This window comes from Hemiscyllium ocellatum, chromosome 10 (assembly GCF_020745735.1).
Source record: "Hemiscyllium ocellatum isolate sHemOce1 chromosome 10, sHemOce1.pat.X.cur, whole genome shotgun sequence".
In the NCBI taxonomy this organism is placed as follows: Eukaryota; Metazoa; Chordata; class Chondrichthyes; order Orectolobiformes; family Hemiscylliidae; genus Hemiscyllium; species Hemiscyllium ocellatum.
Genome location: NC_083410.1, coordinates 78,419,876 through 78,995,403, shown reverse-complemented (window position 1 = coordinate 78,995,403; position 575,528 = coordinate 78,419,876). Strand labels below are relative to the sequence as shown.

General features: G+C 40.8%; 2 protein-coding genes across 10 annotated transcripts; both read left to right on the top strand.

Annotated features, from left to right (window-relative positions):
• Positions 1-18,618: 18,618 nt before the first annotated feature.
• On the top strand, positions 18,619-191,145 carry senp6a (SUMO specific peptidase 6a). Of its 5 annotated transcripts, none has more exons than XM_060831645.1 (24): positions 18,619-18,728; positions 45,214-45,313; positions 63,746-63,800; positions 80,615-80,760; positions 84,406-84,564; positions 94,542-94,565; positions 97,612-97,682; positions 99,011-99,165; positions 117,741-118,137; positions 130,584-130,837; positions 134,743-134,913; positions 139,382-139,415; positions 140,565-140,744; positions 143,403-143,620; positions 155,842-155,933; positions 156,589-156,705; positions 164,156-164,278; positions 168,653-168,745; positions 172,157-172,536; positions 174,114-174,193; positions 175,978-176,057; positions 185,419-185,487; positions 185,577-185,727; positions 188,740-191,145. In XM_060831645.1, the coding sequence occupies exons 1-24, from the start codon at positions 18,698-18,700 to the stop codon at positions 188,905-188,907; spliced, it is 3,348 nt and encodes a 1,115-aa protein (XP_060687628.1). In that variant the 5' UTR covers positions 18,619-18,697; the 3' UTR covers positions 188,908-191,145. The 5 variants fall into 5 exon arrangements, with proteins under 5 accessions (XP_060687628.1, XP_060687627.1, XP_060687629.1 ...); XM_060831644.1 differs by having other exon boundaries at positions 172,157-172,548; XM_060831647.1 differs by having other exon boundaries at positions 18,692-18,728; positions 45,214-45,255; positions 172,157-172,548.
• A 43,592-nt stretch (positions 191,146-234,737) lies between these two features.
• LOC132819818 (unconventional myosin-VI-like) lies at positions 234,738-508,521 on the top strand. 5 transcript variants are annotated; one of them, XM_060831639.1, is made up of 35 exons: positions 234,738-234,868; positions 333,464-333,609; positions 355,976-356,045; positions 366,196-366,269; positions 387,763-387,892; positions 388,672-388,777; positions 389,085-389,140; positions 389,710-389,807; positions 389,907-390,071; positions 401,851-401,931; positions 408,093-408,273; positions 414,591-414,735; positions 422,036-422,193; positions 423,144-423,235; positions 424,891-424,963; positions 425,570-425,697; positions 429,718-429,813; positions 439,794-439,964; positions 450,748-450,786; positions 451,996-452,089; positions 455,155-455,285; positions 456,291-456,368; positions 457,969-458,098; positions 464,127-464,217; positions 464,802-464,952; positions 465,860-466,068; positions 473,985-474,063; positions 481,862-482,022; positions 482,128-482,169; positions 482,470-482,499; positions 486,771-486,809; positions 493,191-493,294; positions 496,409-496,540; positions 497,262-497,477; positions 506,693-508,521. In XM_060831639.1, the coding sequence occupies exons 2-35, from the start codon at positions 333,493-333,495 to the stop codon at positions 506,890-506,892; spliced, it is 3,867 nt and encodes a 1,288-aa protein (XP_060687622.1). In that variant the 5' UTR covers positions 234,738-234,868; positions 333,464-333,492; the 3' UTR covers positions 506,893-508,521. The 5 variants fall into 5 exon arrangements, with proteins under 5 accessions (XP_060687622.1, XP_060687625.1, XP_060687624.1 ...); XM_060831642.1 differs by lacking the exon at positions 234,738-234,868 and adding an exon at positions 278,848-278,914; XM_060831641.1 differs by lacking the exon at positions 234,738-234,868 and adding an exon at positions 304,218-304,318.
• The last annotated feature ends 67,007 nt before the right edge of the window (positions 508,522-575,528 follow it).

Sequence of the window (575,528 nt, the reverse complement as noted above, 5' to 3'; positions counted from 1 at the left end):
GTCTATATTGGGGAGAAGGGCCGCCTACTTGCGGAACGCTTCAGGGAACACCTCTGGGACGCCCGGACCAACCACCCAACCACCCCGTGGCTCAACACTTTAACTCTCCCTCCCACTCCACCAAGGACATGCAGGTCCTTGGACTCCTCCATCGCTAGAACATAACAACACGACGGTTGGAGGAAGAACGCCTCATCTTCCGCCTGGGAACCCTCCAACCACAAGGGATGAACTCAGATTTCTCCAGTTTCCTCATTTCCCCTCCCCCCACCTTGTCTCAGTCGATTCCCTCGAACTCAGCACCGCCCTCCTAACCTGCAATTTTCTTCCTGACCTCTCCGCCCCCACCCCACTCCGGCCTATCACCCTCACCTTGACCTCCTTCCACCTATCACATCTCCATCGCCCCTCCACCAAGTCCCTCCTCTCTACCTTTTATCTTAGCCTGCTGGACACAGTTTCCTCATTCCTGATGAAGGGCTTTTGTCCGAAACGTCAAATTTCCTGTTCCTTGGTTGCTGCCTGACCTGCTGCGCTTTAACCAGCAACACATTTTCAGCTCTGATCTCCAGCATCTGCAGACCTCATGTTTTACTCCAAGATAGTACTTCTTGAATGGCGTTGAGCTTCTTGAATGTTGTTGGGAGCTACACACTGTCAAAATTTTCCATTATTCTCCTGACCTCTGGTGGACAGACTGAGGAGAATCAGAACATGAGTTACTACCCGCAGAATTCCCAAGCTCTGTCTTGCTTTTCAAGGAACAACTATGGCTGATCCATGTTCAATATCTGCTCAGTGCTAACTCTCCAAGATTTTGCTGGTGGGATATCCAGCATGGCAATGCTGCTGATTTCCAAGAGGTGGAGATCAGAATCTCTTTTGATGGAATAGTATCGAACACACAAAGAGAAAGCAAGCCAATTCACAACAAGTTCAAGAAAGCTTGCACCTGTACAATTAGAATATGGGTCTTCGATGGCCCAAAAGGACTGAACAATAATAGGAGCAGTTGTCTCCTTAGGACACAGGGAAATAACACGAAGTTTAATTAGAGCTGTACTGAGCATGGGAGAGAACCATGCAGCTCTTCCATCAATCAAAGATTCTATCTGTTTCATGCTTGCTGCCCCAGTTCCCCCAATTATAGGCGTCTCCCATCCTGCTGTTACTATTTCTTCAGAGACAGACATATGACTATAGGAGCACATGATTGCAAGGGATAGAACCTGAGAGTGGAGGAACTAGAGCAGTTATTTATTTTAGATGATAGGGCTGACACATTTTGACAACAAGTTCCATACAACTGCAACAGTATCCCTATATTGACATCCCTTTGTGACATGCTTTTCTAATTTGTTGCTGCACGAATATGCTAGCTTTCAGAAGATTCTGAACAAGGAAATCAAGGTCTCTTTGAATATCAATAATTCCTGACATCTCACCATTTAAAAATACTTGGCTTTACTATTTTGTTTTGCTACTGAAGTGGATAATTTCACACTTATTTACATTCTATTCTATCTGCCATATTCTGGCCCATTCACTTTGTTTATTCAAATCCACCTGAAGCCTCCTTTCATCCTCCTCACAACGTAGGTTCCCACCTAGGTCTGCATCACCACTAAATTTTGAAATATTACATTTAGTTGCCACATTCGAGCCATTCTTAATAAATTGTGAACAGCTATGGAGCTTGCACACATTTTTGTGATAACTCACTGGTAACAGCCAGCCACCATGAGATTGGCCTAATTATGCCTCCTGCTTGTTATCTATCTGTTAACAGCTCTCAATATATAACAGTATATTACCTCCAATCCCCTGTGCTCCAATTTTGTTTACTAGCCTCCTATGTCCGGTACGTGGCCATCGCCATCCGACGCCTTAAAACGGCGGTGCTCGGACCCAACGTAGTGCACCAGTTGGAGGACGCTCAGGTGTGCGGTGGGATCCCGTCCGCGCTCACCCCAGCCCGGACGGAATTTCACATTGGCCCCAAGGTCCCGTACTTCCCGCGGGAGCCTGTGCCCCACAACCTGAGCCGCCTCCGAAATTTTAATTTTGTCCCATTTAAGGACGTTAAAAGACGTGCCCTGTATAGACTGCTGCTGCACACCGTCCACCTCTTCTCCCTCATCCACCGTCCGGACACGCCTTGGCATGCCCATTTGCCACCGGGCGGTGGGGACCCCCAGTGGAGGGCCCTCTACGCAGGAGTCCTCCCCCTTTCTCTTGGGGATCTGGGGTGGAGGGTGCTGCACGCAGCAGTCCCCTGCAACCGCAGATTGCAGTGGTTCACGGGCTCCCAGCCTAACTGCTTGTTCTGTGGTGCTGTGGAGTCTGTGGACCATGTGTATATTGGGTGTGGGCGTTTGCACTCCCTCTTTGATTTTCTGAAAAACCTTCTCTTCTGTTTTTGGTTGCACTTCAGTCCCACGCTCCTGATCTTCGGGCACCCGGTGCGGAGGAGGGAGGGCAGGTCTGAAGACCTCCTCGTGGGTCTGCTCCTGGGCCTGGCCAAACTGGCCATAAACCGGTCCAGGCAGCGGGCCATGGAGGGGGTCGTTAGGGCTGACTGCCTGCCCCTCTTTCGCGGTTACGTTAGGGCCCGGGTGTCCTTGGAGAAGGAACACGCGGTGTCCACCAACACCCTGGAGTTGTTCAGGGGGAGGTAGGCGCCGCAGGGAGTGGAGTGCATCATTTCCCCCTCCAACGCTATTTTAATTTAGTCCCTGCCCTCCCCTTCACTGTTTGATCACAGAGCATTGCCCTCTTTGATGTGAAGGGCACTGCTTGTCACTGGCCACTCGGGTGTTTTCCTATCTTCTTGGTGGTGGAAATTAAATAAAGATTTGTGCACTGTGTGTCTCTCACTGTGTCTCACAACCGCACACACACACACCATGGGTGCTGGGGGAAAAATAAGCACTACCGCAGTTAGGCGGTAGTGTGGGGGTTTAAAAAAAAAATAAACGCAGGAAGGTTTGAGGCAAAGGGCGCTGCTTGTCACTGGCCACTCGGGTGTTTTCCTATCTTCCTGGTGGTGGAAATTAAATAAAGATTCGTGCACTTTGTGTCTCTCACTGTGAAAAACAAAACTAGCCTCCTATATGTGACTTTATCAAAAGCCTTTTGACAATCCAAATACTCTTGTCCTTTATTTATGCTATGAGTGACATCCTCAAAAACTTGAATAGGTTTATCACAGATGATTTCCCTTTCATTAATCCATGTTGATTCTGTCCAGTTATATCCTTCAATCCAGTTGATTTTTTTGAGAACCAACTACTAATATCCGTCCCTTGGTTCCCTATCATTTCTAAGAGATTTTCTGTATCTTCCTCCACGAAGACAACACTAAGTAATTGTCTAGTTTTGTTATCATTTTTCTATAATCCATTAAACATACTTCCTGCCTTTCCCTGTAATAGATCCACATTGTCCTTCCCAACATTTTCCTTTCATATACCTAAAAAATCTTTCATAGTCCACTTTTATGTATTTCACAAGCTTGCATTCATATTCTTCTTTACCTTATCTTTGCTGGATTATAAACTTCTCCCAATCTTCACTTCTGACAGCTTCCTTTTAACTAAAACCATCTTTAATTTGTTAGCCACAGTTAAATCACCTTTCATTTTGGGTTTCTATGTTTTAACGGAATGTATATTTGTTGGAGGCCATGTAATACTTCCTTAAATACTAGTTATTGCCAGTCTAGCATCAAATCTATCAATGTGTTTTCCAATCCACCGTAGGCAGCCTGCGCCTTGAATCTTTGTACTTCTCTTTGTTAAAATTTAAGATGTTAGTTTCAGATTAGGTCTACCTACTTGGTATATAAATTTAAGTCACCCATTATTACATGGAGCTGTAATTTCCTGTTTTATACCATGCTCACTGTTACAACTACTGTTTGATGGCTGATAAGGAACAGAATTTTTGCTGCACTTTCTGTTTCCTAGTTCCATCCAAACTGATTCTACACCTTAATTCTTTGATCCCAGATTCTCTTTCACTCAAGTACTGATCTTACCTTGTATCCCACCTCCTTTTCTTTTTGTATATGCTTTTTAAATGATGAATATTTTTGAACATTGACCAGTCTTGATCACTCTATAACCACATCTTTGTCATGGCAATCGAATCCTATCCAATTACCTTTATTTATGCCTTCAAATCATTCACCATGTATTAGTGCCTAAGGCAGAGACTTTAACAAGTTCCACCATTGTGATCGGTCTCTTACCCTTTTTGCTTATGAAGACTACTACAACTTTCTATTAAAAACAAGAACCTTGATCAGTCCTCTGACCACAAGGAGACGCCACCAGAATTGCATTTCTGTTAGTACCTGGTTCAAGTCACCCTTAATGATGAAAATGTGTGATAGATGATTGACCTTTTAGACGACTGATATCATGCCATTAAGATTAATCAATAAAGACATGCCCTTATTACTGTTGTCTATATCTCATGGGAAACCAAAAAAAACATTGATCTGAAGTGATGCTGCATGCTTGGCTGCATGTTTTAAGCCAAGAAGTTGTTAAAAAACTGAGGACGGATGTGATTATTCCATTAAGGTTTAAAGCACAAAAGATGGCTATTTGACCCATTTTCCCTGTGCCAAATTGAAGGAGTATTCCAATTAGATCTAGTCTTGGTGGCTGAGTGGTTAGCACTGCTATCTCACAATGCCGGGGACCCAGGTTCGATTTCACACTTGGGTGCCTCTTTGTATGTAGTTTGCAAATTCTCTCCGTGCCTACGTGGGTTTCTTCTGGTGCTCCACCCACAGTCCAAAGATGTGTTGCTTAGGTGGACTGGCCATTCTAAATTGCCTCAGGGTGTGCAGGCTAGGTGGATTAGCAATAGGAAAGGTAGAGGCAAGGTCTGGGTAGGATACTCTTCCGAGGATCATTATGGACACGATGGGCTGAATGCCATGCTTCCAAGGGATTCTGTGTTTTCTTATCCTTACAATTTTGGATCAGGGATAAAATATATAATTATATAAATATATATGCATAGACATTTTAAGTATATATACAAATGCTACCTTATCTATCTGATGAAGGCGTTAGGTAGAATGAAAAAAGGCAGTCAATAAAAACCAAAGATCGCCCTCAAAAAGCAAAACGTAACCCACAAGATAACCTCAAAAAGATCTGAGTCCTGACAAAAGAAATATCTTGACTTCTGTAGAAATAGGTCATTGTCTGGCACTTCTGTAATGTGAATATTACTTGCAACTTAGCAGCCCAAACCTAATGTTGTCTAATCCTTGCTGCATGTATGTACGGACTGCTTCAATAACCAAAGAGGCACAAATGGTCCTGAAAAATGAGCAATCAGCAATCCCTGCATCTGAACTTATTTTGATGGAAGATCATTGATGAATGAACATAAATTGTTTAGACTAGGATACAACTCCAGGAGCTCCTGCAATAATGTCCTTTAAGATTATTCTTGAAGGTAAAGGGGTAGAATCTTTTAATTCTTTGATCTGTATTAAACTATTTCAAATAGTTCTTATGTAGTAGGCATAGTTTGAATTTTTGTTTTCGTTTGTGTAGAATAAACCTTGACAGTCTCTTGCTGAAAGTATATTGCTAGCCTCTTGTGAATTTGTTCCATGACTGACCACCACAAAAAGCAAATTGCAAACAATAAAACTTATGATCTATCAAGCCAGGTTTCACTTGTCCAATATTACCATCCACTGATCATAACATTGACTTCTCCTTTCACTTCACTGGTATTCAAGCGTAGACCAACGGGACAGTAATTGGTTAAATTGGATTTGTTCACTAGATTTGTGTTTAATTTTGATTTATATTTCTATTTTATGTGTTAAGAAAAGAGATACCATTTTATTTTCATTTTGAGTAGTGCAGGGTTGTGAGGAAAGTCATTCAAATGCATTAAAATAGGAATATTTTAAAATATCCCTTGAAGTAAATAATTCATAAAGGGTAAAAGGGGAAGAAAAAGGGAGGTGTCTACAACCCAGAGACAGAAATCAGTTTCCTTTTAGCAAGAACTATGTTGAAGATCCGTGTGGTGGAAGATTTTTTTCAAAGAGAGAACAGGTCTACAGCAGTGCTGTTAAAAGTCTTCAAAATAGTAAAGGCAGAATCTTAAAAGAAATTAGGAAAAGCTTCTGAAACAGAAGGATTTGAGGTGCCATTTGAAAGACATCCCATGAGGCTGTTGAATGTGTGAGGTTAAAGAGTAAATGAGCTGTATTGGCAATTTGTTTAAATGTCTCATAAGGAGATACTAAGTGATTGCAGACATTTGCCAAAAAATATCAAGTACACCTGTGCCAACTGAATAAAGAAATTGTAAAATGGAAATAGGGGAGATTCAAGATGGCGGCAACCCTGCAAGTCTGAGTCTGTCGTGCTCTGCCTAAGACTCGGGTAAATTGAGCACCCGCCTTCACCTCACCCTTTAAATCATTTAAGATAGCTTTTGCCCAGCATAGTTAGTCATTTTACATCAAACATGGATAGTTTGGTGTTGTTTTTAAAATGATTAAGGGCAAAAACTCCCGCAGCTCGCAACAGGCAGGGACCTTTCCCCACTCCCTCCTGCAGCAGCAGAGACGTTCGCAAGCCTGTGGAGGCAAGTCTGTTCTCCGGGATCACCAAACTTCAAGAGAAGATCGACGTTTCTATTGAGGAGTCCCGGTCCAGGTGGGAGTCAATCTCGGCCATGCTGTAGAAGCATGACCGAGAAATTGAAAAACTTGAGCAGTGCGTCGGTGGGGCAGAGCAACAGGCCGTGGCATCGGAGACAGCTGCCAAGTCATCCGTAGGTCAGATCCAGGCTCTTGAGCAGCGAATCCAGACCCTGGAGGAGCGCATCTACGACCTCGATAATCGGTTGCTGGGCCTTTCCGATTGGGAAGAGAAAGGCCAGCTTGTGGACTTTCTGGAGTGATGGCTCCCACAGTTATTAAAGTTGGAGTTGGGACTGGGCTGGGTGCGGGTGGAGTGGGCCCACTGGGTTGCTGTACGCAGGCCCAGGTCGGACCAGCATCTCCATTTAGTTCTAATTCGACTCCAATGCTACAAAGAAAAACAAATGCTCCTGGGAGCCTCCAGAGTCCTAGCGAAGGATCCTCAGGCCATGATGCACAAGGGTTCCAGAATAATGTTATTTCAGGACTTCTCTCCAGCAGTGGTCCGCAATAGGAGGGCATTCAACGGGGCGAAGAAGCGTGAGAGAGGCCTAAATATTCAATGCTACATGCGTTATCCAGCAACACTGCCCTTCAGCCATGAAGGATCCGTTTACAACTTTGGGTCACCAGAAAAAGCAAAAGAATTCTTGGATTCTCTAAAATAGACTGCAGGACTCGAACTGTATGGATAATGACTTTATTTTGCCCCCTCCCCCCTTTGTTAACACCCCTTTTGTTTTCTCTTTTTTTCTTTATCCTTCTTCCACTCATTATTTTCCCTGGGGGTGAGGGGTTCTTGTTCTTTACTTTTCCTTTGGTTTCCTTTTTATAGTTCATTTGGCTTACCCAATTTGTGGGCGGGGGGGTTTGTTTTGTGTCGTCCTTTTCTTAAGAACAGAATTTTCCTCTTTCCTCATTTTACTTAGTTGCCTAATACTTGCTGGGATTGTAATTTTGTAATTTTATATATTTCTATTTTGTACTGTGTTTGCTAAACACACCCAGGTATTGGTGTTGGGGGGGATGGTTACTCACTTTTAACTCTGGTTTTAGAAAATACTTGATTTTGTCTACTCCATTCTGTAATGCCTGGGCTGAGGGCATTATAGAATGGTGGGGTTATCGATAGGTAGTTATGCCCCTTGGGAGCAAGGGGGAAAGTCTCCTTTCAAATATGTTTTGCATTGTTTTTTTTCACTTAGGAATAGCTTTTAATTGTGTTGGTTTAAATGTTTTAAAGAATTTTTGTATTTGTGAATTTTTCTACAGTTTTTATTCAAGGTTCTTTGAGTGGGGTTCTTCCTCCTGGAGGGTCTCGCGCTTGCCTGGATGATCATGGCCAGCCATTCGCTTAAGTGGTGCACTCGGAATGTCAAGAGGAGTAATTCACCAATTAAAAGAAAAAAGGTACAAGAGACACATCTACTTTACAAAGAACATTTAAAACCACAGCTGGGTGGATTTGATCAAGCTTTTTTCTCATCTGTCAGCTCAAAATGTAGGGTAGTGGCCATTCTTATTCGGAAGAATCTTCCTTTCCAAATGATAAGCCAGATAAAAGATGAGTGTGGACGGTACATATTGATCAAAGCCCTAATACATGGAGAGGAATATGGAATTTTGAATCATTATTGACCCCCCCACCCCCGGCGCACCCCTTTAAATTTGTAATGGAAGCGTTCTCTAAGTTGATGGCTTTTGGATTCTGCCATAAAATTATAGGAGGAGATTTTAACTGTATTATGGACCCAGAGACAGATAGGATACCCAAGAATACTACGGGCATATCTCTGAGATCTAGACAACTCGCAGATCTGAAAAAGGAGCTAGGGCTTGTGGATGTATGGAGGTGCCTTCACCCCCAGGGTAGAGACTTTATGTTTTACTCTAACCCACACAAGTGCCATACCAGAATTGATATTTTTTTGCCCCCTCGACCCTTTTGAATTCCATACTTTCTTGTAAAATAGGTAATATAGCTATTTCTGATCATACCGCAGTATATATGGAAATCAAGATTAGGGATGATGGGATAGACCCCTGACATTAGCGTATGGACCCCTTCTTATTGAAGGATAGCAAATTTATAAAGTATTTTTTGCAGGAATTCATATTCTCATATTTTGCGACATGGAAAAGACAAAAGGGAGAGCAACAACACCTGCTCGAGGCTCACTTGAAGGAAGCTGAGACAGCGTATCTTAACACGCCTTCCATTACTAAGGTACAAAGGATCATAGCCGTTAGGGCAGCCTTGAATATCGCACTTACCCAAACAGCAAAGAGGGAAATATTATTCGCAAAGCAGAGATTATTTGAATATGGCGACAAGCCTGGCAGATACCTTGCATACCTTGCCAGAAAGAAAAAGGCTCCTCAAGCCATTACGTCCATTAGAGAAAGTGCTGGTAACCTGACTTGTAAAAAGATCAATACGGCCGTTAGAAAGTTCTATTTTGAACTGTATAAATCGTAGAACTGTGAGGATAGAATTGAGAAGATAGAATCCTTCTTTAAAAGTTTGGCCCTTCTGGGCTTAACCTCGGAGCAGGTATCGATCTTGAACGCCCCCCTGACAACCCAGGAAGTACTCGATGCGGTTAGGCAGCTTCAGAGTGGCAAAGCATCTGGACCAGATGGATTTCAGGTTGAGTTCTATAAAGAATTTAGAGGAGAACTGGCGGACCACTCACAAATATGTATAATTATTCACATAGTCAGGGCTGTCTCCCGCCTTCGTTGAGAGAAGCAAATATCTCTCCTATTATTAAAAACGGAAAGGCCCCAGAAGATTACTCATCATATGGACCCATATCCTTACTAAATGTGGATTTCAAAGCTTTTTCTAAAATGTTAGCATTAAGATTGGAGACGGTCTTACCATACATCATAAAAGAGAACCAGACGGGATTTATAAAGGGCCGCAGGTCAATTGAAAATATTAGAAGGGTCTTAAATATGATACAAGCCTGTCAACAGGGAACAATACTGGGTTTAGCTGTCTCCTTGGACGCAGAGAAGGCATTTGATTGGGTAGAATGGCCATATCCTTTTTATACACTGGAAAGGTTTGGTGTCGGAGAGGTATTTATTAAATGGGTTTTGGTATTATATAATGATTCCAAAGCAGCGGTGATCACCAAAGGTTTAAGTTCAGATAGCTTTAGAGCTGGCAGGGGTTGTCGTCAGGGATGACCTCTTTCATCATTATTATTCATGCGAGTCATTGAACCACTGGGCAAACATAAAATCACTCTATTTGCGAAAATTGTCCTCCTCTTCTTAAATGACCCTTTGATATCCATGCCCCACCTAATCCAAGTGATCAATTTATTTGGTATGTTCTCAGGCTATAAAATCAATTTTATGAAATCTGAGGCCATGCCAATGGGAAGTCTTGCCAGTGTATCCAACTTACCGGACAGAAGGTTTTCTGTACTTAAGTATTTTTATCACCCCAGTATTTGGACAGCTGTATAAAGCTAATTTCATGCACTTATTAGAGAAAATAAACAGGACTTTCAACGCTGGTGAGATCTTCCAATATCCTGGTTAGGCAGAGTAGCCTACTTAAGGTGAATATTCTCCCTCGTTTTCTATATCTTTGAGAATGCTCCCCCTGATGCTACTGAGACAGGCGTTGGGTAAGCTTTACGGGTGACTTGGTTCCTTTAGTTGGAATCATAGATGGTCCCTTTATCAAATTAGAAAAGCTGCAGCTTCCACAAGCAAGGGGAGGACTGGACTTTCCAGATTTTATGAGGTATCAATTGAGCTCCTTATTATCCTATGTAGCTGATTGATTGTGGGTCACAAGAGACCTAATCTGGTTAGATATTGAGACCTTCCAAGCAAAATGTCTCCTCAGCAATCTTTTATTTATGGACAAGATGAGAGCTATTATGGACTATTGTAAAAACCCGATTGTATTAAATACAATTAAAGCCTGGAGGATAATGCAACAAGATAAGGGTAACCTGCAAAAAACCTCCCCTTATACTCCTATAATGGGGGCATCGGGATTTCAGGCAGGGGTGACAGAAACTACATTTAAAACTTGGAAGTCCAGAGGTATCTCCTACTTGGGAGACCTGTTCGATGGGGAGCTTATGAGTCCTTTGAGCAGTTGCACCAGAAGTTTGAACTGCCTAACAGGGACCTTTGTCGGTATTTCCAAATACGAGACTATATAAAAAAGAAAACCACAACGATAATTAATCCCTACAAATCGGATAGGGAAAGGAGAGTGCTATGGCCGATGGGATCCCCCTCAGTTAGTACTCTTTATCACTCATTATATATAATAAAGTATCCAAGGACATGGAATGATTATTTAAAACCTGGAATCAAGAATTAGGTTGGAAGTCTCATTAGTAATGTGGGAGGACTTCTGGGGAAAATGCCAGATAGATCTCTATTTGTAATAGAACTCAGGCTATTCAATTAAAGATACTCCACAGGGCTCATATAGCACCTAAACGACTCACAAAATACAAGGCAGGAGCATCCCCAGTGTATCATAAATGTAAAACAGAAGTTGGCACTCTCATGCAAGTCTATGGACATGCCATAAGATCTGCAGGTATTGGGATAGAGTAGCGAATGCCTTGACAAAGATCTTGGGTATGGAGATTAGATTGGATCCAGTGTCCCTGCTTTTGAGCTCTTCAGATTTTCCCTCCCTGGATGTGTACAGGAGGAAATTATTTACCATTTTTTCCTTTTGTGCAAGGAAAAGTATTTTAGTGAACTGGGTAGCTGAAGGCTCTCCAGGACTTTCAAATGGGCATAGGTTAGTCATGGAATATATCCCCCTTGACTTCCTCACAAATATGGTACACCAAAAAATGAAATTATTCTGTAAAACATGGCAGCCCTTTTTGAACTATATTGACACAGGTATTTCAGCCATACTGACCAGGGTTTTTATCTCGTTGTGGTAATGGTTCTGGCTGGTTTGGGGACCCCCGGTAGGAGGAATCCCGTATAAATACGGGTTTTATTATGTCTTGATGTGAATCTATTTTGAGCGTGTACCTAGTTATTTAATTATTTTGTTGTTTATTCCTAGTAATGTATGATATTCTATTTTATGTGTGGGTTGTTCGTAGGATAGATTGGGTTAAGTTAGTTGGGTTTTCCTTTCTCCTATTTTTTGATTTTTTTTCTTATTTATTTAATTTTGATATTTATAGTTGTTTGTATTACTTTTGTAATTTTGTAAAAAAAATTAAAATTTTCTTGTTTCAATAAACATACCTATAAAAAATGGAAATAGGGTTACCTTTGAAGCATCAGTAATGGAGTGGACCTCAAGTTGCTGAAGTTGATCATCTACCTGGTGCTTCTCATTAAAAATGGGTCTACATGCTTCAGTCTCATCTTGTGTACTGAAATGATTGATCCACTGTTCATTGAGAATAGAGGTGTTCACAGCCTCTTCACCAAATGAATTATTTGTTATTCATGGCTCGATGTGGAAGGGCTACACAGCTTTTATCTGATTTATAAGTTTTGAGATTACACAGCTTTGTCTATCATACATTGCCTCCACAGTTAAGCATGCAGTATGTTCAGCTTCCATAAAATTGGCTCAATGTTTTGGTATGCCTGTGACTGCATATGGTTTGCCACTCTGTATTTCTCATTGTTCCAACAATTTGGCTCTGTTCAATTAATCTAAATGCTTCCCTTACAGAGTCAAGTTCAGTGCAGCATTTGGTCAAGTAGAGTTAAAGGATGGGCAAAAAGATAATGGAGGGTAGTGGATATTTAGGATATGAAGCTGGGATGGCAAGGAGGTCAGTGGGTACTCAAGAGAAGCTTGAAAAGTTGCAAATGGTGACATGGGGCAGGACAGTCGCTCAGTGGTTAGCACTGTTGCCTCGCAGTGCCAGGGACCCAGGTTCGATTACAGATTCGGTGACTGTCTGCATGGAGTTTGCACATTCTCTCTGTTTCTGCCTGGGTTTCCTCCGGGTGCTCCGGTTTCCTCCCACAGTCCAAAAATGTGCAATTCAGGTGAATAGGTGCAGTAGTAATAGGTGCATTAGTAGGGAGTAGGGGAATGGGTCTGGGTGGGTTACACTTTGGAGGGTCAGTATGGACATGTTGGGCTGAAGGCCCTGTTTCCATACTGTAGGTAATCTAATATAATTAAGGAAGGGGTGGAGTAGGGAATGGAGGGGTTAGAAATGATGGATAGAAGTGAGAGGAGGAGTGGAGGCAACAGTTCCAAAAAATTACAAAATAAAAGTTCTAATTGGGATTATAATGAATTATTTAAACTGAACTAAAGGACAATGGAAATGCAGAGGAATAGGAGCAATTGAATAGCTCGAATAACAGCAACAGATGCATCTTGGGCTGAATGATCACCTTCTGTTATAAAGTGTTAGTTGTAGAGGTCCACAGCACTGAAAAAGGCACTTTGGGCCATTGAATCACTGCTGGTCAAAAACAACCACTAGCTATTCTAATCTTATTTTCCAGCACTTGGCTCAGAGCCTTGTAATGCCTTAAGATCACAAATGTAAGTATAAGAGTTTCAGCCTCTTCCACTGAATTGGAAGTGAGTTCCAGATTCCCACCATACTCTAACTGAAAATATATTTCCTCATATTCCCTCTAAACCTCTTGCTCCTTAACTTAAATGTATGCCCTAGTCATTGATCCCTTCACCAAGGGGAAAGGTTTCTTCCTGTATACCCTACCTGTGCTCCTCATAATTTTATACATATCAATCATGCCCCCCCTCAATCTCCTGTGCTTCAAGGAAGTCAATCTCAGTCTGTTCATTCTCCCTTGATATCTAAAACTCTACAGCCTGGGCAATGTACTGGTAAATCTCCTCTGCACCTTTTTCAGTGCAATAACATTCTTCTGTGTGGATTCTAGAACTGCACACAATATTCTAGCTTATTTACCATCCCATCAATTTTTGTATCATTCACAAACTTACTGAACAACCTCCCTATATTCAAGATTAAATAATTTATATACACCACAAACAGGGAAGATCCCAAAACTAATTCCTGCAGACCCCCTCTGGACACAGACTTCCAGTCAAAGAAAAACACCCTTCAACCATCATTCTTTGCTTTTTGCTACTCAGCCAATTCTGTATCCAACTAGCCAAATTTCCTTGGATCCCGTAGCCTCTTGACTTTGCTATCAGTGGGATCTTACCAAAACTTTACTGAAGTCCAAATAGACTTCGCCAAATGCATTGCTCTCATCTACACACTTGGCTACCTCTTTGAAAAATTCAAACAAGTTATAGTCATCAAGTCATACAGCATGGAATCAGACCCTTTGGTCCAACTTGACCATGGTGATCAAGTTTCCCAAACTAAATTCCATTTGCCTGCACTTGGCCCATATCCTTCTAAGTCTTTCCATTCATGTACCTTTACAGATGTTTTTTAAATGTTGTAACTGTACCTGCATCTACCGCTTTCTGTGAAAGTTCATTCCACATATGAAGCATCCTCTACATGAAAACGTTTCACCCTCTATATGAAATCTTTCTCTTCTCCCCTTCAAATTAGGAGCTCTAGTTTTGAACTCACAAATCCTATGGAAAAGACCTTTGCTACTGACTTAATCTATGCCCCTCATGATTTTATAAACCTCTGTAAGGTCATCCCTCAAACTCTGTACACTCCAGTGAAATGAATCCCAGCCCATCCAGCCTCTCCTTATAACACAGACTCTCCAATCCCAGTAACGTCCCTGTAACTCTTTACTGCACCCTCTCTAATTTAGTAATATCCTTCCTATAGCAGGGTGACCAGAAATATACACAAAACCTCAAAGTGGCCTCATTAACACCTTGTACAACCTCAAAATGATGTCCCAACTCCTATATTCAAAGATCTATGCAATGAAGGCAAGCAAATGCCTTCTTTGTCATTCTCTACTTTTGATACAAATTTCAATGAACTACGTATCTGAACCCCTAGGTCTTTCTGTTTTACAATACGCCCCAGGGCCCTACTATTTACTGTGCAAGTCTTGCCCTTGTTCATCTTACAAAAAGGCAACACCTCCGAATTGGTCAAATATGACTTCCCCTTTACAAAACTAGTTGTATAATTCTACATCACTAAAGTCTCTGAGTTAGCCAGGATTGATCGTCCCAGATCTGTGGTGCCAGGGTTAAGGATATTTCATCTGTACTGCAGAGGAATGTGGACTGGGAGGGGAAAGATTCATTGTTGGGGTCCTTGTAGGTACCAACAATATAGGCAGAACAAGGAGAGAGGTTCTGCTGATGGAATATAAACAGCGAGGTGCAGAACCACAAAGGTAATAATCTCCAGATTACTATCTGAGGTAGAAGTTAATTGGCATAGGGTCAATGAGACGAAAGAGCTGATTGCATAGATCAAAGATTAGTGTGGGAGAAATGGGTTTGATTTCATAGGACATTGGCAACAGTACTGGGGAAAAAGGGAACTGTTCCATTTGGACAGGCTCCACTTGAATCATGCTGGGACCAGAGTCCTAGTGATTCACATAACAAGATCTGCAGATAGGGCTTTAAACCAAATAGTGGAGATGGGAGGTGTCAATTGTACGGAAAATTTAAACTGTAAGGAGAAGGCAGGAGTGCAGGTTAGTGATGAGGCTGATTGTTTACAGGAAATGAAAGGAAGAGACCGAGTGTGTAAACATCATATTTCACCAAAGTATCATGCAATATTGGGGAAGATTGATAATATAACAATCTTTGATGCGGTGTATCTGAATGTGCAAAAGTGCGCAGAATAAAATTAATGAATGTACAGAGCAATTAAAGGCAAACCGGTATGATTTAGTGGCAGTTACCGAGATAAGTTTACAGGAAGACCAGGTTTGGGAGTTGAATATCCAAAGGTATTCAGTGTTTCAAAAAAAAAAGGAGGTGGTGTAGCATTGTTAGTAAAGGATAGGATCAGTGCTCTACTGAGATTTATTTTGGCACAGGAGGTCAAAATGTGGAATCAGAAATAAAAAATAGCACAGAAAAGAAATCCCTGGTGGGAATATTATAGGTCTTCTAACAATACTGTAGTTCCACAGCAGGACACAGTATAAAGAAGACAATATTGAAGGCTCATAAGAAAGGTGTGACAATAATTATGGGTGATTTTAGTACGCATACAGACTAGATTAATTAAGTTGCAAGGGTAGCCTCAAGGGAGATTTCATAGAGTGTATTTGAGTTTGTTTTTTGGAACATTTTTCGTGGGAGAACCAACAGGGGAGCAGGCTATTTTGGATTTAGTATTGTGCAATAAGATGGGATTAATTAATGATCTCCTAGTAAAGGATCCCTTAGGGAAGAGAAACCACAGCATGCTGGAATTTTAAGTTCAGTTTGAGGACGAGAAACCTCAGACCCACAATAGTATTCAGGTGTTAAACAAAGGTATTAACATAGGTGTTTGGGCAGATTTAATGGACTTGACAGACAACCAAAAGGGAAGACAGTTGACGAACAGTGACAGATATTTAAGCAGATATTCAATTTCTGTCAACTAAAATATATTCCAGAGAGGAAGAAAGATTGCAAGAGAGGGAATACATTCATGGCTATAAGCAAGGACATTAAAGGTAATATGAAAATTAGAATTAGACATACCATATCAAAGGTCAGAGTCAGTTTGGAGTAGTGGGAAACCTTTAAAGACCAGAGGATGACTAAAATAAAGATAATAAAAGAAATAGAACGTAAATTAATGAAAGGAAGCTAGATCAAAATAAAATAGATTACAAAAAGCTTCTATAAATATATAAAAAAGGATGAGTAGCTGATGTTGGTTCTTCAGAGGATACGACTGTGTAGATAATAATGGGGAACATGGAATGGCAGAGAGCCTAAATTAATGTTTTGCCTTAAGTTTCACACATTGTAGGATACTAGTATGATCCCCATAGCAACAGGTAATGCAAAGGTTACAGAAAAGAAGGAACATAAAATAATTACAATAACTAGGGAAAGAACTACAGAGCAAACTATTGTAATTAAAGGCAGATAAGTCAGGGCCTGATAGTCTCCATCCCAGTGTTTTAAAGGAAGTGATAGCATTGATTTATAATATTTCAAAATTTCCTGAATACTGGAAAGATTCCACTGGATTGGAAAAATGCTAATGCAACACCCTTTGTGAAAATAAGGCAGAAAACTGGGAATTCTATAGACCAGTTAGATTAACATCTGTTTTTATGGAAGTATTAACAAGACATAAGACATAGGAGTGGAAGTAAGGCCATTCGGCCCATTGAGTCCACTCCGCCATTGAATCATGGCTGATGGGCATTTCAACTCCACTTACCGCATTCTCCCCGTAGCCCTTAATTCCTTGTGACATCAAGAATTTATTAATCTCTGCCTTGAAGACATTTAGCGTCCCGGCCTCCACTGCACTCTGCGGCAATGAATTCCACAGGCCCACCACTCTCTGGCTGAAGAAATGTCTCCGCATTTCTGTTCCGAATTTACCCCCTCTAATTCTAAGGCTCATTTGGAAAGTCAAAACACAATCCATCAGAGCCAGCAAATTTTATGAATGGTAAATCATGTTTCGACTAATTTGTTAGAGCTCTTTGAAGATGTAACACGTAAAGATGATAATAGGGATAATTGGACATCCAAAAGGCATTTGATAAAAATGCTGCAGAAAAGTACAAGGTAAAATCACGTGACTTTAGGGTGTAGGATTGCTCGCTGAGCTGTAGGTTTGATATCCAGATGTTTCATTACCAGGCTAGGTAACATCATCAGTGGCGACCTCCAAGTGAAGCAAAGCTGTTGTCTCCTGCTTTCTATTTATATGTTTGTCCTGGATGGGGTTTCTGGGGTTTGTGGTGTTGTCATTTCCTGTTCGTTTTCTGAGGGGTTGATAGATGGTATTGGAATTCTGAGTAGCACACAGATCCACCAACACTCTCAAACAAAAACTAACAAACTTAATAGACCCAGTACAACCCATGGACAAAACCAACGTGGTCTACAAAATTCCATGCAAGGACTGCCACAAACACTGCGTAGGACAAACAGGAAGAAAGTTAGCCACCAGGATACACGAACACCAGCTAGCTTAAAAAATACACGACCCTCTCTCCCTCATAGCCCTACACACAGAAGAAAAAAACAGTTTTGACTGGGACAACACATCTATCCTGGGACATGCTAAACAAAGACATGCCAGAGAACTCCTAGAGGCCTGGCACTCCAACCACAATGCCACAAACAAACACATAGATCTAGATACCATCTATCAACCCCTCAGAAAATAAACAGGAAATGACATCACCACAAACCCCAGGAAACCCATCCAGGACAAACATAAATAGAAAGCAGGAGACAACAGCTTTGCTTCACTTGGAGGTCATCACTGATGATGTTACCTAGCCAGGTAATGAAACGTCTGGATATCAAACCTACAGCTCAGAGAGCAATCCTACACCCTAAACCTCAACCTGAGCTACAAACCTTGCAAAAATCACATGACTGTTTGAAAAATCCTAAATATGCATACAGTCACTCATGCAAGAGATAAGTACAGCTTAGCGATTGAGTTGGAGAGTGAAACAAAAAACTGCTAGAGGAATACAAACCACTGAAAATCTACAGACCTTAGATATGCCACACAAAGTTTTTGTTCAATACCTAAGCAGATAAATGCATACCATTCCTGAAACATACGTTGGGAAAAATCGAGAGTACTAACTTTTTAATTGTTTTTACGTACAAAAAATTACAACACACATCAAAGAGTACACAGGACCACTGACAGCAGAGTATCATTAGATGTAGGCAGGGCCAGAGCTGCTAGGTTCCCGGGAGATCTGGTGCCGGCTGTTGAGTTCCGGATTGGTTGGTTCCGTCCTGGTGTCTCCTTCCTCCCCCTCCCCCCAGACTGCGCGCACTGACATGGTCGAGCTGATGTTGTGCAGTCCGTGCTCCGCCGGTACCGCTGGGCCGGAGGCCACAAAGGACTGAAAATAAAAATGGCGGGAAGGAGAAGCCTACTTTTGGAAGGTGAGCTAGCATCACTGGCTATCGGTTATTGGAGAGAGTAATATCGGTTTGTTTGTTATCGCTGAAGGAAAAGAAATGTCCTGGTTTTTGCACAGATTGTGTGCGCCTTAAAGGGCAGGGTAATTGGTTTCAGTGTATGTGTTGATTTAAAGGCTTGTTCTAGACGATGTAGGCCCACAGAAGTGACAGAAACTCGCATTTAAAACTGTTCTGTCTGTAGGTCAACTTTAAACAAAAAGTACGGAAGTGAAGTATTAGAAGTAGCAGCGACACACAACTGTTATCATTTCTATTCCTGTTGTTAAGTACGTGTTTTATATTCTAAAGCTTTGATTTTACTTCTGCTAAACGTCGTCGTAAACGTAATCGTAATCTCACGGTGTACAAATATGTGGAATAATAGTTCAAAATTTTACCATCTCCAACAAGGTAGAAGTCCTCCAGCTTTAGAAATATCTTTCTAGTTTACTTGTACTATGTTGACATTTCAATTTAAGCACCTGTCGTCCGAGTTAGTCCAGATATTGCAGTGAAAGGATGAGATAAGGTATTTAAAGCAGTTTCACTGGAAAACATTTGAATTTTATTTTGTTTAGCTTTCCTTGTTTAGTTGGCCTTTTATTGCTATGTACTTTTAGCGACAACTGTCATTGATCCATGTTGGATTAAAACATACTTTTTTGTACTGAGGAAGGTAAATAAGTGTCCCAGTTGTTTCTCCACCTTCCCATGCGACTGTTCACATATATAATCATTACTAACAATCTGAGTTTGACCTTGGGTCTCAAAGATCTTCAATTTTGGGACTGCGATGAATGTACAAATCATTTTGTTTGAGTTTTTGTCAAATTCATTTCAATAGGGTGTTGAATAAATGATGGTTTTACTCTTGCTTATCTTCTCTCTCTAATTTTCTGTGTATTTATGGTGTGTTACGTAAAATGTTTTGGCTTTACACTTGTTTTTGCTATTAGAAAAAGTGTGCTGAACAAAATCTAAATTATGTTAACTAGCAATAGGCCATCTCAGGAGATTGTGCCTGGGTGGATGCAGCTTGTGAAATTAAATTTGTTTGTTTTAGGCAGTAGAAACTGACACTCGTATAATCCCTTCCAGTGCTGATACAAATTGTTTATCAATTTTGAGTTCCTGCTTCCAGTACCTGGTCATTGCATTGGTCCTCTGCTTTTTCTATGGTCTTCCCAAACACAGGCAATCCAGTCAGGAATGACTTATCGTGCATTGTGTCCAGTTCCAATTAACTTGAGGTCTCACTTACAGATGTCCCTATATCTCAAATATTAATTACCTGTTAGTTTTGTTCACTGGTAACTTTGCTAATGGCATGTTTTTGGAAGCATTGCTATTGTCCATTAGGTGCACATAACCCACTCAATTGAGTTACTGTTAAGTGAGGAACTTTGGAACTTTGACTGGAAGTATAATTTGTTGTTAGTCCACACTTCTCAGTTATGGCCTAGGTAATCCCCCTGTTGGAGAAAGTGAGGACAGCAAATGCTGGAGATCAGAGCTGAAAAATGTGTTACTAGAAAAGCGCAGCAGGTCAGGCAGCATCCAAGGAGCAGGAGAATCGACGTTTTGGGCACAAGCCCTTCTTCACGAATGAGGAAGGTGTGCCAAGCAGGCTAAGATAAAAGGTATGGACGAGGGACTTGGGGGAGGGGCGTTGGGAATGCAATAGGTGGAAGGAGGTTAAGGTGAGGGTGATAGGCCGGAGAGGGGGTGGGGGCGGAGAGATCTGGAAGAAGATTGCAGGTCAAGAAGGCGGTGCTGAGTCTGAGGGTTGGGACTGAGATAAGGTGGGGGGAGGGGAAATGAGGAAGCTAGAGAAATCTGCATTCATCCCTTGTGGTTGGAGGGTTCCTAGGCGGAAGATGAGGCGCTCTTCCTCCAGGCATTGCGTTGCCAGGGTCTGGCGATGGAGGAGGCCAAGGACCTGCACATCCTTGGTGGAATGGGAGGGGAAGTTAAAGTGTTCAGCCACAGGGCAGTTGGGTTGGTTGGCGCGGATGTCCTAGAGGTGTTCTTTGAAACATTTCGCAAGTAGATGGCCTGTCTTCCCAATGTAGAGGAGGCCATATCGGGTGCAGCAGATGCAGCAAATGGTATGTGTGGAGGTGCAGGTGAATTTATGACGGATATGGAAGGATCCCTTGGGGCCTTGGACGGAAGTGAGGGGGGAGGTGTGGGCGCAAGTGTTGCATTTCTTGCGGTTGCAGGGGAAGGTGCCGGAAGTGGAGGTTGGGTTGGTGGGGGGTGTGGACCTGACAAGGGAGTCGCGGAGGAAGTGGTCTTTCCGGAACGCTGATAGGGGAGAGGAGGTCCTTGGCTGCCTCCATCTCCAGACCCTGGCAACACGACGCCTGGAGGAAGAGCGCCTCATCTTCCACCTAGGAACCCTCCAACCACAAGGGATGAATGCAGATTTCCCCAGCTTTCTCATTTCCCCTCGCCCCACCTTATCTTAGTCCCAACCCTCGGACTCAGCGCCACATTCTTGATCTGCAATTTTCTTCCCGACCTCTCCGCCTTCACCCCCCTCTCCGGGCTATCACCCTCACCTTAACCTCCTTCCACCTATTGCATTCCCAATGCCCCTCCCCAAGTCCCTCCTCCCTACCTTTTATCTTAGTCTGCTTGGTGCACCTCCTCATTCCTGAAGAAGGGCTTATACCCGAAACGTCGATTCTCATGCTCCTTGGATGCTGCCTGACCTGCTGCGCTTTTCCAGCAACGCATTTTTCAGCTCTAATCCCCCTGTTGATTTCAGCATCAAGAAATTAGTTACTGGTAATTGTTGATTCAAAATATGTGAAAATGCTAGTGAAGATGAAGTTTCTACATCCTGGCACATACCTTTGTCTCTGTAACGCTGATTGTCAGTCTCAGGTCCTTGCATTTCTGGACAAACTGTTAATGTCACAGCTAATCTTCAAACAGCAATGCATGGACTAGTACTTTATGCAGTGGGGTTTTGCCATGAAGTTGCCAAGTTAAACAGGGTACCATAATCTCTGGTATCTAGCTGTATGCCCTCACTTGAATTGCCAGAAGTGTACAATTGCAATATGGAGAATGCGCCAAAGAGGATTGGTATCATCTCACACCCTATTTTTATAACTCCACTGCTGATCTTGAAAGTTCTAATGTTGCTGTGTTGTACCTGACAAACTGCGCACAATCTTGTGGAAAGAGAAAATTACCCGTGAGTCACTTAAATTACCACATATTCAAAAGTTGGATAGATTACTTGCATAATTTTCTCTCTGTTGTGATAGAATTAAAACTACTACATTTAGTGGATGTTATCTACACATCAATTCAACAATAACCAACTAGGGGCAGCATTACTGTCTCAATGTTAGGGACCCACGTTCATTTCCACCCTCAGCTGACTGTCTACGTGGATTTTTGTCCATGTCTGCATGGGTTGTTTTTCCGAGTGTTCTGGATTCCTGTAGGGATTCTATGAAAATGTTCTACAAATCAGCTTTAAAGTAATAAGGTATCCTAAGGGATTTTCAAGGAACACAAAGGAACAAAATTGAACACCAAGCCGGCTAATGAGGTATTCAGCTTGATTGCCAAAAAGTTGGTCAAGAAAGTAGATTTGAATGTCTTAAGGAGGGTAAAAAAAAAGTGGATGGAATTCTAGAGCTCGGATTCAAACAACTGAAGGTTTCGCTGGCACTGGTGGCGTGATTAAAATAGGAAATACTGAAGTGGTTGGAAGCTGTGGAGCGATATAGATCAATGGGCATAGAGGAGATGAGTGACTAGAATTTATGATTTCGGGGACACTAGCAGAAGTTTGAAAGAACTCAAGTATATGAGAATGGGATGCAAGAGACCAGCAAGGATTATTGTGGTACAATCTAGTCTGTAGATTATAAAGGTGTGAATAAGGTTTTCTGTGACAGATGCTTTGAAGCAAATTGTAAAAAGTTTTGGAAAGTTGGAAATAAGTAGTCCTGTTAACGTGTGGTAGAAAGCTCACTTTGAATTTGTGTGGATATCATGATTGTGAACAGTCCGGTCAGTTGCCAGGGTTAGAGGTGGCAGTGGTGTAGAGGGAATAGTTACGGGAACCACAGAGCATAGTTTATTTGCCCAGTATTTAAATAGAGGAAATTCCAGTCATTCAATATTGGTTGTTGGAGAAGCAGCAAGATAGCTTGGAAAGATAGAGGAGAGATAGAACTGGGTACCAATAGCTTGGGGTAAAAGCAGACACCCCCCAAATTCCTTCATTGAAGGACAACAGGGTGCATGAGTGAGAAGTGAAGCCATTGTAGGTAATTCTCTGGCAATGACAAGATAAGTACAAATGAAAGCAGGCAAGAGCATCTCACCTAGCTGCACAATGGTGCAGGTGCTGGAGTGGAATTTCATGATCAAGAACATCAGAAGATGCAGAAAGAGTGAGAAAGGGCTGTTTGTCCTTTTTCACTGTCAACGAGGATTTCATTTATAACTTTGCTTAAAAAAAACTTGTGCTGTTGGGGGAAATTTGATTGCAGGTGTTCATTAAAGAAATTCCTGAGATAGGTAGATCTGGATTTTAGAGGCAACGACAAGATCGAGGATCTTGGCTAGGTTGAGGAGGTACAAGATGGAGAGTTTCCACGAGCGGACTTTTAGCTTGTATAAGGGAGAGAGCAGATTTGAAGAAAGAGGGATTGTATCTGAAGGCTAATGTAGCATGTATGGCAAATTATGCTTTATTATGGCAGGAAATGGGTCTTGGGACAATTACGCACATGGCGAGATGAGGAAGAGACTAGAGACAGCTTTGAATTCAAGGTTAAAATAAGAATGAGCTTGGGAGGAGGTTGACCTGCTGGATTGCGGAGGAAGGAGAATTCATGTTATCTTTTGTTCCTGTATGAATATTGTGCAGTTATTTTTATTAATGGGCAACCTTGACCAAAATGCTTTGTGCATTTTCTAATTAGCCTGCTCGGGGATGTTATTACACATTTTCAGGAGCAGGTGGGACTGGAACTTGGGTATCCTGGCTCAGAGACAAGGACACTACCACTACAGCACAAGAACCTGATGATTTGTATTTTAGCTAGATCCAGTGATGAAAATCAACTGGATTACCACCAAATATGCTTACGTTTGCAACATTTGAATTTGATGGAGCAAAGATAGTTGTATACTGGGAAGAACAATTAAGTTTATCAAGGGTCGGCTGGAGTGTGTATGGATAAGATATCAAAATGAATTAAAAGCAATATAACTATGAATTTGTGAATGGACAGCTAAGGCACTTGGGGCAGTTTTTTTTGCCAGTTTCTGATGTTGAGAGATTTGGGCTTAGAATGGGGGGGAAGAACATTAGTAAAATGTTACTAGAATGCTAATCAAGTGAAAATTTATATGAAACACTTATTTTAAAACAAACATGAAGCAAGGGAGTATAAAGAAACAAAAATAGAATAATTTTCAAGATTAATTTAAGATGGTTTAATTGGCATTGCAAAATGCTTTGTTCTTACCAATCAACTTGAGAGAACAGCAGAGTTCTGGTCTGTAGTAAAGATTGTAATTGAGCTCTGTTACTTATGTTATAATTTATCTGCAAAGATTATGCTGATCATTGTGCCACACTGCTCGACAAGCTGCCACAAAATGCATAATTTAAAAAAAGATCCTGAGGAGACCACCAAAGTAACCAATTTGCCTTCCTGTTTCTCGGGACAAAAGCAATCATATAAGGATAAGATAACTATTTATTGTTACATATTTCTCCTTAAGAAAAGAGAATATTTCTAATCTACTACTATGCAACTTAAATTATAACATTTTTATAAATATGAATACGGTCACTCATGATTAAGGGAAACAAAAGACTGAGTTTAACACAGATGCAATGGGTGAATAAAGAATATTGACTAGGAAAGCAAAATTCTTAAGATCAGTGACCATAAGGTTGAAAGTTATTTTTCTGTGTACTTTAGAGATTTTAGCAATAATGGTGGTCTGTACAGTTATTTTTGTTCCTCAACCGAGTGGTTGATTAGGTGGACCCAGGTCTTGTTTTAGAATTTTTTTATTACTGCATTCTTTTCTTTTCCTATTTGCTTCCCAAATGGAAGCATTCTGTAGGCTGTGGCAAGTTTTTTTCTCCTCTGTTGTAATGACACTTGCAGCTTTTTAACACCAGAGGGCTGTTGTCAGGCAGAATTTTTTTAACTGACGTGATTTTGTGTCATTTGGGCTCTTGTTCTCCTTGTCAATATAACCTTGTATCACATAGCCCCATGATGTGCAGCACTTGCTTTTGAAGTCGCAAAACTCTCCTTTTTTCAATTGTAGATGTCCAACTTCCATTTCAGTTTGCCTTATTCCCAAGAAAGAAAATATATTGTCTCTTAAACTTGGCATTTAATAGAAATTAAATATTGTTTTTGTACAAGAACAAAATCTCACCTTAACATTGGAATAATACATGGCAACATATACATAAATGTTCCAGCTAATGTAGAAGTGTACGCATTCAACTTAATATGCTATATTCTGTATATGTGCACTATGAGAGATCACCAGTTACTAATGCTGTAATTAAAATTTTTACATTGCATGAAACATGAGATCTTTACAGCCTAGAAAAAACTCTGCTGGAGTAGATGTTTGATTATGACAATGGCTACAGGCACCACAATGAGCTTCCCACAAAGCAAAGTTTGTGATCAATAACGTGTGTTTTTTTTGTCAATTAACCCCTGAGGCATTTCCCTGTTTAGCTGCAAAAGAATAAGACATTGTACTTTACATAGTAAAATTTTACATCTTGAATAAAATTACTTATCTGGAGTATGAACAGTATTGAAAACTACTTCCAGCTTTCATGTTTGCCAGAAGTTTCCACAACTTGGTCAGACTTCAAAGTCAAAGTCCTTTCACAACTTTTTGACTCACAGCACAGAAACAGACCCTTTACACAATCCCAAACTAACCTAATCCCACCTGTATGTGCTTGTGCCTTACTGACATGCACATCAGAATCTGTAGTTTTTGATTTACCTTGGTGGTCACATTGGATGAGAGTGAGGAGAGAAAGGAGAAATGAAGAGTGTTTTTTGACATGTTGTAAATTTTTAACTTGAAAATTTGTCTTTTAAAAGGAACTGTTAAACTCTGAAACAAAAACAGAAGGTGCTGCGAAACCCAGAAGGTCTGGCAGCATCTCTAACTGTTTTTCTCTCTCTAATGTTTTGAGTATATTGACTGTTCTTTAGAGGGGTTTACCATTAAAATCGTACTGCCTTAAATCCTGTTTATTTACTATCAGATAGACTTTGCCCTCCAAAAGACAACCCCTCCTTCATTGGTAGGATAACACATTGTGGGTAATATTCTTGTCTGTTATAAAACAGCAGAGAATCTTAATTATGAGTAAAAAAGAAGATTATCTACACTGGTCATGTTGTTTACAATTGACATATATTGCAATATCAGTATAAAACAGGGCTCACAGTCTAAAACCAAAGGTGTCTCTTTTAAGACTAAAATGAGAAAAAGTCATTAATCTCTGGCCTGGCCAGCATTTATTGTCTTTCCCTCGTTGAAAACGTTGTGGTGAGCTGCCTTCTTGAACCATTGCAGTTCATGTGCTGAGAGTAGACCCATCATGCTGTTAAGGAGGGAATTAAAGCTGGAACAATAGTTTTGTCATTTGAGACAGTGGAACGGAGTGGAATACTAAGACTGTTACGGGGGCTTGGGTGAGAGATAAAGAGAAAGGGAAGGAGAGTGAGCTGAGCTTTATGAAAAGGTGAATGAGATTATGCTCAAATCTAATAGCTAGAGACGGGTATGTGGAAGACAAATTGAGCAGTATTGATGGAGATGTAGGCAAAATTAAATTTCTTTGAGAGTTTCAATCTTTAGTTAGATTCTGAGATTATATCTGCCACCCTCTCAATTACTGAATTACTAGTACTAAAATTTTAATAACAGAAACTTTTTAATCTAACAGCTGTATCTCAGTGATATTTAAACTTCGCATTCTGAAATTATACTCTGCACATAAACTGTCAATAACCATTTAACAAGCTATCTTTTGTAGATAGAGATTCTCTCAATTCTCTTCCAGAGGATATTCATTTGTACTTCAGTATATACTATTTCGTTGGGAGAAAACATACTATTTTTACGAAGTATTAAGTTATATGTCATGGTGCCTAAGTTAGTTCCTAATATGAAAATATGTGGATGTAATTATTCAGACAAGGCATTTCCTTCATGTGAATTAGTTAAATCGTATTTCTCCCTGACCCCTTTTTTTTTCCCAACCCAGCTTTCTACCTTTAAATGCCATACCTCATTTGATCTCTTCTACTGTTGTGTTTGTCATGTTATTATAGATTCATAGAGATGTACAGAATGGAAACAGACCCCTTCAGTCCAACCGATCTATGCTGACCAGATAACCCAACCCAATCTAGTCTCACCCAACCCATATCCCTCCAAACCCTTCCTATTCATATACCCATCCAAATGCCTCTTAAATGTTGCAATTGTACCAGCCTCTTCGGGGAGACAAAGTAATTGTTTAAGATGTTTGCCGTTTCACTGTCATTGCTTGAATTTAACATTTGCATCCCTGAGTATTCCATCCCTGTTGTAATTTGTATGTGTAGAGTACCTTTTTTCTTCCTGCTGCTGGGTCCCTGACCCAGGCTTCTTCCTTGGATGTTGGTCCTAGGTTCTCACTGCCAATCACCTGTTCTCTGGGTATTAAATCCTTTTTCCAAGATTCATTCCTGGAGTTCACTCATCTTCAGTTGACATATTCCCACGAATCCCTGTTGTCATCACCACCAGATGTTTCCAAGATTATTCCTGCTTTATTGTTCTGCAGTTTCCTCATGCAACAGTTTACACAGTTCGAGTGCATTCCTTTCTAGAGCCCAGTTCTGCTATTTACCGGTGCAGCACATTTCACATGGGTTGACCACTTTACCCATAATTTCTTCGGTTTGTTTCTTTGGGTTCCTGCCTTACTTTTGTCCTCAATGTGTTATTTTAGGATTGTTATTCTCTAAATGTTCCTGATACACAAAATTTTCTTTTATTCTGATTAATCTATTATTGAGTCCAGCAGAAATTTGTGGTCGGGCTGTATGCTCCAATCTTTGCATCACTGCTTCTGCTATAAGCCCAGAGATGGGTGAACCCATTGATGTTCCATTGATCTGTTCATATATTTGATTGTTGAATGTGAGATGAATTAGAGAATATGAATCACAAATCCAACCCAAATTCTGGATCAGATATGTAACCACACTTCTGTTATCATTAAGAGAACAGAAATCGAAAATACACACCGGATTATTAACATCATACTCTCAGGGCTCAGGTTTAGAAGAGAGTAGGAAACCATTCCTGATGAAATGGTACAAAGAACACAGAATGCACCACAACCGTGTACAGACCAACCACACACACTGACCAAGTCCTGAATTACAACAGCAATCACCCAAACACGCACAAGAGAAGCTGAATTAGGACCCTGTTCAAAAGGGCTACAATTTACTGCAGCACTCCAGACCAAGGAAGTGAAGAAGAAGAGCACCTTGACAGCATATTCGCCAAGAACGTAAATCCCCGCAATGTCACCAGCAGATGCCTAACAGACAAGCAACGTGATGTGGACATGCCGTGACCTAACTCGCTAGCCACGTTACCTTACTTTAAAAAAAAGTCTCTGAACTGACAGCCAGACTTCTTCGACTGTTTGGATTCATGCTCAGACAACAACTCACTAGGACAAAAGACCCTGTACCCATCATGTGCAAGATTAATGTAATTTACAGGACTCCATGAAAAGATTGCACAAAACACTTTACAGGGCAAACAGGCAGACAACTAGCACTAGGTATCCATGAACACCAACTGGCTGCTAAACGCCACGACCAGCTGTCTTAGTAGCCATACATACAGATGACCAGGACCAGAAATTCGACTGGGACAACACAAAGACCATGGACATGCTAAACATAGTGCAGCCAGAGAATTCCTAGAAGCATGGCACTCCGCTGCGGATTCATTCAACAAGCACATTGGGTCTAGGTCAATGTACCAGCCACAACAATGAACAATTCAAAGTAGCAGAAATTCCAGAAGAGAGAGTGCAGCAGTGCTTCATACGAGGCTCCAGAGCACTGAAAATATCACCTAGACAGGGGACGAAACGTCTACAAATCAACTTTCCAGCTTGGAGAACATACCCACCAACACAATCCAGTTGTTGTGGTCCACGTTGGTACTAACAACATAGGCAAGACTAGGGTGGAGGACCTATTTGGGGATTACGAAGCACTAGGCAGGAAATTGAAGTACAGATCCTCAAGGGTCATAATCTTCAGATTACTGCCTGAGCCACATGCCAATTGGCATAGGGACAAGAAAATTAGGCAAGTAAACAAGTGGCTAAGGGATTGGTGTGGGAAAGAGGGATTCTACTTCATGGGGCATTGGCATCAGTTTTGGAACAGGGGAGGATCTGTATCGTTGGGATGGTCTCCACCTGAACTGATCAGGTACCAATGTTCTAGCGAAGAGGATAAATAGGGTGGTCAGTAGGACTTTAAACTTCTGAGTTGGGGGGAAGGGAAAGTGAAAGCGACAGGGAGTATGGATTTAAATGGAAAGATAAACAACAGGATAGCATATGTGCAGGCGGATCTAAACCGAGGCAGACTGGGAATGCAGCAAAAAGGAAGGATAACTTCGGACATCTTAAGACTTCCAATACTCTAATGATAAAGTTAGCATAAAGACACTTTACATGAATGCTCGTAGCATTCAAAACAAAGCAGATGAACTAATGGCACAGATCATAGTGAATGATTATGATGTGGTAGGCATCACAGAGACTTGGTTACAGGGGGGTCAGGACTGGCAGTTAAACCTCCAAGGATTTTCAACTTATCAAAAAGACAGGGAGGTCGGCAGAGGGGGTGGGGTTGCCTTGTTAGTTAAGAACAAAATTAAATCTATGGCACTGAATGACATAGTGTCAGATGATGTGGAGTCTGTGTGGGTGGAATTGAGGAACCACAAAGGCAAAAAAACCATAATTGGAGTTGTGTACAGACCTCCTAACAGTGTCAGGACCAGGGATGCAACATGTACCGGGAAATAGAGAAGGCATGTCAGAAAGGCAAGGTCACAGTGATCATGGGAGACTTCAACATGCAGGTGGACTGGGTAAATAATGTTGCCAGTGGATCCAAAGAAAGGGAATTCATGGAATGCTTACAGGATGGCTTTTTGGAACAGCTTGTCATGGAGCCCACAAGGGAGCAGGCTATTCTGGACCTAGTGCTTTGCAATGAACCAGACTTTATAAAAGATCTTAAAGTAAGGGAACCCTTAGGAAGCAGCGATCGTAATATGGTAGAGTTCAGTCTGGAGTTCGAAAGAGAGAAGGCAAAATCGGATGTAATGGTGTTACAGTTAAACTAAGGTAATTATGAGGGCATGAGAGAGGAACTGACAAAAATAGACTGGAAGCAGAGCCTAGCGGGGAAGACAGTAGAGCAAAAATGGCAGGAGTTTGTGGATATAATTGAGAACACTGTACAGAGGTTCATCCCCAAGAAAAGAAAGATTATCCGGGGAGGGATTAGACAGCCATGGCTGACAAAGGAAGTCAGAAAATGTATTAAAGAAAAAGAGAGATCCTATAAAGTGGCCAAGAGCAGTGGGAAATCAGAAGATTGGGAAGGCTACAAAAACAAACAGAGGATAACAAAGAGAGAAATAAGGAAGGAGAGGATCAAATATGAAGGTAGGCTAGCCAGTAATATTAGAAATTATAGTAAAAGTTTCTTTCAATACATAAGAAACAAACGACAGGCAAAAGTAGACATCGGGCCGCTTCAAACTGATGCTGGAAGCCTAGTGATGGGAGGTAGCAGGATAGTGATAGTAGGAGAACTTAACAAGTACTTTGCATCAGTTTTCACAGTGGAAGACATGAGTCATATCCCTATAATTCAAGGGGGTCAGGGGGCTGAGTTGAGTATGGTTGCCGTTACAAAAGAGAGAGTGCTAGAAAAGCTAAAAGGTCTTTAAAATGGATAAATCTCCTGGCCCCGATGGGATACATCCTAGAGTTCTGAGAGAGGTGGCTGAGGAAATAGCGGAGGCATTGGTTGAGATCTTTCAAGAGTCACTGGAGTCGGGGAAAGTCCCGGATAATTGGAAGATCGCTGTTGTAACCCCCTTGTTCAAGAAAGGATCAAGACAAAAGATGGAAAATTATAGGCCAATTATCCTAACCTCGGTTGTTGGTAAAATTCTAGAATCTATCATTAAGGATGAGGTTTCTAAATTCTTAGAAGAGCAGAGTCTGATTAGAACAAGTCAACATGGATTTAGTAAGGGGAGGTCATGTCTGACAAACCTGTTGGAATTCTTTGAAGAGGTGACAAGTAGGTTAGACCAGGGAAACCCAGTGGATGTGGTCTATCTAGACTTCCAAAAGGCCTTTGATAAGGTGCCACACGGGAAGCTGTTGAGCAAGGTGAGGGCCCATGGTGTTCGAGATGAGCTACTGGGATGGATTGAGGATTGACTGTCTGACAGTTGGGATAAAAGGTTCTTTTTCAGAATGGCAGCTGGTGACAAGCGGTGCCCCACAGGGTTCAGTGTTGGGGCCACAGCTGTTCGCATTATATATTAATGATTTGGATGAAGGGACTGGGGGCATTCTAGCGAAGTTTGCAGATGATACGAAGTTAGGTGGACAGGCAGGTAGTACTGAGGAAGTGGGGAGACTACAGAAGGATCGAGACAGTTTGGGAGAGTGGTCCAGCAAATGGCTGATGGAATTCAACGTGAGCAAATGCAAGGTTTTCACTTTAGCAAAAAGAATAAAAGCATAGACTACTTTCTAAACGGTGAGAAAATTCGTAAAGCCAAAGTACAAAGGGATCTGGGAGTGCTAGTCGAGGATTCTCTAAAGGTAAACATGCAGGTTGAGTCCGTGATTAAGAAAGCGAATGCAATGTTGTCACTTATGTCAAGAGGGTTGGAATATAAAAGCACCGTTGTGCTACTGAGACTTTATAAAGCTCTGGTTAGCCCCCATTTGGAGTACTGTGTCCAGTTTTGGTTCCCACACCTCAGGAAGGACATCCTGGCACTGGAATGTGTCCAGCGGAGATTCACACGGATGATCCCTGGAATGGTTGGTCAACATATGAGGAACGGCTGAGGATCCTGGGATTGTATTCATTGGAGTTTAGAAGATTAAGGGGAGTCTTAATAGAAACTTACAAGATAATACATGGCTTGGAAAGGATGGACACTAGGAAAGTTTTTTCTGTTAGGTGAGCAGACTAGGACCTGTGGACGCATCCTTACAATTAGAGGGGGTCAATTCAGAACAGAAATGCGGAGACATTTCTTCAGCCAGAGAGTGGTGGGCCTGTGGAATTCATTACCGCAGAGTGCAGTGGAGGCTAGGACGCTAAATGTCCTCAAGGCAGAGATTGATAGATTCTTGATGTCTCGAGGAATTAAGGGCTACGGGGAGAATGCGGGTAAGTGGCATTGAAATGCCCATCAGCCATGATTGAATGGCGGAGTGAACTCGATGGGCCGAATGACCTTACTTCCACTCCTGTGTCTTATGGTCTTAACTGGTCCCCAAGCTACAAATCTTTACATAAACCTTGAGCATTCTTTATGCCAACACATAGAATAACTAATTCTAATTTGGGAAGAATAATATGGTCACCATGACTGAGACATGGCATCAAGTTGAAACTCAAATTTACCAGGCTGTAAGGCTATAAGACACAAGAGCAGAAATGAGGCCATTCGGTTCATTTGAGTTTGCTCAGCCATTCAATCATGGTTGATAAGTTTCTCAACCACATTCTCCCGCTTTCACCCTGTAACCCTTGATCCCCTTGACAATCAAGAACCTACCTCTCTGTCTTAAATATACTCAATGATCTGGCCTCCACAGCTTTCAGCCTCAGCAGTGAATTCCATAGACCTACCACTTCCTGGCTGAAGAAGTTTCTCTGTATCTCCGTTCTAAAATGTCTTCCCTTTACTCCAAGGCTGTGCCCCTGGTTCCTAGTCTCTCCTACCAATGGAAACATCTTCCCAACATCCACTCTGTCCAGGCCGTTCAGTATTCTGCAAGTTTCAGTTAGATTCCTCCCTCAACGTCTAAACTCCATCGAGTATCAATGCAGAATCTGCAAACATTCATCCTATGTCATGCTTTACATTCCTGGGACCATCCTTGTGAACCTCCTCTGAACCTGCTCCACGGCCAGTTCATGCTTCCTGAGATGTGGGCCCAAACTATGCATATTACTCTAAATGTGGTCTGAACAGAGTTTTATAGAGCCACACAAGTACATCCCTGCTTTTAAATTCTAGTCCCCTTGAAATAAATGTCAACATTGCATTTGCCTTCCGGACTACTGATTCAACCCACAAGTTTACCTTGAGAATCCTAGTCTAGAGCTCCCAAGTTTCTTTGCACTGAGACTTCAGAATTTTCTTGCTGCAAAAAAGTATGGGGAAAGATGTGGCTTCCTAATTAGGGATATAATTGTGTCAGTGATGAGAGAGAGAGAGAATACAATGAAAGGCAGAGGGACTTTTATGGTGCAGTAATATTGAAACTATCTTTGAACCAGAAGGCTCAGGTTTGAGGACCACGTTCAAGAACCATCTGCTTCAGAAATTTCTAATAACATTTCTGAACAGGTTGATGACAAATATCTATAATGAGAAACGATACAGGCTGTGGAGTCTGTTGTTTTAAGACTTAGAAAATGATTTAAGTTTGTCTTGGTTCTAAGTGTGAAGTGATAAATTGTGTACATGCAGAATAGACAAGAATGCAGCAATAGTATTGAGTTTTAATACAACAATTAGCTTTTATGTGGAAATGCAATAATTAGATTGGTCTATGTCTGTAAGTGAATAGCATCATAGAATCTTTACAGCTAAGGAAGAATCTATTTTACCTTTTGTGTCCATAATAGATCTGTACGAGAGCAGCTCTGCAAAGCCCTTTGCACCACCCTTTCCCCATGGACCTGTAAATAATATTTTTTAGGGTGCTTACCAATTCCCTTGTGAAAGCTCTAATTGTATCTGCATTTACCCTGTGGTCCGGTAGTGAATTCCTGATCCAAACAACTTCCCGTGTAAAGCTAATCCATGTCTCAATTTGTAAAGCCCATGTTTCCATATATTTTATTCACAAACCCTGCTTCAAAATTTGTGCACAAATTCTACGTGAGTGTGTCTATTGTATGTTTGTAAGGCTTTTGTTTTTATTGCCTTTCCTATGTTTGGAGAATCCACTACATCTCAGAGAAGAGGGACTGAATGTTATTTCAGGTATTTACTGGGAAACCTGCACTTGCGTGGACAATGCTTAAACAGCAGAGTAATTGTTAGTCTGTGACATGTTCTGTGAAGACTTACCATCAACCTATGACCTACATGGCCTATTCAGTGCTCTTGAAAGTGATACTGGCTTTCATGGCTACAGTGTAGTCCTTTTTCTGGCTAGGAATGAGCGAACTCTAACGTCTGTCCAGTAGCCCTGATCTACGTTCAACAATTGACATGCCATCTTAGTGGTATACGAGTCCAAAGTTTATGACCAATGCTGCACACCAGTGACAAGAGTTAATCAGATATTTTTCTTGACTGTTGGTTTCTCCAGGATGCAGGGAACTATTGATGGGATTTATTTACTGTTCACTTTTATCATTAAGAAAGATTTCAACTTCATTGTCTTCAGTTAATAGTTGAGAAATCAGCATGCTTACTCAGTGAAGGTTTCACAGTGGGGATATGTAGAGATCTTGCAGAAAGGGACCGCAATTTTAACCTGGAGCATTTGAACATATAGGATGTTTCCTGCTACTGCAGGAAAAGCAGTTGCTAATGAGCTATCCAAAAGTATTTGCTGCATACACCAAGAAACAGAAGAAATATAACCAAATCTTTTCCAAGAACAGGCCAAGTGAGGCATAGTTTCTAGACCTTCCTGGAAAAGATACTCACCTGGTAATTGCAGCATTCTTTTGAATTACCTGAACCCTGGTATTCCTCTGAAAATTCCAACACTCCATGCGGTCTGTCCTGCTGAGTAACATTCTCATAGGTTTTCAAAAATTTCAGCTGCTAATACAAATTCAAATCCAATCAGTTTCAGCCAGTTTTCTGCAAAATACTTGAGGTATCATCCCTCCATGATTTAAGTTCAGTGAATGTTATGCTCAGTGCTCTCCCTCCTGCTGTAACTGGCTATAAGACCACAGCTTACTCTTTGCTTAATTCTGTCAGGTGTTTAAAATGAGCCTAGCCCCTGCAGTGGCCAGCTCAAGATTAGCGTGTAGGTTTGTTCAGGCAGAATTTTTAAAGGATTAAAACTCCAATTTTACTGCTACAAAACCACAGAAAATTTTGGATCATTTCAATTTTCCTTCTATCTATAAAGACATAACAGAGTCTAGTAGAAACACTACATGTGTCATAGTGCACAAGATGGAACTATTGAGGTGACCCTCGTTACAGTGTGGGAGCAACCTTGTGGTCTAAATATGTTCAACTAATTTGAAGCTAGATTATGACCTGTTTCAGTTAACATTACTACATAGCGCCCTTTTAATTTCTGGTAAAGGAGCATTAAATGTCCCCAGTCCCCATCTCGAACAACGTACTATGCATTTGGGTTTCATTTGTTTCACTCCCTTTAGACCTCTTAGGGGAGAAGAGCATGCAATCTTCCTCACATTCTGGAGCATTATGAATGTTCCACATTTTAAGATTCCTGTTTTCATAGAGTTTCCCTCTTCTGTAAATAAATTATTTCCTTTCTATCATCTTTTATTTTTTCATTGCTATGAAGATGAATATGAAGGCCTTCAATAGTACCTTGTAAAAGGTACTACTCGCCATTCAGCCATGGCTGCTTAAAGCCAAATCTCACTTTCTTTACTGACACTTCCCTGGCTGTCATTCACTGCTGGTATTGCTCTGTTGGCAAAGCCTGTTATGAATCTGCATCTCTACTTTGGAAACCATTTGAGCACACTGAAGTTCAATGCCATCAAGCAGCCAGACTCTTCTATACTTAATTTTTGGAGCTATGCCATTGGGTGCAGCATGACATCAAGATGATATTTATGGTTAACTGATTTGTTATTGCTCAGACACTGCACACTTATTGCTTCCAGATGTTTTTAATTCTGAAGTTGATCTACCAAGTCAGAAAATTGTGCTGCATATGTCAGTTGTGGATATTTATTAATTCAATTGTAGACTGTTGCTTCAATTCATGCTGATCTGCTTATATGTTTAAAAAAAGTGCACTTTAACGTATGCTCATTTATTTAGCATGTTTTTGTATGACCATTCCAACATGATTTTTATTTTTGTCTGTCATAGAATGTATTTGCAAGGCTACTATTTATTGTCTATCCCTAACTGCCCTTGACAATCTTATGGTGTGTTGTTGTATTGGCCCATATGGTGTATATATTCTGACAGAGCTCTTGGTCAGAAAATTACAGAATTTTGGCCAGTGTTGAATGATCATTGATATATTGCCAAGACAGGATGGAGTTTGGGGAGGAATTAACAGGCATATGAGGACACCAACACCTGATGCTTTTTGTTCTACTAGCAGATGGAGGTAATGGGTATGAGATGCTGTCAGAGAAACTTGGCAAGTTTCTGCAGCGCATCTGTATATGGTACAAGCTGTTCTCAAACTTTGGTGAAGGGAATGAAAGTTTAAGATAATGACAGATTAAGGTGCTATCAATTATATTTTCACTCCGTTTTGGTATGAAGGGGCATCAAAAATGCAGTGGTTTGTTGCTGAGCTTGTAATGCAGAGACCCAGGAAATGCTGCAGAGACTCTGGTCTGAATCCCACCAAAGCAGATGTTGATTTGAATTTACTAAATATCTGGAATTAAAAGTCTATTGGCTACAATAAAATCATTGTCAGTAGTGGTAAAACCGTCCGGTTCACAAAAGCCTTTTTAGGGAAGGAAGTTTGCCATCTTTACCTAGACTAGCTGACTTGTGACTCTAAACCCATAATAATTTAGTTGATTCTTACTTGCCCTCTGAAATAGTCTATCAAAAAAAGACTTAAATTACATGAGCCTCTGGACATCAATTTACAGGGGACAAAGGGTGTTTTTTGGGATAGGAATGGTGAGGACTGTTTCAAAGGAGAACAAAATAGTTTTCTTTCTCAGATATTAAGGTAAAACTAATTGCACACTATAGGTTGTTCTGCTATAACATGCAATTTGTTAACACGAGTTCACTGTAACGCAATTGATGAATTGGGGACATTATTTCTAAAGTGCAAACTTTTAAAACGTGTGTTGACTGCAATGTGATTAGATCACCAACACTTTAAGCACTGATTCTAAGCACAATCTTTCTATAATGCAGGGATGCATAAGAATGCAACCATTGCATTATAGAAGAACTACCTGTGTTTCACAATCTCGTGCTTTTTTTAAAAACATCACATTAAAGGACAATTAACCCATTAAATACCTATGGAATATGTACTGCTTTTCCTTGCCATTCCTTTCACTAGTGCTCAGGAACTGTTTTATTGGTAGTTGTTGATCAGTTATATTCTAACCAATCTATTCAGCGATATCATTACACACACATCTGGAGCAGGTGAGACTTGAAGCTAGGTGTCCTGGTCTGCCCTCTTTCTAGTTAGTTTTATGTCAGACTGTTCAGACATGTTATAGCACAGCTCTGAAATAGATGGGACTTGAACACAGGCCTTCAGGCCTAACACTTTTGCAACTATTACTGTACCTCAGAGGGTTAACCCTGCTCTTTGTAATTATTTTTGAATCACCCTATTCAGAAATGTTATGACGTATTCTGGAACAGGTGGGACTTGAACCCAGGCCTCTGGTCCAGGGATATAGACACTATCACCATGTCCCAAAAGGGCACCCTGTTTTGTTTCTCGTAGCTTACTTTCTATTGGCTGAGGTGGTGAGATATATTTGTGGTTTGGTAAGAAGTTGGCTTGACGAGCTTCCTCTTGTTCGTACTTGCTCTGCAGGATAATATGATTCTGGAGAATATGTAACGTGAGATTTGTCATCTATGGGAGTATAAAGCAGGTGGTCAGATCAGCTGCATATTATTGAATGTTTGACAGTCAACAAAATTGACCACATTGGAACCGTATGCTAGTAGGTTCATGGGTGACTGTAATCAGATTCTTGATTTTAATGTAAGAGCAAAGTACTACAGATGCTGGAAATATGATTTAAGGACTCTGAACTGAAACATTTGCTCTTCCACTACAGATTCAGCTAAACTACTGAATTTTGCAGTATTTTGTGGTTTTATTTTGGATCTTAGTATTCTGGTTTAAATGTTTTAGCATCACATACCATGATTTTACTGCATTCACGTCCAAATAAAGCTTAGGATTCTGGGCATTTTTAACCATTTGAGGGACTCTTGTAATGTGATTCCATCCTTGTGATTTAAGAAACATTAAAACTCATGATTAGGAAATCTTCAAGCATAAATTTTTTTTATGGATGAGACATTGAGCATTAGTTTAATCAGTCAGCCGAAGTGGATATAGAAGACTCTACTTCACTTCAAGTAGGGTTATTCTTGTCCTGACCAATCTTTGTTCTCAAATCAACATTGCAAAAGGAAGTTATTTAGTTAATATCAGATTGAGCATAGCAAGCTCCCATAAATGAGAAAATTGGCTCCTATAATTTCTTCATTAAAACAAGAACATTACAAGGACAATACATCAAATTGCCTACATAGTTTAAAGTAATCATGAAAATGTTATATAGACTCAAGTAAATAGTTTTGTAAAAGTCTTGCATATGACTGGGAAATTAATTTCCAGTTTAATTTTGAAGGGGGTTGAATTAATTACTGCAGCATTTTTTCCCAAACATTTACCATGTTGTGTACAATTTTGAAAATTTACATTTTTCTATTTTGTTCACGTTTAAAAATTGTGATTAAGTAACAAACATTACATTTACAAGGAGCTCGAAGTTGAAATCTGTCCATAATCGGACTTTGTAATCATACGTGTTTTTATGTCTGTTCTCGGGCTATACATTTGGTTGTTTTTCTTTTGCGTTTTCCTGGGTCTTTCAAGCTGCTTCCCATCTGCTGCTGTTGGTCTTATACCCTTTTTTTAGTCATTGCCTTGTTCATAGGAGCAAAGGAGTAATCCTTGAAAACATATGATTTTTTTTTTAATCATCCATATTTTTTGTATTTTCTCTTTTTTTTGCTTTCCTTTTTACTTTCTGAAGGGTTGAAATCTAAAGGCATTCAATAGAAGCAGAATGCAATTGGTTAGATTGAATCAAGTTTACTTGATTAGTTGTTTAAATTGTTTCTAAAGTACACTTTTTAAAAAAGTAACAGTTATATTACATGTTGTAAATCAACATTGAGATATTTTGATTGTTGTCTTCATATTGATTCAAGAAGTACTGTTGTTGACTGGATAACATTGCTGCTTTGTCTGGAGAATGTGCGCTCATTTGTGCATAGAGAAAGATGCATTAAAATAGATCCAGTGTAGCTTTCCTACATACCTTACACTCCCCACTTCTTGTCTACTTACCTGACTCCTGGCTTTCCTTCAACTTCTGCTTGGACCTTTCTCCAAACTTTACATCTTTTGTGTGTTCCTTCCCTTGCCAAATCAGTTTAAAACCTTTGCAGCCAGGATATTGTAAACATTCCGGCTCAGATGTAACCCATCTAGCTTATGCAGGTCCCACTTATCCAGAAGCTGTCCCAATGATCCAAAAATCTAAAGGCCTCCTTCATACACCATCCCTTTAGTTATGCATTCATCTGACCTATAGTGTGTGGGCTGAAGGGCCTATACTGCATAGTAATGTTTTATGTGGCATTGGAATTATCTAGAATTTAAAACCTTTAATAGTCTTTCTCTTTAATCTGCTACCTAACTCTCAGCTCCTGCTGCAGGACCTCATTTGCTTAACAATGTTGGTACTCATCATCTTCACTGGGTTATCTTTGCACAAGAGTCATGAAGTAAATATCTTTTTAAAATCTTTCATTGTTAACTGTCTTCTGTGCTAAATTTCTTCCCCAGTCCACTTTAGCCAGTTCTTTCCCCATTCCTTTGTAATTACCCAGATTTAGTTTTAACATAATGGTTTCTGAACTAAGTTTTCTGCTTTGAAATGTTATGCTGAATTCTACTGTGTTGTTGTCAGTCTTTCCTAGAATCTTTTACCCTGAGATCATTTATTATTCCTGCCTTATTACACATTGCCAGACTCAAAATGACTTAAATCCCTAGTTGAATCCACAATACGTTGTTTTAGGAAGCTGTCCTGAATGTACTGTATGAATCCTTCCTTGTGGCTACCAAAATGGTCCTGCAAATTTGAATTTCCCAATCTACATGATGGTTAAAGTCACCCATGATTGATGTACTACCTTTCTATCATGCTCTCATTATCTCCTGATTTATTTGCTGACCTATAGATGAGGTATTGTTAGGGTATCTATAGACAATACACCAACGTCATCTTCCCATTGTTATTTCTTATCTCCACCATAGATGCATTCTACATCTTCTGATCCTGATCATTTCTGACTATTGTACATATTACATCCCGTACTTACAAAGTAACCCTGCCACTTTTTCCATTCTGCCTGTCCTTTTGAAAAATCACATACCCCTGAATATTAAGGTCTTTGCTTTGATCTCCTTGTAACCATGTCTTCATGATGGCTGCAAAATCATATTCGGTAACTTCTACACCATTATCATATAAAGATAAATGAATATATGCATATAAGTAGAGTTGTTAATTTTGCCTTTTTTACCATATTTTCCCCATGACTCTTTTTGCTTGAATACAATGTTGCTCTGTCTGCACATATTTGCTACAGATGTGTTCACTCTGGACCACCTTGGTGTCTCGTAGCTCCGACATGCTGCAGCAACAATGTAGCACGTACCTGCCATATCCACCATTTTGCAATTAATTTATCAATTAATCACTCCAATATCCTGCTCTTTGTTTTTAATATGAGTGTCAATTTTCTACTTTGCAACCCAATTTTTTTAAAAAAAGGAAAAAATAAACTAGAGACCTAATCTTTAAAATCAAAGGAATGTTCGCCAGTCCTACTTAGCAATCAACTTCTTTGTTTAGGCAAATACAACCAAATATCTGTCTCCTTCCTCTACTTAACTCTTTGAGATGTTCAACTCTGGTACTGCGTTGAAAGCTACATTCAGTGCTAAGTTGGGTGCTTACTTAAGCTCTCAACAGAAACTGGCTTTGCTCATTCACTTAAGGATCCAGTTTCAGCTGGTTGTTAATTAATCAACTTTCACCGCAACTCTTTTTTTAAAAAGAAAACCTTATTTGATGCTGGTGTCCATTAAAATTTAAATTATACATTTTCAATTTAACTGGAATTTTTGATATTTCCCCCATCTCCTGTCCGTTTAGACCACTTATTTTAAAAAAAGCCGACTGGGAACCCGTTGAACTGCCACCAGTCAAAGCCACTGTCAGTAAACGTTTTTTGTTTTTTATAAGTCTTTCTGAAGTTTGGAAACACTGTCAAATGGTGAATTTCCAAAAGCCCATTTGGTATAGATTTTTCAACCCCATTTGCATTCTGAAACATATATTTTATAATTATGATGTGTATAAATACAGTTATTAGTGCACTGTCAGATTTACTCAGCTATGAACATGTGGGCATCAGAGCTGAAAATGTGTTGCTGGTTAAAGCACAGCAGGCCAGGCAGCATCCAAGGAACAGGAAATTCGACGTTTCGGGCCAGAGCCCTTCATCAGGAATGAGGAGAGGGTGCCAGGCAGGCTAAGATAAAAGGTAGGGAGGAGGGACTTGGGGGAGGGGCGATGGAGATGTGATAGGTGGAAGGAGGTCAAGGTGAGGATGATAGGCTGGAGTGGGGTGGGGGCGGAGAGGTCAGGAAGAGGATTGCAGGTTAGGAGGGCGGTGTTGAGTTCAAGGGAATCGACTGAGACAAGGTGGGGGGAGGGGAGATGAGGAAACTGGAGAAATCTGAACTCAGATTTCTCCAGTTTCCTCATTTCCCCTCCCCGAAACGTCAAATTTCCTGTTCCTTGGATGCTGCCTGACCTGCTGTGATTTAACCAGCAACACATTTTCAACTCTGATCTCCAGCATCTGCAGACCTCACTTTTTACTTACATGTGGGCATCACAAAAGCTTGAAACAGTTTATCCAAACCAGAAGAGTTTCTGTTCAGTTTGGTTTTCTCTTGTGGTAATCTGCTTGGTTCTAGTGTTACTCTGGTCTGCTATCCTTTGACAGCCCAGCTCCTACCCATCTCCCCTGAAAGACAAAGCAGGGGAGGTGTCTTGTGTCAAAATAATGTACTTCCATGTCACATACCAAAAGTTTAATGTTGTGCATTAATATGTAAAAAAACAGCAAATTGTGGTAAACATTTAAAATCTTTGACCAGATCTCAGCAGTATTATTTACAAAATTAGACTGCACCTTTCAGAATGGATTTGAAGGCTTTGAGGATGTGTTGTAGAATGACACTCCAGATGGGAGATCTTCAGTTTTGTGGAGAGATTATAGTACATGAGATTTCTTTTTAGAGAAGGCCAGGTGAATCACAGACCTGTCAAAGTACTGAAAATTAAGGAGTTTTGGTACTATTGGTTAAAATATGCAGTTTTGTCTGGCATGTAACTTAAGCTGGAAGTCATGGATATAAGACAATCTCAATTGAATTCAATTGGGCATGAGAGGAAATTCCTTCACACAAAGCATTGTTGAGATCTGGAATGTGCTACATCAATGACTACAGGAAGCAGATTCCATAGGAATTTTCAAACAGTTTGGGAATTTGCACTTAGGACTAATTTGCAGGATTTAGCAAAAATATTTGGAGGGAAGATTAAATTGCACAGCTTTTGCAAAGGACTTTTTAAAAAAAAAACATGACTCGCTGAATAACTGCCTCATACACTGTTGATTCTATGATTGACGACCAAAAATGGGGAAGGGATGCTTGAGGTAGTCAAATCAGATCACTGGTGTATGTCTATTTTTTCGTGCCAGAGAGAATTATGGAAGTCATATTCGGATGCCATGCTATAGCTTAAGGCTTTTGAATTTAAGGTTTCAAATGTTAGTGTGTTGGAGAAATAGCAAGCTTGAGAGCCAAAGTAGTAAGCATAGAAGCATGGTTACTGTTGAAATAAAAATCATGCGATGGAGAAACTCAGCAGCTCTTGCAGCATCTGTAGAGAGAAACTAAATTGGCAAGCCAGAAGATTGAAATGGAAATTCTATTCAGAGAAGAGCATGCCTGGAAGAGATTGAAAGTTTAATTGGTTAGTTTCCCCACCACTTCTGATTTATGTGTCAAATTTACAGCATCTGTGGTATTTTAGACTGTAAGAAGTAGGAGCAGAAATTAGTCTTTCAGTCCATTTGAGTTCACTCTGACTTTGTGAGATCTTGGCTGATCTGATAATTCTGGATTAGTGGTGCTGGAAAAGCACAGCAGTTCAGGCAGCATCCGAGGAGCTACCTGAACTGCTGTGCTTTTTCAGCACCACTAATCCAGAATCTGTTTTCCAGCATCTGCGGTCATTGTTTTTACCTAGTTGATCTGATACTTCTCAACTCCACTTTTCCTGTCTTATTCCGAGGAGTGCAGGTGATAGCTCCTTGAAAGTGGTGTTGCAGGTAGATAGGATAGTGAAGAAGGTGTTTGATATGCTTTCTTTTATTGGTCAGAGTACGGAGTACAGGAGTTGGGACGTCGTGTTGCAGCTGTACAGGACATTGGTTAGCCCACTGTTGAAATTTTGCGTGCAATTCTGGTCTACTTCCTATCAGAAAGATGTTGTGAAACTTGAAAAGGTTCAGAAAAGATTTACAAGGATGTTGCCAGGGTTGGAGGATTTGAGCTATAGGGAGGGGCTGAACAGGCTGGGGCTGTTTTCCCTGGAGCTTCGGAGGCTGAGGGGTGACCTTTATAGAGGTTTACAAAATTATGAGGGGCATGGATAGGGTAAATAGGCAAAGTCTTTTCCCTGGGGTGGGGGAGTTCCGAACTAAAGGGCATAAGTTTAGGGTGAGAGGGGAAAGATATAAAAGAGACCTACGGGGCAACTTTTTCACGCAGAGGGTAGTACGTGTATGGAATGAGCTGCCGGAGGAAGTGGTGGAAAAAGTGAAGACTGCAGATGCTGGAGTATCAGAGTTGAAAAATGTGGTGTTGAAAAAACACAGCAGGCCAGGCAGCATCTGAGGTGCAGGAGAATCGATGTTTCGGGCATAAGCCCTTCTTCAGGAATGTGGTGGAGGCTGGTACAATTGCAACATTTAAAAGGTATTTGGATGGGTATATGAATAGGAAGGGTTTGGAGGGATATGGCTGGGTGCTGGTAGGTGGGACTAGATTGGGTTGGGATATCTAGTCAGCATGGATGGGTTGGACCAAAGGGTCTGTTTCCATGCTGCACATCTCTGACTCTATGAATGGTTACTGTTGAGTTGTTGATGAAGCTTGGAAATGTGACAAGGAAAAAATTATTCGGTGAATGTGGGAAACTCAAAGATGGCCAGTTGATTGTGACTGTCATCTCTTTTGATGATGGCAAGGTTTTGAGGGGCAGGCTTTGGAATTTATAGGAGAGGAGTGTATTAAACTTAGGCATGGATAGATCAAACCAGAAGTGCAAATGGAGTATGGGAACCAGCCAGTAGAAATGTTGAACTTAAGCTGAATTTTCGTTACACTCAGGAAGTGGTTGAGTTGATGCAGGTTGGTTCACAGTGAAGTGTGAGCACATAGGGACTTAAGAATCGTAATTCAGTGGGGGTTTGATTGAAATTTAGGGAATACCGAGAGCCCTGATAGAGTAGACATGGAGGAGACGTTTCCACTAGTAGGAGAAACTAAGACCTGAGGGCACAGCCTCAGTAAAGGGATGACTCTTCAGAACTAAGGTGAGGAGGAGTTTTTTCAGCTGGAGGTTGGTGAATCCGTGGGATTCATTACCATAGAATGCTGTGGAAATCAAATCATTAAGTGTATTTAAGGTAGGTTCTCCATTATTTGGGGATCAAAGACTACAGGAAGAAGGCAGGAGCATGTGATTGGCAAATATATCAGCCGTGAATGAGTGGTGGAGCAAACGCAATGAGCCAAATAGCCTAATTCTGCTCCATTGTCTTATGGTCTTGTAGTGAACATTTCCATACCTATTCACAACTAAATTTAATGTCGCAAAATAGTGTTTTCTAGCTAAGCATCCTTTCATATTAAAGAGAAAGGAAGTAGTTGCTTGTTTATATTCTATCTGAACTCTTTCTGATTTTGTTTCAGCTTTGGATAGATCTACAGCTCAAAGTGATTGTGGCTTTAAAAGTAAGTGGAGCTGTGAAGAGGTAAAGAAAGAAGACTCTGCTGTGAATACAGAAAAGAAGTAAGGAGGATTGTCATAGAATATGGAAATAGACTCTTCGGTCCAAATGGTCCAAGCTGACCATGTTCCCAGACTAAATTAATCCCACCTGCCTGTGTTTGGCCCATATCCCCCCCCAAATCTTTCCTATTCATGTACTTATCCAAATGCATTTGAAATATTGGAACTGTATCTGTGTCCACCACTTAGTCTGGCAGTTCATTCCACAGCATTCTGTGTAAGCAGAAACGTTTCCCCTCATGTCCTTTTTAAAAAATGTTTCTTTTCACCTTAAAAAATGCTCCCTAATTTTGACCACTCACTCTAGGGAACAAAACCTTACCTTGTCTATGCCCCTCATGATTTTATGTCTCTGTAAAGTCACGACTCAACTTGCTATGCTCTAGTGAAAAAAGTCTCAGCCTAATTTTATAACTCAAACTTCCCATTCCCAGCAACGTCCTTGTAAATCATTGCTGAACCCTCTCCAATTTAACAATATCCTTTCTATAGCAGGTCTATAGAATTGTACACAGTACTCCAGAAGAGGCTTCACCTCCAATATAACCTCGATATGATATCCCAACTCATATATTCCAAGGTCTGAACAACAAAGGCAAGCATGCTAAATGCCACCTTAACTGCCCTGTCTAACTGAGATGCAAATCTCAAAGAATTATGTACCTGAACTCCTAGTTCTCTCTGTTCTGCAACACTACCCAGGCCTCACCATTAATCTGTCAAATTAAACTCCAACTGCCCTCTTCAGCCCATTTACCCAATTGATCAAGAGCTCTTTGTAATCTTAGGCAACTTTCTTTACTGTTCACTTTACCACCAATTTTGGTGTCATCCACAAACTTATTAACAATGCCTCCTATACTCCTATCCAAATTGTTTATATAAATGACAAACAAAAGTGGAATGCTGCTTCTCATAGGCCTCCAGTCTGAAAGCCTGTACACCCTCTATACACCCTCTGTATACAGAGTCTAAAAACCAATCCTCTGTATCCTACCTTCAAGTCAATTTTGTATCCAATTAGCAAGCTTAATTCCATTAGATATAACTTTATTTAATTAGTCTACTATAATTTTGGAGTGAGAAATAGGTGGATCTCTTACTGATTGAGACCCTTGATTGGTGGTGTTAACTTGGCCAATCAGTGCCTGGACTGACAGATATAAATGGGAGATTCAGAGAGTCTCTGAATTCATGGGACTGACTCTGAGCTAGCTGGTTTGAGCCCATATATTGCACGTATAAATAGTAGCCTGGTGATGGGATACTGGCGTTTATGCAGTTATTTCATAGAGTAAAGCCTTTGACAAGGTTCCACATGGTAAAGTCCATGTTAGCAATGTCTACCATTCTGTTCTCCTCAATCTTTTTGGTTACTTCCTCAAAAAAACTCAATCAAGTTTGTGAGACACAATTTCCATTGTTCAAAAACCAAGCTGTCTATCCCAAATCAGTTCTTGCCTCTCCAAATGGATGTAAATCCTATCTTTCAGACGTCAAGCTCACAGGTCTATAGTTCCCAGGCTTCTCCTTATAGCCCTTCTTAGATAAAGGCACAATATTAGCCACCCTTCCCTCCTCCAGCACCTCGTGGTTATAGATGATACAAATATTTCTGTTCAGGGCATTGAAATTTTTTCCCTAACTTCCCACAGTGTCCTGCGATACACCCAATTAGCTCCTGGCGATTTATTCAACTTTGTTTTTCTAAGACCTGCAGCATGAAGTCTGTAAAGTGAACTGTTTTAAAAATATCAATATTTATTTTCCTGAGTTCCCTAGCCTTCATTTCTTTTTCCACAGTAAAAACAGACATGAAAATTAATTTAGTATGTCTCCCATCATCTGAGGTTCAACACATAGTTGACCTTGTTTATCTTTAAGGGGCTCTATTCTCTCTATTATAGAGTCATAGAGATATACAGCATGGTAACAGACTCTTCGGTTGCTCTTAATGCATGTATAGAATCTCTTCTGGATTATCTTTAACCTTACCTGCCAAGACTATCTCATATGTCCTCTTTGCCTTCTTGATTTCCCTCTTAAGAATGCCCCTACACTCTTTATATTCTTCCAAGAGGTTCATTTAATCCCAATTGTCTATATTTAATATATGGCTCTTTCTTACTGTCAACTAGAACCTCAATATCTTTATTCATCCATGCTCCCCAATCATATTCGCCTTGCCCCTCACTCTAACAGGAGCATAATGCCTCTGAACTCTTGTTATAACACTTTTGAAAGTCTCCCAGTTGTCAGATATTCTTTTGCCTGTAGACAGTCTATTCCAGACAACTTTTGAAAGTTCTTGTCTCATACCAGTAAAATTTGCCTTACTCCAATGAGAACATTTATGGAAATGTTATCCTTTTTCATAACTATTTTAAAGCTATTAGAATTATGGTCTGTAGTCCCACAGTGTTCTCCTACTAACACTTCAGTTGCTTGCTTTGCCTTATTTCCCAAGAGAAGGTCAAGTTTTAGCTAATTGAATTTTTCATATCTTGATGGTTTTTATAATATCCCATTGACAGCTGAATTTTATGTTGGTGAGAAATGCCATTTGGATATAGCAACTATTACTGATTTACTGTTCTAGTGCGGTAAAATCCCATAAACACACCCTTTGGCAAAAAGGTAAATTCATACACTGATTCTTGCAGACAGGAGGGAACAACACCCATCGAGAGATTTTAGAGAATGTCAAGGAATCCTTTACTGAAGCTTGCAGTATTTCTGGACTCCAACATCTAGTGCTAATAACAAACTGGAAAAACTGGCCACTCCCCTTCTGTTGTTGAAGTAGACTCCTTGGCACGTCTTCTTTTACGTCCTCTCCTTGAAAAAAACCATGGACAAAATAATCTTTTTAAAGTGACAGCATTGTCACATACCTCAGTATAAGCTTTCGAAGAAGTGATTGTGCAGTGCACCTGCAAGCAATTTTGCCACCAATTTCCATTGATTTTCCTGATGCAGACTCAACTCTGTAACTATTGCTCCTTAATAACATTAACAGATGATTTCATCTCGGCGTCGATTGAGTTAATCAACTTGGAAAGAGTAGCTACAACAACCAAATCATAGTCCCCTGGAGATGTCATGGAGCCACCCAGACAACAGGCTATTTTGGATTAGGTATTGGGATTTGAGGCAGGTTTAATAAATGGGAAATAGGGAGCACAACATAATAAAATTTAATACTCATTTCATAAAAGAGAAATTGCATCAGAGCAGCTGTGTTTTCTTTAAATGAAGGGAATTACACTGAAATGAGTGTAGAGTTAGCTAAAGTGAACAGACTGACGTGCAGAGGGGGTGGGGTGGTAATGTTGATAAGGGATGATATTCAGTCCCTTACGCGGGGGGACCTAGAATCAGGGGATGTAGAGTCAGTGTGGATACAGCTGAGAAATTCTAGGGGTAAAAAGACCCTCTTGGGAGTTATCTACAGGCCCCCAAACAGTAGTCTGGATGTCGGATAGAAGTTAAATCAGGAGCTGAAATTGGCCTGTTGCAAAGATGTTACTACAGTTGTTATGGGGAATTTCAACATGCAGGTAGACTGGGAGAATCAGGATGGTATTGGACCTCAAGAAAGAGACTTTGAGGAGTAGCTTAGAGATAGATTCTTAGAACAGCTGGTGTTGGAGCCGACCAGGGAGAAGGCAATTCTGGATCTGGTATTGTGCAATGAACCAGAATTGGTCAGGGACCTCGAAGTGAAGAAGCCATTGGGAAGTAGTGACCATAATACATTAAGCTTCAATCTGCAGTTTGAGAGGGAGAGGGTACAATCGGAAGTGACAATATTTCTGTTAAATAAAGGGAACTATGGAGCTAGGAGGGAGGAGCTGGCCAAAGTTCAATGGTGCAATACTTTAGGAGGGATGACAGTTGGGGAACAATGGCGAATATTTCTGTGTATAATGCAGAAATTGCAGGATCAGTTCATTCCAAAAAAGGAAGAAAGATCCTAGGAGGAGGCATGGGTGGCTGTGGCTGACGAGGGAAGTTAAGAAACATATAAAGTTAAAAGAGAAAAAGTATAACATAGCAAAGATAAGTTGGAAAACGGAGGACTGGGAAGCTTTTAAAGAACAACAGAGGAATACTAAGAAGAAAATACGCAGAGAAAAAAATGAGGTACGAAGGTATACTGGCCAATAATATAAAGAAGGATTGTAAAAGTTTTTTTTTTAGGTATGTGAAAGGCAAAAAAATGGTTAAGACTAAAATTGGGCCCTTGAAGACAGGAACAGGGGAATATATTATGGGGAACAAAGAAATGACAGAATTGAATTGGTACTTCAGATCTGCATTCACTGGGGAAGACGCAAGCAATCTCCCGGAGGTAACAGTGGCTGAAGGACCTGAACTTAAGGGAATCTGTATTTGCCAGGAATTGGTGTTGGAGTGACTGTTAGGTCTGAAAGTTGATAAATCCCCGGGGCCTGATGTTCTACATCCGAGGGTACTGAAGGCGGTGGCTCGAGAAATCATGGATGCGTTGGTGATTATTTTCCAGAGGTCGATAGATTCGGGATCAGTTCCTGCGGATTGGAGGGTGGCTAATGTTGTACCATTTTTTAAGAAAGGTGGGAGAGAGAAAGCAGGAAATTATAGACCAGTTAGTCTGACCTCAGCGGTGGGAAAGATGCTGGAGTCTATTATTAAGGATGAAATTACAGCACATCTGGATAGTAGTAACAGGATAGGTCAGAGTCAGCATGGATTTATAAAGGGGAAATCATACTTGACTAGTCTTCTGGAATTTTTTGAGGATGTAACTCTGAAGATGGACGAGGGAGATCCAGTAGATATAGTGTACCTGGACTTTCAGAAAGCTTTTGATAAAGTCCCACATAGGAGGTTAGTGAGCAAAATTAGAGCGCATGGTATTGGGGGCAAAGTACTAACTTGGATTGAAAATTAGTTGGCTGACAGGAAACAAAGAGTAGTGATAAACAGCTCCATTTCGGAATGACGGGCAGTGACCAGTGGGGTACCGTAGGGATCAGTGCTGGGACCGCAGCTTTTTACAATATATGTTAATGATATAGAAGATGGTATTAGCAATAACATTAGCAAATTTGCTATTGATACTAAGCTGGGTGGCAGGGTAAAATGTGTTGAGGATGTTAGGAGATTACAGGGTGACCTGGACAAGTTAGGTGAGTGGGCAGATGCATGGCAGATGCAGTTTAATGTGGATAAATGTATGGTTATCCACTTTGGTGGCAAGAAAAGGAAGGAGAAACTTCTTCACCCAGAGAGTGGTGGCTTTGTGGAATGCTCTGCCCCAAAGGGCAGTGGAGGCCCAGTCTCTGGATTCATTTAAGACAGAATTGGATAGGAGCTCTCAAGGATAGTGGAATCAAGGGTTATGGAGAGAAGGCAGGAACAGGATACTGATTCAAGATGATCAGCCATGATCATTTTGAATGATGGTGCAGGCTCGAAGAGCAGAATGGCCTACTCCTGCACCTGTTGTCTACTACCAGGAATGACAGTAAGCAAACAATGGCAGGTGTTTAGGGAGGTAATTCATGACTCAGCACAAATACATACCAGCAAGGAGGAAAGATTCCAAAAGAGGGATAAACCAATTTGGTTAACCAAGGAAGTAGAGTATTTTGTTGAAAGAAAAGTATATAAGGAGGCCAAAGTTGAAGACCGGGATAAATTCTGAACCCGGCAAAGGAAGACTAAAAGGAGAACAATAAGAGAAAGAGAGAGATTAAACTTTGAGGGCAAACTAGCAAGGAATATGAAAACTCCTAATAATAAGAGCTTCTTTAAATATATGAAAAGGAAAAGAGAGGTCAAAATGAATATAGGCCCCTTAGAAAATGAATTTGGGTAGTCGGTTTTGGGGAACAAGGAAATGGCAGAGGCATTAAACAGATAATTTACATCAGCCTTTTATGGTAGATATTTCAAACATCCCTTTAATACAAAAAGATATAGGACAGTACTTGAGTGCCATAACTATCACTAAAGAAATTGTATTGGATGCAATAATGGGGCTAAAAGCAGTTGAGTCCCCTGGCCTTGAAGAAAGAGGTAGCTTGAGAGATAATGTGATGCATTGGTTATAATTTTCCAAAATTCTTTGTATTCTGGAGAAAGACCAGACGATGGAAAACTATAAAGTGACACCCCTATTCAAAAAGGAAGCGAAGCAAAAAGCAGATAGCTATAGGCTGAATAGCCTAGTAACTGATTCCAACACATTTTCAACAACAGTCCTTCGTAATTGCAGAACATTTGGAAAATCATAGCCTAATAAAGGGGAGTTAGCATGGCTTCATGAAAGGGAAATTGTGTCTATTTTAGAATTTTTCAAGGAAGTCTCAACCAGAGTAGATTGAGGAGAGCCAGTAGATATGTTGTATTTGGACTTGCAGAAGGCATCGACAGAGTACCTTGTAAAAGGTTAGGTGACAAGTTAAGAGCCCATAGTGTTGGAGGTACTTTGTTGCTGTGGGTAGAGAATTGGTCAGGAAAGAGTGAGTGGGATAAGGGGTTCTTTTTCAGGTTTGCAGCTTGTAACCACAGGGATCGCAACTGCATACAAAAAAATTCATGACTTGGAGAAAGAAAGTGAATGTGCTGTAGCCAGATTTACAAATGACACAAAAATTGGTGGAAAGGCAGAATTCAAGAGGGATACAAACAGTTTAGAGAGATATTGATGGTTAAGTAAACTGGCAAAAAATGGAATGTAATGTTGGGGAAAAAGTGACATTGATTTTGGAAGGGAGAACAAAAGAACTGTATGATTTTAAATGGAGAGAAACTGCAAAATGAAGCATCACAAAAAGACTTGGAGGTACTTGTGCAAGAAACAAAGAAAGATAGCACAGTTGTAGCAGGTAATCAGAAAGACTGATCAGCACAATGGCTCATGATCAGCACTGCTGACTCACCTCACCAGGGACTCTCGTTTGATTTCAGCCCCAGCGGACTGGTTGAGTGGAGTTTGCATGCTCTTCCTCTCTGCGTGGGTTTCTGCTGTTTTCCCCCCATGGTCCAATCATGTGCAGGTTAGATGAATTACAGTCACACAGATGTATAGCACAGAAACAGATCCTTCAGTCCAACTTGTCCATACCGACCAGATATCCAAACATAAACTAGTCCCATTTGCCAGCACTTGGCCAATATTCCTCTCAACCATTCCTATTCATGTACTTGCCAAGATGCCTTTTCGATGCTGTAATTGTACCAGCCTCTTCCACTTCCTCTGACAGCTCATTCCATACATGCACCACACTCTGTGAAAAAGTTACCCCTTAGGTCCCTTTACTATATTTCCCCTCTATGCCCTCTAGTTTTGGACTCCTCCATCCCAGGGAAAAGGCCTTGTCCATTTATCCTATCCGTGCCTCTCGTGATTTTATAACTCTGAGGTCACCCCTCAGCCTCCGACACTCCAGGGAAAACAGCCCTAGCCTACTCAACCTCTCCCTATAGCTCAAATCCTCCAACCCTGGCAACATCCTTGTAAATCTTTTCTGAACCTTTTCAAGTTTCACAACATCCTTCCGATAGGAAGGAGATCAGAATTGCATGCAATATTCCAACAATGTCTAACCAATGTCCTGTATAGCCGCAACATGATCACCCAACTCTTATACTCAATAGAAGAAAGCATACAAAAGCTCTGATCAATAGAAGAAAGCATACAAAATGCCGCCTTCACTATCCTATCTACCTGTGACTCTACTTTCAAAGAACTATGAACCTGCACTCTAAGGTCTCTATATTCCACAACACTTCCCAGGACCTTAACATTAAGTGTACAAGTCTTGCTCTCATATGCTTTTTCAAAATCCTAAATTAAACTCCATCTGTCACTCCTCAGCCTATTGGCCCTTCTGATCAAGATCCCATTGCACTCTGAGATAATCTTCTTCCCTGTCCAGGGTTAAAGAAAGTCCAAAGCCTTTTATTCATTTATAAGGAGCAAGAGGGTAACTAGAGAAAGGGTTGACTCTCAGAAGTACCAAGGAGGTAAGATATGCATGGAGTCAGAGAAAATGGGTGAGATTTGTAATGAAAACTTTGCGGTGGTCTTCACAGGCGGAGAGGGACATGGCGGATGTTGAAGTTCGGGGTAGTATTTGATTACTCTAGTTCAAGGAGGGAGGAAGTGTTGTGTATTCTAAAAGGCATTAAGATGGACAAGTCCCCAGGTCTGGATCAGATCTATTCCAGGTTACTGAAGGAAGTGAGAGAGGAAGTAGCTGAGGCTTTAACAGATATCTTTGAAGCATCCTTGAAAACTGGGGACTGGAGAATTGCTGAAGTTGTAAACTTGTTTAAGAAGGATAGCAGGGATAATCCAAGTAATTACAGACCTGTGAGCCTGATGCCAGGAGTAGAGAAGCTACTGGAGAATATACTAAGGAATAGGATATATACCCATTTGGAAGAAAAATGGGCTTATCCATGATAAGCAGCATGGTTTTGTGCAGGGAAGGTCATGTTTTACAAACCTAATGGAATTCTTTGAAGAGGTAACAAAGTTGATTGAGGGAAAGGATGTAGATGTCATATACATGGACTTTAGTAAGATGAATGATGAAGTTCCCCATGGTAGGATGATGAAAAAGGTGGAGTCACATGGGGTTAAAGGTGGATAAATCCCCAGGACATGATCAGGTGTACCCGAGAGCTCTGTGGGGAGCTAGAGAAGTGATTGCTGGGCCTCTTGCTGAGATATTTGTATCATCGATAGTCCCGGGTGAGGTGGCGGAAGACTGGAGGTTGGCAAATGTGGTACCGCTGTTTAAGAAAGGCGGCAAAGACAAGCCAGGGAACTATAGACCGGTGAGCCTGACCTCGGTGGTGGACAAATTGTTGGAGGGAATCCTGAGGGACAGGATGTACATGCGTTTTGAAAGGCAAGGACTGATTCGGGATAGTCAACATGGCTTTGTACGTGGGAAATCATGTCTCACAAACTTGATTGATTTTTTTGAAAAAGTAACAAAGAAGGTTGATGACAGAGCAGTAGATGTGATCTATATGGACTTCAGTAAGGCGTTTTCGACAAGGTTCCCCATGGGAGATTGATTAGCAAGGATAGATCTCATGGAATACAGGGAGAACTAGCCATTTGGATACAGAACCGGCTTAAAGATGGGGACAGAGGGTGGTAGTGGAGGGTTTTTCAGACTGGAGGCCTGTGACCAGTGGAGTGCCACACGGATCGGTGCTGGGCCCTCTACTTTCTGTCTTTACATAAATGATTTGGATGTGAGCATAAGATGTACAGTTAGTAAGCTTGCAGATGGAGGTGTAGTGGACAGCGAAGAGGGTTACCTCAGTTTACAACAGGATCTGGACCAGATGGGCCAATGGGCTGAGAAGTGGCAGATGGAGTTTAATTCAGATAAATGCGAGGTGCTGCATTTTGGGAAAGCAAATCTTAGCAGGACTTGTACACTTAATAGTAAGGTCCTGGGGAGTGTTGCTGAACAAAGAGACCTTGGAATGCAGGTTCATAGCTCCTTGAAAGTGGAGTCGCAGGTAGATAGGATAGTGAAGAAGGCGTTTGGTATGTTTTCCTTTATTGGTCAGAGTATTGCGTACAGGAGTTGCGAGGTCATGTTGCGGCTGTACAGGACATTGATTAGGCCACTTGGAATATTGCGTGCAGTTCTGTTCTCCTTCCTATCGGAAAGATGTTGTGAAACTTGAAAGGGTTCAGAAAAGATTTACAAGGATGTTGCCAGGGTTGGAGGATCTGATCTATAAGGAGAGGCTGAACAGGCTGGGGCTGTTTTCCCTGGAGTGTCGGAGGCTGAAGGGTGACCTTATAGAGGTTTACAAAGTTGAGGGGCATGGCTAAGATAGATTGGCAAAAATTTTTTCCCTGGGATCGGGGAGTCCAGAACTAGAGGGCATAAGTTTAGGGTGAGAGGGGAAAGATATAAAAAAGACCGAAGGGGCAACTTTATCACGCAGAGGGTGGTACGTGTATGGAATGAGCTGCCAGAGGAAGTGGTGGAGGCTGGTACAATTGCAACATTTAAGAGGCATTTGACTGAGTATATGAATAGGAAGCGTTTGGAGGGATATGGGCCGGGTGCTGGCAGGTGGGACTAGATTGTGTTGGGATATCTGATCGGGTTGGACCGAAGATGTACAGCCTGTTTCCATGCTGTACATCTCTATGACCCTGAGTCCAGAGTGTTTGAGCTAGATGATAGAGACCTGGTTGGGCAATAAGAGACAGTAATAGTGGAAGGGAGCTTCTCAAAATGGAGACCTGAGACTGATGTGTCCCACACAGATCAGTTTCGGGACCACTGTTGTTTGTGATATGCATAAATGATTTGGGGGAAGGTTTCGGTTGCCTCATTAGCAAGTTTGCAGATGACACAAAGATTGGTGGAGTATCAGATAGTGAAGGGGACTTTCAGAGAATACAGCAGAAGAGAGAGAGATTGGAGAATTGGGCACAGAAATGGCAGTTGGAGTTCAATCCAGGCAAATGTAAGGTGATGCAATTTGAAAGATGCAATTCCAGAGCGAACTATACAATACATAGAAAAGTCCTGAGAAAAATTGATATACAGAGTGATCTGGATATTCAGGTGCATTGTACGCTGGGGGTGCCAACGCTAATCAATAGAGTGGTCAAGAAGGCATACAACATGCTTTCCTTCATTGGACGAGGTATTGAGTACAAGACTTGGCAGCCCATGTTACAGTTGTACAAGACGATGGTTTGGCCATATTTGGATTACTGTGTAGAGTTCTGGTCGCCACATTACCAAAAGGATGTGGATGATTTGAAGAGGATGCAGAGGAGGTTCACCAGGATGTTGCATGGTATGGTGGATGCGAGTTATGAAGAGAGGTTTTTTTAATGCTGTGTGATCAAACACTCCTCTTTATTTTTTTTTTCCTACCCCCACACTACCGCCTAACTAGTGCTTATTTTTTCCCCAGCACCCATGGTGTGTGTGTGTGTGCAGGTGTGAGATATGAAGAGAGGTAGAGTAGATTATGATTATTTTCATTGGAAAGGAGGAGATTGAGTGGGGGGACCTGATTGAGGCCTATAAAATCATGAGAGGTGTAGGCAGGATGGATAACAAGAAACTTTTTTTTCCTTCGAGTGGAGGACTCATTCACTAGGGGTCACGAGTTCAAAGTGAGAGGGGAAAGGTTTTTGGGGGATATATGTGGAAAGTTCTTCACGCAGAGGTTGTTAGTAGGGGCGGAACAATAGCGTAGTTTAAGATGTATCTAGACAGATCCATGAATGGGCAGGGAGCAAAGGGATACAGACCCTAAGAAAATAGATTTAGATGGAGGATATGGATTGATGCAGGCTTGGAGGTCCGTATTATTCCTTGTTGTCTACACCTCCAATTTTAACTTTCCAAACATATACTGGGACTGCCATAGCATTCAAGGTTTAGATGAAGAAGAATTTAAATGTGTACAAGAAAATTTTCTGATTCAGTATGTGGATGCACCTACCAGAGAAGGTGCAAAACTTGACCTACTCTTGGGGAAATAAGACAGGGCAGGTTACTGAGGTGTCAGTCGGGGAGCAGTTTGGGGCCAGTCATCATAATTCTATTAGTTTTAAAATAGTGATGGAAAAGAAAAGACCAGATCTAAAAGTTGAAGCTCTAAAATGGAGGAAGGCTAATTTTGAAAGTATTAGGCAAGAACTTTCAAAAGCTGATTGGGGCAGATGTTCGCAGGTAAAAGGACAAGTGGAAAATGGGAACCCTTTAAAAATGAGATAACGAGAGTCCAGAGACAGTATATTCCTGTTTGGGTGAAAGGCAAGGCTGGAGGTGTAGGGAATGCTGGGTGAGTAGAGAAATTGAGGTTTTGGTTATGAAAAGAAGAAAGGATATGTCAGATATAGACCAAAAGACCATAAGCCATAGGAGTGGAAGTAAGGCCATTCGGCCCATCGAGTCTACTCCGCCATTCAATCATGGCTGATGGGCATTTCAACTCCACTTACCCGCATTCTCCCCGTAGCCCTTAATTCCTCGTGACATCAAGAATCTATCAATCTCTGCCTTGAAGACATTTAGCGTCCCGGCCTCCACTGCACTCTGCGGTAATGAATTCCACAGGCCCACCATTCTCTGGCTGAAGAAATGTCTCTGCATTTCTGTTCTGAATTGACCCCCCCACCGCTAATTTTAAGGCTGTGTCCATGGGTCCTAGTCTCCACGCCTAACAGAAAAAATTTCCTAGCGTCCACCCCTTCCAAGCCATGTATTATCTTGTAAGTTTCTATTAAATCTCCCCTTAATCTCCTAAACTCCAATGAATACAATCCCAGGATCCTCAGCCGTTCCTCATATGTTAGGCCAACCATTCCAGGGATCATCCGTGTGAATCTCCGCTGGACACATTCCAGTGCCAGGGTGTCCTTCCTGAAGTGTGGGAACCAAAACTGGACACAGTACTCCAAATGGGGCCTAACCAGAGCTTTATAAAGTCTCAGTAGCACAACGGTGCTTTTATATTCCAACCCTCTTGAGATAAGTGACAACATTGCATTCGCTTTCTTAATCACGGACTCAACCTGCATGTTTACCTTTAGAGAATCCTAGAGCACTCCCGGATCCTTTTGTACTTTGGCTTTATGAATTTTCTCACCGTTTAGAAAGTAGTCTATGCTTTTGTTCTTTTTGCCAAAGTGCAAGACCTCGCATTTGCTCACGTTGAATTCCATCAGCCATTTGCTGGACCACTCTCCCAAACTGTCTCGATCCTTCTGTAGTCTCCCCACTTCCTCAGTACTACCTGCCTGTCCACCTAACTTCATATCATCGGCAAACTTCGCTAGAATGCCCTCAGTCCCTTCATCCAGATCATTATTATATAATGCGAACAGCTGTGGCCCCAACACTGGACCCTGCGGGACACCGGCTTGTCACCGGCTGCCATTCCGAAAAAGAACCTTTTATCCCAACTCTCTGCCTTCTGTCAGACAGCCAATCCTCAATCCATCCCAGCAGCTCACCTCGAACACCATGGGCCCTCACCTTGCTCAGCAGCCTCCCGTGTGGCACCTTATTAAAGGCCTTTTGGAAGCCTAGATAGACCACATCCACTGGGTTTCCCTGGTCTAATCTACTTGTCACCTCTTCAAAGAATTCCAACCGATTTGTCAGGCATGACCTCCCCTTACTAAATCCATGTTGACTTGTTCTAATCAGACTCTGCTCTTCCAAGAATTTAGAAAGACAGGAGAGAACGAGTGAGTCCTTAGAATATAAAGGCAATAGGAGTATACTTGAGAGTGAAATCAGGAGGGCAAAAAGGGGGCAAATATGATTAAGGAGTATCCAAAGGCATTTTAAAATACATTAAGGGCAAAAGAGTTGGAAGAGAATAAGGCCTCTCAAAAGATCAGCAAGGCAGCCTATGTGTAGAGCTGCAGGAAATGGGGGAGATTCTAATTGAGTATTTTTCATCTGTGTTTACTGTGAAGACTAACATGAAAGATATAGAATGTGGGGAAATAGCTTGTGACAGCTTGAAAAATTGAGTGTACTGAATTGTCCGTACAGTCCGGGGATGTAGGGAAGTCTTACTGTAACTGTACAGATGAGACAACGTCTGGACAATCATGAGCAGCTTTGGTCCCATTGTTGAAGGAAAGATATAATTTCATTGGAGGCAGTTCAGAGAACGTTTACTAGGATGACCCCTAGTATGGAGGGATCGTCTTGTGAACAAAAGCTAAAACTACTCACTAGAAGTAAGAAGAACAATAAAGCATATAGGATTCTTCAGGGACTTTACAGAGAATGTTTCCCCACATTGTATAGCCTAGGATCAGAGGACATAGCCTTCAAACAAAGGGTGCCAATTTAACACTGAAATGAGGAGGAATTTCTTCTGAGGGTTGAGTGTCTTTGGAATTCTTCAGATTTGACAGGGCAGGAATGTGGAAGTGAGGAATGTTGTGATCCTATTGACTGGCAGAGCAGGTTCGAGTGGTCGAACAGCCTAGTCCGGTGTTCCTCTCTCTTATGGTCTTGTAAGTGTTTATACCAATGATTGCATAGATTCATGTTATTCTGTGTGGTCAACATTGATTCCCATTATTTGGTTGATTTAAATAATGCAGAACACTTTGGTCAGAATCTGTGCTTGTGTGTGCCACCATTTCTTTTGGCCAGGTAATTTATTTTACTCAGCTCAAGCAAGAATCAATTGAAATGGACATGGGGTCATAATCATACAACTCGGAAACAGACTCTGCAGTCCAACTCGCCTGTGCTGACCAAATGTCCCAATCTGATCTAGTCCCATTTGGCTCATTTCCCTCTGAACCTTTTTTATTTGTATATCTATCTAGGTGCCTTTTTAAATGTTGTAATTGTACTTGCCTCCACCACTTCCTCTGGCAACTTGTTCCATACATGCACCACCTTTTTAAATCTTTCCCCTCACATCTTAAACCTATGCCCTCTGGTTTTGGACTCCCCCATTCTTGGGAAAAATGTCAATTCACTCTATCCAGACTAGAATCCTCAAATGAGTTGCAAAACTAAAATGCTACAAATGTTCACCATCCAATGTATAAAATATGAAAATGTTGGAGGTACTGTCAACAGATCAGACAGCACTAATGGAGAGAGAAAGAATTAATATTTCAGACCAATTACATTTTATCAAAGTGAATGTTGCAATTTTAAAGTAGCCACGGAGGTTTGGAGAGGGGAAAAGAACAAATAAAGGTTGTCATCGAGTGTAAGAAAGGAGAATCTGAATGACGTTGGAGAAGAGATGTGGAATTTTGGAGTCTAGCAAATTGGATTAAGAACTGCTTAACATAGAGAAAAGTATCGGAGTTGAGGGCAGTTTCTAAGAGTAAATGAAACTGGATGGCTGTGTCCCATGGCATTCTTCTCTGGAAGCATGACTGTTTGCTAAATCCACCAAAGGTTTTGACATAAGGCAGCTAGAAGTGTTTTTCAAATTGCAATTAATTGTCCCAAATTTTACAATTTTGACGTTTAAAGGAACTTCAAATTGATATTAACAACTTGTGAAACACCTAAAAACGTAAGCTGCAATGCAGTGTTAATAAAGATGATGTAGCATATCTTTGGTCAAAGGTCATTAAGATTGTGATATTTGGAAGCTCAGGTAAAAAGGAGATGGCTACGAACAAGACTACCTGCTTGTGTGCTAGATAAAACTGGTTATGCTGAATTGCCTGTTCACACGCAGTTTCCATGTAATATAACAACACCTTGTTTCATCAACATCAGCTTGTAGTATCATAGAGCCAAATAATCAAATGTACTGTGACTAACTGCCCAGATATTTATTTTACTTTAAAATTTTAGTGGAGACACTGTTATTTCTAGATTAATTGATGCCAAGGTCTGAAATCAATTTTAAGATCACTATACTATAATTCCAGGAGGAAGGCTTTTTATTTAAATCCTCTTTCACGATTCAGGAATAATTAATAGGACCACTATGTTAGTTTGTCTGGATTATAAGTTGTTTCAAATAAAATAAAAATACTGCATGGTGGAAATCTGAAATAAAGCATAAAATACTGGAGAAATTCAGCAGGTCTGGCAGCATCCACAGAGAAAGAAAGTTAATGCCTCAAATCTAATATTTTTCTTCAGAACAATTTGCTGTTTCTCTCTTCACAGATGTTGCCAGATGTGTTGAATTTCTTTAGTGTTCTCTGTTTTTGTAAAATAAGTTGTATTTCTATTATTGTTCCCAGATGCTTATTGCATTCGTTGATTATTTCTTTCCTATGACAAACATGGAGATCTCAGTTCCAATCTTACCTTTTCCTCCTTGCTGCTTTGACATTGTTTACTTTGAACATTTACATTTCCTATAATAGTTACCTTGGAATTGTCAGTGTAGTTGGCACCTAAAACGGACACTTGAACAGTTTCTCAGAATTCAGTCATCTGATCTTAAGAGCAAACTTCATTGGAATGTCTCCCTTGTTTTGGTACATCCCAGTCAAGGTTTAGATGGATATTCATGTCCACTTCTGAGAGCTGCTATTTTTTAATGGAGCTTGGTATTTTGTTGACAGGTCTGCAGAATGGCTTTCAGGTATTAAAGCCAAACACCTTTTGAATTTTTCTGAATTTCACCATAGCTATTTCCACATCACAAATATTACCTAAAGCTTGGGTGACAATTGAAGATTAACACAATCAAATACAAGTTTGCTCCCTTTTAGCCCCCTTTTATGATCTATACATCACATTTGCCTAACCCCCAACATTCCAGAACTGCTGACCTACACTAGCTCCCAATAAAGAAATGTGGACACTAAATTTCTTAACCTTGATTTCATAATCCTCCATGTCATAGAGATGTACAGCACGGGAACAGACCCCTCAGTCCAACTTATCCATGTTGACCAGCCATCCCAATCCAATCCCACCCACCAGCACCCGGCATTTTCATCCTGCCTCATAATCCTCCGTATCTCAGTTTCTTGAATTCTAGCTTCTTGTACCAAGTTTAATTTCTCTCCTTTGTGGTGACCATGCCATCAGTTGCCTAGGTCTGAAACTCTTGAATGCACTCCCCAAATTTCTCTGCCTGCCTTCTTTTTTCCAATAAGACAACCTGTAAAGCCTTCAGTTTCTATGAAGTTTTTGGTCATCTGACCAGTTACCACCTTATTTAGGTTGATGTGAAATTTTATTGTGTAATGTCCTTGTGAAGAGCCTTGGGACATGCATTGTTTTGAAGGTGATATATCTTGTTGTAGGAGCAAATGTGGCCAGTGAGACTCAGATCAACAAGGGAAGATGCCCATACAGTGTTGCAATATGGGTGACAGGCTAACTAACACACTATATCCCTTTCAAGCCTTCCCCTTACCAACTTTCTTATTAATGGAATAGGAGTTTCCAAACTGGTTAAAGTCTGTTTTTCTCAATGTTTTCCAATCAAAATTAGCCCATAGAAGAACTAACGTCACTTTCTTCACTCCGTGTGTCACTCATGGTGACTGTGGAATTACTGCCTTGAAAGTAATCTAATGAGCGCCTCAAAGAAGTGTGTGTGTGTAAGATAATTACCCCAGCTGAAGTGATTGGTGTGACTTCATCAAGCTGTTTATGAATGGCATCAAAGCCTTTAAAGTGGATTGAAATTCTTAATGATCTGTACACATTTCTCAAATGTTAGAAGAAAACAACTCTGAAACTATTGGACTACAAACTGAGACAGTTGTGCCTGGGTCAGTGCAGTGAAATTAAAACTGAACTACTGTTTCACTTCTGTGGCATATTTAACAATTTGTGAGGAAGTAAGTATATATAAAAACAATATCAGGTTAAATTAAAATTATACATACCACTTTTTCATTTTTAAAAACTTTTGTTTTATACATTTCTGTCAATTGAAAAAGTTCCTTCAAATGTGAGCATGCATTGAGGTCCTTTACATAGCTATTAAGCAGCGTGATTAGGATCCTTTCCCAGCAGTAGTCATCATTAAACCTTTCAGATGGCTTTAAAATGTGTCAAACAAACAAAGCCTGTTTTAAATATGTTGTACATGTACTTATGCTGGTTGGTTTTCAGTGCTCCGTTTCCTGGTTCTAAATGTGGTAGGACCAATGTGAATGGCCTATTAGTTGTGTCCTTGTCGAACTTTCTCTCTCTTTTTCGGAATGCTCTTTTGTATTTGGCACCCCTTAATGACTCAGCCAAGACTGGGAACTTCCAGAGTAAAAAGTGATAAAATCTGCCCTACAATTATAAGTATGAAGGTGTCAACCAGTTGCACTAGAAGAACTGCATACCACTCATTTTCTCAACACGCTTCAGGATTCAAGGGTGTTAGTATTTTTAAGTGATAAGTTTGGGGAAGAAAAATGTATTAGAGGAAACCAAATTAAACAGGAAATGCAATAAAACATTAAGTAGCCTGAGAGGCACATTGTTTTGAAGATGTTGCATGCATTTTATTTGGAATCTAAAGTGCTGGATTTCTGCAAAGGATTCATTTTAGTTGTAGTATGCCATTTTTTCTTTCGGGAAGAAATGGTACTAGAGTTTTGGAGCTTTTGGAACATAACATGGACTTGGATCACTTAATCCATTGTGAATGAAAGTGGGTAAAATGTAGAGCTGGAAAAACTGTCCTGCTGTGTTTTTTTAGCTCCGCATTTTATCGATTGTGATTTCCAGCATGTGTGTCCTTACAGTCTCCAGGTTAAATATTGTGCCTAATCCATCCAGTCACTCTGAGGATGAGTTCAATACATGAACTGTTCTTCACTCTGCTCTTTCTTTGGAAGAAAATATCTTATTTTCCAAGAACCGATGCAAACACAGTTTTATAAATTGATATTGGCTTTTTAAAAACCCAATTCTCATTTCAAGCTTGTTGTAACCATGCAATTTCATTTCACAGTGAAACCAATCTGTTGAGTACTGATGTTGAAGAGATGGAAACTGAAGAACTAAAGGTAAGAAAATAAGCTCTTTCAAAATTGTTGAGGATATTTGCTATTTTCCACAATGTAAAAGATTCCCTTGGCAGTAATGAAATACGTTGGGAAAAACTTGAGTGAATGTTTATTTTTTGTATTAAAATTGAACTTCTTTAAATGTCTTTTTCAGATTTTATTTATTTATTGGGTTATATAAGAAGTAATAGTTTTGGAACTGTTAAGAGGACTAGAAAATATGGGCTATGGAGAAGAACTGGATAAGCTGGAGCACCAGAGGTTGAGAGGAGATTTGGTTGAGATATGTAAAAAGGTAGATCCAGTGGATCGGAGAAACCCATCTCCCTTTGGAGAATGGTCACTAACCAGGGATATAGATTAAAGGTAAATGGCATAAGTACTACAGGGAGTTGAGAATTTCTTTTCGAGTGAGTCGGGTCTGGAATTCATGGCTTTAAAGAATGGGAAAGGTAGAAACTTTCATTGTAACAGTACTTGAATATGCTCTTGTGTGGCTAAACTTGTAAGAATTTCCACTTCCCTATGTGCCACAGAATATTTATCACCTGGATAGATTTCACTTTTATGCTTTCAATCCAAAGGCAGCATTCCAAATTCCTGCACTGAAGTGTCAAGCTAAGTTCTGTGCACAAGTCTTTGGAACTAAGGTGTTTTAACGGATGTTATGCAGTGAATTACATTATTGTGCTTGCACTTGCACCACATCACAGAAAATTTGGAATTTCTAAACAATGCAGTTTTAGAGTTGAAAAGCCCACCTGCAATATGGATTATTAAAATGTATCCCACAGTAATTGAACTTTAGCCCAAATACCCATGCTGTTTTAAAAGATTGTCTAATTATTGGACAGCAAATTGAATTTTTATTTGCTGTTTCAAATTGTTTTGAAATCCATATTGTTCATGTATCCATTCACTGCAGGAACTTGTTTAATTTTGATTTAGTCTGTTTAATCAAATATAATTATGACAGTCATCTTCATCTTCCTTGTCTCCAAATATAAAAGTGTAGGATCTCTGTGTGATAATTTCTGTTTCCCATTTTTTTAAGATGATTGTGCACAATCCTGGGACAGAGTCCAAATCTGGAAATCATAGGTGCATATAACCACAGTAATCGCGTAATCATGGATATTTCTCTCATTAAAAAATAGAAAAACAAAATTTGAGGTTTTAGTGCAGATAGCAAGTTGATGAAATGCATTCAAGGTTGTTTTATGTAGACCAGTCTGTCCAGGAGCCAACTTGCAGGGAGATGACTTCATGTCTTGTGTAATGAGACAAGGTTAATTAATGATTTTGTAAGGGACATCTGGGGAAGCGTGATCACAGCATGAAGGAATTTTTATATTGAGTTTAAGTATGACTTAACTCAGCCCAAAACTCTAGTCTTAAACTTAAAATGTACATTATATAGGGATGAGGGACTGATTGAAAATGGTAGATTGAAAACTAGATTAAAAGATTTAATAGTAGCAAGCATTGGTGAATAGCAAAAATATATTGTATCTCTACTCCCTAAAGGGAAAATGTCTCTGGGAAAGTGGTCTGCACATAGTTAGAGAAATCAACATTAAAGGAAGGGGATTATATTGTTACTTAGAAAAAAATTAAATCTGAGAGAATGGGAGAATTTTGGAAATCCACAAGAAGTAATAATTAAGGAAGTGGGCCAAAGGAAACTGGCAAGAGTTTTTAGAAAAAGATTGTAATAGCTTGCACAGATATGTAAAAAGGAAGCTGGCAGCACAGAGATATAAAGGTAAAGACTGGAGAAATTATAGTGGGGCATAAAGAAAAACTTTGTCTGTTTATCTTGGGAGAAAGTCATAAGTTGCACAACGCCAGGTGATCGTCCAACAGGTTTATTGAAATCACAAGTTCTTGGAACACTGTTCCATCAAGTATTACTTCACCTGACAAAGGAGCAGCACTCCAAAAGCTTGTATTTTCAAATAAACGTATCGGACTATAACCTGGTGTCACGTGACTTCTGATTTTGTCCACTCCAGTCCAAAAATAGCATCTCCACATCATGTATTAGTAGAATGCATTGGATTTGATCTTCCAAAGTTTTCTTAATTTGAGTGGTCTCGGTGGATTCAAAGGTAAGAAATGGAATGGAAAAAAAAATGAAAAAAAGAAAAGAAATGAAAGGATGAAGAGAGAACCTGGAAACAATAGGCCAGGAAACCTGATGGCAGAGTATGATACTGATGGAATCTTTTTATTAGGGATATGTGGATGTCAAGTTTAATGTATCATTAGTAAGCTTAATAAAAATGGAAACATATGCTGAGTAGGAAGCAGGAAATGTGTATGTACATAGTTTTATGATCCCATTTGATGATAATACTGGACATATCAGATCGCAGATGGATTGATGGATCAAATATTAAATTTTTGCAGTTGGTACCATGGCAGTTTGTCAATGAAACATATTCTCACAAGACTGCAGATGCTCTTTAACAACAGAGTAAGTATTTATTATGCAAAAGGGGGAAAAGGGGATATTCCAGACAATTGAAAGATCTTGGACAGTAAAACCAAGTTTCAATGTAATCCCAACATGTCCTTTCACAGAGACTCAATTGCAGAGGAATTTCACTCTGACGTCAATCCGCTTTGCTGACTGACTCCTTTCTTTTCCTTGCTCTATGATTACAATTTTACATTTCCTTTCCAAGTCTGCAGGCCTGGGAATTTTGCAATTCTGATGCCATGAGCTTTCTCAGTTGTGATAAGTTGAAGATTTCTCTACAAGCTCACTAGAAGCTCAACATACTAACAACACTTTAACCATGATGACTGATTTCCTGAAACTAAAACTTTATTTTCTACCAGGAGAAGATTTTCTCCCTTCTAAGCAGAACTCCTGGTTCTTCGGAACTGAGGCCTTGCACCTTCTGTTCTGAAATCAAAATTTAGTTGTTGGCTTTCTTTTATTTTTCCAACTCAGCAGCATAAGTATTCCATTTGTTAATGCTACTAGATTCTCCCATTAATTCTTAGAATTAATGCATTGTTCTAAATGTTTTTCTGACTTGGTTTAACAAAAAACTTTGCAAAGTTGATCCACATCCAATTGCCTTCACTTTTGAAATCCAAATTTCAAATTGTTTTCTTTTCTTCATAATTGGTTTAAATTGGAAAGATTTAAAAGGGACCCAAGTGGCATCTTTTTCACATGGAGACTGGTGCGCGTATGGAATGACCTGTCAGAGAAGGTGGTAGAGGTAGTCTCATTTTAAGACATTTGGACTGGTACATAAATAGGATAGATTTAGAGAGATATGGGCCAGACCCAGACAAATGAGACTAGTTAGGTTTGGGATAACTGGTCAGCATGGCCAAGATGGGCCAAACGGTCTGTTGCTGTGCTGTTTGACTCTGACGCTGAGGGAAAAAGAATGTGGCATATAATGTTAAAAAAGTGTGAACGAGTCCATTTTGTAACAAAAATAGAAAAGCAAGATTTTTTTTATGGTTAAAGCTTAAGAAAGATTTATATTTGTAAGGATCTGGTTGTCATAAGCAAAGTTTCACATACAGGTACAGAAAGCAATGGGCAGTGCAGTGCACTAGCATGATTCCTCACAGAAAAGACATCCAGCTTGGTTTAGGGCATTCCCAGTAAAGATGCAGCTGAATGTTGGCTTGGATTCAAATCTTTAAGATATCTACAATATTTCGCCATTGTCTTTCAGGCTTTGAACAGACAAGAGCATGAGAATTATCACAACTAATGCATTTTTTATTCTTTCATTTGTGATTTGGCCTGCAATGCCAACACTTATCGCCAATTCTTAATTGCTGTTGAGAAGGTGATGTGATGCACATCCTTAAATTGGTGCATTTAAAATGGCGTGGATACATTTACAGTATTATTTGTGGAGTAATTCCAAAATTTTGGTCCTACAATATTGAAAGAAGGGCTATATTGTTTGAATAAAAAGTGAGGTCTGCAGATGCTGGAGATCAGAGCTGAAAATGTGTTGCTGGTTAAAGCACAGCAGGTTAGGCAGCATCCAAGGAACAGGAAATTCGACGTTTCGGGCCAGAGCCCTTCATCAGGAATGAGGAGAGTGTGCCAGGCAGGCTAAGATAAAAGGTAAGGAGGAGGGACTTGGGGGAGGGGCGATGGAGATGTGATAGGTGGAAGGAGGTCAAGGTGAGGGTGATAGGCTGGAGTGGGGTGGGGGCGGAGATGTCAGGAAGAAGATTGCAGGTTAGGAGGGCGGTGCTGAGTTGAGGGAACCGACTGAGACAAGGTGGGGGGAGGGGAAATGAGGAAACTGGAGAAATCTGAGTTCATTCCTTGTGGTTGGAGGGTTCCCAGGCGGAAGAAGATGCAATAGATGATGTGTGTGTAGATGATCCTTCCATATCTGCCACAAATTCACCTGCAGATCCTTCCATATCCGCCACAAATTCACCTGCAGATCCTTCCATATCCGCCACAAATTCACCTGCACCTCCACACACATCATCTATTGCATCCGCTGCACCCGATGTGGCCTCCTCTATATTGGGGAGACGGGCCGCCTACTTGTGGAATGCTTCAGGGAACACCTCTGGGACGCCCGGACCGACCAACCCAACCACCCCGTGGCTCAACACTTTAACTCTCCCTCCCACTCCACCGAGGACATGCACGTCCTTGGACTCCTCCATCGCCAGAACATAACAACACGACGGTTGGAGGAAGAGCGCCTTATCTTCCGCCTGGGAACCCTCCAACCACAAGGAATGAACTCATATTTCTCCAGTTTCCTCATTTCCCCTCCCCCCACCTTGTCTCAGTCGGTTCCCTCATCTCAGCACCGCCCTCCTAACCTGCAATCTTCTTTCTGATCTCTCCGCCCCCACCCCAATCCGGCCTATCACCCTCACCTTGACCTCCTTCCACCTATCACATCTCCATCGCCCCTCCCCCAAGTCCCTCCTCCCTACCTTTTATCTTAGCTTGCCTGGCACACACTCCTCATTCCTGATGAAGGGCTTTTGCCCGAAACGTCGAATTTCCTGTTCCTTGGATGCTGCCTAACCTGCTGTGCTTTAACTAGCAACACATTTTCAGCTCTATATTGTTTGAAGTCAGGAAGTTGGAGAGTGAGAGAGAGCGCAAAAAGTGGAATCGACATTTCAAATCTGCTACAACTCTGCTTTGGAACCAAACAGTTCCTCGTGTTTCCAGAGAAGGAAAGCTATTTGACATTAAACGTTTAAGTCCATTTCTCTGAGGTGAAAAGATTGTGGCAGATGGTTGTGGTATCGCATACCTCTGCTGATCACTTGCTGCTTATGCCTTTTGACAGGCAGGTATAGTTTAGTAAATAGTATAGCAATTTATCCTTACTTGTATTTATGAAAATACAGTAAAATGTGTTTAAGTTGCCATAATCTGTGCCATTTTAATTACACTAATAAAAAAGAAATAATTTACGCAAAGTTAAGACACATTTCTGTTTTTGTTCCATCCATGGCTTCTTGATTTATTAAGTGGCTATGAGATGCCGTCCCACTGTGCAGCCATCAGTGCAGCCATTGATTCTGAGGCTCCCAACAGCAAGGAGGAATCACGTTGATGCAGCCCTGTTGCTGCTGACTGGACCCAGAATGCTACCTCTGGCAAACTGGCCTCATCACTGCTGATATTCCAGCCGTCACCATGGCCAGGAGACTGTCCCAACTGTCAAGGACCAGGGCCCATCACCTGGCTAGGAATCCAACCGTTTTGCTTGGATGTTGGAAAAACGTCTAGGAACATGACAGACAAGTCTCATATAAAAGGACCCTTTACCTTGTGCATTTTCTTCACGGCTAGCCAGCAATGAAATGGATTTAGACATACCTGATCTGGTAGCAGACTGGAAGTAGCAATGCAGATGGGTTGATGCCAGGCTGACCGGCTTGAATGCAGACTTCCATTTACCATTACTCCTGTGTTAATAATCAATGTTAGACACTTAAGCCTTCATGTCTCACTCTCCAACCATCACATACCCTCAGTGTTCCTTCAAATTCCCTTTATTTTGTCACGCCTCCCACATGCCTCAAGTATCCTCCAGAGCCATTCACTCAGTATCCACCATGGAATAAATCATGGACCTTAAAATAAATCCAAAAATTTTGTCTTCCTTGAAAAAAAATGCTCTTCCTCCATGGTATTTCACCTTTATAATTGGAGAGTATGGAATTAATAGACTATCACTATTAAGTGCTCTTCCTTTAACTGTGGAAATAAAGAAAAACATCTCTTTCCAAAAAAACTCCCTTTAAGCAGTCAATTAGTTCTAAGAATAAACCCCACTTCCATTGTCACATCAAAGATCAATAAGTCTTCAATATTTTCTCATGTTGTTGTGGTTCTGCTCGCCAAGCTGGAAGTTTTTGCTGCAAACGTTTCGTTCCCTGGCTAGGGAACATCATCAGTGCTGTTGGAGCCTCGTGTGAAGCGCTGCTTTGATGTTTCTTCCGGTATTTATATTGGTTTGTTCTTGCCGCTTCCGGGTGTCAGTTTCAGCTGCAGTGATTTGTATGTGGGGTCCAGGTCGATGTGTCTGTTGATGGATGTTCTTGCCGTTTCTGGGTGTCAGTTTCAGCTGTAGTGGTTTGTATATGGTGTCCAGGTCAATGTGTCTGTTGATGGAGTTTGGGGATGAATGCCATGCTTCTAGGAATTCCCTGGCTGTTCTCCGTCTGGCTTGTCCTATGATAGTGGTGTTTTCCCAGTCAAATTCATGTTGCTGGTTGTCTGAGTGTATGGCCACTACAGATAGCTGGTCGTGTCGTTTTGTGGCTAGCTGATGTTCATGGATGCGGATTGTTAGCTGTCTTCCTGTTTGTCCTATATAGTGTTTTGTGCAGTCCTTGCATGGTATTTTGTAAACAAAATGGTTTACAAAATACCATGCAAGGACTGCACAAAACACTATATAGGACAAACAGGAAGACAGCTAACAATCCGCATCCATGAACATCAGCTAGCCACAAAACGACACAACCAGCTATCTGTAGTGGCCATACACTCAGACAACCAGCAACATGAATTTGACTGGGAAAACACCACTATCATAGGACAAGCCAGACGGAGAACAGCCAGAGAATTCCTAGAAGCATGGCATTCATCCCCAAACTCCATCAACAGACACATCGACCTGGACCCCACATACAAATCACTGCAGCTGAAACTGACACCTGGAAGCGGCAAGAACAAACCAATATAAATACCGGAAGAAACATCAAAGCAGCGCTTCACACGAGGCTCCAACAGCACTGATGATGTTCCCTAGCCAGGGAACGAAACGTTTGCAGCAAAAACTTCCAGCTCGGCGAGCAGAACCACAACAACGGATACCCGAGCTACAAATCTTCAATCAGATTTTAAATATTTTCTCATAATTGGTCAATGTGCAAATACAGCTCCCTGTTGAGATCGTGGTTCCCAATCTTTTGAAACAGCCAAGCATTCAGGTGGTATAAAAATCCCAGGTGGTATAAAAATCCCAATGAATAATAAGCAATTGGATCTTTTGCCACTCCACTGGGAGAAAAACAGATGACTACTTTCTTTCCAAATTACACCAGAGGGTGGTTCATATGTGGAATGAACTTCTTGAAGAAGTGGTGGATGCAGGTACAATTACAATGTTCAAAAGACACTTGGATAGATACATGAATAAGAAAGAATTGGAGGGATATGTGCCAAGAAAAGGTAGGTGAGACTAGTTGAGTTTCAGACTCTGTTCAGCATGGACCGGTTGAACCGAAGGGTCTGTTTCTGTGCTGTGTGACTTGTTGGTGTTGGCTACAAAGGTGGAGAATCAATCGTTCCACTGCCATTGCAGACGCTGCTGAAGCACCAGAGGAAAAGAACAACTCCCGATTCATAGCTGGTGATGTTGCTCAAACTGCAACCGTCATGACCATGAGGAACAGAACTGATCTGCTGTTCAACAACTCCCCAACCGGTCTCCGCCACTGCAGCCATAGAAGGAAGAAAAGATGAATTTGATTCAAAAAGTTAAATGAAGAAAATAAAATTTGATAAAGGATGCAGTCGGTCATATGAGGGGGGGAGGTGGAGGTGGCAAGCAGGCCCGGGAGTCCAAACATTTCCTACTCTGCCATCTTGTCCTCAAGTCCTGGTTGGTAGCTTAACCAGATATTTTTGGTGTGCCTGATGCTGCTTCTGACATGCCCTCCTACATTCACGATTGAACCAGAGTTGATCTCCTGGCTTGATAGTAATGATAGAAAAGGAGATTCAGAAGAGGTTTCAGGTTGTGTTGCTGCCAGTAGTCCACGGCAACTCATGGATCTCCAGTCTTGTTAGATCAGCTCGAAGTGATTCAGTGCAATGCCACACAACACCATGCAAGATGTTCTCAGTGTGAACTTGGGACTTTGACCACCGTACAATTCTTGTGGAGACACTCTTACTGAAATTCCGTGGACAGGTACATTCGCAGGAGCCAGATTCATGAGGATGAGGTCAAGATGTTCTTCCCTCTTGTTGGTTCCTTCATCAAATGACACAGACCTGGTCCAGCAACTTTGTCCTTTAGGACCATGCCAGCTCAATACATAGTGCTACTGCCAAACCACTCTTGGTGGTAGACATTTGAAGTCCTCCATCCGCAGTACACCTTGCATCTTTGCCACCATCAGTGCTTCCTCCAAGTGTTGCCCAACATCAGCTGAGGGAGGACGAATGTGGTAATCAGCAGAGGTTTCCTTGCCCATGTTTAGCCTAAGTGGCTTGTTAGACCAAGATATGGGTCACTTCTTGGTGCCTGTATTGAAAATTTGACAAGTATTGTGTTCTAAAACTTTTTTTTTCAGTGAAACATTTTCTGTGTTTCATTCAGAAGCCTTTATATATTCATATATTTTAACATTGGACTCAATTTTAGCATGTCTCAACAAATGGCATGGCATTTTGAACATCACAACTTGACTTCTGCATGCAAAAGAGTTTATGGTCAAGTGTAATGCAGTGTTTAGGATAGACCCTGTTTGTAAAATGTTCCAAACTGATCCAGATGTTTGGAAAGCATCACCTGTGCACACTTCATTGGTGTTTTGGGTTGTACACAATGTCAAGCGTTGTCATATCAACGGTGGAAGTAATTGGACGACTCAAGGCCAACAAGCTAAACTAAAAAGTGCTAACTGTCAGGGAGTGGTGGGGTGAAGGGATCTGTCTCATTTAAAGGCATCACAGGACAGCTGTTTGAAATTTTAAAATTCATTCCTTCTCCACTGGGAATTTTCATCAGAGATTGATAATTGAGAAAATTTGTTTCAGCACAACAATATTTGTTTTACAATTAATTACGCAATCTACATCTGACTTGCAAATGACTGATAATGACATTGGATGTTTACTAGGGAAAATTCCATTCCTAGAAAAAGTTTCAAGGAAGTATTCTTTAGATATTTTGTGATTTCTCAAATTCTGCTGAGTCCCTGACTGTTCATTCAGGTGTGCTGCGCTACTTTGACAATTTTTGCTACATTACAATGTTGTTTAACGATGTATACAACCTTAATGTCTTAATGTTTCATTGGCAACCATAGCATAATTTCTAAACTCCACACCTTAAGCTGATATTCTTCTGTGTTTGTTGTAACTTATCTTCTATAAATGGAGCCTGAATGCTTTATGATCAGAGTTTACATTTATTGTTGATATTATATTTTATGATGTGACCCAGGCTTGTGACAGTGAAATGCCTATATTATGTACAGCACACTAATTTTTAATCTTTGTTGTGTACTTTTCAACTTTGAAAAAGATAATTTACATAAGTGAAATGAAACTATAAATCAACAAGTGAACTCACTTTACACTTAATAAATTAATAAACAAAATACTATTTATAGATAAATAAGATTTACAAGGATGTTGCAAGGGTTGGAGGATTTGAGCTATAAGGAGAGGCTGGACAGGCTGGGGTTGTTTTCTCTGGAGCGTCGGAGGCTGAGGGGTGACCTTATAGAGGTTTATAAAATTATGAGGGGCATGGATAGGATAAATAGACAAATTCTGTTCCCTGGGGTTGGGGAGTCCAGAACTAGAGGGCATAGGTTTAGGGTGAGAGGGATATGATATAAAAGAGACCTAAGGGGCAACCTTTTCACACAGAGGATGGTCAGTATATGGAATGAACTGCCAGAAGAAGTGGTGGAGGCTAGTACAATTGCAACATTTAAAAAGCATTTGGATGGGTGTATGAATAGGAAGGGATGGGAGGGATATGAGCCAGGTGCTGGCAGGTGGGACGAGATTGGATTGGGATATCTGGTCAGCATGGACAGTTTGGACCAAAGGGTCTGTTTCCGTGCTGTACATCTCTATGACTCTATAAAAAGTATCCTGTTCCAACGTAACACAACTCCCAAGTTTGAGTGCCCATCGTTTGCAAGCTCTTCCTGTCCAGGGTCAGAAGATTAAAATTTTCAAGTAAGTTTGATATCTTCTGCTTCCTGGTTGTACCTTCTTACCCTGATGCTCTCTCTGCATCTTTCTCTCTGCCTATCTGTTTTTCTCTCTCTCTCTCTCTCTCTCTCTCTCTCTCTCTCTCTCTCTCTCTCTCTCCCTCCCTCCCCATCTCTGTCTCTCCACGCCTACCAAAATGTGCTGTGACCTTTAAGAATTACTATCCTGAAATAAAGAGCAAGGAAATCCATTGAAAACCCACATTGAATTTCCAATCTTTGAATGCCAGAGGCATCACTACACGTACTGACTGACTTATCCAGATTTAACTTCAGGTAAAAACATTAGGTCTGCAGATGCTGGAGATCAGAGCTGAAAATGTGTTGCTGGTTAAAGCACAGCAGGTTAGGCAGCATCCAAGGAACAGGAAATTCGACGTTTCGGGCATAAGCCCTTCATTATTTTACCACTTACCCACTTCACAATGTAACTCTCAAGAATTAAACATTTCTTGTTTTGGTTTTGATTTAATGAGTTACATCAAGGTCCATCTGTTGTGAAATGTAATTTCAAAAGTGTGACAATTAATTGGATGAGAAAATGTCAGCTGATAGAACTTGTTCTTTTAGCTGATTGGATTTAGTTTGCAATATCATGAACCTTATCCAACTTAATGAATTTGTTAAGCAAGTGAATGGCCCTTTGTAATAGTGTCGAACAAGTAAATTGTTGAAACTTGAGTATCATTTTCAAGGATGAATAGAAAGGTTTCAGGATCAATCTATTGTCATAAACTTCATTATTTAGCCCTGAATCAATTTATAGGACAACTCTATCTGGTCATAATTTCTTAATTGTTTTTACTGGTTGACTGTGACATTCATGAGGCAATGCAAACCCTTCATCTTAACTCATTGGATCATACTTTTTATTTCTACTTTAGTTTTATGCAAAAATAACACAGAATTACCAGAGCAGATTTGTCTGTGCAGTACAAAACTTTGTCGATAATTGCAGCCTACCTGTTTCAAGAAACAATGCCTTCAAAAGGCTTCTTTGCTCAATGTGGGCAAATATCCAAAAAAAAACGCATTTTAAAGATATTATGGCATGTAACCTAACATTGCTGATCAGAATATTTAAGTTGTTGAATTTGTAAATTATCACATTCTTTTACATAATGCTGAGACCCTCTAAAATTTTTAAGTAAATTTTGAAAAATTAGCAATCAACATTTGTATGGTTTGTTGTGTCTTGAATTACCTTTCCTAGTAAACCACAAACTGCAAAAAGCAACAGTTAAAAGTAGATGAGTATCTACGCCATCATTCATATGACAGTACTGTGAAGCATTCTAATAGGTTCCAGTCATATTCATACATCTCTTCCAAGTAACGCAAAAGGAAAGACAAGGGGCAGCGGCACAATCTGGAGAGAAAAAACATCTGTTTATTTATCAGCTATGATCCCTGTTAGTCATGGATCTGTTGAAACCACCTCAGTCAGAAGATTTTGCACTCAAGTCCCAGTTTAGCTTGGATTAGTTTAGCTCCAGTATCACACTGAAGGAATGCTGCATTATTAGAGGTACAGCCTTTCAGATGAGGCAATAGGGAAAGGTGTTCTTTGCCTCCTCTTTACATGTAGCTTCCTCATTGATGGAGGGCTGATTGTCAAGTTGTTCCAAACATCACTGTGGCATTATATCACAATGAGCCAAGAAGAGGCAGGTCCCAAGAACTATCTCTGATGTAGTAGAGCCTGACCTCATGCCATCTATGCTACTAACTACTGATGTCTGGCTATCTGAGCTAAGCTCCCCCTTCTCTTCCCCCAGATCTTGTGGCTATTTCGAAAAAAAAGCAGAGGGATTACGCTTGGCAGAAGTAAAATATTGGTGATGTTAGAAATCAGAAATTGAGAAACTTAGCAGATCTGGCAGTATCTATGGATGAAGTAGAGTTAATGTTTTAAGTCCAGTATGACCCCACAGAATTCCGAAGCAGTGTCATGCTGGACTCAAAACATTAACTCTGTTTCTCTGTCCACAGATGCTGCCAACCTCCTGAGTTTCCTGAGCTTTATCCATTTTTACATGGGTTATCCTGGTTTTCCAACCAACATTTATCTCTCAGTTGTTGTCCCAAAAACAGATTATCTTGTCAATATTTTCACATTGTTGGTGGGTTATTGCTGTGTTCAAATTATTTGGTGCATTTCTTGCATTTCAGCAATGGCTACTTGTCAAAAGCACTTGATTGCAATGTTTTCAGGCTGTGAAAGGTACCAGATAAATGCAATTGTTGCCAGAACAGGAATCCTTCAATCCATGTCTAATTGAAACAAACTGCTTCATGTACTTCTAACAGATATTTCTGGTTCTCTGAACTTTGCAGCTTGCTTTGCTGTTCTTTTCAAATTTTCAACATCATTGGTATTTTATTTTAATTCAGATCGTAGGTAGGGTTCCAGTCATGACCCTAAATACAATATGGTTTTTATTTCCATTTTTTTTTAGAAATTAACACTAAATGGATGATGCTGGACTTAACATTGACTGAAATCGGTGAGAGTACTGCCCTCTGCTACCATTGCAGTAGACAGTGATAATTTTTAGAGATTTGAATTCCAGTGACATTTTTAAGAATTCTGCTGTAAAAAAAAAAATGTGAAGGCACATGTCAAGTGTAGACAGCTGGGATCGAGTGAATCCCTAAAGGGAGAGCAATCACGAGGGCTAATAAAAGGACCTGAGATACATTTGGCAAATAGTTAAGGAGAATCCAGAAAGATCCTAAAGTACACTAAGGGCAAAAAAGTAACTAGGGAGAGAATAAAGATGAACGTGGCCATCTATGTGTGGAACCCCAGGAGATGAGGGAAATACTAACTGTGAATATTTTTCATTTGTATTTACTGTGGGGAAGGACATGGAAGTTAGATAACTTGGGGAAATAAATAATTATGTCTTGAAAAGAGTATACATTACAGAAGATGAGCTGCTGGAGGCCTTAAAATGCATAAAGTTAGATAAACCCCTGGGATCTGATCAAGTGTTTCCCAGAACTGCGTGGGAAGCTAAGGAAGAGATTGCTGGGCCCTGTGCAGAGATATCTGCATCGTTGACAGATAAGGTTGAGGTGTTGAAAGACTGGTGGTTGGCTAATACTGTAACATTATTTAAGAGAGACTGTGAGGAAAAGCCAGGAAACACTAGACCAGTGAGCCTCATGTCAGTGTTGGATAAGTTGTTGAAGGGAATTCTGAGGGACAGGATTAACATGTATTTGGAAAGGTAAGGACTGATTAGGGATGGTGAACATTGCTTTGTGCATGAGAAATCGTGTCTTACTAACTTAATTGAGTTTTTTTTGAAAGGGTGAGGAAGATTGAGGGAAAGCAGTAGACATTGTCTATATAAACTTCAGCAAAACATTCAACATGGTTCAGCATGGTAGACTGGTTAGTAAGATTAGATCACATGAGATCTAGGGAGAGCTAGCCAATTGCATTCAAAATTGTCTTGTAGGTAGAAGACAGCATGGTGGTAGAAGGTTGCAGACTGGAGGCCTGTGACTGGTGGTGTGCCACAAAGTTTGGCACCGGTCCACTACTTTGCATCATTTATATACATGATTCTGATGTGAATAAAGGAGGCAGATGACACCAAAATAAGTGGAAGATTGTGAAGAAGGTTACCTTTGAGTACAACAGGACCTTGATCAGATGAGCCAATGGTTCGAGGAGTGGCAGATGGGGTTTAGTTTAGATAAATGTGAGATGTTGCACTTTGGTAAGTCAAGCTACAGCAGGTCTTATACAGTTAATGATATGGCTCTGGGCAGTGTTACCAAACAGAGACCTAGGTGTAGGTGTAAAATTTCTTGAAAGTTGAGTTGCAGGTAGATAGGGTGATGAATAAGGCATTTGGTACATTTGCCTTCATTGGTCAGAACATTGAGTTGGGAGGTCATGTTGCTGCTATACAGGATTTTGATGAGGCCACTTTTAGAATACCGTGCACCATTCTGGTCATCCTTCTGTAGGAAGGATATTGTTAAACTTGAGAGGATGCAGAAATGATTTACAAGAATGTTGTCAAGATTGTAGGATTTGAGGTATAGACAGAGGCAGAATAGGCTGGGTTTCTTTTTCCTAGAGGCTGAGGGGTGACCTTATTAGATTTAAAGAAAACATGAGCATGGAGAGGATGAATAACCAAAGTCTTATTCCCATGGTAGGGCAGTCCAAAATTAGAGGACAAAGGTTTAATGCAAGGAGGGAAAGATTTAAAAGGAACCTAAGGGGCAGCTTTTTCATGCAAGGGGTGGTGTGTGTGTATGGAGTGAGCTGCCAGAGGAGGTAGTGGAGACTGGTACAGTTGCAACATTTAACAGGCATCGGGATTGGTATGTGAATAAAAAGGGTTTTGAGGGATATGAGCCAAATACTGGCACATCAGACTAGGTTAATTCAGGACATCTGATCTGCATGGATGAGTTGGACTGAAGGATCTGATTCTGTGCTGTACACCTCTAACTGTCAAGCGGACTAGGTCAGATTGGGATGTCTGTTCAGTTGGACTGAAGGTTTTGTTTCTGTGCTGTGTAGTTTTACAGCTATTTAGAAGGTTCCAAATACCTGAACAACAGAAGAGGTATCCGCTGTAGCTTTGTAACATGACCAAAAACTCCAAGTCATGTTTATATATTGTATTGCACTCTGCAGAATTGGAGTCCTGACAAGAACCAATTTAAATCCCATTTTGCTGAGAGGCAATGTCCACTGTCCAGCGAAAGTAATTTTCTTCAGTCTTCTGAGAAACCAGTACTAATTTCTTGCTGAGATACACTTCAGTGACGATGACAACTCCTCACCACAGCATGGTGCATCTTCGAGTCATCTTTAATTTTCGCAGTCTCTATCTCTGCAGCATTCAGCTTGGTGGCTAACAGAAAATGTCCACCTTAACTAGTTGTTTCCAACAGCTGCAGTTTTTCCTATCTTTGTTCTGTGTCTTTTGAATCATGATTCTGGCACGAGTAAAACTTTCTTTGTCTTTAGGTATAAAAAATTGGCATTTTGCTTTCGTTTGAGCTGGATCTGAACCTGGTTCCCTGTGGCAGAAAGGTCATATCAGCTACCACTAGGTAGAATGAGTCGGAGTTTTTTATTGTTATTCACTCATGGGACATGGACATCACTACCTGGCCAGTGATTATTGCATTTCTCTAGTTGTTCATCAGAAGGTGGTGGTGAGCTGCTGTTTTGAAACATTGCATTCCATGTGCTGTAGGTTGACCCACAATGCCCTGAAGGGAATTCCAGGATTTTGACCTAGACACAATGACGAACTACAGTATATTTCCAAGTTGGGTTGGTGAGTGGCCTGGAGGGGAATTTGCAGGTGGTGATGTCTCCATTTATCTGCTGCCATGGGATTATGGCTTGTGCTTAGCTGCATCATAAATTTACCTTCAATTGAACTAAACTTTTGAAATGCAGCAATTTTATAAAATTTTGCATTCAAAACACCTGAGAAACTTGGGAGTTTATTTTCATTCGAGGTTAATCTGTTATTCTGAACTTGCTGTTTCTTTTCTTTTATTTTTCTAATTTATTCCTATCTTCTGTCATGCTGATTTTTTATTTCTTCTATTTTTCTAATTTGTTTTTCCCCTAAGAATCTGTACCTAGGTCCCCTTCTTCCTAAGATGGCACCATAAGTGACAACTTGTAAACTTTTCACTGTATTCGTTTGCATCCATTTGAGAATAAAGTTAATTTTAATTTTAATCTGACCTTGGATCAATGAATTGAAAAGTAACCATGATGGACATGCCGAAATAACAAAACAACGAATGTGGAGAGAATTGCAACATCTACATCTTCAAAACAAATTGCAAGTTTTTAAAATTCTTTCATAGGATGTGGGCATCACTGGCAAGGACAGTTGCCAGTTTGTTCCCCATCCCTAATTAACTTTTGAACTGAATGGCCTGATTGACCAATCAATGGGCAACTAAAGATCAGCCACATTGCTGTGGATTTGGAATCACCTGGAGGCATGCCCAGACAAAAATGTTAGATTTTCTTCTCCTAAAGGACATAAGTGAGCCACATTGAGTTGGGGCATGTAATGATGCCATTACTGAGACAAGCTTTCAATTCTAGGTCTTTATTAATTGAATTCAAATTCTACCAGCTTCTGTAATAGGACTTGAACTCGTGTCCCCAGAATCTATGGATTACCCATCCTGTGATGTTGCCACTACACTGCACCTCCCACTAAAGTTGTAACTGACCACACCAATCCAGAAAGCATGTGCACTAAAGTGCCATTTGTGATTACTTTCTCTTTCAGACCAAAACTCCCTTTTCATCAGAATCAGTTAACAGTACTGGTTTCTTGAAAAACTATACAAGAAGAAATCAAGGCAGTGGTTTTTCTAAAACTTTGAAAGGAAATGCAACTGGACTCAACATGCTGGGGTCTGGCAAGAAACCAAGGTCTGTTAAATTTATAAACTCATTTAAATTCAAGCATTTCAGATGAGCAATATTTTCTGTAGGCTCTCTAACCAGTGTTTTTTGTTTGCATTCAAAACCTGTTTGTGCCGTTGCATTGATTCAGGCTGTTAAGGTATATGACAAGCTAAATTAATGATTTTTGTGGTCTTTCTAACAAAGATTGCATTCTGGCCTTTCTAACAAAGATTTTGTACAACTTAGAAGCCGATTTCATGCAGCACAATGTGCCTTTGCTAGGTTTTTGATCGAGCAAACTAATGAATTCAAGTCACTGACTATTTTCGTATACCTTTGTATTGTTTCCCTTTTAAGTATTTATCCAATTCATTTTTGAAAATTACTATTTTATCTTCTTTCAGGCAGTGCATTTCAGATCATGGTAACTCTCCATAAAGGAAAGTTTCCTAATGGTGTCTCTGACCTTTTGTTAATCAACCTAAATCTCTGTAACAATAGCAACATACTGCAAATTCTGAAATGAAAAAAATTCTGGAAATGCTCAGCAGGTTGGCAGTGTCTGAGAGAAAGTAACAGTCTGTTGAAACTCTTGTCCTCTCCACAAATGAGACTGCTTTTTCTATATTTATTTTTCATTGTCATTTGTTTAATGACTATTCTGCCATTGGGAGGCATTTTTAATTCACTTCTGCAGCAAGTGTGCATTTCTAAATGTAGGGGTTTACTTGTTTGCTACGAAGAGGGCTGTGGCTTTTATTTGTACTCCAGCATGTGCATGTTTAATGCAACTTGTTGAGCATGCATAATATAATGTCCCATGGGAATTTAGTACGTAGAATTTTCAAAATAATCCAATTGCGACTGCATCAAATTATAGAGAAGGAACTTGTAGGGAGCATAAACTTTTTCAGTTAGCTTTTACAGGTATACGAAGAGAAAAAGATTTATCTTCAACAATGTATATTCCTTAATCAGAAGCAAGAGAATTTATAATGGGGAACAAAAAATGGCTGACAAGCTAAATACATACTTTGGTTCTGTATTAACTTAGGAAGATGCAACACATCAGAAATATTGGGGAAACGCAGATTTTAGTAAGAGGGAAGTCACGCAAGGAAATCAATAGTCTGGAAGTAATGTTGGGGAAATTTATGGGATTGAAGGCCAATGAATCCCCAGGCCCTGATAATCTACATCCCAAAATACTTGAGGAAATGATCCTAGAAAAACTGGATGCACTGATGATCATCTTCGAAGATTCCTTAGACTCAAGAGCAGTTTTTACAGATTGAAAATTAGCTAATGTAACCCCCCCCACCCCATCAAGAAGAGAGGCAGAGGGAAAACTGGGAATTATAGACCAGTCATCCTGATGTCAGCAGTGGGGAAGGTGCTATTGACCATTATAAAATAATTAATAACTGAGTAATTGGAAAACACCTGCAGGATTGGATAGAATCAGCATTGATTTACCAAAGGGAAAGCATGCTTGATGAATCTGCAGGAGCTCTTTGAGGATGTAATAAGTAGAATTGATGAGAGAATGTGGTTCATTTGGGTGTTTGGACAAAGCCCCATGTAAGAGATTAGCATGGAAAATTAAAGTGCAGGGAATTTGGTGTACTGTACTGACATGAATAGAGAACTAGCTGGTAGACATGAAACCAAGAGTAAGAATAAATGGTCCTTTTCCTAAATGGCAGACAGTGACTAGTGGAGTACTACAGGGATCCGTGCTATGAGCTCAGCTATTCAGAATTTATATTAATGATTCATATGAGAGAACTAAATGTAATATTCCCAAATTTGCAGTTGATTCAAAGCAAAGTGGGAGAGTGAGCTATGAGGAGGTTGCAGTAATGCTTCAGTATGAATTGGACAAGTTGAGTGGGCAAATGCACATATGATGTTGACAAATCTAAGATGTGTACAAATCTGGTCATAAATTGAGAGAGGGGAAGGTGCAGTGAGTCCAGGGTGTCCTTGTTACACCATTTGCTAAAGGTAAGTAAGTAAAGAAGCAATTGGTATGTTAGCTTCATAACGAGAAGATTCAAGTACAGGAGCAGAGATGTCTTGCTGCAATTATACAGGGCCTTGGTGAGACCACACCTGGAATATTATGTGTAGTTTTGTTCTCCTTATCTGAGGAAAAATGCTCTTGCTGTAAAAAGGACGTAGCAAAGGTTTGTTTAGACTGATTGCTGGGATGGCGGGACTGACATGTATAAGAAAGATTGAATTGGTAAGAATTGTATTCACTGGAGTTCAGAAGAATTGAGGGGGTAGCGATATCTCCTAGAAACCTATAAAGTTCTGACAGGACGCGTTAGGGTAAATGCAGGAAGGGTGTTCCTGATGGTGTGGGAGTCCAGAGCCAGGGGTCACAGTATAAGGACTCAGGATATACCATTTAGGACCAAAATGGGAAATTTCTTCACACAGTGATGTCTATGGTGATTGGCTACCATAGAATGCATGCAAGGCCAAAATTATTGTATGATTTCAAGAAGAAGTTGGATATAGTACTTGGAGCTAAAGGGATGAAAGGATATGGAAGAAAAGCAGGAACAGGCTATTGAGCTGGCTGATCAGCCTTGGTCATAATGAATGGCAGAACAAGCTTAAAGGACTGAATGGCCAATCCTATTTTCTATTTTTGTATGATTAAATGGCCTTTCTCATAAAGCGTTATCTATGCTCTGTGGACACAACATGCATCTTTATGCTGATCGTCTATTTTAAGAATTTAGGTGTAGATACTGTGCTTAATGACTGAAAGTTTAACAAAGTTGTGGTGAGGTCCAGTTCACTGGATGCATGGAAACAAGTGAAGGAACATACACCAAATGTCAAATTCCTAACGTTAACAAAATGCAGAATTAAGATAAAACAAACATAGCTAGAAAATATGGGCCTCGACTGCTTTGTTTTTACTAGAAAGTTTTAAATGTATACCTGCATGGAATATATTGACTGACTTAAAACACTGAGATGTGTAAAACAGCATGCAGTTCTACTGCTTTGACCTAGAGGCTGCAAATAATGTTGGCTTTGATCAGTTTAATTGTAAAATAGAGTCAAGATTTGGAAAAGAACAGCAGGTCAGGCAGCATCCAAAGAGCAGGAGAATCAATGTTTTGGGCAAAATCCCTTCATCAGGAAAGACTAGGTTTCCTGTCTGCCAGCCAGTTCTTGATCCATGTCAGTACACTATACCAAATTAATTTTACATGCTAATCTCTTATGCAGGGCTTTTGCCCGAAATGTCAATTCTCCTGCTCCTCAGATGCTGCCTGACCTGCTGTGCTTTTCCATCTCACTCTAATCTCCAGCAGTCCTGGATTTCTCCCACTTAATTGTAAAAGAGGTCGTGCAAGTTTATCACCTTCTTATTTAGCACTGTCAGTCTTGTGATCATCTGCTTGAAAGTTTGCATGATATTTCAAACTCTGGGAGAAAGTGAGGACTGCAGATGCTGGGGATCAGAGCTGAAAATGTGTTTCTGGAAAAGCGTAGCAGGTCAGGCAGCATCCAAGGAGCCGGAGAATCAACTCAGTCCCTTCTCATCTCCAAATTGCTGATGTCTCTACATGTCAGTAGATAATTAGAATGACATTTTTCTAAAAAAAGTATATTTAAATGCCAACACTTTTCTATTTACAGTGAAACTGTGACCTCCCACCTTGTATCAAACAAGGAGATTGAAAAAAATCGGAACAAATACTTCGTAATTAGTGGTCCTTCACCTCCAGGAATTGTGGTCCGTGGAAGGCGATTTCATCATGCCAATGCACAATCAGTTGTAAAAACAGCAGCACAAAGGTAGTTCTGCTCTTTTTTTTCGTATTCAATTGCTAATTTATTGGACTGTTTTGGAGTTTTAACTATTTGATTCAAAATCCTGAAAAATATTAGCCCGAGTTTTCCAATAGCGGGGCAATTCTTTCTGCAGCGTACATGAGAGTTGTGCATCAGGACCCCGCAGAATCCCATACATAGAAGGCTCCTTGGGAATTGAAGATTCCAATGAGCAATTCGATTGTGCTCATTGAATTTCCAGTTAAATTGGAGAACTTGGAGTGTTCTGCAATTAATTGAACAGTTATTCAGGACAGATTAGATTATTAAAAATCTAGTCTAACACCTGGATAATTAATAAACTGACAAGTCAAATTAAGAACATGAAAACAAAGGAGCAGAAACAGGCTATTCAGCCCATTAGGCCTGTCCCAAGATTCAAAATTATCGTAGCTTCTTACACACCCCTTACAACCTCTGGATCCTGAACTATATTCCCCATTTCCCTCAGGGCTGAACAACTACAATGCTCCCTACTCCCTCCTACCAACCACTATTTTCCACCTGGGACAGAAGATCACCACACTGCATCCCATTCCCTAATAATCTGATATTCTCTGTGTACACCGACATGCCTGAAACACTCCATCATCTACTTGTCCTACTTCTGCTGTTTGGCACTGGCACCCTCATCTCTATCTTGCCTTACATGCTTACCATTTCACATAAGTAGCCTGTGATACTAGTCGTTTAACACTGAGAATATGGCAGCTACTTTCCCCACATATCCTGCACTGCAATGCACAAGTAAGAATTAAAATTGCTTTGGCTTTCTGAAGGAACTCTAATTGGAATCTTCTGTCAGAATTGTGGTGACCTTTCTTTACACACAAAAAAGGAATGGAGTGGCAATTCCCCCTTGTAAAATTATCCTTTGTTATATGACAAGAATAAATTTCTTCCTATTGTTGGTATTCCAAGACTAAAGAATGGTATTGTTTCAAAGACACTCACATTGAGGCACCCGCACCAATTAACCCCACTCCACCAAGGACATGCAGGTCCTCAGCCTCCTCCATCGCCAACCCTAACCACCCGACGCCTGGAGGAAGAACGGCTCATCCTCTGCCTTGGGATACTGCAACCATATGGGATCAATGTGAATTTCACCAGATTCCCCATTTCCCCTTTCTCTACCTTAACCCTGTCCCAACCTTCCAACTCAGCACCGTCCTCTTGACCTGTCCATCATCCTCCCCATCTATCTATGCCACCCTCCTCTCTGACATATCACTTTCTCCCCCACCTTTATCTACCTATCGCTCTCTCAGCTACCTTCCCCGCGCCCCCCAACCTAGCCCAAACTCCTCCCATTTATCTCTCAACACACCCCAATCTACTAGCCTCATTCCTGATGGAGGACTTATGCCCGAAACGTTGATTCTCCTGTTCCTCAGATGCTGCCTTACCTGCTGTGCCTTTCCAGCACGACACTCTTGACTCTGATTTCCAGCATCTGCAATCCTCACTTTCTTCGAAAGAATGGTATTTGTCTTGATTGCTGTATTTGAAATATTGAGTTCTGCATATTTAGCTATATGGCTTAGGCTCATCAGGAATGTTATGTCATACTAAGTGTAATTACTGCTGACCTTCAAGCAGTTGCTATAAATGTCGTTAACCTAAAATTAGATAAATGTGCTATTTTCATGCTGGTTTTTATCACTCACACTTTGTATTCCAAATTGTAAAACAAGTTTGACTGTTTATTAATTTCAAACTATTGGTAATGATCAGAACTTCAATGTCAATTGATTATTAACTGATTCCAAAGTGAAGCAGAGTGAGAGGTGTCTCTTAAAGTAGAGTTCTGAATCTGAAAGCTGAACAGTGATGAATGCACAACAAAAAATGTAGCACTGCGATTCAGAACCTACTTGCTCACTTTTTTAATGCACATTAAGATGAAAAATAGCAGTGCATTTTCCACCTTTTCATACCATTAAGTACAGTGGGCTCAGATATGTCATGGAGGGTATAGGTCTGAAGAAAGTGGGAGGATTCGAAGGAGAAGTTGTTGAGAGTGAGGACCACTTCCACCAATCAAATGAATGTGTTGGTGGAGACCCAGCTACCTTCACCCCATACCCCCACCCTCCTTTTTTTTGTCTTAGCATTCCCCCCCCCCCCCCAACACATTCCTAATGAAGGGCTTACGCCCTGAATGTTGACTCTCCTGTTTCTTCGATGTTGCCTGACCTGCTGTGTTTTTCCAGGGTCATGTTTTTTGACTCAAATGTACCATGTATGCGTGCATGGTAGAGCTCCTTCCATTCTCTTGACATCAGACATTAATGCCAACCTGCTTGTACAAACCTGCACTATTCCACTTAATAAAGTTGGACCAATCAAAATTATAAAGGTAGTCTGGAGGACAAGTTCATAAGCATGTATTCAGGACAGTTTCTTGGAATATGTAATGAGACTGGAGTATTTAACTACCTTTTAGTGAAGGGTCCTTAAGGCAAGATCATGAATTTTGATATACAGTTGGAGGGTGAAAAATATGTGTCTAACACTAGAGTTTTAAATTGAAGCAATTACAAAAATGTAATTTTGGCTAGCGTGGCTGGGAAAATAAGGTAAAAGGTAGAATGGTAAAGAAGCGTTGTCTGACACTTGGAGAGAATTCGTCATTATTAGCAAAATCTTTTCCTATGGAATTAATCTGAGAGAAAACTTTGCCATCCACAGCTAATTCAGTAAGTTTACAATGGTGTTAAATTTCAAAAAAAGGTTAACCGTACTGCAGAGGTGGAAGGATGCTTTTTGGAGTGGAGGGTTGTGACTGGTGGTGCTCCAGGGGGACAAGTGCTGGAACCTCTGCTGCTCGTGATCTACATAGATGACTTGGAGAAAAATGTCGTTGGTCTAATTAGTAAATTTGCTGACTATACAAAGATTGATCCTGCGGTTATTGAGGAGGAGAAGATTGGAAAATTTTCAGAGATCAGTAATGGATGAATAATGCAAATATAAGGGAGAAATTATAATAGAGGAAACTGGCAAAGAATATAAAAACAGACTGCAAAAGCTTGTGGTAGTCTATAAAAAGAAAGCTAAAGTAAGCATTGGTCTTTTTGGATGACATTAAGGGATTCATAATGGGGAAGTAAGGAAATGATATCAGTGTGTTAATTAGAACAAAGGACAATACAGCACAGGAACAGGCCCTTTGGCCCTCCAAGCCTGCGCTCACACATTTTGCCTTTCCGTACTAAAACTGTCTTCACTTACAGAATCTGTATTCCTCTATCCCCTTCCTATTCATGTATTCATCCATGTGTTTCTTGAATGCTGTTGTTGTGTCTACTTCCATCACCTCCTGTGGCAGCGTGTTCCAGGCACTTACCATCCTTTATGTGAAAAACATCCCTCACACATCTTTTAAATTCCTTCCTTCCATCCTGCACCTTGAACATGTGACCTCTAATAATTGACTCCTCCATCCTGGGAAAAAGCCTCCTACTTTCCATTCTATTCATGGCCTTCACAATCTTATGAGCTTCTCTCAGGTCACTCCTCAACCTCCTGCGTTCCAGTGAAACCAAACCAAGTCTATCCAACCTTTCTTCATAGCTAAAATCCTCCATACCAGGCAGCATCCTTGTAACCCTTTTGTGTACTCTCTCCAAAGATTCTACATTCTTCTGGTTGTGTGGTGACTAGAACTGTATGCAGTATTCTATGTGTGAAAATGTGTTGCTGGTTAGATCTCCAGCATCTGCAGACCTCATTTTTTTACCCGAGTATTCTATGTGTGGCCTAACTAAAGTTTTATAAAGCTGCAGGAAATCTTGTCTGACCTTATTCACAATGCTCCTTCCAACGAAGGCAAGCATGCCTTTTTTTTGCAGCCTTATCCACCTGCAGATCTGTAGATTTGCGCACCCAGATCCCTCTGTATATCAATAGCCCTGAGAATTCTGCCATTCACTGTATAATTTCCACCTGTACCTGACCTTCCTAAATGCATCACCTCATGTTTGTCTAGATCAAACTCCATCTGCCATTTTTCTGCCCAATCTTCCAACTGATTATATCATGCTATATCCTTTGACAATCTCCTCAATAACTAACACCATCAATCTTTGTATTGTCAGCAAACTTACTCATTAGACCAGCTACATTTTCCTCCAAATATCATGTATGTAGATCACGAGCAGCAGAGGCCCTAGCACTTATCCCTGTGGAGTACCACTAGTCACGACCCTCCCTTTCAAAAAGTATCCTTCCACTGTTACCCTTTGTCTCCTATGATTAAGCCAGTTCTGTGTCTGTCTTGCCAGCTTACCCCGAAACTAAGTGACTTCGTATTTTGTACCAGTCTGCCATGAGGGACCTTGTCAAAGGCTTTACTGAAGTCCATGTAGATAACATCGACCACTTTCCCTCATCAATCATCTTCATGCCCTCCTCAAAACACTTGATCAGGTTACTGAGGCATAATCTCCCCCACACACAATCAGGCTGTCTATCACTAATAAGTCCATTTACTTCTAAAAGCTTATTGATCTTGTCCCTGAGAATCTTTTCCAGTAATTTTCCTATCACTGACGTGAGGTTCACAGATCTGTCATTTTCCAGGACTATCCTTGTTACCCTTAAATAATGGGGCAGCATTTTCTATTCTGTAGTCCTCTGGAATCTCACCTGTGGCCAAAGAGGATTCAAAGATGCCTGTCAATGCTACAACAATTTGTTCTTTTCCCTTCCTCAATATCCTGGGATAGATCCCATCAGGACCTGGAGACTTATCTACCTTAATACTTTTTAAGACTAACAATACTGCTTCATTTTTCGAAGCAACTTGGCTTTGAAACTTGACACTACCTTCCCTGAGATCATCCTTCACCAATTCCTTCTGTTTGGTGAATACTGACAGAGTATTTGTTTAGGACTTCATCTCCCTCTTCTGGCTACGCTCATTGTTTCACTCCCTCATCCTTGATTGGGTTAACCCTTTCCCTGGCTACCCTCTTGCTTGTAATGTCCGTATAAATAGCCTTTGGATTCTCCTTAATCCTGTTTGCTAATGACGTTTCATGACCTCTTTTAGCCCTTCTAAATCTTTGCTTAAGTTTCCTACTTACCTTATATGCTTCAAGGGCTTCGTCAGTTCCCATCCTCCCAGACCTTGCGTATGCTCCCTTTTTTTTAAACCAAAGTCATAACATTCCTGACCATCCAAGGTTCATGTAATTGTTATGTATCATTTGGTGACACTGTCAAAGGCACTTTGTTATTTTGCTTAATGAATAACTGGTTTAGCACTAATTTGATTTGTCGTGCATTTGTGGATAGGACATGTTTAGGCAATTTTTCCAAATAGGTATTTTCAACTGTTGTAACAATATGCAACAGCTTAGTTAGGGATTCATTTCACTTTGGAGCATGTCTTCTGTCATGCTACCATACTGTTGTCAGCAGTTTGTTGATATCATGTGGTGAATAGCGTTGGTAGAAGACTGGCATCTGGGAGGCTGGGTCAAATCATCCAATTAGCACTTCTGGCTGTAAACATTTCAGCCCTGTCTTTTTTATTGTTGTGCTAGACTCCCCTATCATTGTAGATAGACATATTAGTGGTGTTTGCTCCTATTGATTGTTGTTTAATCACCCACTACCATATACAGCTGGAAGTAGCAGAACATCAGAGCTTTATCTGATCCACTGGTTGTGGGATCATTTAGCTGTGCTTATTGCATGTTGTTCTACTGTATGGTATCCAAATGGTCCTGAGTTGTAGCTTTACCAGATTGACACTTTCATTCCTGGTGCTGCTCTTGTTGTGCTGTCCTGAACACTTTATTGCACTGCATTGGTCCCTTAACTGAAAAAAAAACAGAACAAAACTGCAGATGCTGGAATCCAAGGGAGACAAGTAGGAGATTGGAAGAACAAGGCAAGTCAAGCAGCATCAGGAGGTGGAGAAATTAACATTTCGGGTGTAACCCTTCTTCAGAACTTGAATGCAATGGTATAGTGGGGGATATGCCAAGTTGTGAGCTCACAGATAATCATTGCGAGTTCTGTTCTGATACTATTCCATTTGATATAGTTTTAGTACCATGCTACCCAATGAAAGATACATTCAGTGTGAAGAAGGGGCTTTTCTTTCACAAAGTGTGCTGTGGCCACTACACCTATCTTGTCATGGACAGATACATCTGCAACATTTAGACCTGGATAGGACATGTTTAGGTTCGCATGACAGTATGGTAGCATGACAGAAGACATGCTCCAAAGTGAAATGAATCCCTAACTAAGCTGTTGCATATTGTTACAATAGTTGAAAATACCTATTTGGAAAAATTGCCTAAACGTGTCCTATCCAGGTTGTGCAGTCAAAATAGATTTGTTCCCTCAGCACCTGCTGTGTGCCCTGCTGCCTAAGTGAAATTTGACTCAATATCCTCAGGATGTTGCCTGGGCCTCTGGATTACTATCACTGCACAACCAGCTCCCCATTTTTTTGTATTTAAATCTTCACAGTAGGATTTCAACCAGCAATCTTTTGATATGGTACAGCTACCATTTGAGAACAATTCTTGGTTCTTATTGTTCTAATGGTGCTAATTCACATTTTGGAGATTTGTGGCAAATATTAGTTGTCACTCAGCTGCTGATTGCTTCATTAGTTCATTTTCCTTGCAGGTTTGCTGCTTTATTTATAGCCCTGATCACAGGAAGAAGTGTTATCTGAGGTCTTAGCTTTATTTTCTTGAAACAAAATGTTATCGGGTACTTAATGATTTTCTTCTTCCGGTTTTTGATCGTGTAAGAATGTTGGAAATATGTACTTGGATTTTTATCACTTACTGCATTTGCATCCTTTAATCATGGGCACATAATGGAGTTTTATTGAGTGAAATAAACAAAATTTCAGAGCCTTTGTACGATTTGTTCAGACTGTTGAGCTAAATTGCGATTCATTTTGTAGTTTATTTATATGGCATCAAATGGGCATCTAATTTCAAATAGCAGTTTTTGAAGCAGCCTTGTTTAAGCCAGGCACTGTATTGTGTCAGGTTCCAATCATAACAAAAGTCAAAGATAACAATGGACATTACCCAATGATACTCTTTTCGTTATAGAGTTTTCGTTCATTTAGTACTTGTGGTCCTACTTTCAACTATACCTTTTATCTATATGATTTAATGTTTTTTACACCTACGTGACTATCCTCTTCTCCTCCAGTTAACCACTTATCTCGAAAAATGGTTTTGCTGATTCCATTGTGGTTCTTTTGCCAGCCACTTTAAATCTACATTCCTGACTGCCAAAAACAGTTTCTGTTTATTTACTCCACTTAAATCCTTCATGAATTTCGATACTTGTATCAGGTTTCCTCTTAATCACTTCTGCTTTTGAAAAACCCCACTGTTTCAATCTATCTAGATAGGCAAGTTGCAGGTGTACAGCTGTAAATTGTTGTGGTTCTGTTCGCCGAGCTGGAAGTTTTTGCTGCAAACGTTTCGTTCCCTGGCTAGGGAACATCATCAGTGCTATTGGAGCCTCCTGTGAAGCGCTGCTTTGACGTTTCTTCCGGTATTTATAGTGGTTTGTTCTTGCCGCTTCCGGGTGTCAGTTTCAGCTGTAGTAGTTTGTATGTGGGGTCCAGGTCGATGTGTCTGACAGACACATCGACCTGGACCCCACATACAAACTACTACAGCTGAAACTGACACCCGGAAGCGGCAAGAACAAACCACTATAAATACCGGAAGAAACGTCAAAGCAGCGCTTCACAGGAGGCTCCAATAGCACTGATGATGTTCCCTAGCCAGGGAACGAAACGTTTGCAGCAAAAACTTCCAGCTCGGCGAACAGAACCACAACAACGGACACCCGAGCTACAAATCTTCAACCAGACTTTAAACAGCTGTAAATCTCACCTTTTCTTCAAAGTCTTCAAACTCTTCCGAAGTTATGCCTTCTGAAGTTGAACATGTTTTTCCAACTGTAGCCAAACTGAAGTTTTTGTACGACGTCAGCATAACTTCCTATACTTGTGCTTCTATTTTGGAAGCCTAAGATGTTAATGTTTTATTAACTGATTTGTAACCAATGTTTCTCTTTAAAGCTAGTACCTCTTGTGGTTAAAATAAACATTAATTTCCAATAACAAAACTGTCTCCATTGACCTCCGTTAAAGCAAGTCCTTTGGATGTGATATGTTGGAAAAACTCCCTCAAACAATAGCAATATCTTTTTAAAAAAAGTATAAACTCATCTAGATTTTTTTTTGCATTCACCTATTTAAAATCTAGTAGTTGGCAGTGATTGGGGTTGAATGTGGATGTAAGCATGAGAAAGGAGTCGCATAGGAAGCAGTCACAAGTTCTAAAAGTCTTTTGAATCATGAGTTATATATTTTTTTTAAATTTCCACTAGCATAAGCCTACCAGCATTTCATTGAGCATAATCCTAATTTTTAAGGGCTGTTATTAGCTTTTGAGAGCATTAATATAATATCTATAGCCTAATTAAAATTACCAGCAGAGGGACTGTTTATGTTTTGGGGAGCACGGGACTTGCTAGAAACACAGAAAAATTGTTTAACATAAATCAGTTACGTACAATAAGTTAAACTAATTTTTGACTATCTGATCCCTGGTAAGTTCGCCTAATGTATCAAGTTTCTTTCAGTGATCATTTGTAGCATTTTTTATGGGATATCGATCAAATTCAAATGCTGAAATTTGAAGAAATTAAATTATCTTCTATGTGGGGGGATTTGCTTTTATGTGATGTCCATGCATTCATCAAATGTTTGAGATTTAAGCAAATGACCAAATGTGTATGCTTGAAAGATTTCATCATAATTCATGTAATTATATAGTAAAAAGTAGTGGTAAGCAAAAGAAATCCTAATGTATCAATCAGTTAGGAACTGTGACTGATGTTTCTCTTTAATATTATTCATATTGGTTATTTTCAGCTGTTAACTAATCTGTTCACTTTGTATTAACAAAATCAAAATTATTTTGATCAGTATATGCTGAAAAGTTTGGTGTCCTATGAATGAAACTGTCTTTTTTTCGGAAAATGAATTGTTTTCAATTTTTTAATTACTCATGCTGTAACTACTACTGATTGCTTGCTCATGAATATTTTACAGTAAATTTGGGAGGTGGGGAAAAGATTTTTGTGGTGACTTGATGAGAGGGAAGTGCACATTTGAACAGCATTTCCAAATAAATCACACCAGTACTTCAGTCACCACATGCACAGTCAGTCAAGGTTTCGGTTAGCTATCTCAGGCAGAAAAGATGGTTTCAGTACAAGTTGGAAATTGTGTGGTTCTTTACATATTTGAACTTGCCTTATCAATGCATATCTGCACATGATTGGATTATAGTACCAGTTTTCAAACCACTGAAATTCATTCTGCCCTAATTAAATCGTAGCCTCCAGGTAAGTCATCACGATGTAGTATCTGAGTAGCAGCACTTTAAAGTTGCTCAGCTATCCAGTATTTTCCATTTGTGATTAACACTTTGTGGCATTTAAATGATGGAGCAACATTTGGTCTAAATCTTTATGATAAAGGTCTTGACTTTGGACTCCAAACGCCTCAACACCCAAAGTGGGATAGGTAGTGTAAATTGAAAGTGGCAGAAGCATTTTACTGAAAGCTTTTTTTGTTTTCAAAATTTGTACTGCAATTTAAAGTAAAATTCTAAATTTTAAAATAAATTGGAATTTACAAAGCATCTCCTGATTAAGCACTTAGTTAATTAGTGCTATTGTTGGACATTTTAAAGTTTTAAAAAAAAATAATCAGGCTTTTAGGGAGTCTGTATAACTGGAAATAGTGTTTTATCGTTGACTTCTAAAGAAACTAAAAAATAAAACATGTAATATACTATTATTTTGCTCTGTGTCAACCTGTAACATTAATGTGAGATTATTACTTTTTCTCATTTTCTTAAAAGCAATCTTGGCTTATCTGATGAGGGGTAAGTGTCATTAATGTTTTCACGTAACAGCTGGGTTTGGAGTTGCACACTCTTAAATCACTTAATTAGTGTAAATGCATTGTGCGCTTATCATTTGCATGGGACTTCATTTAAAGCGAGTACAGTCAAGGCATGCAAATGTGCTGGTTCAGCTCATCTCATCTTACCATTTCTTTTCCAAAATGGTATTTTTCCATTCCTCACCACAGGTGTTCTGTGTGATCTTGGCAATCGAGTCATGATTTTTTTTGACAACTAGTATTGCATAACAAACATTGCAAAAGTAATGCACGTGTACTTTAATTCTGATCATACTGTTCACTGATCCAATCCCTTTAAATTTTGATCTTGCATGCTGTGCTCAATGTGAACATACAATTGAAGTTCCTTCGGTTTAATTTAGCTGTTCTGCTGTTCACTAACAAATTTTGTGCAAACAAGATTATATCTGTTCCAAAGCTGTAGATAATTTTTTTGTAGCTTTGTTCTATTATAGAATCTAAGTGTCATAAATTGAAACAATTCTTCATAATCAGTGAAGAGATCTAAGCAGTTTCAGATTGGAGTTGTGCAGAATAAGATCCATTGTAATGTTTCAAGAAGTGATCATTAGTCCACCATTAAGCTGTCTGCTGCTGTAGAAAGCTGTCTATTAGTCAACATCTCCACACCATACTACTTATCCTAATATCTACTTCAGATTTATTTCATTGCAAATGTAATCTTAATTTCCAATCTAGAGAAAGTAACTTGTGGTTAATTACACTGTTGTGAAAGAATAGTTGTAAAATCCTGAAAAAGCATTTGATACCCAAAAGATTGATACAGAATGCCCAATGAGCTGCAAATTTGTTTGTGCACTAAGATTTGTGACAATTCTCAATAGCCTTTTCTAATGTCTTCTCACAGGGTCATACCTCACCGAGGCAGCCCTTCAACCCAAGTCTGTGCCAATTTAACTGCACTAAATCTCACTTTCGAGCATTTCACTCATAGCCTTGAATCTTGTGACATTTCGAGGGCTCATCAAAGTACTTTTTAAAGGCAGTCTCCTACCTTTTCTACCCTCACAACTAGTACATTCCAGATTCCCATTCCCGTTTGGGTGAAAGTAATTTTTCTCAAAGCCTCCTGCCTTTCATCTTAACATTATGCCTTCTTGTTTTTGACCCTTCAGCTAAAGGGTACAGCTGCTTTATATCCATCCTATCCATGCTCCTCAGTCACGTTTCACCTCAGCCTTTTCTGATTTTAAAGAAAATGACCCACACCTATCTTTTCATAGCTAAGAGGCTCCAATTCAGGCAATATCCTGATGAACCTTTTCTGCGCGCCCTCCAGTGCAATCTCATCCTATTATGCTGCACACTGTGTGTCCTAACCACAGTTTTATACAGCTCCAACATTGCCCTATAAACAGAAGAGAAGTTATGTTGTACTAGGTAGCAATAACTTCACCGTAATTATTTTAATCAATCTGTTTGGGCATGTTATGCTTACCTCCCCGGACAGGTATGACTTGAACCTGGATCTTCTCACCAAGGGATAAGGATGCTATACTGTGCCACGAAACCCCTTATTGTCGCATGTAAATATTTTTCAGAAATCTGTGCAGATATGTCTTCAGGCTTAATTCAAATGCAGACCTTTATGACCCAGAGACAGGGTCACTGCCCCTGTGCCAGAAGACCCTTTATCTACACTTGTATTATGAAAATATAGCATTGATTGACTCAATAAAAATTAAACTGGAATCCATTGTTGAAAATTACTTCAAGTATTTTATCTTCCTTGTTTTGCACAAGTACAAGCTTTTAAGTGGATAATTGTCAATGCGAATGTGCTTTGCTTAATATAGTTAATACACTCTGCCCAAAAATGATGCATCAGGACTGTTGGCGCTGAATAATAGTTCCCATTCTTTCATGCTTCTTTCAAAGCAACTCGTGTCATGTGAGGCTTCATGTCAAACCTTAATTGTGTTGTTTTCTTCAGAATTTAATTGCATGTGCTTACGCTTACATCTAGTAATGTTATTTAAAATTGTTTTATGCATAATTACTTGCATGTGCAGCAAACACTTAGGAATGTATATAATATGTTAGCCTTCATTGTAAGAGAGTTTGAGAAGAAGAGCAAGCAACTCTTATTGCAGCCAGGCATTACATAAAGGTTTGGCCTCATTGCTTGCCATAGAGGTAGTGCAGTGACAATTCGAGGAGAAAGTGAGGTCTGCAGATGCTGGAGATCAGAGCTGAAAATGTGTTGCTGGAAAAGCGCAGCAGGTCAGGCAGCATCCAAGGAACAGGAAATTCGACGTTTCGGGCATAAGCCCTTCATGATTTGTACTCTATGTTCCTTTCCCAGCAATACATTTTCAGCTCTGCAGTGACAATTCACCAGACTCATTCCTGAGGGGAAATTGGATCAACTGTGCCTTTTTTCACTGGATTTTAGATGAGTGTAAAGGGATCTTATTGAAACATATAATTTTCTGACATGGCTAGACAGAATGGATGCAGTCTTGGGATATGGGATAGGTCACTTTGTACTAATGAGAAAAACCTTCTTCTCTGAAGGTGGTGAACCTGTGGAAATCTGTGCCACAGAAAGCTGTGGAGACCAAGTTATGGAATATGTTTAAAGAAAGAAGTATAGATCTGTAAGAGGCTAAAGGTGTCAAAGTAAAGAAAAATGCAGGCATATGGTATTAAGATAGAGGATCAGCCATGATTGTGTTGAATGGTGAAATGCGCTCAATGGAATTGCAAGAAACTTTCAGGTTGACAAAAGTGATGGGTGGGTTTGACAATCTTAAAACAGTACCTGTTTTGTATTAGCAATAACTTTTCAAACTGAATATGAATAAACACTAAGTTGTAACTGGCTTTAATACTGTGGCTGCTGGATGCAGGAGTACATCTTTTTGGTTTATTGAAAAGAGTGCTTAATTAGATGTTGCGTGGCTGTTTAGGTTATGCAGTGGATTGCAAAATCTATTTGGCAGAAAGACCAATTTCTGTTAAAAACATTTATGTACTTTCAGAAAAGAATATCCAGCTGATGTTCAAAGGATTCCAGTGGACAGTATTATTTTAATGGAGTCTGATAGGAAAGGTGAGTCTGTAGTTTAAAGCTGATTCATAACATTTTTGTGTTAAAATCTTAAAAGTTTTGCTTTTAATCATCTGTGGAGGTTAGAGATAAGTTATAGAGTCATAGAGATGTACAGCACGGAAACAGACGCTTCGGTCCAACCCGTCCAGGCCGACCAGATAACCTAACCCATTCTAGTCCCACCTGCCAGCATCCGGCCCATATCCCTCCAAAGCCTTCCTATTCATATTCCCATCCAAATGCCTTATAAATGTTGCAGCACTTCCACCACTTCCTCTGGCAGCACATTCCATACATGTACCACCCTCTGTGCGAAAAAGTTGCTCTTCAGGTCTCTTTTAGATCTCTGAGGAGAAAGTGAGGTCTGCAGATGCTGGAGATCAGAGCTGAAAATGTGTTGCTGGTTAAAGCGCAGCAGGTCAGGCAGCATCCAAGGAACAGGAAATTCGACGTTTCGGGCATAAGCCCTTCATCATAAGCCCTTATGCCCGAAACGTCGAATTTCCTGTTCCTTGGATGCTGCCTGACCTGCTGCGCTTTAACCAGCAACACATTTTCAGCTCTTTTGGATCTCTCCCCTGTCACCATAAACCTATCCCCATTAGTTCTGGACTCCCCCACCCCAGGGAGAGGACTTTGTCTATTTACCCTATCCATTCCCCTCATAATTTTGTAAACCTCTATAAGGTCACCCCTCAGCCTCTGACGCTCCAAAGAAAACAGCCCCAGCCTGTTCAGCCTCTCCCTATAGTTCAAATCCTCCAACCCTGGCAACATTCTTGTAAATCTTTTCTGAACCCTTTCAAGTTTCACAACATCTTTCCGATAGGAAGGAGACCAGAATTGCAACAGTGCAATATTCCAACAGTGCCCTCACCAATATCCTGTACAGCCGCAAAATGACCTCCCAACTCCTGTCCTCAATACTCTGACCGATAAAGGAAAGCATACTAAATGCTGCCTTCATTTGCCTCCACTTTCAAGGAGCTATGAACCTGCACTCCACAGTCTCTTTGTTCAGCTACATTTCCTGTATGTTTGAGATACCTGATCAGTCAGATATTCTTAAATTGCTATCCATAGAGCTGAAATAAAAACAGAAAAAGCTAGAAATACACATCAGGCAGCACTTGTGGAAAGAAAAATATAGTTAATCATGGACTGACTGACACGCACCAGGTTTAAGCATAATGCTATGATATTTGCAATAGATGTTCACTAATTTACTTTTGTAAGCATACTTTAAGTTTAATGGTCTGTTTGTATTGATGAAGCGTTTTAAGTTCTCAAAACTCTACAGAGCTCAATCTTTGCATTTTATTTGATAGATGTAGGCTCTCCAGAATTAGAAGAACAGATGTATTCTGTACCAAATATTAAAAGACATGTTTCGACAAAGCGACTGAAAGAAGGCTTAACGGCAGCATTAACAGGATCAACAGCTGTTGAAGCTTCTGCTGCGCAAAATCCGACACATACAGAGGTGGGCATTGGCGAGACTGGTGCTAGAACTATAAATGCAAAAAACAAGTTATGAGACCACACAGTTATGTCTGAGGAGGGAAGGTCCTTTACACCTGACATTTTCAGTAAGGTTCATGACATTCTGGGAGAGAAAATAGTGGAAGTTCGTATTATTAATCATTTTATCTTGACACATGTTTATTTGTGCTGATTATTCAGATGTTGTGTCTCAGTGTCAAATAATTATGGTGGCAACATTAATTATATAGAATACTAAATGGAATGCGCTGTGTGAAATGATTTGCAGCCCTGAATTGTTTTATTATAAAAACAAACTTCTTGATTGGTATAGGAAGTGGTTCAAGAAGATAGAAATTGTGTTGCAAGTCTGGTTGAAATATTCGAATTAAGTGAGACCTAACTCCTACATACTTTTGAACATAGAGTACAAATCAGCAGCTTAGGCCCTCTAGCTTTCTCTGCCATTCAGTAAGACCAAGGTTGATTTGATTTGTGGCCTGAACTCCATGTTAATACCTGACTGACTTATTGGTTAGGGCTCTATCTACCTGTGATTTAAAAATATTCAGTGATCCCATCTCCATCATTCTCTGGGCTAGAGTTTCAAAGATTAAGTGGAACACTCATTATTTTTAAACTGTGTTTCATAGTTCTAGTTTCTTCAACATGGCTGAACTTTCTTTCAGAATGCTCCTTTACAAATTACCTCGTATCTTGTATGTCTCAATAAGATTGCCTCACATTCTTCTAAATTCTAATGGAAAGTGGCCCGTCTACTTAGAGTTTCTCATAAGATGATCCCCTCATCTTAGGTGTCAGTCGATTGAATCTTCTCTGACAAATTTACATCCCCTCTTAAATGAGATGAAAACTGTACACCATACACCAGATATGGCCTCACCAGTGTCCTACACAATTGCAGCAAAAGGCCCCTTTTATGGTCCATTCCTTTCACAATAAACAACAACTTTCCATTGTTTCCCCCATCACTTGTCCCCTCAGCATATTTTAACTTCTTGTGACTCATGTACCAGGACATTCAATCCAGGGTGGCATGGTGGCTCAGTGGTTAGCATTGCTGCCTCATAGCACCAGGGGCCTGGGTTCGGTTCCAGCCTTGGGCAATCGTGTCCATGTGGAATTTGCATATTTGCCCAGTGTCTGCGTGGGTTTCCTCCAGATGCTCCTTTTTTTTTTAAACAGTCCAAGGATGTGCAGGCTAGGTGGGTTAGCAATGAGGAATGCAGGATTATGGGGTAGAGTCCAAAGATATGCAAGTTTAGATGCATTGGCCATGCTAAATTGCCTGTAGTGTTCAGGTTAGTCAGGAAATTCTGGGTTGTAGGGATGGGTCTAAATAGGATGATCTTCCAAGGATCGGTGTGGATTTGGTGGGCCGAGAGGCCTGTTTCCACACTGTAGAGATTCTATTCTGGCACCTTTTCAAATATCTTCTGGAAATCTTAAGTACAGTAAATTCACTGTTTCCTCTTTATGATCTTTGCTTGTCATTCCTTAAACAACCCTAATGAATTAGTCACTCGTCTTCCTTTTTATAACCATGTTGTCTCTATCTGGTTATGTTAAGATTTTTGAAGTGACTTGCTGTTATAATCTTAATAGATTCTGCCAGCATAATTGGAACACAAGATAATGAGTCAAGAGTTTTTATGCAGCACGCTTCTCCGCCACTCAATATCATAGAACCCCTACAGGTTGGAAGCAAGCTATTTGGCCCATTGTGTCCACACTAACTCTCTGAAGAGCATCCCATCCAGACCCATTCTATTCCCCCACCCAGCCCTATCCCAGTATTTCCCCAAGGCAACTGAGCATTCCAACACCATATGGACAATTTAGCACGGCCAATCCCTATAACCTGCACTCTTTGGATTGTGGGAAGAAAAACTGGAGCATCCAGAGGAAACCTAGCAGACACTGAGAATGAGCAAACTCCATGCAGTCGCTGGAGGGTGGAATCAAACCCAGGTTCCTGGCACTGTTAGGCAGCAGTGCTAGTCACTGTGCTGTCCTTCTCGTCATGGTTTTTCTTGAATTTCAACTCCACTTTTTTGCCTGCTTCCAATTTCTGCAATGCAATTGTTTAATCAGACGATAGGTGAAGGTAGTACCTTTCACTGTGATTTAGAATGTTAAAATCTGTAAGCTAAAATAGAGCGTTAGTTTTGTTCCCAGGGGCTTCGCAACTCCAGTTATTTGAGCTCAGGTTCTCAAGTTCAGCCAATTTTTCTGGCTTGCATCATGTCCTTTATGGCCCTGGATGTGAATCATAACCTTTTATTTTATTTTTGAAGTCTACCCCACAGGCTTGATTTGTATGTTCAAAGTTTGTGAGATTTGTAGCTCGGGTGCTCGTTGTGGTTCTGTTTGCCGAGCTGGGAGTTTTTGTTGCAAACGTTTCGTCCCCTTTCTAGGTGACATCTTCAGTGCTTGGGAGCCTCCTGTGAAGCGCTTCTGTGCTGATTCCTCCGGCATTGCACGTTTGCAACAAAAACTCCCAGCTTGATTTGTATGTGCAATGTCTTATCCTCCCTTTCCCTCAGTGTATCCCATGCCATATGATTTGGTAATATAATACAAACGGACATTGCATATTGCTGAGAAAATGGGCAGGCTGTCAAAGCCTTTTGCCTTGTAATAATTAGGACAACATTGCAAGTGGAGTCTTGTCGGGTTTAATATTCAATAACTCAGCTGATTGTCACATGGAGCACTAATGTCAGATAGTGTTATGAGGTACCATGGTCAACCTAGACAAGCATACCTGTAAGTCTGATAACGAACTGGAATAGTTATCCTGACTAAGCACGTTATTCCTAATTACTAATCCAATTTTTTAATCCTCAGACCTGCTGGCAAATATGATTATGCAGCCTTCCTCATAAAAAAACAATTACAAAATGTTTGTTGGACTTGTGTAAAGTAATGATGTGTTGTGGGTATATGATAAGATGTATTCTCGTGGTTCATAGTATTCACTTGAATATGGGTTGCCCAAGACATGGCTGAGTAATATCATATTACTCCCATCTTATACTTGACTGATTTTACAGAACACGGATCAGCCAAATATAATCTAGTCGCTGCAACAAGGTTTAAGTGAATTTTCCTCATAACAATTAAGGATTCCTTTACCTTTATAGACCATAGAAGGCATGTAAATCAATGTTGTGTCCATTTGAAGATTCAACATTGCTAGCCTATCCACTAGAGACAAAAAAAGCTGCAGATGCTGGAATCCAGAATAGACCAGCAGGAGGCTGGAAGAGCACAGCAAGCCAGACAGCATCAGGAAGTGAAGTCGTCATTTTGGGTATAAACCTTCTTTGGGAATGGAGGTGAGGGTAGGCGGACCAGCAGATAAAGAGAAGGGAGGGTTATGGGTTGGGGAGGGGAAAAGTGGTGAGGTAGTGTTAAGTAAATGCATGTGCTAGGTACGATTTGGTAGGTCAGTAGGAGCAATGAATCCAGTTGGTAGCTGGAAGGAGGGGTTGGTCAGAGGGATGGGAGGGAAGAGGCAGGGCAGGAAAGGGAGTTGGGGGGATTGGTGGGAATGGTTATTTGAGTTCTCCAATTTCAATGTTGAATCTTCTGGGCTGTATGTTGCCCAGGCAGAAAGTGTTGTTCCTCAAATTTACAGTCTGATTCACTGTGACTATGGAGGAAACTGAGGATGGACATTTGAGAGAGAATGGGAAAGGGAATTGAAATGGGCGGTGACTGGGAGGTCAGGCTTGCCCTATCAGGCCTGGCTGAGATGCTCAGTGAAACATGCTTTATGTTTGTTCTTGCCGATGTAGAGAAGACCACACTGGGAGTAATAGATACAGTAAACTAGGTGGAGGAGAGGCAGGTAAACCTTTCTCTCACCTGGAAGAACTATTTGGGGCCCTGAATGGAGGTGAGGGAGGTGGTGTGCCACCAGGTTTTACATCTTTTATGGCTATAGGGGAATTTTCAGGGGGGTTGATGGGGAGGGTGGCGTGAACCAATAGTGGCAAAGTCCTTGTGGAAGGCAGAGAGGGGTGGGGAAAGGAAGACATTCTTGGTGATGGGGTCTCGTTGCAGTTAGCGGAAAGATTTGAGGATGTTGCTTTGGATGTGTGGCCTGATGGGTGGTAGGTGAGGACAAGGAGTACCCTGTCTTTATTGCATTTCGAGGGAGATAGGGTTTAGAGCAGTGGACCAGGGAATGGAGGTGGTGTGGAGGACTATCTGGACAGTTGTGGGGGGGGGGGGGTGAACCGTGTTGTTTAAAATAGATGGACATCTGGGATGCTTGGGAGTGGAACGTCTGCTTGTCAGAGCAGATAAGGCGGAGGAATTGGGCAAACAGGAAGGTGTAGTTGCAGGATATGGGGCGGGTGGAGGTGTAATCGTGGGAGTCTGTGGATTTGTAATAAATGTCAGTCCATAAACTATCACCTGAGAGGTCAATGAAGAAGAGGCAGGTGTCTGAGATAGACCAAGTGAATTTAAGGGTGGGGTGGAAATTGTTGGCAGAGTCAATGAACTGCTCCAGTTCAGCCTGGGCATAAAATGCAGCACTGATGCAGTCATCAACGTAATGGCAGAAGAGTTCAGGAACAGTACGTGTGTATGTGCTGAAGAGGTACTGTTTGACATAGCCCACAAAAAATGAAGGTCTTTTGCCCGAAACGTTGATTTTCCTGCTCCTTGGATGCTGCCTCTGGTGCTGACTGCTGTGCCTTTCCAGCACTGCTCTAATCTTGACTCTAATCTCCCAGCATCTGCAGTACCCACTTCCACATAGACCACAAAAAGCAGGTGTAATAGGGTTAGTGCAAGTGCCCATGGCCACTCTTTGGATTTGGAAGAAAGGGTAAGAGTTGAAGGAAGAATTATTGAGGTTGAGGATTAATTCTGCAGAATGTCCGAGGGTATTGGTGGAGGAGGACTGGATGGGTCTGTTGGTGAGGAAGAAACTGAAGCCCTACAGGCCGTCATTGTGGGAAATGGACATGTGTAAGGACTGGACATCCATAGTGAAGATGAAACGCTAGGGGCCAGGGAATTCAAGAGGTGGAGGATGTGGTTGGTGTCCCGAATGGAGTCAACGTAGGAAAATATGAGATCGGTTGGGCAGGAGCATGTGGATCTTGGGCAGCAGGTAGAACTAGGCAGTGCGGGCTGGGGGACTATGTGGTTGGAAGTGGTGGACGGAAAATCACTGGAGGCAATGAGATCATGGCCAATGTGGGCCTGATGGGCCATGGTCGGATTGTGGTCCAGGGGGCAGTAAGACATGGAGTCAAAGAGATGGCATTTTGCCTCTATGGCAGAGAGATCCATCCTCCAGACTACCACGCTGCTTTTGTCAGCAGGTTTGATGGTGAATTGGGGTTGGTGTGGGAGGAATGGAGTGCTGCACATTCGGAGGGAGTGAGGTTGGATTAGGTGAGGGGGAGGTGAAGAAATAAAGACAGCTGACGTTGCGTCAGCAGTAAAGAGTTACAAGGTGGGTAAGAGTCCAAGAGGGGTTATCCAAGTGGAAGAGGAAGGTTGGAGACGGGGTCCTCAGAGGGTAGTCGAGAGTCTTTGTCAAAGAAGGAGGCATGGAAACAGAGGTGGCGAAAGAAGAGCTCTGCGCCGTGGAGGGCATGGAGCTTGCTAAGTTGAGGGTGGAGGGGCAGACTGTTCTTGCCTCAGAGTTCGAGGTCGGGAAAGATAGTGAATATGTGGGCAAGGCTCGGGTGGTGTTTTGGGGAGTCTTGAGGATGCTAAAAAAACGGGAAGGTGGCAAGGGCGTTGTGGTGGGGGTTGGATGTGGTTTGATGGATGGTGTAGTTGTGTGAGGGAAAGAAGTGTGAGATTGGGGATGGGGGATTGGTTGTGGGGAGGGGTGTAAGGGCGAAGAAGTAGAGAGGAGGGAGGAGAGATGGAGGGGTAGGATGCATTGTGGGGGGTGGAGGTGAGCAGGGACAGCTGGTGTGCTGGATAGCTGCAGATAGGCAGCTATTCATTCAATAGAAGAAATTCGGGCATAAACCCTTCATCAGGAAACGTCGATTCTCCTGCTCCTTGGATGCTGCATTGGCTGCTGTGCTTTTCCAGCACCACACTCTACTTTGATCTCCAGCATCTGCAGTCCTCACTTTCTCCTCTCAGTCCAGGAATAGGCCATTTGAGCCTGCTTCATCATTCATTCTGATCACAATTGATCAAACACTTGAATGGCTGTTACCCACCCCATCTGCATTACCCTGTGCACAATTGGTAGTCGGAAATCTATCAATTTCTGCCTTAACTGTAATTAAAGACTCAGCTTCCGTAGCACTCTGTGGTGGGCAATTCTAAAGGTTTGCAACCTTCTGAATAAAAAATTCTCCTCATTTCAGACCTAAATGGCATCCCATTATTTTTAAATTGTGCCCCTTGGTTCAAGACTCCCCAGCAAGCAAAAACATGTTACCTGCATCTATCCTGCTTATCCTTTTTAAGTATTTTCTAAATTTCCATGCATTGCAGTAACAAATCTTCCCATGAGGTTATCAGTCCTAGTAGGGTGTAACCCATTCAGCTTGTACAGGTCCCACCTGCCGCAGAACTAGTTACAAGTCTTCAAATCTGATGCACTCCTTCCTATACCTGTTCTCCAGCCATGTATCAAATCCATGAATGCTTATGCTCACTAGCATGTGACACAGGACAAAATCATGAGATTACTGCCGTTGAGGTTTGGCTTTTTAATTTTCTTCCTGAAATCAGCCTTCAGGACCTCTTCCCTTTTCCTACCTGTGTTGTTGGTACCATTGAGGCTGATTCTTCATCTTTTCTCCCTTCATTTTCCGCCCCTTGCCACCCCACAAAACAAAAGATGTATCTGCTCTGTGACATCCTTGACCCTAGCACCAACAAGGCAACATGTCAATTTGGAATTATGTTTATTGCCACGGACACATGTGACTGATCATCTGACACTGGATCCTCTACATTTATTGCCCATTCTTCTTCCTTACACATGGTGCCATGGGCTTGACTCTGGCTGCACTAAGAAGCATCATCCTCACCAGTTTCCAAACTGGAATTTTCATTACACTGAGGGAATTCCGACATTACCTTCCTGGTTATCTTAGATTTCCAGGTAATGACTCAATCCCTCTGGCTGAATGCTTGTAATCACCTTCCTAAGAATACAAACCTCATAAGTGCACAACAGTGACTTGAACTACTGTTCACGTTCGAAAACCCAAGTTTCAGATTTATGCAGCCAGTGACACTTTCTACAAGTATTTGCCTGGGACACATGGTATGTCAATGATTTCATACATCCCACAGAACGTACACTTCAGTTGACCTATCTGACTTTCTACCCCGGAATTCTTAAAAATTATTTAATCCTGTTAGGATGCCAATCACTACGTGGCCTTCAGCAATCTGACCTAAAGCTTTTGACTGAATTAGTAAAGAAGTGCTATGGAAAACCTCTGTCAAAGGTTTGCTGTCCAGAAAAATTCATCAACATCCTCTTTCTCCACCATGAAAAGATTTTGTCACAGTTTTCACCAATAGTAGTAAGTAGCCGTCAGGCAGGATATATCATTCCCCTTACCCTTTCTCCACCTTCACTGCCGCCATTTGTCGTCTTGTCAAGACTAAGCTTCCCACTGGTATGGACCTTGAAATCAGCGACACTGACATCAGTTATGAAACTTCAATATATGGAAGACATGCCATCTCTGCTGTCTCAGAATCGTATTAAAGAACTGATCTCAGTCTTAGCCTCAAAAAGACTCCTGTCCTTCACTAATCTCTCCATTACGATTATTGGAGAAATACACCCAAATGTGGGACCCTTCCCCCTACATGGGGAGCCACCTCTCATCTGAAATTGGCAATGATGTGCAGATCTAAAGCCATATCCCATTCACGAGCACCACATTAGTACACTATAGGTGAAAGGTTTTAACAACCACAGCATTCATACTGATACCAAGATCCTTGTGTATAAGGTAGTTATGCTTATGACTCCTCTATATGGCTCCAAAACGTAGACTACTTGGAGTATGGATGCCACCTCAAGACCCTTGAAGTACCATCAGTGCTATTTTGAAATGCATTCTCCGCATCAACTGCGAGGATAGGCATACTAGCATCAGTGTCCTTGAAACAGCCAATAGCACCAGCATTAAGTTCATAATCATTGGAAACCAATTCGCTGGGCTGGTTAGAATGCCAGAGTTCTGACTGAGAAAGCTAATCATCTTCACCCCACTCAGGGAAAGCACTTGAATAAGAGGAGAACCAAGGAAGCACTTCAAAGAGTCCATGAAAGGTTCCCTCAAGAAGTACAGCATACATGTCAATGCCCAGAAGGCCCTCATTCAGATTAATCCAACCTGAAGGGGAGGAAAATAGTGGCTCAGTGGTTGGCACTGCTGTTTCACATTGCCAGCGACCCAGGTTCGATTTCACCCATGGGCAACCGTGGGGTGCTTGCAAATTCACCCCCTGTCTGCGTGGATTTACTCCAGGCGCTCCGGTTTCCTCTCATGGTCTAAAGATGTGCAGTTTAGGTGATTGCTAAATTTGCCTTCTAGATGGGTTAGCCATGGGAAATGCAGTGCTATAGGATATGTCTGGGTGGGATGCTCTTTGGAGGGTGGTGTGGACTTGATGGGCCAAATGGCTTGTTTCCACATACTGTAGGGGTTCCCGGAGGAAAAAGAACAGTACAAGGAAGTACAGAAAAGAAACTTGAGAAAGGAATGCCAATGATCTTGAGGCCAACGAACAATTCCAACTCTTGGAAACACCTGCCAAACGTGCGATGGGGATGCAACTTGAGGGTTGCACTCATCAACCATGCAAGGGCTCACAGAATTCTTGACCAGTAACACGGAATTTTGTTGGTGGACAATTCTATTCGCTAACAAGGCATCACTGACGACCACTAAATACCCAACTTTAAAGATGAGAAGTGCGGTCCAATCCTGTTCATCTGTCACCTGCTTTCTTTGCACTCGTGATGTCGTGCCATAATTTGTTTCAATGCAGGCATGATGGTTATTTCTGTCATTTTGTGCCCATCTTTCATTACAGAGCATCTCAATGCTGACCATGTTGTAGGTAGCGCAATCAATAAGACCATAGGAAATAGGGACAGAGATAGGCTGTTCAAGTCGCACAAGCCTAATGCGCCATTCAGTAGGATTATAGTTGATGGGATATTTCTCAGATTCTGGATTAGTAGTGCTGGAAGAGCACAGCAGTTCAGGCAGCATCCTGAATACAGATGAAGGGCTTTTGCCCGAAATGTCGATTTTACTGCTCCTCGGATGCTGCCTGAACTGCTGTGCTCTTCCAGCACCCCTAATCCAGAATCTGGTTTCCAGCATCTGCAGTCATTGTTTTTACCCTGGGATATTTCTCGGGTCCATTTTCCTGCCCTTTCCCTGAAGCCTTGATTTTCCCCTACTGATCAAGAATCTATCATTCTCAGTCTTTAAATATACCCAAGGAATATGCCCCCACAGCACTTTGTGGCAAGGAGTTCCAATAACTTTCAACTTTCTGAGAAAAAGAAATTCCTCCTTGTTTCAGTCTTAAATTGGTGTCCCTTTATTTTGAGATGATGCCCTTTGATCCTAGACACTCTTGTGAGGGACAACATCTTCTCGACATTTACCCTGTCAAACTCCTTAAGAATCCATATGTTTCAATGAGGTCATCTCTCATTCTTATAAACTTCAGTGAGTAGAGTCCCAACCAGTTTAACCTTTGCTTGTAATACAGTCCCTCCATTCCAGGGATCATCCTAGTGAATGATTAGGGAAAACCCAAAGGCTTTCTATAGGTATGTCAAGAATAAAAGGATGACTAGGGTAGGTATCGGTCCAGTCAAGGATAGTAGTGGGAAGTTGTGTGTGGAGGCGGAGGAGATTGGAGAGACATTAAATCAGTACTTTTCATCAGTATTCACTCAGGAACAGGACACTGTTGCTGATGTGAATATGGAATCACAAATAATTAGAATGGATGCCCTGGAAATATGCAGGGAAGAGGTTTTGGGAATATTGGAAAGGATGAATATAGATAAGTCTCCTGGGCCTGATGGCATTTACCCCAGGATCCTATGGGAAGCTAGGGAGGAGATAGCAGAGCCATTGGCCTGGATTTTTATGTCGTCATTGTCAACGGGAATAGTACCAGAGGACTGGAGGATAGCGAATGTGGTCCCATTGTTCAAGAAAGGGAGTAGGGATAGCCCTAGTAACTATAGGCCAGTGAGTCTGACTTCAGTGGTGGGCAAAGTCTTAGAGAGAATGGTAAGGGATAAGATTTATGAACATCTGGGTAGGAATAACGTGATCAGGGATAGCCAGCATGGTTTTGTGAAGGGCAGGTCGTGCCTCACAAACCTTATTGAGTTCTTTGAGAAGGTGACTATGGAAGTGGATGAGGGTAAAGCAGTAGATGTTGTGTATATGGATTTTAGTAAGGCGTTCGATAAGGTTCCCCATGGTAGGCTAATGCTAAAACTTCGGAGGTATGGCATTGAGGATACATTAGAGGTTTGGATTAGGAATTGGCTGGCTGGAAGGAGACAGAGGGTAGTAGTTGATGGATTATGTTCATCTTGGAGCGCAGTTACTAGCGGTGTACCACAAGGATCTGTTTTGGGACCATTGCTTTTTGTTATCTTTATAAATGATCTAGAGGAAGGACTTGAAAGCTGGGTAAGCAAGTTTGCGGATGACACGAAAGTCGGTGGAGTTGTGGATAGTGAGGAAGGAAGTGGTAGGTTACAGCGGGATATAGATAAGTTGCAGAGCTGGGCGGAAATGTGGCAAATGGAATTCAATGTAGCTAAGTGCGAAGTCGTTCACTTTGGTAGGAATAACAAGATGATGGATTACTGGGCTAATGGTAGGCTACTTGGTAGTGTGGATGAGCAGAGGGATCTTGGTGTCTATGTACACAGATCTCTGAAAGTTGCCACCCAGGTAAATAGTGCTGTGAGGAAGGCATATGGTGTACTGGGCTTTATTGGCAGAGGAATTGAGTTCCGGAGTCCTGAGGTCATGTTGCAGTTGTATAAGACTCTGGTGAGGCCTCATCTGGAGTATTGTGTGCAGTTTTGGTCGCCATACTATAGGAAGGATGTGGAAGCTTTAGAACGAGTGCAGAGGAGGTTTACCAGGATGTTGCCTGGAATGGTAGGAAAATCTTATGAGGAAAGGCTGAGGCACTTGGGGCTGTTCTCATTGGAGAAGAGAAGGTTTAGGGGAGATCTGATAGAAGTGTATAAGATGATTAGGGGTTTAGATAGGGTAGATACTAAGAACCTTTTACCGCTAATGGAGTCAGGTGTTACTAGGGGACATAGCTTTAAATTAAGGGGTGGTAGGTATAGGACAGATGTTAGGGGTAGATTCTTCACACAGCGGGTTGTGAGTTCATGGAATGCCCTTCCCGTATCAGTGGTGAACTCTCCTTCTTTATGTTCATTTAAGCGGGCATTGGATAGGCATTTGGAAGTTATTGGGCTAGTATAGGTTAGGTAGGACTCGGTCGGCGCAACATCGAGGGCCGAAGGGCCTGTACTGCGCTGTATCCTTCTATGTTCGATGTTCTATGTTCTATATATGAATCCTCTTCGACTTGCTTTCAATGAAGTGATATCTTTTCTTAAGGGACCAAAACTGCTCCAAGTATTCCAAATGTGGTCTTACCAGTACCTTATTTATGTACAGACAGACTTGCCTACTCTTATATTCCAACCGCCTTGAACTATGTGCCAACATTCCATTAGCTCTCCTGGGTGACCTGCTGCACCTGTGAGCTAGCTTTGTTTCATGCGCTTGCAGTTTTCCGCATTTTCTCTACTTAAATAATACTCTGCTGTTTTGTTCTCCCTTCCAAAATGAACAACTTCACTTTTTCCCCTATCATATTCCATTTGCCAGCTTTTTGCCTATTTACGTAAACCATCAATATCTCTCTGTAAAGTGTTTTGTATCCTGCTCACAGCTTGGGTGAGCGGGATCCATCTCCCTTTGGGTCTTCTGCACATTTCCATATGGTACATTTGCTTCCTTTCCTCAAGTCATGAATATACATTGTAAACGGTTGTAATCCCAGCACTGATCCCTGTGGAGCCCCACTGGCTACAGATCACCAACCTGAAAAATAACCCCTCACTCCCACTCGTTGTTTCCTGTCCATTAGCCAATTCTCTATCCGCACCAACATACTACCTCCAATACCATGGACCCTTTTTTGTTAAGACTTAACCTTTTGTGAGGTACCTTGTCAAATGCCTTCTGGGAATAGAAATACAATGCAACTAATGTTTCCCCTGTATCTGCTCTGTTTAAGACTTCGTAAATAAACTTCATTAGATTAGTCAGGCACAGTTTCCCTTTTGTGAAGCCATGCAGACTCTGCTTGATTAAATTATGATTTTCCAACTATATTGCTATTATTTCTTTCATGTATTCCAGTATTTGTACAGCGCTAGATGTTAGGCTATTTGGTCTGTTTTTGCCTGTGCTGCTTCTTGAATACTGGTGTCACACTAGCAGTTTTCCAATTTTCTTGTACTTCTCCAGAATCCAAGGATTTTTAGTAAATTACAATCTATGCACACACTACAACAATATAAATTGCTGGAAAAGCTTGAGGTCTGGCAGCATTTGTGGAGAGAAATCAGAGTTAACGTTTCAGGTTGAGTGACCCTTTGTCAAACCTCAAGTCGTCCAGAAGGGCCACTGAACCCAAAACATTAACTCTGATTTCTCTCCACAGATGCTGCCGGACTTGTTGAGCTTTTCCAGCAGTTCCTATTTTTGTCTCTGATTTACAGCATCTGTGTTCCTTTTGGTTCTTAAATACATTCGCTATATCTGTAAGTACTTATTTTAGAATCCTAGGCTGCAAGCCAGACGACTTGCTGTCGTTAGCCCCATTAGCTTATTTAATATTACTTTTCTAGTGATAGTAATGCTACTTAATTTCTCTTCCATATGCGTTTGTATAGGGTTGTTTGAGGTGTCTTGCATCTTAAAGACTGATGCAAAATATCTGTTTAACTCCTCTGCCATTTCTTTTCGCTGCGATCCCTCTCTTTTATATATTTAAATAAACCCATATGGTCAGATTCTAGAGTTTTCTACTTTGCCGTCATTTATTTGCGCTATTATCTTTTTAGTCCTCCTTTTGAATTCTCAATTTATCCCAGGCTGTTGCTGACTTTGCTTTCTTTTTATACTGCTTCTTTCAACTTAACTTCTTTCAACTCTTTTACTTGCTTGGTAAACCATGGTTGATTTTATCCTCCTCTTAGAATCTTTCCATTTCACTGGAATCCATTTTTTTCTCTGAGTCATGAATTGCCTCCTTAAATGTCTATCGTTACTTACTGTCTGTCTTGCTAATCTATTGGCACAGTCTGCTTTAGCTAACTCTTACTCCCATATATTTTCCATGGTAGAGGGCAGACTGAGGCAGAACATAATTGAGATGTATGAATTAATGAGGGGCATTGTTAGGATAGACAGGAAGAAACTTTTTCCCTTTGTGGGGACGGAATCAGTGTCTGGGAGCATAGATTAAAGGTAAGCAGCAGGAGGTATGAGGGGATGTAAGGAAAGTTTTCTTTTTCCACACACAGGGTGATAGGAATTTGTATGTCCTTGCACATAAAGGTGATAGAGCTAGGATTCCTTAACATATAAGCAATACTTAGATCTGCATTTGTGAAGCCAATGCATACAAGTCTATGTGCCATGTGCTAGAAAATGAAATTTGAGTAGTTAAGTGGTTGTTTTGGACTGGTGCAGACTTGTGCTGTGAAGGGCCTTTTTCTGTGCTGGAGACTCTCGTTCAGGCAAAGCATTTCAAGTGTTAGATAACTGCCACATTTGAGTAGTCAACTGTTTAACTAAATTACTTTAGTTTCTAGGTCTGAATCTTAACTTTACTCAACAATTGAACTTGTACAAAATTTATGAGTTGACTTTCCATGAAGCTAATTCCTGCCTCACTCTGATGAATTCTGTCTCACTGACTGCTTACGTTTGTACCACTTCATAATATCATAGCAGTCTAGGTGCACTGCCATTGTTTGAATTTCTTTTCATTGAACTTAACAATTCATGCAGTTCACGTGTTCAAATAGATGACATTGTCATAGGATTGCCTGTGAGCTACATAGCTATCAAGTTTCACAAGAAAAAGTACTTTTGATGGAATGACTCTTAACCCTTACCTATTTCCAAAAATTCCTATTTTTGAATCTTTTAATTCCATGTAAGATTTTCCTTACGCATTAATGGGCCCAATCCTGTGCTCAAATTCACCTTTGAAATGAACAGTCAAACAAGCTCCCTTTTTTAAATATGCTGATTTGAGAAATCTGCCAAATGATTCTCGACTATGGTGTAGCACAATCCCATGTTCTCAGTTATAGGTGTTGGAATTCCTTTCTGTTCTACGCACTGCATTAAAAGATTGATTTTATTGGCAAACTAGCAAATAATCCATTGCCATTTGATTGTCATGGAAGCTTGATTCTGAAATTAGATGCTTTGGAACTATCTGTCAGTTACTGGTTACCCTGTTCTCTATATATTGTGTAAGCTCATGAGTGGGCCTAAGGCTACCTCAGATCACCCTAAACAATTTGTGTCTGAAAGATTTGATCAGCAATTTGAGCATAAAATGAATATTGTAGTAAATGAATTTCATTAGAATTGTGAAACCAGGTATATAGGCCATTCAGTCCAATGATTGAATAATATAAACATTCCTTCAGCTGTTCGTTATTGTGGCTTTGTTTACTGAACATAAACTTACCAGCTCATACCAGGTAAACCCAAGCATAGCTTCTCTTTACTTAAGATATGTAACAGGATTTCCTAGCTGACAACTTCACTATAAAAGTTCAGCAAACATTGTTGCAAGAAATCACTCCTCCAGCCATCTCAAGCTGGACTTTACAGTCACTGCTGTTGACATATTTTGCATCCAAGTTATTTTCTAATTAGCATATTTCCTTTGAAATTGATGCTGTAACATTTACAACAGAATGTTGACCATACCCAACTAGCTTGGTGCTTGCCAAACTCCAAATCCAGAGTTCAACATTGGAGGTAATTCTGCAATTGGACTGTGCATGCCAAGCAATCCTGTTTTTGCTATGAATTATATTAACAACCAATTTAAGATCATCACAGCCACAGCAATGTAGCTTGCTTGTGTATGCTGGAAGCCAGATACATTCATGCTCTTGTCTGTGTCCTTTGAAAATGGAAAGAATATGTCCATTTAGTGCACCTTTCTGAACTGAATAAAAGCTTGAGGACAGCCTTTCTCTGGTGCACACTCATAGTAAATCCCTTCATCAATCATAGTTAACGTACTCATAGTTAACGTACCTGTTTTAAATTTAGCCTATGCTTACTGACATTAAGGAGAATGCCATTTGAAGCAATAATATCTCATAAATATGATTACACAAATTAACATACCAATTAATGCTATTTGAATGAAACCGTGTATGGGAGCACAGAAATAAAATATGAAACAAAATTAAATTTTTATTTTAAATTTCAAAGAATAGTTTCATTTTCGCATTTGGCAACAATCAATAGTGTGTTAGTTAGGAAAATCAATTCATGAGATTATTTTAATAACCATCTATATTGTGGTAAGCTGCACTTTCTGACACAAAGGACATTTGTGCATGTGTGTAGTGTGTTGGTTTCATCGAACAGATCCTTGAATTTAATCAAAAGCTTGGCAACTGTTCCCTGATATTTGGCAATTCCTGGAGCAAGCAAGATTTCCTTCCCACCAATCTCTTCTCGTGCAGTGTAAATTTTGTTCCCTTGGCGATTTGGTATTCTTGCAATTCTATCCTGATGAATTAAAGTGAAAAGCATCAGAAGCTTGCCTTTTATTCAACAATACTCTAGTTCTGTATTACCAAGTGACTATTTAAATGGACCTTCATCTTGATCTTGGTATTGATTCACTTGATCTTAAAAACATTTATTTGCCACTGGTTTGAATAGTTTAGTAAGCAGTTTATAAAAAGTATTTTAATAACAATGTGTTGGTTATTTCTACATTGCAAAAGTGAAGAAATTCTAATTCGTGCTGCTTTGTACAGTTTGATTTATATTTTCATATTTTATAATCTTTGTGTATAAATGTAATTATACAACCTGTTATTTTTCTGATTAACAAGTCGGCCTGAAATTGTTTTTCGCTGTTTTTTTGATGCAGGATAGAAAATTGTTTAGACTTGCAATGTGTTCGCATTACTATGGAAGTAATAGTTACGTGATATCTTTTATCTTGGTTATGTTGTGTATTGCTTTTTGAACTAGGTCCAGTTGGGTAACTGATATAGTTGATACATTGAAGTTTTATACTTTCATTTTTTGTTCACGCTATCAAAGTATGTAATTACAGCCATAAATTGAAGCAGGCAAAGCTGGAAACTTAGCTGGCCCACTGACATCTGAAAGTGAAAACACAAGTTCATGTTTTGGATGAAAGTTGTTTAACAGCAAACAGAAAATCTGTTAAACTGGCATTACATGTCAAACAAGTCCTCAAAGCAATCTTGCAGGGATATTGGGCATTGTTTTCTCTTTCAAATGCTGTTTAATCAGAACATTTCCAGAATTTTCTGTTTTAATTTGGTTTCTTGTGATTACTTGAAATTGTTTTCAACACAGTGATCTTTTGACATTTTTCAAATCTAACCAAAGCTAAGTGCTATAACTACTGAAAACTTAATGACATTTCAACAGAACTGGAAGAAATTGGTGATGTTGATTTTCTTGTAAGTTAATTAGCAAGTGCAGAACACTAAAAAGTGGAGAAATAGGAGGGGGTTTGCTGGTGATGCTTTTACTTTGCTAGTTATACCTTTTCTGACCACCTGTTTATTTCCATATTGTTCCATTATCATTGTGTTTCTTTTTGCTCCATACCAACACTTACTTAGTTTATTTAAAATCACTTTGAACTTCCCCATCACAGACAATCCTTTTTGTTCATTCCTCCTCCTCCCTCTACCTCCCCTGTTCTACACACTCAAATTATAAATGTTAACTGTACCTTTCTCAAAAAATATCGATTCTACCGCAAAGGCCACCTCAGTGTTCCCAGAGTTTTAAGGTTTTCTTAAAGATTCAAGCACCTTACATTGAAAAATGCTTTTCATGTCTTTTGCTTAATTTCAATCTGTTATCTTGGTAAATTTCAGATTGAAGGAGAGGTAAGATTTGAGGAAGTAACAAAGAGGATTGATGAGGGCAAAGCATAGACGTGATCTATATGGACTTTAGTAAGGGGTTCGGCAAGATTCCCCATGGGAGACTGATTAGCGAAGTTAGATCTCATGGACTACAGGGAGAACTAGCCATTTGGATACAGAACTGGCTCAAAGGTAGAAGACTGAGGATGGTGGTGGAGGGTTGTTTTTCACACTGGAGGCCCGTAACCAGTGGAGTGCCACAAGGATCGGTCCTGGGTCCTCTACATTTTGTCATTTACATAAATGATTTGGATGCGAGCATAAGAGGTACAGTTAGTGCATTTGCAGATGACACCAAAATTGGAGAGGTAGTGGACAGCGAAGAGGGTTACCTCAGATTACAACAGGATCTTGACCAAATGGGCCAATGGGCTGAGAAGTGGCAGATGGAGTTTAATTCAGATAAATGCAAGGTGCTGCATTTTGGGAAAGCAAATCTTAGCAGGATTTATACACTTAATGGTAAGATCCTGGGGAGTGTTGCTGAGCAAAGAGACCTTGGCATACAGGTTCATAGCTCCTTGAAAGTGGAGTCGCAGATAGGTAGGATAGTGAAGAAGGCATTTGGTATGCTTTCCTTTATTGGTCAGAGTATTGAGTACAGGAGTTGGGAGGTCATGTTGTGGCTGTTACAGGACATTGATTAGGCCACTGTTGGAATACTGCTTGCAATTCTGGTCTCCTTCCTATTGGAAAGATGTTGTGAAACTTGAAAGGGTTCAGAAAAGAGTTACAAGGATGTTGGCAGGGTTGGAGGATTTGAGCTATAGGGAGAGGCTGAACAGGCTGGGGCTGTTTCTCCCTGGTGCACCGGAGGCTGAGGGGTGACCTTATAGAGTTTACAAAATTGAGGGACATGTATAGGGTAAATAGGCAAAGTCTTTTCCCTGGGATGGAGGGGTCCAGAACTAGAAGGCATAGGTTTAGGGTGAGAGGGGAAAGATGTAAAAGAGACCTAAGGGGCAACGTTTTCACTGAGGGTGGTGCGTGTATGGAATGAGCTGCCAGAGGATATGGTGGAGGCTGGTCCAACTGCAACATTTAAGAGGCATTTAGATGGGTACATGAATAGGAAGCGTTTGGTATGATATGGGCTGGGTGCTGGCAGGTGGAATATCTGGTCAGCATGGACAGATTGGACTGAAGGGTCTGTTTCCATGCTGTACATCTGTATGACTTTGTATGTATGAGTACATGATTGTGTAATGCTAGATTTTTGTAAAACAAATGTTTCGCTCTTGTTTTTCAAATTTCAGGGGCAGACACTCGATGAATTCTTCAGTATATGTAAAAATTGTGGGAGAAAAAGTGAAGACCATACAAAATGTGAACATTGTAGAAAGCCAATACCTAAGGATGCAATAAGACGACCCAAGCAAGTTTCTGATTCCGCCTATGTTGGGACACCTCAGCCACGTCCATCGATTCATGCATGTACCCCAACACAAGCTGAGGGCAACATGGGTGTCAGTGCCAAGACATTTTACAACAAACCTTCTCTCGATATAATATTGACTACAGTACCCACTACTAAACTATATTCTACCAGGAGCAACTTCTTACAAACTAATGGCAGTATAGGGTTAATGGGGCGTACAGTTGTATATGGAGCTGGACGGATGGACTCCAAGAAGCCGGCACTGAATGATCCCAGTAAGTATGGACATTTTCCACACCACAAATGTAAGGATAATGTTCCAGAAGTCATGACTGTGTGACAATTTGCATGATAATGCCACATGGTAAGAATATTGATGTAGCCACTATTTGCACAGATGGTAACACCTAAAAGGTAAGGAAACAACACTTTTTTTTAAAAAAGCTGCAAATGGTAGCACAACAAAAACGAATGTTACTGAATATGTTTGCCGTCAGTCATGCATGAAATCTGCACTGATACAAAGTGAAGAGCATTGATTTTGGACACAACCGGTAATGTGTGATTATATTTAATTTAATTGGATTTTCAAGAAGCTGTTTGATTGTACTTTGAAGATTCCACTTGCTAAGTAAATAAACTATCTTTTGGTAGATAAAGTAAACTAAAGTCCGAGACTTGCACACTCTTAACTCATTAGGTTACATGATAAAGATTTCCTCTGCTTTTAAGGAAAAAAAAGGCAGTTTCCACTTTTCAGTAGTATCTCTTATTGCTGAGAGACATGCACTTAACCATTTCTTGGAGTTATAGAGTCCCACAGCATGGAGACAGGCCCTTCTGCCCAGACTGGTTCATGTCAACCAAAATGACCATCCGTGCGAACCCTATTTCCCTGCATTTGGCCCAAATTCTTCTAAACCTTTCCTATCCATGTGTTTGTCCAAATGCCTTTCAAATGTTGTTAATGTACCCGCCTCAACCACTTCCGCTGGCAACTCATTCCATATGCTTACTACCCGCTATGTAAAAATCATTGCCCTTAGATTCCCTTTTATTTTTTCCCCTCGAACCTTAAACTGATACCCTGTAGTCCTCGATTCCCCAATCCTGGGACAAAGACTGAATGCATTTACCTTATCCATGCCTCTCCTGATCTTATGCTCTTCTATAAGATTCCTCCCTCAATCACCTGTGCTCTAATGAAAGAAGTTCTAGCTTGTCTAACCTCTTCCTATTACTCAGACCCTTGAGTCCTGGCAACATGCTTGCAGATTTCTTCTGCACTCTTTCCAGTTTAATAACTTCTTTCCTATAACAAGGTGACCAAAACTGAATACATTACTTAAGTGTAGCCTTACCAAGGTCCTGTACAACTGCAACATAACTTCCCAACTTCTATACTCAGTGTGCTGACTGATGAAAGCCAGTGTGCAAAAGCCGCCTTCACTATCCTTTCTACCTGTAACTCCACTTTCAGAGAACCATGCACTTGAACTCCAAGATCCCTGTATTCCACTACACTCCTTAAGGCCCCTACCATTCACCATGAAACTCATACCTTGATTTGACTTTCTAAAATGCAAGACCTCACATTTTATGTATTAAACTCCATTTACCACTGCTTGCTCAGTTCCACAGCTGTTCAAGGTTCTGCTGCAATTTCTGATAAACCTCCCTCACAATGCACAATGCCATTGATTTCAAAGTAATCTGCAAACTTACTAATTATGCCTTGTACATTTTCATCCATGGATAACAAAACAGTAATGCACCCAGCACTGATCCCTGAGGCACACCACTAATTCACTGGCCTCCAATCTGACGAGCATTATTCCACTATTACCCTCTGCTTCCTACCATCAAGCCAATTGTGCATCCAATTTGCCAGCTTCCCCTGGGTTCTATGCGATCTAACCTTCCAGAGTAGCATACCATGTGGAATCTTACCAAAGGCCTAACTGAAACTCATATAGCCTATGTCTACCACCCTGCCCTCGTCAACCTTCCTGGTCACTTCTTCACAGAACTCTTAACGAATTTGTGAGGCATGATCTCCCACGCACAAAGCCATGCTGACCACTCTTAATCAAAGCCTGTCTTTTCAAATACACATGTATCTTATTCCTCAGAATCTTGTTCAGTCTTGGATGTTGCATGTCCTGATGAGTTCAAGACCGAAAGCTTCATCAGCTCCCCTTTTTTTTCATCAATACTAAGCATCTGTACTTCCAAGCTACTGTCTCTTAATTGTTTGCAGCTGTGTTCAGGGGCTCCTCAATGAAGGTGATCATGAGGTCCAAGCAGCAGTTTGAAACTGTTTGAAGACTTAACATCGACTAGATTGAGTAAAGTGCATCAAAGAAAAATCTTGTCAGTTAGATACCTCGGAAGTGCAAGTTTTATAGACTGCCATGTATTCAAGTCTTTTGAATGCTTAATTTTAATGCAGATTATAATTTGATGTGTATGGAGAGAAACTTTATAAATTTAGGGTGGTACCGTGGCACCCTGATTAGCACTGCTGCCTCATAGCGCCAGTGACCCAGGTTCGATTCTAGCCTTGGGTGGGTCACTGACAGGCAACTGTCTGTGTGGAGATTGCACGTTCTGTGTCTGTGTGGGTTTTCTCCAGGTGCTCTGTTTTCCTTCCACAATCCAACGATGTGCAGGTTGGGTGAATTGGCCATGCTAAATTACCCATACTGTTCAGGGGTGTGTAGATTATGTATACTAGTCAGGGGTAAATGTAGAGTAATAGGGTAGGAGAATGGGTCGGGGTGGATTACTGTTTAGAAGGTCAGTGTTGACCTGTTTCTACGCAATAGGAATTCTATGATTCTATTTTTCCTGAGGGGAGAAAGATTTAAGAGACACGAGAGGCAACGTTTTCTCTCTCAGGGTAGTTCATAAATGGAATGAACTGCCAGAGGAAGTGGTAGATGCTGGTACAGTTAGAGAGGTACATGAATAGGAAAGGTTTAGAGAGATAAGGGCCAAGTGCATACAAATGGGAAATTTGGTTGGCATGGACAAGTTGGATTGAAGGGTTTGTTTCTGTGCTGTACGACTCTAACTCAATAACTAGTGGTATGCTCCTATCTCAAAATTTTTACACAAGACCAGACTGTTTAGTATGGGTAAATAGCAGTGTAATTAAAGTAGTAGGTTAAAAAAAGAACCACAGGCTGACGAGCATAGCTGTGATAAACCTGCTCTAAATGTTTGTCTAATTTGAAAAGGTGACTTTGCAAATAATCGTTTTCATGACATAAATAGCGGCTGTTTAAGTCTGAATGTTCATTGACAAATTTTCCACTATATTAAGTGAACTTTTCTGTACCTGTCTACGTGGAAATGGTGAGGAATTAGATCATGAAGTGATTGGAAAATAAATGACAACTATTTTATTTGTGATGGATTAGTGGAGTAGGATCCCTTATAGCTATATAAATGCAACAGAAGCTACAGTTTAGCATCTGGTCGGAAATAAGTGACAATATCGCACTCCTTCAGTAGTGTGCTCACCTTTTAGTCTATATTGCTGAGGCAATGGGGTAGGTTTGAAACCAAACAGTCTAAGACTTTGTAAGTTAAAAATACTATCGGATGTCATTATATCTAGAAAGCAAAGCCAAACAGTGAGTAATACTGCCTTAGTGTTTAGGCAATAGGATCTCCCTCCCGTTCCTGCTCCCCCTCCGACTCCCTCTCTTTCTTGCCCCAAATTTCTTTTTATTTCAATGGTAAATGTCAGGTGCTATATTAAGCAAAATACCAGTCATTTGAACACTATAGTTAAAATACTTTCCTGGAAGAAGGAAGAAGCACTTATAATTCTAGTAAGTTTACTTCATTCTAAGCGCAGTAGCTGTTACTAATTAACTTCTAATATAATAACATCCCATAAGCACATCCTTGGCAAAAAGACAAATTGAAAAGCAGACTGTCTCATGCAGTTCTCCAATCCAGGAGGAAAGGACATCAAAAGCCAGTCTGGAGAGTGAGTAAATGTAACACAGGAAGAGATTCACTGCCTTCCAACCCTGCTTAGACCCCAGCAACAACTGGCGAAAGCTATCAAAAATCCTGGATCTGAGAGCTTGATCATACCTACATTTATTAAAAAAAAATCCAAGGCCTCACAAATTGTTTATGTTCTCATAGACTGCGTGGGACCTGTTCTTCATTCTCTTTTTTTATTCTTAAAAAAAACCAGGAGGAAATGCAGTTCTTAAAGCCACAATACTGTCACAACAGGTTCTTGTCTTGTAGAACTGAAGCCTGCCACTTTTGTATCGATTCTTCCTATGCATAAACTGGTCCCAGCTACCCCCCACCCCAGCATGCCATATGCATTCTTGCTGGTGTGCTGCAAAGGGAGTAATTAGAGATCTGCACCTTTTGACACCTTGTTGACTTTCTATCACTAGCACTTGAAAATTTGGTTCTAGAAAGTAAATACCTGCCCTCTTCAGTGTCATAGGAGACTGGTTGTTGGGGATGATTGAAGGAGTGGACCAGATAATTGAGATGTGAGTAGTCCCTTTGAATTGCTGAAAGACAAAGGATGGACAAAGATTTGTTCCGTAGGGCATCATGCAAGGGTTGTGGGAATAGCGGAGGGTGATTCACTAAATATGAGGACTAGTAGGGTGAAATTTGCAGGCAAGGATAACCTGATCACTGTTCTTTTATTGGGTAAAGCAATCAATCTTAAGTGGTTTGTGCTCAAAATTAATAAGAGCCAGTTAATATCTCTAAATGAAAGAGCGCAGATTGTGCAAAAAATTCTGTCATAAACTATGAAGGAAGTGAGAGATGACATAAAACCAAAAGAAAGAGAGCACACAATTTATTGACTGGATAAGTTAGAAAAGTCAAGAGTGACAACGATGTTAGGATAAAAGGAAATAATAGCATGAGTAACAAATTCCCATGACCAGATTATTTCAATGACAGATTCTAAAATAAATAGGTGTACTTTGCAATTGCCCTAACTATAATCCTCCACAGATTTTTTTTATTAGGGGCCGTTTTGTAGATTAGAATGTTTTATCTGTTGAAGAAACATGAGGGAGGGAAAGCAGGGAATAGAAAATAAGTTAGCCTGACATCTGTTGTTGAGAAATTGCTTAGCTCTATGCGTGAGAATAAGGAAACAAAGCCTCTTGAAAACATTTTTGCTGATCAGTTGGTAGGGTTTCGAATCCTAGAATGGATATAAATCAGAAGGTGACCATTTAGTTATTAATCTAGTCATCTGGACCAAGGAGACCCAATGGATATCATCTACCTGGACTTCAAGAAGGCCTTTGACAAGGTGCCGCACAGGAGGCTACTGAGTAAGATAAGGGCCTATAGTGTCAGAGGCAAGGTGCTAGCATGGATAGAAGCTTGGCTGTCTGGCAAAAAGCAGAGCTTGAGAATAAAAGGGTCCTCCAGGATGGTAGCTGGTGGCAAGTGGTGTTCTGCAAGGCTCAGTTATGGGACCACAACTTTTCATTTTATATGTTAATGAACTGGATGAAGGAACTGAAGGCATTCTGGCTAAGTTTGCAGATGATACAAAGGTAGATAGAAGGACAGGTGACATTGAGGAGGTGGGGAGACTGGAGAAGGATTTGGACAGGTTAGAAGAGTGGGCAAAGAAGTGGCAGATGGAGAACAATGTAGGAAAGTGTGAGGTCATGCACTTTAGTAGTATATTCTAAATGGGGAGAAAATTCAGAAACCTAAAGTGCAAAGAGACTTGGGAGTTCTAGTCCAGGATTCTCTCAAGATAAACTTGCAGGTTGAGTCAGTAATTAGGAAGGCTAATGCAATGATGCCATTTATTTTGAGAGCACTTGAATATAAAAGCAGGGGTGTCCTTCTGAAGCTCTAAAAGATTCTGATCAGATCACATTTGGAGTACTATGTGCAGTGTTGGGCCCCATGTCTCAAAACGGATGTACTAGCCCAGAGTGTGTTCAGAGGAGGTTCATGAGAATGGTCACAGGAATGAAACACTTAGTATATGAAGTTCATTTGAGGATGCTGGGTTTATACTTGGAGTTTAGAAGAATGAGGGAAATCTAATTGAAACTTAGAGTACTGAATGACCTGAACAGCGTGAATGTTGGGAAGGTGTCTCCATTGGTAGGAGAGACCAGGACCCGAGGGCATAGCCTTAGAGTAAAGGAAAGACCTTTTAGAATGGAGATAAAGAGAAACTCCTTCAGCCAGGTAGCGGTGAATCTATGGAATTCTTTGCCACAGAAGGCTGTATTCCTGATGAAGGGCTTTTGCCCGAAACGTCAATTTCGCTGCTCGTTGGATGCTGTCTGAACTGCTGTGCTCTTCCAGCACTGCTGATCCAGAATCTGGTTTCCAGCATCTGCAGTCATTGTTTTTATCTGTGGAGACCAGGCCAATGAGTATATTTAAGATGGAGATAGATCGGTTCATGATTATCCAGGGGATCAAGGGTTACACGCAGCAAGCGGAGAATGAGGTTGAGAAACTTATCAGCCATGATTGAATGGTAGAGCAGACTTGATGGGATGGATTACCTTATTTCTGCTTCTATGTCTTATGGTTTTATCTGTGTGCTGACCCTCTGAAGTAGCAATTCATGTCTTATCACTCCCTTACCATTTTCCTGTCATCCTGCAAATCTTTCTGTTTGCAAATGATGTTCAGTTCCCTTTTAAAAACCTTAAGTGATCCTGCTTCATCCATCCAGACAGTGCATACGAAATTGTTATGAAACTAAGTTACTGTGTTTCCAGGTGGAGGCAGAGAATTGTATCCGCAGGTGGCTGAGACTCCTGCCAGTTTGTGCAGTGAGGCAGGCCGCACACATTCACTCCAGCATTCCTCTTAAGCAGTTCATGGACCTGGCCATCTGGCCAATCAGATGTGTATTAACCAAGTAAGTGAAAATCAGGAGTCGCGGGACTGACTATGGGCTCTATAATAGGAGTGCACAAGATCCAGGAGTGATTCCAGGTTAGTGAAAAGATGGTTGCAAAAGTGGTCAAAAGAAATTGAAGATGAATCCAGAATTATGAAAAAAGCAACTGAAATACTTGAAGAAACCAAGACACTACCAAAAATAACACAATCTAGAAAGAAAGGGTAAATCTCCTGAAAGACAAGATGGAGACCATAGCATAGGACCACTGGCAGAAAACAGAAAGAGGAGGCTCCAAGCAATGAATTGATGCTGTGTGCTTGATTCCCTGTAAGTAGACTGGGAGAGGCCCTGAGGATGAGGTGGAACTACAGATTAGGCTAAGTCTGTGTTATAGCACATTTGAAAGATATTTTTGAACAGCCCAGGAGTGAGCATGTTTCGGGCACTGGAAAGAATTGAGAAATGGTGTCTTAAGAGCAAAGAGTGAAAGTGAAGTAAAGCAAGCTTTCTTGATCACGTCGCAACCGGCGCTGGAACCTTTAGTAACCTAGGCACATATAAACACAGGTCCTTTTGCTCTTGCATTCCCTTAGGAACTGTACACTTTCTATCCTGTCTCTGCAATTTCTTTCATACCAAAATTAAGTCATTTAATACATCATTATGTGTTGCATTTGTCACATCTTCCCACTTTGATTTGATATTATTGTCACATGTACCGCGATACACTGAGAAATATCATTTTGTGTGCTAACAAGACAAAGCATACCTTATGTAAGTACTTCTGAGTAATAGAGCAAAATGCAGAATATAGTGTCACAGCTACAGAGAAGGTCCAAAGAAAGATCAACTCTGAGAAATATGAGGTCCATTCATAAGTCTGATAACCAGCAGGGAAGAAGCTGTTAAATCTGCTGGTACGTGTTTTCAAACTTTTGTATTTTCTGCCCAATGGAAGAAGGTGGCAAAAAGTATAACAGGGGTGGGAGGGTCTTTGATTTTATTGGCAGTTTTCCCAGGCATCAGGAGGAATGGTTTAAGTCATTGGAAGGAAAGCTGGTTTTCATGATGAACTGAGCTGTGTTCACAACTGGCTGTAATTTCTTATGGTCTTGGGCAGAGCAGTTGCCATTTGCTCTTTCCCGATGAAGAGCTTTTGCCCGAAATGTCGATTTCCCTGCTCCTCGGATGCTGCCTGAACCATTGTGCTTTCCCAGCACTACTCTAATCCAGAATCTGGTTTCCAGCATCTGCAGTCATTGTTTTTACTAGAGCAGTTGCCATACCAAGCTGTGATGAATCCAGATAGAATGCTTTCTGTAGTGCCTCTGTAAAACAAGTGGTAAGAATCATTGTGAACATGCCAGGTTTTCTTAGCCTCCTGAGGAAGTAAAGGCATTGGTGTGCTTTCCTGACTGTGGAGTCAATGAGTGTGGACCAAAATATTTACTCCTAGGAACTTGAAGCCCTTGGCCACTTCCACCTCAGCACCATTATGTCCTCCACTCCACTTCCTGAATTCAATGACCAGCTGTTTCATTTTGCTGACATTTAGGGAGAGAGTGTTTTCTTTACACCATGCCCTTAAGTTGTCTACCTCTCTCCTGTACTCTGCCTTCTCATTGTTTGAAATCCAACCCATCATGGTTGTGTCATCAGCAAATTTGTAAATTGAGTTAGGGTTGAATTTGGTCATAGTCATGAGTGGAGGAGGAGTACAGTGCGGGGCACCAGTGTTGAGAATTATTGGGGAGGAGGTGTTGTTGCCTATCCTTACTGATTACGGTCTGCGTCAGGAAGCTGAGGATCCTACTGCAGGAGGGTAAGCAGAGTCTCAGGTGTCAACGTTTCAAGGTGAGTTTTGTTGGAATTATGGTGTTGAAGGTAGAGCTAAGTTCAATAAATAGGAGCTGAAAATGTGTTGCTGGAAAAGCGCAGCAGGTCAGGCAGCATCCATGGAACAGGAGAATCGACGTTTCGGGCATAAGCCCTTCTTCGGGAATGAGGAAAGTGTGTCCAGCAGGCTAAGATAAAAGGTAGGGAAGAGGGACTTGGGCGTTCGAGATGCGATAGGTTGAGTCTGACATAGGTGTCCTTGTTATCCAGATGTTCCAGGGATGAGTGTAGGGCTAGGGAACTTTTGTTTACCATGGATCTATTGTGGTGGTAAGCAAATTGCAGTGGATCAAGTCATTCTGGGCAGCTGGAGTTAATGTGTACCATTACTAATCTCTTGAAGCACTTCATAATAATGTGTGTCAGAGCTACTGAGTGTTGTCATTCAGGCACATTGCCTGATTTTCCTGGACTTGACCAACCTGTCTATCATTTTGAAGTGATGCCATTCTCCTCAAAGTTAACAATACTTCCAAGCTTTGTAGAAACTAAATATTTATTATTATATGTGTATACTAAGGTCTAGAGATTTGGGCGGGGCCCTAGCAGTGATTCCAAGGTTATCTCCATTTGTCAAAAGTAGATAGTGCTTGACAAAACTGATTTGGATTTTTGAAGAGATGACGAAAGCAGTGAACAGGATAGTATCTTTAAACATATTTTATGTTTGCTTTCACAAGATGTTTGCTGACGATCCTGATAAGAGACCATTATCTGAATTTGAAATTGAAGATTACTATGATTCATGTGCGCCACATTTTGGTTCTCAGTTACTCACAATATTTATTACTGAGTTAGGTGATCAGGTAGGAAGCTAATTAACAAAATTTGCTTGTCCCCCAAGGATGGGTAATATTGTAAACAATTAAATGGAATCAGGAGAATACAAAATAATTGAGTGTCACAGCCAGGTGAAAATGGAAGAATTGGCATTATTTTTCACCCTTCTCCTTTGGCCACACAATGTTTTAATTTTTTTTCGTATGTAGCTCTATCTGATTCCAATAGGAACTGTAGATATCTAATTTACCAGAAGCAACCAGGAACCATCTTCAGGGTTTTCTGGAGTGAAGGAAAACAAATTTTCTTTCTTAGACCAGGAAAAAAAATAGATACAACATCATAATTGTATAACAAAGACAGGTGCAATGTCAAAAGAAGATATTGTCTAATCCAAAAATATGAAGTAATGTGTAGTTTTGAGTCATTTGGGTATTCTTGATGTGTTAAGTTTAAATCTGAGACCACAAATGATTTTGGGGGAAGGTGGGCAGAAGTCTTGGAAAAATGGCAACCATGAATATTGCATACAACTTTGGTGTTCAGATGTGTATCCAATTTGCTTTGTCACTGGGCTTTGACCTTCCTGAGTAAGTAGATAGTGAAAACATCTAGATTTCCACTCACAAATCCATCTCATTGGCTCTACCAAAGCAATTGCTTAACATAGGGTTTATTGTCTCCAAGCTGGATAATTGCAGGCAATTTTTAAAAAAAAAATCCAATGTGTCAACTCCTAGAAGTTTAAATCAAATAGACAAAACTAGTTTCTTCATGTCTGACTGGTTTCAATCTCTGTTAATAAAAATGTTTAGTGGAGATCAGACTGCTCTTTGATAGCTTCCTGAAACTTGACTCGATCTATGGTTAGGTGACTATTACGGCCATTTTTAAGTCAGTATTTTTGACCCTGAAAACATTTCAGTCCATAAAAATCTCAAAACTCATGATGAAATTTGAAAATCGGTGGGCTGTACTTTATCACTAGTAACAATAGCAAATCATTGACAAGTTTACTTCAAATTAGACGAATACAAGATTGTCCACTTTGGATGTAGTTGAATCGTAACCGCCCTCTGAAGTGGCCAAGCAAGTAATTTAGCTGTATCAAATGCTAAAACGTCTCAAGAAATTAAACCCAACTGATTGCATGGGTACCAAAAATGACAACAGCAAACCCAGCTCTGTTGACCTTGCACAGTTCTCCTTACCAACCATGCTGAAATGGAGAGAACTCTCTTACAGTCCGGTCAAGCAATGCCCTGACAAAAATCATGTTCCTGGAATCATATTTATAATGTCAGACAACAGCATCTCCATAACTGGGTATTTCCGAACTCATGGTCAACAGGTGTGGTAGTACTGTGATTTACAGTCAAGTGAGAGTTGCTTTGGGAGCAAGCGTTGCTTGATAGCACTGTTAACTGTGTGTGGCATTAAGGAGCCCTAGCAAAATTGGAGTGGATATGAATCGGAGGAAGCATGCTGGCACAACAGAAGATAGTTGTGATGGAGATCAGTCGGCCTTGTTCCAGGGAATCTCAACAAGAGTTCCTCAGGGTAGTGTCCCAGGCTCAGCCATCTTCAGCTGCTTCTTCCAATGACTTCTCTCCATCATAAGGTCTGAAGGGGCATGTTCACTGAGTGCACAGTGTTCATCACCATTCGTGTCTGCTCAGAAACTGAAGCATTCCATGCCCAAATGCAGCAAAACCTAGATAATATATAGATTTGGGTTGGCAGTGGCAAATGGCATTTGAACCATACAAATGCTAAGTAATGACAATCTCTAACAAGAATAAATCCCACCTTTGCTCCTTTACATTAGTATTGTTGAATCCCTATATACACATCATGAGAGTTTCCTTTGACCAGAAACTGAACTAGCTGTATAAATACCATCAAGATTAGAGTGATGCTGGAAAAGCATAGCAGGTTGGGTAGCATCTAGGAGCAGGAAAATCGACGTTTCGGTCAGAAGCCCTTCATCAGCCCTTACTGCAGCGAGGATTACTGAGTAACTCACCTGCCTCTTCAAAGCCTATCCACTAACTACAAGGTAGAAGTCAGGAGTGTGATGGAGTACTCCCACTTGTCTAAATGCAACTCATATGCAACATTCGAAAACGTTGTCACCATCCAGGACAAAGCAACTCGCTTGGTTGGCACCACATTTAAGGCTATTCACTACCTCCATCTCTGGTGCACAGTAGAAGCAGTGTGTACTATCTACAAGATATGCTGCAGAAATTGAGCAAAGCTCCTTGTACAGCACTTCCAAACTCTCATCCATCTAGAAGGGCAAGTACAGCAGATGGGAACGTTACCACCTGCAAGTTCCCCTCCAAGTCACTTGCCATCCTAACTTGGAGCTATATCTTCATCCCTTCAGTTTTGCTGGGTCTAAATCCTGGAGTTTCTTTCCTAACAACGCTGCAAGTCTAGCTATATCAACTGGACTGCAGCAATTCCAGAAGGCAGCTCTCCACCATCTTCTCGAGGATAATTGCAGGTGGCTAATTACAGCTGGCATAGTCAGTGAAGCCCAGATCCCGTAAATGATAAATAAATCTATACAAAGATGAGTGAAGAATGAAGAACGTTAAGGAATGATTCGATAGAACCTTTCAAGGTATCGAAGAATTGGATCGGGAAGATAGTGAGAAAACATTTCTGCTGATTGCTATGCTTAGAGCTTGAAAGAATAGCAAAATTAAATTTAAGCCTTCCAAGGTAAAATTAGAAAACATTTTTACACAGCGAAACAGGTTTTGAATAATCTTCTACAAACTGTTGTTCAATTAATTGGTAAATTAAAACCGATTGATGGAGTTGTGTTAATTTGTGGCATTGAGGGATAAGGGCAAAGATGAGTCAAGCCACCAATCATCTTGGTGCTACATTCCCTTTGCCTCTGCTGCATTTATCTCTTTTGTTCTGTGACTAAAAATTTATTCTGCGCAAAAGTTTGCATCATCTTTAACAGCTCAAGATGCATGAAATCATATTTACAGAATTTCTTTTGCTTTTACAGATTGCAGCTGTTCTGTGATGTTATGATGTATGAGTGAAATGTTCCTTGTTAAAACAAGGGGAATGTTATTAGGTTTGCTTCTGTGCACTAATTTTGTAATTTTTGCCCAGTTGTGCTGTCCAGTGATGATGAAGAGGAAGAAGATGATAATGCCAGTACCGGAAGTAGTAGAATGGACAGTGTTCATTCTACTGGTAGAGTTACTGACACTGCAAGTCTTTCTCCTGTACCCTCTACTAGACCCTTAGAGCCTGTCTTAGAAGAGCCTCCTGATGGAAAAGCAGCAGAACAGATTTCTGAAAACGTACTCACAGAAGTGGAATCGACAGCTACGTTGCCAAGAAAGGCAAAAATGAAAGACAAGGTAATAAAAAGCAAAGCTTTAGATACCTTGACATTTGTTATCTATGAAACAACAGAAAAAAAATCCTAAAATTTAAATAGCACTTTTCAAAGATAAACTTTGTTAGACATACTATTATTAATGGAAATAAAGCAGCGAATTTGAACGAGACAAGTTCTGAAACAGCAGTAAGACAATAATCAGATAATCTGTTAATTATGGAATTGGTTTTATGATTGTTATTGGTCGGGACACCATAGAAAAGTCTCTGTTTTCTCAGAATAGTGCTGTAGCATACTTTGACTTGGCAAGAATTCTGTCATTGAGCAATAGGTGACACCATTATCAAAACTGTTTTTGTTCAGTAGGAGAAATGTTTATCTGTCTTAGTTTACTCTTTATTCCCCTAGATAGAAGTTGATATCTGTCGGTATAATAATTAATATTTTGAAGGGGTAGTGAATTTCATTGGTATGTGTAAATTTGTAAAGAATTTTGACTTTTTCAACTTGTAAAACTTTTCCAGGACATTTTGTAAAGGACATGGTGGAAGAGGTGCATTTTGTTCCTGGTGGCATGTGGGAAAGAGGGATTATATTTGATAGAACCAGCACTAATATTGAGGCATGAAAACGTGGGTTCACTTCCATTTGAACAGTGTTTGTGCCAGTGTCTGAGCGGAAACCATGAGCGAACAGTGGAGTAATTGGTTGGAGCATGTGACTTAGGTAATAGTTAGAAAAAAATATAGGAAGAGAATGCAGAAAAAATTGTGCATTTTAGGCTGCACAAGTAAGGAGAAACTAAAGTATATAAGGCAGTTAAACTAGGAGAAGGGAAATGATAAAACCCAACAAAACATTTTAGCATGGTGGCTCATTTGTTAGCACTGCTTTGTCGCAGCGCAAGGACCCAGGTTCAATTCCAGCCTTGGATGAATGTTTAAACTCCACATAGACATTCTCCCCTTATCAACATGAACTTCCTCCGGGTGCTTCAGTTTCCTCTCAGTCCAAAGATGTGCAGGTTGGGTGAATTGACCATGCTAAATTGCCCATAGTGTTCAGAGATGTTTATGTTAGGTGCATCAATGAGGGGAAGTGTGGAATAATAGAGTAGGGCAGTGGGTCTGGATGTGCTACTCTTCAGAGGGTCAATATGGGCTTTTTGGGCCAAATGGCCTGTTTCCACACTTTAGGGATTCTACGATCTATTTCTTTCTTGGCCTTTCTAAGATATTAGGAACAGGACGCGAGCGGTATACAGAGGGAGATTGTGTCTGAAAGAAATCCCTATAAAATCCTGGTTAAGCCACAATTAAGAGAAGTGGACCCTGGAAAAAAAACATGTGAAAGTGCTTGAGGGGATGCAGAGGACATAGTGCAATGATTCCAAGAATGAGAATTTTAGCTAAAAGCTTAAGGTGACAAAATTGGAAATGTTCATCTTGGATGAAAGGAAAATTATATAATATGTACAAGCTCATTTCTGATTAAGGACTCATGCCCAAAACGTCGATTCTCCTGATCCTTAGATGCTTCCTGACCTGCTGTGCTTTTCCAGAAACATACTCTCAACTCGATTTCCAGCATCTGCAGTCCTCACTTTCTCCAAGCTTATTGCCAGTTTAAATAAGTTAGACAAAGAAAACTGGTCACATTGATTGCGAGGAGGAGAGATAAGGGTTAGAGTTTGGTTAAGAGATGCAGGGAAATGTGAAGAAACATTACTTATGCAGTGAATGATAGTGGCTTGGAGCTAGGGAACGACACTGGGGAGGACATTTTGAAAATTTAGTCAGATCAACTGCTGTAGAGCTGACTGCCCATCTAACATTTTGCTCTCAAAGAAATAAGACACACACTATCAAAAAAGGTATCTTTTCACAAAAAATGTACTCGCAGTAAAAAGAAAGATAATAACCCAGGGAGATCAGATGAAAGATTGAAGACAGCAGAGAAGACAGTGTGTGTGGACTTGAGATTAAGTTAATGTAATCTTTAAGTGTGTTGTTGGAATAGCATTTTTATAGATTTGGCGTCAGGTAGTAAGTAGCTAAGAAGAGGGGTCTTGGATTTGTGAATAGTTTTTGTTTATTGTCCACTATTAGGGTTAGGAAAATAAATTGTTATTTTTCTTTAAATAGTGGAAATTAGGAGTTCTCTATTAATCACTCACATTTTAAAGATTACAAGGCAAGGCAAGCATTTCTGAGTGAAGGGCTCCTGCGATTTTCCTGGTCCTCGGATGCTGCGTGACCTGCTGTGCATTTCCAGCACCACTCTAATCTTGAGCTTTTCTGAGTGTTTGGTTTTAATTAAGAGGGGTTCAACCTCCGCATCGTAAATATAGCCCCAAAAAAAACTGTTAAGAGCAAACCCTTGCAAACAAGGTGAGAGGAGTGGGCTTCAATCAAAATGTAGTTTTGAGTTCACAGTTGGTGAACTCTGTATTGTTGAACTGAAGGCTGTAAAGTATCTAAGCAGAAAATGAGTGCTGTTTCACTACTTTGCTTCACTGGAATGCTGCAACATGCCCAAGAAAGAAATGTTAGCATCAGAACAATATAGTGTGTTGGAATGAATTGATGTACCTCATTTCAAAATGGTTAGCAATGTAATTTAATATGGCATTAATCAGTAAGTGGAGTAACTGTCAGCTCCAGGGTAGTTCTGTGAGGGCATATGAGAATGAGATGCAGCTCCTAATTCGTAGGCAGAATACTCTGCCTACAGGAATTGATCCTGAACATGGTGGGAGAAGTTTGGAAAGTTAGATTGCTCACACCATTGTTGCAACAGAGATGATGCACTTTTCTTCTATCCCCTTAAAAGTGAAATAAGCTTGCATCAGAATAATTTGCCTCTGGAATTGGGCATGATGCAGACTGATTTGAGGTTTAAACTTTGAATGCAGGTTGAATAAGTTTGGCTTGATTGTAGAAAGTTAAGGGGTAATCTGATTGCTATGTTTTAAAATATTGAAAGTAAACAGAGTGATTATGAGGCAATCCCTTTAATGGGGAATCAAGAATGAGGTGTCATAACCTTAAAGGTAGACCTAGGCCACGTTAACTATCTCTTCACATGAAGGCTAATGGAAGTTTGAATTCTGTTGTCCAGAAACTGCAAATGCTGGGATAGTTTGAGCTTGTAACATTGAGAAAGTAAAACATTTGTCGGCTAAGCATTTAGGAATTTAGGCAGGTAACAGTAGTTGAGACTGAATTGTGAAATGAGGTCAACATAGCTGTTTATATTTTCTCAGACTTTAGGCCAGTGTTTATTTCTAATCATCAGGGTGATATCTTTGTATACAAGAAGCATTGAAAATACAAGTAACACGTGTGCTCATTTATTTCATTCACAGATTTTCATCCTAAAGAAGGTGGGATAATCTTGCCAAATGTGTGAAATCCACTTCCATTTAGTTTCCGCACATGTTGCATTGCCCACCAGGTTCACAAAGTGGAAAAATATGAATTGCTATAAGAAACTTTTTGTGATTGAAGTTATTATTTGATCCATTAAAATACGAATTCTAAAATTATTTGCATCTCTTAAATCTAGTAGCGTGGATATTGCTAACATTCCAGTTTGCTCCAGAAAGCAGTTTATTTAAGAAACATTTATCTTCCATAGTAATAGTAACAAGAAGTTTAGTTCTTATACCATGTACTGGCTGAAGTAAGGTGAGGGATAGGGACGAGAAAGCATTAACAATACACATCAACTTAAGTGTTGGTTCTCTAAAGATTTATATTTAAAGTACATCATTTGTAACAAACAGAATGTTAAAGAAACTCATTTGGTATAAGCTTGTTTTCTTAACTTAATCAGATAGATGTAAAGTCCAAATTTTTCTGAACAGTATTCTGGTTTTCAATTTGCATTTAAAAGCTCTTTTTGTCTTCACTCTATTTACAGTTTGGAAATTCATACCATGACACAGTGGGCAAAAAACGAAAATTTGAATCTACTCAGACACACAAGGATGCTCTTAGTTTGCAAGTGGAAAATAGCTGTGAAAGTATTATTCTCAAGTGTCGAAGTATACGAATAGGAAGCTTTCGCACAACAGTATTGGAACCTGTCATTGTAAGTGTGGTCTTGAAAGTTTTAATTTTGTTGAAGCTGTGTCTTTTGCCGCCATACCATAGTGGTTTTAAAAAATTAACTTAACCGTATCTTGGGATGTGAATGTAAGGCAGGGAAATTAAGTTCAAGAAACAGAACAATAGAACAAACTCCATATTTCGATTCTTAGCGCATCCACTTTAGGGGAGGTAAAGGGATAAAAATTACTGGCACAAGCAGGGTTTCAATTCCAGTTGCTGGCATTTCCCAGGTTGCAGATGACCTTATTTAATTGGAAAGTTTAGAATCCTTTTCAAGAGTGGATGTTAACCAGTCAATTTCACACACAGGGTCAACGGCAAGTATCATTTATTTGTCCAGCAATTGGACTGGAGCATAAGTCAATTTGTGCTGTCAACTAGAAGGTGCAAGGTAAGAGGGAGAAGATGGAGGAACATTAAGCAGAAGTAACGAGCAGGGTTAGAAGGGAGGGAAGGTTTGGAAAGGGGAGAAAGAAAAGGAAAATAGATTTATGTCGTTCCTTTGACTTCAGATGTAAGCTGAGGACTGTAGGAGTAAATTACAAACTTCTGAAGTCCAGTCACTTCAACTGTCAGAAAATTCACCAGGTTCATTCTTACTCATATCACTGAAGTCTAAAAGAATGAGATGAAATTGTATTGAAACACACAAAACTCTGAATGAGTTGAGGGGTTAGATATTGGGATGATGCTTGCCCTTGGCAATATAAGAATTTGGGAGCATAGTTTAAAAATAGGGGCTGTCCCACTTAATATCAAATGGAGAGGAAATTCTTCCTTGAGGATCATTAGCGCTCAGAATTCATTCCAAGAAAACATTACATGCTGCAATCACTGAACATTTTCAATATTGAATTCAAGATTTTTTGAATCAGAAAGGAGTCTAAGGTCAAGCTGCAAAATACAGTCATGGTGAGATCAGAAATCATGTTTTTGAATGCCAGAGGAGGTGCAATGTCCTGCCCTCCCCTTTCTTTCTCTTAGCTCCTGTTTATAAGATCCTATCATGGCTTGCTTGACCTTGTTTTGGATTTAGAAGGCATCTGAATCAGATCTCCCACTCAAGAAAGCAGTTACATGATTACGAAGCAATTGCAGGATTATAATGAGGTAGCTCGGAGCAGAATCCACAGAGCCTAACAATTTATTGGTTGATGAATGGAATGAGAGTTCCTCGTGTGTTCTTGATATTTATCTAGGATTCGTTTGGCAACAGAGAGTGTGTTGTGGAGATTCCTCTGGAAAGCATAAAACCTCTGAGAGGTTTCCTCAGCCACTGGAAGTAGGAGAATATATATCAGGATTTTTCCTGCAGTGGCAAGAGAGAACTACCTCAATATTTCTTAGAGTATGATTTATCTCTCTCGAAGTTAATTACACTTGTCGCATTCCTGGAGTTCCTTTTCCTTATAAACCGATAGAATAATTGCATGAAGCTTTTACTTGAACAAAATCATCTTGGCTGGATACCTTTGAGTCTGCTTGTTTGTTTTTTGGTTTTCAACCATTTAACAGTTTGTTGCATCAAAAACATGGACTCCACAACAGGGGAATAGTCTTGGAGAGTGTCTTCTGCCACTATGGATAAATGGTTGACTTAAAAATTCCCCTACATTTACCCCTGCAATTTAACATGGCCAATTCACCTAACCTGCACAATTTTGGACTGTGGGAGGAAACCAGAGCACCCGGAGGAAACCCATGCAGACACAGGGAGAATGTGCAAACTCCACACAGTCGGTCGCCCGAGGCGGGAATTGAACCTGGGTCTCTGGCGCTGTGAGGCAGCAGTGCTAACTGCTGTGCCACCATGCCGTCCATTGTAATTCCTAAACATTCCTGTGACTGCAAGGAATTTTGTCCATTTGATTCTGATCTAAAGATGGCCCTGGTGGCTTAAAAAAGTTTGATTTATTGTAATCAACATAACATTGAGTAATGTAGATTTTCCATTCTCACCATTTGTCCTTTATTTCCCAGACCTGTCTTTTGGCTTTAGCCTTGCACTGTTGGAATGCTGCCTTGATGTGCCGCTCAGGCAGTGAAGGCTGCTCAGTTTTGTTCTTGTGGGTCGCATATTTTTTCTTTGTTTTTGAACCAATTCTGGTGACAGAAAATTGAATGCATTCCTCTGGGCACGGGAATCTATTATAGCTGACATGCTTTGATTCTGCTTTTCTGAATTGGAGATGTGAAGGTTTACTAGTTTGGTCATTAACTGAATTTGAAATTTTTTTCTTGGCTCAGTCTGCTTGAAGACTGAGACCTTTTTTTATATAGCACTTTAACATAGTAAAACATCTCTGGGTGCTTCACAAGATCATTATAAATTACAATTTATAAAACACTAGATTACATGGATACTGTCGGCAAAACGACATGACCTTTGGTCAAAAGCTAGGTTACTTCAGCACCTAAAAGGAATCAGAATAGGAACTGCTTTGGGTAGAAATTCCAGATGAAGTGAGGACTGCAGATGCTGGAGATCAGAGCTGAAAAAGTGTTGCTGGAAAAGCGCAGCAGGTCAGGCAGCATCCAAGAAGCAGGAGAATCAACGTTTCGGCATGAGCCCTTCTACATCGATTCTCCTGCTTCTTGGATGCTGCCTGATCTGCTGCTGCGCTTTTCCAGCAACACTTCTTCAGCTCTAGAAATTCCAGTGCTTGACTTTGGCATTTGAAGACACATGTTAGTGATTACAACAAGAGATATACAAGAGATCAGAATTTCAAAATCTTATTGGATTGTAGCGTTGGTGGAGGTTATGAGTTAGTAAAAAGAAAGATCATCAAGGATTTTAACGTGTAATGAGAACTCTAAAATCAGTAGTGCAGATCAGGAATCATGATTAAATGGGATTAGTGAGAGTTAATATTCAGGCAGCAAATTTTGAGTTGAGCTCCACTTTATGAAGGGTGTATGATTGAGAGGTAGCGAGGAATATTTGAATAGTCCAGAGCTAGTTAAAAACACATTTCTGGAGAAAATGGGATGAGAGGGATTGAGCCAGCCCAGAAAGTGAGTATGTGTGGAGAATAGAGGAGAACCATGAAACTAAGAGGTGGCACCATCTAAATGCAAAAGTCCAAGACAAAAACATTCAAATTACACATTTAATCTATGAAGTGAAGAGTAACTAAGGGGGAACTGTGCAGAGAGCCATCAAAAATCTTGGAATACTTGGCCTTCTACGACTCCATTTAGTGGCATGTCGGAGTGCCCTTGGTGATCGGTAGCTTCTCTTTAGTAATGGGAAATCCTGTTGCAATGCTTGTTGGAGATGGTCAAATTTAGAAATCAGAATTAGAGTGGGCTGAAAATGCACAGCAGGTTACCCAGCATCTGAAGAGCAGGAAAATCGAAGTTTCGGGCAGGAGCCCTTCATTAGGAATGAGGCTGGAACCCTCAAGGGTGGAGAGATAAATGGGAGGAGGTGGGGCTGGGAAGAAGGTAGCTGGGAGTGCAATAGGTGGATGGAGGAAGGGGTAAAGGTGATAGGTCGGAGAGGTGGGTGCAGCGGAGAGGTGGGAAGGAAGATTGACAGGTGGGACAGATCATGAAGATGATGCTGAGCTGGAAGTTTGTTGAATGCCTCACCTTCTGCCTCAGAACTCTTCATCCCCAAGGCATCAATGTGGACTTCGCCAGTTTCCTCATTTCCCCTTTCCCCCTCCCCCCCCCCCCCCCCCCACCTTATCCCAGTTCCCAACTTCCAGCTCAGCACCATCCTCATGACCTGTCCCACCTGTCAATCTTCCTTCCCAACTATCTGCTCTGCCCCCCCTCTCTGACCTATCACCTTTGCCCCTTCCTCCATCCATCTATTGCACTCCCAGTTTCCTTCTCCCCAGCCCCACGTCCTTCCATTTATCTCTCCACCCCCAAGGCTTCCAGCCTCATACCTGATGAAAGGCTCCTGCCCGAAACGTCGATTTTCTTGCTCCTCGGATGCTGCCTGACCTGTTGTGTATTTCCAGCATCATTCCAATCTTGACTCTAATCTCCAGTATCTGCAGTCCTCACTTTCGCAAAGTTAGAAATCACATGATACCAGGTTATAGAACAACAGGTTTATTTGGAAGTACTAGCTTTCAGAGTGCTGCTCCATCAAGTAACTCGTTAGTCCTTCCAAAGAAACCTGTTGGACTATGACCTGATGATATGTGATTTTTAACTTGGTCCACTCCAGTCCAACAGCAGCACCTCCACATATTGGAGATGGAAACATTTCTGTAAATTTCTAATTCTGAAGTGTCGCCTAAAGTATGCAGCAAACCAATTTAAATTTAATTTAGATTGAGGTTTTTTTTTGAAGAAAAGTGAAGATTTATTGAAGTGTTGTTAGTTTGAAATATGTTGTAATTTTGTTCAATCTTTACTATTGATGCTGTTTAACAGCTGAAGTTGTTGAATTTGCAAACACTAAAAACAAATTCTTCTACTTTCAGTTCAGCCTCGACTTCATCAAGGTCAGCATGGGAGGTAAGTCTATTCAATCAATTTCTAAACTGTGAATCAACGGTCTGTAAAACTCAAATCCGAAAGCACAGCTTCCATATCAATTTGAGAAGAAAATAGAGTTGGAACGGGGAAACAGTTGTTTAAAATTATTTCCTTAGTAAAAGCACCTTTTGGAGAGTTTTAAGGTTTTAACCTCCATCTTAACATTGATGTTTCTTCACGTCCACAAAGACTGCAGAGGAAAGAAACCTAACTGTTTCAGTCCAGCATCGAACTAGTAATCCGCTTCTCAAATAATTAAACATATGTTTGCTGGCAAAGGAAAAATTTATTTTATTCCTGAAGTAAAATGTGCAGAATCATGACCAAATGGATCAAAATATGCACGTGTTTTTAGTAATAATTACTGCATAATGAAAACTAATTTTCATTTCCCATTTGGTGATTTTGTATTCTTTCTACTCTGCTAATCTTGTTCTTATATAGCATTATGCTACTTTTTCTCTTGTTAATCGATTTGGTTACCATGAAGAAGAAGAATTGCCAACATTGTTTTATTTGGAACTATTTCATAAATTAATTTACAACTGAGTTAATTATGTTCGTAGCCTTTGTGGAAAATTTCTTACAGTTCTTTGTATACACTAGCTGATTTGACCGAGTTATTAACTCCTAGCTTTACAAAGTCTTTTTATTTAAGTCCCTCAATTGAGCTGTGTATCAGCTAAATTGTCATCTTTGTGGGAGTCTTCCCTGTAGACCCTTTTTATATCATAAATTGATATTAGCAGAAAGATTCAAGAATCCATATTCTCTTGGAGCTTATTTACGTTAACAAGAGCAGTGGTTAGAGAGTGTGGTGCTGGAAAAGTACAGCAGGTCAGGTAGCATCGGAAGGTGGGTACCCAACTGTTAACCAAACTGCTAATAAGTTACACTTCTGAAATGCTATGCTTGAGGCCAATCAAATGAGAAGTAGTGTTAAATCACTTAATGTAGCAGTGAGCTTCTTGACATTTGGAATGTAATTTAAATTTCTTTCTTGTTGAATTAATTCTATCCATTTGTTGGTAGTTTCTTTATTAAAACTAAATCAAATCAGTAATAAAATTTATTTCATGTACAAAAAAGTGAATAGAAGACAATAATATAATTATCCTTCCTTTGCAGTACCGAAAGAGTCGTCCCAGGAGGTAGTTTTCAAAGCGTCAGAATTCACTATGTGTGAATGGTGTGGTTCACGTGTACTACCAGTACTTTTTCTGCAAATGACACCTGCTGCTTGCCACAATATACGATCATCTCTCAAAATGAGCAAAGAGAAAAGCTGGTTTGATTCTCAAGGGACCAGTAAGTATAATCCATTGCATTAATAAAGTTAAATTTGTATCTTGATCTTAAACTTGATCTTTTGTATGAATATCACTGTACTTAAGTGTATGTGTCACTGTGTGTTAAATAATTTAACCACGACCACTGGTTGCTGACCTACTTTGACTTCTGATTCTTCAATATATCATTTTATGTTCACATACCCATTCTTCTCCATGACCTTTCCATACTGTCAGTCCAGTTTTGTGACCGACAATCCGAGGAAGTTTGATCTCTCATTCTGACCCCTCACTCATTCCCATTATTACCAAACCAGTGTTATCACCTGTCTGGATGTTAAACTCTTGGATTATATTCCTTCATCTCTTTCATTCCTCTGTCCTACTTTTCTCATTCAAAAGGAGCCTTAAAACCTGCCACTTTGAATGTTTTTCTCATCTGCCCTAATATCTCGTTGTGGGGCTTAATGTCATTTTTGTTTTAAGGCATTTCTATGAAATGCTTTGGAATGTTTCATTGCATTAATAGTACTCCATTAGTGCAGGTTTTTATTGAACTAAAACAGTTAGCAATATTTTAAGGGAAGAATAATAGCCACTTTGTAGAAATAGAATACCCTCCTCCTTATGTTGCTCTTCATGTCTCTACATCTATTAAATTTGAAAACTTGATCTCTTCATAGATCATCATGTTGAAACATGGAAGAATATGACCCATTATGTCTGTCTTGCTCTTTGAAAGTTTACCAATTAGTCATATTCCCTTTCCCTTTAATTCTACTGTTTCACATTTTACTATTTTATCAATTTCTCCATTATCTTTCAAAAATATGATGGGCTGTTTCCAATTCATTTTAGCCAAATGATATTCCCAATTAATAAAATTGTCCCTTTCTAATGAAGCACTTTGATTCTTGATTTATGTTTGCTTTTTTCAATAAATACAATAAATCTAACTGAATTATGTTCACGAGCGTGAAGTTATTATCCAAAAATCCCACTTTCGCTTGCTCATTTTCTTATTGGGTTTGCTGAAAACTGGCTAAAAGTGTTCACGTGAAACAATTTCAGGAATTCTGTGTCTTCTATACCAGTAACGATTATTTTAAAACTCCGTTATTTCTGCCCTATTGTTTCTGCACTTCTCAGAGGTTTGCCCATGTGGCTATCTTACTCTGTCTGGGATTCTGTAGCATACTCCATAATGTTTGATTATCTGTCTTCTGTTCCTTTTTTTCAACCATTCTTGATAGTGCTTTAATAAATCATCACTCCACTTAACTAATGTTGTGACTTCCCTGACAGATGAACATTCTCCACTGATTAAATGAACATTTGTAATCAGAACTATGCTGAAAAACGATTGATTGATCAAATTTAAGTTGTGACAAGCTTAAATTAAATACTTCCCTATGTCTTTCACCTCCATCCTTCGTGTAGTGTGATGTTCTCCTCCACTGCATTTACGGTGATGGCAGTCTCTAAGTATCCCTCCATTTTAATAAGTTCGCTCTCATTACTCTTCAGTTCTGCTTAATATCATGAAAACATCAATGAAATCTCCTTTTAATATTGTAAATTCTAGTGAGTGCAGCCCTAATTTTCTGAATTTGTCACAAGTGAACCCTTGGAGTCCAGGTATCAATCTGTGAATCTAAAGTTTACCCCCTCCAAGGCCAGTGCATTCTTTCTATGATGTGGTGGTCCAAACTGAACGCAGTACTCCAGTCGTGGCATGTTTTCGATTTCAATTGTATTCTCGTCCTCTATAGCTGAAGGTCATGTACTTTTTTGATTTTTTTATACTTGTTCATATGTTAATAATCTATGTAAAAGGACTCCTAAGTCATCTTGGAACTTTTCAATGGATAGAAAATATACTGATTTAACCTCTACAGCTCCAAAATGAATAACATCTTATTTACATGCATTGAAATCTACCATTTTCCCCATTGACTAAATCCATTAATGTCTCTTTATTTTATGCTTCCATCTAAAATCTCACTATATAACCTTTCTTTCTGTCATCAACAAAGCTTGGTTATGTTTTTCTCTCGTCATTTCAAGTTATTAATAAATACAGAGAATAATTGAGGCAGCAACACAGCTTTGTTGCATTTCTCTCCTCATCACATCGTACAATTAGAAGACAACCACTCCCCCACCCTCAATCGTTTGTTTCTCGAGCAGTTTCCCAATCCAGATTCTAATTTGCCTTTAAAACCAAGCTTTTGAGCGGCTTCATCAAATATCTTCTGGAGGTCCACGTAAAAGCCATCCATCTACATTTCCTTCTCCATTACTTGTACCTTCAAAAAAACTCAGTTTCATCAAGATTTATCTTGCCTTTAAAAATCCATAGTGTCTGTGTGAATTTCATCCATTTTCACTCACATTCTATTTTTCCTCATGCCTCTGTCAATTGTGTTGGTATAGATTCCTGTAATGATGCTATACAAATACCAGTTGTTTTATTAACTAATTTCCTCTCGATGTTTAAACCTTGCTTCAACAGACCTGCAGTGTAGCAATTTATCATGTTCTTTTTGAAAATTATCCATTGCGTTACTTTCATTATACAATATCAATAATGCAGAAAATAACAAGCCCTTAAAGATAACCAATGTAACCTTTTATATATGCACATTGACCAAGATTTGTATGTTGTATTTTGCAGCTACTGATGAACGGTACATAGTTCTAATTTTTGAAGCTCTTCCGGATCCTCAAGCAGCTGATATTTTGGAAAGGATTTTAATTGAAATTGGCAAAAGGAACAGTATACTCAACTTCTTTGCCAACATTTCTTTTTCTGAAGCAAATAGCAGGCTTCTTATTTTCACACAGAACCAAGAGGAACACCATGCAGGAAATCTACTGGTTAAAGACAGCGGGGTAAGCATGTTGCAGTTTTCCTGTAGTTCATTTCCACTAATGAAATTGTTTTATGGATGTTTAGGTGCAAACAAATGGAGATTTAATAGGAAATGATAAAGCTTGGTTCTTCCATCCTCTTATTGTTTCCAGGCTTCTTATTTTTTCTGGAAGGATAAACCATGAAAATGTCTGACAGAGATGGTTCGATTCTCGAGGGAGTGGGAAGGGTATTTTCACCCTCTGTCTTTGTGAAGTTTCTTTGGCACCTCCAAGCGTTACAATTATCAGTCCCACACACGTTTCACCAGTTAACTACTGAATTTACATCTGCAGTCACTTTGTATCATACCTCTTTCAAAAAATGAATTTTAGAATTAAGGGCTTAAAACACCTGTAGTACTTTGCGGTTCTGATTAATCGGTGCAATCTGGGGTGTGCACTTTGTGCAGACTCACTGACTTATTGTGCCACCTTGTGAAGTTTTCAAAGTAAATGAAGCATTGTGCAGTTTTCAGTCAGTTTTCTGAAAACCAGAGGTCTGTGTCATAAGAAATGTGAGAAATATCTTCGTGTATCTGTATGGGTTTCCTCCAGGCACTCTGGTAACCTCCCACAGTCCAAAAATGTGCAGGTCTTCAGAGGGTCACTGTTGTTACAACACAGGTAAACCCGTCTGCTAATTTAATCCTGACACACAAGCTCACTGTGTGCCATAATCTGTTAAATTTCTAGAGGCAAAAACCATCCCACATCTCACTATTTAAAGTAAAAATTAACAATTTTATTGTTTAAGTCCAAAAGAGAACATTAATACAATAACAATTTAGAACTCCTTGCTCTTAAACCCATCTTTTACCTCCCCCCTCCACGATGCAGGTTCAATTAAATAAAACCAATGAAGATTTCCGAAAAATAATCACATTTCAAAACGCATCTCCCCTGTCATTTTTTTTTGGTCTTCTGCTGCACAGCGTTTCCTATGGACAGGTACCTTTCAGAGAGCTATTCGGCTAGCAGTCTGTACTTGTTGGTGCCCTTTGCTGTTCTTCCCCTAACTGTTCAAAATGTTATACTCCAAAACATTGGATCATTACATTGGTTTGATGTCATCTCAAACAGTAAAATTCAAATTCAACTGGAGTTTGGTATCTGGTATCGGGGCATAATTTAAACTGATTGGCCAAATTTGAATTTGGTTTTGTTCCATGGGCATGACAACACAACTCCAGCTATTTGTTTCAGCCAAATGTTACATTTTTAAATTGTTCAGCACACTGTGTGCTTTCAGTTCTTGCCAGCTTCCTTTCTCTCTCAAAGGTACAGTACACACCTACACCTTCATAACAGTGTGGACTTGATGAATTGAATGGCCTACTTCCACACTGTAAGGGTTCTATGAAGTATGGAGATTCCAAAGTGTTGACAGCTAATTCAGTACTTTTAAAGTAAATTAGACCCTAAGACACAGGAACAGAAATTAGGCCATTTGGCCCATTGAGTCAGCTCTACCATTCAATCAAGGCTGATGGGTTTTTCAACCCCATTTTACCGCCTTCTCCCTATAACCCTTGATCCCCTTAGCAATCAAGAACTTAACTATCTTGGTGTTAAATATACTCAATTACCTGACCTCCACAGACTCACCATTCTCGGGCTAAAGGAGTTTCTTCTGATTTCCATTCTAAAGAGTCTTCCCTTTACTCTAAGGCTATGCCTTTGAGTCCTTATCTCTCCTGCCAATGGAAACATCTTTCCAACATCTCTCTCCAGGCCGTTCATTATTCTGTAAGTTTTGATCAGATGCCCCCTAATCCTTCTAAACTCTATCGATTATAGTCCTATAATCCTAGAGATCTCAAACATTCCTCATATGTTAAGCTTTTCATTCCTGGGATCATTCTCATGAATGGTTGAGGACACTTGCTTAATTTTCATTTTCATATTTTCTTCTTTTAATTTTGGTTTGGTGCTTTAAACTGTAAACTGAGCTATTGATACTTCTGAGCTGGGGCTAGCAATTCAAGGTAAAAGAAAAATCGATTGAACAAGTTTTGTTTATTCATGAAGCCAGACCTGGAAGTTAATTACAGATTGGTTCCTGGTCGAACAATTTTGTAGATGCGTTGTCACCAGGGAAGAGCATTATATTTAGACAGATAGCAGAAGTTGGCTATTAATGAGATTAGTACCAGGGAATTGGTTCCAGCAAGTCTGGAAAAGACCTTTTATGTTCAAGCACATTGCAGATGTTGAATGGTTACTGGGGACTTCCAGTCTGTGAAGGAGTATTCAGTGTTTGATTTAGGTTTTGAACTTTTTTTTCCCCCGAAGATAGTCTGACTGTTGATGCTGCAGCAGCATAAAGATGTGAAAACCCCTTGCCTAACCTTCCATTAGCAGCGCTTGGCACCTCAGAATGCAAAACTAAGTAATAAGTATTACTGCCTTTCCTGTAGTAATATTGTAAGTATTATTGAGTGAACCTGTAGTGGTGACTCTCATTGACATCTTCAGAAAATCAATCTTGAAACCATCATCTATCCCTATAGAACAAAACATTAAAGTAACTTGGCCGGAGTTGATGTGCAGTCACTGCAGTTATCCTAGTCATTATCACTCATCTAAATTCAGTTAAGTGGCAAAGACACAATCAGCACCAGACTTCAGAGAAGAATAAATGATTCGACGTCCAGACAGATTAATGAGGCAATGTGCCTCCATCATTGCATGCAGATCATGGCCAATACAGATGATGAACTTGTACATTTCACTGCCCTATTTTAAGTTGGTGACCAGTGAAAAGGTAACCTTGATGCTACTCAATTTTCTCTCGGCCTAATTAAAGAACTATATGTAGTTCTTTAATTAACAACATAATGTGCTGTTAAAAATTTATGTATGTGATGGCCTTTGCACATAAACAAAGACATTGCATGGTATTCAGCAGAATGCATGTTTCATTAACTTCTTACTTCTCCAAGTCAGTGTGCTAGACCAATACGCAACATCAGTAGCGTATCATCGGAATCTGTAAATCCATTCATAAATGCACTGGTAAGCTGAGAAATTCATATGTGATCCCTGGTTACTGTTTTGTACCTGAATTCCCTTAGTGCCAAACTAAGTATAGTACATTTTTATTTAACTGTATTGTAATGACACAAAGTTTCCATTCCTGATTCATTGACCTCACTGGAAAGTAATGTGTCATTTTGGATACCATGTGCAAACTAGTCATACTCAGCTATGATGCCATCTGTTAAAACTGCCTTCCGTACGGATATGAGCAATGCTAGAAGGATTAGCCCATGTGGCACATCATGTCTGGTTTTCGCTTAAATAAAATCAGGGCTGAAATTCTATATCAAATCTCCTTTTTCAGCCAATCCGTTAATTTTCTGAGCACCCAAAATCTAATGCTCTCAGCCTTAAATAGTTTCTTCAACTGGGCATCCACAGCTTTTTAGAGTAAAGAGTTCCAAAGATTCACAATCCTCTCAGTAAAGAAATTTCTCTTCATTTTGGCCCGAAACAGGCTATGCTGAGGCGTGCCAGCCTTGGAAAACTGCCTCTTAGCATCCAGTTTTCTAATCCTTATATATTCCAATATATCCTCATTCTTTTAAACTCCGGAGAATACAGGCCCATTCTACTTAACCCTCTTGTCCCCAAAATCAATCTGATAAACTTTGGTTCATGTTGTCTAAGGCAAGTAAATTCGAACTTAAGACAGAACAGAAATTAGGCCGTTCAGCCCATTAGGTGGGCTCTGCCATTGGGGAAATAAGTTAATGAAACATGCATTCTGCTGAATACTATTGCAATTTCTTTGTTTATGTGCAAGTCTCTCAACCTCATTCTCCTGCTTTCTCCCCACAACCCTTGATCCTCTTGATAATCAAGAATCTGTCTATCTCCACCTTAAATATACTCATTGACCTGGCCTCCACAGCCTTCTGTGGCAATGAATTCCAGAGATCCACCACTCTCTGGCTGAAGAAGTTTTTCTTTATCTCGGTTATAAAAGATCTTCCCTTTACTCTAAGGCTGTGCCCTGGGGTCCTAGTCTCTCCTACCAATGGAAACATCTTCCCAACATCTACTCTGTCCAGGCCATTCAGTGTTCTGCAAGTTTCAGTTAGATTTCCCTCCATATCCTTCAAAACTCCATCGAGTATAGATCCAGAGTCCTCTAACTTTCTTCATGTTAAGCATTTCATTCTTGGGTCCATCCTCCTGAACCTCCTCTGAACACACTCCCGGGCCAGTACATCTTTTTTGAGATATGGGGCCCAATACTGCACATAGTAGTTTGTGGGCGGCACGGTGGCACAGTGGTTAGCACTGCTGCCTCACAGCGCCTGAGACCCGGGTTCAATTCCCGCCTCAGGCGACTGTCTGTGTGGAGTTTGCACATTCTCCCCGTGTCTGCGTGGGTTTCCTCCAGGTGCTCCGGTTTCCTCCCACAGTCCAAAGATGTGCGGGTCAGGTGAATTGGCCATGCTAAATTGCCCGTAGTGTTAGGTAAGGGATAAATGTAGGGGATGGGTGGGTTGCGCTTCGGCGGGTCGGTGTGGACTTGTTGGGCCGAAGGGCCTGTTTCCACACTGTAAGTAATCTAATCTAATCTACTCTAAATGTGGTCTGACCAGAACCTTTTAGAGCCTCAGAAGTACACCACTGCTTTTATATTCAAGTGCTCTCAAAATAAATGCCATCATTGCATTTGCCTTCCTAATTACTGACTCAGCCTGCAAGTTTATCTTGAGAGAATCCTGGACTAGAACTGCCAAGTCTCTTTGCACTTTAGGTTTCTGAATTTTCTCCCCATTTAGAACATAATCCATGCCTCTATTCTTCCTACTAAAGTGCATGACCTCACACTTTCCTATGTTTTAATCCATCTGCTACTTCCTTGTCCACTCTCATAACCTGTCCAAATCCTTCTGCAACCTCCCTGCCTCCTCAATGTCCCCCTATCTATCTTTGCATCATCTGCAAACTTAGTCAGAATGCCCTCGGTTCCTTCATTGAGATCATTAATGTATAAAGTGAAAAGTTGTAGTCCCAACACTGAACCTTTCAGATCACCACTTGTCACCAGCTGCCATCCTGAGAAAGACCCTTTTATCCCCACTCTCTGCTTTCTGCCAGACAACCAGGTAGCACCTTGCCTCTAACACCATGGGCCCTTATCTTACGCAGTAGCCTCCTGTGTGGCACCTTGTCAAAGGCATTCTTGAACTCCAGGTAATACACCAAGGAGGGCCAATAGATGTTAACTTGCTCATTACTTCCTCAAGGCATTAAAGCAGATTGTCAGGCATGACCTACCTTGATGCAACCATGCTAACTTTGCCCTGTTTTACCATACACTTCCAAGTATTCAGAAATCTCATCCTTCACAATGGATTCCAGGATCTTGTCCATGTAAGTTAATTGATCTGTAATTTTTCGTCTTAAACCTTACTGCCTTTTTTAATAAATATTTTTATTGAAAACTTAACATTTTTACAAGTTTACAAAATAAAAAGCCCAAGTATAAACATTGATATACAATTAAATCTTAAATAAATAATAACCAAAATTTAACAAAAGAAAATACCGAAGAAAGAACAAAACTCAATTAACCAGAGTGTATAATTAAGTCTTTTTATTCAAATAAGAGAGAAAAAAAACAACGGATAACACAGAAATTGGGTAGTGAGATACATGCTCGGAATGTATTAACATCAAATGTAACAAAACCCGTATTCGTGTGGGATTCCTCTCCCAAGGGACCCCGGACCAGCCAGGTTCGCCATCTCAATTCAATAAAAGCCCTTGTTAGGATGGCTGAAATATCTGTATTTATATAATTCAAGAAGGGCTGCCATATTTTATGGAATAATGTGGTCTTTTGGTTCACCATATTTGTAAGGAAGTCAAGGGGAATACATTCCATGATTAATCTGTGCCAATTTGAAAGTCCAGGGGGGCCCTCAGCCACCCAGTTTACCAAAATATTTTTCCTTGCACAGAAAGAGAATAGAAAATAATCTCTTCCCGTGCATATCCAGGGAGGGTAAGTTCGAGAAGCCCAAAAGGAGAGATACAGGGTCCACTCTAATTTCCGTTCCTAAGATTTCTGTCAGAGCACTTGCTACTTCAGTCCAATATCTACGGAGATTATGACAGGTACATAAGCAATGTACAAGAGTGCCCACCTCTCTTTTACATTTGGGACACACTGGCAAAATTTAAGACAGAAGCATCTCCAATCGATCCGGTGCTATATGGGCCCTATGAAGTATCTTCAGCTGAATGGCCTGAGTTCTGTTGCAGATGGTGATTCTTCTGGCGTTTTCCCAAATGTCATTCCATGTTTCTATAGAGATTTCCAGTCCCAAATCCTGATCCCATGTTTTAAGCAGATTGTTCATATCTCCCGATTCTTCATCATGTAATAAATGATAAATAGTATTGACAGAAGATACCCACATTGGCCAAAGCACTCTACGTTCTCTATCTGATTTATAAAGATGTATAATAACGTAGTTGTCTTCTGTGCGTAATCTCGAATTTGGAAATATCGAAAGAGATCTCCATTAGGTAATATAAATTTCTGACACAGCTGTTCAAAAGACATCAGGACCCCTTTTTTAAACAGATCCCCTAAACAAGAGATACCCCTGGATCTCCAGAGTTTGAAAGTGGCATCTGTAAACTCCGGTTGAAATCCCCATGCTCCCACTATTGGAGCATAGGGGGATGTTTTATGTGAGTTGCCCTCATTTTGCCGCATTATATTCCAAGCTTTAATTGTGTTTCGTATTAGAGTTTTTACAGTGGTCCTTAATGACTTTACTCTTGTCTGAAAATGAGAGGTTAATAAGTGGGCATTTTACTTGAGAAGCCTCGATGTCCAGCCAGCTTGGGTCTTGTCTGACCCGCAATCAATCAGCTATGTAACTTAATAGGGAACTTAACTGATATTTCCTAAAATCTGGGAAATCCAATCCTCCCCTTGCCTGTGGAAGCTGTAGCTTCTTCAGCTTAATAAGGGGCCGTCTATGATTCCAGATAACCCAACCAGCCATATAATTTACGTAATGCCAGCCTCGCCAGCATCACCAGAAGCATTCTCATAGGGTATAGGATTCGGGGTAGGACATTCATTTTAATTAGTGCTATTCTACCTAGCCAGGAAATTGGAAGGTCTCCCCATCGCTGGAGGTCCTGACTTATCCTTTCCAGTAAATGCACAAAGTTAGCCTTGTATAACTGACCAAATACTGGGGTAATAAAAATGCCTAAATATAAAAAATCTTCCAGGGACCACCGAAAGGGAAAGTGGGATCCGTCCAATAAGTGGGATATACTAGCAAGGCTGTTGGCATAGCCTCCGATTTTGAGAAATTAATTTTGTAGCCTGAAAATACACTAAATGTATTAATAACTTGGATTAAGCGAGGCACGGATTACTGAGAAATAGAAGAACATCATTTGATTTAGGATTTTGATAGGGAAATTCTTCCGAATAAGTATAACAAGTCCCCTGCATTTTGAGCTAAAAGAAGGAAAAAAGGCCTGATCAAATTCACCCTGTCGTAATTTCAAGTGTTCTTTATCAATAAGTGCCTCTCCTGTAGGAGAGCTATATCAACCTTTGCTTTCTTGAGGTTTGATAATATTGTCTTCCTTTTGACTGGTGAATTACTCCCCTTGACATTCCAGGTGCACCACTTAACCGACTGACCAACCATAATCGTCCAGGCAAATCTGAGACCCCTTGGGAGGGGAAACCCTATCCAGAACATCCTGAGCATATAAAATTCACAAAAATAAAGGCTCTCTAATGCATTCACAACAGTATAATAAAAAACTATTTCTCAATAAAACATATTTAAATGGAGATTTTCTCCCTTGTTCCCAGAGGGTATCACTTCCTTTCCAAAAGTCCATCGTATCCTCTCCCAACCAGTGCCCCACCCTTGACCCAGGCGCTCCTCAATAGAATGAAGAAAATTCAGATATACTGCAGAGTTAACAGTGAGCACCCTACCCCCCCCTCCCCCCCACACACACCAACACCTGGATATATTTGGTAATGTTAATACCATGTATAAACATATATAACTATAAAATTACAACCTCAACAAGTAATAATTAAATATAATAATACAAAAAAACAAGGGAAAATAACCCCGCTCCTAGAGACGGAGATAAAATAGAATAAGGTAACCACCTCCCCCCACAATAGTAGCTAGACCCCCCCGGCCTGTATAGAATAAAAAAAGGGAGGGAGAAAATCGTTAAGTAGAGAACAAATAAATAAATACCTCTCCCCACCCCCCAAGATAATGTTAAACAGTAAGGTAAAAAATAAGGGATTAATACATTTTAAAAAAAAGGAGAGTATGTAAACTAGAGTGGGGGGAAAGCAAACCAACATCAATTATCTCTTACAATTTATCTAAGAGAGTCCAAAAATTCCTTGGCCTTTTCCGACGATCCGAAGTTATACACAGATCCTTCATGGTTAAAGCGTAGCGTTGCTGGGTAGCGCAAGGAGTACTGAATATTTAAGTCCCTTAAACACTTCTTTGCCTCATCAAACGCCTTGCTCTTTCAGATCAGAGCTGGGGAAAAGTCCTGGAATAACATGATCTTGGATCCTTTATAGATCATGGCTTGGGGATCTTTTCCAAGATTTCTGAAGGCTTCTAAGAGTATCTGCGTCTCCTTTAGCTCTGCAGCTGGAACAGGACTGGGCGGGGAGGCTGGTTCGAGCCGGGCCCGCATATTGCGACCCGGTAGGCCCATTCCACCCTTTCCTGGCCTGATCCAGCCTCCAGATTCAACAGCTATGGAAGCCACTGTTCAAGGAACTCTAAGCTGGCCTTCCTCTTCCCGTTCAGGAAGGCCCAGCAAAAGAATATTTTTTCTGCGATCTCGATTCTGTAAGGTCCGGACTCGCTGTTCGAGGGTCCGGGCCCGATCCACAGCCGATTGTGCTGCAGTTTCAGAGGTCGCAGTCTTTAGCTCTGCCCCTCCGACTTGGCGCTCAACTTCCTTGATGTCCCGGTCGTGCTTTTGCAGCGCGGCCGAGTGTGAGTCCCACCTGCTTCGGGATTCTTCAATAAAAGCGTCTATCTTCTCATCGAGTTTGGAGATTATTTCCACAAGACTCGCCACCGTAGGTAAGTCCCCCGGGGTGGCTGTGGCTGCTTCTGCTGCAGCTGGGGTGGGTGGGGAGGGGTTCCCGCTTGCTGAGAGCTGCAGGCTCCCTTCCCTTTAGTCATTTTTACTGGAGATTAAATTGTTTAAATTAAATACTAAACAACTAATTACATTAAGTCAAAACTATTTTAAATGATTTGGTGAGTGTGGTGGGGGCGGGTGACCCACTTTGCCCAAGTCTTTGGAGGAGCACTGTAGACTCAGACTTGCTGGGTTGCTGCCATCTTGGATTCCCCCCCCACCCCCACCCGCTTACTGCCTTTTTAAACAGGGTTGTCAAGTTAGCGATTTTCCAGTCCTCTGGAACCTTCCCTGACTCTTAACGATTCCTGAAAGATCACCACTAGTGCCTACACTATAATTTTAGTGATCGCCCTTAGAACCCTGGGGTGTAGTTTATCTGGTCTAGGTGATTTATCCACCTTCAGGCCATTCAGTTTTTCTAGCATCTTCTCCTTGATGATGGCCACCATACTTAGCTCTATCCCCCTCACTTACTCAAATTTTTGGGATATTACTCATTTCTTCACTGTGAAGACTGATGCGAAGTAAATATTCAATTCATCAGCCATTTCCTTCCCCACTACTATCTCTCCAGTGACATTTTCCAGCAGCCTCTTTTGTACTCTTTTGCCCTGTATTTATTTAAAGAAGCCCTTACAGTCATATTTAAGCTAGCTTACTCTCATATTTAATCTTCCTGTTTCTTTTCTTTGTTCCCTTCTATTGGTCTCTGTAAGCTTCCAATCCTCTGGTTTCCCACTGCCCTTTGCCACATTATTTGCTTTCTCTTTTGCTTCTACGCTATCCCTGACTTCTTGAGTTAGCTATGGTTGCCTCATTTCCCCCTCCTCCGCCTTCCCTTCTCTTCCCCCCCCGCCCCGTACCATGCTTCCTTTCCCTGTCCTTCCTGCTGGGCTCCTCTCCCAGTCAATTCTGCCCAGCTCCTCCCTCATGCCTCTATAGTTGCCATTATTCAGTTTTAATACCACTTCCCCTGATTATATCTTCTCCCTCTCCAAATGCAGAGTAAATTCAATCATATTTTGATCACTGCCTCCTAAGAGTTTCTTCACCTTAAGCTCCCTTATCAAGTCTGCTTCATTGCACAACGCTAAATCCAGTATTGCCTGTTCCCTAGTGAGCTCCATGACAAGCTGCTCCAAAAAGCCATCTTGTAAACGTTCAACAATTTTTTTTTCTTGCAGTTCACTACCAACCTGATTCTCTGAAAGTCATCTATGATGAATAACCTATAATATAAAATCCTATGGCAACATTTGAAGAAAATTAGGAGTGTTCACTTGACATCTCCCAGTACCCTGGCCAGTATTTATCCATCAACCAACTTCTAAAACAAATGTAACTGTCATTTATTTCATTTCCGTTTGTGGGAGTTGAACTGTTTAAATTAGATTAGATTAGATTACTTGCAGTGTGGAAACAGGCCCTTCGGCCCAACAAGTCCACACTGACCCGCCGAAGCGCAACCCACCCATCCCCTACATATACCCCTTACCTAACACTACAGGCAATTTAGCATGGCCAATTCACCTGAGCCACACATCTTTGGACTGTGGGAGGAAACCGGAGCACCCAGAGGAAACTCACGCAGACACGGGGAGAATGTGCAAACTCCACACAGTCAGTCGCCTGAGGCGGGAATTGAACCCAGGTCCCTGGCGCTGTGAGGCGGCAGCGCTAACCACTGTGCCACCGTGCCGCCCAAATTGACATTCCTTATGTTGCAACAGTTATTACAGTTCTCAAGTTGTCCTAGTTGTAATTTGGTTTTGGAGATGCTGTGAGGTCATGGTCATATTACATAAATGTAGTCTTATCAGCCTAAAAGCTCTTGCAATCAAAGCTCCGAAATTAAGAATGGTTTCTCCTGAAAGGCACAGCGAATGTTACCAGGATCTGCAAAACTATATAAACATGAATTGGCAATCTCAGCAGAAGAGCTGTTTATTAGGAGCAGAAGAGAGGGACCACCATTACTGAGGAAATGCTGTTTCTGTACTTCATATGAAGGACATTTTACATGGTCCTGGATCAGTGACCTTGCTGCTCTGACAATGGCAGTCAGGCACTAATTTTGGCATGTGAGGTTCTTTTATGCAGTTTTTCCTGCTCATTCAGTGCGATATCACTGGCTTGCTGTCGATGTAGTTTGACCCCTATTTTTCATTGACAATTATGTTTCAAGGTAGACTGTGGCATGTTTTAAAAATCTGAATAGGTTTCTAACGGTATACATGGTGTAATAATGCAGAAGTAAGGTCTCTTCAGGTATTATCAACCTTCAACTTGCCACGAAGGATGTTGCAAATGTCAACTTCACCTGCTTCCCAAACTAGTGAAAGTAGGTTTTCTACTGAATTGAGTCAGCAAGTTAATGAAGTTTCAGACCAAGCAGTATTCAACCAGATATAATTAAAGTTCTAATTAAATGTCAAATGCTAGTTATTTTCATTCCTTCTGTAGATGAAAGGAACTGAAGTTTTCAAGACCTAATTGACCTGCTGTGATTGGTTGCAAAGAACTAATGATAGGCACAGAATATCAGATAGTTGAGGGGGACAAGGCTCTCACAGCAAACTGACAATGCAAGTGGGAGGGCCTTAAAATAGTGTTACGAGACATTTGATATCAAGCAGTACTATCTGTTAGTCTAATAGAGGGAAAAATTACTGGGATAACAGCAGTAAGTTACTATGTTTTCCTTTCTCTCTGCCCGCCTCTGCAACTCCCCTTCCCCCAAGTTCATGTTGTTCTTTCTCAGTGTATCTGTCTCTCTCGCTTCCACTCCCCCCTTTTTCCTGCTCCACCCGTCTATCCAATTCCACCCCCGACATAGGCCCTCCCTCGCCCTCTTCCATTCTCTGTGTCTCTTTCTCTGTTTCCCACTCCCCATCTTACCATCCCCTTTCTCTCGTCCACTTCCCCCATTTCCCAACATTGCTTCTGTTTTCTTCTTTACCTACATGTCACATGTTTTTAATCTATTCTTCTAGGCTTTTTCCAAATATTGTTTGAGAAACGCCAGCCTTTCAACTGATGATGGTCCGGGAGCATCCCATACTTCCTTTACGGGTCCCATTGAAAAGTAAGTCTATTAAACTGAGAGGAAAACTCTCAATAGTTAAGTAAAAGTCCTTGAAACAAACTAGAATTTATTTCCGAATGATGATATAGACCAAATATGCTGTTGAAGTGATCCACAAGGCTAGTTTACGGCTTTCAATCATAAAATGTTAACTTTTTGAAGGTAACAAAAGCTATATTTTATGAAAGTAATTAACAGTTGACATATAGGTATGTATAAAATGAATGGGGACACAGGGGTTCAGATTCCCCATTCCATTTTGTACAGAATTTGGTGTTTCAATTGCTGATAGATTTTAAGCTGAGGCTAAATAATAGCCCATGGAAGAAAAAAATGCAGAAGAAATTTTCGCAAACATTAATTTTTCTGGAACCCTAAATCCACTAGATCACCAAATTTACTTTCTTGGCTTTTTGTTGTACTTTTTTCCTCCTTACCACCCTTCAGTTCAATTAAGATGATTTCTGACGTAAACCTGACTGGAAGAGCATTTCTGCAGCAGCTTGGAATTTCATCTGGTGCTTTATACACTTAAATTGATTGCCACATAGTTTTGAATGTTGCACTGTCTAGAATGAGAAAATACTTATAATTTGCATACATTTCCATCTCTCAAGGAATTTTATGGCTCCAAGTGTGGTTCTGTTTTTACCAGGCTGATAGTTTACCCACCTCCTCCATCCAAGGGCGGCATATCTGTGACTAATGAAGATCTCTATTGTCTGAAAGAGGGAGAATTCTTGAATGATGTTATCATAGATTTCTATTTAAAGTAAGTAATACTGTTCATTTTAAATTTCTGTAAGTATTAACGGGCAATATAAATGAAGTGACTGTTTAAAAGCAGATTCTTGACCATGGCCCCATGACTTTAATAGTCAGCAATGGGTAAAATGGTGAAGTCACTTTATGGATAAATAACTGAATAGTGACACTTTAGTTAATAGAGAACAATAATTATTAATATTATAAGAGAGTGCTCGTGATTGACAAGCCACCTTTTTTTTTGTAACTCTATAGCTGAAAACCACAGGTATTTCCTGCTAAATTTTTATTTGAACCATCAGAAGGATTTTTGCAATGTCTCAAGTGGTAGATTTGACTGACAATTGAAGGTAGAAAATAGACCTGGATAAGAATTTGTTGGCAGGCAATCTGTTACACATGGGTCACAGGGACTTGTTCAATGGAAAAGGTCACTTTGAAAGGAAAACAAATGTTAATGTTTGGATCCTTTTTTTTATCTACATAAAAGATCTGCATATAAAAACGAGTTATGTTTTTTTTAAATTGCAGACAGCATTAAACTAGGGGCACAGGCAGTTAACAGTTTTTAGCCTGATGAGATATGCAATGCAGTTGAACATCGGGTAGTGGTTTTCACTTTAAACAAGTGACCTAAGTATAAAGTCAATGGCATTGATTTAGCATAAAAGGTTGTGAAAGAAAAGCTGAACAGTAACAATGGACTCATTTTCAGTGTTGGCCATTCAGAGGAGGTAAATTACCGGCTTAAATAATACAGTGCACATTTATAGAAATTGTGTGGAAGTTCATAAGTTGCCCAGATTAACATTTTCTACTATATTATCACTAGGCTATTACTCCAGAAACCCAGGTTTTGGAGGGCCCAGGTTTGAATCCCAGCTGGAATTTGAATTGAATTTTTTTTTTTGAAAATCATTAAACCATTGTTGATTGTGGAGGTTCACTGATGTCCTTTAGGGAAGCTTCTGTGCTTACTTGGTCTGGTTTACATGTGAGTCTAGACCCACAGCAATGTAGTTAACTCTTAACTGTGTTCTGGGCAATTTGTGACAAGCTAATTCTGGATAATGCTGGACCAGTCAGTTATGCCCAAATTTCCATGAATGAATTTTTAAAAAATGTTTGAAGCCCATTATGTCGGTGCCAGTCTCGAGCACTTATCTACTGTAATCCTGTTTCCCAGCACTTAGCCTGTAATCTACTAGGCAGTGTCATTTCAAGTATTTATCTAAATATAGGTTGTTTGTGTGTGTGTGTGTGCATAAGTACATAAATGTGAGTATTTAAATGCATATAGTATCTTTGAGCATGCAGAAAAGAAAATGATTGTGTCTACATTATATGCAAGAGCACCTTATAGTTGAAATGCATAGAATTTCAGATAGAATACATTGTGAATTCAGAATAACAGATTTTGAAACTAACAATGACAAAAGTTAAGTTTTTTTAGATTATATTAGATTCCCTACAGTGCGGAAGCAGGCCCTTCGGCCTAACAAGTCCACACCAACCCTCTGAAGAGCAACCCACCCAGACCTATTCCCCTACATTTACCCCTTCTCCTAATACTACAGGCAATTTAGCATGGCTAATTCACCTAATCTGCACATTTTTGGACTGTGGGAGGAAACTGGAGTACCCGGAGGAAACCCACGGGGAGAATGTGCAAACTCCACACACACAATTGTCTAAGGCGGGAATTGAACCTGGGTCTCTGGCGCTATGAGGCAGCAGTGCTAACCACTATGCCACCGTGCTGCCCAAAAGTTGCTGTAAAGTAGATTTTAAATCAATATTGGAATATTATTTCATTAAGACCGATTTAGGTTTTTAATCGTAATAGATAAAGTGAATAGTTTAAGTTAATAATATTAAAAGTTTAATGGATTTTGATTCGATGAACTTGAGTAGCATAATGAGCTGTGTTGTGCAAAATGACCAGGCTTCACCCAAAATACCTTAAGCAAGAATCAGCGCATACAGAATTAGAGGTAATGATTCAAAGTTTGGGAGAAGATTTGTAGCTCGGGTGCTCGTTGTTGTGGTTCTGTTCGCCAAGCTGGGAATTTGTATTGCAAACGTTTCATCCCCTGTCTAGATGACATCCTCAGTGCTTGGGAGCCTCCTGTGAAGCGCTTCTGTGATCTTTCCTCCGGCATTTATAATAGTTTGTCTCTGCCGCTTCCAGTTGTCAGTTCCAGCTGTCCGCTGCAGTGGCCGGTATATTGGGTCCAGGTCGATGTGTTGTTGATCAAATCTGTGAATGAGTGCCATGCCTCTAGGAATTCCCTGGCTGTTCTCTGCTTGGCTTGCCCTATAATAGTAGTGTTGTCCCAGTCGAATTCATGTTGCTTGTCATCTGCGTGTGTGGCTACTAAGGATAGCTGGTCGTGTCATTTCGTGGCTAGTTGGTGTTCGTGGATGCGGATTGTTAGCTGTCTTCCTGTTTGTCCCATGTAGTGTTTTGTGCAGTCCTTGCATGGGATTTTGTACACTACGTTGGTTTTGCTCATGCTTGGTATCGGCTCCTTCGTTCTGGTGAGTTGTCGGAGAGTGGCTGTTGGTTTGTGCTGTTATGAGTCCTAGTGGTCGCAGCAGTCTGGCTGTCAGTTTGGAAATGCTCCTGATGTATGGTAGTGTGGCTAGTCCTTTGGGTTGCGGCATGTCATCATTACGTTGTCTTTCCCTTAGGCATCTGTTGATGAAATTGTGCGGGAATCCATTTTTGGCATTGTATAGATTGTATAGGTGTTCTTCTTCCTCTTTTTGCAGTTCTGGTGTGCTACAGTGTGTTGTGGCCCTTGAATAGTGTCTTGATGCAACTTCTTTTGTGTGTGTTGGGTGGTTGCTTTCATAGTTCAGGACTTGGTCTGTGTGTATGACTTTCCTGTATACCTTTGTGCTGAATTTTCCATTCGGTGTTCTCTGTACCATCACATCTAGGAATGGGAGATAGTTGTCCTTTTCTTCCTCTCTCGTGAATCGGATTCCTGTGAGTGTGGCGTTGATGATCCGGTGTGTGTTTTCTATTTCTGTGTTTTTAATGATTACAAAGGTGTCATCCACATATCTGACCCAGAGTTTGGGTTGAATTTGCGGTAAGACTGTTCTAATCTTTACATTACTGCTTCTGCTAGGAGTCCAGAGATGGGTGAGCCCATGGGTGTGCCGTTGATTGATTTGTTTGTATACCTGGTTGTTGAATGTGAAGTGTGTTGTGAGGCACAGGTCCGGTAGTTTAAGTATGCCGTCTTTGTTGATAGGTTCAACGTCCTGTTGTCTGTTCTGTAAGTCCAGCAGGTTGGCTATTGTTTCTCTGGCTAGGGTTTTGCCGATAGAGGTGAACAAGCCGTTACGTCGAATGAGACCATGGTCTATGTGTATATTTCTGATGATGTCCAAGAATTCCTGTGTTGATTGTATAGAGTGTCTGGATCCGCTGATCAGGTGTTTCAGTTTCTGCTGTGGTTCTTTAGCCAGTTTGTGTGATGGTGTCCCTGGTAGTGATACTATGGGTCTGAGTGGAATGTCTGGCTTGTGAACTTCAGGTAGCCCATAGAATCTGGGGGTGTTGTTGCTTTCAGTTTCATTCTTTGTAGGTCAGACCTGGTTATCTGTCCTCACAACACACTTCACATTCAACAACCTGATATACGAACAAATCAATCAACAGCACACCCATGGGCACACCCATCGCTGGACTCATAGCAGAAGCAGTAATGCAAAAGTTAGAACAAACAGTCTTACCGCAAATTCAACCCAAACTCTGGGTCAGATATGTGGATGACACCTTTTGTAATCAGTAAAAACACAGAAATAGAGAACACACACCAGATCATCAACGCCACACTCACGGGAATCCAATTCACGAGAGAGGAAGAAAAGGACAACCAACTCCCATTCCTGGACGTGATGGTACAGAGAACACCGAACGGAAAATTCAGCACAAAGGTATACAGGAAAGCCACATACACAGACCAAGTCCTGAACTACGAAAGCAATCACCCCAACACACACAAAAGAAGTTAAATCAAGACACTATTCAAAAGGGCCACAACACACTGCAGCACACCAGAACAGCAAAAAGAGGAAGAAGAACACCTATACAATGTATTCGCCAAAAACGGATACCCGCACAATTTCATCAACAGATGCCTAAGGGAAAGACAACGTAATGATGACATGCCGCAACCCAAAGGACTAGCCACACTACCATACATCAGGAGCATTTCCGAACTGACAGCCAGACTGCTGCGACCACTAGGACTCATAACAGCACACAAACCAACAGCCACTCTCAAACAACAATTCACCAGAACAAAGGAGCCAATACCCAGCATGAGCAAAACCAATGTAGGGTACAAAATCCCATGCAAGGACTGCACAAAACACTACATGGGACAAACAGGAAGACAGCTAATGTTCCACATCCATGAACACCAACTAGCCAGGAAACGACACGACCAGCTATCCTTAGTAGCCACACACGCAGATGACAAGCAACATGAATTCGACTGGGACAACACTACCATCATAGGACAAGCCAAACAGAACAGCCAGGGAATTCCTAGAGGCATGGCACTCATCCACAGATTCTATCAACAAACACATCGACTTGGACCCAATATACCGGCCACTGCAGCGGACAGCTGGAACTAACAACTGGAAGCAGCAGAGACAAACCACTATAAATGCTGGAGGAAAGATCACAGAAGCGCTTCACAGGAGGCTCCTAAGCACTGAGGATGTCACCTAGACAGGGGACGAAACGTTTGCAACACAAATTCCCAGCTCGACGAACAGAAGCACAACAACAGAGGTAATGATTGGATACGAGCAATTGGTAGGAATAAAGCGAGTATTTGGAGAGCATCAGGATATAATGAGTGGTGCTCTACAACTGCCTCTGCTTTTCATCATATATGTTAACTTTGAAAGAATCCAGTTGTATATCCAAATTTACAAAAGAGATAAATTTCAGAGTAACACTAAGTCTTGTAGATAGTACCAGAAATGTAGCAGATGTAGTTCAACATAATATTGCAATATCTATCATATTGGGTCTTGAGAAATACAAACCAGAATATTTTTATAATGGTGAAATACTAGGAATTGTTGAGGCGCAAAACTGTTCATGTGTACAGATTGCTGCAAGTTAATGCACAGATAGAAACTGTAATCAAAAAGACAAGTGGAATATTGGTTTGAAGATTGAACAAAACCAGCTTACTAGCCTAAAGATCTACTTTCTGTTTGTGTTCTGAATGGCCTATCCTTAGCTTCAGTTTTAAATTCTGCCCATTCCAATGATTGATCTCCCATCTTGAAGCTATGTTTAAGGATTTTTTTTGTTGGAATCCTTTTCACATGTCTGACTACAATGTAAGTTGATCCATCAGTTGTTGGTATATCACAAACTTCAGCACAATACCTGTGCTCCAAAACAAGTGCTGAAGCATCTACTCCTACAGTTCATTGCAGCCTCCACCCATGCACAAAGTCCCTGATGTTGCATTCTTTAATGATCATTGCTGGGGTATCCAGTCCTATATAGAGTGAGACACTGACCTGGTGTCAGAAGAATCAAGTTTAAAGTGGAAATACTGAAATACAAACAACTAATTTGGACACTGGATGAATTAAATATTGCCTCTTTGGGATCTAAGCTCAGATAATGAGTATTTTATCATTGATAAGCAGGTGTGATTAGGCATAGTATGCAGTTGGGCGTATGACTGGGTTAAGGTGTTTAGTGTGGAAGGAAGCCAACTCCAACCTAAGTTTAGCTGAGGTTGGACAATGTCTGGACAGAGCTGAAAATGTGTTGCTGGAAAAGCGCAGCAGGTCAGGCAGCATCCAAGGAGCAGGAGATTCGACGTTTTGGGCATAAGCCCTTCTTCAGGAATGTCTGGACAGTCAACCAGATACTCCAGAGGGATTGGCGGTTTACATAAGGCTGGAAACGTCAGATTGAACATATTTTCAGATTTAATTGCATTTCTGCAACCTCTGGAATAGGGACACATTGGAGCGGGCGCAGATACCTTTTCAATACATTTTCAGAAAGAGTAAGGGTACTTGATGCCACCTCCCTGTGATTGATACTGATTAAAACCCATAGCAGACAGAAATTCAAACTTCCACATTTTATTCAGTATGGGATCCCCCTCATCATATCCCTATCCAAGCTTCCAGCCTGACAATGAATTAAAGTTTCTTCCAAGCACCATTTAAATCCTTATTCAAGATATCTGATACTTGTCCATTCTGATGCATCATTTCTACTTTGCTTGAATAGTTTACCTATATGTAGTAGTACATAATTCATGCCACTGGGTGGCACTATCAAAAACTTAATCGGTTTCATACTTTTTATAACTGTTTCACGGCAGTGTTGCAGAAATTTTCTTGTTTTAACACAGCAAGTTATTGATATTGTGTAGTAACTATTAATTCGTTAGCAAATAAGACTTAAATAGAGAATTATATTTATAAAAAGAAAAGAATCTGCATTTTTAAAGTGACTTCCTCAGAACATGCTAAATGCTTTCCAGCTGATGAAGAAATATTACTGTTAACTTTTACAATTCCTGTTTACTTTTTAAATGTATTGTTTCCTACTGACAACACCAATTCACATGTAACTTTTAAGTTAATAACCTGATCTATCTTGGTTGTTAGGAAGTTGACTGGGGCACGAATTCAATGTCACAAACATTGTTATAAGATCTTTCATATCCATTTGAATAATCGCAAAAGGTTCTGCATTGTTTTGATATCTCATAACAAAAGCTCTACCTTTTAATAATCATTCTTAATACTAGAACGTCAGTTTAGATTTACTATGCAGTTGCTGCTGTGAAACTTGAAATTGTACATTTCAGACTCTTGAGTGAATGTGTCAGTTATTGAAATCAGGAGAATGTGACATGAAGGAAGCTAAAATTTTAAATAACGTAAAGCAGTGGTGCAAATGGCTTGAAGTTCCATCAAATTTCAGTGATGGATTACTTCCACTGTTTGATTTGTCAGGAATTGTAGAAAGGTTCCATGCAAGATCTAAAGGACCTTCAATACCATCTGTGACTGCAGCTTCCAATCAAACAGAGCACCCTGATCCTAAGGAAGAAAGCAAAGAACATACAAATTTTCTAACAGATATTTATTGATTAATTATTTCAATTATATCTGTGGAGGAGAACTGAAACTAGGGAAAAGGTGTAATCTGTCTTCTGAAGATATTTGTTAAGTGTAGTTGTCAATTAACTATATATTGGTGTAAGTTTTATGACTGTTGAGGTGATGATCTTTCACCATAGGGCATAGCAAGGCCTGAGTTAATTGTACTATTTAGGTATTTGGCGGGAGACCACTCTACGTTGATTTAGCGTTACTGTGACAAGTGAGGATTTTTTCTTTGACTTTTTCCTGATTCGTTCTTTTCAACTCTGCAGGTATTTAGTTCTTGAAAAGATCAAGCAGCAAGATGCAGATAGAGTACATGTTTTCAGCTCCTTTTTTTACAAACGACTGAATCAACGAGAACGACGGAACATTCCAGAATCTGCCAATTTATCGTAAGCTCTCATAACTGAGAAACAACAGTTGTGTGACTTTCCTGTATTGGAGTGGGATGCATGAAAAGGGTTTTGTGAAAAATCCTATGTTCTTCCAAAGTTTTGAGGATGTCCTACTAAACCTCACTAATGGGAAATCAGTAAGGCTGATTGTGTTAAGGGGGTTGAAAATGTGTTGCTGGTCAAAGCACAGCAGGCCAGGCAGCATCTCAGGAATAAGCCGGCTTATGCTCGAAACGTCGAATTCTCTATTCCTGAGATGCTGCCTGGCCTGCTGTGCTTTGACCAGCAACACATTTTTAGCTGTGATCTCCAGCATCTGCAGACCTAATTTTTTACTGTGTTAAGGGAGTGTCCATATTGGACCTTCACTTTTCATTGATAACAGAAAATGCTGGTGAAAATCAGCAGGATTGCCAACACCTATGCAGAAAGAAATAAACTTGTACTAGACTTGATATTAACTCTGTTTCTTTTCCAGATCAAATTAGTTTCTCCAGTGTTTTCTGATTTTATGTCAGATTTCCAGCATCCACAGTACTTTGCTTTAACTTATTATTGATGTGCCTATCAAAATACTTTCAGTTCCATTTGAAGAACTTGTTTTTCCCTTTCCATATTGGATGAATGGCAATTTCTAAAATATCCTTTCCTTATACACCATCTGTCCCAATATGTGTGTACTCAATACTTAATTGAGTACACACCCTGTTTATTCATTTAAGGTTTTCTGTTGGTCCACCTTCCAGTGGTTTTCTGTCCATTTGATTTATGCAATAGAACCTCTTTGGCTGCCATGTGCAGGATCCCAGTTCATGTATTTTTGGAAGAAAGTTGATTTTTAATGATTTTTAAACCAGTTTTCCTATTATCTTTCACATTGAATAAAAAGGATATCATAACCTAGCTAATAACCCTTTCCCTCAGTAGCTTAATTTTATTTTGTTGGATTATCAATTAACTTCTAAGAGACTTGAGAACCACAGTTTGCTTTTATTTGTTCTTGTGATGTGGGCAATAATGGCTAGACCAGCATTTGTTGCCCATCTCTAATTGAGCTAGAGAAGATGGTGAGCAGCTGCCTTGAGGTGTTGCAGCCATTAGGGTAGAGGAACACACTCAATGCTGTTAGGTGACGAGTTGCAAGACTGTGACCCAGTGAAGGAATGGCGATATAGTTTTAAGTTGAAATGGTGTGGTGCTCCTGTGCATCTGCTGCTGTTGTCCCTTGTCTGTCTAGGTGGTCAGGGTGAGTTTGTAAGGCCAAAGAACACTTAGTGACTTACTGCGATGCATTCTGTTAACTGCATGGTGGAAGCAATGTGTATGTCAGTGGTGAAGGAGTAAATGTAATGGCAATCAAGTATGCTGCTTTGTCCTGGATGGTGTCAAGCCTGTTGAGCGTTTTTGCAGCTGCCCACATCCATTCCTGCTCCTGACTAGTGCCTTGTAGATGGTGGGCAGGCTTTGGGAAGTTAGGAGGTGAATTAGTCACCAGAAAAATGTTTAGCCTCTGAACTGCTGTTTTAGCCATAATATTTATGCTTGGTTAATTTCATAACTGGTCAATGGAGACACCCAAAATGTTTATTGTGGGTGATTTGGTAATGTTGACTCCATTAAAACTCAAAGGTTGATGATCAGATTCTCACTTATTGGAGATGTTAATTACTTGTCACTTGTATGGTGTTAATATTCCTTGTCACTAAGCAGCACAAGCCTGTATGTTGTCCAGGTCTCGCTGCATTTGAATATGGACTGCTTCACTATCTGATGAATCGCATGTGGTGCTGAACATTGTGCAGTCATCAGTGAATATCTCCATTTCTGACTTCATAATGGAACGAAAGTAATTAATAAAGCAGATGAAGATAGTTGAGCTAATTCACCACCTTGGGGAACTTCTGTATGATGTTATGGAACTGAGATTGCTGATTTCCAAAAACTACAACTATCTTCCTTTGTGTTAGTCATAGCTCTTTTCCTTGGATTCCTATTGACTTCAGTTAAGCATGTTCCTTGATAATATACTCTGATTGCTGCCTTAATATCAAGGGCGCCCATTCTCTCCGTCTCTGGAATTTAGATCTTATGTCTATGTCTGGACCAAGGCTTTAGTGAGGTCAGAAGCATCTGGCCCTGGGAGAACCAAAGTTGAATGTTAGTGAACATCTTTGCAAGTTCTTCATAAAAACACTGTCGATGACCTCTTCCACTAATTTCTTGATAGAATGTAGTTTGGTAGGGTAGTAATTGATTGACTGGGTTACATTTGTTCTACTTTGAGTGACCAGGACATATCTGAGCAATTTTCCACATTGCCAGTTAAGATGCCGGTATTGTAGTGTACTGAAGCAGCTTGACAAGGAATGCGGCTAGTTCTAGAACACAGATCTTCAGTACTATTACCAAAATGTTGTCAGGGTCTTTTCGGTATGCATTGTTTTTCGACTTTTTTAATATCATAAGGAGGGAATTAAATTGATTGAAGGCTAGCATTTGTGATGCTGGAGAGACCAGGAGGAGGCCTCAGTAGATTGTCCATTCACCACTTTTGGCTGAAGATGAATGCAAATATTTACCCTTGTCTTTTGCACAGGTGCTGGGTTCCCCCATCGTTGTGAATAGGAATACTTGTTGAGCAATTGTTTAATTATCGAGCACCATAGATATAGCAGGACTGCAGCACTTTGATCAGATCCATTTGTTTGTTTTGCCTCACCTGATTGACCCTCTATTTTTAAGCATCAACTGGTGCTACTTCTGGTAGTTCCTCTGCAGCTTTCATTGAAATAGGCTTGATTTCAAAGCTCTGCAGTTCCTGCGATATCTATGGTTCTGCAAAATTAAACAACTAATTGTTCCATAAGTATTCCCATCCAAAATGATGGGGTATCCTTGCACCTGGCTTGATGGTAGTAATAAAATTGAGGATAATACAGGCCACAGGTTGACAAAATGGGGTAGAATGCAATTCTGCTGCAACTGACTGCCTACAGCACACCAACCCAGGGAAAAGACCTTGTCTATTTACCCTATCTATGCCCCTCATGATTTTATAAACCTCCATAAGTTCACGCCTCAGCCTCCAAAGCTCCTGGAAAACAGCCCCACTCTGTTTAGCCTTTCCCTACAGCTCGAATGTTCCAATCCTGGCACCATCCTTGTAAATCTTTTCTGAACCATTTCAATCTTTGCAACATCCTTCCTATTCCAAAAGTGGCCTAACCAATGTTGTATGCAACAGCAACATGACCTAACTACTACACTGCTCTGACCAATAAAGAAAAGCATACCAAATGCCACCTTCAATATCCTATCTACCTGCGACTCCACTTTCAAGGAACTATGAACCTGCACTCCAAGGACTTTTTGTTCGGCAACACTCCCTAGGACTTTACCATTTAGCATATACTCCCTGCCCTGATTTGCCTTTCCAAAATGTAACGTATCATATTTATCTAAATGAAACTCCATCTGCCACTCCTCAGCCCATTGGCCCATCTGATCAAGATCCCGGTGTACTCTGACGTAACCTTTTCTGTCCACAACACCTCCAATTTTGGTGTGTTATCATGGACAATGTTCTCTGATCCACCTATGTTTCTTATGTTCATGCATTCAATTTTTTTTCTATTTGACTTATGCTGGGAATGGTTTTGTTTCTACTTTGATTTTACTTTTGAAAAGTTCTGCCTTGCTTTTACTTTTGTGCTGTAGTAATCCATTGTCCACCTAAACATGTTACAACTTATCCAAACTGTGGCTGCCTGTTCTCTGCTTTGCAGCATATCCAGTTTACCTTTCAGCACACTCATTCCTCTTCCCGCTTTCTGTTTGCCGAACAACATTGGTTCCCTGAATTTTCCAATGTGTCTGATTTAAAGTTTTGTTTAATGCCAGAATCTTATCTACTGAAACAAAAACTTTCATCTTTGAATGTCCTCAAGCATTTTTCAGTTCTTTTTATCTTTCTACAATTGTACTGCCTCACGAGCAGAGATTTTGGTCACTTTGAATCGACACTTGGAAATACTTTAATGTTTTCTACATCTCTACTGCTGTGAATACTTTCTGAAAATCTTTGTAAGTCTTTATTTTCAAACAAATACATGTTCAGTTGTCCTAACCCCTTTCTGTGCTTATGTTCCTTGATATTTTGTATGCTGAACATACCACATAAATATTGTCACTCTGCTACAGGTTCTCAATTAGTTAACACTGTCCCAAGATTAAATTTGAATGATAATAGACTGTCATTTTAATTGGTGCCAATTAGTTCAATTTTCATATAGGCTGTACAGCAAAGAATGCTTTTTGTCGTGTGATTCTCTTCCATCTGTGACCTCAAGTCTTCTGATATCTACCACTTAGGTTACCACAACGACGTCATGCCAGAGTGAAAACATGGACAAGACACGTGGATATTTTTCAAAAGGATTTTATTTTTGTTCCTATTAATGAAACGTGAGTACTCTAGCAACCTGATTGTGTTAATTTATGCAGGATATCATAAATATTGGTCTTGCTAATTATTCAAGTGCTAAGGTTTGATATCCTTTTCCCATGAAGTATGGTCAGTTATATTTCATCAGTTTCCAGGTTTTATATTAACCACTCTCCTAAGAGGACAACAGATAAAACAGAATATTTGTCTGATGGTTGATGTTGCTGGGGGTGTATCCATGGATCAAAAGAATAATAAAATGTAGAAACCAGTACTGAATTGTCACCAGTAATCTCTCTCATAAGGTTAGAACCTTATGTGCAGTGCGAATACTGAATTATAACAATAACAACAACTTGAATTGATGCAGCACCTTTAATGTAGTTCCCACAACACTTTACAGAAGCTTAACCAGCCTGATTAACATTGATCCAAAGGCAAAATTAGGACAGATGACAAAAAAGCTTGATCATACAATTATAAGATGGGCCTTGTTGAGAAAGTCAGAGATTTTAGAAAAGGAAACTCAGTGCTTTGCTCCCCATCTGTGAATGAGAGAAGTCGGGGAGAAAAACTGATTTCTCTGTAAAGATGTTCCTCAACAAAAATGCGCATAATGTCCCTCCTGAACAATGATCTAATCAAAATTTGTCAGAGTGCAATGACTACAAGCTCCTGTAGTGTTCCTGGTAAGACATTTACATGTCGCAAATCCAGCATTATAAAGGAAAGAAGTTGGGCCATTACTTTGTTTATAGTTCAGAAGAATTTATGATGAACAAAGTTTTTTTTAATAAAATTCAGTTCAAAAGCAAGTTTTTCTGTTTAGTTCAAATGACCACAACGTTGAGTTTAGAAGCTAGTTTTCTTTTCCTCCTAGAAGTAGGAAATCTCTCAACATTAATTTATTGTCCAACAGGTTTATTCGGAAATGCAAGCTTTCCTCATCCCGATAACTATCTAGTAAATTTCCTATGCAGTAACTTAACAAATACAAAAGACTCTTTGGGCACTAGAGCAGAGAAGCTTTCAGGTAGCTAGTGGGGCAGGATCACAGGACACAGAATTTATAGTAAAAGTTCAAAATGTCATACAATTTTGTATGGCACTTTGAACTTTAAGTATAAATTCTGTGTCCTGTGATCCTGCTCCACTAGCTACCTGATGAAGGAGCAGCGCTGTGAAAGCTTGTACTTCCAGATAAATCTGTTGGTCTATAACCTGATGTTCTATGATTTTTTTAAGTTTGTCAAGCCCAATCCAACGCCAGTACCTCCACATCACTCTGAGAGGTAGTTCTGGAATAAACTACCTCAGCAGAAGAGTTTAATTTGAGAAATTTCTAGACCAAGTGGGTTTGGTTATGAATCTTCACATGAGGCTCTCGGATTTGTGAAAAAGCTTAAGTTGACGGATTTGGAAAAAAAAACCATTGCGTTCTCTTAAAGTCCGCAGCAAGAAAACTGTCAAGTCAGCTAAGTGATGGGGAGGTTATGGCCTTAATGGTATTATCACCAGACAATTAATCCAGCAACCCAGATAATGTCTGGAGACATTAGGTAAATAGCATTCAATAAATAACTGGAATTGAGAGTCTACTGATTGTGAAACCATTGTTGATTGTCAGAAAAACCCATCTGGTTTACTGATTTCCTTTAGGAAAGGGAATTGTTGTCCTTATCTGGCCAGGCCTGCATGTGACTTCAGATCCACAACAATGTAATTGACACTTAACTGCCTTCAGGGCAATAAAATGCTGGTTTAGCCAATGATGCCCATGTAGGAGAAAGTGAGGACTGCAGATGCTGGAGTACCAGAGTTGAAAAATGTGGTACTGGAAAAACACAGCAGGCCAGGCAGCATCCGAGGAGCAGGAGAATCGACGTTCCTGAAGAAGGGCTTATGCCCAAAACGTCGATTCTCCTGCTCCTCGGATGCTGCCTGGCCTGCTGTGTTTTTCCAGCACCACATTTTTCAACAATGATGCCCATGTCCCATGGATGAGTTTTAAGAAAGTAAAGAATTCAGATAAGGGGGTGATCTCTCTTTCTGGACTTGAGACTATGTAATGAATAATGTTGGAGACAAGTTGAACCTTATGTTTTGCTAAGTGTTTTGAGATAATTCTAGCAAAATTTTTAAATTTGTTTGTTTAATAAACTTTCATTCTGTTGTTAAAGACAATCTCCAATCTAAAGTGACTATGTTACCTTTCATAAAATTCCTACAGTGGTAGCAGGCCATTTGGCCCATCAAGTCCACAATGGCCCTCCAAAGAGCTTCCCACTCAGACCCACCCCATGATCCCCTAGCCTGCAAATTCCTAGAAACTTTGGGCAATTTAGCATGATCAATCCACCTAACCTGCACACCTTTGGACTGTGGGAGGAATCTGAAGCATCCGGCGGAAACCCACGCAGACATGAGGAGAATATGCAAACTCCACACACACGGTCACCCAAGGGTGGGATTGAACCTGCCTCCCTGGCACTGAGTAACTGTGTTGCTATTACGTCTTGGTGACTAACTGCTACATTAACCAACTAAACACATAAAATAAACATATGTCCTGTCAAGCCATATTTTATCCTAGGTTCTGACTTGCCTAGTAGTATCATCAATTTAGATCATAAGAAACTGGGATATCCATGAACACTTCTAAGTGGCAGTTATTAATGCCTGATCCATAACAAAGTTTTAACTGATGATTCAAGTATTGCAGATATTATAACTTGGTCTAATCCTGCCCTCAGCCAAAATCTGCATGTGATGTTTCAACTGAATAGCAACTGGGAGTTGGGATCCTTATTTGTTCTCTCAGCACCCTTCATGATTTTGAACATTTGAATCAAATCTTGCCTCGCTCCCTCTGTTTTACTTCAAGGCAAATGTTCCCTATTTTCCTGCTTCCTCCACATAACTGAAGTTCCTCATCCTTGATAACTATCTAGTAAATTTCCTATGCAGTAACTTGACAAATACAGAAGATTCTATGGGCACTAAAACAGAGGAGACTGTGAAGCAACCCAATTAAGTTGCGAGGACGTTTTGAAAGAGTGACTGTTTTTTCTGGATAGTGATTCAAGGATGAAAGGCGGAATGAGGGAAGACTTGTTGAAGCATGGAATGGTTCAGGCAAGGAGTCCCCAAGCTAAAGACAGTTGCATCCATGTGTTGAGACCAGTGATTTCTACTATAGCCACATGTGCTCAAATTTATAGAAATCTAGAATAGGACCTGAACTTTATTGTCAGTTAATTAAATATTTACTGAGTCATCTGAAAACAGACCAGTTTATGAAAATATAACTCAGAAGTTTTCTTAGCTTTCATTGTGGCATAATTAACCTAACCTAGAAAACTGAGTTAAGTGCCTTTGTTCTTTAAGAATGAATCAAGATATTAATGTAAAATCCTTTTTCTTTGCTTTAGGGCTCATTGGTTTTTGGCTGTGATTTGTTTTCCTGGCCTTTGCACTGAACCAAATTCTAAGTCACAGGAAAATGAAGGAATGCAAATCAACAACTCCATACTAGAGGAAAGCAACAGTAACTGGCCATCATTGCCAGGGGAGACTGATGGTTTAGTAGACAACTTGACTGCAGCAAATGTGCTGAGAAAATCCCCTGACACCACAGACAAAATCCCTGAACTTAGTGCTGGCAATATCTGTGAATGTGTGGAATTTGATAAACTACATACAAGAAGATGTTTGTTAGCAACTAATAAATTCCTGAGTAATGTAAATCAACTGGATACTGAATCAGAAGATGACCAAAACTCAAACCAGAAGACACAAAATGTTGCGGAAGGTAAACAGCTAGGTAGTTGTTAACGTTTATTCTTGATCTACTTGAGAATTTGGATTTTTTGTACAAAAGAACCTGAAATAGTCAAGATTTAAGTAAACTTTACAAGTTGCCATTTGAGATTGGTACCCCTGCCAAGTTGGCATTTCAGAATTTGTTTCACTGATTTCATAATTAATTTACACTCCTTGGTTCTCACTTCTTTGGATTTTCATTAGCCTTAGTTGGTTCTGATATTGTTGCACATTATTTTCAATAATATATGCAGAAATATGAGTTTTCATCCATTCTTGACACTTAATTTTGTCATTTTGATTCACCACTTTCAGTAAATATTTTAAGTTTTTTCTGGGGGGAGGCAGAAATGTGCTTTCTCGTGTGGATTTCCCCACTGTGGGTTTTCCACTTTCCCATCATTTTACACCCTTGGAAATCATTTGGGTAATATTCAATTGTTATCAAGTGTGAAGGTGTTTTGGTTATGTTGCAAGTTTATTTCAGAGATTTCATTGAAAATTATGGTTCCTTTAATCTGAAACATAGTTTAGAAATGAAGGGACTGAGAAATGTCATACGCTTTCGAGCTGGGTTATAGTTTTGTACTATGTGAACACTCTGGGTACTTTACAAATAAAAGGTACATCCGTTCATGTTTTCTGCACGCAGCATTTGTCTAACTGTGATACCAGCACTGTTGGTCTGCTAAAAACTACTAATTGTAAAATCAATTACATAGTCATTGCAGATTTTGCTTATTCAGGTCTACTATCTCTAGATTTACCTCCTTACCTTCTTTCAACTTCTTCCAATCTCACTGTTCTGTCTGAAAGTGCTGTACCTTCTGTGGAAAGCTTCACACTCCAAAACAACAATTTCATTTTGTTTCTCCACCAATATTGTCACAGAATGTACCATGTTGCTTTTGTTTCAAAATTTGTTATGAAACAATAAAATTGTGAATTCAAGCAATAGATTCAAAGTTGCAATTTTAAACTTAAGAAATGCTTAGAGCTGATGGGTTCACTGTGACCCAAAGTTATCAGTTAAGCCTATTTATGTGCCATGACATTCAGCTATCTGCTTGGTGTATGTCATGAGTATCTGATGGAGTATGAGGCATTTAAGTCAACCACATAGAACACCCCTGCTTTAGAGAACTGAGCAAATGTTTATTTTAAATTCCAGCATCTGATTCCAAGAAATAACTCTTGAAGTTTTTCCTGATGTTTATAAGGAGGGTGTGAATGAAACTGAAAACTGTCGTGACTTAAACAACCAGCTGACTGACCCATGACAGGACATTGCGGTTGGGATAATTGAAGTTGCTCATTTGAAGTCAGATGTTCCTTGATTTTGGAGGATAATTGCAAGGGTGACTGGGGTGTGGTTGGTGATCAGGTTGTCCCAAGATTGGCAATCCAAGTTGAAGGACATTCTGCTATTAATTTTGATTTTCAGCACATTCTGAACCATGTTAATATCAGTTTCATAATTTTCGGAGCTACAGGTTTAATGGAGCAGTTGATGTTTAGAATTTTCAGTTTAATACTGATTACAATGTATGTTGATTTTCTAAACAGATGCTTTAAGGCAAATCCAAGTCAGTTATGCTGATGATGATGATTCCTTTGACTTTTTGCCAGATCAGGAGTATAGTCAGGTGAGACCAGAACCCTGTATAGCAATTTTATTGTGTAATTATTTTAAGGATAACAGGATGATCTTATAGCCTCATACATTTACGACTTATTAATAATTGCACTTGTTTCAGAATAACAGCATCATTTGTTGACACTTCAAAGAGAAAAACTATTTGCATTTTTGAAATTGTCATGCTGACAGCATAGCAGTCAATGTGTGCAATGCATTACAATCCCACACCCAGTTTCAATGGCTGTTGAATTTAACCCACGATATCTTCAATTATACAAGGAGCTCTCGTTTTGAATGCCCGTTCTATGTGAGGACAATAGTATGTCTCTGGTTACTCTGTAATTTTTGCATACTTTTAAAGTTAGCCTTCACATTATTTGGTAGCTTATAGTATTCATTAAGTAGAATAAAAGTTTCTATATTACTTAATTTTAATCAAATAGATTACCTCATTATTCCCTTAATAACATTAGTCCTTTTGACCAATATTGCAAATTCTCATTTTTTTCTTCCTTATCAATCCTATGTAACTTGTAACCAGATGTTCTCATTCTACACTTTCTTTGAGACAGGGCCTCTATTATTATCGATATGTCATGTTCCATATTGATGATCTGCATCTCCAGCTCACTGCTCTTATTTATCTTATGCACTTGCATTTCAAACCCATCTTAGACTGCTTCGTATTTGCCCCAATCTTATGCAGTTTTTAGCACATTAGTCTTAACTGCACACTTGCAATATTACAGTATTTAGTTCCCTGTTCATTGTGTCTCTATATATGTAATGCTCATGCTTTAATCTCACTAAAAGTGAAACCTCAAATCTTGTAGAATGTCTGTGTATAGAATGATATTTCTAAATTTGGAACTGTCCTTCCTATGTCTTCCAGCCTGTTACTGTTATTTCATAAGTTACTGTTAAGTTACCAGCTCTTTTAATCCTCCAGTAGTTTGTATTTGGTTTTAACAGCAGGAGGGATCGATTGTTTGTATTGATATTCAATTTAATATTTAAATATAAAATTATATTAAATCAAAAATATAAAACAAAGAACTATGGATGCTGAAGATCTGAAACAAAAATATAAATTTCTGGGAAAAGCTCAGGCCTGGCAGCATTTGTGGAGAGAAAGTAGAATTAACATTTTAAGTCCAGTGACCCTGCTTCAGAACTGTTCTGAATGGAAATAAGCCAAGGGTGTCCTCTGTAGGAGCTCCATGTCCCTGCCCTTTCACTGTGGACTTGCAAATTTTTCTCTTTAGGTATTTATCAAATTTCCATTTGAAAGTAACAATTAAATCTGCCTCCACCATCCTTGTAGGTAGTGGTTTTGAGGTTTTAACCACTCACTATGTAAAAGCGTATATTCTCAATCTTGCAGTAAAGCCTAATGTGTGAAAAGCAGCATAAAATCTCACATCACCTTACTGACTAGATGGCATAGAAAGTTGAAACTGCATTTTACATGCACTCAGTGATATTGACATTGAAAACAAAGTATTATATCTCTCAACAGTTAATAGCTCCTGTGCAAAAAATACATGGATTAGTTGTGCAATGATTATGCATTTGTCTGTTTTATTTTGTCCTCCATGAGATTATTATGAGATATAAAAATGTCATTCTAAATATCATACTTGAATTGTCCTCACAACTTGAATCAAGGGGAGGTGGGATAGAATTGGTGATTATGAACTCATTAATATGATTTGCTTCATATATTTCACAAACCTTGCTGGTCAGGATCAGTCCTTTGTATTGACTATAAAAATTTCTCCTATTATTAAGGAGGATAGCAATGAAGCTGGGAGCATGACAGAGGAGAGCTCAGCAGAAAGCGTACCATGGGGCCAGCAACCTTCAAAACAGTGAGTACATGAGTGTTATAAAGAAGGCAGGTCCATATTTGAGTTTCGTTGCAAACTTGTCTTTCGCAGTTGTATAATTTCTTAAAATTGCTTTTAATACAGTGGAGTTTTCTCCTCATCTGGTTTTGGAATCTTGGACTTTTCAATACCCAAACTTGCTAAGTGTGATATTCGTTTTTTGATTATCCTTCATATGGGTACATCTGCTTGAGCTATTCAAACAAGGTTTCATTACACTAAATTTTCCTTGTTACTATTCCTATCATCTTGTGAAACTGTTACATTTTCCATTTCGTTCTGCTATTTTCTCCAGTAGTCAATGTGGAGTTGTTAATTTAAAATATATATCTCTAGTTGTTGTTGCTGTGCAAAGCTCAGACCATGCTGATACCTGCTGTGGTTACACTTGTGCGCAAGTACTCACCACAGCCATATTAATTAATGAAAGCTTCCCAAAAAAAATAAGGTGATTCATCACTCTCTACTGTCACCAGACTGTGACATTGTGTTCTGTTGGCCTAAATATCAAATATGATGCTTTATAAATGATAGCCACTTCTATATGGTGCCAGTGGGATATACCTGATCAGATCAATTCAAACACTAGTTCCTGGAAGGAATTTTTTTGGTTTGGGAGGTGACAGTACATTCAAGGATTTTGAAGAAGAAAAGGAAGTTTGCAAATGGGTCGGTAATTTGTAAGATAAAAGTGATCTAGAGTTGGCTGACAGATCTGGTGGTGAATAGCTAAAACCGTTGTCTCCCATGTCGACTTGAGTCTGTATCCCTTGGTCTTAATTGTTTTATGTTTGTTTATTGGCTGAGGGCATTGCCATCTAGGTCAGCATTTATTACCTATCCCTAATTGCCCAGAGATCAGTTAAGAGTCAATTGCTTGCTATTGGTCTGAAGTCAGATGTAGGGTCAGATCAGGTAAGGATTCCTTCCCTAAAGGACATTAGAAAACCAGATGGGTTTTTCCGATGATCAATATTGGATTCATGCTCATCATTAGATTGAATTCTAAATTTCTTTTATTGAATTCGAATGGAAGTGAGGATGAGATCTGTACTAGTTGTACAACCAGTGTTTGAAAGAACAGTGGAAGTAGACATCAAACGTAAAGGTGTGGATAAATACATAAGTAACCGCAGAAATGTCATGAGTAAAAGCCACAACCTAGACAGTTTGAATTTTGAAAATGAAGTTGTAAATGAATCTAGAAGAAAATGAAGAGTGAAGAGCTGGATGGAGAGCAATTCAAGAAAGTGATCAGAGATAAATTTATCTGTGATTGAGCAGATATTAAAGAAGGGGAAATTATGCAAGGAATTTCAGGAAAAGTACTAGAAAACTGGTGTTGAAAACATAAAATTACAACATGCGGTGGACATCCAACCCCACAAAACAATAGATGAACAACATGTCAATCTTCTGTTTCGATTTCAAAGGATAGGCTGGCCACCAATATCCACAATAAACCAACTGACTGCTACAGTTACCGTGACTATATATTCTCATACCCTACATCTTGGAAAGATTCTATTCCATACTCTCAGTTTCTCCATTTCCGTCACACCTGTACTGATGAAATAAAATCAACAAGGGAGCCTCCAACATGTCCACCATCTTCCTCAACCAAGGATTCCACAGCATCATAAATGACAGGGCTCCTAGCCCATTCCAAACCATTTGCTGCACTTCAGCCTTCACCCCCTCTCTTTCCTCCCATAACAGGGATAGATTCCCCCTTGTCCTCATCTACCATACCATCAACATCCACATCGAGAGGATTATTAGCCGCCATTTCCGCCACCTCCAGCGGGATGCCATCACCAGCCACACATTCCTTTCCTCTCCCTTGTCAGCCTCCCACAAGGATCGTTCTCTCTGGGACACTGTGATCCATTCCTCCTTCACTCCCAACACGTAGATATACACAAATCCCTCCACACACACCCCACATCCACGGCATCCTCCCATGCAACTGCAGAAGGTGTGGCAACTGTCCATTTACTTTCTTCCTCCTGCATATGCAAGCGCCCAAACATACCTTCCAGGTGAAGCAGTGCTTTACATGCCACTCACTCAATCTGGTCTACTGCATTCAGTGCTCACAATGTGGTCTCCAGTACACTGAGGAAACAAAGCATAGGCTGGGTGACCATTTTGCAGAACAGCTATGTTCTGTCCATAGAAAATACCCTGAGTTTCCAGTTGCCTGCGACTTCAACATAGCACCTTGTTGTCTGGCCAATATATTTGTGTCAGGCTTGCTGCAGTGCTCCAGCGAAGCTGGAAGAACAGCACCTCATTTTCTGTTTGGGAACTCTGCAGCCTTCTGGACTCAATACCAAGTTCAACAATTGTAGGGTCTGAGGCACCTTCTCGCATGTCTTTACCTCTATTCCCACACACCAGGCCTTGTTATCACATGGTCTGCTATTACAAACTACCTGGTGTCAGCCACTAGTAATCCCTATGAACAACCATTCATTCTCCTAGGCCGACTGTTATCCACTCCTTGTCATATCATTTACTCCTTTCCCCCTCCCATACCCTATCTTCTGCAAAAAAAGACAACTTTATCCTAGCTACCATCACCTGAAACTGGATCCGAAACATTATTTCTGATTTCTCTCCTCAGATGCTGTCAGACCTATTGAGATTTTCCAGCAATTTCTGTTTTTTATTTCAATCTTGTACTCCCTTCAACCAGTTGACGTCTGACAGCTTGAATGCCAGCAGGTTCTAAGTCTGGCTAGCAATGTGTTTGCAGTCTTCTGAAATTGAGAAAATCCATAATTATTTCAGCACAATTTCAAAGAGCTCAGGGGAAAGAATAGCTACTAACCTTGCAGTTTGCATTAATCTTGATTGTGACCAGCACAGGGGTTTATGAACAGACCTGAGTAAGCTAGGGTGGTTTGTTTGCTGCCAGAGCAGAGGTGTTTAACAAAGTGTTCACTCAACTGCATGTGTCCTCAGGAATAGCAAGCCAAATCAGTCTGCCTCTTTATCATTAATTTCACTGTGCTGTGAAACCAAAACCTTCAATGACCCTCCAAACTGTTCAATTATTCCTAACCACACTTTATGAATAACTGATTTTGGGCATCAAGTTACAACTAAAACGAGTATTATTCACAGTGAATTGCTAATTTAACTTTAGCAGAACACAGAAAAACAACAAAGTTATCTAATGTCTTTAAGACCAAAAGCCTAATCTTCTTTGATCATAACTTACACTTTCTCACAAGATGGGGTTAAGGGATATTTTTAAAAAAAGAAAATAAACCAATTATAGTTTCAGTTCAACAAACAGTTTCTCATGATTAATATCAAGCCTTCTTGAAATCAGTGGACAATGGTTGTTGATACGCAAGTAGAACTGTACATCGATCTTGAATTCCAAAGTCACTGTGAATGCAAACGGTTTCAGATTTCTAGAAATATATATTTATTTATGACAGACTGGAATTCTTTTCTCAAACCTTCAACAATTTGAAAACTGAGAGAATCTAGAGAGAGAACAAAACCAAACAGCACTGTCTGCAGACGTTTCCAAAAATCTCACTGCCTCCTCTCAAAACCCAGTGAGAGCTTGTTCTCTTTTGACTGACAAATTCAATATCCACCAGCTGTGCTGTTTTATCCATACTGTCCTTGGATCAGAAATTGAGCTGCATGATCTTTCCAGAGCAATTTCCAACAGGCAATATTTATCTTTGTTCTTGTCTCCTTTAAAACAATTGTTCAAAGTTCAATTCTTATCTTCAGTCTCCAATATAAAGGAGGATGTACATTTGAATACTGAATGCAATATGTATAATTGGAAAAACTCTTGTTTCATGTGGAAAATTCATTTGGGAGTGTTACATTTATAGTGAGTGCAGAGGAACCCTCAATTATTTGAAGGACACTGGCAGGAAGTATTTCATTTGGTTAATCGAGTTCTGGATAATCAAATGCCGGATAACACAGTTTAGCCGAGCATCGGGACCTTGTGATCTTGCCGGATAATTGATATTTGGATAATTGCATTTCCTCTGTATTGTACCAGGAAGGGTAATTTAGATGTCTGGTTGATGAAAGATAAACAATTGTATCTGATGTGAAGCAACCAGACAGCAGGGTATACTAGACCTGGTTTTGAACAATGTGATAGTATTAGTTACTGACCTCCTAGTGAAAGCACCCATGGGTAGCACCAGTTGAAGGGAGAGAAGTGTGGGTTTGTAACTATTATTTTGAACTTAAACAAGGGCAGTCATGAGTACATGAAAGCAGAGCCAGTCAAAGTGCACTGATAATTTCAGTTAAGGGATAGGACATTAGAGGTGTAATGGCAAACATTTAATGGGAAAAATAAAGGTGAGAGAAAGTTAGCCAAAAATACAAAAACAAATAGGAAAAGTTTTTTTTGGACTTTTTTAAAAACGTGTTAATAAATCCTTTTGGAAATGAATCTAGGGAATTAATAATAGAGGATAAATTAATGGCATGTAAATTCAACAGAAATATTGTGGCTGTCTTCAGTAAAGGATACAAGTAACATCTCAGAAACAGCTGTAAATCAGGAATTGAAACTGGGGTTTGAGGGGAAGGCAGGGGTTCTTAAGAAAATTACAATTGCCAGGGAAGTAGTACTGAATAAATTGTTGGAACTATGAGTTGACAACTCCCCACATTCTGATGGATTTCATCCTAGGGCCTTAAAAGAATAAGTGGTGAGTGAGTTAATGCATTGGTAATTTTCCAAAACTTCTTATGATATGATACAGCACAGAAATAGACCCTTCAGTCCAACCGGTCCTTTTTGACCATAATCACAAAGTAAACCACTCCCACTTGCCTGCACTTGGTCCATTCCCTCCAAACATTTCATATCCAATTACTTATCCAAATGTCTTTTAAATGTTGTAACTGTGCCCACATTCCCCACCACTTCTGGAAGTTCATTCCACACGCAAACCATGTTTAAAACAAAAATGCCCTCATATCTTTTTTTAAATTTAGATTTGCGGAAGATTCTTTTTCTTTGTATTTTACTTAGATTTCCTGAAAGCATTTGATCAGGTGCCATTTCAAAGATTAATGCAGGAAATAAAAGGTATTGGTGTAGATGGTAATGTATGAGCATGAGTAGAAGATTGGCTAGCCAACAGGAAGCAGAGAGTAAGAATAACTGGATCTTTTTCGTGTTGGCACGATGTAATAGGTGATGTGCCACAGTGGTGGATGATGGTGTCTTAATTCATAACTTGCGATAATTGGATGAAGGGACTGGTGGTATAGTAGCTAGATTTGCTAATTGAAGAAAAGATAGGTAGGAAACTGAGTTATGGAGTGGATGTAAGAAGTATACAAGTGGATATAGATAAGCTGGGAGTGGGAAAAAAATGGCAACTGGAGTGCAATGTGGGAAAGTTTAAAATTGTTCATTTGATGTATTATCTAAATTGGTGAGATGTCACAGAGCTCAGAGTTGCAGTGTGATCTGGGTGACCTAGCACATGAATTGTAAAATGCTAATTTGCAGGTACAGCAAGTAATCAGGAAAGCTAATAGAATGTTATGTTCTATTGCAAGGGTAATTGAATGCTAGAGTTGGGAGATTATACTTCAACTAATCAAAGTTAAAAATCACACAACACCAGGTTATAGTCCAACAGGTTTAATTGGAAGCGCACTGGCTTTCGGAGCAACACTCCATCAGGTGGTTGTGGAGGGCTCAATCCTAACACAGAATTTATAGTAAAAATTTACAGTGTGATGTAACTGTAAATTTTTGCTATAAATTGTGTGTGTTAGGATTGAGCCCTCCACTACCACCTGATGAAGGAGTGTCGCTCTGAAAGCTAGTGTGCTTCCAATTAAACCTGTTGGACTATAACCTGGTGTTGTGTGATTTTTAACTTTGTACACCCCAGTCCAACACTGGCACCTCCAAATCATGTCAACTAATCAAGGCATTGATGAGCCAGCATCTGGAATATTGTATAGTATGCTGGTCATCATACTTGGGGAAGGATGTTAATGCATTGGAAGCAGTTCAGAGAAGGTTGGAATGATTGGATTACCTTATGAGAAAAGGCTAGATCGGTTAGGCCTGTATTCTCTGGAGTTCTGAAGAGTCAGAGGTGACTTAATTGAAACACAAATCCTGAGGGGACTTGACCAGATGGATGTCGAAACAATTGTTCCTCTTCTGGGACAATATAAAATTAGGGATTATAGTTTAAAAATGAGTGTCCATTTAAGGCAGAGATAAGGAAACATTTTTATCAAATGAGGATTGAGTGTCTTTGGAGTTTTCTTCCTCAAAGGTAGTGGGTGCGGAATTTTTTAGTTTTCTTTTAACGCAGAGGTAGATCTACTTCAGATTATCTAGGAACTGAAATCTTATTGAGAATATGCAGTAATGTAGAGTTGAGGTTTAAATTGAGTCAGCCATGATCTTATTGAAAGGCAGAGCAGGCTCAAAGGGCCAAGTAGCCTACTCTTGTTCCTTGATCGTACAATTGTAAGTTGTGTAACCAGTCTTCAAACAATCCAGAATGTGACATTGCAAATATAAGACCATAAAACATAGGAGTGGAAGCAAGGCCATTCAGCCCATTGAGTCCACTCTGCCATTTAATTATGGCTGTTGGACATTTCAATTCCACTTACCCGCACTCTTTTCCCCATAGCCCTTATCTCCTAGCGAGATCAAGAATTTATCAATCTCTGCCTTGAAGATACTCACCGTCCCGGCCTCCACTGCGCTATGTGGCAATGAATTCCACAGGCCCACCACACTCTGGCTGGAGAAATGTCTCCTCGTTTCCGTTCTAATTTGACCCTCTCTAATTTTAAGTCATGCCCACGTGTCCTGGTCTCCCTGCCTAATGGAAACAACTTTCCAGCATCCAACTTTTCTCAGCCATGCATTATCCTGTAAGTTTTTATTAGATCTCCCTTCAACCTTCTAAACTCTCTAAAGAATACAAGCCCAGGATCCTCAGCTGATCATCATTTGTTAGGCCTACTATTTCAAGGATCATCCATGTGAATCTCTGCTGGACACGCTCCAGTGCCAATACATCCTTCCTGAAGTGTGGGGTGCAAAATTGGACGCTGCATTCTAAATGGGGCCTAACTAGAGCGTTATAAAATTACATCCCTGCTTTTACATTCTAACCCTCTTGAGATAAATGACAACATTAAATTTGCTTTCTTAATCACTGACTCAACCTGCCAATCAAACCTTTAGAGAATCTTGGACTAGCACTCCCTTTTGCACTTTGGCTTTATGAATTTTCTCACTGTTTGAAAAATAGTCCCTACCTGTATTCTTTTTTCTAAAGTGCAAGACCTCACATTTGCTCACATTGAATTACATCAGCCATTTCCTGGACCACTCTCCTAAACTGTCTAAATCTTTTTGCAGCCTCCCCACCACCTCATTACTACCTGCCTACCTTTGTATCATCGGTGAACTTTGCCAGAATGCCCCAGTCCCTTCATCCAGGTTATTAATAAAGTGAGTAGCTGCGGCCCCAACACTGAACCCTGCAGGACCCCACTGGTCACCAGCTACCATTCCGAAAAAGAACCTTTTATCCCAAATCTCTGCCTTCTGTCAGACAGCCAATCCCCAATCCATACCAGTAGCTCACCTCGAGCACTACGGGCCCTCACCTTACTCAGCAGCCTCCCGGTCTAAGCTACTTGTTGCCTCTTCAAAGAATTCTAACAGGTTTGTCAGAAGGAACCTCACCTTATTAAACCCATGCTGACTTGTTCTAATCTGACCTTGCACTTCCAAGAATTTAGAAATTTCATCCTTGACGGTGGATTCTAGAATTTTACCTGCAAGCGAGGTTAGGCTAATCAGCCTATAATTTTCCATCTTTTGTCTTGATCCTTTCTTGAACAAGGGAGTTACAACAGCGATTTTCCAATCATCTGGGACTTTCCCTGACTCCAGTGATTTTTGAAAGATCACAGTCACTGCCTCTGCTATTTCTTCAGTGACCTCTCTTAGAATTCTAGGATGTAGCCCATCAGAGCCAGGCGATTTATCAATTTATCTTTTAGTTTTTCTAGCACTTGTCTTTTGTAATGGATGCTATACTCATCTCTGCCCCCTGACCCTCCTGAATTGTTGGGATATTACTCATGTTTTCCACTGTGAAGACAGACACAAAGTACTTATTAAGTTCTTCTGCTATTTCCTTATCTCCCAGCACTAACCTTCTAGCATCAACTTGGAGCGGCCCAATTTCTACTTTTGCTTCTCGTTTGTTTCTTGAAAGAAACCTTTACTATAATTTCTAATATTACTGGCTAGGTTACCTTCAGATTTGATCCTCTCCTTCCTTATTTCTTTATCCTCTGTTTGTTTTTGTAGTCTTCCCAATCTTCTGATTTTCCAGTGCTCCTGGCCACTTTATAGGCTCTCTCTTTTCCTTTGATACATTTCCTAATTTTCTTTGTCATCCATGGCAGTCTAATCTAACTCTGGGTAATCTTTCTTTTCTTTGGGATTCTGCCATTCCTGACTAGGCTCTGCTTCCAGTTGATTTTCGTCAGTTCCTCTTGCATGCACCTGTAATTACCTTTTATTTAACTGTAACACCATTACATCCAATTTTGCCTTCTCTCTTTCAAACTGCAGGCTGAACTCTACCATATTATGATCGCTGCCTCCTAAAGTAAGGGAACACTTAAGATCGTTTACAAAGTCTGGCTCATTACATAGAACCAAGTCCAGAATAGCCTCCTCCCTTGTGGGCTTCATCACAAGCTGTTCCAAAAAGCCATCCTGTAAGCATCCCCTTTCTTTGAATCTACTGGCAAGATTATTCACGCAGTCCACCTGCACTTTGAAGTCCCCCCATGTCACCATGACCTTGCCTTTCTGAATGCTCTATCTATTTCCTGGTACATCTTGCATATCTGGTCCTGACCATGGCTGGGAGGTCTGTACATAACACCTTTTATTGGTTTTTTTTTTGCCTTTGTGTTTCCTCAACTCCATCCACACAGACTCCATATCATCTGACCCCATGTCATTCAGTGCCACAGATTTAATTTCATTCTTAACTACCGAGGCAACACCGTCCCCTCTGTCCGTCTCCCTGTCTTTTCGATAAGTTGTAAATCCTTGACTGTTTAACTGCCAGTCCTGAACCCCCTGCAACCGTTTCTCTGTGATGTCTACCACATCATAATCAGGAAATATATATATTCAAATATGTTCTAGAAGTTCTTGCATATTTATCAGAGGATATTAAGTTTTTGCCAGACTCTTTCAACTCCCTTTACACCATAACAATATATGGATTTTCACATTTTATTTTTTTTTTAACAGGCCTTGCATTCTCATCATGGATTCTTTACGTGGACCAAGTCGTACAAATGTGGTTAAGATCCTGCGAGAGTAAGGGCATTTCTGTAAAGTGATGTTTTTTCAAAAATTTTAATAAGGATTATTCCCACTTAACTTTCTTTTGTTGGTATTTGAAACAGATACCTTGAAGTAGAGTGGGAAATGAGAAAAGAAAGCAAAAAGGCGTTCACCAAAGATGTGATAAAGGGCTCCAACCCTCGTGTTCCTCAGCAAGACAACTTCAGTGATTGCGGTATATACATCTTGCAGTACGTCGAAAGTTTCTTTGAGGTAAGTATCAACTTTTATTGTGGGTTAGAACAGGAGGGGAATCTTTTGTAAAAGAAGAAAGGCTTTTGCATGTACATGTATCGGTCATTGTGAACAAACCGTTTCGTCTGTAGGGATTCAATTCTATTCTATTCTATTGTTTTGATAGGAATGTGAGGTGCCAGCAACCAGCTTGGGTGATGAATATTCAATTGTGTGCGATCTTCTTCTTATTCATGTGAGAATACTGACTTAGCATGTGGTCTAACTGACATGGCATATGAATTTGGAGCAGAAATATGCCATTCAGGCCTTCAAGCCATTAGGTCATGGCTGATGTGTTCTGAGCACCTTTTGTGCTCCAAAGTCTACGTTCCCATGTATCTTCAATAACCTTTGATTCCCTTGCCTAACAAGAATTTATCGACCTCCACCTTAAAAATATTCAAATTTCACAGTTCTCTCTGATGGAAAACCATCTGTCATAGCCTCCTTCAAAATTCTACAATTCTATTTGACCCACGATGTCTATTCCAGTTCCTGAAAGAGCTATCCAGCTCATCCCATTCTCCAGTTCTATCTCCATAGCCCTCAAAATTCATTACACTTCAAATATATTTCCATGTCTTTTTTGAAACTGTGTGGAATCCATCTCCTCCACTCTGTCAAGCAGTACAATCCAAATCCTAACAATGTTGTGAGTAAACAAGTTTCTCCTTGTCTCACTTCTAGCTCTCTTTCTGCCAATCTTGAAATTGTTACTTCCCTAAAAGAGGACCTTTTGATTTTTAGAAGTCCCCTTGAGTTATGGATTGTCCTTTACACAATTACTTTAAGACTATTCAGGATCATATGACTAAAATCAAATCAAGCCTCACTCTTCAAAATTCCAGTGAAAACAACCCTGTTCATTCATTCGTCAAAATGCAACCCCTTGTTCCTGACATCAATCTAGTAAGCCACCGTGTGAACCAAGTCTAATACATTTATTTCCTTCCTTAAAGAAGGAAATGCAGACTAAACATAGTATTGTCTGTTGTCTATTCAACATGTGATCTCACCAGTGTTCTATATAAATGAAACATACTTTCCTGCGTATCTTTGTGTTATTTGCAAATTTGGCTACCATGTCTTCAATCCCCTTATGTAAGTTATTAATAAAATTGTCCAAAGTTGAGGGCCCAGCATAGACTCTTGCAGGGCCCCACTCATGACATCCTGCCAATCTGAAAAAGATTAATTTCCACACAGTTCGATTTCTGCCAAATAGCCAAACATCTAGCCATGGTAATATGTTAGATCCTATGCCATGAGCTGCTACTTTGCACAATAACTTTTTATGTGGAACCTTGACAAAAAACCTTCTGGAAATTCAAGTACAGTATGTCTATAGCACATGTTACTCCTTCAAGTAAGTTAATTAAATATGATTTCCCTTTCATCAAGCCATGATGACTCTTGCCGATTATCTTGAGTATTCCCAAGTAACTAGTCATAACGTCCTTAATCATCTATTCTAACACCTATGGCAGATGCTAGTTGGTGAATAGTTTCTTCTTTTCTCCTTCTCTCCTTTCTTGAACAGAGAGGTTATATTTTGAGATTTCTAGTCTAACAGAACCTTTCCAGAATCTAATGAATTGTGGAAAATTAATACCAACATATCTGCTACCTCACTAACCATTAAAGCCCCAGAATGAGGTCGGTTGGGACCTAAAGACACATCAACCCACAACTCCATTAATTTGTTCAGTACTACTTGCCTTGTGATCATAATTTCACCAAGTTTCTCTCTTTCTTCAACTTCCTGATTTACAAATAATACTGGAGTTTTTTTTTGTGTCCCTCAGAGTGAAGAGAGAAGCAAGATATTTATTTACCCCAGTCACCATTTCTTTATATACTATTAATTCACCACTCACCCTCTAGAGGACCAGCAGTTACTTTACTTACTCTCTACATCTTAGATATATGTAGAAACTCTTGCTGTCTGGTTTTAGATTTCTAGGTAGCCTTTTCTCAAGCTTTATTTGGCTTGGCTAATCTTTTGTCATCCTTTGCCTTTTTCGGCTTGACCAGTCATCTGACCCACCAGTCACCTCTATGCAATTATATCCAAGTTGAGTGAGTGCCCAAATGAATGGTAGATAAGGTCTAATTTGGATAAATGTGAGGTAATCCACTTTGGTCGCAAAAACAAGAAGGCGAACGATTATCTGAATTGCAGTAGATTGGGTAAGTGGAAGTTGTAACAAGACCTGGGTGTCCTTGTACACCAGTTGCTGAAAGTAAGCATGCAAATGGTGAAGAAGGCAAATAGGCTGTTGGCCTTCGTAGTGAGAGGATTTGAGTACAGGAGCAGAGCTGTCTTGCTGCAATTGTATAGGGCCTTTATGAGAGCACACCTAGAGTTTTATATGCATTATTGGCCTCCTTACATGAAGAAGGTTGTTCTGACTATGGAGGGAGTACAACAAAGGTTTACCAGACTGATTCCTGGGACGACAGAACTGATGTATGAAAAGTGACTGGATCAATTATGACGATATTCACCTGGATTTTTGAAGAAGGTAGGGAATCTCGTAGAAATCCAAAAAAATTCTAACTTGACTGATGGGGTAACTGAGGATAGCATGTACCAGATGTCCGGGGAATCCAGGAGCAGGGGTTACACTCTCAAGATATTTAGGCCTGAGATGAGGAGAAATTTCTTCACAGTGGTACGATTGTGGAATTCTCTACCATGGAAAGTGATTGAGGCCAAATCATTGAATGTTTTCAAAAGGCATTAGGGCTACAATGCTTAAAGGGTACTGGGAGAAAGCAGGAACAGGTACTGAGTTGGGCGATTAATCATGATTATGCTGAATGTTGGGATGGCCTGCTCCAGCTTCTTTTTTCTACATTTTTGAGAGGCAGAGCCAAAGTTGCCTAGACAGTAGCTATAAAAGCACTGTGCAGCAGAAATATTTACTGTTCCCCCTCCAGGATGTTACACTGTCGAGTTAATATCAACTCAATGTCATTCCACAGAATCCAATTCCGAGTTTTGAACTGCCTATGAATTTGATGGAATGGTTTCCTCAGCAACAAGTTAAAAAGAAACGAGAAGAAATCCGCAATGTAATTCTCAAACTCTGTGAGACACAAAGCAAAGGAAAGAAAGGTCAGGAACTCAGAGCAACAGAGGCACCTTCATGAGCAATGCCTGGTCAACATAGACTCTGACGAAAGATGCCATTTTCAAATACTGGATGTTGTTGCACTAACACAGAAATGACTTGGATTTGTTCAAGTGTTGGCTTCCATAGAAGAATGATTTTTTTTGTGTGCGTTTGATCTTGTGGAACATTTTGATGCACACGTCTTCATTTTACAGACACCCAAATGAATGTTAATGTGCTGTTATAAATATAACAAACTGTACATATGTTCATAAACTGAATTTACTGCATTTGTGATCAGTTTCACTGTTTGGGTTAGTAAGCATTTTGGTATGTACTTTTGTTAAAGGTAGTTTGATAGCTACTTACAAGTATAATTAAAAGTTATTGTAGCATTAAATGGACCGGGCAAATTTATTATTTTTTTGCCGAGTTTCTCTATACATTTTCCCTGACCGCCCTGCTCGCATGAATGAATTCACTCCTTGCTTGAACATGGTTCCAAGGTGTCCTTCAGTACATAGTCAAAGTTGCCTTTAAGCCCTTGATATTATATTGGCAGCTTTGCTCACCTGTGGAGAATCCAATCCTGCTCTTGGCAGATGTCTGTCTGTGCATACTTCTAACATGGATTATTAAAGAACAAGGATCTGAGCTTATTTCTCAACTTTAACCCGAGGATACCAAGGCTAATTTGTTTCCTAGCTTGCGATCAACTAATTTGAAAACTGGATAACTAATTTTGCTGAACTGCAGGCACAATGAATAAATTTGAGTCAGTTTTTTAAATGGGAATGCATGTTGTATGTCAGCAGCCATCTGTGAGAACACTGAACATGGTTGTACATAGTGTTCTTCTAATTGCTGGACAATATCAACCAGGATGTTTTTGGGTTTTAGAATTGAGACTCCTGTGTAAGTGAAGCCTATTTAAATAGGTACTTGATTGTATTTCACCTGGAACCAGGTGTTTTCCAGAAGGGAATTGGAGAAGAGAAATTTGTTATATGAGGAATACGATACATAAATAAAGCAAGCAAGTGCCTTCAAAAAATTCTTTTGGGTAATTAGTATACATTTATACATCTCGGCATGTAATGGTTATTTATTTGCAATCAAGTCAGATGATACTTTCTGTTTACCCTATTAAGTGTTGGGTGATGAAAGACTGACAAACCCCAAAGTAAAAGGCTCCATGAAATTGATTGTAATCGAACTAAGACTATCACTGAAATTAAGTCTAGTTGTCTTTAAAACCATAACTCATTTCCCCTTGCCTCAGAAACTGTCTATTGTCAGTTTTTACTGTTCCATTGTATTAAAACTGTTTTCAGAGGTTTATTTAATCTAATCATATTTGGAACTTGACTGAATATGTTGCAGATTTATTTTTTCTTCACAACAATACCTCAGCGTATTTATGTACATCTGTATATCTGTAATTGCCATAAAAACAATTTTGTGCTGATTTTCTGTAACTCTGGTTTTAAACTGAAATCTGTGTATTAATTTATGGGACATGTCTAAGCTTTGATTATATTTCATTTTTTTTTCTGCTGCTACAGCCAGAGATGCCTCTCAAATACACTATTGGTTGCAAGTGAGATACAGAAGTGAGGGAATAGTTTAAGCATTGAACTATTTGCACCATGATGGTAATCCTGTCAGATGCTACTTCACATATTTTGATGTTAGCAATCCTTTGGTTTAATCTTGTAAATTACCTTTTGAACTTCCTCCTTTCTTAAAAAAAAGTTGGAACAAAATTTAAAAGTCATTTCTACAATGGTAACCAAATGAATGCTATATGCAAGATGTGACCTCATGGTTGGTTTCCATTTGGAAATGTTAATCTGCTAATTTTTGATGTCTGCAGTCATAAATTGTAGGTAGGGAGTTGTCCACCTTATTTCTACCCATCAACATTTGTTTGAAGTGTGCCTTGAGTCAGGTCATGTGCCATGCCCCATCATTTAATAGTCTGGTGACAGTCATGGTCCAAACTCTAATTTAAAGGGTGATCACTCTGGGTAGCTAATTAGAGAGTTTGAGTCAACTGTTCCTGTTTACTGTAGCATGATTTGCCACCTATGGGAGAGGAGGGAGGAAATTGGAGGACTCTATATCTTATTACATTAATCACTTAAGGCAAGCTGCAACATAATTACTTCATCCTGTGTAGTATTTATATGTTTTCCCTTCAGTAAAATTAGGTGACCAACTACAAGGGAGCAAATAATATTTTTCCTATTGTGGATTAAAATGTTTGTTAATAGTCCAGTGAGTGGCTTCTTTTTGTTCCAATAAGCTAACATTTCTGTCCATGCTTTTAGTTTAGTACTGCTTGCTAACTTTCCTTTTCCATTGCACATCTTTGAGACATGCCAGTTTCTTTTTCTGATGTAGAATGATTACTCCCAATTATTCTGCCAGTTAAGTTTGGCACTGATTTACCCAATCAGGGATAGAATTTGAAATTGTGCCATAGGTACAGCAGGTATATAATTACTGAAACGTCTTTGAAAATCTCACCATTATCTGGTTTTAAGAATGGAACACAAATGATTGCATTTGAGCCAAATATTCTGTTGCTTCTAGATTCCTTGCTGGTTTTTCTTTAATTCTGGTAGTATTTGCCCTTTTAACTAAACAACAAACTTGTGTAGGCACACGACTCTCAGCCTGAGGAGCAATGGAGCCAGAGCTGAAAAGTTGACTCTGCTGGTGGACACTTGAATTGTTTGTGTTGAGCAGTACTTATCAAGTGGACTATCAATGCGCAGTATTCCAGTTAGTAACCATGTGTAGATTGTTTTCTAAACCTGGATAATTAAACAATGACATTTTGTATCAGAAATGCTCAATTGCCTTCAAGTTTAGAATCCTGTGTTGGCATGCAGCTTTCATTTTGTGAATTCAGAGGAGTGTGGACTTATAAAAAGTGTTTTGTTTTTATTTGATTAGATTAGATTAGATTCCCTATAGTTATATGACTGAATTCATTCTGTCTTGCCATACAGAGAGTCAGTCCTCCACGATTAGTCTAAAATCTCCAGGCGTTGAAGATCAGTCTTCTGAACACTGATTTTGCATCAGGGTTGCATAAGGCATATGGAAATGAAAATAAAATAGGTTTTTGTTACTTGAATATTTTTCTTTATCTGATATTAAAAAAAGGGGTGAAATACTGTTTGGCTAACAGTCTTACCATCCACCAATTGATGAATGGATCTTTTTGCTTTCCAATTGGTTTAGGAAGGCACTGTCAAAAGAATGGATATGTTAGTTGGCTGACTGGAGTGAGAAAGTGAGGACTCCAGATGCTGGAGATCAGAGTTGAAAAATGTATTGCTGGAAAAGCGCAGCAGGTCAGGCAGCATCCAAGGAGGAGGCTTATGCCCGAAATGTCGATTCTCCTGCTCCTTGGATGCTGCCTGACCTGCTGCGCTTTTCCAGCAACACATTTTTCAGCTCTGACTGGAGTGACAGACAAGACTTATGATGAAACCTCTAAGAGAAGCTTTAATCAGTGTTGGCAACTCCAAATGAGGAGGAGCAAAATCTTTCAAGTAGAACTGAAGGTCATTCAAGTATTTACATTCACTAGGCTCGATGGCCCCAAGGAGGTTACTGGATAGCACCTATAACAGGTGCTAGTAAGGACAATTAACATTGTTAAATTCCAAATAATTCCTGATCTCCTTTTTTGCAGGTTGTTCCTGGATGTATAAGACTCCTTTTTCAAGCCTGCTCTTCCTGGTTGCAATGAAAAAATTTATTTCTGTTTTGTGGAAGGTCTTTGAATGATGAAAACAAGATTTATTGTTTAGCTGGAAGCATTCTCCATTTCTCTCAACTGTTGCTATCAACCTGTGTAATCATCCAAAAACTTTTCACACACTATTGTTTCCTTTTGTAACTTCTCCCAGAAAGTTACATGGCACTTTCCAGAAGTGAAAAGAGCAGATTAGTATCTTTGCGAGGGAAAGAATCTTAGGAAATTCTCTTGTGACCCTCTTTTGGTAATCAAACTAGTTTAAGATATCACTTGGGTTATTCTAATGCAACCCAATGCACTCAATACCATAATCTTTGTCTCCTATATATGCTAGTTCATAATTTATCCAAACCACTTTGGGTGTGTTTCCATCAGTATTCTCTATTTAAACTAAAGTAGGTGTTTAATAGATCATAATTTGCAAGTTTCTTTACTGAAAGATACCAATATCCCACAAATAAAACATCATCAGTTGTCTTGTTAACCCTGCATAGTCTTCTTTACTAACAGCTTGTTCATGTGCCTAATTGAGGAGAGGTGTCCCACAGACTAGTCAAGCAACAACCTGTTAATAAAATGCTATTATATCTTAGACAATTTTCCAGACATGACTATCAGCATAATTAAGTATGTTCATGACCCTAATGGTTGGAGTGGCCATCTGATAATCCTTGCAGAAATGAAGTCCCATCTTCACACTTAGCTTAACTCTCCTTATTTTGTTTGGTACAGCTACAGTGTTAAAAGTGATCAATTGCAAACAGCTCTAGCATCCCAAAAACTGGGCATCTGTGAGTTGCTGTTGGCATCAGCTGCAACAGAAGTTTATATTCAACCACCATGTGTAATCTCATGGCCTGGCATTTCCTCCAAACTACCATTACCATCACCACCAAATGAGGAAATTAACCTTGATTCAGTGCAGACTACAGGAGCAGCATTAGGCATTTCTTAAAACTGAGATGTTAATCTGGTGAAGCTACAACAAAGAAAAGTGCCAAACGGTGAAAGCAGCATGAGATGCAGTCAAACGATTCCTCAACCAAAAGATCAGAGCAAAGTTGTGCAGTCCTGCCATATTAAGTCATGAATGGTGGTGAACAACAAAACATCTGACAAGGATATGGATCCACAAATATTACCAAGCTCAACAATGGGGAACCCAGCACGTGTGTAGATGGACTAGAGCAGTTGCATACATGTTTAGCCTGGATGCTGAGTAAATTGATCTATTTTGGTCTCTTCCTAAAGATCCAGCATTGCAAATGTCAGTTTTCCAATTGTGTTTATTCCGATGATAGCAAGAAATGGCTGAAGGTACTTAGTGGCAAAGATGGGCCCTAATACTACTGAATATTTATGTCCCAGAACTAGCCATGTCCCTAGCTAAGCAGTTCCAATATAGCTACCACACTGCCACCTGTCTGGAAAAAAGCAGGACAAAACCAATCTGGAAGGAGTCATCAACATTACTTTCATGCAACATTTACTCAGCAATAATCTGCTCTCTGATTTTCAGTTTGGGTTCTGCCAGGGCCACTGAACTCCTGACCTCATTACAGCTTCAGTCCAAGTGAACACAAGAGTGGTGTCCAAAGGGAAGTTAAGACTTACCAGTTGACATCAAGACAGCATTTGACAAAAAAATGTCATCAAGGACCTATAGCAAAACTGGAGTCATACCCAGCAAAGGAAGATTGTAATTATTTGGAGATCAATTACCTCAGCTGAAGAACATCTCTACAAGAGCTGCTGAGGCAGTGGGTGTGGAAGGGAGGGCTTCAGGTAACTGGATCATTGGGATCTCTTCCAGGGCAGGAGGGACTTGTACAAATAGGATGAGTTCACCGAAACTTTAAGATGATTTAAACTAATGGCGATGGGAAAGGTTTGGTTACCAGAGTAGTTAGTCAGCATATGGAGTCACTGAGGAGAATGTAGAGGTTGAGTCAAGCAAGTTTAATAGGAAGAACAGCAGGATTAGCAATCTGAAGTGCTATTTTAATGCAAAGAGTGTAACAGGCAAGACAGATGCGCTTAAAGCCTGGATTAGTGCATGGAACTTTGATGTTTTAGCCATTATAGAAACTTGGTTCAGAGAAGAACAAAACTGGCAACTCAATGTTCCAGGGTCTAGATGTTTCAGGTATTTTCAAGAGTTGCATTACTGATTAAGGAGAATATCGCAGCTATGACAATGAGAGGATATCATGGAGGGCTCATCCCATGAGGCAGTTTGGGTTGAATTCAGGAATAAGAAATGTGCATGGAGCTTTACTGTGTGTACACTACACTATGTTGGGCTTTCACTATCAGCCTTCCACTAGCCAGTGGAGATAGAAGAACAGATATGTTGGCAGTTATGTTTTACTTAACAATAGGGTTGTAGTGGGTAATACTCACTGGGGAAGTTAGTGCCAGCGGCTTAGATGGGTCAGAATTTGTAGGTGCATCCATGAGGGTTTCTTGTATTCTTCTAGACCTTGTATTGGAGAATGAGCCCGGCCAGATGATCAAAGTTTCATTGTGGGAGCATTTTGGGAACAGTGATCATAATTCTGTAGTTTTTAAGATACTTATGGATAAGGATAAAACTGGTCCTAGGGTGCAAGTGCTAAATTGCCTGGTATGGTAGGAAAATCGTATGAGGAAAGGCTGAGGCACTTGGGGCTGTTCTCATTGGAGAAAAGAAGGTTTAGGGGAGATTTGAAAGAGGTGTACAAGATGATTAGGGGTTTAGATAGGGTAGACACTGAGAACCTTTTACCGCTAATGGAGTCAGCTGTTACAAGGGGACACAGCTTTAAATTAAGGGGTGGAAGGTATAGGACAGATGTTAGGGGTAGATTCTTTACACAGCGGGTTGTGAGTTCATGGAATGCCCTGCCAGTAGCAGTGGTGAACTCTCCCTCTTTATGGTCATTTAAGCGGGCATTGGATAGGCATTTGGAAGTTATTGGGCTAGTGTAGGTTAGGTAGGATTCGGTCGGCGCAACATTGAGGGCCGAAGGGCCTGTACTGCGCTGTATTTTTCTATGTTCTATGTAAATTGGGATAGAAGGCTAATTAGAACAGTATTTGGTAATATTAGGCCATCTTCCTTTTTTAAACCATCCTTGGTCCCATTATGAGAGGTTGTTTTTAGCACAGTCACCCATTCATGTCCACTCCTAGACCAATTATCATGTTATGTGGGTTCCTTTCAGTATAACTCACCTATTCTGTCTTACTCTTAGCTCTTATTATCTTCTGTCTGGGCCTGCTACACTTAATTTCCTTGTTTACCTATCCGTTTCACATCTCTCTTTTTCTGGGCTTCATCTCCACCCATCCACTTATCTCTCCCCTTCAGGCTCCCTAACCCCACTCCTCAAACTTCAGATTCAGCGTAAATAGCACATTTTCCAAGATGCCTACAGCTCTGATGAAGAGTCACCAGCCTCGAAACATTAACTCTGTTTTCTGTCCACAGATGTTGTTGGTTTTACCAGAAACTGCTTACATTTCAGAGCTCCAGCACCCACATTCTCATTCTAATTTAAAAGAAAGAAATGGCTGCTTGGGGGTAAATAATAGCCGGATAATCTGAGGTCAGGACCAGTATGTTCCTGTGAGGGTGCAAGGTAAGGATGGCGAAACTCAGGAACCCTGGATGGTAAAAGTTACTGAAAGTTTGGAAGGTATTAGAAAGGTAACTTTTTTTTAAATTTCATTCATGAGATGTGGGTTTTGTGGCCGGGCCAACATTTTTTTATTGCCTGTCGTTAGCTGCCCTTGACCTCAGTGACTTGCGAGGCCATTTCATAGGGCAGTTGAGAGTCAAACCAACTTGTTGCTCTAGAGTTGCATTTAGGTCAGACCAGGTGAAGATGGCAGATTTCCTTCCTTGGGGGACTTTAGTGATCTAGATGGGTTTCGCTTGACAAAATTTGCAATGTTTTCATGGTCATTGATGGATTCTTATTTTCAGATTTCTTTCTCAATCGAATTCAAATTCCACCATTTGCCATGGTTGGATTCAAACCTGGCTCCCCAGAACTAGATTAATAGCCTTCCGATAATATCATTAAAGACATCATTACATTTGTAATGGTTAGGAAAATGAAATTAGACATGGCCCTTGAGGAATATCAAGAAAGCAGAAAAGAACTTAAACAAGGAATTAGGAGGGCTAAAAGGGGCCACGAAATTAGATTAGATTAGATTCCCTACAGTATGGAAACAGGCCCTTCGGCCCAACAAGTCCACACCAACCCTCTGAAGAATAACCCACCCGGACCCATTCCCCTATCCTGCATTTACCCCAGACTAATGCGCCTAACACTATGGCAATTTAGCATGGCCAATTCATCTGACCTGCACATCTTTGAACTGTGGGAGGAAACCCATGCAGACATGGGGAGAATGTACAAACTCCACACAAATAGTTGCCTGAGGCAGGAATCTAACCCGGGTCACTGGTGCTGTGAGGTGGCAGTGCTAACTATTGAGAAATGTCCTTTGGCAAGTAGGATTCAAGAAAATCCCAAGGCATTTTATAGATCATTGATGTTGGCAATCTTTTTGGGGAAGATCCACCCCAACTTCCTTTAGAATCTGGAATTTAAACCATCAGATTAGGTGACTTACCTACCCTATGATAAGTGAGCCTTACCAGTCCTTCCTCCCTCCTTTTCAATTGTAAGACATTTTCCTCATCAACCTATTCAGAGATGATATACTGCTGCTCTGGAGCAGGTGGAAGTTGAACTTAACACTTAACCAAATACCTCCCAGAGATACTTGATCACTTGGACCCACGTCATTTCCAGCTCCAGATCCAGGAATGCCTTCTCTCTCATTGAACCCAGAACATACTAATCAGGAGAGTTCTTCGGAAAATGCGAGATGGATATCCACCTCAACATTCCACACAAGACAATAACCTAATTGAATCTCCTCCCTGTAACAGGAATCCTTTTGCTCCTTAATGTGAGACAGAAATTGAACAATAAGATGAACAATGAAGTAAATGTATTTAAAATTTTCGTTAAAGGGTGTGTATTAAATAAATTAATCGAAAAGGATAAATCCCTTGGTCTAGATGGATTGTACTTTAAAAGATTCTAGGGAAAAGAGAGCAGAGGCATACTACACATAATGGTAGAAGCTGTGAAATAGACTTCCATAAGTGTTAGAACTACTGCTGTTCTCAATTTAAATTGATGATTTGAAATATCAAACCAAAAGCACAATTCCTAAATTTGCAGAAGTTACCAAATTGGCAAATGAATGGGGCATGGACTTAGTACTGAGGATGCTTACAATAATTTTCAGGTAAACATTAATAAACTTGCAAAATTGGAAAATAATTGGCAAAAGAAGCACAAAAAGATAAATTAGAGATAGTACATCTTGGCAGAAAAAATAGCGAGTCATTTATTTCTTAGAAGTAGCAGGTCTAGATGGAGCAGGAGAAGAATGGTATCTCAGAATACAAATATCACTAATCAAGGAAATTCAAACCGTGATGAGCAAGATCATAAAATAGTAAATGAACACAAATGTGTTTCAAATAATGCCTTTAATGGCAGTTAGATAGACCCTGACAAGAGTGGTAGATGGTACATGACCACAGCATGTCAAGCCAATATACCATGTAAAATTGCATTTCTCAAGCATTCCCCTTCCTCCACTTCAACAAAATTGAATGCACTTTAATTGGTAATTACCCAAGTTATCCAATATAGATGATCTCAAACAAAATGATAATTCATTAACAGAACTGTGTTTTATGATCCCAGCTGATAGTAATACTAGTCAAGTCACATCCAGACTGAAACCTGGTTTGATAGGTCTTATGTTTTATTCTTCCTTAGTTTACTATGCTGCTCAGTTACTGGACATATTTACAGGAGGCTATCGATGTATTTTTTAAAATAAATATTTTTATTGACAAAGGATTTTAGGTTTTTACAAAATTACAAAACTAGTACAAAATAGTATGACCATTGTACAATATAATAGCAACAACAAAACAAAAAGAAAAAAAACAAACTACTAATCTACTGCACAAACTACCAAAACACAAAGAATTTAAAAACTTTTTAAAAGCTACAGTTTAATAAATAACCAATAAGAAAGAAGAAAAACAAATAAACAGACAAAATAAAATTGTACCTAATTGTAACAAGGTATCTTAAGTTACATTCAATTAAATTCCTACACTCAGCGCACTCTCATCACAGCTCCCCAACACTGGGAGCAATAGTGAATAGACCCATATTTATACGGGATTTTTCATCCCAGGGGTCCCCAAACTGACAGGCACAGTCCTCACGGCTAGACAAAGGCCCTGGATAATATAGCCAATGCATCTATATCAATATAACTCAAAAAGGGCGGCCATGTTCTATAGAACAATTCCATTTTCTGGTGCACCATACTCGTAAGAAAGTCCAGGGGAATGTGTTCTATAACTATCCTATGCCAGCTCGAGAGTTCAGGGGGATTTTCTGATACCCAGCTCATTAAAATGTTCTTCCTCGTGCAGAAAGAAAGAATAGTAAACATTTTCTTCCCATGTACATTCAGGGAGAGAAGATTTGGAAAACACAAAAGGAGGGGCACAGGATGCAACCCAATCTCAGTTCCCAAAACCATTGCTAAAGCACTCGCTATGTCATTCCAATACCTGCGGATCTTGTGGCGTGTCCATAAACAATGAGTAAGAGTATCAACCTCTGCTTTACACTTGGGGCACACTGGGGACGCTCCTGTCTTAAACTTCGCAAGCCGTTCTGGTACCAGATGGGCCCTATGGAGTACATTCAATAGAATAGTCTGAGTCCTTTTGCGAATAAAGATCTTCCTAACATTTTCCCAAATGTCCTCCCACATCTCTGAGGAGATTCCCACCCCTAATTCTTGAGTCCAGATTTTATATAATCATTCCACGTCCTTCGACACATTACAATCTAGTAAGTGATAGAAAATGCTAACCAAGGGGGTGCCTGCTAACCAGAGTACTGTCCTCTTCATGTCCAATTTGTAAGGGTTAACCATCAATGTAGTCTTTTTTTGTACAAAGTCTCTAACTTGGAAATGTCAAAAGAAATCCTTCCTAGGTAGCCTAAACTTCTGACCTAGCTGTTTGAAGGACATCATGAACTCCCCATCGAATAGGTCTCCCAAACAGGAGATTCCTCTGGACTTCCAAAGCTTAAAACCAGAGTCCATCAAACCTGGCTGAAATCCTAACATTCCCACTCTAGAAGTGAAAGGGGAGGTTTATTTGTAAATTACCCTCACCCCGCTGCATCATCCTCCAAGCTTTGACTGTGTTTAGGAAAATTGGACTTTTACAGTGATTTGTAACAGTTCTCATCTTGTCCATAAACAACAGGTTAGTAAGGGAGCATTTTGCCTGAGAGGCCTCGATATCCAACCAGATTGATCATGGATCATGAGAGGATCCAATCATAAAGGATAACAAGGAACTCAGTTGGTACTTCCTAAAGTCTGGAAAATCTACACCCCTCCTTTCTTGTGAAAGTTGCAATTTATCCAGCTTAATAAGAGGTCACCTATGATGCCAAATAAAAGATCCGAGCCACTGCACAGTAAAGCCTGTGCAGTGCTTGTCTTAGCAACATCAAAGGGAGCATTCTCATGGGATTATAATAGGCGAGGAAGAACATTCATCTTAACCAGCTCTATTCTGCCCAACCAAGATATTGTAAGATCCTCCCAGCGCCAAAGGTCCTGCATAAATTTCTCTAATAACTGCACGTAATTGGCTTTACATAATTGATCAAAAACCTGGTAATAAACATGCCTAAGTACAAAAAAACCTCCCTGTCACCACCGAAAGGGGAAACAGATTCCATCCCCAAAGTTGGATATACTAGCAAGACAGGCATGGCCTCTGATTTCATAAAATTAATTTTGTACCCTGAAATCAAATAAATTACCCATTTGTATTAAGTGGGGCACAGATGTCATTGGACCAGTTAAAAAGGGAAGGACATCATCCGCATAAAGTGTAATTTTATGCTTGCCTGATCCTCTCTCCAGGGCCGTTTTATTGGGATCCGTCCGAATAGCTTCCGCCAGCAACTCGATCACCAGTGTAAATAATAATGGCGAAAGAATGCACCCTTGTCAGCAGCCTTTACCAACACCAAAACTATCTGATCTTATACCATTAATGAGCACCGCTGCTTTCAGGTCACTATACAACACTGCCACCCATTTGGTAAAGACCTCTCCAAGACCAAAACGTTCCATGACATAAAAAAAGGTATGGCCATTCCACTCGATCAAATGCTTTCTCTGCGACTGGGGAAATGACCAAGCCCGGTATTGTTTTTTTGGCATACTTGAACCATATTTAATACTCTTCTAATATTATTGGTAGACCCTCAAAAAACCCCGTCTGGTCCTCCTTTACAATAAATGGCAATACCGTCTCCAGCCTTAAGGGCAGCATTTTTGACAAGATTTTGAAATACACATTCAAAAACGATATAGGCCTGTATGAAGTACAATCTTCTGGAGCTTTCCCTTTCTTAAGAATGAGACAAATATTTACTTCTCTCAAAGAGAATGGGAGGCTACCCTGACTAAATGAATAATTGTACATATCCAAGGTTTATCTATAAACTGCTTCCACAACTCACTTTGAAATCTATCTGGCCTGGGCTTTTTACCACTCTGGAGCAGCCTCACCGCCTCCTGCACTTCTTGAATTGTCAAGGGGGTACTCAAAAAGGACACCTGCTCCGAGGTTACACATGAAAGGTCCAAATTCTTAAAAAAGGACTCCATCTTCCTCGTTCTATCCTCATAGCCCTCTGAGTGATACAGCTCAAAATAGAACTTTCTAGATGCTGCATTGGTCTTTTTGACATCGCAAGTCAAAGTACCAACACTCTCTGTAATAGATATAATAGATTCTTCTTTCTGGCCAAGTACGTTAAATACGTGCCTGACTTATTTACTCAAATAGTCTCTGTCTCCCTCTTTGCTGTTTGGATAAGTGTAGTATTCAAAGTAGCCCTAAGGGTTGTAATCCGCTGTAATTTAGTTATGGACGGCCTATTAAAACATGCTAATTCAGCTGCCTTCAGGCAAGCCTCGAGCAGACGTTGCTGTTCTCTCCTCTGTCGTTTCCAGGTCGCAGAGTAAGAGATAATCAAACCGCGCGCATAGGCCTTGGCAGTCTCCCGCATCACCAGTGGGTTGCTGGCCGTACCCAAATTGATATCCCCAAAACTTTTGAGAATCTGCAAAAAGTATTCCATAAACTTACTACCTTTCAGGAGGAAGGGTCCATACACCAGTGCCTGGAATCCACCTCACCACTTCTGACCTTAACCTCCAGATACACTGCTGTGTGGTCAGAAACAGCTATATTCCCTACTTTGAAGGACAATACCGAGTTCAAAAAGGTTGATAGGCCAAAAAAGGCAAGTCAATTCTGGGACGGCACTTAAGTGGGTTAGAATGAAAGTTAAAATCTCTACCTTCAGGGTGAGGACATCTCCATACATCCACCAATCCCAACTCCCTGCTCAGGTCCACCAGTTGCCTCGATTGCGGACCCCTAGGCATCCTGTCCACGTTGGGGTCAATAATGCAGTTGAAATCTCCCCCTATAATTATATGACAAGCCCCAAGGGCTATCAATCTGGAGAGCGCATCCGTTATGAATTTAAAGGGATGTGCCGGAGGACAGTAAACGTTCAGAATCCTACTCCTCTCCATGTATTAAAGCTTTAAGTATTATGAACTGTCCAGATTCATCCTTTATTTGAGGAGAAAGTGAGGTCTGCAGATGCTGGAAATCAGAGCTGAAAATGTATTGCTGGAAAAGCGCAGCAGGTCAGGCAGCATCCAAGGAACAGGAAATTCGACGTTTTGGGCATAAGCCCAAAACGTCGAATTTCCTGTTCCTTGGATGTTGCCTGACCTGCTGCGCTTTTCCAGCAACACATTTTCAGCTCATCCTTTATTTGGTCGAGCATTTGAAACGGGACATTCTTCCAGATGAGAATGGCCACTCCTCTACTTTTTGAATTAAAAGATGAGAAAAACACTTTGCCAAATCCTCCCTGTTGCAACTTCAAATGCTCCTTATCAGTTAAGTGTGTTTACTGTAATGAAGCTACATTGGCCTTCTTTTTTCTAAGACTTGACAATATCTTTATCTTTTAATTGGTGCGTGACTCCCTTTAACATTCCAGGTGCACCATTTAAACGAGTGGCTAGCCACGATCGTCCGAAACACTCCAAGACCATCACCACCGATTTAAAAACACAACTTTTAAAACTACTAAATCAAAACTACAAACAACTACTTCCAAAAAATAACATCATAAAGCATAACTAAAAAGAGACTTTCCCCCTTGTCCACAGGGGGCACCCCTACCACCCAATAATCCCACCATGAGTCCTTATAGCTGGAGTTATGCCCCGCCCCAGACACCACAAGGTAAGAAAAACAAATACCAATATCATATGACAAGCAAGTTAAAAGTGGGCACCCAACGCGTCCCTTCCATACTGCAACCCTTGGCACTCCTGGCAGAACAACAACATTAAAAAATTATATGAAATTATAATCCCAACATATATTGAAAGGAAAACCAAAATCACCCCTCAACAACCAGGTAAACCAAGCAAATTACACACAAAAACAAAAAGAAGAAAGAAAGGGGGGGAAAACGGGGCAGAATAAAATAATTGTCCATATAATTCAGGCCAATCAGTCTATTTTAAAGCATCCAAGAAGTCCTTTACCTTTCCGGCGAACCAAAGTTAAGCATCCGTGGCTGAAATGCAGTATCGCCAGGTATCTCATGGAGTACTGAATATTCAGGTCCCTCAGATGCTCCTTTACCTCATCAAAGGCCTTTCTCTTGCAAATCATGACTAGGAAAAAGTCCTGAAAAAGCATAATTCTTGATTTCTTGTACACCATAGCGTGGGGATCTTTCCCCAGTGCTCTAGCATCATTTGTTTGTCTCTGTAATGCTGGAGTCGCACTAAGACTGGGCAGGGGCACTGAACCGATCAGGGCTTACACACTGCGGCCTGGTGGGTCTGCTCGACCCGCACCCGGCCTAACTCAGACTCCAGCCTCAGAAACTATGGGAGCCATTACTCCAAAAAGCTGAAGAGCTGGCCTTCTTCCTCCTGCTCGGGAAGTCCCAGTAACTGGATATTCTTCCAACAACCTCGATTTTCGAGGTCATTGACCTGCTCCTCCAAGGCCCGCACTCGTCATTCCAGGACTTGAACCTGGCTCACAGAAGATTTGGTCACGGTTTCGGAAGCCATGGCCCATTGCTCCGCCCATCCAACACGCTGCCCGAGACTCTGGGTCTCCAGGTCATGCCTCAGCAGCATTACCAACATCGATTCCCACGTCTCCTCCATCGATGTGTCGATCCTCTCCCGGAGTTATATGAACTCCGAGACCAAGCTCTTCTCTGCAGGTAAGTTCCCCCGGGGCGGCTGCAGAGGCTGATGCTGTAGCCACGGGTGCATTTGTTACTGCCAGAGGGGGTCCCTACCCGTTGTGAGCTCTGTGCTCCTTTTCCTTTATTCATGTTGTTGTTTTGACTTTTTTTTCCAAAGTTCCAAAACAATGCAACAGCATATGAAACAGTAATTGCTGCTCCTGGAATTCGAGGAAATCACCTCCAGCACTGAAAATACCTCAAAAAAGGAGCAGCTGTTACAGCCAGAAATTTTTCCCGTCCTCCATCTTGGATTACACAGAATCCAGCTACAACTAGACGGCATAAGTTTAAGGTGAGAAGGGAAAGATATAAAAGAGACCTAAGGGGCAACTTTCTCACACAGAGGATGGTACGGGTATGGAATGAGCTGCCAGAGGAAGTGGTGGAGGCTAGTACAATTGCAACATTTAAGAGGCATTTGGATGGGTATATGAATAGGAAGGGTTTGCAGGATATATGGGCCAGGTACTGGCAGGTGGGACAAGATTGGGTTGGGATATCTGGTCGGCTCGGACGGGTTGGACCGAAGGGTCTGGTTCCGTGCTGTACATCTCTATGACTCTATGTTAAAATGCATCAAACTGCTCATGTCTGGTGCAAAGTAATTCTAGTAGCCAGGAATAAAATATTTTTAACACTTTAAGAGGCGAAGAGACGGTAGTTGATCCACTTTGTCTGGGTTCTGGACACAGCTCAGAAAACGCAGACTTACTGAGTTGTTGCCATCTTGAATCCCCCTCCCGATGTATTTTTAACAAAAGAACATAAAAGATTATTAGACATTAGAATACAAACGACATTACATTATGTAATAACTATTTGAAATAGCATTATCACAAGTATCAGAAAGAAAGATTCAGTCTTCAAACCCCAACAATAATCTTCCAGACACTCAAATCTCAGTGAACCCCGGTTAACCCTGTCTCCATGTTAAAGGTCATTATTCAACTGGCAAGACTTTAATCAATTCCCTCTCAGCAAATTTCTGCATTCACTTGATGCTATTTTATTTAGTTAATGACTTTTCCTAACACCCTTAAACAAACGGCTAACTCAATTGACATATCGTTAAACCTATGTCTTCAACAGCCTTGTAGGATATCTTTCTTCTCAGACACCTCCACAGCTTTCTGCTTCTAGAGTTTCCTCTAAGCAACTCAAGAAATCAAGAGATATCCATGAATTCTATCAACAGACACATCGACCTAGACCCTATATACCGGCCACTGCAACGGACAGCAACTGACAACCGGAAGCAGCAGATTCAAACCAGTATAAATGCCGGAGGAATCAGCACAGAAGTGCTTCACAGGAGGCTCCCAAGCAGTGAAGATGTCATCTAGAAAGGGGATGAAACGTTTGCAAGAAAAACTCCCAGCTCGGCGAACAGAACCACAACAGATACCTCTTCTGCCCTTATTATTTTGGACACTGCAAAAATAACAGAAGTTCTACAGTTTAAGACCTTTTCTCCTTAAATGAACATACACACTGCTTAACCTCTTCTGGATTATTCTGATTTCTTGTGCGACTAGACTCTGACTTTAGGCACAACGATTTTTCTTTCTTCTATTCTTTTTTTGTAATGCACTGAATAGTTCACCTCAAGGTTTTAAAGACCTCATTCAAATTATGTAAACAAAACAAAGCTCCAACACCTGTCACCACTCATAGAATAAGTCTAAAAAAAGTCTCCCTCTTCTGAACACATTAAAGTATAATTTTAATTTAGAGATCTGCAGGTTGTTTGGTGGCGCAGTCAGCTGGACAGCGAGTTTGTGATGCCAACAGTGTGGGTTCAATTCCTGTACCAGCTGAGGTTACCATGAAGAAATCTCCTTCTCCCCTCACCTGAGGTGTGTTGACCCTGAGGTTAAACAGCCACTAGTTATCTCTCCCTAAAGAAAAAAATAGCGCTATGGTCTGGCAAGATTGTGGGAGTTTTACTTTTATGTACATTGCATTTCCACTTTAGAATCCAGTCTCTCAAATAAAACATATTACAACCTTTATCCCATTGTGTTCCACTTTCATTTGTCTCTGCACATGTATTACATACATAGTCTTTAAACCATGCAGGTCATCTAATGGCACTTTTGTATGTTGTTGTTGACTGCTCATCTGGTATCTATTCATTCATAGAGTGATGTTGCTTCTCTGGGGAGTCACATTCCCATGGTAGTTGTTGTTGCTGATCCATTTCCGTTGCTGGGGAATGGTGAACCACTGAGACTGCTCATTGTTTTGTATTCTGTGCAGTTAGTGAAGACATGTCTTTTTCATCAGCTGCCTGCAGCGAAGGCACAGCTTTTTTGGCTACGTGTAGATGTCTGCAGTTGTGTGATATATCTGGTTATTCACTACCTACATATAAGATGACAACTGCTCATCATAGTTCCCCAGTTACTGACATGGACTAATTCTTGCTTCCAGCATTGATTGAACAATTTCACCTGATTCACCAATGTTCAGCTCTAGCAATGACTCGGCAGTTTTATCAAAGTGAAATTTACTATTCTGTGAATTTACCTTGACTTTTGTCACACAAAATGCCTTTCACCACTGCTGGCTTCAGAATGCTTTCACTATTGGAAGAGTAGTTTGGGTGCTTTCTGATGTACTGAGCTACTCTCTATGTCTTCAGAAGCTGTACTGCTCCACACAAAGATGCCCTGATACCAGTCTGTGCTGGATTTAATCAATTTCTTATGATCCCTTTCGCAATGTTCATTGCTGTTTCAGCCTTTCCATTTGACTGGGGATAGTGTGGAGAAGATGTCTGATACTGAAGAAACCAAGGGTCTGAATTCTCCACCTATGAACTGAGGGACATTGTCCTGGAAGACAATGCCTGGAAGGCCTTAGCAGCTGAAGTGTGCAGTCAAATATTGCCTAATCTTATTGATAGTTATTGATATCAAGTGATTTGAGTCCCAGTAGTTGATGGTGACAAGATAGTCATATCCTGCAAGCGTGAAGAGATCAACTCTCAGATTCACCTTTCGCTTTGTTTGGGATGTCATGTGCTGTTAGCTGCTCTCAATTTTGCTTAATTACAAATACCGCACTGGCTGTTGTGCTCTGACATTTCATTGCTTGTATTTGTGTGGTAATCAGTTCTCTTGTCTCCCTCAGACTAAACTGAATTCGTTGGTGGCTTGCACAATAATGCCTTACTGTCTCTTTGCTCATCTCCTTAATGATAATGACTCAATTTCCTTTGTTCACATCTTTGAACAACAATTTATTTTTTTACCAACAGGTATAACCCAGGTGCCTTCAGCTCATCCTTTCTTCTCAACTCCCCACAGCGGTTGGAGATTTGCACTTGCAAAATTCATTTTATTTGAGCAACTCACTTGCTTTACAGATTTATTGTCTCTGCTAGGTGAATGGCTTGCAGAACATGTTAAGCTGTGCATCTTGTTGAATCTGGACAATTTCACAATTTGCCTTATTATTTTCAATGTTTTTAATAGAAGGTTATGCTCACTGGAGTATCTGGGGTTGAGGGGTGACCTTATAGAGATTTATAAAATCATGAGGGATGTAGATAAGGTGAATAGTAGGTGTCTTTTCCATTGGGTTGGGGGTTTCAAGACTAGGGGGCATATTTTTAAATTGAGAGGAGAAAGATTTAAAAATGACATGGCGGACAAATATTTTACACAGAGAGTGGTTCATGTGTGTATGAACTTCCAAGGGATAGGGGTACAGTTACATTTAAAAAATGTTTGGATGAGTACATGAATAAGAAATGTTTGGAGGGATATGGGCCAAGTGCAGACCGGTAGGACTACTTTAATTTGAAATTATGGTTGGCATGGACTAGTTGGACTGAAGGGTTTGTTTCTGTATTGTATAACTCTTAAGTTCTGCTCTTGGCAGCATGTTGGCAACACAAACCTATTTCCCTTGTGTGTATATATCACACCCAGATGATATCTTTGAAAATAAACATTCCCTTCAGAAGATAGGAAAAGATATTTTTTATATTCATCCATGGGATATGGGCATCCTTGTCTTGGCCAGCATTTATTGCCCATCCCTAATTGCCCAGAGGGCAGTTCAGAATCAACCACATTGCTGTGGGTCTGGAGTCACCTCTGGGCCAGACCAGATAAGGAGGGCAGATTACTTTCGGTAAAGAACATTAGTTAATCAGGTGGGCTTTTCCCCTAACAATCGACAATAGATACATGTCATTATTATACTCTTATTTCCACATGAGTATTGAATTCAAATTCCACCATCTGCATTGGTAGGATTCAAACCCATGTTCCTAGAACATTATCTGCATCTCTGGATTAATAGTCTAGTGATAATACCACCAGGCTATCACTTACCCTTCGGAGGCTTAGTGCACTTTGATATAGTTTCTGGTCAAACTCCATTGTCTCTCCCAAACAGGTATTGATTAAAATAACCAGATACTCATTCTCAATCTTTGAATGTAGCATCATTCAGTTTGTGTTCCTGTCTTTGATACACGGCCTGTGATGTTTTGTCCATTGTTTCTCCATAGTTATAGACTGGCAGATCATTGACAATTGTTTCTAATCTGGGAAGATCACGGACTAGCCAACACTGTCTGCATCAATGCGTTTCTGGAGCACTGGAAATCCCAAAGAGCATATAAATTATCTGTATCCCTTGAATAGTATCCAGAATATAATTAGAAAACTGATGCTTTCATCTCAAAGAAAGCTTTACGTGTGCACTATCAAGTCCGCACTGACCCTCTAAACCCATGCCCCCACCCTATACCTGTAACCTTGTTTTTCCCATGACTAATCCACCTGACCTGCACATCTTTGGACTGTGGGAGCAAACCAGAGCACATGTATGAAACCCCACAGACACAGGGACAATATGCTAACTCCACACAGACAATCACCCAAGGCCAGAATCGAACCTGGGTCCTTAACGCTGTGAGGTAGCAATATTAACCGCTGAGCCACCATGCCATTTTTTGAGATTCTTTTGATCTATGCATGCACTCAGTTTCCAGATGACTTCATGAGGCATATACAGATTGTATGAGTTGTCACTTTCTTTTCCTTCTCTTCTATTTTGTCTTTGAGGATGGACTTGAGGGCAGATGCTGTACAGCTCTAATATGATATTCACTAGGAAGATATACAACATCAATAAAAAAAACTTTGTAATCTTCTCGGATTTGTTCAACAACCAATGACCTTGTGGCTCCAAAAAGCTGCCAATCTCTTTTGGCACATTAGCTTCTGCAACAAGAGCAGAGTGAATGTTCCCTGCTCCTCAGGAGTTAATTTGGATAGTCTACTGATCCTTAGATGCTGAGAATGGGCCCTGGTCATCGAGTGTTGGGACAGTCTCCTGGCTATGGTGGTGGCTGGAGTATCAGCAATGATGAGGCTGGTTTGCCCAAGACAGCATTCTGGGTCCAGTCAGCTGCAGCAGGGCTGCTTCAGCATGATTCCTCCTTGCTATTGGAGCCTCACGAATAGCTTTGGCAGCTGCGGAGTAAGGCAGCATCCCGTGATTGGAACTAAAAAATGAAATTTGTCTTAACTTTATACGCATTATTTATTTTTATAATTTATGAATTTAAAATGGTGCCAGATTAATTATGGCAATAACACATGTTTTACTGTATTTTTATAAACACATGGAACAATAAATTATTTTACTATGTAAGGGTTACTACTTAAATCTTTCGATTTGCTTTAGCTGAGATGATTGGATTTTGTTTAACATCTACCATCTGAAACTTCAGATCTTTGTTTGGGATCTCAGCTTCATTATTCTTGGTATGAGAATTATTCCATTATACAGCCTCAACCTCAATTTCAAGACCTTCATTTTTGTGTAACCATCTTGAGTCACTACCCTCGGGTTGTAATTGTAATGAATGCTTTCACTCTGCAGTCTTCGTTCTAACCATCACAATCCGTTTATTGTTATTGGTCCTGCTGATGCCTCTGCTTTATGGTTTAGAGCAGTTTGTCCAACTACCACACATGTGGGGAGGCACATTTCAACTTTTGTCTCACTTGGTGGCAGTGACAAAATTTCAGAAAGGATATTTGCATTTCCTCTACTCTCAGTCTTAGGGTTCAACAGTCTCCCTCTGTTATGTCTCTGTCTCTATCCATCCCTCCTACAAACACTCTCATATCCTCCTTCCCACTTATTGACAGACACAATACCTCTGTCCCCCAATTTCTCTCACCCCTCAACCACTATCTCTCCTTCCTCATTCTCACCTTCTCTCCTTCCCTACCCTCACACATAAGCACTTTCTCCACCTCCCTCTCTTTCTCCCGTCCAACTTCTCCCTCTCACACTCTTTCTCGCTGTTGTGCAGAGTGTTCCCTCCCAGTCGGAGAACACTTCAGCTTCGGGATATTCAACTCCAAGGCGGACTTCGGGACAGGCAACAGCATAAAGTGGCCGAGCAGAGGCTGATAGCCAATTTCGGTACCCATGGGGATGGCCTCAACCGGGACCTTGGGTTCATGTCACACTACAGGTGACCCAACTGTACTACATACAGATACACACAACCATACACACACACCACAAACTCTCTCACTTCATGGAAACTAAAGAAACTTGCTACTCGTAGGCTATCTCTCTCCTGTATTTATTGTTGATGGGCACAGTGGTGACCAAACCAACAGCAAATGTGGCCAAAACAGCTGATAGTAAGCTGAGCAGCTCAAAAGCAATATTCAAATCTACATCCTTATCTGTTGCTGTGTGTGTCCTGAGCAAGGCTTTGCAGGCTGAATAGAATCTCCTGAGTTGCTATTAGATGAGCCTGGAGTACAGTTATTCATTAGGCTTCTAGAAGACATATCCTGGGAGCCATCATTAGTCTTACTTTCCATTTTTATTAGCTAACTAAATAATTGCATACTAAATCTTTAGCTTCTTGCGTTGCTGGACATTTTTCCTTTTCTCTTCTGAGATGTCCTCCACAATCTGCATCATGTCCTCTGGCCTTGACCTTCATTACAGCTTTTCTGCAAATATTTCTTCTTTTCTTCCAAACGTTTTATCATGCAGCCTAGAATATCTCTCAGTGTGATGGAAAATCATGCTTGTTCTCCTAATAATATGCTGCCCCAAATTTTTGACAATCTTAGAGTTTCTGCACATTTTAATAGATTTCTTGAGAGTTAATTTACCTTTTCCCAGCAAATATACTCTTAATGGAATCCCTCTTATCCCTATAATCCAATACCGATATGATCAATTTTCACGGATCTAAATTCACAGAATTCAACAAAATGTAGCCATGTGGTTGCATACTGATCAATGGTCTCCCTTTCCTCAAACTCTGATGTTGAACATACCTCATTTATAAGTAATACTAATATGGGGTTCAAAGTGTGTCTTCACAACCTTTAAGATTAGTCCTGTTCAGTTTTTTCTACTCTTTAATGAGATCTACACAGCAATACAGCTTGTAGATCTCTTTTCCCAGCCCTAAGTAATTCATTAAAGCAGTTTCATTATTTTGCAAGTGAGAGTGGAAAACATTTTAATTCTTTCTCAACTTACATTTCCATAGCAGAAGGGAAACATGCCGAGCCATTCATCTGTATCTCCTTACGTGTGACAGCAGACCTCCTGGAGCTCATCCTTTTAATACTCTAACCCACCTATATTCATTTCATGCAGTTGAATAGTGGTATTGATTCGAGACTAGTAATTCAGGAGACATTCTGGGGACCTGGATTCAAATCACCTCAGGGCAGTTGGGGAATTGAAATTTTAAACATTCTGGAGCTACAAGTCTGATGATGACCATGAAGGCATTGTTGATTGTCAAACAAAAATCTGTTTCCATAATGACTTTTAAGGAAGGAAATCTGGCATCTTTTCTTGATCTGGCTACATGGAACTCCAGATCCACAGCAATGTGTCTATTGCCTTAAACAGCTGAAAGTCAATCAGTTGTACCAAATTGCCAAAAAAGTCTCAAAGAAGAAATAAAGCCAGACAGTCCAACATGCATTGTCCGAGGCAGCAAACTCAGCCCTGTTAACCCTGCAATGCCCTCCTCACTATCATGTAGGGGTTAGTCTCAATATTGGAAGAGGACAGACCCACTAGCTGTGGAATTACAGTGGTGTACAGCTGGGAAAGAGTTTGCCTTGGAGTCTTCAACATTGTCTCTGGACACCATAAGGTCTCATTGCATGAGATCAAAATGGGCAAAAAAGCCTCCTGTTGAGGAGGCACAATGGTTCAGTGGTTCGCACTGTCACCTCATAGTGCCAGGGATCTGGGTTCACTTCCACCTTCAGGTGCCTGTCTGTGTAGAGTTTGCACATTCTCCCTGTGTCTGCATAGGTTTCTTCCAGGTCCTCCTCACGTAGCCCAAGGATGTGCAAGTTAGGTGATTTGGCCATGCTAAATTGCCCAGGGTGTCCAGGGATGTGCAGACTAGGTGGATTAACCATGGGGAATGCAAGATTTCAGGGATAGGGTAGATGGGTGGATTTGGGTGGAATGTTCTTCAAAGGTCAGTGTGGATTCAATAGGCCAAATGGCCTGCTTCCACACACTAAGGATTCTATGATTACCACATACCATGCTCCCTCGGCTAATGGATCAGTATTCCTCCATGTTGAACAATACTTGGAGAAAGCATTGAAAGTGACAAGAGGGTAGAGTATACTCTGGGTGGGGAATTTCAATGTCCATCACCAAGAGTAGCTAGGCAGCAGCACTACTGATTGAGCTGGTCGGATCCTAAAGGATATATCTGTAAGACTGGTTTTGTGCCAGGTGGTGAGGGAACTACCAAATAAAACAGACTTGACCTTATCCTCACCTATTTGTCAGCTGCAGATGTGCCTGCCATTTGGTAGTATTCATACTATGAACAGGCCAGAGATTATTAGATTAGATTACTTACAATGTGGAAACAGGCTCTTCGACCCAACAAGTCCACACCGACCCGCCGAAGCGCAACCCATACCCCTACATTTACCTCTTACCTAACACTACGGGCAATTTAGCATGGCCAATTCACCTGACCCGCATATCTTTGGACTGTGGGAGGAAACCCACGCAGACACGGGGAGAATGTGCAAACTCCACACAGTCAGTCGCCTGAGGCGGGAACTGAACCCGGGTCTCTGGCGCTGTGAGGCAGCAGTGCTAACCACTGTGCCACCGTGCCGCCCTAACGATGTTGTGAAATGAGGTGCTGTCTTCACATTGTGGATATTCTTCATTATGTTGTGTAGCACTATCACCATGCTAAATAGGATAGACTTTGAACAGATCTAGCAACTCAAGATTGGGCATCCAGGAAGCATTGTGCAAACTTTGAAACAGCAGAATTGTAGCCCAAACAGTCTGCAACCTCATAGCTCAGCATATCTTACAGTCCCACACAAGACATCACCCCCGGTTCAATGAAGAGTGCATGAGGACATGCCAGGAGCAGCATCAGGCATACCTAAAAATGAGGCATCAAGCTGGTGGAGCTACCAAACAAAACTAGTTGCGTGTTGAACAGCATAGCAGCAAATAATAGACCAAACAAAGTGATCCCACAACCAACAGATCAGATCTAAGCTCTGCAATCCTGCCACATCCAGTCGTGAATGGAATGAAAAGTCTACTGATGACCAGGAAACTGTTGCTGATTATTGGAAAAACCCATCTGATTCCCTAATGTCTTTCAGGGAAGGAAACCTACCATTCTCACCTGGTCTGGCCTACATGTGACTCCAGACCCACTGCAATGTCATTGACTCTCAATTGTCCTCTGAAATAGCCTAGCAAGCCATTCGGTTTAAAGGCAGCTAGGAATGGGTCAGTTAGCAACATCCATGTCCCAAAACTGAAGAAGAAAAAAATAATTTTAGAAACTCGCTGGAGTTGTCAGCTCCACAAATATCCCCATTCTCAATGATGGAAGAGCCGTACACATCAGATGCAAAAGATAAGGTTGAAGCATTCACAACAATCTTCAGCCAGAAGTACTGCAGGATGAACCATCTTGGCCTCCTCCAGCGGTCCCCAGCATTACAGAAACCAGTCTTCGGCCAATTTGATTCATTCGTTGTGATATCAAGAAACGGCTGAAGGCCCTAGACACTGTGAAGCCCTAACAACATTCAAGTATCAGTCCTTAATATTCGTGCCCCAAAGGTGGCTGTGCCTCTTGCCAAGCTGTTCCAGGACATCTACAACACTGACATCTACCCAACAATGTGGAAAATTACTCAGGTATATCTTGGCCATAAGAAAGCAATACAAATTTAACTCAGCCAATTACCACCTTATCCATCTACTCTTAATCATCAGTAAAGCGATGGAAGCTGTCATCAACAATGCTATTAAGGAGCACCAGCTCAACAGTAACCTGGCCAGTGATACTTAGTTTGGGTTCTGTCAAGACCACTCAGCTCCTGACCTCATTACAGTCATGATTTAAACATGGGCAAAAGAGCTGAATTTTAGAGGTGAGGTGAGAATGACAGCCCTTGACATCAAGGCTGCACTCGATCCAGTGTGGCATCAAGGAGCCCTCGCAAAAATAATGTCAATGTGAATCATGGGAAAACACTCCACTGGTTGAAGTCATACCTGACACATGGAAAGATAGATGTTCAAGGATATTTCAGGTCCAGGACATCTGTGCAGACTTCCTCAGGGTAGTGTTCTAGACCCAACTACCGTCAGCTGCTTCATCCGAAGGTCAGAAGTGAGCATGTATGCTGATGATTGCACAATGTTCAGTACCATTTGTGACTCCTCCGATACTGATGCAATCCATGTTCAAATGCAACAAGATCTTGACAATATCCAGGTTTGGGATGAATGGTGGGAAGTAATATTTGCCCCACACAAGTGCAGGGCAATAAGAATTTCCGTCAAGAGAGGATCTATCAATTACCCTTGATATTCAATGGCATTACTATCACTAAAACACCACTATCAACATCTTTGGGGTAATATTGATCAGAAACTGAACTTGACTAGCCATACAAATATTGTTGAACCAAAAGCAAGTCAGTCTAGGAATCTTTCAATGAACAATTCACCTCTTGACTACCAAAACACAAATCAGGAGTATGGTGGAATACTCCCCACTGGCCTTGATCAGTGTAGCTACGACAATATTCAAGAAAGTTGACTCCATTCATGTTAAAGCAGCTGGCTTGATTGACACCACATCCATTCCCTCCAACACCAATACTCAGTAGCAGCAATGCATACCATCTAAAAGATGCATTTTAGAAATTTACCAAGGCTTCTGAAGTGACACCTTCCATCGAGAAGAAAAGGAAACAGATACATGGAATGCCATCAGCTGCAAGTTCACCTCTAAGCTACTCACCATTCTGACATGGAAATATATCACCATTCCTTCAGTGTCACTGGGTCAAAATCATGGAGCTTCCTCTCTAATGGCATTATGGGTCTATCCACACTGAATGGATTGAAGCAGCTCACCATCAACTTCTCAAGGGCAACTAGGCAAAGGTAATAAATGTTAATCCAACCAGCAACATCTAAGATACCTAGCATCACAGATTCATAGAGATCTACAGAACAGAAAAAGGCCCTTTGGCCCGTCACATCCATGCAGGTCAAAAACTAACTATTCTAATCTCAGCACTTGACCCATAGCCTGGTATGCCTTGGGATCACAAGTGTGCATCTAAATACTTCTTAAATGTTCAGAGGGTTCTTGTTTCTACCAGTCCTACAGGCAATGAGTTCCAGATTCCCACCACCTTCTGTCTCTTACCTTAAATCCATAACCTTGGTCATGATCCTTCCACCAAGGTGAAAAGTTTCTTCCTGTCTACCCGATCTCAGACTTCATAATTTTATGCATCTCAATTATGTCCCCTCTCAATCTCCTCAGCTGTAAGAAAGACAACTTCAGTCTGCCCAGTCGCTCTTCATAACTGAAACTCTCCAGACCAGAAAACATCAAAGAAATTTCCTTTGCTCCTTCTCCAGTGCTATCACATCCCTCCTATAATGTGGATTTCAGAATTGCACACAATACTTTAGCTATGCCTAACTAATATTTATACAATTCCAGCACAAGCTTCCTGTTCTTAAACTCTGTCTCACCTCCTTCCACCTATCACATTCCCAGCACCCCTCCCCCAAATTTCCTCCCCCCTACCTTTTATCTCAGCCCGCTTGGCATACCAGCCTCATTCCTGAAGAAGGGCTTATGCCCAAAACGTTGATTCTCCGGCTCCTCGGATGCTGTCTGGCCTGCTTTGTTTTTCCAGCACCACATCTTTCGAATAAAGATGTGGTGTTGGACTGGGATGAACAAAGTTAAAAATCACACAATACCAGGTTATAGTCCAACAGGTTTATTTGAAAGTACAAGCTTTTGGAACACTGCTCCTTCATCAGGTAGCTTGTACTTTCAAATAAACCTGTTGGACTATAACCTGGTGTTGTGTAATTTTTAACTCAGTTAATAGAGGCAAGTTCCCATATGCCTACTTTACCACTTTATCCACCTCTTCAGGTACCTTAAGAGTTTGGTGTACATGTATACCAAGGTCCCACTTATTTTCGATGCTTCCCGCTGATCATCATGTATTCCCTTGCCTTGTTTGTCCTGTTCAAGGTTTCATCTCACTTTTATCCAGATTGACTTCTATTTGCCACACTTCAGCTCATCTGACCAACCTCTTGTAATCCAAGGCTATTGCAACATTTAAGAGGCATTTGGATGGGTATATAAATAGGAAGGGTTTGGAGAGATATGGGCCGGGTGCTGGCAGGAGGGACTAGATTGGGTTGGGATATCTGGTCAGCATGGACAGGTTGGACTGAAGGGTTTGTTTCCGTGCTGTACATCTCTATGACTCTATGATTCTATTTACTACCCCAACATTTTATGTCTTCATGTAAGACTCCAACCCAATTGTACCTCCTCCATATGAAATAAAAGTCCACCTGTTTCTTCTGAGGTCATCTTCATTGTGTTTGATCCTCCTGCTACTTTCCTTCATATGCAAGTATCACTGTGAGACTGTTCTACTGATCGTTTGAACCAGACAAATGATGATGCAGTGCCTCTGGCTTAGTTACAACTTCTCTTCCTGTTCTTACTTGAACCTTTCCATTTGTGCCTTCCTTTACTCTCCTCACCAAGTCCTACCCAAGTTCTAGGATCAGTCACCAATTTCTAGGATCAGTCACCAATTTCATTCAAGCAACTTCAAATCAAAATCGTACCATATTTGATTAATGATTAACCTTGTACTTGCTGAGTTATACTAACTCCTAGTTTCAATGGTTGATGCTTCAGTTGCCTGTCAGAATTATGCCCCTCTTAGTCTTTCTCATTGCCACCAACACTGAAACTCTCTGGGCTCTCTCACTCCTCCAGTCTTCATCTATTATTTTCATCACTTTGATGAAATCTTTGGAGACCTAAACACTGACCTACACTAATCTGTCCCCTCCTCCTTTAAGACACTCCTTAAAACCTACTCTCTTGACCAAACCTTTGAATGTTGAATGATAATAGAATATGTCATTGAATAGAGCAAACATTTTATAAACTGGGACCTATGGGACAGGAATGTGTTGGTTGATCAAATATTCTGGTTGATCAAGAGATCCACACAATCAACGTACAAATACACAGCAAGTAATAGAAACATCATGTCGAGGGTATACACATCACTGTTATACTTTATTTACTGCATAAATGACTCAAAAATAATGCAACTCTACCTTAAATAAAACTTATCAGCAGAGAGCCTTCTCACTCACACTCTCAACTGACTATTCAGATATCACAATAATATTGTAAACTTTGGTATTGAGGTTTTGCCAGTTTATCAAGAGTGCTGATTCATAAGGTGCTAGTTAAAACGACGTGTGCTGTATATTCAAGGCTGAGACTGAGTAGGTTTATGATCAACAAAGGAATCAAAAGTTACCGGAGAAGGGGCTTGGTGTCAGGTGGAGAGAGGGATGGCAGTGGGTGATGAGATATTGGTCAGAATGTGGAGCTGAAACCACAATCAAATCTGCCAGTTCGAATATCAGAGCAGGCTCAAGGGACTGAATGGTCTACTCCAGCTCCTGGATCTTGTGTTCCTGGGCTTCTTTGTTCAATTAGCCCCTTCTGTGACTTGGTGTCATGTTTTGTTTGATAAGAATTGGGTAAAATCCTCTGGAAGGTTTACAATGCTAAAAAAAGACTTCCATTTATGCATTATTTTCACAACCATTTGATGTCTCAAAGCCCCTTACAGGTGATGAAATACATTTGAAGTTAAAGTGATGAGTTAATGTTATTTGTTGTTGTCATGTCCTCATGATCTCCTAATGGAATTTATTATAGCTTTAGACCTAATCTTCCCCAGTGCTCATTCCCCACTGTTGAGAGCAATGTTTGCCCTGTGCTTGCCATTCTGTAACATTCTCTCAGCCACGTACACTGCACTGTATCTCAATTATACACTTGGCATTATTGGTGAGACTACAGTGCAGTGGAAAATGATAACATGGGCTGTGCAAATAAAGCATATTCTTAAAGTCATAGATTTCTACAGTATGGAAGCAAGCCCATCTCCCCAACCTGTCCATGCTGCCTAGTTTTCACAATTAAACTAGTCTTATTTGCCTGCATTTGGTCCAAATCCCTCCATAAGTTTTGATTGGCCATAAACTATGACACTACAAAGATCTTTTTAAACTGACTTCAAATCTGTTCTTTGTGCTAGGTTCCACATAAGCAAATGATTATACTCAGATTTTTAGATTCTGAAGGTTATGGTGGGCAGTGCATGCCTTATGGAATAATACTGAAGTTGTGCACTGCATCGCCTTGAATTTCTGAAATGTGCTGTCAGTGATCAAGGCTCTGTGCCAGAAACATGAAGCCAAAATAATTTATTACTATAGTTTTTGAGAGCAAATGGTAAACTGATATCTGTACCTATTATAGCTGATGTTATATACTGGTTTTTTTTCAGATGTTACATAAGTAATTACCACTACTTTTATTTGAAATATAGCTGAAGCCATTCTCAAATATCAAATCCTCTGTTATACTGAAGAGACTTCTGATCCTAATTAGCATCTTTATTGCTGTGTGAGATCTACATAATTCAAGGTGTTTGAACAAAGGAACGTGGCAACAGAGACAGGCCAATCAACCACTTGAACCTGCTCAACCATTCAATAGGTCATAGATGATCTCTTGTTTAACTTTTGTTTACCACCTTAACTGCATATCCCTTGATACCAATTCCTAACATAGATTAGCTTTTACCAAATGTATGGTGTTTTTCATGTATTTTGGCTGCTGACAGCTGATAATTACTGACTGCATTGCTTTCTTCATGTGTGCAGCTAGTTAGTGTGATCATCCCTGACACAAATCCTGCCTTGTACTGAGTAATAAAGCTGACGTGAACTGGGAATAACAGTCATACTATTCGTAATCTTTTGTGTTCATGAGTTGAGAAGGAGGGGTAAAATAAACCAGAGTTGAAAATGTAGCTGATGCAATATAGTTACATTTACAAAATAATGTTTAACATGTGAGTGATTACCTTATGTTCTAATAACCTGTTAACACCCTCACAAATGACTTCAGATTGATATTTTTTTCCTTCAGAAAGCATTGTGGTATGGAGTACCACAGCTATCAAATGGCCTTCTAATTAAAATTGATGTATTGTTTTACAAGACCAGATAGAATAACACCAAAATAATTGCAATGGAGAGGCTTAGATTACTACACAGTTAAAACATGGATGAGCCCAGATGGACATTTGCTGGCTGTTTCTTCACTGTTACCTCATTCAGTTTAGCTTATATTACTCTTGTTCCCTAACTTCCTTTAAAGTGGCAAAGTACATGAAAGAAAGGCTTCAGTTTTGTTATGATAGTCTACTTCTTTCAGTAACTTCCTTCAATGTGAAAAAGGCAAAATATACCAACACATCATTTGATCAAGCTTCATAGTGTTTGCAATTATTGTATCATTTAAGCCTTATAGCTGTGAAAGGCTGTTCCCTAATTTCTCTTTACCAATTAAAAATAAATGAACTATGACTCTAACTTTTATTATATGGTGTCCCCTCTTAACTATCTAGGGCTGATCTGGCTATCTGAGAAATGGGGTGACTTCATCATGAATGGTTCTGAAGTACTGAGTCATTTGCACCCTGCCACCTTAGTCATGAGCTTTTAATGGTAAGCCAGTCTATCTCTACAATGCCATCTCTTTGGACAGCAAAGTCTCAGCTTCTGTCATCTGATCTTATAATTTACCCCCTTCACATGAAATCGGTTTGTTTGTTTGTACCTCTGTTTTCCCGATTATATATGGTGGACAACTCGAAACGCAGCACCGTCAGTATATGGTTCAAACCAATCTGACACTTTGAAGCCTCATCTTTATTCTTTTATGGGAATCACAGACAAAACCAGAGTTTTGGTTTCCAACATCTCCTCAATCCTCATGCCACCCCAATTTAATTGTACCCAGGAAAAAATAGTGGTGTGGCACAGTGGCTAACACTAGTGCCTCATACTACCAGGGTCCTGGGTTTGATTCCAGCCGTGGGCCAATGTCTGTATGGGGTTTGCACATTCTTTCTGTGTCAGTGTGTGTTTCCTCCCACAATCCAAAAGATGTGCTGGTTAGGTGGATTGGCCATGCTAAATTGCCCATAATATGCAGGGATGTGCAGGCTAGATGGATTAGCCATGGCAAATGTGAGGTTGCAGGGATAGGCTAGATCTGGGTGGGATGCTCTTAGGAGGTCAGGTGTGAACTCAATTGGCAGAATGGCTTGCTTACACAGTGTAGAGTTTCTATGATTCTAGTGTGTATTCCTAATTGCTCTTGAACGATGGTGGTGATCTGTGTTTTTTTTTTAACTGCCACAACTTATCTGATGGGGGTAATGGAGGTACACTGACAATGCTGTTAGGGTGGGACTTCTGGGATTTTAGCATGGAGGAAATCAGGACCATGTGTATCTTGGAAGGGAACTTGAAGGAGATGGTGTTGCAATGTATCTGCTGCCCTTGTCCTTCTAGATGATAGAAGTTGCAGGTTTAGAAGGTGTTATCTGAGAAGACTTGGTGAGATATTGCACTTCAGTTTGTTTATGGAACATACTTATGCAACAATTGTGTACTAAGTAAGAGAGCGAATGTTTAAGGCAGTTAATAGGGTGCTGATCAAGCATGCTGCTTTGTCCTGAATGATATCAAGTTTCTTGATAAGATCATAAAAACAGAGGCATTCAGTCCATTGAGCCAGTTTCATCAATGAAAAAGATATGGCTGATTGGATTGCCGACACATCACACTTCTGCCTTGTACCTTGTAGATGGTAGAGAGAGTTTGGAGAGTCAGGAGGTGAGTTACTCAGCTCAGAATTTTCAGCTACTGATCTGCTTTTGTAGCCACTGTATGGCTGATCAGTTCAGTTTTTGGTCAATAGTAATTTCCAGGATGTTGAAGAGCCAGAGTGAAAGGATAATCCTTTAGAACTGAGGTGAGGAGGAAGTTAGAGTCATAGAGATGTACAGCACAGAAACAGACCCTTCCCTCCAACTCGTCCATGCCGACTAGATATCCCAACCCAATCTAGTCCCATTTGCCAGCACTTGGCCCATATCCTTTTTCTTCATTGCTGTGGAGGCCAAGTCATTGAGTGTCTTTATGCAGAGATAGACAGGTTCTTGATTAGTCAAGGGATCAAGGGTTGTAGGGAGAAGGCAGCAGATTGGGTTTGAGAAATATATTAACTGTGATTAAATGGTGGAGCAGACTTGATGGGCTGAATGGCCTAGTCTTATGGTCTTATGGCTGATAGTGAGGGATTCAGTAATGGTAATTTGGAGATAGTGAGGACTGCAGATGCTGGAAAGTCAGAGTCAATAAAGTGTGGAGCTGGAATAAGCACAACAGGTCAAGCAGCATCAGTGGAGCAGGAGAGTCGACATTTCAGGTCAGAGTCTTTCAGGGGCTGTGAAATAAATTGAGGGAGGGAGGTGGAGCTGGGGAAAAGAATGGTGGAATGGTGATAGGTGGATGCAGGTAGGAGGTGGCTGTGATTGGTCATTCAGAAGTGTTCCGACACAAGATAAACACCCCTGCTATTTTAAACCAGCAACACAGAAATGATTCACCCCGTGCTGTAATCTGTTAAAATTTGAGAGGCAAAGAACTATCTCCAAAGTCACTATCTTAAGTACAAAAATGTAAGATTTTTTTTAGATTACCTACAGTGTGGAAACAGGCCCTTTGGCCCAACAAAGTTCACACCAACCCTCCGAAGAGAAACCTACCCTCCTATATTTACCCCTGACTAATGCACCTGACACTACAGGCAATTTAGCGTAGCCAATTCACCAAACCTGCACATCTTTGGACTGTGGGAGGAAACTGGAGCACCTGCAAGAAACCCATGCAGATATGGGGAGAATGTGCAAACTCCACACAGTTAGTTGCCCGAGGCGGAAATTGAACCTGGATCCCTGGCACTGGGAGGCAGCAGTGCTAACCATTGAGCCACCGTGCCACTTTTATTCTTTATTCTTTAAGTATAACAGAGAATGAATTAAATAACAACTGCTCACAACTCCTTTCTCTAACCTATCATTTACTTTCCCCCTCTACAATACAAGTTTGATTAAGATTTACCAAAAATTCAAATTTCAGAACCAGCCAGCTGTCAAATCTTCTCTTTGTATCTTCCTCTGTCTTCTTTTCTTCTTCTTATGCTTTCTGTTTTACAGATCATTGATAGATGAAAATACCTTTAAGAGAGCTATTCTGCAGGCAGTCTGCAGATGTTGGTGGCTGAAGAAGGGCTTATGCCTGAAATGTCGATTCTCCTGCTCCTTTGATGCTGCCTGGCCCGCTGCGCTTTTCCAGCAACACATTTTTGGGATGTTGGTGGCTTGTTAGTTCTCCCCCAGCTGTTCAATTTTTCCCGGTCTTATACCCCTAAGGCATCAGGTCGTTTCATTGGTCTCAATATTGTCAAAATACCAAATTCAAATTTGATTGGAGTTTAGTATCTTGGGGCATGATTTAAACAGATTGGTCAAATTTGATTTTTTTTGTTTTAAAGCAGCCGATGTACTGCTAGCTGCTGGATCAAATGTTACATTGCAAATTCTCCAGCACTCTGTGAGCTTGCTAAGTCCTTCATCTCTCTTAAACATAGAACATAGAAAAATACAGTGCAGTACAGGCCCTTTGGCCCTCGATGTTGCGCCGATCCAAGCCCACCTAACCTACACTAGCCCACTATCCTCCATATGTCTATCCAATGCCCGTTTAAATGCCCATAAAGAGGGAGAGTCCACCACTGCTACTGGCAGGGCATTCCATGAACTCACGACTCGCTGAGTAAAGAATCTACCCCTAACATCTGTCCTATACCTATCACCCCTTAATTTAAAGCTATGCCCCCTCGTAATGGCTGACTCCATACGTGGAAAAAGGTTCTCATGGCCAACCCAATCTAAACCCCTAATCATCTTGTTCACCTCTATCAAGTCACCCCTGAACCTTATTTTCTCCAATGAAAACATCCCCAAGTGCCTCAGCCTTTCCGCTACACTTTCATAATAGAAACATGGAAAGGATAGGTGGGAAGGAAGATGGTCAGGTAGGGTTAGGTAAAGCAAGTGGAGTGGAGAAGGAGGGCTGGACCTAGAGTGAAGTGGGTGTGGCGAAATTTGGAAGCTGGTGAATTTTATGTCAAGGCCATATGGTTGCAAGTTCCTGAGGTAGAAGATGAGGCATTCTTCCTCCAGTTTGAGTATGGCCTTACTTTGACAGTGGAGGAGGTCCAGGACGGACATGTCATCGGGGTTGTGTGAGGAGGAGTTGAAATGGCTGGCGACCGGAAGGTGGGGTTGTTTTGAGCATCCGGACCATAGGTGTTCCCTGAACTGGTCCCCAAGTTTATGCTCAGTCTCTCTCACTTAAAGGAGACCATATCAGGAACAACAAATGCAATAACTCAGGTTAGAGAAATACAGGTGAATCTCTGTGGTCTTGGAATTATTCGTTAGGGCCTTGGAAGGAGGTGAGGGGGGAGGTGTGGGCGCACTTGTTACACCTCCAGCAGCCACAGGGAAATATGCCAGATGTGGAGGAAAGTTTGATGGGGAGTGTGGACCTAGCTTTTTACCTCATTTCAAGGGGAGGTCATTGCTGAAGCAACTGAAGATGGTTGGGCATAATCTAAGGAACTCCTACAACACAGGCCCCAGCACTGAGATGATTGACCTACAACCTAAACCATCTTCCTTTGACCAGTGCAGAGTTTTACCCTCAATTTCCATTAACGTTAGTTTTGTAAAGGCTGTTAGATGCCACATTCAGTCAAATTCTGCCTTAATTTATATCAAAGACAATCACTTTTACCTCACCTCTTGAGGCCAACTCTTTTGTCCATGTTTAGATGAAGGCTGGCCACTTGTTTAAATCTTGTTGACAAGGCCAAGAAACAGATGAGTGAGCGGATTGTTCTTATTTATAGGAATACAGGTGAATTTCCAGTTAATATTCATTATCTGTATATAATTAATGTACAATCATTGAAAACATCTATGCTGCATATCACTTACCACACTATGACAACCTGTTCACTGGAACAGAGAATTATGGACTAAAGGTCATTTAACCCTTCAAGACCATCCCAGCATTCAATAATGTAATGTTTAGTTTAATCATGGTCTCCTGTTTGCCCACTTCCCCCTTCATAACCATTGATTTTCTTGCTGATCAAAAACCTATGTAATAGAGCTTTGAATAAATTCAATGACCTAGCCCCATTGTTTTTTGGAGAACAGAATTCAGAAGATTAATGACCCTATGAGAGAAAAATGTTCTCCTTGAGACCTCTTATTCTTGAACTTTATTTCCCAATTCTTATCTCTATTAAAAGGGACAACATCATTTCAGAATCCATCCTGTTAATTCTCCTCCAGTCATTATATGTTTGACTAAGATCACTTCTCATCCTTCTAAATCCTGATAGGTAATTTTGACCAAGATAAGCCCTTCAACCCAGGAAGAGTTGAGTGAACTTCTCTAAACTGCTTCTTACATCATTGTGTCCTTTTTCAAATAATGACACGAAATTGTACACAATATTCCAAATGTAATCTCGCCTATATATCTGCTGGAAATGTTCTCTATTCTTAAATTTCATTTCCATTGAACTAAACTATCTCATTCCATTTGTCTTCCTAATCACTTGCTGCACCTCCAAAATAGTTCTTAGCAATTCATGTACCATAACAATTACAAAACCATTGAGTTCTATTTCTTTTCTCTATTTAAAAACTACACGGCTTTTTTATTCTTCTTGTCAAAGAGGAAAGTTCCCATTTTTCCCTGTTGTACACCATCTGCCAATTGTTTGCCATTTCACTTGTCTCTCACCTTTTGCAGACTCTTTAATTCATAGAGTCATACAGCACAGAAACAGACCCTTTGGTTCAATCAGTCCATGCCGATCATAATCCCAAACTAAACTACTCCCACCTGCCTACTCCTGGCCCATATCTCTCCAAACTTTCCAATTCATATATTCATCCAAATGTCTTTTAAACATTGTAATTGTACCCACATCCACTACTTCCTCAGGAAGTTCATTTCACACATGAACCACCCTCTAAGTAAAAAATTTACCTTTTATATCTTTTTTAAATGTCTCTCCTCTCACCTTAAAAATATGCCCCCTAGTGTTGAAATTCCCCATCTTGGGAAGAAGACAACTACCATCAATTCTATCTAAATGTTTCATTATTGTATAAACGTCTATCAGGTCACCTCTCAATCTCTTGAAGATTGAGATGATTGAGGAATTTGCGAAAGGTGCAGTGGCAAAGTCTCGCCGCATGATCTGTGTTATAAGTCGACTTGAGTAGGTTCGTGATCCGTAATCCTTTTGGGATCTTTCCTGGTTGCCTGCATTTCTGTAGAAATTTGATGTCTGTGTACAATATGTGCGATCTTCTTGGAGGTCCTCTCCACTTTAAGCCGGCAGTTAGTGGTGTCGATGGTCGTCATGATTTGGAGATGCCGGTGTTGGACTGGGGTGTACAAAGTTAAAAATCACACAACACCAGATTATAGTCCAACGGGTTTAATTGGAAACACTAGCTTTTGGAATGTTGCTTCTTCATCAGGTGGTTGTATGGTGTAGTTTTGTTGCCTTGCCTGTTGGAGGAGCAGTGCTCTGAAAGCTAGTGCTTCCAATTAAACCTGTTGGATTATAACCTGAAGTTGTGTGATTTTTAACTTTGTACACCCCAGTCCAACATCGGCGTCTCCAAATCATGACGATCAATTTTGGTGTTATCTGGAAATTCACTAATCATGCCTTCTATATTCTCATCAAAATTATTTATATAAATGACAAACAAAAGAACCAATTCCTTTGGAATACTGCTGATCACAGGCCTCCAATCCAAAAAGCAACCCTCCAACATTGCTCTCTGTCTCCTGCCGTTAAGCCAATTTTGTAACCAATTGGCAAGCTCACACTGAATCCCATGTGACCTAACTTTACTAATTAATCTGTCTTGCAGAACTTCATCAAAGGCTTTACTAAAATCCAAATAAACAATGACTACTGCTCTGTCATCATCAACTCTTTTGGTAACTTCCTCAAAAACCTCAGTCAACTTTGTGAGACATGATTTTCCTCACACAAAATATTGACTATCCCTAATCATTTTTTGCCTCTCTAAATGCCCATGAATCCTATTTTTTCTAATCACCTCCAACAACTTAACCACAACCGAAGTCAGACTCAGAGGTCTAACAAAGAAAGGTACAACAATACATACCGTCCAGTAATCAGGCACCTCCACCATAGTTATAGATGATGCTAATATTTCTGCACGGGATCTTGTAACTTCCTCCCTTACTTTCTACATCATTCTGAGATACATTAGACCAAGTCCTGGAGATTGATCCACCTTTATATTCTCTAAGACCGCCAAACTTCCTTATCTGTAATGTTAATGGAATTGAATTGAATTGGATTTTATTGTCAAGTGTACCGAGGCACAGTGAAAAGCTTTGTCTTGCGAGCAATACAGGCAGATCACATAGTTAAGTAGCATAGATAAGTAAATAATAGGTAAACAGCGGTAAAAACAAAAACATAGGTACAGGCAAATGTTAAGAGTCAGTGAGTCCGTTTAGTATTCTAATAGTAGGGTAGAAATTGTTACAAAACTGTTTGTAAAACATCAAAGTTTATTTCTCTGAATTCTCTGGACTTCATTTCTTTCTCCACAGTGAAAACTGACATGAAATATTAATTTAGTATCTCTCCCCCATCTCCTGGGGTTCTTCTTGATAACCTACTTTCTTTCTCATCTCGTGCCATTGGCAAATTTAGCTACCATAAATTTGGTGTCTACATCCAATACATTAATATCAATTGTTAATAGATGGTAGTTGAGGCTACAGGACTGACAACTGTGGCATGCCACTAGTTATAGTTTGTGAACATGATAAAAATCCATTTGTTTTTACTCTCCTCTCAATTCATCTACTTCCCACTTAACATATGAAGCAACCTTCCTAACTGAGACTTACCAAGAGACTCCGTTGTGTCAGGCATGGAAAACACAGGAACTCACCAACAGGTTCCTTGTGACAAATCACTTATAGCAGGCTTTCATCCATTATGGCTAGAGTAATGGTGCTGTTGTTTTTGTTGTTTCCTTCCTAAGTTAGTTTTCTTTTTTTCAATCTGAGCAGTTTCTGCTGAGTAGAAAACGAAAAACTTAAATTTCATATCTAGTTTTTGCAATGTTTAAATAAAATATACAACTAATACAGATAAGAATCTAATTACTCAGAGGCAGTATAAGATTGCTGAGATATTTAGTGATATGGAGCACATTGTTGTTGGCATAAATGTTTGTGATAAACCTATACCTTCAGGTGAATCTACAGTGAGGCTCCACTTAGATGAGGAAGATGAATGGCCAACGATAGATCTTTTGTGGCATATCAAGCAGCAGAGTGTTACAAATGTTATACATCAATCTGAATGACAGGCAGTGACAGTGTTATAAAATCTGATGTGCCACCCCAGAACAGAGTGTGCTAACTTATATGCTATCAAATGTAATCCGTAATACCCTTTGTGCTGGACAATAGCAGTGCGACAGAATGTAACCCATCACTCCCAAAGGCACTACTACAGATAGAATTATACTGCTGCTTGCTTTATTGAATGTGTACTCCAGACATTACAAATGCAATGCACTGTTCCTTTTGATGATGTCACTAAATCTAAATACTATTTCCTGTGACAGTTACAAATACAATGTATTGGTTCAAGTGTTATAACACACGATTAACCTCAGCATTGTTGAATGTGATTTGTCATTCCCAGTTATAATCTTACAGAATGTAAGATACTGTCTTAATGACAGTGTTAAACATTTAACATATTGTTCAGTAATAGGCATTCAGTGGAAGTGTTACAAAGTAATGTGCTGTTCCCTATGACAGAGTTGGAAAGTGTAATGAACCATTCCTTGTGACTGTGTTCCAGAATCTAATGCATTGCTAAATAAAATCTGAAAGAACTGTGGATGCTGTAAATCAGAAACAAGAACAGAAATTGCTGCAGAAGATCAGCAGTTCTGGCAGCATCTGCGGAGAGAAGCTGAGTTAATGTTTCAACATATACTCTAGATTAATTTTGGTCATTGAAGAAATTACAGGGATTACTCGACATGAGGATTATCACATTCCAAGTGTTTTAAGATGACCATACAGAGGTTTATAAAATCATGAGAGGCATGGATTGGATAGACAAAGTCTTTTCCCTGGATGGGTGAGTCCAGAACTAGAGGGCAAAGGTTTAGGGTGAGAGGCGAAAAATATAAAAGGGGTCTATAAAAGGGGCAACTTTTTCACACAGAGGGTGGTGCATGTGTGGAATGAACTGCCAGAGGAAGTGATGGAGACTGGTACAATTACAGCATTGGAAAGGCATCTGGATGGGTATTTGAATAGGAAGGGCTAAGAGGGATATGGGCCAAGTACTGGCAAATGGAACATAATTAGGTTAAGATGTCTGGTTGACATGGATGAGTTGGATTGAAGGTCTGTTTCTGTGCTGTACATCTCTGTGACTCTATGTAATATATCAGTTGAAGTGGTAATACTATGGATGGATTACATCACTCCCATTGACATTCATGAGTGTGGGCATTGTTGACAAAACCAATATATGTTGCTCATTCCTAGTTATTTTTGAGATGGAAATGGAAAGCTGCCTTTTTGAATTGTTGCAGTCCATGTTGTGAAGGTACTCACGCAGTGCTGTAAGTGTTGCAGTTCCAAGAATTCGTCCAGACAATACTGAAGAAATAACAATATATTTCTGAATCAGGATAATTGGAAATGCACTTGCAAGTAGTTGCACTCCCATGCTTCTGCTGTTATTTTCTTTCCAGGTGATAAATCTCATGAGATTGGCAAATACTGTGGAAAGTGCCATGGTGAGTTGCTGCTGTGTATCTTGTAAATAATATTGGAGCCATGGTACCCAGAGAGATGTGTGTGTGTGTGTGTGTTGGGGGGGGGGGGGGGGGGGGGAGGGGTCTGTGTGTGTATATTGAGTGAATATTTAAATAATGGATGTCCCAGCTGAAGATAATGCTTTGCCCTATATAGTGTTGTGATTTCTGAGTATTGTTGCACTGTCATTCATCTTGTCAATTTCACCTCATTCTTTACTTTTTCTTTGCAGGTAGTAGAACTGTTTTGAAGAGTCAGGAGATGAATCTCTTGTTGGATAATGCCCAACCTCTCAATACTGTAGTTCTTGCAGCCACAGCATTTACTCATGGTCCAGTTGAGTTTAGGTCAGTGATACTTGCAGAATATTGATGAGAGGGAACACTGTACTATTAAAATTATAAATCATGGGGAGATGAATTAGATTTATTTCATTGAAATGGCCATTGCCTGGCACCAGTATGCTGCAAATGTTACTTGCATTTATGTGCACAATTCTGGAGGATGTTCAGGTTTGGCTACATGTACTAATGAATTGTTGTCAGACGCAGTGTGTGGTGCATCATTCCCAGTGTTATGGACCAGGCCAAACTCCCTCCAAATATATTAAGAAGATAGCCTAGCCCCTAACTTTTTCTTATTTCAAGTGCCAGATGTTGTGTTCCGGATGCAATTCGATTGGTCAAACTACCAGTCTTGAAGCAAAACACACTCTATTCATTCACTGCAGTTAAAATACAACAAAAGAAAGAAGAAAGAATTATAGACCAATTTTATTAACTTCTGTCGTGGGGAAAATGATTGAATCTGTTATCAAGGAAGAAATAGCAAGACATCTAGATAGAAATTGTCCCACTGGGCAGATGCAGCATGGGTTCATGAAAGGTAGGCCATGCTTAACTAATCTACTGGAATTGTATGAAGACATTAAGAGCACGGTGAACAATGGGGACCCAGTAGATGTGTTGCATCAGGATTTCCTAAAGGCATTCGATAAGGTGCCGCACGAAAGGTTGCTGCATTATATAAAGATGTATGGTGTTACTAAGAGGAGTGGTAGAACAAAGTGTGCAGAGGACTATGAAACTTTGCAGAGGGACATAAAAAGTTGAAGTGAATGGGCAAAAGGTCTTGCAGATGGCGTACAATGTTAATAAATGTGAAGTCATCCATTTTGATAGAAATAACAGTAATAATGACTATTATTTGAATGGTAAAACATTGCAGCATGTTATTGTGCAGAGGGACCTTGGTGTTCTTGTGCGTGAATCACAGAAGGTTGGTCTGCAGATGTAACAGGTAATTAAGAAAGCAAATGCGATTTTGTCCTTCATTGCTAAAGGAATGAGTTTAAAAGCTTATGTTGCAGCTGTATAGGGTACTGGTGAGGCCACACCTGGAGTATTACATGTAGCTTTGGTCTCCTTACTTGAGAAAGGATATACTGACACTAGAGTAGGTGCAGAGGAGGTTCACTAGGTTGTTTCCAGAGTTGAGAGGGTTTGCTTATAGGGAGAGACTAAATAGACTGAGATTATATTCATTGAATTTAGAAAAATGTTGAGGGGCGGGGGGATCTTATAGAAATATGTGAACTTATGAAGGGAATAGATAACATAGGAGTTGAGAGGAAGTTTCCACTGGTGGGTGAAACTAGGACAAGAGGGCGTAGCCTTAAAATTAGGGGGAGCAAATGTAGGACCGAGTCAAGAGGGGACTTCCTCACTCTGGGGTTTGTGAATCTGTGGAATTCTCTACCAAGTGAAGTAGTTGAGGCTTCCTCATTGAATGTTTTAAAAACTAAGATAGGTAATTTTTTTGAAAAATAAAGGAATTAAGGGTTATGGTGAGAGGGTGGGTAAGTGGAGCTGAGGCCATAACAAGATCAGCCATGATCTTATTGAATGAGGGAGCAGACTTGAAGGGCCAGATGGCCTACTCCTGCTCCTATTTCTTTATGTTCTTATCCAGTCTGCCTCTTTTTTCCAACATTAAAAAAAAAGTTAAGGTCTCACAAGCTGTTTAAATTATTGGATTCAAATGGACAGCTCGATATCTTTGTCTTAAAACCTCTCTCCCAAAAAAAACGGACAAAATATACCTCTTAAACCATAGCATTGTTATACCAGTGACTATATTACACTATACCGTGTGTTATTTTGTAGCTTTATGTAGCTTTCCATTGTTTCTGAATCAGAAGGTTCAGGTTTAAGTTCCATTCCGGGGATTTAAATGTAAAATACTGTCCAAAATGCAAATGTTGTGTTGAAGGAGTGCTGTGCAGTCTAGCTGCTGTGCTATTAAACCGAGGTCCCATCTGCCTTCATGGGTAAAAATCCCATGTTACCATTTTGAAGAACCACAAGGGAGCTCCTCTGGAATCCTTGGAAATTTTTTATCATTCAATGAACATGAATGAAACAGATTATCATTCAATAAGGTACCACACATAAGACTACTTAATAAGATAACATTGTGTTGGGAGTAGTGTGTTAGTACTGACAGTGAACTGGTTAACTAATAGAAGACAGAGAGTTGGGATAAAGGGGACATTTTCAGGATGGCAATCTATGACTAATGGAGTGCCAAAGGGATTAGTGCTAGGGCCACAGTTATTGACAATACATGTTTATGACTTGGATGAAGGAAGTGAATGTACTATTGCCAAGTTTGCAGCTGACATAAAATAAGTGAGAAGACAAGCTAGTGAGGATGAGTTTACAGAATAAGTGAGTGAGCCAAAATTTGGAAAATGTAATGCAATGTGGGAAAATATGAGATTATCAATTTTTGCAGAAGAAATAACAGAGCTGAATGTAATTTAATAGGGAAATCTGTGTAATGCTGCAGATCAGAGGGGTTTGTAGTCCTTGTGCATGAATCACAGAAAGCTAGCTTACATGTTTCATTGGTAATAGGGAACACAAATTAACTGTTGGCTTCATTTTGACAGGAATGGCATGTAAAAATAGGGAGCAAAAACAGGAAATTCTGAAGAAACTCAACAGGTCTGGCAGCATCTGTAGACCGAGTTAATGTTGAAGCCACTGACTCTTTGTCAAAGTTCTCTAGCACTTTTTGGTTTTGTTTCAGATCTCCAGCATCTGCAGTTCTTTATTCTAAAAATAGACAACTCTTTCTTAAACTATACAAGACACTCGTCAGGCCACATCTGAAATTTTGTGAACAGTTTTGGTCCTCTTATTGAAAGAAAGACATACTAGAATTGGAGATGATAGTGTAGTGCTGGTAAAGCACAGCAGGCCGGACAGCATCTGAGGAGCAGGAGAATCAACATTTTGGGCAAAAGCACTTCATCAGGAATAGATGAAGGGCTTCTTCAGTCCTGATGAGGGGCTTTTACCTGAAACATCGATTCTCCTGCTCCTCAGATGATGCCTGACCTGCTGTGCTTTTCCAGCAACACACTCTTGGACTCTAATCTGCAGTCCTCACTTTCACTTAGAATTGGAGATGGTCCAGAGAAGGTTCACTAGGTTAATTCTGGAGGGACTTTTTTTATGATAAGTTGAGCACGTTGAACTTGTACGCATTGGAGTTTAAAAGAATAAGATACTTTATGATTTAAGATTCTAAACTCCAATACATACAAGTTCAACCTGCTCAACCTCTCCTCATAAACAAAGACCCTCCAGAATTAAGGTGGTGAATGTTGTGTCAAACAAGCAAGTTGTTTTGTCCTGAGTGGCCTTGAGCTTCTTGAGTGTTTTTGCAGCAGCTCTCATCTCATACACCCCTGACGTTAGAATACTGTAGATGGTGGACAAGCACTGAGGGAGTGGAGTGTACTTGCTTTGAGTGTGACTGTATTTCAAAAATTAATTGTGAAAGGCTTCGGGATGCCCAGACGTGATGAAAGGTTATGTTCTCTGCAGCCTCTGACAGACTGTAATGTGATGTGTTCTCACTGACCGTGTTCGATGTGTTGCTGCCACTGGGGGCCCCTCCGTGTCTCAGGGTGACGAACCTCGGATCACAAAGGACCGAGACCAGGAACACGAATAGTAGCACCCAGAGCGGGGAGAGGAGGAGGGGGTGTGAGAACCGGGTCCGGGACCCACACCGGGGGCAGCAAGAGAAGCACTCCTCCTGGCGCTGGGGGCGGAGGAAGAGAACCGGGATCCACAGCGGGAGGAACACGGGATCTATACCGGGAGCAGGGGGAGGAGCACCGGGAACAACACCGGGAGCAGCGAGGAGGAGCACGGGATCTGGACCGGGAGCAGGGGGAGGAGCACCGGGAACAACACCGGGAGCAGCGAGGAGGAGCACGGGATCTGGACCGGGAGCAGGGGGGAGGAGCACCGGGATCCACACCGGGAGCAGCGAGGAGGAGCACGGGATCTGGACCGGGAGCAGGGGGGAGGAGCACCGGGATCCACACCGGGAGCAGGGGGGAGGAGCACAGGATCTGTACCGGGAGCAGGGGGGAGGAGCAACGGGATCCACACCGGGAGCAGGGGGGAGGAGCACAGGATCTGTACCGGGAGCAGGGGGGAGGAGCAACGGGATCCACACCGGGAGCAGGGGGGAGGAGCACAGGATCTGTACCGGGAGCAGGGGGAGGAGCACCGGGAACAACACCGGGAGCAGCGAGGAGGAGCACAGGATCTGTACCGGGAGCAGGGGGGAGGAGCACCGGGATCCACACCGGGAGCAGGGGGGAGGAGCACAGGATCTGTACCGGGAGCAGGGGGAGGAGCAACGGGATCCACACCGGGAGCAAGGGGGAGGAGCACCGGGAACAACACCGGGAGCAAGGGGGAGGAGCGCAGGATCTGTACCGGGAGCAGGGGGGAGGAGCACCGGGATCCACACCGGGAGCAGGGGGGAGGAGCACGGGATCTGTACCGGGAGCAGGGGGAGGAGCACCGGGAACAACACCGGGAGCAAGGGGGAGGAGCACGGGATCTGTACCGGGAGCAGGGGGAGGAGCACCGGGAACAACACCGGGAGCAAGGGGGAGGAGCGCAGGATCTGCCGGGAGCAGGGGGGAGGAGCACTAGGACTGGAAGCAAGATCTTGAGAGGCAGCGAGAAGAGTGGGAGGAGCACCGGCATTCATACCGGGAGCAGCAGGAGGAGTTCCGGGTCCAACAAGTGGAAACAGACTTGCTGCTCCGGCACCGGTTAATGGTAAGAGTCGAGTTGGTGACTGGGGTGTAATGAGTGAGTAAGAGGGCCGGGTACATTGACAGCGAGTGGGGAAACTGTGCATTGCCTGTGGGTAAGTTTTCAGGAGTGGGTGAAGGGTAGAGGTAGGTAGGGGTAGGAGTAAGGGTATGGGTATGGGTATGGGTAAGGGTGAGGGTGAGGGTAAGGGTGAAGGTGAAGGTGAAGGGCTGCGGTGTCCCGGGCCTGGTGTGTTGGGTAAGGACCCCACAACCAGATCCACCAGTCAGCTGCAACTGGTTTAGAAGAGACCTTCCCTTGTCCGGGTGGGGGGTTGTGGAGAAAGGGGATTTGGAGAGAGTCCTTTCCCTGACTGAGGGCGGGCAGATGGGAAGTTCTTTATCTGGGTGTTCCTGGCCCATTCTTGCTGCTGAAAGAAGGAAGGATCGAGTTATGTCGAATCCAAGGTGCTGTGGATTCGGGTTCCTCCTGAGTCCCAGAGAGAGCTATAGAGCTGAGTTGTTTTGTCGTGACCTCTTCCCGCAGCCCTTTCAGACTGTATCCTGGTTCGTGCAGGAAACTAGAGATCCCCCGGAAAATGGCAGTAGGGTGGGAATCCTGTCTGGTTGTTTCCTGGTTGTGTTGAATGACTAGCAGCTACCTCTATTCCTGAACGTCTTCATTCTTTAAATCGCCCTCGATTTCGATTGGGCGTTATCGTTGCGATAGTTCGAATGGTTTCGCCTTTAAATTGGTTGGTTGTTTTTATATTCCCCTGAACTGTCCCTGTTTAAATCTGTTCACACAGTCCCTGGGAAGCTTTCCAAGTGGTTGCGTATGTATTGGATGGCAAGTACATTAATGGACCAAGCCAAAACGTTGTTTTTCTCCCTTCCCATTTACAATAAATACGCCGCCTCTTTGTCAAAACAGCTACGAGAAGAATATTGTCTGATCAAGTTGAATATTTCTAGTGAGATTGCTGTTCTTTATGCATATCGCCTATCAGTTTGTACTGTCCGGAGTGTGACTCAACAAACTTCTTTTTAGTTTTTTTTCTCATGGTTGATCAGGTAAATGTCTGCGCGATTGGGCGATGTCTTCCGGCCATTACTAATTCCTGATGAAGTGCTATTTTAATTCATGCTTTGAGGGATTCTCCAAATGTTTAATTTTAACATTGTCAACCATTCATAGTTTAGTGGTGAGGGTCCTGGTTCTAATATCTAGCTTCTTTTAGTTTTGGGTTACCTTTAATCGGTGAAAGTTTATAAAGAATAGATACCACACACCCCTGCAATAAAAGGTGGAGCTTTGTATTCTGTGCTGAGGAAATTTTAACTTGTTCTGAATCCTTTTCTTGATATGGTTTTTTAAATACATTTTGTTTGAAGCAGCAAATTAGATTTGTCCATCTTTTGTAAATAAATAATTTGTGTGTCACTTTTACTTGGGTGGACATTAAATAATCTGGCCTCTTGAACAGATTGATCAACTTTCACATATCTCTAGTTGTGAAGAGTTTTTAGTTTGATTTCGATTAAATACTGTAGTATGATAAGTTGCTGTTACTTTTCCAGAGCTGTCAATTAAATTGTGCAAATATTTGCACATTGTCTAGAATATGGACACAATTATGGCATTCTGTTCAATTAAGGTGCATATTCTCTGAACGTAGCTCAGTGGCTCTAGTTGAATCAACTGAATTGTATACTATATACAGCACAATAAATGAATACTTTTTATAATTCCTTTAATATTTTTCTTTAATTTAGTGAACGTGTCTCTGAGCAAGTGTAAAGTGTCAGGTGTATACCTTTTACACAGACTAAGATGTAAGCTGGAATCTGTAGAAAGATGTACTGTCCAAGATGTAAAGCTGAAAGACGATAACATCAACTGTTCATTTATGCATGCTTTGTTTGAACTGGAAGACTTTCTCACAAAGGTTCTTTATAAGCTGGCCACAGCATCATTGAGGCATGCACTGATGCATTAAAATAATGGATGATTTATTAATAAATTTGATTGGAGTGGGAAAATGAAAAGAATGACATCATGGAATGACTGCAAATGCCATCTGTGCATGATTAGAAAATGTTTAGGAAGTTTAGCATTGTAGAAAGGTGCCACAAGTACAATTCAATTTGTGATAATAAAATAGTTGAATGTTTGAATATGTTCAGCCTGCACAAAAGCTCTAATAGTATGGAAAATAAGAGAATAGATTGTTACGTTACTTAATAGATGCTGCAGTCTGGTTGCTGCTGACGTGGCGATTGATGGTTAATGGTTTTCCATAATTCATACAGAGAAGATTCCCTGCTTACTATTAAGTGATTAGAATGCATTTTAACTTAATTTGTGAAGTTTCACAGATACTCTTTAAAAATTGTTTTTTGAGTCTGAGCAGTACCAATCAGGATGAAGGAAATGGAAGAAGTGTAAATTTTGGATCTTACCAATTTCAACTGTAACACTCTGTAGTGACATTTTGTTGTTCAAAGCTTGTGTTGTATTGTGAACTTCGTAACATAACATTGACATAGTTATATTTGAGTTACATCTAAACTAATGAATAAAGACCACTATAACATTATATCTTATTTTCTGTATGTAGTTTTCTGCTTCCATTTGTTCGCATCAGGTTGGAGGACCTGAGGATGGTGAAAATCAGTCTCAACACATGGCTAAAACTTGCAGTTTTACCTCTTAAAGTAGTAAAAATCTCTCCTCAGTTAGTTGGATTAATTATTTTGAGTTAATTGGTGCACTGTTCAGGGTACATTTAGAAGAAAGACTTGCACTCTTTTTTTTTGTTAACATTATAATCTATCCAATTTATACACACAATCTCAATGTATTTTACATAAATAAGGGATAAGTGCAATGTCACTGGGGAGAGCTATGATTATTGCCATAGATTTGTTTACATTAGTATGGAAGGGAAGGTTCATGTTAGGCTTAATGTCTCAACTGATAGATAGCATTTCCTGTGCTGAATGTCAGTCTAGTCTGTATACTGCAGTTTTCTTGACATTTTAAGCTGCTTTCTGTTGACTAGTAAAATGGGACTTGAGTCTACAATTTTTTAAACATGGACGTAAGGATGCCAGCAATTGCACCACAGCTAAAATACTGTTATTCACACTGTACCTGGAGTAAAGATGAAAGTATTTAACACTGATTCTGTTGTAATGCAGCTTCACTCTGTAATTACTAATGTGATACAAGAATAATGAAGGTAGTGGTTCTGAGTCCATCACTCAGGCCTTCGTACTGATTTATATTCATGTATAATATGGATGCATGGCCAAAATTTTTATTTTGCTTTAATTTGGGAGGGTACTAGCACCAAAATTACCTCCTTTCTATATTTAACTGCGGTTGCAGCAACAAAATTTTGTTTCCACACACTAAACAGCCAGTGGTTGCAAATTTATTGTAAAGAGCTGATTTGAGATATAAGACACACCACACTGTCGTTAAGAGAAAGTGTGGCCTGCAGATGCTGGAGATCAAAGTCAAAAAGTGTGGTGCTGGAAAGGCACAGCAGGGCAGGAGAGTTGATGAAGGGCTTATGCCTAAAACATCGGAATGTGATTCTCCTCCTTGGGTGCTGCCTGACCTGCTGTGCTTTTCCAGAGCCACACTTTTCAACACATACTGTGGAAGGAGTACTAGCTATAGTATTTCCACATAGTGGATAGCAATTCTAAAACAAAACATCCACCGACTTTGGAAACATTCAAACTTTATTAAGATTGTAATATCCATCCTAATTCAGAGTGTAATAGATTACACTTGTGATTATGGTTTGCAATCATAACATTGTCGAAATGCTGCAGTTCCCCTGTCCTACCTAGTGCTTCATATTGGATCGGCAAAATATAGTGAAAGTGATTTATCATTTTAATTTTCAGTTAATTTGCCACTGTCAGTTTTCAGTGGAGCATGTTAGAGGGGCATCTTTTGAATTTGTTTCAGGAAATTAATAACTTAAAGAAACATTTCCTCTTTTATAGATTGTCCTTTGAACAATCAAACCTAGCATTTCCAATGCTCCTGAGTCCCAAACACAGCCTGTGGTGATTGGATGAGGCTTTTGTGCAAGATCATGACTAATATTTTGCTTTATACTTTATCTCTTTTTTGTAAAATGGAAACCAGGCAATAAAGCCACTTCAACAGGATTAGTGTAGTCTTTCACTTTTTGGTGACTTGGGTTCAAAGGCAGGTTTTGAGAAAAGCTCTTCCTGTTTTCTATTAAAAGAAGTTTTTGTTTTTGTTATGGGAATCTGGCATCTGGGAGCCATCTCCTGTTGCTTTAGCTGTTAAATCTGCCTGATGGCAGACTTGTCAGTATCTTGGAAAGCAGATTGAAAAGCATAAATGCAGAAGCTAGTTCTCGGAACAGAGGGCTTCCGGAACCTGACTTAAAGGGCAATATAGATGTGGTTTTAGAGGTCTGTGTGGAATATGTTTTAGTGGGTGTGGCTGAAGAGCACTAATTACCACTAAATTTGTCATTTTACCAATACCACAAGATTAGCTGGTTTTGAAAGTGTGTGGATTAAGACATATGATTAAACTTTATTGTGCATTGTACTTGTATATGATTATGTTTAATTGCAGATGACTGGCAAACATTAATTGGTGTTTCACTTGATGCATAGACAGTGGCAGTGAACTGATGTGGTTGAGCTAGGAGGAACTGTATATTCCTATGTTTCACCCTACTCAATTATAAAACTGAGTGAAGTTTCAATGGCAATCCTCATCACTGCTCTTCTTGAATATTGCACATCTATACTGGGAACCTTGAAGCTGGGATTTAGATGTTTCTTGCGGAATTCTCCATTTTAGTCCCCACCCCAGCTGATTGAGTACAAAGTCATTTTTAAAAAAGAAACACAAACTGCTATGAAAATGGTTCTGACTAAACTGGATATTATCATCACACAAGTATCAGATTCTGACAGTCTACAATTTATTACTCAATGCAGTGCACCTCTATTAATCTTGGTTTTATTCGCTTGTAGATTGTGGTATGTTTGAAATATTTCATCATCTGCTTTGCATACTGACAATATGATTAACTGAATGGCCACGTCTTTGCTGAAACTACAAAGACGTTGCACGTAACCTGAAAATTATTCCACAAAATGCCGATTAATAAATATTGGTCACTGAAATATAAGGGGACTGAATAACCCACAGAGCAAGATGGCTTTTTTTGGCTTTGGGCTGGTGTAGTGTATTTATCTTCTGAGAATTGGCCCTTTTTTTTGACGTTTTTTATTTCCATTTTTGTTTCATTTTTATTTGAATTAACGAATTGGCAGAAATTTCCCATCAGATATATAAGCCACTGCTGGAAATATAACCAGATTTAAAATTCCTTGCTTACAAACATTAAACAGGAGGTAGGCTGTTTGGTGCCTTAAACCAGCACCATTATTTAATAATGACATAGCAAATCTAACTGTAACTGCAAATCCACATTCCTGTTTACCCAGCATTTCACTCCATTGCTTAATAAGAAGCTATCCACCCACCTTAACATATGCAAGAATTCTGCTTCCACTGACTTTTCAGGAAGCGTACTCCAAAGCATCATTACTCTTTTGGGAGGGGGAAAAAAGTCTAATCTCTGTTTTAAATGGGTGTGACTCTTTAAGTTATGCCTTGTTCTAGATTCTCCCATTGAGGAACCATCCCTTCCACATCTACCTTGTCGAGACTCCCTGAGGAACCTTTGGTTCAGTCAAGTCACCTCTTAACTAAACAAGACAACACAATCATTCCTAATATTAGTCTGGTAAACCTTCTCTGAACTGATTTTTAAATGCATTTACATCCCTCCTTAAATAAGGTGATCAGTTTTATAATGGTATGCCAAATATGGTCTCTGTTGTATAACTGGCCATCAACAACATTGATCTGACAATAGTGAAAAAAACTATAGTTCTAATGTGAGGATAACATGTGGCTTGAAGGAGATTCCCATGAATCAACTGCCCTTGTACTTCTAGATGATAGAGTTCATTGATTTGGATGGTGCTGTTGAGGGAGGCTTGATTATTGCAACAGAGGGAAGTCCTAGTTCCTCTAACACTGGTCTATTCATGCACATACAGGGAAGCAGCAGTCATTATAAGATGCTGTACTGTCTCCCTGATCATTACAAAACATTAATTTTTGTATGCTATTTAGTAATACTATGGATTTGTGTTTACCTATTGCACTAAATTGCGTATTCATACATGTACCAATTAAGTGCATAATTGATCACGGTACATGAACATTCTCTTCAGAACAGGATTGCTGATTGTACAAGTGTAACACAAGTCGTCTTGAGATCAGTACGTTGTTTTTGTTAACTTTGTTCTGTTCAGCACCCTTATCTCATGAAGGGTGTGGGTTTCACGCTGAAATCTGCAGTCATCAAAATCCCCTTTATCCTTTGTTTTCCTTTTATTGTCAACTGCTTTATTTGATACCTTTCCATTATTCCCACATTCTTTCCCCTTTCAGTTACTATGCTGCATCTTGTACATGGTACACAATATTGCCAAAATATTTCAGTGGTGAAGGGAATCCCAATAAAATGTACTGATTTGTCTGAGGTGGTACTGTTTATATTGTTGGAGCTGCATTCATTCTAGAAAATGGACAGTGTTGCAACACATTCCTGACTTGTGCTTTGTAGATGGTGGAGAGGCATTAAGGAGGAAGGTGTTGAGTTACTCACCCAGAATTCCTAGCCTCTGACTTGCTTTAGCAGAGGCAGTGCTACATGGCTGGCCAGTTCAGTTTCTGGCCAATAGTAATGCCCTAGATGTTGGGATTCAATTATGGTAATGCATTTGAACATTAAGGAGGGGTGGTTGGGTTTTCTTTTATTGGTGATGGCCATTGTGTGGTGTGGATATTACTTGCCACTTGTAAGACCAAATCTGCATGTTGTACAGGTTTAACTGCATTGGGACCTTCCTTCAGTAGCTGAGGAGCCACAAGTGACATATTGTGCAATCAGCAGCAAATGTCCCACTTCTGATATTATGATGAAAGAAAGGTCATTGATGTGGCTGAAATTGGATGCGCCAATGAGGTTACCCTGGGGAGCTCCTGCAGAGATGTTTTGGAACTGAGATAACTGTCCTGCAAAACCACAACCATCTTCCTTTGTGCTAGGTGTGACTCCAGTCAGTGGATATTTTTCTCCCTGATTCCCATTGATGCCAGTTTGCTAGAGCTCTTTGTCACAATCCTTTCAAGCCTGGATATCATGAATGCAGCTGCTCTTGTCAGGGCTGCTTGATGCTATATTCAGTCAAATGCAAGGGCAGTCAAACTCGCATAACTCTCTGCTGTTCGGCTTTTTTGTTAATGTTTAGACCAAGGTAGTATGAAGTCGAGAGCTATGTGGCCCTGGCCAAACTCAAACTTGGTGATAATGACAGGTTGTTTTTTTGCATGTGCTGCTTAATAACGCTCTCAATGTCTCTTTCATTAGTTGATGATTGAAAGTAGACTGATAGGGGTTTAATTGGCTGGGTTGGATTTGTAGACGTGACATACATGATATTTTTCTGCATTTGAGGTTAGATGCCAGTGTTGTGGCTGTACTGTACTGGATGAACTTGGCTAGGGTTATGCTTTGTCCAGGAATAGTGTTCGGGACTATTGCTAGAATGTTGTCAAGCCCCATAGTCTCTGCAGTAACCAGTGCCTTCAGCTCATTCTCAGACTTGCATGGAATGAATCAAATTGGCTGATGACTGGCCTCTGTAATGCTTGGTACTTCAGGATAGGCTGAGATGAGCAATCAATTCTAGCTGAGGATAGGTGCAAATACTTCAGCCTCATCTTTTGCATTGTGCTCGTCTCCTCCACCATGAGGCAGTGATGTGTTTTGGAGCTGTCACCTCCTGTTAGTTGTTTAATTGTCTACCACCATTCATGACTGGATATGGCAGGACTATAGAAATTAGATCTGATGCATTGGTTGTGGGATTGCTTAGCCCTCTCGATTGCATGCTGTTTCTGTTTGCCATGCATGTAGTCCCAGACCCAGTCTACCAGGTTTACATTTTAGGACTCAACAAGCTCATCAGTAGTGATGCAATCAAGGCATGTTTTTGGCATTGGAGTACCCCATACAAAGAATATTGTGTTTTTTGCCATTCTTGGTGTCTCCTAAATGCGGTGTTCAATGTGGAATACTGATTCATCAGCTGAGGGAGGTGATAGACGTTTAAGAGGTTTCTTTACCCGTCTATGATCTGATGCCATAAGACTTTATGGTGTCAGAGGCAATTTTGAGGCTTTTCCAGACAACTCCCTGCTCACTGTGCATCTGCCTCTGGAAATTTTTGGCTCTACATCTTTAAATATGCTTTTGCAATCCATCTTGTTACCTATATTTTCATCCATCTATTTCAGTTCTCACCATTGGCTGAGCACCGATTTCATTTCTCTCTTTTATTCAGTTGTTTTGCCCAGTCCACTGCTCTGCCCCGCCCCCCCCCCCCATCTCACATAACCACTGAACACCTTGGGATGTTTCGTAAATGCAGGTTGTTGTTAAGCAGATTATCCATGGTATTCACTTCTAAGGATTAAAGGTCAAGAAATTTAAAGTGTGACCTGAGTGAATTAGCTTATTATTGACACTCAAAATACTTTTTCTCTTTTGGTTCACAGGGGCTTTCCCGACTCTGCAGTATGGTGACAAGCATAGAACACTTAACCTCTTGACTAACCTGTGTTTCACAGTAGTAGTAATCAGGACTGTTGTTACAAAGTGTGTACTGTTTATATTGTTGGTTTAGAACATAATGAGATGCTTCACTTTAAGGTGGTGAATGTTGTCTCTGGACTTTTGGATGGGAAACTGCTGTCCCTGTGGCTGTTTGTCTGAGTGACATGAAAGTAATTGCTTCAACAGAATGGTTTAAAATTAGAGCCACAACGTGAAGTGCAACATGTCTTGAATATCAGGTATGCAGTACAAAGCTGGAATCTGTTTGGCAGGCAATTGGTGAATATCAATGCTCCATTGCCTTACGTTTAAGCTTTTATAGTTGCATAGTTCATATTGACTGTGGAAGTGAAATCAGTTTTACTAAACTAACCAAGTTCTGAAATGGATGTAAGCATCTGTTTGTGTTTACGTAAGGCTAAATTGCAATTGTGCTTGGACTGAACTATTTGGAGAATATTTGATTTGTAATATTTATAGGTTTTCTGATGCCATGCACTTATAGGAGGGCTATTACATGTTGACAAGCTCTTTTTGATCAAAACAAATTCATCCATTTTAACTTGACTGTCGTCATCTAGTGAAAAAGTGTGAAGGCAATTTTCATTGTCTTTCCTTGTGGTATTTACATTTTGTTCAATAGCCATTGTACAGTATCAATATGAAATGCATTTGTCAAAATCTTTAGTTATCTTGTCCTCCAGTGCCACTTGGGACAGCTTAACTTTCTAGCCCTAGCCTTTAATGGTTGAGATTTACTCTAACTCCAGGCACATCAGCAATGTATTTGATCTAAATTTATAAGTCAGCTCAGAGGATTTGTGGAAGGTGACATCCTCAGGAGGAGAGAATTTAAAATGAAATGGATGATCTGACTAATTAATCAATTCTTAAAATGCCTGCCCATTGCTTTCATAATGTACTTCTGTTTTGTAAAGCAAACCATCGTTTGTTTACAGTTAATTCCTACTGTGTACTATAGTTTTAACCTTGGGGCAGATTAAGAAAAAAATGTCTGTAGTAATGTAATAATTACAAGCCTTCTCCCTTGCTCAGTATTACAGAAATCAATTTAGCCTGCTTTGCTGTGGTGGTCAGTAAAAAGGGGCTAATGTAATTTGTGTCATTCTCAGACAGTACATGATAGGAGTTCTAATCACATCAATCATTTCCACAAGGAGAAATGCTTCCTTTGTTAAACTCTGGTTAATAGTTTGTCACAAAGCCCCTATAGTGGAAGCAGTACCAAAATAAATCCTTGCAGGAAGCTTCCTGTGAAACTCGGATTTCCCTGATGTATGAAATACGTAACTACATATTAAGAAATGTTTCTGTAGCTTTTTAGAATCCTAGAATCCCTACAATGTGGGAACAGGCCATTTGTCCAACAAATCTACACTGACCCTTCGAAGAGCATCCCTCCCAAACCCATCCCCCTCCGCTATCCCTGTAGCCCTGCATTTCCCATTGTTAACCCACCTAACCTACACATCCCTAAATACCATGGGTAATGTAACCTGGCCAATCCACCTAACCTACACATCTTTGGACTGTGGGAGGAAACCGGAGCACCCAGAGGAAACCCATGCAGACACAGGAAGAATGTGCAAACTCCACAGTCACCCACTAGCGTTGTTTCTTCTCCTTTCCCCTTTTAAAGTTGTAACTTGTCATCGGATCTCTGTGGGGGCAGGGGATATGTGTATACATATATTTCATTTCAGTTCCTTAGATCCTGTCTGGAACATTTTCATGTTTTAAAACATGCTTACAAGTATTCGCTTTTTAAAGTTGTGATGTTACAAATCACACTTTTTGAGTTTCCTTGTGATTTTATAAAATGAAGTGTATAGTTTGTGTGCAAGTGTTGCTATACTTGAAGTGATTTGAAATAATTAAGTTGTGGACATTATTGTTTGAAATGGTTAAAATGCTTTGGGACCTCCTTGTGTCATTAAAAAACAATTTAAAGGGAAAGAAAGGACCTTTTACAATGTCATCTTATTTTTTGTGGCTGGTTCTATAAAAATGAATTTAAAAAAAAACACAGGTATGTGTTGAAGCAGGGTTACAAATTGAACAGTTCTTCTGTTGCTTTTAATCTCGAATATCCTGTGGGAAGGGGAAAGTGCTGAGCAAAAGCTGGAGATTGTCTTGCCAGCTCAGAAGAACGTAAGTCTACTGTCGTCAATAAACCACTCCATACAAGCTGTTTTATTATAATGCAATTTTTGTCAGCACGAATTGGCTATATTGCATTTGATGAATTGTGGACGTTGTTTGGATAATGCGAGCCTTCTACTGGACAGGTATAGCAATTTTCTATTAGCGATCTTCAGAGTGCTTTTCTACAGTGAGAGGTTGCAGAGGAACACATCTGTCATGTTATGGCAGAACGAACGGAATCCTCTTTTCAGTAGGAGGTATACATCTTGTGTTGTATGTGAAAGGAGATGAAGAGAATGTTGAATGTTTAAATTTTTAAAATACTTGACCTTTTGATTCTTGATGGAAACTTAATAGTTTTATAGACACTATGCTGTCAATTAGCATGTATTGCTATTCACTTAGTAAGTGTGATGACCAGTTAAGCAATTTTTGGTAGCTGAGGGATAAATGTTATCCAGAAAATATTAACTTCTTTTTGCTAGGAAAAAGATGCGAAGAACTTTTTATGTCCATATGAATAGGTGGACATAGCTTGGTATTCATAGGGTGTCTGAGAATACGGCACTGTGGTATCAATTTATATACTGTGTTGAAGTCTGGCACTGTTTGAAACCACAGTCCTCTGTCTCTCAGGTGTGACTATTGCTGAACCGAATAGCAGCAACAACACCAGTAAGAGTTTTTAAAAGAAAATTGACACTTAAGGAAATATTGAAATCAATGACAAAAGTATATTCAGAAAGATAGATTTTTAGAGGGAGTTTTAGAGAAAAGAGAGGCAGTGTGATGTTGGTCAGGAGGTAATTCTAAAGTTTAGGGAAGAAGTCTTTTATGTTCTGAAGAGCCATGTTGGACTTGAAGCATTAGCTCTGTTTCTTTCTCCACACATGCTATCAGATCTGCTGAGTTTCTCCAGAAATTTCTGTTCCTGTTTCTAGAGCTGGCTTTGCCAGCTGAAATTATACCTGCTGATGGTAAAGTAGTTAAAATTGGAATGCTGAAGGTGTCCATACTGAACAGGCATTATTTAACCAGGAAACAATGGAGAGAGCACAGGTGTGGAGTGAATCGAACTTGGTGTGAGTAAAAATACAGAATTGTAGAATGTTCACAGGACCAAAGGAGATCATTAGGCCTGTATCCTTTCTTGCTTTTTAAAAGAGCAACTTGGCTAATCCTGATGCCCAACTCTCTTTATTCCCCCAGCCATGCAAATACTTTTCAACATTTATCCAATTATCTTTTTGGAAGCTATGATTGACTCTGACTCTGTCTACATCTCACAACCAGGCGATATATGCTAGAACCTGATCACTTTCTGTTTTTAGAAATAAATTCCTCCGCTATTCACCTTTTTTAAATTGTTGTTAATCCTTCTACTAATGTGAATGATTCCTCCATCTGCTTTGACAATATCACTCATGATTTTAAATATCCCTAACACATAAAATGGGCAACCATAGTTTTTCTTTCCAAACTATTCACGAACCTGATATCACTCACCTCGAGAACCACTCTGATAAATTGACTGTTCCTACTCCATTACCCTCATGTTCTTGCAAAAGAATGCTGCCAAGAGTGGACATGAGGCCACTTTGTTACCTCATTCAAAAAATAGACAACTTTTTTAAAACAAAATCTCAACTCAGCTTGTCCTTAATTAATCTCGACATCTAAAAGCTTTCACTAAGTTAAGGTTAAAATGATTGGCTTCCAGTTATTGGGTTTATCCTTGCACCTTTTCTGAACAGAATGTATCTTTTGGCGTTTTTCAGTCCTCTTAAAATCATCCCTGTCCGTAGGGAGAAAGGGAAGATTGCGACTGTCGCCTCCATGATTTGAGTGCGTCCCATCTAGTCTGGGTGCCTTCTCATCTTTTAAGTGCAGCCAAGCCTTTCCAGTGCCAATTGTTTTATCAATGTTTAGATCATCTGTTGAGTCAGCTACCTGCTCTTTCATTAGGCTTCAGGATCTTTCTCAGTAAAGACAAATCCAAGTCCTCATTTATATCTCTGCCATTCCTGGTGTGTTATCAGTGTTGCCCTCCTAACGTTCCACCTGCCCTCTACAGCTGACCGACCTGAGATGTGGTGGCACACTCCTCAGAGGAACATTATTTTCATTTGTGTTCAGAATTCAATACAGATTGAAGAGGTAGAAGATCTCGGAACACTCCTCCATTACGTTCAGTTGAGTGGGACTACACTTAACTTGGTCTCATTGCTACCTGTGTTGTCATGACTGGAGATCCTGCCATGATGTCTGGTCATTCATTTGTCTTGTCAGCTTCCCTCTCAACACACCGTTCAGCTGCAGAATGGCCACCACATGAAGTTGGGGCTCTAGTTTCTCCAGTTGATGACCTATCCTACGCAAGTGATTGTACAGCCCACCAAGTATGTCCTGGGGAGTTTCCACTGCACCAGGAGGTGCCTTGCCATACTGAAGTGCTAAATAAATTTTGAAGACATAACACAAGGTTTTTTTAAAAATCAAAAATTTTATGCTTAAAACCTCACCAGGGCAGCGCAGTGTTTTAGGGGCCTCTGCTGTGGAGAGTTAAAAATGGGAATCAGGCCAGGGATGTGTCTAGAGCATCAAAGGCCGGGATGAGAGCTTCAGCAGCTGAACTGAGGCAGCACAATGTTATGGTGGTGAAATAAGCATTCTTCATGATGTCCCAGATGTATAATTGGAAGCTTAGCTTGAATAAATGATATAGAAGTTGCATATATTTGGTTCAACCTCAGTTATCACAAAGGGATGTTGTCAGCTGGGAATCTATAACTTAGAACATTACAGCGCAGTACAGGCTCTTCGGCCCTCAATGGTTTCACAGCTTGGCACAACAATCTGAAGCCCACCTAACCTACACAATTCCATTCTCATCTGTATGCTATCCAATGACCATTTAATTGCCCTTAAAGTTGGTGAGTCTACTATTGTGTAGGCAGGGCATTCTAGGCCCCTACGACTGAGAGTGAAGAAACTACTTCTAACATCTGTCCTATATCTATCACTCCTTAACTTAAAGCTGTGTCCCCTCATGCTAGCCATCACCATCTGAGGAAAAAGGCTCATTATCCAACCTATCTATTCCTCTGATTCTTATGTCTCAGTTAAGTCACCCTCAACCTTCTCTCTAATGAAAACAGCCTCAAGTCCCTCAACCTTTCCTCATAAGACCTTTCCTCTGTACCAGGCTACATCCTAGCAAATCTACTCAACCCTTTCCAAAGCTTCCACATCCTTCCTATAATGCAGTAAACAGAACTGTACGCAATACTCCAAGTGTGGCTGCATCAGAGTTTTGTACAGCTGCAGCATGACCTCATGGTTCCGAAACTCAATATCTCTACCAATAAAAGCTAACAGTGTATGCCTTCTTAACAACTCTATCAACCTGGTGGCACCCTTTTCAAGGATCTGTATACCTGGACACAGATATCTCTGCTCATCTACACTGCCAAGAATCTTACCAAATGCCCAGTACCCTCTATTCCTGTTACTTCTTCCAAAGTGAATCACCTCACACTTTTCCACATTAAATTCTATTTACCACCTCTCAGTCCAGCTGTGCAGCTTATCTTTGTGCTTCTGTAACCTACAACAGCCTTCGTCACTATCCACAACTCTCTTGACCTTGGTATCATCTGCAAATTTACTAACCCTTATCCAGGTCATTTATAAAAATGGCAAACAGCAATGGACCCAGAGCAGATCCTTGTGGTATATCACTAGCAACTGAACTCTAGGATGAACATTTCCCATCAACCACCATCCTCTGTCTTCTTACAGCTAGCCAATTTCTGATCCGTTCATTTCTGTTTTCATGTTTTTTTTTAAACCCCTTTTCACTTCTCTCTCCTGTCACACTCCTTTGGTGGCTATATTGTCTCCCCATATCTTAGGACCAATCCATCAGTGCTCCTTAACTTTTCCACTCTCCCCTTGTCCACATGATGCCATTAGAATTCATCAGCCTCAGTATATACATGACTGATACTCTACTCTACTAGGTTCCACCTACCTCTCCAATCTTCCTCATTGCATCTAAACCAACTGATAATTTCTCTGAACTTCTGGCTTGGAAATGACAATTTTGTCCATGTAAATGTTGGGCAGATAATGCCATTATTTATGACTCTCTGCATACACATTACTGTGCCACCTTTCCTAGCCACTATCTCGCCTGAACTACAATCTTCATAGCCAATGTCCTACCTGATCCTGGACTAATTTCACTACTCCCATGTAGTTGGGGAGAACGTGGTACATTGGGTTACCAGAGCTGAAAATGTGTTGCTGGAAAAGCGCAGCAGGTCAGGCAGCAGGTTCCTGAAGAAGGGCTTACGCCCGAAACATCGAATTTCCTGTTTCTAGGATGCTGCCTGACCTGCTGCACTTTTCCAGCAACACATTTTCAGCTCTGATCTCCAGCATCTGCACACCTCACCTTTCTCCTCCATTGGGTTACCAGTCCAATAACGTTATTGTTTATATGAACTTAGTCTACACAAACTGATTTCTCCACGGTGCTGGTTTTGTAATTTTTAAAATAATGAATAGTTTTGGTAATGTTTAAACCACATCTGTGTAGATATAAAATGAATTGAAGATATGCATACTTCAGTAAATGTCAATATTGTGTAAAGGTTGACCTCTGACTTTCGGCCAAAAATTCTAAAAGGACCTCCTCATGGCCACATCACAGAAATCAAACTCCTTCAATGCAAACCAACTCGTTCAAAAAAAGCTGTTCAGGTCCTCATGTCTATGCAAATCAATACACATTATCAAGGTGAGTGCCTCTTTGGTGCTCTACCATGACAACATGACATCAAAGAGAAACGAGGGAGGTATAAACCGTTTCAAACTTAGGCATTAAGATTGCAAAGAAGGCGAAAAAAACTGTGTGGCATTTGGACAATTCATGATATTGTAGAAGGAATTAGAGAAAGCTCTGTTCACCTTTTAAAATGAGAATGCATGTGTAAACAGAAGAAAGCCAAAAGAAAAATTTTCGAAAGAAAAATAAAGTTGGCAGAATGTACTAATGGAAATTACCAAAATGGACTCTGTTTTTTGTGGATCTGTCTGAATCGTTGACTGGAACGAGCAGGAAAATGAAAAATTGCAGATTTCAAAGCTAGCATTGGATGGTATATCCGGTTTATGAGGAGAAAACATTTTGTACTGCGACAGAGGAGTAAGATTTCATCAGTGAACTTGATGGCAGACATACCATCATTTCAGTCATTTATACAAATAAAATGTCTCCGATGTGCTGGGTTTGTATTTTTTAAAAAATCAGTTTTTTTTTCCTCTCCTGCATCAGTTTAGAAGGCAGAGTAAGGGAGAGCAGTCTCTTACTGACTGCTCTACAAACAGCTGATGTACCACCATAAACAGGCAGTGACATGATGGGGGAGAGAGGATTTCAGCCCCTTTTATTGTCGACATTTTGTATTTAAAAAATTGGTTGCAGAAACTCTACCTTTTTCATAAGCATAACAGTACATTATTTTTAGGGTTGCTTTAAGTTTAAAGGTCTGGAAATATATTTGTTTAAAGCGTGCCTTTATATTTTGGTATGATTTGCCAGAAAGTACTGAACATTGAAGCAGATCACGGGTGAAGCCTTATTTTATTCACTTCCTTAGCTCCATGCTTGTTCTTCATTTCCTGTTTTAGATATTGTTTGCAGTTTTTAACTATTGAGCCCATCTAAAGACAGATTTTGGAGAAGATTTGTAACTCGGGTTGTGGATCAGGTTGTGTTTGCTCACTGAGCTGCTGGGTCTGTTTTCAGACGTTTTGCCACCATGCTAGGTAACATCATCAGTGAGCCTCTGGTGAAGCACTGGTGTTCTGTTCCACTTGCTATTTGTGTCTTGGTTTGTTGTGTATGATTCTGAGAGGTTGGTAAACAGGCTCCAAGTCTACATGTCGTCTGTTAATGGAGTTCTGATTTGAATCCCAAGCCTCTAAGAATTCCGACCCATTTTTTTTTTGGCACGTCTCAGGATGGATGCATTGTCCCAGTCAAACTGGTGTTCCTCTTCATCTGTGTGCATGGATATCAGTAATAGTTGGTCATGTCTTTTGGTGGCTAGTTGGTGCTCCTGTCTCCTGGTGGCCAGTTTCCTGCTGGTTTTTCCAATGTAATATTTGCTGCAGTCCTTGCAGGGTATGTTGTATGTTATGTTGTTATGTTCTCCTGGCTACGGGTATGGGGTCCTTTTTAAGTTCATCAGTAGTTGTTCAGTAGATTTAAAGGACCCCTTGTGCTGTATTACGGGAATTTTTTCATGTCTTGGAAAAGCACCAAGTTTTAGACATTGGTAGGTTGAAAATTATTATTGTCTGGTGCTTTGCTTCCCAAAAGCTTCATCAAATGTGAGTCAGTTATATCAAGTCATGGTAGAGGCTTCGTACACAGAAGGGAGTGGCATGATTACTATTTGATATGAAACTGGGACTCGTTTGCTAAAAGGCAAGGCACAACATTACTGACTCATTTTAATGGCACAATAAATTATTTTCAGCTCAAACGTGACATATTATAATAATTAACTGAACACAGCATATGTTTTGGAAAAGATGAAACTGTGACTATAAAAGCTGTTTAGTGTTCTAATTGCCAGTTTCTACTATAGAACTTTTTTATTGGGGCATTTGATTTTAGTTTGATGTGATACATTTGAAAGTAGTTTTTCACTGAAATTGTCGAAGTCCTGATGGCTCCAGTATCTCAGATGGCAGTCTTCAACCAGATATTGAAGACCCATGCTCCAAAAATTATTGAATGTCTAGGCAAGTTGTCCTAGTACAGGAATAACACTGTCAACTTAGAAAATTACCAAAGCATACCCTGTACTTAAAAGTAGGACAAATTCTACCTGGCCAATTTATCACCTTTATCAGTCCACTCTTGATGATTAGCAAAGTACTGGCAGTTGTAGTCGATGGTGCTGTCAAGTGGCACTTGCAAATAAAGAAACTGCAGTTTGATATGAGTTTGGGTTTCACCCAGGGTCACTTACTCCTGACTTTTATCACCGTCTTAGTCTGAACGCGCGCGCGCACACACACACACATACATACATATACACACACACATACACACTAGTTGGTGTCTTAACAAAGAAAACTTTTGTGGTTATTGAAGCTCAGCGTCTCAACTGCAGGACAAACCTGTAGGAGTTCCTTAGGGAATCTAGGAAATATTCTCTATTTTTTTACCTCTTCAGATTGAATAACTATCTTTTGTATTTTCAAGGGGGACTTGATTGTGAGTGTTACTTTGCAAACCATGGAGAAACATTATGCCCAATCTTGTCCATCCTAGTTGACTTTTGGGTTATCTGTGCTAAAACTCAAAGAACAAAGTTAAGAATATGGATTTTAGAAGACCCGAAGCTAGGGAGTAAATCTTAGCCTTTTTCAGCTTTCAGGGAAAAGATCATTACTGTCTTATTCAGTCCTGCTGTATAAAAATGTTACCAGGTCATAATTTTCAAGTAGGAGAAAGTGAGGACTGCAGATGCTGGAGATCTGAGCTTAAAAATGTGTTGCTGGAAAAGCGCAGCAGCTCAGGCAGCATCAAAGGAGCAGGAAAATCGACGTTTCGGGCATAAGCCTGAAGCCTGATTCCTGATTCTCCTGGTTCTTTGCTGCCTGACCTGCTGCGCTTTTCCAGCAACACATTTTTAAGCTCATAATTTTCAGGTGGAAAGCAGGAGGTTTAGAGGGACTCTCGGGAAAGTCTTTTTCACCAGGAGGGGTGGTGCATCTGGAATGCACTGGCTGGGAGGGTAGTTGAGCTGAGAAAACTCCACTCTTTTTTTTCAAAAAAATGAGATTTGACAAGGAAAGGTCCACTACTTTTGGTCATTTTATATAAATGATTTGGATATGATCATAAGAGATACAGTTAGTAAGTTTGCAGATGATACCAAAATTGGAGGTGTAGTGGACAAAGTACAACGGGATTTAGATCAAATTGGCCAATGGGCTGAGGAGTGGCAGATGGAGTTCAATTTAGATGAATGCGAGGTGCTGCATTTTGCAAAAGCAAATCTTAGCACGACCTATACACTTAATGGTAAGGTTTTGAGGAATGTTGCTGCACAAAGAGCTCTTGGTGTGCAGGTTCATAGCTCCTTAAAAGTGGAGTCGCAGGTAGACAGGATAGTGAAGGCGGCGTTTGGTATGCTTTCCTTTATTGGTCAGAGTATTGAGTACATGAGTTGGGAGGTCATGCTGCGGCTGTACAGGACACTTTTGGAATATTGCATGCAATTCTGGCCTCCTTCCTATTGGAAGGATGGTGTGAAACTTGAAAGAGTTCAGAAAACATTTACAAGGATGTTGCCTGGGTTAGAGGATTTGAGCTACAGGGAAAGGTTGAATAGGCTAGGACTGTTTCCCTGGAGCGTCAGAGGCTGAGAGGTGACCTTACAGAGGTTTACAAAATTTGAGAGGCATGGATAGGATAAATAGACAAAGTCTTTTCCCTGAGTTGGGGGAGTCCAGAACTAGAGGGCATAGGTTTAGGGTGAGGGGAAAGATATAAAAGAGACGTGAGGGGCAACCTTTTTAATGCAAAGGTTGGTACATGTATGGAGTGAGCTGCCAGAAGAAGTGGTGGAGGCTAGTATAATTGCAACATTTAAAAGGCTATCTGGATGGGTATACGAATAGGAAGGGTTTAGAGAGAGATGGGCCAGGTGCTGGTAATTGGGACTAGATTAGGTTGGGCTATCTGGTTAGCATGGACGAGTTGGACCGAAGGGTCTGCTTTTATGCTGTACACCAATGATTTTATTTGAAGTGTCATAGTATTCAGGGCTATGGGCCTAGTGCAGGCAAGTAGAACTAGTGTAGCTATAGACTGTACTGTGAATGTAGCTCTGTGGTTGACCATCAATTGTTCAACTGCCCTTAAAACCACTGTGTGCTAGACAGGTATGAAGTTTGAGATTTCAGGTTGCTACTGCTGTTAGCAGCATTAATTTAGCAGGGAATCCAGACAACCATTGAGAGGAGATGAAGATTAATTGATCTGTTTTTCTTTCCACATGTGCTACCAGACTTGCAGAATTTTTCTCGCATTTTTTGTTTTATTTCAAATTTTGAGCATCTGTAGTGTATTTGTTTTGCCTAATGTTGTCAGCATTGTATAATAGGTAATTTTACTTGGAGTCAGTTATGGATTTGCATCACAATTCTGATTACCTAACTTAAGCTGACACCCTAGTGCATCCTTGGCGTTGGGATTTGTTTAAAATCTCAGGTGGATGGAAATGAGGGGTCACAATTTTCATGAATGCTGTATATCACTTATCTGTGTTGGTTTTGATGACATTATCTATTCCAGATTTATGTCATCTTCTTGCTATTGTACTAACTCTCTAATGAAACGTGTTTCAGACACCAGGCTGTTAGGACATAAATGACTGCTCCCTTGTAAGTTATTAAAGGAATGGAGCTGTTTAATTTATTTCTTACTTAAGATAGGCATCTACTTAATTTATCTTCTCTCTAATAAAGTGAGGTAATAATATTTATTTAGAATGTGAATGCACAGTTTGGTCTAATTGATACTATTTTCAATTAGTTAATTGTTTAATGAAGGAAAATTCATTTCAGAGCATTTTCCTTGAAACAGTTATGTCATGCTGTATTACCGATCCACCTTTGCCACTCTCTGCAGGAGGCCTTTATGCAAAGAATTTGTTTTCCCTCAGCCATGTATTCTATTCATGTATCTTAGTGTGTGGCCTTCCACTTGAACATGAAATGAATGGTTTGCTTTGTCTAGTGTCTGTAGTTGAGGCTCCCTGTATAACTGTCTAAATTCAGTGAACTTGAATGAAGTGGCTTAATTGTTTCTGCCATGCTTCTTAAAAACTTTAAAGCTTGCAAAACCAATGTGTGATCGTACGTGAGGCACTGGCTTTGAGGCAGGAGTATTGCATTGATTACAGAATTGATGTATGACATATTTAACTTTGCATGCATTGTTGCTGTAGAAAATGGGGATTTCAGCATTGGTAATCATTTTAGATTTCAGATATTTTCTGTTACAATCACATTTGTTTAGCCTTAACTATTACTACATTAATATTGAACTAGCTTCTCAATACCTTTAAACTGACAGGAAAAAAATCACGAAGATCAGTTGAAGTTAATTCTATAACTTGAGGCAGTTACTTTTCAAGTGACTTGGCCATTATTGCTTGTATCTTGAACTTGAGCGTCTCAAAAATGATCCTCAATCTCCATCCGAAACTGAGAATGAAGATTGTTCCAATATATGATCAGCTTAAACTGAGAATGGAGATTATTCCAATATGTGATGAAACACCAAAGTCCTTTACCTTGTGACCTAAATAAAATGGATTGAAACCCTTGTGCATTTAAGAAGGATGTTCGTTTGCTGCAAACTGATTTGGAACTGTCTGATCATGCGAAAAGTATTATGCCATTTGCACTTGGTTTTTCTGATTTTTGTCTAATCAGATGTGACTTCCTTCTGCAAACTCTTCCTTTCCAGTTTGATCATTTTTGGTCTTGGCATCACCCCTTGTTATCTCTTCCTCCTCTTCCTTAAGCCCCACCACTAAATTTTGAGGTTTTTGAGTTCTTAGTGGGGCAGTGTTCATGGAGAGTTGACATTTTCCTGGGGAATTGCCTCATCTGTTACATGTATGAACCTTTTTAACAGGGAGTATTGATGAGTTGGTCAAGTCTCGGGGAAGCAGGGCTAGGGCTGAGAGAGGGCTAGAGAGTGAATCAGCACCAAGACTAGTTCCACTTGTAACAGTGATACTGATTTATTGCTGACGTGGTTTGATGCTTTAACCCAGGGAATTAAAACCAATTCGGGTATCATTGTCTTTGCCTTTGTTGACAGGCTAGACATTTGTTTTTAAGTTGTAAAACTGGAATGTGGATTCTTTATTTCCTCTGGCAGCATGAATTATCTCTCCAGCTACATATGCCCTGAATTCCAAACTTTTCCTTTGAGACATTCTTTGATCAAGCCATTGATTACATTACCTAATCACTTTCTAGGGTACAGTCTTAAATCTTGTCTAATAACACTTTTGAAGTGGGATGCTTTAAAAGCTGTTCCATTTGTTGTAATTGAAAAAATTTTATATCTGAGATCTTTCATTTTCTATGATTTCTGTATTCACTGGAAAACTTGTCAAAGGAGTACCCCATGTAAGAAATGAGAAATTTTAAAAAAGGCTTGTTTCTTAAACTGCAAGCAATATTCCCCTAAACTCTCTAAAGCAATCCTCTATTTCATGTACGTATGTACATGAGCATTTTTGATTGCAGTAATGTATATAATGAAGCTAACTTTAACAGACCATGTGTTTTTTGGGGTGGAGACAGGTGAACTTGTAAATTAAGTTGTGCCACCGGTGTTGTTTCCATAGCTAGCCTACTCACCCCACCATCAACTTATAGTTAGTAGGGGGTGGTGGTGGGGGGAGGGACGGCTTTGTGAGCTTTCAGTCCATAGTCCAGTTGAGGCCCTACATTGGTAATTAATACTGATTCTGGGCCACATCCCATGGCCGCCATGAATTCATGTTCAGCAGGAGAGGCCTGTGCTTGGGTTAATCCAGTGGGCTGCTGGTTTGTGAAAGAAGGGGAGGTGTTGGCTCTTCCTTCTCAGAATATCTACCCAAAACAATGGCCTCCCATCCCACACTTTTTGTGCTTTGCCACATCCACCTCCCTGTCCTTTCTTGCTCTGCCCAACATGACTCTCTGGGACCTGCCAACATAGATTTAGCTGGGTCTGGGTGTATCCATTTTCCTCTTTCTCCTGAACCCTCTATAATCGCTACATTAACTGCTGATGCTGGTGTAATGGAGAATTGTGGTCTCCATTTTGCTGGCTGCTCAATGAATAACAATCTCCTCTTGGATGGATGTCCTGCCTTGAGTTAATTGAAGGGCTACCAACCAAATATAAGTTGAAGTAGGTTGAGGCAGCCAATTGGAAATGGATTTGTTCTCCTTTTTTATGGTAAGGGAGCCTGCCTCAGTGGATAATCCAGGTGAGATAGAGGTTCACCTGCCTCTCTTCCAACCTAGTTTACTGCATCAGGTGCTTCTGATGTAGAGAACACCACATCAGGGAGAGCAAACCTAAATTTAGGGAATGGTTTGCAGAGCATTGCAGCCAGGCCACAGGGGCTGACAGGACTGCCCATTTTAATTCCCCAATTTCAAATAACCTCCCTTCCCATTGCTCCCAGCTACCTACCAGATTCATTCCTCCCATGGACCAGCCAGGTCATACCCTCCACCTGTCTTTACCATTCCTGTTCCTCGAATGTTGCCTGAATGTGCTTTTCCAACATACACACTCTCGTCTTCACCTTTTCTCCCAATTGATCACTCTGCCCCTGCCACCGCCTTTACCTGCAGCTCCTCCCACGCCCGTCCCCAGGTTACACCCAAAGCATCGACTTCTCCACATGATACTGCCTGGCATGAATTGTCCAAAATCCATAACTTTTCCCTATGTTTGGAATCTGGATGCTGTAATTAACAGAAACCAATAGTAAACCAGAGATTCAGTACCTTTTGTAGCTGTTAATGAAATGTTTTGATAGATAATTGTTCAAAGAAGTTGCAACTGCTTTTGGCTTCCTGTCTTTTTTGAAGTGGGTAAAAGAGTCATTTATAAAACCTGTAAAAGAAAAATTGACCACTGTAGCAGAAAACCGTTTCATCTGTGTGATGCAGAAAGTATTTTGTATCAACTCTGCACAGTCCAATAGTATGTGAATGATCTTGCTTCTATTTTAAAACTGCTAACCTTTAAACCTTTTGCATGTTAGCTTGCCATTGAACATTAAAACCTGTAATTATCTTTGGAATATTTGATTTGTCATGGGCTCATTAACTTTTGCTTTTATTTGCTCTTGAAATATGAGTGTCATTGGTATTTTAAAACTCATCCCTAAATTTCCCTGGAGCAGATTATATAAACTCTTTCACAGATGAATTTATTAATTATCAACTTGTAAATATCTAATCTCCATGATTTGGTTTTGCTCACCTTTTGTGAAGAGAATTATTTGTTTTGATTGTAATGAAATGATACTCTGCACATAAGAATTTGCTTTCTACAGCACAGTTTAAGCCCCTTAAGCTTTTATTAGAGTGTGTAGAGAAGATGTAATAAATGTTCAATGACTGGCAACACGTTTGTTTTAAAATTGAAAAATCTAAATGTTGATTCTCTGCTAACATGAAGTGTGCCTCCAGCTACATGGATCCTAAGTTCCAAGTTACTTCTTTTTGATCAAACCCATCTGTTTGATCAAGCCTTTAGTTATGTGACCTAATACCATTTTTTTTATGATACGGCCTTAAATGTTTTCTGATAACACTCTTGAAGCTCCTTTAGGATGTTTGTAAAACCTGGTCCTGTAAATGTACATTGTTTCAAAGACCAATGATTCTGTTTCAGGAAAACTAATTCAGCTCTTGAATCATGCTGGGCAGTACTGTATCAAGTATGCAGAATTCTCCAAAATCCTTATTGCTGCAAATGCATCCTGTAGTTTGTGTAAATACTTGTCAGATCTTTATATATACATCAAATGTTGATTTTTTAAAAAAAAATTATTGTAAAAACCCATCTCAGTCGTAAACCATATTAACCTTCGTTTGAGGAAGTGCTCCATTGTCAGAGTTTTAAATCTTTTTTTTGTATGTACTGCCCTTTTCACCACTTCATGCAAATTATGTAGAACTTTGCCTGGTGAGTAATCTTGTGTAAGACTTTTTTTTTCACAAGGTTTCTTTCCGTCTGTAACTTGGCATTAAAATAATGACTCAGGCCTCAAGGCTTGTCCTTCAGTTTTCAGAAGTTAAAGACTAATTTCCAATACAGCATGACACTAAAAATTAAAGGGACAATATTGAAAACAAAATATTTTAACGTTTTGATTTACTAGCTATTCAAATGCTTGGACCTGTGGGGCTACCTATAGGTAGTCAAAATGGTTGACAATCCAGTTGGACAGTGAAAACCCTGTTAAATTTCCAATTTGCTCAGGAGGTAGTTTTCGATGAGTATATATAAACCCTCTGACTGATGTCCAGAGCTCTTTTTGTGATATCCAGGTATATGTCCAGCCAGCAGCATTAGTATTACCCTGAAGCTGAGACAGGCAACTCTTGATTTTATGCATGTTGGCCATCTTGTCCTATGTTTGAGTTTTGGAAAATTTGAAAAGTTGGGTTGGGTGGCATCTGTTAAGTCCAAACCAATCGTCAGTCAAAGTCAAAGTGGCCTCTTTTGGCAGGAGCATTCCATTTAGAAATATGGATGCGAATTGCTGTTAATTTCCCTGTCACTCTCCCCAAGATCGGCTAACTGGATGCAGACATTTTAAGGCTGATTCATTTGAGCTGAGCCATTGTAGTTCATGAATTTAGAATTGTAACTTCCTGCTTGTCGTGTTATCCAATGTGTCCTGATAGCTCAAACTTTAAGATTTGCAACTTCTGTAGGATAATTTTGAACCTATTGCCATTTTATTGTCTGTATTTTCCTTCAGAATTTTAATCCTAGAAAGTACAGCTGTGTAGGGTACTTAATGGTCTGGACTACTATTTGAAATGTGGTATTAGTGTTTTCAGTATTCATAGCCATTGTGTCAAGAAATCAAGGCCAGGTCTGATATCCAGCCATGCCTCTGCCATTGCATCGTTCTGCCATCCTTAATGGGTCTGCATTTGCGTTTCTCCAGTCTCCAGTTGTTACTTTGCCAACTTGCTTCAGTGGTGAAAAGCTTAGCTTGGGTTACTGTAGAAAAATGCTGGACAGTAGCTGTGAATGGCCATGCGTACTCATGCTTTAGTGCGGTAAGCTTTGATTTATTTTTCCCATCAAATCTTATGAGCCAACTTTCATTTCTGTTGTTCTTATGGGTATTAGGCACCTTCTGGTACCTCACCTGACTGTTAGCTGTATATATGCATGAACATTATCCAGCTATTCAACAATGAACAGTGACACGATTGTCTTATTTTATCTCTCTTTGGAGAATGTGTCCATGCATAAAGCCATAAGAAATAGGAACAGGAATAGGCCATTTAGCCCTTTAAGCCTGTTCTGCTATTCAATAGTATCATGGCTGATCCTCATGTCCGCTTTCTGCCCTTTTCTTGATTCTCCTACTAATCAAGAATCAATCTCAGCCTTAAATATACACAAAGATTCTGCCCCCACAACTCTGTGGCTAGGAATCTCCAAATGAGATGTTAGTGGCTTTGTGATCAAGTAATCATGAATGATGATGTTGTATCAACTCCTTGGGACCCATGTGCCAGTAAAACTAACTGTGAATGCTGTGCTTGGAGCTATCCTCATCCTGGGGTATGATGACTCAGCCATTCACGTCCTGAATTACTGAGCCATTTGGTGATCAGCCAGTTTTTTTTTCTGTAAATGTCCAAGAGACTGCCAGATGAGTCTGAATTATATATGTTCTAAATGGCTAAAATATTGAAAAATATTTTTAAATGGGAAAAGATTAGGAGGGAAGATGATGAAAATGGTGCGGCGGTTAACACTGCTCCCTCACAGTGCCAGGGACCCGGGTTCGATTCCAGCCTTGGGTGACTGTGTAGAGTTTGCACATTCTTCCTGTGTCTGTGTGGGTTCCCTCTAGGTGCTCTGGTTTCCTCCCACAATCCAAAGATATGCAAGTGAATTGACCATGCTAAATTGCCTGTAGTGTTCAGGGATGTGTAGGTTAGGTGCATTAGTCAGGGCTAAATGTAGAATAATAGGGTCGGGGAATGGGTCTGGGTGGGTTACTCTTCGGTGGTTGGTGTACAACCTGGAAGTAGGCCAGGTCATTGAGTATATTTAAGACAGAGATAGATAGTTAGGTTCTTGATTGTCAAAGGGATCAAGGGTTACAGGGAGAGTGCAAGAGAATGGGGTTGAGAAACTTATCAGCCATGATTAAATGGCAGAGCAGACTTGATGGGCTGAATGGCCTAATTTCTGGTCCTATATCTTATGGTCTGAGTAGATTCAGTGGTAAGTTTTTGACAGCATAGGAACCTGAAAAGCAAAGATTTTAAGGACTCTGTAGAATTAATTGAATTGTCCTTTTCTTAAGAGCTAAGACTGTCACAAAGGGATAAACGGATGGCTGTATGACTGAACAGGCACGTGCACTTTTCTTGTATCCTACTCTGACAGAATTGCAGAGGCAATGGAGTTAAAGCATTAATGGTTTCTAAGGTATTTAAAAAAAAATCTTTGTTTTAGGCTACGTTTACAGATATCCAATTATAGGCATTTTATCTGTTATGCTAGTTGACAGATATGTTTGAGGTTGAGCAGTGGACTTTGGTTATGGTGATCAGCCTCAATAATTCCACATGATCATTACTAATGACTAACCACTATACTCGTTACATCTGAGTTTCAGGCAGAGTTTTGAAGAGGGATGAATGGAATTTTAATTATTCTGGTACAAATATAGTTCAAGAAAATGTTATGTTAATTTGTGGTGCTTGATGGCTTGTTTTGCGATGTCTGTGTGTGGTGAAGATGGAGTAGCTACAGACATGCTGACATTCAAATCTCTTTTTCCTTTTGCAAGTAAAAATTGTATCAAGCTTAAACAGTCGGCATTACTTTTTGATTTGATTTATTGTCACGTGTACTGTGATACACTGAAAAGTAGTGTTTTGTGTGCTATGAAAGCAGATCGTACGTAGTGTAGAGTACAGTGTTACAGCTGCAGCGAAGAGGCAGGGACAAAAAAATCAGCATTAACTTTTTTGAGAGATCTGTTCAAAAATCTTAAGAGCAGGAAAGAAGCTGTTCTTGAATCTGTTCGTATGTGGATTCAAACGTTTATATCTCCTGTGCAACAGAAGATGAAGAAGAGAGTATAACTGGGGTGGGAGGGGTCGTCTTTAGGTTGGCTGCTTTCCTGAGGCAGTGGGAAGAATAGATGGAGTAACTGGGTAGAAGGATAGTTTGTGTAATGGAACTGGACTGTGCTCACCAATCAGAGAATCGTAGTACAAAATCCCTACAGTGTGGAAACAGGCCATTCGACCCATCAAGTCCACATCAACCCTCCGAAGAGCATTCTGCCCAGACCCACCCCCTGGACTCTATTCCTGTAACCCTGCATTTCCCATAGCCGATCCACCTAGCCTGCATATCCCTGGACACTGAGGGCATTATGGAATGGCCAATGCACCTAACTTGCATGTCTTTGGACTATGGGAGGAAACTGGAGCACAGTGGTTAGCACTGCTGCCTCACAGCGCCAGAGATCCGGGTTCAGTTCCCGACTCAGGCGACTGACTGTGTGGAGTTTGCACATTCTCCCCGTGTCTGCGTGGGTTTCCTCCGGGTGCTCCGGTTTCCTCCCACAGTCCAAAGATGTGCAGGTCAGGTGAATTGGCCATGCTAAATTGCCTGTAGTGTTAGGTAAGGGGTAAATGTAGGGGTATGGGTGGGTTGCACTTCGGCGGGTCGGTGTGGACTTGTTGGGCCGAAGGGCCTGTTTCCACACTGTAAGTAATCTAATCCAGAGAAACCCACGCAGACATAACAAATGTGCAAGTTCCACACAGACAGTCATCTGAGAGTGGAATCGAACCTAAGTACCTGGTGCTATGATGCAGCTGAGCCACAGTGCCACCCTAAATCTCTGCAGTTTGTTGCATGGCTTGGGCACAGCTATTGCCATTCCACATTAATGCATCCAGACAGGATGCTTTTTCTAGTGCATCTATGAAAATTGTTAAGGATATTTGTGGCCAAGTTGAATTTCTTTTATCCTCTGGATGTAGAGGTATTGTTATGTTTTCTTGAACCGTCGCTTCAACGTGGATGAACTAAGACAGCTTGTTGGTGATCATCACTCCCAGTGTCGAACATTTCCACCTCAGCACCCTTGATGCAGACGGGGCATGCCCTCCAGTCTACTTCCTGAAGTTGATAGCCAACTCCTTCATTTTGCTGATGTTGGTAGAGAGCTTCTTGTCTTTACACCATGCTGCAAAGCACCCAGTCCCTTGCCTGTAAGCTGTCTTATTATTGTTTGAGATCTGATCTGCAATGGTGGTGTCAGCAAATTTGTAAATGGAGTTTGAGTGGAATTTGGCCATACAGTTGTAAGTGTACAAGGAGTACAGTAAGGGGCTGTGTGTGCAGCCATGCAGGAAGCCAGTGCTGACCATTATCGTGGAAGATGTGTTGTCACCTATTCTTTCTTATTGTGGTCTATGCACAGAAGCTCTTCAGCACTGCACCCCCCAGGTCATCTCCTCTGCACAGAAGCTCTTCAGCAACCAACCCAATCACCCCGTGGCTCAACACTTTAACTCCCCCTCCCACTCCACCGAGGACATGCAGGTCCTTGGACTCCTCCACCGGCAGAACACAACTACACGACGGCTGGAGGAGGAGCGCCTCATCTTCCGCCTGGGAACCCTCCAACCACAAGGTATGAATTCAGATTTCTCCAGCTTCCTCATTTCCCCTCCCCCCACCTTGTCTCAGTCGGTTCCCTCAACTCAGCACCGCCCTCCTAACCTGCAATCCTCTTCCTGACCTCTCCGCCCCCACCCCACTCCGGCCTATCACCCTCACCTTGACCTCCTTCCACCTATCCCACCTCCATCGCCCCTCCCCCTAGTCCCTCCTCCCTACCTTTTATCTCAGCCGGCTTGGCTCTCTCTCTCTTATTCCTGATGAAGGGCTTATGCTCGAAACGTCGAATTCTCTATTCCTGAGATGCTGCCTAACCTGCTGTGCTTTGACCAGCAACACATTTGCAGCTGTGATCTCCAGCATCTGCAGACCTCATTTTTTACTTATTGTGGTCTATGGGTCAGGAAATCAAGGATCCAGTTACAGAGCGGAGACCTGAGATCTTAGGTTCGCCTTCAACATCATAATTCTAAACAAACTCATCTCCAAACTCTATGATCTATAAGTAGGAGCCTGGGATGATTGTAGGGCCAAAGAAATGGCATTTGCCCTGGCCTTATTTTGCAATTCACCTATTGGTGAAGCAATGTCAGTTTCATGAACTGCTGTCAAATGCTGTTGGTGTAAGGCTAGTGTGACTGTTGATTTGGAGACCTTCTGCTTTCTAAGGCCCTTTTAACTTAATGTAAGACCTGAGTCAGTGTCGCTTGGTGGATCTTTTACAGCCAGCTCTAAATCTAATGTAAAATTGATAGAATGTACTAAGGTGGTTGACAGTATGATTCTTTTGAGGAACTGGAGCAATATAACACTCTCTAAAATGGATTGAATTTTATTTCCTCCTATTTCTCATTTTCATGCTGCTTTTTGGGGATGTAGAAGATAGGAGGAGGCAGCTTGGCCCTTTGAGCCTGCTCTGCCATTTCATGTGATCGTGGCTGATAATCAGACTCCGTACTCTGTTCCTGCTTTCTCCCCATATCTCTTGAATCCTGTAGCACCAAGAACTGCATTGAATGCCTTGAAAACTTCATCCAAAACAGTGTTAGTTTTCTAACTGATTCCCAGCTCTACCTTATCATCATCTCTGCTGGCTCCTTCACCATTGCTGAGTTAGCGCACAGCTTATACAACAACTGGGGGAGGATGACCTGAAAACTCCTTCAATGTAAGTACTGGAAGGAATGAAACTATTGTTTTGTGCCCTTACTTTAAACTTCAGTCCACAGTTTTAGATTAGATTAGACTAGATTACTTAGTGTGGAAACAGGCCCTTCGACCCAACAAGTCCCCACCGACCCGCTGAACCCATTCCCCTACTTTTATCCCTTCACCTAACACTATGGGCAATTTAGCATGGCCAATTCACCTGATCTGCATATCTTTGGACTGTGGGAGGAAACCCACGCAGACACGGGGAGAATGAGCAAACTCCACACAGTCAGTCGCCCGAGGTGGGAATTGAACCCGGGTCTCTGCTGCTGTGAGGCAGCAATGTTAACCATTGTGCCACCATGTTACTGACTCTGCCTCTCCGAACATTTTATGATTTAAGCCAGTTTGTTCAAAACCTTGGTGATGTATTTGACTGAGATGAACTTCCAATCCAAATATTTCCATGTATTTCCACTCCCATAATGAAACCCCTTTTTTCACCCCCTTTATCAGGTTATCTGCTGTTTAAAACCCTTACCCAGATCTTGTTGCCTCTAGACTCAACTAAACTGGCACACACTTTGCTAGTCTCTCACGTTCTGCCCACTACAAACTCGAAGAAAGTGTAGACTGCAGATGCTGGAGATCAGAGTCAGAAAGTGTGGCGCTGGATAAGCACAGCCAGCTAGCAGCATCTAAAGAGCAGGAGACTCGGTGTTTCAAGCATAAGTTCTTGTGGACTGGTTGTTGAGGGGGAAGGGGGTGTTCTCAAGGGGCTGAGAGATAAATGGAAGGGGTGGGGCTGGGGTGAGGTAGGTGGGAATGCAATAGGTGCATGAAGGTACGGGGTGATGGTGATAGATTGGAGTGGAGGGTGGAACAGAGAGGTGGGAAGGAAGATGGACAGGGAGAACAGTTCAAGAGTGCCATTCCAAGTTGCAGGGTTGGATCTGGGAGAAGGTGGGTGGGGGGGGGAAAGATGAGAAAATCAGTGTTGATGCCATGTGGTTGGAGGGTCACAGGCGATAGGTAGTTCAGTTCAAAAGGGCATTGCAGAGTTGGAGGGTTGAATCTGGGATAAGGTGGTGGGAGGGGAGATGATGATTTCACTAGTTTCATGAATTCCATGTGGTTGGAGGGTCCTAAAGTGGAAGATAAGGTGGTGTTCCTCCAGGTGACTCTAGCATTTGGCAGTCAAGGTAGCCCAGGACTTGCATGTCCTTGGTGGAGTGAGAGGGGGAGTTGGTGTTAAGCCACTGGGTGGTGGGGTCAATTAGTGCAGGTGTCCCGGAGATGTTCTTTGAAATGTTCTGCAAGTTGGCGTCCTGTTTCTCCAATGTAGAGGAGACCACATCGAGGACACAGTAGATGAGATGTTTGGATGTGCAGAAAATTCTCTGCTGGATGTGGTAGGATCCTTTGGGGTCTTGGATGGAGGTAAGGAGTTTGGTGTGGGTGCAGGTTTTACACCTCTTGCTGTGACAAGGCAAGATGCTTGGATTGGAGTCTGGGTTGGATGGGTGGGTGGGGCATGGACCTAATGAAGGAGTCGCAGAAGGAATGGTCTCTGTGGAATGCTGATGAGGGTGGGGAGGGAAATATACCTCTGATGGTGAGGTCTGACTGTAGGTGGAGGAAATGGTGGCGGATGATATGATGTATATGGAGATTGGTGGGGTGGAAGGTGAGGACTGGGATGTTCTGTCATTGGTGCAGTTGGAGGGGTGGGGGGGGGTGTGGGAAGTGGAGGAGATGTGCTGCAGGACATTGTTGACCCTGTGGGAGAGGAAATTGTGATCCTTGAAGTTGTCTGAGATGGTCCATCTGAACTTGACGTCAGGATGGAAGGTGTTTGTGAAGTTGACAGTTAATCAACATCCCAGAGAACATCTCTGGGGGATGCACATTAAACAACCCCACTGCCCTTTGGCCAATCACTTCAACTCCCCTTCCCACTCTGCTAAGGACATGCAAGTCCTGGGCAGCCACCGCTGCCAAATCCTAGCCACCTGGAGGAAGAACACCACCTCTCCGCCTTGTGACCTTCCAACCACACGGCATCAATGCTGATTTCACTAGTTTTCTTATCTCCTCTCTTTCCCCCCCCCCCCCCCCCCCCCCCCCCCCCATCCCAGATCCAACCCTGCAGCTTGGAATGGAACTCTTGAACTGTTCTCCCTGTGCATCTTCCTTCTCACCTATTCGCTCCATCCTCCACTCTGTCCTATAACCTTCACCCCCTACCTTCCTCCACCTATCTAGTTCCTAGCCACCTCCCCTCCTCACTCAGCCCCCTTGGGGCCCCCCCATATTCCTGATGAAGATCATATGCTCAAAATGTCGACTGTCCTGTTCCTTGGATGCTGCCTGACCAGCTGTGCTTTTCCAGCACTCCTATAAACTTGAGGCCATCAAAGCTCTGAAGCCTTGCAACAACCCCCCTTCCTCTGTTACCCATGTGCTCATTAACTCACGTTAGCTCCTCATCAAATAATGTTTCCAGAACCCTTGATGGGCCCAAGGATTCTCCTCGAGTCCCACAACACTCAGATGCTGTAATGCTACTCTCTTGTGCACCCCCAGTTATAATTGCTGCACTTTGGTGCAAGTGCCATTGGATTGACTAGGCCTCAAGCTCTGGAATTCACTTTGTGTATCTGTTTGCCTCTCTTTCTTTTAAAGTCCTCTTAAAATGTTCCTCTGACCACTTTTTGTAATTTGAAAGTAATCTGCCTTTTCATGTGGCTTGTTGCCATTCTTTAATTTTATAATTTTCCTATGGAGTATTTTGTAATATAATAAAATGCCTGGCACAGACAGATGTTACACCTAGTCTATTTGGTAGGTGAGGGGTGAAATTGGTTTGTGAATGTGCAATATACTTTCTCCACGTTAGTATGGTGAAGTGTTTCAATTGCTGAAACTATGGTTTGTGCTTCTCCATTCTACATTTATTAAAGGTTTTCAACTTCATAATGATTTAACAATCTTATACTTTTGCCTTTTATACGCTACTTAACCAGTTAAGTTTCTTCTTTGGGAGATGGTGAGAACTGCAGATGCTGGAGAAGTCGGTTGATAAAATGTGGCACTAGAAAAAGCACAGCCAACAGGCAGAATGGCCTGCAGTGATTTTACTAGCACCACACTTTATTGACTCTGTGCTTCTTTTGCTGGTATTTGCTGAGATGCAATTTCAGAAATCTAGCTGTGTAACACTATTTGCAATAGCCGTACCTATAACCATTATTTACTGGGTGATAATGCTGCTGCTTTCTCCATGAAAGCTCTGTGGGTGTACCTACACATCATGGACTACAGCGCTTCAAGGAGGTAAGTTAAAATGACCCTTTTAGAGATGGGCATTAATTGTTGGCCGTGTCAGCAATGCTCAGACTTTGTAAATAAATAATAGAAATTCTTTAACACTAATGAGCTTCTCAGTTGTGTTTAAATGCTTCCACAGAATTTGCAGCGTCTGTGAACTGCTGACCTCCTTGCTTTAAAGTGTAAATTTTACTTGTTAATCATTCTCATTCTAGGCCCATAGTAACTAGCATTAGTGAGTGTGCTAAATGAATAATTTGGAAAAGCAGGTAGTCAGTCTATACTCTTTCCAGTACTCGACAGCATCCAAGAAGATTATCTGCACATGACAGCTCTTTAGAAGGACTATCCAACTAGTCCTACTCACTTGTTTTTTTCCCATCACCCTGTAATTTTGTCTCCTCCAAATATTTTATACAATTCCCGTTTGAAAGTTAGTTTTGACTCTGCTTCAATTGTCCTTCAAGCTAGTGCATTCCAGACGATTGTAACTTGCTGTTCCTTAAAAAGGAAAACTCCTTGTGTTCTCTCTGGTTCTTCTGCCAATGGGTTTAAAACTGTGTAGCTTGGTTACCAATTGGGGAAGTGGTGGTGCAGTGGTATTGTCAAGGACTAGTTAGTCAGCGGCCCATCTAATGTTCAGGGGTCTAACCTAGCAGCTGTGGAATTTCATCGTGTTGTTTTTTAAAAAAAAAACTATTTGGTTCCCCTTGCCATGAAGCAAAGGAAATCTGCCATCCTTGCCTGGGTTGGGCCTGCATGTGACTCCAGAACCATAGGAACGTGCAATTGCTCTGCAAGCCACTCATTTAGAAAAGAATTCTGGCCTTGCATGCTAGACCCAGATCCTGTGGCAGAATGAAAGAAAAAAACTTCCACTTGAAAATTTTTCAACTTATTCATTCTATTAAAACTATTCATAGGTGTAAACACCTCAATTTAATACTCTTTCTCATTCTTCAGTCCCTAATTTCTGGTACCATGCGATGTAAATTTGTTCTGCACTCTCTTCAAGACCTTTAATCAAAGTATTTTATTTTTAAAAGAATTTAAAAAAATGTTTCTGAAGTGGATCGATGGAATATTTAGCTCTCCTAATTTCTTCTCTGGATTAATTTGCATCTAATTGTGGGTGTGGGTGTGTATGTGTGTGACAATGATGCAGATATGGAGTACGTTAGCTGTAAAATATTTCATTTGACTTTCACCAGTGTATTCATATTATCTGTTCTTTTTTTTTCTTTGACTCTCACTGTCATTCCTTTACATTATTCTTAAACGCATTCTTTTTTTCTCACCTTTACCTAGATCTAGTTCCAAGTTCTTTGTGGCTCCAAAGATACTGAGACTTCTCATGTAAATTGCCATTTGTGAATGTTTGGGTACAGTGTGACTAACCTGTAGTAACACCAGAAAGAAGCCTGTTTAATCTGCTGGTTCGTGTTCTGGGGGTGCTGAAGTAATTGTACATCTAGTACTGATAGATGCTAATGTCCAGATTAACACCTTTTTGCAATCAATATTGCTTTTGTGAAACATCAAATTCTAAAGCCTCTCTCACCTTGATCAATAATAAATGACACATTTCAAATAATTTGTGAAAACAAAACAATATTTCATGGTACCCAGCAAAAAAACACCTTGTGCTTCATTTGGACTGTTACAACCCTACAGTATTGGGAACTGGAATGAATTGTTTTTGTCCTACTTTCACAGTTACAGACTTATAAATTTCAGCTATATTTGTGATAGTTGTGTTTTGCAGTGTAGGGGATGAACTTGTTTCTTTATTATAAGTCTTTGAGTAGACTTTATCTGGTGCGTAACATGATCACAAGCAGTAGTATATGATTACAGAGCTGGAATACATTAGTGTTTAGATCATGCAGCATGCAATTAATATTTAAAGCTACTTTATTAATAAAAGATCAATGTGCTGGATTGAGGCCATGGTCAGTATTGATTATCCTGCACTGGGGACTGTTGTTGGGCCAAGCATGTCATTTATCTTAGTGAAACCTGTTTCTGAGGTGCCACAATGATATGGCCTTTTCACATTTTTCCTCAATATGACTGACTTTCCCACAGATATTGTACCTCAGATTTAAGTGGTAGGTGCCTACTGTGTCAATGGTAGCATCTAAATGTCTGACTTCAGATGATGAATTTAATTTGCTGTGGCCTGAATTATGCTGAAATCTGGTGGAACTTCCAGGCTGGCTAAGATAGAGAATTCCCTTGCATTTGCAACCTATTCTTCCGGCTGTTTCCATGGCTGCTACTCTATTACCTTATTGCTTTTGCATTACATTTTGGCCTGGGTTTTAATGTTCCATAGCCCTGCTGTGAATCTGTGTCTCAGGGTTGATTTCTAAGCCGGGTGGGGGTGGGGAGAGAGTAGCATAGAGTACAATGGGTGAGTGGGGGAAGGGATGAAGGTGATAGGTCAGGGAGGAGAGGTTGGAGTGGATAGGTGGAAAAGGAGCTAGGCAGGTCGGACAAGTCATGGGGACAGTGCTGAGCTGGAAGTTTGAAACTAGGGTGAGGTGGGGGAAGGGGAAATGAGGAAGCTGTTGAAGTCCACACTGATGCCCTGGGGTTGAAGTGTTCCGAGGCGGAAAAAGAGGCGTTCTTCCTCCAGGCGTCTGGTGGTGAGGGAGCGGCGGTGAAGGAGGCCCAGGACCTCCATGTCCTCGGCAGTGGGAGGGGGAGTTGAAATGTTGGGCCACGGGGCGGTGTGGTTGATTGGTGCGGGTGTCTCGGAAATGTTCCCTAAAGCACTCTGCTAGGAGGCGCCCAGTCTCCCCAATGTAGAGGAGACCGCATCGGGAGCAATGGATACAATAAATGATATCAGTGGATGTGCAGGTAAAACTTTGATGGATGTGGAAGGCTCCTTTAGGGCCTTGGATAGAGGTGAGGGAGGAGGTGTGGGCACAGGTTTTACAGTTCCTGCGGTGGCAGGGGAAAGTGCCAGTGTGGGAGAGTGGGTTGTAGGGGGGGCGTGGACCTGACCAGGTAGTCACGGAGGGAGCGGTCTTTGCGGAAGGTGGAAAGGGGTGGGGAGGGAAATATATCCCTGGTGGTGGCGGAAATGTCGGCGGTTGATCTGGTTTATGCGAAGGTTTGTAGGGGGTAAGGTGAGCACCAGGGGCGTTCTGTCCTTGTTACGGTTGGAGGGGTGGGGTCTGAGGGCTGAGGTGCGAGATGTGGACAAGATGCGTTGGAAGGCATCTTTAATCACGTGGGAAGGGAAATTGCAGTCTCTAAAGAAGGAGGCCATCTGGTGTGTTCTGTGGTGGAACTGGTCCTCCTGGGAGCAGATGCGGCGGAGGCAGAGGAATTGGGAATACGGGATGGCATTTTTGCAAGAGGTAGGGTGGGAAGAGGTGTAATCCAGGTAACTGTGGGAGTCGGTGGGTTTGTAAAAATGTCAGTGTCGAGTCGGTCATCATTAATGGAGATGGAGAGGTCCAGGAAGGGGAGGGAGGTGTCAGAGATGGTCCAGGTAAATTTAAGGTCAGGGTGGAATGTGTTGGTGAAGTTGATGAATTGCTCAACCTCCTCGCGGAAGCATGAGGTGGCGCCAATGCAGTCATCAATGTAGCGGAGGAAGAGGTGGGGAGTGGTGCCGGTTTAATTACGGAAGATCAACTGTTCTCTGTAGCTAACAAAGAGACAGGCAGAGCTGGGGCCCATAATGACTGACTAGACTTCTCTGCTCCATTTAATAATGGGTTACAGGATGGCAATGCACTCCATGGTCTGACCTTTACTTACCTCCTATAACCTGCTGCAATCCTACAAATATCTGTGCTAATTCAGTTCTGAGCTCTTGTGTACCCCCAGTTTTAATTGCTCCACCTCAATGGTACACACCAGTCAGCTGTCTAGGCTGTTATTTGCAGAATTCTTCTCTGAACCTCTCCACCACTCTCCCTGTCTCTCCACTTAAGATGCTGTTCAAAACTTGCTTCACTTCTCCTAATATCTGCAAACTCCCCTGTGAAAAGTCTTGAGGTGCTTTACTACATTGGCGGCACTGTGTAAATATAAATTGTTGTTGTACTTGCATATCATAAGCGTGTGTGTGAGGTGCAGCAGGAACAATTTGCTGCTGGTGTTGATGGTTTCTAAAAGTATTGTGAATCTGCTGACTTCATGAGATGGCTGATATACCTACTGATCTATACCTGTAGGGAAATGAGTGGAGCTTTGAGAATAAGGAAATAGTTAATCACATAATAATTTAAATGTTATAAATACTGTTTTGCAAACATATCCATATGTAAGTGATGCAGAATATCATCGGTTCTTAGTTGGGTTTTAATTAAGATTGTACCTTGTTGGATAGAGCTCTTAAGGATAGTGGAATCAAGGGTTATGGGGATAAGGCAGGAACAGGATACTGATTGTGGATGATCAGTCATGATCATAATGAATGGTGGTGCTGCCTCGAAGGGCAGAATGACCTACTCCTGCACCTATTGTCTATTGTCTTTCGAAATATATCATTGCAAAATAGTGCTATTAAAAGTGGTGTGATGTGACTTAATAAGTAAAGGCTTGCCCAATGTAGAATAAATGGGGTAAAGACCAGGAAAGTCACAAATTTTAAATCCTGATCTCTATTGGGATAGGTGTTCTTAATCAGGTTTACATTTGATCTCGATATCCACTGGAAAACGTAATTTTAGATTCCCATTCCCATTCCTATTCCTTTAACTTGATCTTTTATTACGCAGTTTGTAAGGAAACAGGAAAAATCTTTTGGCATTATCTTAAATGGAATCATGATGCAGAGGGACCTGTACTCTGCTGTACAGGTTTCATTAAAGGTCACATGCTAGTGTGTAAAATGAGGAAACAAAAGTAAATCTTTGGATTTTGTCCAAAGACAAACACAAAGTAGAGGTAATTTTCTGTTTCTGTCCAAGGCCCAAGGTCATACTTGATGAATGGCTTCTACTGCATTGGGCACAGTTTCCTGGTTGACTTTCCATTTTCTAACCTATAAACCTGTACTTTCCCTTTTGTCCTTATGCTTGTTCACCATCAGTGGCTCTCAATTCAGCAATGCTTCAAGATTACAGTTCCTGTTCTGGTGGTCAATTTCCTCCTTGGCTTCATCCATCTGTTTCTCTGCAATCTCCTCCCAGACTTTCCACAAACCCAATTCTGGTCTCATGTGCACCTCTGATTTCTTTCATTCTACCATTGCTGACTTTCAACTACTTGTATCTAGAACTCAAACATTTGTACCTAATACCTTCCTCTGCCCTGCTCTCTTTTCTCTTCTTTACTACTTTAAAACTGGCTTTTGTTCACATATTCTAATATCATTTGTGTGGCTCAGTGCCAACTTTTGACAGATGGCACTCCTTGAGCAGCTTGGAATATTTATGATTCCATTTTACAGCCCATGTAAATATTGAAGGAAATAAGAAGGTTAGGCCTTCTGTTGCAGCAAATTCACTGTGGTGCTTTTTTTCCCCCTGAGATGAAGGCAAGGGTCGCTTGTGATAGTGGTAGTGTCCCTATCTCTGGGCCAGAAGCCTGGGTTCAAGATCAACCTGCTTCGGAGGTGTGTCATAATATCTGACCAGATTGATTAGAAGTATCTCTGAGGACTGGTTAAGGGATTGTCAACATGGCTTTGTGCATAGTAAATCATATCTCATTAACTTGATTGAGTTTTTTGCAGAAGTAACAAAGAGGATTGATGAGGGCAGAGTGGTGGATGTCATCTGTGTGGACTTCAGTTTGCTTTCGACAAGGTTCCTCATGGTAGGCTGGTTAGTAATGTTTGATCAGATGGAATGAGGAGAACTACCCTTTTGGATACAGAAATGGCTCGAAAGTAGAAGACAGAGGGTGGTGGTGGAGGGTTGCTTTTCACTCTAGAGGTTTGTGGCTAGTGGTGTGCCACAAGTATTGGTCCTGGGTCCACTGTGCTTTGTTATTTTATATAAAGATTTGGATGTGAGCATAGGAGGTATGGTTAGTAAATTTGCGGATGACACCAAAATTTAGAGGTGTAGCTGATAGCGAAGAAGTTTTACTTCAGAGTACAACGGGATCTTGATCAGATGGCCCATTTGGCCAAGGAGTGGCAGATAGTTAAATTTAGATAAATGTGAGGTGCTGCATTTTCAAAAGGCATAATCAGGTCAGGACATGTACACTTAATGGTAAAGTCCTGGGGAGTGTTGCTGAACAAAGAGACCTTGGAGCACAGATTCATAGGATAGTGGAGTGATAAGTAGATAGTATAGTGAAGGCATTTGGTATGCTTTCCTTTATTGGATACGGCATTGAGTATAGGAATTGGGGAGGCCATGTTGCAATTGTACAGGACACTGGTTAGGCCACTTTGGAATGCTGCATGAAAATCTGTTTTCTCTGCTATAAGAAGGATGTTGTGAAATGTGAAAGGGTTCAGAAAAGACTTGCAAGGATCGTGCCAGGATTGGAGAAAGATGCTGAATAGGCTGGGGCTATTTTTTCCTGGAGTGTTGGAGGCTGAGGGATGACGTTATAAACCTTTTATAAAATTTTTGGGGGCATGGATAGGGTGAATAACCATTTTTTTTCCCTGGGGTGGGGGGAGTATAAAACTAGGGGTCACAGGTTTAAGGTGAGAAGGGAAAGATTTAAAAGGGACCTCAGAGGTGTCTTTTTTTTTACACAGGGTGGTGCATGTATGGAAGGAACTGCCGTAGAAAGTGGTGGAGGGTGTATATGAGTAGGAAGGATTTGGAGCAATATGGGCCAAGTGCTGGCAGATGGGACTAGATTTATTTAAGATATCTGATTTGGCATGGATGAGTTTGACCAAAGGGTCTGTTTCCATGCAGTACAGTTGATTCGATTACTTGAAACAGGCCCTTCGGCCCAACAAGTCGATCCCGACCCTCCGAAGAGCAACCCACCCAGACCCATTCCCCTATATTTACCCCTTCACCTAACACTATGGGCAGTTTAGCATGGCCAATTCACCTAACCTGCACGTTTTTGGACTGTGTGGGAAGAAACCGGAGCACCTGGAAGAAACCCACACACACACTGGGAGAATGTACAAACTCCACACAGACAGCCTGAGGTGGGAATTGAACCCGGGTCTCTGGCGCTGTGAGGCAGCAGTTCTAACTACCGTGTCTCTCACTATGACTCTGTGAAGGGAGACCAGAAGGCCTGGGTTCAATCTAATCTACTCAAGAGGTGTGTCACAATACATCTGGACAGGTTGATTTTAAAAAAATTGGACCCTTTATCTCACATACTTTTTTAATAGTAAGTCTTTTTAATTGGATTTCATAAGGTGAAGGATGAAAGTCTTCACAAAGATGAAAATTTTGCGATAAGTTACATAGCTATTGTTTTAATTGGTAATGTTCAGTAACACATTTGAGGTGATTACAACAAGAATTGAGGGGGACCATCAGAAGAGCTACCTTTTTTATACAGAGCATGGTTAGAATGTGAAATTTTCTACCACCAAAGAAAGATATGGAACAGGGTTTCTAATGTCTTCTGAGGAAGTTTAAATGTAAATAAGATAGCAATAATCACTACAAGGAGTAATACTTTAGATTGCCCATTCCAAAAAATCACAGGTGCAGATTTGGACTGATGTCCTGTTTGTGTTTTAGCTGAAATTGCATGAGAATGAGGGTAAAGAATCAGTGATATGCCTTAATTTGGGCTAGCATTGATCTGCTATCTACATATGTTCATGTGATACTTGACATGACCAGTTTTTTTTTTAATTTGAAAGAAAAACTTGTATCTCCATTGTGTCTACCTTGACCTCTGGATATCCAAAGAAACTGCCAAAGTAGTACTTCTGAAATGTAAGGAGTGTTATAATGTATGAAAACATCAATTTACTCTTTTTGTTTTTTACCTTTTTTTAATATGTGCAATGTGATGACCACAAGTTAATCTGTTTTCAGTGATACTGGTTGAAGGATGAATATTGACCAGGAGAACTCCACTAATTGAGTCTTTTGCGCTAGCTTGAGAAGGCAGTCAGGACATAAGCTTAATTCTTACCTCTAACAGAGCAGCTACCTCTCAGGCGAGATTTTGAGTTCTTGTCTCATATGGAACTGGAACCAAAATCTCTGACACAGGGATGAGGAACCACTGTTGATTGAAGGGCAAAACCTTGAGCTGTTGAATTGGGTGCTGAGGCTGTAGCAGAGTTGTACAGCTAAGTTGTGTTTTAATAAATACTTGGAGGTTACTAAGGGAGCTAGTCAGAATATGGTTACAAAGTGGTGTCCACAGACTGCAGTGCTTAATCAAAGACTGAAGATTATAAAGTACTATCCTGTTGGTATATAGCACATGCCTCTCAAAAGCAAATTTCCATGCTGAAAAATAACCAGAAGAATGAGTATCTGGTGCAAATTTACTTTGATATCTTGAATCGATAACACTATATATGGAGTTTAGTTGTTGTGAATTGTGCCTTCCTATTAATTGTAGTGTCGGGAGTTGACTTTGATTAACAGGATGAAAGCTCCTGTATTGAATTATGCATATCTTAGTAAAAGATCCACAATTCCCAAGTCCAATTGAAGAGCTTCCTTATTTTGGCCAAACTCTCAGATCTTCTGTAAAGACTGAAGATAAATGCCAGATTTATGGAAATCTTAAGTGACAATTAACTGAAAAGTCCAAGTATTTGTCAGTAAAGTGAATGCCGTTCCTCCTTCATGTGCACAGTAAAATGCACATAGTTCAACAGTTTATTCTGAGTAATTAGTTCCATTATTTTGCATACATATGTTCTATATTTTGATAATGGGTATCATGAACTAACTATAGTTTACATCTGCTAGAAGATTCTGGTTTGTTGATTTCTTTGCAATGATACTTTGTATTTTGAAAATCTCCTGTCTGGTTACCTGTAGTACTTCTGAGTGGAAATGGAATAAATAGACATTTTATTATTAAAACTAAACTCATTACATGGTAAACCTTCTGAGTTTTCAAATTACGAAATTAATATTGTACCTCATGAAGAGCACCAGCCTTCAGAGCCTTTTGACCTTAACCATGCTGCTCCAGAAGTAGATTGATGCTGCTATTAGTCTGCGGTTATTTATACTTAGTGACTGCTGCTACTGCTGACAAGAAGAGAATGATTCCAAGGCTACCTCTATGGTTAAGATGCCTTAATTAATAGAGGGAGGCAATGATTTAGTGGTAATGTCACTGGACTAGTAAGCCAGAATCCTAAAGTAATGACTGGGGACGTGAGTTTGAAACAAAATCAAAAATTACTGGAAAATCTTAGCAGGTCTGACAGAAATCAGAGAAGCAGGATCACTGGACCCGAAATGTTAGTATCTCTCAGATGCTGAGTTTTTCCAGCGATTTCTGTGTGTCAGGTTTCCAGTTATTTTTGATTTTTGTTTGAACATGGGTTTTAATCCCACTGTAGCAGATGGAGAAATTTGACTTTGACAAAATCCGGAATAATGATCTGCCTTAATGGTGACTAAGTAACCAGTGTTGATGGTTATAGAGTTCGTCATACAGCATAGCAACAGACCCCTCGGTCTAACTCTTCCATGCTGATCAGGTATCCCAAACTGAACTAGTCCCATTTGCCTGTATAGGGTCTATATCCCTCTAAACTTTTCCTATTCATACACCTGTCCAAATGTCTTTTAGATGTTATAATTATATCCGCCTCTCCCACTCCCTGTAGCAGCTCATTCCATGTAAGCACCACCCTCTGTATGAAAAAAAATCCCTATTTTTAAAGTTTTCCCCTCTCACCTTAAACCTATGCCCTTTAGTTTTGGACTTCGCTATGCTTGGAGAAAGACCTTCCCTTTTCACCCTATCCATGCCCTTCATAACTTTATAAACCTTTCTATAAGGCCACCCCTCAGTCTTCACTACAGGGAAAAAAGTTCCAGCCTATCCATTCTCACTAGTCCTGGTAATATTGTTGTAAACCTTTTCTGCTCTCTTTCTAGTTTAACAATATCCTTCCTATAGCAGTGCGACCAGAATTGTATGCAGTATTCTGAAAGTGACTACACCAATGGTCCTGTACAGCTGCAACATGACACCCCAACTTCTATACTCAGTGCTCTGACCAATAAAGGTAAGTGTGCCAAATGCCACCTTCACCTGTTTACTTGCAATGCCACTTTCAAGGAACTATGTATCTGTACCCTTAGGTCCTTCTATTCAACAATGCTCCCCAGAGCTCTACCATTTAACTGTGCAAGTCCTGCGCTGGTTTGTTTTTTAAAAAACCCATCTGGTTCACTAATGTTACCAAGTGTGCATTATGGCAATGTTGAACCTAGTATGGCACTAAGGAGCCTGCAGTAGAACTGATGGGTGGGAATCAAAGGGAAACCTCTCCAGTATCTGGATTTGCACTGTTATGACCAAACTCAATACTCTTGAAATCAAATAGGACACAACACTTTTTTTTTACTGTAAAGAATACTGTGACTTATGGATCCACTCCCTCCATTACTGACCTTGTGACTTTAAAAATGCAGTAATCCACAGTAATTAACAAAAACAAACAAGAAAAATCTTAAAAATCACACAACACCAGGTTATAGTCCAACAGGTTTAATTGGAAGCACACTAGCTTTTGGAGTGACGCTCCTTCAGGTAATAGTGGAGGACTCGATCATAACACAGAATTTATAGCAAAAATTTGCAGTGATGTAACTGATATTATACGTTGAAAAATTGATTGTCTGTTAAGCCTTTCATCTATTAGAATACAATGATAGTTTCACTTTCATGTGTAAATCACAAAACCTTTTTTCTAAAGTTGCATTCTCGGGTTTGCTGTTAACAATGGTGATAGCTAGACAATATGTTAAAGATGTTAGCCCCCTGTGGTCTCTATGATCTGATGTTTAGATAGATTCTAATCTAAAAAGTGAAATAAGAGTTTTACATAAATTCCTGCAGTTTTTGAGCTCAGAGTTCTACATGAATGCATGCAGTTTTGAGCAAAGTGCAATGTAACTCTGCAAGTACAAATTACCCCACAAAATATGTGTGTCTGTGTGTGTCTGGGGTGGGGGTTGTGAGTGTGAGAGTGTGTGTGTGTGTGTGTGTGTGTGTGTGTGTGTGTGTGTGTAGTGAGTGCAGAGTGTCTTAAGTCTGTGAGGGGGTGCATGTGGGAGTGTGTGTGTGGGGGAATATCTGTGTGTGTAGTGCAATGGTGATCACCTGCAATGCGACATGAACCCAAGGTCCTGGTTGAGGCTCTCCCTATGGGTACCGAACTTAGCTATCAGACTCTGCTCGTCCACTTTCCTCTGCTGCCTATCCCGAAGTCTACCTTGGGAGGATGGTCACCCGAAGATCTGAGGCTGAATGTCCTGGACCACTGAAGTGTTCCCCAACTGGGAGGGAACCCTCCTGTCTGTTGATTGTTGTGCGGTGCCCATTCATCCGTTATCGTAGCCTTTGCTCGGTTTCCCCAATGTACCATGCCTCCGGGCATCCTTGCCTGCAACGTATAAGATAGACAACGTTGGCTGAGTCACATGAATACCTGCCATGTACAAGGTGGGAGGTGTTCCCACGCGTAATAGTAGTATCTATGTCCACAATCTGATACGTCTTGCCGCGTCCACCGTGACAGGGTTGTATGGAGTTGTCCTGAGAGCTGGGCAGTTTGCTACGAACTATGATCTGTTTGAGGTTTGGCTGTTTTTTAAGGGCAAGTAGTGGAGGTGTGGGGAAGGTCTCGGTGAGGTGCTCATCCTCATTGATAATGTGTTGCAGATCATGAAGAACATGGCATAATGGAGAGTAGTCTTGAAACTTGTTGATGTCCCTGTGTAGTTTTATCAGTGACTCCTCGCCATGGGTCCAGAGGAAGAAAATGTCATCAATGTACCTGGTGTACGATGTTGGTTGGAGATCCTGCATAGAGAAGAAATCTTGTTCTAACCTGTGCATAAAAATGTTGGCATATTGGGGTGAAAATTTGATCCCCATGGCTATTCCGTGTGTCTGGATGAAGAATTGGTTGATTACTCTCGACTGTTTGTCTCATTCTTGGACACGTGCGTCTCCATCAAGGACAGACACTTCAGCACCACACTCTACCGCAAATCCACAGACAACCTCACAATGCTACACTTCTCCAGCTTCTACCCAAAACATATTAAAACAGCCATTCTCTCTGGACAAGCCCTATGCATATACCGGATCAGCTCAGATGAGGAGGAATGTGATGGACACCTGGAAGTACTCAAGGATGCCCTCAAAAAGAACGCGGTACGATGCTCAACTTATCGACTGCCAGTTCCGACGTGCCACAGCAAGGAACCGTAATGACCTCCTCAGGAGACCGACACATGCTGCAACTGACAGGGTACCCTTCGTTGTTCAGTACTTCCCAGGGGCTGAAAACTTACGCCATGTTCTTCATGACCTGCAACACATATCAATGAGGATGAGTACCTCACCAAGACCCCCACACCTCTACCACTTGCCTTTTAAACAACCGCCAAACCTCAAACAGATCATTGTTCGTAGCAAACTGCCCAGCTCTCAGGACAACTCCATACAACCCTGTCACGGTGGATGCTGCAAGACGTGTCAGATTGTGGATATAGATACCACTATTACGCGGGGGAACACCTCCCACCTTGTACATGGCAGGTACTCATGTGACTCAGCCAACATTGTCTATCTTACACATTGCAGGCAAGGATGCCCGGAGGCATGGTACATTGGGGAAACCGAGCAAAGGCTACGACAATGGATGAATGGGCACCACACAGCAATCAACAGACAGGAGGGTTCCCTCCCAGTTGGGGAACACTTCAGTGGTCCAGGACATTCGGCCTCGGACCTTCTGGTGACCATCCTCCCAAGGTGGGCTTTGGGACAGGCAGCAGAGGAAAGTGGCTGAGCAGAGTCTGATAGCTAAGCTCGATACCCATAGGGAGGGCCTCAACTGGGACCTTGGGTTCATGTCACATTACAGATGATCACCATTGCACTACACACGCGCACGCACGCAAGCACACGTGTGTACACACACACACACACACACACACACACACGTGTACACATGCGCGCAAGCACACGTGTACACACACCCCCACACATCATTATAGAGAGACACACTCCCACACTTGCACATGCACCCCCTCACAGACGTAAGACACTCTGCACTCGCCACACACGCACACACACGCACATTCTCGCACTCACAAGACCCACACGCGCGCACACCATTTTGTGGGGTGAATTCTGTACTTGCAGAGTTACATTGCACTTTGCACTTTGTTCAAAAACTGCATACATTCATGTAGAACTCTGAGCTCAAAAACTGCATGAATTTATGTAAAACTCTGTTATTTCACTTTTTAGGTTGGAATCAATCTAAGCATCAGGTCATAGACAGAGAACACAGGGGGCTAACACCTTCAACATATTGTCTACCTATCACCATTGTTAACAACTAACCCGAGAATGCAACTTTTTAAAAAAAGTGTTTTGTGATTTACACATGAAAGAAGTGAAACTATCACTGTATTCTAACAGATGAAAGGCTTAACAGACATTCAGTTTTTCAATGTATAATTTCAGTTGCATCACGCAGAATTTGTAGCCAAAACTTAGAGTGTTATGATCGAGCCCTCCCACTATCACTTGATGAAGGAGCGTTGCTCTGAAAGCTAGTGTGCTTCCAATTAAACCTGTTGGACTATAACCTTGTGTTGTGTGATTTTTAACTTTGTACACCCCAGTCCAACACTGGCATCTCCAAATCAAGATAAATCTATTTAAAGTATCAACTTTAGTCCCAACACCTTTCCAGGATCAGACTTACTGGTTTTCAATAAGTCATAATTTCCATGGCAAAAATGATAAATTATGATATAAAGCTCAAGAATAGGGATGTGGAGAGAAGATGTGCTTCATTCAACCTAATTGTTACTGAGATGTTTCTGCCACATTTTCTTTCCTTTTTCCTCCCTCATGTTCCTTGCCTCCCGAAGTACAGTTCCACAAAATACATTTGCCCTGATACCTTGTCCGAAAGCGTTCTTCAGAGAGTGTAAATTGTGGATGTCAACAGACAATTCGCTCATGCAGGCTATGATAACCAATCTGGTTGCACCTATTGTGTGCATGACCTAGAGGGAATCACTGGCTGATGGCCAAGGTTGGCTGACATTCTGTCCGCCAAACATTATTGTCTCGGTGCTGCAACTGACAACAGTCAATTTACTCCAAAGCGATGATTGAACCTATCATTTGTCTAATTTATGTAGTACAGTTCAATCTAACCTATCCAGGTAATTAATGGTGTAATTTGCCCAGTATAGTATAAAGTTGTTTGAATGTAGGAAATTGTTATTAAATTGGATAAACTGTTTGAAACTTTTGGAAGATGGTTAAAGAGTCTGTTCAATGTGACAAATTACCCATCATTCTTTCATCACACAAAATATGCAACTGGATTTGTCTTTGTTTCCAGCACTAGTTTCCAGCTTTGACTTTGTATTGAAACACATCATTTAGCTGCCATTTATTATTTAATCAAGGAAGTTATTGCTGTGCTACGTCTTGTCTGCTTGCCTTTTAAAAAATAACTTTTGAGTTATAGTCTTTTAAATCTTTGGTATTTTACTGATAAATTTTAAGTTGTTAGAATTTAAACTTCGTTGACATGAATGACCTGTCATTGTAAAAGCAGATATACAGCAGACTGGAACTAGAAGACAATGAGTGCATTTATGTTGGTGTTATGAGTCAAAAGATCCATTATTTATATGAAGTTTCAAAGATTTATTTGTGGTAAAACATTAGATCCAATTTAGCACATTCAAGTAAGACTGATGTTGTTCAATCATTGGACAGAAACGGAGTGTCCTTGTTAGTGCATGACAGAAAGACTGACCCCTATTTAGTACATTACAATATGACTCAGTGGTATTGTTTGAATAATGGTGAGTGTTGCTATATTGTCTGAGACTGATTTGCATTGTGTACTGTCTAAGACTGGGGTGTTGTAAGACAAGAGGAGGGGATGCTTGCTGATTTCACAGTGTGAGGGAAGGTAGTCAAAATTGCTGAATGCTAATCATCTCTGCCCTAGGATATTAGTGCAGAGGTTCCTCAGGGCAGAGCCCTCTGCCTGAACAAACATCATTAGTTGTTTGATAAATGACCTTGCATCCAACATAGGTCAGAGGTGGAGGTATTCTCTACTAATGCGCATTGTTTAGTACTGATCTTAATTTCTTAATTTCAAAAGCAGTCCATGATTATATGCACCTGGATAACAGCCAGACTTCGGTGGATCCATGAAAAGTGATATGTGCTATGCAAGTGCCAGGCAATGATCATCTTCAACAAGAGAGAATCTAATCCTCCCTCGCTGACTTTTAATAGCATTAATTTGGCAACTCCCAAAGGCGTCTCATTTCCATATCAGTTGAAGCAAATGCTCAAAGACACAGTCTGGCTCTACCTTCTTCACCTTTATTCCGAGCCCTGGAGAGGGCGTGATCGCCCACGCACACAAAGACGTGGTCTTCTTTCGAACAGCAGATTCTTAAGGGATTATCTAGTCACTAATGGGGAACAGCAAATAAGGCAACATCTGTATTGATTGGGTGACTGTTACAATCAGTCAGCATCAATAGTAAAGTTTAAGCTATCTTGCATTACATAATGGATGTTCTTCACCTCTACCCTTGCCTCCAGCACGTGATTGTTTACTACAAGTTCTTATTTGGTCAGATTCATGCTAGCTGAGCCTTTGTCATACAACCCAAAACTTTAACTCTTTCGCTACCTGCTCATACCTTATACACATTCTTACCAAGATGTTGGTGGTGACCATTGACCAGCAGCTGACCTGGACCAGTCATGTAAATAATAGCTTCAAGAGCAATCTGAAGCTGGGAATTTTGCAGTAACTCAACCCTTGATTTCCCAGTGCCTGAGCACTATCTATAAGGTGCATATCAGGAGTGTTATGGAATATTTTCTACTTAACCATATGGGTACAACTCCAACATCACATGGCACCATCCAGGACACTTGATCATCACCCTATTCACCACTACAAACATTTACCCTCTCTACTAACACAGTGACAGTGGTGTATCCCTTTTTTAACAAGATGCACTGCAGTAATTCACCTGAGGCTCCTTTGGTAGTACCTTCTACCACCTAGAAGGGCAAGAGCAGTAGATGGTTTCAAAAAAACAGCATGTGCACAGTTCCCTTCAGTTCAACACAATTCTGACTTGCAACTACAGCGCTGTTTCTTCACTGTCACTGGATCAAAATCTTAGAACTCCCTTTCTCACAGCACTGAGGGTCACCCTATTCCCCAATGATAGTAACAGATCAAGAAAGCAGCTCATTGTTACCCTTTTTCCAGGCCAGTTAGCTGAACAATATCTGTTTGGCCTTGCCTGGTCAGTGACCTACATGTCCCATGAAAGAATAAAGAAAATCAAAATGGTGTTGTCAGAGGCTGGTGTTTCTCTGTAAAGTCAACATGGTCATAGTTTGTTTTTGCAAGGTTTGGTTTATTTCTGCTATGAAGATTTGGGAATCATTTGTTGTATCTTGAAGTTGTTTTACTGAAGTTTTGATTCCAAAATGTGTGGTATTGTTTGAAGTTACAAATCTACTGTTGCTGTGCACTTTTGTACTTCAAACCCTGTGTAAGTATTTCCATGTCACAGTTTGTTCATTCTTACTAACATCTGATGTGGTATCCAGTCAATCTTCATTTCCAAAACAGCAATAGGCACAATAACAGACTAATTATACTACTATAGAAGATTTCATTCTAACAATGGCTACTTCTGATTGGAGAGATTTTGAAATAATTGATATTAATGGTAGGTTCATCTACATTTATAAGTTGTTTTCGAGATATTTCATTGCAAGACCTTCTGCTCCAAACACATTGCCCAACAGCTTTTTCCCTTAATCTTCAGTATTCTTCCGGCAAAGAAAACTGGGATAACAAAGAAGTTCATTTTTTAAAATAATAACAATAAAGGTCTCCAAAAACTCATCAAAACCTCTAGTATACAGAAGAGGAGTTGTCACCACACTCCTGCACTTCAGTGAGTCCTGGACTATGTGTTGGTAACACACAACACTAGAAAAATGCTGTAAGCAGCACCTCTGCTGTATTTTCTGAATTCAATGGGAGCACTACCTAATAAATCCTAGTTGTAGGATGATAACTACAAGTTTTTAACTCTTGATAAAGAAACACTGAAGCAGAATCCACCTTGTCTGGTGTCTTTGCTTTATCAACTTTTTGTCCATGTCGTACTAAATGATCTCCTTTTTATTGAGTTATTTATAGCCTCAACAGCAAATTCTTTTAGCTGCTCACAATAGGCAGGGTATACAACATACTGAACCAGTCTGCTCTAGCAAAGTCTGAACCAAAATATCACGATTAGATGTGATTCTGCCATTGGGCTACACTTGCTGAACAAGAGTGTGCCAACAGTTGTACAAACAACCAGTTAAAGATAACCACTTACGTACGTTTGTAATATGGCTAATTTACATGTACCTATTGACACACAGAAACCTATTACCTGTTCAAGCTTTGCACCTTATTAATTTATACTGGAGTTTGTCAAACAGTCCGCAGGTACCTTGCATGAGTACGCTACCACCATCACCGACTTATCAGCAAGTGTGTGCAGACTGCATTTCGAGGAAGTCCATCCGGGTATTCTCCAAAGGAAACCCTGGGTGAATCAGGACATTCAGAACCTGTTAAAAGCCTGGCATGAGGCCTTCAGATCAGGGGACCCACTCAAATATAAAGAATCCAAGTATGACCTTTGCAGAGCCATTACGATAGCTAAGGACCAATACCCATCCAAACTAGAGGTCCAGACCGATACCTGGTGACTATAGCAAGGGCTGAATTACATCACGGATTCTAAAAAGAGATGGTGCAAAATAGCAGATGATGACACATCCCACCCAGATCGTCTCAATGCCTTCTATGCTCGCTTTCTGCAGAACTTCGGCAGAGAGGTAACACCTATCCTAACAAGTCCTGATGAACCTATCCCAGCAGTCACTGCATCAGAGTCAGATCAGTTTTCCTTCATGTGAATCCAAGGAAAGCGATGGGACCAGGCGGAGTACCAGGCTGTGCACTCGGAGCATGCGCAGATCAACTGGCAGAGGTCTTCACTAACATCTTCAACCTCTCCCTGCAGCAGGCTACTGTCCCTGACTGATTCAAGGGGGCCAACATTATCCCTGTGCCTAAGAAGGCTCATGCAGCATGTCTCAATGACAATCACCCATTGGCCCTAACTTCATTGGTCATGAAGTGCTTTGAAAGGCTGGTCATGACATTAATCAACTCCAGCCACCTCAGTCCTCTTGACCCACTCCAATTTGCCTATTGGACCAAAAGATCCACGTCAGATACCCTTCACTCCTCCCTAGAACATCTTGACATCAAAAACAGTTGTGTAAGAATCCTAGTCATTGACTACAGTTCAGCCTTCAACACTATTATCCCCTCGAGATTGATTTGCTAAATTTGCTGATCGCAGACGAAGCCTCTCTCTCTCTGCAACTGGATCCTCAGTTTCCTGACCTAATAAGTGAAGATTGGGGACAAAATTCATCCTCTGTAACACTCAACACTGGAGCCCCCAGGGGTATGTACTCAGCCCCCTGCTATACTCACTTTATACCCATCCATGACTGCGTCACCAAATACCAGACTAATGCCATTTACAAGTTCGCTGATGGCACCACCATAGTTGGTCGAATCTCAAATGGTGACAAAACAGACTTCAGATGGGAGGTGGAAGACCTGGAAAAATGGCGCACTGAGAACAACCTAGCTCTCAATGCTGGCAAAACCAAGGAACCCATTACTGATTTTCAGCAGGATATTATCCATGACCCCCTACACATTAATAGCACAATGGTGGAACGAGTAGAGTGTGTTAAACTCCTGGGAGTGGTCCTCCAGAACAAGCTTTCTTGGACTCTTCTTGCACTGGTTACAAAGACCCAACAAAGTCACTTCTTCCCCAGACCGCTGAGGAAATTTTGCATGACTGTGAATACCCTTGCCAACTTTTATAGGTGAGCCATTAAGAGCCTTCTGTCTGGATGTATTGCTAGCTGGTATGGCAACTGGGTACCATTCAAGATTGGAGACAGTTAGAGAGTGGTGAACTCGGCTTGGACGATCACAAAGGCCAACTTCCCATCCAGAGAATCCATCTACTCGGCCTGCTGTCAAACGAAGACTGCCAACATTCTTAAAGATTCATCCCATCTTGGCAATGTTTTTCTACAACCTCTACCACTGGGGAGAAGGTACAGAAGCCTGAAATCATGCACCAGCTGATTTTGAAATTGTTTTCACCCTACTATTAGAATACTAAATGGACACTCAAACTCTTAACATTCGTTTGTACCTGGTGTTTTTGCAATGTGATGACAAGTTGATCTGTTTCCAGTGATACTGGTTGAAGGATGAATAAATCTAATTAAAATAGTACCAGGGAATCTTTTACACCAAACTGTGGAGGCAGCCAGATTTTTACCCCTAACAGAGCAGCTACCTCTCAGGTGAGAATTTGCATTCATTTCTAGTATGATACTGGAACCAAAATCTTCTGACACAAGGATGAGGAAACACTATTGATTGAAAGGTAAAACCTTGAGCTGTTGAATTGGGTGCTGAGGCTGTAGCAGAGTTGTGCAGCTAAGTTGTGTTTTAATAAATACTCCCAGAAGTTACCAAGGGGCTGGTCAGAATATGGTTACAAAGTGGTGTCCATCGATTGCAGTGCTTAATCAAAGACCTGAGGATTACATAGTGCCATCCTGTTGGTATGTAGCACTGCTTCTCAAAAGCAAATTCTCATGCTGAAAAATAACCAGAAGAATGAGTTTCTGGTGCAAACTTGCCTTGATATCTTGAATTTTTAACACTATGGAGTTTAGTTATTGTTGGGAATTGTGCCTTCCTATTAATTGTAGTGTAGGGAGTTGACTTTGATTAACTTATCTATGTTAATTAACTATGTGATCTGCCTGTATTGCTCGCAAGTCAAAGCATTTCACTGTGCCTCGGTACACGTGATAATGAATTCAATTCAATGTGGAGTCAGTCATTCCACACTGGTTATGCATTACCATGGAGAAAGCAATGAGAGTTGACATGCCAACTAATCAGTACCCTTTTCTCCTGAATAGTAAAAGAGATTGTGACCATTTTCCCATGCCATTCAGTAGTATTGCCAGCCCCCAGGACCAACATCTTCGGAATTTAACATTAACCAGAAACTGAACTGGACTGGCAATTCAAACTTTGACAAGTTTTCCTAATCTCGCAAGGAATTAAGGGCTACGGGTAGAGTGTGGATAAGTGGAGTTGAAATGCCGGTCAGCCAAGATTAAATGGTAGAATGGACCCGATAGGCCGAATGGCTGCCTTTCCACTCCTATGTATTATGTCTTATGGTCAAAGAGCTAGTAAGAGGTACTAGGATTCTTGTGGCAAGTAACTCAACCTGACTCCCCAAAGCCTGTCTACCATCTACAGGCACAAGCCCACAGTGCAATGGAATATTCTTCATTTCCCTGAATGAGTGCAGCTGCAACAATACTCAAAGCTTAATATCCAGGACACAGCAAGCCACTTGTATGATACCCAATCCACCACTATTTTAAAAAAAACAAGTTTGCACCTTTTCATCACTGATGTGCATTGGCAGTGATTTATATAAACATTTTGTAGGATGCACTGTAGCAATTAATCATGGTTATTTTGACCTGTGACCTCTACCACCTAGCAAGACAAGTGCAACAAGTTCACGGGGAACACCACCAAGTTCCCCTCCGAGCCACTCCCCAACCTGACTTGGAATTATGTCACTGTTCCTTCATTGTCACTGGGTCAAAATTCTGGAACTACCAATAGCTCTGTGGGTGTAGCTACCTCCCATGAGCTGCAACCATTCAAGAAGATTCATCATCAACAGGTCTCCATGATGATTAATAACTGGTATTAAATGCTGGCTGAACTAGTGAAGCACCTGCCTGTTGCACAGTTTTTTAATAAAAACCTTAAATTGTTGCAATCGTTTGAAATTTTATGTTTTTGTGTTTTGACCTGATATAAACTTCAGCAACGTGTCTGTTTTTATCAGTAACCCAATAATTATTTCTGCATAAGTTTGTTGACCTGGTTGCTTGTTACCTTTTTTTCTGGGTGTGTATAGCATTCACTTATGGATTTTAGTCTTCAATGCTTTCCATTTGATACACAGACCTATTAGATCTCTTTGTTGCCATGTTCACTAATGGAGAAGCTACTCTGTCGGGCTCTGAGAAACCACTTCCCTTCTTGGTGTCCTTGAGGATACTATAATGGTTTTTGTGGTTTTCTTGTCATACTTGTTAGCATTGGTATTGTTGAACTTTAGTAAAATGAATTATTTATTTGTTTAATATACCAAGAAGAATGATTTCATAAGCCTCATTAGTTAGGATATTAAATCTTCAAATAAAGTGACAATGTTTTCTCACCAACTATATACGAACCCATTTTTTTTTTGGCAAAAGTTTATAGTAAATCAAAACTGCTTTGTGCTTGATTGTAGTTTCTAATAGTCTTGATTTGAGAGAGTAACTCAATGCATTTTCCTATGAGTATAATCCATTTGAATATATTTCTCAGACGTGTTGTGAAATTGTAAAGATAAGGTTCCCATATTCATATTTCAATTTGCTTCAGTGGACTGGCATAAGCCAGGAGTAAAGGAAAGAGATTGGTTGTGTTAGTGTTAACTTTAATTTTTTGGCCCAATTGTATTTCTGAATTTTAAGACATCAAATAGGTATGAAATGATTGCATAATGTTTAAATAGTGCATTGTGCATCGCTCTAATTGCATAGCAGTTGTAATATTTCAGTGGGGCGGTACGGTGGCTCAGGGGTTAGCACTGCTGTCGCACAGTGCCAGAGACCCAGGTTCGATTCCAGCCTCAGACTGCTGTCCGTGTGGAATTTGCACATTCTCCCTGTGTCTGTGTGGGTTTTCTCCAGGTGCTCTGGTTTCTTCCCACCGTCCAAAGATGTGCAGGTTAGGTGAATTGACCATAGTGTTCAGGGATGTGTAGGTTAAGGACATTAGTCAGGGGTAAATGTAGAGTAATATAGTTGGGGAATGGGTTTGGGTGGGATACTCTTCAGAGTCTGTGTGGATTTGTTGGGCCAAATAGAATCACTACAGTGTGGAAACAGGCTATGATTTCATTTCCTTAATATTAATATATGGTTAAACTTTTACCTATTGTGATTAATTTGCCATTTAACCATTTTGTGTCTCATATGGGAAACAGTGTAATGTACTTTTTATACCAAAGCATTATACTGGGATTTAATAAAGTTGATAAAATGGAGATAACCAGAAAGGTTGGTTTTGCTTCAGTGCTCCTTCATGATTGGCTTTAACATGTAGTCCTATTTTGTTTTTTGCTCTTATAGAAGCAGATATTGAAAATTATTCTGTGGGATCTAAATGAGGTCTTTATATCTTGGCATGAAAATCAGAAGTGGCTTGTCATTCCTATGAGAAATTAACCTTGCAGAGCTCAGATTGTTGGTTTGCAAATGCTTACAGAACCCAGTGCAGTTTATTGTGATCCTAATTTTATCTTGGATTGCTGTGTTTGCTTGGAAAATTCCATGCATACAGATGTGAGAGTTTATCTGAGCTGAAGATGGAGATATATCTGATTCCCCTTTCTGGGATGTGATTGAGATCTTTTAATGTGGTAAAATACTCCTTGATGCTTCACAGAAGTCTGATCAAGTACAATTTGACACCAGACACATAATGAAATACAGAAGTAGGTTTTAAGGAGTTTCTTCAAGGAATAAAGTTTTATTGAGGAAATCCCAGAGCTTTGTTGCCAATTAAAATTAGTATGCTCAAGAGGCTGGAATTGGAACAGTGCAGATATGTGTTATGAGATCATGGAGGAATTTGAAACAATAATGAGGCCCTGCTTAACTAGGGCCCACATTACTTCAGTAAGTGTAGTTGTGTTAGGTGAATAGAATTTGAGCTGTAACAATGATTGTGGTGGTTTGGCTGACCTCAAGCTTACAGACTATAGGAAGTGGGAGATTTACTGGAATACTCTCATCTCTCCAGGAACCAGGAAAATTTCATCAGTTGTTGAACTTAGGCTAGTTTAGTAGACCGTGATGCCCAGTTTGAGTTCAGCTAGGGCCTATATTCCGGTCCTCTATTTTAGACTTAGTTTAAACATGGACAAAACAGCTGAATTCAGAGGTGAGGTGAGTGTGACAGCCCTTGACGTCGGGCTGCATTTGGCAACAAGGACCCCAAGCAAAATGGGAATAAGGGGCAAGCTGTCTGCTGGTTGGAGTCATAACTGACACGTAGGAAGATGGTCTTGGTTGTCGGAGATCTCAGTTAAGGACGTCTCTGCAGGTGGTCCTCAGGGTAGTATCCTATGCCCAAACATCTTCAGTTGCTTCATCAATGACCTTCTCTCTATCATAAGATCAGAAGTGGAATGTTTGCCGACTCCGAGATACTGAAGCAGTCTGTTCATACGGAGTCTAAACACAACAAGATCGAGGCAATATTCAGGCTTGGGTTGACAATTGCAAGTAACATTTATGCCATACAAATGCCAGACAGTGGCCATCACCAAAAAGAGACCATCTAACCACCACCCCATGACATTCAATGGTATTTCGAACCAAAATCTAGGAATACTGCAGTGAGTAACTCACTTTCTAACTCCTCAAAGCCTGTAAAACTCAAGTTGGGAGTGTGATGGAATACTCTCCACATGCTTGGATGAGTGCAACCCCAACAACAATGAAGAAGCTTGACACCATCCAGGACAAAACAGCCTGCTTGATTGGCATTGACAACCATCTACTCCCTTCACCACTGACGCTCAGTCACAGGAATGTGTACTATCCAAAAAATACATTGCAGAAATTCACCAAAGATCCCCAGACAGCACTTTCCAAACCCATGACCATTTTCTTCAAGAACAAGGGCAGCAGATACATGGGAACACTACAACCTGCAAATTCCTCTCCAAGCCATTCACTATCTTGACTTGGAGCCACATTGCCATTTTTCCATTGTTGCTGGTTAAAAATCCTGGAAAAACTCTCCCTAAAAGCATAGTATGGCAACCCACAGCATTTGGACTGCAGCAGTACAGATAGGCAACTCAACACCACCTTCTCAACAGCAACTAGGAATGAGCAATAAATGCTGACAAGCATCATCCACATCCCACGAATGAATAAAAAAGGATGTGTGGTCAGAAATTCCTTGTGTATCATTGATCCTAAGTGTCATAATCTGAGACCATTGCCAGGTGAAGGAATGGAGTTTTTGCATGCTAAATGCAATGGCTTTGGTGTCTCCAATATTTAATCATGTTAAGATCCCCATTGAAACTAGTAACCTTTTCAAAATATGTATTTCTCAGAAATCTGAAATCATTGTGAGATGACACAATTTCCCTAATATGGTAACCAGCAAAGCAAAATAAATTAAGACAAAGTGAGCATTTATCTGTCAACGCATACATTGTACAAGGACAGGTACTTTCAAGTCCAGTTAGCACAATTGAAACATACCACAGAAATTTCTTTATCCGTCTCTGGTCAATCACTTCTGCCTGGTCTATCAGAATGATTCATTTGGTGTCCTTCCACATTCATTCTAATCAATCGGAGTACACCAGCATAGGTTTCTACCAACGAGTCCGTCTAGCGGCTCCGTCTCAGTTTTGTTTCCTTCTATTCAAATAAAGAATCGAATTTTACAGACTTTCAAACACCAAAACAGTTAAGCCTACACTTTAGTTGCTTCTGTTTCTCCAAACCAATAAATTATTTCTGCACAAAAAGCAGTTGTCCTTATTTCTGTTTCAAAGTTTCTGCTTGGGCCCCTTCCCCTCTGATAATTCAGTCAAAAGGGCCTGTATCCAAGCAGAGCTAATAGGATCACAATCTCCCTTCTCCAGAGCATTCTATTTCCCCATTAATTAAACATTTTAAAACAATTGTCTTGTGCAAGTCTCAAATTTGTAACAGTGGATAAAATTTTGGCTTTTCCAGTAATGGATATTAGATAAGCAATATGGCAAATTACAAGGCGGGGAGGATCTGAGGGAGTTGGCGGTGAGGATGAGCTGGATGTCATCAGTACACTTGTGGAAATTGAAGTAGTTTTGGCTTATGTTGCTGAAGATCAACATGTCAATAAGAATTACTGAGGGTCCAAGGATGGATCTTTTTGAGGGACACTTCAGATATTAGAGCCAGTAGGAAGAGATTTTCTGGTTGTAACTGTGTATATGAAAATGGAGCCAGGTGCTTGTAGTCCTGTCCAAGTGGATGATAGTGGAGCAGCTTTGGAGGAAAATGGCATGGTTGACTTCCTATAATGAAGGATGCAGACACGTTGGAAGCAGAAGAGAGTTATTTGCTTTTCAGATTCTGAAAAATTTTTGTACCAAATATTTTGTAGAAATAGTTGCAAGACCTTGATACATTTGTTTCCCTTCTGTATATATTTTTAAGTAATTTGTAGGTTATTTTCTGCTTATTCTTTTTCACCTCAAGCAGCATACATGTGAAAATGGATACTGAACTAGCAAGGAAGTCCAATTAGTTGACATTTTGTTTGCCAAGTGTTTGATGAAGTTATTTATTCTTGCAGTGTTTTTTCTCTCTAGACTGCCACTACAGGAAGTAATTTGAAAGAGGATAGTTTTGTTTGTGAATAATTCTTTTTATGTTTAATTTTGAGAGGCTGAATATGAAAGATTTTTGAGCAGAATCATGGCCTAAATGTTTTTCCTATTTTGTTGTACTCTGAGTTGGAGGCAAATATGCTCTAACAGCTTTTGTAATGGATTTTATATTCAAAATGTTGCTCAATGGAGTGCTGAACTTAGGAAATTTCTTTGTGGAACAGTTTAGTACACTGAGAAATATTTGCATTAATAGAGCAATTTTCATAAGCACCAGATATCACAAAGTACTTTGCAATCAGTGAGGTACAATTGACGTGAACCCACATCCTGTTGAAGGACTTATGCCCAAAATATCGATTTTCCTGCTCCTCTGATGCTGTGTGACCTGCTGTGCTTTTCCAGCACCACACTCTCGCCTGCGAACACAGTCGTCAAAATTAATCAAAGTTAAGTATTAAATAACAATTTTCTCTGCTGAATTGACATGCTTCTTTTGTAAATTTGTTTTTAAAATTGCAACTTTGCCTGAGCTATGCCATACTTCTCTGTTTTCAAGAACAGAAATTCATAGTGGGAAGCAAATTACATTCTTGCCTTTTCCCGGTGGCTTACATTGAATGTTTAATTCAACTGTAGGTTTTTACCAATGGGAGCCTTCAATGAGTGTAAATTTAGTCAGCAGTAAGTTTTGGGAGATGGGCAGAGGATAATTGCACAGGTACTTTTTAAATAATATTTCTTGACCTGTAAAGATACAAATTTTGAAATGTGTTGATGGAGAATTTGGAGAATATTTTTCTTTCATAATTCAACCCATATTTAACAGCTGCATCATGTAAATTATAGAAAAAACAAAATAAAACAAAAACAGGAATTGCTGGTAAAAATCACCAAGTCTAGCAGCACCTGTGAGAAGAATAAGTTAACGCTTCAAGTTTGGTGACTCTTAAGAGCACTTGGATGAGGAGCCACTGGACTCTACGTTAACTCTGCTTTCTTCCCACAGATGCTGCCAGATCTCCGTTTCGCCAGCAATTTCTGACGCGTAGGTTTTGGCCACATCTTTATAACGTCTGTAAATCCCTGTTAGAGAAGTGACTTGGCTAAAAGGACAGAATTGACGTTATATTTATCACAATCATTGACTGAATAGTAACACTTTTTTTGTCATTGTTTTTATACAAGATTGTAAATTTCCAGTTTCATTAGTCAATATTCATCTTGAAATAAGACCCCTTGATTGTGCAACACTCTGGTATGGTTAAAACACTTCCGTGAAATGTATCGAGTTTGTAGCCTTATCAAGGAATTTCACAGTTTAACACTTATTCTGTTGTTGATAATTGGATATTAAACTTTTTTTTTAGTTTAGACTTAGTTTAGACTTACAGTGTGGAAACAGGCCCTTCGGCCCAACAAGTCCACACCGACCCGCCGAAGCGCAACCCACCCATACCCCTACATTTACCCCTTACCTAACACTATGGGCAATTTAGCATGGCCAATTCACCTGACCAGCACATCTTTGGACCGTGGGAGGAAACCGGAGCACCCGGAGGAAACCCACGCAGACACGGGGAGAACGTGCAAACTCCACACAGTCAGTCGCCTGAGTCGGGAATTGAACCCAGGTCCCTGGTGCTGTGAGGCAGCAGTGCTAACCACTGTGCCACCGTGCCGTGTTTTATTTTAAAACAAATTGTGATTTAGTCATTGTAAGTCACCTTCAAATTGCTAGGCCTCCTACTTTTGACTAGACCTGAAACATTTAACACTGATTTTTCTTCACCGATCCTGGTCGAGCTGCTGAGCTTTTCCAGCAACTTCTGTTTTTGTATCTGATTTACAGCATCCACAGTTCTTCCAGTTTTTATTTAGTGCTTGGGTCGATGTAGATTAAGCTGTGGCACTGTTTAAAGAAGAGCAGGGAGCTCTCCCAAAGTCCTGCACTTTCTCTAAACTACTAACCAAATCTGATGAGTTATCATATTGGATCTTGCTGTGTGCAAAATGGCTGCTATCTTTGTGTATAGATAGCAACAAAGACTGCACTTCAGACATAACTTATCAGCTACAAAGAGCTTTGAGACCTCTTGCAGTACTTAATAAGGTATTATGCAAATACAAATTCTACCATTTAAGATGATTAGGAGAGCAACAGAAGTTTTAACACATGCTCATTGTGCCCTGAGAATACTTAATGCTATCACTGACAATGTCAAATGGAAAATTTTTATTTTCCCACAAAATAGAGTGCAGCAGTTTCTTAATCTCTATGCCCCATGTCAAACAAATGTGTCAATCTTAAATTGCCTGCAGGATTTTAAATCTGTGTTGGTAAATGCTGATGTCTGTCATGAGACTTTAATAAAATACAGTAGTGCATACTGGTATTTCATATCAGTACTGCCTGATATATAACAATTGCAATTGATCAAGAAGGTGTCAGCCACAGAAATTTGCTTTGACTACTGTTGCAGTAACTATAAAGTCACAATGACCTTTACTGAAATAGCATGGATTCTACAGGGTATATGGTAACATTTTAAAATGTTTTGTGGAGAAAGGTCAGTTCTGAAAAATTGAAGTTGAAGAAAATTTGATGAGACTGGTAATGAAGGAGTGGCAGAGAATATTTTGATTGCAGAGGGATTGGTTGAAACTTTGTCAGACAATTTGTCAGGACAGAAAATGTGAATTGTTTTAGTTTGTTTTACGTCATGCAAACTTCTCACTAAGATTGGTAAGTAAAATGTTGTCTACATTCCTACAATCTTCAGGTCTGAATGCATTTAATCGGCTTTCCAGTCCTACTACGTGACTATAATAACTCTGACCAAAGACACAATTCCAATGTGACTTCGACAAAGTTAGGTGAACTCTCCTTTTACTTACTTGACCTACAACATTTTCACATGGTTGACTGCACAATTGTCCTCCAGTCATTTTCCTGTTCACCTGGGTGGGACTCCATTCTTATCTACCTATTCGTAACCAAAATATCACTTACAATGGCTTCCTTTTCCACACTGACACTGTTAAACCTGTTTCCTAACAAACTATTCTTCTTCCCACCTATTTCTTACCAACATATTGTTCTTTATCAATATCATCTGAAAACAAAGCATTAATTTTCACATATATATTCACTCTAACCCTCTCACCAATGACACCTGGTTCTACCACACCACCATCTCTCACATTTCTACTGTTGCTTAATTTATTAGACTGCTGATCTAATATTTAGGACATGATGATCAAAGATTTCTCTGATATAAATATCGAGAAGACTTGAGCTATTGGCTTAGGGCCTTGACCTAAATTCCCTAGCAACTGATGCCATCTCTCTCCCTTGTAAATGCCTAAGATTAAATGTCAGATACTGTTTCCTACCTGGTATCTTATTTGAGCCTGAAATGAGCACTTGACCACATAGTTGTGCTGCCCCGAAGACTGCCTATTTCCATCTCCCTAATTTTGCCTCCACTCATCTGCTGACACCTTAATCTGCTACCTTTTCAATTTAACTATTCTGTTGCACTCTTGACTGGCCTCTAGAATATTTCAACAAAGAATGGTTTGATCGGCATTATAAAGACATGGCTGCAGAATGACATGGACTAAGACGTGAATATTGAAGTGTCCATGATGTTTAGGATGGTCAGGAAATTGGAAATGTGGAGATGTGGCACTGTTAAGTAGCACAGTACAGCTGGCTGTGCTAAGTTCATGAAGCCAGGCTGTAGAAACAATTCGGATAGAGTTGAGAAATAATAAAAACAAGTAGCCACTTCTGGGAGGGGTGAACAGACCAACTCACAGTCACCATAAAGTCAAGCAGAGTATAAAGGAAGACAAATGGGAGCCTGTCAGAAAGATAAAATGAGGGAGTTTAGCTCCAAACAGCCCAGGAAAAATCAAGTGGCAAATAATAACCTAGATGAGCTCATAGAATGTCTTCAGGTTAGTTTCTTAGGACAGCGTATTTGTTGAGCTGACCAGAAGTCTCTCTTTCATGAACGTTGTTTGTACAATAAGATAGGATCAATTAATGTTACAGTGAATGCACCCCTAGGTAGCAGTGACCATAATATGAATGAGTTGTAGATTCAATTTAAAAGAGAGAAATGTGGGTCCATGGCTAATGTTTTAAATTTAGATAAGAGCAATATGAGCATATGAAAGCACAGCTTGCAAAAGTGAACTTGCAAATTGATGGGTTTGTCAATAGATGTAGAGTGGCAAACATTAAGGGGATATTTTGTCTATTCTGAAATAGATGCATTTCAAACAGAAGGAAAAAATCCATTGGGTGGGACGACCATCTGTAATTAGAACCGCTAACAATAGTATTAATAGTGGGAGTGGAGGGGAATGCTTATTTTGTGCAGAGTGGCAGAGCAGAAGATTGGACAGAATATAAAGAACAATAAAGAAAGGATTGATAAGGAGAAAGAGTAAGAAAGCTGGCAATAAATATTAAAGCAGATTGTCATAGTTTCTTTCTTTTTTTTAAAAAAGTAGTTAACAAAATGAATCCGTGTCTTCTGGAAAGAGTCTGGGTAATTAATAAGGAAAAATTAAAATGGTAGACAATTTGAAAAGGTACATTTCATCAGTCTTCACTATAAAAGGTACTAGTAACAGAAATAGCTGTAAATCAAGAAATGGATGGAAGGGAGGAATTCAGGAAAGTTGCAATCACCAAGGAAGTAGTATTGAGCAAATCATTGCTGCAGGCAGATAAGAACCTGGATCCTGGTGAATTCTATTCTGGGATCCTAAAAGAAGTGACTAGTGAAATAGTTGACGTGATTAGTTTTCCAACATACCTTAAATCATGGAGTGTTCCATTAGATGGAAAAATAGTGAATGTATCTCCTTTTTGGTCAGAAAGGAAGGGACACTGAAAACAGAAATCAACAGGCTAAATATTTCAAATGCCACTGGGAAGTTGTTAAAAACTGTTATCAAAGAAGTTATAACAGGGTGTTTGGAAAAGTTCAAAATAATCAGTTGAAATTATTTTGTGAAGGGAAATTGTGTTTATTCAATCTTTTGGAATTCTTTGAAGAAGTTGCATGTTCTGTGGATAAAGGAATACCAGTGGATGTCCCATGTGTTAAAATTAAACTGATGGTTTTGGGACTTGCAGATTGGTATGATTAAGAGATTGGCAAGCTAACAGAAAACAATATATACAAATGGGTCATTTTCTGATTGGCAAGGTGTAACAAGTGGCATGCCATAGGGACCAGTGCTGTGGCATCTCAACCTTTTCACACTTGCTATGTGATTTGTATGATGGAGGGGGGAGGGTGCAGTTGCTAAGTTTGCTGATGGCACAAAGATGAGTAGTGAGTTGTGAAACTAGCAGGAGGTTGTTTCGGGATATAATTAGATTGAGTGAGCAAAGATGTAGCAAATGGAGTATCCAGTGGGAAAGTGTGCAATTGTTTAGCTTGGAAGGAAGAATGAAAAAGAATCTAAAGTATGAGAGGTTTCAGAACTGAGATTGGAGGGGCTCTGGGTGTACCAATTCATGAACTGCAAAACGTGAGTGTGCAAGTACAGCAAATAATTAGGAAGATTATCACTTGCTGTGAAAGGAATTGAATTTAAATGTTGCACACTGCCTCTTAATGATGTCTACACATGAGGCCAGTTTCCATTCAGTTGCCAACTCGACCTCTCCACTACTTGTGTGCTGTCAGTCTGTGCCTGTGGAGCCAATCTTTGAACTATAGCTTCCTCCCCTTAAATGTTTTGGAAAGTGAGCCATTGTCTTTTGGTTCCTGTCTCAAACGCTATTTTGGCATTTCAGATTCAACCAAACTATTTGTAACCTCAGTTTCTTGCTTGACCTTGGTTTGAATTCCCAACTCCATATCCTGTGTAAATGTTCAGTTCCATTTCTAGTACTGACTGCCTCATGAGAGCTGCTGGAACTCTTATTCACAAGTCAGCAGCTCAGTGTGTCCAGGGCTCCCTTAGCACTTCACTGAAGTGGCACTTTATATGTTTAGGTTTCCGGGAGCGTGTCTTAATCTGACAAAATTTCTACAACTGAACCAAGTCTCCCAAAATAGTTGAATTAAGATTTTAAATTTTTCTAGCGTTTATTTTTGCATCTAAAATATGACCACTTTAGATGTTCGTATTCAATTTTTTTGTAGCTAAAGATGCAGGGTATCAATTAAGGAAACTAGATTCATTTTCCTCTTTTTTTTACAATTCTGTATGGTGAATTGTGAACTGAATTGTACAAGACTCTTGTGATATACTTAAATGAAGGCAAGCCAGTACCAAATGAATTCTTCTCTCTTAGACCCTGACCCTTACTTTCTACAGCCACCTTTTCTTAATATTGGTAAGATTTTAGAGTTCATTATTAAGGATGAGATTATGGAGTACTTGGAAGTGCATGGCAAAATGAGACTAGGTCAGCACAGCTTTGTCGAAGGGAAGTCATACCTGATATATCTGGTAGAATTCTTTCAGAGATAATGAATAAGTTAGACAAAGGAGAACCAGTGAATGTGATCTATTTGGATCTCCAGAAGTTCTTTGGCAAGGCGCTGCAAAGGAGGCAGATGACACATAGACAGGTGGAGGGGTAGTTTAATTTTGAAGAAGCTGGGAGGCTGCAGGAAGAATTATACAAGTGAGCAAATGGACAAAGTGGTAAATGGAATATAATATGGGAAAGTTTGAGGTTATGCACTTTGATAGAAAGAATAAAGGCATATTTTCTAAATGGGGAAAAGCTTTTGGAAATCTAGAATTGAGAGTCCTCGTTCAGGATTCTTTTACAGTTAGCGTGCAGATTCAGTTGGCAGTTAGGAAGGCAAATACAATGTTAACATGTATTTCAAAACTGCTTGAATATAAGAGTAGGGATGTGTACTGCTGTGGTTTTAAAAGGCTCTGATCAGACCACATTTGGAATATTGTGAGCAGTTTTTGGCCCTGTACCTAAGGAAGGAGATGTTGGCATTGGAGGGGATTGAGAGGAGGTTCACAAGGATGATCCTGGGAATTAAGGGCTTGTGGTTTAGGATTCTGGGTCTGTATTTGATGAAATTTAGGAGGATGTGGGGGATCTCATTGAAACTTACTGAATACTGAGAAGCCTGGATAGAGTGAACTTGGAGAAGATGTTTTCATTTACAGTCTGCTTTGCTATAATGTGTACTTCAGTGAGAATTGGCTTTAATGTGATTGCAGATTTCTGACTGTTATTGCACAGTGCAAACTTTCCTTACCTGTATTGGCTACAATGCGATTCCGGCCTCATTAATTTAAATGATGTGGCTATTGCACAATTTTCTTAATGCGAAATCGCAGAAGAATGGAACTAATGCGTTATATCAGGACTGACTGTATTACGAGAGACTAGCACCCGAGAGCACCGCTTCTGTGAAGGGATGACTCTGTAGAACTGAGATGAGAAATTTCTTGATGCAGAGTGATGAATCTATGGAACGCATTGCCACAGAAGGCATTGGCGGCCAAGTCACTGAGCATCTTTAAGACAAACATTGACAGGCTCTTTATTAGTAAAGGGTCCAAGGATTATGGAGAGAGAGAGCAGGAGAAGGGAATTGAGAAACATTTCAGTCATAATCAAATGGAGGGGACTCAATGGGTCAATTGGTGGAATTCTGCTCCTTTCTCATGATTTTATGGTTTTAATGGTCTAAATAAGTGAAACTGCTAATTTGTGCAGTATTGAGAGTAATGTTTTACTATAGTGTTTTGTTCATTTAAGAATTCGATGGAACTGCTCTCTCAACACCTTCACAAATCAACCTTACACTTAGGTTATTTTGATCTTGTTGGGTTAGATTGGAATGGACTGAAATTTGGGCTTCCTTTTCATCCGGAGTTAGGTTTATTTTCCTTTCTAGTCAGTCTGCTGAAAGAAGTTTAGAAGTTTTGCTTCTAGTTTTGTGTGTGTATATATTCATACCTTAAGCTAGTCCTTCAGCATACACAGCTTAGTTGAACAAAGTTTTAATATTGTTTTCAGATACTTTTTTTTAAATACAGTTCTAAAGATCAGCCAATAGGACAAGGAGTGGCAGATGTAGTTTAATTTAGATAAGTATGCAGTGCTGCATTTTGGAAAGGCAAATCAGGGCAGGACTGATCCACTTAATGGGGAGTGTTTGGGGAGTGTTGCTGAACAAAGTTCACAGTTCCTTGAAAATGGAGCTGCAGGTGGACAGGATGGTGAAGAGGGTGTTTGGTATGCTTTCCTTTATTGGTCAGAGCATTGAATAAAGGAGTTGGATGGTCACGTTGTGGCTGTATAGGACATTGGTTAGGCTGCTTTTGGAATACGGCATGCAATTCTGGTATCCCTGCCATAGGAAGGATGTTGTGAAACATTAAAAGAAATCAGAAAAGATTTGCAAGGATGTTGCCAGTGTTGGAGGGTTTAAGCTATAGGGAAAGGCTGAATAGACTGAGGCTATTTTCCCTGGAACATTGGAGGCGGAGGGGTTACCTTTTATCAAGGTTTGTAAAATCGTGAGGAGCATGGATATGGTAAATAGCCAAGGTCTTTTCCCTGGAACTGGGAGAGTCCAGAACTATATGGCATAGGTTTAAGGTGAGAGGGAAAAGATTTGAAAGGGACCTAAGGGGCAACGTTTCATGCAGAGGGTGATGCGTGTATGGAATGATCTGCCAGAAGTGGAGATTGGTATAATTATAACATCAGAAAGGCATATGGATGGGCATATTAATAAGAAGGGTTTAGAGGGATATGGCACAAATGTTGACAAATGGGACTGGATTTTTCTGGTCTGCATACATGAATTGGATCAAAGGGTCTGTTTCTGTGCTGTATATCTCGATTCTATTGGATTTCAACGTTGAAACAAAATCCCATGTTCTAGGGTACTAGTAACAAGTGAAGAGGGGTAGTTGTAAAATTTAATGCACATGGGATTCAGTGAAGAATACAAGATAAACTCGCATTTATAACTCCTCCCTATCTAAGTTGAGACCTTGCCTTCTCACTATCTTTCTGTCTCTCCTTTTGTGACCTTGTTTAGGACCTACAAAATTGTACGTAGCTTTATAAATATGTTTTACATTTTTTTTTGTAAAATAGTCTTACAATTAACCTAACATTTTTGTACTGAAGTCCATATTGTTCTATACACTAACCTTGGCAATGATTGAAGGTCTGAGCTGACAGTTTTACATGTTTAACAAGTATTTCTGGAAGCTCAGCACAAACCCCGAACAATTAACTGTGCAGTGCTTAGACCTAATTGAACAAGCTGGCTTCTCTCCATTGGTGAGATGTAGAAATGATGCTGAATTCTTAACGCCTTCGATGGTTTGTGTTTGGAGTCATAAATCTTCCACATTTCACCCTGGTATCCATAGTAGCAATTTAACAAACGCTTTAGGCAAAGTGTATTAGCTCGACTCTTCCGTATGACAGGGAGTCTATAAAAGCAAGACTGAAGACCTTTCAGTGATGTAATGGGATGGCTGGCCTGAAATCTGAGCCGTCAGTAATTACTGTGTGGTTATCATAGAGAGAAAGAGGGTGTGGAACATTTTTCTACTTTGCACCCGGTAACCAGGAAGCACTACAACTGGAGCAGAGATGTTCTACAGACTTCCTGAATGATTCCCTTTTTAAGATTTCTGAACGGCGTCAGGTTTAGCAGCAGGTAGGAGATATCTAGAAACTGGACTAAAGCTTGCTGATCGTTGAAGTTCGACAGCCTTTTGAGGGAGTGAAGATTTCGACATGCTTAACCTCCGCATCTTAATTTAGTTCCCAGACGCGAGCAAACGACGTCCTAACGCACAGCTGTACCCAGATTGTTCGGTAAACAGCATACTTTCAACTTTAAGTAAAAGTCTCAAACGCAGGATAAAAGCCAAGTATTAGCAGCTGCGAGTTGACCAAAGGTTAAGAGTTGGAGTGTCAGTATCTGATTGGGTCCTAGTTGAAATGCAAGTAACTTTTTTTTGGAACAAATAGCTTGCAAACTGTTTTGGTTTTCCTTAAGGATTTTGGGATTTTTGTTTCGTGGTTTATAAAGCCAAAGGTTTAATTTGTTCACCTTTGCGAGTGATACGAGGCTTTTTGAATCCGTGCAAATGTCTTAATATAGTAGAAATAGAATCTACGTTGATTCAGTTTTTTTGCTGATTCAGAATTGGGGTCTTTTTGTGGCTTTCCATTGGTGAGCAGTCAAGTACAAATGTCTATCTATTCGCTGTTAAACGTTGTGAATATTTTTCACACATATGGAAATGAAATGATTTCTTTAGAAAGATAAGTAACGGAAGGACTTGGACTTAGTTGGCTTAAAAAGAAATGAGTGAGAGGTGAGAATATTTTGTATAAATGTTAGTTATAATCAGGATTGCTTTACTTGGAAAACTGGTGAAATGCATATCAATAGATTTTGAAAGAGTAAGCTAGATAGTAAAAGCTACTAAGCTAGTAAAAGGAACCATTTGCATGGCTTTGTTGAAAAGTGGATAAGTGGGACACTGTTTATTTTCTCTAAAATAAATTTAATGTCTTCCTGTGCTATATTGTCTGAGTGCAGCACACTGTAATTGGGAAATTATCCATTATATCAGACTTCATGCCTGGAAGTCATAATATTCAATATCAATGCCAATTGCAGCTTTCAAAATACAACATTTTCTCACCTACAATCTTGTCAATACACAAGATTTGAACTTTTTTTTGATATTCACAGTATTGGGGTGTTTTGGCAGAAACAGCCAGATTTGAGGAGGAGCTTTTTTATACCGCTGTTAATCTTTAGAAAAAGGTCAAGTTTGAAGATATCCAGTTTATTTCCCCTTTTCTTAATTGCCAAAAGGAGTGACTTTTATTTGATCAGTCAAATTCATTTTTTCAGTGGGAACCAATCACATGCAACCCACAAACAAGTGAAAGTATCTGGAGATGAAGAATCGAGGAACGATTCTGCCCTGATGAGCTAAAAGTACCATCTCAGTGAACTGTGTGAACAGAGGGTTCCCAATCAATCTCTCTGACCATAACAGCATATTTTTTAAAAATCTGTGTTTTTGAGGGGGACTGTGAAGTTTCTTAAGGAGATTAGAGTTTCAACTGGAGGACTGTGAATATTGGTGTGCCACAAGGGTTGCTGCTTTTCATCATACGTATGGTTTGGATGTGAACATAGGAGGTATGGTTAGTAAATATACATATGATACCAAAATTGGAGGTGTAATGGACAGTGAAGCAGGTTACCTCAGAGTCCAAAGGGATCATGATCAGATGAGTCAATGGGCTGAGAAGTGACAGATGGAGTTTAATTTAGATAAATGTGACGTGCTGCATTTTGGAAAGGCAATTCGGAGCAAGATTTAGGCAATTAATTATAAGGTCCTGGGGAATGTTGCTGAACAAACCATCCTTCGTGTGCGGATTCATAGTTCCTTAAAAGTGGAGTCACAGGTACATAGGATAGTGAAGAACGCGTTTGGTATACTTTCTTTTATTGGCCAGTGGATGGAGAGGATTTGGCAAGAACTTTCGAAAGCTGATTGGATGCAGATGTTCGCAGGTAAAGGGATGGCTGGGAAATGGGAAGCCTTCAGAAATGAGATAACAAGAATCCAGAGAAAGTATATTCCTGTCAGGGTGAAAGGTAAGCCTGGTAGTTATAGGGAATGCTGGATGACTAAAGAAATTGAGGGTTTGGATAAGAAAAAGAAGGAAGCATATGTCAGGTATAGACAGGATAGATTGAGTAAATCCTTGGAAGAGTATAAAGGAAGTAGGAGTATACTTAAGAGGGAAATCAAGAGGGCAAATGGGCACATGAGATAGCTTTGGCAAATAGAATTAAGGAGAATCCAAAGGGTTTTTACGAATATACTAAGGACAAAAGGGTAACTAGGGAGAGAATAGGGCCCCTCAAAGATCAGCAAGGTGGCCTTTGTGTGGAGCCACAGAAAATGAATATTTTGCATCAGTCTTTACTGTGGAAAAGGATATGGAAGATATAAACTGTAGAGAAATAGATGGTGACATCTTGCAAAATGTCCAGATTACAGAGGAGGAAGTGCTGGATGTCTTGAAATGGGTAAAGGTGGATAAATCCCCAGGACCTGATCAGGTGTACCCGAGAACTCTGTGGGAAGCAAGAGAACTGATTGCTGGACCTCTTGCTGAGATATTTGTATCATTGATAGTCACAGTAAGGTACCGGAAGATTGGAGGTTGGCAAACGTGGTGCCACTGTTTAAGAAGGGCAGTAAAGACAAGCCAGGGAACTATAGACTAGTGAACCTGACCTCGGTGGTGGGCAAGGTGTTGGAGGGAATCCTGAGGGACAGGATGTGCATGTATTTAGAAAGGCAAGGACTGATTAGGGATAGTCAACATGGCTTTGTGCGTGGGAAATCATGATTGAGTTTTTTTTTGAAGAAGTAACAAAGAAGATTGAGGGCAGAACAGTAGATGTGATCTATATGGACTTCAGTAAGGCGTTCGACAAAGTTCCCCATGGGAGACTGATTGATTAGCAAGTTTAGATCTCATGGAATACAGGGAGAACTAGCCATTTGGATACAGAACTGGCTCAAAGGTAGAAGAGAGAAGGTGGTGGTGGAGGGTTGTTTTTCAGACTGGAAGCCTGTGACCAGTGGAGTGCCACAAGGATTGGTGCTGGGTCCTCTACTTTTTGTCATTTACATAAATGATTTGGATGTGAGCATAAGAGGTACAGTTAGTAAGTTTGCAGATGACACCAAAATTGGAGGTGTAATTGACAGCAAAGAGGGTTACCTCTAATTACAGTAGGATCTGGACCAGATGGGCCAATGGGCTGAGAAGTGGCAGATGGAGTTTAATTCAGATAAATACGAGGTGCTGCATTTGGGAAAGCAAGGTTCATAGCTCCTTGAAAGTGGAGTCACAGATGCATAGGATAGTGAAGAAAGCGTTTGGCATGCTTTCCTTTGTTGGTCAGAGTATTGAGTACAGGAGTTGGGAGATCGTGTTGCGGCTGTACAGGACATTGGTTAGGCCACTGTTGGAATATGGCATGCAACTCTGGTCTCCTTCCTATCGGAAAGATGTTGTGAAACTTGTAAATCTTTTCTGAACCCTTTCAAGGATGTTGCCAGGATTGGAGGATCTGAGCTACAGGGAGAGGCTGAACAGGCTGGGGCTGTTTTCCCTTGAGCATCGGAGGCTGAGGGGTGAACTTAGAGGTTTACAAAATTGACGAGCATGGATAGGATAAATAGACCAAGTCTTTTCCCTGGGATGGGGGAGTTCAGAACTAGAGGGTGAGAGGGGAAAGATATAAAAGAGACCTAAGGGGCAACATTTTCACACAGGGTGGTGTGGGTATGGAATGAACTGCCAGAGGAAGTGGTGGAGGCATTTAGATGGGTATATGAGTAGGAAGGGTTTGGAGGGATATGGGCCGGGCGCTGGCAGGTGGGACTAGATTGGGTTGGGATATCTGGTCGGCATGGACGGGTTGGACCAAAGCGTCTGTTTCCATGCTGTGCATCTGTGACTCTGTTGCGGTTGTACAGGACATTGGTTAGGTCACTTTGGAATACTGCATACAATTCTGGTCTCTCTCCTAGTAGAAGGTTATTATGAAACTTGAAAGGGTTCAGAAAAGACTTACAAGGATTTTACTAGGGTTGGAGGATTTGAGCTGAAAGTAGAAGCTTAATAGGCTGGGGCTCTTTTCCCTGGAACATTGCAAGCTGAGGAGTGACCTCATAAAGGTTTATAACATCGAGGGCATGGATAGCATAAAAAGACAAGGTCTTTTTTTCTGGTCTGGGGCTGTCTAGAACTAGAGGTCATGGATTTAAGGTGACAGGGTAAATATTTAAAAAGGACCTAAGGGGCAGCTTTTTCATGCAAAGGTTAGTACGTGTGGGGAATGAGTTGCCAGAAGAAGTAGTGGAGGTTGGTACAATTACAGCATTTAAAAGACATCTGGATGGGTATATGAATAGGAAGAGTTTAGAAGGAAGCTGGGAAATGGGAGTAAATTAATTTAGGGGATCTGGTTGGTATGGACTAGCTGGACTAAAGGGTCTGTTTTCATGCTGTACACCTGTGACTGCAAATGCTGACAGTTTAGATTAGATTAGAGTCCCTATATTGCAGAAACTGGCCCTTCGGCCTAACAAGTCTACACCAACCCTCCGAAGAGTAACCCACCCAGACCTATTTCCCACTGACTAATGTACCTAACACAATGGGCAATTTAGAATGGCCAAGTCACCTGACCGGCACATCTTTGGGCTGTGGGAGGAAACCGGAGCGCCTGGAGGAAACCCACACCAACACAGGGAGAATGTGCAAACTCCACACAGTCACCCAAGGCTAGAATCCAACCTGGGTCCCTGACTCTGTGAGGCAGCAGTGCTAACCACTGAGACACCGTGCTGTCCGGTGCTTACTTGTAGTCATATTTTTATTTTAATAAATAGTCATTTTTGATAAGTTCAGAAACTTGGTCTTTGTTTTCTGTCAAGTCAGATCTAAAAGATACGTAAAGTGGGGAATTTTGAGAACCAACTCCAGAAGTTGTGATGCTTGATTTCCAGTATACTACCCCAGAGAGGGATAGCAATCATTAGTATGAAGTTGTGTTGTATTGTGCAGAGAAGGGCAATTTATAATAACCATTCGGTTTAGTGTAAAGAATTGTTTGTGCTTCACCTTGAAAACTGAAACAACAATGTGAATGATCTTCGTAAACTGAAAAGTCTTTTTCAGCTCCAATTTTTTGATCAACATCCAAAGCATCTTTTTGGAGTGGATACATAATCTCATAATCACATAATTGATCTTGAAATGCAGCATTTCCTCTCTAATTTTATATTAATGTGTTATTGAAATAATGGATTAATTTATTAAAACGTTTTCTCCCATGTGAGATATCAAATTTGACCAAAATGAAAGGATACATGACAAATTCTCAAGTATCTGGCTGAGTGGTACATGAGAGAAGCTTAGGAATGCTCCTCTAACTTTTCTCTCTTCTTCTTTGTTACATATAGCTGACCAGTACTACATTCTCTCTCACAACAGAATTAATCAGATTAGAAGATTGTTCCTACCTACAGAACTGAATTTTCAACCACACTGATGTTAAAGATTGTTTTAAAGCACAGCTTTTGTTCAATGAGGACATTGTGTTCTAAAATTGATGTGGATAAATGGAATTAAGATACATATCAACCTTAATCTAATTGGATTGGTAAACAGGTTGGAATTGCTGAATTGTCGTCTCCTTCCTTCCGGTTTGGTGTTCTTATGCCCTTAAAAGGGTAGCAGGCAGCTACTTCATCACAAAGAAAATTGAGTGAGATGGGTGAACTTGAGGATCGTTGTAAATAGGCAACAAGAGTCAAAGGCGAGATGAGAAGTTTTTTGTGTTTTGTGTTCTGGGATCTTCTGTTTTAAAGGATGAAAAACAAAAAGGATTGCTGCATGAAGGAGAGTGGTGAGGGAACTGCACATTTGAAGAGCCAGCACAGGCATTATTGACTGACTCTTTTGTTGACAATTTCTTGGTGAACCTTAATGTGAGATGAAGGGAGAAAGGAGACTGGGTGGGGTCTTGCATAGACCAGAAGGCATATAGAAAGGCAGGGCAGGCAGAAGATCTGGAGTGCTGCCCCTTCCCCTTCAATCTGCTGTAGCATGTTCTGTTTAGCAGGTGGCACTGGCCTTTTTGAAAGATTTTTTTTTTCTAGTGATTTGCTTGCATCAGAATTTTTTTGGTTGATGCAATTGCAAACTTTTGGAGAATGTTATTCGGCTTCTGTTGAATTGGCTTCTGTGATTCCGATACTCAGCAATGTGGCAAAGCACAATGCATAAATGACCGTTCACTGTCCCTCTGAGGGGATTTCAATACAAAAATGCCAACAATGAAAAAGGAGCAGAAGTAGGGTTTGGTCCCTGTAACCTGGCCTGCTATTCAATCAGATCATGGCAGATCTATTGATTTGTAACTTGAATTCTTCATTTTTATTAATTCCCAATTAACCCTTGACTCCCTTCCTTAACAATACATCTATTTCTGTCTTAAAAATGTTCCATGATCTGCTTTTGGCCTTCTGAAGTGGAGAGTTCCAAAGCCTCTTCAATCTCTTCCACAAAATGAAACATCTTTCCACGTCCACCTTTGTTGAGACCATTTCAGATCTTTAACACATCAGTCAAGGCACAAGATGGCTTGGCCAACCTATCCTCCTAAGACAATATGTTCACCAAGTGTGACATTGTCTGCACTTCCGATAGCCCCACATTCACCAGGATTATGATTGTGAATCCCTTGTCATCAGCATCCTAGGGGTCATCATTGACAGACTTTTGTGTACCAGCCATACAAACACTCACTACAGGAGCTCAACAGAAGCTGGGTACTATCTGATGAATAACTTGCTTCCTGACTCCCCAGAGCCTTTCCTCTATTCGTAATACAACGGTCATGAATGTGGAGGAGTAATCTATACATGACTAGCTGGGTGTGACTTTACCAGCAATCAAAAGGTATCACACCATCCAAGATAAGATCAACCTGTTTGATCATCACCCTGGCTGCCATCTAAACATTGACTGCCTTTGCTACCATGACAGCATTGTGTGCCACTTACAAGTTCCTTTGCCGAAGGGCAAAAGTTGCAGATGTATGGGAATAACAGCATCTGCAAACTCCCCTCTAAGCTATGTGTGATTCTGACTTGGGATTATTTTGTGACTTATTGTCACTGGTCAAAAAAAAAATGGAATTCCTTCCCAACACCTTTGAATACATCTCGTCTAGATGGACTGTAACAATTCAAGAAGGACTTTTGGGGGTGGATAATAAATGCTGAATTTGCCAGAAAACAAATATAAAGAAGTCTTGTGTTATTGATCACTTCTTGTGTATAGAAGAAACTCTGTGGGGATCTCCACCTGTCCTTTTTTTTTTGTTTAATCCTTTGAACAACTTGCTTTTTTCAAAAAAATAAAGCTTCAGCACTGTTAAATTCATTGACAACATTCTGCAGTGTTACATTCAGATTTGAATAACAGACGCATTTCATCTTGCCTTTCTTGCACGTTTCAAAAAAAAACAGTTACTTGAATAAATTGGTCCCATGGTAATTCATTCTGGTTCAGTTTCTGTAAACTAAATATCAGGTCGAGAGGGAAAGAGCTGATGCTAACTGGAGCAGACTGATATAATTGAACAAGTGCCATCTTCTCTGGTCATGTTACTAGGCCTCTGTTTTGTAATGTATTTTGTTTCATTTTTAACTGGCATTGTGGTGTGTTAGGTTTCTCCCTTCAGCTTTTCGTTTTATTTAGTCATAGAGATGGACAGTGCGGAAACAGACCTTTCAGTCCAACCCATCCATGCAAACCAAATATCCCAACACAATCTGGCATCTGGCCCATATCCTTCCAAACCCATCCTATTTATATACTCATCCAGATGCCTTTTTAAATGTTGCAATTGTACTAGCCTCTGCCATTTCTTTTGGCAGCTGATTCCATACATGTACTAGGGGCAGCACGGTGGCACCAGTGTCCTGGGTACAATTCCTGCCTGTCTGTGTGGAGTTTGCACATTCTCCCTGTGTTTGCGTGGGTTTCCTCCGGGTGCTCCGGTTTCCTCCCACAATCCAAAAGATGTGCAGGTCAGGTGAATTGGCCATGCTAAACTGCCCACAGTGTTTAGGTGTGTTAGTCAGGGGTAAATATAGGGTAATGGGTTTGGGTGAGTTTCTCTTCGGAGGGGTGGTGTGGACTTGTTGGGCCGAAGGGCCTGTTTCCGCACTGTAGAGAATAGGGGCAGCATGGTGGCACAATGGTTAGCACTGCTGCCTCTCAGCGCCAGAGACCTGGGTTCAATTCCCACTTCAGGCGACTGACTGTGTGGAGTTTGCACATTCTCCCCGTGTCTGTGTGGGTTTCCTCCGGGTGCTCCAGTTTCCTCCCATGCTCCAAAAATGTTCAGGTTAGCTAAATTGGCCATGCTAACTTGCCAGAAGTGTTAGGTGAAGGGGTAAATGTAGGGGAATGGGTCTGGGTGGGTTGCTCTTCGGAGGGTTGGTTCCACACTGTAAGTGATCTAAAATACCATCCTCTTTGAAAATGTTGCTCCTTAGGTCTCTTATATCTTTCCCCCCTCACCCTAAACCTATGTCCTCTAGTTCTGGACTCCCCCACCCCAGGGAAGAGACTGTCTATTTATCCTATCCATGCCCCTATAAGGTCACCCCTCATCCTCCAATGCTGCAGGGAAAACAGCCCCAAACTCAACCACTCCCTTTCGCTCAAATCCTCGAACTCTGGCAACATCCTTGTGAACCTTTTCTGATTTCTTTCATGTTTCAGATCATCCTTCTGATAGGAAGGAGACCAGAATTACATGCAATATTGCAACAGTGGCCTAACCAATGTCCTGCGTAGCCACAGTATGACCTCCCAACTCCTGTACTCAATACTCTGACCAATAAAGGAAAGCATACCAAACGCTGCCTTCACTATCCTATCTACCTGTGACTCCACTTTCAAGGAGCTATGAACCTGCACTCCAAGGTCTCTTTGTTCAGCAACACTCCCCAGGACCTTACCATTCAGTGTATAAGTCCTGCCATGATTTGCTTTCCCAAAATGCAGCACCTTGCATTTATCTAAATTAAACTTCATCTGCCACGTCTCAGCCCATTGGGCAATCTGATCAAGATTCTACTATAATCTGAGATAACCTCCTTCGCTGTCCACTATACCTCCAATTTTGGTATCCAATTTTACTAACTATACTTATTTTGCTCACATCCAAATAATTTATTTAATGATGAAAAGTAGTGGGCCCAACACCGATCCTTGTGGCACTCCACTGGTCACAGGCCTCCAGCCTGAAAAACAACTCTCCACCACCACCCTCTGTCTTCTACCTTTTGAGCCAGTTCTGTATCCAAATAGCTAGTTCTCCCTGTATTCCATGAGATCTAACCTTGCTAATCAGTTTCCCATGGGGAACCTTGTCGAATGCATTATTGAAGTCCATCTAGATCACGTCCACCGCTCTGCCCTCCTCAATCTTCTTTGTTACTTCTTCAAAAAACTCAATCAAGTTTGTTAGACATGATTTCCCATGCACAAAGCCACATTGACTATCCCTAATCAGTCCTTGCCTTTCCAAATACATGTACATCCTGTTCATCAGGATTCCCACCAACAACTGCCCACCACCAACATAAGGTCACTGGTCTATACTTCCCTGGCTTGTCCTTTACTACCTTTCTTAAACAGTGGCAACACGTTAGCCAACCTCCAGTCTTCTGGCACCTTTCCTGTGACTATTAATGATACAAATATCTCAGTAAGAGGCCCAGCAATCACTTCTCTAGCTTCCCACAGAGTTCTAAGGTACACCTGATTAGGTCCTGAGGATTTATCCACTTTCGTGTGTTTCAAGACATTCACTCCTCTATAATATGGGCATTTTGCAAGATGTTACCATCTATTTCCTTGCAGTCTATATCTTCCATATCCTTTTCCATAGTAAATACCGATGCAAAATACTAATTTGGTATCTTCCCCCCATTTTCTGCAGCTCCACACAAAGGCTGCCTTGCTGATTTTTGAGGGGCACTATTCTCCCCCAGTTATCCTTTTTAGATTAGATTCCCTACAGTGTGGAACCAGGCAATTTGGCTCAACAAGTTCACACTGACCCTCTGAAGAGCAACCCACCCAGACCCATTTCCCTCTGACTAATGCACCTAACATTATGGGCAATTTAGCATGGCCAATTCACGTAACCTGCACATCTTTGGACTGTGGGAGGAAACCGGAGAACCCGGAAGAAACCCACACAGACACTGGGAGAATGTGCAAACTCCACACAGACAGTTGCTCGAGGCTGGAATCGAACCTGGGACCCTGGTACTGTGAGCCACCGTGCTGCCCCTTAATACATTTGTAAAAACCCTTTGGATTTTTCTTAACCCTATTTGCCAAAGTGATTTCATGACCCCTTTTTTCCCTCCTGATTTCCCTCTTAAATATACTCCTACTGCCTTTATACTCTTCTAAGGACTCACTCGATCTATCTTGTCTCTACCTTTACATTTCTTCCTTCTTTTACCTTAACCGAACTATCGATTTCTTTAATCATCCGGTATTCTCTACACTTACCAGCCTTTCCTTTCACCGTAACAGGAATATACTGTCTCTGGACTCTTGTTATCTCATTTTGGAAGATTCCCTTTTTCCAGCTGGCCCTTTACCTGTGAATATCTGCCCCCGATCGGCTTTTGAAAGTTCTTGCCTACTACTGCCAAAATTAGCCTTCCTCCAATTTAGAGCTTCAACTTTGAGATCTGGTATGTCCTTCTCCATCACTATTTTAAAACTAATAGAATTATGGTCGCTCTCCCCCACTGACACCTCAGTCAGCTGCCCTTCCCCATTTCCCAAGAGTAGTTAAGTTTTGCACCTTCTTTCGTAGGTACATCCACGTATTGAATCAAAATTTTCTTGTACACACTTAATAAATTCCTCTCCTTAAAACTATGGCAGTCCCAGTCTATGTTTTGAAAGTTAAAATCCCCTACCATAACCACCCTATTATTCTTGCATCCCACATTTTCTTTCTTTGGTACTCTTTGATTGCAGATCTTTGCATGTCTGCCAGCCAGTTTACTTAGAACAAGTAAATGTCAGACCTACCAACAATTACATCATTGGTTTGTATCTTATGTTCCTCCCATTGCCATGGCGGTGTTGCCATGCTCTAAATTCATCACTAAGGTGATTGGTACAGCATCGGAGACTTGAAACAAAAACAATATGGGATCAAATTACTGCAGATGCTGGAATATGTCCTGAAAAAAATGCTGGCAATCACAGCGGGTCAGGCAGCATCCCTGGAGAGAAAGCAAGCTAGTGTTTCTGGTCTAGATGACTCTTCAGAGGTGCAGTGAAGTTTGGAGGGATGGCATTTATGCTGTAGTGAGTCAGGGTGGGGTTGGTATGGAGTACTAATGAAGAAAGGATGTTGATAGTTCAAATTAAGTGATCAAAATGTGAGAACGTAAAGCATTGGTGTGTCTAACTGCAGACTTGAGAGAGCAGGCAGTCCCATTGTGGTGTGAGAAGGGGAGAGAGGACATGCTGACAGAGAATATAACTAGTAAAGCTCAAAAAGGAAAGGAATGGGAGGAAGTTCACAATTTTGAGGGTATTGAAGTCAATATAGAGCCAGGAAGGCGGTCAGGTGCCTAGTCTGAAGATGCGATGTTGTTCTTCTAGTTTGTGTTGTGATTCACTAGAGCATTGTAGCATGCTGAGGATAGACATGTGGGCTGTGTTAAAATGACCAGCTATGGGAAGGTTTGGGTTCTGCTTCCATACAGACCGGAGGTGTTCTGCAAATTTGTCACCCAGTCTGTGTTTGGTTTCTCCAATGTAGAGTAGGCCACCTTAGGTGCAGTGAATACACTACACAAGATTGTAGAGGTACAGGTGAAATGCTGCTTCACTTGGAGAGATATTTTTGGCCCTTGGATGGTGGGCAGGGAGGATGTGTAGGGGACGGTGTTGCAACTTCTGCAGGTACATGGCAAGGTGCTGTGGGAAGGGGTGATGGAGAATTAGTGGTGTTGGTTGAGGAATTGACTAGGGTGCCCTGGAGGGAATGATCCCTGTGAAACGCAAGCAGGGGGAGTGAGGAGAAGACGTGTTTGATGGTGGTGTTCTGCTTGACTTGTTTGAAATGACTAAGAATGATCCTTTTGAATGTGGAACTAGTGGGTGAAAGGGGAGGTCAAGGGGATCCCGATCACACAGTTGAGTGATGGGAAGGGTAAGGATGGAAGTGCAGGTGATAAGAAAGGATGTTGTTGAGGGCCGTGTCAACCACAATAAACAGGAAACCACTTATGGAAGGGATTCTGCAGAGATTATTCTCTCCAGGACGCAAAGCATGAACTCAGCAGATCTGGCAGTATCTGCAGGAAAACAGCAGAGTTTCTGCAATATCAGTTATTGTTTTAGATCTCCAGCATCTGCATTTCTTTGTTTTATTATAGCAGAGACTTGAATGGACTCAGAGTTCGGAAGTATTTTGTGAAAATTGGCACTGCCTAAAAGGCGTTATGACTGGCACTCACTTTGAATCAGTTCATTGTATCACTTTCTTTTGTAATTTTTGTACAAGTTCCTTTTTAAGTAGGTTTTGTGAAGTTGTCTGAACAGGTTTAACTGGGCAAATATCTTACTACTAGTACTAATTCGTAACAGACTGTTCTCAATCCAATTCTTAACCAGCAGACACTACAACCTTTTGCTTTAAAGAAATCCCTATTTTAACTATTCCTTTATCTGTCAGAGGATATTATGCTTTGGTGAGATGCATGGTGGAGTCCTGACAGTGAGTATGCTTCCTGATGGCTATTAAAATGTTTATGACTGTTAATGGCCTTGAAGCCTGGAGCTCTAGTTTTACTCTGGCATGCATTGTCTGAAACTGTTGTCTCGTTGTAATGTTCTCAGTCATCAGAAATTGTAAGATCAGTGTTGAAGTGTATATTGGTCCTGAGGACTATAATTCTGATTAAATAAAACTTTATACTAATATTATTGTCAAACTGCATGGCAACATACCATTTGGTCCTACTTGTCCACACCAATCAGGTTTCCCAAACCAAATTAGTCCCTTTGCCTGTGTTTAATCCGCATCTCTCCTAAACCTTTCATGAACGAATGATTTCATTGTCTCACAAGTAGTGAAAAGTGTTGTGTCACCACAATCTGGTGCTATTTTGAGTTACAAAAGCAATAAGAAGGAATTACTTAAATCAAATTCTCTTTCTGTCAAATTTGGTTTTCAAACTTTGCTCGGAGCCTCTGCAAGGTGTTACAGGCCTCAAGGAATCCCTGCTCCAGATAAAGCAATGACAAAACTGATGCCCCAGGAGACCCCGGTTCTGCTGCTGCTGCAGCAGCCACTAACACACTGCCAAGAGTCCCTGCTCCTGATGTACTGCAGCCAGGAGGCCGTGCTCTGGGCACTGCCACCACCACAGCTGATGCCCCGCTGCCTCCAAGAGTTGCTCCTGAGGTCCCTTTTTAAATCTTCCTCCTCTCACCTTACCTTTAAAAATATACCCTCTAGTTTTGAATACCCCAACCCGAGGGAGAAGACCTTAGCAATTCACCTTATCAATGCTCCTCATGATATTATAAAACTCTAAGGTTATTGGGTTCTTTTCCTGAGGTTTCACACATGAAATGCAATTTGCATACACCCACTTCTGCAAACAGTTAAAGTTTTTAATAAAGCTTGTACAAGCTATGTGAACCCCCCCCCCCCCCCCCCCTTTTGACCCTCTTCTCAGGTGTGTGAGGTTTAGTCAGTGAGGCCCTGAACAAAGAAAATACATCTCCTTTTATGCAGGTCAATTGGCCATGCTTACAGATACTCTGGCCACTTCCCCATGGTCACATGCCACTTGAGACAATCCCTCAGTAAAAGTCATATGTTACCCCAAAGTATGATGGTAGGATGAGATCATCCTCCAAGATAATGCTAATGCCCTAATCCTGGGGAATGTTATGCAAACTATTTCCTGACTCAGTGATTGTCTTGGGAAATGTATGTGACATACCTAGCTTCAGGGGATGGCTAGAAAACATTTCTGAATGGAAGTGATTGAATGATAGTTCAATTTCATAATAGCAGGGGGAGTAGTAGCAAATGACTGTCTAAATGGAGTGGCGGTCATTTGCATTCTTGCCCGACTGTCGTCCCCATCCACTTCCATAATGTTTAGTCATTGCAGTTTAACTCTTCAATATTACATTAATGTCTAGAGAGAAATTCCTATTTAATCGTTTAACATGATCACCTCTCAACCTTCTATGCTCCAGGGAAAAAACTTCTGTCTACCCAGCCTCTCTTAACTCAAACCCTCCATTCCCTGTAACATCCTTGTAAATCTTTTCTGCATCCTTTCCAATTTAATAAAATATCTTCCTACAGCATGGTGACCAGCACTATGCACAGTAATCCAAATATGGCCTCACCAACATCCTGTACAAATGCAACATGATACCCAAACTTCTGTAGTCAAATCATCTGAACAATGAAGGCAAGTGTGCCAAATGCTTGCTCCACCACCCTGTCTGTTTGTGATTCAACTTTCAATGAACTATGTACCTGAATCTCTAGGTTAAAACAAGGACTGCAGATGCTGGAAACCAGATTCTAGATTAGAGTGGTGCTGGAAAAGCACAGCAGTTCAGGTAGCATCCGGGGAGCAGGAAAATCGGCATCTATTCCTGATGAAGTGCTTTTGCCCGAAATGTCGATTTTCCTGCTCCTCGAATGCTGTCTAAATTGCTGTGTTTTGCCACCACCACTCTAACCTGAATCTCTAAGACTGTTTTGTTCAATAACACTCCCTAGGACCTTACCATTAACTATAGAAGTGCTACCTTTGTTTATCTTACCAAATTACAACACCTTACAAATGTAAATTGAATTCCATTTGCTGCTCCTCAGCCCATTGGCCCAGTTCATCAAGATCCAATTGTACTGTTAGATAACCATGATACAACTTGATCAGTTGTGGTTCACTTGATACATCTTGCCTGTCGTGTTACAGGTTTCAGGTTCAATTACAACTTCAGTAATCTAGTTTAAAAGATCAATGCAAATAATCCAATGTAATATGAGAGGATGCTCCACAGTGCCATGTTTTAAACTGGCATCCAATCTGCCTGCTTGAGATACTAGGAATAATTCCCTGCTCCTCTTCAAATTAGTTTCAATGGAATATTTAAGAAGAGCAGGGAAATATTCCCAGTATTCTGATTTGCATTTATCCCTCAGTCAACAATACAAAAGCAGATTATCTGTTTATTAGGTTGAACTCTCGCAAATGGCATGGTGTGCATATTATGCCACATTTAATAGCCATGTCCAGACTTAAAAAGTGCATAATTGGCTCTAAAGTGTTTTGAGACATTTGGCCATTGTAAAAAATGCTATATCAATGCACATCGTTTTTTTTTCTCCTTTTTTGTAGTGAATGATAGCATATAATTAACTTAACACTTTAATCAATATTCAAAAACTCTTTTGTAATTTAAACTCTTTATCAAAGTTTGTTCTTAAATAAAGCTTTAATGGAAATGTTAGTGATCTGACTTTAGATATGCAGTCAGCCTGAAGTATGTCGTTTTGAGAGAGAAAGGGAAGAACAACAGAACGTCCTGAGAGCTGAAGTTCTGAAATAATCTAAACTGTTTAAATTTCACAGTTAGTCAGAATCTGAAACAAGAATCTTGTTAAGGTTTGTGTATGGAAGGTGAACCTGTTTTGACACCGTTATCTTGTTGAGTGGTTATGATCTCTCTACCTCAATTAGTTTGTACAGTTTTGGATTACATATTATTTTGCTTAGACCCTCAGCATGCAACTCTTATACCTATCATGATGTTCCAGTCAAATAAAAACCAAAAGAACTGTGAAAACTGTAAATCAGGAGCAAAGGCAAGGATTGTTGGAGGTGAGGGTGGGGCACAGCAAGTCTGGTGGCATCTGTGAAGTAAAATCAGCGTTAACATTTCAGGTCCGGTGACCCTTCCTCTGGTTTTTCTTCACGGATGCTGCCAGACCTGCTGGGCTTACCAGCAGCTTCTGTTTTTATTCCATGTTGTTCCAGTCATTTTGGTTTGTCTCCAAGCACCACCTTATTTTTAATTTTTAATTATTTTTCTGCTTCATTTAATTGGATTTATAGATCATCCCTTTGCTTGTTATTTAGCTTTTGACACTTTTACTCTCACCATCTCACTCTCTTGGTCACCTGCAGAGACTTATTATTTGACACTGCACTCATGCCATTTGTATGATCTTTTGATCTCTCTGCCCATAAATTCTGTGTGCTTCTCTCTCGCTCTACCCGATGAAAGGGCGTGTGATTTCAAATGAAGTATAATCTGATGTTATGTGATTTCTGACATTTTCCACCCCAGGATGTTGGCAGGCAAAGCAGCAACAGGAATTATATTGAATATCAAGAGGTGATGGATAGATTCTCTCTCAATGGGAAATTGGCATTTCCAGACACTTATGGGACAAATGTAACTTGTCATTTGTCAGATGAAACCTAGATATTATTGCAGTCTTTTTGCATTTGAACATGGACTCCTCCAGGATCTGAAGATTCACAAATGTGCTGAACCTTGTGCAATCGTTGGCAAACGACCCACTTCTGACCTTAAGATGGAGGGAACATCATTTGATGAAGGAGTTGAAACTACCCTGAGGGACTCCTGCAGAAATGTCCTGAGCTGAGATGACTGACCTCCAGTAACCACATTTGTCTTCCTTTTATGTCAAGTATGACTGCAACCCATGGAGGTTTTACTTCCTACAATTCCTATTGACTCCATTATTACTCAGACTCCTTTCTTGGTAAAATGTAGCCAAGAGTCAAGGGAAATCGCTCTCCTCTCTCCTCTTGACCTCAGTCGTTTGTCCACATTTGAACCACAAATGATCCCAAACTGACTGCTATGAGCAGATTTTTGTTAAACTTGATATGATTGAATTCATCTTGTAGTTTGAGCGCAACAAACTTGAATCAGATGTAACTGTATTATAAATGGGTGAAGGTAACACAGGAGTTGACCAGAGTTGATTACAGGGAAAGAATAGCAGGAAAGACCGTGGAGCAGCAATGGCAGGAGTTTCTGGGGGTAATTCAGGAGCCACAGCAGAAATTCCTCTTAACGAAGAAGCAACACTATAAGGGGAGGATGAGGTAAAATTGACTGACCAGGGAAGTTAGGGACAACATAGAAGCAAAAGAAAAAGCACACAATATGGTGAAGATTACTTGGAGGCCAGAGAATTGGGAAACCTTTTAAAAACCTGCAGAGGACAACTTAAAAAGCAGTAAGAGAAAGGAAGACAAAATGTTAGGGTAAACTAGCTGCTAACATAAAAGAAGATTGCAAGAGTTTTTTTTAGATACATAAAAAGTAAGAGAGGCAAGATTGGACATTGGACTGCGGGAGAATGAGGCTGAAGAAATTGTAATGTGGAATTAAAAAATTGTTGGAGGAACTGAATGGGTACTTGCTTTGGTCTTTATGGTGGATGACAGCAGTTGCATACTAAGCTTCAAGAGATTTGGGGCGGAGGTGAGTATAGTGGCCATTGCTAAGAAGGAGAAGCTGGGGAAGCTGAAAGGCCTGCTGGCAGATAAATCACCTGGACCAGATGGACTGCACCCCAGTGTTCTGAAGGAGATAGCTGAGGAGATCGTGGAGGCATTGGTGATCTTTTAGGAATCACTAGAGTCTGAAAGGGTCCCAGAGGACGAGCAAATTGTCAATTGCCAAGAAAGCAGGGAGGCAGAAGACAGTAAACTATAAGCCAGTTAGGCTGACCTTGGTCGTTGGTAAGATTTGAGTCCCTTATTAAGGGTAAGATTGTGAAGTACCTGGAAGTGCATGGTAAAATAGAGCTAGTCAGCACTGCTTATTAAGGGAAGGTAATGTCTGACAAATCTGTTAGAATTCTTTGAGGAGGTAATGAGTAAGTTGGACAAATGAATTCCAGAAGGCCTTTGACAAGATGCTGCACAGGAGGCTGCTAAATAAGATCTGAGCCCATGGTGTTAGGGACAAGGTTCTGGCATGGATGAAGGTTTGGCTGACCAGCAGAAGACAGGAAGTGGGGGCAAAGGGTTTTTCTTTTTCAGGATGGCAACTGATGAGTAGTGGTGTTCTGCAGCTGGTCAGTATTGAGACTACAACTATTCATGTTAGCAATCTGAAACTGTGGGCTTTATTGCAAAGTTTGCAGAAAACACAACGATTGAGACAGGTAGTGTTGAGGTAGGGAGGCTACAGAAGGATGCAGACCATGCTAGGAAAGTGAACAAAGAAGTGGTAGGTGGAATGCAATTTGGGAAAGTGTGAGATCATGCACTTTGGCAGGACGAATAGAGGTGTCGACTATTTTCTAAATGGCGAAAGGCTTTGGAAATCTGAAGCACAATGAGACTTAAGAGTTCTAGTTCAGGATTCTCAAGGTTAGCATGCAGGCTTAGTTGGCAGTTAGGAAAGCAAATGCAGGGTTAATATACATTTCAAGAAGACTAGAATGTAAGAGCAGGGATGTACTGCTGAGGCTGTAAAAGGCTCTGGTCAGACTGCATGTGGAATATTGTGAGCAGTTTTGGGCCCTGTATCTAAGGAAGGAAGTGCTGGCATTGGAGGGGGGTTGAGAGAAGGTTTACAAGAATGAAGGATTTGTCATTTGAGGAGCAGTTGAGAATTCTGGGTCTTTACTCAGTGGAATTTAGAAAGATAAGAGGAGAAATTTTGTAGAAACTTACAGAATATTGAGAGGCTGGGATAGAGTGGACGTGGGGATGTTTCTATGAGTAGAAGAGAGTAGGATCTGAAGGTACAATTTCAGAGTGAGGAGGCGATCCTTTCGAGCTGAGGTGAGGAATCGAGGATGGTGACGCTGTGAAGGCCATGTCATTGTGTTTTTAAGACCGAGATAGATAGTTTCTCAATTAGTGAGGCATTAAAGGTTATGAGACATGACAGGAGAATAGGGTTGAGAAATATATCCGCCATGATTGAATGGTAGAGCAGACTTGATTGGCCAAATGGCTTAACTCTGCTCCTGCATGTTATGGTCTTATGATAACCCTTCTATGACTTTACTGATGATCAAGAATGAATGGTATCAGAGGACTCTAATTGCAAATAAAATCACCTTTGTTAAAATGAAAGGTGTAAGAATAAACTCTGCCTACTGCTGACTGGTTAATTTGACTTAGGTGATGGAAAAGTTTTTCATCTGTGTTCTGGGATACAATTAAGACACCTAGCTCAATCTGGATTAAGAAAGAAAAGCCAGAATATCTGTTGGTAAAGCCAGTTGATGTGTAACTGATTTTGATTCAGTTTTTTCTACATAACACAGACTGTTGTGGGTAATGCCTTTTGTGTACAGGGCATCATTTCAAAATTTGCACATGATATAAAATTGGAAGTGTTGTGAACTATGAGGAGGATTGTGATGAATGTTAGGAGGACATAGTCACATTGTTAGGACAGCTGGACATGATGAAATGTGAAACAAAGTCTTTTAGCAGGAAGAATTAGGAAAGCCAAGTGTATGGCTCTAAAGAGGAAGTGCAAGGACAGACACCTAAAGCCTACAGAATTCTGACTTAATGGTTAAACCTCAATTTATTCTGAACCTTAACCAAAAAATATATTTAGCCTCCACTGGAGTATTCTGTCCATTTTCTGGGCAGCACATACTAAGGAAGGCATTCGAGGGAATGTTTGTAAGAATAGATGAAGGACTTCAGTTATGTGTATAAATTGGAGAAATTGGGGCTGTTCTCCCAGAACAAGAGAAGAGTAAGAGGAGATTTGATGGGATAGTCTTGAAGGACCTGGATAAAGTAGGTAGAATTTAACCCCATTGGGGAAGGCTTCAGAGCCAGAGAAACACAAATTTAAGTTGAATGACAAAGCAACAAAAGACAGAGTTTGTTAGTCAGGATCCAGAAATTAGACCGTGAATGTGATGGAAGCAAATTCAGTTAGATTAGATTACATTAGATTACTTAGTGTGGAAACAGACCCTTCGGCCCAACAAGTCCACACCGACCCGTTGAAGCGCAACCCACCCATACCCCTACATTTACCCCTTACCTAACACTACGGACAATTTAACATGGCCAATTCACCTGACCCACACATCTTTTGGACTGTGGGAGGAAACCGGAGCACCAGGAGGAAACTCACACAGACAAGGGCAGAACGTGCAAACTCCACACAGTCAGTCGCCTGAGTCGGGAAATGAACCCGGTGGCGCTGTGAGGCAGCAGTGCTAACCACTGTGCCGCTGTGCTGCACACAAGTTGTGGCCTTCGAAACAGGATTGGATAATTAGGCTGATGGAAATAATTTGCAGAATTGTTTTCTTCATCCTAACATAGGATGTAGGCATTTGTGGAAGGCCAGTATTTGTTACTTGTCTCTCGTTGCGCTTGAACTGAAGACAATTTCAGATGGTAATTGAGTCAACTGGATTGGGCCTTTATTACAATGAATAATTAGTCTCACTGACACTAGCTTTATATTCCAGATTTATTAATTGAATGCTGTGGTGACAATGGAAAAAAATCCCCAGAGCTTCAGTCTGGGCCTCAGGATTAGTTGAGTGACATTAACATGTGCCACCATCTTCCTTTTTGGGGTATGGAATAAAGGTGGACAAGTGCGACTAGCTGAGTTGATCTTTCAGAGACTTGGCATGTACACAATAGGCTGAATAGATTGGTTCTGCACTGTAAGCATTTTTAAAAACCGTTACTTTTAATCAACCTGTTCGGGCAATTCAGTCACTTCATAACGCACTTCTGGGGCAGGTATGATTTGAACCCGGGCTGTCTGCCCCAGAGTACCATTATATGACCATTTGTGGAGAGAGACTATCTCGATCTCTGTGTGCAGACCCATGTGAGGTGTCTGGGTAAAATCTAACAGACATTCCTTTCTGTTTGAGTTGCCTTGTTAGTATTGTGTACACAATACTAATGTGCAAACTATTATTTTAAAGCAGTTTGGCTTTGGTGCATCCTGTTACCAATTTCAGATGACTGGAACTTTTTGATGCCAGAATGATTTGCTTTAACTAAGTCACATATTCTTAATAGACCTGGAATTTTTGACATCCAAGGGATTTGATGAGGTAGATGAGGCAAAATGCTTTCTGCTGGCAGAAGAGTCAGTAACTGGACAAGACAGATTTTAAGAATGCATAGGATAGCAGAGGGAACATGACAATTTTTGTTCACCCATTGTATTGCTTTGTTCTGGAGTGCAGAGCCTGAAATGGTGGTGGAAAAACTTTTCAGAAGGAAAAAGTGCAGAATGATGGCATTACTGGTTTCTTTTAGTGAAGTAGCACAAACATGATGGACCAAATAGAATTTTGCAATACAAACAGAGGCTAAGTCTTAAGTATTTTTTCTGCACTTGTTTAGTGCACAGGTCCAGGAAACAAAACTTATTTCTCCTTCCTCTTCACATCCAGAGGAATAATGCATTATTTCTCCTTTTGCTCCTTCACACCCTGAGCCTATGATTAACACTTTCTCTTCTCTTCATCTCATATCAAGCCTTCCTAGATTGAAGAATTGCAGCCAATTTTCCCAGGTTTACGAGTCAGAACAAAGTTTTGTAGGTATTGTGTTCTTGTATTAAATCTGCTCAGGTATCGATATAGAAGAGTCCTATTGAATTTGCTATATATGTTTTTATTTCAAGCGTTAATACTGAAAGTTCAGTTTGTCACTGTTTGCTTAGAATCTGTTTTCTTGAACAAATGCTGGTGTAAGATTAAGGAGAATCATTAAGATGTTCTGTGTTCCAAATAAGTGTAATCAAGGGTAAGAGTGTAAGCAGGGAAGGAGTATGGCCAAAGGGAGCAATCTGTGGAGCTGGAGGACTTTTGTAGGTGTTAAGTAAGTATTTCGCATTGGTCTTTGCTTTGGCAAAGGAGGATGTAGGTACAGAATTCTCAAAAAGAGAAAAAGGGTTTTTTGAGCATTCAGCAAAGGGAGTGAAGCAATATTTGGTGAGCTTAAAAATTTGATAAATATCTAGGTCAGGATGAGATGTATCTGAAGCTGCTTTGGGGATATGTTGGAAGGAGTTAATGGAGCTTTGATCCAAATTTTTAATTCCTTTCTGACCGCAAGGAGGTTACAGAGGACTGAAAAACAGCATATGTGGCTTTACTGTTCAAGAAAGGTATTAGAGATAAATCAGGGAATTACAGACTAGTGAGTCTCATGTGAGTGATAGAGAAACTATTGGGGAAAATTCTGAAGGAGCAAATTAATTTCACTTGGAGAGGGAAGGTTTGATCAAGGATTGTCACATGGCTTTGTCAAAGGGAGGTCATACCTTATTCATCTGATGAAATTTTTTGAGGTGGTGATCGGGTGTGTTGATATAATTTAAATGGAATTCAACAAAATTTTTGACTAGGTCTCATGTGGGACACTGATGAGAAGGTAAAAGCACATGGGACCCAAAAGTTGGATTCGAAATTGACTTAGTGACAGAAGACAGGGTGGTGGTAGAACGCTGTTTGTGTGTCCAGTGGCGTGCCATGGGGATCTGTGCTGAGTCCCTTTATATTACAAACAAGAAGTGATTAAGTAGAAAACGTGGTGGCGTTCTTAAGTAAATTTGTGGATGACATGAAAGTTGGTTAGGTGATTGGCAGTGAGAAAGAATCTTGGGCAACTCGACTATGTAAATGGATTTATTAGATGAGCAGATTAGTGGCAGATGGAATTTAATCCTGATAATTGTGAGGTGATGCACTTTGGAAGAAGTAACAAGACAAAGGAGTGTTCAATGAATGGCTCTAGGAAGTTCATAAGGATCTTGGGCTGTTCATCCTAAGATCCTTGAAAGCAGCAAGACCGATTAATAGGGTAGTTAATAAATAACTTCCATTTATCACTTATGTTGAAGTGATGCAAAACTTTGGTTAGGCCATTGCTGGAGTATTGAGTGCTATAGGATACTATAGGAAGGATACGATTGCACTGGGAGGAGATTCACCAGGCTATTGTCTGGCTTAGAGTATTTCAACTACTATATCAAAAACCTGGATAGGCTTGGATCCTTTCCTTCAGAGCAAAGAAGGCTGGGAGGGGGCTTCATTGATCTCTAAGATTGAGGGGCATGGAACGGTGGATGGGAAGCAGCTGTTTGTGTGCATGCGTGCGCATATGCATGTGCGCACACCAATAACAAGTGGACATAATTTTTGAGGTGAAGGGTTAGAAGGGATTTGAGACATTTGTTTCTCATGCAGAAAGTGTTGGGAATCAGCAATGTGCTGCTTGGGAGAATAGTTTTAAGTGGACAACCTCTCAAATGTGTAAAAGAACTTGGGCAAGTACTTGGAATGCCATAACATTCAAGGCCGTGAGCCAAAGGCTGGAAAATGGGATTACTGTAGATTTAGTAAAGTTTGACAGTACAGATTCAGTGTGTCAAAGGTCACCTCTTTTTACAGTATGATTATACATAATGGCTCTTCGATCAGTATCTCACTGAGTTCCTAATGCACTCCGCATGATTACTTTCAAATGTGGAGACTGTTGGAGGCATGTTTGAAACCTTTTTAAGGAGATTCTGTAACAACTGTTGAGCGTTGGTTTGTTATTAATGGCTGACCCCTCAGCATGACCGCCATCAAAGGAGCATGAGCAGGTAGACCTGATGGTGTGTGCTGACACTTTTAGTATTTGCAACACATCAGCTGATAGGCTGATATCCTAAAGGGAGAATCCCAAATTGACCTGCCTGATTAAGCAGCAGGAAGTACACCAGAGCTCTGCTGGTAGGTGGCACAGCTCCAACTCTGAGAACTCCAGCAGTATTTTTGAATTTAATGTCATTGAATGTAAGGTATTCAAGTGAGGTTAATGTGTATTCCCTGTTGGAAAAACCAGAATTGCTCTGGATTTCTCAGTAACTCTTGAAGACTCTTAAGCATAATCATATGCTTCTGTACTTCAAACACTTCCCTGATTTAAAAATATGCATATGATGAAAATTGGCAGTTATTTTGTATAGAAGAAACCCACAAATGATATTGAAGTCAATGACTTGTTAATTTGTTTTCAACAAATATTTGAGGGATGACCAGCACCATGAGAGCTCCCTGTTCTTAAAATAGTGCATTGGAATTTTTAAGATCTAATTGAACTGGCTATACAGGTTTCACAATACCAGCAGTTCATGGCTTCATTTGTGTTTTTTAACGGTACGTAGAACTAGTGATTTATAATTAGCTCTTGCCACGTGGGCAGCAAGGTCAGTATTCATTGCCTATTCCTAGATATCCTTAAAAAGTAATTAATAAGCCGACTTTCTCAACTGTGATAGTCCACGTATTGCAAATAAAATTACCACCGTACTGTTGGGTTAGGATTGCCAGAACTTTGATCCAGTGATGTTGAAGGGAATGGTGGTCTCGTTGCAAGTCAAGGTGAAGTGCGATTTGGAGGGGAGCCTGGAGGTCATGATGCTTCCATGTATCTAATGCTGTCTTCCTAGGTTTCATAGAATTGAGTGGCTTGGAAACCTGCTTTTAGAGAGCAGCAATGAGTCAAAAACATCAATGTAAGACTGGAGATCTAGACTGCAACTTTAGTTCTCAAAAAGACATTGTTGAACCACTTGAGCATCCATGACAAGTTCTCAGTTGCATTATTACTTTTACTTGTAGCAGCCTTTTAGTTCCAACTTAAACCATTCATTCTCAAGCTGCCATTATTGGATTTGAACTTGCATTCTGTGCATTTTCTTTCATTTAGGTTTTTGGTTGCTTGTCCAGTAATGTAACTATTATGCTTCTACTCTCTGGTATAAACTTGAATGTAGACATGGCCTTCTAACTTGCAATTGTTTGTTTGGTCAGTTGAAGCAAGCTAATAAATCAAAATCTTTTGAGCAATTCCAAATTTTTGTATTTCTTGAATATGGCTGGTCTAATTCAGTTAATTTTAATAGCAAAATGCAAACTTGCGGTGCCTGGTCCTTAGTGGGTTGTTTCTAAATCTTCTTTTTTACACTGCAATTTAAGCTATATTTAATAGAACATAGAACATAGAAGGATACAGCGCAGTACAGGCCCTTCGGCCCTCGATGTTGCGCCGACCGAATCCTACCTAACCTATACTAGCCCAATAACTTCCAAATGCCTATCCAATGCCCGCTTAAATGACCATAAAGAAGGAGAGTTCACCACTGATACGGGCAGGGCATTCCATGAACTCACAACCCGCTGTGTGAAGAATCACAACCCGCTGTGTGAAGAATGTACCAGGCAAAACTTGAAGACTGTAAATCCATTTTTGTAAATTAATTGCATCAAGTCCACAATGCAGAGGTTTTCTATTACTGGTGTATGCAATAACCATATGTTTTAGCCACAAGATCACAGTGACAGAGCCAGCCATTGTTGGTGTCAGCATATTTTGGAAACCTACTGAAACAGTGGGTTTGACTAATACTGTGTTTTCACTGCATTCATGTAGATTATCAACAAAGAAGGGCCAAATCATGTACTCGCATAACTCTCCCATTGGTATTTAAAAGTAAAATAAAACTGATGTTTAATGCAGTTTGTAGGGCTTCACTTTTGATGAATAAAAGAACTTTTAAAGAAAATTCATTATTGAAGAATAAAGGGTTAATGCACAAGTTAATTCAATGAGCCAGGTAAAGAGTTTGCTTTATCAAAAAAATCTTTACACTAGCAGAATGACTGATCTTTCTGCTCAATGTGGGCACTTCACTATTTAAGGATCATCAAAGTGAATCTTTGTTCACTGTGTTCAGAACCAAAGCCACTTTTAGTTAAGTTGCTTGCTTTTTAGAAGATAGAAACTAAAGTTGGTCCTTTAGTGACTGGAATTATTCAGTTTGCAGGGCAAGAACTAAATTGAAATCGTCGTGGCATGGCAAGAGTAAAATTACAAAGTTTAAAAAACGAGTTGAAATACAAACAATACATCTGCTGGAGCACAGTACTTCTCAATCCAGTGAACATCATCAATGTGTAGCATAGTAAGTTCATTTGCTGGTGTTAGATGTGGCCGAATAGCAGTTTTATGTCTTGCCAAAAATTCATGGGTTTGAGTTTCACTTCAGTGCAAGTTATTTGTTTCCGAGATTGCATTGCAAGCATTGCCTTTCACATGAGAGGTCTAAGGCCCCAAGTGAATTACAAAATTCCATATTACTAATGAGCTCTACATCTGTCCTGACTAATCTTTGTCTCCCAGTCAATTGTGAGACCTGCGTTCTGTTGAATGCCATTTTTAGGACTTACTGAAGGAAAGTGTAGGAAAATAGCTAATAAGATGATTTGCATTTTTTGTTATTTGGTCATTATCATTGTTTTGTGGAACTTTGCTGTATACAAAATGGCTAAAGAATTATTTCATTATGATTGTAAATACACTTTGGGATTTTTTCTGAGATCGTGAAAGATGCTCTGTAAAGGCAAGCTGTTTCTATCTCATTTCTCAATTGGCATGCATGTTGCATCCCAATTATGCAAAGACCTTGCACTGAAGTAGTGTCATGAATATAATTTTAATGAACTTGTCACAGCTGAATAATATGTTTACCGTTGAAGTAAAAAGACTGACAAATCTACTGTAGAAAATTGGGCAAAATCCCAATTAATCTGCTCCATGAGAATCGCAGCATTACTGATGGAAAGGCCGGTTTCAGCAAGTGCCGATGTCACTATCTTGGTGGGAGGAGAGGGAGATTGGGGCAGGGCTGATAGGTGGATGGATGTTGTCCAGGGTGGTGTAGTTGGCAGAAAGAGGTAAGTATGTGGTTAGTTTAATACTAACTCAGGAGTAAGGCTATGTATTCAACCATCTAATTTTTCCTGAGTAATTTAGTTTGTTGGAACCCTGCCAAGTCTCCGATTTTAAACTGGAATTGCCCAGCAAAAAAAACTAAACTGCACAGGCAATTCCTTCAATGTTGAGAATTCACACAGGGTTCCCATTGTACAGCTTCTATCTGAGCTGGAATAATAACTGTGTCTGGCAGTGGACAATCCGGCCCTTATTTTTTTTAAACTCTACGATTTCATTGCCACAGGTCCTGTTTAAAAATTTATGCCTTATGACCTGTTCTGCTCTATGTGGCTCTGATACGTTGGTTGCATCTTTTGCCTCTGAGTCAGAAGGTTCCAGATTCAAAAGCCACTCCGGAGCACAAAAAGTCCAGTCCCATAGGGTGTCCCAGGCTCTTGTTGAGAAAAAGAACAAAGTGGCTGCACAGAGATTGGATGTAGTAGTTGTAATCTTCCAAATGTTCCCAGGTTCTGGGAGGTTTGAAAACTGAATATTTAACACTTTTTGTTAAAGAAGAGAGAGAAATAAAAAAAGCACGAGACTAGGAGCAGTTTGCCTGACATCTGTCATTTGGAAAATCCTAGAACCCATTATTTAAGGGAGAGTAATAGAACATTTAGAAAATCATAATAGTTTTGTCAGAGTCAATATAGTTTTGTGAAAGGGGAGTTGTGTTTGATAAGTTTATTAATGTTTTTGAGGATGTAATGAACATGTGAATAAATGGGAATTGGTAGTTATAGTACACTTAGATTTCCAAAGACCACCTTTTAAATGTGACATATGAGATTACGACACATATATGGTGCTTGGAATGACATTCGCATGGACTGAGAGCTGGTTAGCTAATAGGAAGTAGTCTGAACAAATGGGTCATTTTAAGGTTGGCAAACTGAGACTAATGGAATGCTGTAGGGATCTGTGGGTCTAAACTATTTATTATCTACAGGGTTGACTTGGATGAAGGAATCAATTTTATCATATTAGGATGAGTAGGAAACAATTGTTTTGTAATTCAGGACTTCAACATTGCTGGAAACAGAGGCCTATATTGCAGAAACCTCTTTGTCTTGTACACCTTTTGGGACTGATATAAATACTCTCCTTTAAATCTGTCACCATTATCCTTCTCCTTGACAATCGCCTCATGACCTCCCTGTCCCTGCCAACTACTTACCCCATCTTCAACCCTTTCTTCTTTACAATGCCTCTTGTATGTCATTTCAAGCTGGGACAACAAATCTATTCAGTCCTATCGTTAGCCCTTTACATAAAGATAATTTTTTTGTCTTATGACATCATCTTGTGCCAATCAATATCATTTAAAATGCAATAATTAAAACTGACTAATTTTAAATTTTTAAAATAGTAATGATTTAATGGTAAATAGTCATTTTATACAGTAATTTAACAATAATAACATTGATTTCTAAAAGACTTCGTCTGCAACATTCAGTGAGTTCATGGTTGATCTGTGAGCAAATTCCATGTACACAACTATGTCCCATATTGCTTAATACTTGCTGCATTTTCCCAAATTATAATTGTAATTTAGTCAATAAATTGGTATGGGAAATGTCCAAAGCCATAGCTATTAAATCACCACTATTTTTAATTCGCCTGCATTTTTGTCTCAAACATATTTTGTTGGAACCATGTTTCTCAGCTTATCAAAAATAATCTGTTTAACTTTTAAAATTATTTACTTGTTCCCATGATTTAGAAATAACAACTTGGTGTTAGCTGATCATTGAGAGTGAAAAGGTTACTTCTCATAAACAAAAGAAGCAGTTTTGTTTATAACTCCTTTATGATTTTGCAGAGAAAAGCCATTGAATTGGAAAATATTATGTTGAAACATTCATTCTTCTTTAAATTGTGACATAACTTCAGCTGTGGAGCACCCCAACACCAACTCCCTGTCCTACCCCCATCCCACCCCAAAAGTGTTTGATCATCTTTGGTTAAAACTCACCCTGTCGCCGCCTTTTCAAAGTACCTGTGGAGGTGCTTCTCCATGATGTTATTTCCTCTTTCCTTCAGTCCTCTCACTGTATCCTTCCAGCTCAGGTGCAAGGAGCTCAGAGGCATCACTTGTATGCTTGAAACGTGCTACAGTAAGACTTACAGCATATGGAACACAGAACAGTACAGCACAGGAACAGGCAATTTAGCCCACCATACTGACCATGACACCATTCTAAACTAATCACACTTGATGGACACCATTTTTAGTTGCCAGATACACTGTTTATAAAAAGCATAAACTTATTTGCTTGTGTTTTGTTTTCTTGAACTAGGGAATCGTGGTTAGTTAAGAAAAGTGAACATGGACGACGGGAAGCCTGTGTGGGCTCCACATCCCCTGGATGGGTTCCAGCTGGGTTCCATTATTGACATTGGTGTTGACTCCTTAACAATTGAACCTTTGAATCAAAGAAACAAGGTGAGCATGATACTCAAATGTCATTTACGTCGGCTATCAATGAACTCTCTGTTTTGGGACATCCTGAGAATATGAAAAGAAATGGGAAGTTCATGCTGATTTGTGCCCATGACGGATTATTGCACGTGCAATGTGCAAAACATTGAGTGACATTGGCAAGTTACAAGATCAACCCACATAGTGGTGCTTCCAGTCTAGGTAATTCTCCTGTTAGGTGCTGGACGTAGCCTTGGGGCCATTCTGTCAATGGCTTTAAATCTGATCATTTGATTTTCTGTTGAGGGGTTTAGTTCCCTCCAATTCACTCTGTCAAGGAGCCATACAACTTCGTACATCTCAATAGAATCTCCAATCAAATTCACATCTTCAAAGAAAACAACCTATTCCATGCAAGTTTTCCCCAGAGCTGAAATCCTCCCTTGTGAGCAATGTTCTTTTAAGTTACCTCTGCACACTACGCAATGTAATCAAATGCTTCCTTTAATATGGTGACCAGAAATCTAACCACAACCTAAAGAATGTTACAGCTCTAATGTCACCTTCCTGCTTTCTATTCCCTGGCATTGAGTCAAAAACATTGGCTAGGTTTGAGTTATAGGGAGAGGCTGAATAGACTGGGGCTTATGAGCTGGAGTGTTGGAGCCTGAGGGGTTACATTATAGAGGTTTATAAATCATGAGGGGCAAGGATAGGGTGAATAGCGAAGGTCTTTTACCCAGGGTAGGGGAATCCAAAATTAGAGGGCATGGGTTTAAGGTGAGAGGAGAAAGTTCTGAGGGGGTAATTTTTTTATGCAGAGGATGGTCGTGTATGGGATGAGCTGTCAGAGGAAATGGTGGAGGGGGTACAATTACAACGTTTAAAACGTTGTATATGAATAAAAAGGTTTATAGGCATATGAAACTAGATTATATTGGGGAGTCTAGTCAGCATGGATGAGTTGGACCAAAGGGTCTGATTCCGTGCTCTATGATTCTGACTCTAAAATAAATATAAGTATTCGTTTTGACACCTTTTACCATCAGTGACCTGTGGACATGTGTGTGGGAAATTGTGTCTCACGCGCTTGAGTTTTTTGAGGAAGTACTCAAAACGATTGAGGGCAGAGTGGTAGACATGGTCAATCTGACTTTACTAAAATCTTTGACATGGTTCCACATGGTAGACTGATTAGTAAAGTTAGATCATATGGATTCAGGGAGAACTTGTTGATTGGATGCAAAGTTGGCTTGACAGTAGGGGACAGAGGGTGGTGGAGGGTTATTTTTCAAACTGGATGCCTGTGACCAGTGGTGATCTGTTGGGTTCAATGCTGGGTCCACTCTTGTTTGTCATTTATATGAGAATTTAGGAAGAATGGTTAGTGTGTTTGTGGATAACATCAAAATTGGTGGTGGAGTTGATAGTGAAGGAAGATTACAAAGGGATCTTGATCAATTGAGTCAATAGGCTGAGGAGAGGCAGATGGACTTTAATTTGGATAAATGTAAAGTATTGCATTTTGATAAAACAAACAAAGGCAGGGCTTATGCAATTAATGGTAGGTCCTTGGGTAGTGTCTGGAGACACCTCCAGGATTCATGTACATAGTTCTTTGAAAGTTGTGTTGCAGGTTGATATGGTGTTTAAGGTGTTCAGCAGGCTTACCTTCATTGCACAGACTGTTCAGTGTCGAAGTTGGGATGTCATATTGAGGTTGTACAAGACACTGGTGAAGCCACTTTTGAAGTACTTTGTACAGTTCTGGGTAATATTAAATTGTAAAGGGTTCAGAAAAGATTTACAATGCTGTTGCTGGGACTGGAGGGTTTGACTTATAAGATGAGGCTGGATAGGCTGGGACCTTTTCACTGGAGCGTAGGAGGATGAGGGGTGACTTATTGAGGTTTATAAAATCATGATGGGCGTGGATGAGGTGAATAGCAAATGCCTTTTCCCTATGGTGAGGGAGTTCAAAACTAAGGATAATTTTTTAAGGTTCGAGGAGGAGATTTAAAAGAGACCTGAGAAACATATTTCTCACACAGATGGTTTGTATGTGGAATGAATTGTCAGAAGAAGTGGTGGATGCAGATACATAAAAACATTGAAAAAACATCTGGATATGTACATGAATAGGAAAGGTTTAGAGGGATATGGGCCAAATGCAGGCAAGTGGGACTAGTTTAGTTTGGGAAACTTAGTTGGCATGGATGAGTTGGACTGAAGGGTCTGTTTCCATGCCAAATGACTCTATGGCTCTCTGCTTCAGGTTCTTGCTCTCGCTCTCATTACCTTACCGTGTGCAATATATCTCCTGCTCTCATTATCCAGCTTGAAATGTCCTACCTCCTATTTCTCTGCACTGATATCTGTTTACCAGTTGCCACTCATTTATCCAGTCAGTTGAGATCTTCAGCTTTATTTCATTCTTCTTGATGTATAGCCAATATTGGTAGGATATGCAAATATCTCACTACATTTAAGTTGAAAAAACAAAGGACCTATTTCTAAGCCTGCAGAATTTTACTCGAAGCTGCCTTTTAATCATAAAAACATCTTGTGGAATTTGAATCTAAAATTAACTGGAATTAAATGGGAACACATTTGTTCTAAACTTCCTCTGACATCCCTGAAAATCCCCTCTGGCTCTGATTATTTTACCTCCAAAGTAGTTCGTTCCTTCCTACTTCTGTGAAATCGCACCTTGGTTTAATAATGTTAGGTGTTCTTCAGTTTCATATTTCTGGTCTTACTTTGTCCTTTTTCCATAATTTAGTTAGATTTAATGTAGTTATGATTGCTATTTAAAACAGGTTCTTCCACAGGTAATCCTATATTTAAACTGACCTAAGCCCAGAATTGCTCTTCATTTTACTACGCTTGTTAAGCACTTGCTATAAAGGTTTCCATAAAATCCATTTGAGGAATTCTGTGCCTTTTATACATTTGATATTGTCACTTTCAATATTAGAAGAGGTGAAAATCTCTAACAATTGTCTGGCTATCATTGTAATGTTTATAATGAATGTAAGTTGGATTCTTCAAGTATCATGATATCAATGCCCAGTTTCTTATTTTGTGGGTGAAGACATAAGCATTGCCACATCAAGAAGAAGCATCCCTCTTATTAGCCATGATTTACCTTTTTTACCAGTATTGAAAACTTTTTTAAAAATCTTCCAATCCAGCCAACATCCTTTCTGCGTACCCTGTAATCTGGAATGTTGATGGAAATAACATATATTTCCCAGATTGCATATTGTCAGTCTTTTAATGTCAGAATGCCAGTGGCTTCATATTCCATTCTGGGATTTGAGCAGGAGATTTAGGCTAGGAATACTGGAGGTACTATCATTCTGATGCTCTTGGATAAACACTTGGCAAATGCAATATAATGTGGGCAAGTGTGAGGTTATCCTACTTTGGTTGCAAAAGTAGGAAAGCAGCTGACTTGACTGGTGGCAGTTTAGGAGAAGGTGAGCTGCAATGAGACCTGATGTCATGCTGAAGGCTGTCATGCAGTTGCAGCAGGCAGTGAGAAAAGCAACAGCATGCTGGCTTTCATAGTGAGAGGATTTGAGGTTAGGAGTAGGAATGTCTTACTGCAGTTATACAGGGCTTTGGTGAGATCACACCTTGAGTACTGTGTGCAGGTTTGGTTTCCTAGTCTGAGGAAGCATGCTCGTGCTACTGGGGGAGTCCAGCAAAGGTTCACCAGACTGATTTTCGGGATGGCTGTTCTGACACATGAGGAAAGACTGGATTGACTGGGCTTGTGTTGGCTGAAATTCAAAAGAATAAAAAGGGACCTCATAAAAACATATAAAATCCTGATGGTTCTGGACAAGCTCAATGCGGGAACAATTTTCCTAATGGGGATGCCCAGAACTAGGGATCACAATCTAAGAATAAGGAGTAAGCCATTCAGGGCTGAGGTGAGAGAATTGTTTCACTGAGTTGTGAACCTATGGAACCCTCTCTCGCAGGAAGCTGTTGGAGCAAGTTCATTAGATATATTTGTGAATGGCAGAACCCTAAAGAGTATTGATATGCAGAGGGATCTGGGTGTGTCGGCCCACAGATCCCTGAAGGTGGCAGCGCAGGTAAATAAGGTAGTAAAAAAGGCTTATGGCACGCCTGCCTTCATTAGAAGTGGATGGGTCAATTACTAGGAGACCAGTTCAAGCTATGAGCGGGGAAGTTTAAGAGCTATGCGAGGCAAATTTTTGACAGGCAGGGTGGTGAGTGCCTGGAACACATTGCCAGAGATGGTGGTGAAGCAGATACAATAGCAACATTCCAGAAGGAGTTGAATGAATACTTGAAAAGGAAGGGAATAGAGGGATACGGATCCTGTAAGTGAAGACAGGGCAAAATGTGGCGGTGCAGGCTTGGCAGATCAAACTGCCTACTCCTGTGTTTTGCATCCCTCTTTGTTCTAAGAGGGAGCTGGATGTGGCACTTGCAGCTAAAGTGATCTAGAGGTATGGGGAGAGAGTGGGAATGGGATACTGAGACTACGTGATCAGCCATAATTTTATTGATTTGAAGGTGCGGGCCAAATGCCCTCGTGCACTTATTTTCTGTTTATATAAGCATTAAAGCTTCCATGGTACTATTCTCCCAGTGGATTGACTATTTATTTTTAATTTAACATCAAAAACTGATTTGCCTAGCTACTCATTTCATTTCAATTTGAAACTGCTGTTTTTTTACACAGCAACATTAATTTCTTGGCCAAAGACATTTTTGTGATGGTCTCTGGATGTGAAAGATTCTATATAAAAGGAAGCTTTTACTTGGCGAATTCAAACTGAATTAGTGACTGCCACAAAAGCTAGTCTTTTTTATTATTCTGTGGTTGTGCTAAGAAAGAAAACTTTCAAGTAAATTTAATTGATGGACATGTGGAAGGATGATTTCAGTAATGAATTCTATTCCTTTTGGGTTTTCATTCCAATGCGGGTGTAGGCAATGTGAGGACAAATTAGAATATTGCTGTCGAGTGTGTGGTTTAAGATTATTTGTTTATCGATGAGAATACATTTGAAATTAATTCTGAGGAAAAAATTTAATTATTTAAAATATATCTCCATAAGGTGTGTGTCATCATGTGAAAGTTAACATTGTTTACCTTAAAATGGGGAGAAAATCCGCTTGCCAGTTTCAACATCTGTTGAAAATGACTGTTGGGGCTAGGTCAGTTCTACATTGCTTTCTTGATTCACCAGTTGATGCCTTCCTCTTGCAGATTTAGTCAGTTATAGAAAGTTTCAATATAGGTACTTGCTCTCTGCTGGAGACAGCTTTTAACTTTGGTTTTCGGTGTTGTTTTAAATTGCCTGGGAAACTTAATGTCCACATCTTACCTATTTGACTGGTAAAATGTTTTATGTCATGGAATATAAGTTGTTTACTGCCCACGGAGACCCAAGATAATTCAGAAGTGACTTCACTGCATTAAAATATCTCCCACACGCTTGGGATTTCACATGTCGCTGAGCATAACACTTGTTTTTCTTTTTTAGAAAGCTGCCCACTGTTGATTTTATAGTGTTGACAACACACAATATTTTGAGTAAATCATTTTGTGAATTTCTGTGAGATAACAGTTCAGGCACCCCCAAAATCTTTCTCATATGTGGATTAGGATTACTATTTCCTGAAGCCAAAAGAATACTTTAAGCGGAATCAAATTCTTTGGTTATTTCCAGATTTTTTTTCTTCTGATTTTATTTCAGATTTACAGCATGTTGCTGGGCATAGGTCGAAAAACCTGGATATTGAAAACTAATGCAACGTGGCAATTACGTTACATGCTCTGACAATCCTCTGTGTAGAGGCTAAACACATTGTTTGATATATTTACATATAACATTGAAGCAAAAAAGCACAAGGTAAAAAAAACCATGTGCATCTAATATATTTATTACTAGTTTGACTGTTTAAAACCACCTGTTTGCAGCTCCATACAGAATATTCTTACTGACAATCTGATTTCTTCCTATTCTACCAACTGAATGAGAGTGAATATCTTGTGTGTCTCTGGGGTGTGTTCTTTTGATGCAAAAGCACTCTTTTTGACGATTATTCTTAAGCTATGAAAAAAATCACAGTAAACATTGGACTAATGAGGCATGAACGATGTCTTGTTTTGGTGTTTACACCTTCCCTGTTAGACTTACCACCTTTAAAAGACAAAATTACATCATGAGACAATTATTAGTAAGAGATATACAAGTGGAGCAGCAATGGATGCAAACAAAGTACTATGACTTATGAGGACAGGAACCCATTTGGCACATCTATTTTCCACTCCTCAGTACAATAATGAAGTCCCGTTTCATGCAGCTGGCTATTGACATAGAACATAGAAAAATACAGTGCAGTACAGGCCCTTCGGCCCTCGATGTTGCGCCAATCCAAGCCTACCTAACCTACACTAGTCCACTTTCCTCCATATGCCTATCCAATGCCCGTTTAAATGCACATAAAGAGGGAGAGTCCGCCACTGTTACTGGCAGGGCATTCCATGAACTCACGACTCACTGAGTAAAGAATCTACCCCTAACATCTGTCCTATACCTACCACCCCTTAATTTAAAGCTATGCCCCCTCGTAATATCTGACTCCATACGTGGAAAAAGATTCTCATGGTCAACCCTATCTAAACCCCTAATCATCTTGAACACCTCTATCAAGTCACCCCTAAACCACCTTTTCTCCCATGAAAACAGCCCCAAGTACCTCAGCCTTTCCTCATATGATCTTCCTACCATACCAGGCAACATCCTGGTAAACCTCCTTTGCACCCGTTCCAGTGCCTCCACATCCTTCCTATAGTATGGCGACCAAAACTGCACGCAATACTCCAGATGCGGCCGCACCAGAGTCTTATACAACTGCAACGTGACCTCAGGACTCCGGAACTCAATTCCTCTACCAATAAAAGCCAGTACGTCATATGCCTTCTTCACAGCACTATTTACCTGGGTGGCAACTTTCAGAGATCTGTGTATATGGACACCAAGATCTCTCTGCTCATCCACACTACCAAGTATCCGACCATTAGCCCAGTATTCCATCTTCTTGTTACTCTTACCAAAGTGAATCACTTCACACTTAGCTACATTGAACTCCATTTGCCACCTTTCTGCCCAGCTCTGCAGCTTACCTATATGCCCCTGTAACCTGCCACATCCTTCCTCACTGTCAACAACTCCACCGACTTTTGTATCATCCGCAAACTTGCTCACCCAACCTTCTAGCCCCTCCTCCAGGTCATTTATAAAAATGACAAACAGCAATGGTCCCAAAACAGATCCTTGCGGAACACCGCTGGTAACTGCACTCCAAGATGAGCCTTTACCATCAACTACTACCTTCTGTTGTCTTCCAGTCAGCCAATTCCTAATCCAAACCTCCAACTCGCCCTCAATGCCATACCTCCGTACTTTTTGCAGTAACCTACCATGGGGAATCTTATCAAACGCCTTACTAAAATCCATATACACCACATCTACTGCTTTACCCTCATCCACCTCCTTAGTCGTCACCTCAAAGAATTCAATAAGGTTTGTGAGGCACGACCTGCCCTTCACAAAACCATGCTGACTATCCTTGATCACATTATTCCTATCCAGATGTTCATAAATCCTATCCCTTACAATTCTCTCTAAGACTTTGCCGACAACAGAGGTAAGACTCACCGGCCTATAGTTACTAGGGTTATCCCTACTCCCCTTCTTGAACAAGGGAACCACATTTGCTATCCTCCAGTCTTCTGGCACTATTCCTGCAGACAATGAGGACATAAAAATCAAGGCCAATGGCTCTGCAATCTCCTTCCTTGCTTCCCAGAGAATCCTAGGATTAATGCCACCAGGCCCAGGGGACTTATTGATATTCACCCTTTCCAGAATTTCCAACACCTCTTCCCTACATATCTCAAAGCCATCCATTCTAATTAATTGTAACTCAATATTCACATCGGCAACAATGTCCTGTTCCTGAGTGAATACTGATGAAAAGTATTCATTCAGTGTCTCCCCAATTTCTTCAGCCTCCACACGCAACTTCCCACTACTCTCCTTGACTGGACCTATTCCTACCCTAGTCATCCTTTTATTCCTGACATACCTATAGAAAGTCTTTGGGTTTTCCCTAATCCTACCAACCAAGGACTTTTCATGTCCCCTCCTTGCTGCTCTTAGCTCTCTCTTTAGATCCTTCCTGGCTACCTTATAACTCTCAATCGCCCCAATTGAACCTTCACGCCTCATCTTTACATAGGCTGCCCTCTTCCCTAATTTTGAAGCCTACTTTTCCAAGCCACGCATCCTAGGTCATGCCTCACCGCATCATAATTTCCCTGCCCCCAGCTATAACTCTTGCCCTGTAGTGCACACTTATCCCTCTCCATCACTAGAGTAAACGTCACCGAATTGTGGTCACTGTCCCCAAAGTGTCACCTACCTCCAATTCTAACACCTGGCCTGGTTCGTTACCCAGAACCAAATCCAGTATGGCCTCACCTCTTGTTGGCCTGTCTACATATTGTGTCACGAAACCCTCCTGCACACATTGGACAAACACCGACCCATCTAACGTACTCGAGCTATAGCTTTCCCTGTCAATATCTGGAAAGTTAAAGTCCCCCATAACAACCACCCTATTATTTTCACTCTTCTCCTGAATCATCCTCGCAATCCTTTCTTCTATGTCTCCAGGACTATTAGGAGGCCTGTAGAAAACTCCTAACAGGGTGACCTAACCTTTCCTATTTCTAAGCTCAGCCCAAACTACCTCAGATGGCGAGTCTTCATCCATCGTCCTTTCCACTGCGGTAATACTATCTTTGACAAGCAATGCCACACGTCCCCCTCTTTTACCCCCACCTCTGACCCTACTGAACCTACAACAAACAATCTTGCCCCTGTTCTACCCATGTCTCCGTAATAGCCACAGCATCGAACTCCCAAGTACCAACTCACGCTGCAAGTTCACCTATCTTATTTCGTATACTTCTCGCATTGAAGTATACACCCTTCAAGCCACCTTCCTGTTTACAGGCACACTCCTTGAGATTGATGCCTGGTTCCTAACCTCCCTACACTCCAGGTCCTGCACCCTAAAGCTACAGTCTAGGTTCCCATGCCCCTGCAGAGTTAGTTTAAACCCCCTGAAAGAGCACGAGCAAATCTCCCCCCAAGGACACTGTTGCTCCCCAGGTTCAGGTGTAGACCATCCTGTTTATAGAGGTCCCACCTTCCCCAGAAAGAACCCCAGTTATCCAGAAACTGGAATCCCTCCCTCCTGCACCATCCCTGTAGCCACGCATTTAACTGCTCTCTCTCCCTATTCCTCGACTCTCTATCACGTGGCACAGGTAACAAACCAGAGACAACAACTCTGTTTGCTCTAACTCTGACCTTCCAACCTAGCTCCCTGAAAACCTGCCTAACATCCTCATCCCTCTTCCTACCTATGTCATTGGTGCCAATGTGGACCACGACTTCGGGCTGCTCCCCCTACCCCTTAAGGACCCGGAAAACACGATCAGAGACATCACGTACCCTTGCATCTGGGAGGCAACATACCAAACGTGAGTCTCTCTCGCCCCCACAAAACTGCCTATCTGTGCCCCGAACTATCGAGTCTCCAATAACTATTGCTCTGCTCTTCTCCACCCTTCCCTTCTGAGCAACGGGATTAGGCTCCGTGCCTGAGGCCTGAACCCCATTGCTTACCCCTGGTAAGTCCCCCCCCCCCCCCACAAGCATCCAAAATGGTATACTTGTTCTTGAGGGGAATGGCCACAGGCGGTCTCTGCACTGGCTGCTTCCTCCCAGTCCCCCTCACTGTGACCCATCTATCTGCAATCTTTGGAGTTACTACTTCCCTAAAGCCCCGATCTATGACCCCCTCTGCCTCCCGAATGATCCTAAGTTCATCCAACTCCTGCTCCAGTTCTCTAACACGGTCTTGGAGGAGCTGGAGATGGGTGCACTTCCTGCAAGTGTAACCAGTAGGGACGACCATGGCATCCCTCACCTCAAACATGTTGCAAGAGCAACATTGCACTGCCTTCACTGTCATCCCTCTAAAAGTAACCTTTTTAAAAAAAAACTAGGTCTAAACACTAGAATAAGCAAAATGCAGTACTTACCTTCTTACCACAATGGGTCTTATTATTAGGAGGAGGGTGGGTGGGAGGCTCTACCTCTGTAGTGCCTCGGGTTCCTCTCCTGTACGCCTTTATAGGAAAAAACAACTTATCCAGGTAAGCTTGCGCTACACCAGCTTCCGGGTTCGCTCCGTGCTTTTTAAAAAAAAAATTCAAATTTAAACCGCTAAACAAACGTCACCGAGCTTTCAAGCAGCCACTGCCACCAGCCCTTACCTGCTCTGCTGAGAGTGAGGCCGAGGCCTTGAAGCTGCGCACCTTTATAGGGGAAAAAAAAACGTACCCAGGTAAGCTTGCGCTATACCATCTTCCGGGTTCGCTCCGTGCTTTTTTTTTAAAAGAAAATTCAAATTTAAACCGCTAAACAAATGTCACCGAGCCTTCAAGCTGCCACTGCCAAACAGCCCTTACCTGCTCTGCTGAGAGAATGACCATTTGTAGTCTGAGTGAAATGAGTTTTTCAATGACACCATGTTTTATTTGGATTTCCCATAATTATCTGAACATCACAAAATAGTCCTTATTTCTAGGACCAATACTCTTCTTTTTTGGTGCACAATGCAGTACCCTGTTTAGGCTAATTTGATTGAATTTCCTAATCCTTATGGAGTCTTCAGGTGCATCACTCATAGATTATAGTGAAAGGTTTGTTTGCTTAAAAATTGCCAACATTAAAATTGTAGTGATTAACACCAAAATCCATTTCTTATGATCGGGAATGGTGCTGTTTCCAAGCTTGATTTAAGTAATACTGAATGTGACCATCTGCCCATGCTCTAAGCTGTTGCAATCTATTTTGAAGTGGCTTTGCTAGAATACACACATCATGACATGACAGATCAAAATAAAAATTCAGTACAAATTTATTTAATCCTCAATAGTTTAATGAATTGCAATTAGAAGCAGTTTCATTGTCTTCAACATTAGTCACTGGATTTTAAGAACATCTTAATCTTAAAGCGCAATGTTTTCCAACAGTTAGCACTTGATTATTTTTCTTCCGAACGTTGTTACTTTCATATTGTTTTCTTGGGAGGGCAAATTAAATTGCTCCCAAATGTACATTCCTTTTCCTATCTCCATCTAGCCTTGGGAAATATTGTTTCTCGTCTTACAAAAAACAGCATCTTTGCGCCCGAAGATATCTTGTAAAAGGCTGTACAGATTGCAAAAAAAGGTAGCACACATTATATGCGACATTTAGATTTAACATGTTTCGTCATCTCTAATTGTTCTTGAGTGTAGATCTCAGCAGGAATTGAAACAGCTTGTGTGAGGAAAAAAGCAAAATTAGATTTTAAAAAAATACCAAATTTGATTTCTTGAAATGAAGTTTTAAACTTTGTAACAGCACATTCTTTTTATTATTCTTCTCACTAACAAGGTATCTAGTCTCTTGTCCATCACAGCTATGTGAACTAATCTTGTGTGAGAAACAGTATTTGCATCTTAAGGCTGTTTGCTGAATAATGTTACTTGGCTGTCACAAGATACTCCACCTCCTGCAGAGAGAATAGGGTCAGCACAGCTGCCTCACCACAAGTGGTGTGTAACCAGTTGCACTAGTCAATTGAGGTGTATTGTCAGAATTGCCTATGAGCACCCTAAAGCAAAAGGGATGAGATCAACTACCTGAAGGACTACTGGCTGGGTGGGTCAGATCCAGGCTAGCTTTGAGCTGTAACTGCTGCTAACTCTGGGGAGGAAGTCCCCCTTTCTGTGTGGTGATGTGGCTGATATAACACTTTTTAATATTAAAAAGTGTACGGAATTGGAGAGGTTGCCTCAAAATGGTGTGCTCCTTCTTACCTCATCTATAAGCCACTGTTCCTTCAGTGTTGCAGGGTCTCCCATTGGCCCTCCAGCTTCGAAACACCATCCATTGTTGCTCATTCAACAGTCCACCCTCTGACCACTATTGATGACCAATTTGCGGAAAATCGTTTCGAGTCTGGTCTCCCAAACTATGCAGTATTGTGACCCTTCATTGACCCTGATGCTGAAGTCCTGACCTAGAGGATAAATTCCTGCTGTACATGTGTGATCTGTAATCCAAGTGTGATTTAATCAAGTAGTATCTCTTTATTAGCTTTCCAGTCCTATCTCTTCAGTAATGAGCTCCATTCTTGAAAGGCTTAATAACCTAGGCTGCTACATTATGGTCTTATTGGCATCTCCAATTCTTTCTGCTGTTCTATCATTTTCGACCCATTTCTAAGGAGTACGATGGCTGCCTTATTTTAGATTAGATTAGATTCCCTATAGTGTGGAAACAGGCCATTCGGCTCAACACGTCCTTACCGACCCTCCGAAGAGTAAACCACACAGTCCTAATGCACCTAACACTGGGCAATTTAGCAGGGCCAATTCACCTGACCTGCACATCTTTGGACTGTGGGAGGAAGTCCACGCAGACAATGTGTAAACTCCACACAGACAGTCGCCCGAGGCTGGAATCGAACCTGGGACCCTGGTGCTGTGAGGCATTCTTCTGACAGAAATGGTCCACCTATGTTCATCTGTGTTGAGGTTTTTTTGCCAATTGCACTCATCCTGAAAAGGTTATAGATTTGTTCGCTGAGCAGATGTTTTTCTGCAGACGTTTCATCATCTGGCTAGGTGACATCGTCAGTGATCCTCTGGTAGAGCATTGGTGGTCTGAGCTACCTGGTATTTGTGTCTCTGTCACCTCTGTCACCTACATAGGAACATAGAATTTAGGAGGAGCAAGCCATATAGCCCTTCATCATTCAGAAGGATCGTAGCTGATCTGATTGTGGGCTCAACTTCAGTTTTCTATCTGCTTCCACCTCCCCTCAAAATAAAATCTTGGCTCTCTAGTCTATCAGAAATCTTGTCTAGCTCAGCCTTATATCAATGTAATGATGCAGCTTCCATTGTCATCTTGGGAAACAAATTCCACAGACTAAATTCTATCAAAGAAAATATTCCTCCTCATCTCCATTTTAAAAGGACGATTTTTTATTCCTGAACACTCTGCCCTTGATTCCGTCCTGTCTTGCAGGAAGGAATATCCTCTTAGAGTGTACTTTGTCAAGTTTCCTCAGGTTTGTTTGTTTTTGATATTATATGACCACATAATTTGTAGAATCACATCTTATTTCACTAACTCCAATGGGTATTGGCTCAAACTATTCAAATCCTTCTCGTTCATGTCAAGAATGGATTAAGTGTACATTTTATGAAATGCTTTAAAATATTTATATCCTGTTTCAAATAAAGAGACCAAATTTGTGCAAAGCACAGAGAATGAGAAAGAGGGGAAGAAAAAAAAAGTTCCAGATTACTTGAATAAAATGTTTTCAGCTTGGTTAACATGAGTTAGATTCTATTAAGGTCTATATCTAGTCGAACTCTTTCTGTTCATCTGTTTGCAGGAGCTCAGTTGTAGCCAAGTTGCAGATGAAGGTTATAAACCAGGAATTAGATAACATTGCAGACAAAATTATGGACTTTTCCAGAAATCAGACTCTTGAGAGAGGTCAAAATTAGCAGTATGCTTAGTTAAGTCCGGAGCTGCTTTAACTGATTGCCCTGATGGTATAAGCAGACTGAAAAAAATAAGTCAAAAACTGCATAATTAAAGATAATTCAAATTAACAGTTTGTCATGTTACTGTGGGTTTTCTGGCTTAGCCATTCAGCAAACAGTGTGCTTTGGTACCCTGGTATTCTGTTTTGTTGCAGACAATTGTGCAAGCATTAGTGCCATCTCGTGCACAATGTATTTCAGTTGTTTTTGTTCTGAATGAGCTGAAGTAGACATCCTGTCCAGTGTTCCTGTGTTGGCTTGACTGGAATATTCATATAAATGGGAAGTGAGATGTTCCAGAATGGCGATGGGTTAGATTTATCCAGGTAATTGGATATTTCTAAAACAGAAATGTACCCATTCAGTGTTTGATAGCAGCCATCTTTGAATCTTCTTTTGAGTAGTCACACATACAGATGTGTGTGTGTGTGTGTGTGTGTGTGTGTGTAGATTTAAATAGGTCTGAAAGGTGCTGAGAGAAATTGTTTGGAAAACTAAGATAATGCATTTGGGCAGTGGGAACAAGGCAAGGGAAAATGCAAAAGGTGTAAAACTGAGAAGTGTGGAATAAACAAGGGGACCTTGGAGTACAGTTTTCCAGATCTCTGAAGGTAGCAGAAAAGGTGAGATGTTTAACAGTGCATGTGGGATAAATCTGAACCTACAGTATTAAAGGATGGAGATTATATTGAAATTGTCATTAACACTGGTTATTCCACAGAATTGTGCAACCATTCTCGCTAAAAATGCTGGACATAGAGTCATAGAGATGTACAGCATGGAGACAGACCCTTCAATCCAACCTGTCCACGCCGACCAAATATCCCAGCCCAATCTAGTCCCATTTGCCAGCATTTAGCCCATATCTCTCTTAAATCCTTACTATTCATGTACCCATCCAAATGCCTCTTACAATTGCAACATTTACCAGTCTCCACCATATCCTTTGGCAGCTCATTCCATACACGTACCACCCTCTGTGAAAAAGTTGCCCCTTAGTTCTCTTTTAGATCTTTCCCCTCTCGCCCTAAAACTATGCCCTCTAGTTCTGGACTCCCTGATCCCAGGGAAAAGATTTTGTCCATTTATCCTATCCATGCCCCTCATAATTTTGTAAACCTCTAAGGTCACCCCTCAACCTCTGACTCTCCAGGGGAAACACCCCCAGCCTGTTCAGCCTCTCCCTCTAGCTCAAATCCTCCAATCCTGGCAACATCCTTGTAAATCTTTTCTGAACCCTTTCAAGTTTCACAACATCTTTCCAATATGATACGTTTCAGCATCTTTTGTAGTCCCAACCATGAAATCCTATGTCTTCAACCAATCGGTTAACTTGATATGACAAAAAGAAATAGCTACACACACTTGTCACAGCAAAGATGATGTACCTGAATGTGGTCCTGTCCACTGATTCCAAGCAGTCCCAGAGCTGGTCTTCCACAACCTTGGATCAGCATTGTTCTTCCTTTTGTGAAGGATCCTCCTGTTTCAACTTCTGCTTGTAAGCTGGGAAGAGGAACACAGTGCTGTGATCTGATTTTCTGAAATGTGGGCAGGGAATGGAGTGGTAAGTATCTTTGGTTGTGTAACAGTGGTCCATGATGCTTGGCCCTCTGGTGGGGCAGGAGATATGTTGGTGGTGTTTTGGCAGAACCCTCTAAAGGGTAGCCTGGTTGAAGTCACTGACCATGATGAATAGGGCCTCATGGCAATTTAATTTGCCCTCCCAAGAAAGCAATATGAAAGTAACAACGTTCGGAAGAAAAATAATCAAGTGCTAACTGTTGGAAAACATTGTGCTTTAAGATTAAGATGTTCTTAAAATCCAGTGACTAATGTTGAAGACAATGAAACTGCTTCTAATTGCCTCACAGCGCCAGGGTCCCAGGTTCGATTCCAGCTGTGGCAGTGTAAATCATGTCCAGGGCATTCTTTCATCCACACTGGGTGGGATGAAGACTACTGTCAGGATGGCAGAGGTGAACTCTCGTAGGTAGTAGGGATGGCATTTTACTGTAAGATCTTCCAGATCTAGGGAGCAGTGGCTCGTCAAGGTCACTAAGATCGAGCACTAGGAAGTGTTGATCAGGAAGCATACCCCATCAACCTTGGCCTTGTCCGAGGATGTCGTGCAGCTCACATGATGTATGGAGTACCTATCAGCTTATAGGGCGCAGTCAGGAATGGCAGGTGTGAGCCAAGTCTCCATGGAGCAGAGCACACAACAGTCTGTCAGTTCCCTCTGGTAGGTAAGTGGTGGAGGGAATGCGTATTGGTGGATGTGGTACCAATTAAGCATGCTGCTTTGATCTAGATAGAGACAAGCTTCTTGTGTTTTTGGAGCTGCACTCATCCAGGCAAGGAGAGAGTATTCCATCACATTCCTGAGTTATTCCTTATAGATTGTGAACCAGCTTTGGGGAATCAGGAAGTGATTCTTATCCTGTGACTTGCTCTTAGCATCGCAGAATCCCCACAGTGTGGGAGCAGACCATTCAGTGCGTCGAGTCCACACTACCCCTCCGAAGAACATCCAACTCATACTCACTCCCCCACCTTATCCCTGTAATCTTACATTTCCCATGGCTAATTCACCTAGCCTGCACGTCTGTAGACATTATGGGCAATTTAGCAGATCAATCCGCCTACCCTGCACATTGTTGGATTGTGGGAAGAAACCAGATGAAACCCATGCAGACACGAGGAGAATGTGTAAACTCTATATAGATAGTCACTCAAGGATGGAATCATACCCAGATTGCTGGTGTGTGAGGCAGCAGTGGTAACTACTGAGCCACCATGTTGTCTGTTGTAGCCATTGTATTATATGCCAAGTCCAGTTTCTGGTCAATGGCAGCCCCAGTGTGTTAGTGGGGGATTCTGTGATGGTAACACTACTGAATGTCAAGGGGTGGTGGTTGGATTGACACTTTCTGATGATGGTCATAGGCTGGCATTTGTGTGGAGTGAATGTTATTTGCCACTGGTCAGCCCAAATCTTGATATTGTCTAGATGTTGTTGCATTTGAACATGGACTGCTTCATGAATAGTACTGAACATTATTGCAATCATCAACTAACACCGCAACTTCTGACTTTCTGATGGATGAAGCTGAAGATGGTTGGGCCTAGGATGCTACCCTGAGGCACTCCCACGGAGATGCCCTGGAGTTGAGTTGACTGACATCCAATAGCAACAACCATCTTCTTTTATGTTTGGGTATGACTCCAACAAGTAGAGTTTTATCCCTGATTCCCATTGATTTTGGTTTTGCTAGGGCTTTTTGATGTCTCACTCCCTCTCACCTAACATGTGGAATTCAGCTCTTTTGTCCATGTTTTAACCAAGGCTGTAATAAAATTAGGAGTTGTGTGGCCCTGGCAAAACCGAAACTGGGTGTCAGAGCAGATGGTTGCCAAGCAATGCTGCTTGATAGCACTGCTGATACCTTCTATCATTTTACTGATGATGGTGAGCACACAGATGGGATAGTAACAGCCAGGTTGAAATTGTCCCGCTTTTTGTGTGCAGGACGTAGGTGGGCAATTCTCTACGTTGTCAGGAGGATGCCAATGGTGTGGCTGAATGGCAAGAACTTGGGGGAGTGGCAAGTTCTGGAGCATAAGTCTTCAGTACTGTTGATGGAATGCTGTCAGGACCCATTGTCTTTGCAGTATCTAGTGTGTCCAACTGTTTCTTGATATCACATAAAGTGAATTGAATTGGCTGTAAACTGGCCTATATGATGTTAGGGACCACTGGGGGAGGCCAAGATTGGTTCTTCACTTGGCACTTTTGACTGAAGATTGCTGCAAACAATTGAACTTTGTCTCTTGCACTCATGTGCTGGGCTCCTCCATCATTGAGGATGGGGGTGTTTGTGGAGCCATCTCCTGCAGTGAGTTGTTTAATTGTCCTTCATAATTCATGACTAGATGTGGTAGAACTGTAGACCTTAGCTCTGATCCATTGGTTGTGGCATTGCTTAGCTCTGTCTGTCACTTGCTACTTCTGCTGTTTGTCATACAAGTAGTCCTGTTTAGTTGCTTCACAAGGTTGACACCTCATTTTCAGATATGCCTGTACTGCTCCTGATATACACACTCCATTGCACCAGGTTAATCTTCCAGCTGGATAGTAATGTTTGAGTGGGATGTGCTGGGCCATGACGTTGCAGATTTTGCTGGAGTACAATTCTGTTGCAGCATCTCCCATCTTGAGTTGCTAGATGTGTTTGAGGTTATACCATTTAACATGATTAAAGTGATACATAACATAGTGGAGGATATTGTCAGTGTGAAGGTGGACTTTGTGTCTGCAAGGACTGTGTAGTCAACACTCTTCCCAAAACAGTCATGCACAGAATACCTGAGCAGAAATTCTCGAACCTCAGCACTGTGCTGAGAGACAGCACAGTGGGCGGCACAGTGGTTAGCACTGCTGCCTCAGAGCGCCTGAGACCCGGGTTCAATTCCCGACTCAGGCGACTGACTGTGTGGAGTTTGCACGTTCTCCCCGTGTCTGCATGGGTTTCCTCCGGGTGCTCCGGTTTCCTCCCACAGTCCAAAGATGTGCGGGTCAGGTGAATTGGTCATGCTAAATTGCCCGTAGTGTTAGGTAAGGGGCAAATGTAGGGGTATGGGTGGGTTGCGCTTCAGCGGGTCGGTGTGGACTTGTTGGGCCGAAGGGCCTGTTTCCACACTGTAAGTAATCTAATCTAATTGTTGGTAACTTTTGTATGTACTGTTTTCAGAATGTGGCTCTTTACTAAGTACCTTGAATCATTGGCAGAAGGTTCCATGTTTGATACTTAATGTAGCAGTTCACTGGGGTTGCACAGGTGTTTCCTGGTCTCTGCTTCTATATTTTTTGTGCAACTTAGTTTGATTATTGAATTAGCTGAGTTGCTAAATCAAACTTTGTGTGACAGTTTGCTGTTAGTATCATCTAAATCTGGGCCTGACTCATTTGCTGCTGTCATAAAGAAAAACAGAATGCGGTTGCTAATTAGGGTAATTGAAGAAGTCTTCCTAGATATTTCCTCTTAGAATCTGCTAGCACCAACTGTTCATTTCCTGCTCCTGTTAGACTCAGACTCATTCCCATCTTAGTGGCAGTATGCCTGCACACGCCAAATCTGTGTTACAAAATTGGACACATTCTTCTTCGTCTTTTGATAATTTTTGTCTGGCAAATAGATTTTCCTTTCATTTCAAATAGAAATGTTCAAAGATTTAAAAAAAAATACATTATGCTCTGTGTAATGATTTTTCTTTCTCATTGTTTGCAGCAATTTCCTGGCAATTAACTTTTTATTCCTGGAGCCTAGAGGGCAATAATATATTTTAAACAATTCCCTCTAGATTTTCAGTTTGTACATTTAGAATCCATACATAGAATGGTAATAGCACACATGGACCCCATTCAGCCGACTGTAAGCAGGCCAATTCACTGTTCCCTGTAGTCTGGCAACTTTTTTTTTCTTATCGGATGCTTATCAAATTCCATTTTGTAGGCCATAATTTTTTTTTCGACCACATTCTCGAACTGTATACTCCAGATGCTAAGCACTGACTGTGTAGAAAAGCTTTGCTTCATGCTGCCTGTTGGTTATTTTGTCTTTGTTTCTAATCAGTATCATCTTCTGTTTTTGGCTCCTTTGCCAATGGGTGCACTTTCTACCTAGACCCATTATGATCTTGAATGCCTCTTTTGTTACAATCGCGGGAAAAGATCAGTATCTTTCTTTTACTCCCAGTTATCAACTGAAGAAACCATGTGACCTAATTCTACACTTTAAACAAAATTCTCTAATGTATGAGTTAAACAGTGAATGTTACTAGAGCACTATTTCATAAACAATTATATCTTGCACTCAAAAATTGCAACAACAAACTTTGCCTGCTTCCATCTAAAGGTGATTCCCCTATGTGTGACAGGATTTTGATGTCTTTTTTTTCTGGGATCAAAATAATGAGTGGAATAGATAGAGTCAATAGCCAGAGACTTTTCCCCAGGGCAGGATTGACTGGTACGAGAAGTCATAGTTTGAAGATATTAGGAGGAAGGAACAAAGGAGACGTCAGAGGTCGGTTCTTTACGCAGAGAGTTGTGAATGCATGGAATGCATTGCCAGCTGTTGTGGTGAAAGCAGAGTCATTGGGGACATTTAAGTGACTGCTGGACATGTATATGGATAGCAGTGAGTTGAGGGGTGCCTAGGTTAAGTTACTATATTTTACATTAGGATTAAACCTAGGCACAACATCGTGGGCCAAAGGGCCTGTTCTGTGCTGTACTTTTCTATGTTCTATGTTCAAAACTAAGGTGTAGCACAGCTCTCAGGAATTCACTTTAATTTACTAGTGTGTTCCCACTGTTCTGAGTTATGAAATACCTTGGGTTCCTTCAATTAACATCTGGCTAGATGACACTTCAATACCTCATGATTGTGGACACTCAGCTCAGGCGTGAGCCTTCTGTAACTGGTCAACAGCTCCTGAAACAAAATATTTCTACTTACCTCAAAGCTGCTTCCAGCTAATTTCATCTGCATGCTTCTGCAGAAAACCATACATCTAAACATCAAAAAAACCCTTTTAATATCTCCCCATGACATTATGGTACATAGGCATAACCTAAATAGCCAACTAAACAAACAACTTCCAATGTTCTTTGGGGAGGGAAATTTGCTATCCTTTTCCGGTCTGGCCCTTACATGACTCCAGGTCCACAGCACTGTAGCTGGTTCTTAACTGCTGACTGAGAATAGCACTGAGCATGTTAGAATTTCAAATTCAGTTGGAGGAGAAGCAACTGGAGTCCCATTCCAGTATTCTTTTGTAAAATAAAGGTAACTACATTGGCATGAGGACAGAGTTGACTGGGTAAAAGACTAATGTTTGGACTGGAGGTTTTTGACCACTGGTGGGCTCTAAGGATCTGTGCTGGCTCTACTGCTTTTTGTCATGTGTGTAAATTATTTCAAAATGAAAATAGCATGTATGGTTAGTAAACTTGCAGGAGACACCAAAATTGGTGGTGTAGTGAACAGCGAAGAGGTTTACCTCCGAATACATAAGGACCTTGACCAGACAGATCAATGGGCCAAGTGGCAGCACAGGGAGTTTAATTTAGATAAATGTGAGATGCTGCATTTTGGTAAGGCAAATCAGGGCCGGACTTTAGATTAGATTACATTACAGTGTGGAAACACCCTTCGGCCCAACAAGTCCACACCGACCCGCCGAAGCGCAACCCACCCATACCCCTACATTTACCCCTAACCTAACACCATGGGCAATTTAGCATGGCCAATTCACCTGACCCGCACATCTTTGGACTGTGGGAGGAAACCCACGCAGACACGGGGAGAACGTGCAAACTCCACATAGTCAGTCGCCTGAGTCGGGAATTGAACCCGGGTCTCGGGCGCTGTGAGGCAGCAGTGCTAACCACTGTGCCACCGTGCCTCCCACTTGTACACTTAATGGTAAGAATTTCAAGATAATATACAAACAAAAACTATGGCATATAATATTTCAAAGGCCAGTGACAGGTAAAAAGAGTGGGAAACGTTTGAAGATCAACAAAGCATCAACTAAAAAAGTAATAAAAAGAGCAAAGGTAAATTATGGAAGAAAAGTAAAGGGGCCTTTGCAACTAATGCACAGTGGCAGCAGTGTGTACCATCTACTAGAAGCACTACAGGACTCCACCCCCCCAACCCCACATGTGTGCACATATACGACAGCACCACCTAAATCAGCAACCTCCAGAAGGACCGGGTAGTAGATGCATGGAAACACCACTACCACCTGTAAGACCTGTACACCCTTCCTTGGAACTAAATAATACTACTTTGCTGTTTCTGTGACAAAATCGTGGATCCCCTTGCTTAATAGTATTGTGGTTGTGTCTGCACTGAGTCCCTTTACTGGTTCTTCCCCTGCAACAGTTCCAGGTGGTGACTCATCACCTTTTGGGCAGTAAATGTTGGCCAAGCCAGTAATCCATACAGGCTTTGTATAAATGTTTTTTTTAAATTTTGAAACTTCCCTTGTACTGGGACATTGTATGAACAATTTAAACTCCTTAAGGCAGTTGTATAAATTCTGTTACCTTCAGAAAAACTGAGAAATGTTGCACATTGTTCAGTAGATCCCCACTTCCAATCCTGACCTTATTAAATAAGATGGACAAACTTTTACATTGCAATTACTCTCTGTCTGCTTGCCAGCTTCATTTGACTTGCATTTAAAAATTTCACTCTCAAAACTGAAAATTGTATTCCAAAAGTATGCGCTTCATGGATGCATATAATTCTAAAATCATTAAATCTTCTCTTTTTACAGTTTCACATCTAGAGAGGAACACCAGTTCTCCATTCTATCCAAGTAACATCATTCCTAAAACAATTGTCATATTTTCTGCACCTTTTCTAATGCTTTCCCATTCTTCTGAAAATGCCATGTCCTGAATTGGTCACACTATTCCAGTTGGGGTCCAGTACTTGAGCGTTTACAGAATTAGTCAGAACACATTCCATTTCTTCTATTGATGGTCAAGTACATAGTATTTTTGTTCTGTGAAAGCCTCTCTGCCTGTCCAGAATCTCATTAACACAGAGCTTTTGTTTCTTCCAGACATTTCTAGCACCAGTCAACCAGGTTTTTCCTGCAGAAGAAGATAATAAAAAGGATGTAGAAGATAATTGTAAGTAGGAAACGTGACCTTTGGAGCACTTAATACTTATGTTTAGCGAACAACCTGTAATGTCTGTCTGCCATACCGGAGTACAAGATTCTTTTGACAGTTGAACTCTTCTCTATGTAAAATGTTTAGTAAACTATACAACAATTACACAACACTTGATGACCTTCACATATTTCATAGCACAGGAGCAATTTCATCTGTTTGTCTCAGTTTTTTTAAAGCGCATCATTAGTCATTTTTGAAATGGTTAGAGATTGATTCTGAATTAATATTTAACTAATTTATAGCTGGCAGTTTTCCATAAGTATGAAATCCTTCTATTCCAAAGGAATGTAATTTATTTTCCACACTTCACTTCTAGGAATTGACCAAATATGCTTATAATCTGAAGTTAGTCCTGCAGTGACTCTAACTGGAGTTTCCCAGAGAGAACCGAAATATGAAATAGTATCTTGCCATTGCATATAAGACAGAGTGAAAACTCTGCCTACACTTTTTTGAAGACCTGGTTTTTAACAAGTAACAATGTTTAATTCTCACTAACTTGATTTTTTTTAGATTAGATTAGATTCCCTACAATGTGGAAACAGGCCCTTCGGCCCAACAAGTCCACACCGACCCTCCGAAGAGTAATCCACCCCACTCTGACTAATGCATCTAACAACTGTGGACAATTTAGCATGACCAATTCACCTGACCTGCACATCTTTGGAATGTGGGAAGAAACTGGAGTACCTGGAGGAAACCCACGCAGACATGGGGAGAATGTCTGTGTCCATGTAGAGTTTGCACAGTCACCCACAGCTGGAATCGAACCTGGGACCCTGGTGCTTTGAGGCAGCAGTGCTAACCACTGAGCCACCATGCCACCCTATTTTAAATGTAATTGCATCTTAACTCAAGAAAAGTAAAGTCAACATTTGTCTTCCTCGACCATGAGAGAGAGAGATGACTAGTGAGGGTTTAACTTGAGGGTCACTGTTTCTCAGAGAGGTTGAGAAGCAGAGTCCTTCATGATGACCTCAACCAATGTTAGAATTGAACCCATGCAGTTGGAATCACTCTGCACCACAAACCAGCTGTCCAGCTAACTGAGTTAAGCTCAGTAAAACTAGTGTAACAAATGGTTCCTCATCTTACTCATTGACATAGTGCATACAACTTGTTAATAATGGTCGTATGGTTTTCTTGCTAACCACATTAATGCATGAAACATTGGATGTTTTGCTTTATAATAACAAAGTGCATCACAGGTTGAAAGTTGCCTGAAGTTGGCATGGATTGCCAATTGGCTGCCAATTGATGCATGCTATGATATTTTCATAAAGTAGTGATATTGGGAAAAGATGGGTGGTGCTTGTGCCTTCTGATCTGCCCAGTCAAATCCATTTATGTAAGCTTCATTTTCCATTGATTTATGATTTAGCAATCTTCCTCTTGACATAATTTATACTGTTGCAAATGTTCCTATTAAAGCTTTCAATTGGATTTATACCTGTTACTAGCATATTTCTCATATAATTGGTGTTTCTTGGGATTGGAAAAGGAATGCTTGTTCTCTTAATGTAGGGATTGCAATGCTGCATTTCTGGCTTACATAAGCTATTTTTCTTTTTTAGCTTTACAGTGTATCAACATGGTTTTAGTAGTAACTTCTATTGTTCAAAACAGTTGCCAAAGGTTTACAATTGTGGGCATTCAAATTTTCAAGTATAGCTCAAAAAGTTGGTGAAAGGCACAGTGGCACAGCAGTTAGCACTGCTTCCTCTCAGTGCCAGAGACCCGGGTTCAATTCCCGCCTCAGGCGACTCTCTGTGTGGAGTTTGCACATTCTCCCCGTGTCTGCGTGGGTTTCCTCTGGGTGCTCCGGTTTCCTCCCACAATCAAAAAATGTGCCGGTTAGGTGAATTGGTGAGGCTAAATTGCCCGTAATGTTAGGTGAAAGGGTAAATGTAGGGGAATGGGTCTGGGTGATTTGCGCTTCGGCGGGTCGGTGTGGACTTGTTGGGCCGAAGGGCCTGTTTCCACACTGTAAGTAATCTAGTCTCCAGAAAACTGGATTTTGATAATGGCATAGACAGTTATATATCTAAATTTGCTGTTGACACAAAGTTAGGTAGGATTATAAATGGTGTAGATGCTAGCATAACATTGCAAAGGGATATTATTAGACTTGAGTTAATGGACAAAACTTGCAGATAGAGTTCACTGTAAGTGAGTGAACCAAAAAAGAATAAAATGGGGTATTTTCTAAATGGTATGATGTTAAATGCAGTGGATGTGCAAAAAGACTCGAGGGTTCATGCACATATACCTTAAAAATGTCATGAGCAGATGGAGAAAATAATAAAGAAGGCTAGTGGAATTTTGGCCGAGGGATAGATGGAGATAGAGTCTGGAGAAAGAGAGGAAAAAGAGGTTAGGCAGGAAAAGGCATTGTTGATTGCCAGTTAGGGAAGAAGAGAAGCTGATAATGGGGGGTGTGTGTAAGTGAAAATGGGTTGGCTGTGCTGAAAGGAACCTATGTCGTGACAGGACCTGGAATTGTGGTAGGGGGTATTCAACTTGGAAGGTATTCATGCTGTTAGTTTATTAAACTTGATATTGAGTCCTGAAGGTTGTAATGTCTGATTTGGATGCGAGCATAAGAGGTACAGTTAGTAAGTTTGCAGATGATACCAAAATTGGAGGTGTAGTGGACAGCGAAGAGGGTTACCTCAGATTACAATAGGATTTGGACCAGGTGGGCCAATGGGCTGAGAAGTGGCAGATGGAGTTTAATTCAGATAAATGCGAGGTGCTGCATTTTGGGAAAGCAAATGTTAGCAGGATTTATACACTTAATGGTAAGGTCCTGGGGAGTATTGCTGAACAAAGAGACCTTGGCATACAGGTTCATAGCTCCTTGAAAGTGGAGTCGCAGGTAGATAAGATAGTGAAGAAGGCGTTTGGTATGCTTTCCTTTATTGGTCAGAGTATTGAGTACAGGAGTTGGGAGGTCATGTTGCAGCTGTACAGGTTATTGGTTAGGCCACTGTTGGAATATTGCGTGCAATTCTAGTCTCCTTCCTATCAGAAAGATGTTGTGAAACTTGGAAGGGTTCAGAAAAGATTTACAAGGATGTTGCCAGGGTTGGAGGATCTGAGCTACAGGGAAAGGCTGAACAGGCTGGGGCTGTTTTCCCTGGAGCGTCAGAGGTTGATGGGTGACCTTATAGAGGTTTACAAAATTGAGGGGCGGTGATAGGATAACTAGGCAAAGCCTTTTCCCTGGAGTTGGGGAGTCCAGAACTAGAGGGCATAGGTTTAGGGTGAGAGGGGAAAGATATAAAAGAGACCTAAGGGGCAACTTTTCCAAGCAGATGGTGGTACGTGTATGGAAGGAGGTGCCAAGAGGAAGTGGTGGAGGCTGGTAAAATCGCAATATTTAAGAGGCATTTGGATGGGTATATGAATAGGAAGGGTTTGGAGGGATATGGGCCGGGTGCTGGCAGGTGGGACTAGATTGGATTGGGATATCTGATTGGCATGGACAGGTTGGACTGAAGGGTCTGTTTCCATGCTGTACATCTCTATGACTCTAAATGCAGGATGTGTTCCTCCAGCTTGTGTTGAGCGTCACTGGAGCGCAGCAGCAGGCTCAAGACAGACAAGTTGGCATGGGAACACGATGGTGTGTTGAAGTGTCAGGCGACTGGCTCAGGGTAACTTTTACAGACCGAACGCAAGTGTTTGGTGAAGTGGTCACCTGGTTTTGTCTCTCCGTGGAAACCACATTACAAATAGTGAATCGAACAGACTAAATTGAGTGAAGTATAGGTAAATCACTGCTTCACCCAGAAGATTAGTGTGAAGAGGGTGGAGGTAGATGGGCAAATGTTACTCCTTCTGCGATTTTGTTTGAGAAGGTGCTGTGGAGTATTGGGAAGTTTTGAGAGGATTGGACCAGGATGTCTGTGTGAACAGCCCTGCTGAACTCTGACAAGGCCGGGCGACATATGTGTCTGTTGAGTTTGCTGGGGGCGAGGTGGTCGGGCTGGGAATAAAGGGGCTTTGGAAGGAAACAAAGAGAAGGCGTTCAAAAATGGAGAGGGAGGGTCTACATGGGGAAGGTAGGGAAGTGAGAGTGTGCAACAGTTTTAAACTTTTCAAAGGAATGGTCATCTAACTGGGGACAGGAATGCTGAGGTAATAAAAGATGGGTAGAAAAAACATAAAGAAGATGTAAGGAAGTCACAGCTAGGTTGACTGGGCAAAATCTGGTAGATGGAGTATAATGTAGGAAAATATGAAGTTCACTTTGTCAGGAAAAATTGAAAATAACAATATTACTTCAACCGAAATCGGTTGCAGAATTCTGAGGTGCAGGGGATTAAGATATTCAGGTGAATGAGTTACAAATGTTAGCATGCAGGTACAGCATATAATGAAGAAGGCTAATGAAATACTGTTCCTTATTAAGTGCAGAATGGAACCACTCTTTTGGTGCAGAGGTAGAGTCTGTACCCCTGGACCTAGGTTCAAGTTCCATCTGTTTTAGAGGTGTGTAATAACATCTCTGAACACATTGATTAGAAAAATGGGTTAAATAAAGGATGTTATGATTCACTTGAATGGGACTTTGGTGAGACTACATCTCAAACATTTTGTAGTTTTGGTCTCCTTATTAAAGGAAGAATGTAATAGTGTTGGAGGCAGATTCAAGGAGGTTGTACCAGACTGAAACCTGGCATGAATGTGTTGCCTCCTGTGGCTAGTTTGGACAGGCTGGACTTGTTTCCACTGGAATTTAGAGTGAGGGGTGACTTGATTGTCAAGACTGTTTGGAATCTTTTATGCTGCAACATTGATGTAGAAATGATGTTTCCTCTTAGGGACACTGTTTAAAAATTGATGTAATTTTTTTTAAGGACAGAGAGAGGGAATAATATTTTGAGGTGTGTGAGAGACTTTGAAACTCTGACTCGGAAGGTTATGGAGGTGGAGTTACTGAATGTTAAGGTGGAGATGGATTCTTGTTGGCCAAACAAATTGGGATTATTGGAGATGGATAGGAATGTAGAATTTGAAGCAAACCGGATCAGTCAAGGTGATATTGGATGACAGAGCAGGTTCAAGGAACCGAATGGTCTACTTTTTTTTCGTATTGTTTGTGGTTGTGGAGATTCCAGATGAAAAGATGCAGGAACAGCTATTTTGGAGCAAATGTAGAGGATGCCATTTTAAATGCAGTGACTGTATTAAAGACAAACCTCCAACAGTTTGGCCATGACATCCCTAGCTGCATAAAACAGTGGAGCCATCGAAAATTGACAATGCAGAGGCCATTCAGGTCATTATGTTTTCACCAGATGAATAAACTAGTCACCCATTCTAATCCAATTTCCAGTACCTAGTCTGTAGATTTGAAGGTTACAGCACTTCAGAAGCAGATCCAGATCCAATACATCCTTTCATTTGTATTCACTAGTTTACTCAGTGAAGGCGAGTATCCCATATACCTCCCTTCCCACCTTAGTTACCTATCCTGACACCTTCAGGGAGCTGAGGACATGCAGTCTAAGTTGTCTCACCTATTCTATTTTGAATGCTTTGAGGGTTTCTACCTTGACCAATCAAACTGGGTGACAATTTCTTGATGATTCTAATGTACTTTTTTTTTTGTTCTTTCAATCAATCAATCATCTTAAATTTGTGACCCTTGAAAACTGGCTTCTCTTCTGGAGATAGATGCATGTCCACTCTATCCCAAGCCACCCGTTATTTTGTATGTCTTAATTGAGTCACTCCTTAGTCTTCCTGTTAGAAAGAAAAACATTATAGCCCATCCAGTATTTCAGAATAGCTGTAATTAAACCTGGCAACATTATTGTAAATCTCCTGTATTGTTTCTAAATTGTCATTTCCGTTATACACTATACACACCACCAACTGTAGCCTGACAAGTGTCTTGTATCGTTCCAGCATCACATCCCTGCGCGTGTTCAGTACTTTACCCAGTGAAGGAAATATGTAGAAAGTGAGGACTGCAGATGCTGAAGATCAGAGTTGAGAGTGTGGCACTGGAAAAGCACAGCAGGTCAGGCAGCATCCAAAGGGTGGGAGAATAGACGTTTTGGGCCTATGCCATTCCTGATGGGCTTATGCCTGAAACGTCGATTCTCCTGCTTCTCGGATGCTGCCTGACTTGCTGTGCTTTTAAAGTACTCCATATGTCGTCTTTACTATCTTATCTATCTGTCCTGCTACCCCCAGGGGCCTGAGGATGTGCAGTCCAAGTTGTCTCACATCTGCTCCCCCTTTCAACATCATCCCTATATATTTTAGGTCGCAGTTTAAACTCTAGTTTCGATGTAGATTTGTTCATTTGAGACTATAATGAAGCAACAGTCAAGGTAACTCAGGAAATTTTAAAGTTGTAACATTTGTCAAAGCAAGGCAGCAATTTTTAAGTGCTTCATACAGCTCTTGCTCTACAAACTGACACCGTAAACACTATGTCTCTGGTCTTTCTCCAACATCTCTAGGGTCCTTTGCATCTGACTAGACAGCAGGCTTTACAAACTTCAATCTCAAACTTGTTACATGTTTTGGTAATTGAAAGCAGGTCCTTATTAACTCTTTCCAAGCCATTACCCAGAGCAAGATAAATGTCATTATAACATTCCAGGTTAACAGCCCCAGTGAGGGAACTTGTATTCTGTGATTTGCACCTGGCTGATCTCTGTCCAGTCACCAGATCATTGTATAATGTTGTCCTTGATTGTTTAGAATAGTGACTTGCATGTGGCCATTTCCTTGAGATTGATAGTCTGAGTTCATTCTGTTTTTGTTTAGTTGGTAAGAGTCCTTCGTTAAATCAATCATCTTATTGTGAATTTTCATGTTTAAGAGGTCATCTTCAATGTGATGGTTTCTCTTTCTGTTGAGAATGTCTCTAATAAGTTTCTTCATTTTTAAGACTGGCTACAATGGAAAAGTTGTTTATAAACTTAAAACAATATGTAACTAACAGAAATGATCACAGGTTATTAATATAAAAATTACCAAGTGGGTAGTATTTAAGTTAGTGTGTAGAATATGCTTCCATTATGAAGTGTGTAAATGGTGAGGAAGTGTGATATCCTTGCACATTCAGTCAGTGCATAGTCTTGAGTGATTAAAAGTCTGAAGTACTATTTAGTTACTCACTTAAACATAATATTTAAAAAGTCTAATACAGAGATTATATTTAGCCAGATTGTTGCTTTTCTGAAACACTACATCAGCGTTTTTAATTTATGAAGTACAGTCGCTGTATTTTTTTTCCCAATCCCTCCCTTCCTATAATAAATCCCTCCTAGCTTTTCTTTATTGATTAAAACCATGGTTTTGAAAAGCATTTAACAAGTTGGGAGGATGTAAGCTCAATCAACCATGAAGGTTAAAAATTGCGCACAGTTGTGTGAAATCCCATGGTACATTATTAGGTTAATCAATGAATGTACTGTGATTAAAGTAAACTAAGCTAACGATGAAATAGAATCTCACTTTTAATCCTACATCCTGTTTATTGTATAGTCCCTTGCATTGTTTGTCTGACCCAAGTGCATTACTTTGTACTTCTCCTGATTTGAATTCCATTAGCCATGTTTCCATCCACCCAACCAAACCATTCATATCATCCTGTTGTCAACATTTACTATTGACTTTTCACTATAAACTACACTGCTAATGTTTGTCCTCTACAAACTTCCCAATCATATTTCCTCCATTAAAGTTTAAATCATTAATGTATGCCAAAGGCAGGAAGGACCCCAACCCAGAGTTCTCTGGAACACTATTAGAAGCTGCTTTCCATTTGCAAGAACACCTGCCAGTTTTCAGTCACTGAGCTAATTTTGCTTACCACATTCCCCTGTGTCCTAGTGGCTTTAATTTTCCTGACCAGTCTACTATGTGGGATATCATTAAATGCTTAGTAAAAACGTGTAGACCACATCTGCTGTCCTGTCCTGATCAATCCTCCTTGTTAATTCCTCAAAATATTCAATCAAATTAGTAAGACATGTCCTTACCTTAACAAACCATGCTGACTATCCCTGATTAATCCATAACAATAATAAGTAACAGTTCATTGCATTTCTCCATATCAATTCTCGTAATTTGCACTGCAAAGGTCAGACTGCTCCACCTATAATTATTTGGCTTATTCCTTGCACTCTCTTGAGTAATTTTCTAGCATTCACAGACCTCTAGTGTGCTGGTACAATGCCTGTATCTAACGAGAATTGGAAGGTGATCTTCAGAGCATATATTATTTCTCCCCTGGCTTTCTTTAACAGACTAGGATAAAATTTTATTTTTTTTTTATTCATTCATGGAATAAGGGTATTGTAGCCTAAGCCTATTGCCCTGCACTCATTACCGAGAAGACGAAGAGTCTGAAGTCACGTGTTGGCTAGACCTGGTAAGGGTGGCAGATTTCTTTCCCTAAAGGACATTAATGAACTAGAGGGTTTTTTTAAAAAGCGATTGTTACATAGTTACCATTAGGCCAGCTGCTTCCAGAGTTTTACTGAATTCAGATTTCGCTGTCTGCCGTGCTGGGCTTTATCTGGATCCAGATCACCAGCCCAGTGACATTACTAATCCACCAATGCATTACCGTTTTTACAATTCTTTTGGTCCTGGCAATTTACTGACCTTCAAGCTTGTTTTCTTTGGAACAGAGGAGGTTGAGGAGAAAATTAATCCATGAGAATAAAATCATAAGGGGCATATAGTAGAGTGGATCAGAAAAGAGGACAGTGAAATTGCGATGAGTCAAACCCTGACATTTTTGCTTGCGTTAAAGTTGTTAATCATTTGGTGGAATAGCAAATCTCATGCCTGTAATAGTCAAAGATTCAGGACTGATATCTCCATATTAGCCAAACCTAACTTTTCAGTATGACTGCAACAATAATAAGCAGATTTTGACTACAGGAGGGTGAATTCATAAAGTGCTGGGAAAGCCATCATATGATATTGTGATCTCATTGTGAAAGCCTGTCAGTATGGCTAATTCTAAGAGAAAGCTACAAGATTGCCAACCACGAATGGCGCAAATAGATGCTGCCACTTGTAGTTGGAAAATCCAAGAAACATTGCCTTGTGAATGTCATGACAGTAATCACTGAAGAGTCTAATGAATACTGTCTACCTGCCTGTTTCCTAAGCCAATGTTATAAAGACCACAGAGTTTCTTCAGGATTTCACATTGCACATTGAAAACTCTTGACATATGTTTAGATATTGAAAACTTAGTGGACTGAATCATGCTTGCATGGAAACAGCATCCTAAGCAGAAAACTATTGCAGGATATTCTCTGATCAAATTTTCCACATGCTTCAATGTGTAGTTCTAGCCTTTTACCAGGTAAGACCATTGTTGGTGTGAACAAATTGAAGAAAGACATTTTCAGATTTACTTCCTTAATGATTTTTTTTGATATTGGCCTTGTGTGTAGACATAACCTGTTACACAAACACGTTTACGTGGGATTAGGACCTCTTCGGATATCATGGCAATCTACTTGGTGTTCCGAGATTCAATGCATTGGGATTTACTGTATTTCCTTTAGACGAGATGAATGATAAAGGGGCATTACTGAAAGTATTTGAGGTTGAACAGTAATCTTTTCACATGGAGAGTGTTGGGGCTTGGAGCACACCACCAAGTGTTGTTTCTTCTCCAATTTTTAAAAAAAAGGTTTCAATATGCTGTTGTAATATACAGTAGGCTGACCAATAGCTGGAAAGTGAGATTAGACTGGATAATTTTTTGTGGCTGGCACAGACATCTTGGGCCTTATTTTAACTTTTATGGGTGCGTTTCTCAAAGCAAATTAATATGATTCACTAGCTCTTCCAGAGATTTATTTTCTTATCTCTGTGGAGATAATGTCTGAAAACCTTATGGAAACATGTAATTGTGCTAGTTTGCAAATATGAAAAACTGGAATTGAGATTTTTGACGACTTGAAAGTGACAGCTAAATTAAGGTAATTTATTTGTGCAATACATTCATCCAGTTTCCAATATCCAATGACTAAGAACTCCAGTCAACATTTGTTATATGGAAATAATTTATTTGAACTCATCAGTTTCTTTTTGCATCATCTTGTAGGTGGCCTTATGTATTTAAATGAAGCTACGCTCCTGAACAATATCCGCGTGCGCTATAGCAAAGACAAAATATATGTGAGTAAACTAATTGAGACTCCATAATGTTCTGCAAGTGATATGCATTCAGCAATGTGTACCACACAATAGGATGTTATGACAGATGAAATTGCAGACACTTCTGTAGAAATTGAATTAGGATGTATGAATTTTTGAGCTTGTACTGTCAGTCAGTTGGATTGTGGCAGATTTATATCTTGACTCGGTGTTCTTGTGTTTGTTCCATATCTCTTGATATATTTCATTGACAAAAGTCTGAGATATCTCGGTCTTGAAAGTCTCATTGACTCAGCAACCACAGCCAGTGGCGGAGATGAGGTGAGAGGAAACTGAGTTCCAGATCTTTCTACACTTGATATGTATTTATAAACACTATTAGTTTTAATACACTGTCTTGCCAGCTTTGACCATGGTTATTTGGTTGCACTACCAATAAATGGGGTCGAGAGTGTCATGCTGGAAAAGCACAGTAGGTCAGGTAGCATCCGAGGAACAAGAAAATCGATGTTTCGGGCAAAAGCCCTTCGTCACCAACAAATGGGTCAAAGGAGAGAGAACATTAACAACAAGCTTGAGCAATTACCCTTTTGGGGAGTTTTTTCTTCAAATGTACATTTCTTTTTCCCACAAATTCTGTTAGGTTTTTAAATTCATTTATGGGATGTAGACATTGCTAACCAGACCAGCTTTTATTGTCTATGTCTAATTGCCTAGAAGGCAATGAAGAGTCAACAACATTGCTGTGGTCTGGAGTCATATGTGGACCAGACCAGGTATAGATGGCAAATTTACTTCCGCAAAGGACATTAGTGAACCAGATGTGTTTTTAATAGCAGTAGACAGTGTCTACATGGTCATCATTAATCCAGCTTTCTGTCCCAGAGTTTTTGTATTGAATTGAAATTTCACCATCTGCCATGGTATTTACAGAGTTAAGAGATAACGAGGGAAATTATAGGTTCTATTCAGGGCCACAGTGGTAATTTGTGTGGAGCCAGGAGGTTTGGGTAGATTTCTAAATGAATACTTGTGTTCCTTAGTGAAAGGGATGATCTGCGTATAGGGTGACACAATGGTTCAGCAGTTAGCACTGCTGCCTCTCAGTGCCAGGGACCCGGGTTTAATTCCCACCTTGGGCGGTTGTCTGTGTGGAGTTTGCACATTCCCCCCCCGCCCCCCCCCCGTGTCTATGTGGGTCTCCTCCAGATGCTCTGGTTTTCTCCCACAGTCCAAAGATGTGCAGGTTAGGTGAATTGGTCATGCTAAATTGCCCATAGTGTTCAGGGATGTGTGGGTTAGGTGTATTATTTGGGGGAAATGTAGGGTAGGGGAATGGAACTGGGTGGAATACTCTTCGGAAGGTCGGTGTGAACTTATTTATTTGGGGTGGCGCGGTGGCTCAATGGTTAGCCCTGCTGCCTCAGTGCCAGGGACCCGGATTCAATTCCCACCTTGGGCAACTGTCTATGTAGAGTTTGCACATTCTCCCCGTGGTTTTCCTCCAGGTGCTCCGGTTTCCTCCCACAGTCCAAAGATGTGCAGGTCAGGTGAATTGTCCATGTTAAATCGTCCATAGTGTTAGGCGCATTAGTTAGAGGGAAATGGGTCTGGGTGGGTTACTCTTCGAAGGGTCGGTGTGGACTTGTTGGGCTGAAAGGCCTGTTTCCACACTGTGGGGAATCTAATCAAACTGAATAAGGGAGAAGGTGTGTGATATAATTAAAGAAATTAGCATAGACAGAGTGATCCAGCAGGCTTAACAGAAAATAAATCTCAAAAGCTCTAGGGAAGAGTCACTAGGTCTGAAACATTAACTTTGATTTCTCTCCACAGATACTGCATACCTGCTGAGCTTTTCCAGCAATTTCCATTTTTGTCATAAATCTCTAGGGGCTGGTTTAATGCATCCCAAATAGTTGAGTAAGGCAAGGGGGAAATAGCAGGGGCACTTACAAAAATTTTCAATTCCTCTCTGGCCACAGGAGAGATGCCAGGCGACTGAAGGACAGCCAATGTGGTATCATTATTCAAGAAGGGAGTAAGGGATAAACTGGAAAAATGCAGGCCAGTCAGTCTGACATGGGTGATGAGGGAACTATTGGAAGTGATTTTGAGGGATAGAATTAATCTGCATTTGGAGAAGCAAGGATTAATCAAGAATAGTCAGCATGTTTTTGTTAAGGGGAGGTCTTGTCTCATCAACTTGATGGCATTTTTCAAAGAGGTGACCAGTAGTGTAGATGAGGACAATGATTTTGATGTAGACTACACGGACTTCAGTAAGGCTGTTGATATGATTGCACGTGGGAGACTAATAGCAATGGTAAGAACCCATGGGATCCAAGAAAAATTGGCAAATTGCATCCACAGTTGGATTGCTGGCGGGGAATACAGTGTGATGGTTGGGGAGTGTTTTTCCAACTGGGAGTCTGCCCAGTGGGGTCCCACAGGGGTCAGTGTCGGGTTCTTACTATTTATGTATTTAAATGATTTAGCCTTGAAATTAGGTAGTTGATCAGTAAGTTTGCAGACGACGAGAATAGACAGGCTGATCAGTGGCAAATGGAATTATTGTCTGTGTTTTGGACACTTTGATCAGTTTCTAAGTAAACTCATTTTACTTAAATACTTGAACAAATGGATCAGAGACAACTTGCAATTAATCATTTACAAAATGAGCTGAAGACATGAAAGGGGCCATATGGCTGAATATTATATAAAACCCTGCTCTTTGGCAATAAAATTCCTGTTTCTTGCATTTAGTTACTCTGCCAATCGCAGTGTTAAGTCCTTTGTTGCAATCCTGATCTATACACCAGCAGACTAGGACCAGTTACTGCGCATTCAGTTAAACTTGGCCAAGCTGTGTAGTCTTACACATAGCTGTCTTCCCACTCCAGGTGGTCAGAGCTCCACTGCTGAACCAGGTAGTTAAAGAGAGAGCTCAAAAGAGCCAGGAAGAGACATGAGAAGTTGTTGGCGGATAAGATCAGGGTAAATCCTAAGGCTTTCTATAGATATTTTAAGGAATAAAAGAATGACGAGAGTAAGATTAGGACTAATCAAGGATAGTAGTGGGAAGTTGTGTGTGGAGTCAGAGGAGATAGGGGAAGCACTAAATGAATATTTTTCGACCGTATTCACTGTAGAAAACGACAATGTTGTTGAAGAGAATACTGACATACAGGCTACTAGACTGGGTGGGATTGAGGTTCACAAGGAAGCGGTATTAGAAATTCTGTAGAGTGTGAAAATAGATAAGTCCCCTGGGCCGGATGGAATTTATCCTAGAATCCTCTGGGAAGCCAGGGAGGGGAAAGTCGAGCCTTTGACATTGATCTTTAATTTGTCATTGTTGACAGGAATAGCGCCAGAGACTGGAGGATAGCAAATATGGTTCCCCTGTTCAAGAAGGGGAGTAGAGACAACCTGGTAATTATAGACCAGTAAGCCTGCCTTCAGTTGTTGGTAAAGTGTTGGAAAAGGTTATAAGAGATAGGATTTATAATCATCTAGAAAAGAATAATTTGATTAGGGATAGCCAGCATGGTTTTGTGAAGGGTAGGTCATGCCTCTCAAACCTTATTGAGTTCTTTGAGAAGGTAACCAAAGAGGTAGATGAGAGTAAACCGGTTAATGTGGTGTATATGGATTTCAGCAAGGTGTTCGATAAGGTTCCCCACAGTAGCTATTGTACAAAATGCGGAGGAATGGGATTGTGGGTGATATAGCAGTTTGGATCAGTAATTGGCTTGCTGAAAGAAGACAGAGGGTGGTGGTTGATGGGAAATGTTCATCCTGGAGTCCAGTTATCAATGGTGTCCTGCAAGGGTCGGTATTGGGTCCCACTGCTGTTCGTCATTTTTATATATGGCCTGGATGAGGGCGTAGAAGGATGGGTTAGTAAATTTACAGACAAGCTAAGGTCGGTGGAGTTGTGGATAGTGATGAAGGATGTTGTAGGTTACAGAGAGACATAGATAAGCTGCAGAGCTGGGCTGAGAGGTGGCAAATGGAGTTTTAATGCGGACAAGTGTGAGGTGATTCACTTTGGCCGGAGTAACTGGAATGCAGAGTACTGGGCTAATGGAAAAATTCTAGGTAGTGTAGATAAGCAGAGAGATCTTGGTGTCCAGGTACACAGATCCTTGAAAGTTGCCACCCAAGTTGACAGGTTTGTCCAGAAGGCATACAGTGTTTTAGCTTTTATTAATAGAGGGATCGAGTTCCGGAACCGTGAGATTATGCTGCAGCTGTACAAAACTCTGGTGCGGCTGCACTTGGAGTATTGTGTACAGTTCTGGTTACCACATTATAAGAAGGATGTGGAAGCTTTGGAAAGGGTGCAGAGGACATTTACTAGGATGTTGCCTGGTATGGAGGGAAGGTCTTGCGAGGAAAGGCTGAGGGACTTGAGGCTGTTTTCATTGGGGAGAAGAAGGTTGAGAGGTGACTTAATAGAGACCATATAAGATAGGGTGGACAGGGAGAGCCTTTTTCCAAAAATGGAGACGGCTAGCATGAGGGGGCATAGCTTTAAATTGAGGGGCGATAGTTATAGGACAGATGTCAGAGGTAGTTTCTTTACTTAGAGTAGTAAGGGTATGGAATGCTTTGCCTGCAATGGTAGTAGATTCGCGAACTTTAACTGCATTTAAGTCATCATTGGACAAGCATATGGACGTACATGGAATAGTGTAGGTTAGATGGACTTCAGATTGGTATGACTGGTCAGCGCAACATCGAGGGCCGAAGGGCCTGTACTGCGCTGTAATGCTCTATGTTCTAAGTCTTCGCCAAGGGAATAGCACCTAGGTGTCCATTCTTATGCATCCTTTCTGCATTCTTCCAGAATATTTTCCGGCCATCAGCCAATTAATCTTCCAGGTCAAAATCAGTGTCCAATGGGTTCCTGATGTCATGTATGGAAGATGCTGGGCTACTGTGTTCATCCTTAAGTGTATCAAGTGCATGTCACCTCTTATACATGATCATGATAGGAATCTGGGACTCCATTGAGTCTGCTTGTTGTACTTCAGCCTTTCCACAATCAGCTTTGTTTTCCAGAGCTTGTGCTTGCCTGCCTCTGACTTCTGTGGATGCTTTGTACTTGACCTTAACTGAAAATCCCATCAGGTTTCGGGCCTACCCACTCAGGCCCTGTGTTATCCAACCACAGTCCCTCATGTTGATCCAAATGAGCATCAGCAAAATACATTCAAACAGCTCTGAGCTTGATTTCCAGCAGGCAACAGCTGGCTCCCAGACTGATGGCCTCAACTATATAAAACTATAAATTATACAACAATTGAAAATACAAAAATAAATACTAACAAGTAAATCCAAAAAAGAACAACCGGGTGTTGGTGAACTCAGTATCTGTATGATCAGAAAGTACAGATTGGCACATAGTTGGTTCATGTTTTAAGTAGCCTTCTGTGTCTGTGAGCAGACTCCTCTGTTCTCGCTTGCTCAACATAGTTTTGATATTCAACTCTTGGAAAGTTCTTTTTTATTTGTTGTTGGAGGATTCTCACCAAACGCCATTGAGTTCCATGCTTACGTAACAATAGTTTGAGCTGTCAATTACTCCTTTTTGTACACTTCCCGCTAGTTGTTACACCCAAACAAGACAGTTTTGTGGGGTGTGCCCACAGAATGTTGCCCTTCCTGTGTCCAGTGGAGCAAACCACATGCATCCTGGGTAACCGAGCACTTATAAAGGGTGGATAGTGATTAGCAGGCATCATTGCTACGATGCCCCTTGCATGTGCATGTATTCGAAGAGAAAAAGATCAAAATGGCACCTGTTACTGTCATTATTCAATATCTGATGCTCCCAGGTACCCTCCCTTCCCAAATTCACTTCTGTGGCTAATTGTTGATTTTTTTTTGTTGTTATGAATCCAGGTCTGAACTTAACCTAAATTCTGAAGTCTGAGCACACCTGTAGGTCATGCACTGGCTTTCTAGAGTATTGTCAGATTGTGAAAGTGGACCACCTGGAAGAAAAAGTTGTTATGGAGGTTCACGGGCAGGGATTTTTTTTTTTATTTTGGCCTGTCTCTACCAGTTATCCCACCATGAAATGGTATGCTGAGGGTGATATTGGCAGCCTGTCGCCTATCTTGGCGACTGGTGGTTAGTGTGTTCATTGGGATGGAAGGCACTCCATGATTGTCTGAGGTTTGGGACCTCTGGGGAGGGGAAGTGCAACTGGGTGTGCTGAGGATACTGAAGCTGTTAGGGGTCCCCATCTCCGATGGTTCTCAGCATCCCAATAGATTTCCTCCTCTCTGTCCCAGTCTCTCTTGTGGTTCTGCTCTTTTGGCTCTGTAGATGCCCATTATCCCTTTTTGAACTTTTAATATCAATCTCCTGTTAGCATTTCAAGTGATCTATAGTATGAGTTTTACTCGATCATTTTACTTGCATAGAGTTGTGACTGCCACCTGCAAATCACTACATTTCTCGCTAGCTCAGTCATGTCGTTTTGGGCTGAGTCATGATCCCTGATCTCTCACTGTTCCCCTTGATAGGTCTTTTCTCCCTGGGCATGAAACTGCCCCATGTCCTGCACATTCACTTGGTTCCTCTGTTAGAGCTCTTGAATTTTGACTGGCATTTGTTTCTGTTTTTTTACACTCCTTAGCTCTTCTTTAAGATTTATATTCTAACTTGCCTGGATTTTGCTTGTTCCATATGACTGGCTATTGCTGTCGCCTCACTTAATTTGGGGGTATGCACACCTAGCTTTATGTGCCCCTTCCCAACAATTGCCCTCCGATACCAGACCCAAAACTAACTTAGTGCAAAATTCTGCCCACTTGGCCACTTCCTATTCAGACATTTTCTTAAAGTTTCTTCTCACTCTGAACAGTATACCATTGTTCTGCTCTCCTCATGATCACAGAATTCCATTACGATACATGCAAGATGATGCACTTGGGCAGGACAGACAAGGCAAGGTAATACATGATGATGGTGTGACCATAAAAACATATGGTAGACTTAACTCTATTAGTTGAGGCACAGATGGTGGTGGTGGAGTAGTAGCATCTAGACTCTGCAGCCCAGGGCTCATCCATTCCATCTGCTTTTTGTTTTTCTCCTCCTTTTGTTGTTCCTTTTTTTTAAGTTTGTTTTGTTTTGGGGATAAAAAGTCCTTAACCTGGAGTGGTGGGGACATTATTAGAGTGGCTGTGGACTGGAGCGGAGCATGCTCCAGGCCCAAGCGGAATAGGATGGCCAGCGTGCCCAGAGTAGGGACTGGGGACCGATGTGGACGTCAGCAGCTTGCGAATCTGGTCAGACCACTGCACTGATCTATTGCAGGCCCTTTATAGAAAGGCTGTAATATTTATCTTTTCAATTTTATTTCTTTCTTTGCAAACTTCTACTATGAATAACTGTTTGGTTATGTAATTTTTTTCCCCTTTATTTCTCTGCTTTATGTTTAAGATTTGTCCCTAAGATGGCACTGTGTGGGACAACATTGTGAATGTTTCACTGTACTTCTGTACATGAGTGCACCTGACAATAAATCCAATTCTTAATGCTGTAGAGTTTAAGTGCAGGGAGGTAATGCTGGAACTGTGTAGCAAGGTTGGTTAGGCCATAGCTAGGGTAATGTGTGCAGTTCTGGAATCTACTGGAGGGTGCAGAGGAGATTTATCAGGCGTTGCTTGGGCTGAAGAGGGTGCAGAGGAGATTTACCAGAATGTTGCTTGGGCTGGAGAGTGTCAGTTAAGAGAGATTTGGACAGACTGGGGTTGTTTTCCTCAGAGCGGAGGAGATTGAGAGGGGACATGATTGAGATTTATAGAATTATGAGGGACATAAGGTAGATAGGAAGCAAGTTTTCCCCTTGACGAAGGGATCATTGACCAGGGGGTGTAAATTTAAGGAGGTTTAGAGAAGATGGTATGAGGAGAAACCATTTCATCCAGAAGGTGGTGGGTATCTAGAACTCACTGCCTGTAAGGGTGGTGGAGGCAGAAACACTCAGAACATTTAGGAGATGTTTAGTTGTACACTTACAATAGCCAGGCGTACAAGGTTATGGGCCAACTGCTGGGAAATAAAAGTTGAATGGTTAGATGATATTTTCTTACCAGCATAGATGTGATGGGCCAAAGGGCCTTTTTGTGTGCAGTAGGTCTCGATGACTCTGATAAAGATTTGTGTCTGAACCTTTTTTTAAAATTAACTAATTTCCATTTTCTTCGAAAGTCTAAGCCCTCTTCTAGTCTGTCAAATTTGGAATTAGAAATACTTTATCTGTGGCACCTCTTATTACCTCCTAATAGTTCATTACTCCCACACTTTAGAACTGATTTCCTTGAAATATGTCGAAGTTGCTTCTTAGAAACTGGACCATGCTAGCAGCTCTTTAAAAAACACAGCACCAGATGAATGCAAAAACAGTCATACACTCTGAAGTTCAAGCGGATCCATGGTGTTAGAGGCAACATGTTGGCATGGATAGAAGTTTGGCTGTCTGGCAGAAAGCAGAGAGTGGGAATACAAAGTGGCAGCTGGTTACAAGTGGTATTCCACAAGGCTCAGTGTTAGGACCACAACTTTTAACTTTATACACTAATAATCTGGATGAAGGAACTGAGCACATTCTGGCTATGTTTGCAGATGATACAGAGTTGAGTAGAGGAACGGGTAGCATTGAAGAGGCGGGGAGGTTGCAGAAGGATTTAGATAGGTTAGGAGAGTGGCAGATCGAGTACAACATAAGAAAGTGTGAATGTACTTTGGTAGGAAGAATAGAGGCATGGACTATTTACTAAATAGGAAGAAAATTAACAAATATGAATTACAAAGCGAGTAGGGATCTCTCATCCAGGATTCTCTCAAGGAAAATGTGCAGATTGAGTCAGTAGTTAGGAAGGCAAATACAATGATTGCACGTATTTGAAGAGGACTTGAATATAAAAGCAGGCATATTCTTCTGAGGCTCTATAAGGCTCTGGTCAGACCACATTTGGAGTACTATGCGCAGGATGGGGCCCCATATCTTAGGAATATTCTCTAGGCTAGTCCCAGGAATGAAAGCTTAGTATATAAGGAGCATTTGAGGACTCTGGGTTTATACTCTGTGAAGTTTAGAAGGATTTAGAGGGTGGGGGTATCTGATTGTAACATACAGAGTACTGAATACCTGGGAAAAGTAGATTTTGGGAAGATATTTCCATTGGTAGGAGAGATTAGGACCTGAGGGCATAGCCTTAGAGTAAAGGGAAGACGTTTTAAAGGGAAGACGAGATAAAGAGATACTACTTCAGCCATAGAATGGTAGGTCCGTGGATTTCATTGCCATAGAAGGCTATAGCCACCAGATCATTGAGTGTATTTAAGACTGAGATAGATAGGTTCTTGAGTATCAAGTGGCTCAAAGGTTCTGGGGAGAAAGGATGAGAATGGGGTTGAGAAACTTATTGGCCACGATTGAATGGCAGAGCTGACTCGATGGGCTGAGTGGCCTAATTTCTGCTCCTATGTCTTATGGTCTAGCACTCAAGACAATTACAATAGACAATAACTAATGACAAAGTCAGTGGCAAACACCTGAATGAATTAAAAAGAAAATGTTCCTCTGAGGTTTCTTTTCTTTGTCACTTATCCTTCACCACCCCCATCAACCCCAAACCTATTCTCCCTCTTGTCACTCAATGCAAGAAGTCAAAACAGGCATCCATCAGCTTGTTACGTGGCCTAATCCAATAATGTCATGTCATTTCTAATTGTGGCCTGAGCTGCAGTTTCACTATCTGTGTTCCATAAACTCTGTGTCTGTTATAGATACACATCTGTCCAATTCAGCCTTGGAAGTAGCCATTGATTCAGTCTCTGGGATGGCAAATTAAAGATCAACAGCTGGGAGAGAAATAAAAATACTCTTCATCTCCATCTTAGATGGAAAATTATTTTGAAAATGTCCCATCATTCTGGATTTCCCTGATCAGAGGTAACCCCGTTGGCACCTGTCCTGTCAGGGACCTTTAGAATCTTGTTTCAATAAGATCCTCTCTCATTTTTCTTTATTATGATTAAGTGTAGGCCTAACTTGCTTATCCTGTCCTCATAAAATAATATCCTCATCCCACGAATGAACTGAGTGAACCTTGTTCTGAACTACTTGGTGTAAGTATCAGCAGGCGATCAGGATTCAAGTCTCACCTGACCCACAGGTGTGTCACAGCGTATTCGAACAGCTTGATTAAAATGATCTATTCCCCCTTCAATAAGGAGCCAAAATTTGTACACTGTACTCCAGGTACAGTTTCACAAATGCCCTGTTTGGCTGTAGCAAGTGCCCCTACTCTTATACTGTATATCTTTAGCAATGCCGGCCAACTTTTGCATTTTCATTGCATGATTGCATTCTGTATCTGCATGCTAACATTTTCTGAATCTTTTATGAGGATACTTAAATAATTCTATACCACAGTGTTCTATAATCTCCCTACATTTCAAAAATACTGGGGTGAGAAAATTTTTAAAACAAAGTGGATAAATTCCTGTTTTCCTACATTTATAGTTCATCTGTTAAAATTTTGTCTCAGTCATTGAACCTATTTATACCCCTTTGCAGATGTTTTGAGACCATCCTCCCTGCCTTTCTACCTATCTTTGTCATCACCAGCCTTAGCTGCAGTGGACTCGAGCCTTCACCCAAGTAATTAATATAGACTGTAAATAACTGAGGCCCGGCACCGATCCCTATGTCACTCCACTCTCAATTTTCTAATATGAAAATTACCCATTAACCCTCATGCTATTACCCCCAAAGCCATTAGCTCTTCTTTAATTGGTATCTTTAATAGTAATAGCCACCAAAGGCCCTGAGGACTTTTTCATTAGAGAAAGACCGCTGGTGGTGAGCTTAACCTGAAGGTCACCAGGCAAGTTTGAGAAAGCAGGACCTTTTGTGATGGGCTCGGGTGGTGGGGGAATTAAACCTATGCTGTTAGTATTACTCAGCATCGCAAGCCAGCTCTCTAACCAACTGAGGTAGCTGACTCCTGAGGACTAAGTACCCGTGCACCTTAACTGGTGCCTTTATAGCTTGATTATTACCTTAGTCTCAAGGTTTAATAATTTGGCAATAGATATGAGGAATGAACAAGTGGCTAAGATATTTGGAGGAGAAGGGAGGTATGAGTCCTGGATGAAGAACAATGTCCATACTTCAGTAGTCAGCAGCTTTTCTGAGGGAGGTGAATGACTCCTGGAGACTCCCAGAGGATCTGGAAGTGCAGTGGGAGGGCACCTGCAACTCAACTGCAGTGAAAAACTTCAAATGGAACTGAACTGGGGCATGAGTGTTGTGGAGTGGTGAGAAACTTCAAATCCATAAAGATCCAGCTTTCCTATAAATCCCTGGGATTTCTCTGGTTAGTTTTTCTTACTGTGTAGAGAATGAGGGCAGGCCTATTGGTTAAACTTAAAACTGAAATAACCCATTCAAAACTTTAAGCATGCTTTATCATTAAATGTGATTATTGCTGATTTTTTTATCTCAACTCCTACATATTTCTAGATCCCTTCATTTAGATATTATCCTAAAATTTATTAATCCATGTATTGAATATTTTCAAAGACTGAGCATGTACTGCCATTTTGAATCGAGAATTACAAAGATTCACAAGATTTTGAGGAAATTTCTTCTCTTAAATAGCTGACCCCTTTTTCTGGATTCCTAGACAGGGGAACCATTCGTACAGCTTCCATTCTGTCAAACTACTTAAATTCTGTGTTTTATTGAGACCATCTCTTGTTGGAAATTGCAGGACAAAATAAGCTCACTCTACTCATTGAACAATTCCTTCATCCAAGGAATCAATCTGTTGAACCAGTGATACATTCCTTCCATGGTTAATATATTGAGGAATGCTTTAAGCGTCATCTAGGATGAAGTTCTGTGCACCTGGTAGGAGGACAGTTCAGAATCTTGGAGTAAGATGTATCATTCAAGTTCTCATCTTTGTAATGATGTGTATCATATTGGTATAGCTTGTACTTCTCATGTTGAATAATTTACAGCTTGTTTTCCTCGATCACATCAGATCGAGTGTATTCTACAGCTCCCTACCTAAGGAGATGATGGCAGCTAACCTGCATGGTGAACATTAGCACACACAGCTTCTCATAACATGGTGGTCAGTGGTGAGGATTGCCCATATAATAATAATTTGCTTTCCTAGTTATTGCCATGCTTGCTTGTTAACTTTGTGATTAATCTACACGGTCACTCTGAATATCTACATTTCCCAATATTTCACCATTTAAAAGTATTCTGCTTTTCCATTTTTCCTTCCAAAATGGAAATTCCACATTATCTCTCTACCCTGTTAGTACCAACTTGCTGCTTAAATCTTTTGTTGATGTCTGCTCTCTGCATGACTCACTTTCTTATCTAAATTTGTAACACTTAGTCACCTTGTTTAGGCAATTGAGATAGTGTTAATTGCTGAGGCCCAAGTACTGACCCTTCTTTGGACCTTAACAGTTATTGTTTGCTAACACAAAACTGAACTGATTACTCCTACTTTCTCTTTAACCAATCTTTAACTTATCTGTATATGTTAGCTGTCGGAGAGAGGAGTCACTAGACTTGAAACGTTATCTATGCTTTCTTCCCATAGAGCTGCCGATTCTGAGTTTCTCCAGCAATTTCTAGTTTTGATGCTGGATCTATTATCTATACTCTTTTGAGCTCTAACTCTGTCTAGTGACCTTTTGAAATTATTGAAATTATAGTTTCTGAAAACCCACCCACACAACATCTGATTTCCTCTTTTCCATCTTAGTGGATGCATCCTAAAAAAGCTCATAACCAAATTATCAAACATTACCTCCCTTTCATAAATGTATGCTGGATCTGCTGAATCAATTTGAGATTCTCTGACTACACTCTCACCCTGACTAATGGGTCTAGCATTTTCCCAATTTGGTGGATATTTTGCTGTGTTCTCTTTCGCGTTCTTTATTGAGTTGTGAAGATGTTAATTCTAATTACAAAGTATCTGTTAAAGAAGTTTGGGAATTCGAGGGTCAAAACCCAGTATCTGATTAAATAACTCTTGAATCCGAGGATGCAACCCATCAGGTTCAGGGGATTTTAACAAAAACAATCCAAAGTTCTGAAGGGTCACTGTACTCAAAACATTAACTCAGCTTTCTCTGCATAGATGCTACCAGGCTTGCTGATTTTTCCAGCAATTTTGTTTTTGCCTTGAATTTTAAGGCCTGTTCATTTATCCTGTGCTTTTATTTTACTGATAATTTTCCTAAATTCAGGTGCCAGAACTAGGATCACTGTTTTCTTTACTGAATTTCACCTGCAAATGCTGCAACACAGGCAGTCTTCAAAGCTGCTGAATGCTTTATATACAGTGTAACTAGCCAGCAGTTGTGTAGCATACTTTACTGGATTAGTAAAAGGCTCATTGTCCCTATAATTTATCTCTGTTAATTGAAATGCAGGCAGTGGCTGCTTTTACAATACACACTCAAGAAATCTTTTTTGGAGAGGAATTCATTAGGTTCCTTGTTTTGGTATAATGTTGCTTAATTAGGTCTCTTGAAATGACATGGAAGTCCCCTACCACCTACACTGCTGTAGAGCACAGGAAATCCATAGTATTTGCAGATACTTCAACTCTTACACACAGTGCATCTTGTTTGGCCCCATGCGTATTCAGTCTCTCAGTTCTTTCGTATGATGTTAATTCCAGTTTTCAGCCATTGGTGGGCAGCGCTTAGTCTGGACCATTTAACTGGACATGACAATTTGAATATGTATTGAATGATAAAATGTCATTTTGAAATTAAGCAAGCAAGTCACTGATGAATAACAAATCTATTCTTAGGAGTTGTGTGTTTCTCTTCAGTAGCAGAGAACTTGTATTCACATCTGGTTTTCAAATAGTGCTTCAATTTGTGTTACTTTGTGGCACAGTTTCAACATTTAAAATGTTTACTGTAAGTTTTAAGTTAAATGTGGCTGTGAAAAAGCTATTCAATGTTTCAATTTATAGGAAGGGCAATGTTGGCAGCAGTGACCTTTTGGTTGATGCAAAATGTCTGAATCAACTTCCCCATAAACTCACTTAAGTGGGTTAAAGTGTGCTGGAGATGATTTAATTTTGGTTTAAAAAGATAACTTGTATTCGACGTGAAAAGAAGGTGGGTGTTTGAAGCCAGCACATTCCGTGCTAGTTTCTTTTATTAACTCCTCCATTTCACCCAATAAGATCTTTAGATCTGAAGAGGAACTGAGGGAAACACAGTTATTAGGGCTGCCCTTATCCAGGCAAGTGGGGAATATTCCATCACTCTCATTGTGCCGTGTAGATAGCAGACAGGCTTTGAAGAGATAGTAGTAAATTATACGCCACAAAATTCCTAGCCTCGACCCTGCCATTGTAGCTGTGGTATTTATATGACTGTTTCAAGTCCATTTCAAGTTTCACGGTAACCCCCACGATGTTGTTAGTGGGGGAATCTGATGGTTAGATTTTCTCTTAAAGGCAATGTTCATTGTTGGTTCTTGTGTGATGCAAAAGTTACCTGCCTCTTGTCAGCTCGAATTTGATCTTGCCAGAATTGTTGCATTTGGGCATGGTCTGCTTCAGTATCTGAGGGGTCATGAATAGTGTTGAACATTGCAAGGTTAGCAGTGAATATCCCTATTTCCAAACTTCTGATGGGGGTGAGGTCATTGATGAAGCAGCTGAAGATGGTTAAGGCTAGGGCACTATCCAGAGCAGTTCTGAAGTTGAGAGGAATTGAGATCTCCAACAACCACAGCCATGTATGACAATTGGAGAGTATTTCTCCTGATTGCCAATGACTCCAGCTTTGTTAGGATTCTTTATCATATTTGGTCAATGACAGTCGCTCTCATTTCACCAATGGAGTTCAATACTTTTGTCCATGTTTGGATTAAGCTGCTATGAGGCCAGGAAATGAATGACCCTGGCAGAACCAAAACTGAGCATCAGTGTGCAGGTTATTGCTGAGCAAGTGCTGCTGAATAGTATTTTTGACTATCCCTTCCACCACACTGATGACCCACAGTAAGCTGACAGGATGTTTTTTAGCCAGGTAGAATTTGGTCTACTTTTTGTGGACTGGCCACACTAGGTGATTTTCAACATTGTTGGATAGATGCCAGTGTAATAATTGTACTGGAACAGCTTGGCTAGGGACATGGCTACTTCTGGAATTTTTTTTTCAGTAAAATTGCTGAAGTGTTGGCAAGGTCTCTAGCCTTTGCTGAGTCCAGCACCTTCAGGTATCTGTTTATCATGTGAAATGCATCAATAGGCTGAAAACCGGCAACTGTTATGCGAGCAGCGTCAGGCGGAGCATGTTACAACTGTGATGGGAATAATGTACTGATTATCCAGCTCCATTACTCAACAAAACACACTTTAGTGTACATTTGTTGCTTCATTTTCCAAAATGAATAACTGCTTCTATTTTGTAAAATCAAAAATAAATGTCAAATTAAATTTCATGACGACCAATGCATATAGTTGTCATGTGTACTTATTTGTTAGTGATGCAACTTGCATGAACAAATGTCTGTCTAATTTGGCAGTCAAGCTTGACAAAGTACAGTTAACCGCCACATTGTCCTGACATCTGACTCCTAAAATCTTGAGATGTCAGTTACTGACAGATGCACTAAACTGCTAGTCCAGTCTGAGGTGTTAAGGGATGTATCCGTATATTGATGGTTAAGGTCTCTTTGGATGGAGGAGAGAATGCTTAACTATTTTGGAAGTGTCTCGGGCCACTTGGGTTTAATTACGGAGAAATATACATAAAAGTTATCACTCTTGAATGCTTTCCCAGCCATTCTGCTGCCTAAAATATTATGCTGAAATGATTTGCTGTGAATTTTCTACCTTAGTCCACCTTGGTTAGTGATCCACCCTTAAACCCACCAGTATCTTTGGTCATCACTATTAGCAGGCAGATTGAATTCCTTGCTTTTGGAATATATGCCACTTGGCACTTTTTTTTAGTCATCTTCCTGCTTGAATCTAATTTTAAACATATCTTGTTTAAAGTGTAAATTGATGATGAGGCAATAAGTATGATAGGCCACCTGGAGCCTTGATGAGGGACAGGATCAGCCATGACCTCATTAACCAATGAGACTTGAGTGTATAGAACAAAACCGGAATAATGGAGATGAAAGATTAAATAAGAGTCTGATCACTAACAGAAAAAGAATGCAAGAAGGGAAGGAAAGATTGAGAGAACAAAGATTGTAAAGTAAGAAAATATGATAAATTTGAAGTTCTTTAAAACTTCTATTTTTCATATACCAGGTTGATACTAAATTGTTTAAAATGCTCCTTTCTGGCCTGAGTGGTTTTAATATTACATGATCAATTAAATAAGGAGGATGCTCATGCTGTTGCCTCATTTATATGGGGAATTGTTCAATTAATATGAAAATTGAGGAAAAAAGTTAAGAAAACAGGGGTTAAGGGAGAGATAACCTTTGTTAACTGAGCAGTGTGAATTGATGAACAGGTTCTGGAGATTTGCCTCACACAATCTATCTTTTCATCCCTTGATTTTACTGCTTGATTTGCACATTGTTAATAGCATGAAATGGATAAAATTTGTAGCACAGGAGGAGGCTATTTGACCCGTCATACATCTGTACCAGGGTCCGAGACGTCTCGGACCGTGTCTTCAGAATCCTTAAGGGGGAGGGTGTTCAGCCAGAAGTCGTGGTACACATTGGCACCAACGACATAGGTAGGAAGAGGGGTGGGGAGGTCATTCAAGAGCTCGGAGTTAGGCTGGAAGCTAAAAGCCAGGACAGACAGAATCGTCATCTCTGGGTTGTTGCCGGTGCCACGTGACAGTGAGGCAAGGAATAGGGAGAGAGTGCAGTTGAATACGTGGCTGCAAGGATGGTGTAGGAGGGAGGGCTTCAGGTATTTGGACAATTGGACTGCATTCTGGGGAAGGTGGGACCTGTACAAACAGGACAGGTTGCACCTGAACCAGAAGGGCACCAATATCCTGGGGGTTAGGTTTGCTAGCACTCTTCGGGGGGGTTTAAACTAATTTGGCAGGGGGATGGGATCCAGACTTGTAGTCCAGCAAGTAAGCTAGCTGTTTGTCAGGATATCCAAGAATGTAGGGAGGCTGTGGAGAAGGTAGCACTGACGGGGAATACTTGCGGAGACAGAGATGGGCTCAAGTGCGTATACTTCAACGCAAGGAGTATCAGAAATAAGGTGGGTGAACTTAAGGCGTGGATCGGTACCTGGGACTACGATGTTGTGGCCATCATGGAAACGTGGATAGATGAGGGACAGGAATGATTGTTGGAGGTTCCTGATTACAGATGTTTCAGTAAGATTAGGGAGGGTGGTAAAAAAGGAGGGGGGTGGCATTGCTAATTAGAAATGGTATAACAGCTGCAGAAAGGAAGTTTGAGGGGGATCTGCCTTTGGAGGTAGTATGGGCTGAAGTCAGAAATAGGAAAGGTGCAGTCACCTTATTGGGTGTTTACTATAGGCCCCCCAATAGCAGCAGAGATGTGGAGAAACAGATTGGGAAACAGATTTTGGAAAGGTGCAGAAGCCGCAGGGTCGTAGTCATGGGTGACTTCAACTTCCCAAATATTGATTGGAAGCTCTTTAGATCAAGTAGATTGGATGGGGCGGTGTTTGTGCAGTGTGTCCAGGAAGCTTTTCTAACTCAGTATGTAGATTGTCCATCCAGAGGGGAGGCCATATTGGATTTGGTACTCGGTAATGAACCGGGACAAGTGATGGGCTTGTTAATGGGTGAACATTTTGGCGATGGTGACCACAATTCTGTGACTTTCACCTTGGTTATGGAGAGAGATAGGTGCGCACAACAGGGTAGATTTTACAATTGGGGGAAGGGAAATTACGATGCTGTAAGACAGGATTTGAGGAGCATAAGTTGGGAGCATAGGCTGTCAGGGAAGGATGTGGTGGAAATGTGGAACTTTTTCAAGGAGCAGATACGACGTGTCCTTGATATGTATGTACCTATCAGGCAGGAAAGAAATGGTCGTGTGAGGGAGCCTTGGTTGACGAGGGAGGTTGAATGTCTAGTAAAGAGGAAGAAGGAGGCTTACATAAGGTTGAGGAAACGGTTCAGACAGAGCAGTGGAGGGATACAGGATAGCCAGAAGGGACCTGAAGAAAGGGGTTAGGAAAGCTAAGAGAGGGCATGAAAAATCCTTGGCGGATAGGATCAAGGATAACCCCAAGGCATTTTGTGTATGTGAGAAACACGAGAATGACTAGAACGAGGATAGGTCCGATCAAGGACAGTAGTGGGAGATTGTGTATTGAGTCGGAAGAGATAGGAGAGGTCTTGAATGAGTACTTTTCTTCAGTATTTACGAACGAGAGGGACCGTATTGTTGAAGAGGAGAGAGTGAAACGGACTGGTAAGCTAGAAGAGATACTTGTTAGGAAGGAAGATGTGTTGGACATTTTGAACAACTTGAGGATAGACAAGTCCCCCGGGCCTGACGGGATATATCCTAGGATTATGTGGGAAGCAAGAGAGGAAATTGCAGTACCGTTGGCAATGATCTTTTCATCTTCACTGTCAACGGGGGTGGTACCAGGGGACTGGAGAGTGATGAATGTTGTGCCCCTGTTCAAAAAAGGGAATAGGGATAACCCCGGGAATTTCAGGCCAGTTAGTCTTACTTCTGTGGTAGGCAAAGTAATGGAAAGGGTACTGAGGGATAGGATTTATGAGTATCTGGAATGACACTGCTTGATTAGGGACAGCCAGCACGGATTTGTGAAGGGTACGTCTTGCCTTACAAGTCTTATTGAATTCTTTGAGGAGGTGACCAAGCATGTGGATGAGGGTAGAGCAGTGAATGTAGTGTACATGGACTTTAGTAAGGCATTTGATAAGGTTCCCCATGGTAGGCTTATGCGGAAAGTCAGGAGGCATGGGATAGAGAGAAATTTGGCCAATTGGATAGAAAACTGGCTAACCGGTCGAAGTCAGAGAGTGGTGGTAAATGGTAAATATTCAGCCTGGAGCCCAGTTACAAGTGGAATTCCGCAGGGATCAGTTCTGGGTCCTCTGCTGTTTGTAATTTTTATCAATGACTTAGATTAGATTAGATTACTTACAGTGTGGAAACAGGCCCTTCGGCCCAACAAGTCCACACCGACCCGCCGAAGCGCAACCCACCCATACCCCTACATTTACCCCTTACCTAACACTACGGGCAATTTAGCATGGCCAATTCACCTGACCCGCACATCTTTGGACTGTGGGAGGAAACCGGAGCACCCGGAGGAAACCCACGCAGACACGGGGAGAACGTGCAAACTCCACACAGTCAGTCGCCTGAGTCGGGAATTGAACCTGGGTCTCAAACGCTGTGAGACAGCAGTGCTAACCACTGTGCCACCGTGCCGCCCATAACCACCGTGCCGAAGGGAGTCGAAGGGTGGGTCAGTAAATTTGCAGATGATACAAAAATTGGTGGAGTTGTGGACAGTGAGGAGGGCTGTTGTCGGTTGCAAAGGGACTTAGATATGATGCAGAGCTGGGCTGAGGAGTGGCAGATGGAGTTCAACCCTGCCAAGTGTGAGGTTGTCCATTTTGGAAGAACAAATAAGAATGCGGAATACAGGGTTAATGGTAGGGTTCTTAGTCAGGTGGAGGAACAGAGGGATCTTGGGGTCTATGTACATAGATCTTTGAAAGTTGCCACTCAGGTGGATAGAGCTTGTAAGAAGGCCTATTAGCGTTCATTAGCAGAGGGATTGAATTTAAGAGTCGTGAAGTGATGTTGCAGCTGTACAGGACTTTGGTTAGGCCACATTTGGAGTACTGTGTGCAGTTCTGGTCGCCTCACTTTAGGAAAGATGTGGAAGCTTTGGAGAGGGTGCAGAGAAGATTTACCAGGATGTTGCCTGGAATGGAGAATAGGTCGTACGAGGATAGGTTGAGAGTTCTCGGCCTTTTCTCGTTGGAACGGCGAAGGATGAGGGGTGACTTGATAGAGGTTTATAAGATGATCAGAGGAATAGATAGAGTAGACAGTCAGAAACTTTTTCCCCGGGTACAACAGAGTGTTACAAGGGGACATAAATTTAAGGTGAAGGGTGGAAGGTATAGGGGAGATGTCAGGGGTGGGTTCTTTACCCAGAGAGTGGTGGGGGCATGGAATGCGCTGCCCATGGGAGTGGTAGAGTCAGAATCATTGGCGACCTTTAAGCGGCAATTGGATAGGTACATGGATGGGTGCTTAATCTAGGATAGATGTTTGGCACAACATCGTAGGCCGAAGGGCCTGTTCTGTGCTGTATTGTTCTATGTACTCTATGTACCTGCCAGTAAAGAGTCAATCTAATCTCACTTCCCAGCTCCTGGTCTGAGGCCTTGGAGATGATGGCACCATAAGTGCATGTCCTGAGTATTTATGTAAATGTGAAAAAAAGTTTTTATCTTGCAGAAAGAATAAAGTAGACTCTAACTGTACTCTGAGCGAGAGAACTACAACTAAATTTCACATTCATCCTTCCACTAATCCTATTAAATGTATGTCTGCAGTTATTGATCACACTAGCAAAGGATTGGGTCTTTCCAATTCTCTCACAGTGCATGTTGCTAACCTTCTGGTGTTCTGAAAATACTTAATCTTACAAGGACTCAGAATAAATAGCATGTGCAGCCACATCATAATTCACTGTGCAACACTAAAACATCTCTTCAGACCAAAAAGAAAGGTAATTTAAGCAGTTCAGTATCATTCTGGCAAACGATAATTCTTTAGAAATTTCAACTAAATTTATAATTTTATTTCCAGCCTTTATCTCCTGGTTTTGTACCCTTTTAACCAATCTTTTTTTATATCTTTTAGATTCTCTTTCTGTAACTGCTCTGAAATGTCATGTGTTATAAAGGCAGATTTTCTGTATTGCTGAACTACTGTTTTCTAATGCTCTTTGTACAATATTTTACTTCAAACAATAGATTTGGAGTAAAATATTGTACAAAGCAGTTTGGAAACACATTTTGTGTGAGATCTCTCTGTTGAAAGATACTTAGAATTGAGCTTGTGACTTTGTCAACAAATGGTGATGCTGAGGGCACCATTCCTATTTATCTTCCACATGGGGAAGTTCTACAGAAAATGTCTCCTACCTGGGGATCTTTAGCTAATATTATACTGTGGTAACAAATAGGGAAGGAGGAATGGCAGATATTTGTTGAAAGAGTTAAGTAAGTTGGAGATATCTCTTTTTGTGTTATTGAGAGATTGGGATTCAACTAACTGACTTTATTGTATTCCTGGGAATTTTGAATCTCCTTTCAAATGTCCAACTGGCATTTTGATGAAGGAAGACTAGCTAGATTCACTGAGTTCTGACAGTTAAAAATCAATGCTTGAGTGCGTTTCACTATTGTTCATGTGCCTTATTCTGTGTTATCTTTGCAGACTTATGTAGCTAACATTCTTATAGCAGTGAACCCGTACTTTGACATACCGAAATTGTACTCATCGGACTCCATTAAGAAGTACAAAGGAAAGTCCTTGGGCACTCTGCCACCACATGTCTATGCTATTGGTGAGTAATTTGATAACGCCTGGTCACACATTAGCATTGAAATTTATCATTTGTGCAAAATGCTAAGTTAAGTTTTCTCCTTCAACTTTTTATTCGGTATGCTCAGAGTTTTGAAGAGTAATGGAGTATTACATAATGCAAAAAGATGCACTGTGTTTGCAGTATAACATTATCTGGCCACCATATGTTAAATTCTTTGAGATGGTGAAGGAATGTGAAACCTTAGCTTTGTATCTGTCTCTGTAATTGAAAGATGATTTTGGGATTAACGCTGCTCTCATTCATTCTCTCTGTTTGCTCCTTTTAATGATGCAGTTAAGGCCAGGAGGTTACAATACAGTACAATAAAATTCTTGGCATATACTGGAGCCCCTCAATATATTATTACCTCCATAAAATGTCAGCCCTTTAAAAATAACGAGTTAAATATTCTTGTGCAGTGTTTGACATAGTGTACGGTCGGTCCAAACATAGTTGAATTACAAATCAGCTGTACCACAAAACAAGTCCGTTAGAGAACTAACTTCTTTGCAGCTGAAAGAGTTCAAGTTACATTCTATTTTGCCAAGAAATTGTTTTTGGTTGAGTCTTGAAAATGAGACTTTAAATTATGTTTCAGAAAATGGTTTATTATTCTTCATGAATTTTGCACAACTCAAATTTTTTTTGTTTTATCTGATGGAAATAATTAATTGAAATATGATATTCTTGCAGAAATTGGTAACCTTTTATGATGTGATACTCATGTCTTTAACTCTCTGTTTAATCCCAACTCTTAGCTGATAAAGCTTACCGTGATATGAAGGTGCATAAACTAAGCCAGTCCATTATTGTATCAGGGGAATCGGGTGCTGGCAAAACAGAAAATACCAAGTTTGTTCTTCGGTATGTACAAATCTCTCATGCCATGCTCTCCCTTTCACCACGGAGCACTCTTTTGACACCCCCCTCTACCCCACCCCTTGCCATGCTTGTCCTCATCCACACTGCCGCCCACACTCAGTCTCATGGAGCATGCCCCCACCCCATCTCTATTTCTTGCGATGAATATCTCATTTGAGTTAGTTGTGGTACTGTGTGTGGAGTTAGCAGAATATTTGCAGAAACTATCTGCCCCTTTTTCGGTTCCTGATGTTAACCCAGATATTGCAAGGAAGCATTCGATTACTTTATTCCTGGTTCCATTCCGCAGGTACTTGACAGAATCATATGGAACAGGCCAGGACATCGATGAAAGGATTGTAGAAGGTACACAATTCCTATGAAATGTCAACTTGAGTGCATGTAATCGAAAAGTAACAAAGACCCGCTTATTACCCTTTTAATGAAAAGCAAGGAGTAATGAGTTTGGAAGGTGTTTGAAGTGCCTAGAATGTATTGTTGTTTATTTATGCCAGCGATATCAACACTTTCTGGGCAAAACCACCGACACAAAAAGGGAAATTTTAAGTAATCCACCCAAAATTCCTGGAGATGTTTTAGTCTCTTCCAAAATTCCATTTGTGTAATTCAGGCCCTGCTCACAAAACAGCTATCACCCCGAGGTTGAAATTGTACAGTTTGGACAATTGGCTTGACTGAGGATGGCCATCAACAGGTTGCACTATCTTTCTGAGGTGCATGGGCAACAAAGGGAGAGCATGGGCAGAAGAAAAATAATTTACAGTGAAACTGACTCGTGTACACCAATGAAAAAGATGTCAAAAATGGTTTGATTTTTCCTTATCCCATCCTGGGCTGCATGGTCTTCTCTGCTGTATCAATCTTTAACTCTACAAAGTGGAGAAACTCATTTTTAATGTTTATTTCCAAAACAGCTAATCCCTTACTTGAGGCTTTTGGAAATGCCAAAACTGTACGAAATAACAATAGTAGCCGATTTGGAAAATTTGTAGAAATTCATTTCAACGAGAAGGTACCTTTTAAACAATTTTTAAAAAATGTTTCCAGTTGTGACATGGCACTCGCATTCCCAAACTATCTCCTTGTCTTTTTGTTTCCTTCCCACATGCAGAATGCAGTCGTTGGAGGTTTTGTATCTCATTACCTTTTGGAAAAATCCCGAATCTGTACGCAGAGCACAGAAGAAAGAAATTACCATATCTTTTATAGGCTGTGCGCAGGTGCTCCTGAAGAGATTAGGCAAAAGTTTCACTTGACCTCCCCTGATAACTTCCGGGTGAGTTCTATGCCATAGGGCTGTACTTCACTATCTTTTCTCTCTCCCTGGATCTTCCTCGTCCTTGTGCTGACACTGTCTCTCTCTCTCTCTCTCTCTCTCTCTCCCTCTCTCCCTCTCCCTCTCCCTCTGTTCATTTCCCCATTCGTGTCTCTGACTGACTGTGTGTGTGTGTGTGTGTGTGTGTGTGTGTGTGTGTGTGTGTGTCCCTCCTTTCCATCCTCTCTCTGCCCATCTCTCTTCCCCCCTCAACCCAGTCTCCCTGTCGCTGTGTCTGTCTAGTTCTCTGCTGTTCTCTTGCTGTGTCTCTTGCTGTGTCTCTCTCTTCCATTCCCTCTTAAGTCCATGTTCTCTTGCACTTTCCCTCTTATTTCCTTGTGTTCCCTTTGGGATTCTACTCCTTCACTTTTCTGATGATTGCTGACATACTGCTACTGGGTGCACAGCTGCTAATTGCTATGCCCTGGTGTCTCTTTCTTGGTGCTGAAGTCTGGCAAACTCTTAAATGTTAACTTTGGTACTTTGTGCCTTCTTCCGTTTGATTCATTGGTGCTACTTTTTGCAAGTTTCCAGAGGCTAGGAGTGCGGGTGGCAACTTGATTTGGTCTTTGTGTTCTGATTGTTTGTTTGGTTGAATTGCAAAAGTATAGGAATGAATCAAAATTGGAAAAACAAACATTATATTCTACAGATTATTGATCAATCTAATTATTTTATAACATGCATATCCCCTGCCTAAACAAAATGGGACTGTCATGAAAAGAATGGTAGGAGGCAGTTATTTGGATTTGCAAAGAGCCTGAAAAAATGTTATCCCGTATTCCCAATTCCTCCGCTTCCACCGTATTTGCTCCCAGGAGGACCAGTTCCACCACAGAACACATCATATGGCCTCCTTCTTTAAAGATTTCCCCTCCCACGTGATTGAAGATGCCCTCCTACGCACATCCACTTCCTGCACCTCCACTTCCCATACCTCCGCCCTCAAACCCCACCCCTCCAACCACAACAAGGACAGAACCCCCCGGTCCTCACCTTCCACCCCACCAACCTCTGCATAAACTACATCATCCACCTTCATTTCCGCCACCTACAAAAGCATCCCACAACCAGGGATATATTTCATTCCCCACCCCCATCCACTTTCTGCGAAGATTGTTCCCTCCGTGACAACCTGATCAGGTCCATGCCTCCAACAACCCACCCTCCCATCCTGGCACCTTCCCCTGCCACTGCAGGAATTGCGCACCTCTCATTCCAACCCCCCCCACCCCACCCAAAACCTCCATCCAAGGCCCCAAAGGAGCCTTCCACATCCATCAAAGTTTCACCTGCACTAACACCAATGTCATTTACTGTATCTGTTGCTCCCAATACAGCCCCCTTTACATTGGGGAGACTGGTCACCTTCTCACAGAGTGCTTTAGAGAACATCTCTGGGATACTCTCACCAATCAACCCCACTGCCCTGTGGCCGAACATTTCAGCACCCTCCTCCCATTCTGCCGACGACGTGCAAGTCCTGGGCCTCCTCCACCGCCACTCCCTTGCCATCTGACACCTGGAGGAAGAATGCCTCATCTTCCGCCTTGGAACGCTTCAACCCCAGGGCATCAGCGTGGACTTCACCAGTTTCTTCATTTCCCCTCCTCCCACCTTACCCCAGTTCCATACCTCCACCTCAGCACCATCCTCATGACCTGTCCCACTTGTCAATGTTCCTTACCATCCATCCATTCCACTCTCCTCTCCGATCTATCACCGTTACCCCCACCTCCATCCACCTACTGCACTCTCAACTACCTTCTCCCCAGCCCACCCTCCCCCATTTATCTCTCTAACACCGCCCCAACCCCCCCCACCCCAGGACTCCTGCACAAAACATTGATTTTTTTTTCCTGCTCCTCGGATGCTACCTGACCTACTGTGCTTTTTCAGCACCACTCTAATCTTAAGTTTAGGATTTGAGTCTAGGAAGGTTTTTGTAATTTGTTGAATGTCACTTTGCTTGACATTAATTACTCTGGATCAAAGTTGCCAACCATTTGCATAATTACTTGTTACACTGCCGTTTATGGAACATGGAATGCTTCTCTGAAAAGGCTGAAGATCAGTAGCATTAAATGTCAGCCATGATTTGGAGGTGCCCGTGTTAGACTGGACTGGAAGTCACATGACACCAGCTTATAATCAACAGGCTTATTTTGAAATCAAGCTTTCTGAGCACTGACCCTTCATCAGGTGAAGTAGCAGCAACTCTCTGAAAGCTTGTGATTTCAAATAAACCTGTTGGTCTATAACCTGGTGTCGTGTGACTTCTGATTTAAATGAGAGCTACATTTAAAATGTGATTGTCTGAAACACGTGTTTCCATGTGTTACTAGGGAAATGGTCTCCCCAAGGAACAAAAATTACAGCACAGGAACAGGCCCTTCGGCCCTCCAAGCCTGCGTCAATCCAGATCCGCTATCTAAATCTGTTGCCTATTTTCTCACGATCAGTATCCCTCTGCTCTGCCCATTCATGTATCTGTCTAGACACATCTTAAATGATGCTATTGTGCCATGTTCTAGGCACCCACCACCCTCTGCATAGAGGGTATCTCCCCCATAAACGTTTCCCCTCTGACTTTGAACTCGTGATCCCTAGTAATTGAGTCCCCCACTCTCTGAAAAAGCTTCTTGCTATCCACCCTGTCTATACATCTCATGATTTTGTAGACCTCAATCAGATCCTAATGAAAATAATCCTAATCTACTCAACCTCTCTTCATAGCCAGTGCCCTACATACAGGCAACATCTTGGTGAACTTCCCCTGCACTGTCTCCAAAGCATCCACATCCTTTTGGTAATGTGGCGACCAAAACTGTACACAGTATTCCAAACTAAAGTCTTATACAACTGCAACATGACCTGCCAACTCTTGTAGTCAGTATTCCCAACCGTATACCTCTTGACCACTCTATTGACCTGAGTTGCCATCTTTAGGGTACAGTGGACCTAAACACTCAGATCTCTCTGTACATCAATTTTCCCCAGGACCTTTCCATTTACTGTATAGCTAGCTTTTAAATTGTATCTTCCAAAATGCATCATTTCACAATTGCCTGGATTGAATTCCATCAACCATTTCTCTGCCCAATTCTTCCTTCCTGCTGTATTATCTGACAGTCCCTGTCACTATCTGCTACTCCACCAATCTTGGTGTCATCTGTAAACTTGTTAATCAGACCACTTATACCTTCCTCCAAATTATGAATGTATATCACAAGCAGTAGTGATCCTAACACAGATCCCTGTGGAACACCACTGGTCACAGTTCTCCATTTTGAGAAACTCCCTTACATTACTACTCTCTCTGTCCTGTTGCCCAGCCAGTTCTTTGTCCATCTAGCTATTACACTCTGGACCCCATGTGACTTTACTTTCTCCATTAGCCTGTCATGGGCAACCTTATCAAACGCCTTACTGAAGTCCATGTATATGACACCTACGGTCCTTCCCTCAATCAACTTTGTTACTTCTTCAAAGTAGCTGTTAAGACATGGCCTTCCCTGCACAAAGTAAAAAATGAGGTCTGCAGATGCTGGAGATCACAGCTGCAAATGTGTTGCTGGTCAAAGCACAGCAGGTTAGGCAGCATCTCAGGAATAGAGAATTCGACGTTTCGAGCATAATTGCCCATCACTGATAAGCCCATTTTCTCCCAAATGGAAATAGATCCTATCCCTCAGTATCTTCTCCAACAGATTCCCTACCACTGACGTCAGGCTCACGGATCTATAATTACCCGGATTATCCCTGCTACCTTTAAACAAAGGGACGTGAGCAACTCTCCAGTCTTCCTGGATCTCGCCCCTGTTCAAGGATGCTGCAAGATATCTATTAAGGCCCCAGCTATTTCCTCTCCCACTTCCCTTAGTAACCTGGGATATATCCCATTCACACCTGGGGACTTGTCCACCTTAATATCTTTTAGAATATCCAACACTTCCTCCCTCCTTTTGTCGACATGAGATTAATCAAACATCTATCCCTAACCTCAACATCTGTCATGTCCCCCTCCTTGGTGAATGCCAATATAAAAGTACTTGTTAAGGATCTCATTGATTTTTCTGTGACTCCACGCATAACCTTCCTCCTTTGTCCTTGAGTGGGCCAATCCTTTCTCTAGTTACCCTTTTGCTCCTTATATATGAATAAAAGGCTTTGGGATTTTCCTTTACCCTGTTTGCTAACGATATTTCATAACACCTTTTATCACTCTTAGTTCCTAGTTTCAGATTGGTCCTATATTACCAAAGTTCTTCTAAAACTTAGTCTGTCTTCAGGGACCTAGACCTTAGCTAGTTCTTCTTAGCTAGTTTCACAATTTCACCTGTCATCCATGGTTCCCTAACCTTGCCAATTCTGTCCCTCATTTTCATAGGAACATGTCTCTCCTGCATTCTAATCAATGTCACTTTAAAAGCCTCCCACATATCAAATGTGGATTTACCATCAAATAGCTGCTCCTAATCCACGTTCCCCAGCTCCTGCCAAATTTTGCTTTAGTTAGCCTTCCCCCAATTTAGCACTCTTCCTTTAGGACCACTCTTGACTTTGTCCATGAGTGTTCTAAAACTTACAGAATTGTGGCCACTCCTCCCAAAGTAATCTCCTACTGAAACTTCAGCCACCTGGTTGGGCTCATTCCCCAACACCAGATCCAGTATGACCCCTTACCAAGTAAAATACTTTGTACCAGTCAACTTGAATTACATTAGCAGGTGTGGGGTCCATAAAGGGATTCAATTCAAATTATTGTTTGAAGGCTTGACCCTTTGAGTCAAATCACCTGACATTTCATGGAACTCCTTGGAAGGAATGACTACTTGATGCCAAGTGGTTAATGACTAATGCTGACCAGAAAGCACTTATTGATTCATCTGTCCCCAGATTAGTTAAAAGTATGAACTTCATCAGGTGCAAGCTTAAAACAGAGGCTACCTCATCACCCTGAGGGGGACTGTATGATAGCTCGCATTCTTATAGAACAATTGAAGCAGTGAAATGTGCCCAGATACTTCATTGTAGTGTTATCACACAACTGTTGACATCAATTCTTTATCCTAAATACAAGCCTTTTAGATATGACAAAAGGTGGGCTTCCTTGGAGCATTGCCTTATCTATATACCTATCCTATTTTAAGGTGTTTAATTATGCAAGAGTTAAATATCTTGCACTGTAGTTATGGTGTTCTTTTATGAAGCTAGTGTTTTTAGGTGGCCTCCAAATAATTTGAAAGTTTTATTGGATAAAATTATTTGATTGTGTTTTTCTTGACTGTAATTCCTTGTTTACCTCCAGTAAAGTATTATGGAAAGGGCATATCAGCCTTTGAAGCCTTCCAGTTCTATAATATTGACTGTAACAACTAATTTACAGTTTCATGAATGTCTTTAATGCTCTTAAGAATCATAGTGGTAATGGTAAGATATGATTGGGTATCATAGGTTACGAATGATCCACTTCTGTCAATTAAACCTGTCTGTAAAAGCAGAAAAAAGTGTTTGCTTTCAAACTTCACACCAACATTGCCCCAGCTCCCCAAACAGAAGGAAACAATCATTGTTGGTGATGGGTGAACTGTGATACTGTGAACTGAAGTGTGATTTTGTTTGAGACAAGTTGGGTGATTAGCACTAGAGGGCAGTGTTGGAACAGGTTCTGCAAACCAGCTTCCCTCCAGTTGCTGTAATTTTAATTGTGACTGATTCAGAAGATGAACAGTTTCCCTGTGGTGTAGGATTGAGCTTCTCGTACACCGATTCTTTTGTAAATACTGCAGCTTTTCCAAGCTTTCAGAGTTAGGCAAGATCTTCAGTTTGATGCCCTGTTCTGAAAATCAGACCATCCTGTGTCTTGCCCTGAATAGTTATTTGATTCAATCTGAAGGGTTAATGCTATTTCTAAAAGATTAAAATAAAATCTGTCCCAACTTTTAATCTCTCATTATTGATCAGCATTCTGCATTCACTTGGCTACAATTATGATGGGTTAAAAACTGGCTTATTCTTCCATTCTAAACTTAAAAGGAAATTACAAAATTTAGGGAATGTTGGAATATATATGAAGTGCTAAAATTGTTGTCTTCATGATGTACAGCCTCAGCTATTTTCTCTTCTGGTTTTGAAGTTCCAATATTCTGTTTTTCATGTTGTGAAATTGTCCAGCAGGGTGAAGGATTAAAGAGCTCATTAGAAAACTAGAATAGTTCATTAGAAACCCAGAGAGTGTAGCTGTTTATGGAGTAAGCACTTGAGTTCAGAGTATCACGCGTTTGATTTCCTTTAACATGGAAGGTGCTGCAGTTTCTTGATCAAGACACACACCTTGTTCTGCCCTTAAGTATTTAGTGGCAGATGTCAAATTCAGTCTATCTTCATTGATATCTCTTTGGAATAGTATGGCAACCACTCACCATGTAGATTGCAGAGATCAAAGTGAATTCTATTTGCCTAATTCTTGCAGATCCTACCTACTGTCACAGACTCCACCGTAGGTATATCTACCTATCTCGTCTCTTGGACCCTAGCCTGCTTTGCTGCTGTCTTTGTTACATCTGCATCAAGACAGGCTAGGCCTGGGCTTTTTATTTGCAGGTATTTGTTGTAAGTGGAGCTAAATAAGAGATTTAGCAGTACATGTAAACCTCATTCATGCAGTGGGTGTGTAAGCTTTTAAGTCACTTTTTGTAAATGCATTGGGTATCATTTGCATTTAATGTTCTCCCCCAAGATAATCCGAAAGATTAGTGAGGCCTCACTCTATCCAGGACTGAGGGGTAGCGCTCACTCCATCTTGAAAACAAAGTGGGGGAGCACCCTTGCTCAGTTCAGGTTCTAGAGTAGAAGTTGGAGAGAGGGACTATGTTCTCTTATTCCATGTTGATAATGAATTGTTAAGTTTCCAATGTTTCTTTCAGATTTCCTCAAAGACTTTAATGAATAATTGTCAAATGTTCTCATTTTCTATATTATTGTCTAAGTGCCTTTTCAATATTTATTTGTGCGTGGTCATTTTCTAATTAGACTTGTTGCTTAATTGAACAAGTATTCATTTTGTGCAGTTAAGGGGGAAGTATCTGTGTGCATGATTCAGTAGATAATTCATTGATGTAAAAGGACTCTTATAGCTTTCAGCTTCTCAGTTTGGACCTCTTTCGCCTGCAGGTGAAAGTGCGATCACGGAGTGAAATGCAGTTTGGACTATCCATTACTTATAATCCTTTTTAATAAAGAATCACCATTTTTCCTCAGGTTATTGGAGATTCAAGGAATTAAACTAATAAATATATGCTCTTAGTCTGGTACACATTAAGCCTTCCATTGACAAGTTTTGTAAAAGCATTTTCGTAAAAAGTGTGCATTTGTTTAAAGTAGACATGTCTATAGAGTCGTAGAGGTCTGCCGGACAGGAAATCATCCTTTTGTCCCTTTGAATCTGTGCTGGTCAAAACAATCGCCAAACTATTCTGATTCCATTTTCCAACACTTGCTCCATCGCCTTGTATCCTTGAGGCATTGCAAATGCACATTGAAATATTTCTTAAATGTTATGAGGGTTTTATGAGCAAGTGTTGGAAAATGGAATTAGAATAGTTTATTTTGTACCACAGATTTGAAGGGACAAAGGATGACTTCTGTACCACCATTTACAGGCAGAGTGTGCCAGATTCATGCCACCTTCTGAGTGGAAAACCTTTTCCTCACGTCTCCTCTAAATTTCCTGCCTCTTAGCTGATATCTATCTGCATCGCCACCTTGGTCATTGATCCGCCTAGCAAGGGAAAATGTTCTTTATTGTCTACTCTTGCTATGCCCTTTATTATTAAATACATCTCATTGATGTCCCTCCTCCATCTCCTTTTCTCTAAGGATCTCAATCTCTGTTCTTAACAATTTTTTTTTTGTTTGGTAAGGTTTCCAGCCTCCACTGCCTTCCCTGGCAGTGCATTCCAGATTTCCACCACCTGCTGAGTGGAAAAAGTTATTTCCCAAATCCCCTCTGAATCTCCTGCCCCTTACCCTAAAACTATGCCATTTTGTAATTGACCTCTCAACCAAGGGGAACAGCTGTTTTCTCTTTACCCTGTCCGTAGCATTCATAATCTTACGCACCTCAATCACATTAACCCCCTCTGTCTTCTCTGGTCTAAGGAAAGCAGTCCAGGCCTATCTAGTGTCTCCTTGTGTCTCAATTTCTCTATGCCAGGCAACATGTATCCCTTTGAGTATCCCCAAGATTTCTCTGTTCCTCTAAACTACTCTGTGTCCTGCTATTCATTTAAATACTCCCTCATCTTGTTGTTTCTTCCAAAGTGCATCACCTCGCACTTATCAGGTTTAAGTGTAATCTGATCAAGCCATCTATATTGTCCTGTAACCTCCAACCATCTCATTCACTATTAGCCACTCTACAATCTTGGTGTCATCTGCAAATTTGCTTAACATTTCTCTTTCACCCCCCCCTCCCCTCCCCCCACATTTTCATCTATGTCATCTATGTAAATAACATACAGTAATGGTCCCAGTACTGATACTTGTGGTACAACACTGGACACCTGCCTCCCGGCACTCAAACAGCTTTCTACCACTACCCTTTTGTGTCCTAATACTAAGCCAGTTTCTGATCCGTCTCCCCAAGTTTCCCTCAACTGCATATGATTTAACCTTATCAATTCATCTGTTCCAGGGGATTTGCCCATTTTTAAACCTGACTGAGCCTCTAATACCTCCCCATTTCCTGTATGAACGTTCCTCATAATCCCTTCTCCTGAAATCTATACATACATTCTTTTCTAGAGAAAAGATCCTTCCAATATTCTGCAGCTTCACACACCAGTTGCCCCGATGGCCCTAATGGGTACTACCCTGTCCCTGGTTAACCTCTTACCTTTAATGTATTTATAAAATATGTTAGGATTCTCCCTAATCCTGCTCGCAAAGTATTTTTCATGCCCCCTTTTTGCTCTTCTAATTGCTTTAGATTAGATTATTTCCAGCGTGGAAACAGGCCCTTCGGCCCTACAAGTCCACACCGACCCGCCGAAGCGCAACCCACCCATACCCCTACATTTACCCCTTACCTAACACTACGGGCAATTTAGCATGGCCAATTCACCTGACTTAAGTTCCATCCAGTACTTCCTGTATTCCTCTCAGGCTGCAGCTGAATTGTTCCCTTTGGTCTTGCTAAAAGCCCTACTCATCAGAGAACCCTGGATAAGGAATTTATTGCTCCTACATTTCCTTCTAAAGAGTACATGTTTGACCTGTACTTTTTCCCCAGCTCCTTTCTGAATGCCCCCTATTTCTCCACTTTAGATTACCCTCCTGGACCTGTTCACAGAGTACTGTGGCCAGATCCTGTTATATTTTAATAAAATCTGCCTAGCCCTAATGCACAGCCATCTTTTACAGGCCATCTTTTTTCTTGTCCAGAACAAATTGAAACCTACTGTGTTGTGGTTGCTTTCGCTACAACATTCCACCAATGCCACATCGAATGCTTGGCTAGCTTCTTTCCCCAGAACCAGATCCAGCACTATGCCATCCTTTATTGAGCCTTCTGTATATTGATTCAAAAAACTCCCCTGGATACATTTCAAGAAATTCTCCTCCCCACACCCTCCAAAACTTGTAGCACTATGACTATCCCAATTTATCTTGGGAAAGTTGTAATCCTTTAGTATAATTACCAGACACCTGTGCAAACTGTCTACATATTTGTTCCTCTCTTCCACTCCTAAATTGTACCAACAATGCCTCATTTGAGGACCTTTTCCAAAGTATCATCTCTCCTTATTGCAGTAATTGACACCTAATTAATAGTGCTACACCGCCACCCTTTTTACATCCTCTTCTATTTCACCGAAAGAACCTACACCCTGGAGTGTTGAGTTACTAGTCTGGCCCTTCCCTCAACCATGTTTCTCACAACAGTTCATACTTCCACGTATCAATTCACACCATCAGTCTTGCCTATTGCATTCCTAGCATTAAACACCATCCAGTCTTGTCGCCTTCTCTTGACACTGAAGATATGGATGTGCTGGTGTTGGGCTGGAATGGACAAAACCTGAAGTCAAAAGATGCCAGGTGAAGTCAGTTCCCTTGACAAAAGAAGCAGCACTCAACGCTTGTGATTTCAAATAAACCTTTTGGACTATAACCTGGTGTCTTGCGACTTCTGAGCTTGACACTCCAGATAGCTGAACTCACTTTGACTCGTTTTCTTGATGTGTCTGTTTCATTGATATTCTGTGTTCCCTCCCTCTTCCAGACTGGTTTAAACTCTTCCCAACAGCACTAACAAACCTACCAGCAAGGACGTTGGTCCCAGTGTGGTTCAGGTGCAGACTGTCCCGTTTGTACATGTTCTAACTTCCCCAGAAATGCTCCCAGTGATCCAGGAATCTAAAACCCTCCCTCTTGCACCAACTCTTGAGCCACACTTTCATCCAACTTTCCTATTGCTAAACTTGCTAGCACGTGGTACTAGGAGTAATTTGGAGGTTGAAGTCCTTTTTAATCTCCTGAAGAGCTCCCTGAATTTTCATTATAAAACCCCATTCTTCACTTTATCCATATCATTGGTATCAATATGTGTCATAACCTCCAACTCATGACTCTCCCCTTTTGGGATACCCTGCAGCCGTTCAGTGATATCTCTGACTGTGGCACTAGGGTGACAAGACGTCATTCTGGGCTCCTGTCTTTGGCTGTCAGACAGGAAATGCCTGTCTGACCCCCAGAATAAACAATTCCCTATCAGTATGGCTTTGCCGCCCTCCACCTTCTCTTCCAATTCCACCCTCCACCCCCTCCCCCACAACTCCCCAATTACAGTCGAGCTGCTTGTGGTACCATATGTCTAGCCCTGTCTGCATTCCTCCACGGTACCTTGTCAGCTTCCAAAATGGAATATGGTTAGTGAATGGGAACCCAATGGATTTCTGCACTACCTGCCTGCTCGCTCTTGGTTGTCTGGTGGTCATCCATTCCCTCCCTTCCTCTAGTCACTGGAGCTGCGGTGTGACCACCTCTCCAAATGTGCCATCCATGTAACTCTTGGCATTTCGTGGTTTTTTTTTTGCTACTTGCGTTTGATGAATTAGTGGTCGAAATCAGAGCAGCCTCTGTGCTATTCTGCTGATGTTGCTCCAGATATTGAAATATTGTTTCTATTTGTCTAACCTCTAACATTTGCATTGATTTGAGTATTCAGCCTGTTGTGCTTGAAAGTTTGCTTGAATTGGTGAGGTTGCGATGTTGTGTAAGCATTTTGTTTGTTTAAAACCTCTCATTGTTTGATGATCATATATTAAACTTTTGTACTCCATCCCTCCTTCGCTTTCAGATGTGGAATTTCCTTTCAGTTCCAGTTGAAAGGTGACTATTAATGCAGTGAATGTAATCCTGTAGACAATCCCTGTTCTGCGATCCAGGGACGCCAGATAAGACTGCTTTAACCAAGAACGCTTTTGAGTCAACAGTCACTTAAAGAATAAGAAAATTAAGCTCTGAGGTCAATATACATTGACAGAGAGCTTTGTTTGTGAGAAAATGCATTTTGTTTAAATGAGGCAGGTTACCACTGAAGTTTAGTCCAATGGTCATTAGACAAATCAACTGCTATAAGCTTTTTGATTTTCTTTCCTCCTTGGATGAATTTGTTTTGTTTTATTGTGATAAAATATCTCTCTCTTGTGCTAAATTCATCTCTTTGCTGTAGTATCTGAGTCGGGGGTGCACCAGGTACTTTGCCAACAAGGAATCAGACAAACGGATTCTACAGAATCGTAAAAGCCCACAGGTAAAGTACTAACACATAGCGAAATTTGCGCCTGCTTCTAGCAGGGAGCTGGCACAGTACGTCCCATCGGCTGCATGCTGGTTAAGTTTAAACTTTCAGACAGCACATCTTTTAATTTTAATCTTTGAAACCCATGACCCAATAAGTGCTCAAAATTTGTTAAGCTATTCAGAAGTGTGTGAACACCTTGTGTACAGATTAAATTTTGTTGCTCAGTTTTAGAATGCTGTAGAGCAACAGCAGAATATTTAAAGAAACATTGCAAGGTATTGGGATCATTTGCATAAATTTTAGCTTTGTACAGTACAAATGTTAGTGAATATAGAACTAAGATAGGTAAATGGAGAGTAAAGACATTGGATGGTGGAATGGGTTCAGGAGGCTGAATGAGTTATCTGGTCTCAAAAAATGACGTGCTGCAGACAGAAGAGGTTGGTCACTGATGAGGGATTGGTTGATTATATAAGAGACCAGGGATAAATTCAGAGTCTAACTAAAGTTTTGGGGGAAAGGGTTTGTCCAACAGTTAAGTTTTGTCAGGCTTGGCCTAATTTCCAGAGATGAGAAAAGGTTCTTTCCTCACATCACTGAAGGTGAAAGATTGAATGAATCTCTGATTGCAATATCCCAGTTGTATGAACGAGAGGATACTGTGTAGAAATTGAACACTGAACTTGAGCAGTTGACAGTCATAGGTCTGCTGAATGGGTTTTATCAGTGTTTGGGTAAGGGAAAAGCAGTTGTTGCTTTACTATGATATACATTGCCAAAGAGAATTGAAATGGTTTTATCTGGAGAGAAAATGGAATGATTATATGTAATGCTCAATATTTGCTATTAATCTGCAGTACAAGAATTAGTGTATTGTGCTGTGATATTTTCAAACCATTCTGTAAAAAAAAACAGTATTTAACTTGAGCACGACTTCACATCTTCAATTTTCATGGCATCTGTCGATTGAGTTCTGTCTTGTGTTTGTTTCACTGAATGTAATTATACCTTTGAACATCTGATGCATTTTCTGACATTTTGATGAATGTAGCACTGTGAGAGAGTAGGTGTGTGTATATCGTGTTGAGTAGTAATTTCTGTATCTTGTTCTAATAGCTGTAAGCCTACATATGACTATTACATAGAGCAACAAGCTCAACAGAATTCCTAACAAGTCTGGAGTAAATTGCTCACTGATTTTTTTTTTCTCTCTGTTGCGTTAGCTCTCAGCACCTCTGCTTGTGCTGATCTCAGAATCCATAGTTATTCATTGTATCCAGCTAATATTGAATATGCTTCTTTGACTCCATTACCTAAATATCACACCTCACCAATCAACACGTACAATGCTGTTGACAATTTATAATTTTCGAGTAAAAAATGAGGTCTGCAGATGCTGGAGATCACAGCTGCAAAAGTGTTGCTGGTCAAAGCACAGCAGGTTAGGCAGCATCTCAGGAATAGAGAATTCGACGTTTCGAGCATAAGCCCTTCATCAGGAATAAGAGAGAGAGAGCCAAGCCGGCTGAGATAAAAGGTAGGGAGGAGGGACTAGGGGGAGGGGCGATGGAGGTGGGATAGGTGGAAGGAGGTCAAGGTGAGGGTGATAGGCCGGAGTGGGGTGGGGGCGGAGAGGTCAGGAAGAGGATTGCAGGTTAGGAGGGCGGTGCTGAGTTGAGGGAACCGACTGAGACAAGGTGGGGGGAGGGGAAATGAGGAAGCTGGAGAAATCTGAATTCATACCTTGTGGTTGGAGGGTTCCCAGGCGGAAGATGAGGCGCTCCTCCTCCAGCCGTCGTGTAGTTGTGTTCTGCCGGTGGAGGAGTCCAAGGACCTGCATGTCCTCGGTGGAGTGGGAGGGGGAGTTAAAGTGTTGAGCCACGGGGTGATTGGGTTGGTTGGTTCGGGCGGCCCAGAGGTGTTCTCTGAAGCGTTCCGCAAGTAAGCGGCCTGTCTCACCAATATAGAGGAGGCCACATCGGGTGCAGCGGATGCAATAGATGATGTGTGTGGAGGTACAGGTGAACTTGTGGCGGATATGGAAGGATCCCTTGGGGCCTTGGAGGGAAGTGAGTGTGGAGGTGTGGGCGCAAGTTTTACATTTCCTGCGGTTGCAGGGGAAGGTGCCGGGGGTGGAGGTTGGGTTGGTGGGGGGTGTGGATCTGACAAGGGAGTCACGAAGGGAGTGGTCCTTGCGGAACGCTGATAGGGGAGGGGAGGGAAATATATCCTTGGTGGTGGGGTCCGTTTGGAGGTGGCGGAAATGGCGGCGGATAATACGTTGTATGCGCAGGTTGGTGGGGTGGTAGGTGAGAACCAGTGGGGTTCTGTCTTGGTGGCGGTTGGAGGAGCGGGGCTCAAGGGCGGAGGAGCGGGAAGTGGAGGAGATGCGGTGGAGGGCATCGTCGATCACGTCTGGGGGGAATCTGCGGTCCTTGAAGAAGGAGGCCATCTGGGTTGTGCGGTGTTGGAATTGGTCCTCCTGGGAGCAGATGCGGCGGAGACGAAGGAATTGGGAATATGGGATGGCGTTTTTACAGGGGGCAGGGTGGGAGGAGGTGTAGTCCAGGTAGCTGTGGGAGTCAGTCGGTTTATAATAGATGTCTGTGTTGAGTCGGTCGCCCGAGATAGAAATGGAAAGGTCTAGGAAGGGGAGGGAGGAGTCTGAGACAGTCCAGGTGAATTTCAGGTCGGGATGGAAGGTGTTAGTAAAGTTGATGAACTGTTCAACCTCCTCGTGGGAGCACGAGGCAGCGCCGATACAGTCATCGATGTAGCGGAGGAAAAGGTGGGGGGTGGTGCCAGTGTAGTTGCGGAAGATGGACTGTTCCACATATCCTACGAAGAGGCAGGCATAGCTGGGGCCCATGCGGGTGCCCATGGCAACTCCTTTAGTTTGGAGGAAGTGGGAGGATTGAAAAGAGAAGTTATTCAGGGTGAGGACCAGTTCAGTCAGTCGAAGGAGGGTGTCAGTGGAAGGGTACTGGTTAGTGCGGCGGGAAAGGAAGAAGCGGAGGGCTTTGAGTCCTTCGTGATGGGGGATGGAGGTGTACAGGGACTGGATGTCCATAGTGAAATTTATAATTTCTAAATTTATAATTTAGAAAGATTCCGCTGTTCACCAGTTCAATTTTAGTTATGCAGAATAATTTTCATTGATATTCCATTTGCAATTTCTGCTGACTGTACTTATCAGTTCAAGAAAACAACTTTACCAGGTTATTCTGTATCCGTTTTGCTCAATGTGGAACCAATTTTAGGAGGTCATGTTTCGTCATCAGTTTTTAATCAATATTAAAAACCTTTCTGACATCATAGAGTGATACATCATGGAAACAGACCTCTGGTGTCTGTACCTTTTAGAAAATGTTCAATTTTTTTAGGTTTTGAGTGGAAGGGATTGAATCAATTTTGTGTTGTGGACTGATTTAGTTGATCTTGTTTTTATTACTTATCCCATTTGTATCTTGTTTGATGTCCTCTCCATATGAGAGAGAGTTTCTTGGCACGGATAGCAGCTTATGTGATATAATTCACTGCAATAAATTCACATGCAAATGACATGAATCTGTTTTAAATGAAACAATGTTACTGAAGTAAAATCATCTTTTTTTCTTTCCCCTTTTAAATATCAGGAAGAAGAGGTGATCAGTTTTGTTTCTCATGTATCTGAAGTTTGTATGATGTAACTGTCTGTCAGTCAATACATTTGCAGATGCTTACATCACTCCTGTGTGGTGTAGTTGCCGTTGCATGCATTGATCTTTCCACTAGATTAGTTTTTTTTTGTTTGGTTTATGCCAACATGGTAAGGGGTAAATTCTGTAATAAGTGTTTAGTAGTATTTTCTTGTTTAGTCGTGGTCTTTTTATTTTGGCATTTTGTTGGAGATGGAAGCAGGCAAGATGACTTGTATGTCAAACATCAGCTGCAGTTGAAAGCTGTTTTAATTGTGTTCTGTGGGGTTCTATTTCTGATGAGATGAATATTTGAGGCATAGACAGTACTGTGCCATTGTACTGGGCTATACAACTCCATCTGAAGACTTTTTTGTATTTCCTAATTGAGACACAACCGTATGTGTTTTGCACACTTTTTACATTGTGTGTTTTGAGGGTGGATGAATGTCCCCGTTCTTGAAGTGAAAGAAAGAATGTAGAACATGACGACAGTGCAGTAGGCCATTTGGCCCTTGATGTTGCGCCAGCCTGTGGAACCAATCTGAAGCCTATCTAACCTAGACTATTCCATTCTTGTCCATATGCCTATCCAATGATCACTTAAATGCCCTTAAAGTAGGTGAATCTACTACTGTTGCAGGCAGTGCATTCCATGCCTCTATTACTCCTTTTTGAGTAAAGAAACTACCTCGGACATCTATTTCTTCTCAATTTAAAGACATGTCCTCTCATGCTAGCCATCACCATCCGAGGAAAAAGCTCACTGTCCACCCTATCTAACCCTCTGATTATCTTCTATGTCTCAATTAAGTCACCTCTCAACCTTATTTCTAATGAAAACAGCCTCAAGTCCCTGAGCCTTTCCTCATAAGACCTTCCCTCCATACTAGGCAACATCCTTGTAAATCTCCTTTAAACTCTTTCCAAAGCTTCCACATCCTTCCTATGATGCGGTGACCAGAACTGTACGCAATACTCCAAAGGTGGCAGCACCAGAGTTTTGTACAGCTGCAGCATGATCTCATGGTTCCAAAACTCAATCCCTCTACCAATCAAAGCTAACACACCATAGGCCGCCTTAACAATCCTATCAACCTGGGTGGCAACTTTCAAGGATCTATGTCCCTGGACACCACGATCTCTCTGCTCATCTACACTACCAGGAATCTTACCATTAGCCCAGTACTCTGCATTCCTGTTACTCCTTCCAAAGTGAATCTTCTCGCACTTTTCTGCATTAAACTCCATTTGCCACCTCTCAGCCCAGTTCTGCAGTTTTGATAACTGGTTGAAAGAAAACAAAGCTAGACTAGAGATTGGATAGCATCTCATTTAAAATAGATGCAATCAAGACAAATGGGAGCTGAACAGAACTGACTACATTAAAATCCTGCGATGATAGACTGAGTGTAGAAGCAAATCTGATATTAATGAGAGAAGTGGGGCTGGAACGGAGATGGGGCGAGAGATGTGGAATCTGATTTCATGAATTTGTGATATATGGAATGGAACTTTGGATTGTTTGGAGATATTTTGCTCTGGATTTCCTCATGTGCGTGGTAAATCAAACGTACTTTGTCAAAACAGGTCCCTGGGTATTCTGAATTAAATCACAGAAACAGGAATTGGAAGCAAGTGGAAGTGTTTTGAAAGCACAGGTATCCAAAGCAGAAGAGGAGAAATAATTTGTGTATCTGAGAGTCTGATTATAGGGCTGCCTTGAAGTGGACAGTTGTGGAGAGACATCAAGGGTGATGCAGTGATCTGTGGTAGAGTTTAGAGAAGTTAAGTGATCATTTGTTGACTTTGCATTTGAAACGTCAAGTGTAAATAGCATTACTGAATCATGCTTTTCCTAGGGAGATGTGTGTTGATATCTTGCACTTTAATTTGCCATCTTGCACTCATCATTATCTGTCATGAATTTGAATTTTGTATCACTTAGCAAACACTGCTTCTCCCTTTATTTTCATAGAAAGGAACTCTTAAAAAAATTGTATACTTAATGTCCAAGCTAATTGAAACTTTTACAGATAGATAAGGGCATTTTAGCAAGAAATGTTTTAATGCCTGCGGAAAGTGCATGGGGAATATTTTGATCTGAATTTCCTCATTTACACGGTAAATCAAACGTGCTTTGTCAAAGCAGGTATTTGGGTATAATGGATTAAATCACAGGAACGGGAATTGGAAGCAAGTGGAAATGTTTTGAAGGCACAGGAATCTAAAGCAGAAACAATGTAAAAACTGCAAAGTATTACAAATGATTGTCAGTAGATATAGCTTCTTAAAGAGTTTCAGTTCAGGCAAATATATTATTTATTTTTTGGTGTGTGCATGAGAAATTGATGTGCCAGTTTGCATGCATATTATTATAATTTTGGCTTAAACATTCTGGACCGATTGAGTGCATGTTTTTTTGATAATAAGTCCTTGATTCTGTTTGATGTTAGTTGATGTATTGGATTTTTTTTCATTGTCTCCTTCCAGTGCCTTAAAGAAGGCTCACTGAAAGATCCATTGTTGGATGACCATGGTGATTTCAACCGCATGTGTGTTGCTATGAAGAAAATCGGGCTGGATGACGGAGAGAAACTTGATCTGTTTCGTGTAGTTGCAGGTGTTCTTCACCTTGGAAATGTTGACTTTGAAGAAGCCGGAAGCACCTCAGGTATGGCAACCATCTCATTGGTATGGATGCAGAGTGCACTGTTCGTATGGCCCAGTCCAGTGGTCTGAAGATTATAACATAATGTTACTTAACTGGCTACATGTCAGACAGTAAATTATTCTGATAGCTTGTCTCATGGGTTGTTGGAAAGCCAACCACTGAATGATGAACTTTGACACATACAGAATAAGGCCTGATTCGAAGAGGGAATTTATGTGAACAACACCAGCGTTAATTGTCTGTAGTCAGAGTCATACAGCATGGAAACAAACCCTTCGGTCCAACCTGTCCACGCCGACCAGATATCCCGACCCAATCTAGTCCCACCTGCCAGCACCTGGCCCAAATCCCTCCAAACCCTTCCTATTCATATACCCATCCAAATGCCTCTTAAATGTTGCAATTGTACCAGCCTCCACCACTTCCTCTGGCAGCTCATTCCATACACATACCACTCTCTGCGTGGAAAAAGTTGCCCCTTAGGTCTCCTTTATATCTTTCCCCTCTCACCCTAAAACTATGCCCTCTAGTTCTGGACTCCCCGATCCCAGGGAAAAGACTTTGTCTATTTATCCTATCCATGCCCCTCATAATTTTGTAAACCTCTATAAGGTCACCCCTCAGCCTCCGATGCTCTAGGGAAAACAGCCTCTCCCTGTAGCTCAAATCCTTCAACCCCGGTGACATCCTTGTAAATCTTTTCTGAACCCTTTCAAGTTTCACAACATCTTTCTGATAGGAAGGAGACTAGAATTGCATGCAATATTCCAACAGTGGCCTAACCAACGAGGTGTACAGCTGAAACATGACCTCCCAACTCCTGTACTCAATACTCTGACCAATAAAGGAAAGCATACCAAATGCCGCCTTCACTATCCTATCTACCTGTGGCTCCACTTTCAAGGAGCTATGAACCTGCACTCCAAGGTCTCTTTGTTCAGCAACACTCCCTAGGATCTTACCATTAAGTGTATAAGTCCTGCTAAGATTTGCTTTCCCAAAATGCAGCACCTCACATTTATCTGAATTAAACTCCGTCTGCCATTTCTCAGCCCATTGGCCCATCTGGTCCAGATACTGTTGTAAACTGAGGTAACCCTCTTCACTGTCCACTCCACCTCCAATTTTGGTGTCATCTGCAAACTTACTAACTGTACCTCTTATGCTCGCATCCAAATCATTTATGTAAATGACAAAAAGTAGAGGACCCAGCACCGATCCTTGTGACACTCCACTGGTCACAGGCCTCCAGTCTGAAAAACAACCCTCCACCACCACCACCTACCTTTTGAGCCAGTTCTGTATCCAAATAGCTAGTTCTCCCTTTATTCCATGAGATCTAACCTTGCTAATTAGTCTGAAAATTTGTTGCTGGTTAAAGCACAGCAGGTCAGGCAGCATCCAAGGAACAGGAAATTTGACGTTTCGGGCCAGAGCCCTTCATCAGGAATCTGGCCCGAAACGTCGAATTTCCTGTTCCTTGGATGCTGCCTGACCTGCTGTGCTTTAACCAGCAACAAATTTTCAGGTCTGATCTCCAGCATCTGCAGACCTCACTTTTTACTTGCTAATTAGTCTCCCATGGGGAACCTTAGATCACATCTACTGCTCTGCCCTCATCAATCTTCTTTGTTACTTCTTCAAAAAAACTCAATCAAGTTTGTGAGACATGATTTCCCACGCTCAAAGCCATATTGACTATCCCTAATCAGTCCTTGCCTTTCCAAATACATGTACATCCTGTCCCCCAGGATTCCCTCCAACAACTTGCCCACACTGAGGTCAGGCTCACTGGTCTATAGTTCCCTGGCTTGTCTTTACCGTCCTTTCTTAAACAGTGGCACCACGTTTGCCAACCTCCAGTCTTCCGGCACCTCACTTGTGGCTATCGATAATACAAATATCTCAGCAAGAGGCCCAGCAATCACTTCTCAGAGTTCTCAGGTACACCTGATCAGATCCTGGGGATTTATCCACCTTTAACCGTTTCAGGACATCCAGCACTTCCTCCTCTGTAATCTGGACATTTTGCAAGATGTCACTATCTATTTCCCTACAGTCTATATCTTCCATATCCTTTTCCACAGTAAATACTGATGCAAAATATTCATTTAATATCTCCCCCATTTTCTGTGGCTCCACACAAAGGCCGCCTTGCTGATCTTTTGAGGGGCCCTATTCTCTCCCTAGTTACCCTTTTGTCCTTAATATATTTGTAAAAACCCTTTTGGATTCTCCTTAATTCTATTTGCCAAAGCTATCTCATGTCCCTGTTTTGCCCTCCTGATTTCCCTCTTAAGTATGCTCCTACTTTCTTTATACTCTTCTAAGGATTCACTCGATCTATCCTGTCTATACTTGACGTATGCTTCCTTCTTTTTCTTAACCAAACCCTCAATTTCTTTAGTCATCCAGCATTCCCTATACCTACCAGCCTTCCCTTCCACCCTGACAGGAATATACTTTCTTTAGATTCTTGTTATCTCATTTCTGAAGGCTTCCCATTTTCTAGCAGTCCCTTTACCTGCAAACATCTGCCTCCAATCAGCTTTTGAAAGTTCTTGACTAATACTGTCAAAATTGGCCTTTCTCCAATTTAAAACTTCAACTTTTAGATCTGGTCTATCCTTTTCCATCACTATTTTAAAACGAATAGAATTATGGTCACTGGCCCCACAGTGCTCCCCCACTGACACCTCAGTCACCTGCTCTGCCTTCTTTCCCAAGAGTAGGTCAAGTGTTGCAACTTCTCCAGTAGGTACATCCACATACTGAATCAGAAAATTGTCTTGTACGCACTGAAGAAATTCCTCTCCATTTAAACCTTTAACACTATGGCAGTCCCAGTCGATGTTTGGAAAGTTAAAATCCCCGACCATAACTACCCTATTTTTCTTACAGATAGCTGAGATCTCCTTACAAATTTGTTTCTCAATTTCCCTCTGACTATTAGGGGGTCTATAATACAATCCCAGTAAGTTGATCATCCCTTTCTTATTTCTCAGTTCCATCCAAATAACTTCCCTAGATGTATTTCTGGGAATATCCTCCCTCAGCACAGCTGTAATGCCATCCCTAATCAAAAATGCCACTCCCCTCCTCTCTTGCCTCCCTTTTTATCCTTCCTGTAGCATTTGTATCCTGGAACATTAAGCTGCCAGTCCTGCCCATCCCTGAGCCATGTGTCTGTAATTGCTATGATATCCCAGTCCCATGTTCCTGACCATGCCCTGAGTTCATCTGCCTTCCCTGTTAGGCCCCTTGCATTGAAACAAATGCAGTTTAATTTATTAGTCCTACCTTGTCCCTGCCTGCCCTGACTGTTTGACTCACTTCTGTTCTCAGCTGTACCCGTCTCAAATTGATCTCTTTCCTCACTATCTCCCTGGGTCCCACCCACCCCAACCTTACTAGTTTAAATCCTCCCAAGCAGCTGTAGCAAATTTCCCCGCCCTTATATTAGTCCATTTCCAATTTAGGTACAATCCGTCCTCCTTGTACAGGTCGCTTGTACCCCAAAAGAGATCCCAATGATACAAAAATGTGAATCCTTCCCCAATACACCAGCTCCTCAGCCATGCATTCATCTGCTCTGTCCTCCTATTTCTGCCCTCACTAGTTTGTAGCACTGGGAGTAATCCAGATATTACTACCCTTCAGGACCGCCTTTTTAAATTTCTGCCTAACTTTCTGTAATCTCACTTCAAAATCTCAACCTTTTCCCTTCCTGTATCATTGGTTCCAATGTGGACAATGACCTCTTGCTGGCCCCTCTTCCCAGTGAGAACATTCTGCACCCTTTCTGAGACATCCTTGATCGTGGCACCAGGGAAACAACACACCATTCTGCTGTTTCTCTGTTGGCCACAGAAACGTCTGTCTGTACCTCTGACTACAGAATCCCCTAACACAATTGATCTCCTGGAAGCTGACGTACTCCTTGTTGCATTAGAGCCAGTCTCAATACCAGAAACTTGGCTGTTCGTGTTTCGTTCCCCTGAGAATCTACATTTTCCAAAACAGCTTACCTGTTTGAAATGGGTATATCCACAAAAGACTCCTGCCCTAGGTGCCGACCTCGCTCATCTTTCATGGGGTCAACCCATCTATGTGACTGTATCTGAGACTACCCCCCCCCCCCCCCCCCCCCCCCCCGCCCCATCACATACTGTTGCTGTTGCAAATTCCTCATTGCTTCTATCTGTGTCTCTAACCGATCCACTCGATCTGATAAGATTCGCATCCAACAGCATTTATGGTCGATATAATCCACTGTAACCCTTAAACTCTCTTTAAACTCCCACATCTGACAAGAAGTCCAAATCACTGCAAAGGCCATTTTTGCTCCTTCACAATCTACAGGCCCAGAAAATAACACCATCTTATTCCTCTACAAACACTGCTCCAGGTTAAATTAATAGCTACGTCTTGTATTTTAAGTTTAATCAAGAGACTTATCTGCAAAAACATATAATCAAGAAAGAACCCACTAATACAGCCTTTCTGTTGGACAGATTAAAACAACAATTAACTTATCTGATTTTGTGTTGTGAACCAAACTGGTTCCTCCAAGATTAGTCGTGAAATTCACTGTTTGTTAATTTTCCCAGGTGCACTCCAATGTCGAGTGGTTAAGGCAATGGACTAGCATTCAACTGGGATTTCCCCAAGGAGCTTCAAACCCTGCCCTTCATGTATCCTGATCTCCCAGTTTTTAAAATGACATCCTGCTGACTTAGTCATCATTCAAATGCCTGAAAAGCTGTCTAATCGCACCCATATTAAGTGGGGTGGCACAGTGGTTAGCACTACTGCCTCATAGCATCAGGGACCTGGGTTCGATTTTACTCTTGGGAGACTGTGCAAACACCACACAGACATTCTCCTGATATGTCTGTGGGTTTTCTCTGGATGCTCTGGTTTCCTTCCACAGTCAAAGATGTGCAGTTTAGGTGGATTAGCTGTGGGAGATGACTGGTTACAGGGATAGGGCAGAGGGGTAGGTCTGGGTGGAATGATCTTTGGATGATCAGTGTAGACTCTGGGCCGAATGGTCTGTTTCCATATTCTGGGGATTCAATGCATTCTATAGTGGCCTATGACTAATTGTATTTAAATTTAAATTCTGTTTTAAATTAAAGTCATTGTTGCTCAATTTTCATAAGTGGTAGGTGGGCTCTGATATTTCAGTAACTTCACTAATTCAGATGGTGTAGGTGATGTTTCGTCTGTTGCTCCTCATCTTAAAATCCCCAGAAGTTAGCCCCAGATTTTGGTACTTTACGTTGTTCTGTGTGACAGCATGAACATTTTGATGAAATGCCAATCTGTTGGAATTGAGGGTAGGTAGGTACAAAAGGTTTCACATTAGGAGGCCACAAATCCTTTGGAAAGAGCCTCATGGACATTACTGCTCATGGAACTGGGAGCCACAATGGAAGTTGTTTTAAAAACAACAAAAAAAATCAAAGAGTTAAATAGTGATAGAGGAAATGAAATAAGACAAATAATAACTAATACGTTAATTAAAATTAATATATAGCACCAGTAAAGACAAATGTTACTGTTCCCGTGTCCTGATACTCCATGCATGGCTGTAACAAAAATAATTGTCAGTTTAGTTCATTGTTTAGATAAATTCTTTGGCTCAAGTATTTGTCCATAATATCTGAGTTTGGGTGTTGAGAGTTCAAGCTCCACAATCACCTGGTGGAAATGCGTCATGTAGAGCAATAATTCAGTGCAGGACTGAGTGTTGGATGGAGTGTTAAATGGAAAAGCTATTCTTTGCCAAGAGACTATGCATGTTTAGCAATCAATAAAAATGGAGTACTGTGAGCAATCTTTCCCCTGAAGTAATAGCATGAAAGACAGATTATTTGCTCACATTTTAAATAAATGTGTTGTTGTAAGGTTGTATAACTGGATGTGAAATGATGTATTGGATTTCCTCACGACATGCAAAACGCTCTCTAAATATGAATCCATTCACTCCTGGAAATGTATCCAATGAATATTTAACCATATTTTCAATGTGTAGCACATTTTATCTGTCCAAATTTTTTCTCTTTATACACATTCAAGAAATGTTTTTGCTTGTTTTAGTCTCTCTAATGACTAAATAATGTAAGTAAATAGAAATAAATATTTGTGGTGCTTATCTGACTGATTGTATTGTTATGTTCTATAGATTTTATGAAATTTATAAGTGAAGAGAACTTATCAACATTAGAATCAAAAAATAATGAGCATAATTTATATTGGAGTGTACATCGTAACTATGCTTTCAGTTTTTAATTGATGTTATTAATTGTTAGGTGGATGTGTCCTGAAGAACAAGTCAAGTCAGTCACTCGAGCACTGTGCTGAACTGCTGGGGTTGGATGGCGATGACCTGCGTGTCAGTCTGACCACTAGAGTAATGTTGACCACAGCTGGAGGTGCCAAAGGCACAGTTATCAAGTAGGTAAACTCTTCCGTGCTCCATAATCCGGTAACTCTGGTGTTTTTGAGAAATGCTTTAGTAAGGCTTAAGATTGTTGTGGTGATGATTGTGGTCATCTGTACTTCTCAGTACAGATTTCTGATCAGTGCTCCGGATTTTCTCATCTTAAATAATCAAATGTCCAATCTGTTTCTTGAGACCTTAGACAATGATACAAGGCACACACTGATCTTTGATCTTTGAATTTCAAGTTCATTGGTCATAATTCATAATTTGATTTGGTTTATTTACAATTAATGTTCCTGATTTCTACATTCAAGAACTAAGTGGTTTTAATACTGAAAATAAGGTGGATTTTGTATAGCTTTTAGTATTGAGTAGTTAAGAATTTGGAATGTGAAACAAGCAATAGGACGTGTGACAGATGCTCTTTAATAGGTGAGCTTGTGGAAGTCAATGGATACAATTTGAGAAAATACCATGCAGTACTCATTTACTGCCACTAGAGATCTGTATTGTACTGAGAAGGAGCAACCTGCAAAAAGCTGCTGTTCAATTCGTGATTTTGTCGAGTAGTAGTTGCGTCCAGTTGGACGTTATTATAACATCTAGGCCTACTTATAGTTCTAAATAAAAATCCATCTCTTGGAAAGCAATTGGGTTGCCACCTTGTTTCAGTACTGCTCATAGTGTCTGTAAACTACTAACATGCTGAAGTATTGTGGCGAAAGCAAAATGTGAAGTAAAATAGATTTGTAATAGATTATGTAATTTCTCATTGCATGCACAAATTATATCAAGTCCTACATGCGATATGGTAGCTCAGTGGTTAGAACTGCTGCCACACAGCTCCAGGGACCTGGATTCAATTTCAGCCTCAAACGACTGTCTGTGAGGTGATTGCACGTTTCTCCCTGTGTCTGTGTGGGTTTTTTCTGGGTGCTCTGGTTTCCTCCCACAGTCCAAAAATGTGCAGATTAGGTGCATCGGCCATGCTAAGTTGTCCATGATTTCCAGGCATTGTGTACGTTAGGTGGATTGGCCATGGCAGATACAGGGTTACAGGGGTGAGAATGAGGGGCATGTGAGTCTGGGTGAAATGCTTTTCGGAGAGTCGGTGTGGTCTTGTTGGGCCAAATGGCCTGTTTTCACAATGTAGGAATTCTATGAATAGAAGCCAGCTTGCTGACTTAATACTGGCATTATTCCTAGCCATACCTAATGTTTGGCTCTCTGCTTGCTGCAACAAATCTGTAGCTACTGATTGACTCAACTGTGCCCTCATCACCATCTTTAATATCTGACTTACCAATAAAATCATAACTTTCACTGTGTCTGGCTGTTGCCAATATCCTGGTAATGGGCTGACCTTGATGTCACATTTGTTTGTGCGATGAGCTTCTGTGGCATCTGTGAAATAACTCCATGAAGGCCAATATCCCATATCCTTACTCACAAGTCCAATTCTCCTATCATTCATCTGTGTGTTGATTTATTTATATTAGCTCCCAGTCAAGCATATCTTTACTTTAACAGTTTCATCCCCGTTTACATATCTCTTCATGGCCTTGTCCCTCCCTATATCTGTAATCTTCTGCAGCCTCACAACTCTCTGCATTATCTGTGTTTAATATTGGCTTCCTGTGCATCTCCAGTCATAAGGGTTCTTCCTTTAGTAGCTGAGCTGTCAGTTGTTTAGGCCCACTGTCTGGATTTCATTTTCTACTCTGAGATACATCCTATCGTGTTTTATTCCTTTAACATGCTACTTTAAACTTACCTCTCACTAGGCATTTGGTCATCTGACCAAATATCTCCTTATGTGAATTGGTGTCATATCTTATTTTAAAATGCTCTTTGGGATGTTTCATTAAGAAAAAGTCTCTTTTATAAATATTCAAAAACAGAAGTTGCTGGAAAAGCTCAACAGGTATGACAGCATCTATGAGGAGAAATAAATTTAACGTTTTGGGTCTGGCAACCCTTCCCCAGAACACCTTTATAAATATAATTTGTTATTCAGTTCATTGCCAACAGTTGATCAAAATGTTGCAATCAGATCTCTGTCACAGCAATTCAGATTTGAACACTGAGGCGAAGAGGTGCAGATTGCCACAATGAGTCCTAATATCCAGCTCTGTTTAAATGTGCCATAAGAAAGCAATTCCATTAATTGTTTCAAATTACAGTCATTATAAATGTTAAAAGCTTCAGTGTACGTTGCCTCATTTCTCTTTCTTCCAAAATGTACCTATTCACAACTCTGTGCATTAAATTTCACCACATTGTGCCAATCCCTCTGTACATTTGAGGGCCGTCATTGTTGCAATTGCTATAAAAACTAACCTCTTCTCGAAAGAGATTTGAATTCTCAGTGATCGACTAAAATGTTCAAATTGTTAAACTACACTACCCAGATTTGAATATCTCCTTAACTTCCTAACATGCTCAAAAACCCTTGAGCTGCATTTATGTTACACCGCTGCAGAATTGCACCCTTTCCTGGAAACAGTCCAAAGCTTTTCTTGGCTTGCAACATCCCTGTTTTGCTGAGTCATAATGTTCAATATATAACCTTCAGTCTTCTGAGAATCCCTGAAACAATTTGCAACTTCAAGGTGCACTGTGGTGACACCTTACCCCAGCCACACCAATTTAAGTCTTCTAGTTGTCTTATCTCTCCACACATCCTGTTTCTTTGACTAGCGAACAAGTTATTATGACCTTGTTTCTGGTGGCTATCAAAATGTACCTTTTTTTATCTTTTTTTTTGTCTGTCTCTTTACTCCACACGCTCACGCACTTGCTTTCTCGGTCCAGAGTTTCTGAAACAGTAGATGTAGTGGTAAGGCCAGATGCCTTTTGCTTTGTCTCGTTAAAATCAACACTTTGCTTTCCATAGAGTTTGACCTGAGCATCTGTCTCCATAGCAACTGAATATCATGGACTTATTGCCACGCAGACGTTGCCTGCACCATCTGCTATTTCATTGAATTAAAGGAAATAGTTTAATTGTAATCATTTCTCAAAGCCTTGTAGCAATGACTATCCTCTTCTCACTTTACAATTTTGACAGCTTGTGTGAGTTCAGCCAGGGAAACAGACGGTCAGCAGGCAGACATTCCTCAGACTCTTGAGGATTGTCAGTCTCCTCAGCCATACTTGCAATGTTTCACAGAGGGATCTTAAGGTCGAATGGTGCCTATCCTGTGATTCTGCACTGTAGTCTGGTCTAACCCCACTCTAGGAGAAAATGAGGACTGCAGATGCTGGAGATCAGAGTCAAAAGTGTGGCACTGGAAAAGCACAGCAGGTGAGGCAGCATCCAGGGAGCAGGAGAATAGACGTTTATGCCTGAAATGTCAATTCTCCTGCTCCTCGGATGCTGCCTAATCTGCTGTGCTTTTTCAGTGCCACACTTTTGACTCCTAACTTGACTCTGTCTGATGTAGAGACTTGATAAACTGGCACAAGTTTGGCTTCTCACAAGCATTCTCTCTTTTATTGGATCCCCGATTCCTCTTGTGAGAATGGCTCACAACTTCAACAGAATTGCAGCATTGGGTTATCCAAATTAGACTTCTCGTGGTTTCACTGTGATGTGAAGGGATGCTTGTTTTCTTCATTATGATTATAAAATTGCTTCAGGCTCAATTTTCTTCTGTAACCTTCACCAGGCTTACCAGCCATCAGTTCCAGCCACCTGCGGATCCCCATTATAATCACATTAGCTGCAGCGATAGAAGTTGTTATTCCCGCCTCAATCCTATCTGCTTCTTGATCTCTCTTCCCTTTTTTTGAAATGGTCTTTCAAGCATCAAAAATAAAAACCCAAAGTGGATACTGGAAATCAGAAACAAAAACAAAAATTGTTGGAAAAACTCAGCAGGTCTGCGAGCATCAATGGAGAGAAAGCAGAGTTAACATTTCAAGCCCAGTGACCCTGCTTCAGAACTGATGGTAGCTGGGAAAAAGTTGGTATGTGTGCTGAAGATGGGGTGAGAGGAGGGGCGGTAGAAAATGATAGCTGGAGATGGAGCCCTGACAGAGCGAAATAGTTGGGCATACAAAAGAATGGGTAACGGTTAGTCTGGGAGAATAAATAGCTGCTAATGGAGTCCATTAGTGGCTGACAATGGCTTTCTTTTGTCATAGCAACCTGTGAGATTACAAGGCCTGGTGTGTGGGGTTGAGGTAAGGACAGGAGAAAGTACTCGAGCCCTAAAATTGTTGAACTCCATATTGAGTCCAGAAGGCTGCACAGTCTCAAAGCAGAAAATGAGGTGCTGTCCCTCCAGCTTGTGCTGAGCTTCACTGGAGGACTATAACACGCCTGAGATGGAGGTGTTGACCAGGGAACTTGGTCTGGTGAAGTGGCAGGCAACTGCAAACTCAAGTCATCTCTTTGTACAGAATGCAGATGTTCTGCAAAGTGGTCACCCAGTCTACTCGTCAATTACCCAATGTAGGGGAGACCACATTGTCAATAGCAAATGCAGCAGACTAGATTGAATGAAATTCGAGTAAAGTTCTGCATCACTTAGCTGGTGTGTTGGGCCCTTGGATACTGAGGATAGAGGAAGTAAACGGGCAGGTGGTGTTACACCTTCTGCGATTACAAGGGAAGGTTTTGTGGGTCTGTGTTAGGAGTGAAGGAAGAGTGGACCAGAGTGACCTGGAGGGCAGTGGTTCCTGTGAAACCCTGACAAGGGAGGGGAAAATGCGTCTGGTGATGGCGTCCCACTGGAGGTAGTGGAAATGGTGGCTAATGATCCTCTGGATGTGGTTCCTGATGGGATGGTGGATGAGGATGTGGGGGATCCAATCGCTGTGTTGGGGGAAGTGCCGAAGTGAGAGAGATGGGTCAGACATGGCTGAAGGCCCTATCCACCATTGTGGTGGGAATCTTCAGTTGAGGAAGAAGGTTGGACATTTTGAAGACCCCCTTGTTGAAGTTGGCATCATCAAAACGGATGTGACGAAGACTGTGGAACTGGGAGAATGGAGTAGAATCTTGACGGGAAGTAGGGTGTGAGAATGTTTAATGAAGGTAACTGTGGGAGTTGGTGGGATTGTAGTGGGTATTAGTGTCCATCTATCTCCAGAAATGGAAACAGAAGTTGAGGAAGGGAAGAGAGATGTCAGAGATGGATCAGGTGAAGGTGAGAGCAGTGTGGAAATTAAAAACAAAACTGATAAATTTTTTTTCAGTTCCAGAGGAGAGAGAGAAGGAGCACTGACTATGTTATTGACATACCAGAGAAAGAGTTGTGGATGGGGCCAGAATAGGACGGGAGCAAAGAATGTTTCCCGCCACCCCCCCCCCCCCCCCCCCCCCCCCCCCCCAACCACCACCACCACCACAAAAAAGAAGAGCATAACTAGGGAGCATGCAAATATCGTGGCCATACCATTGAACTGAAGAACATATGAAGATTTAAAGGAGAAATTGTTCAGAGCGAGGATGAGCTCGGCTAGGTAGAGGAGAGTGGTGGTTCAGACCTTTTTTTCAGGAAGAAGCATTTTTAAATTGTGTTGGAATGTTTTTAAAAATTGCTTGCAGATTTTTCAAGTATTACTCTTTGCGCAACATGTCATTTCATGGAGGTTGTAGAACTGTTTGGAATATATGCCAACAGTGTCATGAGCAAGTTTTGAAGAGAGTTATTTAACATCATATTTTGTTTTTAAAAGAGATCAGATCAATGTTCCAATTAATCAGGGAATTTTATTCTCTCCTTGTTTTATTAATAGTGAGTGCTGCTAAAATATGCTGTCTTTGAGTGTCTCAAAGGGTCTCCATTGAAGTATCCAATGATAGTGAATTACCTTTGGATTTTTTTTCTGGTAATTTGGTTCTGTGGCAGCTTCAAACAAGCAGCTTGTCACTGTTCATTGTGAGAATATAGAAAACAAGAACTGCAGATGCTGAACAAAAACAAAATGCTGGAGAAATTCAGTAGGTCTGGCAGCAATTGTAGAAGGCAAAACAGTTAGTGTCTTAAGTCCAGGGTCCCTTTCTTGGAATTCTGGAGAAGGATCCATGGACTCAAAACATTAACTCTGTTTTTCTCTCTAGAAATGCTACCAGACCTGCTGAGTTTCTGCAGCATGTTGTTTTTGTTTTAAAATGTATATGTAGTTAAATAATTGAGGAAAAACCTAGTTAGTTTAATCTTGATCTTTTATAATTAATGTGGACAATTTTACTTTTAATTTATTGACCTTCATCTTCCAGTCTAATGTAGACTCACTTATAGAATTAGGAATGGACTATGATTATATTTGGCCTCACTTTCATCATTCAAATTGCAAAGATGTGTTGATGAGAGGATTAGTTATCTTGTTTTCTTATCAATTAAATATGCTACTATTGAGGGAAAAAATTCAGTGATAATTGGAAAGAAATTACTATGATGTACTGTTGCAATTCATCTGAGAACGTTCTATTTGGATCATTGCATTTTATTGTAAGTATGACCTCTACAAATCTTGGCTGCACTTCTATGTTTGAATAGCACTACGGACGTTTTAAACCGTTTTTATAAATGTAAAGTAACACTTGAGCATTTATCCCTGATTAGTCCTATCCCATGTGATGCTGTTCCCCTTGGTTTTAGAATTGTGTTGATGTTTAAGATGCTGTTGGTTTGGGAGACTGCAGAATGGGGCCAAGCTGGGGTTGTGATGGGGGGTCAAATCAGTGTTTTAGATTGAACCACAAGTGTATGACCATCAACCTGCTCAGCCAGAGCAGAACCGAATAAGGGTGGTAGGTCACAACAGCTTTCCTCCTTGATGGCTTTTAGATCCAGTCATGGTGCGGCACGGTGGCTCAGTGGTTAGCACTTCTGTCTCACAGTACCAGGGTCCCAGGTTTGATCCCAACCTCGGGCGACTGTCTGTGTAAAGTTTACAAATTCTCCCCTTGTCTGCGTGGGTTTCCTCCGGGTGCTCCGGTTTTCTCCCACAATCCAAAGATGTGCAGGTTAGGTGAATTGGCCATGCGAAATTGCCCATAGTATAGAGTGCATTAGTTAGAGGGAAAAGGGGTTTGGGCGGGGTGACTCTTCGGAGGGTTGGTGTGGAGTTGTTGGGCTGAGGGGCCTGTTTCCACACTAGGGAATCTAATCTAATCTAAACGTTGACATCATGTGTAATGATGGAGGGCCAATGAATAAACAAAGGAACAGCTCAAAATTCTAGCATTTATACAGGCTCAGTACTACTGAAATGATGTAACTGTCATCACAGGAACTTGTTTCTGAGTGAAACTTGTTTGATTGCCTAACTGAAAGCTGCTCTGGTGTTCTTCAGGGTACCCTTAAAGGTGGAACAGGCAAATAATGCCCGAGAAGCTTTGGCCAAGGCAGTTTATAGCCATCTGTTTGACCACGTGGTGAAGCGGGTCAATCAATGTTTCCCCTTTGAGACTTCCAGTTTCTTTATAGGGGTTCTGGACATTGCTGGGTTTGGTGAGTTTCCATCCTTTCATATTTTTAAATATTTAAACTGTTAATTTTATCAACTTGAATTTTTATGTTATAACTGCATTATGGTAGACTGCTTGTGCTCTCTGTTAGCCCTTCTGTTCTGTGTGCTGCCCCTGCCATGAGCCGTCAGCACCTCACCCATTTCTATGGCAAGGGTGAGAGAGGAGATGTACCTCTCCCTATCTTGTCTGCCCATCCAATCATTTGAGGCTGCCCCAGCACTTTTTATTTTTCCCTTTTTTTCCCCCTTTCCCCCCCCCCTTTTTTTCCCCCTTCCTTTCTCACCCTCTCTTGCACTCCCTCCTCTCTAACGCTCTGTCCTCCCCATTAAAGGAATGCTGGTAGGGAAAGTGTAGAGCTTGTTGTGGAAGGAAAGCAAGCTCACTAAACGCTAGGGGATGTAGAACATGGAGGAGAAAGTGAACCAGACTCTGAAGAACAAGGACTGCAGTTATGGGGCGCAATAGTTTTGGGAAACTGATGAAACAGCTTATTGAGGTTGAATCTTTATTCACAATTTCAGAAAGCTGCTTTGCTTTTGTTTACATAATTTGAAAGAAGTCAAATTCCTCACATATAGAAGAAAGTGATGGACTGCTTAAGTAGTTGGTTGAAGTAAAGTTTGTACTTAGTTTGTCAAGTTTGATGTCCTTGACAAAGTCAATATATTAGGTTGGAATAGCCGAGTGTCAATTTGTGTTGATTCATTCGTGTCAATGCAAGCTTCTGTGTAGATGGGGCAGTACATCTCTGAAACCTATCCTCTACATGAAAGCTCTTTGCAAGCCCACCCCCCACAACCTTGCAACAATCTTAGTTTATAGAATTACAGATAATTCAACATTTAAGATTGTTGAGAAAAGCATTAGCAATTATAAATCGCCCTGCAAGCTGTGCGGTGTTTGCTGACCTTTTCCAGTTTGTATTTTCAGAATATTTTGAGCATAATAGCTTTGAACAATTCTGCATTAACTACTGCAATGAGAAGCTTCAGCAGTTTTTCAATGAAAGGATCCTAAAAGAGGTACGACATGCACTTATTTCTTGTGTCTATGTCAACCTAGATTAAAATTGATGTAACAGAAAGATCGTATGTTACCCAGAGGACATTGTAGACTGCTGTATTTCATTCTATGTAAGTTCTGCCTCAGGTTACTGCAGTTCCCTTGAAACCTGCTGATAAACCTCCTCTACAATCTTTCTAGTTCTGTTGTATCTTTTCAGAAAAGTTGTGTCCAGAATTATCCATGATAAACAAATTAAGATCTAACCAGTGATTTCCCAAGTTCTAACATGTTTGTTTTTTCTATTGTATTCTGTTATTTATAAATCCACATAACCCATGTATACCTTTTCTAATTTTATAATGTTAGCTTTCCTTCATTAACTCATTTTTTGCTCAATTAAAGTTTAATCTGTCTTTGATTGTATATATCACCTTCGTAATCTACCTTGCCACCTTTAAGGGTTCTTGGATATGAACACTTTGATCTCTCTGCTCATTTACACTTTGTCAGTTGTACCATGTATACACTTGTTGCAACATATCCTCCAGACATGTACGCTTTATACTTTTGCGCATTTTACTTCATTCTGTAAGACTGAGAGATGTAGGAGGAGGTCATCTAGCCTGCTGAGTCTACTCTGCCAGTCAAAGAGAATGAAGCTGATCTGATGGCCTTCAACTTCACTTTTCTGCCTTTTCCCATAACCTTAATTCCTTTGTAGTTTACAAATCTGCCTATCTCAGTCTTGAATATAATTAATTGACCCAACCTCAATAGCCTTTGCAGTAAAGAATTCCACAGATTCACTAATCTGAGACTATCCTCTCTTAAGATTCCTCCTCATCTCTATCTTAAAAATGCAGTTCCTAATTCTGAGATGATGTTCTGTAACCCTAGACTGTGTCACAAGGAGAAATGACCTTTCTGAATCTACCCAGTCAAGTTTCCTAAGAAGCTTGTATATTTCAATAAGGTCACCCCTCATTCTTCTAAACTCCATTAAGTGCAATTTGAACTGAATGGCTCTCTATGCCATTTAAAGGGCAGTTAAAGATGGGCAACAAATGCTGGACTTGGTGATGCCCACATCCCGTGAAAGAATAAATAAAATTCTTCCTACGTTAATTTTTGAATATTTTTTCTAGCACACAATTGTGTATTGTTGAATAGTCATGAATGCAATAGTGAAATTATTACACCATTTGGAGAAACAGTCATTCATATGGTTGCACGGTGGCTCAGTGTTAGCACTGCGGCCTCACAGCACCAATTCCAGCCTCAGGCGACTGTGTGGAGTTTGCACTTTCTCCAAGTGTCTGCGTTGGTTTCCTCCGGGTGCTCCGGTTTCCTCCCACAGTCCAGAGATGTGCAAGTCAGGTGGATTGGCCATGCTAAATTGCCCATAGTGTTAGGTGCATTAGTCAGAGGGAAGTGGGTCTGGGTGGGTTATTCGGAGGATCAGTGTGGACTTGTTGAGCCAAAGGGCCTGTTTCCACACTGTTTGGAATCTAATGTAACATCAAGAATGTTTTTTTTCTCTGAATAACATTTAGTAATAGCAACGTAAAGAACAACATTTATATAAATTGATCAAATCTTGTTCTGAAAATTTCAAACAATCACTTCAGATGGTAGATATAGTAACACTGACCTGATGTCTCTTTGCCTTTAGGAACAAGAGCTTTACCAGAAAGAAGGCCTTGGTGTGAATGAAGTGCACTACGTTGATAATCAAGACTGCATAGGTACGTAACAAAGGAACTTGCTGGAGAGCCTCGTTTGGCTGCGACTTTTCCTGATAATTTTTGGATGTGAAATGTTGATGCTTTACATTCCGATTCATTACTAATTATAAAGGTGCTGCTAGTCAACATTCAAGTTCTAAGATGGGTGATTGCAGACAAGTTAGGTTAATGTGACCTACCAGGATTTCCTTGGATCTAGAATGATCACAGTGGAGCAAAATGCAGCAAGTGTAGCATTGCTGTTAAAGGAAGGAACGAGAGAGAATACAGGGAACTACAAGCCAGTTATATTGACGTTGTCATTGGGAGTCACTGGAATCTATTATCAAGAAACAATTAAAGGCACGTAAAATATCATTACTGTTTGTCATTTGTTAGTATATGAATAGGAAGGGTTTCTTGTTGAGTATTTGGGCTGATAAGTAGTTCTTCTACTTCTGTTTGTAACCAGTGGATCGTAACATGTTTTTTGCTGAGCATACAAGGCTTAAACTTGCAATGTCAAAAATTCAAAATGAAGTATCACTGCTTCCATTGCCACAAATATAAATGTAAACTAGTGTTTAATGTGCACGCAAACACATTTTTCATTTTCCTTTTAAACAGATCTAATTGAAGCTAAGTTAGTGGGAATCCTGGATATTTTGGATGAAGAAAATCGCTTGCCTCAAGCAAGTGACCAGCATTTTACTGCTGCAATACACCAGAAGCATAAGAATCACTTCCGACTCACGGTGAGTTACTACAGTCAGACTAAAGTCATTTGCAAAGTAGGAGGTCTGCCATTTGTTTCTTAATCTATTCAGAGGAACTGAACTCTGCTGAGGGTGCAAGAGTTTGTCTCTGGATTTACCTAAAGGCGACACTATCTAGGGCCCTTGCTTCTGATAGATCGGTCTAGTAACATTTGATGCAGAGAGCAAATGTGGATTTTGGATGAGGAAAATAGAGAATTTGGCTACAATTGCTTCCATGAAAAATATTAATCTTCTAACCATACCTATGGAGGTTGTTGCTCCTCAGCAATTTAGGACAGGAGTGGGAGGAAATTGCATACAGAAAACTCAACATAATGCTTGTTGAATGTATTCAGTAACAAGTAACCAACCAGGAGAAGTCAATTCTCCCTAAATATATTTAAGTATTGTGTATTAATCCTGGTTATTCCAGCTGTAAGGAACTTCCATGAAATACAAAGTTGAGCTTATTTTCTGTTATAAGCTGAATGAGAGGGGAGAAGTTCGTGTTCTATTTGGGAATTGTTCATGCCAAATGCACAGGCTGGTCCCAGGCTCCATCTAGATCTGATTGCATGCCATGAATCCTTGCCATGGTCAAATAAAAATGATCATTTCAGATTGCGACAAATATTGCCAACTTTAATAGATTGCTAAGGTGGGAGGGACAGAATCTTGTAAAGTGTCTGGCTGCTGGGAGATATTCTCAAGTGAGTGATGGTGAACTTGAATGTCTTTAATGAGAATCTATATTTTAAATGTTGTAACTGCAATCCAGATTTTTACACTGAACTCTGTTTCAGGAACTACTTTGGTATTTTTATGTTAGTATATGTTTGATACCTGGACAGAGTAGTCAAAGGCAAATGATGGACTTTATCATTGATTGTGACAAAAGTGATTTCTAAAAAAGTGGATTTTGCCTTTCCTCAGGTTAATTTCATTCTGGATCCAACTGTAGAGCATCTCTAAAGTCCCAAAGATGAAAATGAGTAAATTTATATTGAAAAAATTTCGCATGGCAAATCATGAAATAAAATTCATTAATTGACTTAATTTTTAAAGAAGTGCAGGGAATCAAATGAAGATACAAATTATGAGGAAGGCACAAAGAGACTGGCAGGGTAGAAGGTGGAGTTTAATAATGTTAGGAAGTGTGAGGTTATTCATTTTTGTTGTAAGAAAAGCAAAATATTAATTAAAAGATATGGGACGTGTCAGTGTTGATGTTGAGATTTTTTTTGGTAAAGTTGCACAAAGGATGTAAAGTTCATATGTGGGTACAACAAACATTTAGGATGGCAAATAGCAAGTTGGTTTTTATTGCTAGTGAATTTGAGTGTAGAAATAAAGATGTTTTGCTGAACTTACAGTATTCCAGATGTTAAAGTTTGTGTATGATTTGGAGATGCCGGTGTTGGACTGGGATGTATAAAGTTAAAAATCACACAACACCAGGTTATAATCCAACAGGTTTAATTGGAAGCACACTAGCTTTTGGAGCGATGCTCCTTCATTGGGTGGTGGTGGAGGGCTCAATCCTAACACACACAATTTTTGGAAAAATCTACAGTGTGATGTAACTGAAATTATACATTGAAAAATTGAATGTCTGTTAAGCCTTTCATCTGTTAGAATACAGTGATAGTTTCACTTCTTTCATGTGTAAATCACAAAACCTTTTTAAAATTAAAAAGTTGCGTTCTCGGGTTAGCTGTTAACAATGGTGATAGCTAGACAATTTGTTAAAGGTGTTAGCCCCTTGTGTCCTCTGTCAATGACCTGATGTTTAGATTGATTCTAATCTAAAAAGTGAGATAACGGAGTTTTACATAAATTCATACAGTTTTTGAGCTCAGTTATCCAGAGATTGCAACAGTGTTGGAGATTCCCAAAACAGATGAAACAAGTTCTCAGAGCCTATTTTGTCAAAGTCAAGTGATTGAATAGTCAGCGAATACAAGGAGGCCATTCACCCAATCATGTTGGCACTAGCTATCAGAAGGAGTGATTCAACACCTGCTTTTCTTTTTCCTATCACTCTGCAAATACTTTTTCAGATAATCCAATTCCTTTACCAAAAAAAAATCAATGGACCATGCCTTCATTGCACTTTCAAGCAGTGCTTTGCAGATCATGCACTGTCAATCATATCAAATCTTTGTTTTTCCAAACACCCGGGTAATAGAAACCTAATTTACTCCGCTTCTCTTTATAGGATAAATCTTTCAGCTCAGAAGCATCTACATGCATTCATGTAGAACTTGGAGCTCAAAAACTGCATGAATTTATGTAAAACTCCGTTATCCCACTTAATTCAATCTCAGCATCATGGCATAGACAGAGAACACAGGGGACCAACACCTTCAACATATTGTCTAGCTATCACTATTGTTAACAGTTAACCCGAGAATGCAACTCTTTAATTAAAAAAGGTTTTGTGATTTACACATGGAAGAAGTGAAACTATCACTGCATTCTAACAGATGAGAGGCTTAACAGACAATCAATTTTTCAATGTATAATTTCAGTTACATCACTAAGTTTTTGCTGTAAATTATATGTGTTAGGATTGAGTCCTCCACTACCACCTGATGAAGGAGCATAGCTCCGAAAACTAATGTGCTTCCAATTAAACCTGTTGGACTATAACCTGGTGTTGTGTGATTTTTAACTGGAGTACTGTATGCAGTTTCGATCTCCCAGATTACAGAAAGATATAATTACATTGGTTGTAATATAACAGAGGATCACTAAATTGGCTTCATGGCTGAAAGATTTATCCAATAAAGAGAAGCTGAGTTAATTGGGTTTCTATTACCCGGTATTTGGAAAAACCAAGATTTGATAAGACTGACAGTGCATGATCTGCAAAGCACAGCTTGAAAGTGTAATGAAGGCATGGTCCGTTGATTTTTGTTTGGGCAAAGGAATTGGATTATCTGAAAAAGAAGTATTTGCAGAGTGATAGGAAAAAGAAAAGCATGTGTTGAATCACTCCTCCTGATAGCTAGTACCAACATGATTGGGTGAATGGCCTCCTTGTATTCTCTGACTATTCAATCACTTGACTTCTGGGGACTTGACAAAATAGGCTCTGAGAACTTGTTTCATCTGAATTGGGACTCTCTAACACTGTTGCAACCTCTGGATAAGAGCTGGTCATTTACGAGTGGCATAAGGAGAACTTTCATCAGTGAAGTCTGTGAATTGTTAGGATTCTTTCCCCTGAAGGTTCTGGGTGCACCACCATTAAATATATTAAAGGTTGGAATAGCTAGGTTTTTACTTAAGGAATCAAAGCCTCTAGGAATTCCCTGGCTGTTCTGTTTGGCTTGTCCTATAATAGTAGTGTTGTCCCAGTCGAATTCATGTTCTTAGAGGCATGGCACTCATCCACAGATTCAATCAATAAGCACATTTGACCTGGACCCAATATAGTGACCACTGCAACGGACAGCTGGAACTGACAACCGGAAGCGGCAGATTCAAACCGCTACAAATGCCGGAGGAAAGATCACAGAAGTACTTCACAGGAGGCTCCCAAGCACTGAGGATGTCACCTAGACAGGGGACGAAACGTCTGCAACACAAATGTTCAACTCGGCGAGCAGAACCACAACCATTGTTAATTGTCAGGAAAAATAAAATAAGCATTAAAAGTTCAAAAACTAAAACAAAATTTTAAAGTTTTAAGAAAAGAACCCATCTGGCTCACTGATATCCTTTTTAGGGAAGAAACTGCCAATCTTACCTGGTCTAGCCTACTTGTGACTTCAGATCCACAACAGAGTAGTTGACTCTAGGCAATTAGGGATATGCAAAGAATACTGGCTCAGCTAATGATGCCCACATCCTGAGAGTTAACTTTTTAAAAAAGTTGTCCTTTTTAAGGAGGATGACAAACAAGATTTGTGAAAAATTAATCATGAATGGATTCTAAACCTGACTCTTAAAACCCACTCTTGAAATGAAGCAGTATTGATATAATACCTATACCTTGTTTACATTGTTTAGATTCCTAGAAAGTCAAAATTGACAGTTCATAGGAATATCCGTGATGATGAAGGGTTTATCATCAGGCACTTCGCTGGAGCAGTCTGTTATGAAACAGTAAGTTTTACATTTCATGAATTTTATGTACTCTATCAAAGCCAAACAAGTAAAAGAATAACATTAATGTGTTCTTCATTATGTCTGAGATCCAAAGTGGTTTACAGTTGATCATATTCTTTTGAAATGCAATCACTTGTAAAGAAGGGAATTTGACAAACAAATTGAACACAACAAAATCCAAAAAATATCAACTTTATAAAGACCAGAAAGCAATTTAGTCAAAAATATTTACCAGGCGACCAGGGGGAATTCACATTCTTAAAATAGTCATGGGATCCTTATGAACCCCCTAAGGCACTAAGCATCTCCTCTCAAAAGACCTTGGCCTTCTAGTTCTTGGCAAGTGACTACTCAGAGTATTTTCACAGATTGTTCCTGCTATTCGTAATTTTTTTATGGTACAGTATGATCATCTCAGTTAATAGGTATTTCAAGGTATTTATGAAACATTTGGAAGTGTGGAATGTCTTTGGATATTTAGATAAATTTTCCCATTTATTTTTCGCTGTTGTACTTGTGAATGGCCTTACTTTTTTGAAGCAAATGGATAATGGCAGCTGGATTAAACTATTAACCAATGACCCACTTCCACCATTCAATATAACCATTAATTCCACTTTGCCATCTTTGTCCCTTATTCCTTAATACCTCTGCTTATAAAAAGGCTTCCAGTATCAAAATTAAAATTAACATTTGACCTATCTTCTGGGCTACATTCCCAGTTGTAGATTCTCCAACCAGTGTGAATATTTCTCTTTTGCTTCCTTAAAATTCTCATTAATGTCTTGGAATGTTGAATGAGTTATCTCTAAGCCTTCCAAGTTTCAGAGAATACTACCCAAGTTTGCATTAAAAAAAATTTGCAGATGCTGGAAATCTGAAATAACAGAAAATGCTGAAGAACTGACACAGTGAGGCAGCATTTGTAGGGAGAAACAGAGTTAAATCTGATGAATTGTCATTGACCTGAAACTTGAACTCTTATTTTCCATTGATGCTGTCTGAATTGTAGCATTTTCAGTTTGTTATATTCTAATCTGTGCAATCTCTCTCTGCAATTTCACTTAATAAGCCTTTGCAGCTCTTCCTCCAAAGTCAATATATCTTTCCTAAATTGTGATGCTGACTGCAGAACATATTATTCCAGGCGTGATTTAACCAGGGCTTTTTATAAGTGTGACTTAAATTGTACCTCTTTATAGTCTGGTGCACTTGATATAAAGCACAGCACATAGAACCAATTTGTTTATGTTTTTTGTTCACATCTGTGACATTTATATTAATAAACTGCAGGGATTCCTAAGTCAATTTGGACCTTTGCATTTTCTAGCTTTTGACATTTAGAAAGTAGTCTGATGTCCTTTTCAGGACCAAACTGGAGGTTCTTAAATTCATATACATCATTAAAATCCATTTGTTATAGATTTGTTAATTCACTTAATCTAACAATCTCACTGATCTGATGTTTCCATCTACACTGTTCACAATGCCATTTATCTCTGTCATCAGCAATCTAGAATGTTAGCCATCTATCCTATCATTTAAGTAATTAATAAGGACAGTCAGTAGTTAAGATGTAACCGAGATCCTTGCATGAACACCCATTAGTTGCATTCAGTGTCTGTCTGATATGCATACTTTTGTCTCCAACTTAAAATCTGATTGTCTCCAACTGCTTAACCAGTTTCTTAACTAGGTCCTGAGTTTGCCTTCAGTGCAATAAGCTTCAACTTTAGTTGATGGCTTAGTTTAGGTGATGGCTTAGTAATCGTGAGACTATTATTCCAGAGACCCAGGTTGTGTTCTGATACTCAGGTTCTAACTTAGGTAGGAAATTGCATTTAGTTACAAAAAAAATTAAGATTAAAAGTTTAATGATGACCATGACCATTGTCAATTGTCAGAAAAACCCATCTAGTCCACTAATATCTTTTTAGGGAAGGAAATCTGTTAACCATACCTGGTTGACATGTGACTCCTGACGCCACAGCTATGTGGTTGTCTCTCCAGTAGCAATTAGGGATGGGCAGTAAATAGTAGCCTGGCCAGTAATGTCCATATCCCATGAATGAGTATCTCCCAATGCCCTTTTGGGAGTCAATATCAAGAAGGTGCATAGATATTACCTTGTCCACTATTTTAGTCATGCTTTAAAGAAAATACAATTCATTCCATAATTACCTTTTAAGTCTATGTTGAATTCCTCTGATCAGCTGAACTTTGAGAGGCAAAAGTGAGGACTGCAGATGATGGAAACCAGAGTCTAGGTTAGTGTGGTGCTGGAAAAGCACATCAGGTCAGGCAGCATCCAAGCAGGAAAATCAACGTTTTGGGTAAAAGCCCTTCATCAGTAATGGAGACAGCAAGCTTCCAGGGTGGAGAGATAAATGGGGGTGTGGGAAGTGTGGGTGCTGGGGCTGGGGAGAAGGTAGCAAAGAGTACAATAGGTGAATGATATCACCTCCATCCCTACCCCCATTCACCTATTGTACTCTTTGCTACCTTATTCCCAGCCTGGAGGATCCCTGTCTCCACTCCAGATGAAGGGCTTTTGCCTAAAATGTTGATTTTCCTGCTCCTCGGACACTGAAATTTAAGATACTCAGTCACACTAGCTTTAGTTATGGATTGAAGCAATTCCTGACATCTAATACTAAGTTAATTGTTTTACAATTCCTTGGTTGCACTTTACAAAATATTTCATAAAAGTGGAGTGATGTGAAATTTTCTAATATAAAGGATAGTTTGAGTCCAGAGAAAATTTTGAATGTTTATAGTTGAAGCACCTGACTTGTTCGCACCCACACCCTGGAGTGGAAGCCATCTGGTTCTGGGGATGTGGCATGCTTGCAATTACCATCTTCATAACTGTTGTTTTGCATGTGCCAATTTTTGTGAGACTCCAATTCTGATGCAAAATTATTAATGATGACAAGTACTCTCCTGTTAAAATTGACGCAAAGTCATTATTTAATATGTCTGTGGTCATTTTTTAAACAAAAAAATTACGGAAACACATTTGTTCCGGTTACGTTTTCCTGATATTATTTTAAGAGATTTGATCTTGATGTGATGTCCTTTGCCTTTTCCTTGTATTTCTTTTTTATAACATTCTGCTTTTTACCTTATGTTGTTAGTTGTGTGTCTCCCAGTCACCATGACCTGTCTATTTGGCATTTGTGTGTGTGCTTTAGTTGTCCTTTATCTATTTAGTTGTAACTGGTTGTTTTAATGGATGATAGATATTCACCCATTTTCTGAGGATAGTCTCTGCTTCACATTGTCAGAACTGGGACTCATGCCCTCAGGGGTGCTAGAGTGGTTGAAGCTGTTTTGAAGGAAATTGGCAGGGGAACGGGAACCTATGCAAGGAGTCAGAGGAAGAGGAATCATGGACAAAAAGAAAAGAAGAAAGGGGAATAAGAGAATTGATAGATAAAAGGAACAAAGTCCAGAATCAAACAAAGCCACAGTAGGAATACAGTGAGAATAGAAACATTAAAAAGGCTTTGTGTCTGAACTCATGGAACATTTGAAATAAAGTGGATGAATAAATTGCTATTTGTAAAGATTGTAAAAAAGTGTTATATACTTGATTATGGAGGCATGGATGTAGGATGACCAGGGAAAGGAACCGAATATCCTGCCATTTTCAGTATTTAGGAAGGACATATGAAAGGAAAAGGTGGTGGAGTTGTATTGTTGGTTAAAGAGGATACCAACATAATATTGAGGAAAGATATCAGCTCAGACAATACAGAATGTGTGTGTGGGTGTGGGGGGGGCGGAATTGAGAAATATTAAGGAGCAAAATCATTGGTGGGTATGGCCTATAGACCATCAAATTGTAATGGTGATGTTGGGAATAGCATTAAACAGGAAATCAGAAGTGCATGCACTCGAGGAATATCTGTAATTATGGCACTCTTTAATTATTTTATAGATTGAGTGAATCAAATTAGTCACAATAACATAGAAGAAGAATTCTTCGAACATGTACAGAATGGTTTTCTGAACCAGAACGTTGGGAAACCTCTAGAGATCAGGCCATCTTAGACTGCATATTCTGGAATGAGAAAAGACTAGTTGTGAGAGACCCCTTTTGTTTTAAGTGACCATAATGTTATAGAATTCTTCATTAAGATTGAGACTGTCCTGAGCTGAGACACCTGAATCTTAAGGAAACTATATTGTTTGAAGCATGAGTTGGCTTTAGTGGATTGGGAAATGTTATTGAAAGGAATGACTGTGTACAGGCAATAGCAGATATTCAAAGAGTGAATGGGTGAACTACAAAAATTGCTAATTGCTTTCTGCTAAAAGACTGTGAAGAGAACAGTGGCCAAACTAAGGCTTACAAGAGAAGATTAGAGTATGAAATGTAAAAAAAAAAGCAGACAAATTAGCCAGAAAACAAATAGACCTGAGGATTAGGAGCAGTTTTGAAGTCAGCAACGGAGGATGATGGGATTGATTTAAGAAGGGAAAAATAGAATGAGAGCAAGTTTGCAGGGAACATAAGAACTATAAAATTTTCTATAGGTGTATAAAGAGAAAAAGATTAGTGAAAACTGATGGAGGTCCCTTATAGTCAGAGCTTGAGGAATTTATAATGGAGAATAAAGAAATAGCTGATGGAACTTTGCTTCTGCCTTCAGAAAAAAAGACATGATAACTTACCACAAATTATGGGCAACACAGGGCTAGTGAGACGGAGGAATTGAAGTAAATCTGCAGTAGATAAATAGTGTTGTAGAAATTGTTGGGATTGAAGGCTGATAAATCTCCAGGGCCTCATAATCTGCAGAGTACTTAAGGAAGTGGTGCTAGAAATAATGAATGCAGGGTGGTACGGTGACTTAGTGGTTAACACTGCTGCCTCACAGCACCAGGGACAATGGTTTGATTCTAGACTCTGGCGACTGTCTGTGTGGAGCTTGCATATTCTCTTGTGTGTCTGCGTGGGTTCCCTCCAGGTGCTCTGGTTTCCTCCTCCTGTCTAAAGATGTGCAAGTTAGGTGGATTGGCCTTGAGCTAATTATAGCAATGCCATTTTTGATGCTGCATCCACGTAATGTGGTTGAATACATTCTCTCCATAGTCATTCATTGAATAACTGAATGCAGAGTCACAGGGATAGAGTAGGGGGATAGATCTGGGTGGAAAGTTCTTTGGAGGGTTGACATGGACTCTGTAGTCTAAATAGCCTGCTGCCACACTAGGGAATCTATGATGGTAGTCCTCTTCCAAGATTCTAGAATAGTAGCTCCAGTTTGGCGGGTAGCTAATGTAACCTTACTATTTAAAAAGGGCAATAGAGAGAAAACAGGGAGTTATAGACTAGTGAGTCTGATATTGATAGTGGGGGGAAGATTGTAGGGTCCACTATCAGATTTTATGACAGATCGTAGTCATGGGCGACTTCAACTTCCCAAATATTGATTGGAAGCTCTTTAGATCAAGTAGATTGGATGGGGCGGTGTTTGTGCAGTGTGTCCAGGAAGCTTTTCTAACTCAGTATGTAGATTGTCCAACCAGAGGGGAGGCCATATTGGACTTGGTACTCTGTAATGAACCGGGACAAGTGATGGGCTTGTTAGTGGGTGAACATTTTGGCGATGGTGACCACAATTCTGTGACTTTCACCTTGGTTATGGAGAGCGATAGGTGCGCACAACAGGGTAGATTTTACAGTTGGGGGAAGGGAAATTACGATGCTGTAAGACTGTCAGGGAAGGATTTAGATTAGACTTAGTGTGGAAACAGGCCCTTCGGCCCAACACGTCCACACCGACCCGCCGAAGTGCAACCCACCCATACCCCTACATTTACCCCTTACCTAACACTACGGGCAATTTAGCTTGGCCAATTCACCTGACCCGCACATCTTTGGACTGTGGGAGGAAACCGGAGCACCCGGAGGAAACCCACGCAGACACGGGGAGAACGTGCAAACTCCACACAGTCAGTCGCCTGAGTCGGGAATTGAACCTAGGTCTACAGGCGCTGTGAGGCAGCAGTGCTAACCACTGTGCCACCGTGCCGCCCTACTAACCACTCTGCCACTGTGCCGCCCTGTTAACCACTGTGCCACCGTGCCGCCGGATGTGGTGGAAATGTGGAACTTTTTCAAGGAGCAGATACGACGTGTCCTTGATATGTATGTACCTATCAGGCAGGAAAGAAATGGTCGTGTGAGGGAGCCTTGGTTGACGAGGGAGGTTGAATGTCTAGTAAAGAGGAAGAAGGAAACCTTACATAAGGTTGAGGAAACAGGGTTCAGACAGAGCAGTGGAGGGATACAGGATAGCCAGAAGGGACTTGAAGAAAGGGATTAGGAGAGCTAAGAGAGGGCATGAAAAATCCTTGGCGGATAGGATCAAGGATAACCCCAAGGCATTTTATGCGTATGTGAGAAACACGAGAATGACTAGAACGAGGGTAGGTTCGATCAAGGACAGTAGTGGGAGATTGTGTATTGAGTCGGAAGAGATAGGAGAGGTCTTGACTGAGTACTTTTCTTCAGTATTTACGAACGAGAGGGACCGTATTGTTGAAGAGGAGAGTGTGAAACGGACTGGTAAGCTAGAAGAGATACTTGTTAGGAAGGAAGATGTGTTGGACATTTTGAGCAACTTGAGGATAGACAAGTCCCCCGGGTCTGACGGGATATATCCTAGGATTATGTGGGAAGCAAGAGAGGAAATTGCAGTACCGTTGGCAATGATCTTTTCATCTTCACTGTCAACGGGGGTGGTACCAGGGGACTGGAGAGTAGCGAATGTTGTGCCCCTGTTCAAAAAAGGGAATAGGGATAACCCCGGGAATTACAGGCCAGTTAGTCTTACTTCTGTGGTAGGCAAAGTAATGGAAAGGGTACTGAGGGATAGGATTTATGAGTATCTGGAATGACACTGCTTGCTTAGGGACAGCCAGCACGGATTTGTGAAGGGTACGTCTTGCCTTACAAGTCTTATTGAATTCTTTGAGGAGGTGACCAAGCATGTGGATGAGGGTAGAGCAGTGGATGTAGTGTACATGGATTTTAGTAAGGCATTTGATAAGGTTCCCCATGGTAGGCTTATGCGGAAAGTCAGGAGGCATGGGATAGAGGGAAATTTGGCCAATTGGATGGAAAACTGGCTAACCGGTCGAAGTCGGAGAGTGGTGGTAAATATTCAGCCTGGAGCCCAGTTACAAGTGGAGTTCCGCAGGGATCAGTTCTGGGTCCTCTGCTGTTTGTAATTTTTGTTAATGACTTGGATGAGGGAGTCGAAGGGTGGGTCAGTAAATTTGCAGATGATATGAAGATTGGTGGAGTTGTGGATAGTGAGGAGGGCTGTTGTCGGCTGCAAAGGGACTTAGATATGATGCAGAGCTGGGCTGAGGAGTGGCAGATGGAGTTCAACCCTGCCAAGTGTGAGGTTGTCCATTTTGGAAGAACAAATAAGAATGCGGAACACAGGGTTAACGGTAGGGTTCTTAGGTGGAGGAACAGAGGGATCTTGGGGTCTATGTACATAGATCTTTGAAAGTTGCCACTCAGGTGGATAGAGCTTGTAAGAAGGCCTATTAGCGTTCATTAGCAGAGGGATTGAATTCAAGAGTCGTGAAGTGATGTTGCAGCTGTACAGGACTTTGGTTAGGCCACATTTGGAGTACTGTGTGCAGTTCCGGTCGCCTCACTTTAGGAAAGATGTGGAAGCTTTGGAGAGGGTGCAGAGAAGATTTACCAGGATGTTGCCTGGAATGGAGAATAGGTCGTACGAGGATAGGTTGAGAGTTCTCGGCCTTTTCTCGTTGGAACGGCGAAGGATGAGGGGTGACTTGATAGAGGTTTATAAGATGATCAGAGGAATAGATAGAGTAGACAGTCAGAAACGTTTTCCCCGGGTACAACAGAGTATTACAAGGGGACATAAATTTAAGGTGAAGGGTGGAAGGTATAGGGGAGATGTCAGGGGTGGGTTCTTTACCACTCCCATGGGCAGCGCATTCCATGCCCCCACCACTCTCTGGGTAGAGTCAGAATCATTGGCGACCTTTTAAGCGGCAATTGGATAGGTACATGGTTGGGTGCTTAATCTAGGATAGATGTTCGGCACAACATCGTGGGCCGAAGGGCCTGTTCTGTGCTGTATTGTTCTATGTTCTATCACTTTTTAAAAAAAAAAGTGGTAGAATCAGACACCGGCAGCATGGATTTACAAAAGGGAAATCGTGCTTGACTGTTCTAATGGAATTGTAACTCATAGGCTTGATCAGGGACCCAGTGAATGTGATTTATATGGTCTCTTAGAAGGCTTTCAAGTAAATCCTATGTGTGAGATTAATGTGTAAAATTAAAGCATATGGGATTGGGAATGGTGTATTGAGATGGATAGATAATTGATTCGCAGACAGGATCAACGAATGGGAATAAACAGGTCTTTTTCTGAATGGCAGGTAGTGACCACTAGGGTGCCACAGGGATTGGTACTGGAACCCCTGTTAATCACAATATATGATATTGATTTTAGATGAGGGAAATAGATGTAATATCTCAAAATTTGCAAAGGAGACCAAGCTGGGTGGAAGGATGAGCTGTGAGAAGGATGTGGAGATGTTGCAGTGTGATTTGGACAGGTGAGTCAGTGGGCAAATGCTTGGCAGATGTGGTATATGAGGGTTATCCAGCAAAAATAAGAAATATTATTCTTTTGGGTGCAAATTGTTCAACAAGACCTAGATGGCCTTGTGCACCAGTCGCTGAAAATAAGTATGCAGGTTCGACAGTCAGTAAAGAAGGCAAATTGTGAGTTGGCCTTCATAGTGAGAGAACTTAAGCACAGGAACAAGGATGTCTTGCTACAATAATACAGGGCATTGGTGAGGCCACACTTGGAATATTGTGTACAGTTTTGGTGTCCTCATCAGAGGAAGGATACTTCTGCTACAGAGGGAGTGCATCAGGCGTTTGTCAAATTGATTCCTGGGAACTGGCTCATGAGAGAAAAAGTCAGTTAGGATTGAATTTACTGGAGTTGAGAAGAATGACAGGGACCTCCTATAGAATTTTATAGGCTATCAGGAATAGACCAGGTAAATGCAGGAAGGATATTCCCAGTAGTGGGGGAATCCAGAACCAGGGCTCATAATTTAAAGGGGATAAAAATAAGCCTTTTAGGATTGAGATGAGGAGAAATGTCTCCACATAGAGACTGGTGAACTTGTGGAATTAATTACCACAAAAAAAATGATTGAGGCCAAAACATTGTGTTTTCAAACTGGTAAATGTAGCTCTTGTTGCTTGAATAATCAAGGGATACTGGGAGAGGGTGGGATTGGGTTATTGAGCTTGATGATCAGCCATGATCATACTGAATGGCAGAGCTGGCTTAAAGGATCAATGGCTTACTCCTGCTCCTATCTTCTTTGTTTCTGTCCTATTGAAGTCACCTTTACTTAAATCTGGGAGCGTTTCTATTTTCAGATTACCCTGTTCAAACAAAACTTAATCATTTTATGGTCATTGTTAGGTGGCAGTTCTTGTACCATTAAGCTGTTAAGTAAATCTGACTCATTTTCATTAAATCTGATATAGTCAGCCCCCCTAGTTCTAGAGTATAGTGTTACAGAAAACAATTTTGAACACAGAGGAAATTCACAGCATTTCTGATGTGGTAGTCTGTGTTTATCCCTAACTGTTGAAAACTGAAATCCTCCATATAAACTCTGTGCTTTTGCTATCTACTTTTAGATTAGATTAGATTAGATTACTTAGTGTGGAAACCGGCCCCTCGGCCCAACAAGTCCACACCGACCGGCCGAATATTGTGTTTTTGATTGCTGCCTGGGCCACACAACTCCACATTTTGGATCATCTTATATTTCTTAATTCTACTCTAAAATCTCCAATATTTGCTAAATTTAAATTGTCTTTGAAATAATTGCATCCTTCACTTAGGAAGTACTCAGTGTAACTTTCTCCTTGACAGGCAAAGTTTGTGGAAAAAAACAATGATGCCTTACACATGTCCTTGGAATCACTGGTATCTGAATCAAAAGATCCATTTGTTCGGAAACTTTTTGAAGGAACCAACAACAATAAGGACACAAAGCAGAAGGCAGGAAAGCTGAGCTTCATTAGCGTTGGAAATAAATTCAAGGTAGATTCGCCTAAAGAACTCTTACGTTATGTAAATCTATAAATAAGAAATGTACAATATTTTCTTACAGAATTTATCAAGCATTAAAATATTGACCGACAGCCTATTGAATTATTATCCTTTTTGTAATGCATCCCAATTTGAGCATCTAGATTGTAGTATCATCAATACTCTTCATTTTCTTTCAGGCTGTAATGTGCTCCAGTAACTTGGCCTTCTGAGTCTATTTTAATATTTTGCCCTTTGCTATGACATGGTATTTCTCTAAGTGAGAGCTTCCCCACACAACTCAAGGGATCATTCGTTTATACGTAATGGGAAGACTTTGTCAGTATTATACATTATAATAACGAGAATAAGTTTAACGATAACTGAATCTATTTTAAAATCATTCTAACTCATTCTTGACATTAGTCTCCTTAACACTTGCAGTATATTATCTAGTTATTTGTGTATTTGTACCAAATAAACTAATTGATTTATTTTTATATTTGCCTTCAGGACCAGAGTTTGATGAATCAGGTGCTCTACATCCTTAATGAGCATGTTTCAGAAAAATACATTTCAACTTTATTATTCTTTCTTCATTCATAGGATGTGAGCATTTGTGGGCCAGCTGTTATTACTGTCCCTAACCATCTCTAGCTTAGCTTGCTAGATCCATTCAAAGAATAGTTAAAATGGTCTGCCTTGCTGTGGGTTTGAAATTACATCTCTGCCATGTGGCAGATTTCCTTCCCTGAAGAATATTAGTATACCATATGGATCTTTATGACTACCTAGCAGTTAATCATTCATCTAACGTTTTATTCTTGATCGATTTTAGTAACTGAATTTAAATTTCTCAGCTTCTAAGGAAGGCACAAGATTACTGATCCAGAAATTTAGCCACTATCTTAGTGGCAGTCTCCCAGGTTCAAGCCTCACCTGCTCCAGGGGTGTATAATAACATTTCTGAACAGGTTGATTAGAGAATATTTAGAATAATCACAGAGGTCTTTTCTTTCCATTGTGAATGTTGATATGGATGTCACTGGCCAAGACAGAATTTATTGCCCATTCTGATTTGCCCAAAGGTTTTTTTGGGTTCTGAGAGTCCAGAGTCACAGATAGGCCAGATAAGGTAAGATTAGCAGTTTCCTTCACTAAATGGGTTTTTCCAACATTATTGGACTCTTAAATCCAGATTTTTATTGAATTCAACATGCAAATTGCTCTGAAAGTCATTGTTGCAACATGGGTAATGTTGCTTTTCTGTTAGGACAGAAATGCTAATACATTTCTGTGCATTGCGTGCATATTGTTTTTAAGTGGATTTTTGTGTAAAGAAAGATTTGATTTTACTGTATAAATCCATTTTCACAATTTCAATATGTCCCAAAGTCTCTTAAAACATTGTAAGTGTTTTAAAACTTTGCAAGTATAATTACTGTTGTGATGTGGATGCCTATGGCAAGCTTCCATCAGCAACAATGAAAGAAATTACCAGATCATCTATTTCTTGTGGTGATGGAGGATTAATTGTCAGCCAGGCTATAAGAATTTCCTTACTCTCTCCTAAAAATAGATACAGCCACCTAAGAGGACAGCTGGTGCTTCAGTTTAATATCTAACTAAAAGTCAGCACTTCCAGCTGTGTGGCATTCCTCCTTTCAGCACTGCACTGAAGTTTCAGCTGAAATAATAAGCTCCAGTTTCTGGAATCAGATGTGAGCCCCAAGTGAGATTGTTATCAACTGAACCAAAGTGGGTATTTGTTATAAAGAAATGTGGAAAGTTAGAAATTAGCATCAATTTCGACTCTTTCTAATTTAGGCAAAAGCTTAGCGTTTAGCAGGTCAATTTGATAATTTCTGATTGTAAACAATTTCTATTCATACTTCAAGTTGGAGCCAAGTGTTTATCATTCATCTCTTGGCATTTGTGTTACTGAATCTGACTGAAGGGACAAGTCAGTCAGTATAAACATTGAGTGCTGGCTAGCATGCAATATTCAGGTATTTGAGCAATGGAAATTACTATTTGGTGAAAGTTAAGACAAATTTTACACATGACAGAGTAAAATGCAAAGTCACCATAATGATATTGGACCATTTGGCTGTTCTTTTTTAGAGCGAGAGAGGCAACTAGTGTTGATTTAACTTGAGGGTCACCACATTTCAGGCGAGGGGAGGGGAGTCTTTTGTGGTCATCTCAGCCAATATGGGAATTGAGCCCATGCTGTTAGCATCACACTCTGCATTGCAAACAAACCATCTAATCAACTGACTTATCCAACACCAAAATGTGGTTGAGTAATTGAGTAATTTATTGATTTTTATGAACCTGCAGTTCCAAAGCTAATGCAGCAGCTTTTCACTGACGTGAGGTACACATGTCTACAATAAATCAAATATTAGTCACGTGGCCTGAGAATCTGTTACAGTAGAGAGGATGGAGGTAGGGAGATGAAACTGTTGAATCCACAGGGTTTTCTTGCCAAAGAGTAATGGCAAATAATATTGTATTAGTATAGATTTAACTGTGCATTCTCATTGAGATTTAGCATGACTTCCTAGTGTGATGGAACATCTAGCAGCAGGTGGTGATGGCAAGGGCAAGTGCTGAGAAGTGCAGCCAGAGTGGTTGTGCCAGGATCTCGAGCAGCAATTGGCAGTGGTGAGGGAGGGAACGAGCAGGGTGGATAGAGCAATGAACGTAACTCCTTTCGGGGATGGAGTCTTTATGGGGATCAAACAGAATCGGACACAAAGGATGTCTTCAGACAAATATAAACCATAGACTTGGTTGCATGTAAAATGTAAGTCTTCCTTATTTAGCTTTAATTTCTAGTCTCTCCTCGTGAAACAAGATAACGTACTCATCTTCAGCTTGATATTTGAGGAAACCCTTCAAAAACTTATCTGACTTATCACAGTTGAACTTGTAAACATTTTTCAGGCTTGACTTTCTTTTCCAGATAAACTTACAGTATTGGACACTTTGTTACCAAGGAAGGCATTACTCTTGAGGATGAGAAAATCTGAGCAATAGACAAGTGTCTCCTGCTAAAGATGGGAGTTAGAGCTGAGTTGGTTCCTTGCTCTAGTGGGTTACTAAAGGTGATTTGTACAAGGCAATGCGCAGTTGGCTGCCCCACTGGCAATTTGCTGAGGAAATGAGAAAATGCTGCAAAGGATGTATGAGGCATGCTACTTCACAGAGAATCACGAGTTGGATCCCAGCATGTGAGACTCCTTTTACACCCTTGAGCAAAAAGCTTATTTCATCACCTGTTAACTACCCACATTTCTACCTCTTTCATAATGGGAACTGACACCAGTCTCTTTGGCCAAGGTGCTGTCACAGGTCCAATGGCAGGGAAAAAAAAGTGTTATTTCTGCCAGTTGGAGTGTCAAGCTGATTGAGAAGAAAATGCAGAATTACTCCAGTGTGAAACTCAGCCAACCTCAAAACTAGACGTTTATCTCCTAGAAATTCAGAGACATTCTGATGAGTGCTGAATTGAGGTGTTTGCAGACAACACTCCACTCGGTTACATTCAGATGTCTGTCAAGCTTGGAGCATAGAAACTCAATGGGCCATTGAATTCACTCAGTTTTGATTCCAGATCTAGTATAGATCAGGCAAAAATAATGCACATGTCGATGTCCTTATTCAGAAGACTGACCAGAGGAGAGAACCTGCCCCTGCCTGATTCAGGGGGCTGTGGCTAACAGTGCTTCATGCCTCATCTCAAAAGCAGCATTCCAACCCAATTTCCTATGGTGTTCAGACGAAGATTCAGCAGAGTGTCAGTGTTGTAATGAGTGATTTACAAATCAGGTTCAGATAGGTAAAGCCAGGTTTCACCCTTTGCTACTTAAATTGAAAGATGTCTTCAGTCAGCTTCAATTGATTGATGCAGGCCTAAAACCATAAAATACAGGACAAAAGGTAGGCCATTCAGCCCAACAAATTTGCTCTGCCATTCAGTGGGATCATGGCTGAATTGATGATGTGCATCTGCATTTCCCTGTCTTTTTTCCATAACCCTCCATTTCCTTATTGATTAAATATCTGCCCATTTCAGTCTTGGATACGTTTAATGACTCGGCCTTGACAGCCCTCCTTGCAAATGCATTCCTCAGATTCATTGCCCTCGAGAGGAAAAATATCCTCATCTTTGTCTTAATTGGGTGACCCCTTATTCTGAGATTATGCCCTCTGGTCCTAGAGTGTCTGTCAAGGAGAAACAGTCTTTAACTATCTGGACCTGGTTTGTATCTCACTCATTACAACACTGATACGGTGCTGAATCTTTAGTCCTCTAAGAATCTGACATGTTTCAAACAGGTTGCCTTTCATTCTACTTAACATATGAAACCTACTTAAACTCTCCTAAGAAAATCCTGCTCTGTCAGAAATCGAGGGGGTGAACCATCTCGGAGTTGCCACAGAATAGTATTGTATGTTTCTTTGCCCAGGAGAACAAAAACTGTTCGTGTTCTAATTGTGGTCTGACTAAGGACTTTAGTTTTAGAAAAACCTTCTTATTTTTACCTTGCCATTTTCATATTCCATTGCAGAAAGAAAGGCCAACATTCCATTTGTATTCTCTATATTACCTGTTGAACGTGAATGCAGGCATTTCATAACTTATGCACGAGGACTCCCAAATTCCTTTGTTACTGTAGTTTTATGCAGTCTTTATTTAAAGAAAGTTCAGCTCCTCTCTTTCCCACTGAAGTGTAAAATCTCACCTTTCCCCACATTCTGTTCCATCTGTCAAGTTTTTAGCCACCCACTTTACCTGTCCATATTCCTCTGTACTTTGTGTCAACCTCAGCACTTGCCTCCTGCTTATTTTTGTGATCCACGCACATGCCTCTAGTATGTTTTCTTTGCTCATCCATGCCATGATCACATTGTTAATAATTGTGTCCCTAGTACCAGTTCCTGTGGCGCAGGTTGGCATCCTAAAAACTCCCCCTTTATCCAAATACCCTATCTTCTATTAGTTGGCCAACCCCCCTGTCCCTGCTAATATGCTACCCCCAACATCTTGGACTTCTCTTTTTTTTTGTGTAGTGTTTTTCATGATACCTTGGAAACCTAAATCTAATACATTTAAGGGTTCCCTTTTATCTATCCTGTTTGTTGCATCAGTAGACTGCACCATTACTGTAAGGCCCAACACATACTAATTCAGCAATAGCTGATGAGGGGCACAGAAATTCTTCCTTCCTAGCAGTTCATGATCACGCAGAATACCAATCAACAGAAGACAGTTGCCCTGACGCAAACCTTAACAGAGCAGCGTTACTGGCCTACGCACCCCTCAATTCACTGCTATGCATGTGCATGTCCAGCAGTCGCTTAAATGTCCCTTAGGACTCTGCTTACACGACTGCTGACAATGTATTCCATGCATTCACAACTCTCTGAGTAAAGAACCTACCTCAACGTCTCCTCTATACCTTCCTCTTAACCCCTTAAAATGATGACCCCTCGTGCCAGTCAATTCTACCCTGGGAAAAAGTCTCTTGCTATTGACTCTATCCATGCCTCTCATTACCTTGTATACCTTGATCAGGTCACCTCTCTTCCTCCTCCTCTCCACAGAGAAAAGTCTGGGCTTAGTCAACCTCTCTTCGTAAGACAAGCCTTCCAGTCCAGGCAGCATCCTGGTATACCTTCTTTGCGCCCTCTCCAAAGCCTCAATATCTTTCCAGTAATAGGACAACCAGAACTGGACACACTATTCCAAGTGTGGCCTCACCAGGGTCTCGTAGAGCTGCAGCAAAACCTCGCAGCTCTTAAACTCAATACCCCTGTTAATGAAAGCCAAATGCCATATGCCTTCTTAACAACCCTATCCACCTGGGTGGCAAATTTGAGTGATCTATGTACTTGAACACCCAGATCCCTCTGTTCCTCCACACTGCCAAGAATCCTGTCTTTCATCCTATATTCAGCATTCGAGTTCGACCTTCCAAAATGCATCACTTCGCATTTATCCGATTTGAACTCCATCTGCCATTTCTTAGTCCAGTTCTGCATTCAGTCTATGTTGCGCTGCTGCCTGCAATAGCCCTTGATACTATCAACAGCACCTCCAACCTTTGTGTCATTGGCAAATGTACTAACCCACCTCTCAACCTCCTCATCCAAGTGATTTATAAAAACTACAAAGTGCAGAGGTGCAAGAACAGAGTCCTGTTGGACAGCACTCACCACTGACCTCCAGGCAGAACACATCTACAACCACTCCCTGCCTTCTGACAGCCAACCAATTCTGAATCCAGACAGCCAAATCTCCCTGTGTCCCACACCTCCTGACTTTATGAATGAGCCTACCATGAGGAACCTTAACAAATGCCTTGCTGATGTCCATAAATACCACATCTACTGCTCGACCTTCGTCGACTTGTCTTGTCACCTCCTCAAAGAACTCTAAGATTTGTGAGGCATGACCTGCCCCTCTAAAAGCCATGCTGATTGCCTTTAATCACATTATGCTTTTCCGAATAGTCATAAATCCTATCCCTCAGAATTCTTTCCAAAAACTTGCTGACCCAGACATAAGACTGACTGGTCTGTAATTGCCAGGGATTTCCCTAATCCCCTCCTTGTAAAGAGGAACAACATTCTTCCCCCCCCACTTCCAATCTTCTGGTACGATTCCCATGGGGAGTGAGAAAGCAAAGATCTTTGCCAATGGCTTAACAACCTCCTTTCTCGTTTCCCGGAGCAACCTCCATGTTGGATTCACAATGATCAAGGACATAACTTGGACAGCAAGATCCTGCAGGAGCTTTGAAGCAGGTCCAAGGCATCACCTAGAGCTGCACCACGATCTGTTACTCTGGGTCATTTGACAACTGACTTAACCGTACTCTGCATAACCATCTGCTCATCATGCCACATGACACTAAATAAGAGAGACCTTTTGTACTCTCCGTAGCTAGCTGGTTTTGGCCTATAATAGCACCCTGCACTAATCCACAGATTATTTTCCATGTTACTTCTTGGGATTTGCTCTTCCCATAGATAAAATGCTTGGGTTCACCACTTTTTCTGATGGGGATGGTCAGCTGAGCAAGTGAATAGTTAGCATCACGGCAAGCATTTTGGATGGCATCTAAAAGGATAAAGTGAAGCACTGAGAAGAAAAATATTGTCTGATGACATGGCTAGCAGAACCGAGCTTCCAACTGGTGCAAGGGTATGCCTCTGAAAATGAAATATCAGGGCTTAAAGTAAGATGCGGAACATGTGGAATCATAAATTCCACAGTCATCAAGGGGTTGGACACAGGTTACCATAAAAAAAAATTAATGAACTCCTAGCTGGAAGGCAGCCTCAGAATATGGTGTACAGAAAAGGGAGTTGCCTATGGCCAGGAACCTAATGGATGATGTGGAGATGAGCAGCTCACTCAGTGGTACAGATCCTGGAATGTTGGTATGTGATGGCTTGAGTGAAGTGGAGTCAAATAATGAGGAATCTGGAACTGACTTGTGTGTTGTGAATCCATTGGGTATATCCAGTGCATGAAGGTCTAATTATGACTTGAAGAACAGTGCAGGGATGATCTCCTGGAAGATGGAAACAGACAAGTCATCAATTATGTGACTTCTAGAGACCTGACAATCAATAACCCAGCATGGGTAGTCCATTACAGAGAGCAGATGATATCATTACAGATAGGAGGCTGAGAAGATCTGCTCAAGCAAATGTTGCATCTCACCCAACCCATATCATGTACTCAGATTGGCGATGCGTGAAGAGAATGCAGCCATTAATGTGGATAGAGACATTCTAGCCATCATATGCTATTGAATCTGTTAACCATGCAACTGCTTTGCAAACATACGCTCTGCGTTATGTATAGTTGGCAGAGTGGAAAGTCTCAAGTAGGGAAGTATGTAATTGATTCCTAGCTACAGGTAACAATAGTGGGAGGAGGGCAGCCAGAGTAGTGGTGCCATGATATCCAGGCGGTGATGGTGAGGAGGGGCACTGAACACAGCAGCTGGTGCAGTCAAACAGATTCCTCTGGAGGAGGGGGTGTCTTTGGGGGCAAGCTACTGAATGGGAAAAGAAACAGACAGACCAAGGATTTTCTCAACCAAATATGAGCCATAGCTTAGTTCTGTGTAAATACTATGTCTTTCTTCCTTTAACTTTACTTTCTCTTCAGGTTTCTAATCAACTGATGCCAGTGGAATAAATAATCCCTGTTACATAATCCTTGGGCCACCTATGTGTTCAAATCTCATGTTGCTCTCTGTCTTTTTCATCTATGATGTTTCAAGTAATTTTTCTCTATTAATTGCTTTCTTGTCAATATTTCTACTCTCCCAATCTTTTCAACGGAGATTTACAAAATGTCTTTCAGAAACTTACTTTTTGTTTTTCTATAATCTGAATTTGTGGAGCCATGTGTAAACCTGTTCCAGATACTTAGTGGAATGTACATCACTAAATACAAAAGCAGCAAATGTCTAATGAGGGAAAAAAAAGTCCACCTAATTGTATGTTGGAGAGCAAAAATTCCAACTACTACTACTACAATGTAAGATGGGTTTTCTGTCCCTTTTTTTATACATTCTTTGAGGATAATTAACTTGAACATTTCAGACTCGAGGGAAGAGAAAATGTGAATTGATGTTGACAGCTCTAAGGTGATATTTATAATGCTCCCATTCTTTCCATTGTCCATTGCCACAATTTCTGATGCTTTCTTCTAACCTCCTCTTTTCTTGTAGTGATGGCAACTTTCAGGTCTGTCTTCTCTATCTTTTTTCTTGCTCCTTTTCCTCAGGCAGTGACTTGATGTGAGATGCTCCAGTTCAGGATGAGTAGAGAAAACTGTAGGGAGGTTGGGAAATGAAAAAATAGACAACAGCCAGGGACAGCAGGTAAATCTTTACTCAAGCAACCACACACCAAGTAACGCACCTGCTTAGAGCACTGACTTCACGCGTATTGGCTGGTTGCTTAAAATTGCATTTTAACCCTTTTAGCACGAGATTGATCCTGAAACATGTTAGGAATCTAGATCGGTAAAAGTTTATAATGATGGTTTAGTTGTCGTATGTCTGACGGTTGCCCTCACAAACCTTGTGTATCTGTTGTACTTTTTATGGATGGTCCCAGCTATCTTTTTGGGTCTTTTTTTTAAAAAAAGACAAAATGCCCCAGTCATTGGCCACAATTAAATTTATTCTCAATCAATTCTGAGGACACTTCAGCTTTGCAAAATTGGCAGCTAATCACAGTGCAGATTTTTGGACCGTCAGTAATAAAATTGGCTTGTTGATTCTGTGCATTCTCTCCTGTTGGATACAGCAGGGATTCCATGTAGCAAATGGGCATTTTAAAAATAATTTCATTTCGTGACATTAACCTAGGAGAAAGTGAGGACTGCAGATGCTGGAGATCAGAGCTGAAAATGTGTTGTTGGAAAAGCGCAGCAGGTCAGGTAGCATCCAAGGAGCAGGAGAATAGACATTTCAGGCGTGAGCCCTTCTTCAGGAATTCCTTTCCTGAAGAAGGACTCATGCCCGAAACATCGACCCTCCTGCTCCTTCGATGCTGCCTGACCTGCTGCGCTTTTCCAGCAACACATTTTCAGCTCTGACATTAACCTAACCTTGCTCCCAGTTCCCAAATAGGAGTTTTCATCTTGTCTTGAAAAAGGATGTGTGATCGTTCTCACAAATGAATCTGCACCATTGACACTGTTTAATTCAGTATTTGCCTTGTTAGTATTCACAGCCAAACATGAGCATGTTCATTATCAGTGCAGGCACCATTTCATTGAAGTTGACTGCAACAAAGCAGCACTATCTGGAATAGAAAGTTATGAAATGAAATTTTAAATTTTCACTCTTGATTTTGATCTTAACTCTGTCATTGTCCAATGTAAGAGAGGGTTCCTCAAGCCTTGGCAGTTGTGTTTTTTTTAATGTATCTTGGACAGTGATGGCCAGTGAACTGTTGGGATCAGTGTACCCACAACTAATACTGCCTGACTCATTCTTGAAATGTGCACCTTTTCAACAGGAGCCACTGAGCAGAGAGAAACCTAAATGATGTCCTAGCTCTGGCCACACATCCAGGCAAATTGAGGTGATTGCAGTGCTCCCATTGTGCAGCATGGGCAACAAGATTGAGTGTGGGAGCTTCTTGCTCTGCATGGCTCATTACAATACAATGCTGTGTATTAGCCAATGGACTGAGGAAGGGGCTAGCTCCTATTACATTTAGGTTTTGTCACTTCCTTCTGTTTATTTTTGTAGTGATGGGTAATGGGATGGTGAGGAGGAGGAATTCAAAGCTTTGTTTCGGCCACCTTGTCAACGTCAGCCAACTTGGGCGCTGGATGTGGAAAGGATTTAAGTTAATGTTAGGCCGTGCCATGCATGGTTTCTACTAGGAATCATTTCATTTGCGCTTCACGACTTGGAGGATGTTTGGCTGCATGCTCCACTATTACCTCCACCATATCAACATGTTATCAATATTTTTAAAGTTGCATTGCATTTAAGCTTTTTTGCTGCTCCTAGAATTTTGTGAATATTTGGGTTTTTCTCACTAATGTACTGCTCATTAAATGCATGCAGAAAATTGTTCATCTACATTGTATAATGTTTTGCTCGTCATATTTAAAAAACAAAATGCAATGCTCAGTTATCAACAAAATCTCTCGTGCAGAGATTTCACTTGTTTGCTTAAGTTCAAACACAAAATGCAGATAAAGTTCGTTTACTATTTCTCTATCTCACCCCCTCAGACTCAGTTGAATCTGTTGCTTGACAAGTTACGCAGCACAGTGAGTACTAATTACTATATTTAACTGTTACAGTCCTATAATTTTTGAATGGGTGATATCTCTAAATTGAGAGAACAGTGCTTTCCTATGAACTTCCAGATGTAAAGATAAAATTCAATTGCATTAATATAGCCATTCATGATCTCAGGACATTCTATAGTGCTTCACGCCAATGAAGTGCTTTTGAATTTTAGTCACTGTTACAAAGTACTTAATGCAACAATCAGGACACCAAAACAAGATGTGATAACAAGCCAGGAGAAAGTGAGATGCTGGAGATCAGAGCTGAAAATGTGTTGCTGAAAAAACACAGCAGGTCAGGCAGCATCCAAGGAGCAGTAGAATCGATGTTTCGGGCATGAGCTCTTCTTCAGGAATCATTCCTGAAGAAGGGCTCATTCCCAAAACGTCGATTCTCCTGCTCCTTGGATGCTGCCTGACCTGCTGCGTGATAACAAGCCAATCAATTTGATGGAACTGATTAAGTAGGATTATCAGTGGACGACTTGGCTCCATTTTGAGCATGCCAATGGGACCTTTTGTATTCACCTGAGGATGCTAATAGAGCTTTAGCTTAATATTTTATGCAACAGACAATATCTTTGACATGTTTGTGCTTCCTCATTTTTAACACTGGATTGTAATCTAGTCTCTGTATAGAATTTAAACCCACACGTCTCTGACTCAGCAACCGAGAGTGCAATCAGTAACCACAGTTTATATCTGGGGGACATGACAGACTAAGGCAGTTAGCATGTTGTTTATACACAGAAAATACATTTAATTGTTTTATTACCATGGATTTCTGTTTATGCTTCCCTTTGCTCAAGACAACGATCAGGTAACCACATCTCAGGCCCTCTCCTCCATGAGTAACCAGGAGAAGGTTCATATAAGCTGCACAGGGTGATTCCCATTTTGCTTTACGCCAGTTCCATATTGGAAAATGCCCACGGTTTTTTGACTAACCCTTTTCTGGTCTAATTGGGATTAGGAGTGAATCTATGCAGACTAAGCACTCGGGTACTGTGTATTAATCAGCAAATATGCAATGGTAGCAGTATAGTGGGATGAGAACTGTACTTCATTTCTGGAAATTGATTTATCCTGAATCTGTTAATGGAAATTATGAAGGGTTAAGTGAGAAATACTTTCACTAGATTGAATTTTGATGCAAAATGTGTCACTCAAGTGCCTGTTTTCTGTTAGGGATCCAGCTTTATTCGGTGCATCAAACCTAATCTCAAAATGACAAGTCATCAGTTTGAAGGAGCACAAATTTTGTCTCAACTTCAGTGTTCAGGTGAGAATTCTTTTTCTGTTAATATATTTTCGGCATGCCTTCAGATTGTATTTTATAATATCAACAAACTGAATTAAGTGCGAAGTTGTTCTTTCTGATGGCCAACTAAACAACCCCTTGCATATAACATTCTCTCCCATTCGAGCTCAAACATTTATCAAGCTTTTGCCATGTTCCTAATTATCCAGGAAGGCTTTCATTTTCTTCTTCAATCCATTCCTGGTCAACTCCCTAATCATCCCAGTTTCTCTTCTCACATGATTACCTTTGGAATATGCCAGGTTCCATCTTTTCTCCTACTCTTCTTCATTTAATTACATTGCTGAGATATACATCTATAAAGGAGTATATTTTAAGCTACTATCCATCATTATCCAGCTCAACAGGATATGATTAAGGCATTGCTGGGCAATTTGAATCCATGGTTCTTGGCTTCTGGTAAAAACAAATTTGAATAATGTTCAAATAAATAACCATATTATTGTTTCCCCAATGTATGTGCACAAATGATATGTTTATCTAAGGGTGTAATGTAAAAAACATACCATTGAAGCATCTGATCAAATTCCGGATATATCCTATTGGGTGGCACGGTGGCAAAGTTGTTAGCTTTACTGTCTTACTATGCTGGGCTTGATTCTAGTCTTTGGTGACCATTTCCACCACTCTATAACTTTCACATCGTCCATTTCTGACAATTCCCTTCCTTTCCTGGAGCAATCTGTTTCTACTTCAGGGAATAAACTATCCATAGCTATCCACTACAAAGCCGCTGACTCCCATAGCTGCCTTCACTGCAGCTCTTCCCAACCCACGTCCTGTAAGGATTCCATCCCATTCTCCCAGTTCCTTTGCCTATGTCGTATCTGTTCAAATGACGCCACCTTCCAAAACAGCACGACTGACATGGCTTCCTTCTTCCATAACTGGGTTTTCCCACCCACTGTGGTAGACAGGGCCCTCACCTGCATCTGACCTATCACCTATCCTTCCACCCTTGCCCCTTCCCATCACTCCCAACAGCATGGTTGGAATCCCCTTTTTACCCCACCAGCCTCTGCATTTAAAGGATAATTCTCCATCATTTCAGACAACTCCAACAGAATGCCACAATCAAACACATCTTCCCCTCACTCTCCCATCTGCGTTTTGCAGGGAGCAGCCTTTCGCGATACCCTAGTCCATTCCTCGATCACCAACACTATCCCCTGCCTCTCACACCACCTTCCCATGTAACCTCAGAAGGTGCAATACCTGCCCCTTCTCCTCCCTACTCACCATCTAAGGGCCAAAACAGTCTTTCCAGGTGAAGCAGCATTTCACCTGTACCTCCTCCAATCTTGGGTATCGTATTCGTTGCACCCAATTTGGCCAACTCTACCTTGAAGAAACCAAATGCAGACTGGGTGACTGCTTTGCAGAGCGTCTCCATGCGCAAGCAAGACCCTGACCTTCCCACTGCAGGTCATTTTAACACAGTGTCCTGCTCGCATGCTCACTTGTCTGTCCTCAGTATGCAGCACTGCTCCATTGAATGACACCGCAAACTGGAGGAGCAACATCTCATCTTCAAATTAGGCAGTTTACAGTCTACTGGGCTTAGTATTCAGTTCAACATCTTCAAAAAGTGAACCCATTCCTTCCCTTTCTTTAAGCTTCACTTGTTACATTCTCTGTCACACTGCTCCCCCTCCCTCCCCACCCCACCCCCTTCCGAGTCTAGACGCACCACTGTTCTGGGAGAAAGCGAGGACTGCAGATGCTGGAGATCAGAGCTGAAAATGTGTTGCTGGAAAAGCGCAGCACGTCAGGCAGCATCGAAGGAGCAGGAGAGTCGACGTTTTGGGCATGAGCCCTTCTTCAGGAAAATGGCACCATTGTTCTGCCATTCTTTCATTCCAATTACTTAATCTGAACGATCGACACTCTCTTTCACATCCCCAACACCTACCCTCATCCCAGCTCTCCAAACTCCCACTCCCATAAATGTTGCCCCACCCCCCTCCACATTTCTCTTTAGCTCTGAAGAAGGGTCATCTGGACTCAAAACTATGGATGCTGACTGACCTGCGATCTCCAGCATTTCTTGTTTTTAATTGGGTGGGTGGACTTGCCATCTTCCCTCTGTGTCTGCATGGATTTCTGCCAGGTGCTCCAGTTTCCTCCCACAGTGCAAAGATGAGCAGGTTAGGTGAGTTCACCATGGTCAATGTGAGGTTGTGGGTTGTGGTGAGGGAGTTGATCTGGGTGGGATGCTCTTTGGAAGGTTGGTGCAGACTCGATGGGCCAAAAGGCCTCACTCTGAACTGTAGGGATTTTATGTTTGTGATCCTTGGATATTACCCCTTTTAGATTCCTCCATTAACTCAGTATCTTTGGCTATCAGCTGCAGTTTTTTTTTACTGATCATAAAGACATCAATGAACCACAATTTCCTTCAACTTCGTGTTGGAGAAACAAAACCAGTTTTAGTTCTAGCTGGCATCTGCTTCTGTCTTTGCACCAAATCGTGCCTTGTCATCCAAGATGAGCATCCTCCTTGCACATCATATCCACAACAAAGACTGGTTCTTCTATGACATCACCTACCTTTGCCACTAAAGCCCTACTCCCCTACTTAAAGTGTAGCTTTTCTCACTCTCTGACCTGGCTTACTGCCTTCTGTGCAAACATGAGTTGATCAAAATTGCCACAGACTATGTCCCCATGCCACAACCCCATCACTCCTCCGACAAGCTTTCACACATACCCCACAAATTCATTCCAATGCTATTGTCCTCCTGCCCTACTATGACAATTTTCTTAGGCCTTTCATCCACAATTATACTCCAAGAGGCAAAAAAGTTCAACATTATCCATTTTTTTTAACTGATTCGTTTCATCACGCAACGTAACAAATTTAACCTGGTTATTTGATTCATTCTATGATTTGGCACTTTTGACATTCAGAAATACGCAATAAAATGAGCCATGGAACTATTTTTGCATTGAGGTGGGCATGCACCTTTTTCTACGTTGACTAAAAGATCAGAAATGTGAGTTGTGTTGTTTTATTGTTCTTGTAGGTATGGTGTCTGTGCTAGATCTCATGCAGGGTGGATTTCCATCACGGGCTCCATTCCACGAACTTTACAACATGTACCAGAAATACATGCCTCCGAAGCTCTGCAGGCTGGACCCCAGGCTCTTCTGTAAGGTACTGTCTAGACTAAAACTTCAACGTTCTTTCAATAAGTTTCATAAATGAACATCCTGCCAAATGCCTTAGCCGGAGATCCCATTGCATGACTGGAGATTAAAAGTTATGGAGGCATTAATTCATCTAAATAAATTACATTGTCTCAGTTGTGCAATTGATAATGGTGTGATGGTGCCCTTGGACTGCATGAATTGACAGGTGGGGGAAAGCAAAATTAACCCAAGCTCCAGATGCTGCTCACTTGAGTATGCAGTTGTGTGAATGTTTATTGGGCAAGTTGGGCTGGGCTCTATTCCCATGTCTTTTTGCCGAGACCACAACTACTTTTTGCCTAAGTACGTGCAATGGTGGCAAGGGTACTTCGGATAGGTATAATAACTTATATGATGTATTTCCCTTTTTAGTATGTATGTCTTAGCAGTTTATATGCAGTCGAGCATTACTGAAACAGTGGGCTGAGGTCAAGTTCCTCTCTAGGAAGTTGAGCTGGTAATCTACAATAAATTTAAGCATTTCAGCAGAGCACTGTGTGTTGTCTTTCAGAAGACACGTTAAATCAAGACTTCCACTGCTTATTTATATGGATGTAAAAGATCCTGTGGTACAATTTGCAAAGAGCAAGGATATTATCCCAGTACCTTAGCCAACATTTTATCCCTTCACCAACATCTTTCAAAACTTGACTAATTGTTCATTTATCTCACTGTGGCCAATTGGCTACTGTAGTTCTCTATATGAGAGGTTACACTTCAAAAGCAGTTCGTTTGTGAAGTGCTTTGGGATTTTTTTGAGGACAAGAAGTAAAAACCTGTGAAAATTATTAGATATTAATGTAAATACATTCAAAGCAAATTTGACTTTTAACGAACCTTCTGGATTTTTCATTTGAAAAGCCAAGTTGAATAGAGAAAACACCAATCCGGGAATAAGAACAATGCAACATCAAGGAGAAATAGTTGTTTAAATAGTAACGCGTTCTTGTGTTTGATTTGGTTTTTCCAGGCACTGTTCAAAGCTTTGGGTCTCAATGAGAATGATTACAAGTTTGGTCTTACCAAAGTCTTTTTCAGACCTGGCAAGGTAATGAAACTCAACATTTAATGAATACTCAAATCTGTTTCCTGCTTCAGGACACCGAATTCAAAAATCAATTTTTTTTTTAATTGAGACAAGAGGAGGATAATATGCTGGAAGGAACACAATGAAATTGAGTTGAACTGAGGAAGTGGTTATTTTACAGGCAGAGAGCATTCAGAGTATGATTGGGTGGCTGATCTGGATGTGTAGGAAGTACAAGACTCCCTTTAGAGTGTGTGTCACACTCAAACCGTACTTTGCATTGGAGACTGTTGGAAATGATGACACCTTTAAAGGCACCAATTGGAAGAGGAACACACAGGAGATCAGCAGAGGAGAAATAGTTTTTCTGGAATATTGCATTGTTAGTAAGATAGATGGTCATCTTTTGGAACTCTCATTAGTTCAGCATCATGTGTTTCCTACCTGATCCCAGAGTAAAGGACATGACAGAGTGAGTACTGAATGTTTTACCGGTTGAAGGGAATATGCAAGATATCCTAATACACAACAGTATCAATGCAAAATGTGAAGAGTATGCATTGAGGTCCGACTGTCAGGTTTTTTAAAAATTAGAAAATGTTTGAAACTAGGTTGTAACCTCTGGTGTTCCATTCAGAAATGCTCAGATATTGAAGCAGTCCATATCCATCTACCTGACCTTGGACAATATTTAGACTTGTGTATCTCACAAGTGCCAAACAATGATCATCTCCAACAAGAGATGATCAGCCTTCTAAATATTGTGGATACAAGAATAGGTCAGAGGCTGGGATTTCTGTAGTGAGTGCAGTGGTTATGCCTATGACACGGACCAAAGGGGTTCGAGAGAAGGGCTTTTGCCCGAAATGTCGATTTTGCTGTTCCTTGGATGCTGCCTGACCTGCTGTGCTTTTCCAGCGCCACTCTAGTCATGACATTAGCCTTCAATGGGCAATTTGCAATAATGACCTTCCTAGCAATGTGCGAATTCAATGAACGAATAAGAAAATACTGTCTTGAACACTAGTATTATTTCTTGGAGTCTCCAGGGTCTATGCTAGCTTGACCACATTTTAGGAGGGTTTTAAACTATGTAGAATACTGTCTTGTACATAAACTAGTTTATGAATCTTTTCTTTGACTAAAAGTAAAGTTGTGATTGTTAAGAGTGCTTTTTACACAGCAAGTTATGATGATTTGTAATATATGAAGTGGGAGGGGCATGAAAGCAACTTCTAAAGTAACTAAGAAATTTTGTAGAAATAATGATTTGGAGTTAATGGGGACAGATCCAGTATATACATTTAATTCAATAATTCTTTACAAGCGCTGACGTAGTGGGTAAAATGGCTGCTTTGTGTTGTTCAATTTAATGATTCTATTGTATAAATATCTCCTAAATCTTCCTTTCACTTTGATTAAAGGTTTATTGAATTCTCGTGATCTGCATTAGGGAGGCACTAATAGAAATAATATAATGTCACTGCAATGCAGATCAATTAGAGTCAAAATGAAGGATCACTTGATGGAGCAGAGTCATTTGAAAGATTGCGAACCCTTCATCAAATCACAGGCCTGTTGACAGCTCCTGCAACTGCTTTTATCTCAATTGTTTGTTCAGTTTGCAGAGTTTGATCAGATCATGAAGTCTGACCCAGAGCATCTATCAGTGTTGATGTCACGTGTGAATCACTGGCTTATTTGCAGCCGTTGGAAGAAGATTCAATGGTGTGCACTATCTGTCATTAAATGTAAGTTGAAGTGTAATGGTCATGCTCTTTGTGGATCCTTTTTTTAGTCAATATTTCTCCACATCACATTCGCAGTGCATGTAAAATGTGTTTATTTAGATGTTGTTATGAGCAATAATCCACAGAGTAGATGTGAAATAGATCATTCTGAGGATGTTAGTGTTCCTGGAAAAAAAAGGCATTTATCCCCTATCCCTATTTATCCCCTATCCCTATTTATCCCCTATCCCTATTTATCCCCTATCCCTATTTATCCTTGAAGATGGTAGTTTGTTTTTCTTCAAACCACTGCAATATTAGATGCTGTACACTGCTACCAGGTACAGAGCTCCACAAATCTGCCTCAGTGTGTTCAAGCCCCAGTGATGTGACTTAAAGATAATTGTATTCACTACACATCTCCTCTTTCAGTTTAGGGGTCATGAGTTGAGAGCTGCTTAAATATGGCAGTTTTGATGTGTGGTGATGGATGGAGTGAACATTTTCAAAGTGATTGTTAAGGTGCTGCTTAAGTATACTATTCTGTCCTGAATGGTATCAAGCTTATAGGCAGCATAATGGCTTGATGGTTAGCGCTGCTGTCTCACAGTACCAGGGACCTAGATTTGATTCCACCCTCAAGTGACTGTCTATGTGGAGTTTGCATTTTCTCTCTGTATGAATTTCCTCCCACAGTCCAAAGATTTGTAGATTAGATGAATTTGCCATGCTAAACTGTCCAGTGTCCAGGAATGGGTAGGCTAGGTAGATTAGCCATGGGAAAGGCAGGGTTACAGGGATAGGGTGGCGGAGGTTTCCTTCAAAGGGTCGGGATGGGCAGAACTGCCTGCTTCCACACTATGGGAATTCTATGATTTTTATTTTGAAGCTGGTTGAAATATGTTGTAGTTACATGTTCCCAGGCAAGTTGTGGAACTTGAGCTTCGACCTAAATTCTTTATGGTTTGTAAGAATCAAGGAAATTTCAGTAATATATCAGCATCAACAACTTTTCTCTCTTCTTCAAAACATTATATTGCAGTTCATTTTTTCACACTTCTACAGTGAGGCAAGAAATATTAATGGTGCATAAACAAACATAAGCAATTTGGGCACATAAATGGGTATTCCTAACTTAGCTAAGTACCTTTTTTTGAAACTTGGAATCGCAGGTCACTTGCTGTATCATTGGAATATTTTACCATTTTTTTTCACACTGATCACTTTTTGGTCTCTCTAGGATTAATCCTGTGCTGGAGCATCTAGGCTCCTGGTAGTTAAAATTGTTTCATGTACCCTAATTTCGATTGAGTTACTTTTTGTGTAGCCTTAAGAACAGTTTCTTTTCTTAAAGTTAAAAATCACACAACACCAGGTTATAGCCCAACAGGTTTAATTGGAAGCACACTAGCTTTCAGAGTGATGCTCCTTCATCAGGTGATTATGGAGGGCTCGATCGTAACACAGAGTTTATAGCAAAAATTTGCAGTGTGATGCAACTGAAATTATACATTGAAAAATTGATTGTCTATTAAGCCTTTCATCTGTTAGAATACAGTGATAGTTTCACTTCTTTCATGTGCAAATCACAAAACCCTTTTTTTAAAAGTTGCATTCTCTGGTTAGTTGTTAACAATGGTGATAGGTAGACAATATGTTGAAGGTGTTAGCCCCCTGTGTTCTCTGTCTATGACCTGATGTTTAGATTGATTCTGATCTAAAAAGTGAGATAACAGAGTTTTACATAAATTCCTGCAGTTTTTGAGCTCAGAGTTCTACATGTATGTATGCAGTTTTTGAGCAAAGTGCAATGTAACTCTGCAAGTACAAATTCACCCCACAAAATATATGTGTGCATGTGGGTCTTTGTCTGCGTGTGTGTGTGCATGTGTGTCTGTCTGGGGTGGGGATTGTAAGTGTGTCCGTCCGTGTGTAGTGAGTGCAGAGTGTCTTAAGTCTGTGAGGGGGTGCACGTGGGAGTGTGTGTGTCTATAGGGGTATGTGTGGATGTCCGTGTGTGTGTGTGTGTGTGTGTGTGTGTGTAGTGCAATGGTGATCGCCTGTAATGTGACATGAACCCAAGGTCCCGGTTGAGGCCCTCTGTATGGGTACCGAGCTTAGCTATCAGCCTCTGCTCAGCCACTTTCCTCTGCTGCCTGTCCCGAAGTCCATATTGGAGGATGGTCACCCGAAGGTCCGAGACTGAATGTCCTGGACCACTGAAGTGTTCCCCAACTGGGAGGGAACCCTCCTGTCTGTTGATTGCTGTGTGGTGCCCATTCATCCATTGTCGTAGCCTTTGCTCGATTTCCCCAATTTACCATGCTTCTTGGCATTCTTGCCTGTAACGTATAAGATAGACAACGTTGGCTGAGTCACGTGAGTACCTGCCATGTACAAGGTGGGAGGTGTTCCCACGCATAATAGTGATATCAATGTCCACAATCTGACACGTCTTGCAGCGTCCACCTTGACGGGGTTGTATGGAGTTGGCCTGAGAGCTGGGCAGTTTGCTACGAGCAATGATCTGTTTGAAGTTTGGCGGTTCTTTAAAGGCAAGTAGTGGAGGTGTGGGGAAGGTCTTGGTGAGGTGCTGTTCCTCATTGATATGTATTGCAGGTCACGAAGAGCATGGTGTAATTTTTCAGCCCCTGGCAAGTACTGAACAATGAAGGGTACCCTGTCAGTTGCAGCACATGACTGTCTCCTGAGGAGGTCATTACGGTTCCTTGCTGTGGCAAGTCGGAACTGGCGGTCGATGAATTGAGCATCGTACCCCATTATTGTGCGGGCATCCTTGAGTACTTCAAGGTGTCCGTCGCATTTCTCCGCATCTGAGCAGTTCCGGTGTATGCATAGGGCTTGTCCATAGGGAATGGCTGTTTTAATATGTTTTGGGTGGAAGCTGGAGAGATGTAGCATTGTGAGGTTGTCTGTGGGTTTGCAGTAGAGTGTGGTGCTGAGGTGTCCGTCCTTGATGGAGACGCACGTGTCCAAGAATGAGACAGACAGTCGATAGTCGTCCATGGTGAGTTTGATGGTGGGATGAAACTTGATGTTCCTGTGTAGTTTTATCAGGTGACTCCTCGCCATGGGTCCAGAGGAAGAAAATGTCATCAATGTACCTGGTGCACAATATTGGTTGGAGATCCTACATAGAGAATAAATCTTGTTCGAATCTATGCATAAAATGTTGGCATATTGAGGTACAAATTTGGTCCCCATGGCTGTTCTGTGTATCTGGATGAAGAATTGATTGTCAAAGGTGAAGACGTTATGATTGAGGATAAAGCGCATGTGTTGTAGGATGGTATTTGGAGACTGGCAGTTTAGTGTTGAGTACTGAGGCTGTTGCCACGATGCCATCCTGGTGGGGGATGCTGGTGTAGAGTGTGGAAATGTCCATTGTGATGAGGAATGTTCCCGGTTCGACTGGTCCGTGGGTGCTGGGTTTCTGTAAGAAATCCCTTGTGTCGCAACAGAAGCTGGAGATCCCATGTACAATAGGCTTCAAGATGTCTTCCACAAACCCAGCACCCACGGACCAGTCGAACCGGGAACATTCCTCATCACAATGGACGTTTCCGCACTCTACACCAGCATCCCCTACAAGGATGGCATCGTGGCAACAGCCTCAGTACTCAACACTAACAACTGCCAGTCTCCAAACACCATCCTATAACACATGTGTTTTATCCTCGATCATAACGTCTTCACGTTTGACAACCAATTCTTCATCCAGATACACGAAATAGCCATGGAGACCAAATTTATACCTCAATATGCCAACATTTTATGCATAGGTTCGAACAAGATTTATTCTCTATGCAGGATCTCCAACCAATATTGTGCACCAGGTACATTGATGACATTTTCTTCCTCTGGACCCATAGCGAGGAGTCACCTGATAAAACTACACAGGAACATCAAGTTTCATCCCACCATCAAACTCACCATGGACGACTATCGACTGTCTGTCTCATTCTTGGACACATGCGTCTCCATCAAGGACTGACACCTCAGCACCACACTCTACCGCAAACCCACAGACAACCTCACAATGCTACACTTCTCCAGCTTCCACCCAAAACATATTAAAACAGCCATTCCCTATGGACAAGCCCTATGCATACACAGGATCTGCTCAGATGAGGAACGTAACGGACACCTGGGATGCTCGCACAATAACGGGGTACAATGCTCAATTCATCGACCGCCAGTTCCGACGTGCCACAGCAAGGAACCGTAATGACCTCCTCAGGAGACAGACACATGCTGCAACTGACAGGGTACCCTTCATTGTTCAGTACTTCCCAGGGGCTGAAAAATTACGCCATGTTCTTCATGACCTGCAACACATTATCAATGAGGAAGAGCACCTCACCAAGACCCTCCCCACACCTCCACTACTTGCCTTTAAACATCCGCCAAACCTCAAACAGATCATTGCTCGTAGCAAACTGCCTAGCTCTCGGGCCAACTCCATATAACCCTGTCAAGGTGGACGCTGCAAGACGTGTCAGATTGTGGACATAGATACCACTATTACGCGTGGGAACACCTCCCACCTTGTACATGGCAGATACTCACATGACTCAGTCTTATATGTTGCAGGCAAGAATGCCCGGAGGTATGGTACATTGGGGAAACCGAGCAAAGGCTGCGATAACGGATGAATGGGCACCGCACAACAATCAACAGACAGGAGAGTTCCCTCCCAGTTGGGGAACACTTCAGTGGTCCAGGACGTTTCAGCCTCGGACCTTCGGGTGACCATCCTCCAAGGTGGACTTCGGTACAGGCAGCAGAGGAAAGTGGCCGAGCAGAGGCTGATAGCTAAGTTCGGTACCCATAGGGAGGGCCTCAACCGGGACCTTGGGTTCATATCACGTTACAGGTAATCACCATTACACGGACGGACACAGACCCGGACACACACTCTCACATGCACCCCCTCACAGACGTAAGACACTCTGCACTCACTACACACACACACACGGACGGACGCGTACAGACAGACAGACACACTTTATCACACTCACAACCCCCACCCCAGACAGACAGTCAAAGACCCACATGCACACATATATTTTGTGGGGTGAATTTGTACTTGCAGAGTTGCATTGCACTTTGCTCAAGAACTGCATACGTTCGTGTAGAACTCTGAGCTCAAAAACTGCATGAATTTATGTAAAACTCTGTTATTTCACCTTTTTAGATTAGAATCAATCTAAATATCAGGTCATAGACAGAGAACACAGGGGGCTAACACCTTCAACATATTGTCTAGCTATCACCATTGTTAACAGCTAACCCGAGAATGCAACTTTTTAAAAAAAAGATTTTGTGATTTACACATGAAAGAAGTGAAACTTTCACTGTATTCTAACAGATGAAAGGCTTAACAGACAATCAATTTTTCAATGTATAATTTCAGTTACGTCACACTGCAAATTTTTGCAATAAATGCTGTTACGATCGAGCCCTCCAAAATCATCTTATGAAGGAACATCGCTCTGAAAGCTAGTGTGCTTCCAATTAAACCTGTTGGACTATAACCTGGTGTTGTGTGATTTTTAACTTTGTACACCCCAGTCCAACACTGGCATCTCCAAATCATTTCTTTTTTTAACTACTCATCTAATTGTTGTTTGTTTTGTAAATTATTCTAAATAATATTCTAAATATGTCTATATTTGTAAGTTACCATTAAAGTGATTAAGGAGCTTGTGTGTTGGAGCATGCATGCTTTGGAAGAAATATGCCAACGAGTAAGCCTGACTCCGGGACTTGATCACTAAGTCAGAAGCCCCATTTCCCAACATCCATCGCCCAACTTAGACAGCAGCTCCACTTCTCGACCCCTCTCCTTTATTCACTTCTCATTCACCCGTTTTCCCAAACAACCTCCCCTCTTCTCCTACATTTATACCCTGACAACTCTCTTACTCAAATACCAACGCACCCTTCTAGAACAAAGATGGAGGTCTGCAAGTGGTCCATGTATGCAGGGTATGTTGATAGCTGTTTACATAATTTATTTCTGCAGTGAAGAACAAGATGAAGTACCGAGCTGTTTCTTGCATTAAGATGCAGAAAACTGTCCGCATGTGGTTATGCAAGAGAAAATATAAGCCGCGGTAAGTGCTGCCGGTGTTAGTTCACTTTTTAAGTAGTTTTAGGAGTAATTTGCGTCAATTGCCTTGGTCTCCTCACAGCTGCTGACTGGGATGGAATTGTTTGTAAATCTATCAGCAGTTCCTCTTAGTGACATGCCCAAAGGAAAGTACTAAAAAGAAAAGCAAAACATTGTAGTTATAAAGGTAAACATAACTTCATTTTAAAGCTCATGAATAATAGTATGTCACTGCCTTTTAGTTGTATCCCAGGTCTTCAATTAACAAGGCAACCGTTAAAATAAGTTTGTTCTTGTTCAGTGTGTTGTTATTCCAATGTGCTTTATGGTCCTGTTACAATCATTATCTTTACATCTTACACAATACGTGTTTTGCCTTGTTGAGAAATTAGCTGTATAAATGACTTAGCACATTGCTATTGCTTTTGGGCCCTGTTTCATTACATCTTAGTCTTCAGAATTCTATTCAAGTCTACTTCCTGTTCAAGTTCTCTTTTAATTCCACTGGTTTTGGAGCTCATGAATGTGCTGTTCAAGCTAGCATTGGGAATATTTTTGTTGATTATAATTGAGTTTTCTTGCCTACAGCATTGATGGCCTGGTGAAGGTGAAATCACTCAAGCAGCGAGTGAATAGAATGACTGAGGTGGTGAAGGCCCTGAGGGAGGGCAAGGCTGAGATGAGTAAACAAGTCCAGGATCTGGATTCATCAATTAATGCTCTTGTGATTAAAATTAAGGTAAGTGATGGAATAAATCTGCGTGAAAAGAACTTCTAAATGGTCTATATGTTTTAGTACACTCAGTACTGAAAGGAGAGGATGGCCTGTCAGAGTATATGCATTTTTGTCATATGGATTAAGGATCTACTGTGCAGTAATCTTGGTAAAGCTTGTATGCAAGCTGAGGATGTAACCAAATCGAAGCAGATGTATTGAGAGAATATTATAAGGGCAGTGTTGTTTAGTTAGTTCCTCCTCACCTACCCTTCAACTCTGCACTCTCCTCCTTTATATAAACAAGTATATTTGAGCTGACCCAATGACTCACTGAGAATCTTCTTTAGAAATCCGATCGTTAAGTTGGACTGAATCAACCAATGTTTATGTACAATAGGCCTGGTCTTCCTCCATTCTATAATGATAAACTCTGCAGACAAGTGTGTGTTTCATACCCTTAATTTTTTTTCCACTGACCTCAGCTGTTCCAATGCTGTTAGTATGTCTGCACATTGCCCAAGTGACCCTGGTCTCAGTGACTGCTGGAATGCTTTTGGATTATGGGAATACATCAAACTTCCTTCCTTTGCCACCAAGTAATATCAAAACAAATGTGTGTTGAGGGGGTGCAGACCACTCCACAGCCAGGTATTTGTCTGCCTTTGTATTTTGTGGAAAATTTCAGGTTTTTCTTGCTCCTTTTTGCTTTCCTCAGTTGCTTCAATGTCTACAGAACTTTAATAAATCATTTCTATGAAAATGGTCAAAGAATAACAAGACAAGGGTGTCAGGGTCTTAAGAAGATGGATACTCTAGACTTGTAGCTACCCAACTCTGAATTAATGGTATTCTGTGGTATCTGATCTGAACATTACATGAGTAAATGCAATGACTTCAGTCTGTCTCTCGTTCTCTTTACTTTCCACAGAACGTTGCAATGACCAGAGATCAAATTGACCAGGAGTATGTTGCCCTAGTCAAACGATCAGAACAACTTCTCAGCACACTGCAGAAGAAGAAACAGGAGGAGGAGGAAGCTGAGCGACTGCGAGTCATCCAGGAGGAAATGGAGCGAGAACAGAAACGGCGTGAGGAGGAGGAGCGTCGACGCAAGCAAGAGGAGGAAGAACGTCGCTTGTAAGTCTGACTGCAAACATGCGCATTGTACTAGCGCACACATATGCAGCTGTTTTAAACTGTGCAGATGTCACTGTACAAAACAAAACTGAGGAAATTCTGAGGAAAAATAATCAGTCTTTTTAGGACAATAATGGGAGGTGCTTATGTGGAATGTGGGGCCAAGAAATCCTCCCAGCTCAATGAAACTCCTGTTTTGAGCAGGGCTGCAGATGTTCTGTTCTGCATTTAACCTGATCTAGGAAGTACTTGTAGCCTTAGAGTCCAGTGACCCTTCTGTTCTGAAGAAAGGTTTCTGCACTCAAAATGTTAATCTGCTTTCTCTCCATAGATTCTGCTAGATCTGCTGAGTTTTCCTAGCAATTTCTGTTTTTGTTTCTGAATTTCAATTTCTGTAGTTTTATTTTGTATTTGTAGCTTGTTGAGTCACAACGTTGTAATAAATTTGGGTTCTACCCCTCTTACTTAATGATTTTATGTATTCTTGGCAATGTAAGAATTTTTTGCCCAACCCTATTTGCCTTTGGTATTGAGTTGCTGTTTTTCACAGTGCTGTTTGAAAAGAAGTTCTAGGATTTTAGTCCAGAAACTGTGAAAGAACAATGAATGTCTTTTTTTTTGGTAATTTAGAGCAGAGGGGATGGAAGCTAGGGCAGTTGCATGCTCCTTTTGCAGGATATGGGAGGTAAAGGTCACCACTAGTGTCCCAGCTGACTTCACCTGCGAGAGGTGCACCCAACTCCAACTTGTCACAGACCGTGTTAGGGAACTGGAGCTGGATGAAATTCAGATCATTTGGGAGGCTGAGGGGATGATAGGGAAGTAGTCACATCTAAGTTAGAGGATAAAGGTGACTGTCTGTCTGGAGAGGGAAAGAGAATAGGCAGACAGTGCAGAGATCCCCTGTGGCCGTTCCCATCAAAAATAATTTTACCACTTTGGATGCTATTGGAGACAACCTACCAGGGGAAAGTCACAGCAGCCAGGTCTCAGCCACAGAGCCAGGCTCAGTGGCTTTGAAGGGAAGGAGGGAGAATGGGAGAGCAACAGTGTTAGGAGATTCAATGGTTAGAGGAGCAGACAGGAGGTTCTGTGGTCGCAAATGAGTCTCCCGGATGGTATGTTACCTCCTGGGTGCCAGGGCCAGGGATGTCTCGGATTAAGTCTGCAGGATTCTTAAGGGGGAAGGTGAGCAACCAGAAGTCGTGATACACGTCTGTACCAATGACATAGCCAGGGAAAGGGATGAGGACCTGAAAAGTGAATATAGAGAGTTAGGTTGGAAGCTAAAAGGCAGGACGAGCAAAGTAGTACTCTCCGGATTGCTACTGGCCACAAGCTAGTGAGGCTAGGAACAAAGAGCCAGTGCAGATGAACATGTGGCTACAGAGCTTGTGTAGGAGGGAGGGCTTCAGATATATAAGTCATTGGGATATCTTCTGGGGAAGATGGGACCAGTACAAGGAGGACGGGTTGCACCTGAACTGGAGGGGTACTAATATCCTGTGCAGGAGGCTTGCTACATCTCTTGGGAGGGTTTAAACTGGTTTAGCAGGGGAATGGGAACCGGAGCTCTGGATCAGAAGATGGAGTAGCTGGTGAACAGGCAGATACTGCGTACAGAGTGTTTGTGAGGAAGGATAGATAGTGGATAGTGCAAAGTTGCAGTAAGTATGATAGGTTGAAGTGTCTATTTTAATGCAAGAAGAGTCAGGAATGAGAGTAATGTACTTAGAGCATGGATTAGTACTTGGAGCTACTTGGTGGCCATTATGGAGACTTGGATATCACTGGCAGGAATGGTTGTTAGATGTTCCAGGGTTTAGATGGTTCAAAAGGAATAGGGAAGGAGGTAAAAGAGGTGGGGAAATAGCAGTGCTAGTCAGGGACAGTATCACAGCTGCAGAAAGGGAAGTCATTAATGAGGGTTTATCTCCAGAGTCAGTATAGATGGAAGTCAGAAACAGGAAAAGAGCAGTCACCTTATTGAGTTTTCTATAAATTCCCCACTAAAAACAGAGACACAAAGGAGCAGATTGGAAGGCAGATTTGGAAAGGTGCAGATGTAACCAGGTGGTTCTCATGGCGGACTTCATATTCCCTATTATTGATTTGAACATTCTTAGTGTAAATAGTTTGAGTTGAGAAGATTTTGTCAGGTGTGTCTAGGGAGGATTCCTGACTCTGTGTAGATAGGCTGACTAGAGAGGTTTTGGTGCTTGGCAATGAATCAGGTCGGATGTCCGATCTCGGTGAGAGAGCATTTCCATGATAGTGATCACAACTCCCTGACCTTTACTATAGTCTTGGAGAGGGATAGGAGCAGACAGTATGGGAAAGTACTTAATTGGGGGAAGGGGAATTACAATGCTATTAGACCGAAACAGTCGAGCATAAATTGGGAACAGATTATTTTGAGTTTTGCGAAGATTTGTAGCTCAGGTTGAGGTTCTGGATGTAGGTTTACTCACTGAGCTAGAAGGTTCATTTTCAGACATTTCGTCACCATACTAGGTAACATCTTCAGTGACCTCCGGATGAAGCATTGCTGATGATGTCTGCTTTCTATTTATATGTTTGGGTTTCTTTGGGTTGGTGATGTCATTTCCTGTGGTGATGTCATTTCCTGTTCTTTTTCTCAGGGGGTGGTAAATCAGGTCCAAGTCAATGTGTGTGTTGATAGAGTTCCGAAAGAACATAAATCCCCTGGGCCAGATAGGATGTATTCCAAGGTTACTATGGGAAGTGAGGGAAGAGATTCCTGTGCCTTTAGCAACAATCTTTGCGTCATCACTGCCCACTGGAGTGATTGTCACAGATGATTTGAAAATGTTGTTCCCTTTTTTCAAGAAAGGGAATAGGGATAATCTTGCAAATTAGAGATCAGTCGATATCATACCCGTGGTGGGCTAGTTATTGGAGAGAATTCTGAGAGCCAGGATTTATGGGAAAGCGTAGTTTGATTAGAGATGGGCAGCATGGCTTTGAGAAGGGCAGATCATGTCTCACAAACTTTATTGAATTCTTTGAGGATGTGACAAAACACATCATTGAAGGTAGAGCAGTGGATGTATGTATAGATTTTAGCAAGGCGTTTGATAAGATTCTCCATGGTGGGCACATTCAGAAAGTAAGGATGCATGGGATACAGGAAAATTTGGCTATTTGGATATAGAATCGGTTGGCCGTAGAGGACATAAGGTGGTAGTAGATGGAAAGTATTCAGTCTGGAGCTCGGTAACCAGTAGTGTTCTGCAGGGGTCTGTTCTGTGACCTCTGCTTCTGTGATTTTTATAACTGACTTGGATGAGGAAGTGGAATGGTGGGTTAGCAAGTTTGCTGATGACACAAATGTTGGTGGAGTTATGCAGAATGTGGAGAGCTGTTGTCGCTTGCACTGGGACATTGACAGGATGCAGAGCTGGGCTGATAAGTGGCAGATGGAGTTCAACCTAGAAAAGTGTGAACTGATTCATTTTGGAAGGTCAAATTTGAATGCAGAATACAGGGTTAAAGGCAGGATTCTTGACAGTGAGGATAAACAGAGGAATCTTGGGATCCACGTCCATAGATCCTCAAAGTTGCCACCCAAGTTGTTAGTGTTGTTAAAGAACAAAGAAAATTACAGCATAGGAACAGGCCCTTTGCCCCTCCAAGCCTGTGCCAATCCAGATCCACTATCTAAACTTGTTACCTATTTTCTAAGGACCTGTATCCCTTTGGGCAGGGAGCATTCAGGTATCTGTCTAGATGCATCTTAAATGACTCAATTGTGCTCACCTCTGCCATCTCCCCGGCAACGTCTTCCAGGCATCCATCACTCTCTGCATAAAGAACTTACCATGCATATCTCCTTAAACGTTTCCCCTCACTTTGAACTCTTGACCCCTAGTAATTAAGTCTCCCACTCGGGTCTGCTGCCAAGCCAGTTCTCTATCCATCTAGCTGTTACACTCTGGACTCCATGAGTCTAAAGGCATATAGTGTGTTGACTTTCACTAACGGGGGATTGAGTTTAAGAGCTGTGAAGTTATGCTGCAGCTCTATAAAGCCCTGGTTAGACCACACTTGCAATGTTGTTTTTAGTTCTGGTCGCCTCATTCTAGGAAGGATATGGAAGCTTTAGAGAGGGTGCAGAGGAGATTTACCAGGATGCTGCCTGGACTGGAGAATATGTCTTATGAAGAAAGCTTAGGTGAGCTTGGGCTTTTCTCATTGGAGCAAAGGAGGATGAGAGATGACTTGATGGTGGTGTACAAGCTAATGAGAGGCATAGTTAGATTGAATAGCTAGAGACTTTTTTCCCATGGCGGAAGTGGCTATGGTGAGGGGGCTTAATTTCAAGGTGATTAGAGGAAGGTTTAGTGGCGATGTCGGAGGTAGATTCTTTACCACCACTGCTAACAGTGCATTCCACACATCTATCAGTCTCTGTGTAGAGTCAGATACATTAGGAACATCTAAGCGACTCTTGGATAGTAAATGGATGATAGTAAAATATAGTGTACGTAGGTTTGTTTGATCTTAGTGTAGGATAAAAGGTCGGCATAACATCGAGAACCTAAGAGCCTGTGCTGTGCCGTACAGTTTAACTTTATGTAATTCAACTTGACGTGGTGTTTGCCTGAGAACCTGCTGGTGGCATTATACCTATTATTCCACTCTTGTTCTTCAAGAGTTTTTTAAAAGAAAATGTTCATTTGGGTGTAGCTAGCTGGGCCAGCACTTATTGCCATTCTAATTGCCCAGAAGGCAGTTAAGTGTCAAACACATTGTCTATCAAGAGTCATACATCAGATGATCATATTAGAATGGCATATTTTGTTCCCTAAACATTAGTGAATGAGATTAGTTTTTATGATGATTGACTGTGGTTATATTGTTTTTGTAAGGCCAGCTTTTTATTCAAGATTCTTACTCATTTCAAATTTCACCATATGTCTTGGTTTTGAATCCATGTCCTTAGACCATAGCCTGGAGTTCTGGATAACTATCTAGTGACATTGTGCTGGCTGATGTTGGTGTTGAAATGTTCATGTATTGGGGAAGTTGTACTCATCTAGGCAAATGTAGGATATTCCATCATACTGACTTATGCCTTGTAGATGGTGAACGGACTGGAGGTGAATTATTTCCCAGGCTATGACCACCCATTGTAAATATATTGGTCCAGATCTTCCAGCCAGGATCAGGACCTTATTTCTGACTCCAACTGGTCACAACTGTCCAAAAATGCTCACCATTGGGGGAGCTCCCATAAACACTTACAGACCAAGAAGCTTTCTCAGCTGAAGTAGACTCGCTTCACCAAGGAGCCCGTGTAGCTAGCAGTGAAGTTGATCACTTCTGAAACCATACCCCTTTTATGACAGTTTGAGACATATTCCAGGATTTCAAGGACTTAAAGCCATTTGCACAGCTTTTGAGAGAAGGTATTTGGGAGAGGTCACAGCACAGAAACAGATAAATAGATTTTGTGTGGCCTTACAGTAAGTCTGCAGTAGTGAGTAGAGTGGGTTCTTCCTTGATTATATGTTTTATTGAGCTATGTCTCTTGATTAAACTTAAATTAATACTCATGGCTTATATTTTAACCTGGAGTAGTGTTTTGTAGAGGAAGAGGACAGTGCTATTTTCCACGTCTATAGATTCAAAGGAGCAAAGAAGCCTTTAGTAGAGTGATATGCTCTTGTCAGATATGGAATATAAAGAGAGTTTACAGGTTACTGAGGATTATATCTGCAATAAATGCTGTTGTGAATCCTATCTGATTGAATAGATCAGTTGGAGAGACAGTGAGAGGCAATGAGGAATTTATAAGAGCAAGGGGATGTGATGGATGGCAGTTATAGGAATGGTGGGGGGGGGGGGAGGAATCTCAGATACGTCACATTGTGGATTAACTCCAAGAAAGCTAAGAGAGGTAGGCAGCTAGTTCTGTGGCTATCCCCATTTCAAACAAGTATGGTATTTTGGAAAATTTTGGGGTGTGATGGATTCTCTGGAACGTAGCATGAACAGCCAAGTTCCTGATATTGAGACTGGCTGTAATGTAATGAGAGGTACGTTGGGTTCCAAGCGATCGATTGTGTTAGGGGACTCTCTAGTTTGAGGTACAGACAGACGTTTCTGTGGCCAGCAGCAAAAAATCAGAATGGTGTGTTGCTTCCCTCGTGCCAGGATCAAGGATGTCTGAGAGGGTGCAGAATGTTCTCGAGGGGGAGCGGGGCCATCAGGAGGTCATTGTCCACATTGGAACCAACAACATAGGAAGGGAAAAGGTTGAGATTCTGAAGGGAGATCAGAGAGATAGGCAGGAATTTAAAAAGGAGGTCCTCGAGAGTAGTTTTATCTGGATTACTCCCAGTGCTACGAGCTAATGAGGGCAGGAATAGGAGGAAAGAGCAGATGAATACATGGCTGAGGAGCTGGTGTATGGGAGAAGGATTGGCATTTTTGGATCATTGGAATCTCTTTTGGAGTAGGAGTGACCTGTACAAGAAGGACGGATTGCACCTAAATGGGAAAGGGACTAATCGACTGGCAGGGAGATTTGACAGAGCTGCTCAGGAGGATTTAAACTAGTAAAGTGGGGTGGTGGGATCCAGGGAGATAGTGAGGAAAGAGAGAATCTGAGACTGGTACAGTTGAGAACAAAGCTAAGTCAAATAGTCGGGGCAGGCAGGGACAAGGTAGGACCAATAAATTAAACTGCATTTATCTCAATGCAAGGGACCTAACAGGGAAAGCAGATGAACTCAGGGCATGGTTAGGAACATGGGACTAGGATATCATAGCAATTACAAAAACATGGCTCAGGGATGGATAGGACTGGCAGCTTAATATTCCAGGATACAAATGCTACAGGAAGGGAGGCAAGAGAGGAGGGGGAGTGGCATTTTTTGATAAGGGATAGCATTACAGCTGTGCTGAGGGAGGATATTCCTGGAAACTCCAGGTAAGTTATTTGGGTGGAACTGAGAAATAAGAAAGGGATTATCACCTTATTGGGATTGTATTATAGACCCCCTAATAATCAGAGGAAAATTGAGAAACAAATTTGTAAGGAGATCTTGGCTATCTGTAAGAATAATAGGGTGTTTATGATAGGGGATTTTAACTTTCCAAACAGACTGGGACTGCCATAGTGTTAAAGTTTGAGATGGAGAGAAATTTAAGTGTGTTCAAGAAAGTTTTTCTGATTCATCATGTGGATGTACCTACCAGTGCTACTCCCAGGGAGGTAATTGCATTGGAAGTTCTCTATTCTGTCCAACTACAGTTAGTGCTGCTGCAACACAAATTTCCTTTTACAAAGATCTGTGCCATTATTTATGTTGTTAATCCAGTTGAGTTTCTGATCAGTGGTAACATGGGACATTGTTGACATGTTCAACAATGGTAAACTAAGCCATCAGTAACCTGAATAGTCAAAATCAGAGACTTGTGGACATGAGGCATTCAGTGCAGATTTACACTCTTTCATTTAAATACCTGAGGTCCATTCAATTCATGTTGTTAGCATTGGATATGCCAATAATTATAGGATATATTTTGTATTATTGTTTAGGTTAAAGGAAAAATCAAACAGTGACCTGATTTGCACTGTTAAAAGGGTGTGTGACCATAGGTTCCACAAATACTGATCTATTCTGTGTTTTTTTTGAAATTTAGTCGATATATGGAGGACATTTCTTATAAAAAGTGAAACAACAAACAAAAATTCTGCAACTGGTTTTGTTGTGAGATGCCTAAAAGTAGACTCTTGTGTGAAGCTCATCAACAATATGTATTCCCAGCAGAATTTCATGTCGTTTTTATTTATTATGATGCTACTCCTGTTGTTTTCTCAATAGCACCTTATTATTGTGTTTAAAACGTTTGACTTAGTCACCTTCCTGTTCTGCTTTCACTAGGAAAGCTGAAATGGAGTTGAAGAGAAAACTAGAGGAGGAGGAGAGGAAGAAAGAAGAGGAAATAAAGCGTTCAATGCAGGTTTGAATTTCATTTTAAATGTGAAAAATGGTAATTATAAGACATTTTTGTTTGTAATCAGGTCGCCAGAAAGACTTTATGGAGTTGATCTGGAGATTCAATGAAAGCAAGTACTAGTTCTATATTTATCCATGGATATTGTCAGCAATGCTCTAGCTGAACATGATTGGGTAGAATCTAGAACAAAGAAAATTTACAGCCCAGCAACAGGCCCTTCGGCCCTCCAAGCCTGAGCCGATCCAAATTTACTTGTCTAAACCTGTCGATCAATTCCGAAGCATCTGTATCCCTCTGCTCCCCACCTACTCATGCATTTATCCAGAAGCATCTTAAATGAATCTACTGTGCCTGTCTCTACCACTTCTACTGGCAGCGCATTCCAAATGCCCACCACCCTCTGTGTGAAGTACTTGTCATCTGAACGCCCCTTAAACTTTCCACCTCTCACCTTGAAAGTGTGACCTCTTGTTATTGAATCCTTCACTCTGGGAAAAAGCTTGTCTCTATCCACCCTGTCTATACCCTTCATGATTTTATAAACCTCAATCAGGTCCCCCCTCCATCTCCTTTTTTCTAATGAAAATAAACCTAATCTACTCGACCTTTCTTCATAGCTAGCACCTTCCATACCAGGCAACATCCTTGTAAACCTTGTCCTGCACCCTCTTCAAAGCGTCCACATCCTTTTGGTAATGTGGCGACCAGAACTGTACATAGTATTCTAAATGCTGCCAAACCAATGTCTTGTACATGTTAACATAACTTGCCAGCTCTTATACACAATACCCCGTCCAAGGAAGGCAAGCATACTATGTGCCTTCTTGACCACTCTATCCACCTGTGCAGCAACCTTCAGGGTACAATGGACCTGCACTCCCAGATCTCTCTACCCATCAACGTTTCCCAAGGCTCTTCCGTTCATTGTATAATTCGCTCTAGAATTAGTCCTGTCTAAATGCATCACCTCACATTTGTCTGGATTGAACACCATCTGCCACTTTTCCGCCCAACTCTCCAGCCTATCTATATCCTCCTGTATTCTCTGACAGTCCCTTATGCTTTCTGCTACTCCACCAGTCGTCTTGTTATCTGCAAACTTGCTGATCATACCAACAGTGCCCTCTTCCAGACCAGCTATGTATATTACAAACAACAGTGGCCCCACCACCGACCCCTGTGGAACACCACTGGTCACCTTTCTCCATTTCGAGAAACTCCTTTCAACTACTACTTTCTTAGTAGTCTCTTTAGTCAACCAGCTCTTTATCCACCTAGCTAGAACACCCTGCACACCATGTGACTTCACTTTCTCCATTAGTCTACCATGGGGAACCTTATCAAATGCCTTACTAAAGTCCATGGATATGACATCAACAGCCCTTCCTTCATCTATCAACTTGGTCACTTCCTCGAAGAACTCTATTAAGTTGTTAAGGCATGATCTCTCCCACACAAAACCATGTTGCCTATCACTCTTAAGTCCATTCTTTTCTAAGTATAAATAGATCCTATCCCTCCGTACCTTCTCCAGCAACTTTCCTACCACCAACGTCAGGCTCACTGGTCTGTAGTTACCCGGAATATCCCTACTACCCTCCTTGTACAGGGGAGTAACATGAGCAACCCTCTGGCACCTCACCTGTATTTAAGGATGCCACAAAGATATGTCAGGGCCCCAGCTATTTCCCCTCTCACCTCCCTCAGCAACTGGGATAGATCCCATCTGGTCCTGGGGATTTGTCAACCTTAATAACCTCTAGCCTACCCAACACATCTTCCCTACTTATGTCAATGTGATCCAGACTAATCAAACTTCTATCTCTAATCTCAACATTCATCATGTTCCTCTCCTCAGTGAACACTGATGCAAAGTAATAATTCAAAATCTCACCAATTCTCTCCGATTCGACACAGCCTTCCTTCATTATTCTTTAATGGACCAATCCTTTCTCTAGTTACCCTCTTGCTGCTTATATAAGGATAAAATGCTTTGGGATTCTCCTTAAATCTGCTCGCTAAAGCTATTTCATGACCCCTTTTAGCCAGCTTGATTTCTCGTTTAAGACTTGTCCTACTCTTCTGATATTCTTCCAGGGCCGTTCTGTTCTTAGTTGCCTCGACCTTATGTATGCTTCCCTTTTCCTCTTGGCTAGTCGTCCAATTTCTCCTGTCCTCAACTGTTCACGAATCTTGCCCGTCCTATCCTTTCCTTTCAACAGGATATGCCTATCCTGCACTACCTTTAACCTATCTTTGAAAGTCTCCCACATCTCAAATGTGGACTTCCCTTCAAATAGCTGTGTCCAATCCACATTTCCAAGCTCCTGCCTAATTTTGATATAGTTGGCCTTGGCCCAGTTTAGTACTCTTCCCTTAGGACCACTCTCCTTTTTTAGAATACTTGTAGATTAAAAAAACTTACAGAATTGTGGTCACTGTTCCCAAAGAAATCCCCCACTGCAGCTTCTACCACCAGTCCTGGCTCGTTCCCCAGTAGGAGAAAGTGAGGACTGCAGATGCTGGAGATCAGAGCTGAAAATGTGTTGCTGGAAAAGCGCAGCAGGTCAGGCAGCATTCAAGGAGCAGGAGAATCGGCGTTTTGGGCGTGAGCCCTGAAGAAGGGCTCATACCCGAAACATTGATTCTCCTGCTTCTTGGATGATGCCTGACCTGCTGCGCTTTTCCAGCAACACATTTTCAGCCCAATCCCCAGTACCAGGTCCAATATATCCCCTTCCCTCGTCGGACTATTGACATACTGCTCTAGAAAACGCTTCTTACAAATTCTACCCCATCCAGAGCTCTGACGTTAAGTGTATCCCAGTCAATACTGGGAAAATTAAAACTCCCAACATCACTACCCTATTGCCTCTACATCTTTCCATAATTTGCTTACCTATTCGTTCTTCTACCTCACGCTCACTGTTGGGAGGCCTGCAATACAGCCCGAACAATGTAACTGCACCCTTCTTATTTCTCAGCTCCACCCATAATGCCTCACTACCCAAGCCGTCCATAGTGTGCACCTTTAGCACAGCTGTGATATCGTCCTTGACCAGCAATGTAACTCCACTCCCCCTTTACTTCCCTCCCTGTCCTGTCTGAAGCGTCTATATCCTGAAGCATTTAGTTGCCAATCATCATGCACTTCCTTCAACTAAGTCTCTGACTGCAATAACGTCATACTCCCAAGCACCAATCCAAGCCCTAAATTCATCTGTCTTACACGCTATATTCCTTGCATTAAAGTAGATGCATTTCAGGCCACCGGTTCTTTTGCGCTCATCTGATCTCTGCCTACTCTTCCCTTTATTAATACTATCTTCATAATTCTTACAGTCTCCAGTCTCCACCTTGCTGCCTACTTGTTTTCTCTTCTGGTTCCCAGCTCCCTGCCACATTAGTTTAAAACCTCCCCAACAGCAGTAGCAAAAACTCCCCCAAGGGCATTGTTTCTGGTCTGGTTCAGAAGTATACCGTCCATTTTGTAATAGTTCCACCTTTCCCCAGAACCGGTCCCAATGTCCAACAAATCTGAACCCCTCCCTCCCAACATCATCTCTCAAGCCATTGTTCATCCTGCCTATTTTTCCGTTTCTACGCTGGCTAGCATGTGGCACTGATAGTAATCCCAAGATCACTACCTTTGAGGTCCTCCTCTTTAACTTCTCTCCTAGCTCCCTGAATTCTTCTTTCAAGACCTCATTTTGTTTTCTACTTATATCGTTGGTGCCTATATGCACCAAGACAACTGGCTGTTCACCCGCCCCTTTTAGCATGCTCTGCAGCCGATCGGTGACATTCTGACCTGAGCACCTGGGAGGCAACATACCATCCGGGACTCCCGTTTTTGGCCACAGAACCGTCTATCTACTCCCTTCTCAATAGAATCTCCTATGACTATGGCCCTACGAGTATTTTTCCTGCCCTTCTGAATAGCAGTGCCCGTCACGGTGCCATGATCCTGGCAACTGCTGCCCTCCCCTGGTGAGCCATCTCCCCCAACAGTTTCCAAAACTGTATACCTGTTTTGGAGGGAGATGACCACAGGGGACACCTGGACTGCCTTCCTACTCTTTTTCTGCCTTTTGGTTACCCATTCACTATCTCCCTCAGCAAGTCTAACCTGCGGTGTGACCAGTTCACTAAACATGCTATCCTCGACCACCTCAGCATCGCGGATGCTCCACATAGAGTCCATCCACAGCTCCAGAGCTGTCATGCGGTCAAACAAGATGTGCAGCTGGATACACTTCTTGCAAGTGAAAGAGTCAGGAACATCAGACACTTTCCTAACTCCCACATCAAGCAAGAGGCACATGCCACAAGTCTGAGGTCCCCTGCCATTGTAAGCTTAGCTTTATATGAACTAACTAAACCCAAACAATGCACTTCAATATATGTAAAAGAAAAAATAAAAGTCTTACCTTACAGAGTCTCTTTTTCTTCCGGTTAGAGGGGCGCAGGAGGGCGATACTACACGTGTAGTTTCTCGGGTTTAGCTACTGCCCAAATATAAATTAAGCCCTTACCTTCCCGGCAGCCCTCGCTTCACTCCATCTTCTCTCCTCTCCTCGCTGCTCTGTCAAAATGGAGGCCTGACCCCAGAGGTAAGTCCCTTTTTCAAGTGGGGAAAACTTACCCTTCCCGGCAGCCTTCGCTTCACTCCTCTACTGAATATAGTGATTTGAGGAATGAGTGGGTCAAGGTGTTTACCAATCCTACCAAATCTTTTTAACATTTTAAAGAAATTATGTCCTCTGATGGAAGCATAAAGAATAAGAGGGTAGAGGTTGTAGCATTTATGGTTCTGGGATTAAAATTACAGCCAGTTCTATTAGGAACAAAATTGAGAAGGCTTTTATTTCTCAAATTCGAGCAATCATGAATTCTGTCCTCCAACAGTTGTCAGTCGATGGTTAAGAGCTGAGATGAATAGATTTTTGTTAGGTAACTGTAGCAGCCAGTAGGGAGCTAGGCTACAAAACATATCTGAGACCCAGATAAGTCACAGTCTTGTAAAATAGAGAAGGCTGGAGGGGCTTAATGACCTTTTTCTTGGTTCTAATGTTTCTATTTTGCTCTGAATTATTAAAGCAGTGTTACTTTGGGCTACTGGAGAATCTTTGTGGTACAGAATTTCCTTCACAATTGCTCTTTTAAATTTTTGTGCTTCAAGGCATGAACACAAATTAAATTTTTCTTCCTTCAGCCTGCTTTGCAGGACTCTAAAATGGTTTCCCGCATAATCTGCTATTTGAGATATTGGTTACAGTGACTGCTAGAGAATGTGGACGGTTGAAAGAATAGTTCCTAACTATAGTCTAAATAGTCTGAATGTAGATAGAATGGGTTCTGATGCTAAAAGCCCCAGTACAGAATGAGCCAGTTGAACATAGCTAGTAATTTGAATGGAAGGGTTTTTTCAATTTTTTTTTCAATATACCCTAAATAAAGGAGTAATAGAAGAAAAAGTATCTGACATTACAATGTACATGGATGCTTCACAATAAATTCACCTTTTATAATGGGACTAAGCTTGCTTTGGATCCAATTTTTCCACTAAATGAGAAAATAATCTGGTGCTCATCTAAGTCAAATCAACATCAATTTGAAAGCTAAACTCTTGACTCACTAGAAATGTGTTCTCTCCCTTGCCTACTTGTGAAAATGCAATGGTTTTTGGAATAGTAAAATAATTTAGATCCAGAAGAGTAATAAGATAGCAGTAGTTTGGTTTAACATTGTATGAAATGCTTGAGCACTGTAGACTTCCAACCTTAGATGCAATGTATGGGGTGGCACAGTGGTTAGCACTGCTGCCTCACAGCGCCTGAGACCCAGGTTCAATTCCCGACTCAGGCGACTGACTGTGTGGAGTTTGCACGTTCTCCCCGTGTCTGCGTGGGTTTCCTCCGGGTGCTCCGGTTTCCTCCCACAGTCCAAAGATGTGCGGGTCAGGTGAATTGGCCATGCTAAATTGCCCATAGTGTTAGGTAAGGGGTAAATGTAGGGGTATGGGTGGGTTGCGCTTCGGCGGGTCGGTGTGGACTTGTTGGGCTGAAGGGCCTGTTTCCACACTGTAAATAATCTAATACTTTGCCATAATATCAACTTGGTTTCAGAGATGGGATCCCATTTTTGACATTGAACATCAGGTTAGGTTGCTGTGAAACAATCGAATGCCTACTATTGAAATCAGATATCACTGAAGGACGACTTCTTCCTTTCCCAGAAGAGATTATGGTTGAGCTAAAGTTGAATTCTCTGTTTAACTTAATCTCCTTGATGCATTGGCTGTGACACCTGTGGTATGCTGAAATCTTTCATAATTACTAATATCTTCTGCTTCACATGGTGTGCCTTCTGTATTGTAATTTAGCTTCACAAATGTATATAAAGTTGTATTGTTCCCTTCTGCATACAGGCTTATATTGCAGAATTGACAAATCTACAGAAACAACTGGTATAGCTATTTGAACATGACAAAACATCCAAAACGTTTCACAAGAGCATGATGAGTCAAAATTCCACTTAAGGAGATAGAAGTTCAGATAGAAAATTCTAAAGCTTTTGGCCTAAGCAGCTGAAATGGCTGAGCAATTGAAATCCAGGATGCTTGAGAAACCGGAATTTGTGCAGTTCAGATATTGGAGGGTTTAAGGGCTGGAGGAGATTGTAGAGAAAAAGAAAAGGAAGGCCTTGGAGGGATTTGAAATAAGAAGTGAATTTTAAAACTGATTAAATATTTGACCATAGGCCAAAGTAGGTCAGTAACCATCGAGCTGATAGAGGAACAGAATTTGGTGTGAGTAAGGACATGGGCTGCAGATTTTTGGATCCCCTCAGGTTGATGAAAAGTAGAACGTGGCATGCCATTGAGGAGGTCCTTGAAATAGTCTTGATTATAAGTAACAGGTGTGAATGTGGGTTTGAGCAGCAGATGAGCAAGAGACATGGGCAAAGTTAGGCAGAGTTTGGAGGTGGAAAACATTATCTTAGTAATTGAACAGACATAAGGCATGAAACTTCTTTTGGCATAAAATATGGCACCATTCTCTTAGACTGTTGCCTGAGAGACATGTCCTTGACAACAAGGAAGTTGAATCTGGAACTGGGACAAAAAAAAACTATGGCTTCACTCTATTCAATGTTTAATCAGACCAAATTTCTGCTCTGATGATCTCGCAACAATCAATAATGCAGAAGTTCTCCCTTGGAACTAAATGGATTTTCCTGAATTTTAGGTAAGGTTATTTCCCTTTCATTTTGATTTAAACCTCAGAAGAATTGTTCTTATGGTGCATTCTGTATAAGCCAAGAGAAAAGCTATCTTTCACTCACTCACCGGCAGCACTTCCCATCCTAATAACTACCAAGCCTTTGGCTTTATTCCCATGACACCTGTGTTTATATTGATTTGCTCAATCCACTTCCTTCCTTCCACTTCAATTATTGCCAGAAAGATTTTCATCCCCTACCACTTCATTGATGTGGCCCTGATTTTTGCTAGATATTCAAAAATCTATCTACTTCCTCATATCCATAATGCTAATGTTACAGGAACAACTTGACATCTGTCTGGATTTAGTCAATTGTTGGTTTGAAATAAGTGAAATGATTTTGTTAGACTTTAAAGGGTGCTGGTGGACCTATCTTTGTCATTTTAAAAGCTTCAAACTGCATGTTCAGTAAATAATTCCCATTTTTGCTTTTTAATGAATATCTTCACTATCAAGGTCTACCCAGCTAAGTGTTTTACTTTAAGTGGCCTGATTAATACCTTTGTGCTTTGCAGGCTGCCTTGGAGACTCAGCTTGCTACAGAGCGTGAGGAAGAAGCTCGTAAGCAGGCCCTGCTTGAACAAGAGCGGCGTGACCGGGAACTTGCCATGAGGATTGCAAGAAGTGAGTCTGAGCTCATTTATGATGAATCACCAATGGACACAGGAATTAAGAGGTAGGGGTTTAAAAGTATTTTAAAATCACTTCCATTATTTTTGTCCCCTGATTCATCTCACTGTTTGTGCTGCAAGTGTAATAATAAATGTCTTTTCTTTCACAGTGTTGAAGTTAAACAAATTCGTCCAGTTGCAGTTGCTGCTAAGTATGGATATGTAACCTGCATTTCTACTTTGCACATTTAGTAAATCATGCCGTATATTAATTCTAGAATTCCTCCATACAGATTCAAAGAATTTCACAATTAATAAATCAAGATGATTTTATTCAGATTTTTAATCAGAATTTTTGCATGAATTTGGAGATTAATTTTAGTCTGAAAAAAGTAAAACTAATAGAACACCAATAAAATGCATGTACAGAGTTACCGCAAGCTGTGTGCTAGTCGGAAGGTGTGAAGTTTATGTGCCTAGCAGAGTCTAACTAAAGTGTGTTCTATTTCCAGATCTGATGGACCACAATCCAAAATGACAATGTATGAGTTTTCAGTTATTATTCTTGTTTTATTTGCAATTTTGGGCATTGGTGATGGAAATTTGTTGACTATGATTATGGTGACGGTACATTGGTCTGCTCTCTTTGACTTTCAACAAAACAGCTAAAACTACACTTAATTGTTCTGAACCTGATTGTTCCGGTTCATCATTTTTTCATTGATTGTTGCTTGTCTGTTTCCTTCCTGTATCACTGGGAATGATGATGGTTTATAACTACTGAATATCCAAATCAGATCGGATTATTTTTCTTCATCCCTAAATTGCTACCAGTTCCTAGTGAGTGTTGCTAAATATTACAGACGTTGGGCAAACTAGCCCTAAATTTAGACTGCATGAATGGAAGACTGCTGGTGAGAGAGATGGAGAAGTCTCATGCTGTTGTATTAGAGAGTACTCTGATTAATGTTGGGCTGCAGTATATTATTGCGATTTAATGAATGAACATTTACTAACTATCACCTTCCTATAACTAACCTTTGGTCTGCTTGATGTTAATGCATCTGCAATGGAAAGTTTTCCACTGATGAGACAGATAAAACTATTTGATTCATAAAGTTTTGTCATGGATTTTGCCCCCACCAGTGGTCCAAAGTCTAAGATTGTCACACATGCTTCCAGTTTTATTCCATCAGCAATACCTTCTAGGCAGTTTTTTTTTCAGAAAAGCATGATTTGACAAAGAAGGTGATTTGCATTCCTTTGTCCAGTCCAGTCTAAGGGTAAAGATAAAGTTGCTATTATCTTAATAGACCATAGGATTGCGCGCTCTCATTAAATAGAGAGCTAACTCATGGTATGTTTACTTGAGGGTCTCTCATCATATCCTGGGCCAGTGTAGTAATTGAACCTATGCAGGAGGCATAACTTTGCATCGCAAGCCAGCCATGTAGTCAACTGAACCAACTTACATTAACTCCATTACCCCCCACCCCTCCTCCCCACTGCCGAGTAAAATTAAAAAAGGAAGACATATTACAGATAATGAGAAGCTAAAAACGGGGCATGAGGAACATACTCAGCAGTTCTGGCAAGTCAGTGGAAACAGAAACTTAGCTTTGGGTTCAAACCTTTCATTTGAATAAAATTCAAATTAATTTATGTGTAAAGCTTTGCCTTTCCTGCTGTAACCTAATAGAAACCTGGCAGGTCTCAATTTCTATCTTAGAAATTTCTATATACACATTTATAATGAAAACCACCATATGCACATGACAACCTAAAATGTACATGGCATATTAAAGTGGCAGAAAGGTAATTGAAGATAGGTTTCGAGAGGTGCTTCTGTTATAAATTTGAACATAAGTGTTTCTAAATAGATACCAAAATAAGCAGAGATTGCATGACTTTAAAACTGGGCATTGAATTATGTGACTTATGGTACAGTGGCAGTGTACACACCTCTGGCCCAGAAGGTGTGGGTTTAAGTCCGACCTCAGGTTGTGTGATTGCCATGAAGGTTTGTTAGAATACACCAAAACAAATTGAATTATGTTTGGATTTACTGCTTCCAGGATCCAGGCAAGCTAACTTGTCCATTGCTGAAAATGTGATGCTGGTTAAAGCACAGCAGGTTAGGCAGCATCCTAGGAACAGGAAATTCGACGTTTCGGGCCAGAGCCCTTCATCAGGAATGAGGAGAGTGTACCAGGCAGGATAAGATAAAAGGTAGGGAGGAGGGACTTGGGGGAGGGGCGATGGAGATGTGATAGGTGGAAGGAGGTCAAGGTGAGGGTGGAGTGGGGTGGGGGTGGAGAGGTCAGGAAGAAGATTGCAGGTTAAGAGGGCGGTGCTGCGTTGAGGGAACTGACTGAGACAAGGTGGGGGGGAGGGGAAATGAGGAAACTGGAGAAATCTGAGTTCATTCCTTGTGGTTGGAGGGTTCCCAGGCGGAAGATGAGGCGCTCTTCCTCCAACCGTTGTGTTGTTATGTTCTGCCGATGGAGGAGTCCAAGGACCTGCATGTCCTCGGTGGAGTGGGAGGGAGAGTTAAAGTATTGAGCCATGGGGTGGTTGGGTTGGTTGGTCCGGGCGTCCCAGAGGTGTTCCCTGAAGCGTTCCGCAAGTAGGCGGCCCGTCTCCCCAATATAGAGGAGGCCACATCGGGTGCAGCGGATGCAATAGATGATGTGTGTGGAGGTGCAGGTGAATTTGTGGCGGATATGGAAGGATCCCTTGGGGCCTTGGAGAGAAGTAAGGGAGGAGGTGTGGGCGCAAGTTTTACATTTCCTGCGGTTGCAGGGGAAGGTGCCGGGAGTGGAGGTTGGGTTGGTGGGGGGTGTGGACCTGACGAGGGAGTCATGAAGGGAGTGGTCTTTGTGGAACGCTGATAGGGGAGGGGAGGGAAATATATCCCTGGTGGTGGGGTCCATTTGGAGGTGGCGGAAATGACGGCGGTTAGTGGGGTGGTAGGTGAGAACCAGTGGGGTTCTGTCTTGGTGGTGTTTGGAGGAGCGGGGCTCAAGGGCAGAGGAGCGGGTAGTGGAGGAGATGCGGTGGAGGGCATCGTCGATCACGTCTGGGGGGAATCTGCAGTCCTTGAAGAAGGAGGCCATCTGGGCTGTACGGTATTGGAACTGGTCCTCCTGGGAGCGGATGCGGTGGAGATGAAGGAATTGGGAATAAGGGATGGCATTTTTACAGGGGGCAGGGTGGGAGGAGGTGTAGTCCAGGTAGCTGTGGGAGTCAGTCGGTTTATAGTAGATGTCTGTGTTGAGTCAGTCGCCTGAGATAGAAATGGAAAGGTCTAGGAAGGGGAACATTAATACTTTGAGAAAATCTTGTGGCCTGATCTCACAATGATTTCCTAACGACTGTCCCTCTCTCAAAGTACGTCTCCATGGTAACTAGGATTACATAGGCCTTGTATACGAGTAGAAATGCTGATTAGCTCTTGAGACCCCCGCTCAATTCTCTGTTGAAAATAAATGGAATGTTTAAAGTGGAACAGTTTATAAATTGGAATTTTTAATAGCTCCTTGGGACTTTGAGGTCAGCTATTTGGCCATTGTAAGCACCGATGTTGCTGCTGTTGTCTCCAAGTGTGAACATGTCAAGCCCTCTTAGCACAACAGTCTGAGCCTTCCTTTAAACTTTGAACTGCTTTATAACCTAGACTACTGCACAGGTCACCTAACCATCTTCATTTTAATCAAAACTAAAAGCATTCCTAAAATACTGTAAGTCCATACATGAGATATTTATGACTGAAATGCTATTTATAATATTGCAGAATAAATAATAAAAATGAAACATTTGAATCCTTCAGATGACCTTACCATGTTGCCTTAATTCTGCCTTTTTTAATACTAATTTTTTAATCTTACACTTTCTTTCTATTTAATGTATTCTGTATTAACTAAACATTTCTCGAAGATACACTTAGCTTATCGTCCACTTTTGTTTCCTTTGTCTTGAAACTTCCAGTTTTCATTGGGTGGAAATTTGAAAAGGTGTTTTCTAAATAGCTGGAATTCCATTTTGTAAATTCTTGATTATTTGCATCTATAACTCATTCACTCAAATCTGAATCTGGAAGGATTGCTGTGAATTAATTTGCAGTCTGCGGATTAGGATTCCAATGGAATATCAAATGATTCGTATTCATTCGAAAAAATGCAGCTGTGGAGAAATGTAACCTTTGTTCTATTTGTAAGGCTATCCCTAACTCTCTACATATAATGCTATTATGGAGGTAACCAGAGAGGCACTGATTTGTTTAATTGTAACATGTTTTTCAGAAAATCTTAATTTCGTTCAAATGAAATATTGTTCTTCATCATAGCTTTGCATTCCTTCCAGGTTTATAATTAGAGGTTTTAGAAATCAAACTCAGGACAGTCCGTAATATGTAAAAGGGGGTGACACTGATTTAAACATCAAAGGGTGCTTGTGTGTCATGTGTACAGATGCCAGCTGCTCTACAGAAGGATGCATAATCTGTTATACCACTGCCTCACTTTGTTAAAATGGTGTAAAAATAGTAAGAACTGTACTGCCAGCTTTCCTGCTGCTTACAAACATCATGGGTTTTGCAAACATATTGTCTCTTCTCTCAATTCTCAGCATGTGTGTACAGGAGTTGTCTGGGCCATCTGTAGAGTGACTTATCATCATTTGCCTTCCTACATATCTAATTATTAACATTCTCCTATCTGCTGTTAATGTCAAATCATCTTAAATACTTTCCCAGAAATATGATGATTCTGAATCCTCTATCAATTACTTATGAACATGCTTATTTATGTTACAGGGAAGAAATGGCCAAAGAAATGTCAGATTATCTGGCTAGGTAGGTAACATCTTGTTGCTTAAAACATGCATTGAGATACCAACAGCTCACGTAAAATCACATGCTCTAGGTTTATGCACATTTTCATAGCAAATTTTGATAAGGCCACTGCCTATAATTGGAATAAACATATTACTTGGGCTAGGGCTCTTGGCAGATAGTTAAGTTGCATCTGCACGATCAATTAATTAATTGTACAGTTTTATAATGTTGTTCACTGTTTGTTAGTTACAATGGATAATGTGATGCACTGCCTGTCTTAGGAGTTGGGTTAAATGGATGCTGGATTAATTTTTGAAGATTTTGTTCTCCCCAAAACCCAATTTGCAAAGCTCTAGCTGCTTTAATGAAAATGATAACAAAAAGATTTCCAATTAATATAACACTGTGCACAGTATCAACAACTTCTTGTACAGGAGCTTGAGCTCATGCTGATGAGACAGACTGTTGAGCAATCCACTTTCTGCATGATAAAATTGGTTTGCAGTTTATGACAACAGAATACAAATTTGTAAGATCCATTGCAACAAATTTTATCAGGGAATTTGAGGTTAAAAATGTATCTTTCTCAGCATAGTTTTTCTACAGCCAACTATGCTTGTATGTTTTTCTTGATGGATACAAATGTTACTTGATCTGATCTTTCTCATTGCAATTACTGGTCAGTTTTTTGACGTTACTGCATTTGTGGTACTGAACCAGAATGAGTCACAAGCCTCTGCTGTTTGATCAATGCTTTAATAAATTATTACAGCACATTACCATTGTGCATGTAGTCACTCTTTGGAAAAGCTATAAAGTTAATCCCACTCCCCACTCATTTACCTCAGTATTCTTTTTTGTTTTCAATTATGTACCTGATTCCCTTTCCAGATGGGAATTTAGATTTTTTAGAATATTTCCTTGAGATTTAACTCCCCTTAAAGAGTGAGAATTTAATTAATGATTAATCAAGCACTCAACTCACTTTGGTTATGGTGGACTTTTTTTTCCCTTGGACTATCTCTGACTCTATGATGAAGCAATGAGAGCTGTAAAGATACAGGTTTTGCTCCTGCATATTGCTTCAAGGCACTGCAACTTTCAAAGTTGACCTAGCATCCACATTCAACAATTCTGGGAACACCTGGCACATGTGCAGAATGTACATACTGTTGCCAATCTCTTCGTAATGAGTGCATTTCAAATATTGGAACCAGTTATTGTTCCAGTGTAAATGCTGTGTGAAAATGTACCAGCCGTCTCATTCTTGAGAAATGCACTACACAAAATACCAATGGATCTCAGCTGCATGGTATGGGAAAGACATTAAATTACCATGGATTGTTCAGGTAGTTGGATCCTTAATTCTAAACTTTGAGGGCAAAGCAACGAATCCCTTAGACCTAAACAAAGTAAGGTTAGTGTGTCATGGTGATGTTTGCAGAGAAACTCTTTACAGAAGTAGTCCTGGTTAAATTCATTTTGAAACTTGATAAAAGCTTCAGCTTACTGTTGTTCATTTGTTTAGTGAATTGAAAAGCAGAGCTCAGCCTACCATCAAAATGGAAAGTCCTGTTTGCTGGAAGTATTACAGCTGATGAAAGGACATGACATAGAATTAGAGTGTTCCTAATGGTTCATGTAGCTTTTATGAGACTGAAAGAGCCAGTTAGGGCAGTGAGTACTTGATGTCCCTGCCAATACTTGTCCCTCAAACCACCAAAGAAGAATAACTGACCATTCAACTCACTGGTGTTCCTGAACTCCTGCTGTTTAGGAGATGACTCATTGCACTTATTTGGAACTCCCTTTCACGGTATTGGAGAGACTGAGGCTTGCTTTCTTCACCTGTGAGAATCTTTGGACCTTAGCTTCATTTCTTAATGTTTCACCATTTCAGGTAGATTGGGAGCTGCTTTGATCTTTTTCATTTTATGTTCATTCCTTTTTAAGGTGATTTTGGATTTACATCTTAATATATTTATTATATCTCTGACAGCTGAATGTGGAATCTTTGGTCTCTGATTGGAGATTTCGTTTGAATTAGAGTGGATTCATAAAGGCAGATAACAATGTAATTGTGATTTGTTTGGGGGAGCAGACTTTGTCTCATTTGGCAGAATGTACAACCAATGGACATATCTATGTTCACATACCAGAACTAGAGCTTATTGGTATTTTCAAAATTGTACTTCCAATCTATCAAATGCTGTTCTGCAAACACAGTGGTGTCTCTCCTTCCTTCTCTCACTTTCATCTCCATCTCTGACTCTTTACTTGATTTCACTGTTTCTATGTTGGAGGATAGTCTGTTCACCAATATCCACTACAAGCTCACTGACTACCATTGTTAGCTTGACTACATTTCCTCCCACCCTCACTCCTAAAAAGGCTGCATTTCATTCTCCCAATTTCTCTGCCTCCATTGCATTTATTCTGATCTTTCGACCTTCCACAGGAATGCCTCCAATGTATTCTCCATTACAGAATATAGAAAAGTACAGCACAGCACAGACCCTTCGGCCCACAATGTTGTGCTGAGCATTTACGTTAATCTGAGATCAACGTAACCTACACACCCCTCAATTTACTGCTTTCCATGTGCTTGTCCAGCAGTTGCTTAAATGTCCCTAATGTCTCTGACTCTGCTATCACTGCTGGCAGTGCATTCCATGCATCTACCACTCTGACATCTCCTCTTTATCTTCCTCTAGCCACCTTAAAATTATGACCCCTTGTGACAGCCATTTCTACCCTCAGGAAACATCTTAAGCTGTCTACTCTGTCTGTGCCTCTCATTACCTTGTACACCTCTATCAAGTCATCTCTCACCCTTTTTCTCTCCAGTGTGAAAAGCTCAAGCTTGCTCAACCTCTCTTCATAAGACAATATGCCCTACAATACAGGCAGCATCCTGGTAAATATCCTCTGCATCCTCTCTAAAGCATCTACATCCTTCTTATAATGAGGCAACCAGAATCCGATATGATGTTCCAAGTGTAGTCTAACCAGCATTTTATAGAGCTGCAGCAAAACCTTGTGGCTCTTAAACTCAATCCCCCCCTGTTAATGAAAGTCAAAACACCACATGCATTCTAAACAACCCTATCAACTTGGGTGGCAACTTTGAGGGATCTATGTACATGGACCCCAAGATTCCGTTGCTCCTCCACACTGTCAAGAATCCTGCCTTTAACCCTATATTCAACATTCAAATACAATGTTCCAAAAGGAATCACTTCACGTTTATCCAGGTTGAACTCCATTTGTCACTTCTCAACCCAGCTCTGTATCCTGACAAGTCTTGTTATAGCCTGCAACAGCCCTCACCACTATCTAGCAACTCCACCAACCTTTGTGTCAAACTATCTAACCCACCTTTCCACTTCTACATCCAAGTCACTTATAAAAACTGAAAAGAGCAGAGGCCTAAGAACAGGTCCTTGTTTGGCACCACTGGTCACCAACCTCCAGGCAGAATACTTTCCGTCCACTACTACTCACCTGCCTTCTCTTGACCAACCAATTCTGTATCCAGACAGCCAAATTTCCCTGTATCCCATATCTTCTAACTTTCTGAATGAGCCTACCACAGAGAACCTTATCAAATCCCTTACTGAAATCCATATACACTAGATCCACTGCTCGACCTTCGTCAGCTTGTCTCATCACACCATCAAAGAACTCCATAAGGCTTGTGAGGCATGACCTGCCCCTCATAAAGCCATGATGACTACCTTTAATCAAACTGTTTTTCCAAATAGTTATAAATCCGAACACTCAGAATCCTTTCCAGTACCTTGCTTACCATAGCCATAATACTGACTCGTCTGAGATTCCCAGGGATTTCTCTGTTCCCTTCTTTGAACCAAAGAAAACATTTGTCTCCCTCCAAACATCCAGTACTACTTCCATGGAGAGTGGAGATGCAAATATCATCACCAGAGATGTAGTAATCTTATTCCTCGCTTCCCATAGTAACCTTGAATATATCTTGTTTGGCTCTGGAGACTTAACAACTTGGTGCTTCCCAGAATTTTCAGCACATCTACTTTGTTAATATCAATCTGTTCAAGCCTATCAACCTGGTCCATGGTATTCTCACAACAGCAAGGTCCTTCTTGCTAGTGAATACTGAAACAAAAAGCTCCCCAACCTCTTCAGACTCCAGGCACAAGGTCCCTCCGCTATTCCTTATCAGTCCTATCCTCTCTCTGATCAGTGTCTTATTCCTCATGTAAGTATAGAACGCCTTTGGGTTTTCCCTAATCCTTCCCTCCAAGGCTCTTTCATGCGCCTTCTGAGCTCTCCTCAGCCTATCTTTGAGTTGTTTTCCTAGCCTACAATTGTCTGAAGATGTGCCAGATCCTTGCTGCTTCAACCTTAAGTAAGCTCCCTTCTTCCTCTTGGGAAGCTCCACTTCTCTTGTCATCCAAAGCTCCTTCACCTTACTATTCCTTGCCTGTCTCAGTGAGACATTATCCAACACTTGCAACAAATGCTCCTTAAACAGTCTCAACATTTCTCTGCATTTCCCATAGAACAATTGTTGCCAATTTATACTCCATAACTCCCACCTAATAGCAGTATAATTTCCCCTCCCCCAATTAAATGCCTTCCCACACTGTCTGTTCCTATCCCTCTCCATGCCTATGGTAAAGGTGAGGTAGTTGTGGTCACTGTCGCTGAAATGCTCTCCCACCAAGATATCTGATACCTGGCCTGGCTTGTTGCCTAACACCAAATCCAATATGGTCTCCCCCCTAGTCGGCCTATCTCCATATTGAGTCAGGAATCCTTCCTGGACACACCTGACACAATCAGCTTCATCCAGACCATCTGCACTAAGGAGGTTCCAATCAATATTGGGGAAGTTGAAGTCACCCATAACAACAACTCTGTTATAGCTGCACCTTTCAAGATCTGCTGTCCAATCTGTTCTTCCATCTCTCTGCTGCTATTGGAGGTGTCTATAGAAAATGCCCAATAAAGTGACTGCTCCTTCCCTGTTACTGACTTCCACCAATACTGACTCAGGCAAACCCAACTCAACAACCACCTTTTCTGCAGCTATGATGTACTCTCTAATTTACAGTGCTACTCCCCCCTCCTCTTTTACCCACCTCCGTGTTCTTTTTAAAAGATCTAAACCCTGGAACATCCAGCAACCATTCCTGCCCCTGTGAAATCCATGAATCTGTTACAGCCACAACATTGTAGTTTTTCCTCAACTAAGGAGTCCTCTTCCCCACCAGTGTTGACATGGTTCTCAGCTGTGTCTGATCCATGTCCTCTATTTCTGCCCTCACTCTTTCCCCTCCCTCCAAGAACAAGAACAGGTTTCACCTTGCCCTTACTTTCCACACCAGTGTCCACATTCAAAGAATCATTTTCTGACACTGTGACCATTTCTCACAGATTGCCACCACCAAACTCATTTCTGTCCTCTATGGTAGCTTTCCACAAGGAAGTTCCCTCCCTGACATCCCATCACCATCACTCCTAACGCTGCTGGCCACTTCCTCTACCTCCAAACTGGGATCTTCTCATGGGATTGCAGAGAGTGAAATAGTAGACCTTTGACCTCCACCTTTCTTACTGTCCAATGCTCCAAACACATTGAAGCAGCAATTTACTTCTACTTTCAATCTAGTCTACTGCGTTTGTTGCTCACAATGCAGCCTCTTTTGTATTGACAATATCCAATACAGACTAAATGACCATTTTGTAGTAAACCTCTACTCTACTCTGCAAGAAAGACCCTGACCTTCCACTTGCTTGCCTTTTCAATACACCGTCTTTCTCCCATGCTATCGTTTTCATCCTCTGCCTGCACCTTTCCAAGATCTGCTGTCCAATCTGTTCTTGCATCTCTCTGCTGCTATTGGAGGGGTCTATAGAAAACACCCAATAAAGTGACTGCTCCTTCCCTGTTACTGACTTCCACCAATACTGACTCAGTAGGCAAACCCATCTGAACCAGTAAAGCTGATTATATGTTTGAAGAACAGCACCACATTTTCCGCTTACACATGTTGCAACCTTCAGGATTCAAAATTTTAAATCTGTGTAAGTTCAAAGTAAGAATACTGTCATCCATTTTGGTTCACCCCTGCTTGCACATCCTGCTTTTAAGCTTACTGCCTTTGGTCTCAGCAGAGCTGACATATTGTCAACTAGGCAAAAGTGAGGACTGCAGATGCTGGAGATCAGAGTCAAGAGTGTGATGCTGGAAAGATACAGCAGGTCAGGCAGCATCCAAGGAGCAGGAGAATCAATTTTTTGGCAATAAGCCCTTCAAGAAATATCCAAACCTACCATTAATACCTAATTACATTTGATCTTCTGCCATGTTCTCTCAGTCTGCCATGTTCTCACTGTGTTCGTTCTTGTCAACAGAAGTCCTGAAGTCCAGGCTACGAAGGCAGCTGCTGGCACAAAGAAATATGATCTCGCCAAATGGAAATATGCTGAACTGCGAGATGTCATCAATACCTCTTGTGGTAAGAATCCTCTCAATCTAACAATGTTTTCCTCTTGGCTACAGTTCATGGCTCAAGTCCATTTAAGAGTGGTATTGGTTCACTTGAGACAGTGGCATCTTAACTGAAGATTATGTCTTTATATTTATTTAATATCAGTATATTTCCAATAAACTGATTTTTAGAATTGCTATATTTTATGCTTTATCAATGTACAGTAGAATGTCATTCTTGTCAGTAATGTAATAACTGAAATAAGATGTGATTGCACTGGAGTGGGCATAATGGTGATTCATCAGGATTTTGCCTGGGGTGAAGCACTTTAGCCATGACGAGTGGCTGAATAGGCTTGGGTTGTTTTCTTTGCGGCAGAGAAGCTGATGGAGGGACCTGATTGAGGGGTATGGAGAGGGTGAATAGGAAGCAGCTGCTCCTTGCAGTTGAAGGGTCAGTAACGAAAGGGCACAATTTTAATTGTAGGACAGGAGATTTAGAGGGGACTTGGGGAAATTTTTATTCAGCTAGAAGGTGAAGGGAATCTAGAATGCACTGCCTGGGAGGATTGGTAGATTAGATTAGATGAGATACTTTATGGAAACAGGCCCTTTGGCCCAACAAGTCCACACCGACCCTCCGAAGAGCAACCCACCTAGACCCATTCCCTTGCCCTACATTTACCCCTAACTAATGCACCTAACACTATGGGCAATTTAGCATGGCCAATTCACCTGACTTGCACATTTTATGATTGTGGGACGGAACCGGAGCACCCAGAGGAAACCCATGCAGACACAGGGACAATGAGCAAACTCCACACAGACAGTTGCCCGAGGCTGGTATTGAACACGGGTCCCTGGTGCTATGAGACAGCAGTGATAACCACTGAGCCACCATGTTGCCCACTGACTATGAGTGTGGGAAATTAACCTTTGCTTATTTACATCCTTGCTTAACCTATGGCCAACATGACTCCGTCTTATTTCTATGCTCTTTCCACCTTTTCTAGCTGAATGGAACTGCCTCTTGCTCTGTTCCACTGTCCACTATGCAGTGATAGCCAGAGCTGCTTCATTGTTTCTGGGTCCGCAATGATTTATCTTTGGCCTTCCCTTCTCATTGCCATTTCCCTGATGCATGACGACATCATCTGCAGATACACAATTAAATTCCACAGGTTTGTTGGAAACACTCAGTTTTATGTCTCTTCTGGCTTTCTTGACTAACTCCACTTTTCTTGCACTATTAAACTGCTGATCCAACATGCAGTTTTAGATCAGCATTAGTTTCCTTCAGTTCAGTGTTGGTAATGCTGAAGCCCCTGTTTTAGGCATGGCTAACAATGCTGCATTCTTGTTACGGAATCCACTCCCTTCCACACTGCTTTCCCAAGCTGAACCAGATTGTTTATTATCTTGATATCCAAGTTGAGCCTACCCCTCCATTACACAGACCACCCTTGATTCACCTCTACGACACCACTTAATACAACCTCTGCTATAGCCAACCTTGGGCTGAAGTCCTGATTGAATTTTTTTTATCCCCTCAAGGCTCAACTATTCCTATACACTCCCTCCCAATATTTCATTGTCCATCTTCTGTAGTCCCAATTTCCCACCATCCCTGTGCTCACTTGTGTATCTGACTATCTCAAACTTGAAAGTAAACTTGTATTTTAAATTTTTATTCTAAAGTGAAAATACAAAATGTGGAAATTACTAAGTCTAGCAACATAGTGAACTGAAAAACTCAGTTAATCGCCATCTGCTTACAACTGCTGAGTATTTATGGAAATTTGTTTCTGATTTGTCTTTCTGGCTTTTGTGTTGACATTCTTGTTGTTTAAATCCCCTCAAGACCTTGGTCCTTTGTAGGTTGTTGCACTTTCCATCCCTGTTAGTGACCTGCCCATCTCTACATTTCGTTCCTGGCCTCTCAATTCACTCCACTACTAGAAATTGTACAGATAGCTGAAGGGACCTAATGCAGTAGAATATGTTTCCTTGAGCCACTCCATTTAGAAGCATAGAGATGTACTGCATAGAAACAGATCTTTTGTTCCAACTTGTCCATGCTGATCAGATATCCTATATTAATGTAGTCCCATTTGCCAGCACTTGACCCATATCCCTCTTAACCCGTTTCTATTCATATACTCATCCAGATGCTTTTTAAAGGTTGTAATTGTACTAGACTCCACACTTCCTCTGGCAACTCATTCTATACATGCACCATCACCTGCATGAGAAAGTTGCCCCTTAGATTCCTTTTAGATCTTCCCCTCTCACCCTAAATCTATGCCCTCTAGTTCTGGACGCCCCCACTCCATGTCCTTCATGATTTTATAAATGTCAATGACCACCTAACTCCTATCGTCCATGCTCTGACCAAACTATATCATCTTCTCCAACTCCCTTTTCTACTTTATGTCCCATTATTTCTATCAACGTTTTATGCATCCTTCCAAAAAACCTGTTCTTTGTTTTTAACGTGCCTGCCTAATTACCTTGCTGGGACTGTTTTCTTGGTTAATGGTTTTATAATTAACTTCAACTCCCTAGTCTATAGAACATAAATATCAGGCAAGTTTCCTGTCCCTGACTACACTCCTCTGGAAAGTGCACAAATGTGACTATCCGGTGAACTCATACTAAAGCATAACTGTGAGAATCTCTCATGACTGAACAAATTTCTGATATACAAAGTCTGGATTCAGAGATAATTGAACAAACAATGTTATTTAGGTGTGTGGTGATGTCTGAAGATGGCCAACCCTAAGACAAGGAGCTGTGTTTTGGTATTCAGAAAGATGGCTGTGCCTGAACTATTTCTTTCTTTACCGACTTGTTTTCCTCCAAAGTTGCAACCTCAAAACATTCCTGTCAGAGAAGGGGAGCAGTGATCTGACAGGTTGTTAACATTATAGTGCAAGCAAGGTAGATGCAAATTCTGCAAGAACTTGCTTATCTCATCACTTTGGGAGAGTTCCCTTCTCATTATTGCACTTTTTCAGAAGTGACCAACAGAAGAACTCTTCCTGGTTGGATGCCAATGAAGAATGGGGTCTTCATTGAATAAATATGTCCCCAGTTCTTCCTTGAAGAATCTGATTGTACTCAATCATGTATGTTACTGCAGATATTGAGCTGTTAGCAGCATGCAGAGAGGAATTCCATCGGCGGCTGAAGGTCTATCATGCCTGGAAGTCCAGAAATAAAAAGCGCAATGCTGAAGCAGAACAACGTGCTCCAAAATCAGTTACTGATTATGGTAAGAACTGGAGTAATTGAGCATGTAATGAAATTTGAATTTGTCAATTCTATTGGATTCTATTTACATCTGGCTTTTTGATGACTGGTCTGTGTATCTTTCTTTAATATTTGGTTCTTTCCCTGTTTTTGGACTTCCCATTCTGCTTGTTTCCTTATGTCTCCTTAGTGTTCTTACTTTGGATTTGTATCAATGTTTTGGCTAATACTTACCTTTTCAATAAACATCACTCTAAAAGAAAAAGACTGGATGCTTATTTCATGTTGTTTGGAAAAATTTGTACTTGACATTTCTTTGACCAAAACAATGGGGTACGCTTTGAAAGAATTTAATTGACTGGAAATCTTTGGCTGTTCTGAAATCATAAAAAGTAACTGGTAAATTTGCACCTTTTTTTCCCTTTTTATTAACTTTCCATTATAAGAAATAGTTTTTATATGAATCAGAAGAAAAACAATCCCAAGCTGCTTTAGAGGTTGAAGAGACTTCTGATTCAACCTCTAAAGCAGCTTGAGGTGGTTTTTCTATGTCAAAGCTATAAGAAAATGAAATACAGATTTCATGTTTTCTAATAAACAGTAATTGTGGGATTAAGGGAGTTGTGAAGTCTACTGTTCCTACATTATTGAAGATTTTCATTCCTGGTTACAGCTGCCAGTTTAATTCTGAAGTCCAAGTCTGATCCATATTGTCATGAAATCTGCTTATTCATTTACAACAGCTCGGCAAAATCCCCCTCAGTTACAAGCTCGGCAGCAGGAGATTGCTCAGAATCGGACCCAGCGCTATTTCCGAATCCCATTTATCCGTCCAGCTGACCAGTACAAAGAGCCCCAGAACAAGAAGAAAGGCTGGTGGTACGCCCATTTTGATGGACCTTGGATTGCACGTCAGATGGAACTGCACCCAGACAAAGCCCCCATACTCCTGGTAGCTGGTAGGTGTCTGTGTGTGACAACTCTGTCTTTCTGTGAACTGTGTGCATGAACTCTGCTTTTTACAAACCTTTGCACACTTTACAATTAAAGTCTCAGCTCTAATCCATTTGACATAAGCTTGTGTCTGGTACAGCACATTAATTTTATCCTTGAATATTTAGCATGGAAGCACCTTCTTGGTAGCTATGAATCATCAAGTGCACTGTAACGTGTCTGGTGTAAGTAATACTTTCAAATTAGAAAGTAGGCTGAAAGTTTTCTTGTTTTTGCTCGATGTCCTCTAGCGATTTTTAAGGGTCAATGAACACATATTTAAAGATATATTTGTTAAAATGCCCAGATCTTTTTTTCTCTGCCTCCTTAAATGTTTTTTTTTCACCTGATAGGTGGTTTAATGTTATTCTCTGTGTTCTCATTTATAACTGTTTTTAAAAGAAAGATCCCAATGTTGTGGTTCTGTTCGCTGAGCTGGGACCCAATCTCCCGTCTACCTTCTATATTGGAGCATTGTCTCCAGTACTACTACTTGGAGTCATGGAGACCTACAGCATGGAGACAGGCCCTTTGGCCCAAACTGGTCCATGCCGAACAAAATGTCCCTTTGTGCTAGCCCTGTTTCTCTGCACTTGACCCATATCCTTTTAAACCTTTCCTGTTCATGTATTTGTCCAAATGCCTTTTAAATTGGTATTAATGTGTCCGCTTCAACCACATCCGTTGGCAACTCATTCCATATGCTTACCACCCTGTGTGGGGAAAAAATGTTGCCCTTCTGGTTTGCTTTTATTCTTTCCCCTCTAACCTTAATGGGATACCCTCTAGTCCTCAATTCCCAACCCTGAGAAAAAGACTGAATGTATTTACCTGATCCATGTCTCTCATGATCTTGTACACATCAATAAGATCTTCTCTCAGTTTCCTCTGCTCGAAAGAAAAAAAGTCCTAGCCAGTCCAATCTTAGTCCATTGAATCCTGGCAACATCCTTCTAAATTTCTCCTGCATCCTTTCCAATTTAATAACATCCTTCCTATAGCAAGGTGACCAAAACTGAACACAATACTCCGAGTGGGGCCTCACCAACGTCCTGTACAACTGCAACATAATTTCCCAAATTCTATGCTCAGTGCCCTGACTGATGAAGGCCAGTGTACAAAAGCCACTTTCACAGCCCTGTCTACCTGTGACTTCACTTTCAGCGAACCGTGCACCTGAACTCCAAGGTTCCTCTGTTCTGCTACACTCCTTTAAAGTCTGACCATTCAACATGAATCTCCTACCTAGATTTGACTTTCCAAAATGAAAGACCTCACACTTATCTACATTAAACTCATTTGCCATTTCTTGGCCCACTTGCCCAGCTGATCAAGGTCCTGCTGCAATTTCTGCTGCAAGGTCCGCACTGTCCATGATACTGCCTATTTTATTGTCATCTGCAAACTTACTAATCGTGCCTTGTACATTCTCATCCAAATCATTTCATATAGATAACAAGCAGTAATAGGCTCAGTACTGACACCTGAGGTACTCTACTAGCTATAAGCCTCTAGTTTGATAGGCATCCTTCTACTATTCCCCTCTGCTTCCCACCATCAAGCCAATTGCGTATCCAGTTTGCCAGCTCCCTCTGGGTTCCATGTGATCTAACCTTCCAAAGATTTATCAAAGGCCTTACTGAAATCCATATGGACTACGTTTAATGCCCTGCCCTCATCAACCTTTCTGGTTACTTCATCAAAGAACCCAAACAAACTTGAGGCATGATCTCCCCCACACACAGCCATGCTGATTGCTCCTAATCAAACTCTGTCTTTCCAAATGCATATACAGCTTATCTCTCAGAATATTCTCAAGTAACACACAGATGTTAGGCTTACTGATCTATAGTTCCGAGGTTTTCCTTTGCAGCCATTCTTGAATAAGGGCGCAACATTCTCTCCACTCCAGACTTCCAGGACCTCACCGTGGCTAATTCACTGAACATGGATGAGGTCCTGGAGGACTGGAGAATTGCTAATGTTGTCCCCTTGTTTAATAAGGGTAGCAGGGATAATCCAGGTAATTATAGACTGGTGAATCTGACATCAGTGGTAGGGAAGCTGCTGGAGAAGATAGAGGGATAGGATCAATTCCCATAAAATGGGGGGGAAAAATGAGCTTATCAGTAATAGACAACATGGTTTTGTGCAGAGAAGGTCATGACTTACCAACTTAATTGAATTTTTTGAGAAAATGACAAAGTTGATTGAGGGAAGAGCTGCAGATGTCATATACATGGACTTCAGTAAGGCATTTGATAAGGTTCCTCATGATAGGCTGATGGAGACAGTGAAGTTGCATGGGGTCCAGGGTGTACTCGCTAGATAGTTTAAGAACTGGCTGGGCAACAGAAGGGCGAGAGAGAGAGAGAGATGTAGTGGAAGGGAGTTTGTCCAAATGGCGAACTGTAACCAATAGTGTTCCACAGGGATCCGTGCTGGGATCACTGTTGTTTGTGATGTACACAAATGATTTGGAGGAAGGTGTAGGTGGTCTGACTAGCAAGTTTACAGATGACCCTAAGATTGGTGGAGTAGTAGATAGTTAAGGGGACTGTCAGAGAATACAGCAGAATATAGATAGATTGGAGAATTGGGCAGAGAAATAGCAGGTGGAGTTCAATCTGAGCAAATGTGAGGTGATGCATTTTTGGAAGATCCAATTCAAGAGCAAACTATATAGTAAATGGAGAAATTATGGGGAAAATTGATGTACAAGGAGATCTGGGTGTTCAAGTCCACTGTTCCTGAAGGTGGCAACGCATGCCAATTAGAGTAGTCTAGAAAGCATATGCATGCTTTCCTCCTTCGGGTGGGGTATTGAGTAGAAGTTGGCAGATCATGATACAGCAGCATAAGATTTTAGTTCGGCCATATTTGGAATGCTGTGTACGGTTTTGGTCACCACATTATCGGAAGGATGTGAATGCTTTGGAGAGGGTGCATTGGAGGTTCACCAGGATGTTGCCTGGTATGGAGGACACTAGGAAGATGATTGAGTAGATTAGGATTATTTTCATTAGAAAGACTGAGGTTACAGGGGGACTTGATTGAGGTCTATAAAATCATGAGAGATATGTGGGTGGCACGGTGGCACAGTGGTTAGCACTGCTGCCTCACAGCGCCTGAGACCCGGGTTCAATTCCCGACTCAGGCAACTGACTGTGTGGAGTTTGCACGTTCTCCCCGTGTCTGCGTGGGTTTCCTCCGGGTGCTCCGGTTTCCTCCCACAGTCCAAAAGATGTGCGGGTCAGGTGAATTGGCCATGCTAAATTGCCCGTAGTGTTAGGTAAGGGGTAAATGTAGGGGTATGGGTGGGTTGCGCTTCGGCGGGTCGGTGTGGACTTGTTGGGCCGAAGGGCCTGTTTCCACACTGTAAGTAATCTAATTCCTAATTCCTATATAGACGAGATGGATAGCAAGAAACTTGCTCCCACAATGGGGACTCAATTACAAGGGGTCACGACTTCAAAGTGAGACGGGGCAAGTTCTTTACGCAGACAACGGTGGTTGCCTGGAACGCATTGCCAGTGGAAGTGGTAGAGGTGGGCACAATAGTGCCATTTAAGATGTATCTAGGCAGATACATGAATGAGCAGGGAGCAAAGGGATATAGACTCTTAGAAAATCGGTGACACGTTTAGATAGAAGATTTGGATCGGCACAGGCATGGAGGGCCAAAGGGCCTGTTCCTGTCCTGTAATTTTCTTTGTTCACTGTTCTTTGCTGCAAAAATATCAGCCAGGGCCCCTACAATTTCTTCTCTTGCCTCTTGCAGTTTTCTTGGATATATCTGGTCAGGTCCAGGAGATTTATCCACCTTCATACATTCTAATGCATCCAACACGACCTCTGCTGTTATGGACTGTCCCTAAGATATCACCAGTAACTTCAAGTTCCCAAGTCTTCATGTCCTTTTCCACAGTAAACAGAGAGGAGAAATATTCATTGAGGATGTTGCCCATCTTCTGCAGTTCTACACATACAAGAACATTTTGCTCCTTGAGAGGGCCCTATATTCTCTCTAGTTATTCTTTTTCCTTTAATACACTTGAAGTACTTCTTTGGGTTCATCCTAATCTTCTCAGCCAAGGCTATCTTGTGCCCCCTTTTTGTCCTCCTGATTTCCTTTGGTGAGCTCCAGTGTTCCCTGCATACCTCCAGAGATATTATTTGATCTCAGCTGCCTGTACCTGAGCCATGCTTCCTCCTTTTTTCTGGTCTAGGCTTCAATATCTCTTGTCATCCAGGATTCCCTATTCTTGTCAACCTTGCTCTTCACCCTCCTAGGAATGTATAGATCTTGAACTCTAGCTATCTTACTTTTAAAGGCCTCCCACTTGCTGGAGGCCCCTTTGCCTGCAAACAAACCACTTCAATCAATTCCTGTCTAATTCCAGCAAAATTTGCCTTACCCCAATTTAGAATTTAAACTGTGGACCAGTTTTGTTTTGCTCCATAACTATTTTAAAATTAATAGAACTATGAGCACTGGTCCCAAATTGCACCCCCACTGTCCTCCTGCCTTGACGAGTAGGTCAAGTTTTTCCTGTTCCCGAGTAGGACCCCCTATATACTGCTTGAGGAAACTTCCCTGAATGTGCATAACAAATTCCACCCATCTAAGCCCTTAACACTTTGTCTGTCCCAGTCTATGTTGGGAAAATTAAAATTTCCTACAATGACAAATCTATTGCTCCTGGGAGTCTCCCCAGTCTCCCTGCAGATTTGTTTCTCTAATTCTCATTCACTATTTAGGGGCCTATCATACAACCCCAATAACATCACCACTCTCTTCTTATTTATTAGCTCCACCCACTAAGCCTCACTGGATGATTCTTCAATTATGTCATCTCTGATTACCGCTGTGATACTCATCTTAATCAAAAATACAACTCCACCTCTCCTCCTTCCACCACCTCTGAAGCACCTGTACCCTGACACATTTAGCTGCTAGTCCTGTCTCTCCATTAGCCATGTTTCTGTAATGGCTATAATATCCCAGTCCCATGTACCTATCCATGCCTTGACTTCATCGGCTATACCGGTCAGCCCTCTTGCGTTGAAATGAATGCAATTTAATCCAATAGGTATTCCTTGCTCCCTGTCATGTTCTAGCGTGACCTGTCTCTTCACTTTACTATTTCTGATTACTATATCTTCTTTGAGCCTCATACTTGTTGATCCTCCCTGTTGTTGAGGATCAGCCCCCTGCCAGTCTACAGATCTTTCCCCTACAGATTTTCATATCACCTGCAAATATTCAGATTCTACACCTAACACTAACATCTAGATCATCAATGAAAATGACCGAGCAATGATATTAAAATGAGTTGTTGTTACCAGTCTCCAAATGGATCCATTCTATCTGTCGATGTTTTGTTCCAACGTCGTCCTTGTGAATTAATCCACCTCAGTACGTCCCTACAAATACCACAGGCTTTAATCCTGTAGAACAGCCTCACACAGTAAATTAGCTTTCTAAATCAACTGGGTTTCCCTCGACCATCGTCTTGGTGACATCTCAAACAAGACTTTACATGGTTTCCTCGTAGGAGTCCTGGCAGTACGTTCGCCAGTGTTCAGCCAATTCAATACACTCCATCCGATAAAGAAACAGCTGAAGGCCCTTGACAGAGCAAAGTCTGTGTACCTGACAACATCTTGGATGTTGTGCTGAAGATTTGGTACTCCAGAACTAGCTGGATCCCAAACTCCCAATGTTCTAATACAGCTACAACACCAAAACCTACCTGCCAATGTGGAATTTGTCCTATATTTCATTCCTGCAAAAATCAGGACAAATCCAGTCTGGCTATTTCCCTGCCCCCCAAAACGTATACTGTCAATCATCAAACAAGTGATGAAAGACGTCATCAAAATTTCTACCAAGAACCCCTAGCAAAATTGAAATCCATGGGAATCAAGGGAAAGACCTCCCTATTAGTTAGTCATACCTAACATAGAGGGTAACACTGTTTGTTATTTACGCCAGTCTGGACATTGCTTTTAATCAGGCCGGTGTTCAGGCTCCAATCGTTTTCAGCTGTTTCATTAATGACCTTCCTCCAGCACAAAGTTGGAAATGCAGATACTTGCTGATGATTCCAGAGTGTTCAATAAAGTTTGAAACTCTTCAGATTTTGAAGCAGTTTGTGCTGGCATGCATTAAGACCTGGGGGGAAAAAAACTCAGGCTTAAGCTTTAAGCAACAAGTAACATTGAGAGGTAGGGTGCCAGTGTGCAGGAGAGGCCACTTCAAAATGGCACCAATTGGATCTCTCAGTCTTAAAATCATTTGAGTTGTAAATATTTTGTTGTCAACCTTTTCAGAGGTTCTGTGACCCATCTATAGAACAGGTGGGACTTGAACTCAGGCCTCCTGGTGCAAAGGTAGGGATACTACCACTGCACCAGAGGAAATCCCAGTCAATTGTATTCTACACTGAAGTCCTTACCAGCTGTGCTGAGGGAGGATGGAGAGGAATTTCTTCAGTGCGTAATAGACAATTTTCTGATTCAGTATGTGGATGTACCTACTAGAGAAGGTGCAAACCTTGACCTACTCTTGGGAAATAAGACAGGGCAGGTGACTCAGGTGTCCGTGGGGGAGCACTTTAGGTCCAGCGACCATAATTCTATTCATTTTAAAATTGTGATGGAAAAGGATAGACCAGATCTAAAAGTTGAAGTTCTAAATTGGAGAAAGGCCAATTTTGACGGTATTAGTCAAGAACTTTCGAAAGCTGATTGGAGGCAGATGTTCGCAGGTAAAGGGATGGCTGGAAAATGGGAAGCCTTCAGAAATGAGATAACAAGAATCCAGAGAAAATATATTCCTGTCAGGGTGAAAGGTAAGGCTGGATGACTGAAGAAATTGAGGGTTTGGTTAAGAAAAAGGAGGAAACATACATCAAGTATAGACACGATAGATAGAGTGAATCCTTAAAGAGTATAAAGAAAGTAGGAGTATACTTAAGAGGGAAATCAGGAGGGCAAAACGGGGGCATGAGATAGCTTTGACAAATAGAATTAAGGAGAATCCAAAGGGTTTTTACAAATATATTAAGGACAAAAGGGTAACTAGGGAGAGAATAGGGACTCTCAAAGATCAGTAAGGCAGCCTTTGTGTGGAGCCACAGAAAATGGGGGAGACACTAAATGAATATTTTGTATCAGTATTTACTGTGGAAAAGGATATGGAAGATAAATCCCCAGGACCTGATCAGGTGTACCCGAGAACTCTGTGGGAAGCTAGAGAAGTGATTGCTGGCCCTCTTGCTGAGATATTTGTATCATTGATAGTCACAGGTGAGGTGCCGAAAGACTGGAGGTTGGCAAACGTGGTGCCACTGTTTAAAAAGGGCAGTAAAGACAAGCCAGGGAACTATAGACTGGTGAACCTGACCTCTGTGGTGGGCAAGTTGTTGGAGGGAATCCTGAGGGACAGGATGTACATGTATTTGGAAAGGCAAGGACTGATAGTCAACATGGCTTTCATGTGGGAAATCATGATTGAGTTTTTTGAAGAAGTAACAAAGATGATTGAGGGCAGAGCAGTAGATGTGATCTATATGGACTTCAGTAAGGCGTTCGACAAGGTTCTCCATGGGAGACTGATTAACAAGGTTAGATCTCACGGAATACAGGGAGAACTAGCCATTTGGATACAGAACTCAAAGGTAGAAGACAAAGGGTGGTGGTGGAGGGTTGTTTTTCAAACTGGAGGCCTGTGACCAGTGGAGTGCCACAAGGATCGTTGCTGGGCCCTCTACTTTTTGTCATTTACATAATTGATTTGGATGCGAGCATAAGAGGTACTGTTAGTAAGTTTGCAGATGACACCAAAATTGGAAATGTAGTTGACAGCGAAGAGGGTAACCAGATGTGCAATGGGCTGAGAAGTGGCAGTTGGAGTTTAATTCAGATAAATGCGAGGTGCTGCATTTTTGGAAAGCAAAACTTAGTAGGACTTATACACTTAATGGTAAGGTCCTAGGGAGTGTTGCTGAACAAAGAGACCTTGGAGTGCGGGTTCATAGCTCCTTGAAAGTAGAGTCGCAGGTAGAGAGGATAGTGAAGAAGGTGTTTGGTATGTTTTCCTTTATTGGTCAGAGTATTGAGTACAGGAGTTGGGAGATCATGTTGTGGCTGTACAGGACATTGGTTAGGCCACTGTTGGAATATTGCGTGTAATTCTGGTCTCCTCCTTCTTATCAGAAAGATGTTGTGAAACTTGAAAGGGTTCAGAAAAGATTTACAAGGTTGTTGCTAGGGTTGGAGGATCTGAGCTACAGGGAGTGGCTGAACAGGCTGGGGCTGTTTTCCCTGGAGCGTCGGAGGCTGAGGTGTGACCTTATCAAGGTTTGTAAAATTATGAGGGGCATGGATAGGGTAAATAGACAAAGTCTTTTCCCTGGTGTCAGGGAGTCCAGAACTAGAGGGCATAGGTTTAGGGTGAGAGGGGAAAGATATAAAAGAGACCTAAGGGGCAACCTTTTCATGCAGAGGGTGGTGTGGGTATGGAATGATCTGCCAGAGGATATGGTGGAGGTTGGTACAATTGCAACATTTAAGAGGCATTTGGAGGTATATGAATAGAAAGAGTTTAGAGGGATATGGGCTGGATGCTGGCAGGTGGGACTAGATTGGGTTGGGATATCTGGTCAGCATGGACGGGTTGGACCAAAGGGTCTGTTTCCATGCTGTATATCTCTGACTCTGACTCTATCTATCCAGATTAACCAGTTAACTGTAATTTTCAGCATTTTGGCCCAGTATAAATTGCGGCCACTATTGCATGGATATTCTTTCACATGGAGACACTCCTTCCTGATGAAGCGTTTTTGCCCAAAGTGTCAACTTTCTGCTCCTTGGATGCTACCTGACCTGCTGTGCTTTTCCTGCATCTCCCTTTTCAACTCAGTCTTAATACAAGGTCACTACTAATCACTAGATTCATATGATTAACCTTGAATACTTTGTTGGCATGCTGACGTTTAGCCTGTAGAGAAACTTTTAACTTTGATTTAATGCCATATAAAAGTGTATTCAAATCTTGGGAACTGATGTTACTGCCTTTAGAATTTACTACCTGCATCTCTTCCTTTCTAGACTGGAACGATTAGCTTTCTCCTCTTCTGCAGGTTTCATGAAATATTTCTGCATTATATTTTAGGTAAGGATGACATGGAGATGTGTGAGCTAAGCCTGGATGAGACGGGGCTCACTCGGAAACGAGGAGCTGAGATCCTACCACGGCAGTTTGAAGAAGTGTGGGAGCGTTGTGGTGGAGTCACATATCTCCGCAATGCAATTGAGAGCAAGCAAGCCAGGCCCACATATGCCACAGCAATGCTCCAGAACCTTATGCAGTAGAATGGAATAGTTTTTGCCCTCATTACAAATAGTAGTTTAGATGAAAAGACTTGTGAATGGAACAAAGGGAAGACTACTCCTCCCTGACAAAAATAGATCTCTGAGCTTGAAATAAATGTGTTTTTTTAACTTCCAGAATTCATGAGCACTATGTTGTGCAATGGTAATGAGTAAAACTAATCAAATAAAATTAGGAATAATATTCAGTGACACTAACCCACTTTCCTTAAAATTGTGTAGTAAACAATCAGGAGTAATGCATTTGGAGTGAATCACGGTTTATCAAAAATGCCACAGTGACATTTGCGATATTAAGCAAAGAATGAAGGTGGCTGATCTACAAGGTGTTCTTTCAAAGTCATATTTGTTGCGAAATATATGGTTTTATCCAGAGTAGTTTAAAAATCCGCATGCTATCACTTTTGATTGAATTGTTAGATGTTATTTGTTGCTTTGTAAAAGACCTTAATGGGAGCAGCTGCTACTGTCCATGACCAACAATTTAGAGACCCTAACTCAGTAGTTTGAACACTGATATCACATTTCACAGCTAGATTATAAAGTTATACTTGAAGGTTGCAGTTTTCCGGAACTATGAAATAACCTGCAATCCTTATAATTAGTGGGTCCTGATATTGGGTTCTTAAAAAACTACCTATTTATTTCAAGCCCTACAATTTTGGATAATCATGTTGTGCCTCTTTGACCCAAATAGATTTTGTTAATTGTAGAATGTTTTATTAATTTCTAATTATGTGATGTTTCTTTTGTGTAGTGAAGTCTTTTTTTGGTGTACTCTAATAATCAAACACATTGACCTTCCATAGGCACTACAGTGAAATATCTTAAAACTGGAACTGTAGTGCTTTTTGTACCAGACCCTTCCTTTCAAACAATCTGTTCCTGAAAATGGCTGGGGAATCTTGCAATTTGCCAGATAAGTTAAGTACTGTGCTGTATCTTCTTTAGCTTCTCACGAAAGAAGTATAATCTTTAAGCATGAGCAGGAACACAACCTTTTCCTTTAATATCTCTAGTAAAATTTGATCTCACTCCTTTCACCATTCTAACTTACTAAAGCCACATGCAGAAAGTTTTTCTTGCTGAGGTTAATGGTGACAAGTTGCCTTTTCAGAGATTTGGATAAAAGCAACTTCCCAATCTGACAGATGCAGTCTGTTGGCTCCTTTTGTATCCTTTCATTGCTGTTTGAAATTAAAAGAAATGCATTATCTCTGCAGATGGGATTTGTGTACAGCTGACTAGAACAGGGGAATAAAAGTGTCAGTCTCTGAAAGTAGGCCAGCATAATCTTGCACTGCATGGCAGTTATAGTTTTTGTGGAAACCCCCAATCTCTCTTTTGTCAAAGTCTTAACTTGATAACTGGGTAGAATTTGCTGTAAGTAGGCTGGTTATTTATTTATGATTTCAAATGTGCAAAGTGATTCTCTAATAATCTGATCTACAAGCTCGACCTGAAAACAGTTAATGTTTTCATGATTTTTCCTGAACCACGTGGAACAAAGTCTGTTAAGATTTTACACAGTTTTACCATTTGATTTTGAATGATCTGTTTTCAATGGTGGCATACAGAAAATAAACACATTCCTTAACTGTTGTCTTGGAACATGTTTATGCTTTTGTATCTCTTGCTGATGGTATCAACTCTTCTGGTAAATTATGTATTGTTTCATTTTTTGAAGCCAGGAAGGGGTTTGACTATCTAACACATTTTACAATACTTTTTGGTGAATATGTGTCACTTGTAGCATAGTCAGTGACCTCTTTAGTCACTCACTTGACTTCATGAAGGTGTGATCATAAAGTTGAAGTGTCTTGATGCCATGCTCATTGTTTCATTCGGTTTGTCGATGGATTGTGTGTCATGGCTTTTTTTTAAAAAAGTCTTCTCACTATCCTGAGCAATATTAATCATTTCATGTTGTGCTATTGATAATTGTATTTGAAACAGGAACTTCCCTGTGAATATACTAGGGATTTCAATATGTATTTGTAACAATCACATTTCCAATAGTGCTGTAATACCCTGCCTTGTATGAAATCTGGTACGAGCTATTCTGGTGTCTCGAGGGATCATCTCAAAAGGTCAGGCAGTGCTTGGGATCTTCGTTCCCCGCTAGCTGCAAAATCTCCATGTTTGAGCTGATGCCCTGAATACCATATGTGTTTTCCTTATTGTTCAATATAGACCAAGACACAAATGTTACTAAAAGAAAGCTATGAATTAATTAACTCAACTTTACTGACTCACTAGAATGTACATTATTTTTGACTAATCTATTTTCTTGAATCGCTCTTGGGTTATTTATTATAATTCACATAAAACACCATTAAGAAAAATTCCTGTTTGGTGTAACCAGTTCCAATTTTATTTACTCAATTACTTTTTCAATTGATACAACAGTGATGACCATTAATTCCATTCATGTGAAACCTTTATGCCCAATCCAATATGATCACATTTTTAAAACATTGAACAAGCTCCTCAATTTATCTAAATTCTGAAAACCGTTTTATTTTTAAAGGAGCTGTTTCCCCTGAATTTGATCTAATTCTGTTTTAATCATTTCAAAATGATTCCAAATTAGTCCTGTTAGACTGGTCTTGTTTTAAAAAAAATAAAATTAAACCTAGACAAAACACTTGCTACCTAAGAACCACATAAGCTCTCCCTTAAAGAAAATGTAACCATCTCCATAAACTTCAGTTCTGTTTCACTCCTTCATTGCTCAAAAGAATAGTTCCTTTCAATTAAACTTATAAATTCCAATTTCAGAAGCAAGTTGTGCCCAGACTTGGTGATTTACATTAGAGAGAACTGTTTGCAGTGTTTGCAAATTTGTCCCATTTCAAGTACCCTGTCCTGGACAACAACTTCCCTTAAATGGGTTAAGTCTTAACTTTTGAAAGGCAATATTTTAAAGTCAAACCTGTGATGTTTGAAGTCTATAGGTAACTTTTCTAAACTGCGTCTCTTCCTCACCATCATAGCCATTTGATTCAGAAAATAGTGTCTCCAAAAGATGAATAGAAAATCTGATGTGCCTCTATTTAAAAGAGCCATGGGGTTAATTTGTCAATCTATAAATTTTCCTTCTGATTATTTGTGTATGAGATTAGTACATTTTGCATTCAGCAATAAAATGCTGTCAATGGAAAGACTTAGCTTGTTTGGAGGTTTGAAAGAAGACCGAGCATCACCTAGAGAAGCATCAATGTGTTATTTCACTTGAATTTGAAAAACCTCTTACATTAATAAAAGAATTGTGACATTTGTATCTTTTTCTAAAATCCAACTTTTTTACCTTTATAAACTTGCACAACATTTCCTGAGGCCAGTAAATTCAGAAATTTACTTAAAGCTTTTGAAAATGTCAAATCTAAACTCAATTGTTGATCCTCCCTCAGGAATTAAGTCAATTGTAGAACAGAATCTGTTAACAATCGCATTATTTTGAAACATTTCTGGAGCAAATTAAGAGATTGTTTAATCAGCTTGGTCATAAAATGATCTAAACTATCAGAAGCCCATCAAATCATTGAATATATGGTAGTCTCATGTCTGGAATTAAATCAGAGTTATTATTAATTCTATGGATGTCTTTACTCTGGCTACAATGATAGATATGGTCTTACTAGTTACCAATTTGTTAATCTTGATAGTTTGGTCTGTTTATATTGAAACCAAATGCAATAAATTGCAATCAATTATGCAGGTTTATAAATCAAGAAACAGTAAATTATTTCAGCTTTTCAAACAACTATATTTAAAAACTACTGAAGAAAAAGATTTTCCACAAAAGGAAAATAAACTTCTCTCAACCTTTGGACTCTGAAATATTCACAGGACTTTTTAAAGAAATAGTTTGAAGAACCCCTCTAACTTGTGACTGTTGGAAAAGATTGGAATCTTTCACTTCTGCTTTATTCCATTAAGTGTCATTTGATTTTCTTTCTCTCAATTCAATTTCTATTTGCTTATATGTCAATACCTTTGGCAATGGAAGGAAATTAATGTATTGTAACTGGGTTTGCGGACAACACAAAAATAGGTGGAAAGCCAAACTGCAAGAGGGTATCGCACAGTTTTACAGAGAGCTATTGATAGGTTAATTAAGTGGGTAGGGGGGTAATGTTCGCAAAATGGGATATAATGTGACATTCATTTTGAAAGGTAGAACAAAAAACTGCAGAAAGCTGTAATACAAAAGAACATTGGAATATTAATACACCAACGTAGCAAGCTAGTATACATGTGCAGCTGGTAATCAGAAAAGCTAATGGAATGTTGGCTCTTACTTAAGACAAGGCATAAGACCATAAGACATAGGAGTGGCAGTAAGGCCATTCAGCCCATCGAGTCCACTCTGCCATTCAATCATGGCTGATGGGCATTTCGACTCCACTTACCCGCATCCTCCCTGTAGCCCTTAATACCTTGTGACATCAAGAACTATCAATCTCTGCCTTGAAGACATTTAGCGTCCCGGCCTCCGCCACACTCTGCGGCAATGAATTCCACAGGCCCACCACACTCTGGCTGAAGAAATGTTCTGCATTTCTGTTCTGAATTTACCCCCTCTAATTCAATTACCCCCACGGGTCCCAGTCTCCTCGCCTAACGGAAACAATTTCCTAGTGTCCACCCTTTCCAAACCATGTATTATCTTGTACGTTTCTATTAGATCTCCCCTTAATCTTCTAAACTCCAATGAATACAATCCCAGGATCCTCAGCCATTCCTTGTACGTTAGACTTACCATTCCGGGGACCATCCACGTGAATCTCCGCTGGACACGCTCCAGTGCCAGTATGTCCTTCCCAAGGTGTGGGGACCAAAACTGGACACAGTACTCCAAATGGGGCCTAACCAAACCTTTATAAAGTCTCAGTCCCTCTTGAGATAAATGACAACATTGCATTCGCTTTCTTAATCATGGACTCAACCTGCATGTTTACCTTTAGAGAATCCTCGACTAGCACTCCCATATCCCTTGTACTTTGGCTTTACGAATTTTCTCACTGTTTAGAAAGTAGTCTATGCTTGTATTCTTTTTTCCAAAGTGCAAGACCTTGCATTTGCTCACATTGAATTCCATCAGCTATTTCCTGGACCACTCTCCCAAACTGTCTAGATCCTTCTGCAGCCTCCCCACTTCCTCAGTACTACCTGCCTGTCCACCTAACTTTGTATCATCGGCAAACTTCACTAGAATGCCCCCAGTCCCTTCATCCAGATCATTAATATATATAACGTGAACAGCTGCGGCCCAACAGTGAACCCTGCGGGACACCACTCGTCACCAGCTGCTATTCTGAAAAAGAACCTTATATCCCAACTCTCTGCCTTCTGTCAGACAGCCAATCCTCAATCCATACCAGTCGGCACCTCGAACACCATGGGCCCTCATCTTGCTCAGCAGCCTCCCGTATGGCACCTTATCATAGGAAACTGTGGACTTAAGAAATGATCAGCCTTTTCACAGTGAAAGTCTAGATAGACCACATCCACTGGGTTTCCCTGGTCTAACCTACTTGTCACCTCTTCAAAGAATTCCAACAGGTTTGTCAGGCACTACCTTCCCTTATTAAATCCATGTTGACTTGTTCTAATCCGACTCTGCTCTTCCAAGAATTAAGAAACCTCATTCTTAATGATGGATTCTAGAATTTTACCAACAACTGAGGTTAGGCTTATTGGCCTATAATTTTCCATCTTTTGTCTTGATCCTTTCTTGAACAAGGGGGTTACAACAGCGATCTTCCAATCATCCAGGACTTTCCCTGACTCCAGTGACTTTTGAAAGATCTCAACCAATGCCTCCCCTATTTCCTCAGCCACCTCCCTCAGAACTCTTACTTCAAGGGGCCTGGAGTATAAGAGAAGGGAAGTCTTACTGCAACTGCACAAATACTGGTGAGACCCCATCTGGAGTACTGTGAACAGTTTTGGTCCCTATATTTAAAAGAAAGATCTAATTTCATTTAGAGGCTGTAGAGAGACGGTTCATTCCTGCTTGGAGAGATTGCTTTATGAGCAAAGGATAAACAGATTGGGACTCGACTCATTGAAATTTGGAAAAATGGGAGGTGATCTCATTGAAACATATAGGATTCTCAAGGGGCTTGACAAGGTGAATGCTAAGAGGATATTTTCCTGATTCAGTGTGTCTAGGACCAGAGGACAGAGGTGCCAGGCTAAGACTGATGAGGTGGAATTTCTTCTGAGGGTTGAGTCTTGAGTACTATTTGCCACAGAGAGCTGTGGGGATGGAGTCCTTGTGTATATTTAAGGCTGAGATAGATTCTTGATCAGTAGGGAAATCGAGGATTATGGAGAAAACACAGGACGTGAGCAATGTTGGATCAGCTATGATCCTATTGAACAAGTTCTGGGGGCCAAATAGCCTACTTCTATTCCTATTTATGTTCAAAAGTGGTGGGAGGGGGTGGTTGTGGGAAGCTTGCAGTGCTTTGTAAACTTAGGACATTGTGACCTCATTTGGAAATCACTTTTATTTAAACAACAAAAAGCAACAGCAATTTTAACCTATAGTAAAATTAAAACAAAACGTTTTGAAAATTTCATTGCTTTGCAAGTAAAGTTTAGTGAAAATGTCTATACTGATGTCTTTAACCTAGTTTAGTTCAAAGATTTTCCACCAATTAAGGGTGCATAATCGTAAATTAAAATGAGTAATAGTGCAATGTTGAAATATTCCTTCCTGTAATGAGTTATAAATTCAAGTGGAAAAATATGAACAATTTGTAGTTGAGTTTAAGGAATAATGATACTGACCAAATTAATTCAAAATCCAGACATATCATCAACATGTCTTAAAAATAAAATGTGTAACAATCAACAAACTTAAACTTTGCACTGAGCTCTGAGGAAGATATGCATTAGAAATTTTTATGCTTCCAATAACAACAAAGGGTTAAGCAGCCTTCTGGCTCTTTAAATGTAGCAGTGGAAGCTGGTAAGACCAAAAACAAAATCTCAGGCATTTTCTTTCAAGATAATCTTTCATTCTTGGGTCAAGAATTCTCCCACTTCTACAAATAAACTCTGGTGCTGTTGCCTTTTTAATACTAAAATCCAAACATACCGAAAGCATCCATTTCATCTTGTTGCAATAACTTTTGCTTTTTCCTATTCCTATTGTTAGATTTCAAGTATCAAACCCAGTGATTTTATGGACAGTTTTGTCCTCAACAGTTGTATGCTGTGAAAAGGCTGATCATTTCTTAGGAAACTGTAGACTTAGATGCTGGAGTTGAGACTGTGCATCATATTTTCTCAGTTGACTGCAGAGCAGGTTATTGTGTCTGTCACTTCTTTTTGAAGGCTAGTCTCTGGAAAAAGTCCTTGTTCTCAAATTGACAACCCAATGAATACTGCTTTCCTTAGTTCCTTTTTTTACTAGTAAAAGTCTACACAGCTTAGAGTTGAACACACTAAGAAATGGCAGATTTGAAAATCTTCTAGAAATAGCTGTCACAGCAGGAATTGTGGGATTTGTTTTCATAGTTTATTTTCTCTCCAAACTTTACAGAGGGAAATGATTGATTTTCACCTGTTATTAAACATTTATTTAATTTGTGTCTTGTTTAACCTCATTTCTCAATATTTTGGTTTAGAAACATTTATGAGCTTGCCCCCCTTTTAAAGGTGATCCTTGACCAAGGCTTAGTGCTGTCAGGAGGTAAGAGTCACTGGTTGAGAAGCAACTGTTATTTGAACACATTTGGAGAAGTAGCTTAAAACCAGGATTATGAAATGTGATCACCAGAAACTGCAGTATCTACTTTTGTGTGATTCATAGTCAATGAGAATGCTGTTCGACCCACTGGAAATGAAAGTGAACAGAGGCAGTCATACATTAAGATATATTCTCTACAAAGTGCTGAACCTGGCTGAAACCTTATACAAGGAAGCAAGCGTCATGGAGACAAAAATTGGCCGTTGTCCTTTGATGCACAAGGCAGCTATTTCTCACTATGTGCTCCCAGAATTCAGGTGTGAGGGCAAATTGACCTCTCTTCCCTGCAAGAGATACTTGTTAGCTATGCCTTGGACAGGCAAACATCTTGCCACCAGCATAGGTTTCAAAGTGGTATACTGTAGTCTCTGTATACTTTTGTTTCATCAGTCTGCTTGAGCCACTGGAGCTGACCACACCACCTTGCCATTATTATGCTGGATGAAACTATTGGTGATGCACCTCTGTGTGAGGTAGCCAACTTTATGACTGCCATTGAGGTTACTAGTTCTCAAAGCAGTAGTTAGAGGGTATCTATATTATTAACTGTTCCTACCACACTACTGTACATGAAGTAGATTTTTCACAATTGACTGTAAACCTTTATATAAAGACGTGATGCCTTATTTCAAATTATTCATGGTTGAATGGAACCTGTCTCTGTAGGTAAGGTTAAGGCACATTCTTACTTCATAGACTCCCTTGCCAAATGCAACTCCATATCAGAATACAAAGCTGGTTGCAGAGGCTCTGTCGTCAAGGCCCCAAGACGCTGAACCATCGTCCTGATCAGCAATTGGCCCAGTCAATGATCTGCCTTTCCTGCAGGCAATGTGTTAAACCCCATCCACCACTTTTATGCAGCATGAGGAAAGATGGTTCCAACCTTGCTGTTCTACCCTATGTTGTCTCTCAGGATGATATGAACCATCAACCCAAAGATCGTATCACTGGGTTGTCTAGGTTCACTCAAATATGGAAGATCAATTGTTGCATGCTCCCTCTATCAGAGAATACTACTAGTCAATGGTTTTACTGGTGAAGCTTTCCACTGTGACCCTCTATTCAGACTTAGGCAGATTTTTGAAGCAAGTCTTGAAAGAGGTATTTCTCTGCCTGGAGCAAAAACCCAAATAATCACTACAACTCTCCATTCTTGTTACAAATAATGGTCTGCCCTAGGCATACATCTAGCTAGATTTTATTAGTTCTTCCCATTAAATCTTCTAGGATACAGGTACTGTCTGCTGTTAGACAAATTCACCAAAATGGATAGAGAGTTTTCCCTGTAAGATGAGCACAGGTCTCACGCAATGAAACTAGTGGTGGGGGAGGTTGTCAACAGGATAAGGGAAATCGCATCAGGTCAATAACTATCCCACTCATATTTCACAGAGGAAATATTATTGAAACACCTTAAGAAAGTTACTCCCATATGTCAAAATTGGTTGAGCAACTAAACTAGCAAAATGAAGTTGAGGAAATCTCAGCAGACCCTCAAGAATGGGAGTAAATCCATGTGACTGACAGCCCTGAATACTAATAGTCCACCATATTTAGCAGTAATGGGTCAAAACTAATGGGGAGCTGCCCATCTCCTGACTTTCACTCTGGCCCTATTCCTGTAAGTGGCAGCAAGTTGGAAATAGAATCCTACCATCAACTGTAGCTAAGAGAACAAATCAACAATGGTTGAGCAGACAAATCAACTGGTATCACATTTAATGGAAGAAAATATACAATGTGACAAAAATAAATAATGGGTAAACCAGAGCATGAAGGAAGTTGAGAGATAATAAATGACCAAAAATATAATAAAGAGAAGATAAATTATAAAGGGCAATAAGTACCATAAAAGCAGACACTAAGAATGGCTTCAAAATATTTAAAAAAAGGAGAGAGGCAACAGTGAACATAGGTACTTGGAGAATAAGGCTGGGGCAATAATAATGAGGATCCATGAAATAACTAAAGAGTTGAACAAATGCTTTGCATCAGACTTCATGGTAAAGGATATCAATGGCATTCCAAACTTACAAAATAATTGAGAGGCCAAAGGGAGGGGCAAGGAAATAATTATCACCAGGAAAAATGTAGTACCAATGAAGCTGAGGGGCAATAAGACCCCTAGAACCGATGGGATACATTGTAGGGTTTAAAAGGAAGTACGTGGAGGGATAATAGGAATCTTCCACAAAAACGATGAGATATAAATAAAACAGGTACCCATATTCCAGTCAGCTCAATGTGGGTATTTGGGAAAATGCTATAGTCTATTGCAAAGGATGTAATAGAAGAACATTTAGAAATACATGTATTCAAGCAGAGTCAACACAGTTTCTTAGAATAAAAGATGGGAAAATGAGATTGTGCACTTTGGCAAGAGAATAGAAGGGTTGCAGCACATGGATTTAGGGCTCCTATTGCAGCAATCACAAAACTCTGGCATCCAAATTCAAAGGGTCATAAGGAAAGCAAATTGACTCTTGGCCTTTATTTCAAAGTGAATGAATCAAAAATGGGCCTGACTAAAACAACACAAGACACTATTTCACACCACACCTAGAATACTGTGAGCAGTTTTGGTCCCATTATCTCAGGAAACATATACTGATGCTAAAGGCAGTCCAGAGATCCCAGGTATTGAGGGATGTCCTTATAAAACAGGCTAAATAGGTTGGGCCTGTTCTTATTGGAGTTTAAAAGAGTGTGAGGACACCTCATTGAAACATACCAGGTGTTTCAGCAACTGGACAGAGTAGATGGTGAAAGGTTGTTTGCTCTTGTGCAAGGAATCACTCGAGAGAGGAGGAGCAATTTCTTCTCCTGGAGTAGTAAATCTGTGGAATTCTTTACCATAGAGAGCTGCTGAGGCTGGACAATTAAGTATGTTCAAGACAGATTTTTAATTAGTAAGGGAATCTCGGGTTATGGGGAAAATACAGGAAAGCTCAGGATCATCAGATCAACCCAATCTCACTGAACAGTGGAGCAGACTTAATTTGCAGAATCACCTACTTCTGTCCCTATGTCCTATGGTCTTATAAATGATTTAAGGCAATCTAGAATGAGAGAGCAGCCTGATGCTCATCTGGGACTATGGTGACTTTATCTTGTTACGTGTAAGCTCATGACTAACAATGCAGACTGCTCTCCAAAGAAAAGGAAACACCAGAAGTACAAAAAAAAGTTGGAAGAGAAGAATGAAGAATAGGTACAGCACAACATAATGACATCTCTTTAAGAATACAAAGATTTTAAATGAGCAGTAAGCCAACGCAGCGAGTGGTAGTAGACAGCTGTAAAAAGCTGGAAATGCTCCAGCAACATTTCTAAAAGCCTAAATCAGCCAGAACAAAGGGAGATTGGTGAGGACTAATAACAGTTTCACTAAGATAGGAGCAGATCCAAGTTGTCATCTAGCAAAGAGAGAGTTGCAAAGTTGCTTGTTAAAATGTCAAAAACGATATTGATATTTTTGAGGTCTTAAATATTTGACAATTATTTTGTTTTATGAACAAACTGTATTCTGAAAAGGAAAGAGATTCAATAAGTGTAGCATTTCCTGGAGAACTTAATTTCAGTGATCTTTACATGTTGACTAAACCTTGTGAATATGGAGCATTGCCACCAGAACTAATTAGAGACGGTATTGTTGTCAGAATTTCCGATTCATCTCCTTCCATGTTTTGACAATCAAAGGAAGATGTCACACTAGAAATAACATGCAGCTTGTGAAAAATTCTGGGGAACAGAAGGATAAATTTGCTTCAGAAAACCTCAGATCATATCAACCTCATAACATGAACATTTCAAGCAATCATGAGACAAAAAGTGTTTAAATTCCTTGTTGCTGTGAGTAACTGGGGCAGCACAGTGGCTCAGTGGTTAGTACTGCTGCTTCACAGCACCAGGGACCCAGGTTCGATTCCAGCCTTGGGCAACTGTCTGTGTTGAGTTTGCACATTCTCCCTGTGTCTGCGTGGGTTTCCTCCCACAGTCCAAAGATGTGCAGATCAGGTGAATTGGCCATGCTAAATTGCCCATAGTGTTACGGTGCATCATTCAGAGGGAAATGGGTCTGAGTGAGTTACTCTTCGGAAGGTTGGTGTGGACTTGTTCGGCCGAAGGTCCCGTTTCCACACTGTAGGGAATCTAATCTAAAACTGTCCAAGATGTGAAGTAAACTAAAAATGCAGACAAAAGCAATATCCAGCTGTCTTAACAATATCACTTTTACAAGAAAGTGATACATTTTAAAAAGATGCATTAACAAGAAACAATCCTTAACCACAGAAACAATGTTAGTTGCATTTGTAAAGTCAATATTTTGTTCCAAATATCATTAAAGTAATCTGTTGACTCCTAATGTAAGTCTCCAGGAAATTTAAAGGAGGATTTCAACCTTCCAAAAAGTCATGTGCCATTGACCAACTTGACATGTTAGTAAGACTTTACTGATCTCAAACAATCACTGAACACACAGCAAGAAAACTAAGATCGGAGACATTGGTATTATACCACTGTATTTAAAAAAATTCCTCCGAACTGAGGAAGCTGCTTACTTGTTCCATGCTGATGGAAAATCTTCAAGCTTTGACTTCCAGAAAACCTGGGTATAACCACCATCTGAACATCTGAAACCATTAGTGGCCTCTGAAGAGAGCTGGTCCAGAGACCACAACTATTCACAGAAGTGACTGCAAACACAACACAGCTAGTGCCACTGACAACAACAAAATCAAACAAAACAACATTGTTACAAGGTAGAATTATTTTAACCAAAGTCAAACAAAGATTATTTCTTTCACCAACTCTATTATCCTCCATTACATGCTTTGAGGAGATTACAGATCTCTCATCAGCAACAGTGACAAATGTGTTCAGCAAAAGACATTTTCAGAAGTAAGAGATCCACCAGTCACATAACTTCAAGCAAAAGATAATCTATCCATCTGAACCAAGAAGATGGTGTGGAGCCAGAGGCTTGTGTCAGGGTGGTAGGAGGAGAGTGAAACATGATTTACTTGTTTAAGAATCATATATTACCCAAAATTAGGAAATAAAAATTTGGGGCTCTATTGTATGCAACAGTTGGTCTGAAAGGGTTCATTCAAAGCTTTGGAATAAGTCCACCCACTAATACATAAATGACTGTCTGGGAGGAGCTAGTCTTAGATTCATACAGCACGGAAACAGAGCCGTCAGCCCAACTCATCCATGCTGACTAGGTTTCTTAAACTGAACTAATTTGCCTGCATTTGGCCCAGACCCCTCTAAACATTCCTATCCATGTATTTGTCCAAATGTATTTTAAATGTTGTATTCACCTTTATCACTTCCTCTCGCAGATTGTTCCAAATATGCAACACCTTCTGTGTTAACTATTTTCCCCACAGGTCCCAATCTCATCTAGCTTTGGATTCCCCCACCCTGGGGCAAAGATCTTGGCCATTCACTTTTTCTATGCCTGACATCAATTTATAAACATCTATCAACGGTCACCTCTATAAGGTCACCCCTCAGCATTCTATGCGCCAGGGCAAAAAGGTCCCAGCCTATTCAGCCTCTGAGTCAGAGATGTACAGCATGGAAACAGATTCTTCAATCTAACTTGTCCATACCGAATAGATATCCGAACCTAAATCTAGTCCCACCTGGCAGCACTTAGCCCACATCCCTCTAAACCCTTCCTCCTCATATAACCCATGCAGATGCCTTTAAAATGTTGTAATTGTACCAACCTCCACCACTTCCTCTGGCAGCTCATTCCACAAACGCAACACCCTGTGTGTAAAAGTTGCCCCGAGGGTCCCTTTTATAGCTTTCCCCTCTCCTGAAATCTATGCTCTCTACTTCTAAACTCCCCACCAGGGAAAACACCTTGTCTATTTACCCTATCCATGCCCCTCATGATTTTATAGGGAAAACAGTCCCAGCCTATTCAACCTCTCCCTATAGCTCAAATCCTCCAACCCTGGCAATGTCCTTGTAAATCTTTTCTGAATGCTTCCCAATAGGAAGGAGACCAGAATTACACAATATTTCAAACGTGGCCTAACTGATGTCCTGGACAGCCACAATGTAACCTCCCAGTCCAATACTCAATGCTCTGACCAATAAAGGAAAGCATACCAGTCTCCTCCTTCATTATCCTTTTCGTTCAGCAGCACTCCCCAGGACCTTACCCTTAAGTGTGTAAGTCCTGTTCAGATTTGCTTTTCTAAAATGCAGGACCTTACATTTATCTAAATTAATTAAATTCCATTTGCCATTCCTCAGCCCATTGGATCATCTGATAAAGATCCTGTTATACTCTGAGATAACCTTCTTCGCTGTCCACTACACTTTCAATTTTGGTGTCATCTGCAAACTTACTAACTATGCTGTGATCACATTCAAGTCATTTATATAAATGACAAAAAGTAGTTGACCCAGCACCGATCTTTGTAGCATTCCACTGGTCGCAGACCTCCACCACCACCCTCTGTCTTATACTGTCGAGCCAGTTCTGTATCCATGCTGTTAGTTCTCCCTGTATTCCATGAGATTTAACCTTGCTAATCAGTTTCCCATGAGGAAACTTGTCAAACTCCTTTCTGAAGTCCATATGGATTATGTCTACCTCTTGGTCCTCTTTGTTACTTCAAAAAACCTCAAATCAAGTTCGAGAGACATGATATCCCATGCACAAAGCCATGCTGACTATCCCTAATATGTCTTTGCCTTTCCAAATACATGTATATCCTGTCCCTCAGGATTCCCTCCAACAACTTGCCCACCAGTAGTTTAAAAATGTGTTGCTGGAAAAGCGCAGGTCAGGCAGCATCCAAGGAGCAGGAGAATCGACGTTTCGGGCATGAACCTTCCTGAAGAAGGCCCCAATCATTTCCCTAGCTTCCCACAAAGTTCCAGGGTACACTTGATCAGGTCCTGGGGATTTTTCCATTTTTAGGCATTTCAAGACATCCAGCACCACCTCTGTAATTATGGACACTTTTCAAGATGCCACCATTTATTTCCCCACATTTTATATCAGCCAAGCCCTTCTCCACAGTAAACACTGATGCAAAATACTCATTTAGTATCTCCCCCAATCTCCTGCAGCTTCAGGCATAGGCTGCCTTGCTGATCTTTGAGGGGCCCTATTCTCTCCCTAGTTACCTTTTTGTCCTTAATTTGTTTACAGAAAATACTTTGGATTCTCCTTAACTCTATTTGCCAAAACTCATGTCCCCTTTTTCTTAACCAAAACCTACATTTCTTTAGTTATCCAGCATTCCCTATACCTACCAGCCTTTCCTTTCATGCGAACTGTCTCTACACTCTTGCTATCTAATTTTTGAAGGCTTCCCATTTTCCAGCCGTCCCTTTACCTGCGAACATCTGCCCTCGATCAGCTTTTGAAAGTTCTTGCCAGTACCATCAAAAGTAGCCTTCCTTCAATTTAGAACTTCAACTTTTAGATCTGCTCTACCCTTTTCCATCACTATTTTAAAAATGAATAGAATCATGGTCACTGGACCCAAAGTGCTCCCCCACTGACACCTCAGTCACCTGCCCTGTCTTATTTCCCAAGAGTAGGTCAAGGTTTGCATCTTGTAATAGGTACACGCACATACTGAATCAGAAAATTTGTATACACTTAAATTCCTCTCCATCTACACCCTTGACAGTATGGCAGTCCCAGTCTATGTTTGGAAAGTTAAAATCCCCAACCATAAGCACCCTATTCTTACAGTTAACTGAAATCCCACAAGTTTTTTTTTTCTCACTTTCCTGCTGACTATTAGGGGGTCTTTAAAGCAATCCCAATGTTTTAAATCATCCCTTTCTTATCTCAGTTCCACCCAAATAACTTCCCTGGATGTATTTTTGGGAATATCCTCCCAAAGTATAGCTGTAATGCTATCCCTTATCAAAAAGGCCACTCTCCCTCTTCCCTTGCATGCCTTTCTATCCTTCTTGTAGCATTCCATATCCTGGAACATTAAGCTGCCAGTCCTGCCCATCCCTGAGCCATGTTTCTGTAATTGCTATGATATCCCAGTCCCATGTTGCTAACCATGCCCTGAGTTCATCTGCCTTCCCTCTTAGGCCTCTTGCATTGAAATAAATGCAGTTTAATTTATCAGTTCTGCTTTGTTCTTGTCTGCCTTGACTGCTTGACTCACTCCTTTACCCAACTGTATCAGTCTCAGATTGATCTCTTTCCTCATCATTTCCCTGGGTCCTAACTCTCTAACCTGCCTTCAGAATCTCACCCTTTTCCCTTCCTGTGTCGTTTATTCCAACATGTACAATGACCTCCTGCTGGGCCCTCTCCCCCTTGAGAACATTCTGCACCCTCTGAGGCATCCTTGATTTTGGCACCAAGAGGCAACACACCATTCTGATTTTTCACTGCTGGTCACAGAAACATCTTTCTATACCTCTGACTAGAGATTCTTAAACGCAATTGATCTCTTGGAACCTGATGTACTCCTCGTTACATTAGAGCTAGTCTCAATGCTAGAAATTTGGCTATTCGTGCTACATTCCCCTGAGCATCCATCACTCCCTACATTTTCCAAAATAGCATACTTGTTTGAAATGGGGATAGCCACGGAAGACTCCTGCACTACCCGCCCAACCCTCCTACCTTTCCTGGAGTTAACCCATCTACTAGACAGTATCTGCTGATTTTCTCTTCTTGTAACTGCCATCCATCACACTCCCTTGCTCTTGTAAATTATTCATTGCCTCAAATTGCCTATCCATCCAATCCTTGCAATCTGATAGGATTTGCAACTAAACACACTTCCTGCAGACATAATCATCAGTAACATGGATACTCTCCCTGAACTGCCACATCTGACAGGAATAGTACATCACCCTACTAAATGCCATCTGTTCCCTCAATCTACGGATCCAGAAAATTGCACGGTCTTTTGGCTTTAAAAAACTGTGCTCCAGGCTAACTTCGTATTTATGGTTTATAATTTTAAAATTTAATTAGGTCTTATAAATCAAATCCTCCTGTCTTTGCAACATTCTACTGTAAATCATTTGTGCATCCTTTCCAGTTTAATAACATCTTTCCTATAGCAGAACAACCAGATCTGTACGCAGTACTCCAAACGTGGCCTTACCAAAGTCTTGAACAGTTGTCAGATGACGTCCCAACCCCTGTACTTTGAGCACTGACTGATGAAGGAAAGCATACCAAATGCTTTCATCACCCCGGCAAAAAGTGAGGACTGCAGATGCCGAAGATTTGAGTCAAGAGTGTGGTGCTGGAAAAGCACAGCAGGTCAGGCAGCATCCATGGCGCAGGGGGAAAAAAAAACACGATGTTTCTGGCAAAAGCCCTTCATCAGGAATGAGGTTGGGAGCCTCAGGGATGGAGCGATATATAGGAGGGGGATGGGGCTGGGAAGAAGATGCAATGGGTGGATGGAGGTGGGGGTAAAGGTGATAGGGTCAGAGGGGAGAGTAGATAGGTGGGAAGGAAGATGGATAGATGAGACAGGTCATGAGGATGGTGCTGAGCTGGAAGGTTGGAACTGGGGTAAGGTGGGGGATGGGGAAAGGAAGAAACTGGTGAAACCCACATTGATACCTCGATACTGTCCAACCCCCCTGGTCCAGGAACTCCCCACATACAAAAGGGACACCACCCATGCCCTCCACCAAGACTTGCGTTTCCCCAGCCCCCGAATGCCTCATCTTCACCCTGGACTTCAATTCCTGTACACTTCCATTCTCCATGATGAAAGCCTCCAAGCCCTGTTTATTCCTCTCCTGACCTCCCCACCAGTATGCTTCTACTGACACTCATTCATTTGGCTGAACAGGTCCTCACCCTCAATTTCTCCTTCTAATTCTCCCACTTCCTGAAGACAAAAGAGGTAGTCATGGGCACCCAGTTGGGCCTCAGCTCTTGTTGGCTACATGGAACTGTATCTTCCACAGTTTCACTGGCACCACTCCCCACCTTTTCCTCCACTACGTTGATGACTGCATTGGCACTACCTTGTTATTGAACTCGATATTGACTCCATAGGGTTGCAGAGTCTTCAAGCAGAAAATGGAGTGTCATCCTTCCAGCTTGTGCCGAGCAGGTCTGAGATAGAGATGTTGGCCAGGGAACAGGGTCGTGCGTTAAAGTGACAGGCAATTGGAAGCTCAGGGTCTTTTTAGAGCAGAACATAGATGTTCTGCAAAGTGGTCAACCAATCTAAGTTTCGTTTCCCCAATGTAGAGGAGACCACATTGTGAGCAGTGAATGCAGATTAGATTGTGTGAAGAGTGGGTAAGGTGCAGCTTCACCTGGAAGGTATGTTTGGGCCGTAGGATAGTGAGGAGGGAGGAGGGTAATGGGCAGGTGTTACACCTTCTGTGGCTGCAGGGAAAGGTGCTGTGTGGCTGTGGTAGTAGTTGGGATGGGTGGATGTGGGAAAGGATATTGTGTTAGGTGTGAAGGAAGGGTGGACCATGGTGTCCCAGAGGGAATATTCCCTTCTCTTGTCTATGTTCCACAGGGAACATGTGTCTGGTGATGGCATCCTGCTGGTGGTGGAGGAAATGGTGGCTGATTGATCTTCTGAATGTAGATGTCGATAGGATAGTAGATAAGGACCGGGGGAACCCTGTCGCTGTTGTGGGAGGGAAGAGATGGGGTGAGGACAGAAGTGCAGGAAATGGGTCAGCCAAGGTTGTCAACAGGCTTCTCAATGGTACTGGAAAGTCCACGGTTGAGGAAGGAGGAAGACATTTTGAAGGCTCCCTTGTTGACATTGGCCTCATCAAAACATATGCAACAGAGATGGAGGAACTGCGATAATGGAATGAAGTCTTCACAGGAAATCGTGTGAAGATGTGTAGTCGGGGTGGCTGCAGATATTGTGGGTTTATTATGGATATTAGTGGCCAGTCTATCTCCAGAGATGGAAACAGATGTTGAGGAAGGGCAGGGAGGAGTCAGAGGTGAAAGTGAGGGTGGGGTGAAAATTAGAAGTGAGATCGATGAACGTTTCCAATTCCGGGCAAGAGGGAAGCAGCAATGATATCATCAATATGTCGGAGAAAAAGTTGTGGGAGTGAGGGCCAGAATAAGCCTGGAACAAGGAAGAGATGGGCATAACTCAGGCCTATGCAGGTACCCATGGCCACCCCCCTGACTTAAAGAAGAGGAGTTAAAAGAGAAGTTGTTCAGGGTGAGGACAAGCTTGGCCAAGTGGAGGAGAGTGGTGGTGAGTGGGGAGGTTTCAGGCCATTGCTCCAGGAAGAAGCAGAGAGCCATGAGACCATCCTTGTGGGGGATGGACATGTAAAGCAATTGCACATCCATGGTGAAGAGGAGGCAGCTGGTGATTGCAAACTGGAAATTCTGAAACTAGCGTAAAGTGTCAGAGGAATCATGGGTGTAATTGGGCAGAGACTGGACCAGTGGAGAAAAGACCAAGTCAAGGTAGGGAGAGATGAAGAGTTCTGTGGGAAAGGCTGTAACAATGGGTCTGCCCAGAATATCCTGTTTGTGGATTTTCAGAAGGAGGTAGAAGTGAGCTGTCCAGGGCTGGAGAATTATCAGCTTGGAGCCATTGGAGGAGGAGATAACCAGATGAAAGGAGATCAGTGATTGTGCTTGATACAATGGTCTGATGTTCCATGGTGGGGTCATGGTCCAGGGGGAGATAGGAGGTATCTGAGAGCTGGCATGCCGCCTTTGCAATGTAGAGGTCAGGAAGGATGGTGACAGTGATGATTTTAGTTAAGACTGAAGCCAGGATTTGACAAGGAAGTCAAATGTTATGTGAGGTGGGCAAGAAAATGAAGTTCAGGCCACAGTCAAATCAATCATGATTTTACTGCATGATAGACCAAACTCGAGATGCAATGAGCTATTCCTGCTCCCTTTTTATGTTTAATAGGCCAGTTGATTCCAGTAGTTCTTGAGACTACATTAAAATCTATGATGGTGGGAAAGAAATGGGATTGAAAGATTTTAATGCATAATTTACAACAAGTATGCAATCTTTTAAGGCACAAAAGATGTACCAAGCAGGCCCACAAGAGGAATTAAATATATATCACATCATTGGGCTTGTAATGTAGTCAAAACATGCAGTATACCTGAATATTAGGAGAATTTAGAAATCAGTAAAGCAGAATCAGGAAACAGAATATGAAAGTAAGTGAGCAATAGATATAAAATGTCTTATTTATATATGACTAGAAATATTAACAAAGACATTAGTGAAAGTAAACATGCACCCAATATAGGTGGAGAAATAAGAACTGGGAAATGATGGAAAGGCCAAGGTGTATAACCCACTTGCTGACCTGGAGTTTTATAATTTTGTTTCACAGAGGGTGGCTGAAATGGTGTTGGAGCCCTGATCCAGAGGTCCTAGCAGCCACCATTTACAATCAGAAGGCAGGAAAGAGTGGGAGGAGAAGGGTGGAATGAGTTGGGTTGTATTCTGCATATCCATGCTTTGAGGCAGCAGCTGTACATGTTAAAATGATTAGATTAGATCCCCTACAGTATGGGAACAGGCCCTTCAGCCACACCAGCCCTCCGAAGAGTAACCCATTCTTCAACCCTAATGCACCTAACACTATGGGCAATTTAGCAATGCCAATTCACCTGGCCTGCACATCTTTGGATTGTGGGAGGAAACCCCCACAGACACAGGAGAATGTGCAAACTCCGCACAGACAGGTGTTCGAGGTGGGACTTGAACCTGGGTCCCTGGTGCTGTGAGGCAGCAGTGCTGATCACTGAGCCACCGTACTGCCCTGTTGCTGCCTTCCAGTTTTCACTAGTGGGAAGTACAAAACACGATTTTTGGGTGACGGTCTAAAGCTGCTTAAGTTATTTATTGAGATATGGTACTATTATGAAATCTACTGCCTAAAATATTCATTTATAAAGTCATTGGTTAGATATATATTGTGAAGTTATCTTGAAAAGAAAACTTTGCAAAGCAAAAAAGACATGAACTGCAACAGCAACAATTTTATGTTTTGTTAAGAGCAAACTACTTGGATGGAGACTGAGTCTGCAACATGCAGAGAGAAGATTACATGACTCAGCTTGTGGGGGAAAAGGTATTGGTTTTGAACATCGACATTTGGAGGGAAATTGCAATGGTTCATCAAGCCTTTGCCCACCCTCCCTCTTTCTCTGGCAAATCCTCTCAACATATTTTATGGACTGAACAGCCCTTGGAAGACATTAACAATTCTCGAGGAGGATTCTCAAAGTAGAAGTCTAAATCTATACTACTGTCTCCAGAAAAAAAAAAAGAGAATTAATTGATACATACCTGATCCAGAAAGAAACCCAATGCTAAAATCTTGTGTGGAAAGTGGTTTGACTACCTAATAACATTTGAGACAATGAATAACTCTGAACTGATTTGTTGCCTGGCCAAAATACTTCCAAGATAACACTTCACTATTTTTTGTGTGGGTGTGTAATATGTGCACATGTTAAACCCTTTTGTTAGGAATATTTGCACCTTCACTTGAATAATTTTTTAAAAAAAATAATCAGTTGACTTGAGGACCCTGGCTAAGTTGCGTCTGATATTGGAACTATATACAGCTACAAGGCAATTGTTAGACCTCAACTGTATTGTGTACATTTCTAGGTGTCACATTACAGGAAAGATGTGAATGCATTAGACAGAACACAAGCAATTTAGAAGAATCATTCCAGACATGATAAACTTCAATTACAAGGATAGATTGAAGAAACTGGAATTGTTTCCCTGAGAGAGAAGAAGGTTAAAAGGAGATCTGATCAAGGTTTTCAAAATCATAAGTAGGCTGGATAGAGGAGATAGGAATAAACTGTTACTGCTTTTAAAAGAAATCAGAATGAGAAGACAGATTTAAAGTGATTTGCGAAAGAAACAAATGATCTATGAGAAAAAAATCTTTTTTCACTTTGGAACTAGTTAGGATATGAATACATTGCCAGGCAGTGTGGTTGAGGCTGGTTCAATTGAGGCATTCAAAAGGGCATTGGGCAATTATTGGATAAAACAATATTAACTGTATGGAGAAAATGCATTGACATTAGATTATAATGCTCATTTGAAAAAAGCTGGTGTAGGCACAATGGACTGAACAACATCTTTTTGGGCTGTAAAACATCTGTCATATTATTGATATTACTTGTTAATAACACCCACATTTTCACATTTAATATTTATTTGTAGGACAATGAAAATAATTGGTTCACTCTTCTGAAGGACATAACAGTACTTTTTTGGATAAATTGATGGACACCCTGTAAAGTGACAGTATGTTCTTGGGAAGGCAAGGTTCCCTTTGGGATTGTTGAAAGTAGTAATAAATGTGTATTAAAAGTGGATCAACTCATTGGATTTGTCAAGCTCACTAGAAATGTAAAGCTTTTAAGGGAGTTGTTAAACTCATTGGAATTATTAAGCTGTCAAGGCATTTAAATGTCCTGGAATTCAAATTTTTGAATGAACTGTCTGTTGTATAAAATAAAATTAATCCTTGTTGTTTCATACTGACATATGCCTGAAGATTATCAAAAAGGATTTGTGTTGCATAACTGACTGGCAGCTCTAAGTGTTCATGTAAAGCCTTTTAAGCAGGTCTATGAATGCAAACATTTGTTTTTATAAGGGATTAAGTAGTTGAAGGAAGTGTTTTTTTTAAAAATCAGCAAGTGTTTTCTAAAGAGTGAATTCTTCAATGGTCACTTAGAACTTATTTAAACACATCCCAGTATAGCTTTGAGGATTGGCCATAGTGTGGGCTTTGTAATTGGCATGGAGGGTAAAGGGGAAAGGGTAGTGGGCATGACTGTGTGAGTTGATAATATGTTTACTCATGAGTTACAAAAGACTATGGGGGCAGGGGGTGACATAGAAAGGTCATGGGGAATGTATGGGTCATGTGAAAGCATGCAATGGGTAAGGGCTGCAGGCTATTTTATTTAATTCTTAATGGGATTATTCTATGAAGACAGACTAGTATATTATGTTTACATCCCTTGGAGTTTAGAAAATTAAGAGGTGATCTAGCTGAAACATAAATATCTCGAGGGGCAGCTAAGAAAATGTTACCTCTGGGAAACAAAGTGCATGGTCACGGGCTTGATAATTTGAGATGAAACTCCTTACTCATAGGATTGTAAATCTTGTTTACAATCCCGTTCCGTTAGATGCTCAATCATTGAGTTTATTCAAGATAGAGGTGGATTTGTTTTAGAATTAAGGGAAAGGCGGCAATTTGGTGACAGTGGGGATGTGGAGTTAAGGTTCAATATCAGTCATGAACTTGTTAAGTGGAAGACCAGGCTAGAAGGGGCAAATATATTCCTTCAGCTGCTAGTTCTTATATTCTAAAGAATAAAGAATGTATCTGAGCAGTTGGCCACGAGTATTCGGGTCCATTGCCACCAATCTCTATTCTTCCATTTCATGCTCGTGCAGTAGTACTTGTCTAAGCATCTAGTATTTTAGGGTATCTGAAAGGTGAAAAGCACAGTGTTGAGTCAGCAGAGAGTGAGGCAAAAACAAGAGACATGTTTGCAATACATGCAGCTTGATAATTGGAAGAAGTTGTGCAATAAGTGGAAATTGGGATATGTAAATAAGGATTAGGTAGAATAAACTAAAACAGGAATTATTGAAAAAAAACTCAGCTGGTCTGGCAACATCACAGCATTATGAAGGCTCACTGGGACTGAAATGTTAACCTTGCCTTCTCTCCACAGACGCTGGCGGACCTGATGAATCTTTTTCAGCAATTTCTGTTTTGGTTCTGGTTTCCAGCATCTGCAGTTTTGTGGATTTTTTGGATTAGATAGACTCTCTAGATGGGATGTCCTAAGGCCACAGGGCAGCATCTCATAACAAAGGGATGCTGATTTAAAACTGAATGGAGGAAGAATTTCTTCTGAGGGTTCTGAATCTTGAGAACACCTTGTCACAGACAGCTGTTATGACTCAGTCCTTGTTTACATTTCAGGATGAGACAAATAGATTCTTGATCAATAGAGCAATTGAGAGATATGGGGAAAATGCAGGCAAGTAGATGTGGGGAATGCCAGATCAGCCATGATCTTATTGAATGGTGGAGCAGATTTGACAGACCAAGCACCATTCTCCAGACCCTATTTCTTATGGTCATATTGTCTCATCATCCTTAATTCTTATGACCCATTGTTGCCCACAGGCTCGGTCACAGTCACTCCAAACTATGGGTATTAACTCCTCCACCATCAGGTTGAGGACAAGCAACTTTTTTTTGCAGACTGACTGGGTGCAGTTTCAATCAGTTGTGTGCCATTTATCTGCAAAAATAAATAAAAGGTATGTCAGTGAGTGTGGTGCGATGCATTTAGATGATGGTTAGATGATGCGATTGAATAGCTGGCAGGGTGTGAACTATGTTGAGGCTTGGAACAATGCTATGTGTGTGGATGAGGTAAAGCAAATTAATTTCAGGCATGAAGAGTGATTGATCAAGGTTGTTGGTAGTTGGAGGATGGGTTTGGAATATTGAACTGTGAGGGGCTAAAGGGACAGTTAGTAGAATGTGACATTAAGTTGCATTTATTGACCTTGGCCATTCATGAGGTCACCAAATGTCTTTTAGCATTGCGTTTAGATGCTCCGCTTACATTTCTGGCACTGACCCACACAGTTGCCTGTTCCTATCACCTCTCCAAAATTGCATGGGCATCTCTTGGAATCTGTGGATAGAAAACCTCTCTTTCTGTTAACCTTCTGCACCAAGGGCTCAAGTGCTACATGGAGCTCCTTGGAACTCACTATCTTCCATATTGTGCTCATGAACCACTGCCAGATTGAAAGTGATGTTGCAAAAGAAGTGTAATGTGAAAGTCTTTTTCACTTGGGGAGTAGACAGGATATGGAATGCACCATCTAAAAGTTTGATGGAGGCAGGTTCAAGTGTGGAATTCAAGAGGGAATTGAATAATTATTATTTTGAAAGAGCAAGGGTACAAGGGTACTGAGAAGTAGGAGATTGGCACTCGGTAATGATGATTGTTAGAAGAGATGGTGCTGGCATGATTGGCTGAATGGTTCTTTCTGTGCCATTACAATGCTGAGATTGTGTAATCCTCTACATCATTGATGTGTTTTTTCCAGTTCAAGGTCACTTACACAAATTCCAACCATCTGCTCTAGCCATTTAAAAAGATAGTCTTACTTCAAGTGGTACATATTTACTTGAACTTGGGATATTTAAAACACCACTCAGGAATGCAGACCCCAACTGCATGTTTAGTACTACTAATATCATGAAGTCCTGAAAATGCTGAAAGTAAATAAGAAGGCAGTGTGAAGTTCACAGTCTGCTTGCATCAGAATGAATTCGAGTGTGCATCAAAATCACACTGCCCATTTTTAGTCCTTATCCAATACTTCATCTTAAGTCTTATTCTAACCAACCTGTTCAACCTTATATAATGCTTCGAGTAAAAAGTGAGGTCTGCAGATGCTGGAGATCAGAGCTGAAAATGTGTTGCTGGTTAAAGCACAGCAGGTTAGGCAGCATCCAAGGAACAGGAAATTCGATGTTTCGGGCCAGAGCCCTTCATCAGGAAGTATTATATAATACTTCACCTAAAGTCTTATCCTAACCAACCTATCAAGGCCAGTTCTATAGCAAAAGATTTAATTTAAATGTCTGTTAAACCTTGACTACTGATGGCTATTGTCCTTGTAACTTAAATTTTTTTTATGCTTGTAGAGTCCCATCCCTAGTATCATCCTGGTGAATCTACACCATTTACAAATGTATGGTTTTAACATCATTTCTGTTATTGATTACCCAAAACTAATAACAATACTTCCAATATGGCCTAACATTTACCTAGTACAATCTATTATCACATCTTTTACACTCATTTGGATGCCTACTTTTAAACCCTTTTCACTCTGGCGGTGGAAATTCAAAAGGTAACAGTTTATAAATTGAAATAGATTTATCTAAAACACGTTTTCTTTTCAAAGCTCACCTCTCTGGGTTGTGGAAAATTTTCAGATTGCGTGCTTTTCAATGCTAACTTGTCAGACCAGGCTTTGAAAGGAACTCCAGTGACCTATGCAAATAAAACACAGAACAAAATTCTATTACATCAATAATTCAATCAATCATGTTGAATGCAGAATTTGAGGTTAGTACCTAACATGTTGTAGGAACAGGGAATACCAATGCTTTATTAATGTGATTCATTTAATCATTGCAAAATATTTTATGTATAAACTAGTATTTGAAGAACTGAAATACACAATTATCCAATTTGTGTTAGATTAAAATGTTCACTAAGTAGTGCACTGACTTCATTTCAATTTCTCTTGCATGTTAAACCAGCAACTAATAGATTAGGCAGCAAGCGTGGCATTAAGTAATGTGGACTGGCCATATTACTTTAGTTACTGCAAGAACAGGTCAATGGTTAGGAATGCTTTTGTTAGCAACTGCCCTCCTCTGTCATCAAATCCTGTTCACTATCTACAAGGCATAAGGAAACGTGGATGACTGCAGCTCCAACAACACTCAAGAAGCTCAACATCATCCAGACAAAACATTCAATTTGATTGGCATTGAATCCACAAACATTCATTCCCTTCACCATCCATGCACAGTGGTAGCAGTATGTATTAGAATCAAGATGTACTACAAAAATTCACCAAGGCGCCTTAGACTATATCTTCCAAACCCACAACTACTATCATCTTGAAGGATAAAGGCAGCAGAAACATGAGATCACAACCACCTGCAAGTTCCACTCCTACACACTGAACATCCAACAGTTCAAGAAAGCAGCTCACCATGACCACCTTAAGGGCATTTAGGATGGATAACAAATGCTGGTCTCGTCAGCAACACCCACATTATTTTATTAATATTCATTCCAGTAATCATCAACTTCTGATACCATTAATTCTTTCGATCTTTGAATGGTTTGCTTTTCCTTCTCCATGGAATGGAGAAGGTTTATATTTTTTTTCAAGTTTAAATGATAAACAGCCATGACTATGTCAGAGTAAATGGTGAGGGCTCAGATACTAATTCTGGTCGCGGAGGCCTGTGACCAGCGGAGTGCCACAAGGATCGATGCTGCGTCCTCTTTTTTGTCATTTACATAAAAGGATTTGGATGCAAGCATAAGAGGTATAGTTAGTAAATTTGTAGATGACATCAAAATTAGAGGTGTAGTGGACAGCGAAGAGGGTTACCTCAGATTACAACAGGATCTTGAACAGATTAGCCAATGGGCTGAGAAGTGGCAGGTGGAGTTTAATTCAGATAAGTGCGAGGTGCTGCATTTTGGGAAAGCAAATCTTAACAGGGCTTATACACTTAATGGTAAAGTCCCATGGAGTGTTGCTGAACAAAGAGACCTTGGAGTGCAGGTCCATAGCTCCTTGAAAGTGGAGTTGCAGGTAGATAGGATAGTGAAGGCAGCATTTGGTATGCTTTCCTTTATTGATCAGGGTATTGAGTACAGGAGTTGAGGTCCTGTTGCAGCTGTACAGGACATTGGTTAGGCCACTGTTGGAATATTGCGTACAATTCTGGTCTCCTTCCTATTGGAAAGATGTTGTGAAACTTGAAAGAATTCAGAAAAGACTTAAAGATGTTGCCAGGGTTGGAGGATCTGAGCTACAGGGAGAGGCTGAACATGCTGGGGCTGTTTTTCCCTGGAGCGGAGGCTGAGGGGTGACCTTATAGAGGTTGACAAAATTATGAGGGGCATGGATAGGGTAAATAGGCAAAGTCTTTCCCTTGGTGTTGGGGAGTCCAGAACTAGAGGGCATAGGTTTAGCAAGAGAGGGGAAAGATATTAAAAAAAAGACCTATGGTGCAAATTTTTCACAGTGAGTGGTGCATGTATGGAATGAGCTGCCAGAGGAAGCGGTGGAGGCTGGTACAATTGAAATATTTAAGAGGCATTTGGATGGGTATATGAACAGGAAGGGTTTGGAGGGATATGGGCCAGGTGCTGGCGCGGGGTTGGGGTGGGGGTGGGGGGGGGGGGGGGGGGGTGTGGGTGTACTAGATTGGGATATCTGGTTGGCATGGACGGTTTGGACTGAAGGGTCTGTTTCCATACTGTATATCTCTCTATGACTATAAATGTGGGCAATACTGCTGCTCGTGCCAGAAGCCTTTGAACGGAGTGGCTTGCAAGGCCATTTTAGCAGGTTGCTAAGAATCAACTACACTGCTGCAGCTCTGGTGTCAAATGTAGTCTTTATGGGTAAGGAAAGCAGATTTACATCCCTAAAATATAGAGCTAATCCAGATAGGTTTTATGTCAATTGACGATCATCATCGTGACCATTGTCATATTAGCTTGTTACTACGTTCCAGGTTTAATCATTGAAATAAAAATCCACTTGCTGCTCTGGAATTTGTACCTATGCCCCAGGACCTGGACTCTGGATTACTAGTCCAGTGATAAACCCACTTGACTAGCACCTCATCACCCACCTTCAACATTCACTCCCTTTACCACTGATGCAGCAGCATTGTGTGCAACCTATAAGGCACTTAACCAAGGTTCCTTTGGTAGCACCTTCCAAACTTATGACCTCTGTCATCCAGAAAGTGAACAGTATGTGGCAAAACCATCCCCCTAAACCACACAACATCCTGAATTGGAATTAAATCTACTTGAAGAGTTGAATATCACCCTGAATCATCTAAGACTTCTCCAAGGTTATCTTTCCTCTTGCCAAAATGTACCAATTAGGTGTGAGTGGGGTTGAGGGATGAGCAATATCATATTAAAAAAGGTAATTTACATCTTACTCACACTTTGCCTGCTGGATCACATTATATACATGTGTATGAGGCATTATTTCAGTTATTACTGCTCATATTAATGTAATGGTGGTGATGATGTCAGTCAAAGTCAACAACAGGTTGCTACCTTATAATTTTATATTTAAATACACCGAGGACCAGGTCTAGTCTGTTTAAGCCATGCATCAGTGGTAAAATAAGAGGAAAGCAAGATAAAGAGAAGTCATGATACTCCAAGCACAGAGTTCAATGCTGGTCAGAAGGTCATAATACAATTGGAGTTATTGTGTAGAGTCTGAGTACTCACATCTGTAAGAGATTGCAGGGAGACTGTTGGTGTTCTGCTGATTATTTGCTTGAAAAACAACAACATGTTTATCCTGTTCACCCTCTGTCACATTATTCAGTCCAAATTCCTCCTATGTGCGTGGCATGGAGAAAATGGAATTCAAAAGAAACCAACAGGTCTTCCTGTTTCACGAAAGTCTGTGCCAAACAACTCATCTCCTGTCTCCCCACATACAAGGCACTGGTTCAGGTGTGTGATGGAATACTCCATGTGTGGATAGGTACAGCTCCAACACTGAAGAAACTTGAATCAAACAAGATAAAGCAGCTCAATTGATTGGCACAATATACACAACCTTAAATACCTGCTCTTTCAGTCAGGCCACAAATTGGCAATGGTGTGTCATATGCAAGCTTTACTATAATAATTCATCAAACTTGTTCATAAGCATTTTCCAAACCTGCTAGCTCTACCACCTGGAAGGTGAAGGGTAGTAGACATATGGGAATGCCACATTTGCAAGTTCCTCTCCAAACTGCACATCCTCACTTGGAACTGTCTCACTATTCCTTCACTATCAGAACCTTTAGAACTCTCCTCCGCATAGCATTGTGTTTGTGCTTACATCAGACAGACTGCAGTTGTTCAAAACAATGGCCATTGACAATGCAGTGAGTCACCAGGGACAGACAACAAATGCTCTCCCTCCAGTAGCACTCACATCCCACAGAAGAATAAAAAGAAACATGATCCAGGATCAGAGGGGAAAGGGTGGGCGGGTATCATGCATTTTAATAGTACCTTTCACAATATTAGATAGTAGCAGTGATTTATAGTCAATGCTGTGCTTTTGTAACATCACTATTGTTAGCACGTGTATGGCAAGGTCTCAAAAAAAGAGGGGGAAGATAAATCAAACATTAATTTGTTTTACTTATTTTGAAGTTCTTTTACCCAACAAAAAAAAGTTGATGAACATTTCTGCCTATTAGCTATAAAGCAATAGGAGAAAAATAGCTTTTTGGACAGATAACCATGAATCATCCATAAAAGAAAACAGCACAGTAAGGCCCTTCAACCCTCAGTTATGCACCACACTGAAACCAATGCAAAACCCATTTAACCGACACTATTCCATTCTCAACCATATGCCTATCCAATGCCCATTTAAATGGGCAAATCTACAACTGTTGCAGGCGGTGAATTCCACTCTCCTACTATGAGTAAAGAAACTACCTCTGGCATCTGTCCTATATCTATCGCCCCTCCATGCTAACCAGAGGAAAAAGGCTCTCACTGTCCATTTGATCTAACTCAAATTATCTTGTATGTCTCAATTAAGTCACCTCTCAACCTTCTCTCAAAAAACAGCCTCAAGTCCCTCCACCTTTCCTCATAAGAACTTCCCTCCATACTGGGCAACATCCTAATAAATCTCCTCCGAACCTTTTTCAAAGCTTCCACATTCTTCCTATAAATGTAGTGAAGAAAACCGAATGCAATACTCCAAGTGTGGCCACACTAGAGTTTTGTACAGCTGCAGCATGACTTCATGGTTCCAAAACTCAATCCCTTTACTAATGAAAGCTAACACACCATATGCCTTCTTAACAGCCCTATCAACTTGGGTGGCAACTTTGAGGGATCTATGTACATGGACACCAAGGTATCTCTGTTCATCTACACAACCAGGAGTCTTACCATTCACGCAGTACTCTGCATTCCTGTTACTCCTTCCAACTTGAATCACTTCATAGTTTTCTGCATTAAACTCCATTTGCCACCTCAGCCTAGCTCATCTATATCCCTCTAACCTACAACATTCTTCGTCACAATTTACAACTATACCGACCTTAGGGTCAACTGCAAATTTATTAAACCATCCTCCTACACTCTCATCCAGGTCATTTATAAAAATGACCAACAGCAGTGGACCCATAACAGATCCTTGTAGCACACCACTAATAACTGAACTCTGGGATGAAAGTTTACCATCAACCACCACCCTGTCTCCATTCAGCTAGCCAATTTTTGTTGGCTGCTAAATCATCTTCAATCCTATGCCTCTGCATTTTGTGCAGTAACCTACCATGAGGAACCTTATCAAATGCCTTACTGAAATCCATATATACCATAAAGTCTTAACCTCATCCCCCTGTTTGGTCACCTTCTCAGAATTCAATAGGTTTGTGAAGCATGACCTACCCTTCACAAAACCGTGTTGACTATCCTAATCAACTTATTCCTCTCTCGATGATTATAAATACTCTAATAACCTTTTCCAACAAACACTTTACCCAGAACAGAAGAAAGGCTCACTGGTCTATAATTACCAGGATTGTCTCTATTCCCCTTCTTGAACAAGGGAACAACATTTGCTATTCTCCAGTATTCTGGTATCATTCCTGTATACAATGATGACAAAGATCAAAGCCAAAGCCTCTGCAATCTCCTCCCTGGCTTCCCAGAGAATCCTAGGATAAATCCCATCCTGCCCAGGGGATTTTTCTGTTTTCACACTTGCCAGAATTTCTAACACTTCCTCCTTGCGAACCTCAATCCCATCTAGTTTAATAGCCTCTCTGTATTCTCCTCGACAACATTGTCTTTATCGTGTGAATACTGAAAAATATTCATTTAGCATTTTCCCCATCTCCTCTGACTCCATACGCAACTTCCCACTACTGGCCTTAATTCATGCTAAAGTCATTCTTTTATACCTATAGAAAGCTTTACAGTTTTCCCTGATCCTATCCACCAACAACTTCATGTCCCCCTCTTGTCTTAGGTCTTTCCTGGCTACCTTGTAGCACTCAATCACTAACTGAGCCTTTGCATCTCATCCTAACATAAACCTTCTCAACAAGAGATTTAATATCCTTCATAAAGACTCCTTTTTAGCCAAGATGGAATAATTACAGCCCAGGACTGTGCAATTGGATCTTTTACATCTACTGGAGGGGGTTCAATAGGGTCATCAGATCTGACTTGCCATATATGTGGCAATACCATCAGATCATCTGTTCCCAATAATCTCAATGGCAGTATAATATATCCATTTTCATGGCCAAACATCTACTCAAGTCAGACTCTCATTTACCCTTGTTCATTGATTCATGGCTGCCAGTCACCCAAAATACTTGTTTTTATATCTAAATTTTCTAATCTGAGTATTGCAGGAAAAGGTCTGAAAAAGATTTTATCTTGCACTCATTAAGATTGTCACAAGAATGCCACTATAAAGCAGATCAATATTTCATAATATAAAAAAGTGCTGATTAGTTTGCAAATTGATGATGGTCATGGTAAGTGTTGCAGGTTGATGATAGCTGAGTTATTTGTCAAGCATTTTCTTTAGATTTAAACCAGGCAGGTTAACTCTGAAGAGTCAAGTTGTTGTTCTGAGGAATGAACCAGATACGGATGTCACATACTTTCACAAAACAGCATCCAATATTTAGGTGTGCTTCTGAGACTGCATAAGATTTGCTAAACAATTCTGAGCGTGCCAAAAAAATTGCACTACACAAAGGGCCCCTTTTTCAGTAATACTTAGTTTACAAGTATCAAGTTCCATTCTGGCCACCTCTAATGTGAGCATAAATTCTACAAGAAGGTTAGGGACCAGCATTCTGGCAGGCAGGTTTTCTACTGCAACACAGCTACAATTAAACTAAGTAGCCAGGGTGGGGGTGGGGGGGGGGAACAAATTGGATGTTTAAAAAGGAAATTGAAGGGAAAGTTAGAACAAAAGAAGTCAACAAAGACAACTATAATCAATGAAGCAGAAAACTCGGAAATGCTGTAAAGTTGAGTGAAATAAGGGTTGATGGGAAGGGCAAGAGCAGTAACAAATTAGAAATACTATATGAACGCACGAAGCATTAGACATAAGATGGATGAGCTTGAGGCTCTTTTGGAAATTGGCAGATACGATATTGTGGGGATAACTGAGACATGGCTTCAAGGGGACAGGGCCTGGGAAATGAATATTCAAGGCTACACATGCTATTCTAAGGACAGACTGACGGGCAAAGGGGGTGGGGTGGCCTTGTTAGTAAGGGAGGATATTCAGTCCCTTGTCGGGGGTGGGGGGGGGGGGGGGGGGGGAAACCTAGAGTCAGGCGATGTAGAGTCAGTGTGGATAGAGCTGCAAAATACTAAGAGTATAAAGATCCGCCTGGGAGTCATCTACAGGCCCCAAACAGTAGTCTGGATGTCAGATGTAAGAAGAATCAGGAGCTGAAATTGGCCTGTCGCAAAGATGTTATTACAATTGTTATGGGGGATTTTAACATGCAGGTAGACTGGGCGAATCAGGATGGTATTGGACCTCAAGAAAGAGACTTTGTGAAGTGCCTCAGAGATGGCTTCTTAGAGCAGCTGGTGTTGGAGCTGACCAGGGAGAAGGCAATTCTGGATCTGGTATTATGTAACAAACCAGAATTGGTCAGAAACCTCGAAGTGAGGGAGCCATTGGGAAGTAGTGACCATAATACATTAAGCTTCAATCTGCAATTTGAGGGGGAGAGGGTACAGTCAGAAGTGACAGTACTTCTGTTGAATAAAGGGAACTATGGAGCTATGAGGGAGAAGCTGGCCAAAGTTCAATGGTGCAATACCTTAGCAGGGATGACTGTGGAGGAACAATGGCGGATATTTCTGTGTATAATGCAGAAGTTGCAGGATCAGTTCATTCCTAAAAACGAAGAAAGAGGAGGCATGGGCGGCCGTGGCTGATGAGGAAAGTTAAGAAACATATGAAGTTAAAATAGAGAAAAAGTATAACATAGCAAAGTGGGAAAATGGAGGACTGGGAAGCTTTTAAAGAACAACAGTGGATTACTAAGCAGGAAATACACAGAGGGAAAATGAGGTACGAAGGTAAACTGGCCGATAATATAATATAAAGGAGGATAGTAAAAGCTTTTTTAAGTATGTGCAAGGCAAAAAAGTGGTTAGGACTAAAATTGGGCCCTTGAAGACAGAAACAGGGGAATATATTACAGGGAGCAAAGAAATGGCAGAAGAATTAAATGGGTACTTCAGATCTGTGTTCACTGGGGAAGACACAAGCACTCTCCGAGGTAACAGTGGCTGAAGGACCAGAACTTAAGGGAATCTGTATTTGCCAGGATTTGGTGTTGGAGACACTGTTAGGTATGAAGTTTGAAAAGTCTCCAGGACCTGATGGTCTACATCTCAGGGTACTGAAGGAGGTGGCTCGGGAAATTGTGGATGCGTTGGTGATTATTTTCCAGAGTTCGATAGATTGGGGTCAGTTCCTGAGGGTTGGAGAGTGGCTAATGTTATACCATTTTGGAAGAAAGGTGGGAGAGAGAAAGCAGGAAATTATAGACCAGTTAGTCTGACCTCAGTGGTGGGAAAGATGCTGGAGTCTATTATAAAGGATGAAATTACAGCACATCTGGATAGTAGTAACAGGATAGGACAGAGTCAACATGGATTTATGAAGGGGAAATTAGCAAATGTGCTGATGATACAAAGCTGGGTGGCAGTGTGAAATGTGATGAGGATGTTAGGAGATTACAGGGTGACCTGGACAGATTAGGTGAGTGGGCAGATGCAGTTTAGTGTGGATAAATGTATGGTTATCCACTTTGGTGGCAAGAACAGGAAGGCAGATTACTACCTCAATGGAATCAATTTAGGTAAAGGGGCAGTACAGAGAGATCAGTGTGTTCTTGTACACCAGTCAATGAAGGCAAGCATGCAGGTACAGCAGGTAGTGAAGGTGGCTAATAGCATGCTGGCCTTCATAACAAGAGGAATTGAGTATTGAAGCAAAGAGGTGCTTCTGCAGCTGTACATGGCCCTGGTGAGACCACACCTGGAGTACTGTGTGCAGTTCTGGTCTCCAAATTTGAGGAAAGACATTCTGGCTATTGAGGGAGTGCAGCGTAGGTTCATGAGGTCAATTCTTAGAATGGTGGGATTACCTTACACTGAAAGACTGAAGTGACTGGGCTTGCATACCCTTGAGTTTAGAAGACTGAGGGGGGATTTGATTGAGACGTATAAGATTATGAAAGGATTGGACACTGGCAGCAGGAAACATGTTTCCGCTGACGGGTGACTGTTGAACCAGAGGACGCAGCTTAAAAATATGGGGTGGACCATTTAGGACAGATGAGGAGAAACTTCACCCAGAGAGTGGTGGCTGTGTGGAATGCTCTGCCCCAGAGGGCAGTGGAGGCCCAGTCTCTGGATTCATTTAAGAGAGAGTTGGATAGAGCTCTCAAGGATAGTGTAATCAAGAGTTATGGAGATAAGGCAGGAACAGGATACTAATTAGGAATGATCAACCATGATCATATTGAATGGCAGTGCAGGCTCAAAGGGCTGAATAGCCTACTCCTGCACCTATTGTCTATTGACATCCCCAGCATCTCAGGTTCCTCTATGCAGGCAATGCAATTCAATCCACATGGTATCAAGAAACATCTGCAGATATGAAATACGCTAAAACACTTAGTTCTCTGACAAAGCACATCTCAACAAATGATGTACACTTGAGTGAGATAGGATTTAAAAAAAGTTAAATTTACATCTGAAGATCTATGCCATCTTTGCATTCTGAAGATGTCTTGTTAATGGTAGTGGAACTGGGCAGGAAAGTTGTGGCCATGATGTAGAGCATCCCTATTTGTTCAGGATGCTCTTTTACAGCCTACAGCTACTTGCTGCATTGTCTGCAGATGGGAAATTTCACCACTGAAAATTCTCCTCATTGTGGTCAGAGAGCAACAGATAAAAAGCAAACAAGAAGAAGTTTTAAAATTCATACACAGTTATATGGATCCCAATGAAAAATAAAAACTTTCTTGGATTTAAAGTGTTAGATTAGATTCCCTACACTATAGAAACAGACCCTTCAGTTCAACAAGTCCACACCAACCCTCCAAAGAGTAACCCACCCAGACCCATTCCCATACCCTATATTTACCCCTGACTAATGCACCAACACTATGGACAATTTAGCATGACCAACTTACCTGACCATCTTTGGTTCATTCAAATTGTTCTTGCCTGTAGCTCTGATTTTGTCTCCTGTACATTCAAGTACTAATTCCCAGATGGAAATGAACAGGAATTTCACCATTTAAGAATTACCTCCATACAGAGATGCAGTTGGTTCTGAAACATTATTATTTTGCTCAAGGAAGAACTGTAACAGCAGCAGAATCCAACACCAGACTCTTAAGCCAAGGGTTCCCCCCCCTAATTACATCCTCTCAAATAGCATACCACAACATACCAATAAATACTAACCTTTTAGACCAGAGAACAGTTGTGGGACTTTCTCACCATAATGTCCTTGATGAACAAGGACTAGTAATCACAGCTCAAGCTTTATCACTTTCCAATATATTTAATAAGGATTACCACACCATTGAAGACACAATAATGAAACATTTATTATGCACCACAGTATTACACAAAACAATGTGTAAACTAGCACTTTTTTCCAAGTTACTGACACAAACATCTACATGCAAAACCCAATCACCTTGAACACTATAAACAGATTGGGAGACACCCCAGCCAATGCTTCCATGGCATTTGCCCAAAATTGGAAGATTTCAACCAGACGGTTCCAACTTTTATCATTACATTCCAGAGCTCAATCTCAGTTGTTAAAGCTAACAATTGAGAATGTTCATTCACTATGCTTTACTACCATACAGTAGTTTCTGAACATATACAGCCTTTAAGCTAAAGATTTCACATTACTTTGTGAAGAATTCATTCACTCTATTGAGATTGAGACTAACTGGCACCTGTTAACTGAAGAGACCTTTGTTTGCAGGTTTAAAACTTGTGTCTCCTTTGCAGTATTCTTCTTCTCATCCCATTTGCAGCCTCACTCCTCTTACTATCCCTCTCTATAACATAACTACTCCATGTAAAGCTTCTTCACTGAAACCTTCCTTTTTTTTTAATCCCTCCCCCTTGCTTTTCAGACTCCACCATCTTGCAACCTCTCTGTTTTCTTTCTCTCTTTTCCAACACAGCTGTAACCATTTAATACCATCAAGCACTCTCTCACCAATTCTCCAATCACAGGCTGTTGCTCTCCCTTCTTTATTGCTAAAGAAGAGCAACAGCCTGTGATTGGAGAAGCAGCTACTACAGACAGTCCAATTAATAGACTTTAATTAACAGACACAGGATCCTCAAATTATGAACACCTGGTTTACAAATGCTCACACTCCTGAGCATGATTTAACAAAGGGGTAATTTTAAACATCCAACCTACAATCATTTTGTCTACTAATGAGTGGTTTCTTTATATTGTCCTGCATTATCTTCCAACTTGGATAAAAATCAATTTCCAAGTGGATTCCAGAACAGAACCTGTCTGCAGTTTGGAGGGGCTGTCTGTATCATGATTGAATTATCCCTGGCCATTTGGGATGGATTTGCCCTTCACCTCTATGAGTTTTGAGCACTATTACCTGGTTAATACACCTGAGGTCTTTTGGAAACGGTACTAATCAGGAGAAACTATCTCCTCTTTCCTGTCTTCAGTGCTGTGCATAAAGGATGTGTCAAGAATAAGAACCTACTTCAATCATGGTGACCATGAAGGTATTTGGTTCATTTATCTCTTTCAAGGAAGAAAACCAACTTTCCTTGATTACCCAGTTGACTTTTAACTGACTCTGAGGCAAGGACATTTCATTGTTGTGGAAGAAAGTGTATGTTTTTGAATTCTCTCTGTTGAATGTTCATGTTACTATCTGGTGTTATATTGTTAATCTTTGGGGGCTTGACTAAAATTGCAGGCTCAGCACACTCTCCCTTGTATGCACTGTAAAGGGCAATGCCTGCAATCACTCACCAGAGGTAATTAGGTTGTTGTAATTGAACTCAAAATTCTGTGAGCATTCTGTCACGTGAACAATATTGACACTGCTGTTTTGCCATGCATTTTCTTACCTTGACTGATTGTGTTCCCATCAACCACCACCACACCCAGATGCCAAGCTCTTCCTTCTTTCACTCTCCAGTCTTCCACTCCCCCAACTCCATTTCACAACCACCCCTTTTACTACTGACTTAGCAATCCTGACCCTCCAGCCAAATTGCTTTTCTTCTGCTCCCCTTTCTTGTGCTTCAGAATTCAACAAGGAAAACTACAGACCTCAGACACAACTGCTCAAAAGTGACAGTCAAGACACCTTTACATGGACCTGAAGTGGGCACCATGAGATTCTTGCATATCAATAACCTTTATCATTAAGGTCAATCATGAGTTTAAAAAGTTTTACGTGAATTTATATTTATGGCATGCAAACCAATCACAAGTGAGAAACTGCTACAGGCTGGCATGAGGCCTCTAATGGAACAAAACACACCACTATCTTAATCTGCATCTCTTCCTTCCAAATTCCATCACCTCTTACACAGTGCCTCCCACTCTTGCAGGTTCAATTGAATGTCACTCGCTGGATGAATTGGGTTTAGTACTTTGTATATATGTTTATTTCTTACAAGTATGATTCTCAACACAAGTAAATCATTTTCTTGCTACGATTGTACAAAACATTACATTACAACGATCAAGCATACAGACAAGGGAATTGCATTTATGTGACACCTTTTTAATGATAGAAAATATTCCAAGGCGTTTTATAGAAAAAGAGCAGAACAAAGAAAGAACAATCAAGAAATTAAAAGTAGGAACATAGTCAAATTGGTTTTCCAAGGCTCTTTAAAGGAGGGAGAAAAGAAAGACCAGTTCAGAGAGTAGGGTCATGGGAGCTGAAAGAGGATGGAAGAGGAAGGTAAGGGAAATGTTCAAGATGCTTGAAATAGATGAGTCATGAGGCTACATTGATACAGAAAGGTCATGTTGATGAGCTTTTGAGATTTTGATAAATGAGGATTTTGAAATTATTAAACCCTTACATGGAGTATTAATTTCAATATTTGCAGCAATTTTGATTAGGATTTCTGACTTAACAGAAAATAATGAATTGTGCTTATAATAACAACTTAGATTTATTAAAGCACTTCACCTCTTCCATTGTAATATATTTTAAGGTGTCTCACAGTAATGTTGACAGTGCACTGTCATTGGTATTGGTATTAGGGAAAGAGCCAAAACAATTGACCAAAGAGGTAGGCTTAAAGGAAACTCTTACAGGAAGAGATAGAGGCAAAGAAATCATTATTTTTTGAGTAATGTAGTAAAGTGTACATTAGCTGCTTGCATGCTACTCTAACACTACATTTCTTGATTTTAAAAATTTTCAGCTTTACAGGTCTACTTCAAGAACATTATTAATTAGTCCTTCCCCATGTACACTATATCGTTGATTTCCTCAATACATAGCAGTCAATATAGTTATCAAAATACAGAAATACAAGTGAATGGAGTCATCAGAACTACTGTACAAGGCAGAGGCTTCGGGTGTCATGTGAATGCTGTCTGTAATTGAACTGTTCTTCAGAAAGTGGTCACTTCAGTAAGAGGCTCCATTTTCCATCTTGACGGGAGATTGTGGAAAGATGCACTATTCACCTGCAATTCTGGTAATGTCCAAAGCTGTAACAAATACATCAGTTGGATTAGAAACTTTGCTACTCTCAATCTCCACATTTACCATCAACTGATTAGGCAGCATGTTCCTGACCTCTGGAGCGGCCCTCTGAATGAATGAAGCAGGAAGTTGGTGTTTAGGCACATTTTATTTTATGTATGAATGAATAGGCTTGATGCAGTGGGCAAACAAGCTGTTTGTGGATATCAGGTTATGGCAACATATCCTTTTTTTTAACATATTGATGGATAATTTCAAAGATTAGTGTAAAATTCAATCCAATTTTGTGTGGTCAACCATGTAGGATTGTTTTGAATATTTAGGGATGAAAGATGAATTTCCAGGACACACATTGTTCATCTACATCTTAAAAATCATGTTATTGTTAGTATGCTCACTTTCTTTATTAGCCACCTTTACATCACTTTATGCTTTGCCACATTCAACACCATCTTGCATGTTTCTATTCATTGCAAATTTCTACTTGTATCTGCCTGAAACACTTACTATCCTTAGTAATATTTTTCATTTTGCCATATTTTATATAATTTGCAAGCTTTGCTTAAGCTCTCTAAGTCAAGGTTGTTTATAAGATTTGTTTTAAAACAAAACAATGGATCTAAAAACACTGCAAACCATTCCCTGGCCTGAATATATGCATTTGTTACCACCACTGTCTTCTTTATCTTGTTCAAATGTCTTTTGAAGGTCCACACACAATATCTGCTATATTATCCTCATCCACTTTCACCACTATAGCATCACAGAAGATAATCGTGTTAGTCAGACATGATTAGCTTTTAATAAATGCACGTTGGCTTTATTTGATTAATTGATTCCTTTTCAAATGAAATTTCATATTGTCTCAGAAGAAGCCTTCCCATTGCTGATGTTGACTGGCTTTTTGGACAGAATTTTCATTTTTCTTTTTTTTTTGTTGCGATCAGATATGGAGTTGAGCATAAAAGCAGAATGAAATTCACTTGGGAGGGATCAGTTTACCCAACTCCTTATATCTACATACCAAGGAAAATAGCAAATTTTATGGGCAGGCAGTTCTGAGACCAGTTTGAACCTTGAGAGTTCCAATAAACAGATTTAAAAGGTACCCATTTCACTCTCTGCAAATCAGGACAATTACTCAACCTCTGCTTATAATGCTACACATCCTGGAGATGTATGAGAGTAGACAAATGTGGCACCGACCTTTAGCAATGCCTCCCTATAGATACTCCCAGTGACTGTCTAGGAGAGAAGGGAAGTGCTTGTCCTGTGGATGACAACCAGAGATCATCTTGACTAACAGGCAGCCTGGACAGTGGTGGCTGAGGAGCACCTGGAGCTGCTCAAAACCCTGTGTAATGCTGCAAGATGTTGAATAATCTACTGCACTCTGCCTGGGGAGGTACCACTGTTTACTCAAAGCTTCATGCTCCTGAATGTGAGTTAGTTTTGTAAAGTTGCTACTGCAGATAACTGTCATACACAAAACTGAATGCTAGGCACCTCTGTCTAATCCACGTCTGTCACTTCATTGCAGCTACCAATGTAATACAATTGGCTTCTTACACATCCATCAGAGTTCAAATGTAAAAGGCGCCATAACATTCAGCAGCTCAGATCAGGTCACTGACCTTTCATCACAACTAGGAGAATGTGCACACCTTTTTCCATCAAAGGAATATGCTCAGCTGGTATCTGAACTCTTATCTTCACTGAATGTGCTCTCCCCTACATTATAATTCTGCTGTACTTCCATTTACCTGAAGAGTGTTCTGAGGAAGAGTCATACTGGACTCAAAATGTAAATTCTATTTCTCTCTCCACAAATGTTGTCAGACTTGCTGGGTTTCACCAGCATCCCCTGTGTTTACTTCCTTCGTTATTGCACAGGAAACATACTGATTAGGGAATTCCTTGTCATCACATAACAGTAAAAATTCTTCTTCCCTACCATGAGCATTGAGTTGAATATCCCTCCATTGTTTTCTATGGTCACAGTTTTGTCGTAATGGAAAAGCACTAGACTGGAGTCATGTCAGAAGAAGGGTTATACCCAAAACATCGACTTCTCCACCTCCTGATGCTGCCTGGCTTGCCATGTTCTTCCAGCCTCCTGCTTGTCTAAATTGTTGAGTTCAGGCATTCAGTAGAAGTGGGAATTCAGTGCAATGAAGAAGGAAATGGTGCTTTTATTTTGTCTGGAGTACATTGAGGGTAGTTTTCTATCATCCCTAAGCTCAGAAGCAGTAACCTGCTATTAATTACAAAATGAAATAATTTAAATAAAAAGGACAAATAGACTTGGCAGGGAAGTGGTGTGTTATTATTGTAGCCTGTTTGTACAGAACCAGACAACACAAACAACTGTCTGTTTTTGTTTATTCAGTTTACAGAATGTGGATGTCCCTTGCTGGGCCAGTATTCATTATCCATCCCTAATTACCTACAGGGCAGTTAAGAGGTAACTACATTTCCTTGGGTTGGGAGTCACATGAAGCTAAATCAAGAAGAATGACAGATTTTCTTTCGTAAAGGTCATTAATGAACCAGATTGTGTTTTACAGCAATCAATGGTGGGTACGTGGTCACCACTAGGCTAATTTATAATTCCAGATATTTATTGAATTCAAACTTGATCTGCCTTGAAGGGATTCAAACCTAGTCCCTCAAGGATTAAACAAAAGCGGAGAGTGCTGGAGAAACACACCTTGTCGATAGCATTGATAGAGAGAAAACAGTTAACATTTCAGAGTTAACATCAGAACTTAATGTCCAGAATATTCGGTTAAGTGATGAGACCAGTGATGTTATCACTATTCCACCACAGAGCATCATTGAACTTCCTCCAGCTGCAGACATTTAAACCAGATAAGTTGTATCTGGGTCTGTGGCGTGAGGAACTTCAACTCGAAGTTGCTGAATGTGCAGTACACTCCATGAGGCAGTCACACTACTTCAGCTAAGTAGAATTTTGAACTGGTCAATGGTCAGATACAGGAGGCTGTGATTGTTTTTACAAGATATGACCTTATAGAAGTTTATAAATTCATGAGGGGCATGGATAGGATAAATAGACGAAGTCTTTTCCCTGGGGTGGGGGGATCAGAACTAGAGAGCATAGGTTTAGGGTAAGAGGAAAAAGATAAAAGAGACCTAAAGGGGCAAGTTTTTCACGCAGAGGGTGGTACATGTATGGAATGAGCTGCCAGAAGAAGTTGTGGAGACTAATACAATTGCAACATTTAAAAGGCATCACGATGGGTATATGAATAGGAAGGGTTTGGAGGGATATGGGCCAGGTGCTGGCAGGTGGGACTAGATTGGGTTGGGATATCTGGTTGACATGGACGAGTTGGACTGAAGGGTCTGTTTCCGTGCTGTACATCTCTATGATTCTATGACTTTATGTGCCCTTAAGGAAGATTTGTTCCATTATATTTCTTTTGAAAACAAGTGTTGTAAATTTGGAGTCAAACTATCTGCTCTGAGCTCAGCTAACTTCAGTTTTTTTTTAAAAGTTGGAACAACAGTAGCACCATGAGGGGATGGGGTTAGACTCCCACAGAACCAGGATTTAGTTTAACTTTAAGTAATTGTTAGAGTCTTGAAGCTAATTATGGAAGCTGCTATACATCTCTCCATACTACAGCAAAATGTTTGAGTTTTCACTTTCTCTCTGTTTTCTCTTGATGTTTATTCCTCCTGGACTGGAGAATTGCATGTGAGACAATATATTTTACTGAATTTGCCTTTGCCAAGGGTGTGTTAATGTGATGTTATTATATTGGAACAGTTGCTGTTTAGTAGAATAAGGATTGTAGAAGCGTTACTCAAGTTTTTACTAGATAAGGACTATTCACAGGAATATAATCAGATCAAGGATCAGACTTTACATCAAAATTATTCAAGAAAGTTATGGATAACTTGGGAATAAAACAAATAAAATTCACTGCATACCATCAAGAATCACAGGAGTATTTGAACAGTGGCATCAATCTTTAAAGGCCATGTTGAGGGCTTATAGTCAAGACCATCAGAGGATTGGGATAAAGGAATTTCATTTGTACTTTTGTGGTTAGGAATACATGGAATGAATCAACTAAATTCAGTCCATTTCAATTTCTTTTGGGCATGAGATAAGGGGACCACTGAAAATAGTTAAAGAGAAATTGGTGACTCAAGTTGGGAAACTACATATTTGGATTGTGTGCCAAATTTTAGAGAAAGATTAAATAGTGGGCAAGTTGGCTAGACAACATTTGAAAGTATGAAGTGAAACAGGAAGCAGACAGGAAATCAAAAATTCACAATTTGGTGGTGGAGATAAAATGTTAGTGTTACTGCCATGGTAGATGAACCTTTTGAAGGCAAGGTTTAGCGGGCCTTGTCAAATCAAAGAGAAATTGAGTAAGGTGGATTAGCTTTTAAGAACATCAGATGGAAAGAAATCTCACAGGGTGTATCATGTCAATATGCTCAAATGTATTTTGAGAGGAAAGGAAAGCAAAAGGAGAATATGTTACTGGTTACAAGACAAAGTGAAGAACGAAATTCGGATGATTCTGAATTGGACGTTTCTCAAATTAAAATGGACAATGAGGAAATTCTTAAAGATCAGGATGCATTTTTGAATTAAATTCCAGAGGAAAATCAAAATGACCAGAAAGAGTAATTACAATCACATGGGGAAATATGTAGGAATAAGCTGAAAAATACTACTCTGATTATGCATGATATAGATAGAGGAAATGCTGTTCCAATTAAACAACATAATTATAGACTTAATTTCCTGAAGTTGGCACTGGTTCAAAAAGGATGCGTAGAGATATACAGCACAGAAAAAAGAGATGATCTTAATTGAAGTGAGTTGCAATGAATGGAGCTCTCCCGTACTAATGGTGGCAAAACCAGGTGGTACCCAACAATTACTTGTAGATTATCACAAAGTCACAAAATTTGACTCCTATCCTATTCCATGTTTGGAAGCCTGTATTGAGAAGGTGGGACATACAACTTATATTTAAAATTGGACTTACTCAGAGCATATTGACAGGTACCTGTATCTCAAAGAACAAAGGAAATTTCAGCTTTCATCACACTGAATAGACTGTACCACTTTAAAGTCATGCTGTTTGGTATAAAGAATACACCAGTTTCATTTCAAATACTAATCAATAAAGTCATTTCAGGATTATCCAGTTGTATTATGGACATAGATGATTTAGTGATTTTTAATCACACATGAAAGGAGCATGTGGAGCTCCTATCAGAATTGTTCGAATGACTTTGTAAGGAGAACTTGGTCTAAGAGTGAGTTGACAAAATCCCAAGTCATGTTCCTGGGCCATGGGCAAATGGCTTCATGGGACATGAAAACAAAATTTATTGGGGAGTCTCCCATACCACTGATGAAGAGGGAAGCATTACGATTTTCTTGAGACTGGTTGGTTTTTGGAAATTTGTACTGAATTTTAAGTGTAGTTGATCCACTGACTGACCTGTTAAGGAAGTGCAGAAAATTTCAGTGGACAGGGGAATGTCAGAATATGTTGTGGTTCTGTTCGCTGAGCTGTGAGTTTTTGTTGCAAACGTTTTGTCCCCTTTCTAGGTGACCTCCTCAGTGCTTGGGAGCCTCCTGTGAAGCGCTTCTGTCATGTTTCCTTCGGCATTTATAGTGGCTTGTCTCTGCCGCTTCTGGTTGTGAACTGGAAGTGGCAGAGACAAACCACTATAAATGTCGAAGGAAACATGACAGAAGTGCTTCACAGGAGGCTCCCAAGCACTGAGGAGGTCACCTAGAAAGGGGACAAAACGTTTGCAACAAAAACTCCCAGCTCGGCGAACAGAACCACAACAACGAGCACCCAAGCTACAAATATTCTCCCAAACTTTGTCAAACATAGCTTACAGATTGAATGTCAGAATATGTTAGCCACTGCCCCAATGTTAACCACACCGAAGTATGCAAAGCCATTCAAGGTGGCTAATGATGGAGTGTTGTGGATGCAGATGCTGTACTCTTGCAAGACAACAGTGCCAGAGACCCGGGTTCAAATCCTGCCTCAGGTGACTCTGTGTGGAGTTTGCACATTCTCCCTGTGTCTGTGTGGGTTTCCTCTGGGTGTTCTGGTTTCCTCCCACAATCCAAAGATGTACAGGTTAGGTGAATTGGCCATGCTAAATTGCCTGTAGTGTTAGGTGAAGGGGGGAATGGGTCTGGGTGGGTTGTGCTTCGGCGGGTTGGTGTGGACTTGTTGAAGGGCCTGTTTCCACACTGTAAATAATCTAATCTAATTTTTTTGCTCAGAGGCTGGTGCCTTGTGCTGCCAGAGGAGTTGTTGGAGGCAGATGCAATAACAGCATTTTTAAGGCATCTTGACGGACACATGGATAGAATGGGAATAGAGAGATACATAGAACATAGAAGGATACAGCGCAGTACAGGCCCTTCGGCCCTCGATGTTGCGCCGACCGAGTCCTACCTAACCTATACTAGCCCAATAACTTCCAAATGCCTATCCAATGCCCGCTTAAATGAACATAAAGAAGGAGAGTTCACCACTGATACGGGCAGGGCATTCCATGAACTCACAACCCGCTGTGTGAAGAATCTACCCCTAACATCTGTCCTATACCTACCACCCCTTAATTTAAAGCTATGTCCCCTAGTAACACCTGACTCCATTAGCGGTAAAAGGTTCTTAGTATCTACCCTATCTAAACCCCTAATCATCTTATACACTTCTATCAGATCTCCCCTAAACCTTCTCTTCTCCAATGAGAACAGCCCCAAGTGCCTCAGCCTTTCCTCATACGATCTTCCTACCATTCCAGGCAACATCCTGGTAAACCTCCTCTGCACTCGTTCTAAAGCTTCCACATCCTTCCTATAGTATGGCGACCAAAACTGCACACAATACTCCAGATGAGGCCTCACCAGAGTCTTATACAACTGCAACATGACCTCAGGACTCCGGAACTCAATTCCTCTGCCAATAAAGCCCAGTACACCATATGCCTTCCTCACAGCACTATTTACCTGGGTGGCAACTTTCAGAGATCTGTGTACATAGACACCAAGATCCCTCTGCTCATCCACACTACCAAGTAGCCTACCATTAGCCCAGTAATCCATCATCTTGTTATTCCTACCAAAGTGAACGACTTCGCACTTAGCTACATTGAATTCCATTTGCCACATTTCCGCCCAGCTCTGCAACTTATCTATATCCCGCTGTAACCTACCACTTCCTTCCTCACTATCCACAACTCCACCGACTTTCGTGTCATCCGCAAACTTGCTTACCCAGCTTTCAAGTCCTTCCTCTAGATCATTTATAAAGATAACAAAAAGCAATGGTCCCAAAACAGATCCTTGTGGTACACCGCTAGTAACTGCGCTCCAAGATGAACATAATCCATCAACTACTACCCTCTGTCTCCTTCCAGCCAGCCAATTCCTAATCCAAACCTCTAATGTATCCTCAATGCCATACCTCCGAAGTTTTAGCATTAGCCTACCATGGGGAACCTTATCGAACGCCTTACTAAAATCCATATACACAACATCTACTGCTTTACCCTCGTCCACTTCCTTAGTCACCTTCTCAAAGAACTCAATAAGGTTTGTGAGGCACGACCTGCCCTTCACAAAACCATGCTGGCTATCCCTGATCACGTTATTCCTACCCAGATGTTCATAAATCTTATCCCTTACCATTCTCTCTAAGACTTTGCCCACCACTGAAGTCAGACTCACTGGCCTATAGTTACTAGGGCTATCCCTACTCCCTTTCTTGAACAATGGGACCACATTCGCTATCCTCCAGTCCTCTGGTACTATTCCCGTTGACAATGACGACATAAAAATCCAGGCCAATGGCTCTGCTATCTCCTCCCTAGCTTCCCATAGGATCCTGGGGTAAATGCCATCAGGCCCAGGAGACTTATCTATATTCATCCTTTCCAATATTCCCAAAACCTCTTCCCTGCATATTTCCAGGGCATCCATTCTAATTATTTGTGATTCCATATTCACATCAGCAACAGTGTCCTGTTCCTGAGTGAATACTGATGAAAAGTACTGATTTAATGTCTCTCCAATCTCCTCCGCCTCCACACACAACTTCCCACTACTATCCTTGACTGGACCGCAGTCCAGATAGAGGCAACAGTTTGTAGTTTAGAAAGGCATCATGTGTTGACACAGACTTGGCTGACCAAAGAGCCTATTTTGAAGTTTGAGAATGGGGAATACTCATCCTGTGATTGAATGAAGTTGTAGACACAGCACAGGGCAAACACAGTTGCAGGAAGTGTCATTGACTGAGCAAACCTGGATTCAAGGTTACAAAACTCACATCGCTTCTGGAGTCACGTTTGTGCATCCATTAAAAGCAGCTAACTGTGGATAGCACATTTAGGGATGAGGTCACACCTCGGCTTAGAAGCATAAGGGGAAAAAGGAATGGGTGGCAGGCAGGCTGTCTAAAAAAAAATCAGACCGGTATTGAAGGAGCTTCTTGAATCCATCTTACTTGGCAATCTGTATCCCATTTTGGATACTGGTGAGAGGCGTGTTTTCAGGTGAGAGCAGCTAGAGTCATGTCAGTGGCATCACGAGTTGCTCAGTTGTACGGAGTTGGAGGTGAGGAAGAACAATGGAACATCAGTAGTGACTGGTGTTTCCACACTTAGGGGATCAGGAAGGCATTTCTGCAAAATATCAACATTACAAACAGAACAAGTGATGGCCTGCTGGTTAGCACTGCTCCCTCACACACCAGGGACCCAGGTTCAATTCTACCTGTAGGTGACTGCCTGTGTAGAGATTGCACATTCTCCCTGTGTCCATGTAGGTTTCTTCTGGGTGTTCAGATTTCCTCCCACTGTCCAAAGATGAGCAGGTCAGGCGGATTGAGATGCTAAATGTAATGTTCAAGGATGTATAGGTTAGGTGCCTTATCCGATGGAAATGCAGAGTTGCAGGAAAAGGGTGGGGGGGATGGGTCTGGGTGGGATCCTCTTTGGAGGGTTGGTGTGTACTGTTGGACTGAATGGCCTGTTTGTGTACTGTAGGGATTCAATTCTATTCTAAAAAGACTCTTGGACAGTATGTTGCCTCTCTAGCACCAAGGTAAAGGACGTTATAGAGTGGCTGCAGGAAATTCTTCTGGGAATGGGTGAACAACCAGATGTTGTGGACCATGTTTGTACCAATGACTGAGGTGGCAATGGGGATGAGCCTTGAAAGCAAATTTGAGGAAGCTAGGTAGGAAATTTTAAAGGCAGGATCTCTAGAACAGTAGTTTTAGGATTATTCCCAGCCCCATGTGTGGGGGAGCAAAAAATTGAGTATTGAACAATTGAACTTGTGACTGGAAAAGTGGTAAATGAGGGAGAACATTAGATTTCTGGGGCATTGAGACTGGTTCTAAGGAACATGAGACCTGTACATAATGGATGGCCCACCTCTGAACAGGACTGAGATAAAGATCCTTGCAAGGAGATTTTTCTTGGGCAGTTGTGGAGGGTTTAAATTAAGTTGGCAGGGGCATGGGAATCTGAGGACAAATTTAGACCAGCTGATAGGAAGGCATAAATCTAGTAAGTCATGCTGAAAGAAAGAGGAAGCAGAGTTTAAATAAGTGGATTGCACTTGGATTTGGCAGTATTAATAGGTATATATGAAGAAACACGATTAAGCAAATACAGCTGATGAGTTAACAGGACAGATAGACATATGGTAGCATGATGTCATTGGTACAATAGAAACTTGGCTTAAAGAGGGGCAACGATGATGGCCCAACATCCTTGGATATAGTTTTCAGGCAAGTCGGAGATGAGTATGAAAAAGGTGAGGGGTGTAATGTTATCAGTTAAAGAACCAATCACAGTTGTGAAGAGGGATGATATACTAAATGAAATATCAAATGATGCCATTGGGGTCAGCTCAGAAACAAAAAGGAGTAGCCACACTGCTCGGTACATATGATAAACTCTCTAAATAATGGAAGAGAGAGGAACTATTATGTTGGCGAATTTTAATAGGCAATTAAAATTGTGGACTTCAATTCCTCAAATGTCAATTGGTATAGAAACCGTGTGACATGTACAAAAAAATGCACCATTGTTAAAGGATTCAAGAGAAACTTTTTTAACTTACATAGCAAGCCCAACAAGAAGGGGTACGATTCTAGATTCAGTCTTAGAAAATGAAGATTAGTCTTAGAACATGAAGGGCTCTTGCCTGAAACATCGATTTTCCTGCTCCTTGGATGCTACCTGACCTGCTGTGCTTTTCTAGCACCACTGTGGCAAACTGCAAAGCTTACAATTGATGTGGCAAAAGTGGGCTGGATACGGATACATGAGGCAAAGTCAGGGACAATCAGGAAGCATTCAAATCCAAGATTCTATGGGCTTAATGTAGACATTAACCCCTCCCCAAAGATAAAGGACAAAACTACTAAATCTAGATGCAGAAGGTATTAGTAGGTGTTGCTTAAAGGAAACTTGATAGTAGTTATAGTGTAGAATTTGAAGAGTACAACAAAAACATTATAGTGATAATAGAGGATTTCAACTTTCAAATAAGCTGGGCAAACTAAATTCAAAGTAATAGTGGGGAGGATGATGCATGGAATATTCCAAGTTGTACAATGGAAAAAGAATTAATTAATAACTGTTTAGTAAACAAGCTTCTAGGAAAGAGTGACCATAATATGACATAGCATCTTATTTTGAGTTTGAATGTTATTTAGTTAAGACTGAAGCCAGGATTTGACAAGGAAGTCAAATGTTATGTGAGGTGGGCAAGAAAATGAAGTTCAGGCCACAGTCAAATCAATCATGATTTTACTGCATGATAGACCAAACTCGAGATGCAATGAGCTATTCCTGCTCCCTTTTTATGTTTAATAGGCCAGTTGATTCCAGTAGTTCTTGAGACTACATTAAAATCTATGATGGTGGGAAAGAAATGGGATTGAAAGATTTTAATGCATAATTTACAACAAGTATGCAATCTTTTAAGGCACAAAAGATGTACCAAGCAGGCCCACAAGAGGAATTAAATATATATCACATCATTGGGCTTGTAATGTAGTCAAAACATGCAGTATACCTGAATATTAGGAGAATTTAGAAATCAGTAAAGCAGAATCAGGAAACAGAATATGAAAGTAAGTGAGCAATAGATATAAAATGTCTTATTTATATATGACTAGAAATATTAACAAAGACATTAGTGAAAGTAAACATGCACCCAATATAGGTGGAGAAATAAGAACTGGGAAATGATGGAAAGGCCAAGGTGTATAACCCACTTGCTGACCTGGAGTTTTATAATTTTGTTTCACAGAGGGTGGCTGAAATGGTGTTGGAGCCCTGATCCAGAGGTCCTAGCAGCCACCATTTACAATCAGAAGGCAGGAAAGAGTGGGAGGAGAAGGGTGGAATGAGTTGGGTTGTATTCTGCATATCCATGCTTTGAGGCAGCAGCTGTACATGTTAAAATGATTAGATTAGATCCCCTACAGTATGGGAACAGGCCCTTCAGCCACGCCAGCCCTCCGAAGAGTAACCCATTCCTCAACCCTAATGCACCTAACACTATGGGCAATTTAGTATTGCCAATTCACCTGGAATTCACCTGCCAATTGTGGGAGGAAACCCACACAGACACAGGAGAATGTGCAAACTCCACACAGACAGGTGTTCGAGGTGGGACTTGAACCTGGGTCCCTAGTGCTGTGAGGCAGCAGTGCTAATCACTGAGCCACCGTACTGCCCTGTTGCTGCCTTCCGGTTTTCACTAGTGGGAAGTACAAAACATGATTTTTGGGTGAAGGTGTAAAGCTGCTCAAGTTATTTATTGAGATATGGTACTATTATGAAACCTACTGCCTAAAATATTCATTTATAAAGTCATTGGTTAGATATATATTGTGAAGTTATCTTGAAGAGAAAACTTTGCAAAGCAAAAGACATGAACTGCAACAATTTTATGTTTTGTTAAGAGCAAACTACTTGGATGGAGACTGAGTCTGCAACATGCAGAGAGAAGATTACATGACTCAGCTTGTGGGGGAAAAAGTATTGGTTTTGAACATAGACATTTGGAGGGAAATTGCAATGGGTTCATCAAGCCTTTGCCCTCCCTCCCTCTCTTTCTCTGGCAAATCCTCTCAACATACTTTATGGACTGAACAGCCCTTGGAAGACATTAACAATTCTCGAGGAGGGTTCTCAAAGGAGAAGTCTAAATCTATACTACTGTCTCCAGAAAAAAAGAATTAATTGATACATACCTGATCCAGAAAGAAACCCAATGCTAAAATCTTGTGTGGAAAGTGGTTTGGCTACCTAACAACATTTGAGACAATCTATGAATAACTCTCTGAACTGATTTGTTGCCTGGCCAAAATACTTCCAAGATAACACTTTGCTATTTTTTGTGTGGGTGTGTAATATGTGCACATGTTAAACCCTTTTGTTAGGAATATTTGCACCTTCACTTGAATAATTTTTTAAAAATATCAGTTGACTTGAGGAACCTGGCTAAGTTGCGTCTGATATTGGAACTATATACAGCTACAAGGCAATTGTTAGACCTCAACTGTATTGTGTACATTTCTAGGTGTCACATTACAGGAAAGATGTGAATGCATTAGACAGAACACAAGCAGTTTAGAAGAATCATTCCAGACATGATAAACTTCAATTACAAGGATAGATTGAAGAAACTGGAATTGTTTCCCTGAGAGAGAAGAAGGTTAAAAGGAGATCTGATCAAGGTTTTCAAAATCATAAGTAGGCTGGATAGAGGAGATAGGAATAAACTGTTACTGCTTTTAAAAGAAATCCGAATGAGAAGACAGATTTGAAGTGATTTGCGAAAGAAACCATGATCTATGAGAAAAAATCTTTTTTCACTTTGGAACTAGTTAGGATATGAATACATTGCCAGGCAGTGTGGTGGAGGCTGGTTCAATTGAGGCATTCAAAAGGGCATTGGGCAATTATTGGATAAAAATAATATTAACTGTATGGAGAAAATGCATTGACATTAGATAATAATGCTCATTTGAAAAAAGCTGGTGTAGGCACAATGGACTGAACAACATCTTTTTGGGCTGTAAAACATCTGTCATATTATTGATATCACTTGTTAATAACACCCACATTTTCACATTTAATATTTATTTGTAGGACAATGAAAATAATTGGTTCACTCTTCTGAACAAGGACATAACAGTACTTTTTTTGGATAAATTGATGGACACCCTGTAAAGTGACATAGTATGCTCTTGGGAAGGCAAGGTTCCCTTTGGGATTGTTGAAAGTAGTAATAAATGTGTATTAAAAGTGGATCAACTCATTGGATTTGTCAAGCTCACTAGAAATGTAAAGCTTTTAAGGGAATTGTTAAACTCATTGGAATTATTAAGCTGTCAAGGCATTTAAATGTCCTGGAATTCAAATTTTTGAATGAACTGTCTGTTGTATAAAATAAAATTAATCCTTGTTGTTTCATACTGACATATGCCTGAAGATTATCAAAAAGGATTTGTGTTGCATAACTGACTGGCAGCTCTAAGTGTTCATGTAAAGCCTTTTAAGCAGGTCTATGAATGCAAACATTTGTTTTTATAAGGGATTAAGTAGTTGAAGGAAGTGTTTTTAAAATCAGCAAGTGTTTTCTAAAGAGTGAATTCTTCAATGGTCACTTAGAACTTATTTAAAACACATCCCAGTATAGCTTTGAGGATTGGCCATGGTGTGGGCTTTGTAATTGGCATGGAGGGTGTAAGGGGAAAGGGTAGTGGGCATGACTTTGTGTGAGTTGATAATGTTTATTCATGAGTTACAAAAGACTGTGGGGGCAGGGGGTGACAGAAAGGCCATAGGGAATGTATGGGTCATGTGAAAGCATGCGATGGATAAGGGCTGCTGGCTATTTTATTTAGTTTTTAATGGGATTGTTCTATGAAGACAGACTAGTATATTATGTTTACATCCCTTGGAGTTTAGAAAATTAAGAAGTGATCTAACTGAAACATAAATATCTCGAGGGGCAGCTAAGAAAATGTTACCTCTGGGAAACAAAGTGCATGGTCACGGGCTTGATAATTTGAGATGAAACTCCTTACTCATAGGATTGTAAATCTTGTTCCCCGTTCCGTTAGATGCTCAATCATTGAGTTTATTCAAGATAGAGGTTGATTTGTTTTAGAATTAAGGGAAAGGCGGCAATTTGGTGACAGTGGGGATGTGGAGTTAAGGTTCAATATCAGTCATGAACTTGTTAAGTGGAAGACCAGGCTAGAAGGGGCAAATATATTCCTTCAGCTGCTAGTTCTTATGTTCTAAAGAATAAAGAATGTATCTGAGCAGTTGGCCACGAGTATTAGGGTCCATTGCCACCAATCTCTATTCTTCCATTTCATGCTCGTGCAGTAGTACTTGTCTAAGCATCTAGTAATTTAGGGTATCTGAAAGGTGAAAAGCACAGTGTTGAGTCAGCAGAGAGTGAGGCGAAAACAAGAGACGCATGTTTGCAATACATGCAGCTTGATAATTGGAAGACGTTATGCAATAAGTGGAAATTGGGATATGTAAATAAGGATTAGGTAGAATAAACTAAAACAGGAATTATTGAAAAAAAACTCAGCTGGTCTGGCAACATCACAGCATTATGAAGGCTCACTGGGACTGAAATGTTAACCTTGCCTTCTCTCCACAGACGCTGGCGGACCTGATGAATCTTTTTCAGCAATCTTTGTTTTGATTCTGATTTCCAGCATCTGCAGTTCTTTGTGGATTTTTTTTTTGGATTAGATAGGACATCCCATCTAGAGAGTCTAAGGCCACAGGGCAGCATCTCATAACAAAGGGATGCTGATTTAAAACTGAATGGAGGAAGAATTTCTTCTGAGGGTTCTGAATCTTGAGAACACCTTGTCACAGACAGCTGTTATGACTCAGTCCTTGTTTACATTTCAGGATGAGACAAATAGATTCTTGATCAATAGAGCAATTGAGAGATATGGGGAAAATGCAGGCAAGTAGATGTGGGGAATGCCAGATCAGCCATGATTTTATTGAATGGTGGAGCAGATTTGACAGACCAAGCACCATTCTCCAGAGTAAAAAATGAGGTCTGGAGATCACAGCTGCAAATGTGTTGCTGGTCAAAGCACAGCAGGCCAGGCAGCATCTCAGGAATAGAGAATTCGACGTTTTGAGCATAAGCCCTTCATCCTCCAGACCCTATTTCTTATGGTCATATTATCTCATCATCCTTAATTCTTATGACCCATTGTTGCCCACAGCCTTGGTCACAGTCACTCCAAACTATGGATATTAACTCCTCCACCATCAGGTTGAGGACAAGCAACTGTTTTTTTGCAGACTGACTGGGTGCGGTTTCAGTCAGTTGTGTGCCATTTATCTGCAAAAATAAGTAAAAAGTATGTCCGTGAGTGTGGTGTGATGTATTTAGATGATGTGATTGAATAGCTGGCAGGGTGTGAACTAGGTTGAGGCTTGGAACAATGCTATATGTATGTGGATGAGGTAAAGCAAATTAATTTTAGGCATGAAGAGTGATTGATCGAGGTTGTTGGTAGTTGGAGGATGGGTTTTGGAATATTGAACTGTGTGTGAGGCTAAAGGGACAGTTAGTAGAATGTGACATGAAGTTGCATTTATTGACCCTGGCCACTCATGAGGTCACCAAATGTCTTTTAGCATTGTGTTTAGATGCTCAGCTTACATTTCTGGCACTGACCTACACAGTTGCCTGTTCCTATCACCTCCCCGAAATTGCATGGGTATCTCTTGGAATCTGTGGATAGAAAACCCCTCTTTCTGTTAACCTCCTGGCACCAAGGGCTCAAGTGCTACATGGAGCTCCTTGGAGCTCACTATCTTCCATATTGTGCTCATAAAATGAATAATTGTTAGATTGAAAGTGATGTTGCAAAAGAAGCAAGTGTAATGTGAAAATCTTTTTCACTCGGGGAGTAGACAGGATATGGAATGCACCATCTAAAAGTTTGATGGAGGCAGGTTCGAGTGTGGAATTCAAGAGAGAATTGAATAATTATTATTTTGAAAGAGCAAGTGTACAAGGGTACCAGGAAGAAGTAGGAGATTGGCACTTGGTAATGATGATTGTTAGAAGAGATGGTGCTGGCATGATGGGCTGAATGGTTCTTTCTGTGCCATTACAATTCTGTGATTGTGTAATTCTCTGCATCATTGCTGTGTTTTTTCCAGCTCAAGGTCACTTACACAATAAATTCTAGCCATTTAAAAGGTAGTCTTATTTCAAGTGGTACATATTTACTTGAACTTGGGATATTTAAAACACCACTCAGGAATGCAGACTCCAACTGCATGTTTAGTACTACTAATATCATGAAGTCCTGAAAATGCTGAAAGTAAATAAGAAGGCAGTGTGAAGTTCACTGCCTGCTTGCATCAGAATGAATCAGAGTGAATTCGAGTGTGCATCAAAATCACTCTGCCCATTTTCAGTCCTTATCCAATACTTCATCTTAAGTCTTATTCTAACCAACCTGTTCAACCTTATATAATACTTCACCTAAAGTCTTATCCTAACCAACCTATCAAGGCCAGTTCTATAGCAAAAGATTTAATTTAAATGTCTGTTAAACCTTGACTACTGATGGCTATTGTCCTTGTAACTTAAATTTTTTTTTATGCTTGTAGAGTCCCATCCCTAGTATCATCCTGGTGAATCTACACCATTTACAAATGTATGGTTTTAACATCATTTCTGTTATTGATTACCCAAAACTAATAACAATACTTCCAATATGGCCTAACATTTACCTAGTACAATCTATTATCACATCTTTTACACTCATTTGGATGCCTACTTTTAAACCCTTTTCACTCTGGAGGTGGAAATTCAAAGGTAACAGTTTATAAATTGAAATAGATTTATCTAAAAACATGTTTTCTTTTCAAAGCTCACCTCTCTGGGTTGTGGAAAATTTTCAGATTGCGTGATTTTCAATGCTAACTTGTCAGACCAGGCTTTGAAAGGAACTCCAGTGACCTATGCAAATAAAACACAGAACAAAATTCTATTGCATCAATAATTCAATCATGTTGAATGCAGAATTTGAGGTTAGTACCTAACATGTTGTAGGAACAGGGAATACCAATGCTTTATTAATGTGATTCATTTAATCATTGCAAAATATTTTATGTATAAACTAGAATTTGAAGAACTGAAATACACAATTATCCAATTTGTGTTAGATTAAAATGTTCACTAAGTAGTGCACTGACTTCATTTCAATTTCTCTTGCATGTCAAAGCAGCAACTAATAGATTAGGCAGCAAGCGTGGAATTAAAAAATCCTAGCAGTATGACTTAGAGGGAGAAAGTGAATGTATGGTAACCAAGTGTTTGCAGATGACAAAAATAGTTGAAAAGGCAGATTTGCAAGATGGATATAAACAACTTGCAGAGAGATAGCGATAGGTTGAGTATATGGGTAAAATGTTGGCAAAAGGTGTATAATGTGAGAAAATATGAAATTGTTCATTTTGGAAGGGAGATCAAAAGAACAGTATTATTCAAATGGAGGAAAACTGCAACACAAAAGGGACTTGGGGTGTTTGTACACAAACACAGAAAGCTAGTACACAGACGCAGCACGTAATTAAGGCGGCTAATGGAATGTTGGTCCTTTTTACAAGAGGGTTGAAATACAGAGTAGGGAAGTCAAAGGTGCTGGTGAATCAACACTTGGAGTGTTATGAGCAATTTTGGTCCCCTTATTTAAGAAAAGATATAATTTCACTGGAGGCAGTTCAGAGAAGGTTCACTAGGAAAGTTCCCAATATGGATAGATTGTCTTAGGAGCTTAGATTGGGACTCTACCCATTGTAATTTGGAAGAATAAGAAGTGATCTCCTGGAAGCCTATAGATCAGTAAGGGGCTTTACACAATAAATGTTAGAGGATGTTCCGCTCATGAGAAAACGGAGGACATAGCCTCAAAATTAAGGGGTACCAATTTAAGATTAAAGATGAGAAAAACATTTTTCTGAAGCTTGAGAACGCCTTGCCACAGAGAGCGGTGGGGGCAGAGTCCTTGTGTATATTCAAGGCTGAGTTAGATCCATTGTTGATCAGTAGGGGAATCAAGGGTTATGGGGAAAGAACAGGAAATTTGATCTGAAGAGTATCAGATCAGCCATTATCGTATTGAATGGTGGAGTAGGCTCTAATCTATTATCGATGCCTCCAGCTTTGATGGTAAGACAATGGCAATTAAGGGTAAAATGTGTCAGGAGTTGGAGTCATACCTAGCATAAAATAAAGATGATTGTGTTTGTCAGAGGTCAGTCATTCAGCTTCAGGGTATTATTTCAGACCCAACCATCTTCAGGGGCTTTATCAATGACCCTACATCCATCATGAGATCAGAATTGTGGTTGTTCACTGATGACTGCACAGTCTTTAGCACCATTTGCAATTCATCAGCTTTTGAAGAAGTCCATGTCAAAATGCAGGAAGATCTGGTCAACAGCTGGGGTTGGATGGCAAGAGGCATGTGTGCCACACACATAGCGGACAATGACTATTCTATAAAAGACAGAATCTACCTATTTCCCCTTGATTTTCAGTGGCATTATCATTGCTGAGCACTCCATTATCACAACCTATAGGTTACCATTGACCAGAAAGGGAGCTGGACTGGCCATATTACTTTAGTTACTGCAAGAACAGGTCAGTGGTTAGGAATGCTTTTGTTAGCAACTCACCTCTTCTGTCATCAAATCCTGTTCACTATCTACAAGGCATAAAGAAACATGGATGACTGCAGCTCCAACAACACTCGAAGCTCAACATCATCCAGGAAACATGAGATCACAACCACCTGCAAGTTCCACTCCTACACACTGAACATCCAACAGTTCAAGAAAGCAGCTCACCATGACCACCTTAAGGGCATTTACGATGGATAACAAATGCTGGTCTTGTCAGCAACACCCACATTACTGGAATGAATATTAATAAAATGATCAACTTCTGATACCATTAATTCTTTCGATCTTTGAATGGTTTGCTTTTCCTTCTCCATGGAATGGAGAAGGTTTATATATTTTTTAAAAGTTTAAATGATAAACAGCCATGACTATGTCAGAGTAAATGGTGAGGGCTCAGGTACTAATTCTGGTCGCGGAGGCCTGTGACCAGCGGAGTGCCACAAGGATCGGTGCTGCGTCCTCTTTTTTTTTTGTCATTTACATAAAGGATTTGGATGCGAGCATAAGAGGTATAGTTAGTAAGTTTGTAGCTGACATCAAAATTGGAGGTGTAGTGGACAGCGAAGAGGGTTACCTCAGATTACAACAGGATCTTGAACAGATTAGCCAATGGGCTGAGAAGTGGCAGGTGGAGTTTAATTCAGATAAGTGCGAGGTGCTGCATTTTGGGAAAGCAAATCTTAGCAGGACTTATACACTTAATGGTAAAGTCCCATGGAGTGTTGCTGAACAAAGAGACCTTGGAGAGTAGGTCCATAGCTCCTTGAAAGTGGAGTTGCAGGTAGATAGGATAGTGAAGGCAGCATTTGGTATGCTTTCCTTTATTGATCAGGGTATTGAGTACAGGAGTTGAGGTCCTGTTGCAGCTGTACAGGACATTGGTTAGGCCACTGTTGGAATATTGCGTACAATTCTGGTCTCCTTCCTATCGGAAAGATGTTGTGAAACTTGAAAGAATTCAGAAAAGATTTACAAAGATGTTGCCAGGGTTGGAGGATTTGAACTATAGGGAGAGGCTGAACATGCTGGGGCTGTTTTCCCTGGAGCGTCAGAGGCTGAGGGGTGACCTTATAGAGGTTGACAAAATTGAGTGGCATGGATAGGGTAAATAGGCAAAGTCTTTCCCTTGGTGTCGGGGAGTCCAGATCTAGAGGGCATAGGTTTAGGGAGAGAGGGGAAAGATATAAAAAAGAGACCTATGGCACAAATTTTTCACACAGTGAGTGGTGCATGAATGGAATGAGCTGCCAGAGGAAGTGGTGGAGGCTGGTACAATTGAAATATTTAAGAGGCATTTGGATGGGTATATGAATAGGAAGGGTTTGGAGGGATATGGGCCGCGTGCTGGCAGGGGAGACTAGATTGGGGTGGGATATCTGGTTGGCATGGACGGGTTGGACTGAGGGGTCTGTTTCCATACTGTATATCTCTATGACTCTATAAATGTGGGCAATACTGTTGCTCGTGCCAGAAGCCTTTGAACGGAGTAGCTTGCAAGGCCATTTTAGCAGGTTGCTAAGAATCAACTACACTGCTGCAGCTCTGGTGTCAAATGTAGTCTTTATGGGTAAGGAAAGCAGATTTACATCCCTAAAATATAGAGCTAATCCAGATAGGTTTTATGTCAATTGACGATCATCATCGTGACCATTGTCATATTAGCTTGTTACTACGTTCCAGGTTTAATCATTGAATTAAAAATCCACTTGCTGCTCTGGAATTTGTACCTATGCCCCAGGACCTGGACTCTGGATTACTAGTCCAGTGATAAGCCCACTTGACTAGCACCCCATCACCCACCTTCAACATTCACTCCCTTCACCACTGATGCAGCAGCAGCATTGTGTGCAACCTATAATACACTAACAGCAATTCACCAAGGTTCCTTTGGTAGCACCTTCCAAACTTATGACCTCTGTCATCCAGAAAGTGAACAGTATGTGGCAAAACCATCCCCCTAAACCACACAACATCCTGAATTGGAATTAAATCTACTTGAAGAGTTGAATATCACCCTGAATCATCTAAGACTTCTCCAAGGTTATCTTTCCTCTTGCCAAAATGTACCAATTAGGTGTGAGTGGGGTTGAGGGATGGGCAATATCATATTAAAAGGTAATTATTTACATCTTTACTCACACTTTGCCTTCTGGATCACATTATAAACATATGTATGAGGCATTATTTCAGTTATTACTGCTCATATTAATGTAATGGATAAGGGAATCTGATACTGTGGTAAGCATCCATATTCTAAAATGCAACACATTAGATCTAAACATTTTTAATTTACCCCAAAATCTGCCGATAGTCATCTCCTGTCTCTTGACTAATCAATGGCATGATAATGGCACAGCTGCCATTGAGTTCAAGGAATCAGACCACAGTTTTATACTTGGTTTGTAAAACAAAACAGTTACATCTTATGCGTTTGAAAACATAAAAGCTGGCATTTTCTACAAATTTTCTTATTGTAAAATATGGGTTACTGTTGGATTAAATTTTCATGAGTTTTAATAGTCTAGCCCCCTCAAGTTGAGTATCTGAATTGAGGTTGTTACATTTGTGGGAGAGGAGTAGGATGGGGAGATCAAGAGAGACATTCGTTGAGATAATAAAAACTGTTAGCAGCTTTCATAAAAGATGGAAATATTGTTTCTGAACTCGGTGTAAGGATCAAATTCCTGCAGATGCTGGAAAAAGTACTGAAAAGAACAAATGCTGGAGATCACAGCGTTCATGGAGAGAGAGCAAGCTAATGTTTTGAGTTCAGATGGCTCTTCTTCAGAGCTGAAATGAAGTGTGGAGTATTGATGCAATAGTTTGAGGAGGGGTAGGGTGTGGGTAAAGGGTTAGGGGACTGATGGAGAAAATATATCGCTTGTCCAAATTAAGTGATCAGATTGTGAGAATGGCAGACAATGGTGTGTCTCCTGCCAGATTTGAAAGGCCAGTAAGTGGAATGGGGTGGGGGGGGTGGATGGGGTTAGGGGAGGACATGATAACACGCTAAAAGAAGTTGGTTCACAATTTAAAGGAGCTGAAGTCAATATTAAGTCCAGAAGGCTGTACACAGCCTAGAATGGAGATGAGATGTTGGTCTTCTGATGAAGTTAAAATGTCACAGCGGGAGGTTGGGGGTGGGGGGAGGGGGGAATGTCAGTTCTATCCTTTGATTCTCTTTCAGGGCACATTGGGGACCCTAAGCTTAAAAATCCCACCACCAAAAAAACTTGCTGCAACAGCAACTGAAACCTGAACTCTTTCAATCCACACATGTGGACTCCCCCGTTCCATGCAAGTAAGCCTAGACAAGACCTTTTGGCCTTTCCAGACAGGACTAATAACCCTGGCCCCAACCCAATTAGCTGCCTCTGTCTCTCATTCTCTCTCTTCCCCTCCATTTTAACATGTGAATCCCCACAGTTACCCCACCTCCATTTCAGCATAGGTATGTGAGTTCCCCATTTGTAGCAGGCAAAACCTTAATTCCTTTCAATAAACACAATCATAGAAGATATGATCTATTTCTATAATCCATTCACACATTATTTCAGACGTTAGGCTTAAATGTCTACTTTAAGTTATGTGATGTCAATCATCCATGTGACTGCTAAGTCTTTGTTAACTTCCAATAAAATATACTGTCTCTGGGTGTAATGCAGAAATTTGTGAAGAAGAGCCGCTACAAGTAGGCACTCAGCTACTTTAGTGACGATTTGAATCTCTCGCCGGCTGTCCGATAATAAAGCTACCATTGTTGAACAGAAATCTTGTGTCGTCTGGATTTGTGGAAAAAAAAATGGACATCAACACTTCCAGTTTGCACTGTGATTCATTGGAACATTGCAGCATGCTGAGGACTGGACGCTGTGTTAAAGTGACTGGATGTGGGAAGGTCAGGATCCTGCTTGGGTGGTGAGCAGGGAAGAAGTGAAGGGACAGATATTGCACCATGGGAAGGTGCTGTGGAGAGGGAGTGGTGTTGGTGGTTGTGGAATGGATTTGAATGTCCTGGAGGGAACAATCCCTGCGAAATGCAGACGGGGGAATGAGGGGAGGATGTGTTTGATGATGACGTTCTGTTGGAGTTGTCTGAAATGGTGGAGAATGATCCTTTGAATGTGGAGGCTGGTGAAAAGTGATAACCAGGGGAAGCCAATCACCCTGTCGTGAGTGATGGGAAGGGGCAAGGATGGAAGCATGGGTGATAGGTCAGATACGGATGAGGGCCCTGTAAATCAGTGGGTGGGAAACCATGGTTATGGAAGAAGCTAGCCATATCAGCAGTGCCGTTTTGAAAGGTGGCATCACCTGAATAGGTACTACATAGGCCAAGGAACTGGGAGAATGGGATGGAATTCTTGCAGGACGTGGGGTCTGACGAGCTGTAGTGAAGGTATTATCAAGTCAATGGCTTTGTAGTGGATGGAATGGACAGTTTAGTCCCTGAAATGGAGACCGAGGTCAAAAAAGGACAGGAAGTGTTGGAAATTGACAATGCGAGTGGTGGAAATTGGAGGAAAAATGAATGAAATTTTCAAGGTCCTGGCAGGGGCATGAAGTGGCACCAAAACAGTTGTTCATGTATTGAGAAAAAAGCTGTGGAAAGGGCCAGTGTAAGACTGGAACAAGGATTGTTCCACATACCATGTAAAGAGGCAGGCACAACTGGGACCCATGCGGCTGCCCGTAGCTACTCCTTTGACTTGGCAGAAGTGAGATGAATTAAAGGGGAAATTGTTCAGTGATAGAACAAGTTCAGCCAAACAGAGGAGAGTGGTGGTGGATGGGGATTGTACAGGCTTGCTTCTTCCATAACCACGGCTTCCCACTCACTGTGGTTGACAGGGCTCTTGAAGGATCGTTCTCCACCATTTCAGACAACTCCAGCAAAATGCCAGCACCAAACAAATCCTTCCCTCACTCCCCCTTGTCTGTATTTTGTAGGGATTGTTCCCTCTGGGACATTCCACAACCACCAACACTGATCCCTCTCCACTGCACCTTCCCATGTAATGGCAGAAGGTGCAACATCTGTCCCTTCTAACCAGCCTTTTCAGGTGAAGCAGCATTTCACTTGCACCTCCTCCCAATTTTGTGCATTGTGTTCACTGCACTCTGTGTGACTGCTTTGCTTTGGCCTGTGTGCAAGCAGTACCCTGACCTTCTTGTAGCTGATCACTTTAACACAGCATCTGGCTCACATGCCCAATTGTCTATCGTTGGCATGCTACAGTATTCAAATAAAATCCCATCACAAACTGAAAGAACAACATCTCATCTTCAGATGAGGATCTTTACAGCCTTCTGGACTTTGTATTCAGTTCAGCACCTTTAAATTGTGAACCAACTCCCATTCCTTCCCTTTCTTTTAGCTTGTCTTTCCACCCCCCCCCCCCCCCCATTCCACTTACTGTCCTTTCAGCTCTAGCAAGACACACCATTGTTCCGTCATTCTCACACTCCGATCGCTTAATATAAACTACTAACATCTTTTCTCCGTCAGCACCCTATATCCACTACCCCCACCTCCCCAACCTATAATATAAATGTTTTCCCCCCAACTCTGAAGAATCACATGACTCAAAATGTTAGCTTACTCTGTCTCCATGGATGCTGTAATTTTCAGCATTTGTTGTTTTCTGACCAAGTTCGTGAGCATAATGTTGGAAATCCACAACGTATTTGTGTTTTATTGGATTGCACACTGTTGTGTTTTAATGTATACATCATAATCAAATTAACTGTGTACCTTTCATAGTCTGATGATACTTTGAACAACTTTGTCCAAAGTGAATGTTCAGCTACCTCTTGTTGCTTCATAGGTATGTCACTAAAATGTAACTTGGCATGGCTTATAAATGTTCTAATCATGCACTTCTGTCAATTGTCATCCATTTTGAGAAAAGAAAACTAATTCAAAAAACTTCACTTGAATAAAAATGGAAAAAAAATTCCATTTTTGGAAAAAAAAGGCGTTCTGGAGAATTCAAAAAAAGAAAATGCAGTACCTTTAAAAAAGGTTTGACATTACCTCTTTGCTAAAGTTCAGATTTTCCTGAGTGGGTGTTGCAGCAGCAGTGGTGATGCGGGAACAGCTAGGCATGCTGGAAGAATCAGTTGGTGGCTGATGGTCAACTATCAATGGTTCATCATGTTCGAAAGCTTGATTAACATTTGCCTTGCCCTCAGTGCCATTGATGTGTCTAAGTTACAGAACAAATTGCGAATTCCTCAAACATTGTCAGAAAAATATTAGAAAAAAAATTCAAAATGCACAATAGAAAAAAAATTGCCTTTAAAGGAAAGAAAAATGGAAAAAAAAATTTAAAAGCTTACAGTAATTGACCATTCCTGTTTTTCATCGACTTGCGGAATATCTTTGGCAAGATGAAAGTAATCGATGAAACAAGGAGCAACAAACCAAAAATGGACACAATAGTAACCATGGTAATTAATGGCTCAGACCTGAGCTCAATGCAGTTTTCCCCTCGATAAGACCATTCGGAATCTATGTGGCATCTGGAATTTAGAACGTAAGAATTATCTGGACAAAATATTGTTGTGTTCAGAAGTGTCTTCTAAGATAAAACTTGCTTTTAGAAAATAAGAGTGGGCGTTAACATTAGAAACCACTTCAAACTCTTATTTTTATGAAGAATTATGGCTAACACTGACACGGTTTGATTTTGTTCCATCAGCTTCTGTTCATCAATGTTTATATAGGCACCTAGTTTGAAGTTATAATGTGAAGTAAGTTAATGTGTCTCTCAAGTGTTAAATTTTTTAATTTTAAGTGATTTGTTTTAAGTTGGGAAATCACAGAAAAGAACTATGACCCATTGTGCAGACTAACATCAAGTCAGACAATGTAAAGTATTTAGGTGGTTAAATTGGAAGACAGAATTGAGTTGACAAACTTAACGTTTTGATATGTTAGAGGGGGAAAGAAAAATTAAGACAACTGAAGTGTTTCCCAATTTGAAGTGTTGGGAAAAATTAAGTACAAGAATTCATGCCATGTGTCTCAATTGCAGCAAATGGAGGATAAGTTGTATGCAGGAGTAAAATGGGGGTTATTTTGGCTAACTTACCCTTGTGTCCTGTCATAATGGTGGAGGGTGAAATCATTTGACTAGCTATAAGGAAGCCAAGAGGAATGAATAAAATGTTGACTTAAAATTAAGATCAGAGAAGATAAGAAAGCCAAAAATATTGATGAATAAAGAGAGACAATGATGAGGGAAAATCAATAATAAGAGTTGTGAATACTAGTTTGATGTGAAATTTAAAGTTATAAAAGAACCAAGATTTTCACTATCTCATTGGTGGAATAAAAAACTAGAACTGAACAAGACTGCTGGAGGTTGTGATGTAGAGTATGCAACTTGAATAAGATTTATGGTGAAACAAGTCATCAGCAAAATAAAATAAACACCTGCTGTTTTGAGCAATAATGAGTGGACTAAAACCGACAAATTCTTTGCAAGCCTTTGAACCAATACAAAAGAACAATGATCAACACTAGCTCAGATGCAGTTATTTTAATCAAAACTAAAACCACGTGGGCAGCTTTAGTGGGAAGGTAGTAACAAGAGTAGGTCATTCATCTCCTTAAGCCTGTGCCATCATTTTAATGAGATTGGGCTGATTTGTATATTTAATTCCATTCACAGGGTTACAGGGAGGAGATAGAAGTATGGGGTTGAGAGATTTATCAAGGCATGATAGAATGGTGAAGCAGCCAAATGGCCTAGTTCTGCTCTTATATCTTACACTCTTATGGGCACCTAACTGAGATCTACATTTTTATACAACACAGAAATTGCTGGAGAAATTCAGCAGGACTGGCAGCACCTCCTGGATAGAAAGTAAAGTGCACATTTCTGGACCAGTCTTCAGCATTTTGGATTATTTTTCCATTGACCACTACATTCTATTGATCTGCGTACATGGATTCTTGGATCACTTTGAATCATAGAATCCTGACAGTGTGGAAACAGGCCCTTCAGCCCAACAAGTTCACACTGACCCTCCGCTGTGTAATCTACTCAGACCCATTCCCCCTCTACTCGACATTTACTCCAGTCTACTGCACCTAACCTACATGTCCCTCCATTTTGGATCAGTGGTGCTGGAAGCGCACCATGTCCCTCCACACTATGGGCAATTTAACATGGCTAATTCACCTAAACTGCACATCTTTGGATTGTGGGAGGAAACTGGAGCATCTGGAGAAAACCCATGCAGACATGGGACAAATGTACAAACTGCACACAGACAGTTGCCCAAGGTGGGAATCGAACCTGGGTCTCTGATGCTGTGAGGCAACAGTGCCAACCACTGAGCCACCGGCCCTCCCTCAATTGGCGCCCTACTGTTTCTAACATTTCACCAGTTCATTAACACTTGAATCAATCTACATTTAGACAAAAATTAATTGACTAACATCCATGTTGAAATGCATCTGCTGAAGTTTATCCACTCACTTAAGCAAAAATGTCTTGTTTTATGATCTAGCCAACCCAAGTTACTGTGTACCAATTTCTGTCTCATTGACAAATCCAGGTGGATGGCTCCATGTTACATTATTTAAGTCTATTAATAAATTATGGATGACTAATGAAAAGTTAAGACGTCAGCATAGATCCTTGCGGGCCGCCACTTGTTTCTCTTTGTAATTTGAGTATGCATCCATTATTCCTGGACTTCCCAGTCTCCTGATGCCACTTACAGACTCCAAGGTAGATCAATAATCTGTCTTAAATTCCATGAGCTTTAATTTTAACTGCAATCTTTTATGTGAACCCTCTCAAATGCCTTTGAGAAGTTGATATAAACTAAAATGATTGCCAGTCTCCGCTTACTACTTTAGTTCCTTCCTCAAAAAAGCATCACTTAAGTTCGTTCGACATGACTACATCTGTATATGTCCATGTCTGCGCTTCATTATCAGCTCAAAGCTTTGTTTTAGTGTGCTCAGCCTCTGTCCTTAACTGTAGATTCCAATAATTTCCCTTACAGCTGATGTTTGACTAGCATGTCTTTAATTTCTTGATTTCTTCCTTCCACCTTTCCTAAATAATGCAGTTACATTTCAGTACCTTTTCATAGGGTCATTGTTCATTTAAAATTAACCATCAGCCATGAAGCACTCTTAACTTGATCCTGAATTGTTTCTGTGCATGTCATGACTGATGATTTTCACCATCTATTTTTATTACGGGTTTTTAAAAAAAATTGATATTTTAAAGTGATAAAGAAAGGTAAATGGCCAGAGTTGAGAATGCAGACACCACTTAAGTAGAGAAAATGAACAGGGAAGAAATAATGGATAGATGACAGCTAGCCTGAGGTTAAGAAACTACAGATTGTCAGATAAGAAGTTGATCATTATATTTGTTTTGAGAAAGAATGAATTTGAGGAGGGGACAATGCAGAAGACCCTGATTTTGATTCAGTAAGGATGCAACAACAGGAGAAGTATGCAGGATAATGGTCATTGGTGTTTTGTGGAGTGGTAATCATCAGTGGACTGCCACTTTGCCTTAGATTTTAAATGCCTTAACATTACTCTGCGTTTTTTTGCCATGTATTCCAAGCACAGCACATTGCACCACAGAATTGGGAGTTTTGGGGAAGGGGGGCAGAGTGGAGACAGTACATAATCCCTTCCTGTGGCAAAAGCTTGTAGACATTAGGTTTAAGTGTCTAGTGGTGAATGGCTGAACGTTGGTTAATAGGTAAGTGAATGAATTAACATGATGGGAGGACCGGTGTTAAGGTAAGTGGACAGGTGACTAGGCTGTGTGGAATATTAAGCGGTTGAGATGGCAGGTGAGTGGTGTAGTAGGTGAACAGAATGACAGTCAGAGTGGCATATGGGTGAGGTGGCAAGGTGGTGAGATGAATGAGGTTGGTAGGTATTTCAGTGGGTGGGTGGGTTGGGGGAGTGACTGAGGTAAGTTGAAATGATAGATAGTTGGGGAGTTTAGTCATGTTGGGTTAGGAGGGTAGTCAGGGGTGAATTGGTAGTCAGTGGGTCAATGTGAGTGATTGGGAAGTCAGTTGTGTAGTTATCCAGGAGACAGAGCATGTGTTTTCTGTTTAACATTTGAGTTAACTATTCAGCTAAGTGTCAGAATTGTCTGAACATTTTCAGAGGATCCTGGGGAGCATCAGACTTTTTCCATAATTTCCACTGAGGTCAGCACAATGGGACTTTCATTGGACCTGGAGATCCACCTTGGTAATATATCCCGACTCTGACAATCAGTAGATCAGACAATTTGGATCATTTTTATGTTTCAGATTGACAGTACAGAAGAAGGACAAATTGAAGACA

Excerpts from the sequence above, each read along its gene's own strand:
- senp6a (XM_060831644.1), top strand. The coding sequence starts at position 18,698 with ATGGCGGGAAGGAGAAGCCTACTTTTGGAAG. Across the intron at positions 99,166-117,740 it reads AAAATCCGACACATACAGAG|GGGCAGACACTCGATGAATT; the intron begins GTGGGCATTGGC and ends TTCAAATTTCAG. Across the intron at positions 139,416-140,564 it reads CATCAAGGTCAGCATGGGAG|TACCGAAAGAGTCGTCCCAG; the intron begins GTAAGTCTATTC and ends CTTCCTTTGCAG.
- LOC132819818 (XM_060831639.1), top strand. The coding sequence starts at position 333,493 with ATGGACGACGGGAAGCCTGTGTGGGCTCCACATCCCCTGGATGGGTTC. Across the intron at positions 458,099-464,126 it reads TGCACTATCTGTCATTAAAT|TGAAGAACAAGATGAAGTAC; the intron begins GTAAGTTGAAGT and ends TTATTTCTGCAG. Across the intron at positions 482,500-486,770 it reads CCACAATCCAAAATGACAAT|GGAAGAAATGGCCAAAGAAA; the intron begins GTATGAGTTTTC and ends TTTATGTTACAG.